The 576716-nt window shown below is 37.8% G+C and overlaps 1 protein-coding gene across 4 annotated transcripts; it reads right to left on the bottom strand.

The window, feature by feature from the left end:
- Positions 1–162508: 162508 nt before the first annotated feature.
- MYO16 (myosin XVI) lies at positions 162509–521127 on the bottom strand. Of its 4 annotated transcripts, none has more exons than XM_030948473.1 (35): positions 520976–521127; positions 426286–426549; positions 402353–402423; positions 398555–398698; positions 374759–374867; positions 361033–361157; positions 357119–357244; positions 343192–343267; positions 341918–342071; positions 334538–334688; positions 328555–328665; positions 325724–325789; positions 322851–322978; positions 318005–318110; positions 316062–316179; positions 309872–310019; positions 285200–285311; positions 281149–281266; positions 280308–280379; positions 279548–279689; positions 270386–270458; positions 260873–261025; positions 260104–260304; positions 251532–251607; positions 248749–248924; positions 244384–244464; positions 243932–244137; positions 226664–226766; positions 214243–214339; positions 208537–208783; positions 206456–206763; positions 203426–204628; positions 186060–186218; positions 182806–182897; positions 162509–167691 (listed from the first exon to the last, which is right to left on the bottom strand). In XM_030948473.1, the coding sequence occupies exons 2-35, from the start codon at positions 426509–426511 to the stop codon at positions 167458–167460; spliced, it is 5712 nt and encodes a 1903-aa protein (XP_030804333.1). In that variant the 5' UTR covers positions 426512–426549; positions 520976–521127; the 3' UTR covers positions 162509–167457. The 4 variants fall into 4 exon arrangements, with proteins under 4 accessions (XP_030804333.1, XP_030804316.1, XP_030804325.1 ...); XM_030948456.1 differs by lacking the exon at positions 520976–521127 and adding an exon at positions 520828–520904; XM_030948465.1 differs by lacking the exon at positions 520976–521127 and adding an exon at positions 489166–489186.
- Between the last annotated feature and the right edge of the window lie 55589 nt (positions 521128–576716).

The raw sequence follows: 576716 nt of genomic DNA, 5'->3' as shown, positions 1-576716 counted from the left end.
CAGGGCATGGCACAAAGTGATGGCATGAAGCCTGAGAGAGTTTGAGCAAAGAGCCTTGGACAGTTTGGACCAAAGACCAGACAGTTTGCTCTCAAGCACATGGTGTGACTCTTGGGGGTGTCCTGTCCCTACACAGGAGTAGGCTCAGTGATCCTCATTGATCCATTCCTGCTCAGTGTATTCTGTGATTCTGTGAAATAAATGTTAGCCTTGATCCAGCTGAAACTACGCAATATGTTCCTTTCTTTTCTTTCCTTTCAGGCCTTTACTTCCATTGTAGATCAGTGTAAGAAATGAACAGAACCTTCTTGGCATAGACACAATCACCAGTTTGTACCAATTTAAATTGACATGATATGTGATGTAGCCTGGATAGGACTGGGCTGTTTAACCAAAGCAGACATGGGCTACCATGATGGGTAATCTACAGATCCAGCTTCTGACATCAGTCAGGTTATTCCCTAGAAATTGTCATGCCTCAGAAGGCTGTTTTGTTTTGGAGACATTTCAGGTGCTTAATGTGTAGAAAGCTGTTAAAATATTTAATTAAATACTTCTCTTTCCTTCTACTCCTCATTTGTTAGTGCCAAAATTTCACAGCTGGAGAAGGTTTCTCTTTTTCTTTTTGAAATCATGATTTTGAAAGATAATCCAGCTCTGAGCAGGAATAGTCAGCACATCCCCAAGCCATAGGCTCAGATGTTCTGCATTGACTGCTATTTTGATATTCTTGGATGGAAATCCATCACTTAATACTCAAACATGAGGCACATACTGGTTCTCTGGCATGCCTTTGCCTGGGACCATCTGTTGGGGTGGCACTATGCCCACTCAAAAACTCCCTGCCAGTTTCAAGAGGGCATAGGTATTAACCAAATATAGATTTAGAAAGACAGCTAGTAAAATGCTAGGGATGTCATTTTAGCTGCAAGACTATTTCTCGTGTTGTTAGGCAACCCCAGACTGGGTCCATAGATTTCAGAAGAATGCTTGCAGGCACGCAGTAAGCTCACCTCAAACTTTCCTGTTTATGCACATATATAAAAGGGTAAGCAAATGTTATTAACTGGAAAATGTCTACATACTCAGTTTTCTCTGAGAAACTGGCTTGAACTTGGGAAAAATTTCTAAAACCAGCCACTGTAAACAAGCAAATTACTGTCTTTTTATACAGAAGTAGCTCTTTCCCATATCAATCTCCCTTTTAAATATAATGCATTGATATTAGGCAGCTACTGTAAGAAAGGAATTGGGAATTTTTATTTGAATAGCAATTAAGGATCACTTGAAAGATACCTGTGGCTGGGTTGCTCAGAAGAGTAATATTCCTTGGATGACTTTAGAACATAAAAATATCATGACAAGTGAAACTTGATTCAGGTTGTAGGTGAATACAATTACAGTTTCAGCTTGGCAAAGCTGATATCAAAATGTAGGGTGTCACTTTAGGATAAAGTCAGACGTTAAAATCTGCAAGGCTTGTAGAACAAAAAATATTTCATGTTCTACATTTATTTACTGCTTGGAAGAGGAAAAAAGCTTACTGATATTGCTAATATAGAAGACTTTGGTTATGCAGGTGATGAATAAGTAACAGTATTAATAAAAACATTTCTTGTATCTTCATCTATAAATAGTTTACAACTATAGGAAGACAAAATTCCTATCCATCTGAATATTAAATACTTCAAAACACATGAGAAAATAACATGAACAAGCTGAAGAGCAGATTGGAAGGAGGCTAAGAAAGTGGGAAATGGAGAAAAAAAAATAAAACCAGGTTGACCTCAGGACAAAATCACATGACCTCAAAGACAGAAGCAAGAAACCTGAATCTGATGTGGAAAGAAGGAAGGTTATAAAAAAGTGGGGAAGCAAGCTTTGCATTAGTATTGAAAATAGGTGAATAGGCCCCTCTGTGACTCTTAACCACAGGCCATAAATGGGAAGGTGAAGTGCAAGAGTCCAGGACAAAATGATTGCAGAAACACAAAAGTTGTGAAAGAGAACTGGAATTCCTTTTTTTTTTCCATCAAAGAGAAGATATGCTTTATAAAGATTATAAAAAGCTGAAGGCAGAATAGGAGATAGAATTTAACAAAGGACAAAACTAATCAAAGTACAACTCATATCCATATTTGATGTATCTGAAAGTTTGCCCAACCAGAAAGTTCCCAAGAAAGTGGGAAAGTTTCCTTTTGTAAATCCAGAAGTTCACCAAAAAGATGGATATGAAATTTCCCGTCAGCTACCCCAAAAGTAAGATTTGAAGATTAACTGAGGATTCCTCTAAACATCAGCCAGTGCTGGGTCTTTGAGCTCTTCTCAGGAACCATTTACGTACGTGCCACTGTTTCACAAGACTGTGCTAACTCTGTGGTCATCATGCCTGCTCTTACATGAAGCTTGTAAAAACTTCCAAGACCAACAACACATAATCTTTACCCACTCTTTTAATGGCCCACATGTCTCCTTTAACACACTCCTTTTTTCCTCTTGGACATTTTGGAATCCTTTGTCAAGTGCTAACTACCCTTGATACCATACCTCTGAAAGGCTGGAGCAGCACATTATCTGTGTGTTCCTTTTTATCTATCTATTCCTCTTTACTCAGAGGAAGATCAGTGGGACAATTCAGGCGCTTGCCATTAAGAGAATAATTACCTGTCCATCAGCAGACTGTACATCTACGGGCTCCTGTTATGGGACTTCGCTGTGCTGACAGCCATGTGAGAACACAACAAAGAGATGGCCTTGAGGCACAGCAGTTACCCTCTAATTGCCTCTTTAGGAAATAATGTGTGTTCCAGCATTTCAGCAATTACACACAGAATCACAGCATGGTAGAGGAAGGGGCCTCTAGTGCTACCCAGTCCAATGCCCGCTGCCAGAGTGGGCCCACCTAGAGCAGGTTGCACTGGATTGTGTCCACGTGACTTCTTGAATATCTCCAGAGAGGGAGACTCCACAACCCCTCTGGGCAGCCTGTTCCAGTGCTCTGCCATCCTCACAGTAAAGTTTTCCCTCATCTGCAGATGGAACTTCCTGTGTTTCAGTTTGTGCCTGTTGCCCCTTGTCCTGTCCCTTCCACTGGAGCCAGTTTGGCCACATCCTCTTTACACCTGTCCTCAAGATATTTGAATGCAGTGACAAGATCCCCTCTCAGTGATCTCTTCCCCATTGCTGAAGTGGGCTTTGATTCTGAGTTTCAGTGTTTTGCTTTCCATAACGAGACCGAAACCTGTATTTGTTCTTTGGGCTGTAGCTTTTCTCTTCCCTCTGATTTGCTACAAGCTGTAAAGCCCCCTGATGTCTTGGAGTCAAGAGTACATACACAGCCAGCTCCAACACCTCTGACTTTCATCTCCTGGGTGCAGCAGGGTATGGGAAAGGATTTGCTACCTTACATGGAGAAATCATCTGGCTGTGGACAAGGATGAGAGAGAGAAGCTCCACAAAAGCAGCGTCTGTTGTTCCTGAGTCCAATAATAAAGGTAATAAAGAATTTTGGCAAAGCAGCAGGTGCATCTGCTTCTTGCTGTACTTACAACTCTCCCACTGTACAGTCCTCAGAGAGGGAAAAATTCAGCACCAGTGAAAAAATTCAATAGTAATAAATGCTAACTTGTCTGTCTTTGAAAAGAACAAGTAGAAATGTCTAAAATGTATAAGAGGTGATTAATTTTTCTTGATTGCTGAGAGGCAAACATGGAACTCATCTATGAGAACAGGTACCATTAATCCAATCTTATTTCTTGTTAACATCTATTTGTCTTGACCTATCACACTCTCATAAACCTATATTGAAATAAGTGTCTGTTTTAATTTCCATTGGACATGTTTGAAAAAAGGGTTTATCAACAGAGGGAATCAGTAGCTGCAGCTGAGGAGGAAGAAAAAAACCAGAAGACTGTATCAAAGTTAGAATGTGTAGCTTTTTCCTTTGATGGTGTTTGAAAATGTTTACAAAAAGATTTGCAGCTTTTGGAAAAATTATTTCTCTGTGAAGAGTATAGAGTCAATGTGAAATGTGCCAGAGAATGATTATAAATAAAAAATTATTAAAAAAAAATGTATGCGTATCAATATCTTTAACTATACATTCAGCATAGCTCTGCATAAAGATATTTATCATTTGCTTAAATATATATTTGATTGAAATGTGCTTCTGATTTATAATTTGAAGTAAAATAATTTTATATTTTCTCAACTCTTGAAACAGAAAACACCCTTAAAGTGTGTTTCTCTCTATTTTTGAAAGATGAAACCCTTTTCAGAAAAAAAGGCAAGAAAAATAAGAATAATTTTTGTCTCTAAATTATACCTCTGTGCCTTCTAAAAGCTGTGTAAATTCAATTCCCATTTGTAACTTGCAAATACTTATTCTATGTTGAAAGTAAAGTATTAACTACAACTCAGGAAACATGCTCTGACAAAGTCAGAAAACTATAATTAATTCAATTCATTATGATATTCCATCCATAGCATTTAAGAGTGTTACAGAAGGAAGTAGAGTTTTTCATGTCGTGTGAGAGGGCCATAACCTTCAGCAATCTTGGTCCATCAAAAGCTGGGAAAACCAGGACATATAGTTCTCTCTAAATGAGCACTCATGCATTACACAACCACTCCCTTAGTGTTTAACAGCAAACTAAGAAAAGCAGAACAAGAAAAAGTGGTTGCACTGCAAAGCCAGCACAGTTGAAAAGCTCAGAAGTGTTTGACATGGTATTTGTGGTGGGATAAGCCCAATGGTGGGCTGTACCTCAGACTGGGAACGCAAAGAAGGATATATATTCTAAAAGCATTGTAGACTCTCAGAGCACTTGGACTCCTGTAAAAATGTTGCCAGGGAATGGTATGTTTCTTTGCTAGAAGGTGGCTGCCAAGCAGGATCACTGAGCACTTAATCACCCTTATATTAAAGCTGAGACACATGAACTGAAACAGTTATTATAGGGAATAATTACAGATCAAATGAAAAGCATTAGAACTGGCAAAAAGATCAAAACAAAGCATTCCCTGCAAGAAATGCATACAATGTTGCTCAGAACAGGTAGAAGTAAAGGTTTGCAGTGAAGATTGTATTCCTTAAAGTAAAAGTGCTTAAGAACAGTCAAGGTGCAGCTGATAAAACACACAGAGAGTCAGAAAATCAGGGCAAATACCTGCTTGCAATAAATTTGAGGGCAGGTGCATAATACAATCAAGAGGAAGTGATTCCATTTTGAAAAAAACCTGAAATTTTGCCAAGAAAAAAGCAGCAAATCCTAAGCAAACCTTGTACTCTTGATCTAAATAAGGAAAAGACATAGCTAATTACCAGAAGGCCATATGCAGAATATCACAAAGATCATCAGTTCAGAGACTGGTCTCAAAACAAAAAGTATCTGAGGACTCTCTACCTTGTGAGGGAAGTGGCTGCAAAAGCTGGTGATGTGAGGCTATCAGAAGACAAGGAATATCTGGCCAAGCTGGTTGCCCTTCATGATAAAACTAATAGTTCTAGGTCGTGTACAAACAATACTAGTTTTCAAAGACAGAGTAACTGGCAATCTGTTAAGATAATACCTCTCTCAGTTGTCCCACAAATGTGGGCATAGCTGCTGTGTACTCTCATTTCATAGATATGATAGCCAGAGAACAGTGGAAAGACACCAAAGTTCACAATTTGTTTGTTGTTACTCTCCCGAACACTGTACACGTGTCTGTAAAAATCACATTTCCCTCCCAGCCTCAGGAGGCAAAGGGACATGAATAGCCAACATGTGCAGGTTCAGGGGACAGATTCCTGGCAGTAGTCAGGCCGGGGAGGGGAACATTTTCAGAAGAAGACCAAAGGAGACCTGGGATTTTGAAGTGTTATTTACCTGGTGTGTCCTGGAAGAGGGGCAGAACATTGTCTTGTTTGACATTTGAGAGTTGTTTTCCCTGCTCTGTCAGGTTGTATTAACTGGCTGTATCAGCTGGTAATGAATGTGTCATTTCCATTTGATTTCCAAAGACATAAAGAAGTTGGTGTAAGAGTGGATGCTGACTGCTGACATTCAGGGTAGAGAACAATAACAAGCATGGCACCTGATAACCTGAGTCATGACATATCACTGGCTCAGGAAATAAAGACCAGTATATTCTAGTATATATTATACTATATATGCTATATATAGAGTATATACATACATTATATATAAAATATTTATAATATAATATATTTTTATTTATAGATAAATGTATACCCTATATATATATAATTATATATATATATATATATTTGTAGTGCTTGCATGGGTTATGCCAGTACCATAATGACTGCTATTATTAAAACAGTAAAAATGTAATCAATGTATATATATCAAAACAAATTATTTCAGGGAAACAATAACTGCAGTGGCACATATCATGCTCAATACCTAAATCAATATTATTGACCTGAGCTAACAATAAATCAAATCTGCATAATCAATTCTTCTACTAGAAATGAAACCATTAGCATTCAAATATGAAAGCACATGCCATTTATACATTTTCTTTTGGCAGTTTCTGTTTATTTGACTCTAGAACGTTCACTAGCTGGTGCTCAAACACACGGTCCCTTTATTCATGCCTAAGTGGTATGTGAAGCAAAGTATTGTGGGTGAGGTTGAAGCCCTAACATTTTGTGAACAGCTTATGTTGCTGCTGGGTAGATTTGAGTTTAGAAAGGATTAACAATATTTCAGTAGGTTTGGGGCTTCTGAGGTCAGAAGACACCATGGTGGGGTAGGCAAGAATAGCTAAAGAATTAACTCCAGATTCAGTACACACAGTCAGACGCATTTTTGGGTGCTGAGATTTGACTGAAGCATAATTTGTCTTTTCTACTTCACACTTCCCTGCTCAAAGGGATAGAAAGATACAGCATAGACAGAACAGATCCAGGAAGGGCCAGAATGTGGCACAGAGGTGTCTTCTCACCACAGAGCTCAAGCGCTAGGCACAAATCTGTACAGCCAGCAAGCCAATATCTGTGGGAAGATTGGAAGGGGAAGAGTACAAAGGAAGGTAGGATCAAAACTAGATGGACAATAGCCAATAATAACAACAGTAAACAAACCCCTGCACTTGCTGCACAGCCTTTTACTTTGTGGATAGTCTGTATTGGTCTGATTGTACTGCTCATGGGAGAAATTACCTGCTTTAGAAAATCTGAAATGTTTTTGGTAGGGACACACAAAGGAAACTGATCATCTGGTACAACCTCCAGGATGACTGCTGTATGAAACATCCCATGTCAATCTTCCTGTGTTCACAACAGCCATGATCCTGTTTAGGACTGTTACCTTGTTGTTTGAGAGGAAACAAAAGATAAGGGACATGTTTGAGGAGGAATTACTCTGTGTGTAGTGATGTACCTCAGAAATACTGGAGAGTTTCATGGGACTTTTTGCACATATCTCTTTCCTGGAACTCCTTCTTTCTACAAAATCACTTATTTCTAATGAAATTTATATGCATGAATCTAAAAGCTACAGTCAGATCCTTTGCAAAAATCAAAGCCTTTCTTGAGTAACCAACCTCCTTTTTTCCTAATCTTTGTTTTCAAAACTGCTACACTGCCCAATTTCTTTAAAGTTATGAGTCTCTTTTAGCCAACTAAAAATTTGGTTTATAGTCTAGCAGCCATTCTTCTATTTCTGTAATTGATAGAGGTGTGAATTTTCTTAATTTTCTTTTGGACACACTTTTTTTTCTTTTTTTTTTCTCCTCCCATGGATTGTAAAGGGAGCTTTTGTACAGCTAAAATCAAGCTTCTGTAAGCCATTTGGCTGCAAAGGTAGCAGGACTCACTGAAGCATTCCCATGCTTCAGAGTTCCTAAAATAAACTACTTATAGAAACAGTCACATTTCTAAAACTGAAGCAGTAAGCCTCTACAAGTTAAAAAAAAAAGTTTAATTAAAAACTTAATATTTAAAACATTTATGGAGACACTTAAATTTTAGCTAACAGAATAAACCTGATAATATATAAAAGAATAAATAAGAAATAAAAAAAGGAAAATAAGAGAAGAATAAAGAATAAAATTCTTTAAATAAGAATAAAGAATAAAATAAGAAATAAGAATAAAAAAAGCCCTGCTAATATATAATTTTCTTTGCAACAAATCAAGCTAAGGTGTGTTTTAATTTCTTCACTTTTAGGAGAAATAAAGCAATAAATGAAAAGATAAACTGGAGAAAAGAAAGGAAGGCTCAGTGTACTTTATCTTTTATAAAAGCTAAGACAAATTCAATGGCAGTAGAAATTCAGAGGGCTGTATGGAACCTTGCTGTATGAAGCCCAGCCTAGGGTGACCTACAGCAGGCAGCTGTGGATGGCAGCAGCAGGAGCTGCACACTGTTGCCTTGAATTTATGCACTGCAGCAGCTTTGACGCATGTGGGAGGTCTGAGTGTGACTCCTGCAGCTTTTCTGGATGCCGTCCAGATCTGCACTGCTGTCTGCTCCCAACTGCATTTGACCTAGCACACTTTGTGCTTTTCAATCCTCACTGTAGAGAAGAGCAAAGTAAAGTACATGCATATATTAATACAGGGTTGTAACACAATACAAGCCAAGGGGCAGGCACCAGGAAAAGACCATTGCCATTTCTCTTGTCTTTTGCTAAAGGACAGTTCTACCTTTGCTAAAGGTGCAGTTCTACCTGAGCAGGAAATGAGGCTGGAAAAGCCTAATATTGTGAATCAAATTTAACTCGCTGGAGAATAGAACCAGGTACATCCAGACACTCATGTGGATTCTCTCATCTTCCCCCCACATTCCCTGCCTGCTTTGGCCTCTCTCCAGCTGCAGAAGAAGGGAGAAGAAACAAAGGACTCCCAAATGGGTCTGGACTGCCTGGTAAGTTCATATCTGCTGAAATTATTTGGACAAATTGCCCTGAACTTCAAGGGGTCCTTGAGCTCTAAGGCTTCAGACACATGCAGGAAATGCCAAGCAGGTAGGAGAACTGATGCTGCTGCTGCCAAGCACTCAGCTCCTCCTCTGTAAACGTCCCTGTCACAGCTGAGCTATCCTGTTTTTTTGTCGGACAGTTGTCTGTGAGGAATGCTCTTGCTCAGAAGCAATCCAGCTTGGATAACCAAAACATTTAAGCAAAAAAACTGACATAGGAAGAAAGAAAAAATTTAAATAGAAACCCTCAAAATATTTCTGTTTCCATGTAAGTAACCTTTGGTAACAAAATAAAATAGGAGAGAAAGTATGGAAAATACATACAATGATGAATTACAAAAGAATGCATTAACGTAAGCATTTCCGGAGAGAGAATAAATCCCTTGTGAGCAGTGGCAGAAAAGAGACTACATCATTTATCCATATCTGTCTGCTTGCATTCTTGAGTTACAAATGCTTCCACCTGCCTCCACTGAAGAGCCCTTCTGCCCTCTTAATTTAGCATTATAGTCATTAAATGAAACTTGGGGTATAGTTTAGCTCTTTGCTGAAAGAAGTAAATTTATGGAATAAAAGCAGGTGAAGCAGTGTGTGAGCATAGGCCTTGTGAGCATTCAGGTACCTGTCAACTCACCCTCTGGCCCTGGTTTGGACCACTCCAGAAAACTGTCTCAAGGCAATAGTCACAGTGTGCTTCTAAGGCTTCTCAAAAAATAGCTTTATGGGCCAATCTGTCCTTCAACAATGCCCCAAAAGTCTCTAGCAAATATGTGCTCTCCTATCACACCCTGAGTCAAATAACAGCTACCAGCTCCAGCCACCCTGGAGCAGAGCCCCCACACCATTTTAGAAACCTTGGAATTAATAGTCACATTTAGAATAACAGTTTTGCCTTTGGGTCCCAAAGCCAGCAGTCAAGAGGCAGAAGGTGTGGTGGGCCAGCTCCTGTGATGTGTGGAGGAACTCTGACAGGCAGAGAGAGAACCTTACACAGCAAGGGCACGAGTCAGCCCATGCCATGGGACTTACTGTTGTGGATCTCTCCATCTGGCACCACTGACACAGCTACAGAAAACAACCATCATTTCCTTTCCATCCTCAAGTCCTTTATTGACTCTTGTGTGTCCACATGGCTTTAAAGGGTATCTGAGGGAACAAGCCATCAGCAGGCTGAATTAACTGTAAATAACACTGCAGCCAAGCAGCACATCCCTAACTACTGAAAGTGGTTGAGTATTTGCTTTGGTCAGTTCTGTTCTCTCCGGGTGAATCCCTTTTTCACCTCTCCAGGTGAATCCCTGAGGCTCTGCTGGAATGCTGAAGTGCTGTTTTGGTTCAGGTCCAAGGACACAAGTGTTCAGCTGTTTGTAGGGTACTTGGATATTTCACCTTCATCACTACTGAAACCAGCAGATATTCAGAGTGATCATTCTGAAAAACCAAGCCTGCTTGTTGGTGAGTGTATCTGCAGTTCTTTTAAACATACCAACCTCCTACACAATATCCTCCAACTCAAATTGCAGAAAGTACTGGAAAATTGCTATTTGCCAGGTTTTTGCTAGCTCAGAAATAAGAATACATGAAAAATAAGCTCTTTCCAGGAAAGACTTCATCGATTTTCTGGTCTTTGTTTTTGTGGCCTTTTGTTTTTTTTCTTTTTTCTTTTTTCGTTTTTCCTTCTAATTTTAATGTCACAGAATGGATAGCATGACCTAGGATATTATTTTGTCCTTTTGCATTGCTGGTTGTATGGTTAATTCATGCATAATTCACCACGAAAACGAGGACGTCATCTCTCACATTAACATTACCCTGCTGCACTAGCAGATGTCCAGTTACAGCTGTGTATCCCTCTCTGCGTTCCCTCTTCTAAAACATCCCAAGTCTTTCTATTGCTGTTACACTTCTTTCTAAACAGTGCAGCATCAAGAAACACATGTCAGTAGAAGCTCTGACAAAAGATTTCACTGTAGTCAGCTGTGAAGGTTGTTACTGTGAGACAAGCTAGTGACAGCTCTCTAGCAAGTGTGCCTTCAGGTTTATTGGTGTCAAAAGTGTTGGAAAGTGAGAAAACCAGTTAAATGCACTCATATATTCCCTCTGTGCCAGGCTTTACATTCTGTCTTACTTGAATAATCAACAATTTCCTGTGGTATTTGAAATATCACTCATTTGGAGGATTACAAAATGACTTTGCAAAATTGTGGCCAAATTGATATGTTTCTGAAGGAACAGAAACAGCTAAAAAAAAAAAAAAGAAAAATGAATACTATCAATTTGTTATATTGGCATTAATATAAAACCCCATCTATATCTAGATGTGAACCTTCTATTTCTTGTACAAAAAAAAAAACCACCAAAACCAAAAGCAAAGAGGTGAGCAATTCTGCAGTTTAAAGTGAAACTAACACTGCAGCACATCCCTAACTGTTGAAAGTGGTTGAGTATTTGCTTTGGTCAGTTCTGTCAGTTGCTTTGGTCAGTTTAGTTTCACATTTTGAGTTTATCCATGTATGTACACACACACACACACACAACATACTTGTTCTGCTCATGTACTTCAGAGTAATTTAATACATTAAGGATAGAGGCAAGAATTTGCCCTGTGCTATGTTGATTCTTTGTCTACTTGTGTTTGAAGCCTTACATAAAAGGTTCAACATTGCTTTTAGCACCCACAGACCCCAATGAATTGTTGTCTGTCCACATGAGGTCTGAGTCTGGAAATCACAATCAATTTTTATTAGGCTCTTGACAGTGCATTTCAGTGATGCTGGTGGTTACTACGAGCACTAGCACATACGGTAGACACATTCCAAACCACATGTTCTCTATTTACTGTATAGCACAAAATATGCAGTCCAGGATTGTCCAATATAGATAATTTAAGCCGCATGTAGCTCAGTGAATGTAAAGCTTGGAGTATTTGATCTCAAAACCCAATTAGAGTGGTTTGTTTTCTTTGATCTGAGTGGAATGTTGTAGTACACACATTATAAAACTGACTGCCAAAAGTTATTGGCATAATAAACACTAATAATCCAGATATTTTTTTCTTGAGTTCCAAAAAAGAAACTGCATGTAAGAATTGCAACAGGTTATTGAGGGTGTGACTTCTAAAATGAACATAGTTCTCACAGAAATCCTTGAAGAGGGAAAGTGATGAGAAGAGAGTAAGATGTGAACGTTCACAGCACCAACACCTTTGGAGATGAGTCTGCTTCCCCTGGAATTCCTCTCTGACTGTTGGGATATCCAGTCTGCAGTTTTCAGTTTTACTTATTTATATACTTCATAGGAAACTGCATTCTGAGCCTGTAATGGTGTAGAGCAACAAGGAGCTTGACTCTGAGGGTATTTAAAAGAGAGACAAACAGAGTCAGGCAGATGGCTTAGGTGGACCCAAGAATCTACATCACTCAAAAGTCTGCTTTTGGGGCTTGGACCATAAGAATACCTCTCCCTAATAGAGGAGGAAAGCTTATTTTAGTTCTCATAGAACAAGTTTGATTTGCCAAAGCACCTCAAAGAAACCACTGAGGAAAGGCTGTACTCAGCTCCTTCTGTATCACAGAATCTTTCAGAGCCACTCCTAGCAATGCAATAGCCCCAGTATTTTGGTTTGGCCTTGTGTTTTGTGGGCTTTTTTTTTAAATGTTTCCCTCTTAAAAAACCCCAAAATTTAATGTACATAACTGTAGTTGAAACTGCCTGGGAAGTACAGATATAACAGATCTGCAGATCTGCTTAAAGTAGTGTCATAAAAATGATGGCTGTTAAATGTGACAACCTCCACAATTTTTGGGGGACTGTCTTATGCAAAGAAATATTTACAAATCCATGTGGTAGCTAACACTCTGTATTTTTTTTTATACATGATTCATATACTACTTATGTACCCATGATAACTATATTATAAAAATGGTTTTGTGTATATGCTTGGCACTTACAAATTGTAATGGAGAAAAGATGATTAATTGCACAGCTAAACTCTGACAGTTTGCTGAACCTGTGCATCACTGACATAAATCTTTCTCCCAAGTGCCTTGACTATCATTAACTTGAAAAATCAGCAAAGCAAAAACCTTTATGAGTGGGTTCATGGAAATAGAGAGACATATTGTGCAGCTATGGTATGCAGCAGACATGCGGGAACAGGAGAATACCTGCAGCAGGATACTGTCTTGCATATTTTATACTAATCCCTCATTTCTTATGACTGTTATTTATCTAGACCCTTGCACTATATTTGGTAAGTCCTTTGCTGTACTATGGTGACCTGCTATGTGGATTTTTTTTCTCTCATTTGCAAGTATCCTCAAATAAGGATAAAGGCATTAATTTCCTTCTGTGGCCTCAGAGTCCTGTGCTTTCGCTGCTGCTCCTCAAGAATTCAGCATCCACAAGCTGCATTCACTTAGCTACACTTCCATCTGAATAGCAAATGCTAATTGCATTTGTTTCCAGCCTTTTCCTCACTTGAGATCCTCTGTTGCACAAGAGGTTGGGCACCTTCAGCCCAAGCCTTGAAATATACATTCAAGAGACTTGAAGGGTTCTTGTTTCATGTTTTAAGTCTCTGTGAGTGCTGGTACAGAAGCTGTTCTCTGAAAAATGGCCAATTTGATAATGGCTGCCTTAGTATTGAAAATCTGATTTTATATTTGGATAGATTTGTCACAGCCAAACCTTTCTGAAATGAAAAGGACATTTGACACTGATGATCTGTGCATGCAAATAGACCAATTTGAGTGAATTAAATGATATTAATAGTTCAGATGAAAATATGTAACAGTAATTGCAGCATGTACACCATTCATAGAGAGTCATAATAGGGTTCATTCATAGCATTTTTTCATGGTTTTTATGTTCATGTACAAGGACATCTGTATTCACCAGAATCACCTAAATCTTGGTTCATTTCTGTTTTCACATACTCTCCTGAGCCACCTTACTTGAGACCAGGAAATATTTTTTTCTAACATTTAAATTGTCTGCAGAGATGTAGAATAGAAATTATGGTACATTCAAGCTGTTCAAGTATTTTAAAAAAATACAGATTTTTTTTAAAGGCCTAAAATTATTTTTCATCTAATCTGCTTGAATTGAGAAGTCAAAATTAGGAGCCAAATCTTTTGGCACTCATCCATTAATTTTTAAATTTTGATACAGTTTTATTAATGCTCTTCTTTACCAACATATCTCTTTCAGACCAGTTTCTCGAGCAAAGATTACTCAGTTCTTCAGCTTCTTTTGGAAGACAAACATTTGCACATACATCAGTGCAAGTCCACTAAAATATCTGCCTATGTAGGTGGAAAAACTAAAAGCTAACATGTTTTTCCTTTTGCATGTAAATCCCCTCAATTCAAGATCACTTTTTTCCAGGGTGAAAGGAGACTGTCATCTACAACAGCAAACGTGTAACTAGTACAGGACATCAGTGTGCTGTTGCCAATGCTTAAGAATTTCATTGCTTTTAGACAGCATCCTTCTATCATCTACATAGCTTATTAAAACCAGTGACTTCTCTGTCTGGGTATTAGAGAGTTTACTCACTTATATCCACTGAACTGCTGACATTTACATATTTTCATATTTGCTGGCATATCATAAGCAGAAACCTGGTAAAGGGGCTGGGTATCATTTTTAAAACACAGAACACTAAGTAATTAGGGGTATCTGATGGAAAAGATATAATTACTTCAATAAATTTTGCTTTATAATAAAAGAGATACTAATCACATGATTATTTTTGTTTATGAGGCATAGTTCCTGCCACTATGAATTAAGTTTAAAAATCAAACATAGAGAAAAAGTATTATGAACATGGGATACATTTCCATTGTTTCCACTGAAATAATCTGTAAAACTGAAAAGTTCAGGTGACTGCGGCAGTTGATCATCAGAGGTGGTCATGCACCACAATTTTCTTAGTGTAGATGTTATTTCACTTTTTTGGTAAAGATTCAGGTAACAACTTTGTACTAATTTTTACTTTTTCCATCTGATCACCATCTGCAAACAAACGTTTGCTTCAATATTCATAGAGTTCTACTTGCAAATCTCTGGTTTGTAGCCAGTTATAGTCTGGTTTTATACTGAGAGGGGCCCTTTTTATGGATGTGCAGACATGTAAACATCAAAAACCTCCCATGAGAGCCAGCCTCCTCAACTTAGTAGTAGCCAGCAGCTATAATTTTCAAAGCACAGTATGAACTTCACTTCCATCTGAGGCTGGTCTGCTTAGAGCTCCAGAATCCCACAGCAGCTCACAAGGTGTTGGTAAGTTGTAGTCACAAACTCACCATTTACTGTGTAGGACAAAATAAGGAGACCTGTCAGACAAGTGCTGCTGCAGAAGGGCCATTACTAAAGGTTAGGTTCAGTCTCATGCTTCTTCAAAGTCATAGCTGAGACACTTTGGAGCCTGAAAGATGTTTTCTTTCCCTCCCACCCATTTTCTTACACTGTACACTAGGACCTCTTTCCATTTTGTGATGCATAAAGGATGATTTGAATGATTCTTTCATTATCGTGGTATCAGACTCATCACAAGGTAGATTCAACAACCTGTCAGCACTGGATTACTAAAGCTAGAACACAAAGAGTCAGCATTCACCTCTGTGATTATAAGCCTTAGAAATAAACAGGAAGAGAGAAAAAAATTACATAGAGGATAGAGAATGAATGAGCCTGATACACATACAATATAATAAAAATTTCTGCCCACATCTGTTCTTTGGGGTTTGGAGGGCAAGGAACATTACCTTGAATATTCAAGAAGGTCTATTAAAAGGCAGTGATTTTAGAAAGTACCTAGGACTTGAGAATGACTTCAAGCAGACAAATTTGGAGGAGCTGAGTTCAGGTGAGGTGGCAAATTTCAGGCTGTAAGAAGCTGGGATTTCTGAAGAGAAGTAGCTAAACATTTACTGAAATCAGGCTTTCAATATGATGAAAAAAGGAAGTAATGAAGAAAAAAGCTAAAGTTTTAGTTTCCATAATAAAAATGGCATTTGCAGGGTCATTTGTTTCACATATGCACAAACTAATATATATATACATCAGAAGTCCTTGTGTGACTAGAATATATTGGCCTCTTGAAGAGTGAATAATATTCAAATCATTTACAGTATTGAAGTCCTTTAAGACTTCAGGAAAGCAAACACCTGAGCAAATTAGATAATTACAAAAAAGAAGACAACACTGTTCTTTTGATCTAAAATGTAATTTATTGATGGAGAAGCATGTGGTAATGAAATAAAGCAGTTTGTTTCAATACAGTCGATGTGCAGTGCAAGTGCACTTTCAACACAGGTAACAGGAAATAGATACTTTTACTGGCTTCTGCATGCATTTCAGTAAAAAGGTGGAAGAAGAAAGCAAAAGGGTGTTACACATTTAAGCTCATAATCCTCTTTACCCAGCAGACAGGCCCAGCTAAGCCTCCCATGGTACAGATCACCGAGTGACGAGTGACGCAGCCTGCAATCACCATTGCTACCTGGGACAGAAGCCACATTTTACTGAAGTCTTCTGCCTGTCTTTAGCACCCTCTGAGGTATCCCCAGCATCTCTGTGCCTTTGCCAATTGGGAGTCCTGGCTCTGTCGTGGCCTGAGGCATCGTGTGCCAATTCAAACTTTGTCAATTCTCTGCAAAGCATTCAAACACTCACAATGCATGTTACTGTACACCAGGTACAAAGGGTCTAATGGCCCAGGTAAATTATTAATCCTCATCTTTCATAAATAAAAACGTTCCGTATTTTTAGTAAACAGATCTGTAAAATGCAAAGGTAGTATGGTCAGAAGGCTTCTGAACCCTTTGAACTTTGTCATCTTGGGTGTGGTATTTCCTGTCTCTGCCCAATGCCCTCATGTGCAAAATGGAGGTAATAATACTTAACACAATTAGTTACCTCTTGCACAGAGGCAATATCTGTGTAGGTGCTTATCTGTTACTGATATGTTGCAATTAAACAGCCCTTACTATGAAAAGTTCACTACAAGCTTGATATCTGGAGAATTAAAATTGGCCCTCTGAATGGAGCAGCCTGCAGATTCAAGGGGTGACCTCGGGGGCAGAGCAAGAAACTTTGAACTATTTGAATAACCTACATCTGATGGCAAGCTTAAAATAATGCCTTGAAACTTGGCAAGCCTCTTGTTTTTATTTTTTTTAACTTTTCTGAGTTTGAATTACTTAAATAAAAGCAGTCTCACTTGCTCCCAGCTCCCTTCCATGCTCTCACAGTCGGTTCATTGCCACAGTTTCCTGATCTTTCTGCTTATCCCTGTGACATTCCTGATGCTCTCCCTTCCCACTCCCCCAGCCCCCCATCTTTCTTTCTCTCTCCATGCTGATTCCTTCAAAGGGAATCTGCTGTTGTTCCTCAGGTTACTGGAGCACCCACAGTGAGCTGTATTCTGACCAGGGGTTGTATTCAAACCATTGACTGTGGCAGCAGTCATGGGGCCTGTGCATGTCTAACCATCATCTCTCTGTAACTTTCTGCTCTGTCTCAGTCTCCTGTCTCTCAACATTTTGGCCTGTTTCTGCTGCCACAGGTGCCTGAGCCATGAGCATCCCCCTGGCTCACACTATGGTGTAATAACCAGGCACTCTGCAGCTCAGCTCAGCTGTGTGTTGGATGACTGGACTGATGCATTCAAGATATTCCCAGTGACCTCTTCGTAGCCCCCCCTAGATCTCTTCCTGGAGCAGATGTCCATTGTTGAGGTTCAGATACGTGTATCTGGAGTCTGAGATTTTCACATTTAGACTGTCTTTTTTTTTCTTTAATGAGAAACAGTTCACAGATATAGTTGAGAAGTTAATTTCTTCTGAATTATAACTTTTCGGAAGTATTTTCTTCAACCTGTTTGGTTTCCCATTTGCAAGACCTTGCAAACCTAGGCCAAATTAACTATTGATTAAGAGATTACTGGAACAGAGAGAAAACATGGAAAAGAATGAAAGTGAAGATCATTAGTACTGTTCCCTTGAAACGGTGTAAATTATGACAGTGCCCAGAATCTTGTTTTTTCTTAGAAATGTTTCAAGAAAATTAAATGCAGTGCCAATGGAAACTGCTGCTTTGGCAATCAGGTATGTCATTCAGTGTCTGACACACTCAGCTAGGTCTAAACCAGTAATCCAGCTGTCAAAGATACATCGACCCTTCCTTAGCAATCATTCCTTCCAAGCCCATTTGTTGATTCAGGCTTAGGGTGCTTGCCTGGGAACTAGTGAACAGACACTTCTTGCCAGGATAATATCTGGAAAGAGAAATGTTCCATTTTCATAATTAAATGAGAAGACTGAAAAAGCTTTACTGAAAGATAAATTACTCCACTCTTTTTGAAGGAGAGGTTTCTAGAATGAATTATTCAATACTAACAATGTAGACTTTGAAAACAGGATGATTTCCACAAATGTCTTGCCTATCTCCCCACACAGAAAAAGACACATGCAGATGCAGATGCACAATCATGCATGCAAGCACATATGTACATGCTTTTTGTAAAAATAACTTATATATCACATATTTTGGCCTTCCAAAGAAGGAAGTGGTCATTCTTGAGTATATAACAAAAGGGAGAAACTCCAAAACATTCAGTGAAATGCTGTGTAATCTTAAAATGGCTTTTAACATTTGCATGGTGTTTCCTTAGGCTTCCTATGTATTACAATTTCTCAAGATTACTGTACATGCATATACTAAATTTAAATGAATCTACTTTGGCATTAAATATGGGAACAAAACTGCACAAAATAGTTGTAAGGTCAGAACTATCTCCTCTGATTCTAAAATGGAATTACATCCTTATACAGAATCATGTGGCAAAACCAGGTATGAGCAGTTTTAATTTAAAATGGGTCAAAATTGCCAAGCGTTTCTTTCTGTCTACTTCACTTGCCTTTTCCCTGGCAAAAATAAAGCCACACTAGTTTGTTTGTCCTAGGAGGCAGTATGGTCTGCTTTGCTTTTCCCAACTCCCTCTCATAACAATTCCAGACAAGACTGACAATCCCCCTCCCCTTCTTTCCCTAGACAATTTGGCCTTACTTGTAGGAATGCAAGTGGAAAGATTACCCTGACAAGATGCCTCAGGCAGTGAAGAGGCTGAATGTTTCCCTAGTGGGAACATGGTGAGAGGAGCAAATAGACACATACAGGATCACTTAAGTGACTTAAAGGACATAGGTGATGTTGAGAAAGGGTTTCTTAGAGAAGGGAAAAGGTTAAGTAACTGGGATAAATATTTAACAGTGAAGGAAATAACAGGGAAGGAGATGTGAGGCAAGAGGTGGAGGACAATGGTGGTCCTGTTGAACCAGTATATGACAAACGAAGCAAGAGCAGAATGAAGAAAATTGTAAAAAGTTTGATGCGGTTTCCTTACATTTAGTTCTCTGTAAATTTTAACAGTATTTTACCATAAAATCAGAGCAAGACATAAAGCTGGGCTCTATACTGTGCTCTATGTTCTGGACCCAAACAGCTCCTAAAGTGAGGGCATGCATTGTTTTTGCAGCTTCAATTGGATCCACAGCCTTTACTACTCTTACTATTTTAACTGTCTTATTTCTAACTGGTTGATTGAGAAAGACCTTAAGAGGTTTGCCTAGTCCATTACCAATTTGCCTGACATAAGATACTTCTTCTGAATTCAAATCCTTACCTTTAGGTCCTGAGTAGATGATTTATCCTTTTGTGTCCTGGCTTCCACATATTTTCAAATATGTTTAATTATACTTGCTTACCACGTGGGAAAGTTGCAAGGATTAGCTTGTACAGAGCCTTGAGAATGCTAAGTATGGTAGTTATTTTCTTTTCATGGAATAAAAGCAAAGCAGTTGCTACAATCCCACACTTGAAACCACCACCCATCACCAAGGAGTGACTCACAAGCACGATGAGCCAAGGATATGGTGTTTACTCCTGTAGGTTTGTTTGCACAAGAAGAACGATCTTTGCTTCCCAGTAGACCTGGTGAGTACAGACAGGGGAGAAGTGGCTGTGTCCAGAGGTGTGGCCCATGACTGATTCCCATCAGCCATACTGCATCCAGTCTTTTCTCTAGGGAGCACAGCTGAGCAGGAAAATGAACCACTGCAAATGGTAGGAGGCAGTTGCAGCTGTGCCACTTGGAAACCACCTGCAGTGGCCTATGCTGAGTGAAGTTAAAGAGCCAAATTTTTTTTTTTTTAATTTTTGAAAAGGAAATAGAATTGAAAGATTATGTACCTCAACTATTATACACACGTGTATTTGTGGACTAGAGTAGACATCACAGATCCCAGATTTTCCTTAATAAACTAGGAGAGAAATTTCCTATTATTGTATGATGTAGCCCTGCCAGTCATGGTCTGGGCAAGCCTCATGGCTGAATTCCAGAAAGGTCAGGAGCAGTGGCAGTGGGATGGGGGCTGTTGTTGGGAATGGCTGCTGGAGAATGTGCTGCTGCCAGGAGCAGTGTCTGGGGCAAGGGGTCTGATCACTGTGGCAACTTCATCTCTTTGCACAGGTTGTGCCCACACCTAGGCTGCCACCAATCTCGGATCATGATCTCTCTTTATAGTTTTTACTTTATACTAATATGGAGAAATATCCCATTATCTACAGGTATGCCCACTTTTCCACATAAAACCACATTTCCCACTCTATTTTTTGCTATTTTCCAGTACAACACAGGTAAGTTATAAGGCCTAGTTTCTCTTGGATTGGTCTTTATTCAATCTAAATCATTCTGGTTGCCTTGAAAAGCAAGGTTGTGTTTGCTACCTGGAGCCTTTATGCACTACTGTTCTTTTAATCAGCAGACAGACAAAAAGGCCCTTTTAATATAGACCAGAAAACACACTGCATCCTGAGAGAAGGCCATGCTATTTCACTAGAAAATGCAAAGTCAGTATAATTGCTGGAATGGGTGTCTTTGCAATCTTAGATCTTAAAAGCATTCAATTTTCATGCTCTTTTTCATGCTCTCTTACATGCAAACATAGAAATATACTTTCAAGACCTATGGTGAGTTCACTGTTACCCTATACTAGCTATACTGACTCTAATGTGAGTTCAGTATCAGCCTTGTCCTTTACAAGCTGGATATTTATAAATACGACTTTACTTGAAAATTAATTTAAATAATTGCTAATTATAGTTATTAAGGATCTGGGCTCTGTAACATGCAATATATTTACTCCCAACAGAAAAAAGTAGCCCTAGGGAAACTGGCAAATCTTGGAGTTCCAGGAAGAAAAATTATTCTTCTGAGTATTATTTCCTTCCTCCATTTTCAGAATGAGAAGTAAATAGGAGAACATTTGCGTGTTGCTTAATGGACCATGAGCTGTCACTAGAAAAACACTCATGGCTCTAAAATGGGGAGAAATAGCGCATTGAAAATAGATTCTCTTTCACACTTGCCATTTAAAAAAAGGACAGTGCTTTCCAATTAAAGTTTGCACTGCAAAGCATGCAAATTCTCCAATGAATAGTGAAAAGAAAGCCCAAGCAGCATGCTGCTTTGCAGCCCATGTTGAAGGAAGGTAAGAAGAAAGACGCTCCAGGCAGTCAATACAATAGAAACTGTACAGACAAAGGCGAAAGGGGGAAATAATAGTGTGCTGCCCTAGTCTGGGGAAATATGAGTGCAAGAGGAAAGAGGGAAATAATAATAGGAATCATATTATGCATAAGAAAAGAGAATTTTGTGTAGGCTGCAGAACCAAAGGACATTTGGCTGTGATTAGCTGCTGCTCAGTGTCAGCACATGACTGCTGGTTTCATAAAATGGGGTTTCAGCTTAATCTCTTTTTGCATCGAGGTTGATCACTGCAGTCTACCACAGCAAGTTGTCATGAATTAAAATCTGTATGCGTCCTGTCATGAAGAGAGGACATTCAGTGGAAATCATCAGATCCTTTGTGTTTCAGATCAACTTCACATTCCCTTTCAGCAATATTTTGACCATTTTGTTCCTTGTCATTATGACTGATGACCAACTCCCTGCAGAGAAAGGATAATTTGCATTAGTCCACTTGGAAAAAGGAAATGTTTGCTTATCAGATGGAGCCCACTGAAGAAAAAAACCCCAAAACAATGCTCCCAAACTGTACTGGCAGTGCGGAGAACTGCAGTAGCTGAAGAACACCCTCTGACTTCTAATTCTGCCTACGCTGTTCATGAGGATAAAGGTATTCATTAGCTGAATAAGATGCTTTCCAATTTAAAAGTACATTCCCGTTCAATAGGTGGCCATCAATCTTCAACAAAGCAGAAAAAGTAACATCTCTGGTCTTCCAAAGACTCGCTGTTATCCATAAAGAATATATCATTTACCAGGTGGTATTTTTTAGTGTTCTCTGTCTGGACACAGCTGTTCTATGTCAAGTTGGTGATGTGTAACACATTTTTTAAAAAGCCTATTAACACAGTTGTCAGTTGGGTGAAGATGGCTGTGTACTATTGTCTGCCAAGTCTCTCCCCTCCCGCCCAATTAACTTCCTTATTGAGATGACGGAAATAAAAATACAGAATCATTATGCAAAACACGTTTTAGTATTTACCTGGAAGCATTGGGGCAGCATGTTCTCAGAGATGAATGCAGTCCTAGAAACTAATTAAAATAGTTAAATTAAGCACTGTCTCACACAAAAGTGAGACAGAGGAAAGCCAGCATTACAGAGGAATTGTGTGCCCTGGAACAGATGAATTTTTTTGAAAACAGGTGGGAGGCAGAGTGTTATTTAGAGGTAGTCATCACCCGTTCTCAGGAACCCTGTGTAAACAACGTTAGCAACCTTCATTTGGAATAGTGTCAAATACAACAGGAAATAGAAAGACAAAAAGGGTTTACATATTTAATGTTTATTGACTTTTTGGGTTGATTTTAAAGTAGAATTGCTTCAAGATGAGTCTACAGCTTTGAAATAATTACTCAAGAACCCCACTTGTGACACTGTAACCCTCTGGTTTTATCTGTTAGGCTTTGCACCCCCTAATTTTAAACAAACAAATGTCTTTAGAGCAGCTTCATCTGAAACCAAGACGCCATAGATAGAACTGATGCAGTAATGAGCAGATTTTTCATAAACAAACCTGTTTATCCACAAGTCTGCCTGGAAGAGATCTGAGGATCCAAGTGAATATAAAAACAAACAGCTTAGCTGTTGCTTTCCTTGGGCAAGTGTTTGTTTTCATTTAACATGAAAATACAAGGAACTACATTTTATTGATTTGAAATGGCAATTACTTCCTTTAGTTCAACATTATTATTTTTTCACAGAATGTGCTGTCTTTGATTATTTATTTGTTACTGGAAAATGACTGCAGATTTAGAAAATGTAATCACTGCCTGGCTTCTTGGAAAAGCATCATTTTTCCATGTACATTTAACACCTTCTTACATAACTGGGTTAGCTTTTGTCTGAACGGGAAGTTTCTGACAGACGCAGATTTTAAATCTCACAGAGCCTTTTTGTAACACGAACAGAGCATGTTCTGAACACTGGGGTCTCTGCCTGCCCGTGCCAGTGCCCTCAGCTGCCCCCTCAACCCTCCCAGCTGACCCGAAATGCACCTTGGGGCTGACGCCATCTGAAACCCAAAGCAATTTCTCCATCATCACACAGGAACCTGTGAGGGAGACAGGCCTGGCAGGGCAGTCAGAGTCCTCACCAAGAATTAAAAATGACATGGTGGATGTGAGAGAGGAGACACAACTTGCTAGCTCTTCCCTCAGGAGGGGGAGCCAGGCCTCTTGTGCAAAGGGATTTAGTCTGAGGGGGAAGAACACTCCTGATAGGCTTTGGATAAACACCCAGACCTTTGAATTTGTCTAAATTGAATACAAAGGCCAGAGAAAAGATAGCTTTGTGGTTAAATTCCAGACTGTGGCTTAACAGATTTGCATCCCATCCCTGGCTCGCTGCCACAGACATTCTACATTGCCACGTGTAGGTTACTTTCCATTTATATAGCTTGATTTTCCATCTATCAAATGTGAATAATAAAGCTTTTGATTTATGTCCTCTATTTCTTCTAGTGTGTTTACTGTATCAAAGGAGTAGTCAAAACAATCTCAACAAGCCTTTTAGCATCCCCCTATGGAGCAGCAAATACCCAAACACTCCCTGAAAGATGTTTGTCTAAGTAGTTATTAAATGCTTATAGTCATTAAAATCAGAATAAGGGCTGTCTTTTTCTGCAGGAGTAATAAATTCAATTTATGATTCACTTTTTTTTTTTCTACTTGCAGCATGGCAATTAAACATATTTCTTATTTGCAGAATCAAGTTGTGTTTCCTCAGAGCAATCTGTACACTTGTATTTACTGCATATCATCTACCAATTTGAAGTAATTTTGGTAATTAATTTAGATCATTCAACTTCTATTCCTCCAACTGCTTAGTAACTCTTGAGAATAACCAAGACATCTAGAAGTGTATTCAATTTCATTATCAAGGGATTGAGTCCAGCTTTCCTGAATTAAACATCTGCAATTTAGATGCTTAGAAAAGTCATTCTCCTAAGTGCTTGTCTTTTCATTAACCACTGATGAAAAATAGCTACCTATGAAAGTATCTGGGAGAAGACCCTCTGTGCCTGCCCATGATCTTGTTCTTCAGATCTTTCAAGCAGCTGAGCTTTTTTTTCTGGTGAGACAGAGTATACATTAGAACTACTTTCCTAGACAGTAAAAGTGATGACAGAAGAAACTCAGACACCTCCCCAAAGCAGTACTTTAAAAATATTGACTGTAACTAAGATCAGAACATGTAGAGGAGGGAACTATTTCTAGACCCTCCAGACAATTATTTATCTAGGAAACAATTTGTAACTGCCTAAAAGTCTGTTTTCTTCCCAAGCAGTGTGTACCAATCATATGACATGGATTTAATAAAAGCCAAATTTCACAATTTTCTCCATGTAGAGCAGTTGGAAGTTCAAGACAAGATAAATCACAAATAATACCTTCTCTAATTAATTCTGAATTTCTCCCTTATTCAATAGGCCAGTTGTCCTGGTTAAGAAAACTGTGTTAGTGCATTACTGACAAATTATGATGGTTTAATGCTTGATTATTTTTCAATCCATACAAATAAGCTGTTCAATAATGTATTTTGATATTTCAGATATGTTAAAGCAAGGTAACTGACCCATTTTCCTCAAGATTCCTTTCACTTCTCCTCAGCAATGCATTATTTTCCTTCCTTTCTTCACTTCTTTGGAGTGTCTTCTGACTCTTATGAGCTCTTCAGGACTTTTCTAACAGATCAGAAATCACGTTGCTTCATTTCTTTTGCATTCTTGAGTGCATTTCAATAGGGTTTGCTCACATGAGTACATCCAGTATATTTGGTAACTTGTTACTTCTCTGTTCCATCCTCTGCTCCTATCCCTTCATTAAAATTCAATTTTTTTTACTTGTTTACTGTCTCCTTTTGTTGTTTTTGTTGTTTTGTTGGGGATTTTTTGTGATAAGGGATGAAACTAGCTGTTACTTGTTTCATTAATGGAGTTATGTGTTCCTCTGTCTACTCAAGGTCCGACCTGAACTCTTTGTCTTGCCTCTCATGTTTCCTGTTGCTTGTTGTGCCCTCAGCTTCTGTAAAGCTTTCCATGAAAACTGTATATTTATACTTCTACTATTCCTTTATACTGATCTTCAATAACATCTTCTTTTTCACTTATATTTTATTTCTGCAAAAGCCCCTCAAGAGCTCTTAATGCATCCTTAACATGTTCTAAGACTTCATCTCAGATTATCAGTGTTTGAGGATAGGAAACAATTTCCTTTGTAATTTGGAACTTCTGGGTGCTACCATAATAACAACAACCGTGTGAATTTTACCCATCCCTAGATGGAACACTGCCAAGAAAATTCTATTGTTCTTTCCAATCAAAATTTCTTTGATTTCACTGTTTCAAAGTTTCCAATTTCCTAGTCTGGATTTCAGTTTTCTTTGCATCATCAATTATCTTTTCCTGTACCCAGTCTCTGAGTGAGTGGATATTGCTCATTAAAACCTCATACAGCAGGGAAGAGAACACAGACATGACAGAGGGAGAATGAATACAACAAAAGACTGATCTGAATTCAAAAAGGATATACAGATTTCTAGGACTCCTTCATGCAAACTGAGGCTTTCTTGACATATTAGGTAAGAATTTGGAGATAAATAGGCATTTAAACTATTTTTTAAACATTGGTAAGCTCTACAGTTTCATTGTACCTGACACTTTTGAGGAAAAAATAATGTCTTGAATTCCCAATCTTTCTTAATCTTTCCCCTGAACAACTCATATTTGTAATCATGCTTCCAGTTCAGATCAGGTTTCAGGATTTAAAAATAAAAAGAAAACTCAAAAAACTGCACATGTTCCCTCGGTTGCACAGCTTAAAACTAAATTCAGATACTAAATCTTTATTTACAGCAGGCTGTGGTTGTTCAGTGTAAAAGACAGTTAACTTGAAAAGCCTCACTGAAAGATCACCTGGCCCTCCCTACATATTTATGTGTGCATATATTATGTAATTAAAAGGCATAAACAAGGACATGCTGTGTGTGCGAGTTTCTGAAATCTCTTGTTTTCCCTCTGTAGCGCACAAACAAGTCATTTAGGTGAACAAAGTCTGAAAGTGAATCATAAACTTGTGTTGTTGTTTTTCTAAGAGGACTTTCTCTGGCTGCAAAACAGAGTTACCCTGTGGCAGGCCAAAGCACTGGCTTAGCCCCTAGAATTCAATACTATGGCAGAGCTAATTCTTGCAGAGAGGCTGACAAAATTATCTGGTAGCACTGTGCCAAGGATAATGACATTACAGCTTGGAGTAGAGCAGAAAGCAACATTATATTCTGGTTTGAAGTGTGTAAGTAAACAACTTTGTTTATCACTCCATTAAGAAATTTGATACTAGCAAGCACCTACTCTCTACCTGGAAGCCATACCAATGAAACCTTGGGTAAACTGGTGGTTTGTCTCTAACACCAACGAATGATTATATTCCAAAAAATAATTTCTTTGTTAAAAAAAGGAAAATTGTGTTTCAACAATTAGATTGTCAGAGACCAAATCCTTGAGAACTATGTACTTTTCAGAGACAGCTCTCAGACAACGTGAGCTGTGACACTCACCCTATATGTGCACATGGACATTGCAGCCCTCAGCTGGTGGGGCTGGGTGTGCAGCTCAGCCATGCTGTAAATGAGACCCAAGGAAAGCAAAGCCTGGCCTGTGAGTCAGACAGGCACTGCAGCATGCCCCACCTGGGAAGTCTAGACACAGCCCGTGTGCTAAGATGAAACTGCAGATAAAAGCAGCCCTGTAATTGGAGCTGTTTTCATTTGGACTCAAACTTTGATTTGATGTTTAAAATATATCCTTCAAATAAGACTTCTTTTATGAGTCTGTTGAGTCATAGAGACCTAAAATCAATTCACCTTTCTGCCACAGAATTTCTGTGCGGCCTTGGGCAAATCACTTAATCTCTCTGTCCTTATCTACAATTACCAAATGTTAAGCTGCCTTCTTGCTCAGCGTTTTCTTAAATGAGAATAAATAGGGAGTGGAAAAAAAAGACAGCAGTTTAGAAAAGATACAGACGACAGGAAGAAAAAGAAGGAAAGCAAAAGGACGAGATGGAGACGTGTGGGATATCAGAAGTGGACAAGGATGAAAACATTCACTAGAAAGAAGCGAACATGAAGAAAGCCTCAAAGGTGGCTGGCTTATACAGAGCAGCTATAGTTCTGAAAGTCGTTTGAGAATCAAAGTGGCAGATGGACTAGCTAACATCTGCTTGGAATAAGCTGCACGTGTGTGAGGAGGAATGTAGGAGGGGGGAGGATGGCCCGCACTGCCTGAGAAAAACAACTGCCAAATGATCAAAGGGTGTCAATTTTCTCAGAGTACAATGACCCTTTGATCTGTGGCTCTTCCCATAGGTAAGGACTTGGATGGAGGATTCAGGGGTTAAAAATGAATAAAGTGACAAAACAGCACAGGAGTGTCCTAAGGTTTCAGTGTTTTCAGACTAGCCTGAAATCTTCCATGTAAATTAATAGCAAAAAGAGGGATTTTGCCAAGGTAACCCAGGTAGAAAAAAAGGTTGATACTGAATGTGCATAAATGTGTTGCCTAAATAACTTCTGATATTCAAAACTCTAGTTTTGAAAATAAGTGTTACTAATTGTGCAAATTAAAAATCATGAGTCACTCTTGAAAAAAGTAATAGGGAGGATCAAAGAGCTGAAAATTTAAACAAATGAATGCCTTATTTTTTGTATTTTCTTTGGTTTATGTATATCATGAGAAGCAAAATGCTTCCAGTTTCACATTTTTTCAGTAATCATGATTTCTAGGAAGTCACTTATTTAAAACGAAAGCTGAGATTCTTGCGCAGTCCTATAGGTCTCCATTCCAGCAGCTGCAACTTTGGAAAAATGTTATTTATTGTGAATCTTGCAATAGAATATCCTGAGAACTACTCTGCTTGGAAAAATGCACTCAAAATCCATCACTCCCTTCTAAGACTAGATTCCTTATGTATTGTAGAAACTGTGAAGAAACCATGTCCCTAAAAAAGGCAAAAGTTCTTCCCATAAGGATTCCCAAGGTGAATTTTTTATGGCCACAAAAAGCCCATAATAGTCAACAGGAGTGTTAGAAAGTACACTAGACTAATTGGTTATTCAAGAATGTCACTCAAATGATTCAAACATGGATCCTTACCAATATATAAATCACAAGAATAATTTTAGTCTTGCAAATGGTCTAAAAGTCAAAATACCAAGCTTTTAAATGAGATTTTGAGAACCTGGCTATGCATCTTCCAGAGCACCATTGGTTGGACTGTAGCTGCATTGTACAAATTAAACTACAACAGCAATATTATGTGGGACTGTTAAGAAAACTGTCTCTATTACCTTGTAAAGACTTGAATTAGAGTGATAGAAGCAATCCTGCAGTCAAACAAAAGTCACTATCATCAGATACATTGTCTAGGTACGGGAAGCAATAAGCACTAATAAACACCCTTTCCTGGAATGTCACATTAAATTTTGTGAAGATGGCAGTGGCTATCCAGAAGCCAACTTCCATTTTCAGACAAGAAGCTCCTTGTCTCAAGCCTCATTGCTTTCCATTGCTGTTGACTGTGTGAACATTGGAGTTCTTGGCACAAAGAATTATGCCAGTGACTGCTCCCTGAGATTGTCTCTTCCCCTTGAAAACATGAACTTAAAGAAGTCTTCTGCTGCTTGGCAATTCTCTGAACTCCTCTCATTGTGAAAAGGAACATTGGAGTGAGACCTCGTGAAAATGACATTGACTGATGAATTCCCAGGACTTCCATAAATAAGGTGCTATCCATCCTTCCCTGGGGTCATGAAGCCTTTGGTGAATTCACAAAGGGCACTTCTTTTGAGGCAATATATAGAAAGGTTAATAGAACTGCAAGCACAGCATTTGTTTTTTCTCCTAAACTCCCACAAAACTAAGGAAATGGCAAATGGAAGGACTTCAGAAAAGAATTAATGAATCATAGTCAAATTTAAATGGATTCAGGAAGTATTCAGTTATTTTAGTGCAGCATTTACCAATTTAACAGTTCTGTGGAATTTAGTTTCCTATTTATCTGAAGACAAACTAATACTCTGGAGAGGTAAGTCAAATTTTCAGTGCTTCTGTCTTATAATGCATCAAGCTTGACTTACAAATAGTCACACTACAAGACACAAGTGCATTACCATGATCAGGAAGTCCTTAACCTAAAAAGTCCAGATATTGGCAATGGGATCATACAGATAAATTATTTTGAGATGTTGGGGAACATTGTTGAATCACCTGGTAAATTACTTCAATGTCCCAAACCACTGTATGCAGAGGTTAATGATTATCTGCAATATGGTCAAAATATTTAAAGCTTCATTCTCTAAACTGGGACGTTATTCTAACATAAGTGATTAAATTATCAGAAGCTAAGTGTTGCTCCCGTGTATTTGTTACCAGAAGTAGAATATTTATTCCCTCTTTTCTTAAAAAAAAAAATTGGATTCCTGATTACCAGTAAGCAATTTCTTATAGTATAAAATTCCAGAAAAGCTAACTATGTAAGGCCATGGTCATGCCTAACTAACAACAGTGCATTAGAGTGAGAAAAACTCTACAGAAGTAAATGGGATTTGGCTTACTACACATTCTTCTTAATGTTCAATTTATTCTAGCATCGTTGTAGTAATGGGACTGAGATATTCACTAAAATAAGGATGAAGAGGTTTTCAGGTTTCTCAAAAGACAACGAAAGCACAAGGGAAACATGGCAGAAAATTAAGAGAGGATCAGCAGCTTAGGTGGGTGCTAGTATTATTGCAAAAAAAAACTACTGTGAGATCTAGAGCAGGTGGTGATTAGGTTGCTCTTGCCTGTAACTTTGGGCGAGAGCAAAGACATTTCAGACTATTATCTTTCTTTGTTATTGGTAATTTATTGCACACATTATTTTTTTTATTTCAATAACCCAGTGTGCTGGGTCTGTTTGGGGTGGACCTAGTTTTCCTCACAGCAGCCCATATGGTGCTGTGTTTGGGATTTGGGACTAAATCCCAAACAGCTACCATACCAACATTTTAGCTGTTGCTGAGCAGTACTTGCATGGCATCAAAACTTGTCTTTTTCCCACTCTGCCCCCACAGGAAGCTGGGGATGTGCACAAACTGGGAAGAAAGGCATCCAGGACAGCTGATCTGAATTAACTGAAGGGACACTCCAAGCTATAAAACCTTGTGCTCAGTCATAAAAATCATGGAGAGGAGACTGGTTGGTATGGGATCTAGTCACTGCTCAGAGCTGGCTGAGCATTGATCTGCTCGGAGAAGACAGTGAGCAATTGCCTTTGCATCACTTCTACCCCATTTATTTCCTCCAATTATTTCTTCATCTCAGCCCACAAGTTTTCCTGCTTTTGTTTTTTCAGTTCTCTTCCTCATCCGACTGGGAAAAAGAATGAGCAAACAAAGGGCTGCGTGGGGCTTTACTGCCAGCTGTGGTAAATACAACACTGAGTTTACAAAAGAAACTTGATCTTGCATGGAGAGAACTCTCCTATTGATTTCTGTGCCAATTTTGCATTTTCAAACACATGGTGTGCTGGATTTATTACAAACTCCATGCAGATATGAGAAGTCACTCTCTATAATACTCACTCTCAATGGCAAGAAGTGAAGTCTGATCATGCCATGCATGTGTTGCATCACCAATCACAGCGTGTGGGCTCGGGTGGTGCCTGATGCCTCAGGATGACTGAGTAGAGGGTCAGGCCAATACTTGTGCTAAAGCTATGATACAACCTGAGCTGACTTGTCATCCCTTCCCTGATGGAAGCAATAGCTTTTTATGACATGCTGAACCTATTCATTTGCGAAGGAAAGCGCTGTGAAGGAAATGGTGTCACGTTTTCAAAAGCTGCTGGCTTTGACATGTGCATTGGGCCAGCTGAAATCACTGTGCTTAAGAGGAAACTGGGAATTGTGCTCACAGCTGACAGATGATGTTTCCATAACTACCATTATGGTAAGCTTTGGTCCTGCACTTCTGTCAGTGCCTATTTAATACAGATATGTTATAAAACTTATGCCTTGTTGTCAAACCACTACAAAATCCATAGAGGAGCTGGGCTAAAAAATTTGTATTTCTTCATGTCTTCAGGCTGACAAGAACTGTGACTCTTACATGAATGATGCTGTTGAGAGGTGCAGCCATGTGCTGTTCCTGAGGCATGTTCAGATGCTGTAGATACTGTGTGAGACATTATAGAAAAACAAGGGAAGAATGCAGATATCATGGGAGGGATGATAGGAATTAGGTATAAAAGAAAGACATTAAAAAAATATTCCTAGTGTTTCTATGGCATTCTCATGTGCATAGTAACGGAGCATGTCATCATTATCTCTTGTTTAAATATAGAAAAGAGAAAGGAAATTATAGAATGCCTTCTTGCTGTTCCTTAAACACGTCAACTGGCAACAAAGGCACCCATTCCGTTTCTGAGCTCAACACAAAAAGCCATATATCACATCAATCAATAAACCCCAATCCACTGTAACCTTCAAATAGATGAAAAATAACAGTAGCAGTAATCCTTACTTGATACACTTGTTGTGAAGTATCATCCATTAGTCTTCATAAAATGCACTGAGATCCTCAAATATAAATGTACAACATGGTATGTGTGAAAATGTGTTTGAGCACAGCAGTAAAATGACCAATGCAGCTGAAGTCCCACATATCTACAAGTGTTGGTCTGATTTTCATTTAATTTGTATTGATGCTAATCAAAATACTTACATGAAGTGACAGAAGTTACATTGTTGTGATAGATGGGAAACTACAAATAAATGTGATGCATTTTTTAATCTTTAAATTCATAACATCTACTTCAAGATGCTATAAATCTGCAGCTATTTCTTCTATAGGACACTTAGAAATCTAATATAGACATAGGTCTGATCCTTACACAGAATTATACCAAGTGGCATAAGCTGAGGATCTGTCATGAAAGGAAATTGGGTACAGGATATAATGAGATTATTCACTGTGATAGGGATAAAGACTGTGATGAGATATCATGACTATATTTCATTCTGCTGAGAAAAGATTTGATCTTAAGAAAAATAATCTGGTGGGGTAATTACAACCTGCTTTCCTATACCCTATCCTCCAGCCTAATTAGAAAAAAAAAAAAAGAGGGAATATAACTAGGGTGTGTTAGAAGAAAATTCAAGAGTTTAATTTTTATTTTAGAAGGATACATAGAGATATTTTGCCAGCTGCTTTTTTAGTTGACAGTACTAAGTCAATGTACAGTTAGCCTGCTGAAAAACACACTTATTACTTTAAATTTAGGCTATTTGCTTCATTTCTCCATCTCTTCTCCCACATCTTTTTGTCTTCCTTCATTGTCCCATGCTAGCCCTTCTCTTTAATATACAACTTTCTCTTGCCTCTTTGTTCCCCCTTCACATCTGCAGAAAAAGCAAGAATATACTATCCTGAGAAGAGCATGAGCAAGCAAGGGATATTCTGAATAGAGTGACCCTGAGCTTGAATCTGGGATGTTTAAGCCTGCAAAAGGCTCCCATTGCTTAGAAAGCAGGAACATCGGTCCTTGGAAAAGGAGACAGGACTTCTGTTTGGATAACCCTGTGTATAACTCTCTTCCTCATGTTGTAAACAAGGATTTAATGGACACTAACAATTGTCAAAGCCAATGAATTGAAAGTGAAGAGAAAGTTAACCTTGACCACCAAAGCACACCCTGACTTGAGAATGAATCCATCAGAAGACATCTTACAAAGAGAGCATCAAACTAAACACTCTGTTTTCAAGGTTGACTGCCAAATACTTGGCAAAATGAAGTTATTTTATTGACTTGATGTTCCTCTTTACAGCAATTTGTATAGACCTGGGAAATAATGATTTCTGTGAGCAGAAATAATGAATGTGTTGTAAGCACTCCTCAAAATGAACGTGTGACAGTGATTTAATAAAAAGAAATTGAAATCCTAGTGTTATGAAATATGAAAAGATGTTGATAACGTGTTTCATTTTCTTTCTTTTTCTTCAGATGTGAGTTTCAACCTTACATGATTTTTTGCCCCAATATGGAAATGAAAAGAGTTCTATCTCAGCTTTTGGATTTAAATGAATCTATAAGTAACTGAATAATACTAGTGTTTGGATCATACTTCATGCTTGACTTTCACTAGTTAGTTATTGGGTTTCCACTTAAGATTGATAAAACAAATTCCACATAATTTGTTTTCTGTTTCATGGGCCAAAGCTTTTGATTTTTTTTCCTACCTTTTTGTGATGCTAATCATTAGAAGACTTGAGTCCATGAGCATATGACTAATAAACCTGTGAAAATGTGACTACTGATAAAAGTGATATTTTGGGCTAATATGCATAAAACTCTAGGAAAATATATGGAGTCTTTACTTTCAAAACACATTGAAACTTTGATCTCTAAGTGAGAAAAAAATTATGTGTAACTTCTGGCCCTACATGTTTCTCTTTGAGCACTCCAATGGAATTAGCAGACAGAATTTACACATCACACTAAACATCTAATGACATTTACACATATATAATAACTAATTACCTCCCCTTTACTTTTTTTTCCCCTAGGGCAATCAAGATAATAATAGCAAATTTTTGGTATATTTTTTCAAGCTTAGTAGTGAGTTGGAAGGCCCCTGGCTATGCGAAAATTAGAGAATAACATTAATTTATTTCTGTCAAATTAAGAGCATTTGAAAAGACCTAAGCATGACATTTAAGATTGCTCTCACTGTATCTTTATTTTAATAAATGAGGGAGTAGTTTTTCCCACTCTCATGAAATTAATTAAAAAAGTTTATACTTGTGTCATATGTTTCCTGGGATATGTCTGTGTAGGCTCATGATTCTCAAATGAATTCTTGCTGAAAAAGGGACAAGACCTTCCTTGCTGGTGAAAACATGACAGCAATCACATCCTTCTCTGGAAGGAAACAATTATCCCATTGCTCTCTGTTTCCAGAACGAAAAGAGAAATTGCTGGTTTGGGAGGCCTTTGGGAAGAAAAGCCAACATGGCAAAGTCAGAGGGTCTGTGGAAGTATTTCTGCTATCTTATTGTGATCTGTGGGGTGCCTTGTACAAATGCAGTGATTGGCATGCATAGAGATGAAAAAACCAAAACTATTCCTTCCTCTCTGCAGCCTGTTTCATCTTTTTGCATGCAAGTGGCAAGATGAATCTAAAGATAAACAGGTCTTTCATTTTCACTAAGGCCTCAGCATTTTGCCTTAATTTACAATTCTAAAGGCTTAATACAGGTGTCTAGTTCAAATAGTTCTGCTCATCTTCCATGTGGTTTTTTTCTTCCACGTGGAAAATAAGGTCTATTCTGGTGTCTTCAGTAATTTTATATTCCTTAGAAATGAATTGTAGCTTAAAATTTTAATGAATAAGAAGACAATGAATAGAAGATATTAATTTTGCCCATAACACTTGTCTTGTTTCCTAGCAGTTGTAGCTGGTGGTGCCATTGTTTGTGAGTTGGGGGAAAAGGCTGTGTTCAGGGCAATGTGATCCTGACTGTACATGCTGTTGCTTTCTTTAAAAGAACAGGAATGATTTGAAATCATTCACCCTGGGCACAGGGAACAACAATGCAGCTCTAAAACTGCAAGTCCATGCCTTTCCCTTTTGTGACATCTACATTTATGGAGAGAAAGGAATGAGCCATAGAGGAAAAAATAGTTTCTTGTGTTAATAGCTTACCATCTGGGAGTATTGAAGAATCCTGTTCCATTTGAGAGAATGCTGATATTGAGAAAGATATGCAATAATTTGTGTAAAATATAATGTTTGTAAACAAAACTTTAAAAGTAAGGATCAATTCTGCCTTCCAGGGAATTAGGTAGCTAAACTTCCAGTGATTTCTAGGAGCATAGGCTTGTGCCCCATGTGTATTTTTTTTCAGCTCAGTTCAGCATGTTCAAACACATATTACAATAATCTAATTACAGGGCAATTCCTTCCAACCGCCAAGTGTTACTTTAATTGCATAGCTCATATTTATGGTATGGGTACAGGCCCTTAATTTCCTTTAGATCTGTGACTTTCAGAGTGACAAGGCTATTGTTTTCATGTGCTGGTACATCTACCATGAAAGAAATGGCCCTTTGCATTTCTGGCAAAATGGCAATGCTTTGGCAGACCAACTATTTAAAAGAAAAAATGTAAAATGGCAGAAAAGCTGCTGGTGTGTATCCTTCATGAAGGAAAATGGATCTCCCTACTCTCATTTGGGGGACACTGGCTTAACAAACAGCTTGAAATAGCAAAACTCTATCCATTGCTGTTCCTAGCAGATGAAAATAAGAAAAGTACTGGAAATAAATGAAGCACTCAATCTCTAGAAATAACCTTTTGTATTCAAAGATAAAAGCTTAAGAAACTGGCTCGTTGCCAAACAACAAAACAAGAACTGCAGTTGAAAATTTATATACTCCTTTCAAGCTCTGTAGTCAGGGTCATACCATTAATTATAAATGACAGCATGAGGTTTAAAAACAAATGGTTTCAATCTCACCTTTAGGCAGAAATGAAGCAAATGTTTTATTCCCATGGAGTACTCTGCTGGCATGTTCCAGAAGGATTAACACAATCTGAAACTGAAAGCGGGTGGCCTTTAAGGGCAGAGGTGGTTCTTGCCACTTTAGTAGCACCAGAAATAGCCTTCAGGCTTGATGATATCCTACTGGCATAATAAATCCTGTTGTTATCAGCACTTTATTTAATGGTAAGCAGGAAGAGTATTAATGCTTAAAACAAAATTAAATGCAATACAGATTCTGACCGTGTTTCTTCTCCACCCAATTTCCTTATGTAGCTATTTATATTTAAATTACAAATAGAAAACTAGATAAAAATATGTGATTTTTTGTGTTCTGTATCTTCTTTTTCTACACCTGGCAGCCTGGCAAGGTCCTAAACATGGGATATAGTGCCATTTGAGGATGGAAGCTACAGGGCCTATGAAGTTCCCATCTCAATCTGATCTGGCAGACAAGGCCTTGGATATCTCAAGTGCCCTCAGATGCTTGTGTTTAGACCAACAAAGCAAATTCTAGAAGTCCATACAAGTTCCAAAGAAGTAAAAAATCAGATGCACTGTGAGTATTCTCTGAAAACAATGCAGATTTACTCATGCAAATATAACTTAAATTCTACTCTCAAAATTGACAGCACAAAGAGATTTATGTCTTACAGAGATTCTTTAAAGTAAAAATTTTGAACAAACTGTCATGAATCAGTTGTTTTAGAGAAGTACATGGCTCTTGTTCACTTTAGGCCACTGCTTCCTCATATTACAAATCCTTCCAAAGATTTCAGCAATAGGAGTATATACATTCTATACTTCTCACCCTCAGTCCTGTGGAATTGCTTCCAAGGTACATGGTCTATTAGAAATTAGGGGAAATTAGCCAAAACCGGGATGGAAATACTCTTTAGAAAGTTGCATAATTGTTCTCCCACACTCTCGTGGTAAATTTCTGCAGCAAGCTTGTTTGTTTGTTTGTTTGTTTGTTTGTTTGTTTATTTATTTATTTATTTTACTAAATATCCCTAAAAAATCAACAATCATTAGTTAGCTCTCTGCATTCCCAACTTTGTCATCAGCTAATAGCATCTCCATTCACCATTAAGAGGGTAATTCTCCACGTGGAACCTTGCAGCCCACCCTACTGATCAAGGGCCTGTTCATGTGAGCATGTGCAGCGTTATCAGAAAGGCTCTGAAGTTTACATGCCCTCTGGGAATTCTTGATGGCTTTCCATGACTAGAATTTTTCCCTGTGTGAAAGGAAACGCAAGGGCTCAATTTCTGCTTTCCACGGAGTGTGGAATAAAAGGTTTATTCCCTGTTGTTCTGTATGACCACATAGGTAGACTTACTAATGTGAACACGGGATGCACAAGAAAACTTCCTAATAATAGGATGGGGGACTTTCTAGGAATCCAGTGAGAACAAAATTATTTCCTTTGTGTGGTTAAGGATGTGAACATAATTGCTACAATCATTCTTTCATTTTTTTTTTTTATCTAGGAATCCCTCCTTACCATATATAACTGTAGGTGAAAAACTTTGTACTGAGGATGCTTTTCTAGGAAAGAATTGCTCCCACCTGCAGTCTAGGCAGAGGTGGCATGAGACTGAAGTGTACCTTTGAGAAATTCAGAAGTAGATGGCAGACATTAGCCTTGAGAGAGCTGAATAACACCATTTTCAAATGACTACTGTTTGTTTTCTACACAACAGCTGTGAGAATAAGGAAAGGAAAGTATGCCAAAAATCTGCAAGCAGGGGAATAGAAGGTATCAAGACATCCTGAACACTGTTTTTGCTGCCAGGACTCAGCATGAAGAATGTATTTTACACCTGTTTTGAGGAAGAGTGAGAATTTTGGTTTTTGCTGTGCTCTGAAGATATTTTTGGCTGTAGAAGAGGCATAGGTCTATAGTAGGCATTTTACCTGTGTGCTCTCACAAATTCTGAATGTTGTGGATCTTTAGATTGAAAGGCACAGATTATTTTAGCCACTAGGGTTGCAGGAGTGAAGGGTTTGCCATCACGTAGGTATCTGCTCTGTGTGGTTTGTGGATACTACAGCAGGACTTTAGCTGATAGGCAAAAATAAAAGTGCCTTGTAATTTCACAAAACATGACTTTATTGTCCTTATGGTGCAATTGGTACAAGCAGTGCCAAAGCTGCAAACACTGAGAACATTTAGAACATTTAGAACAGTGCGAACTGCAAACAATAAGAGTTTAAATTAAAGGATGAGGGAGATTTAACTCAATAACTTGCGGCCAAGAAATGGTACAAAGCTGCAGTGAACAAATATATTTCCCCATTAGGCTACTTGAACACCAGGATGGTAAAACATTGTCAGCAACGAGGTCTGCAGGGTCCTAAGGGCTGTCCCAAGGATCTTCTTGGAAACTATTTTGCTCTAGCCAGGCAATTTCCCTACTGTGTATGTAAAATGTTACTGGAGGAAGCAGGAAAGGAGTGAAAAATTCAAGACACCATTCACCCTCTATTTTTTTTCTTCACATCCTGGCAATTCATTTTCATATTTCTTTTTATTTGTTCTCTCTTTTAACAAAAACCTCTTTCTCTTAATCCTTGGGGGAGAAGATTTTACCTGAGTCATCCAGTCATGTTTTTCAGAAGTCCAGAAAGTCCATAAAATTTTCCTGTTTTCCTATTTTTCTCTTAAAAAAATAATAATAAATAATAATAATTAAAGAAAAAAAAGTTCTCACATTTGTAAGCTCATAGACTCATAGAATGGTTTGGGTTAGAAGGGACCTTGAAGATCACCCAGTTCCAACTCCTCAAGTGCAGGGACACCTTCCAGTAGACCAGGCTACTTAATTCCCTGTCCAACGTGGCCTTGATATGCAAAACCTATTTTACAGGTGTTAGACTAAGACTGACCTTGTTGTTTGAATGGACTGAAAATTAAAAATATAGAACTTGTTACAAGGAAAATCAATAGAAATTTATTCTTATCTGTATTGTTTTCTTGTTAGCAAACATAATATCTTTATTTGAGGGTTCAGGAGTGTCTTCATATTTTCTCAATCCTGCAATACCCTGAAGATAGCAGGGTCTTACCCAACCAGACATACATCTTGTATTCCTTATGTCTCCACATTGCAATCTGAATTAGCTATGAGAATATCAGTGTTACTAGTGGTTTACTGCTGCGCCTAATTTCTTTCAGTGGGGTCTGAGGCCCTGTGACCACACATCTGTAAATAGTGTCTTCCTTGAAGATCTGGAGCTGTAGAGGGAGTTCTGATGAATCCAGGCAAGAGACTTCCTCAAGAAGTCCTGATGTTGGGGAGTAACCTCTGTGACAAAGCTAATGCCTAAGAGCAATCCACCAAGGGTGTGCTATTGATGCTCACCAAAATAATCTGGAAAAGCGCACGTGCCTTTTGGGCAATCAGAGGGGACACAGCAGTAGCTGTCTTTGCAGTACTGGAGTACTATCAGAGAATGTTTTATGCCTTGCTTCCTTCTGTGTCAACTACTCTCAGCCCAGGGTTTATGGAGTCAATAATGTTGGTTTGTATTTCTAGGCCCTGTGTCTATGTGCATGTGTGTACTCCTGTATTTGCGTGTGTGTGTGCAATTGCAGTGTTTGTGCCTTGCCAATTACACTGGGAGCTATGTTGCCTAACTTCTACCTTGCATATTCCTGCAATACACTTCTTGGAGAATGTGAAAATCATATTGACACAGGTTTCACTGAAAACAAAAAGGAACCTAAGTAAAATTTGTGGTGAACCTAAACAGAGTGGCTAAGATTTTACTGTAATATGCACCAGTGAGATTTCTACTGGAAAGAAAACGCTGTTCTAAGATCCATCCTGGTACAAAGCTCATTCCAAATTAGTTCCCTTGGTGAACAAACCAGTGTGTATTTTGTACATGCTACAGAGCAATACACTCTCAACTCCCAAATTTCCTCCCATGATAAGGATTTTGAAAGTTCTGCAATGTGAGGTGAAAAAATGGGATGGCTCCAGGAGAGGAAGGACCCTTGGAGGGGGGAGAAAGAAGGGTGAGGAGCTGAATGGCAGGACTGAGAACTCAGAAATGCACACATTTTTCAATCATGCAGAAATTCTCCAAATAGACAGCTTTGATCATCATGCAGAGTGTGATTTAATCTTGAAAAAGCAGAGTGACTCTCAGAGGAATCCACTAGAAAGAAAAACTATTAAACTCACACATACAGGAGAATGAACGCATTTATGCCCCTTCTTGTATGAAACGGCAACATGCAAGTCCAAACAGTAGAACAAATAAAGTGTTAGAGTAGATTTCCACAAGGGACAATGAATATCCTGGAAACAGTTTGGGAAAATGTCTTAATGAAGCAGGAAAACTGTGGAAGAATGAGAAAAATAAGATTAAACCAAAGAATCAAAGGGAAAACTAACAGGGACTGTGCCTGTACTGAGAAACTTTGAATGAGCCCCAGCTCTGAGGTCACTTTGGCTGCCTCCCAAATTCATGCCAGAGTAAGATCTGAGTGCGTATCAGTCCTCCCCAATGTTCTGGTTTCCATGTGAGGGAAGCCCATGTAGGAGGGCAGTCAAGGATACACAAAGCAGAGTCAGAAGGAAGAGGGGAGCAGAGGTGTGGGACTCACTGCCCTGTAGCCTTGACCTGACTGAATGGCATTTGAGATAAATGCTGCTAAATCTCCACAAATGGATTCACTCTGTGGAAACCTCAATGTCTCTGACAGCTGGAGCTGTTAACAGAGCTATTAATAGCCAGATATCAATAAAGGACTGATACATTGCTGGCGGTCTTGATTAAAACCTTTCCATTGTATACTAGTTACATTTATTAGAGATATGTGATTTTTATGTACTGATTGGGCTTGTAAATTTAACCAACCAATAATGGTCTTGACAAATAAGATGAAATAAATATGAATGCCTAATAGTTTTGAGATAATTCTTAAATTATGACTGGGCAGGCTAATATACTTAAAAATTGGCCAAAGTTATGCCAGCATAGAACATACGATACACAACCCCACAGAAATATACTAGCTTAATGAACAGAATTTTTGTGTTCTAACAACTCTTGCATTCACTCCTATCAGGTTTTGGTCCCAAACACTTTTTTTTCTTTCTGGAGATTTCAAAATAATTGTGCAAATTTGGTCTGTCCAGAAATATTTGTCCTGATTCTTCAGTACATCATGGTTTTAGTGCTGGATGGTATCTGTCGCGTTGCTTGTGACACATTCCTGCTCTAATTAACAATTCACATAGTAAACTCAGTGGAGTACATCTGACTTCTGTACAAAGAAAAGCATTCAGTTGCCTGATTCTGGGACTGTAGCATTAAGCTTAATTCTGTTAAAAATTAGTGTACCACTTTTTAAATAAGTGATTTAAGAATAATGATTTCATGCTTCAGCAAAGTTACCCAATATGGAGGCATGGTTTTTACTTGCTGGTAAAAACAAATGGTATCTTGAGTTTCCGTTCTACATATTGCAACAAATGCAGTTCCTATAGAAATATTTATTATTTAAATGCTGATTTTGAATAAAGTCAGTGAAAACTCTGTATTTTTGTACACAGGTCTTTTGTGCAGCAGAAATTTCTTTACTGCAGAAAGAGCACCATGATGCAAAATACACTGCAGTCACTGGCAACTAAGATTAACAGCTCAGGTGTCAATTGCACTGCTGACACATTTTCACTTGGAGCTTGGCTGAGTGCCCTGGCTCATTTCACAAAACCCTCTTCAACAGTAACATTCAGATTGTAACAGCTTTCACCTTCCATCCATCTGGTTGAGATGCTTAATGAGCACCAGGATGGTAAAAGCCCCCAAAACTTTAATAAAAACCACTTTTGATCTTCTAAACTGTTTGGTCCACTAAGGGCCTCCTGCCAGGTGAGTGAAGACATACCTGGTAATCACAGTCCACTGACCATGTTACCAAAAGGGATGTATTTTCTCACATGATCATTTTGCCATCCAACCACTGCATTTCTCTTGCAAGTAAGCCTGTTCTCAGACACACCAGATGGGAACAATGTTGGAGAACACTCAAAAGGAGCTCTGCATTGAATAAAATGTGGAAATGCTTCCATGGGGATGCTCCAGGCAGCCCTTCTGAGAATATCATGCAGCTGTGAAAGTTGCTGGCAGAATGAGATACTGGGTGTTGAAACTCATGACAAAAAATAAAATTCTCAGGCTGAGGCACGGCACGCTGCATTTGGCAAATCTTGAACACTTGTAGTTTAGTCATTCAGCTTCTCTCTCCCACCTCCTCCCTGTGAATATTCATGTGTAGTCTAAGGCTTGCTTACCGCCTTTTCACGTTCTTCGTGGTGGGTGCTGTGACTCACATTGCTTGCCTCAGACTCCTTTCTCCTTGTTCCCCCACAGCTCCTCACATACCCTCCCACGCTCCAAAGACACCTCCCTCCATTCATTTCCTACAGACCTCTGCCAGGAGCTGCTAGGCTTTTTCTTCTGCAGCAAATGCAACACCCCACAGAAACATCAAAACTTGCTGTCCTTATTCTCTGCTGAGCCATCTGCAGTGGGGAGCTCCTCCCCTACTCATCTTAGTCATCCCCTGCTACGACACAGCCATCTCTGACCTCACTTCTGTCTCTGTAACAACACCTACGACACCTACACGCGGAGCTGACGCAGTGCTCTGACTCTCCTTCCTTCCTTCCTGTGACACAACCATCCGGTTCTTCATCCCTGCTGAGTTCATTTTCGTCAGTCAGTGCTGCTATTGCTGCCCATCCAGAGAAGAATGCCCTTCTTTTCAAGGAGGGATGTTGCTCCTTGTTTATCCATATTTATGATCTCCATATTTATGGAGGGTTTTTTACCAAGTGGGATTATGACCGGCGCTCAGAGTCAGGCTGAACTCCTGACAATGAACAGAATGCAGAATCATTGTTGAAGCTTCTGCCACCAGGTCCTTTCTAGACAGTATTGATATGTGCCAGTACCAATCTGTCATGGATCAGATGGCCCTAAACATGTGATCTCAGCTGAAGTTAAGTACAGGAGAGCATAGGTTAAGAAAAACCCCAGTGTTACTTAAAAAAAAAAAAAAGAAAAGAATATGGTTATGAAAACAGTCATTCAGTCAGTGCAGTTTTGTGAGAGCTTTCTGGAGTATATTAAAGGATGAGCTCTGTGGATCAAAAGTAACTTGAAGAAAACTGAGCTATTCCAATGTCAGTGAGGTCAGAAATCAGCGCCAGTCATTGTCTTAAAGGAAAATGATACAGGCTCATGCAAAAACATAAGCAGTTAAAATTTGAGACTTTGAGAAAACGATGAAAAGATGAGGCGATTCAGTGGATTTAGCACAAACTTTAGAAGCTATCACATTTTGAAAATCTTTTTTAAATAGACTGGGTTTTTTCTTATACTGATTTCAAGAACTTCAGATACCTTTAATTTTGTTAATAATTTGTGTACGGAACGGGTTCAGTAGCTCAGCACTGGAGTGGTCCTATGCTTCCTTTACATTTTACTATACCAGGTAAAAGTGCTCTTGCGTTCAAATTAAAAAATAAAAAATTCCATCTTTTTCAAAATTTTCAACTAGAAAGAGTCAAATTTCTGTGAGGTCCAGTTTATTGTACCAATCCAAAAGAGATCAGTTGGCAAAATGGTAAACTTCCACCCTGGACTTTTATTCTGAGCTTATATGTGCATGTAGAAAATTGCATTTATTCTATGAATCAATACATGATAATTTTGAAGAGAGTAATGCCATAATTTTTTTTTATGTGTGACTTCTTGAAGAAATTTAATTTGGGTTTATTCCAAGCTCTACTGTACAGTGCTTTTTCCTGGCAATGGACTACTAAAAGCATACATATTCCATAACTCCTACGCTTCATGCTATAAAAAGCTACAGAACAGCATCCATGTGATGCTGTCCATAGGGATACTACAAGAGCTTGTTGAAATCCTGTTTTTATTTTGAGATGTCCAGTAGAAACATTTCCTCTCCTACATTTAGGTTTAATTTCAGTTGACCTCACACTAACAAAATTGCATCTCTTGTTCACAAGAATGTATCTCTTGTTCACAAGAAAAGACAAAAAGCCAGTTGAAATTTTTTTTTTTTGACAGAGTCAGTAGACTTATATAGTTTATCTCATCTGAGACAGGTGCCTCTCTCTGCTGCATGATGATAGAAGTATGCTCTGAATCAGGGACCCCTGTCACTGGTTACACATGGGAGTCTGGGCATCTCAGAGTAGAAGTAATCTTTTTTGGAAAAGTGCTTTGAACAGGTAACAGCTTAAAGTGACCACTATACTTCAGTCAGCAGCTTAAAAAAAACACATTATAGAGAAAAGGCATGGGTAATACACAAACACTTTAGCCATCAGGATCTATTTAGGATTAGATAAAGCAGGATTCAGAAAAATTATCACATGAACAAGATTGCTGAAGCAGTTGAATCACTGGAGAAAAGTTTACAAAGCTACTAACATCTGTAAGAGTTGCTAAAGGAACTACTGCAGTCCTCTAAGTTTATTTACAGTAAAAAACCAATTACTTAAGTATGTATTCCCCTAAAAGGTTGGCTGTCTTCCATGTTTCAGGTAAATGTGTGCTTTAATATAACTGTGTGGCAAAGTCTGCAAACACCAAAACAGCTCATAAGGATATTCTTAAGTAGTAGTATTTTTTTCTCCCCACAAACTTAATTTTAAACACTTAGTAAAATATTTGGCTGTGAAGAAAAGTTTAAGCAGTGCCTCTCTCATGGATTGCACAGTGCTAGTCAAGGCAAAATGCTCTTACATTTTGTACACATTTTGTGGTTTTCCTTTATAAACTGACACAGTTTAGGGTGTGTGTGATGACTATTTGAGCTGTAAGTCCATCCAGTGTTTAGGAGTGGTTGATACTGTTGAATTGCCAGTGAGCTATTTGATGCATGTATTTGAATGCCATTCATTAGAAGATGACCAGCATCAAATATGAATAGTGTTTTTTACACAGAAAATTGTTAGTTTATTCCCGTTGAGCAGAACAAAAATCCTCTATGTATTTCCTGCCACTGCCATCCTACAGGCTCAGTTAATGCAATTGGGTCAGTAAAGGAGACTTTCTGTACCAACTAGTCTGTGCTTTCAAAACAAAATTACTCACTCCAGCTTGTCCCACAGATGGATGCATCATCATGGGTCCATAAAAATTTTGTAAACGCAATAGATTTTGAGGCTAGGAAAAGAATTTCAGAGAAAGACATAATGAAGTTTAATTTACTAAATTTAATAAATTTAATACATTTACTAAATTTAGTAAACTTTTAATAGTTGTGGATTAAAAGCAGTGTTGCCTAAGCCCTGGAGAATATATCAGGGAGAATTTGTGGAGCTAATGGCAATCTATGCTTAGAAAGCTGTGTGAACACTTCCCAGTAGGTTAAAAATGAATTTGAAATATTGTCTTTTCAATGTTCGCTACCTGTGTACAAAGATCAGAAGACCATATCCATAGAGTTCCTTTCAAAACTCGAGCTTAAGTCTCTCCTCTCCTCTCCTCTCCTCTCCTCTCCTCTCCTCTCCTCTCCTCTCCTCTCCTCTCCTCTCCTCTCCTCTCCTCTCTCCTCTCCTCTCCTCTCCTCTCCTCTCCTCTCCTCTCCTCTCCTCTCCTCTCCTCTCCTCTCCTCTCCTCTCCTCTCCTCTCCTCTCCTCTCCTCTCCTCTCCTCTCCTCTCCTCTCCTCTCCTCTCCTCTCCTCTCCTCTCCCACACTGATCAGTACTGGCAGGACGAGTGAGTACCTCAATAAATGCACAATCAGGCACAACATGCAAGAGAAATCATCTTCCAGTGCCATGTAGGGAGAAGGTGGAAGGCATCTCTGCCCCTGGTGGTGGGGTTGGAACTGAATGATCTTGAAGGTCCCTTCCAACCCCTGCCATTCTATGGTTCTATGATATTATGATTTCTGTGGCTCCACGATTCCATAATTTCATGAAGGTCTGATATGTGCATGGATGTCTGTTCCCAGATATCTGCTGAGTCCATGGCCCAAACTGCAGCCCCCAGTTCCAGCCTGGGTTCCCAAGGTTTTGACAGAGGTTTTAAATTCCAGTCAGTCTTACTTCAGAAGCCTAAGCCTCTGCTTGTCATTGAAAAATGGAGTAAATTAACTTGCTTAAAGCTCAGTGGTATGGCAAGAAGATGGATATAGGTACAAAAACTAGTTTATTGCAGCTATCTGAGATAGTACTTCCATCACTGCAGTGTAGGTGTTTAGGGGTCTCACCTTAAATTCAAATTAGTAAAGAGTGAAAAAGGAAGGGATATTTGCATGTATGTGTGTAAGAGACTGTTTAAATAGGTCACTATTTGTCTAATACATTTGTATCGGAGAAAGGCTGAAATTTTTTTTTTAATTTTCTGAGAGCTTACCATGAAATCAAAATGTTTTTTTTTAATTCAGCTTTTGACAGATTAGCAAGTGGTTTCTTAGCCTGCTGGCATATGCTTAGGTCAGCAGTTGCAAGCAACATTTAAGAATATTGATCGAGTTTTATCTGTTCTTTAGATTCCATTTATGTTACTTTTGGACTTTAAAGTATTTCTGTATGTATCAATTACAGGAAAAGCAGAGTCTCTGTGCTTCTCTCTGGACATCACATGGCCATGTGAAAGAAATGATAACATTCCCCACTCCTAGAATTAACTAGAAATGGTCTGAGTCACACATTTGGCACAAGCAAAAATGTTTCCAAATTAGGAAATATTCAAACTCTGAGTTTTTGTTTCAGCTTATTATGAAGCTGTGAGCTGGCTGTGAATGTCAGAAGCGAATCCAGATTTTACCAAGCTCTGGGAATGTTCAGCCATGGGATATGGGGGTCTTCTTCAGGTCCACATCTAGATTTACTCAATATCTGATCGGATTTCCTAAGGAGCAGGAACTTAACTGATCACACTACCACTTAGTACCTGCCTAATAAATACTGAATGAAATGGCCAATTGCAATTAGTCTGGGAAGAGTGGTAGGCACCTCAGAAATGCAATGTAATGCAATGCCTACCAGCATTGTGAGTGATGGATGCTCCATGGAGCATTCCCAACACTCTTGGCATTAAATGGTATTCTCCCTTGCTTAAAGTGTCAGGAGACCTAGGAGCCTAGCTACATACATGGAGCAATTTAGGGCATTCAGGGGCCTAGAGAATCTTTCTACCAAAACCCTACATGATTGGAAGTGAGTGCAACTAAAATGAGGTGGCAGCATAAGAGGACCTGAAAGTAAGCTTAAAACTCAAGTTGCTCTTAAATAGAAATCAAATTAAATTCAGTGAATATAGTTCAAATTTTTGTAGCTAAGAATTAGAAAAATAAAGAAACCAATAAGCAAAGTACACATGTATATTAAGAGTTGAATAAAAGTCTTTGAAGAGACACAAGTATGAGTTTATAACATACTAGATTCTCAGATAGTTGTAAGGCTGTACAAGAAGTCAGAAATGTTATGAGATCATAATTTCTGCCTCTGAACACCCTGTACCCTCATAAGTATTGCAAGTCATATGTTCCATGTACAAGTAGACTTTCTACAGTTACACAATTATCATTACAATTATTACACTTGATAGCACAGTAACTTGTTCAAGTAAAACAGAACCCACAGAAATATCACTCTTGGAGAAATATAAGACAACTGGGAAAGGAGAAAATCCTATCAGTAGTAATATTTGTGAAAAAAGCTCCAGGAAGATACAAGTGAACAAGGGATGCTTGATGGAAAAGGTCTTATCAAAATTATAAATGGCCACATTTTGAAACAATGTGGGATCTAGGAACAATGAAACAATGTAGGAACACTTTAGCACAATTTTTTTTGTGAATTTACCAAAGCTCCATTGTAATTTTCAAGGTTTATAATACACACGCCTAACTTGCTCCTTGCAGACTGGTTCATCCCTGCCTGAGAAATAAAATGAGCCTAGCAGAGAGTTTCTAGCCATTATTTCTCAGAAGTTCTTTATCCATATTCCTATTTTGTGTCTAGGTATGTTCCCAAGAAAGCACAAATTTATTTCATATATGATAGTGGTGATATCTCAATCTTTAGTAATACAGGCCCTGGAAGTGCATTTTGGGAGAAATTACCTACCTGGCAAGAACAAATTCCTTATATGCTCAAAATCTTCCCATTAGCTCTTGATTCCTTGATGGATTTCTGTTTTAATCCTGCACCAGCAGCAATATTATGTTTCTAGAATTTTGTCCCCTGGACCTCTCAGTATTTGGTGAATTAAATACTTGAATAAGGAGCCTCTACTACAGGCAATGAGCAACAGCAAAAAGATTTTCCAAAACATAGCAGAACCATTTCCATTCATGAATTACCCAAGCCTTTAGTTGGAACTCTTTAAAGCCTAGAAAACATCAACTTTGCTTTTTTCCCCTCCACTTTCTAAGGAGGCATAGGATTGACATCAAAAGCTGTTATATCAAACAAGTGTGTTTCTAACAGGGAATACTTACTGGCTGATGGAAAAGCCTTCCAGCAGGCAAACGTTATGGGTGGACTAATACACCTGAGATACAAAATATAGAATTCCCTTTCCAAAACACAGGTACATAGTGACATTTTTGACATTTGAGGGTATCCAAGACAGTTGCACAAAGCTAGATGAAAGAGGCTATGATAAAGATCCATGTTTCATCAGAGGCACTACCTTTGGGCAATTAAGCCTCACTCTACATGTTCCTTTAGTATTGTTGGAAGGCTCTGGATTGCATGTAGATAACCATGAATAGGTAAAGGTGTATAGACAAACACACACAAAAAAATCTAAATTAAAGATATAATATATAGAATTATATAAATGCTAATTTGATGTCTCTGATAAAATCTTTCACAATCAAACTTTCAGATCTCCAGCTAATTAAATTGGGCTAAGAATAAGTTGAACCAGGTCAATTTATCAGCAATCTTATCAGAAGATTCAACCATATGATTTTAAACTAGGAGCAGCTTGGGCTTCTCAAATATATTTAACCTGAAAGGTAGTGAGCTAGATCTGGAGCTGTTCAACCAGACTGAAGCAGTGAGCAGTGAACTCAGTTTTGCAAAAGCTGGTGTCCTCCAGGATATCTGCATCTCCATACAATTTTACGGTGTTCTGGGCATTGCCTAGAGAAGTGTTCTTCTCATGGTGGCATGGGAACACATAATCAGATTCTCCAGACCCATTAATTCCAGCTCTGTGTAACTTATTTAAGAGACAATATTTCAAGGGATGAGATGATTTTGCAAATGCAAACCTTCAAAATTTTCAACACTTTATTTAACTAAGTGATAAATGACTGGTGATTTTCACTACAACAGTGGCTCTTGACTGGTAGATGTTGTAGAGGGCTGAGCCATAGAGTCCTATTGAATGTAGCTTCAAAACTGAGAGTGTCTAATTATACTTTCCAATTGGTTAGTGTTTATGAGGATTTATCAAGATTAATTATCATGATTGTAAACAATTTGCCTTTGAATAATGTGAATGTAAAGTGACTTCTTGAAATTCACACTATTTATTAAATAGAGAGGGTCAGTGCCAGTTTTTGTTTGTATATTTGAAGCATTCATCAGTCACGTTACTGACATGTAGTCAGTCCTCTGAAACACAACACAGCAAGTTCAGTTAAATTCAGACTGACAGCATGAAAAGAAAGTTGGCAGAACACAGGGTCCCGTTGCTAAGCAATGCTTGGCAATACAACACGCGCACATTATGGTGCTTGTGATGACACCATGAGGAGAGATGTTTTCAATTTAATGAAAATCCATCGTTTCAGGGGAGATGGGGTGAAGCAGTAGCAAACAGGATGAATGGATGGGAACGTGTCTGCAGGGAACCAAATTTTGCTATTAGTTACATTACACTATCTTTATCAATGGTGCTCTGGATTAACCATGGAGTCACTGCAAAAATTTCTAGGCATTATACTGAAAACGTTTGTAAGGTAACCTTAAAAAACAGTCCACATCTTTCACAGTGCTTCCAGCATACTTCTTTATCACTTCAAGTCAGGGTGAAAATTACAGATAGTTCCACCTGGCTGTGGACTTCTCAGCCAGAGTCAAGTTCCTTCAGGTCACTGCAGCCCTCGGCACGCCCAGTCCTTGAGCTCAACCCAGAATGGTGACTCTGCACTTGGGCCTGAGAGGGAACTGCCCACAGAGTTGAGAGGGTCCTGGGACTGATGGGGTGGGGCAGGAGGAAGTGGAGGGGAACCTTTTTACCCACTGAGGAATTCCCAGCACAGCTGGAGTCTGACAGATGGCTGTGCTGTCCTCCCTTCACCTTCCTTCTCCTTTCTGTCCTTAGCTAGGCATCCTCCCTGCGCTTCCAGGTCCAGCCCTGCCACCATTCATCCTGATATACCCCTGAACAGCTGTTTAGCATTTTGAGATTCTGCCTGCTTCCCCTCGCTTCTCTATCCTACTAGTCTAGTTGTATATTTTCCTTCAGGGCTTTTTGTAATGCGTAATTTTCACTGTGAGCTTAATAATTACTTCACAATTCATAACAGGAAAAAAACAAATTGACTTCAGCTCTGCAATTTTAAAAGTTAACTCAAGTTTAAAGTAGTATTTCGTGCTTAGTCACATACAAATGAAACAGAGTGAATTCTCAACTCGTATTAAGTCAATGACAAAAATTATGTCGACTTTATGTTTATTGCTAAAAAATGGAAATCAAGGGTTCTTAATAGTTCTGGAGTCTCATATGTCTTCTTGCTATATCCTAGCAAAAATACCAACTGCATTATCCTCATTATTCCTTCTGCCATTGTTTTCACTGGGGGCAATGCCAGACATAAGAGCAGAAAGAGGCCTGTGATCTGGACAGCACGAGGCTGCTTAAGAGATGAGTCTGAGTTTTCATCTACATCTTCCACAAAATGATCAGGGAGAATATTTAGGAAGGAAAGATCAGCCACCCATTAATTCTGTGTTTCCAAATAGTAGATGGCATCTCTATTTTCACACCTTTACTTGAAATATGTTTAAGGCAGTATGAAGGTTTCAAAACTGGCTATGGTTCTGTGTTCTATCAGATGTAGGAGGAGCCACTTTTAAGTTCACTTGGTTTGCTCTTGTACATGCTGAAAACTCTGGTACAAATCAAGCAAGTGTTGAAGAGTGCAATTTAAGCACAAAAGAAAACTGATTAAGACTAGGAATGCATGAGAGTTCCTGTTTTTCTAGATCAGATCAGCATGGCTAGTGTGTCACAGCATAGAGCCAGATGACTATATTTTAAAATACTCCAAAATCTATATTTCTGTAAAAGTGACTTCACCAATTGCAGGGGAAGTTAGATGGTATTAGAGACAGGATTTTAGGCAGTATTATTTGTTATTTTCACTTCACAGCTTGTTTTACAGATATTTTCCAAGCAATCTATTGCCTCTCTCTCTGTACTGCAACATATCTATTGAGATAGAACATCCTTTCTGATACAGTATTCAAATATGTTTTTAATAATCAGTTATTTCAATGAGAGAGCAGAGATTTGCAGGCTGTGGGCTGGCTGTGCAGGCTGTTAAATTGTGTGTGGAGTGAGTCTGCTCTCACAGGAGCAAGGACAGCTGTGCAAAGATGCGCCATCATCACCGTGCTTCGCCCTGCACCCCCCTCTGAAATTCACTCCCTTTCAATTCATGTCTCTTTCTTGGGCATGACACACTAGCCATGCCTCTGAAATTCACTCCCCTTCAATTCATGTCTCTTTCTTACCTGCAACAGGTTTATCAAGTGAGTTTGGGAGCTTAAAGGTGCTTCTGCTGTGTTGTTAGAGAGATAATAAAAGCAAAGGAGAATCATGGTGGAAGAATTCCTATTGGAAAAAAACCATTTTTAACACTTGAGAATGGCCATGTGGCTTTATGTTAAATAATTTGAAGAGCAGCTAAATCTGAAATCTGACTTTTAATATGAGATTTGTTATGATATTTTATTATTAAGTCATAGCAGTGATTTTCAAACCAAGTTAAGAAAACTCTTTACTTTCTACATGGTACTGCATTTGAACTGGTTGTGTAACAACATTTTTCCCCTACCTTTCTGATGAAGAACACATCTTAGAAATATAACTTCTATGCGATGTGATGCTTAAATACATCACCAATGATGTTTTCCTGATATTTTGACAGCTAAGCAAAGAATATAGTGAAATTAGTCTGATATTCCTGAAGTTTTTATACCTCTTTAGCTTGTATAAAATATAGATATTTGATTTATTTATTTTATAATTAATCGGTTGTGATCACTTGATTAATGAATTGCAATTACTGTCTTTAAAGAGCATACTGTAGAAATAAGACAAAGGTTCTGTGTTCATACATTTTACAGTAAGATCTCACCAGACAGAAAGTCACAGTTCAAGGGTAGCAAGTTCCAATCAGAATGATCAAATACAGCTGTAGGGTTCTGTTTTCCTTTCAGAGGCAAATGTGCTATTTCTTCACTTCCAATCACTCTTCCCTTATCTCTTTCAGTCTACTAACGCCTTTTGGTGTCTTTTCTTTCACTAGACTCCTTTTTTGTGTCTTCTATCACATACTCTACTGTTATCTTCTATTCATTCTTTTAAAACTTGATACACCCAGGAGTCATCAATTAGCATATCATTGTTAAACTGAAAAAGTAAAAACACCAGACAAGAACAAGAGTCAACTGTGAATAAACACTGAAAAACCTTTGGAAATTATTTGTTTGTGTTAATTGTGTGCAAACTGAGGGATTTTTTTCTATCTTGGATAGTGTTTTCAACATTGTTAGTGATGATGCAATAAGTAACTGTTGTTTTCCAGCAGGAAATGTGGGGGTTCTAATTTTTGTTTCTTTTTTTGGTTTTGTTTTTGTTTGTTTGTTTTTGGTTTTTGTTTGGAGTGGTTGGTTGGTTGGTTGGTTGGTTTTCTTTTGAGAATGCTATTTCCAAAACTTAAACTGAAAGTAAAGTACTAGTTTCTTAGGAGTCCCTCTGGAGGCAACCAGATCTGGAGGTACTTAGTTGAGCTGAACTGGTGAAACTGCCTGAAGGAAGCACCAAAGTTCACAATGCTGCTAGCAGAGATAGAAAGGTGTTCTTATTTAATGGATTAATTAAACCAAAAGTCAAAGGTGAAAGCTAGTGAAAGATATCTTCCCAAAGTTAGATGCAAATTTGTTTTAGGTGAATAAGGTATTCCTCTGGATGCAGCTGAATTATAGAATCATAGAATTATTTAGGTTGGAAAAGACCTCTAAGATCATCAAGTCGAACAGTTAACTCAGCACTGCCAAGTCCAGCCCTAAGTCATGTCCTTTTTAACTACCTCCAGGAATAGTGAGTTCAGCACTTCCCTGATTAGCCTGTTCCAATGTTTGACATCCTTTTCCAATAAAAAAGGTTTCTAATATCCAGTCTAAACCTCCCCTAGTGTGAATTGAGGGCATTTCCTCTTGTGCTTTTGTACTTGTGAGGGGAGGCTGACCCCCACCTGGTTACTACTTCCTTCAGGGAGTTTTAGAGAGCGATGGTCTCTCCTGAGCCTCCTTTTCTTCAGGCTGAAAGCCATGGCTCCCTCAGCTGCTTCTGACAGGACTTGTGCTCCAGAGCCTTCACCAGCTTCGTTGTCCTTCTTTGGTCATCAGCACTGAGGTCAGGCTGACAGGACCATGGTTCCCTGGGTTCTCCTTCCTGCCCTTCCTGTAGATGGGTACCACATTTGCTAATGTGTAATTTGACCAGGATTGACGGTAAATGATTGAAAGTGCTCTGGTGAGCTCTTCTGCCATCTCCCTCAGTACCCTTGCATGGATCCCAACCATCCCCATGGACTTCTGTGGGTCTGAGTGATGGAGCAGGTTGCTGACTATTTCCACTTGTATTATGGGGCTTCATCCTGCTCCCTGTTTCTGTCTTCCAGTTCAGGGGGTTGGGTATTGGAGCACAACTGTTCTTATTTTTAAAGACAGAGGCAAATAATGTATTAAATACTTCAGCCCTTTCTTCCTCTATTGTTTTCTCTGCATCCAATAAAGGATGGGGATTCTCCTTAGCCCTCCTTTTGTTGCTTTTGTTGAAGGCACCTCCATTGAAATAAACTGGTACGTCTTGGTTGAGGAAGTAAAAGTGAGGCACCCCAGTCAGGGGAGTTGGATGTTCTTCTCTTTGCAGGACACAGTTATGCACCATTTCATGAAGAAGTGATAATTATGATAATTTTTCATCTACATAGCACAGAATCACAGAACATATTGAGCTAGAAGGGACACACAAGGATCATTGAGTCTGACTCCTGGCCCTGCACATATCCTTTACTCCAGGCTTATAGGAGACAGTCAAAAAGGATAAACAAAATAGGAAAGAAATGGTCCGCACTGCTGCTCACAGTCTGACCCACCTCATCCATGGAAAAATCCTATTTTCCCTAGAGACATCTTGTATCCTTCTCTACAGATGGAAAATGCATCCATTGTAAGTTAAATACAAGAACCAGCACAACCAGAGTGATAGGTATATATTGAATAAATTGCAGGATTGTCTGAAAAAAACCAATGATATTCTATGAAACTATTGCCCAAAAACACGGACACCAGTTTTTGACAGCAGAGAAAGCAACTTACAGAGTCTGTTTATTCGCTCACTCAGGGCTAGTGCAATTAGGAAAAAAAAAAGAAAAAAAAAAGCACATCTCTTAAGCAACAATCAAACTAGAAAAAGCCGCAGACATTGAAGTGAAACAGTTCAGGATCAAGGTATTGAGGTTACCCATTCTACAGTTCTAAGCCAAATAATTGTTTTGAGCTAAAAATGAGCCATGAGCAATGAACAAATGAGAATATACTATGAAAATCAAAGAGCTATACTCTGAAAATCAAGGACCTGTCATTCTCAGCACCCAACTGTACCCTTTTACATTTACACATAATTTATGAAATTCCACCTCAGTTTTAGGTAGCATCTAATTTCTAAGACAACATACAAAATAAGGCTTCATGAGTCTCTAAGATTGCCCATACAAGGAATCCTGGTAAGTACTCACTGAGTAATAAGAATAAAGATTCTCCAGGTAGATGATTTTGGTAGTTCATTAGTCTGACCTGAGGCATATATATTGTGAAGCAGGACATTGTTGAAATTAAAAAAAAAAAAGCCCTCCCACCTATTCTGCATTTTTAGGGAGGAGGCAGCATTTACATTTATGTAAATGTCATAGCTTTTGTAAGACTCTTCAAGGCAAATTAAAATCTTTTAATGCTAAAGAAAAAGTGAAAATAATAAGAAAGTGATCCAATAAAGTTACTATAAAGACAAACACTTTGTCCTTTATCATGTTGTACACTAAACTAAGGCACAGCTAAACTCTTTATGTATTTTGTTCCACTTAGCAGAGGAAAATGCTAATAATGCTACCTAGGGCCATTCTTTAGCAGATTAATAATATTATGCATAATCCAGATCCTTTAAAGGACTGAGTTTCCTTACCATGTTGAACTTTCCAGGAGAACAAGGTGTTCTTGCTGATGGAAAAAAAGAATTCCTCCTTATACAAAGATGAACATTTCTACCTAATGCTTCCTCTTTGAGTGAAGGTGGCAGGAATCATGCTCATTGAACATTTCTGACAGTGAGAAATGCACACTTCCTGGAACACATTAGGAGAAGGGCCAGAATTCAATACCACAAGTGAGAAAGTGCCTACACATCTCTTCAGGTCAATAAAACATGAAGAAGTAGGTGTAAGTCTCTCAGAGGCGCAAGATAAGACAGATAATGATAAAGAGAAAGATATCTGATAAATTTCTGTAAATAGAAAGACTGTCACCAAGTTTCACCATCACATTAATTAAATCAGCAGATCAGAAACCTGCATGGGGTAAGCTGTAACACCCAGACCCTTTCTGCACCTCTCTGGGTACTGGTACGGTCCTTCTGTGCTCTTAGATGAGCAGGTGGACAGCCCTTGCTGAAGGACTTTCTGGAAGTCTAATACATTATTTGTGTGATGCATCAAGAAGAGCCTCATCTTAGCAAGAACCAGATTTTTCATCTGATGGACTTAGTGTCCTGTACTTTTACCATTATTTGTGATGGGGGAGGGGGATATGTCTACCTAATCTAATAACAATAATGCAGTGAAGCATCTGAATAACAGATGTCTCATCATCAAAAAGGGTAGATGCAAGAGAGGTGTCAGGTAAGGTCAGGTGAAGAATGAAACCCCAATATAATTGTTTTTATGTGAGATGAAGTGGAAAGCCACATGAAAGCAGTAACTGGTTCAGCTTGCAGCGACTTGCCTGCTAAAAGGATTAGATGGTAGACAGAACACCACACCAGAGCTCTGCCCCTTTCTCTGGCTCCTGCTGGTAGCTCAAAATTGCTTCAAGATGTTGGTTCTAAAATTTTAATGAATCCTTTCCCGTGCCCCTTGAGGCAGCTGGGATTAATGGGGATGCTGCAGATGAGGGAGGCCCCTGGGGAGGCTCTACCACACACGGCACAGCACCCTCATGTGGGGCATGACTTAATCCCAGATTTGAAGGCACATTTGCAGTTTGCCACCATTCAAGCAAAACGATGTGTTCATTTCTTTGTGCAAGAGCCTTGTAATAGCTGTGTTTGTTTACAGAGCAGCTTGGCACTATTTTGCCCAGAGGTAATCCAAGACGCAAACTGGCATAAACAAGTGAGGGAGTGGAAGGCACAGACTGCCTGAATTCTTACATGTGGTGCTGCAAGAAACTTTTATGAATGCTAACCTGAATTAGATTAGCTATACAACCAAGCCTTGATTTCAAAATGAAACATCCCAACTCTTGCATATATCTCAACAAAGAAGTGGGCAAGGCACAGCTTGAGATCTCCTTGTGCTTTGGAGCTTGACTGTATCAAGGGAGAGGGGAAACCTACCCTCCTCCAGTTTCTCTGACTTAATCTTCAGAGGAGAAAATGTTGTCTCTCTTGGTCAGGTTGGCATGAATTGCAAAGACAATGTCTCTTCAAACTACTGGTGCAGACCAGAAATTCCAAGGATGTGATAAAAAAAAAAAAAAATCCTTTAACATATTTCTCCAGCATTATAATAAACCCCCTCACTGCCAGCAGGCAGAGATTAAAATTCTGTGTTAGTACGAGTGGAATGGAATTTGGAACAAATAAACAAAAATAATCCCGGGCACATTTCCAAGAGACTTCATAAGAAGAATGCCATAGGAATAAGTGTCTATCAAAAGACAAGGGTCTAAAAATGAATTGATTTGGCTTTTGGTGCCAAGAACGTTTGACTCCAGAGAAGAGTCTTCATCTTCCTGACTGAAGTTCCAACTGTAGATTGTAAATAGTGAAAGAGTTTTAAAATGCCTCTTTCTGGTAATGACAGAAGTGAGAATACCTCTGCAACTAGCAGAACATAGTCTATTTTAGGCTAGTTAAAAAGAAAAAAGAAGAGATTTTGAAGTGCCCAAAAGTAAAACCCTGAGGCTAATTTCACTAGGTAAATGTCATAATAAAAAATTATAGCTTAAAAAAGGAAGCAGTCTAACACAGAGCTAGGGGGAGCAGACATTATCAAGCTGGCCAAATGCAGAAGGATGTCATTATGGATTAAGATTTTAATATTTAAAATGCATAAGTGGGTGTAAAACATAAAGGTGGGACAATTTTTCATGTGCCTTTCCAGAAAATGAGTGTTTGTAGAAATGAAAAAAATAAAAGCTCTTTCCCAAAAGAAAAAAAATATTGCTAATATGTAAGTCATTAGAGCGTAATAAAAAAAGAAACAAATACAATATGTGCTTTATTTTATTAGGGACTCAACCACTATTACAATAAATTTTAAAGAGAGACAGATGTGGCAGCAATTAACAGATAAAAGCTTTCTATGAGAATACACAAAAGTGTGGATTGGGGTGTGATCCAATGGACTTGGATATGGCCCCAAATATCAGCAGAAAAAAACATGAGAAATTTCCTTCAGCCCTCAAGGATGCTGAATGTTCAGAACAGCTTTCAGCAAAATGGGGGATACTAACACCATCAGTGAAATAGCACTGAATAAAAGGAGTATCAGCTTTCCAGAAAGTTTGTTACCTAGTGGATGTAAGATACCAAGGATACATGATGTGGCCTGCAGCCTGAGCTGTCACACTGTGAAGAAATCATGATCAAGATAAACAGCTCAGATCACTGCTAAATTTTGCTTTTGGTGCTTTTTGCACAACTAGATTAACCAGTTGTACCCCTCAAAGTAAAGAAAGATTAAAAAATTTTCTTGTTTCAGTATGTGTATGTCCTGAAAAGAAGAATTCTAGAGAACTGCATAATTGTACAGGTGTTCCAGTGTGTTAGCTAAAAAAGTTGGTTTTAATTGTCATCTTTCTAAATATTATGTTACTTTTAGTTGTCTTGTACCTCAATTCCCTATGTGTAAATCAGAGGGGTTCTTACACTATCATGATAGAAATTTTTAAGGATGAAAATTAGAAATTATTATGAAGTACTTCAGTTTTGTGGCAGTGGAGAATAGACAAGGTTCAAAAGACCTTGTAAAGAATAGGTCAGACTGTTAATAACTAAAATTCCAGAGACATAAAAAATAAAGATTTTAGATTCATCATTATGGCAGTTGTAAACAACAGAAATTATGACAGTGGTGGATGAAAATCTGCTTTCTGAAGTTGCCCTTCTGCCACCTCGAAAATAATGCTGCAGGAAAAAAAAATTACTCCCTTGTAATGTTGATATTTAGAAGACCTTAAAGTGATAAGAAGCAGAATGCAAGTATTTGTACAATCTTAGAGGAACTGAATGCACAGATGATTCTTCAGATGAAACCTTTAGACATGTCTGGGTCTTGGCCATCTCGCCAAAACTTAATGCAAGGGTTGAAGTGCCACTGATTGCAGTATTGCTCCCTTCCAGTTGTTCTTTCATCTTATGCCACTCAAAAGTAAACATTCATAGATTAAAATCCAGAGGTCCTATTATGGCTCCCCAGTTCCTGTACCTCTTGCTGAGATGTTGATGGTATTTTTTAAGCGTAAATTTCATGACAAAGGACTGTAGAAATACAGAATGCTTCTGCATCATCCACAGTATATAAAGCAAATATGAAGAATGTATTGTTATTGGATATCCAGTTTGCTACCCCTCTCCAGGTATTCTTTGGTTAAATCCGCACTGGTTTATTAAGCCACAGAACATCATTTCATGGGATCACTTCAGGACTATAGAATATGTTAACTGCAATCTATTCTTTCCACCTGTCCTCAAAACCACGTCAGTTTCAACCCCTTCTTGCCAGTGTGCAGAGCCTGGGGAAGATCTCGCATCCTTCAGAATTTTCAGCCACCCCCACTTGCAGCACCCACGTTTCTGCTATGCCACCAGTGCTGTGTGGGCAGGCAATTAATATGTGGCTTGCCATCTCCATCTATGGAGTGGGTTTCTAAAGCTTCATGTGTCTCATCTACTTCATTCTGCAATCCACCCCAAACCTCCCACCAGCCAAAAATCAACCACTTTACCTTATGCTTTCCACACACCTCCTTCAGGCAGACTAATGATCTGGTGCTGCTTGTTTCTTGGTGGGAGGGTGCAACTCCTCCAACACAGTAATCATTTGATTATACTGAGTAGTGCCTTTCAGATCCCAAACCTTTCACAGCATTTCTGCAACTCTCTGTGAACTGCTCTTCATCACTGGTAAACAAACCTGTCAATGTAAAAGCTGAAAAAAACCCACAATGAATTTATTTTCTCTGTACCTATTTATGTCAGGTCCCTCTTGATGAGAAGAGTATTTTGCTTTATAAAGAATCTCAGGGTCAAGAAATTTTTGGGTATAAGCAGATATGTTAAAAGTGCCCTGTTGAGATTATAGGTGCCTTGTACATCAAGTCTGACCAAAATATGTTTTGAAATGTCCAGGACATTGCATTCTGTAAAAAGTGATTGTGAGTGGAAACTTTGAGCAACTTGTAATAATAATAGTACTGCTGGGTATCAGTATGTACTCAATATAACTTCAAAAACAATCCTTTATGTGTCTATTATTTTTATCACAGTTTCTTTGTTTTCTGTTTCAAGAACTTACAATTTCTGAAAGGACAGTATGAAACCAAATGAAAGGAATTGTTTCCAAGGACAGCCACTAACATTTTTATCCACGCTACGATTACTCGCTGGGTGAAACTGGAGCATTACCAAATCCAGCACTTCTGTGTGGAAAAAGGCCACTCCTTTGCAGAGATCTAGCACAACTCCCAACCACCAGCTAAGCTGCCCTCTTACTGTCAGTGTGTGCAGCTCCAAGTCTCGGTTTTGTACATAGACTCACACAGTCACAGTCATGGCAAGGCTCAGCTGGGATCATGAGAGGCTGTGGGAAGAGAAGTAGAGGAGGAGTATCTGAAAAGGAGCCCAGCAGAGAGGACACCCACACTGAGAGTGGAGGAGGAAAGCATCTGAGCTGGCCATATCACAAACACAGCATTGGGTGCAGACCTGATACAAAAACATCTCCTTACTGCTCTGCATATTGACACACACACATGCATGTGTAAAACTGAACTGTGTAGGCAGGAGGTTTCATAAATAAATGAATAGTTGGAATATTTACAGACGGAAAACATTTTCAGGTGCAGATAATCCACACAAAAGTGTGTCAGGTTCACCCTGTTTTTCATCCTTGGTCCTTACTCTGTGCCCTTCTAGCACATATTAGCAATATGCAGATTTAAACGGGATCAGTCCATTCTGTTGATGATTATTTAAATGTGTGTATATATATATATTTCATTAAATATATTTAAATATATACTCAGTGGTATATTTTGCTCACAAGATTTGTGACAGTCATCCAGGAATGTAAAAAATGTAGGTGGTAGGGAATACTGAGGGTTTCTACTGTGCTGTAGCATTTTATTTGGTGTAGCATTTATTTGGTGTCTTATGATCCATGAGAAAGACAATTTCATAAAATAGCTGATGACTGTACTTTAAAGGGAGTTGTGATTGACCCATCCATGAGCATTGCATACACAGTCACTAATATGTGTGTAGGCTGCTTAACAGGAAGGATTCCTTCCCCATACATGAAATATAGATGTCAAAGGACCAGAGCGTGAAAATCCCGCTCACACCCATAAACAATTTTTTGAAGAAGACTATTGCTGCCATCCAAATGTGGGTGTAGTAAATGATTATTTAGTAATAGGATTACTAAGGTGAACAATTGCTCAATGATTACGGTAAAGAGTTCACGACTGGCCTGGAGGGACTGATTGGCACACTCCTCCTCTGGCTAAACAAAAGCTGGTGTCTTCTTCTGGGGCAAATTTGAATACATTCATTTACTTAATTTGTTCCATGACACAGTCATGTCGTTGGAGATTAACATGTCTGTCTTCATTAAAAACAGTATTAGCTTATATTAACAAGTTTTTCACTCCCAAAGGAATCTACTCTGCTGAGTGCCTTACTAAACATTCAGAATAGGCTTTTAAGGGCAGTGGTGGTGGTTTGCATGAATAGAATACAAGTGTGATAAAAAGTACTATTAAAATATTGATATCTGATGTAAAGCTGAGGAATTGGCTGCATAGTCCTCTCATACTTTTGCAGAAGTAGGATCTGTTAATCATGACAAAATTGTAGTTTGGAGCTGTTTAATTAGATCATTATATATTGCTACTTTAAATGCCCTCTGCAGTTATAACTTGATTTAATTTTCTACACTTCCTGGAACAAACTGTTGGAATAAGATCCCGGGTGCTGTCTGCAGCTACTGGTTTTCATCTCTGCAAGAGATGCATTTGAGTCTGGGACAAAAATTATATGAAGGACCATATGGCCAAATTCCAAAGCCATTTTGCAGCCTCCTATGGTACTTCCTTCTCAGACATAAATATAGAAAATTCATAGCTACATGCTGCCTTGTTCTGTATGGGCAGATTAAAATGCCCTCCTTTTTCCAAGAGCACACATAAAGCTCTACCTGATGGAACACGTCAACACAACAGGAAGCAAAGACCTGAGGGAGGTGAGAATGAGTTGGTTCCCAAAGACTCTGGGAGAATCAGAACCATGAAGGAATGAGGTCCAGACCCTCATCATGTTCTACCATGGCAGATGAAGAGTGTCCCTTCCTTGAGCCCAGGCAGGGGAAGGAGCACCTGTGAAGTGTCACTGCCTCATTGGAGCAGGTTCCCTGGGGATGGTGGAGGCCACATCCTGCTGGACATGGACTCACTCACCCTGTGCTCTGTGCCAGTGCATCACACTGGCTCCCAAGCACATGAATGAAGCTGCAGGAAGCACAAGACTACAAAAGTTAGAGGGACTAGGAGGGATCAGGCTGAGAAAAGCTAGGCCCCAGTTTTGATTCACATACTGAACCCATAATGAAAATGGACCTAAAAAGTGTCCTGGAAGTTGAGGGAGTTTTGTGTATGGATGGAAATGAAACCAGCTATAACAAATAAATCAGAAAATTCTGATTTAGTTTTGAGTGTATGCCTACCTGCAGAACTGGATCAAGAAATAGAAATGAACGAATCTGTACCTTGATTGAGGATTGCCTTCTAATCAAGTTCTTAAGCCCACAGTTTTCTTCTCTAAAAAGGTATTTCCTACTGATCTGAGTTCAGGAACAGAAACCAAGAATTCTCAAATTCTACTCTTGGTTTTTTTCGCCACAAGATGAGTGTGGGAAAGGATAATCAAAGGTACTAATTAGTAAAAATACGAAGGTTCTTTCCAACTGGGTAACATCTTGTAGTTCCTAGGCATAGTATTCACATTTTGAAGGGAGGCAGTTAAATGCACCTTGAGACCTCTCAGAAAAGGTATCTTGATATTTCTAGAAGTACAGAGAACTCTTAGCTTCTGTTGCCTTCAGGAGGAGTTTTAGTTGTTGAACACAACTGGAAATCAGTCAAGCATAAAGACTTGGCTTCCTTATGCGAATCATGGAAATGTTGATAGCTAATTGTAATCTTGGTAAACAATAAATAAGATCATTTCGTTTATACTGGATTAAGATACCATGTACTCTTTTCTCTTATTTTTATTTGAAAACAGTCCAATACCAAAAACAGTGGACAGCACTCATGACAAAGACAATTCTTCACCAGTCATCTGAAGCCAAGCCTGAGAATTATTTAATCTGCACTCTTCCTGGCATAAGAACAGGAACCTTAGGTTGATTACACAGACCACTGTCATGTGCCTATTGTATATTTTACCCTAGGCACAAACTAAATTAATATTTTATGAGGCAAGTATCAGATTGAAGAAAAGTAATGGTGGAAGCCAAGTGATGGTACAGTAATTTACATTCTTATGAGATTCTAACAGGTAAACAATTATATTGCTCCAAGAAAAAAAGGTGAGAATGAACCTCTGCATTCCTGGAGTTATTCCCAGGATACTATATCTACCAAAGCAATGCTATTGCTTGATTTTAATAGACATGTAGCTTTTAGACAGCAAATAGGTGCTCTTGCATAGAAGAGGAAAACATATCTTTCATCTGGTCATAAAAAGTTTGATTAGTGGAAATCTGTTAAATTTATAACCTGCCAAACACAGATGAAAAAAAGTTATAGAATTAGCAAAAAGAAGTGTATATTTTAATAAAAAAAGGAAATATTGAATTTGTGAAAAAAATCTTTAAACAGCTATTTTCATAGCATGACCTTTTTTTTTTAGATATTTTATGGAGTCTTCTGTGGCAGACTTCCACCCAGTTGTATTTTTCAATTAATTTCTTTGGCAAATAAAACTACGTGGCCAGTCACCTGGTTAGAGACTTTAAAAGTTGGAAATAAGACTAATTTTTTCCAGTCTAAGGGTTAGATCCTGTCTGATATAATTTTGCACAGTATTTCCTTGTGCTGAAATGGACAGGGCTTTGAACAACCTAATCTGGTGAAAGATATGCCTGCCCATGGCAGGTTGACTGAAACAGATGATCTTCAAAGGGTGCTTCCAATACAAACCATTCTTGGATTCTGTGAAGTCAGGTATGAAATATATTTGGTTTTCATTATGCCTATCTAAAATTCTCACCCATTACATGCATTCTGTAGCATTCTGTTTGCACAGCCTCATCTGCAGTTGGTGTGAATTTGATGGGGAACATATTTGTCAGAGAGAAATCCATGCAGTTACAATCATTGCATGACCCTTTAAATGGCAGCAGCTTTATGACACAAATTTTATCCCAGGTGTTTTTCTAAACCACAAAGCTTGAGCAACAAAGCTTCTAAAATCAAACGCAGCAACACAATGTGAGAGTGCTCTGAAAAAAGTATAGCAAAAGAATAACAGCAAAGAAACTGGTATTTAATGACACTCATAGGATATGATATTAAAATCTACCTGTAAGAGCCTAACTGCAAAAGGTAGCATTTTGTGGGAAGATTGTATAGAATGTATAGGCTTTAAAAAGTGTTTTGAAGTTCCTGGTGAACTTAACAAAGAGGTGATACTTCTACCCTAGGGCATCAATTAAGTAGCCGCTGTTCATATGTAGTTTGGGATGTAAATGTTAGAAGCAGGAGGAAATAATTCTCTCTGTGATTTTTACTAATCAGCACAGTTTTGAAGTGGCAGACAACATTAGCTTTGCATATGGCCAACTGAAATTTGGCTGCATGGTAATAAACTGGTCAATCTACTTGCAGCTCTTGGTCTCTTCATTATTTATACGACAACAGGTCTACTTCAGATCAGGAAGTGGAGCTTTATGATCTGACTTGACAATAGGCCTGTCAGTGACACTTCAGTGCCTGGAAAGGTTATGGAGAAGATTATTCTGAGGTATTGAAAAACACCAGAATGAGCACCCAGTCATTGGTCCCTTCGTAAGAAGAAAGGTCTGTTTTTCAAACCTAATTTCCTTTTATGAGAGGATACCCCACCTACTTGACCAAGGAAGCCAGTTGATGCAACCTTTCTGGATTTCAGTAAAGCTTTGGATGCTGCCTTTCATGGTATCCTTCAGGAAAAACTGTCCAGTACACAGCAGGATAAACACATCCTGTGGTGGGTGAGCAACTGAGTCATGGGTCAGACAAAAAGAGTTATAGTGACTTGGGTGTCATCAGACTGGTGTTCTGTCACTAGAGGGGTCCCACAAGGCTCCATCCTTGGCTCTGTGCTCTTCAACATCTTCATAAATGACTTGGACACAGGACTGGAAGGGACACTAAGTAAGTCTGCAGATGATACAAAACTGGGAGAAGCTGTCTACTCCCTGCAGGACAGAGAGACCCTGCAGAGAGATCTTGACAAACTGGAGGGCTGAACTTCACCAACTGTATGAAGTTCAACAGGGAAGAGTCTGGATTTTGCACCTGGGATGGGGCTAGCCTGGATGCACAGACTGGGGAACAAGAAGCTGCAGAGCTTCTTGCTCTTGCCATGGAAAGAGACCTACAGGTTCTGGAGGACGGCAAGATGAACTTGAGCCAGCAGTGCCCTGGCAGCTGGGAGGGCCAACTCTGTCCTGGGGGCATCAGGGACAGCATGGCCAGCTGGGCAAGGGAGGGGATTGTCCTGCTCTGCTCTGAGCTGGGGCGGCCTCACCTCAAGTGCTGGGGGCAGATTTTGGTGCCATAATATATTAAAAAGACTATTAGAAAGAAAGCCATTAGAGACCATCCAAAGGAGCACCATGAAGATGGTGAAGGGCCTTGAGGGGCAGCCATAGAAGGAATGGCTGAGATCACTCGTTGTGTTCAGCCTGGAGGAGACTGAAGGGAGACCTCATTGCACCCCTCAACTTACTTACAAGGGGAAGCTGAGGGGCAGGCACCAATCTCTTCCTACTAGTGATCAGTGACACCACTTGAGGGAATGGCCTGAAGTTGTGTAAGGAGAAGTATAGGCTGGATGTCAGAAGAAGGTTCTTCACCCACAGGGTGTTTGGGCACTGGAACAGGCTCCCCAGGGAAGTGGTCACAGCACCAAGTCTGGCAGAGCTCAAGAAGAGTTTGGACAATGCTCTCAGGCACAGGGTGTGACTCTCAGGGGTCACTTCCCACTCAGGATATTCTACAATTCTGAGATTCTGTGATTCTAGGCCTTGACATGGATTTCACGGAGAAGCTACATTGCAGAAGCATTGTGTTGATTCTTTTAGTTTTACTCTCTCTCCATAATTCCTGTATGCTTTAGAGGATGGAAGGAATCCTTTGATGCCATTTTTTGGGAATGAAATGACTTCTCAACTACTAAATCCTGGTAAGTGTTTCTGAACAAAGGCAGAGGCCTGGGATGATGTATGCACCATGCACAAAAACATGAGCTCTCAAAAATACATCAGATTTTCATGCTTAGTTTAAAGATGACCTGTTGGAGGGTGAGAAGGGGAAAGAATGAGTAAAACATCTTTCCATCTATTTAGATCTTTGCATCCTTGATCTCAGCTCTGAGTTAAGCTCTCTAAGACTGTCTCCCATCTTTTTTGCATGTCTGATTCAGCTTTCATTCAAGCCCGTGGAGAGACTCCCATTGAATTTGATGGAATGTAGATGATGCTCTTATGATACTATAAATCAAAATTGCAATGCTCATTTATTGTGGTTGTGAGCGCCACAGCAGAAGGCTGTGTCAGCCAGCCTTCTAAAACCTAACATTTCATGGTTTATAAATTTGCCATAAAGCTTGACTGGAGACTAAAGCTTGTCAACAAATCATATGGCCTTGGTAAACAATTAAGTTTTAATTTTTTTTTCCAAAATAGAAAATAAATAGGTTTGACTATTCATTAAGTTTAAATTTGCGCTAGTGAAATTGTTTATTTTTTTGTGAAATCTTTTATTTTTTTTTTATTTTCTTTGTTTTATCTGAACCCAGAGCTTAGATTTTAACTCAGGAGGCCGGTATCACCATTTCACCTTCAAATGTCTTAATAGTATTGAGAGGATTGCTTGCAAGAAAATTTTCCTGCATGAAGAATCTGTTTTAATTCATCATGAAACAGTTTGTGAAACCAGTTGAAGTGAAGTTGTAAAAATAGTTTTCCTGTGTTCTCAACACTGCACATTTGTGCGCATGAATATATTTACTGCACTGTCTCACATTCAAGTTTACCTTGTTGCCCACAAAAATGTGATAATGAGCTACCACACTATGTCAAAGATGTTTCAGCTGTGGCTGGGATGTACAGTCAAGCACTGATTAGGCACTCCAAAGCACTAATAGTATTCTGCAATTGTATTGGCTTAATATTCCCATTCATTTTGAAGAGAATACTCTTCTCCTAACATTTGCTTATATATCAGTCTTAGAAAACATATTGATTGGTTATATTTTTTTTCTTCTTGAGGTCTTCTGATAGCTTTTCCAATTTTGCTTTGTTTCTTGCACAGAGACATACGTCTCTCACAGTGAATTACTAGACAGCACTCATAAAGAAAGGAAAGTCTTTTTTCCAGGCTTATATAAAATTGCCTTGGGTGTGTATGTCTTGTTTTAGGTACTGTTTAATGCATTTAGCACTTCACAACAAACTGATCTGCCTTTCAGGAAGATGCCACCTGGTTAGAAGGTGAAGAATGGGCACTATCCTTGAGGGACCATCAGAAGATGTTAATGAGGGAAGAACAGCACCAATTCAGATTTCCCTTAATTGCTGGACATTTCTTTTCTAGAACCTCCTAATGAATGTGGCATACTCTCCCCTCCTCAGTAAACCAAGAACAGAAGCAAAAGAGCAGAAGCAAAAGTGTAACTGCTTTTTCTATTGCACTCCCTCCCCACACCATTTTTCTCATGAGGCACTCACAGGGGAAAAAAATCTTTCCTCTCTTGAAGGCAAGTACTGCTCTCAATACCCCTTTTTATGCTGACATGTAATAGGAGGAAGAAGGAACTATTTAGTTCTTCCTTCCCTGCATGTCCAGTATGCTGCCTCCAATCTATTTCTGTATTATTTTCACTTAAATTGAAATGCAGTTGATCACCCGTCTAAACACAAGCCAGACTTGCTGAAGACTTTAAGAGGTCAGTTTTTTCCTGGCAGCTAAAACCAAAACAATAGTAAAAGCTCAGCTCTTACTGAAACTCTCTTCTGGTCACTATAAATACTATGGGAAAGAACACTAGTCCCAGTGAAAGCAAATGTTAAAAACTGCAGTCTGCTACATAACAGTAAAGATCTGCTTTCAATTTTCACCATTCAGCCACCTGAAAACCCAGTCACACCACACAGATGTAACAGGATTTCACCATTGCAAAACATGCAGTATATTTTAGAGGATTTCAGACTTTCCAAGTGCCACTAAGAACAATTTTAATGACAATGAATTCCTATCCTCTGGCTTATCGCTTTCCAAAGGCCTTTGCACCTTTCCTTTTCCCCTGCACTACCTCCCTAACCCTCAGTATTTAGGGCCCTTAGTCCATTTCTTCTTTTTTTTTTCCCTCTGAAGGTGGCTGTGTGAACTTGTTTAATTCTGACATTCAAAAACACATGATGAATACTGTCATTATTATTACCAAGAATAACCGAGTAAGGAGCTTTCCAGTAGCTATCCAGCCTTTGTGTTCCTGGGTCTTTTTATGCTATTTGATTAAAATTTACCATTATGAATATAAATGCCATTATTCCTTTCTAAAAAGATTATTGTTGTGTCTATTTTTCATCTGTATTGACCTTGTCCTTTCAATGTGACAGAGACTTCATTCATGTACAATCACACTGAGATATAAAAGTGGCCCATGAAATTAGGTCCTGGAAAAAAAAATAAAAAGGAGAAAGGCCTGTGTCCTATCTTGAAGAAAAAAAAAATCAGTTTAGTTTAAAGGTTTTCTTCACATTTCTTTGCTTGTTTTTAAGTATAATGTAGCATAATGAACAGACTAACAAATTTATCACTCCTGCTTGACGAAAATCCAAAATATGACAAATAAAAATATATTAAAAAACCCAAAACCAAACCCCACCAAAAAGCAAAACAAAAAACAACCAAACAAAAACCCACAAAAAACCCAGCCAATGAAGAAACCCCAAAAAACCCAGCCAAACAAAAAAAAAGAAAACAAAAAACAAAATCCAAACAAAACCAAACAAAAACCCAAACAAACAAACAGAAAAACTCACAAAAAAAAATCAGTCACAAAAACAGACAAACAAAAAAACCCCAAAACACCAAAAGTCCCCAAACCCAAAACCAAACAGAAAACTGCCAAACCCACAGAAAAAACCTGATTAGAAAGCTCTTATTTGTAGTAACAGTTCTGACTTCCTCCATGTTCCAGTTTGGTTTTGATCTGCAGACAAAAGGGAACTATTTGCCACTTAAAAGAGGAATTCATTTTGGTAATAGAATAAAAGTGATATAATAAGAGCAGAATCTGGCTTGCTAAAATTTTTAATACCTTAATGACCAGAATAACTGAGATAGCTGCTGCTGGGGCTTTGTATTTCCACATTCATTCATTCATTCACAGATTCACAATGAAAGAGTTTCTCAGCTGTTCTCATTATCATTGAAAGTGCATACACATGTCCTCCTACTAATGCATAACCTATGTTTGCCAGCTAGTCAAAGCATGAACCAAGCAATTTTAGCAAGCCTGAAAATTGGGCAAGATTTTCTCCAAGCTATTTTTATTTTTGGAATAGATTTGCACACTGGATGTAGGATGTTTTAAGTAATCCAATATCAACTCATCTTTCAAAACAGACAAAAAAAGAGCTTTTGTTAGTGGAAATGGTAATTAACATGTAATCCACATAAAAATTTTCCAAATTTACTCGTGTTTGCACAGGTTTACGTGGCTAGCTTAGAAGCTGTGCCTGGAAGAAAATCAAACATGGGACTTTCTGCATTGATGATTCATCCACTGTCTCCTATTGGTTATAACAGAAGGGAGCCTACAAGAAAAGTGGAGAGAGACTATATCCAAGAGGGTGTGGTGTCAGGACCAGCAGGAATGGCTTCAAACTGAAAGAGAGTAGGTTTAGATTAGATATTAGAAAAAAATTATTGTCTGTGAGAATGGTGAGGCACTGGAACAGGTTGCCCCAGGAAGCTGTGCATGCCCCATCCCTGGAAGTGTTCAAGGCCAGGTTGGATGAAGATCTGAGCAACCTGATCGCGTGAAAGGTGTCCCCATCCACGGCAGGGGTCCCTTCCAACACAAACCATTGTAGGATTTTATGACTGTAAATGTCATCTTTAGAGATTTCAGAAGGAAGGAAGGAAGGAAGGAAGGAGGCAAGCTTAGGTATTTTTCATTTCACAAGCCACCCAGCACTATTATTAGGAGGTAGTTTGGTAATTTTTAGGTGTGCTAAAGATACTTTGTTGACACGTGAGTCATGGGGGTGCTCTGCTGTATAGTATTAAAAACTCAGAGGTGAGATATCAGAAAAAAACTCTTAAAATAAAACAAAGTAGTCACTGCTACTGACAGAAGCAAAATTCAGATTTTGGTCACACTCGACCATCCAAAATTTAATTAAGAACAAGCATGTCTTCCATCCAGTACAGTACACACAAGGAGTGTGGTGGTTTGTTGATTTTTTTTTCTCCAAATCTGGCTATGGGGTGAGTGACAATTTGACAATTATTGTTGCTAAAATAAAATGTAAATATTAAAGTAATTCTGATGACTGAAACCTCTGATGTGAAATCTTATGTGATTTCTGTGATTTTATATGAGGAGGATCTCATTTGAAGCTAATGAAGTTACACAACTGTGAAAGCAGGATATGAGGATTTGTGTTGTTTGGGTACATTTATGTTGCTAAAAAATATATGGAAATGAATACAAGTATTGGACCACTGATCTTCCACAAAGAAGATTTGTTGTGGTTTTTTGTCCTGTCTTTTACTTCCAATGGCTCCAGCAAGCAGCACACAACAATACCTGGACAGGGTCTTCAGCTTCACTGATGTCCAAGACAGCTCCAGGAAATGAGTGTGGACAAAACTGCCACAGGCTTGTCTTCCTGGCTTTACTTCATCCTCTGACACCACCAGGCTTTGTGTTTTCTCATGTGCTCTCATGTGTCCCAAAGACAGAACATGTACTCTCATTTTTTTCGTTATATAAACGCTGTTCCTTGTGGTCTTCAACACAATCCTTGCAGAAATTTAGTGAGTTTGAAAAGAACCTGCTATCTCTCAATAGCAAAAGATAGCAATTGTATCACAGGCCAGAGGGGCAAAGGAGATGGAAGGATAAGCCATACAGTGTAGGTATGGCTGCTCTCTCTGGGTGAGATAACATTACCTGGCAGAGAGCTGAGCCTGTTCACCTCAGTTAACCTGGGACTGGGGTCTACAGCTCTGTAACTTGGTGACACACACAGTTCAGCCAAAAGAGCAAACTTTCAAGATTCTAGCACTGGGAAACACAAAGCATAGCACCTGAGAGAAAGAGAAATCAGGAGCAGAGAAGTGAAGAAAAGATTCATAAAGATGGAAGGGATATGTTTATAACAGAGGGAAACTTTTCACATTAGCCAAGGAAGAAGGAAACAGATTGCAATGTGGAGGCAGATGCACATCATAATTAAGGAAAGGAGTCACAGAAGGGTAGAGGGATTATAAACTCCTGACTGAGCAGAGAATTTGTGTAAATTATTTTAAAGAATTCTGATGAAACTGGGACAAGCAAATACAGTTATTTTACTGCAATATGTAGATAATTCTTGTACTAGCTTAAGTAAAGACTTAGTTAAAGGTAGATTTGAGGGATCTTTGAATGTTTAGTGACTACTTGCATCTGTTGCCACATGATCCCTGATCTTACAGGTAGGGAAGCAGATGGGCTTAAGCTACTTGTAAATCATCCAATCAAAACTACTGCCATGATCTGGGGCAACTGTGCCGTGGCATCCCATTTACGTGAAAGACTGAAAAAAAAGAGTACCACAGTATGTGCCAGTGAGACCAATGGATCTGAGAGGTGTGCAACCAAATGAGGCTTCAGAGCATATAATTCAAAGCCAGAGGAGGCCTGAGAAAGAGCATGAATATATCTAACATTGATCATCATTTTATTAGGATCTTAAAAAATTATCTATCATTAGGTTTTGAAAGCTAAGTCTTTAATATGAAGTTCTACTATTTATTGCAATATACTTGAAATACTGAAATTATTTGCATACTGCAAAGACAGTATCAACATTCTTTTTTTGCTTAATGAGGAAATGAAGATAGAAGAGATAAAACAATTCAACATAAAGAACTTTGTAATGTCAAATTCAAAAGATTGCATGGAGATAAGGATCTGTGTAGACCAAATCTCACAGATTTAATAGAAATAAAGAAAATCTTTTAAGGCAACTCTCTACATCATTGAGAATATCATGCCTAGTGAACATACTTGCAATGAAGAAGTCTGACAACAACAAGAGCTGTAAAAGTCACTATCTCACATCTTCATCAGAAGGATGTCAATAAATTAAGACTTGGGGATCTCAGGCTTCTTAGCAATATAAGTGGTTTTTGTGTTTCCGCACAGCTACCCCTGAGTTGAAACATTAATGCAAGCCATGCACGTTTCTCAGTGGAACACAGACTCACAAGGGTTACCTTTGTGTAGATAAAATGAGAATTTACCAGAAGATGCCGGAATATTCCCCACTGATTATTGTCTGCTGTATTAATGCAATTACAATGGCTTGAACACTTTGGTACTTTCCAAGGACCTATTTATGTAGCAGTCTATTACTAAACTCTGACAACAGCAGCCCAAATTATGATGCACTTACTCACCCTAGAGAGTACTTTGTACCATGAGCAGTCTCACTTTGAATAAAGCATTCACGATCTGGCCCATTACCCTTTAATTATAGATGTTTCAGAGAAGAGTGAGCATCAGGGTTTACTGCACTATTTATAAAACAAGCTACCAGCCAAACATTGTAGGACTTCTACAACTTTAAAACCCCCAACATTCTTTCCCTTTAGGAGCTCTTCCACTGAGCACTTAAAGCTCATTTGAATGTATCAAGAACTTCACTGTAGTAAAAGAGGCATCTACAGATGAGAAATAATCCCACTCTTGGAAAAATCCAGCAGTCAATTCAAAAAGCTGGTTTATCATTTCTGTTTTGGAAATGAAATACAACATGTTTATTAAATTAAACACAATGTATTTATTAATGCTGACAATAAAGCATTCTGCAATCCCAGCATGTCATCCTACTGTAAAGCATTTTAGGATGCACTACAACAGCTATCATTGTGTGAGCTGAATACCCTCTGAAATTCAATGAAATCTGTCTTCATTGTCTCTTATACAAATATGACTGCACCAAAACACTAATCTGCAGAAACCAGACTCTATCTGGCAAAAACTAGCAGGAAGCATCTCTTGGATTGAAGACATCCCCATCTCTTCATTAATGGAGTGCTACCACTTTGATTTGAAGTTGCTACCACTAAATATTGTTTGAAGCAGGACATGAGCCTGAAGCAGTGCTTGGATTCAGCTGCACAGGTGGGATTTTCTCAGTGTGTAGGGAGAAACATATATGGTATTCATGGGCACCAGGGGGAGGATATGTGATGTGTTTACATGTGGCACATATAGGTGGAAAAAAAGAAAATGTGGCAGAGGTCTCCAACTGTTCTGATCTTACTTAGCGGGTCTTGGTTCTCTACCACTATATCCTACAGTAAAATTGGCTACTTTTCCCCACTGTGCCCAGTTCTAGAATTCATGGGTAATGTGCCCTCCCTCTTAAAATCATTCTTTGTAGCACAGAATTTTTTTACTGAATTTTCAGACATTTTTCATGTTATATAGAGGCTGCAGGTTATATACAGTTACTAAAATAGATGCATATCCAATGTAGATTTGTCTCTATAAAAGTTATTTTCAGCTTTTACCAAATAAACATTCCTCTCCATGATAGTTCCTGTTCCCTAGATACTTATATGACCTTTTTTGCATGGTTTATGAGTGGGTCATTATCTGACACCTTTCCTTATCTTTATTTAGCCCTCCAATAGCCTGTCAGGTGAAAATGATTACCTCCAATCCAGAAGGAATGCCACAGCAGGCTTGTCTGTATTTCTTAAGGTCTGCATGGCATAACTCCCCTAACCATTGCCTTCCTCTCCCACTCCCAGAGGAAGTCGTTCGCAGAGGTGAAAGGATTCTTCTGCAGGGGCAGGTTTAACAGCCCCCTCCAAATGGGGGGCACTCTATCTTTGCTAAAGGGAGTTTTCCTGGTATAATTTCTTTCTATAAAAGTATTTTGCTAAATAACCATGCCAGTGAAGTGCAGCTTTATCACTCTGTGTTTCAAACCAGTAAAGTTAAACTGGCAAAACTTCTAAGTCTGCAAACAGCATTTAGGGAGACTTGTCTGTGGATGTAAAGAAAGGGCATGAAAAACCAGAGGGCTGTTTCTTTGGGTACAAATGATATTTGCTTGTTCTAAAACAAAGCACTGGATCAGCTGAGTTGTTGCTGTCAGCCTTTATCAGATGCTACTGACAGGAACTTGGGAGATGTGATAATTTTTTGAGAAATAGCTGGAGAACTCCACAGTGACAGGAAAGGGGATAATTACACTTGAATTCAATATGTTCCCACCACCTATAAGGACAGGTGTGCGAAAAAAATTGCTCTTGCTTGTGCCAAAGTTTCATCTAAAACAGAAGCAGTTCTTTGCTCCAGGTGCTCTCTGGGAGCAGATTGCTCTACGAAGTCACAATATAGGGATCAGAGGCCCTGCAATAAATGGTAAATGGTAAATACCTTTTTACATGAAATATGATAGTCCCAGAACCAATGCTATGCTTTCTAGCCTCTGTATGTGAAGACATTGCACCCTAATATGAAGTGGAATCAGGAAGCCTAAGTAAGGTGCTGAATAGTATCAGCCCGGTGTCATTTAACACAAAATATTAGGCACAGGGGCTTAAAGGAATTTAGGTCATCTGACTCAGAGACTCAGTTCACTGAGTCTGTCATAAATGCTGCCTTTTAAATACTCTGTTTTGGAGAAGAGCTTTGAGGGTGTAATAGAAATGACTTGATTTCTAATAATAGTCAATTAGAAGTTCTATGTAATTGTATTTGGAAACACAATGTAAGCACTTCTGCTGGAAAAAGTTAATTTGTCTTAATTTTCCTAAGATTTCTAAAAATAGATTAGAAATAAATGTCATGTACCTTTGGAACGTGTATGTTTGGTAACTAACAAACTCACTTTGTCACTGTTTATGATCTCAGAATTCTTTCCATGGAAACTATTATAAGGTCATTACTATCATCAAGCAGCAATGAATGCTGTTCATATTTTAGAGAGCCATTAGGGAAAGGACAATCCTAAGGCCTCAAAGTCCATTTGTTTTTTCAACAGGGGAGGGATGTATAGCACCTTTTTGTGTATATATGGTTTCATGTGTTCATAGAAAGACATTTTTGGTTTGAAGATTCTAAGTCATGCATACTACCTCTTATAGAGAGCCACTTGTCAGTCAGAAACTTTGCTGGGTTCCTAAACTACATCTTGATAAATAGCATATTTTTAAATGAAGACAAAACCTGTAAGGTACTATGTCGTCTCAGTTTCCATTAGCACCTTTTAGGGTATGCAGAACCTCACAGAACTGAGATGTTCACTGAGAGCAAGATTCTGAATTCTCTCCTCTACGAATACAGAGCTCTTAAGGTAAATGTACATGTACTTCCACTAGAAGATGTCACTGCACTGCCAAGCTGGTGTAAAGGACTACTCAAACAAATGTTTGGGGCAGGACTCGTTCATTGATGTAAGCTGTCCCTGTGGAAAGGTCTGGTATTTACTCAAAACCAAACAGAAAAACAATACACAAACCCACAATGTTTTTTTCAATTGTTCTCAGTGTGATGATTTTTTCCTATTTCACTAGGTCCCACAGCATTTATGCTGCCAGAACAGGGGACTCCATAGCATAAGATTTCACTAGTATACTGGAAATGAGAATGGTTTTAAAAGATTTATTGTATATGCATGATTATATGTATAATTCAGCTAATGAGCCTAACTTAAACTGTTGCTAAAGAGCTGCCATTGATTTATAGGATGGCACTGGAAGTAAAGGAGAAAATGTCAGCAGAGAACAGGTATGCATGCAGATATATATCATAGTCAGCAGAAGATAACTTCCATCAGTGAAGGTATTTGTTCACACTTTCCTACTATTAATCTGCCACCAGGTTCTCACATTAGCTAAAAATCTAACATTTGAGAAGATTTAATAACAATAAGGAAGCAAACGGAATTTCAAGATCTGGATTAGAGCAAAAAAAATATAAACACAGGAACGGATTTGAGATGACAAGTTGAACATAGAGGTTTAAAATTGTTTTACTCAGAGCAGAAACTGAGAAATAATGGATGAACAAAGGTGTCCAAAACCTTGATTTGTTAATCTAATAAAAATATAGATGATGTTACTTGCAGCTGTTTGCTAATACAGACCCTAGATAATATTAGTTGGCAAGTATAATAGTTTTATAAATAGGTATGACATAACATCCACCTTTGGGTGTCAGAGTACCTCAGCTAGTTATAACAAAAAATGTGCATAATTTCTTCTTTTTTCCCTCCTGTTGTCCTCTTTTCTTCCCCCAAGTATTTCTCTAGTCTTTTCAGTCTTAAGTATTGTTAATGAATTTTCTGATGGTTTTGTTCTTAATAACTGTCTTTTTACAGATTTCTTGTTCTAGAAACCTTGAGAGGTGTTTGAATTTTCCGTATGTAGATTTCAGGATACAAATCTGAGTGTCCCTGAGGTATGGCTAATTTACTGAAGATCGACTTTTCTCAGCAATTTAACCTCTTTAATGTCTCTTACACATGCCATTCTCTGACTGATTTGTATTTTTTGGAGGAAAAAATAATTTTCAATTTCTTTAAAGCAAGTGACAATAAAAAGTTGTAGTTGTGTGCCCCATTTCACACACACACATGTACAAGAAAGCTCGGGGAAAAATTTTTATGCTTCTTAAATGATAGCCATTAAGTTCTATATAGTCTGATTCAGAAGTGTGTGGCACTGCTTTGGAAAGCAAAGTGCCTATCTGAACTACCTTCTTTGCTACACAAAAAGAACTAGAAGAGGAGCACCTTGTTTGCTTGTTGCAAATGTACCTTCAGCAGTCCTAGGTGACCACAAATTCCCGGGTTTTCTGTGGTATGTAATCATTGGATGACAAAGTTTTATCGACAATGTATTGTTAACCTCATGAAAGATTTTTTTTTCCTTTTTTTGGTGCTGACCATAACTTTGCAGCTATTTTTATTTTTTTGTCCTGCTATTTGTTTTCCTCCAGGCTTCCAAACATCCTTGTGACAGCAGTACCTGTGCTTTTGAGAAAGTAATTTATATCTGTGGCATTTTTCAGACTGAGGCAGCCACACAGGTTTCCTGACTTTTTGAACAGTCTTACAGAGCCAGAAAGGGGCAGGACATTGCACATTTTGGAGAATGATTGGAAACAAGGTGAGAAAAATTTATGTGTTCTCTCTTAGGAGTTACTGTAGTACTGAGTATTTAGTGGTATTTACCCTCTTTACACTGTGTAAACTTTAGTATCCACTGGCTGATTTTATCAGGTTTGGCACAGAGATTAAAATCTCTAAGAGAAATGTTTTTGTACAAATCTCATAAAAAAACCCCAAAAAACAAAACAGTTTTAAGATAGATACCCTAATTGTGAGTTTAACTTAATATTATACACTTCCCTTTAGGATCTTGCAACATATGTTGTGTTTTTCCACCAGTCACTGTCTCAGACCACAGTCAATGACAATCTGGAGTGGCAGTGACATGCCTAAATATAGACATCCTGTGCTACATGAGATACCCTCATGCATTTCTCCTTGCCTTCAGCTGCCACTTCAGAAGACCACTGAGCCCTTATCTTACCACGAGGATGGTTCAAATACTTTATGAATTACAAAGAGCAACTAAATCAAGCTCTGGATCTTCACTGCCTACAGTGGGCTCTTCAGCGCTAAGTCTGCCTGAATTTGTACTAAATCTCAGCCCACATGGGAGATATCATTGCCTACTGTCAATGACATTGCAAACACTGTCTACTTACTACTGCTCTAGAAGGATGTAAGTCCTATAAATCCTGTGTGCTGGTTCTGTTCCATTTCATTTGGCTTCTTGACTAAAGGAAAGCTGCAATGCAATTTCATGAACTTTGAAATCTATAACTGGAAGAAGAGTTATAAATGTCCCAGCTCTGAAGAAAGTGCCAATAAAAGGTTTTAATCAAAAGTGAGGATCCCATGCAGAGAGTGCTGGGACTTGCCAATCCCAGAGCTCATCAAGCAGCTTCTCTGATGAAAGGTGAGATTCTGAAGCCAGAGCAAAGCCACTGCAGAAAGCCACAGCATGCCTTGAATGACCCCTTTTTTAAAAAACAGGAGTAAAATAAAAAGGCAAAGAGTAAGCTGGTAGTTAGCTAAGATGAAGAAATATTTCACTATAGTCTTGACCATCACTCTGTCTTCAGAATTAATTTATTTGAGCCTCAGTCTTTAATTTCCCCTCAAACTCACTGGCTAAAGTGCACATTCAGATTATTCAGTCAGAACGATCAACATATGATGGACAATGACATTCTTCTGGGCTGGGACTTTCCATTTAAATTTGCCCTTCAAAGTAAGGGCCCCAAGCCTTACAAACAGCTATGGGGTTGCTCTTTCTGCAGCTATTGAGCAGGAACTTCCAGCAGCTCCAGGGCTGTGCAGAGGCTCTTTGTCTCCATTAAATTGAAATGCCCGGTAGCAAGTACAATCCTCTGCCTTTTGCTAGAGGTTTATGAAGACTTGCCTCCAGTGGGTACCAGCCCGCTCCTGCTTGCCTTGGCTTTAACCTTCTCCTCCTCTCCAGGCCTGATTCTCACCTTGGCTCTGAGCTGAAAGCCCTACTCCTGATCTGCCTCCTCACAGCCTTTCCTTCAGATGTGGGTGCTATTTCTTGATAGAATACCCAGTGCAAGGGGAAGTAGTGGGTAATTAATTTGCTTAATTGGCAATCAAACAGACTGCCTTACTGGCAGCTGCATTTTAATTTTGTAGGAGCAGTCAATATGGACCTCATTGAAATCTCTCTGGTGTGTCTCTCCAGAGTCGCCAGAGCTGTTGATTGAACTTTGTGTGACACTGGCATTTCCCTCCAAGCTAATTTTCAATTGTTGCCAAGTGAAAGGAAATTATTTCAACTGTTTTGTGGGAAAAGCAAGTACTGGCATATGACCTTCTGCTTCCAGCCTGATTTCCCTTCATTAGTGTCTCCTAAGTGACAGGCACAGTGACAATTATGGGGACATTTATGCCTTGGGACAGACTGTTGTTCCAAGGTGTGTGCTCTGCTGTGACCAGTGCAGTCTGCATATGTGGGAAATGGGACCAACGAGGGAACATCTAATTTCTATGTCCTGCCAAATAGTAGGAAAAATTAGGCTTCTTGTGGCAATATTTGAACAGCCTTAGTTTCTCACATGTTCCCATGACCTTGTAAGTGTACATTTAGTCTTGAAAGTGAGCCACAGAGTGCCCCCACACAGAGGTCTTCACCTATAAGAAGTCAACTTAGACTTCTCTGAAAGTCAATGGAGTAAATAGATGCTTTGCAGATATGATTAATTTTACTTAATTTAGATATACTTTTTAAAAATGAGATTAATGGGTCCTTAGAAATACCTATTTTTCTCTATTAGCTGTGAAGGTTGCTGACTAACTCAGACATTGATGTCTCCATCACAGATGTCTTTGGCCAGATAAATGCTCCCTCCATTGGTTTACAAATGTAAATGAATGTTTTGTGAGTATCTTGGTAGCTACTGAAATATGGGACAGGACTAGAGGCAATGGCCTCCACCTAAAACTCTGGAGGTTCCTGCCGAACATTTGGAAACCCTTTTTCACTGTGAGGATGCCCAAGTATGGGCCCAGGTTGCCCAGGGAGATTGTGAAATCCCTGTCCTTAGAAATATCCAAAAGCCACCTGGACTTGGTCCTCAGCAGTGGGGTCTCAGTGGCTCTGCTTGAGCAGGGTTAGAAAGGTGATCTCCAGAGATCCTTCCAACCTCAGCTTGGGCCATTCTGAGACCTGCCTGCTCAGGCATCTCTACTTGCCTTTGTAAATCTAGGATGAATGGTTCTCAATTCTACTGGTAAGAACCTGTGAAAGAAAAACTAGTGTAAAAACACCAATATTGTTTCAAATTAATCAGTAGCAAAAACCTGTGTTATTGTGTAGCCAGCTTTTCCTTATTTCTTCTCAGAAGAAAAAGAAGAAAAAAAAAGCAGAGCAGTTGAAAAGATTTTTTGCCTATTTTAGTGAATTAGTACCCCTAAGTGACCTTGATTGACACTTTATGAACATTAAAAGCCTTGATAGTTTTTACTAATTGCCATGCTTCTCCACTCTGGGAATACTGCAGACCCATATCTTCCTTTATTAATTTATATATTTATTATGGTGTTTTTCCTTACGCTTTTAATGTGGGGATAACATTCATCAAACTCTCGGGGGATCACCTATTGAGAATCATTTTTCACACTGAGAAAAGACTGTTCTGTGCCAGACACTGGATTTTCTGGCTTTGATGAGAAAATGCTGCAGGGGAGGTGGGCATGGGGAGGGAAGGGGTACCTTGCATTCACCTAAAAAAATAAAACCCCAAACCAACAACCTCTGAAGACGTTTTGTTTTAATCATTGTATACGAGTAAGGTTAGTTCAGTATGTAATAACAGGCTGTCTTGACAACAAAAGGCTGAATCAACACAGAACATGATTGGAATTATGCATGTCAATTATAATGAATCTCATTATGCAACATGAACGTCTAATTCTATTGTAAAGGTCTGCAGTCTGCAGTTTTAAGTCTGATGTCAATGCTGAACAATAACTACCCTCTCATCCACCTCATAGCCATAAAGAATAAATATAAACCTAATTTCTGCAGACTTTTAATATGCAAATTTCCTTGGGGTAAGGGAAAAGAGAGATTTCTTTTTTTTAACAAAAAGAGAAAACTGTCCTGGTCTTAAAGCAATCTGTCATGTCCATGGTTTCTTTGGCTTTAATTTTTTGCTGTGCACAGGAAAAATTGATGTTTGAAAGTTCTCTCCTTGTCTCAAAATATAAATCAAGAATGACAATTTCTCACATTGTACCAACTCAGTAATGTGTTTATCAAAATAAAATAAAAAAAATTATATAGCTATTGGGGATTAGGCTCTAATTTCTAGCAAGAAGGTTACAGGAATAAATGTGTTTAGCAAGACCTATATGGAATTACTAGATAGTAGGGGTGTTCTGGGTTTTGTTGCAATTTTCTCTTTCCCCCACTATTTATTGCATGTATTTTGACACTTGCTGTTGAAATGTCTAGTTTGGGGAGTTTATGTTGCAGCAATAAATAAAAAGGTGGATTCTCCTTTGAGAGTGTGTGATTGGAACACTGCTTGAGCTCTTAAATACCTTCCCATAATTCATTTTTAAACAGTGGATAACTTCAGCTGGAAGCAGGTACACAACAGGCATTTTTAGTTGCTGAAAGAAAACACTGTTGTGACACTGCATGATTCCAGTGGAGTGGGAAATGTCAGCAAACAGTAGTCAGAATTCAACACTTAAGAGTCTCCAAATTGCCATGCAGAGAGGTCAGGTAAGCTCATTACTGCAGGGAGGAGACCTCTGCATCCCTTGCACTGGAGCTGGCCTGTGGCCACCAAAGAATACTTTGCAGAATGCAGTAGAACCAGTCAGTAACCTCTTGTGCTACTTCGTTATTTTCATTAGACATTATGACAACGTGATGTAGTTGACAGCAGAGCTGATGGGCATGAAAAAGTCTGCTCCAGTAGATGGGACTCTTGAATGCAAAACAATTATCAGTTCTAGACTGCAGTTCTGTGTGAGAATTCATGGCTCAGGGCTAGTTTACAAGCAGACTTGTAAAATACCCATTTGCAGATGCTGTAAACTGATTTTTTAAACTCATCATTTAAAGCAAAATTGAAATTTTGATTTCAAAAAAGATGAACCAGAATTATTTTGACCTTATATCTTGCTTCTGGATCATGGTTATTTATTTTTCCTTTTAAAAGACAGATGAAAAATACATTTTCACAATTCTGAAAGAAACTTGCAGTTATTAGAGCTAAGACAACCATTCAATTTGTGCAACATGCTGAATTTTCCTTATTTAGAATTTCTAACAGCTTTCACTGGAAAAGTTTGATTCAGGTTTAGCAGTCTGAGAAAACTTCCTAAAGCTGGCTGTGAAATTAATCATACTTTCTGTCTTCTTTTGAAAGCCAACTTTACACTTGTTCCAGCAGAATGTTACTGTAACTGTGAACAGCATAAGAAATAGTAGGCATGACCAGAGGAAGGATTAAAGATAGCAATTTGATAAAAAAAAAAAAGAAGAATACTCTTCATTTCATAAAGAAAAGGTAGGTTATTCTTGTTACAACTGTTATTGCCACCATCATCTTCATTTGTACATTTTTTCTGAGCCAGTAGAAGGAAAAGAAAAAGAGGAGAAACCAGCATCCAGGACATTTCCTCAAAGACTGTGATTCTCTTTCAATTGCTCTCAAAGATTTGTGGGATCTCCATTTAACATGATTTTTTAAAAATTAGTTTTGTGCTGTTTTCTCCAGCAGCAAGAGGATAGGGCAGGAAATGACAAACAAACAAACAAACAAACAAACCCCACAAAAATTTAAAAACAAAAACAAAAACAACAACAACAAAAAACCCTCTAGATGTTTAGTGCTTTGCAGCTTGGTGGAGGATGTCCTATTGGATAAAGAAAGGGAAGACGGGGTTTTCTAGTGCCAGAGGCACAAAAGGAAAGCAGCAAGGTTGAATTGATTGTAGGCAGCTTCCAAATTAAAGTGATGGTGCCTGGGTTTTTTGTGGAAATGGAATAAGGAAATAAGGAAATAGGGAAATAAGGAAATAAAGAAATAGGAGGGGTCTGGTATGTAGTGTTTATACACCACTATGGTGTGTGTAGAGTACTTCAAAACTCAGGTGGATGATGTTCACACAGGAACTTGCACAACTGTTGTAGGAAACTATTTTTCACTGTAAGGATGACCAAGCTCCCAGGCTGTCCAAAGAAGTTGTGGAGTATCCATGTTTGGAGATAAACAAAATCTGTTTGGATGTGGTGCTGGGCTTGAGGGGGCCCTGTTTGGGCAGGGAGTTGTATCAGATGACTTCCAGAGGTCCTTTCTACCCTCAACCTTTTTGTGAGTCTCTCAACAAACCAGCCAAAAGCTCCTCCTAACTCAGCTGCTTCAGCCATTTTTATTTGAGTCTGTAGGGATCATGTTCAGCATCCTGCCACTGGCTGTCTTCATGAAATTCAAGCTGAAAGAATCACTCCAAGTCTAGTTTTACTTGGGGACAGAGGTGGGTAACAGCACCCTTTTTTCCCCCTAATGCTATTATAAAATTTGTATTTTTGAGGTATCATTGTGTATGTAGTAGTGAACATGCTTTCTTTTCTAATCTTCTTTTTTTCACCCTCTTCCCATGGGGAGCTGCTGAACTCAATGCTGCCTGTCTGTCCTAAATTTCACTCTCTGCACACTGCATCACTCTGAGTGCAGACATGGAAAAAATGAGCTACTCTGTTTACTGGGAATGTCATTAATAGATCTGTGGCACAGACTGGGTGAGGACTTCACCTCACAGCTGGCACCAGTGTGTGATGCAGTCTGTTGCAGATGACAGTGAGTGTGATGGAGCCAGTAGTTGGTGGGAGAGGCAGTCAAGCACAGCAGCAATCACTTCTTTTTCTCATGTTATGTCTCTCTGTGTAATAGAAAACCAGAAATATCAGAGACAGTCACCATGTCCCACTTATAGCTAATAGTCTGCAGGGCTAGAAAACGAATATGAGTTCAGTGTACTTCTAGATGCACTGCCAGAGACCTGCATTAGCCAACACCCTGAGATCATGACAGCTTCCAAAAGCAGGAGGAGCATGAAGGAATACTAGAAAAGGAAGTTTCTTCTGGCCCATGTGCCAAGTAGGTTCACGCTTAAAGGCATTTAAGTGCTGAGATTCCTGAGCTGGGATGACCTGAACATTGCCTCAAGACCTGGTTGGATTTGCCACCAAAGACTATCACTGTGTCCTGAGTTTGCATGGCCAGCTTTGGTAGCAGGGTGGGAGCTACAGGGGTGGCTTCTGTGAGATGCTGCCAGAAGCTTCTTCCATGTCCAGCAGAGCCAATCCCTGGCAGCACCAAAGACAGACATGGTGCTGGCCAAGGCTGGGCCAGTTAGAAATGATAGTAACACCTCATACACAATATGTAATAACATATTTAAGAAGAAGGAAAATAACAAATTTGTTATTGCACAAATGTAATTCTGTCCAGAGAAAAGTGGGTTGAGAAGAACAACTCTGCAGACACCAAGGTCAATGGAGAAGAAGGGGGTGGAGGTGCTCCAGGTGCTAGAGCAGGGATTCCCCCACAGTTTTTGGGGAGACCATGGTGAGGCAGGGGTGCCTGCAGCCGATGGAGGTCCAGGGGGATGCAGAGATCCACCTGCAGCCCATGGAGGAGACCCACAGCAAAGCAGGTGTGTGCCTGAGAGAATCCATCAGAGGCCCAAGGAGAGAGGAGCCCTTGCTGGAGCAGCTTTTCCTTGAAGGACTGCACCCCATGGAAGAGTGACTGCAGCAGTTTGGGGAGGATTGTTGCCTGTGGAATGGACTCAGGCTGGAGAAGTTAATGGAGAACTGTCTCCTGTGGGAGGGACCCCACAGTGGAGTAGGGGAAAGACTCCTGTCCCTGAGCAGTGGGAAAAGCCATGGGTGATGAACTGACCATAACTCCCATTGCCAGTCTCCTTGTACCACTGGGAGAGGACATAGAGCTGGGAGGAAGGAAGGGAGGGAGGGAGGGCTTTGAAGGCTTTATTTTACTTGTCATTATCCTGCTCTGATCTTAGTCATAATAAATTCAATTAATATCTCTAATTCTAGCCTGTGAATTAGAGTTTAACCTGTGATGGTATTTGTCAAGTGATTTCTCCCGGTCCTTATCTCAACTTGTGAACTCTTATATTTTCTCTCCTCTGTCCAGCTGCAGAGGGGACTGAGAGAGAAGCTTTGGTGGGTGCCTGGCATCCAGCCAGCAGCCACCCAAAATGCTGCATCACAAGTTTGGGCCCATGTCCATCTTTGAAGTGCAGATAATGATCTAGGCAGAGCACGTGGAATGAAGTGTTAGAAGGGCAACAAACATTTGGGTTTTTTTTCCCTGGAATTTCTCTATATCAAAAAATAGCTAAAATAATGATATTTGCAATTCTCGGGTATTGTTATACTTCAATATCTCACTTTGGAATATGGAAAGTTATTGTTAACTCAGTAGCTTCTAACAATCTTCAAGGAACTGTAACAGGCACCTGGAGACATAAGTGTCCTCCTACAACAGGGTAGCTACTATCTGAAAAGGTCATTATAATATTCTGTCAAATGAAAAACTAAACAGCCATGTAAACTAACATTATCAACCAGTAAATTCTTGCATTGTCAGCACCAAATGTCAGGTGCTACACACTCAGATCTTTGGTTGCATTCTCAATGCTGCCTTCTCTCAGGCAATATTAAATTGGAATAAATAAATAATAAAATAATATTTAATTTTGCACACTCATTGTTACACTAGAAATAAAACTAGACTGCAGGTTTCTCTGCTCTGTGAAACTTTTCTTCTGATGCATAGGCAAAGCAGTGCATAAGCCAGGTGAGCAACTGCAGACCAGCCAGAGGATCTCCTTGGGCATGGGCCCTCTCCCCCCAGGTCAGGCTCCCAAGGCTCATCCCTGCCGGTACACAGGCTGCAAAAACAAGTCAAAGGCTTAATGGCATCTGCAGTGAGAAGGAGTGAATAAAGGACAGACTGTAATGAGCTACCACTGAAGACAATTTTCTTTAGTGCAAAGAGTGATCAGACTTTTAGGTAAAATAAACTTACTATCCCTATAGGAAGCAGGATGCCCTAGCAATTAGGGAGCCCCAAACTTTGGAGATCTATGTGCCCATACTTGTCCTGCCACACACAACCTCTATGACCTCTGGGGCGTCATTCAAGGCCAAAACCCTCCAAGTTTTTTATACACTTTACCTTCTCTGACCTCTGGTTTTGGCTGGCTCATCAGGTAAACAGAGCAGATATTTTGGAAGCCTGGCAGCTTGCATGTGTAGTTTTGGCTCTAATAAAAGATCTTGTCCAGTCAATAGGGAAGCAGAGAGTGTCTGTAACTAAAAGGACTGCACTGTAGTACAGAGCTAGATGCAGTCCTGAAGAAGAGGGACACTGGGCATGGTCTGTGGGACAGCTCCCCTGCTCCCCTCCCCTCAGACAGCAGACCCCAAAGTGGGAAGGGGTAACTGGGAAAAGAGGGGGAAAGGGTAGAATACATCTGCTGCCTGCTCCAGGAATGCCCACCTCAGTTTAATAGGATTTAAAATACTGTCCATGTGAGGATGAGAAATATATTTACCTCCCTGCAGTTGTTCTTACAGTTCTCTATCAGATGTGTGATCTGTTGCATTGCAACTGAGAAAAAAAACTCGATTACTTCTATTACAGTAGATACACATACATGGCATTGAATCCTTCAATGTCCAGGGATAGTCTTAATTTTATTAAAGAGCAGCACAAGAATTATCTTCCCTTTGCATTTTAATCTGTGAAATGCAGTTGGCAGAAGTACTTAGCACAGGCTTTTATTTTTAGTGTTATGGATATTATATTATAGGTAAACAAAGACCACGCAGTACATCAAGGATATATATATGTTAATTATGGAGATGACAGATTTTAATTCAAGAAAATAGTCTTTAGTAACAAAAAATTGCAGATTTAACATTCTGTTTAAGCAAAACCTCCACATAATGAAGCTCATGGTGTCCATCTTACATAGATGAAAGGAAGTGTTAGGTGCCAAAGAAATAATAACTATGAGGATTCTGATCTGAGACATCTAGATCCAGGACTGCAAGAAAGCTCAGAGTTTTGGGCATGCTCTTTGATAGCTTCTTATTGGGCAAAACAATGATTTCTAGGCCACCTTTGGGTTTTGCCTTTCAGAAATTAGGGGACCCATTTTGACAATTATTTTTAAGAAAAAGCTTCCTCTGAAACAAATTTGTTTACACAAAGCTGGTCACAATATAGCTGTAAAACTGCATATGGAAATGTGCCTGGAGAAAGGGAAGCATGTGTAAGTAGAATGCCCTTCCATATAGATAAAAGACAAACTCATTCATTCAATACATAAATAATTGCTACTACTGACAGCTGTGCTACACATAATATCTCAAAGGTACTTCTCAAATCAGCAATTATTTTAAAACAAAGTGCTTACTAATTTTGATATGTCCTCACAATTGCTGAGTTAGATTATGATTTGCAAGCAAATAATACAGTACAAAATATGAAAGTAAAAAAAAAAATAAAAAGAAATCCCTGAAGAACTGGTGTGTGAACACAAAGCTACTGAATGATGATTTATGCCTGGAATAATTGCTGTCATGAGCCCCTTTGGAGCATGCAGCTGGAATTAGAATTCCTGAGGAGGAATCCTAAGTGAAGGGCTGCAGCAAGGTCTGTCTTTTTCCTTTTTTTTTTCTTCCCTAAAGAACAAAAAAGCCTTGTCTCTCCCTGTCTGGGCAGAATGGTACTGTCCCAGACAGAAAGGTCCCCATAGGCCAAGCTATTCATGTAGCACCAGGCTGCTGGGAGCACCAAGCCATGGCAGGGATGGGGAGCAAAAGCAGGGAAACTGCAGTGCCTGCGTGGCAATTAGTGTGATATATATTAGCTTTTCTTGGCAGCCCTGAAGGAAGAGAGGGAGAAAGGGAGGAAGAGAGAAAAGAGAGAAGACAAGAGCTAAAAAATACAAATAAAGAAGAAAAAAAAATAGCATTAGGATCACATAAGGCAATATTTCAAGACATCAAAATGAATGATTAAAAATAGCATCAGCAAACCAGTCTTTTTCCCAAGTTGTTTTATAAAATTATAAAAGTGTTGTTTATTGTTTAGAGAATATTCATAATTCTGATAAATTAATGTGTGAATAAATTCACTGAGTGTATGCAATGTTCCCTGGCTGACTGTCCCTGAGTACCCTTCTCTTTTTTTCATGCCTTTTAAACTGTTCTCCAAGCAGTTTATGAAGACTAACACAGCACATGTGGTTCTTTGAACTAAAGGATTCATTTTACCAGATTTAAAAATCCCTATAAATGAGGACAGCACTGATGAGAGCAGGATAAGTAAACCCAGTGAATATTCTCATGTGTCAGTAATAAAAGCAAATGTTTCAGGACAGCATAGCAGGGTGATGTATGGGGCTTGATGCACATCACTGCTAGTAAAATCAGCAGGAATAATTAAGGTATATATCTGCGTGTTGAAGGGGACTAGGAATGTCTAGTTACCACCCTAGTATCATGTTCCTTGAACAGGCACTTCATTTTTTCAACAAGCAAAAGAGAATTTTATCATCATGAAAAAATCATGTACATGAGAAAATGCTCCTTAGTTTCTAATTTGTATTATTTTAGTGGTATACCAGTCTGGAAAACAATCATAATTTTCTGTTTCTCCCCACCCCCTCACACTCTGCTATTCATGATTTTTCTGTCATGCAGATTTCCCAACTGTGTTCTCTTGTTCATTATTTTATTTCACATTTTATAGAACACTGTATTTTTGCTCTTGGCTAATGAAAATAAAGAGATCAGCTTAAATTTCCTCTGATAACAGTAGTTTAAAACACCATTATGATGGTTTCTTAGTCTTTAAAATCTTTCACTTTTTATAATCTTTAAGCCTCACTAACCATTATTACCCTACATATGCAATCATAATAAAAGCTTTGCAGAAAGAAGAGTATCAAACTGCTTGGCAAACCAAATGAACCTAACAAAACAATCCTGCTAAATAATGTATATGATAAATACATGCACACAAATTTATATGCATCTATACATGCATTTATAGAAGCTTCTGTACAATTTACACATAGAGGCTTTTTCTTTTTTGTGGTTGCTATCTTAAAACACCCTTGGCTTCCCTGGATATCAAGTGATACTTGGAAACTCTCTGATTTTGGCCTTTCATGATGTTTCAGATTGCATCTCCTTCTTCATTTGGGCTCTTTGACCCATGTGGAGTGAGTTGCTCCTACTGATATGATTATCTCAGTATTTACCCCAGCTGAGGGTTGGCCTTCATCACCTTCAGCAGGGAGGTAAGACGGAATGTCCTTTTGAAAAATCAGCCGAGTGCTGCTGAGGAGCCAAACGTCTGGGTCAGTGTAACACAGAGTTGTGCTGCACAAGGGCAGGCTCAGATGGTTCAGCTGACAGAACTGACGGGCTTGTTGACCTCCAGGTCTCCTCCCATCCTGGATGTGTGCTGATGTTCCCTCATGCAGGTGCCTCTGCAGCTTGTCTGACCCAGCACTGACACAGCTCTGCTGCCAGGAAAACCCACAGGAGGACAGGCCTGGCTCAGAGGGTCACAACCAATGAGTCGAGCTCAGCCTGGAGGATGCAACAAGACAGGAATTGCAGGGATGTATCCTTGGACCTGTGCTGCTTGACAGCATTATGAATGGCCTGAAGGAGGTACCCAAGGGTCCCCTTGCTGAGCCTGCAGATGACATGAAATTGGGGGCACCAATGGCAGGACTGGCAATCCAGGGGGACCTAGACTGACAGGAGGGATGGACCACAGGAAACTCGTGCAATTCAGCAAGGAGAGATTGTGCACCTGGGAAGGAAGAGCCTATTGAAAAGATAATGGCTGGGGAAGAGACTACTCAACAAACTCCTCTATGGAAAAGATCCCAGAAGGCCTGGAAGCTGGGCAGGAGCCTAGGAAAGGCTCCATTACTCCACTACAACTACACATATTCTTTTTTCTACCAAGGGACTGGGAATGATAACTGGATGCTTTCCTGGAGTTGGGATTGGGAATGGTGACTGGATACTTCCCTACAGTTCTTTCTGACTTTATGAATGTAAGCACAAAGAAGGGGGAAGATCTTAGCCCCTTTGCTGTTCTGTGGTCTTGGAGTGGTGTTGAAGTCCTCACTGTCTCCATCTTGTGCTGGTTTTGTCTGGAGTAAAGTCCTCACAGTAGCTAACATAGGACTGGGGTTGGGATCTGTGCTGGAAGCAGCTGTCACTGAGCAAGGCTTGCACAAAGTCAAGGTAATTTCTGCCTCTCTCTCCACCACCAGTGAGAGAGGGCTGGGAGCGCACAGGGAGTTGGGAGAGGACACTGCCAGGACAGCTGACCCCAAGTGACCCAAGGGATTTCCCATACCACATCATATAAACCTGAAGAAAGGAGGAGGAAGAGGGAGACACTCAGACTAATGGCATTTGTCTTGCCAAGTCACTTGAATTACTTACAATGAAGTACACTTCTTCTGGGCATGGCTGAACACCTACCTACCCATGGGTTAAGAGGGGAAAGAATTCCTTGTTCTGCTTTGCTTGTGCACATGAATTTTGGTTTACCTTCTTAACTGTGTCTATCTCAACCCATGAACTTTTCCCCACTTTTACCCTTCTGATTCTTCCATCCCACTGAGTAGGGAGTGAGGGAATAGCTGCATGGGGTTTGGTTGACAGCTGGGGTTAAACCATGACAGTTGTTCTGTAACTGCAACCTGTTGGAAAAGAGTATTTAATCAATCATTATTCCACCTGCTTTTTTTTTCTTCCCCACTGGTGACAACTTAATGTCTAATTTCAAGTCATTGGTAAAAATATTAAAAGAGAAACTAGGCTGAAAACTGACCAGCAAGAGATAAGCAGTTATGCTTATTAATATTTTCTCTCTTTGTTCTTTCATATCTCAGCTGGTTTTTAATTCATTTCACACATACATATTTTATGAAGTGCTATTTTTTAATCAGAATATTGTGTAATACTAAGTAACTAAGCTAAGCTCCCAAGAAAGTAGAGAATCATTATGCCCATTCCATTACCTGTACCAGCTAAACTGTCAATGAATAATAATACCTTCTCAATAGCAGGCATATCATGTAGTGATGAATACCGCATATACTAACTTATAATGATCCTTTTAATTTTAGGCTATAACTTTTGCCTCAGAATATGCACAAACACACAGAGAACAGATTTTTTCTTCTTCTTCCCATCTACTCTGTGTACTTGAAGCCACATCCCTGTGTAAGGCTGATCGATTGATACCTCAGGATCTAAACAGAGTTTTTTGAGCTATAGCATTGCCATGCCAACTTCCTGACACCTCTACTCCCAGTAAGTACTTCTGCACAAGAACAGTTTCTTCTATCTTAACATCTTGTAAGAAACTAAGAAAATTAGAGTAGCACAAAAAGATGGGTTAGGTGTTAAGCTTGTGGAGGAAATATTTTGATATGGTTCCTCTCTTCCAAATTACCTCTCATCTTCCTCTTTTCTTTTCAACCTCCTCCAAGCAATATGATACACAATAGATGAAATAGGCGAGTAGGTTCTTTGTGACTCAGAACCTCCCTAAGAGAAAATGGAGAATATCAGTTTTAATTTGCTATGGGAATATACTGATTCAGCCCAACTCCATGCTACTTCTCACTTCTTGCCTGGCCTGTGTTCCTCACCTAGCCGCTCCTTGCTCCTTCCCTCCTGGAATGAGTTAGAAGCTGTTAGCACTGCATTTTTTACTTAGAGGTTTTGTCGCACAGTCTAAAGTTACAGAAATAAGCTTGTATTTACTCATGTTATATGTAACAAAAATGTTATATGCAGACATCATGTTATTTGTCCGCAAAAGAATCTGAGAAACAATTTGTCATAGCCAGCCTGATTGAATCTGGGAACTTTCAGGGAAGGTTCATTCATCTTCCACGGAGACTTGATGCTCATAAACACATTGACAACTGTGGAATACTATATATTAAAAAGAGGTTTCCATTGTAACCAAATCACACCCCTTTAACTGAAAACAAAGACTTTGGTGTTTATAACTGCTAAAAGTCCACAGGCATGTTTTCCTATGTAATGTCTGGAAATACCTCCACTGGAAAATGGCAAAGTGTGTGTTAAATTTCTCACATGCCGTTTTCACGGATGATGAAGTTAAGTGCAAATAAAAATGCATATTTAAAATTTTTGGCAAAATACTATTTATGCATTTTCCTGTCCAGCTCAGGACATTAAGGATGGGCTTACCCATCATTTTATTTATTATCATACCGCTGATTTCCAGAGGCAGCATTGCCTAGTAAGAAAACTTCAGAAATTAACTATGGGTGATGTGACAAAGAATAAAGCCCTAGCAACTTGGATGCCTCCCCAGGGAAATAGTAATATAATACTATGGCAGACCACACTTTCCTGAAAAGTCATATCATATTCTCCTCCTTTTTCCAGAGTCTGAAGTAGGTTGATCTGAGACTGCTCTTCTGTGCCTGTTTAGTGAAATCCCTCACTGTTGCAGTCTCAATCCATTCAGCATTTAAAACTTGCTGCAGATTTGAACCCCAAATGATTATAGTATCACCAATCCCTTGAAAAATTGCTGCTTTGACTTACTTTGAAGACTCCTATCAGTATGGAAACAACCACAGCTTAATCACAGTTTTATTTGAAAAGGAAGAACACGTATTTACTTTGATTACATTTTTGAATTCCTGAAGGCCAGATCTTGTTCCCACTGGTGTCAGTGGCAAAACTCCCATTATCTTCAATGGCAACAAACCCAGCCACCTAGTTTGCATAATCTGCAGAAAGTAAATATTTTAACACTTGTTATCTGTGATATTTAAGTAGCTAATAAAAATGTGCATGCAAAACTGGTTCATATTTATTTAAGCTTTTAAAAATGTGACTTTCAAATAGGACAAAATATAGGACAAAAACATTCTGTTAAGGAAGACTCAATAAATAAAGCATTTTTTCTCCTCTCCCATGACACAGCAGGAGCTCTTTATTAATGTTACAGAAATAAAACTGTAAACCCTGAAAAAAATAAAATGTGCTTATTATGGCCATAAAATGACATAAAATGACTTTGAGTCCGGAATTCTGCCACTAATAACACATGAATATATATTTATATAAGGAGAAGGTAAATTGACAAATTGTTCTACTTGAGCTTGTTTTTGCAAAAAGCATATCAGCCCAGTTGCTAATGTGCTATTTATCCATTAAAGAATGTTGCTATAGTTACAGTATCTATTGTAAAAATAGCATGGTAATATGAGAGAGAAGATGAAGAATGCAGAAAAAACAAGCTTTCATATTTCTAGTGCTTGTATTGTACATGAAAAAAAAAAAAACCTGCTGTTGGCTCTATTTTGGATGAAAGCTTTAGAAACGTCCTTTGTACTCAGTGGACCTTTTTTATCTCCATCTGGATTTACAGGAACTAACACCCATGATTCAAATAAACAGTCCAGTATAAGGATTTAACTAAAATTTTCACTACACAGTTATATGAGTGATTTTATAGGCAGATCAAAACATGAAGATTGGACTTAGTCATCCCATATCTCATTTGAAAAATCAGATGGTGGAAACAAAATTTTTTACCAATAAGCAAAGAAAAACAGGTAATTGCACAATTCTGATCATAGACTGCCATATTTCAGCCCAGAGCTACACCTTGGCAGTGCTTCACATGAAAAAATACTGGAACCTTTTTGGTATCTCAGTTGTCTCAAGTTTTAGCTTTCATATTATCCAGATTCTGTACTGCATTAGTGTATAACTCTGAACTTCATATGAAGTTTTAGCAAGTTCTCTTCACAGTTTAGTTACATAAAACAATCCTTTTCCAGCCCAAGAACTGAGGTCACCATTGAAGCTTCAGGCCCAGAATGTGTAAAGAACAGCAAACTGAGGAGAGCAATCTGGGAGGATGGGACTTCACAACCTGAAGCTGTAATTGGACAATTAATCCCAATATGTAAATGGACCAAAACTTATAAAAATGTGAAAATGTGTGACCCATTGTCCATCTTGGGTGGAGCCTCAGCTGGGCTCTTGTGCTGCCCAAGGTGTATCCTTTGAAGGCCTTTTTAATAAATACCTACTTTATTCCCTTAACACTCTCCAACCCTTGTTCTAGGTAGCCTCTCAAGGCATCATTTCCACCCAAAATTAGCTCTGGTGAAATCCTTTAAATGCATAGAAGAGCACCAAATCCCAAGTGCTTTTTCTTGAGGTAGTTTTGCATCAGAATTAAAATGTGCAGTCTAGTTATGCCTAAGCAATGTGTAGATAGAATCAGTAGCTTGCCAAATTCCTGCCATGCTTAAAAAACTTCTTCAGTTTAAAGAGATTATAAAAAAAAAAGGAAAAAGGTCCAGTGGTAATAATTTCTATCTAAAAAAATATGTAATTGTACTAGGAGTCCTTTACAGCCTCTGGAATCTACACAGTTAACCTCAGCAAATAAAAATCGGATTAGACTCTTCCTGCAAATAAAACACTCATGATATGAGAGCTATTGGGTTTAACTCAGGATAGGATGAAGCCCTGGACAAATTAAAGTAAATTGGTTAGTTACATCAGTTTTAAAAACAATTTGATACCAAAGAAATTTTTCTTCTGTGAGATTTTTGTAGTCCTTCTGTTTATCAGCTAAAAATCAGTGCCTGAACAATGTTGCTCTCAAAGTAATCATGAGTATTTGACCCTTCCCAGCAGAAAAGAGAAGCTAGAAAGTATGGAGATAAAATCTAATTTTTGGATAACGTCAAAAAAACTTAGTCCAGAAAAGACAAATTCTGCTTTCTGTTGAAATGTCACCTGTATATGTAAGCATTGACGATATCTAATGCTCATGGACCTGCCATAACGAATAAAAAAATATCCTAAACTGAGATTGTGTCCATGTTACCAGATAATTTATCTGCTCAGTTCAGCCCCTGGTGCCTGATCATTGCACTGTGTAAATGCCAGTCCCACTGTGTTCTCTCTTTTGGAGACACCCAAGCTAGTTCTCGCACAAATAAACTCTGGGCTGCGTCTGTGTTTTCCTCATACTCCCACCACTGAGCATTAGAACAAGAGCACACAGGAGACAACCCAGGGCTAACACCAGCAGGGAGAATGCAGCAATCTGCTCTACAAAAGGGCATGCTTGCACTAGTGGGAGTGCATTAGTCTTTGCAGCCCTTGTTTTGGAGAGGTTATCATTTGTTGGGGCAGATGCATTTATCAGTGGTAGATGTAAGCTGTTGATTAGTCAGAGTTTATTCTCGGGGCTAAAAGACTTCTGCAGGCTTCTACCTTAGCACTTGCTCCTTCTGCCAACAGTTTTGTCTGCAATTTGGTTGCTATGACTTTCCCAAAATATTAGCTCAGCTGAATGGGGTATCTTTTGCCCAAGAACTGGCCCAAGCCTGGCTGAAGTTCCCCACCTATATCACCAGAGGGGCCCAAATCATAATACCCTTGCCATGTGAAATGTCTTTGGCAGAAAGAACAGCAGCTGATCTCATTAGAAAGGTTAGCTGGTTGTGCCTGTCTCTTATAGCTCTATGGCCAGAGGATTTGGACTGGAAGAAAGGAATTTTGTGGCTTCATTTCCTTATGGACATGTCCTAACCACGAAGCAGCGAGCAAGACTGGGGTACACAAATGCTCCGCCCCTCCTACTGAAAGTGTGTTCCTGAAAAGGGACAGAGCAAGGGGAGGAAGTATGATTAGATCTCAAGACATTCACTTGATAGAGCCTGACATAATAGGCATTTTGTTAGAGGCATTAGAGGCATTTTGTTGAAGGAATTTGTCTGCAGAAGGGGGCAGAGAGGTTTTTTGTCACTAGTAAACACATGGAAAGAATAGTATTAGATAGGATAGGGAGCCATTAGCCAAACATGTTTAGTTATTAGTTCTATGTTTGTATTTGTCTCCAGGAACTGAAAAATCTTATTTCTATTTTATCTGAGGAAGTCAGAATAGCCTATAAACCTCCAGTGAATTTGGTAGATGGAGTTTCTTCAGCCATCACCAATGAGACTAAAGGACAGTCTGCATAGCTAAACCAGTACTCTGCCAATATATCTGCATAGCTTTTGGAAACTATGCAGATGTCTGTGGATGATACTGTGTGGCTGTCCTCCACTGACCAGTTTCTCCATTCATAAACAAAAATTCATTAGAAACATAAGAGCAATTTATGTGCCTGATAGGAAATAGAAATATTGGCTTTCACTCAAAGCCATGTATCACACCACAGTGCACACTGCAGAAAGGTCTGTAACCCAGTCTCTTGGATGAACTTCACAGAGAGTTTGGGACAGACTAACTTTGATTGCTGGGCCATGCATAGACTTTTGTTCCTTTCTTGATACCACATATTGCAAGCAGCAGTGGGGCTGCCATGCCAGGTAACCCCCATTTCCCACTCCCAGGAAGAACACTGGCAGCAGTGGCAGATCTCACTAACATTGCTGGAGTACTGTGTGACCCAGGTCATCCCCAGTCCCCTCCTTCATCTGAAAGCTGAAGCCTTCATCTTGTGTTGTGACAATGCCATGGCTGAGGAGCTGGTGCTTTCTGCCACGCTCAGCTATTTCCAGAACTCCAGTATTGGAGCATGTGTTTTTTGTTCTCAGCACTACAATGGTTTTGGTGCCCTCTAATAGAGTTGGAAAAGAGTCTCGCGTGCTTTCCTTACCTTCAGTTTAAGAAGAATTTAATTGTACTGTTCAACCAGCTTGAACAAAAGTATTTGAGAACAGTCAGAGAAGTTACTGTTATTTTATAGTAAACAGGCAGAAATAAAGACCCAATGCTTGAAAAAAGCCTAGGATCTGGATGGACTATCTATGTGCTTTACTTCCATTTCTTTAAAATATTTTGAAAGAATTTTAAAAGTCTTCCAGTCTATTGACAAGTAGTTTTCCATTCAACAGCTGTCATTGGTTTCCTGTAGACCAATAAAGTCTTTTGCTTGTTTGCATGAGCTAAGTAAAACCACAAAGCTTTCAGACAAGTAATGGTACTAACACCTTCCCTACTAGCCATTTAGCACCAAAAATACATTCTCATAGATATATTATTTAAACATAGAGCAATTAATTCTCCCTTTTTGGTTGGATCCTTTAGGAACCTATCTAGTGATTTCCATTAGACGATACCTTCTCATTCCCATGTAACCATTCATCGCTGGAATTCACTCTGCATGAGTTCCCTGATACTAATTGTCCCCTCCAAGAGTCAAAGACTGATGCAGGGGTATAAAGGTTTACTCCTATCCAGTAATGGTGAGTGACAGGGCTGTTTTCTGTCCTTTTAGAAGTTTTAACAGACTCACCATTTCTACCTGGACGTCACTGTGAATTATTTTCAATTCTATCTAAAACCGTTCATGATACAGCACTATTGCTAAGCTCTACATGTGGGTGTAGCAATCAAACTTCTACACTGCTCTGCAGTTTCCTTTATAAGGATACTGACCGGTGGAGAAAGCAGGTGATACTGGACTTTTGCTCTTTAATCAGATGAAAGGTTAAAGGAGATTTCCCTGTCCATCCTTTCTTGGCTGTGTGGGCTACAGATCTTTCTGAATTTTCTGGCAAAAGTTTTATGAGAGATTAAAATCACCATTGGTTTTTGAGTCATTGTGTTATGACAGCACTGCAGTTTAGCAGGACTCTGCTATCGCCATAAAAGTGTGGGAACATCAGGAAGATCAGAACACAGGCGGATTTAGAATAGACTGAGGATATAAAAATCTATTAAAGACCTTCTCTCTCCTTTTTCCTCAGAGTGAAAAATCAATAAAGTAGTATAAGCCAGATAGCACAAAATGTACAACTCCTAGACCTCCAATTTATGCACAAAGTGACCTTGACCTATTCTGCAATTTCCAGTCATTAATTTATTATGTACCTCTTCTAACCATATCACTCCAAACCACAATGAAAAACAAAACTTTAGAGCTGGATGCATTTTCTTTCTTTTAAAGAAGCAGATTTTGCATGGAGTATGTTATTATTTACAACAAAGGGTGAAATATTTTTTGCACCATTCATAACCTGACTAAGTAATGATTTACTGTCCAGAAATTAGCTGCAGAGTGCATTCAGGAATCATATGACTCTGACATTTCTGAAAATGTTATTACTCTTTGTACTCTTCTACCTTAAGCCTGACGCTGCTTTCTGTGATATTTTCATGAGTATATGATCATACTGAAAATGAGAAAGAGGTAATGTGAAAACAGTTTTCCAACCATGTTTAGCTTTTTAAAGTAAGTAAATTCATTGCATTCTCAGTCAGAGATCCATATAACCGTAGAATGTTAAGGGTTTGGAAGAGACCTCAAACACCACCCAGTTCCAACCCTACTGCCATAGGCAGGGACACCTCCCACTAAACCTGGTTGCTCAAGGCCTTATCCAACCTGGCCTTAAACCTCATAGATTGGTTTATTATATGAACTGAAATCAGAGGAAGATAATAACTTCCTCCTTCCTCAGGTAATACACAGAAGTTTAACTATGTAATTTAGGCCGTACTGTGGGCAGTAAGTTTAGTTGAGAAAGACCTCAGTGTTTCAGTGCCAGTTATAATGAGCAGAATGGTGGTCAGATTTATTATCCATTTTATCCTGAGGAGCCTTCCAGGTGATTGGAATTTACAGGAAGTACCACCTTTTGCACTTATTACTTGAACACAGGATGAAAGCCAAGAGGAGGCAAGGATTTACATCTATTCTTTTTCACAGCTTATTCCCAGCCCCCAGGAAAAGACCCTTTTGTGTTTTACCTTTTCAGTTACATACCTGCCAAAAGAGTAGCTAAACTTCAAGAGAAGAGATAAAAATAATATTAATTCAGTACAAGTTCTTCATCAACAAAAGAGCCAAACCTGGCTGGACTACCCTCCTGAGCCCCATAAACTGCCTGCACAGACAATACCAGGGATGTGCCAAAGAGAGAGACATCAGCACTCTCTCTTTTGGTTTCCATGTCTCAATTTTGACAGATGAAGAATTTAGGCAATTCTGTTCAGGCACATTAGATGCCTCTTCTCCTTTCCCTTCAACATCCACCCTCCCCCAGGAGCACCTGCCTGAGATAAGGCAATGTCTAAATGAGGTTGCCTGGATTAACATCTTGGTCAGGTTATTCTACCAAATACATTGTCTTGATCTTTCAACAGCTCCAGTTCAATTTGAATAACAAAAAGTCTCGACACCATTGTGACTGAGAGTGGCAGAAGTTTCTGCTTTCAAACACAAGCCCTAAAAGTAATTGTTTTATTCTTTTACATTTCAAGTTCTTCACCAAACTGAACAAGCAGGCAGTGTGAAACACAAGGAAACATTTTTATATTAAGAGCAGATACTTCCCAGAAGTTTTCAAATATAATTAAACATCACTAGTGAAGAGCATGAGCAAAAATAATTGCCTGTTATTGATGGTGTGTGCTCTGCAGATCAGAGGCTGGCAGGAAAAGTGTCCCCCGGCATGGGTATGTTGGTGTCTCAGATGTGAGGGCTCAGAGTGATGTGAACTACAGACAAACTCAAAACTGTGCTGCATGAATGTCTGCTTCTTAAAATCTCCAAATCTGCTTGGAGTTTTGCCATCGATTTCAACACGAGCAGGATTACGCTGTCTGAGAGTGCTCTGCACCTCCAGCACAAAGTGAGTGCATTCACAGCAGGAGCCCTGTCACTCCCATTCACTGCCCATGCACTAAACCCCAGGGAAGTTGTTTCTGGGTCAGTGTCGTGCAGTTGTTCCAAAGTCCTGGTCAGGAGCATGGGGAGGACAGACTACAGACTTTCCAAATGTTTCCTGGTTCCCCTCCATCCACATGCTGGTTAAAATCCATAAGGGTTTTATCCTTCAACCAGCCTTCTGCTGCAGTATTAATTAGTGCTCCCCCAGAATTTGGCGATCTAGAAATCACACATATCTTTCACTTTTCCCATTCAAATGTAAACAGCATATGAAAAAGGTACATGTCTCTTTTTGTCTGACTGAAATGAAACTTTGCAGGAAGAGCAGCATCAGGCCCACACTGTTTACATTTTCATTCCCATCGAAAGAACATCAAAACCTAGTTTTCTTCAAAGTAAACCACATGCAAGAGCAGGGCTGCTTTGGCTGGCTGGAAACAACAGGTATAAATAACCTCCTGTGTCCTACAAAGCAAGAGCCTGGAAAGGCTCCTTGGGTTGTTTTCTGCACATCAGCCTATGAGCTCGGGGTGTTTTAATGCTCTGTTGATGCCACAGGAGCGGATAGAAGCAGGGACAGATTACACTGAGAAGGAGGTAAACAAGTTGTTTACAACTCAGCGAGGCTGCAGCGAATCCTCCTTACATCGGCTGAAAGGCAATGACAGCATTGGCCACTGGGCTGCTGATGGGAAGGGATCCCTGGAGCTGCCAAGATCTGGATCCAGAAATGTCTGTGGGGCTTCAATAACAGGAAATCACGAGTGCTGTCATTATCAGCTACCGAGTGAGACAGATGCACCCAGACCAATATCGGTATCCAATATCAAAGAGCTATTGTGACGATACACAGACTTCTGAACTAAGGCAAAAAACAAAACTATTTTAAATTATTAGGACTGTCAGAAATCCCCTGACTTTCTCTTTTCTGCTTTGTTTCTGTTTTTCCTTTCTGAGGCAGTTGATTCATCACCATTAAAGGAACTGAAAGTCCTCTCTGCCCAAAGTAACTTTGATCATTATTGATCTAATTAAACTCTGTTTGCTTAAGGTTGCAGTGGGGAAAGGCTGTAAATCAGCAGTCTTCCCAATCTCTTCCAATAGTAAGGGGTATTTGTTCACTCAGCTGGCATGTCCTTCAGCATAGCTGAAACTGGAATAAGTTTCCCTTATTATGCCATGTTTTATGCTGTCTAAAAATACAGTTTTGGAACAAAGATCTCCAGGGCTCTTGTTCCAAACAGGACTTGGGCACTGGAGAGGTTCTGCACAGAGGTAAGTGCTCTCCCTGCATTAGCATTAGAGTTGTGGGGGGGTCTTGGTCACACTACCATTGCATGACAGAGGTGATTTCTGCATTAGGCTTTCTGTTCCTCGTCATTTGCACTGTCAAATAAAATACATTTGTAAACCTATGGGGTTTTTTTTAATGTTTACATACATTTACACACTACAAACATATGTTTGTAAACAAGCAAGCAATTTTAGCTCTGTGCAAATCATACCCTAAGTGATGAACACTGTTTTACAATGAAGGATTTCTCTCCTGATACTTCAGCCCTATTTTTTCTTTAAAACAGCTGGTAAATTAGAGTATTTTTGAAGGGTCTTTTTCTCTTATGTCTTTAAAATCATTGCAAGCTGTAGCAGAGAATTCAGTCATGTTTAGGCTGTGTACATTCAAAGGAAGTTCCCAGGTAGAATCAGGGAGCTTGTTTCATAGCCCAAACAGATATTTTTGTTATGCAAGGGCAGCCCCTTCAGAAGGATTCCTAGGATACCTTGGCCTCTCTGATTTCAGATAGAGAAGAATCTGTGACACATGAGAAATGCACCGAGGTGGATCACGCACTTATTTCCATTGCTTCAGCTGTGACTGCTGTGCTATTGGTACTTCAGAAAAGAGCCAACAGCTAAAACAGATATTTGCCTTCTGCCAGTTCTGCTGATGGCTCATCTGTTTGCATTACACACTCTAGCTTGTAATTGCATTGCTGTGTTTGCGTGTGTATGTAAACTGCACACATAATCTTGCATATCCTGATAATAGCAGCATACGAGGATGAGATGGTGCAGTCTGCACGCTAGCCCATACATATATTTCTGTTAAGTGTAAGTCAGGTGCTTGAAAGGAGATAAGCAGATTTACCACAGGAAAAGGTCCAGCCTTGATTTTATTCTGGTCTGAGGCATGGCATTGGGCTGAGAGGGGCTTGCAGTTTTCACTCCCTTTGGCTTTGTACCAGCAGTCAATCAGAGCATGAAGGACTGTCTCTTTTCAAAGATGGAGAGAGACTTGGGAGTGGTGGCAGAGGCTGAAGCAAGGGCTTTTCTCATCCATCCACAGCTGAAGCACTCCTTCACTATTTTCTAAGAGTACGCCTTTGGCAATCACCCCGATTCACCTGCCTTTAAAGCAGTCCTGCCTGGTTCCCAGTGCTCCTTCTGCAGTAATGGAATGAGCGAGATGGGATAGAACGGCTGCTCTTTCTTGTCTGGCCGAGAACTGTCCCGCAAGGAAGGAGTTAAAGCGCTCAGCTCCCTGCGCTGCCCGCGCCTCTCCCGCGGCCCCGGCCGGCTGCGGGCACCGGCGGGGAGAGCCTCGGGAGCGCAGAGCTTGTCTCCCGCGATAAGATAGACGAGTCCTTAATGCGATTCCTCAGATACCCAGGGGGATATCCCTAAACGCTGCAGAATAAACAAACAGAGGCAATACTGAATGGAGGCAAAGCAGCGAGCGCTTGGCTCGGGCGGCAGCGGCCCGGGAGCAAAGAGCGGCGCACGGGGCCCGGGGGCTGCCCTGCCCGGCCGGCCGGGGGGAGCCGCAGCCCGCAGCCCGCAGCCCGGAGCCCGCAGCACGCAGCCCGCAGCACGCAGCCCGCAGCACGCAGCCCGCAGCCCGCAGCCCGGAGCCCGGAGCCCGCAGCCCGCCCCCACCGCCCCAGAGCCCTCCCAGACCCTCCGGCCGGCCCGCTCCCAGCTCCGGCTGCGGGGGCTCGCCCGCCTCCTTTGGATGCGCCAGTCTATTTTTACAACTCTCCGAGAGCCCTGGCTTCCCCCGGCAGATCCACGACTAATACTATTAGCCGACGGGAGGAAAGGAACGAAGTTGCTGAAATAACTGCGCGTCACCGAAATAGAAGGAAAAGGCATTTTAGGTCATGCAATCCGTGCCCTGGAAGGCAAAGGTTGCTCCCTACAGAATAAATCTGAGAGGACCATAGATCAGCTTTACATTGATGTATTGTCTCCTGCTGAGGAGGGTTTTCAGTTCGTTTTGGTGCCTTTTTAAAATTTTTTTATTGTAAGACAAATAGTGACCAAAATCATTGTATGAAATGGCACAGCTTCAGTAGTAATGGTTTCCCCAGGCAAAACTTAGTTCCTTTTCCTTTTTTTCCTTTTTTTCGCTGTTTTTATGACATAAAATCTTGCTCTCTGCAATGTAGAAATGTTCTGCAAGGTCACTCTCACAAAATGTAATAAAGTAAGCTTATTGTTTCCCAGAAGAAGATTATGTTTGAATTTCTCTAGTCTCCTCTTTTTATTTAACCTGCTGTCTGGTTCACTTTGGCAGGATTCCGCTGTGAAAGTCACACAAGCCTTGACTGCCCTCTCATAATCATATGCTTGGTTTCAGACTGTTTCAGTCAGTGAAGCAGACATTCCAGGGCTTTTTTGGCCCACTTTAAACGTTGTAAACGTTGATGGTCATCAAGTGACCCTGTTATTCCCTGGGAGCTTAGGTAGCCAGTTATACCCAGAACGACCTTCAGCGTGTGTCCTGCCCTTCTGACTATTTATTCTCTCAATTCTGTATCTGAGAGCATGGAAATCAGAAGGAAGCCTTGGCAACCTGACCAAGGGGGGATCCTCTCCTTGGTGTAGCCTAGCTGGAACCCCTTGAACCAGTGGAAGAAAATTGGAGGGAGAGATGGAGAATAACCTCTGAAATCCTGGTGTTGCCAAGACTTCCTGCACCTCAGCTGAGATGATCTCAGGGCTACAGTTGCATTCCCAGATCTGAGAGCATTTACATATTTCTGAGCCGTTGTATGTACTCTGGCCAGATCCTAGCTCCTAATTCTACACCAACACCAGACCTGCACACCAGCTTTCTCCAGCCTGCTCCGGTGTGTCAATGGAAATGAAACCCTGTGGGTGAGGCTGGCTGGGAATGGCAGAATGCTCCCAATGGCAGTTGTCCACCCCATAGAGCACAGGAGGGCTAAGTCTAGGTGTGAGCCTCTCCTTCTGCCCCTTCTGATCCAGTGGAACAGCAAACAGATTAGCTTAAATAATTGGCTCTTTAGAGCAGTTAGACTTCAAAATGGAATGGAGAAATAGTGCTTGCAGACTCAGGAGCAGGTAGGAGGTAGTTTAAGAAGCTGCTTCTTATCAGCTCTCAGCTGTTGGTTTCTGCCTCCCAGCTGAGATGGGGCCTGAATGTGCCCTAATTTTAATGTGAAAGGTTGGGCCAAATATGAAATCCAAATGTGCAAGAGCCATCAGGAGAAAAATATTCAAACCTTTTTTTTTTTGTACAAAGGTTTGAAACCTGTATTATTGGCAGAGGAGGGAGTTTTGAGGAGAGACCAGGAATAGATTACAAACAGCACACCCCTGCCATTTGAGCTAAGGTGGATACCCTTTGTTGTTTGCAAGTCAAGGCTATAGTACCTATGACAGGCAGCAGAACATTTCTGATTTACTGTAATAGAGCAATGGTAAACATACTATATAAGTAGCATGTTAGAGTGTTTATCCATGTGGTTTGTCAGTTCTAAGAATTTTTTTTCCAAATCTAATAAGGTTTACAAACAACCATGTTGGGGGTATATTACTATGGAGGTAGAGTATTAATTGAACATCTTTTTAATTAGGAAAGGAACAATAGCCAACCAATAAAGTTTCTATGATGGTTCATACTATAAGCCCTATGGAGTACTAAGTGAAGGGAAAAAACATTTCAAATTATTCCTTCAGCTGGACACCTGTGATACATAGTTGTGATTGGGGGCACTGGTCCAGGTAGAGGACAAGGTGACCTGAACCCTGTTAGAAGGTGAAGAGCAGAAAACTGAGGCAGTAACTGTGAACAGCAAGGGGAAGTCAGGATATGAGAGCATGCACAGCACAAGAGAGCTAGAAAAGGAGTTGAAGAGGACAAAAGCAGTGACAGCAGGTCTGTGCTGAACCTCTCAACCTCTCTGACGTTCTATCAGAGACAGAGATAAGTCTAAGGCTGAAGCAGGCAAAGAAACTTACAGAGACTGGGGCAAAGCAATGGGGGTTAGATACTGCCATTGTAGATTGAATGATGAAATAATAATGACGAGCCAAAAAGGGATGTGCAGAGACACTTATAGCAAAGGAAGATATCTAGTGCTGAACTTTTCCCAGATGGTTTCAGTGGCTAGGTATTTGGCACAAAAGGGAGTTGAACGCTGCTGAAATTTATGATAGTTTATTTTCTATGGTTTATTTAAAAAAAAGGAAAGAAATGCAAAGAAATGCATTTATATATTTCACAGCTATTTTGTCTATTAAAAGTGTGACTTCAGCCCTTTAAATTTCTGTTTGTAGCAGCACTCCAATGACTCACAGGGTCCTTCTAAGCAGCTAGTCTGTAATAGCACTTTCCAGGCATCTGCTCAAACTCTATCCAATTAAAAAAATTAATCTGGGAACAAACTGCTCCCAGTTTCAGATGACTGGCAGGTATGGATTCTGCTTTCATAAAAGGCTTACTCCTGTGCTCAGTTCTGTTTATGGCATTTCAGGAAACTATATCATAGCTATCACATAACTTTCAAATCATATAGACTTTAAATTTATCTAACATTGTCATCTGCATATAGCATTGGAACAACATCAAGTTAGTAAAGAAAACAAGACAAAACATCTCAGAAACCTAAAATGTAGTGACATACCTCATTATGAAATACTGCCAAGACTTCTTGTGAGATAAGTGCATCACATTTCATTGGTTTTGGGGATAAATCTTATTGATTTCTGCTAAGGTTAACAGACTTCTTGTTTTTAGTAACCACAAAACAGAAACAAAATCTCTATCAGTTATGATACCTTCTACCTCTTAAGCCTCCCTTGCTTAACAGTCATTCAGCATGAGCATTATTAGTATCCCTGTAGAATGGTGCAAGATGTGGAGCTCTAATAATGGCATAAAGGTAGAATTTCTGGCACATAAATGTGCTAAGGCAAACTTTTGCACTTGACCCTCCCTGTGATTTGCTGGAACAAATGCTGCAGGCCATGGAGCAGCAACAGTGGGGCAGGCAAGTGTTAGAATTCACACTTGTAAAATTTATAGGAACCAGCTGGTTTTGCAGGTGTACTGCCTAGCACTTGTGTACACCCAGTTGCTGGAGCAGATAAAGGGTGAGCTTGGGGCTGGAATGCAGGTTGGGAACTGCGGAGTCAATGCCCACCCTGGGGCTACAGCAAGGGGCCTGCCTTGAGAGGCAGAGCTCTTGGCTCTGTCTGTGAAACAGACCCTTATATGGTGTCAGGTTTGGCACTCTGAAATGTAGGTATCTCTAAACACTGCATTTTCATAAAAGGTTAGTCAGGAAAAAATGCATATCCTTAGAAAATGTGTGCATTTAGGATAGAAGCCTGGTATGCGGTCTTTAGCTAATGCAACTCGTAATGACGAGTCAGACACTTTTCTTTTAATTGTCAGACATAATCTCCAGCTCTGTATTTACTACCCATCTGCTCAGACAGTTATACTTGCTAGCAGATTTACTGGGGGAGTGGAGCAGGGAAGAACAGGAGTGGGAGAGGTGTTGGAAGGAAACAGGAGCCCCTCCTGTGGCTGCTAGGACTGAAGAAGCCCTTGTCACTGTGCGCAGCTCCTTTCCCTCTTCAGGCTGCAGATGCAGGGAAGTGCAGCTTCTTTTGAAAATCACAAGAAAAAACTTTAAAAATTTGATACTCTCTGGTCGCAAATTAATTATCCTTCATTTTTTAACATGCTCAGAAGAATAGATTTGTAAATGGATAAATACATGAATTGATTATTTGCATTTTTAATGCTGACTGCTATTAAACATGATACAAATTGATCACTGGTATAGCAATATTTAGAAACAGTATTTCACTAGAATTTACTGGCTGCTGTCATTGTTTCCATTTCTTCTGTGCTTTCCTAGTAATTTTTACTGCTCAGAATGAGGAAATCACACACTGAATTCCCCTTTCTAGTGGATTTAATAAACATGGCTTCCTGTTAAAAATATATGATTATAAAACACTTTACTGTTGATTCTTAAAGTTAATCACATGATTTTACTCCATTTATCAGTGCCAATTAAGCTTCATAGCACTAACAGCCTTTAGGTATCATAAATAAAGACTCTTGGGTTGGGTATAGATTATTTGCTAAGTTATCCTTTACTGTGTCAAATAGGCCATCTATCAAAAGTTACACAGCTTAATGAAGAAGTGCAATCTTTTTAGACGCTTCTCCCTAACACTGCACATCTGAGGACACCAGCTATAACATACCATAACATTCTAATAATTCTGCATGAGAAAGAGCTACTTCAAGATTCTTCGCAACCAAATCTCATGTGAAATATAGCTGTGAATACACTGATCCAAATCCAGGATATACAAACCCTGCTGCGGGGAATGCTTTGTCACTTGAACCTCCATATGCTGCAGATCTAGTTTAGGGGTGGGAGGGGGGAATATGCTATCTATTTGCTTTCTAAATAGATATCAAGCCACTGAAAAGCTGAGCTTAATAACTCATTTTGCAATCAGGCAAACAATTTTGTGCAAAGCCCATGCCACCCCTCTCCCTGCCCATGGCGGTGAAGAGGCAGAGCAGGGCCTGGCTGAACCCTGGCCCCTAGACTCCCAGCCCTCCCTCCATGTAAACACCACAGGGTTGGAATGCTGCTGGAATTTGGGGTCGGGAGCCAGCCTTTGAGGGGAGCGGTAAGGAGCAGCTGCTTTGTGTGACGGGCTGTCATACAGAGCTTACTTAGCTCATTTGAAGCCAGAGAACCTTCTAAGGCTGCAGAGAGGCTCCCCAGGAAGACTGCAAGGCTCAGGAGTGAGGCTGGAGGGAAGCTTCCAGGCAGCTCCTCCTTGGTGCTGAGAGCAGCCATGGATGCCACATGTTCCTAAGCAATACCATGCCGACACATCTCGCCCTTGCTCTTGTGTGGGGAAAAGCAGGCTCAAAACACATATGGCCCCTGTTCCTCCTTCAGAATGCATCAATTCACATGCAGAAATACCATGTGCTGCTAAACTTATGGTAATTGAATGTTTTAAAATCAATCTTAAAAGTGTTCTAAGTGTGTGATGGTAACTCTAGTCCTGCTCGTTGCTTTTCCACTCAGTTTGACGCAAGAATCCTACCTAGGCTTTCTTTTAAACTTTCATAGCCAAGTCATCTATCAGGATTGAATTAGTTTCTAGTGACCATGTTTTGCTCAGAGCATGATAAGATACCTGCTGTTCCCAGCTGCGTCCCACGGACAACTCTGTGCTGATATTCACCAATAGATAAGAACCGAAAATAACTTTCTAGCTGAGTGCCCATGAGGACAAGTCAGAAAGACAGTCTATAAATCAAGGTAATACTTTCCCCTTCTATGCAGATTTATCTCATTTTAAGATATCGAGTATTGCAGAGAGACTTCCTTTAATTGATTGGCGAGAACATCATATTCCTTTGGGACAGGAGCAAGTGTCTCATTGTTCCTTCACTACCGGTCTGTGTCATTTTGTGAAAATGCAGTCTTGATTCTGAGTTTCCTGTAGCTCTATCACATAATGTTTGCTACACATTCAAGCTAAAGCTCTGCACCTGCAAGTTCTACTTAAAAGAGGCAAAATATAAGGAAGCCTATGTGACACACGCATTAACCCAGGAGAAATAAATTTGACTAAATTGCACTAAACTGTCATTCTTTTGCTAGCAGATACATTTTGTGCCTGAAAACAGACCTAATTGTCAGAACTCTTTGAGCACAGTGAATAGCAATTTCAATAGCCACTGATCTTCATATCATTAGTTCTGTGTAAAATAAACTGAAATGCCCTTTAATTATCCAGCTGTAGGAATATATAAGATGGTACTAAATTTTGCTTAAGTACAGACTATTGCCAAAAAGAAAGCCAAAATACATAATTGCATTGGCATTAGCATTCTATGGCTGTGTGATATCAAACTGCACAATGGCTGGAACATTCTGTGAAGGGCAATGCTGTCTGGGTAATGTAGCAGAAACACTTATCTAATAGCATGCCCTCCTGTGCCCTCTGTCAGGGCGCCAGCACATTAGTCCTATTATCAGCCTCCAAATACTGGAGGCTTCCACATCGTCGCTGCTGCCAAAAGAAACAGTCTTCCCTGTTACAGGAGCAAATGTCTGTGCACATAAATGAAACTGAAGAGTAATTAGATTACAGTGTTTCCAACTGACCCCCATGCAACAAAATATTCGGGCTCTCTAATTTACATTAATAAAGATTCCACTACATTTACAGCATGCTCGGTTTAGTTCACAGGTCAGGCATTTTCCATAATACATTCTAAACAGACTGTTTCAGTCAAGTAGGGAAGAAATGTCGAGGTGACTGCTGGTAATTATCTTTAAAAGCACTGCTTGTCTTTTCCTTCCCCTACATTATGCAGGTTTTTTGCATGGGGTTAGTACTTGATGGGCCCAGGGTTCGTTTGTTTATTTGTTTTCCAATTTGCACTGAATAGGTAAAAAAATGAGAAACAGTAACAAATACCTGCCCAAGCACCACCACCACCAAAAATCCATCAGGAAGTTATTTAATGTTATTTAATTTATCTCCCTTATTAGGAACATAATAGAACAATCTTTCATTGTATGAAAGACATATTTCATATTTTCCATGAAACGATTCCACTTAGTACAAGAAATAGGGAACCAGGTTTTTAAATGAGATCTAAACCGCACACAAACAACCCCTTCACCTTTCTCAAGTTAAAGGACATGTCTTGCTTTAATTATTTTAAACAAACAAAATGCCAGAATGCACTTTTCATGAATAAATCTATCCATTTATTGATAAGCACGCTGATCAACATCGTAGAGTAAAAAACATCTGTTCATCGGAGGACATGTAGTTGAATTCATATTAGCTTGTATAAACAATCTATGTAATATTGAGCCCATCTTTTTTAAAATAAGTCAGTGATCAAAGAAGGCAAGAGTCAAGGGAGGCAAGTTTTTATATTTTATAAGATTTTGTGTTTATAAAATTCCAAAATATTTTTGTGAAACCTGAAACTATTATGATCCCTTCATTGTTTTTTTCAATTTAAATGATTCTTTATAATTTGAAGAATTTGTAAGTGAGGAGAAACAAAACAAATTCTTGTTATTTTTCTATTTTAGGTTAAGGACTGCCATTTTTGTGAGATTTTTCTGTCCTACAAACTATTCCTGGAGTTGCTTATGGGAAAAAAGGATTCTGATGCAAATAAAGGCTGTCAGGTGTCAATCTGTAAATTGCTGTCATTTGTCAGAGATCCTAAGGAGCACTCCAATTAGGGCAAGACAGCTTCTTGGGTTATTTGATGAGTTCATTATAAAAGAACCAAGAATTCAGCAACTAATTTATTTACAATGGTGAATTGTGTTTCCGCAATCTTATGAAAATATGCATTAAAAATAGTGTAATATGACATGACACCTTTTACACACATAGTTATGTTGTGACTTTAAAATAGTTCTTTTTCTATTAGTAATATAAATAGCTCTGTTTAATGACAATACTGTCATTATTGACAGTACAGGTTACCACTGTTACCTTGCATGCATGTGGCTTCAGATCTGCTCTTAAAATAACTGAGAAATGTATTTCTATTTGCCCTACTACACCTTAATACTGTGAACAAGTTGTGGGTACTAGAGAACACTTTTAATACTGTGAACAAGTTGTGGGTACCAGAGAACACCTTCTCCTTCCTTTAAAATAAACCTCCTTTTTTTCCAGTTACAGGAAAGGCTAGTAAGGTGTCAGAAACAAGTCACTGAGAGGTAGCAGCCCTTGCTATTATCCAGTGATCTGGAAAAGACAAGAAAAATGCAGTGAATTACAGGTTAAGGGCAAAAGCTTTCTTGTCTGAGCAGCAATAACTGTGGAGAAAAGAAAGAGAAAGAGAGAAAAATAAAGAGAAAGAGAAGAAAGAGAGAGAGAGAGAGAAAGAAAGAAAAAGAAAGAAAGAAAGAAAGAAAGAAAGAAAGAAAGAAAGAAAGAAAGAAAGAAAGAAAGAAAGAAAGAAAGAAAGAAAGAAAGAAAGAAAGAAAGAAAAAAAGAAAGAAAGAAAGAAAGAAAGAGAGAGAGAGAGAGAGAAAAAGAAAGAAAGAAAGAGACAAGCCAACACATTTTTATTTGCATTTAGAATGTGTACCATTAACTCTCCTTGGTAGAACCAATGCAAAAGCACTGGATCAGCACCCCCAGTTAATCAGTTCTTTAGAAGAATGTGCAAGCACCTCACTTCCTAGCAAATAATTTCGTGAATACTGCAAGGGACAAAGTCTGATTTCCAGTGATTCCTGCTTGTAGTTTTAGTTTCCAACACAAAGGCTGCACTGTCAGAACAGTGTTGCCTCCTCTTCTCTTTTGCTTTATTACCTCTGACTGTTTCCTTATCACCTCCAGCATTTAAATCTTAGCACCTCTTCCCTTCCTTGCAATACATACAACTTTTGATATTTCCTGTGCACACTACAATATCTGCATAGTTGTTTTTTTGTATGGCCTGGGACAGTAACTGTGTCTGTAGTGTTTTAAAACTTGGTCCTTTGTTAGGACAGCAAACTAAAAATGCACTTTTTAAAATTTCGCTTGGCAGAATTAAGTGCCAGGGAGAATGCTGAGGAGATGTCACCAGCAGTGAAAATGGGAAAATTGTGTTTAATTCCTTGTTCTGCTCCAAATATTCACAACATTCTTCAACAAGTTATTTGACCAAAATTTTCTATATGAAACGGGAGCGTAAGACCAATTTTATGCTTTCCATACTGCCAGTGTTGCACAGCACAGCACAATGATGACCATGGTAATGAGGGACAGATCAGTGAAAATGCACATAGGGAATGCCAAACAAGTAGAGAAAAAAAAAACAGCTAACCTGATGATTCTGTCTTCTAAAGAGGAGTTGCATTAATATTTAGGGAAATCTATTTGCAAACAAGTACGTTCCATCCTGTCATATGGAGATTAATGTTTTTCTTTGACTACAAATATTCATGCAATCAATTTTAATTCACCTGGAGGAGGGCATTTATCGTAACAGAGATGGAATTTCATGCGTGAGGACAGTATCTGACTAAACAATGCAAAGCCTCACTCAGTCTGTTCTCCCCTAGATACTGGGAACCACTTGGTTGAGGTGGCATCCTTACCTTGCATGAGGCAAGAATGTAGATATTATGAGGTGAGAAGAAGAGCAAATCAAATGCCAGTGTCTTTCAAAGAACCTCAGGTCCATCGCCCCACTCAGGCAGGAGCAGCAATGAGAGGTGTATAACACAAGGGCAGGGATGCTGTAGTAGCAAACTCTCTGTCCCAGTGACACCTTTAGTGTGTTTCAGCCTCAAAAGGCAGCATGATGTACCTGTAGCGTGGTACAGTGCCTAGGGAGGGGGATCAGCCTGTGAGATCAGCTGAAGGAAATAGTGTGTGCTGAGGTCTAAAATGATCTTCACACTTCTGTGTCTCTCTGCCTGCAGGGTGAAATTGAGGCTAGCCCTGCATTATTGAAAGGCTCGAGGTTCTGAATTCATCTTGTGTAATTATGGGATTATTAAGGGTGCCTAAATTAGGAATGTAGCCACTTCACACTCTCTCTAAAGGCCTTCCTAACTATGAGATGCAGTGATTTGCAGTAGCCAATTTGTCTGTGCACTTTTCATTGCTGTAGATTGTGTGTTGCTTTTGATAGACAGTTTCTTACCATGTCACCCTTGCACAGTCCGCATTGAAGGTGGTAGCTTTCATACAGTCTCTTTTTTGGCTGGTTTAAAAATTATTTTTATACTTTCTTGTACACTCTCCAAATCACAGTGCTTTCTCTATGCTAGCCAAGTCCCCTAATTTTTATTCTTGTAAATGAGTGTGTAGAATTCTGAAAGAATCCCGTGTTTGGCATATTCATTTTAATTTACCTACAGAAATAACCCCTCCGGTTGTGGTTTTCCTCAGGTTTATTTTTTTGTCAACCCCCACAGCTACATTCCCATTGGAGAATCATTTGCTCACTGAGGCAGGAATTACAGCATTTAAGCCTCTCACATCTTTGTTAAAATAACTAATGTTGTGACCCATCACACAGTGATTATATGAGGATATAATTATATGAGGATATAATATTATATGAGGATGTGAGGACACTGCAACTGCTTGGTGAAGTGAAGAAAAACACTCTGAGACCTCAATTTACACAATGACATCCAGTTCAGATAATTACAGGGTTCTCATTTGTTAAGCAATTACTACAAATCCACAAAAATTCATGATAATAAAAATATTGTTAGATAAGGAATTGGCTGGTCACACTCAAAGAGTTGTGATCAATGGCTTGAGGTCCAAGTGAGACCAGTGACAAGTGGCATTCTTCAGGGATTTGTACAGGGACCAGCACTATTTAACATCTGTGTTGATCCACAGAGGGATTGTGTGAACCCTCAGGAATTTTGCTGGTGACACCAAATTTTGTGGTGTGGTCAGCATGCTGGAAGGAAGGGATGACATCCAGAGGGATCTGAACAGGCTTTTGAGGTGTACAAACCTCATGAAGTTCAGCAGGGCCAAGTGCAAGGTCCCAAACATGGACTGGGGCAATCTCAAACATGGGTGCAAGCTGTGCCATGAGTGGATTGAGGGCACCCTGAGAGACAGGCTTGAGGGCACTCATAGATGAAAAGCTATAACCCAGAAATGCGCAGTCATAGCCCAGAAAGCCAGCTGCATTCTGCTGCATCAAAAGAAGCATAGCCAGCAGCTCGAGGGAGGGGATTCTCCCACTCCACTCTCATGAGACCCCACCTGAAGTGCTGTGTCCCAGTCCGGGCCCCCACTGTAAGAAAGACATTGACTTGGAGTGAGTCCACACAAGGGGCACAAAAAGTGGCCAGAGGCCTGGAGCAGCTCTCCTATGAAGACAGAGTGAGAGAGTTGGAGTTGTTCAGCCTGGAGGAAACAAAACTCCAAGGGAGACCTTGAGTAGTTTTCCAGTACCTGAGGCGGGGCAACAGGAAAGCTGGAGTGAGACTCTATCAGGGAGTGAGTGTAGTGACAGGATGAGGAGCAAGAATTCTGAACTGAAAGAGGTCAGATTTAAGGCTGGATATAAGCCAGAAATATTTCACAGTGAGGATGCTGAGACACTGGAACAGACTTCCCAGATATATTGTGGATGTCCCATTCCTGGGAGTATTCAAGGTCAGGTTGGATGGGGTCCTGAGCAACCTGGTCTAGTGAAAAGTGTTCCTGCCCATGGAAGGGGGTTTAGAACTAGATGATCTTTAAGGTTCCTTTCAACAAATGGCTTTTTCTGATATTTTAATAAAATTCATGATTAACGTTAACCTATAAACCCTAAAAGGAGGCATACCTGTTGACAGTTCAGAATGAATAGTCTGGCCAGCTGCAATCTGAAGTGTCCAGACAGGAAATCAAAGGTAATGTTGTGAGCCTGTATAGTGTCTTGATATTTATATTTAGAAGATGCAAGTTTTTGATTTCAAATTGGAGTTAATATGCGGGTTGAATAAGTGTGGATAATAAATGATGACCTGAACTTGTCTGTGGGTACTGTCGCTTCTCCATTTTGGTTGATTTTTCTCAAATTGGATCCAGACAGACCTCTTTTACGAGCAGTAAATTCTATAGTTCACTCAGAAGGTTTGACTAAGATCATTATGAATTGTCCAATCTGGTTTGTATGTTTGGTCGGAGTATATTACCATTTTTGCAGTTTTTTTCTGTTTTGTGCAAAAGACAGTTACTTCCTGTCAAATAGATGAGTCTACCAGAAAGTAGATCTCACTTTCTAACTACTGAGATACACTCATTTATAAAGATAAGCCTTCTGTGTACTTCATGAATATAAAGATGTTTTCAAAAAGTGGTTGTAATGGTCAGATACTTAAAAAACTAAATAAAGGGTTTGCAAGGTTTTTTGGGGTTTTGGGGTTTTTGGGTGTTTTTCTTTTGTTTTTTTTTTGTTGTTGTTTGGTTGGTTGGTTTTTTTTTGGTTTTTTTTTTGGTTTTTTTTTTGGTGGTTTCTCAAATACTACTGCGTGCTGGTCTGTGACTGAAGGTAATTCTCATTAATTTGCTGCATTGAGCTATTTGAGTCTTCTAAATGTACAATACTTCTTTTCCAGTCATAACTTGATAATGCTTTGATTTATAATGAAAATAAGGATTAATACAGATGCATGCAAAAAAGACAGAATTAAAAAAAAGAAAAAGAAACTATGGCTTATATATCTATCACCAGGTTCCATTGTCTAACATTACTTTTATTACATTCAAAGTGCTTGAACTAGTACATCCTTGCAGTTGGCAAGAAGCAATAATAGAAATAACTAATTTTTATTCAAGGACTTAAAATATATTAACAAAACAATGAAAAGAGAAAAAAAGGCAACAAGAAAAAGACATTTCACAGCCTCCAATTCAAGAACAGGAGGGTTTTTCCTGTAAATTGTTAGAATTTTTTTTCCATCTAACTGACACTATAATGTGTACCAAGGTATGTTTCTAACATATTTCAGTCATCCTTAATTCCTACTGTTCTCTTTGTAAAGTTGAAATATGAAGGCCAGTTTTCAGTCAATATAATTATCAGATATCATACTCAAATTTACATTTTTAATTTTTTTTCACTAGAAAGATCACACTGGCTTATTGTCTGGACCTTTCCTCGTCTAAAATAATTCACACAGAAAAATTTTACACGAAATCTCAAAAGTTACTAAATTATACCACTACCCAAAATGATCCAGCATGTTCTGGACTAACCAAGGCTGTTCAATGGTGCCCAATCTGGCTGTGAAAAGTGAAGCAACCTGAGTTTTAACAAACTTCAAAAGAAATTGTTAAAGTTGGCATAACAGTCTGGCATGCAGTTTAATAGTAGTTACTCATACAGTCTCTTAAAATAATTTTGTCTCACCATTATCTAACATAAAATTATGAGCCATGGATAAATGAATTGCATTTAGACTATTTATCTTTTATATTTATGGTAAGGTTTCTCCTCCAAAAAATGTATAGCAAAAACATGAGACTGTACTAACCAAAAGAAATAACATTGCCAAATCAACTTTTTTCTTTTTTTAAATTTCCCAGGAAATCTGGGGGTGTATATGACATAGCTGTAATACAATCAGTCTTCATCTTGCATAGAGTAAATATTTTGTTCCCCTTAATTAATTTATTTAATTCGAAGTCTATCAGAAGCATGGAAACCTTCTTTCTGTACACAAGCAAGGAGAATATGCCTCATCCTCTGCTTAAAACACAGAAATATTGCATGGATGCCAAATATTGCAGCAAGAATATTTCTTGCATAGCAATTAGACCTCTGCAACAAGACATTTTTTACTGGAACTTGCTTCCTTTTTACCTTGCAAGACATTTCAGTCTTTCTGACACAACAGCACCTTTCCTTCTGAAAAGAGGATAGAAAAATATGTCACTTTCTTAGTAATTTCCTGAATAGAACTGATTTTAAGGTGAAAACAACTCTTGCAAGGAGGATGATTGTTGTCACTGGAGATACAGCTCCAGCTGTAAGCTGCAGGTGTGATGACAAATTCCTGCAGTATCACAACCTGATGCCATGTATTTCTTTCCCTTATTCTGGTAAACAGTTCTTATTAGTCACACCAAAAGTAGTGGACCAAACCCTGAAGATTTACTCTGAGCTTAATCAGTTGTCAGGCAGCCTCCTTGGAAGTCAGTGGTAGTTTGCCTTGGAATTGACAGAATAGGAGTTTATTAAAGCCCTTAAAATTGAAATATAGTCATAAGATTTGCAGGATCAGGCCTCTAATTTAGCATGCACTAAACATGCTGAGGAAAAGTTGGTCATTCAAAAAGCTGTAGAAAGGCTGAGCTGGAGCAGGCCCAATTCCAGGAAGTGCCTGCCTTGTCTCTGGATGTCGTGGGAGTAGTGTAATGAAAAGTGACTGATGTAGCTTGATAGAACACTTTAAAATGACACATTGAGCTAGACTCAGTGAAAGGGTAATGGACAGATGGTTTTCATTTTAGGAAATTTAATGGCTATTTGACATTCTTCATCATTAGCGATCCTGTTTAAAATGTTATTGAATTGTGATAATTTTTATTTCTTTTTTTTAGCAGAACAATATCTTTGTTATCACTACAGCCAGCAAAGCACACCTATTAAAAAACTCTACTTCGCAGCAGAATGGCTAAAAGAGAGATTCTTTGCATACAAAATATTTGTACTAATTTTTAACAAAGAAGTAGTGTGAAGGTTTATTTTTACTTCCTCTGAAATCTGATAAAGTGTTATAAAATTCTTCCTTTTTTTCCTGAATGAAACCCTGCTTCCACCACCACCGACTTATCTAGTTAATCTTTTTAAAGAAAAATTCAAAATTTATCCAAATTTCTGTCTCAAATTTTAGCTTTACAGTGAAGCTCAGGCTGTGAGGCAGTAGAAATAAAATTTAAGTTATTTATTTTAGATGTTAAATAATTGATCACATATTCCTGAATTTCTCCTTATTTATATTTTTGGTCTTTATATTTCATCTGCATATTCTGAAATCTTTAGAAAGTGTCAGGATATCAACTCCATTTCACAGGGCACAATCAGATTCAGAAGACAACAGTAAATGAAGTGTTTTTCTTTCATGAAGACACAAAACCCCACCCCTTCTTTCATCAATCGGATTCAAAATGGACGCATATACATGTCTTGAAATATGACATTACAGTTTCAGTGAGTAACCTGAAGTCCTTTTTCAAAACATGAAAAGATATTTTATTTGAACATTTTATAATGTTCTAGTAAAAATCTGGATATGAATTTTTTATATTGTTTGCTGATTTCTGCCTTATTCATATTCTGACAGAAAGCTCATGACTGCAGCAATGCTAATGCTCTTTTCTTTATTTCTTTGCAAAACCAATGCTGCTTTATCTGCTACAGAAAGATAAGGTTGCTCCAAAGATGTAAGCTGATATTAGGAGGTCTACATGCTCTGACAAAGACACAAGAATAAAAGTCCAAATTTGTGGTCTACTGACTCTGGCAGTGTCCTTTTGAAGCATTATTGTTTACTGATGGGTTCATGTTATCCGGCACATTCCATTTTCACTACTTATAAATGGTACAAGGCTTATTTCATTATTTATTTATTTAGATCCCATGTTGTTTTTCGACTTTTAGTGAGTATCCAGGTAGTTCCTGGAGTGTGATGCAAAAGGGCAGATTATCAGCTCCACTTAGCTCCCCCATTTTCCCTGAAATGCATCAAAGCCCCTCTTGGGTATAGGCTGCTGGCTGGCTGCTGGCAGGAAACCCTGGATGCTGTGAGATTTCCTCCTGTCCCTCTGCACTGAGCGCCCCCAGCTGCTTTGCTAGTGAGCAGAGCGGGACTGTGCCTTACTGGCAGCACAGCAGATCAGCCTGTGCAGGTGTCTTTGAGCATCCCTCGGGCTGGTCCAGCCTGCAGTGTGGGGACAGCTGGGAATGTCACTGGCTGTGGGGCAACCTCTGTCCTTTGGCACCCCCAGCATCTCCTCCAGACTCCTCCTTGCTGCACCAAGCCAGGGTGGCAGCCCAAGCACATGGCACTGGCCATTGTAGGACCAGGCTGCAGGGCTGGCCCCAGCTCAGCAGGGCTTTAAGTACTGCCACAAGGACATCCTGCTCCCACGGACATGAGGGGTGGGTGGCAAGTGCTGGCTGTCCCCTGCCCCACACCGCTGTTTTCACAGCCTGACATTGTCATAACCTTTGGGAAGTTGGAAAGCAACTTTGCATTCCCATTACCAGGTGTCACAGTGGCAAACCTACACACCTGGGTGGAAAGTTAAAATATGTTTTGGAAATAAATGTTCGGAAAGAAGAAATGTCTCCAGGTCTAATTTGAAGCATGGATCTGACAAAAAAGGGCTATCCTGCTGCCTAGGCAAATGCTATCAAGATTAAAATTTTCTCTGAGAGTAGACACCCTTCCAGATTAAATAAAATCACACAACAAAGCTTGCCAGCATTAACTAGCTAATGACCTGCAGGACAGAAATCAGTCAGATGCTGCTTGTCACTTTACTTGGTTGGAACTAAAACATCAGTGTAGAGTAATGATTTTTTAAACCAAGGAAGCAAACATTGAAGGAAGAACATCACAGCTAATGTTAAAAGTTTTTAAGTACTTCCTTTTATTTTAGTGTAGTTCTAATTTTCACTAATGGTTTATATGTCTGACAAGTCACTATTGCTACTTACATAATTTGATTTAAAATATTTGCATCTGTAAGCAAATAAGGATGAAGATTATTAGGATGTAGATTAACTCTTTCCCTTTTACAGTGAATGGCCAACTGATTTTTTCCACAGTGGTTTTAGAAAGGCAACAAAATTTTTGGTCCCAGGTTGTAGAGATCATCCTGTACACCTCTTCAGTAATTCTCTAGTGAAGCTGGTAGGATAAATGCCAAGGGAGCTGCTTTTATTTCCCTGTAGCATGACAACCTCTTCAGCAGGAATAACTGGCTCAGGCCAAGAACTTGCTTCATGTATATGGCAGAATTACTGACCCAAGCTGGATCTGAACCAGCAGCCATATGATTTAAATAGGAGATGAAAATTGATCTCAAAATAACCTCAGCAATCTAAGCCAAGGAAGTGACAAAAGGATGAATGCTTAGCACTGCACAAAAAATAAATATCCTCTTTTAGAAAACAGACCTTGTCACAAGAGCCAAATACTCATACATCATGTAGTAGCCTAAATTGAAGAATATGCCTCTGCTGGTAAACATAACAAAAACAATAAGAAATGGTTCTCTGTATTCTTAAAATATTATGTACACATCACATACTTAATGTGTTTTATCTCCCAAGCTTCACATATATATTTGCTATCTCCAAGTTTAACCAATATTCGTTGTGACCTTTAGTGAAAGAGTAGCTCCCTGAATCCCTGTATTGTGTTCTTCATGGCAAGTCAGGGTCCCCAGCAAAATTTATTTAGCAGATGAATAAAATTTAGACAGTGAAAATAGCCCCACATTCCAACTAGACAAATAATGTGGGTATAAACCACGTCACCTTGTTACCTTCTTGTTTCCTTGCACCTTCTGGAGTGTGCTGCTGGACAAGCTACACTGACACCAGATGTTCAAATTCAGGGACAAAGAGATTTTTCTCACAGAAAGAGTTCTAAAAGGCCTTCTGACAGGAGGAGTAGGCTCTTTGCAGCCTGTGTGACAAGCATTTTAACTATACAAGGGGATATATTCTTTCTCTGGAATTTAGTATATAAATTACAAAGAAAATAATAGCTTCAGTCCAAAGGACCATCCACTAATCTCCTTGTTTATATCACAGGTAATATGTAAGTGCTTTTCAGAGCTAATCCTTTCAGCCACAGCATAAACGCAAAGGCCAATAAGATTACTTGGAGATGAAGCATTTTAATAGCATCACAGAGTCAGGAAGTAAACAGATTATGAAAGGCAGCAACTGGAATTGATTTTATTTTGCAACTTGGCCTGAATGTCCTAAACTTGATGAGTCTTGTAATCAATCTTATTTGAATTTTTCATGAGATTTTAGCTCATCTTGAGGCTAAGAAAATAAGCAATTTCAAAAATCAGAACATTAGACCACAAATCACGAGAGGGAAGAAAACCACAGTGTAAGACCCAGTAGTGAAATCCTCTGTGCTGGGGCTCAGAGGTACCTGACAGGGTTCAGAGGACAGTTCTGTGAAACAGCTATGCAGAAGATTTCTGTGATGGTGTCCTCCTGGAAGCACAAGCTTTCCAGATGGGGTCAGATTCTGCAGGTGTGTTGCTAGACAGTCTCCAGGCTTTTCCATCTCCAGATTTGTTTTTCTCCCTCATTGCCATGGTCAGTTCCAGTGAGGACTGTGTCATCCTGGATTGTGGGTTTAATATGAAGAGACACATCTAGAACAGAAAGACAAGCTTTCATTCTTCTGAAGGGCTTCTCATTGGTGCAACAAAAATGCTTTTCCAATCAAACTGATACAAAGGGACAATCAAGGAAATAGTCCTTCAAAACTGCACTGTTGCTTCAAATCAGAACACTAACAGTGAAATCTATGCCCTGATTTTCATTTTTGTGGTCTTTCTGACAATCACCATCCTGTAAGAGCTGCTATTCATAGCTTTAATACTACTGTGAAAGTTCTTTGCAACCTTCATAGAGACAGAGAACTATTTATCTGCAAGAAGACTATTTTGGAAAGCAAGAGGAAAATTTAGATCAACAGACTGCATACCAGCAGTCTGATTTTCTTCCGCAGAAACCTTGAGTGCGGTGGGAAAGAGTACCGTGTTTCATGAAGCTGACTACCATGACTAAATTAACAAAAAATTCATACTCTTTTCATATGACAGGAGCAGTTGACATATCTTTTGCCACAACATTTTTCTCACCAAAATATTGGATTACGTTCAACATTTTGTCATAGAACACATGAAGTCTGCACCTGAGACAAGCCCATGCACTTCTTCCTGTGGAGGTACAGCCACAGATTTCCACTGGTGTTTGCAAATCCAGTAGATTTTAATATATTTTGAGTTGGTTCAATTTGAAATTCAAGCCTTCCACTCTGTCCCTGCAGCTAGATACTTTGTTTCTGTGACAATCTGCTTTAACGTAGAATTTATGCCAAATCTGCCAGTGCATTTGTTTTGTGTGGTTATGTTTTCCCTTTCATACTTGCAGGCTAAATGAGATGGCAATTTTGTTCCCCTTTGGTTAAGAATAACCTAAACAAAGGAAGCTACTGAGCAAGAGTGGGCAGGGAGTAGCTAATACAGTTTAACAAATACCCTTTGGTGCTATGAAATAAGAGGGATTGGTTGAGTGTGAATGTGAGAGACAGCAGCAGAAACATACTGAGCACAGGCAGAGAAGTCACAGTATGCTAAGGGGAAAGCAAGAAGCAGGACTGGAAGCTGGTGAGACCATCAGCACAAAGAGAGTAGAAACAATGCAAAAGCAGTTCAAAATGTTCCTGAAAATAATGAAACTCTTGTAGAGAAAGACTTGTAGTGGAAGACAAAGTAATGCATCCTACTGACTTTGCTGCAGAGTTTAGGGCCATATGAACTTTTTCATATGATTAGGCCGTGTGAACTTTTTCTGCTCACACAAAGGATTGCATAAAACAGGTGTCTTGCCTCCACCATTAGATTCTCCTAACACAGAGAGCCCTGAAACACTGTGGCAAGCAACCACTGCACAGGTTTAGCTCTGTCTTTTGGGCCGCTCTGTCCTGCAAGGAGATGGCTGAGATATGGCATTATCCAGATTTATAAAGCATTTCAGACTTTCACTGAAACCTTTGCTCTTAATTTCACACTTTTAATTCCTATGCCTTTGGGATTTTCATCTTCCTCAAGTTTTTGAATCAAAACTTCTGTATCTTTTTGCAATGCACTACTTACCCCAAAAACCAGCTCAGAACTGATGCATAAATTATCATTCACAACTGCAAATTATTCTCAAACTCTTCTTTTCCAATAAATATGTAAGACTCAAATAAGTTATAAGCCAGTTTTGTAAGGAAGAAGGGTGGAGGAACAAAGTAAAACTCCTAAGGAAGGAGTGGAAATCCAGGTTTACACAAATAATTTTTCTGTGAATTCGAAGGGGATGCATGCAGTCTGAGAGTCTGATTTTGCCAAAAGGGAAGGAGCAAATGAAAAACTTCTTCAGGATGTGTGGCATTTTGGAGAAGTGTTTCTTTTAAGGTTTCAGAAGATGAGTAATTTCATGGTGAGTGTGTAGTGTGAATCTGTCTTTATTCCCTTTGAGAAGCCTCAGGCAGGGAATATGTGGCATGCTATACAACAATACATGAAAAAAAAAAGTCCTTTGACCAATGAATTTTTTATGAAAAGTTGGTTGTCCCGAGTAGCTGTAACTGTGATTGCCTTCTTAGCTTTGTTAGTTTACCTTTTTCTCTACAAGGTTGTGAATTTTTCCCCTGAGGCAGATCAATGCTGTAATTTTAGCACCATAATTTTATGGAAGCTTTTCAACATCGCTGCTTGATTTTCTGGACTACTTTTGAAAACTGAATAGATAAAGGAAAATAGCCCAGGAAAATTAGCCTCAAAAATCACTTTTTGTTTCTTTCTTCCAGATCTAAGGATTCATGTCATCACATATGCTTATTTTAAGGAAGGCATGATCCTTTTGAAACTGTTGAGATTTTTCTCTCTGAAGATCCTTTTGCTTTCTTTCACCAGCTTGTTTTCCATAGCATCTCCCTTCATCACTTTGCAAAGGCTGTGGAAAATCCTTTCCAGCCGACACAGACCCCTGTTTGCATCTGTGCACTCTGACAGTATAGGGCACCAGCTACTGCCCCTTCCCAAGGGCCTGGCTGGGATTCTGGCATCCAAAAAAGTGTGTCAGAGATCTTTATGTTTGCACTGACCTGCTTGACAATGTCAAGTGATGTCTTAGTGCTAGCACAGAAAAGTCTTCCTGCTGTTTTTTTTTCCACGGTGAAAAGCAAGGGTAAGGTGAAAACCTCTACTGCAGCCTCCTGTTGCTGGCCAGAGGTTTATTACTGGACTGAGCATTGTCCAGTGGGATCCACTACCTGGTTTATTTCAATTTATTGTTCTAAACCCCTGTCTGGGTCAGTCTACTCACCTCTCTTTCCCTCTGTGCTGAAAAACAGTTCACCTCTTGTCATCTCTTAGCTTGCAACCTGCTTGTGGAGCCCACAGGGAGACATTTTAAGTCATTCCTGCACATTCATAATGGCTTAAAGGGAGGAGAATGGGCAAATGCAAGCTCACATGTCTTTTGAACCTCCCTATGAATGAAATAAAGATTTAAGTCTCCAAAATTAAAAACAGATAGGTAGCTACAGTACTATTAACACTGCTTTGTAACACTTCTCTTATAGTCTAAAAATATCATTAGTATTTCAGTACTTACGTTACCTCTGTTAATGTAAAACATCAGTAAAGCTATCAAAAGGAGAACCACCACTTGAAAACTCCTTGATGGCTAGTGTGTGCTCTGGAGTATGTAAATCATGGTATAAGGTATTATCCAGATGAATTATTCTTTGTGGGAACCAATTGGGGCCTTCTGAAATCACCCATCTTGCAAAGTAAAGCCATAATTTTCAGCACACACTGGGCTAAAGTGTGGATCTGCCAGGGAAAATGCATGCACCATATTGCAGTTACAGGCTGAGGGAATCAAGTGGCTGAGTCTCTGTGTCAGGTGATCAACAGGCACTGTGATAGGTAAAGAGCTATTCTGGAAATGGTGTAAATTGGTTCCTTTCTACCTGTTAAACATTAAATACTTTATAGCTGCTGATGGAACTACAAGGGACCAAAATGTCTATTTTGTTGTTTATAATACTGATGATACTCCACAGAAATATAAAAATACAGTTTTAATCCTCCCACAGTCCTGTCAGGTATGCTACTAATTATCCTGGTTTATGCTGTTGGAAAAGGGCTCATACATTCTTGTGCCAGATTGCTGAAGCAGCAGGTTTTACAGTGTGGGAAAGCACTCATTGTGTCCTTTCATTTGTACAAGTGTATGTGCAGCATTTCATTGTAGCTACAGCAAGAAAATGGGCAATCTGTTTTAAACAAGTTGGTATAAAAACTGTGCTGTGCTCTGGCATCTTCACTTTCAGCTGAACTGACAAAACTTTCTTAAAAAGCCCATCATGCTGCTTCAATTATTTCTGTCTCTACCTTCGTCTTCTTGCAATACAATATTCTGTGTATTGACTAGAAAAGAACACTGATTGTGGGTCCACAATCTTTGTTTTGGGTTATACTTTTTTCTGAGAATTTTTTATTTTGACTATTATGTTTATCTTAGTTTAATGATGCTGGGATAGTTTTAATGTAAGCTCCAATAACAAACCTATTATGTAGTTAATTTCTGAGACTGAATTTGAACAAATAACCCTGTATATTTTAAAATAAAAAAAAACTATTTTGAAAAAAGGGTAAATTTACATCATCATTGGATATACATTTTCATTTTCCCCTATTTATTTTGCATATTCATGAAAACAAATAAATAATACTATATGTAAAAAATATTAAGTACAAGGTAAGAAATACTTGCATGAATTGAAAAGCACTGGAAATTATATAATTTTATTGGCATTTATATGACACCTGTATACCAAAAGTACTTGCTTGAAAATAGTAAGCATATGTAGAGTAATACTGAAATCCCTACTGAAAGTGTTTAAAAACTCATAGGATGTACCAGGAAAATGCAAAATATGGGAAGTGAATCTAAGGAATGTCAGGTCTCCTCATTTTTAAATGTGCGTGTAGCAAGCTCTTCCAGCAAAACTTGTATTTATATCTGAAGTAGAAAGTCAACCTGAAGTGAACTTAAAAAGTAAGGACACACATAAATGATATTTGAAATCACTTCAGGATCAAGTGGTTACTTAGTGAAAAGAACAAATAAATGTGATTTCCATTGCAGTAGAACTTCAGGCAAGTAACGTATACAGTTCATTTACATATGTAACAAATATTTTTCCTGACTGATGAAATCAATATTTACTGTTTAAGACACATGAATTTTATGTTGTACAAACAATAAATATCCTGACCAAAAAGTCCTTTTGGGAGTCTTTGGGGTAGCAATCTAAAATAAGCTTTTCTGAATAAATGGTCTTATTCTATCTTATTCTAAGCATATTAAAATTAATATCTTCTTCCAACTCCTGTGATTCTTTGTCTATGTGCAAGGACCAGTTGGTGAAAATCAGGGAGATCAGTTGCAAGTTTATGAACTCATTTTAAAAAACAAATAAAACCTGGAAATAAAGGTCTGCAAAACAAATTAAGAATTTTGATTTTGAGATATATTTCAGTTGGGCTGATTTTAAAGTATTCTCATTTAGAAAATATTAAAAAAAATCAAAACTCTATATGAATATATTTCCTCTATAGAAACACAATTAAAAAATTAGTAATTTCTGATCACAGTTTCTTTATAAATTAAGGAAAAGAATTTGCTTTTGAGCTATCAGCTTGAACTCACTGCTGAGGATCAGGACCACTTCTATCTAATAAATGTTTGCTGACTGCTGTAAGATGGATTTTGAGTCTTGTATTTCCTTCTGTAATATATCTCTAATAATTAAAATGAAAAAAAATCTAAGAGATTTTTAAAAGCTGTGTATGTGATTTAATTACATTAGTCATACAGAAGAGATTCATATTGTCATAGTAACTAAACCAAGATTCTTTTTTTCCCTCTTCTACTGCCATAGTAGATTACGTTAATATAATACTTGGTCTTGTTCTTGGAGAGGCAAGTCTGAACACTTTTAGGATATTTTTTGTTGTGACATACATTCTACAGATTGCTGTTCAGATGTAATTCTTCATCTCACAAGTGTTGCTTGAGCTTGGCTTTAGCGAAATGAATATGCCATCAGAGCACAAGACCCCACTCATCTGTGCAGAAATCAGTGTAAGGATTCAGGTTACTAGGGCACTGAAATTCATGATTGAGTTTGAACTGGAATTGAGACACATACTGGAAATTAAGTGATGGACTGCTTCACCTGTTTTAAGACCCAAATCTTTGCAGAACTGGGGCCTTAGGATTGGAGTTGCAACCAAATTAAGCTACAACCTTCCATGTAGCTATTTGCTGGCTATTTGCTACCTCCAGTTTTGTGGGGAAATATCTTTGCAATGCACTCCATTATCATTGGAAGAATCCAATGATAATGGAATGTATTGCAATGAACTTTTTGCTTGAATTGTAAATCATTGTTCATCCTTAAATTTATGAGTTACTCTAAAGTAATTAATTTTGCCAAGTGCTACTTTATATTTACATTGTACCTTGTTCATAAGGAAAAACAAAAAATTGATTATAAATCTAGGAGACTGTATTTTGAATTTGATTGGTAGAAAATCAGTCATTAACCCAGGAAAATCAGTAATTTTCCTGCACAGCTGCTCAAACATGCTGGGGAATTTACTATGGAAAAAAAAGGGGGTGAAGAAAGACATTATCAGCATTGTAAAACATTGATTAGAGTTTATTATACAAAATAATTACATTTAATCAATTATCACAGTTAACAAGTGACTTCTTGGGGATTATTATTACCTAATTGTTATTAAAGATCTGACTACAGATGGCATATGCAGTTCATTGCTTATTATTACTTTTACAAGAACAGATGGCACAGTACAAGCAGTAGGACTAGCAGACAGTGATCTTTTCTTCCTAATGTAGTAACAAATGAATGTGAAGAGTAATTTTTTTTTTTAATTTTTACTGAAATGCTGCAAAATAGCTAACAGATTCAACTGTTCAGATCATTTTACTTCAATAGCAATTTCTACAGGGTGCGTGTAGAAGCCTGCCCAGGAGATTCTCAAATTAACGTTACAGACTCAAAATATTTGCCTTATGATGCTCATTCCAACTTGCCTGAATCTACCCTTTGCATAAGAATCAGTTTAACTTGAACTCTATGAACTCTATTGGCAAAACTTCTAAGGCATAAAAATATCAATAACAATCATATAAAGAAAGAAAGGAGTTAGCTCAAGAACATTTTAAAACTATTTATTTTAAAAGAGAGTGGTAGATTTTTAAGAAATAAAAGAAATAAAAAAAGGTACTTACATAAGAGTCAAAAAAATCCTTTCAAACTGGCAAGAAAAAAATATTTCAGCAAAAGATCAAAAGTTTGTTCAGGAACAAAAACACAGCATGCACGTTATACTTTTATATTTTCCTTTCCATCTTTGTGTCCTAAGAGATGGGTGGGAGGATAAGTGTGTGATTTTATGGGCTGTTTACTTGGATAGAATGGATCCCTATAAGCAAGACAAGTGTGCTGTGATAACTACAGATTAATTACTTGGCCAAGTCTATCCAATAATTATGTTTTGGACTGACATTCCCTCCCAGGTCCCCATCTCTAGGAAGCAAGCCAATCATGTCATTCATGGTACAGTGGCATTGTCACAATATATAAAAAGTCTTGCACCCCTAAGGCTTAATTACAGTACTCCTCCATGTGAGGTTTTATACTCAGTGGTTGCACAAAGCTGGAACATGCTTTCACTATTCATCTTAGGTCATATTCAAAATGTATTGTTAAATCATACCCCTGTCCTTTAGAATATCCTAATCGTATTTCTGAAAAGGCAAACAATGAAGCTAAGTGTTATGATTAGAGAAATGTTATTGGAATTCTCCAGTATTGAAACAATGAAAAATATATCTCATGAAAAGAAGAACAAAAATTACTTCATGTTGAGTATAGATAATACAAAAATAAAATTAAAAAGAAAAGAGAGAGAGAAGAATCATATATCAAGATTAAATTCCCTAAAAATACCTGATAAATAGGTCAAACATGGGAATAGAAATAGAATTTGTTTTTGTTTTTGCAGAGGGCATATATCACAGTAGCTATACCCCTAAGTATGTAGCATATAAAAGGAGTGAAAGTAACACCATTTATTTTTAGTACGCTTGTGTGCCAGTTCTGCCATTACACTAATTCTGCCATGCACTGATTCTGTCTCTAATTTAAATCAGTAGAATGGTACTTCTAACACTTAATCTTATTATTAAAACCCTCTAACACTCTCTATTTCCAATCTCTTTTAGGTCTGAATCCACCTGCCAAGGAATCAACAAAAAAATGTATCTATCCTTATGTATGGTATACTTAAAAGGTCAAAAACTATTTAATTACTTGTCTTATTGAATTGCTACTGTACAGCTGAGCTGTGGTAACTGGCAAAGTGCATACCCTAGTAGAATCCATTTGGTGAGTAAAGCCATTAGCTTAAACCACTAAGAAACTGTGCATAAGAAAGTCACCATCAAGGAGCTGTGGTTTAACTGGTGGTTTGATTTAATGTGTTTCACTTATCACAGCTTGGCAGAGAAGCAGCCGCTTGTTTAGCCACAATAACATGATAGCTTCCATTCTACAGCCATTTCCTTATACATTTTCCATTAACTTCATCAAAGAAAGGCCTGGTTCTACCTGACTTACATTAAAAGGGTGCTATTTTTAAATAGGCACGACAGAAGAGCACTCACACGTAATTTCTTTCCCTAGCATCTTTAATTGAGAGCAAAATAATCTTGCCTTTCAAGCTCTGGAGAATACAGGAAATAATACAGACTGTTAGGTGGGTTTAAAATGGCAGATATGTCAGGTTCAGAGGGTAATAATCAACGGTTTGATGTTTGCAGGGGGTCTGCAACTAGTAGAGTACACCAGAAGTTGATACTGGGGCCGTTATTTTTTAGCCATAGTCATTAAAGACCTGGATGATTTTGAACTGTACCCTCAGCGAATTTAAATCAGAGGGTAAGATTATCATAACAAAGAGTAGGCCCTGGTAAACTGGAGAATAGGATCAGCCCAAAACTCATGAAATTCAGCAAGGAGAAGCATCAAGTTTTGCATACCAGGTCATACATCCCTGTGCAGTATTATGGTCTGGCAGCCAGTTAATCAAGAAAGAGTCACACTGAAAGGGAACCTGAGCAAGTCAGATCACTCTCATCATGAGGAAGGCAAATTGTCTGCTGTACATTTTGTCAAGGAACATTAATCTGATCTGTAGATCTTGTCCTCTGCTTGCTGTTGGTGAGGTTACTTATGGAATATTTTGTCCAGTTTTGCACCTCCCTGTTGAGGTGAGGTAAAACTGAAGAGGGTCTAACTAAAGGCTGGGAAGTAGGACATGATGTAGAGAGGATGAAGGAGATTGGCTTCTTTATCCTAGTGAAAATGAGCTAAAGATGATCCCAAGGAACTCATTATACATAAATGTAGAGTAGCTTCAAAGATGAGAGATGAGGTACTTTGTAGTATCAGGTGATACAGAAGGGGCAACCACAAGAGAAGTTCAGGTTACCCAAACAATTTGTGAAGCAGCCATTACTAGAGAGCTTTGTAACTTGGCTGAAAAAAGCTGTGGCTGACCTGACCCTGTTGCTTCCTATTTTGACTGTGACTTTTGAGTAGAATCTCCATAACTCCCTTCTACCCTGCATTTCAATGTTTCCTATGAACACTATGAATCTATTACAAACCTGGCAGAGGAACTATGTATGATTCAGATAAATATTTTGGAGTTCACTATCAGTAATACAACCATTTTCAGTGCAGGAAACTCATGACATCAAATATCCAACAGCAACTGGCAGAAGAACAACCATGAGGAATTTGGTCATATACTCCATGGTATATACATAAGAATGGTTCCATGGTTCAAATATAAGAATACTCCTTCCAAAATTAGCCTTTTAAGTATTAAGTATCAAAATTTTAAAATGAGGGAAAAAAAGAAAAATCACAAATATCTTCTTGGATTTATTTCCTGTGATGGTAAAAACAAGTATGCAAACCCTTCATTAGATTTTCTGTTATCTAAAGATACTCACTTATCTTTTCAGTACAGATTTATTAGGATAGGAAAAACCAATTCCAGGAATTTTCAAGAAAATTTGATGTAATTGGACACCAAATAGCTAAAAATCTATGTTGCTTTTAAGTACACTGTGACTATAAAAGAATATTTAAACATCTTCATTCTGGACTGTACTTGTCACAGTAATATTTTTCCTCTCTAGTTCCTGTTTTTTAAGTATAAATAAGTTGATAAGTTTTTATAATAGAGTCATTTAATGGTTTGCATCAGAAGGGACCTTTAAAGACCATTCTGTTCAACCCAGATTATTTAGTCCAGCTCTCTGGTCTGTTTTAATATGTCTTGTGAAGTGTTTTAGCTTTAATTTTTTCTTGTCTTTTCTTGTCTCTTGTCTTTTTCTTGTCTTTGCCATTTGGTCACTTCCTCACTTGGAGTTTGCTCTGACTTCTTTTCCCAACACTACACAGAGAAGCAATGGTTATAGAAGTGCTTATGGGAGCACCAAAATCTGGTGCTCATGGAAACACCAAAACCTGGGAAAAAATTCACTAAGAAAGATAACTGTTATTATGCCAGCCTGTGGGAAGTATTGGTTGAGATGGGAGTGAGGGGAACCTCACTTTCCTTCAGCTCCCCATGGTGTATCATGTTATATTATTCTCCACTGCTGATGTGAGAAGGGTTTATTGCATAGTACACGTGTCACTTTCCTATTCCTCTTTTTTACTAACCAGTTCAAAGCCAGCTGCATTCATCCATACCCTAGCCTCCCTTTCTTTCCATACAGGCTATTTGAAGCCTTCATGGTGCAATGTTTTCTCAAAATTTTTAGTCATTTGGATAATTATATGCAAAAAAATTAGCTTCTCTTAAAATTGTTGAGGCCCTACAAACTATCTTTTTATTGTTACAGATGTTGTGGCTCAGGGACAAAGCTAATCTTCATAAAAATAACTAAGGAAATGTCAGCTTTATAAAAAAAAAAGAAATTTGGAAGATTTTGAGAAAAAACAGTTTTTATTGGAAAGCCAGCACTTCTTATCAGAGCTAAGATGTAAAGATTTCAATATCCAGATGTGATTAGAAAGCAAGCCCAATGTTTTCTGTGGTTCAAAACTTTCTGTAGTGAGTGTTTTGTCCCTTACAATAGAAGCTCTCAGCACTTCAGAGAAAAGTGGCCAGAATCCTGCTGTAATACTTGGCCTCAAAACATGGTATGGATTTAGAATCATTAAAATAAAAATGAAAAAAAGCCCATCAAACAAACTTATACTGTAAAGTAAAGCAAACACAAAAGATCCCTTTGAAATACCTTTTCAAAAGCAAAAGTAATGATCTGGGTTCCTAGCACATGGACATGTTCAGCAAGAAACAAAAGAATGTTCATGTGTATAGCTGTACAGGCAAGCATGGCAAACAGCTTTATGTGACTGTTTGCTCAGGGTTTGTTGTCTTTTCAGCCTCACTTTTTCTCTTTTTGTATTCATTTTCAAAAAAAAGTATGGATTGTTACCATACATCTTGGCCTTGAGGCTGCCAGAGTAATTATTAGCAAAACTACTTGACACATGAGAATTTGTGAATTCTTCTAATCTGAGAACAGAAACAACACCATATGACTTGTCTGACCAGCCACAACTAATCAACACAATGAGAAAAACAAATATCAGGCATTGAATAAATACAGAAAACTGTTCACAAGAAGTCTCAACATTAGTGTTGCATAACAAGCACTTATGATCAGCTCATAGATTGTTCAGTATTACAAAGAAGGAGCCTTAAGATGATGACAAACAGAAATACTTTCTTTCTTTTTTTTTTTTTTGTTTTGAGCACATGTACCCTTAAAGGAAAATTGCCTCCTTCATGAAATCTTCTCCATTAGAAAAATAACAATTCTAAAAGAAGATTTGTGCTAAACTTTTGATTTAATATTGACTAAATCAAATATTCCTTGCACTGAGGATCACCTTTCTGAATACCTGTCTAGTCCTTACCTTGCTCACATTCTGTTTTTATGCAGATAACTGTGTATTCACAATACATGTAAGTCAGAAAACCAGTTTTGGTATGATACAGTAGTGCCACAGCTTTGCCCAGTCAGTGCAGGGAGTTTGCTTTTTGAAAAAGTGGTTTCTCCTAAGTGCTCTAAAATCCCCACACTTGCTCGAGTCTTGCTCCTGGAGACAGTGAAAGGTGTGGATAGAAGACCAAAGACAAGAATATCTGAGAAAGAGTGAAAAGGTAAACAATACTATTTTAATGAGTTGCAGATTTTCTTTTTTCTTTTCTTTGGTTTGCTTTGACTTTCTGTTTGGATATTACTGTGCTATAATGATTGTTCTTAAAATGGCCTCGCTTGCTGAATTTGTATTTCATGCTTGGCATCAGTTGAACCATTGGAGAAATCTCTAAGAAAATTGTACTCAGACACATATTTTTCGACTAAAGGAAGTCTAATACTGACTCTTATGAATCAGATATTTGCCTCAGCACAAAACTGCCCTCTTCTTCTCAAGTTCTCTTCCCTTTTGAATTGGGTGCATCTCCTGTGGCTTGGGAACTGAGGACCACATAGGAAGTGAGGTAGATTACTCACCTGTATTAATCTAGGATCTGGAAAATAATACCAATGACTTACATTTTGAAAAGAACATGGGCAGATGTTTGGAAGGCTGGAGACAGCCTCCCTCTGCAGGCTTTGCAGCCTTAGAGCTTGCTGTTCAGCAAGGAAAGGTGCTTGTTATTTCCACCTTCCCTCAACGTCTATGTGAAGTATTTTTACCATGCTCCTGATTGTCTTCCCAGACAGGAGGAAAATACCATGACAAGAAGTCAAGTGTCTGTTACTTTTTACAAGCAAAAAATAAGCATAACTGCTGATTCAGAGCTGTTTTCAGTCCAGGGAGCTGTCAGTACCACATTATCATTAAATATATCTAATATGACCTGTCAATAACAGGATGCTGAATTTCCCCTTCAGCAGCACATCGCTCATATTCTACTTCTTTGTTCTCTCAAATCCAGTTGGACAAGTTGCAATTTCCTGTTTTATGGGAGAAGATTGCACCTTTTCAGGCACACATAACTCAGCCCTTGGAGTGTCTCCAACAGATGAAGAAAGCTGACAACCAGCTCATGGGGACTGAAAAGTCAGTAGACAGGAACCAGTGTGAAAGAACTTGCCTGCCAATACATCTGTCCATCACCATGAGTCTGTGAGGACAAAAACCTAGAAGCTGAAATTTTCAATGTGGAACTCACCTAAGTCTTTGGCATTTACGTTTAGGGCTGCTACAAATGTGACCATCTTGTTTAACTTTTCCTGTATATTTACTGGGAATTCAAAGTCTGGATATCCTGTATGTGGGTTTCCTCATGTGCCTGGTCCAATAGATAAACTCAGATGGTGCCTAGCAATTCTAACAGGACTAATTAAAAACAGGTGCTTTGATCTGAAAGCAGAGTGTTCACTTCCCCACATTTTTGATAAAACACTAATTAGAGCACTCCTCAATAGAAAGCTCTGGTCAGAGAAAAATAATACCTCTGCTTGATATTTTCAATAAGCCCCAAGTTACAGAGTGTCGACCGTATGCAGCCAAAACCATAGAGGCCATGATGTCATCTGGTGGAGCCAGGAAGCCTTTGTAACCTTTGGTTGCACATAAAGTTAAAGGTCTGCTGTTATAGTCATACTTGCATATCTGGATCTAGTAATTGATGTAATTTAAAAAGAAAACCATAAATGTGGGAAGATTGCCATAGTATGTGCCTTCATCCTAAAATATCTTTTTGTGACTTACCTAAAATGTTTTAACTCTAACAATTTCAATCAATTTTAATCAATTTTAATATTGGCTATAGCTCAAATGAGTTCTATAAAACAAAATATATCTCAAGCACATGTCTGTTAATGAAGTGTTATCAAAACCCCATTTTAAAGTAAGTAAAGAATTTAATTTTGAGATAATTATTCAAGGTTTCCTAAAAAAAGAGATTTGTTTCCAGTGAATCAGTATATGAACAATAACCCATATTTTCAGAATTTTGCATGTTGATTTACACTTCCTTTGTCAGAACTGGTTCAAGACAGTTTCACTTTTCTCTGGTCTTAGATGAATATTTCTTGAACAGTTCACATAGAAAAATATAAGGTTTATCATCACACTGACTCTAAAATTTATTCCCACTGGTGCTTCCACTCACTCCTGTGATTTGAATGGTTTAGCACAAGTATCCTTGGTTTCAATTTGACAAACCATTTTGCTTGTAAGATATCTGGCAAAGCTACCTGAGCGAATTGAAATAATTTTGCCTGTCTGATTCTCCAGTCTTGAAGCAGTAAATAGCCGGAAAAGTCTGTTCAATATTAATATTGTGATCTCAGTGACCTGGGGTAAACATAGTGAGGTGATCAGATGTACAAGGAGTTGCTGTTTTTGCATACCCACTGTCAGAGCAGAACAGGACTTGAGCAACTTTAAAGAAAGCATTCACAATGTCTTGGTGAATGCTTGGCATTCACAGCAAGCTTGACTCACAGAACATACTGTGCCTTGAAAGACACCCATCTAAAGAATAATCAGTAGGCAATCCATCTTTGAAAAATATGAATCACTAAAGGACACCATAATACATTTATTTGTAGTGTGTAACAACTAGATCTAGGAATAATTTCTAATTGTTTGTTTACAAAAAATTTAGTTTACTGAATACATTTTGAAATGGGCTATAAATGTCACTACATATGTGTCACCTATAAAAACTTCTTGAATGCAACTATGTCCAGTCATTATCTCTAGAAAAAAAGTAAAAAACAAATAGTGTTATAATTTATCCATTTAGATACTAGTGCAGAAAATATTTGCTGGCTGTTCCTGCAATTCATTTAGTCCATTATTTAAGAGAATTTAGCTGTGCACACTTCTTGTGCATCTTGGGTGGAAGAGAGCAAGTGTTCCACCAGGAAAGAGAAGCTTCTTATGCCTACCAACCTCATCACTAATACACTGCAGCAGTATTTGTTTGCTCCTTCATGCACCAAGAAGTTTTGCACTTCATGATTAAAAAAATCATTATTATCACTGAAAGCAAACATGCATTTCTAAACCACACCTAAACCTACAAAAACACAAGGTATATGGCTTTAAACAAGAGTAAGCCTCTGCTCTGCACTACCATGCAGAGTGTACTATAAGTCAAAGACTGGGATCTGTGATAGCCAGATCAGCAAAAGTGTTTAAGTCCCTGCAGGAGGGCCCAGGAACAAATTCCAGAGATCACCAGGGAGTGTGTATTTAGACTTCAGAAAAAAGGCTTTGAACCCCTTTTGGGTAAGAGCAAGAGACGTCACTCACAACTTAGTCAAAGGCATTTGATAAAGTAAGATCTTTGCAAAAAAGCAAGGGAGAAAGAAAATTCCCTTTTTCTCTCAGTTTCTTTTTGCTCTCTAATTTCCATTGCTTCTTTCTGTCTTTCTGCATGATTGGTGTGCTCAGCTTTTGTCATTCTCTCCATACTTCTCTTGTTCAGTCAACCACATTCCTAACCATCTAGATAGCACTGACATTTCTGTGGGCCTAATTACCACTGCCGGCAAGACAATGCCCAGAAAGCTTGTATCAGTCCTCCTTGGATGCAGCAATCTAATGAAGTCCAAACTGGAGCTTTCAAAACCACCTGCTTGGCTGCCATTATAAATGGAGATGTGTCTAGTTTGGTCTGCACCTTGCTGTGGTCCTTAACACCTTCCTACAGCTTAAATGGTTGCACTGTGTTTTCCTACAGCCGCAAATGTCTGGATATGAGGAGTTAGACATACAACTTCCTTTGAGGGTGCTGGTCTGAGCTCTCTTCCTCTATCAACTGTTTTAAAGTCTTTTCAGCCCTGGGCAGTGGGCAGGATATTTATTACCTTCTTGAAGAGCCAGGAGGGAGTTTCTATGCATGGATTGTTCACATTGCGTAGAAGCTGCCTACATGTTTTTTCTGCTCTTGAACAAAGATTTTGTCCTGTAATGTTCTATGTATGGTATAACTGGCTTACTATATATATACAAGTTGTTGTACTGTTATCTCTTGCTCTTTTTTTTTCCTCTTTAGGATAACTATATGCCTTTATCTTGACATTTTCACTGAGTATATTTTAACTAATTTTGGTATGATGTAGTAGTTGTTAGTGCCAAAGGCCCAGTGGGTATTTAGCTTGATTTGTTGGTTTGAACTGTAGCAAGCCTAGAGCAGAATTGATATGCTGCATGTATTAACATATAGAACACAACCCTATGGAAAAAGGTAATTCTCTAGTTAAGTTAGGTCTTAGCTGGGATATTAACACACTGTGAAAAAGAACATCTTTCTACATTTAATAGTTCTGAAAGCCTTTTTTCTTTTCCATTCTGGAATGGAATAACAAAAATGGAAATCGTTATAGAATCATTCTCTGAAAATAGCTGAAGTAATAACATGGAGATGAATTCAAGTTCCATAGCAGGATAAACAAACAAAATCCCCAGGAAGCTAAACTTGACAAACACTAGTAATGTTGCAGTACTTGCTGTTACTATTAAAGCTTTCTCTACCTGAGCTATGTGATTCACTGTTTAATTAGGCACACACAGAGCAGCAGATTATATTGTGTCTCCCATGAAAACTTTGAAAATTCAAAATATTTTCCATTCCACATCAGGATAAAAGCTACAACCTTTTGACAATTCTCATTTAGGAAACAGCATACCACCTCGGTGAGCACTCACACTGAGATGAAGGCACAAATCACTTCACTTATTTAGGCTGACTTATCAGCTCTCGATTTAAAGACCCACAAAAGTGCTCCGAGGCATCAGGCTCTGCAATGTTCCTGAATGGCAAGTCAGCAGACATGCTCTTGCCTTTCTTTCCTGCCACCCCTAGCTGGGACTTTCTCATTAAAATGTTTGTTTATATGTAAACATATATATGTATTTAAATTTTGACTAGCTGTAAGATCATATTTTCAAAAGGCTTCTTTAGGTTTTGTGATCTGTTTTTTAGCTAGGGCTGTGTGAGGCAAAGTTTTCTTCAGGAGGGTTTTTTGCCAAGGACTGTTGCAGATGACATTTTTTTTGCAGCAATATTAAATTAAGGTTTTTTTTGTTTTGTTTTATTGTTCTTGTTGCATTCATCTTTCTTACATAGCCATCCTGGCACATCCAGTTTCTTGTATGTAAACATTTAGATTCAATTAGCCACAAGTAGATATTATTTCTAAAGGTCTTGGTTTCACAGTACAAAAACATTTCCACCTTTGGATATAATGATAATAATGAGAGGTCAAGTCAATGAGGAAACTTCATTTTGAACTGCTGCTTTTAGATAGTTTGAGATTATTTATTTGGGGATTTTAAAATTAATTTTCTGGTGGTTTTGTCTGTATTAAACGTTCACATTAACTGCACAGTATTTTGAAATATACTTCATTTATGTACACAGTAAAAATATGTGTCTTTTTAAGAGCCACACCAAAAAGGCCTGCATGCAAAGGAAAGTAGTCTGTAATTTACCTGTGTAAAACATAACACCTGTGGCAATCTTGCATTCTCCTGTTTCCATACAGAGGCGCTAAAGCAGATTTCTGTTGTATGTCTCACTTGTCACAAGATAAATTTGTATTTGTATTAACTTAAGACACTGAAAAACAGTCTTTCCCCATGTATCTATTTCAGTTGTTTTGATTTGGTGCTGTTTTCCAAGAAAGGAAGAAACACTTAGGGAGAACTGGTGAAGAGGGAACCTGAGTAATCTACACAGAAAAGTCATATGTTCCTGTGTTTGTGCAAACAAGCTCATAAAGTATCTGACAGTGAAAATTCAGAGTAGTTTGCCGCATACAAACCTGTCTTCAACTTCTACTGACATGGCTAAAATAGCAAATAAACAAAACCAATGTCATTCTTCTGAAAATAAAAACTGCTTAAACTGCTTTATCATCTTTCAGGATGACGTCTATGATTATCAATCATGAGAGCTGAATTAAAAGAAAGAGTAAAATACCTATGACATTATTAACATACAGTGACTACAGGGCTGTTTTCCCAGAACAACCCCACTGTTTTGTGCATTTCAAGCAGTTGCTTGCAAAGTCCACTTTAGTAATCAGGATAAAAGAGTAGTGCAGATTTATGAAAATATCAGTAGCAGTAAAGGCAAGAAAATAATAATATAATATAATAATAATAACAATAATAATATAATGATAACAACAACAACAATAATCAGCTTGACTAATAACAACAACAACAACAACAATAATAATAATAATAATCTTAACCAAAAAAAAAACTCCAATAATACAAATATTCAAAACTGCTATGAGATTGATCACATGAGTGAATTCAGAATGGTTCTGTAGTATCAAGACTACATCCATGCTAGAAATGTTCTAGAGCACTTGTTTCTCTCGTTTACATTCATTTTATCTCTGAATAGTTTTACCAACTTTAACAGTTGTACTGGGTCTGGCTGGAATGAACTTAACCTTCTTCACAGCAGCCTGTATGGTGCTGTGCTTTGTCTTTCAGGAATTCTATGGCAGTCTTAACACCCCAAAGTTTTGGCTCCTGCTGAACCGTGCTTGCACAGCCTTGGGGTTTCCACTCTTCCCACACACAGCCAGCAGTGAGTAGGCTGAGGGATAGGAAAGAGAGTGGACAGCACAGCAGACCCACACAGCAGACTCAAAGTGACCAGAAAGTATTTCATACCATGTGATGCCACTCTCAGGAGGAAAAGGTCAGGTCAAGGAGGAGGAAAGAAAGATAATTGTGGCGATGGAGTTCATCTTCCTGAGCAAGCATTATATGTGCTGAGGCCCTGCTTGCCAGGAATTGGCTGGACATCTGTCTGCTGATGAGAACTAGTGAACTAATTCCATATTTTGCTTGGCTTATGACTACAGATTTTGCTTTCCCTATTAAATCGTTATTATCTAGATACACGAGTCCTCTAGCTTTTGTTCATTTTTTGCCCTGTGTTGTGAGAGAGGGAGGTGAGCAAGCAGCTAGGTGGGTGTTTGGCTGGGCTCAACCCACTATAACAGTATTTCCAACACTTTATACAGATTCTGAGGGAGTAGAAATATAGAGCAAACATTTAAATCACCCCCTGTTTTAGATGCAAAACATGGGTATCCTTTAAGACCTATTTTGAGCTGAGAAAAATAAAAATTATTTATCATTTCAAGTCACATTACTATGTAATTTTATCATATGAAAAGATGAGAGGCTTACGTGAACATGTCTTTTCTAAAACACCTTTAATTAAAAATATGGTTTGTTATATGGGTCTTACCAAAATTATTTTTTGCAGCTGATCCAAAACCGAGCCTGGCTTTATGATTATTGAGACTATGGAATATCAAAGCTGTCCTTAAATCTGGCAGTGTGCATACGCAATTGCATCTGAATTGGGAGAAGGTGAGGGCAGGCTAACCTCCCATCTGACTCCCATGGGTTCAAGGGCAGAGTTGGCATCCTGCCCCAAAATTCTCATCAGCATAGTATGGCTGTTTCTGTACCTCAGGTAATTTGTTTAAAACTGATTTTGGAATGTTTATGCATAGGTATTTTGTATTGAACACCAAGTATACCAGTGACAAAATGATTATGAATTAAAAAATAGGAGCAATATTTACTCAGAGTAGACATGCTCAAAGTGTGTCTCACCAGAACAAAATGATTCATTTAGATTCCTGAAAAGATAATGAAATTTCCCCTTTGTTCTACAAGGCAATGGCATATTGTCTGACTTAATGCTAACAATATGTACACTGATAGTTAATCATTGACTACTGAGATGCACAAAGAAAGTAGAAGCCGTCACATAAGCAAGACTGAATTTTGCTGTGTAATGATGTCAGAAGGCCTTTTTGTTGTAGCAGATGGCAAAAAAGTTTGAACTTGAGCTCAGTCAGAACTCAGTGCTTTTGAGTCCTTTCATTATTAACCACTGGTTATTTTTGTCTTGCCAAATAATCTTATTACTTACTGTTCATCCGTGCTCTACCTGTTTTTTCTGTGTAAGAAAAAATAGATATATTCTGTATACTGTCAGGAGTCGGGGATTAGAGACATGTAAATTTACCTTTTTGGATGTAGATGTGGGTATTTGTTTTCTCAGATTCCAAAACTCAGAGATCAATTTTGTCTCTTGAGCAAATGATATGATTCTCTCTTCCTAAGCTGTTCATAAGAATTTTTGGCTTTGATAATCAAATCCATACTTAACCACCCTGACAGTTTGCCTGGAATTCCTCAGTCTGCCAAAAAAATGTCAAATAGCATTGAGTGGTGAGAGGCTCTGAGATCCAACTCATTCCTCTTCTGAACCTGAAGGCAATACTGAGAGAATTGACTCTTCATTTGGTGTTGTTTGCTCTGTAATGGCATCTATCGTGCTCTGAAAATAGTAAGCCAATTTTGCCTTCTGTAGATACAAAGGGACCCATAAGTCTGCTTTTATAGGTTTCTACTCTGATCCAGAACCTTGAGATCTTTTAGAAAGCACAGGTTGTTCTTTACCTTTCAGCACAGGTATCTGAACTGGTGTTCATGTGAATGTTTATTTGAATTGTATTTCACCTGGCACAGTTACTGCTATTCATCCTGAGGTTCTTTTCATCTTTTGTGAACCAAATGGACTCTTAGTACTAGTACCAAAGATATTATCAGATACACAGCTGACATGAATCACTCTGTGGAGCTGCTCAATTACTTCTGTCAAAGTTAAGATCTGAAACTTGTTGGCAGCTTCCTTCTGCTCTATGTCAATATCTACATAAAATAACCTATTTCCTGCTGCTGGTCCATGGAGGATCATGTAACCAAACATAATCCCCTCTGCAGCAACTAATCACAAAAGCTTCTTCACCATGGCATGGAGTCTTCCTTTGTTGGTGCCTAGATGTCAAACTGGCACAGAGATTTTTTGACTGATGGGCTCTGCTGTATGATGAGGAAGAGTTTAGATAAGCCTGTTAACCTGGATACGTGTATCTAGGAGTTTCCATTAACTTGCCCACAAGCTTCTGAAAGTAGAATGTAATAGAAGGAACCACTGCAAAAGGTATTCATTTTTGTGGGTAAATGGAAACTTGAAGTCAATCTCTGATAGCTAATTTAAGGCAAAGTATGTTTTTTCCCCCATAAAGATTTTAAGTCAATGTTATGTCATAGGAATTCCCATGCACAGCTTTGAATCCTTCTGATGCATAAACAGATATGTGCATAGAATATGAGGGAAAAAGCAGAGCTCCAGCTTGTCTTGCAAATTCTCTGTCTGTGCCTGAGGAAGAAAAAGGACCCCTCAAAAATGTTCCTTCTCCCAGCTGCTTCCTAATCAGGCAAACCAGCCATGACTTTATTTATCATTAGTTTTCAGTTAATAAGGTTTTGCTTTCTCCAAGTTGTTCAGAGCATCCTAGACCAGCAGATTTTTATTTTAATTCAGCGTTTGTTATTAGTAACCAGGGCTTCACATCCAATTGCTCTATTTTTCCTTTAAATGATACTTGTAAGATTCCTATTTAAATGTTTACACAAGTTACAGCCACACAGTAGTGATAGCTCTTTATCTCAAAATGATACCTTAGGACCTTCAACAGCTGGCAGTGAAGTTTTAAGATGCATCTAAACTGAAAAAAAAACCCATCAGAGATACTTGATAGTTGTAAGTAACTATGAATGCTGTAACTGCAATATTTAGGGAATATTGGGCCTGGATATGTGTCCTTTGTTCTTTAGCTTGTGAAGAACTTTGTATTGCTCTGATTGGAACATTTTCCATCATGAGTAGCTATTTTAAATGCAGCTCCAACTTTTTGATGCTTTTTCATTGATAGCAGTAGTTGCACCACAGAAATATTCAAGGGATCCACAATGACCCATTCACAGCACTGAGGAGATGAGCAGCTCATCACAGATATTGCCCCTCCTCTCAAGGACCTGCTTTTGTAGCAGAAGGCTACTGCTAGCAGAGTGAAAATATTTAATAGAAATAGATCATATTCATACCAGCTCCTACCTACAGCAACCCTAGCTGCTTTCTATTAGAGGTTTGATCTTCTTAAGGGGACTTTGAGGACACTGTAAGAAGTATTGCTCCCATTGCTTTCACTTTCCAATGGTAATTTCAGCCATTTGGTGTCACAGACCTGAAAGAGACTTATCTTAGGTCCAAGTACAATCTGCTTGGTGCTGTGGCTGATGAGGTGACTGTACTTCATACTGTCTCCTTGTGTGTTTTAGTACCCTGATGTTGATTGGAGTTCTGGCTTCTTGCATTTCCATATTCTTTAGTCCGGCTTGATGAGCCAGCTGTATCCAGGATCCTAGAACAGCAATTAATGTAAAAGGTTTCCTGTCTTCAGCCCAGCTGGATTCAAAACTGGGTGAACAGAATGATAGATCTACTCTTTACTGAGGACTGTGGACTTGCTCTGAGGGTACCTTGTTATTTTGTGGACAAAAATGCCCACAGGCTTTCAACAACAACAACAACAGATGGTCCTAGGGGCAATAGCCACTTGAAGGTGTTTGCAACAGGTAATTGTATATTGAATAAGGCACAAGTATTTTCTGCTCTCCTTTAATTGCTCATGTCCCTGCTTTATCCACCTCCAAATCATGGCAGTGGGTCAAAAGAGGCACAAGTTCTCAGGGTTTTGTGTGAAGAGTGCCTTGCTACTTGAATGTTTCTTTAGTTTTGTCCTTTTTTTTTTTCTTAATCAAGCCAGCTTGGGAGAGATTACCATTTCAGTCTTTTCTGCTCTGCCCTTGGGAGTGTTCTGAGCTCTCCTTTCCTCTTGATAGAGGGGGAGCTGTTGAAGTGGGGTAGTGTTTATAGGTAGGGTTTTCTCCCTCCATTTATGTCAGTGGCTATGACCTAGAAGATTCAAGTATGTTTCCTGGGAATTTGAAATAAGTGTATTAAATGGAAGTAAATTTTTTTGATACCTCGGACTGTGCTTTTCAGGCTTAATTACACACATTTATTTGACATGTTTGTTATGTCTGCTCCTGTGTGAGCTCTAGGAGTCTACATAATTCTTTCACAGTCTGTCACCTCTGTGTGATCTGCGTAACTTCTGTCAGGAATGTTGACCTTGTGCTGTCCTCATGCATCTGTGTCTGCCCAGGTCCATGGTGACCCTTTGCTTTCACATGAAGAGAAACAAAGTGATAAGGAAATCTATGACATTTCCATCCTACTTTAAAATGTCCACAAATAATAAAAATACTTTATTTATTCAATAAATAAATTATATGCAATTTTTTCCTAAGATGGTGCAACACATACTGGGCTAGGAGACTGCATGGTGTGTTCCATGGCCATATTTTTTGAGCAGCATTGCTTTTGGATTCCTTTCTAATTATTAAGATGTCGGGAATAGCAAATCCATGAGGTCTCTTTCCACAGCCATGGAAGCGATGCTGTCTCCCTCCCTTTTCTTCCCTACAGAATTACAATGAACTGGTCATGGATCTGACCAGTTCAAAAATTAATATATTTGCATCTTGTTTGAATACGTTGAATACTTGTTTCACATTTGCCAAGTAGTCAGTTGCTGTAAATTCAACTAAGTCAGGAACAAATGAACTAATACATCTATCTAGAAAACAAACATGTCCAAATGAACATTCTAACCAGTATCCTTGACAACTGGCTGAATATTCAGATGTTTAATTCAGCCCCTTTCTACCTGCTTGTGGTAGGAACACAGTGCCTTCTGCCTTATGGACTCCTACCCAGAACCAAATATGTTTCTCTTCTTCAGACAAAATCATGTCTGAGCATCTTGCCAGCCCATTAACACTCAATGCAATCTTCACTGGACTACAAAATGAGATTTCTGAACACTCTCTGGAAATGATTTTATGAAAAATCTAGCCCAAAATGTCAAAAGAGTTTGACAAAAAAAAATCTTTAGAGCTCTCAGAGGAAGTTCATATCTGAACATAAAACCTTATGTTTCCAAGCACCTTGCTATAACAATAATATTGACAGGAAAAAAGTGTTTGCTGTATCCTTTCGATACATTTCTAGAATTTATGGAAAAACAAACTACTCTTGGGGTTATCCAGTAGAATGAGTGGAGGCTGTGGGGGCTGTTTGCAATAGTGTGTTTGCACTGCCTTAAAAATGGCTGAGGAAGCTTCAGAACAGCTTGCTCAGGTAGGGGAATCCATCTACTACAGGCTCGAAGACAGAGTTCGGATTCCTCCGGGAAATGCTTGGCACAGAGCCTGCACTGCAGTTCCAGGGCTCCCAGGGAGAGGTGCCCCACAGCACGGCCCTGTGGCTCCACAGCAGGGCTGTGTGGCTGGGGGTGAGTGCAGGAGGCACTGCATTACCGCCTCCCGCACAGCTTCGGCAGGGCTGAAGCCTCAGACACCACACCACACCACACATACAGCTCTGCTGCTTCAGGACCCAAACCAATGTTTGTGTGAGGAGTATCTGAGACATCCAGTCCCACTGGAGCAGGACTGGCTCCATCTGTGACACAGCCAATGCACAGCCAGGCTGAGCAGTACATCACCTGTGTGGGTGCTCTTGGAGGCAAGTCAGGCTCACAAGATACATTCAACTGTATACTGTCAGTCAGCCCAGATGTTACCTGGGGACTGATGTAGCATTTTGTCCCCCTGGTTTTCTCTTACTTTTTCCATTAGGTTTTAATTTTAAATTAGTGAAAGAAAAAATTTCAGAGAGTATAGGTAAAGCAGTGCCTCCTATTTATATCCTATGTTTGGAGGTCACTTTTCACCTCTTGGATAAGTCAGCCTTTCCCTGTGTCCTTCTAGAGCTCAGGTGTAGCTAATGATGGACAATTGCATCTGGAGGGGAGGTCCCTGGCTAGCCATTGAGGCATTCACTGGCTACACTGGGGAACTTGGGAAGTTGCCCATAGAAAACGTCTAAGGAAAGAATTTTCAGAGACACCTGAAGTATGTGAAGTATGTGCAGTTGTGTATTGAGAAGAAACTTTGCCTTATTAAGGTAATCTTATATCATTAACACTTTTCCTATGGTAATTTTTTGTGCATATTCTGCTAAACATTAGGAAAAATTGTTTTCACTATGTCCTGGTTTCCTTTTCTGTTTTTCTTTTACTTTCCATCCTCCCTCACTGCGTTTTTTTTTTAATCTCACTAAAATAGCTAAAATAGCTCATACATTGTTTTGGAACTTGTAGTACTTCTGTTATGCAGCAACTTGCCTTTAAAAAGGGAAGCTTGACTGGCCCAGCCTTCAAGGAGCTGGAAAATAAGGACTTCTGCAGTGCAGCATAAAAAAAGAGATCCAGACTCAGCCTCGTAAAGAAAAACATCTAAACATTTATGTGATTACCAGGAACAGCATATTCTCCTGCACCCATGTGCTTCTGGATGCGTTCCAAGATATTAATAGCAGTAGTGGCAGGGCTGTACATTATATTGTTATTTCCTCCTTGGAGAGAACAGAATGTTAGACTGTGAGAATATGACATGGAAACTATGTGAGTTGGCTGCCCTCTTCTACTTTATTTACGCCTTAGATCTTTCTGACTTTGGGGCTTTTGCAGTCACTTGAAAAGGGATTCGCTTTTTGCCCAGGAAGAGGATTACTGGAACTGCTACTCTGGATCAGATGATGGATATTAACCCTGGTTTCTGTCTCTATCTGTTGGAAACAGAACAGACCTGAGTTGTCAATAGGGTGTCAGACAAAGGCAAGATCTTAAATTTACTTCCCTCTTGAGTTACAGCAGTGATTAATACATGTCAATAGGTAAAATATCTATATGCTTCAATTTTTTTCATCCTATTTGTACAGAAATAAACATTACGCCTTCAATAAATGTCCTTTCATTTTATCATCTGTCCCACTGAACTATTCAATGACATTTTGTCTTCCATGAGATTGATCTAGGACTCAGCTAAGAGCGGGCCAAATACTGCCAAGACACAGGCTAAAGAAGCCAGGCAGAAAATAGTAATTTAGTTTTTATTATTGTTAGAGCAAAGGCTGTCCTCTTCCTGAAAATCTACCATTCTGTCACTAAATGGGAACCCATGTGTCTCTTGAATTGCCTTAATCTGGATGGTGTCTAGCTTCATTTTCCAAGATTAGGTTTTCAAATTTGTGGTTTTCCCAGCACCCCAAAGAGGAGGTAATGCTCCTGCCAGTTGCAACTTCCTCTTTTCTGCACCTTCTCTGCTTTCTCATGTTTTCCTGCCCTTTGCACCGTGCTGGCTCTGGCAGCAAAACAATCATCTGCATGGTGTCTTGAAAAGGCAGATCAGGGAATTGATCCAGTTTGAAACTAGTTGTTTACGAGAGCTCAAGCCTGTTTCCTGCTGCTTTTCACCACTCAGCCGTACCAGTTTGCACTGCTTGGGTGCACAGGGTTGAAGTGAGGAGAGTGAGGGAAGGGAGGAAGATAGGCAGAACTACATCTACCTGCAGCACTATTGCTTTATGCCTTTTAAAGTATTTTTATAAGTATGGGCTTGGATGCTGTCAAAATTGCATTTATTGATACAACTTTTTTTTTTTTTTTCTGGAGAAGACAGATTTTTACCAGTTAATGCCCCTAGTCCCTCCAGGTTTAGGAAAAAAAATCCATGTATCTCAAGACAGACAAGCTTAGGATATGTATGCTCTCTGTGATTGGTAGCCAGTGTAAACTTAGAGGAAGTGTTAAAGTAAAATTACTTCAAACTAGAGGCAATAAGGAAGGGTTAAAGGACATTGACGAATTGTAGATGTATGGTAATAGCTGATAAATATATTTCTACTCCAAACTAAAGGATTGCTTCTCTTGTTCTCCAGATTACAAGAGGAATCTGTGGATTAAGACAATAGTACCTGTTAAATGTTGAAATAACACTGCATTTCAGGGGATATGCGTTCAGTAATCTACATAGTACCTTTCAGTTTTCCAGGCAATGCTGTCTGTTACAAGACAGTGATACTTTGAAGGGCAGATGCTGTCTCACCATAAATTAGCAATGGGGTGGCAGGAAAGAAGCAAACATTTGATTTTCATTTCTCTCTGATGTAGATAGGGAGCAATCAGCAGCTCCCATTCTCTGAAGACTGTGTGGCTTGTTCACCAAGGGACAGATGGTACAAGAAAAGTCTTCCCACACCGTTTAACAGAAGTTGTTTCCCATGGACAGATTTTGCTGTGGATAGAATCAAATTGTAAAGCCCACTGGCAGAACATGTAAGGCACCAAGTTTCATGCAGTTGTGTTTATACAGCTTATTGGAGGTGGTGTTTGGCATAACCTAGCCCCTCACTCCCTGACTTGTCATCACCATTCTAGCTTTAGAAGCCTAGAAAGAAATGCCTATGTTGGTCTAACTGGCTCTAAAATACTTCTATATTTTGGTTTAGAAACTGAAGATGCCCGTTTTTTGTTTCTAGCAGAAAGTACTACAACTGCAAACTTTTGCTTTCTGAAAGCAATCAATTTTTTTCTTATTAATATTTCATTTTCCCTTGGTGTGAAATCACCTTGAGAGTTCTACTCATTATTTGTGTGATAAAACAGTGCTTTCCTTTAAGATTGCTCTGTTAGAAGCACATTACTTTTCTGCTTGAGTGAAAAAATGCTTGAAGACAATTGGATCCAAACTCTCCAATGCAGTTTCTCAAGGGATCTTGCTTCAGGTTTCTTTGCAAAAGCCGGTCCAAGACCAGAAGTTGAGTTCTGCGTTGCTGCTGAAACAATTCAGATGCTTGGTACTACAGGGCAGTTTTGAAAATAGCAACTGATGTGTGGGTTTAACACCTTATGAGGTCTGTCTCAGAGTGCCAGGAACTATAGAGCTGATGTGCAGGCCCTTGCCAATGCAACAGACAAAGGACTCCCAGGCGCTTATGTGTTCCAAAACTTGCTGATGGAGGTACCCATTGAGAAGATCAACCTCAAAAAGCCAGACTTTCTTTGAAGATATTAAAAGAACTTAATTTCCTCATAAATTAAAGGTCATTAAGAAGATTCGTGAAATGATGATACAAGATTTAGTCTTGTTCATGGCATTTTGCAATAAGGCTCATTGCCTTTTTTACTTTCTGCCACTCTTCACCGTGTCTGACAGCAAGGAAAATAAGGTGGCATATAGGCAGGATAGTAAAGCCACGTAATGAAGCGCATGTATTTTCAGTTTGTTAGTTTTGGAGGCTCTTTATTTTTAAGTGAATTAATGTACTCAAAATACATCTTTAATATCTAATTGCCATGGTATCTTCCAAGATTTTGCTGTGGTATCTTCCAGCAAATAAAGACAAAGTGTCACCCTTGCACAGTGACATCATCAGAAAGTTACTTTTGGAATAGCAGCTGCAGCAAGTGTTAATCTAGAGAATTGTCAAGGAAATAAGGAGGACTAACTCACTTTCCTGGAGTGTCATTTAGGATTATATTAAATATCCTAATAACGTGCAGACCCCAGCATTCAGAAGCTGTCACAGGAGTATCACAGGAATCAGGGTTTGCATAACAACAGGAGGGGATATCCTTGCTATGTTTCCTCTTGTTCTCTTGTTCCCAGTTCTCTCTGTGACTGGAATGTAAATTCTAAACCACGGCAGCAAGCCAACCCTCAGAAGGCAGCTGGCAGGTGGGCACAAGTGGTCAGGCAGCAGGAGAGCACCAGCACATGCTCTGCCATAACACTCAGCACAGTTCTTTAGGTATTTCAGAGCACGCACAATCTGTACAGGAGACCGTGGCTCAGATGTCCAGGCACATGAAGAGTGAGCACGCAATCTTGTGTCTGCACATCACTCTGCTTTCCTGGAGACTCTGGTTTTGAGTACTTAAAGATCTGTTTAGTCAAGAGAAGCCTCAACTTACACAGTGCTTCTTCTTTTTGCATGCAACAGAATGTTCATTAAAGACTCTTCTGTGATAGTGTTGTGGCCAAAGTGACCTTCATCTGTACAGTTCATGCATATGAATTCACCACATAACCCTGTTTGACCTTAGATGGTCCTTTTGAGGGAGAGGGGATACTGCCTGCCCAGTAACCAGTCTGGTGCTCTGCAGAATTAATTGTGTTTATAAAGTAAGATAAAATATTGTGTCTGTGATTACTATTTTTTTTTAATTAAAAAGAATTTAGAAGCAGCTAAATGGGAAGAAGCCAAAAAACATGAAGAAAATAATATCCAAAAAGCTTGAGACATGCTAGAAAACCAGCAATCAAACAGGAACAATAACAAAAAAATCAATAGGAAGAAAAAGGACATATACTGAATCCAATTAACTTTGAATTGATTATAGAGAGAAAAACAAAACCAAATTTTAATCCTCTCTCTAATATTTGATCCTGAGAGCAGTGCACTTATTTAAAACATTCCCATAATCAGTTTCCTTTATACTATGTTTTTCCTCTGAGAATGTGCATTGCACCACATTTGACATTTATGTCAGAACAAAATAGAAATAAAAACAAGAAGCTGGTATAGTCAGTTTCAGTTTTGAGAACTAAAATAACAAAAGCACAATCAAAGAACTGAAAGGATAATTAGTAACAATGAATACAAAAATGGCAGCTTAAAGCCTCTTTCAGATTTAGCAATATGTCAGAGCAGGGCCAAGGAAGCAGAGACAATGAGAAGATTGTTTCTTCTCAACAGAGTGGAGGACAAATTCAGACCACAGCTAAGGGCCTAACCAATATTTCAGTTAAAATTCTTGAGGTTAGAGCCTAACACTGAGTATAAAGAGGCACTTTTATTTATTCACCTAACTGCTTACTTTGCTACCAAACATTTCCAGGTGATCAAATTGCTCTGACTGCTGTAAAACTTTTACATCAAAAAAAGGTCCATATACAAACCTGGATCATACAAGTGGGTAAAAAAGTAAAAAATAAGGCAGTGTCCAGACCTTTTAGGACTTTAAATTTCATAAGCAAGATAGTTAAAAACAACTAATGACAGACAACGGTTGGCTAGCATGAGGAAAACATCTATTCTACCTTTGACTTCTTATGTTACTGGTCTTGAAGATTCATTGACTTTCTAGGCCAAATGAAGATGGCAGGTGGGCACAAGTGTATTACAGTATTAAAAGTAAATATCAGAAAATGGGTAAATTTATGCATTAGGATGTGCTGTAGTACATCCTAAATCTCAGTGATATTTAGCAGAGAGAGCTCTGAGAATGACATTCGTTGTTTCTTATCAGTTGTGAAGTGTCTATTCACATATTATTTCTATTAACTTACTGGGCTGAGGTTAATCTCCTCTCACATCTAAAAGCTGAAAGCTGAGTATAATCTAAGCTTGTTGTCCAATGTGATTCAGTTGTGAACAGAAAACATTGCACGCCTAAGGCGTGTATCCAAGAAGGTGAAATAAATTGTCCTTTAAATGTGCTTGCTTCTCAGCCAGTGTAAAAAGCCCGAAGTGTTCATCTCCCTGTTAGACAGTTAAACTTAAGTAAGAGGAATCACAACTTGACACCCAAATCTACAAAGGCATCTGTTGGTGTAAGCTGTATTACATTGAGAGATCTGACTTCAAAATGCTACAGTTCATAAACGCAGTAGCTTTGGACACTGTGATAAAACATGCAAATCCATGAGCATTTCTTGCAAGACACATTCCTGAAATATCTCCTCTCTTGGGTTTATTTCTTTTTTTTCTCTCCATCCTCTCACTCAAATAAGGCTTCACCATGATAACATATGCATATAAAGGCAAAAATAAGCAATGAACCTGTGTAGTCACAAGGGAAAACATGAAGAAATTACCTTTGTTATAAAAAAAATATTTTGGGCACCAGAAAGACATTTTTACTTGTTAGAAGTAGAAAGGGAAAACTGGAAGAAAAGGCAAATAGAAAAGTAAACTGGAGTTGTAGCAGTGTATAACATACTAGTTGTGTGTAACAGCAGGTCCTGCTCTACTCTGCACTGGTGTGGCCTCACTCTGAATATTGTGTGCAGTTTTGGCCTGAGGAGGTGATTTGTTCAGCCTGCAGGAGACAGAAGGGAGACTTCATTGTGGTCTTCAGTATCCTTATGAGGAGAGTGGAGGACAGGTATCAATCTCTTCACTCTCATGACCAGTGACAGGACTTGAGGAAATGGCATGAAGTGGAGTTAGGGGAGGTTTTGGTTGGATTTCAGCAAAAGGTGTTTTGCCTAGAGGGCGGCTGGGCACTGCAACAGACTCCCCAGGGAAATGGTCACAGCACCTGACAGAGTTCAAGCCTGACAGAGTTCAAGAAGTGCTTGGAAAATGCTTTCAGGCACATGGTGTTATACCTGGTGTTGTCCAGGTACACCTGGCAGGTGTTATACCTGCTGTTGTCCTGTGAAGGGCCAGGAGTTGACTTGGATGATCTTTGTAGGTGCATTCCAATCAGGCATATTCCATGATTGTGTGATTCCATGATTCTATTTTCTGTCAGTGAAAACCTCCAGAGAGTAGATCATATTGGCCCTGACTCAGTACATGAAAGGATGATTTGTCTTGCTGACCTACAACATCCTATTTCTTGCAATATTGTGAAAGGTCTTTGCATTTGAAAGAACTCTGAGCTTACATAGGACACACAGGAAAAGGTCCAGCCCTATTCTATAAATCTCTGTCAGTACTGCAGAATAGAGACTGTCTTATTTCCATCTGCCAAGACTTGAGCGGGGCTGTGCATGAACTGAGGTGTTACTCAATGTATTTGGAAAACTTTAAACTGAAATATTGAAATGGAATTTAGCAAAATTTGAACAGCTGAGCAGGATCACAGCTTTAGCCTTGGGTGTCTGTGTGTTCTGTGCAAGTCCCAGTTTTGGTAAGTCCCTTTGGCTCTGCCGAAACTGTGGGATGTGAAAGTGCCTGCCAGCTTCTGCATCCCTGAAACTGAATCTAGTCACATACCATCTGCCTTTCCTCCTCAGGCTGTGGTCTTCAGCCAAAGCATATTAAGACATACAAGAAGACAGTGACAGCAAGTTTCAACAAATCCCCTGAATGAATGGGGGGTTCAGGACTGGGTAAAGTAGGGTAGCATCAAGGACATGCAGCATAGAATAAGAGGTCCCTCAGGCCATACAAGTAGAGACAATATATTCATTGTTCCTGTGCAAGCCAGTAGTGGATATCAAAAGAGGGATATCCTGCCTTTTGGTATAGGCATGATCTCTGAATCTTGCACAGACAGCTGCCCAAAATTAAATCAGCAAGTAAGTAAAGCTTCTGACGAGAAGAAATGTTTTCTAATCAATTTCCATTAGATAGAAAGATGTTATGGATAAGTGGGTGGTATGCTTTTCTGCCAGTGAATTAATACATCTATGTCATGACCATCAATTGTTGTCAGAAATGTGTGCGTGGTCTGGAAGACTTTTTACAAATTGGCAGTGACTGGTCAGGCTGACAACAGGTGTATCTATTTGAATCTATTCTGACCTTTGGTTCATGGCATATGCTCATGTCATGTCACATTACCTCCTCATATCACAAAAGCTAAATGTCATGCAGTGTCACATCTTAAGCTAAGGCAGTTCATCAGCCCCACTGGTGTCACATCATGTACAATATAACAAAAGCACAGTAAATACAACATCCTGTATATTGTTTTAGCAGTTATCAGTCCCATAAGAAGTTGAAAGCAATATTAATGCAAATGGAAAGATACAGCATAATGTCTTTGGAAACTTTTTGGGGCTTATTTGCTTTTATTCCCATAAATCATTTTGCTGTGTGCTAACAAATCTTTTGAGCAATTCTTCTCAATACTCAGAACTGCATGCCCCTGGAAATCTGCTGTTTAGGACTCCCCGAATTATTATCATGTTTAAGGTGAGAGTTGCATCAGAGGGCAACTGCCTAATAAACCTGTCCTCATCTTCTGCTTGTGGGATTGCCCTTCTTATCATGCTCCTACTTTTCTCTGCCTATGGCTCAAAGCCTAGTAACTTAATCAAGCTTGTGTTTATAAGGCTTATGTAATCTGAGTAGGAAACAGAAGCAATCCTTTGTAACTTAGGGCACCAGTCACATGCTTCCAAAAATGACTGACTGTGGAACTTGACTGCCAGGACATTGTTTAGATAAATGGCTGACAAAAAACTGAGTGACACACAGGTTTGCATAAATTATCATCAGCCTGTGGGAAGCTCATAAACTGGGAAAGAAGTCAGGCAAAGGATACATTCATGTTACAAACTGGTTAAGTAATCTCTCCAGGTATACACAGCCCATGAAATGCTAGTGTGTCACATAAGGTTGCATGTGGTCAAACCAGTAAAGGTTTAATCCTCTAAGGACAGGTAGTTGCATGCAGCTGCAAAATGACACCTGGTGGCCTTTTGGGAGAGTGGCTGTCATGCTTTCTCAAGACAAGGGCACAGGGGTGGGCAGGTGCAGCTGCTTTCAGAAGATCTTTGCTTCTGAGGACTGATAAGTTGTGAAGATCTGGACATAGCAAGTTTCAAAGTAAATGCTTGTGACTATTCATCTGACTACTCACACCTAGCTATCTGTGAGTACAGGCAAATGCCATTATAATGACCATGATTTTGTCAGGCTGCATGGCAGAGCTTCATTTCTTTCTCTCCTTCTCTTCCCACTCCATGCTGGGCACGCAAGGAAGAAGGGAAGGAACATGCAGGATTGTGCCCTTCCTGCCAGGCTGTGTGCTAAGATATTCCCTTTTCTTGTCCCTTCTATGCTCATGCCTTGCCAGCTGTCTCACACAGAGAATCATAGACTCATCAAGGCTGGGAAAGACCTCCAAGACCATTGAGTCCAGCCTTTGACCAAACACAGCCTTGCCAACTAAGTGCCATGTGCTGATGTTTCTTGCACACTCCCAGGGACGGTGGCTCTACCACCTCCCTGGGCAGCCTGTTGCTAGGTCTGACCACCTCGTGATGGGTGACAGGGGCTTTGGAAACAGGAAATGAGAGATGGGATTCAACAAGGGAATGAGGATTTATGAGGTAGCAGCCCTAATGACCAGCTCCCTTACATATCAGATCCTTCTGTGGGAAACGCTGAGCGTCTGTAGGCTCCTCTGTAGCCCAAGAAACAAAAAGTATTTGTCAGTTTCCAAAGACTCCTTGGAGATACTCAATTTCTTTCTAGACTACAGTTCCCCCATCACTCCCTCATTTTGCTTTCTTGCTCCTCCTTTAGTTGAAATGACTGATACTAAATCCTTAACTGAATCAAGCATTTTAATAGGCTAAGTAATTATAACCCATGGCCATAATAATTGATATGGAGAGGGGGAGTTTCAATTAAGAGATATTTTCCCACCCCTGTGTTGCATATGACCTTCAATGTATAGGCCATATTTCTCACTCATTCTGCCACCCTGAGGGTACTGCTTCTCTTTATATATACATTAAAAAAAATTTTTAACAGTGCACTTGTAATCACATGGCTGCATTTGAACTAATCTCATTCCAGACTTTCCCTGGAGGGTTTAATTATTCTGGTTTGTGCAGAATTACACCCAGTTTTAATTCTGTGTTTCTGACTGCAGCTGCTGGTTCATTTGAGCATCCATTCTCCAAACCAAGTGCACAAAGAAGTGTGATGCAGCAATCAAACAAACAGCTTAATGAACAACTGTAAGCTGAACCTGTCAAACAACAGCTATATATACCTTTCTGCAGAATAGCAACTCATAATTCTGAACTATCCCTTCAATGTGGGAAAAAACCCCCATGGTGTCAGTTATTTTCATTATGCATATTAATTAAGCTTTTTTTTTTTGTCACAGCTATTTAAAAAAATTAAAAATTGAAAAGCAGTTCCTTCCCTGATATCTTCCCAATAAAGGTCTGGGTCAATAACTGACATCTGCTACCTTTCTATAAATCTAGAGATGATACCTGGAGTCCAGGGGAGCAGTTCAGGATTTATACCAACTTCAATGAGAGCTAATTTGGCCTTCTAAATATGTAATTGTTCTTAGCCAAAAAAAAAAATCTATTAATCCCTCAGAGTAGTCAGTGATTGTGGCATTTTAACAGTAACAGCCAGCATGATGGAGTGTTTTCAGTGCTTACTGACAGATGGTCATTTTGTTACAAAACAGCCTCCAATAAATAATGATCATATCCACATGAGAGGTGGAAAATAGTTCTCTATTGTCAATCCTTTCTTGCTGCACATAATGAAGCAGAAATGTTTCTTCAATTCCATTTTATTCTGATACTGAAAGTCAAAAACTTCAATTTGAATGAAAAGTGATAAGAATTTGAAAACAGAAACATTTCAAGTTGTTTTTATTTGTTTGCTTACCCATTTCTTTGCATCTAATAAACTTTTTGGTTAATGTTATTCAATCCTTATTTCATAGTATACATTTCCCTTCAGGTACCAGTGAAGCTTCTTATAAAAAATCACAAGTAAGCTCAAAGTGAAAATATTGTTTCATATTCACAAGATGATGGGTTTGAAACTTATTCCTCATAACATGATGAGCATGAGTGCACAGTACTCTGTATGGCTGGGAAAGAGGTTTCTTCTAATCACAATGCTTCAGAACATAATGTGTACAAACAGTTTATGTCAATCACAGAGCTGTGAATTTACTACTGTTATTAATGATGTTACAGAAGTTATGATTCTTATACTGTAGAAGAATCTGAAGCATTGAGTGTGTTCAATAGGTACCTCAAATATATTACTGCATGTCTTCTTGTAAACTAGGAACAGCACAGTAGAAATATGACTATTTCTGGCTGGGTAGGAGGTGAGAGTCAATGAGGGGAACAACTTGTCTTGTATCAGATTGCTGATGAACAAAAGGAATATTTTTCACAAGCACCAAGACTGGCTTACTGAACAATGCAGACTTCAATTTTTGAGAATAAATTGTTGATCAGTAGTTATCCTGATTTGCACTGCAAAAAGTCTCAATGATCCAACTGAGCTGTAGTAGAATGATGAAGAACAACTAGAAAAAATATTGTACAGCTATTTGTTTACGTGTTACCTGTTCAAGAGTTCTAAAAGTAGCTAAACTGGGTTTTTTTTTGTCTTGAGCAGGTAAAGCTAAACACATGGAATGAACATATCTATGAAGCAAGAAGGATTCCAGTCAGCTCTCAGAACCAAGCTGTCCTTCAACAGTAATTTTCAGCCACTTCTTGTACAATCAGCAAAAACACTCACAACTTCCAAATCTTTATCTGTGCAGGACCTGATTGTTCACCTCTTCACATTTGCACTGGACTACATGTTTGAGGTTTTAAACTGGATTATTTTACTGACTCTTTGTAATCAGGGGAAAAAGTAAAACTTTCAAAACCACAAGCATCTTCCCTACAAAAGTTTTCAGGGCACACTTTACATAAAGTTCACTACTGTGGAGGTCAACGATCAGATTAAAATCAGGAACTTCTATGTGTCGAGTGACCTCTTCCAAGGGCAAGTGCTCTTGGGTTGTAATCCATGGGTTTTATATCCCTCTATGTGTTTACATGTGTTTAAATTAGGAATTGTCTGAACTAGGTTCTGCAATTAGAAACAAGGAGCTGTGCTTTTATTAGAAGCCATAATGAGTTCTCAGAGCTAGCCACTTGACCCCGACAAGGTGTGGGAAAGATTTTCTATGGTGGTTCCCACTTGTTTCTGATAATGATGTGGCCTCTTCAAGACCAACTAATCTCAGTAAAGGTGAGAGACATTCTCCTATCTATTAAGTAACAATTTATAATTCAGAAGAACATTTATGAAAGCAGCAGCATGTCTTTTGTCTTCTATATATAGGACAACATTCAATGTTTAAACTAAGTGAGCACTTTTGCAAAAACTTGTTGGCAGTTTGAAATCCCGCAGGGAAATGAGTTCATGGCTTCATCCCCTGCTAGAGAGCTATCACAGCTCACCCATAGCTAGCAATCTCATTAACCTTGAAAGCTGAATGATTATAGAGATTATCATTTTGGAAAGGTGGTATCTTAAAATCACACAATGGTTTGGTGTGGAAGATCATCTAATTCCAACCCCCCTGCCATGGGTAGGGATGCCTTCCACTAGACAAGGAGCACAAATACTCTATCTAATCTGGCCCTGAATACTTCCAGGGATGGGGCATCCACAATATCTCTGGGAAAATTGTTCCAGTGTCTCAAGAACCCTCACAGTAGACATTTTCCCAATATCTAATTTAAACCTGCCCTCTATCACTTTAAGGCCATTACCACTTGGCTGTCACTACAGCCTTTATAAATGTCCTTCAGCTCTCTCGTAGCCCTCTTTAGGTACTGGAAGGTGCTATAAGGTCACCCCTCTCCAGGCTGAACAACCCCAGCTGTCTCAGCCTGTTCACATAGGAGAGGAGCGCCAGCCATCTGACCATCTTCCTCTGGACTCACTCCAGCAGCTCCATGTCCCTCCTGTGCTGGGGACCCTGGAGCTGGATGCAGCAGTGCAGGTGGAGACACAAGAGCAGAGTAGAGGGGGAGGAGCACTCCATCCATCTGCTGCCCACACTGCTCTGGAGGTAGCCCAGAACAGGGTTGGCTTTCTGGGCTTTGAGTGCACATTGCTGGGTCATACTGAGTTTCTTATCAACCAACATCCCCAAGTCCTTCTCCTCAGGGCTGCTCTCAATCTTATCTTCATGTGTTTTCATGTCAAGGCTGCAAAAAAGCAAAATGGATCTTGTAATAGCAGTATCTGGATAAAAAGATGACTCCTGGCTCTTGGCAGTCTCAAGATCTTTTTTCTTAGGTCTTTTCCAGCCTAAAGAATTCTATGATTCTAAGATTCTTTGTCATATTTTAAGTTATTCTTTGTAAGTTAAATGTATGAAAAAAACCAGCAACAAGGAGAGATAAAATCACTTGCTTCCTAATTTTCAACTGTCATGATATTGTGAAACTACTTTCCTGTCTAGTGGTACCTTTGATATGTTCTCTGATTGCACCCAAACAGAGCTAAATCTTGCTTTATCTTCTTACAGAACTCTCACCCACCAATTATTTCCATGTTTGTAAAGAAGAGGGAGACATAGGAAGTATTATTTCTCCAAATAAAAGGATTTGGAGCTATCATGGACTGTATACAGAAAGGAAAACATTTCTAACACACGAAGACAAATACTGGAATAGAATTTGCAGAGCTTTTGTGAAGTTTGAATTGCAAATCCCAGTGTTCCTGTAAGGGCTTTATTTGTAGTAACACCTAAGGAAAACAGGTTAAGTTTACAGACAGCAGACACATGTGCACACACACTCATTAAGTGTATCTCCATGCAATACTACACCTGTGACAATACAGTTTGTTTCATGCCAAGCGCTGTGTGCCATAGATTGTTGTCTCAGCACAGTACTCACAAACTCCACCAGACTATACTCTGTTGTCATCTTGCAGGGGTTCCATATTGTTGTCTCTAATTGCAAAAGTTTCATACCTTGGTGTTTTCTCCTGGGCTGCTGCTCCTCCAAGCACAAACTCTTCTTCATGAAGAAGCCAACTGACTCCAGTTCCCCTCTCAATCAGCGTGTGCCCTGCCCGCCCTGCCCTGCCCTGCCCTGCCCTGCCCGCCCCGCCCCGCCCCCGCCCCCCCCCCCCCCACTCCCCACATCCCCACTCTTTCATAGCACTCTTCTTCTCATTGGTTACAGCTGTGGCCTGTAAAGTCAGGCCTGTTCCTAATCTTTGATAATTGGCCCAGCTGCAGCTCCTTAGGGGTAAGAAAACTTTCTACACTATCTTTACTTTCTTATATTCTATCCCCTACATACTCACTTCCTAGACATGGTCTTCCAAAACCATTTTTCCTCTCTCTAGAGAGCTTTTAGTCTTGAACCCGGTCATGTCTCACACTGTGGGCATGCTTTTCTCCACCAAAGGCTAAATGAGCATCTCTTACATTCCCACACTCTGGGAGAACGTTTGGCAATTTTTCATTATAATTTTGAATTCTGGCCCAGCATTCTTATAAGCTTATTTGAGTTTGGTGCCATCCTTAGTTTTATACAAGTTCTTCTTCTATTCAAATAACAAATATTTGGTCTCTCAGATGACTCTTAAGAGATCTAATGTGGAATCTCTGCTTCCTGCCAGTTTGCCAGTGATTACTTTCTTGGAACTTATTTTCAGCCATCTCTTTATTTAGTTAATTGTGAACCAAGGTTGCCGTCTATGAGAGCAGCCTACACTCTAACTAATGAGGTACGACTCAGGTAGGTAGACTTCATGTTTGGTCACAAATTAGCTGGACCACCAGGTTCAAAGTGCATTACAACAGCATGAAGTCCAGCTGTCAGCCACATAATAGCTTTCCTTCAGGGTTAACACTGAGGAAGATAGTATCTTTATTAATGAGCTGTACGATCAATATATTTGTGCATAATACACAGCAAATTCTGTGTATGCAGCAAGATGAAGAGGAGTCAATGCTTCAGTTAATCTCTGGAGGACAGGGCTGGTGTGTCAGTGGGTAATGGCAGCCTGAAGGAATGGGCTGGCAGAACATTAATGTTGTTCAAAAACAAATTGAAATTTTGGATCCCCAGTGGAAAACTCCTATGTAACAGAACAGACTGGGGACTGATTGGACAGGAAGCACCTTTACCCATGGGGGCAAGAAGTTTCAATAGCCTGTCTTGGCAGTAAAGGAATCCAACCTAATCACCCTCTCCAAGTCCCTGAAAGGAAGATGTAGTGAGGTGTGGGCTGGTCTCTTCTCACAAGTAACAGGCTGTGTTAGGATGAGAGGAAATGGCCTCAAGATGTGCCAGGGAAGTTTAGACTGGAGGTATTTAAAAGACTTGTAGATGTGACATTTAGGGACATGGTTTAGTGATGGACTTGGCAGTGTTTGTTTTACTGTCAGACTCGATGTCAGAGGTCTTTTCCAACCTAAACAAATCCATGATTCTCCTTTTCTCTCCTGAGTACAGTGTCTCTTTCATGATGAGAATTTAGAGTCAGATGGAGTCAGGAATTGGAAGTCCAGAACAGCCAATATGGAAACCCAGTTTAGTCCTGCCTACCTCTCCAGATCAAGGTGCCTAAAAGGCAGGTCTAGTGTAATTTCCTTGTAGGAACTGAATCCTTACCAGATCTGGCCTTTTATTCCCCTACAGGGATTACATGAAATATTAGACAAACATATTCCCTTTTTTTCTTTTCTTTCTTTTTTTTTAAATTGGAGTATCTTATTTGGTAGGACTCTTGTACACACACAGAAATAAGTAAGTCATCTGTGGACCACAAAAATCAGCTGGGGTCAAATCTTGAACTTAGCTGAAGATCTTTGTAAAACCATGGACTTAAACTAGACCCACATCCCCCAGCTACAAATCAACCTCTCTGTTGAAAAAATAAGCCTGCTACAGAGTGTTATATCTTGTCCAGAAAAGCAAGCACACTTACACAAGATATTTGATAGGAATCAACCATCATTGTGCCTTTGATCAACTAAATAAAATGCCTTTCCCACCTCAGAGAAGCTGAGGTCTGGTTGTTTGTCTCCCCCAGGAGACAAACTCTTTCCAGGCTGCATGGTGTCTGACTTTGGTAACTACTCATGCCTGGTGAGAACTCAGGGATTACATAGGACAGGAGCTTAAGGCAGAAAGAAGTCTTTAAACTTCAAGAGCTACTTTTGGGACATTGTTTTAAAAACTGATATAGCATCTACCATGTTACTTATGATAATTCTAAAGCTCAAGGAGCCCCAGTCTCAGCATGAACATAAAAGATATGTTTCAAATGCACTAATTTCCATCTTGTCTTTTTTTTACTTTTTCCCTTTTCTAACTGCTAAATTCATATTACAGACACGGCAGCTATGTTAGTAAAAGCTAGACGTGAACAAATACTTTCAGTAATCCTGTCACTAAAGTATAAATTTAGATGACTAGAGAAGCAATTTCTATTCAAAACATTTTTAAATGCATTGACTGATTGTGACTAGATTAATTAGGCAAGAATTTAGATCAAATCTATATTCAGGCTACTGGTCAGAACCATGAGGAAGGTCATAATATCTGGAAAATTCCAAAACATTTGCGCAAACTTACCCATCCACCAAAGAACATTTTCCTATCTCAGTCCTGTCAAATTAGGGAACTCCTTGCGTGACTATCTGATTTGTAAGGCTCTGACCACTCTTTTAGGGAGGGTCTTTACTAAAATCAGATAGAGTTTGTTTTAATTCAAACAAACCACATGGAGTTGCATTCCCAAAAGGATTCATAGTCCCCTAGTTTTCTGACCACAAAGCTGTACCATGTTGTAAGACAGAGAAGCTATATCTGCATAAAAATTAATTTAATAGCTCTGGTTATTTCATTGCCACAACTTTCTAAGCTAGTATGGCTAAGCTAGTCATACTTGGACAGTGAGAAAGTTGCATTCCAATACATTCATTTTTGGAAACATGTAAGTAATTTATATTAAGCTGTAATTAGAAAGAGTCTGCAACACATTTCTCCCCTTTCTCTGAGAGTATATGACAGATTCAGCACTTTTCTTTCTGTACTCTAATGAGTAACAGGAGACAGGTGACTACATATCCAGGTAGACTGAGAAGGGGCTAGAGCCCAAATAAAACACAGTGAGGGCACAAGCATTAGCTAATAACTATCACATGAACATTGCTATGACAGCAATATACCCATGCTTGTCAAATTTTCCCTGTTGATACTTCAAAAGACATCAGCAATTCTCCTGCACTTCACAACAATTATCCATTAGTGTGGTTTTTTTCAGAGAAGGGTGGATTTATGAAAATGTATGTTTGTGAACAGTTGAAATTATGTGTAAATACAGACTGCATGCAAGACATAATTTCAGCTAGAAAAGGTGAAAACCATGTTGAAATACTGAAGTATTCTATTTCAGTATTTTAAAGTATTTTTTTCAAAATAGAATCATAAATGTTATGCTGTAATTTCATTTAACATTTTCTTTTTTTATCATAAAAGTCTGATTAAAAATCAAGCTAAACATATATGAGAACCAAACCAAGCTAATTAAGGTTGAAATAAATATGTCTAATTAATTCAAGAGGAGGTTGTTTTGTTTAGTGTAATAAATCAAAAGTAATCAGAAAGTCAAATCATGACTTGACTGAACTTTTGCCTATGACACTTCACAGCAAAATGCATGATTTGACCAGATCCAGCATACATTCATGGGTTGGTGACAAGGCCAAACCACAGTGAGGAGAACAAACAGTCTTTGCTAATGATCTAATTCTCACAGCCACAGTATAAGCCAGCACTGGGATTTATTTATTTCTTCTTAAAAGGAAAGTCCTGAGTATACAGAGAACAGCAGAACTGGAAGAAAAGCATTTTCTTCTATTTTGTTCAGCTATTGTCAAATAGTTATGCTCAGGTGGTGTTTTCTTTTTAAAAATTATATATTTAAAACACAAAGCCATGAAATGTTTAACACCATTCTGGAAAACTGATTTGTACAGAGTTTAGTTACATTTATTATTTAACAAGTGAATGGCAAAACTTACTTAAAGTTCCTCCGAGCATTTCAGATATTAGCAGGCTTTATAGAGATAAGAATAACAGGATTACTAGGGATGCTAATACTATACAGCAGAATTAAAAGCTACAACTAATATGGCTATTACTATCACTTTAGAACTATGCTACAATCTATTATGCTTTCTTAGCAAGTTAATGAAATTCTTTGTCCCACACACAAAGGATCTGCAGTATAATAAAGTTATTAATGAAAGTAATTAAACCTGTTAGAATAAAAAAGGATCACTGGCAAAAAATAAAAAGGTAAATGCAATTCACTTACTCAACAATCATACTATTGTTTTGTAAACAATGCAAATTTTTAAAAGGCTTATCACTTCATGCTGTACACAGATTGTTTGAAAAATATCGGTGCATGTATTTCTTTGAACATCTAAATCAGTTTTTAAAAACAAAGTTTTGCTTAAAAACTGCAGCAGGAATGTAACTACAGCAACTAAAAAACACCAAGTGCTATTTCAGAAGTAACAAGTAAGGTATACAAGCTTTAAAAAATTTCTCCTGCCAATAGACGTTGTTTTCCTTTTATTGTGACTTAATATGGTTTCATAATTTCCTTCGCTTTAAGACCAATGACTTTTTAAAGTGTAAAATGTATCTGATTATTATTACCTTATGCTGAAGGATAGATTGATTTGTTAGGCATTTTGGTTTTTTCACATATTAAAAATTAAGCAATAAGGCACAATGTGGAGGAGTGATTATCTGATGATAATCCCAGCATCCTGAAATTGCTTTATTGCAAATATAAATATATTTTAGATTTTTCACTGGATATTAAGGGCATTAGCATGCCCATAGAGTTTAATCTTCCCCTTCAGAATATTAAATTCATAAGGCTTTTTTTTATTTCTAAGCTATTTTTAATGCGCAAGACAGGACTTCATATACTCAAGAAATACTGTAATTGGCTGGTGCACACTCCACTGGGGAGATAAATTTACAAGCACTGTACAGTTCTGCTAAAACTACTTCTCAACCTTTCAAAATGTCAATAGTATATTTTCCCAGCCCTGTAAACACATTTTGATACACAATATAAACTTGAATGGTAGTTTTAAGACACCTCTGGGGGTATGGTTATTTAAGCAATAAGACACAGTGGGGTGTGAATTATGGTATAATAATTCCCTACCAACTGCATTGTTAGGCTCAAGGCCAAAGGCCAAGAGACCAATGAACACACTAGGTGTGAATTATGACTTCATAAGTCACACTCTAGAGTGTTTTACTGACATTAGAGAAATATTTAAAACATGTTTTAGAGCAATTACTTTATTCCTGTAGTACTGTACTTTAATGGAATATCATGAAAAATCTTTCCAAGTAAAAAGTTAGCCATTATGTAACCTGGAATTAACAAAAAAATAAAATTGAAACAAACAAAAAAAAACTTTCTAACTTTGTCTGTGCACTGTGGTGACATGCTTTAAAGAACAGCCCCAGAAACTGTACGTCTTACCCAAGTTTGCAAAAAATAGCATGAAGGCCTTCTGCACAGGGGATCATAATCTGCTTTGCTTATTGTCTGTAGAATCAGACTGCCAGAATCAGGGACATACTGGCTTCTCCCATGTAACTGCGTTGCTGAACCTGCTAGAAAATCTACACACCATTTTTTCCATGCTTGTCCATACTGCTGTAATAGGGCACAATGTGGACTTTGAAGCAAGAAGCAAAAAAGTTCCTTAAGACCTCACTTGAACTCCTGCAGTTGAGGCTGCTCACAGTTCTAGCACAACTTTTAGCAAGGACTGCAAGTAGGATAATGTGTATTTATACTGTTTCCCGTTTTAAACTCCCTTTGACAAATGCCTTTTCTCCCCTCTGGGTACTCTTGCATTCCAAGTGCAGCAATGACAACGGTGTCATCTGGAGATACACAAGCTCACCTTACAAATGGCTCAGTGACTGGGAGCAAGCTCACTGCAGCAGCAGGGATTTTGGCATCATCTAACCTGGCTTCTCAGTCAGTTTTTACAGCTTGTCTTAAACTTCCAGGCTGCTGTGGATTGATTGCTACCAGTGCCTGAGCCAGCTAGGGAGCATTAGGGTTAGCAATAGGATAGAGTTTATGGGAGGGCTGCTTGCCAGGCACATTTGGGGAGTGATAAGCCTCAGGGCATGTCTGCACGTCTCAGTGCACTGAGGTGCTCAGCACTGCGAGGCTGCCTGGGGAGAGCTTCTTGTGGCTATGGATAGGGATGCTGTGCCATGTAGGGATAACAACCTGCATCCTGGAGGCAAAATAGCTGCAAGGTCAGGTCAGGTTCATTAGCTCTTCTGCATCCAGTTCTGGAGCTGTTGCCTTTTGCACTAACAGTGGGATTTCTGTGTGTCCCTGGTTATCTGAGCAAAAAACCAGAAACCTCAGTTCTTCCAGGCACAGCTTCATTCTGACATAATTGTGTAGCAGGTGATAGTTGTTTTCTGCATAACCTCACTCACAAGGGTTACCTGCCCCTCCTGGATAAAGTCATTGTCTGTGGCTGTTTACATCAGTCAAAGGTAAGGTTTGGAGTCTAGAGTTCCTCATTCTCCATGAAATAGAAATGGATAATCTTACACAGAGGACTTCTGTGAGGCTAACAGTGGTAACAAGGTATAATTCTGAGCTAATTTGGTGTCCTCCCTTCCTTGTCCACTCAAAATGTCTGTTTTAATCTCCAGCAAGAGAAGGTGCTTAATTCTGCTACAGCTTGATGATACTCATGGGAACAATTTGAGTTTTGCTGCTTCCTTGTATAAACAATCAAACAAGCATGTGGTCGCTTTTTACTATTCAGCCTGATTGAAATTTTGTCAAACATGATGGAAAAACCTACACCTCTATGGATTTTTTTCCTTTTCCCACAACTTCCAACCAAGAATGAGTGCACCTTTTTAGACCTAGCTTATATTTGAAAATATTTGTTTTATAGCCACTTGCAAAACTGGTAACACTGTTTCCTTCATCTCAATAGGAATGGGACAAACAACCAAGAAAAGAGTTCCACACTGGCTCTACATACTCCAAGAACTTAAAATAAGTAGCCCCAGAAAAGTACCTTTAAATGTATATAAATTACACCTTTTAATGGCAAAACAGTATTTAAAAGACTGCTAGGTAATAACTAACAAATTCCCAGCAGCATGTTTTTCATAAATTAACATTACTGCTCAGAACTCATCTACACTAACTAGAATGCTGCAATTTCTGAAACCATTTCATTACATGAAATTTGAGGTATAAATGCATCACTGTGCTACCATAATAAGGACATAATACTTTGATATACCCATCTCTGCAAAGCCTCCTGGCCTGTAACAGTAAATCACAGACCTATTTTCATACCTCATTACCACTATGTATCTTTCCACTGACACCTGACCTTATGCATAATCAGTTATGAATTTCAAACCACACTTATAATCTAAATGAATGCCTCATTATTTCACATAACCCAGAATGAAATAAGATTTGAGATGTAATTTCAAATTCACAGTTCACACATTCAGAAATGCAGGTCCATCAAAAAGAAGTAGTGGTCTCTAATTCATGACTGTGAACAGCACCAAATCACTCCTGCACATAGGAGCTTTGCAAGAATTTCAGGATTGGATTTTAGAAAGGATATTGCCAGTTCTGAAAAAAACTAACACAGTGTTGAAACTGTTTGGTATGTTGTTAAAGATAATCTATAAAAGAAAAATGCAAGTACTGAATTTATTACCTGTATTTTGAAGAAAGAACGACAGCACCAATTGCATGAAGTTATAAAACACCAGAAATAAACATGTAAATAATCTCCATGGAACACAGACATCTACAAAGAAATATATATGTATATATATATGTATACATGTAAGATAATAAACCCATTCATTAGGGAACAAGAAACATATTTTTGTACTGTATAAAACAGCTGTACAGTGTGCACACAGACTTTCCTGATCTCTCCAAAATGTCTGTCAGTCACTTCGCCCCATCATCATTTGCTTAACATATTTTCTTCATTGTCCATGGGAGAACTCTTAAGTGACTGTTTTGTACTTTTAAGCTAAGTACTTATAGTGCAGTTTGTCTCCATACATATATACACATGCATACATATATATACTTGCTGGTGCACACATATATGTATACACGTATATATATGAAAAGAACAAACACACACATGTACACACACACACGACAGATCTAAACAACTCCTCCATCCTGTGCTATTGAATTAGTGCTTGTAAAAAATCCCTGCACGTTTTGTGAAGGGAAGGAAACTTGCTGATTGTGCAGATTGAAGTCATTAGATGGTTCCATTCCTAGCAGTCTGCAAACACACATCTGAATCATATGGTGGAATCCCATATGCCTGAAGAGAGTCTGTTGCAGGAGGTATCTTCTACCTTCTTCAGCAGCGTCGGCTTCTTACAAGGGGGTGGAGGTGGGGCTGAGATTCTTTGCTCAGTATTGTGCAATATTTGCGGCCAGTCTTCTCTCTCTTCACACAGCTTTCTCCTCCAATCTAGAAGCTCTTGTAGAGCCACACTCTCATTTTCGGAAAGTCTAAGCTGATGAATTACCTGTGAGAAGAAAGTAATAATAACAGTTAACAGTAACAATAAAAATAAAAGTGGATAAGGAAAACAAATCAAGTAAGCCTGTGAAAAATTTGAAGCAAACTTGTCCTCCAAAAAGATTTTAAATTTTTGCACTGAAAATAAAGAACATTAGTGAATTACAATTACTTTATTGCAATCTCATGGCTGAAAATCACAGAGTCTGAAGTCACAATGTCTGAAGTAGCAACTGCCAAAAATGAAACAAACAGAAAAAACTTCCCTGTTTCATCAAAGCATACATGAACACAATTCTCTAAAACACACAAAGCAGACTGCCTACAGCTGCTGCAGGAGTAGCAAGATTTTTTCTCTAAATGTAAACACCCAAATAGCCATAACCAAGAAACCATAACCTTTATTGCATATTAGAATCAGTAAAGCTACTTGTCTGAGACAGGTGTTATCCTCAGTACCAGGGGCGAGTTCCTGTCTTCCTCCAGAGCATACATGAACAACTTTAACTGTAGTTTCAGTTGGCCTGAATCTACTTATAAATTCATTCTGAAGTAGTCACAGTTCTGTACTAGATCCATAATCCACTTAGAAGAAACTGTTCCCTTCCATTTAACTCTTCTATTGCAGTGATTATTTATTTTGTTCAAGCCAGTTTGAAACCCTCATGGCAGCAGAAGTCCATGAAGCAAGAAAGTCCATCTCGACATCCTTTAAGAATTACTTCACACCTATACAGTACAGCAGCCCCGACAGCAAGGATTGAGATCTATTGTCTTGGGAGCATTCTGCAGCAGGAGAGGCTTAACTAGAAAATATGAAACAAGACCATCATAACATCTAATAGTCCACAACCCTTATCCTGTTACCTTCTTTCTTATGAGCCCCAGAGGAGCATCTGTAAGAGGCACCTGTGACATGACTAAAATGTCCACATTTCACCTCACACAATGGCCTCACACTGAGGCTGCATTTCTACTTGTCATAATGAGGGATAGCTGCATGTTGGTTATGAAAAAGGAAATGATGTGCAGTGCTCATGAAACACCCCACACATGATTAGTTCCAGTTGCAAGGAAAGCTGAGTGACACAAAGGGCATTGTTGTCACTGATAGACAATGGGGTTCCTGGGGCAGAAGAACTACCTGTGGGCTATTCCCATGGCTCCTGCTCTTCCCTCATGGAATGGGTGGGTACAGAGGCTATCCAGGCTTTACACTGCTATTTCAAATGTGTCCTGTGCAAGTCAGACCTTTCACATGCACAAGGTGTCAGAGAAGGAATGAGCCTTTACATGGATGTGCCTGAACGTGTACAGGGAATTTGCTTAATTTCTGGTTGGTTGATACATCAAAGAGAAATGCATTAACATATAATATACCTGTCTAAATAACAGGTATAAAAAAAAGTTTAAAATTCTGATTTTTTTTTAAATAAGAAAAAATGAAAATGTTTGAAGGGCTTAATTAAAGTGTATTTCAATTGCATATCATGATAAAATTAAAAACCTCTTTGCTTTTATATTTACACAAAATGCAACAGGGCATCTCAGCAACTCAGATAAAAATTAAATGTTTCACATGTATTGCCAGAAGGACATCAGAGACAAAACATACTACCTTTTATTTTTTCAGCAGTATATAGAAGATTACAAGACAAAAGTTTGCACTTGGAAACAACTTATCAAGAAAGGCCAGGTGGCTTTATCCTGTAGAACAGTTGGGTAGTTTGTGAGTCACTATGGCTTACTAAGTTCTGGTCATTTTCTGTAGTTTTTTGTGGGTTTAAATTATGAGCATAATCCATTTTAGAACATACATAGATTGGAATACAGTTTTGGGACAAATAAGGTGTCAATTTGGACACCTTATTTTTCCCAAAATTTTAGACATTTCAAGAATCTGCACTAGAGATGCTTCTTAGAGAGGTGCTGGAACACAGCAGAACCAAGTTTTGTTAGACTGTCACTGCAAGAGTTTCACATGAAAGAGTTTCAGAGATAATTAATCAAAGACATGCCTGAACACTGGAGGATAAATATAGTTATTAAAAAAATTAGATATTTTGAAACGGTGTAATTGGATGTGCTCTGGTGACAAACATTTGAAAGCATGACTAATGAAGTCTGGAAGAATTTTCAGATTGAGAGGTGGACAGAGTATTTGAAAAGGGACAGTGCTAGTGCCATTCCAGGGAACATAAAGGCACATAGGTGCAGGTGAGAAGTAAGTACATTTTGCCTGGGCATGGAATTGACAAATGTATCCTGCTTATGGCTTATAGGCATTGAAGAAGCTTTATTATACTGGCCCTGCTTATGCAAGCTGTAAATTAATATTAGGTTATCCGTTAGAGCTCATTTTCCAGTGTATAGTGGAAAAAAGTTGGTCCAGTTCACAAATAAGTGTATATATTTCATCTCATTTTCTAAAACAAGGATGGAAAAATATCTCAAACATTTATTCACTGTGAAACTGATCTGGTAAATAAACTGGAAAACAGCCTGGATGAAAGACATGAGATGAAACTGCAGTCAAAATGAAATGGTGAAAATGCATGAGAAGTGGCAGAGCTCTAAATGAACCAATTAATTTAATTACATCTATTTGAATAACATGATATCTTTTCTTTTTCCATTTATGATTAGACCTGTGACGAGCTAAATATCTACTATACATATTCATTATAGAAAAGGTTGGCTGAATAATTTTACATGAAGCACAACATAAAACAGTAAGCTATGTGTCTTCATTATTATTCTATATCCTGAGCAGCTATTTTGTGAAGGGTGAATGATGTGTGTAGGAATTAATTACTTTAAGACTACAGATCTTTTAATGGACACTAAACAAACAACTTCCACCACTTGTATCAGCAACTGTAGACCAGGATTTTTGCACTGAAAGTCAATTGGTCAGTCAGACATGGTAAACACAGCATTTGGGTTAGACTGACAAAATGTACATTGCCCTTAACTGCTCTGCCATTGAGTGGAAATGCCATCCCTGTGTTTAGTATCTAGAGTTCTTTATGAGCAAACAAGAAAAGCTGAAGTGTCAAAGTCACACACAAAAGAAGAACTTTTCGGTGGAGTTACCACAGCTATTAACTGGAAACTGCAATGGATTGAAGATCCATATTTTCTACTGCAAAATATGGCAAGATGGACAAAATAAATTTGTAATGAGCAGGCCAGGGAGGAGCTTTCAGGATTCATTCCTTCCACTTCACAGCCCAAACTCTCATGCTGTAAAATCAAATTCTCTCTTACTGGCGTCAGGGATTTTGGTTGGTGACAGAACACCAATGACTCAGTTCCATAACAAGATGTGTGGAAGGAGTTTCATCATTCTCTAGAAGTTAGAGCATATTGGAAAATTAGAAGATATGGATTCAGCTTCCCTGTGTCTGTCCTAGCTGAGATGAAAATAATTTTCCTCTTTGCATTGGGAGCTAGAAGAGAGCTGATAACACTGCAGTGCTTTGGCTGCTGCTGAGCAGCACTGGCACAGCCTCAGTGCTTTCTCCAACATTCCCACCTGACCAGTAGTCTGGAGGTGGGCAACATTTTGAGAGGGGACACAACTAGGCCAGCCTACCCAAAATGACCAAAGGGATATTCCATACTGTATAAGATCTGCACACCTAAAAGAAAAAGGATGGGGAAGTGGGGACATTAATTATTTACAAAGTTTGCTTTACAGAACAACCTCCACATATGCTGAAGTCCTGCTTCTCAGGAAGTGGCCAGACATTGCTTGCTGATCAGAAGTAGAGAATAAAAACTTTTTGGTTTTTTTTCTTTTTCCTTTGATGCTTGCACATGTACATCCTTCACTTTTGCTTTAATAAACTGCCTGTATCTTCACCCATGAATTTTTTCCATCTTGTTTTTTCCCCCCTGTCCTGTTGCAGGGGGGTGACAGAGCAGTTTGGTGGGCACTTGGTGTTCAGCCAGGGTCAAGCCACCACAGTTCTTCAGATTAAGGAAGAGACCAAGTTCTCACATGCTGACAGGACACTGCAACTGAAAGGGGTGGACTCTGAGTGCAGAGCAGAAGGACTCTGACTCCTGTGCTTGGTGCAGTCAGATTAGTATGCTAAAGTAAATCCTTCAGAGAGCGTCCTTTGTGGTTCTAATGCACAAAAAAAGTCACTGGAGACAGAGCACTTTGTTTATATGTTGGCAGTCATGAAAGTCTTAGAACACAATTTTGCCTATACATGTCTGAGTATTGCACAGTCATTGGAGAATAGGGCTCTGAACTGCCTTTTGGATTTAGGATTGTAAATTCTGCCTAGATTTCACTTTACAGCCTAAAGAAGACATACTGGATTTCAACTTTGTCTTAGAATCAAGATGAGTTGCTATAAGGTAAGTCAATAAATTATTTTAATGACAGTCTATTTCATATGCAAGTTAAAAATTCAGCAAGTTTTTAATTATAGAAAGTAGAAGGTTTCATATTTTAAATAATTTGTGACAAAAAAGTATGCCAGATAAAGTGATTAACTGGCACATTTAAAATTCACTTTGAGTTATTTAGAGATTTAGCTCTAGAATTCCAAGAAATTCATTCTGCATTTAAAGATCAAGCACTATAACTTTATAGAGGATGCTTTGTAGCATTATGAAGCAAAGAACTTACATTCTCTGTTTGTGTGTCAAATGCAACAGAGTCTTAATCATCAGCCTATGACTAAAGGGCTCATTACACAGTCTGACAAACGGAGATTTATTATTGGTAGATTCTTTTCAGCATTGCACCTCAGTTTGCTCCCTCATTGATGAAATGTAGGGTTTATCTTTTAAAAAATATGTGTATACTACTCCAGTAAATTTTTCATTTGTGAGTGTATTGTTTTTACTAATATCCACCAGAAATGAAGTATTTAATTGTATATGCTAATTACATATTATTAAAAACATACAAATAATTTTCTTTGTGAAAAATGTAGCACTCCATGTTTTATCACTAAACTACCAGAACTACCAACTAAAACCAGTTGCTTCTTTAAGTTCTAGTAAGGTTCCTGCTTATAAACATATAAGCACAACAGAAACTCACAGAGCAATGTAAGGACCTGCATATAAACCTGTGTTCCTGAGACATTTGCATTTTGTGGCTGGTTCATATTTTTTATTTGGAGAAATAATGTCAGTTGTTTTCTTCAATAGATTTATCAGTGTTGGTGCTTTAAAGTAACTGTCAGTAAATGCTCACAGTTAATTATTACATAATTAATTTTTCTCTTCCATTAGTGAAATTGAGGTCCCATCACGGAATCCATGGGAAGACTGAATTCAGGAGAGGAATGATTTTATCTTTCTAAACTTTTATCAGGATCTAAAGTGAATTATGCAATAAATGTATATTGTTGATCATAAAATTATCATAATTATTTTAGAATTGAAACAGCCTTGACAAAACCCCTGTTCACAATCTCTTTCAGTTTGCAGACTGCCTAAGTATGAAAGCCAAATAAATTTCAGCCATGAGGTGATGCACAGTTAACCTTATTGCAGTCCTCAAAAGCAGTTCACAGACCCCACTGGATCTTCTGTGGATCCCCAGTTTTAAAAGACAATAATGATAAGGACCTCTTGTTTCAAAATTAAACACCATTTCATTCAGTAATTCAGAAAATAATTCTTAATGTATGTAATTATTAGCAAGAGCAATATGTTTTGATTCAACTTGCATGCAACTCTCACAAAAATGTTTCTAACTAATTTTAATGGCTTTATTTAATTTTTTTTTTTTTAATATGACAAGCCCCTACACTGACTCTTTCCAAACATGCATGTCACAACTTTATTTCCAAACTACAGAACAGGCACACTGCAACCTCTCCAAAAATCCTAACCCTTCAGGTACCAACAGATATATTTGGGGTTTTCTTTTATGTTAAAAAAAGAGCAGAAAGCAGGAAAGGATTGCTCTTCCACTGACTACTGAATCAAGAAAAATAAAAAATTTAATAGTCTACATGTTTTTTACCAATAAAATACTCATTTAAATATATAATGGGAAAGCACACAGTAAGCCAAGGGTGTGTTAAGAAGCCTAGGTAAGCATTCAACATAAATCAAATCAATATGTAAATTTGTTTTTGATTGGAAACCCTACATTGATCATGAACGACCCCGGCACGGAGCAGAGAGCAGCTATGATAAATGAGCTTACATGCTTCAATGTTCCAATTAAAATCCTCAAATAGAAACCTAACACTGGGATCCAAACTGATTCATGTGATTGTCATGTGAGTGCTGGGATAGGCATTTTTTTTGCAACAGCAGACCCACTGAATGTACTAACTTGATATGCGATTTACAAAAATAAAGTGATTTTAGTTAATTATTCTTTTAAACTGCTGATGATTTTTCTTTGTGTTGGAGCAACTTTACAACGTCCAAAAAACAAAGCTCTGAATGGATGTCAAATGGGTTCATTGGAAAGGAGAAAATGGCAAGGAAGACAGGTAATCTGTCTGATGCAAATCTAGAATTTCTCTGCAGGAGGTATGCCAGCAAAACATTAGTGAGAGCTGTAACGGAAAATGCAATGCATTTGCTTTTTTCTAAACAGGAAAATACCTTTTTCTCTCTCAGTTAAAATTTATAATTAAATCAAAAGAATAAACTTCTTTTAGTAGAAATGTTGCTATATAGATGACATACCAAAGGAAGTAATAACTTGGCTGACCCATAAAAATTTGGGATAATCTTAAAAGTAACTTTGTACTTAAAATGAAATTTAAAAGGAACAATATTTGCTAACAAAATGCATTGCCACATGATTCAGGCAGAAATGTTTTCTCTTCTGAAGAAATTTATGGCTATCTCTTGGACAGTTTTTTCAAGGGAAAGATTCAATTTTCTTCCAAACATAGCTGTGGAATGATGCTGGAAGCGGGATGGTCTCATGCCAGAGATCATGCAGACACAGGTGTCTTTATCTTTGATTGCCCAGTCCAGGCCCTCTGCTATCACATGGCACTTGGAAAGCTCTCAAACCTCATCCTAAAAAATTTAAAAAATTAAATCCACTGTTTGCCTTAATTTCACTTTCTGATAGGATTTTCCAGAAGAATTAATGAACAAAAAATGAACTAAGGATAATTATCTACTAAATGAACACTGCCTCTGGAAGCCCTTCCTCACAGAGCACTGAAAACTGAGAGATCACACTTGCAAAAGGGACATCTCATATCTCTGACTTTACCCTGGGTAGCACAGACTTCTTTTTTGTATTAGAAAGAGAATCTTGGGCTACACACACCTATACTGTGCCTCAGGCAGGATATTTTACATTCCTCATCTAACTGCAATTCTGTTTCGGGTGGAAGTAGTCTGATTTTCTGCCATACTGTTGTGGCTTCCTGCAGGGATTTTTTGTTTGTTTTGGTTTGGTTTTTGTTTGTTGTTGTTGTTTTATTTGTTTGCTTATTTGGTTTTTGTTTTGGTTTTTGTTTTATTTGAGGAGAAGGGAAGTGGTTGTTTGGTTTCGGGTGATTTTTTAAATTATTATTATTTTTTGAAATAATAGATTTTAGTCACAAAACAGGACCTGTCTTCCATAATTTTGTATCTTTCAGTGAAGCAGTTATATCAATATTATTAAAATGTATCAACAGTTATTTCCAATGAATTTTGTTAGCCATCTTCCCTACGGACGGGAAGTATCTCAGCAATCAAACAAAGACAATATATCTTTGTGAAAAACAATCAGCACACAAATCTTTAATACAACTGTAATTTGCGATCTGGTAGAAAATATTAGTACAAGGTGGGCAATGTTCAATAATATATGACAGTAACATCAGGCACACTGATTACCATAGCTGAGAGTAGAGTTGGACAAGTCTAACATTCAAAACAGGAGTATACTTTCTTTATTTGGATCTTGTGGCTTTCAATTTTTCTTTTTTTTTTGGCTGAGTGTTTTTCAACTCTAGATTTCTGATGTCAACAAAAGGGTGACACATTCCCAGAGTGACTAAAGCATCAACCATCAATAAATTTTGAATTTGAGGGGTTTTTTTCTTCAAGGTAATATTTATCTGCAGATAAACAAAGTATGCAATGCTCTCTAAACCTTCAAGACATCCTCCCAATTTGCCTCTGATGCTTGAGAAAAAGAATATGTTCAAACAAAAAGGTCTTTCTCGAGTTCTGAAAACAAATCATTTATCACAGAGGTTTTTTGGAACAGCTCACCTAACAATGCTAATATTGCTTTGCACCTTATCTAACAAAAATATCTGACAAACTAAGTCATGTTGCTACTTAATTAATCTCTGCCTTTTCATGACATTAATGGAGATATTTTATTTGCCTATATACAGACTATGTTTGCCACAAAGCTTTCAAAGTAATTACAAAAACAATCAACCTATATTTGCTGTAGTTGGGTATCATTCTTTGTTGTATAAAAACACTGCACTTACGGTCAATGTTAGAAGAAAACATCACTTAATGTACGGTCTGTTAGCAACCTAAATCTCTGCTATCTGCATGCAGCAGCGTGTGACAGCAGGAGAATGAAGGGCAGAGGAACCAGTTTATTCCCTCACACACCCGACAATCCTAAGTGCAAAGTGCAGTCACTCTCCACAGTGGGGCGGTGGACCACACTCCCCTTGAGCTCAAACTGGAAGCAGCCTTTTAGGGTGAGCCTCTGGCCATTGTGGCAGCCCAAGAGGGATAAAAACACCCTCTAGGCAAACACCAGAGCTTAGGGAGGGCATGGGGATACTCAGGAGGTTTTGTTTCCTTCTCTTCTACAGTCTCATTTACCAGGGCAAATGCAGTGAGGATCAAGCCCTGGAGACAGAAAAGGGGCCTGGAGTGTGTAGGGAACTGGGTGTGACATGCACTGGTTCAAAGAGGAGGATCTCTGCTCTCACCTGTGGAGATCACAGCAGTCAGATCTGGGATATACCTGCTTAGCAGAGGGGCATCAGCCCTCCAAGAGCCCTTCAACACAAACACAAGATAGTGTATTTACTGATGAATTTACACTACGAATTACCTCATAGTATTTAATCTATAAGGCACACACTTTTGGCTGTAAGTCTAAAAATAAAGCCACAATGTGTTACAGGACCTGATTTTCATTGCTGAGTGTGACATTACAAAGAATATTCTTTGTGCTACTGTCATAGCAATGAACAAAACACTTTGCCAGGAGATATACTGATTCAGATCAATGGTAAGTATGTTCTATGTCTTCTCTTGGATGCTACATGTTTACAAAGGCGTTAGTGGCTTTTTTACTCCATCAGACCTGTTTGATTGCCACTTTTTGCTTCAAAGATGATCAAAGATTACTTCCAGCTAATAGGCAAACATGATGGACAGTAACAATGAAAGTCAGAGCCCAGTGTTTAGAGCTATGACAAAAGGTGGGGGATAGCAACACATTGCAACACATTCTTGACTATTCATTTTTTTAAACTTTTGAACAGCCAACAAAAGAAGTGATTGGCAACAAATATTAAATCAAATAGGAACAAAGAAGACCTTTGAAACCATAATGAATATGCAGCTCTTTCTGAGGGAAGAGACTGCTGAAAGCAATGAGATTTCATGAAATAAGAGCTATGGCTTAAGCTGTAATGAAACAATAAATACATACTTCACGCATATGAAAAGACACTTCCAATTTAAAATTGTCAGATGCTGGCTCCTATATTACTGCAATCTGCCAATCTGCACCATGGGGTTTAAACAAAATAGAAGAGATAAGACTGTGGATTTTCTAATATAACCATATGTGAAAAAATAACCATGATTTTTTATCTCACCTCTTTGAACACATGGCAGATAAACCATATTTCAGGAGTGGGTAACCAAAATCCTACACCACGGTATGTCATATGTCTGATATTACTTAACCTACCAGAATGGAAAGCTGCTTGTTTATTTGTGTTCTTGTTCTTTCCATAGGATTGAATGCATGTGACATCATCCAATTACAAATAAGCAAATATGCAGCCATTCAAAGCAAAACTGAACAGAGGCTTTGCATCTATCAACAGAAAATTTTATACCTTTCTTCTGGGACAACTGAATCATCAGGAGACTATGGTTAAGACCTAACTTGCACAGAATGCAACCCTATAAATGTAGGCAATCATTATAATCATTTTTATTTTATCATACATAAAAGATCACATTGCTATGTGCATGGATATGAATATCAAATCTGGAACATCACATAGGCTTTCTACTTCTTTCCTCCTTAGTCTTTCTTTTTACTGTACCATCCTTTGCTCTGTTCTTGGTTCTTTCCCTCCTGTTCTTATCTTTCTTTTACATTTTTTTATCACGTCTTCAGGTTGATTCCTTCTCTCTAGCGCTTCTATATTTTGTCTTCCCAAATCCCTTGTTCCATTTCATTATTTACCTTCTCTCTCATTTATTTTTATTCTTTTCCAGACTTACTTCTTAGAATCATCCATTATCTGCGCCTGGCTCACTCCCTGCTCCTGCTCCCCACACATGCTTATTATCACTCTAGTCTTGAATCTGTCCCTCACCTCCCATCTGTTCATTATTGTCAGATTGTCCATCTCATCCTGTTACAGACAGACCATGTTGCTTCTTGCTGCCCACATATGAAAAAAAGGAATCTTTTAGCTGGCTGGCTTTTCTTGATTCCACTATATCTTTCTCATACCACTTCCCACTTCATAGTGAATGGTAATAACAACTTTAAAATATCATTGAAAAAAAAAAACCCAAACCCAATCCACGAAAAAACCTCACAGTCCTGGATCTGTGAAAAAAAGACAGGGCCTCTTATCTTTTGTGTGAGGTAAAAAATATAGAGGTTTGCTTTTATTGACTCTATTTCATCTTGCTGCCATTGCTGCCATTACAAAGAATTTATATATTTCAACGGTCTTTATGCCCTTTTAAACACAGACACTCATAGCAGCTGTTGAGAGCAGAGGAATCACTAAAAACAGTCTGGAGACACCCTATTGGATTGGTTAAGGAACTGAAAAATATTCTGTGTAAAAGAAAAGAGCACAGGATCAATATTTTAGCTTTTTTACTTTAGAGGAGGTTTTGGGTTTTAGACCCTTCTAAGCAATTTCAATATTTGTGGAATAGCCAATATGCTTTGGGATCACTTTCTAGAGTGTGACTGAATAGAAGTGACTCTTAGTCATATCAGAATTTCTTACCTAAGCAAGTTTATGGAAAAAAATGACCAGAAGAAGCATCTCTTTCATTTTGCTGAGGTTTTTGCCTCTGGAAGGTAATTATGGCATAAGAATTTGAGACTAAAGATTCAGGTACACTTGGAACTGCCAAACTGTTTAGACAAATCACTGAAGCAATTTGAAGCAATAATTACTTAAATAATTTTAAATCTGTAATTTAAAATCAAGACTGGAAAAGGAATATTCCCAGTTTTCTGCTGTTTGGGGAGCAAGAGGCTACTGTAAGACTTCCTGTACAAGTTGAGTTAGAGGCATTGCTCCTAAGAGTAAAGTTTTCTTGTAAGGGTAGGTTAGGATACTGCTTCTTGCAGGACCATTCTACTGTAGATTTTTGGTTTTTGAATATCCTTGACTAGAATGTTTTAGTTTACAAGGAAAGCACAAAACACAGGACAGCTAGTGTGCTGGGTTGGGAAGGAGAAAATGTGTGGCTCTGCTAGCAAATAGTTTCTGAAAGATCTACTGTCTGAACAAACGAAAGCACATGAAACTTTTCAATAACTGGTTTCACCCCCAAATCCATGGTTCAACTTCCATCTTCACAGAGAATGAAGATGAAGTTACATTGCTATATCAGATGTTAGGTTCTTTATGTTTTTATGTGATATTTTTCAATCTATTGATAAAAAACACTTGGAAATCTATAGCTGTAACACCACAAAACAGTCTGAAGAAAAAGGTAGTAGTTTAAAAACCCCATAGTTTGTTGTTCTTTTGATATGCAAAACTCTTTTATTTCTTTTGATGTATGTTCTTTCATTCCTGAGGAGACAAAAATTAAACCTCAATACTCCTCCACTTTTTCTAAAAGAATAAAGTAGAATTTTATTCCATAACTTTCCAATGAGAAATATTTTGTTAGTATTTGAATTTTCCAATTTTTATTCTTTTTCATTCAGGAAAAATTGCCCTTTTTGTAACCACTGCCCTAGAAAACTAGCATTTATGACCAACAGTAAATATTTATTTTTTTTTTCAGCAGACTTCATTTTAGGATGATCATGTGGATGATGTTTTACGCTTGGTAATTACTTTTAAAGAAGTTTGTTAAAAGATTGATCCATATACTGCATGTTGACAGACACTGACCTGAAGAATTGTCTCTGGAGTGTGTAGATTTGCAGTGTGCAGGACTGTCAGGCAGTGATGCAGGTAATTAGCACCTGATGTGACAACACAATGGTACCACAGCCACTATGTCTCAGCTTAATGGAATGGATATTCACCTTGAGATCCTGTGACACAAATGAAGTGAACTAACCCTCACTGTCACTTCAGTAAGGAACTAGCAGGGAGATATTTAAAAACCCATAAATGTTGGAAGCTCCTGAAAGCTAGAGAACCAGCTACTTTTAGCTGAAGTGACAGTGTCTGCCAAGATATCCAAGGAACTAAATTTTTCTCTTTAGAGCAATTAGTCAATCATGGACCTGTGATAAAATATGTCCCACTTCATACAGCTGTGCAAGAATTATTTTAAGTGATAAGGTTGCTACAGTGAAGCCTGGCTGATTTTACAATCAGCTTGTACGCTGTTAGAGTCTCTAGCAGCATGCTAAGAAATGTCAACAGTAATTAAAGCCAGTCATTTTCAAATACATGCCATGCTTTGGCAATGCTGAGGAAGGCTTTTCACAGTAAGAATTCTCAGCCCTGTGAGCATAGATTTTTTTTAAGATTTTTTTTTTCTTTTTATGGGAAGAAGAACATTTTTCGCTTTTTCTTTTGGCAACACCATTTTGGAAGATGTTTATTCATTAAAGGAATTGTATCAAAAATCACAGAACTACAGGTTTCTTCTCTCAACTTGTCACAGTTCTTACTGAGCTTGAATTTAAGGATTGTCCCTACGTGCAATTCCGAGTACATTTCATGGAATTTATTTTAAAAATTTGTGAAACACTTTGGCAAAACATCTGAAAATTTACTGAAAAGTGGCATTTCAAAATACTGAAAAGAAATTGTGCTAAGGTTTTGGCAAGTACTTTTGGAAAAATAAAAAAGCACAAATTTGCAAATTGTTAACAACTTACTTCTAAAATAAAACATTTAAATGTTGTTTCCATTTGCAAAGAATTGAAGAAGAGGACAGTGGCTCCCCTGTACCCAGTTCATTTAACTTTTTGTGCTGTCCTGATGTAGTAATCTAAACATGACCATCTTGACCCAGGTAAGCTCATTAGCAACAGAGGTGTGAGGTGCTTCAGGACAAAAGCTTCTCACTGTGTGAGGTTTGTAATTGAAGCAGTGTCAGAGGCTTGGACTTTTCATTTGCCAGAAAGGTCTCTTTGGCCAGTCTCATAGGTAATAAGTACTTCGTTAATGTAATAAAAATGTAACAGAGACAACTGGAAACACCCTCATCCAGGATACTCCTCTGGAGACAGAAGAAAGTATTTTTTTCACAAGAGGGTTTTCAGAACTTGGCTAAGGCCAGTGTTTTGTTGTTATGAAATGTCAGCTGTCCCCCCCAGACAACAAGTGATAAAGCACTTCTCTTACCTTCTGCTAAAATAGTTTGGAAATGGTACAATTGTTAATGAGAGGTTTCAGTTGAGAAAAGTCCTCTTAGCTCCAACTTGTTTTCTATTTGGACAATATTTAGCTTTACTGTAGACTTCTTACAATCATCTCAAATAAAAAAATGACTTGGGACTACCCTTTTGGAAAAGTGCACTGAAGACATAATGACAACAGGAGAATATGCTAATGCTGTTTAAGTAAAGTAATATAATAATAAAATTTTTGAATGCCCTCATGCCGGAATTGGCTACTTAGAAGGTAAAGTGGTTCACATTTGATACAAAATGTTGAAGAAAGAACTTAAAAATATCTTATTAAAAAGTTTATCCCTTACTGTATTTGGGTTGCCCTCAGACGAAGGAAAGAATGATGAATCTGACTCCATGTTCTCAGAAGGCTAACTTATTATTTTATAATGCTATATTATATTAAAGAATACTATACTAAACTATATTAAGGAATACAGAAAGGATCCTTATAGAAGGCTAAAAAGATAATAATGAAAACTTGTGACTCTCTCTCCAGAATCCCGACACAGCTTGACCTTGATTGGCCAATAAGTCAAAATAATTCACAGCAGAAACCAATGAAACAATCACCTGTTGGATAAACAATCTCCAAACACGTTCCAAAGGAGCAAAACACAGAAGAAGCAAATCAGATAATTATTGTTTTCCTTTTTTTCTCTGAGGCTTCTCAGCTTCCCAGGACAAAAATCCTGGGCGAAGGGATTTTTCAGAAAATGTGAATGCCACAATCCCTTTTTGTTCATTTAATGCACATCAGAATTAATCTATGTTGCAATTTTAAAACTACTTTAGCTCATTAGAAATGTTAAGAAAACCAATGCAAGCATCACATTACCTTAGTACCTGCTGCTGTTTTAATTGATATTTTGATTTTATTACTTATTGATATTTGTACAGAAATTGTGAAGAGCATTTTTAAAGTCTTCATTGTTTTTAAATTAAAAAGTATGATATAATTATACATTTAATTCTACCAGGTTCATGCAAGTATTTCTGGTATGAATGAATCAGTATCTTGAAAGAGATAATATCTTGGTCCTCTCAGGGTTAAAAGACATATTTCTTGCCTGGAAATAGCATCCTCACAACCAGCAACAATATGTTTCATAAATTTTGAGCTCACTATAAAAACCTTTCAGCATGATTATTCTTCCAATGGAAAAAAAAGGTAGTAAATTCATTATTGTCTTTAGCTCAATACAAACCTGTTAAAGAAGTCTGCATTTTTCAATGCCAATACCCAAATCTGAATCAAGAGAAAGCTTTCAACATGTGCCTACTATGATCTTTTTCTCTTTTAGTAGTTTAGCAGGCTATCAATGAAATATTTACCTGACTAGTGTGGCTCTCCCTGTGCCTTTGAATCGATGAGCCTGCTGTAGTGCCGGCAGACAGTCTGGAAAAGTCATTTTCCTCTGGTAATCCTAAAGCAGAAGAATACTAAATTATAATCTGAGATTTATGCACTGGTTGATTTCAAAATGTGGTTCAAAAGACTTTGATATGTTTTACTAAAAAAGAAACAAAAAAAACCCAAATCACATATTTCCTGAATATTTAATATTTCCATACTTACTGAAACAGAAAAATTCTTTTTTACCATGTAGGGATAATATAATAGGTATGCATGCTGGTTGACAAGAAGGAGCAATTGTAACTAAAAAGCCTGCAAATAACACTTTACCTATACACTGGCCAGGGATTCCTCCTGCAATGCAGAAATCCCTGGTTCCTCTTCCCCTGGTTTGTTTTCATGGCAGAAGCAATGCAAATGGAAAAAAACATGCCTGCAGCATTCTGCTCTCAAATTATATCTCTGTGCCACACAGGAAGTCAATATTAGGTCCAGGATTCAAAACTTCATCCCCTCAGTATAATACATGTTTTTTGGAAGTCCTGTAACTATAATGCACTCTCAATGTGGGAATTAGCTGTCCAAAATTTAGCTGTGTAAAAACCAGTCACCCAGTGTAAAACAGCCAGGTAATCTCCTTCTGCAGTCAAGAGAAACAAACACCTCTGCAAAGTCGATCCTGTAGTGAGGCTCACAGCTTGTGCTTCCCCATCACTTCTGCAGCAGTGGGAGTAGCATTCACATAGCACTGCAGGGGATCTGAAAGGTGGGATGAAGGGAAGCAAAAGGAGGAGCAGAAACAAATGGAGTCCACAATGGGCTTTATTAAGCACCTCACAGACAAGAATCACAGACACCATGGTAGGTCTGTGAGTTGGGCTAACAGAGCTGGAGATCATTTTTCCCATAGCAGCCCTCATAGTGCTGTGCTTGTGGTGGGCTGACTCTGGATGGATGCCAAGTGCCCAACCAAGCAGCTCCATCACTCCCCTCCTCAGCTGGACAGGGGGAGAAAATATAACAAAGGCTTGTGGGCTGAGATAAGGACAGGAGAGATCACTCACAAGTTGCTGTCACGGGAAAAACAGACTCAGCGTGGGGAAATGAACTGAATTTATTTATTACCAATCAAAATCAGGGTAGGAAAATGAGAATTAAAACAAAGCTTAAAACCCCTTAAAGCCCCTCTATTCTCCTTTTAGTTTCCCCCTTATAACAATCCCTTCCCATAACTTTGTAATTAGGGACATTTTTTAAATTTTCTTTGTTCTTCTGAATAAAGCTCATGTAAAGTATTCATAAATATGGATCTTTTTCTACATCATCTGGACTTCCTGTGAACACACAGACAGTGAAGAAGGCGAATCCCTTATTTGAAGCTCAGGACCTTGTTTGAACCAGGTCAAATCTGAGAGTCCAGCATTTCAGTTCTTTACTGCTTGCTGCAAAGGGAATCTGAACCTGGCCTCTCAGTAATTGGAATTATGTGCTGTTTTGAGGTGAGATTATCACTTTTTGAAGCTGGGAAATTATATATTAGGTATGTACAGGGGAAAGGTGCGACATCCAAGGTATCTAGTGTACTGCTAGTCTTGTAAATTATATGTCAGGTACCACTATTGCATTCTTGTCTACATTAAATTCTCTGTACTCCAGGTAAAAATTCTCCTTTTGTAAGATCCCATGATTTTTGGTTGAATGAAATGCTTGAAATAAATTTCCCTCTAAAAGATCTCAGTTTTTGTCAATGCAAAACAACTCCCTTTGTCAAATAATTTCCTGAACTAAAAATATATTTACATGGATTCAGTTTGGATCCATCTCAAATAAAGTAGTAAAAAATTAACATAATTTTAATGCAAAGTACCTTCTAAAAGTAGGTGCTATTCATTTAATTCAAAGAAAAGCTAAAATGTAAAATATTTTCATAATTCTAGACCACCATAAATGAATAAAAATACTTTCCTAAGCCAAACAGCAAGTTCTGAAAAATATATTGCTTTTGTACTATGTTAATACACTTTAGCATTGACTGCCCAGGACAGCCTTGAGCTAAGAATCAGGTTATCAATGATTTTCTTTTTATTTCTGTAAAAAGCACTTTGATAATTGGCCTTATCAAATAAGTAAAGTTGCCATGTACAGCAACAGCATGTTGTCACAGACATGGCAAGCAGAGGCTTGGTAGAGCTTGGAAAGACAAATGGAGTTGTTCATTACATCCTAAGAGCTTTCCTTTACGTACCCCTAAGTAAATATTAGGATATCACAGTTGTGCACTGAGCAAGACCTTGTTTAATTCAGTCCAAGGTTGGCAGCATCAGTTTAGCTGGGCCAGAGGCAAAATTACAAGAACCTAAGCTAATCAGGGTGCAGTCTGGAGTAAAAAATAACACCATCTGGATTGGGCTTTCCTGCAACTACTCAAAAGTAAGCTGAATTGGGCTTTTTTTTTTTTTTCCAAAATTAAGTTTTCTAAACATTATTGCTGCAATTATATGTGGCACTGTTTTGGGTGATGTAGGATCACAACTTTCAGCATTGCAATGTAAAAGGTTCTTTCAGGCTGTCTGATACTTTCTGTATTTGGCAAAAAGCTCTTTCTTTCAGACTAAGAATCCTGCTAAGTATGGAAGATTTGTGGTGAAATCACTGTTTTATAGCACAGAGATGTAGAAAGGTGCTGCTCCTTCTGTCAAAAATAAAGTAAAAAATAAGAGCAATTATATTCATTACACAAAATGAAAAAGTAACTTCTATTAAAAATCTGAACTCAGAGAAGTGTTATTTCCTTAGGATTAGTGCTTTTAGAACCTTGAAACAATATCTGTCACTGCTCTTGTACCATTCTGTGTTGCAATAATAAACAATATCTCATTCATTAGTAAGGCACCTACAGCAAAGGGAGATCCTGATTTCCTATTTTCTGTCCCATTTGTATTGGATTATAGGTTTAGAATCTCAAAATTCAGTCCTCCAGAACTTAGGCTGCTTATAGACTTGGAGCTGAAGGAATTACAAATTCCTTAGCAGAGGTTGTTTTATGTTCTTCACATTCAGTTTTTATTGGAGAGGGGCTTATCAGTTCACACATACGAAAGTTAAGCCAGTTCCAGAAAGAGATATTTCACGACTCAGAAGATTCTAGCTTGACTATACCTTACAAAGCTCATTCAAGGAAACACTTCAGCAATTTTATGTCAGAAGTATTTTGGGATTAAAAACTACTTACCATTTGATACTGAATTTCCATTTTCAGCAGTCACAGAACTGGACAATGGATTTGATGACTGAGTTCCATGATTATTTGCATTTTTATCCTGCGTTTCTGATCCAGGATCTGATGTATTTGGATCTTCCCTGCTCCTCAAGTTCAGATTAGTTTCAGCACCTGACAGAAACAGAAAAAATTATTGTCAGCTTCCTTTTAACTAGTGCCTTTCACATGTAATTAAATGAAAACTAAACTAACAAAGACAGACCAAGTTGCTATATTAAATTAATCACTAAATTAACAAGTTCAGTGATAAAAGTGAAAGATTTAAATCAGTGATTTTTGCTTTTTTTTGGTTGGTTGATTTTTGTTGGTTTTTTTGTTACTGCTCCACTTGAAGCTTTTTAAAGTTTAGGGGAGTGAAAGGCATTACAAAATTTCATTTGTATTGTTTCTTCCCCCACAAATATCAGTGGATATAGCTCACCAAGCATTTGAATTGTTTCTATTTTAAGATTCTATTTCACTTGAGCTTGCATAGCACTGTCATCATTGCAATGCCTTTCATCATTGCACTAAATGATACTAGAAACAGATATAAAGTGATCTTATCCTTTTCTTTTACCACCTACCACAAGAAACAAACTGGCTTTTGAGATTAAACCATAGTAGCAATATTCCTCCCAGCAGATCCTCCCTGTGGCCATTGTTTACCAGCCTCAGGGCTCTCCAGCCATCACTTGTCATTTTCTATAAAGTGCCAGCTATTCAAGTCAGAGCCTTTTAGTTAAATTTCTTCAAGACATCAAGAGGAGGTCTGATCCTGTAGGAGTTCCAAAGCTTTTTAGCATTTGTTCAAAGAGAAGGGCTAAACAAAGCCCTTATCTTCTTCTCCCTCTGACTGATTGCACGTCCAGGAAAATCAGAACAGCTCACAGCAAAGTGCCTGGAGCTGCCTCTGAGCTTGCCTTGGCTCTGTCTGCCCAGTGCTCCACAAGAAACAGGCTCAAGTCATCGGCTGTGCCCGAGTGGGGCTCCCCACTGGAGCTCAGGGGCCAGGGACACATTCCGAGCTGGAAGACAAGGTGGATGGGGACAGCAGCAGGGTCCACACTGCAGTACCTGTGTCCCTGTATCCCCCACTCCACTCCAGTGTGACAGGGCTGATGAAATGCTGCACTGGCAAGGTTATGCATTTTCTTAAGGATTTATTTCTCTTTTCTATGTTTGTTTGGTGTTTTTTTTGTTGTTTTTATTTTGTTTTTGGCTGGTGGCTTTTCTGTTTGTTTGTTTTTCTTTTGCATTTTTGGGGGGTTTTGTGTGTGTTGAACATATATACATATTCTTTCCTTGCCACAGTCAGGTTTGATTCATATAAGGCAAAGCTGAATTTGGTGCTTTCTCCATTTCAGTCTTCCAGACTATTTTTGCTCCCTCTGAGGCCTGGCCTTAACTGCAGGGCTGATGTGTTATAGCTGACCCTGGTGCAAAGGTTCTCCTGTAACACTCTAAAATAAAAACGTTCCTTCTGTGACAATTCTGAGAGAGTTATTCCTTGATTTTGGTTGTCATAATGATAGCAAGAACCAATAGAGGTCAACAGACTAGCAATTATAACCAACATTTGAGCATTCATCCATACTTCCAATAACATCCTCAGCTTTCCCAAACATATGATATATTCTTATAAATCTCAAGCACATGAAAATTTTTCAAGGGGAAGGAGAAGCATTTTTTTCACCAGGTAAGAGATGCTTAACCTGAAGATTTTAAAGCCTAATGTTGACTGTTCTGTCAATTTTTCATTTTTATGCCTGAAATAAAAATCCATCTGAAAAAATCCATGGAAGCCCCAACACTAAAAACTTAATTAATGAAATGGAAGTTTTAAATCCATTCTGGTTCCCTCAAAAAATTTAATTGAAAAGGTCTTTCCTTTTTTTGTTTAGCTTTTAGTTATCTAACACTGAATTGTTCTTAATATTTCTTTATCTAAAAAATCTGTCTTGAAAAGTCAAAAAGTTAATTTTCAAACTGTCAGATAAAAGATTTCCATGTTTGTTTGATTTTTGTCCCTTCCTCCCTTGCCCTCTTTCCTTGATCATTTTATTTTGTCAGATCTGATTGGATTGTTTCTGTGACACTGAAACATAAAATAAAACATTTCATCAAATGGATCTTCAGGCAAATGTGCTTTGTATTGCAAAAATTAGGCCAGCTCTACTCACAATAACTGACTTGGGAGAGGCTGAGATGGAAAGTCTGAGATGGAAAATGCATATGGTACAATTATAAGAGCATGCCTGATTTAGCTTTTGTACAAGCAAGTTGACTGCAAAATGCATCTTTGCAGCTCATTTTATATTTGTCTGAAAAGGAAATGTCACTTTTAGATGTTACTAGTCAGTGCACTTGCCTATAGATCATAATCCACCTACATAATTATCGTGCCACTTTTTACATAAAGCTTCTTGGGGAAGTGGCTGGGATCCTTATTTTTCTTGATATTCGAAAGATTTATTGATTTGCCTGACATGTGTAATTCATTTGAGAATGAACAAGTAGAAAGACTTTTTCTTGCATTGGTGTTTGCAGAAGCCTTTTGTTTCATAGGTACATTGATATCTTTTCAGGGCATTAACAAAGGGCTCTTGGAAAAAAAAATCTTTTCTTCTTTATATCTGTAAAATGAAATACTACAAAGAACTGTGGATAGCTACTATGAAGCTAGAATAACATACTAAATTGGCAAAAATAAGTAGTGGAATATATGCAGCATATCTTTGGGGACGGCTATCTAGACACAAATTTTCTATCCCATTTGCTATATTCAATCATGGTAAGAAATACACCCCTTTAGTTTCTGAACAGAAAACTATATAGAGAAAATATATTTCATAGTGCCCTATTTAGCTGATCTTGGGGGTGGGAAAGAACCCTATATTTTATTTCAAAATAATCTAGGTTATATAAAGGTACTTGAACTAATTTCCTATATATAGGCATCTTCAGCTCCTCATTGGAGGAGATTCATGTGAGTCTATAGAACAAGTTTAACTGTGTACATCAGCAAACTTCAACCAGAGGTCAGGAGAGAGCCCCTGAAATCAGCTCTGGCCCACACTGGACAAGCTCCCCCTGCCCCAGCCTCTGCTCACAGGACCATGCTCCAGCCCTGAACATGCACTGTGTCCAGTTCTGGGCTCCTCAATACAACACAGACAAGCGACTGGAGAGGGTCAGTGCAGGGTCACAAAGATGATGAGGGGTTTGGAGCATGTCGCTTATGAGGACACACTGCAGGAGCTGGGCCTGTTTAGTCTGGAGAAGAGAAGACAGAAGGGATCTCATCAATACGTATAAATAAATATCCCAATGGCTGATGTCAAGAGGATGCCAGAATCTTTTTGGTGGTGCTCAGTGACAAGGAGCAGTAGCTGTAAACTAAAACACAAGAAATTTCACCTTCCACCTTCTGAGGAAGAACTCTACATTGAGAATGGCAGAGCACTGAACAGGCTGCCCAGGGGACTTGTGGAGTCTCCATCTCTGGAGACATTCAAAACCCATCTGGACATGCTCCTGTTGTAGTGACCCTGCTTTGCCATGGGGTGGGACTGGGTGATGTCCAAAGGTCAATTCCATCCCTAACAATTCTGTGATTCTGTGATTACTGGAGTAAACTTGTTCCAGGTTATCAGCATCTTTCTGCAGTGGGAGGCACAAACTGGCCACAGTACCTGGGTATGGTCTAACAAGGAGTGCTGGGTGGAGGAATGACTGACACACCCTGGATGCAGTTGGCTGTCTCTGCTGCCAAGGCTCACTGCCAGCTCCTGTCCAGCTCCCAGAGCCCTCAGCACCCTTTTCCCAGGGCTGTTTCCCCCAGTCCCCATATCATTGTACTTTTCAAGGTGCAGCACTTTGCATTTACTTTTTCATTAAACATGCCAGAAGGTCCTAACTTTATCTTCTGTGCTGAGGTATCCCTCTCTGTCCTGCCTCATACTATTCAAAATATCCCTGAGCATAACAAAGGTGTATCCTGACATTTTATCATAATATTTCTTTTTAGAATTTCTACTGATTCCTACTTTACCTCTCAAGTATTGGTCTGAAAAGCACTTTCCCCTCATGTTTTCTTAGTCACTTAATGTAGAAGTTTGGACTTTTCTCCACATGAATGCTGATGTGCTCCTGCTGGCATCAAACCTTGTAGATACAAGTATGCAGTGCTCTCTCATCCCTTATCAACATTCTAAAACTATCAGAAATATTTTAAGACAGAGAAAAAAACCCTTATGGTTCCTATATTTTCACATCTTCACCAACATGACAAATCTTTTTTTTTTTCAGACTTGTGCTCTGTTATTCTCACTAGATGGATGGATTACTTACCAGGTTTCAATATTATTTTTTTTAGAGTAATGACATCTTTAACAGTTTTCAGCTGCTAATAAATGCTATTTGTAGAGACATCCATGCCTACTTGCAAGAGACTAGCTACAAAGATGTATCAGCTCTAGAGCATGGTGGAAGTTCATGATTATAAGAGGAATAAGAGGAACAAGCTTAAAGTGAAAAATCTAGAGTCTGCAAAAGTGAACAGTGTTTGGATTATTATTTCAGTAAACTGACTTTGCCAAAAAGGTATCTCTGACTCAGTGAAGTCCTACTCTGACTAATCTTGCAGTTAATGAGTATGTATGGACTAAAAGCAAGCTCCATATTCCAACAAATCCACAATTAATTACATCAGCATTACTTGAAAAGTGCAAGAGGAACAGTATGCAAAACAGGCGGCTCATGAAACCCACAGTTGCTCATTATTAGTGTTCTTGGAAGAGACTGAGTTTAAAACTCAAGATAAAATCATAAGGCACAGGATGGACAGAATTGCACTTATTTTGTAAAAAAAAATCAGAGTATGGCAATGATGGAAATTAATGTATTTGCTTCCCCCACCCGCCCCCATTTTTTAGTAACTATCTCACTTTTAAAAGAAACCAATACACTGAAAGTCTACATGCTAAAACTTTTTTTGTCAAAAGATTGACTTAAAGTCTTGACTGGGCTATGACTTCCAAATATCCTATTATAAAACTCTTTTTTCTCAAACAAAAAAATGTATGGCCCTAAGCATCATAGTTATTTCATAAGTAGTATTTAGCCTGAACTAATGATTTATCACCAAATTAGAAAATGAGCCAGTATTAGCTCTATTTATATGACAGATTAAAGTACAAAACTGAAATATTTTAAGAGACTATAAGTTTTCTAAGGAAATCATATACTTAGCCTATTTTATAAAGTACAAAGACAAAATATAAATTGATGACTAATGTCAGAATTTAGGTTGAATCATCAAAGACTCATTGTACAGCAAGATATGAAAACCAGTATTATTAAAGGCCCAGCAGTAACTCACCTGAGAGGGTTGCATTTTTCTTTTCTGTCAAATCCCTTGTTTTGCTCTCCTTTATTTAAATGTAGGTACATCCATAATGTATATGGATACATTCGTCCCCATATGTTCTTTTTCAAATACTTCTCCTTTTAACATTTAGTGCTCACTTACAGTCTAACTGAAAGCTCATTAATAACAACAGAAGGCTCCACTGCTTTCAGCAGGTTTTGGATCCCATTCGTGCTTACCTTGGATGCTTTATGCAGCACTGCTTGCTTTGTCTACCCTGGTTATTCAAATGTGATCACAGCTGTTCTCTGGCCCTGAGGCAAATGGTCAGAGACCCATATCAGTACTACTACACTGTCCTTGCTCTCCACAGCGGAGAGGAATCCAAATCATCTACTGGGAATAGTCCCTGGAGCTGTGTCTTTTCCTGAACCACTCCCAGATCTATCTGGAAGGCAGCCAGCCTGTCAGGTCCCAAGAAAGGCTGGGGATTGCTCTGCACTTTGGCTGTGCCCAGGAGTGAGCTGCCATTCCAAGGACATTCCCTGGCATTGGCTCAGTAAAACAGATACAGCCCTTCACTTTGACAGCACTAGTTACCACAACCAAAAATCAGTGGTCAGTATTAATCTATCTCAGAAAAAAAAAAAGGAAAAATATGGAAGAAAAACTGCCTCAAAATCATATGGGGCTGGTGGAGCACTGAACTGTTGTGCAGCTTCTACCAAAGCCACATTTAAAGGTTTCATCGTAACTGTACAGGGAGAGCAGATTCTCCCTGTTTTGCTCAGGTATAAATGAAGCCATGCACTCCTCTCAGTATGATTTGACACAACCATTCTTTCAAGGCACACATTTCTTTTCCAGAGAACTAATGATGAGTTTCCAGCTGAGGAAATTCAGTGTCACAAGCTAGGCAGGACGCATCTCAGTCCTAAAGCTGAAACAATCTCAGTATGAAATCAAACATTATTCCCCCATTAATGGAAAACATGACTTTCTATAACTGATTATCAATACACAGTTTTTGGTATCAAGATCCACAGTTACATATTCTGTATCAGCAACTATGAAAACAGGAAAATACATAAATTCTGGCAGATAAATTCAGGTAGTACAGGAGGAGAAGATTTTTGTACCTGTGCTACCATGGAATGTAAAAGCTAAATAAATTTCTCTAAAACCTACAGCTGGTATCCAGCAAAATGCAAATTTCAAATCAAGCAGCTTGTTATTAAACATGCTAATAAGAGAGAACTGATGGATCCTATTAACCAGCATCTGAAAGTCAAGACTTTGCAGATAGAAGGGATTTCTAATCTGTGCTCTCACTCTTTCTTGGGAAAGTTAGGAATACACTGAATCCTAATGGCTGACGCTGGATATTTTTTTTCGTTTACTGTGACAAGTGGATATTGTGAAGTGAGGGGAAAAAATATATGGTAATTTCAGAAAATTTGCTGATATTATTTGATGAAGGAAAGAGAGAAGAAGTTTAAATAAGAACAGGCCATTTTAATTTGAGTCAAATGTTTACCCCTGTGTTTTCTTGTACCTTTTCAATTACACTTGGTGTTTCCTGTTTTGCTCTGACTTTACTGTTGAGACATTCTTTGTGCCATTTGCTAGTTACCCTCAGCACAGGTTGTCTGGGGTGTCCTCTTGCTGGATAAATGCATATTGCCTCAGAGTAATTCAGTTTACTCATACGAAGTCCCACTGTGACCCTCTGTAACATGACTGTTTACTTTGTCTGCTGAGAGCTCGAGGCAAACAGCTGCATCTTATTTGCTGAAAGAAATGGAGCAGGCTGAAAACTGTCAAGACAGGATTCCCCCAGCCTATTAGCATGTGCTCCCTGTCTCACCCTTTTAGCTGTGCTGCTGGCTGCCACTGCCATCAGAGGCAATAATTACTCACTGGTTTATTTCACCTCACAAAGCCTACCCTTACAGCAGCAATTGTCTAGGATTCTCCCCCCACCAGTGATGCTCCCAGGAGGGTAGCAGTGAATTCGTACTGTCACTCCCAGCATTCTTTCTCTCTGAGCTGTGTAAGTGGAGCTATCACATGGTGTTACTCCAGAAGCCACACAGGCATGGTATTTACCATGGAGCAGGTAACTACAGAAACAGGCCACTTATTTTGTCAGGGAAGCGGCATTTGTGGAAGCTTTGTGTAAACACTGGAAAGCAAAGAGAGAAGACAGAGGCCTTGGAGAATATCAGCTGACAAAACTCACTCAGCCTGAGGAAAGAGTTCCTCTGAAGAATTTTGTGTTAGTGTGATACCAGCCAGCCAAATTTCAGAGGATGAGGCTGGTAGTAAGAAGGAGGTTGCAGAACCAGCTGCAGGAGCTCCTAGGTCTGGTTCAGCCCTTAAGAGCCATCAGCTCAATTATAATTTTGTAAATAACAGCTCTGGAAAGTACAGAACAAGAAGGTTTCTTCTGCTTTCTCTGATGGATTTGTGCTGGTAGAAAGACAGCGCTCTCATTTTACATTTATTTCAGTGTCAATCATTACAAGCTACAAACCTTTCCCTCTTTCCTAGAAGTAATGTCAGAGATATCTCTGGATCAGGTAAACTCTCAGAGTTGGTGTGGGACGGATAACATAAATGCCTTTTTTTTTTCCCTGTCTGAAGCACTCTGGCCTGTTTGAAATAGTTTTTTTTTCCCATCATGAGATTAAGAATACCATTCTGAAGTGGAGAAAACAGCCTTCTCAAACAGTGGTAAAGGATGAAGAATAACTGGACAGGCTGCCATCTCTCCTGCCTGATAGTATCTGAGCAAGAACTTGAAACATCTTTTCAGTGCAGCAAGTGAGCTGGACTCCAGTCAGGGCACATATTTCAGAGACTGGGGATTTAATTTATCACATCTCTAGGAAGTGATCTCTGAAGGCCATTCTGAGGTCCATAACAAACTACACAGGGCAGGAAGGAGGGCAGTCATTGTCCCACTGCCTGGGACAATATCCTGCCTGAGAAGAAACATTTGTTCCCTCCGTGTCCCCCTCTTCCCCATCTTTTCAAGTCTAATATGGAAAAGAAGTAGTTGATTTTACTGTTAATAGTTTTATTGACTGCTAGGTGTGTTGATTGGTTGACCAAAGGGTCTGTTTTTGTATTTGCATGTTTAAAAACTGCTGATGTGCTGGAAGAGGTGGAGGTAATTTGCTAAGAAACACAGCTTCCCTTTTTTAAACTGTTTTCTTCAAGTTTGTGTGGATACAGCAGTTCTTCTTGGACATTTAAGTCTGTTTAAGTTTCTGTGTGGTATCTCAGTTATAGAACAGCCTTTACTGCTGGGCTTTCGCTGCTGTTGAAAGAAACTATGTGACGAGACACTGTCTCAACCTTCCTCCTCCTCAAACAGAGTTTCCAATATTGTAAAAATAAACCCAAAAAACCACAAACAAACAAACAAACAAACAAACAAACAAACAAACAGGGGTTTGATACTCCCAGAAGCATCACATCAGGTCTATTTACTGCTCCCAGAATGCTTCTACAGATATTTTTCAAGATTTCTTATACCAGCTCTGGCAGTGACTGCAACTCAGAAGTCTTGGCATAAGTGACTGCATTGGACTGAGCAGATAAATTGTTTGAGCTGCTCCTGAGGAGCAATCCAAGGAATATTTTTGGTTCACCTGTACTGTAATCCTGCTCACCAAATAGGGATAGCTGTTCTGGAAAACTTCTCAGAAAACATTCATATTTTGCTTTCCAAGTGAGCTTCTAAGACAACAAATGAATTTAGATATCTATTTAGTTTGTTTTAAAGTTCATTTTGAAAGGATAGAGTGATGGTCAATGACACCGTCACTAACCTCAAAGCAAGAACATGTGGCTATTGCAGATGCAGTGTGATAAACATCCATACTGTGCACAAATACAGATAATCAGTGGCTAAAAACTGTCACTAAATGCTACTATTATGTCAGGATTGTTCTGCAATCAGCCCCTAAGGAAAGATCTAAGAAAAATAACGAAATGTAAAACTTCAGGCCCAATTTAATATGTTTATTTTGTTTTTAAATTTTCACCACACAAAGTGTGAAAAAAACAAATTTTCATGCCTTTCATTTTAAAAGAGACTGAAAGCTCAAACCAAAAGAGCCCTGAATTTAAGGTTTCTGTATTTTCCCATTCACTCGCGGTGCCAGGAGGAAGGCAGATGTCCCTAACTGCTTTAAATGCTACTCCTACCTCCAGTACTCCAAAGCACTTGACTACTCTCTCACGTCAGAGTGTAGCAGTGTGGAGAGAGCATGAGGGTCAGGGTACTCTCACGTTTATGATCAAGTCTTTTCATCAGTCTCTTTTAAATTGTCTTCTCTTGCTTCTCCACCCAGCCCCACAAAATTCCAATGCTGGAACTAGAACGTAATCCACACACCCAGGTCTGTAGAGTTGCAGAGTTTTATTTCATGATGAGCTGCATGAGTCCTGCCAATAACTCTGTGTCATCCCTGAGGGGCTGGAGTTTGCACAGCTCTCGGATACCTGAGCCAAGGAGTTTGGAAGTAGCTTGGCTTGTTTATAAGACAGTCATTCCCCTAAATGCCAACCCTTGAAATGACTACTATTGAACTTATCTAGGTCTAGAAAAAGGTCAACACATTTAGTTGCTAACATTTTCAGTAAGAAGCATTTTACTTTACTTCAGTAAGAAGCATTTTTGCCATCTTTGAGGCAGACTATTTCAGTACTTTACAAACATCTTTGAAAGCCTGGACATGAAAGAATATTTACTTCTGCACAGAATTTTGGAAAGCTTGATTTTCATTTCAGCCTAAAACAAATATAAATGTCACAATCTTGACATTTTCTGTGAAATTGAATTATTGTTCTCTACTGAGGTTCTTCACAAAAGATAATTTAATGCTGAGATGGATGTAAAGAAGTTAAAAACATCTGAAGAGATTTCTCACTGAAGCTGAGAATTTAATTAGAGACCTTCACTAAAATGTATGTCCATATTTCATTCTTCATTATGTTTCAAATGCTGGAATTCCTGTAAAATGAAGTGACATGACATTTACTGCCAAATACCCAAATTCTTCTTTGGTGTCAGGAACATAAATGTGGTACAAATAATTTTTTTTCTCTTAGATATGGCCAATTTCTCACAATTGGTTTACAATTAATGATGTAGTGGTTCCTTAACAAAGTAATTTGTGGTTCTGCATTGTGAATTACAAATGAAATTCTTACTATTTGAAGAAGCCCATAACACTGTTAGTAAAGAGACAGCTTTCGGAACCATTTCTGAATTTGGAATCATGGCATCACATAAGATGTTGAAGAAAAGACATTGCTATGAAAATGAAAATCCTGTGAATGTCTACCTGAATTATCCAAGTCACAATTAAAAGTGGGATGTTATTAAAAACTTTGGGTTTGAAATGCACTAATATGAACCAGTATGGTGTAGTTATTGTATTCAAGTATCAGACAGGATGAAGACGACACAAAGCAAAACCAGCTCAATGGAGAGGATGAAAAACAGTCATTAATTTAAAAGAAATGCCTGCAGTTCTCAGAAATGGACCATATAAAAGGAACAGAAAAGTCAGTGCAATTACTTTTCCTCAGTGCCCCTCCTCTTCAGCAGCGACTTGGTATCAATATGAGCCTGCAGTAGGTCTGACCAAGGTGCTGCCTACTCTAGGATCCCTTTCCAATAGCCATAGATAGATACAGTCTAAGGTCATTGTAAAACAAAAAGTGCGGTGATATTTTCCTCTCTGATCAGTACAAGTACTTAAAATGAAAAATAAATATGAATTTTTATGATAATACCCTTTTTTTCCACTTGAAAATTAGATTTGATTTGTTCTTATAATAATCTTTGGATTAAAATTATTTATGGTAATCACACACTAAGCCTCTTTCACGTGCTGGAACAGATAACCAAAGCAAATTCCATAGTATGTGGTTTTAGGCTGTAACAGCAAACAGTCAAGTCAACCAGAAATTGAAATGCTTTAGTGAAAAAAAAGTCATAACAGAACCCCAGAACAGTCTTCAGCAGTAAAATATACTAGTTTTCAGACATTCTGAAATGGAAGATTATTCTTGGTACATTATGTTTATACAGAAACAATAGGTCTTTTCTGTGATGCATTATCCAGATAATGGCAGACTTCTAGATCAGGAGAAGACTGCAGATTAAGGTGTCATCTCTCAGGGTGTACAGGCTATATAGATATTCTGAAAATAGGAATCGAGTGTACTTTCTCTAGACTTTTCTAACCCTTTTCTGCTGCAATAATAGAAACCACAATTATTTCCTCAGAAAAATCACCTATCATGGGCTGAATGGCAACTGTATTGCCAGCAGTTCTGTCTCCTCCTGCGTAATTTTCTGTATAGGGCATCTGTGGCTAGCCAAGAAAGGGTGTTTTTGTAATGAGTTGCATTGAACTCTTACTAGCAATGCTTCCTCCCACTTTGGACCTACAGCAAGAGATTCAGATTGAGAGTTGCAAGTAGTCCATAGTGAAAGTGGAAGTTTGCCAATAACACTGAAGTGGCAAGAGTTGTTGACTCCCTTGAGGTCAGAGAGCCCCTGCAGAGAGATGGACAATCAACAATACTATGAAGTTTAACAGGTGTTGTATTCTGCACCTGGGATGGAGCAACCCTGGATGTGCAGACAGACTGGGGAACAAGAAGCTGCAGAGCAGTGCCACAGACAGGGACCTGGGGCTCCTGGTCGATGGCAAGTTTACCATGAGTCAGCAGTGCCCTGGCAGCCAGGAGGGCCAACCCTGTCCTGGGGGGTGTCAGGCACAGCATGGCCAGCTGGGCAAGGGAGGGGATTGTGTATCAGGAAAAGCTTTCTCACCCAGGGGGTGGCTGGGCACTGGAACAGGCTCCTCAGGGAAGTGATCACAGCACCAAGCCTGTTTTCACTTTGAGTGTTTGAACAACAGTCTCAGGCACATGGTGTGACTCTTGGGGTGTCCTGCACAGGGCCTGGAATCAGACTTCATGATCCTGATAGGTCCTTCCAACTCCACATATTCTATCAGAGGTTGATGACTCTCCTGTGTTTAGAGAGCTGATCTGAAAATTAGTCACAGAAAGTCACCCTCACTCCCTATTAATTAAGGCAATTATGTAAAATACATTAATCTTGTTCTGAGAAGTGTGCTGAAACTTAATTGACTACGTTTTAATGAATTGAAAATTTTTCTTTAAAGATGTAGAAGTTTGATGCCTTATACAATCATTCCTCCAGCATTTACAGGTAAAAGATAAAAAGTTGAAAGCACAGCTTTTTGTATTACTCATGCTTTGCAAGTTTTTTGCTTTTGCCACAATGAGAATATATCTATTTTGTTGTACAAATAGGAAGGAGATAGAGATATGATTATCTTTATTAAGTTGCTTAAGACAAAAAGCTGAGTCGCTTAGAGAGAAAAGGCCTGGGATTTCATCACAGAAGCACAAGTAGGGATTTAATTTGCAATCCACAGTTGAGATGTTAGCTGTGCCATAGCCTGCTCTACCTGATGATAAGGGAAAATTATTTCCTAGATATCAAAGGAATACCTGCCTTTGACAGGACAGTACCTTTCATACATATACATTACATTTTGTTGTTCTCCAAGTTTGAATCAATCTCAATAGAGGGTATTTGGCAAGCTTTACTCCCAAGGTACATATATCTGTATTATTTGTCAGTTGTAACTCTCTTCCTGTGACTTTCAATGCTTAAACTGAAGAATGTGGGACAAGACACTGATATGTGAAGCTACCTGCTTCACAAATCATAAGGAAAATATGTCACTTAGGAAGTAAGTGAAGAAAGGGGTCACATAATGAATGGATATCAAGGATACTGGACAAATGATAACAGTATTGATAACAATAAACTGTTAACAATCTAAAGTTTCCACACCTTTGCTGTTGTTACCAAACCATTTGGAAAGGAATAAGTCACTGGAGAATGGGTAGACTTGAATATACATACTTACTTGTACTGAAACACTGACAATATTTCACAAAACTTGATGCCTATACATAGGTAACATATATAAAGGAAATGTCTTCATAATTTTTCTTCTTAGGCACCTAGATGTGGAGTTGCAAACTTATTTTCTTTTTCTCAGACACAAAAGTTAAGTATCTATGTCAATTTTTTCTCAACAACTAGGAAAAAGAGGAAACATTGTGCCTTCATCTCAATAGACTAAAGGTAAGAAATTCACCCAGTTTAAGGTAAAATCACACCTCCTTGGAAGGAGCATACTTCCCCTTCAAAATCCACATGAATACTCATTCTGCCAATCTAAGCATGGGTGATTGGTTAGGATTTATTCTACCTTTTGTTCTGAAGGTGAAATGATTCCCCTTTGCCTGGAATAATTTAATATCAACTATACCAATTAAGAGAAATAACATCACGACCTACCAAAATCTGAGTATCATTCCTTGACACTGATGAACAGAAAATTCTGTCCTTGCTCATGAATATTTAATATGAAATGCTTAAACATGTAATTGTCTCTTCCTTATATAAGGAATGTCATATATGTTGAATAGACAAAAATATTTGGATATCCTGCTAAGGAGTGCTGTTTTGTGATTAAAGGATTGAATTCGGTTTCAAATCTCAGATCCTGTCTATTTGAGTAGGGGGCTCTGCACATGACTATTCAGTTTCAGTCTGTCTTGCAGACCAAAATTTTCACTTCCAGAAATCACAGAGATCAAAAAAGACTTGTGTGTCTGTGTATTATCACTTGTCTGCTCTCAAGTCTCATTCTATACGGGGTAAAAACAAATCCCTGTGTAACAATACAACTGCAGTTTCAATGACAACTCTTCCCAACCTTCGAGAAATCACCTTACCTAGGTTCTCACCTGTTACAGCTTTGCAGAGCAAAAAACTTCTCTTGTTACATGTTAAGAATTTTTCATGACATTGCATACTATATGATCTGGATCATTGCTTGAGCCAGCAGGGGCTAGTGCTGTATTTTAAAAAAAGGACAGGCTCAACCACCAAAAAAAGAAAGCTGTTGCCATTTGATTTTTTTTATTGCCCTTGTGAAAGACAACGCTCTCAGTTCAGCTCACAATAACTCTTCAGCACATCAGAAAACTACAAATGTGCTCTACTGTAATTCTGGATGAGCTTTTCTCACAACGAGGTCAGGAGCCAAAAGGACATAAATGTTCTCAGGCCTTGGAATTACTCCTCCAGGTGAGAGGGAGGCATGCTGGGGGACCTGTCTGTATTGCTTTTATACTGGCAAGGAGGCTTTCATCTCCAAGGCTGATGATCCCATACAGAAACTCCCTGATTCCCATAAGTAACTCTCCCTGACTTCAAAATGGCCCACAATTTTACTTTCCAGTTTTAGTTAAGATTGTCGATGGGTTATAACTTCCAAAAATAAAGGAAACTGCACATTACAGAGTGCTGTTCTAGGCCATGTCTTCAACATTCATGAAATTCTATTGAGTTGGTTTTTTTTTTCCACCATATCATTGTCGATAAATAAAATACTAAAAATGATAAAAAGAAAGAGAGGAGTCTTTTAGGAACTTAATATGCATTAGACAAGAGGTGGTAAAAATATCAGAAGCAGCACATGACAACTTCTAGTTTTACACAACTTGTAGGGAGTTATCTCTGATGACTGCCGTCGTATTATTTTGCATGAAAGGTTAAATAATTTTTTGCCAGCTGTTACCCTAGAAAATAGATGAACACTTGAAGTACATGAAAAAAGGCAAAATGTAAAAACACACACATATGTTCACTTGTATTTCTTAGCTACTTTCAGTCCATCTACTTATCATTGAACTATTCATATGTAACTGCACTTAGTATACAGTAGCTTCCTAGCTCATAAAATATTGATTCAGGTTTTTTATTGTATATCTTTCTTGAACTTTGATCTTTCATACTTACTGCTCCCTTGATGAAATATTTAGAAGTACATTTTCCATGTGAAAGGTAAATTTAGAGTTTTTTTATGGTACCCTCTGTTAATGCACTAGCTTCAACCCACATGAGACGCAAGCTGAACTCTATCTTGGTCACGTTTAGTTGATCATTGCATTTGCAAAAATCTTCAATTCCAAAGAAACTTTTATTTTAAGGTAAAGGTTATTTTTTTTGACCTGGTTGGAGTGGTTTACAACACTTTCTCACCAGGTACATTGAGAGACACTTGAGAAGATACATCCAAAGAACTAACTTTAATAGTTACTTCCCAGCAGATAAAAATGTATAAACTATATGATAAAACAACACTCCTAACTTAAAAAACCAACCAACCAACCAAAATCAACCACAAAACCATCATAAAACCCACAGAAAACATTCTACATATATTTATAGACAGTGAATGTTCATTTTGTCAAAGCAAGCAAAACTACTGTAATAGCTCCTTTACCAATTTCATCAATTTGAACACTTAGCATAAGAAAAAAACATTCTCTTGAGGTTGAGAACTGATGAAATCTCAGTTCATAGCTCATTCAACATACAGAATTGAATTTGGCATACAAGAACAAGCGTGGTCCAGCTAAAGCTTTTCAAGGGTCTGGATAGCTGAATGTCTCTAGTCTCAACCTACACACTAACTTCCACAAAGCTTGTAGAATTAACTCAGTTAATTTTGAGACATTTATGCCCTTGTTGTATTTGGTTGAAAGCAATTTTGGCTGAAAGCTGCTTTAGGTTGTTAGGCCGTAGGGTGCCAAGGGGAGATGTAGGGTGGCAGACAGACACACATATACAGAGCAAGATAAAACACCTGCTTCTGTTATAGTGTAGCTGTGTAAATTAGAATATGATACTAAAATCAGTGGAGCAGTAGGTACTTAAGAAAATGGACAATGAATAATATGAGAATGCATCCTGTTGTCTACAGCATCGTTTTGTATTTCAAAAGTGCAACTTGAGATTCTTCCCAAAAAGGTGGCACATCAATAGGCCAATGGAAGTTCATCCACACCAAGGCATGTAGCATGGGCAACAAACAGGAGGAGCTAGAAACTGCGCAGTTGGAAAACTATGATTAGCTGAAATCATGGAAAGTGTTAGTTTTGCAGCTGGACTCAATGATCTTAATGTTCTTTTCAAACCTAAGTAATTCTATAGTAATGTATTGCTTATTTTGAATATGCTGCTCACAGTTCTTGATTAAGACAAGCTGTTTGGACAGATAGAAGTGAAGAAGCAGAGAAAACAGTCTAGAGATTTTCTCACTCCAAATTCTAAATTCCCAAAATTTTGCGTTTAGGAGATATTACTATGGGGAGAAATTTCCATATAAAGCGTACTGAATATTTTCAATAGGAAACTTTTTTTTTTTAAATCAGAAAAATAATGGAGTAAAGTACTCCAAAGGTATTGGAGTTGGTGTTGCCATTGAGATGCAGAACCAGGATTTAATTTAATTTGTTAAATATTGTTGACTGCATGACTCTCCGTCCAAGCATTACTTAGGGGGATAATAAATCCCCAAATACAGAATTTCATTGAAATGAAATTATCAAATTTTAAAAGACAGTCTTCAAAGCATATCTACCAGCCATATTTTTAATTCAAAGTATTTTTATAGTTTGATAGCATAAACTCATTTTTCACACAATATAACATCTGTGTTTATTTTACTGAGACAGCTGAAATGTTAAAAGAACATTTAAACTTGTGTCATACAAACATTTTGATAGAAGAAAAGTTGATATCTCAGACAAAACCTGAAGACTTTTATTTCAGACAAGTCTTATCTCAGAGAAAACCTGAAGCTTTTATGTGTCATTTATATTCTATATGTGCTTTTTATGACTACAATAGACCTTTTAAAAAACCCCAGACCAGTCAAGGTTTTCATTCTGCATTTTTGCCTACTTTATCAGTTTCCAAGAAAAGAAAGTTTTGATGCAGAAAAAATACACAATACAGAAGCACAGAGAACTATCTTACCTTCTGGCTCCCTGATCTTGCGTCCTGCTGCAGATTTTCGTAGCACACTCCTTCCTGAGTTGAACAAGCTAGTTAACTCATCAAGGGGACTGGTCAATGACCTTGAGTTTGTAGGGCTGTATGAAAATGAAGACGATGAATTTGAGTTCAATTTCCTGTGCTCTGCTCTTGCCACCTTTGGGGAGTAAGGCAGTTTAGAAAATGGAGAAGACGAGCATCCAAGCTGAGCAGGATTGGTTCTCTGAGGTACTTTTGGCAGATCTGAATTTGTACCTGTTTTCCCTGCATTAATCAGAAAACTAGCACAAGTCTCTGGAGGGGACGCAAAATGTGCGGAAGCCCGGTAGGAAGCAGGAGGTGGTACAGGAGGAGGGGGTGGTGGCATTGGAGGAGGTGGTGTGGAAGGAGGAGTCACTTTGGTGGAAACACTGAACACAATCAAGCCTGGAGATACTGGTCTTTCATTCTCCCCTTTTTGGCCTTTGGAGTACTGGGGTGACAATGGACTTGAACCTTCTGACTGCACAGGGTATTTTAGGTTGGTTTCCAAAACAGGAAGCTTTTTGACCTCCAGTGGTGTTAAAGGTGATTCATCAGAAGCAGGTGAACATGTGACAGGGGTTGGAGGGAATACAAGAAGTGGTGGTCTGTGGGGGAGCAAGTTAGGGAAAGGGGCTGGAATGTCACATGAGTCTTTATAGATCAAAGCTGCTTGACTGTTTCCATCCAATGTTCCATCTTCAATGTTAATATTTTTTTTGCTTTCAAACAACAGAGGAGGAGATCCAGTCACTACTGGTATTATTCCATTACCATTACTTCCTTCTTCTGGTAGAAAATACTTCATTTCTTCATATACAGACTCTCCTTGTTCTGGACTCTCCACTTCAGCAGAACTGCTTTTCACTGCGTTCCCTACCATTTCAATATAGACAGGCTCATTTTCCTCCTCTTCTTGTGACATAAAGAGATTCAACACGCCGTGTTGTGGTCCATCAGTAGAAGCTGCTCTCTGTACTGTCACAGTGTCATAGACACTTGGTTTAACTACTGTGCTTGCTTTTTTTACATCCCCAGGCTTTTGGCCAGGTATTTCTTCATAAGAGCCACTAAGTTTTGTATTTGGACTTCGCTTTGGTTTTCTGGGAGGTATTTTTTTCATGGTACTATAGTCATCACTGTGTGGTCTTGGACGGGTCAGTACTAGGAAGGTGAAAAAGGTCTGTGTTATTAACAAGTTAAAGTCAGTTTTTTTCCTTACACTGGTCTAGTAGTTTAAGCCCTCAAGTGTTGCCCATTTAGTTCTACAATGAGCATCAGTCACAAAACAGGACTCCAAGCAAAAGCATAAAGCATACTTCTAGGAATAAAATGCAGAATTTTCAGCTACCCAACCACAGGCCTTTGCTACCTGGGCATATAATCTCCTTTCATGAACTCTACTGCCACTAAAAAATGAGAACTCGCACCTGAGGAAGTGTATTTTGAATCCAAAATATACTTGTGCACTGCAAGATCTGTAACACATGGAAATATGTGCTTATTTCTTCTGTTGCTCCAAGGGAGAGGGACATGCCTTCAACCAGGAGTCAGCACAGTGCTACTTTGACACATATGTGACGGCCAGTAACTGAAATACCCCTCTTTTATGTAATATCTCTAAATTTCTAACTATGGGATGATATTATGTCCCTCTCTTCTTTGGTACTGCAGGTGTGGAAATAATTTATAACTTTAGGGAATCCCATAGTCTAAGGGCAAATCCCCAGGTGAGTATACATTTAACTAAACTAGATGTCTCTTTATAGCCTCCAGGCATGTATGGAGTGAACAGACTAGATACCTAGATGAGTGGTCTTTTAAGACCAAATTTAAATGGTATAAATCAGAGCTGGTTTTGGACAAAAACACAAAACTCACATAATTCTTGAAAAATCAGTATATGACAGAGAAACTTGCCCTATTGTTTCATACATATAAAAGCTCTGAAATTGTTTTATGAGTATATGTAAGCAGGGTTGTTAAGGTCACACACACATATATAAATTTTTGTTCTTTCAAAACACCTCTGCTAGAACTTAGTTAAATCTCTTGCAGATTTGGACACAGAAAGATTAAATTACTACAGACCTCCTTAAAACATACTAGTTTAAAACCATGTTGGGCATAGTTCATGTCTCCTTACATAGAGCTTGAAGGAAGAGGTTAAAGAAAATGGACTTCCACCTAATGAACTGGACATGAGAACAGTAATTATTTTGAGAGAGGGAGCTGCAAAGACTTCTATCCATCGCATGCAGTACTAGGGAGTTATAGAGAGCTTTAAACCCAACCTGAAGGATCTTCCTTGATAAAACTTCAGGATCATTCACACAAAACATGAAAAGTCAGGCTTATCAAGGAAAGCAGAATGCATTCCTTTCCTTCATATTCCACCCATTCATTTCAAAGGTAAAGGAGAATAGAACAAGTGAACTCAAAACCATGCTATGTTCACCATAATGCACTGAGACACTCTGGGACACTTGCAGCACTTTCCTTCTAAACAAAAATCACTATATGCAAATTATGGCCAAAAAAAACCACAACAACCTAAACAAACAAACATTGAATGCATAAATTACTCATGTGAGCATAGACACAATGTAAGAGAAAGTTTAATGTTTAAGTCTGTGAAATTCAAGATTCTAGCATTCTGTTTTAGTGATGCAAGATATTCTAACAATTTAAAAGGTGAAAGAAAATGGTCAGTGGGGTAGAATAGCTCATGTTGACACATTACTAGTTTCTAGAGAGATTTCTCCAAATAGGTTTTGATCGTTGTCAAACTGGGCAATTAGAACACATGAGTATTATTTGCTGATTTGGGAACAAATGACAAATTGGCTAATTTTATTTACTGCCACTAAAATATTTCAAGGAAGCAGAACCTCTCAAAGGCATTTGACTGTGTTTAAAAGGATCAAAGTGAGAAGAATAAATCAATAACTCAGAGTAACATTTGCGACTGTCTCTGCCTTTATGTCTAACCTTCATTAGCGGTTTCCTTAGAAGCTGCCGACAAGCAAGCACTAACAGCCTCGTAGGAGGCACTCAGTCGTGTGTTGGGGTCCCTCTTTGGCTTGGGAGGAGGCTGTTTCCTTGGTGATGGCAGGCTATTGCTGTCGTCCATGCTGAAAACAGAGTGCAGGGAGGGGGATCTGATGGATGACCCAGCCGCAGAATGCACCAAGCCATCCACTGCCATGGGGACAGGCACGGAGCTGGAGTGAAAGTGCTTAGAGGTTCGACAGCCGGCAAAGCTGTCCTCAGAGACCTTCCCACCCTTGTCTTCAGCTCTGGAAACACAGAAAAGAGGCCCAGATGCATTATTCAAGCAATAACAATGAACCTGTTCATGCAAATGTAACAACAGCTTTTTGGTAAACAATCTCACAACTCCCCTGCTGCGTCGAGGGGATGTGGGTAGTAATCTTCTGACAAACAAATCCAGATCAAGCTGCTAGCTTCCTTCCATTTCCTGTTTCATGATAAATCAGGACACCGGCCCTTTTTCACACAAATGCAGCCTTGCTTAAGCAGTCTCATATTGTTGACCAGACATTCACTGAATGAATTGTTCACACTTTGATTGCTACACACAATCAAAAGCTGGGTTTTTAATCTGAATGATAATTTCTGGGAAATCCATTTTAATAGAAAGTTACTGAGGCAGCAAATGCTGAGCCTTTACCATTATTTTGTAAAAAGACAACTATAAATTCTATTTAGATAATGCAAATCTTTAAAATATTAGATGGCCTTTTTAACCAGCTACATTGGCTGCTTGAGCAATTCCACCCAGATATCCCTATGTCTTCCAGTTTAAACTTAATTATTAGTTATTACTTTTAATAATAATTTTTATTATTAAGATGTTATGTTTAGTTGTTTCAATTACAATCCAGTTTTTTCCCTTTCTTTTTTTTTTTGCTATTTGAATACATAGTGAGAAATAACCTTCCAGCTGCTTCTGACAAATTGATTTTTAACAAAAATTCTTCTAACATTTTATTCCTCCAAGAATCAAAACATTGAGACCCTTTTAACTTAGAGTAGTAATGTAATAGATAGAAGATGTGTATACTGACATTTTTCAAACAAATCCTCAAGCATTTGTCTTTTTAAATTGTATTTCTGCATGGCAAATCACCAGCAGAGCTGAAATTCATGCACAGGATATAGCCAGCTGCCCATGAAGCAAATGAAATAGCAAAAGATGAAAGCATGGTGCTCAGTGGATAATTTGTTTTCACTGTAATGTTTAATTACAGTCTTTCCTACAAAGGCATTTCCTCCAATATGTAATCACTGGGATATTTGAAGCTAATTAAGCAGATGCACTGCCATTTTTACTTTTATTAAAGTCACTGACAAAAGCAATGATAGCAAAGGGAGCTGTTCTGGATGAAAATTAAGTTCCTATGGAAAAATAAACATTTATATGTCCAGCAAGTTATAGACACATTCTTTCTGTTGACACATACCGATTAACTGCAAATGCTAACTCTGAGATAGAGCTGACTCTCAGCTGTCTAAGAGAGAAATCAGAGACTTAGTGCCTAGAGAATGGCTCTCCAGCATTTACTGGGCTTGTAAAGTAGGTACTCCTGAAAATTCTGACATGAGTTAAAAAAACATCATTTGCCCGCTTTTAAAGAAAAGCATCCTCCTCACAATCAATCTGCTTGTTTCAGTAAGAAATCAGTATTTATTAGTGTGGACTTTACTGAATTTTTCTTTTGCTTGTTTGGTCTGGTGAAGTTAAACTATAATCTATTTATCATAGAATTAGAAGTATTTCTGTAAAAAATAAGTGTCTCAGAGACTTGAATAAGCTCCTCTAACCTCAGTGTCCCTTGAATGGGATATGGTGGTCTCCTTAACTTTCTAGACTTAATTATCTGATACACAGGAAAAAAAATATGACCTAATATTGATTTGGGATGATCATATACTTGAGAATCCTCTCGCAATCCTTCCGTCATTTCTATTGTTTTCTAAGCAGGGAAGGAATTCACAAAAACTGAAGAGACTTATTAATTCTTCACAGCAGGTGTTTCTCATCCTACCTTTTCTGGCCTTCTTCTGGCCTGTTTCTAGCCTCTCCCCTCTCCCTGTGGCAGGCAGCGTTCATCTCGTTGCGGAGCCGGTCATTTTCCCGAGCAATGTCAGAGGCATTCTGGATCACCAAGTTATCATATGTTTTCAATCCCATATCCTCAGCATTCTGCAAGAAGCTTTTGATTGAGGTGACCTCTTGCTGTTTGATGCTCATCTTCTGTAGCAAGCGCTGGCGAGCTAGAAATCCTCTTACAACTACCATAGTGGAAGGAGAAAATATGGACCAGTGAAAGGCAACTAATTGCAGAATTGACTTAATATCACTGTGTGTTCTGCTAAAACATGAGCAAGCCAAGTTCAGTCAATATCTTATACAAATTAGGAAAGAAATCTGGTGGCATATAAATAACATAGTAAAACTCTTAGTGGAGTAAAACTAAGACTACTCTTAGTGGAGTAAAACTCATAGTGGAACTCTGTTTTGTACTGCCAGTGCTTAAAACAATGTAGTGACAGTAAATTATTAAATTTGAGCTATCAGAACTCAAAATGTTTATTTTCAGGGAATGCTATTTTTTATTACATTACAACACAGATGTAATAAAATGTATGCATCTTACATATGCACAATGTAAGATGTATACATAGATGTGTACTATAGATTGTGAAAGCATACATTTACGCTGCAAAGGTCAAAAGATTGTTTCAAAATAAAAGCCTGGATGAATTAATTGCAGTGAATGCAGTAGGAATTAAATTATTGCTGTTGTTCTGCTTTAAAAAATGCTGTAAGTAAGTGTTTCAATGTACTTAATACCCCAACAAAACCATACCAAATACAAGGGTTTTTTTTGTTTGACTTAAAGACCTTTCACTGCTCATTTCCTTTCAGCTAAAACAATTAGATTAATTTAATGCAAATTTCTCAAATGTACCTGTCACATTATATCTGCATTTTTCAGTTAAAAGTTTTCATCTACATTGCATCAGCTTCATTTATCTATTAGACTTTTTCTTCACACTCTTTGTCAGCTTTATGCTGGGAAGAGATTTTAGTGCATCTCCTATAATAGCTTTTTCTATCACTTTGCTATATAAGTACATTCATTACAAAAAAAACTACCCAAATATCACTCAGTATCCTAGTATTTCTGGAGTACAGTTGATCAGAAACAAAGGGCACAGGGGCCTCTGTGGCCATAATAAATTGGGCACCATTTTAATCCCAGTGCCTGCAACAGGTGGTGTCATTATTCTTTGAACCTATGTTTTGGCTTAGAAGGCAGAAAGATGCTGACTGAAAGTACTGTGTTTGTGTGGTTTTTGTTGTTGTTGTTGTTTGGGGGGTTTTTGTTTGTTTGTTTGTTTGTTTTTAAGTTCCACAAGATCATGTTTCCTTCCAGATGTAGAACCACGTTATGTATCCCATAGGGAAGAACCTGTTTTAAAATTATTTGCTGTTGCCTAAAATACTCTTGGTTTTCATCAATTTATACGTATCAAAACCAAGCCAAGCTTCATCACTGCTTCTTATGGTTACTCTCTTTCTGGTCAATTGAAAGTTTTTCATCAGTGAAGTTAGCAGACAATAGCCTGGGTAAGATGTTGTTTGAGTTTGGGGGTAGATGCCGAGAGAGTTGATTGCAGGATAAAAAAGTTTAAATGCGCTAGGTATTTACAACAACACAGTTGAATTTCAGATATAGGATTACTGCAAAACAACATTAAATGATGAAGAGTCAAGCTGAAATAATCTAAAGGGAAAATGTCAACAGAGAAAAATACAATTAATCTTCTATGATTATAAAATGTTGTTGCATAAAATAAACAGCTAAAGCATAGGGTAATGTAAGATACTTTTATCATCTTCTAGTGCCTTGTTTAAACACTAAAAAAAAGATTTCTTTTATAAAGATGCTCAGTGCCCAGATGACAAGATGTAAGAAAGGCTAATATTAATAATAATAATGATAATGTAATACTGCTTCTATCCAAAATTCACTGGGTTTGAAAACCTTCAAATGCAGATAACCTGAAATAATTTCTAATAATAATTTACGATATAAAGCTTTGAAGGTTTATACTTTTATAATCACAACCAATCAATGCCTTTAATTACATTCCATAAAATTTGACTTCTTAAAACGCTGAAACATTAATTCACATACCCAATTTACTTGAAAAGGAAATTAATAGTACAGCTATTGTTGACAATTTTATGAGAGTATTCATAATAAAGATGTTACTGAGTCTGAATCTAAGGGTTACTGTTGCAAAAAAGAGTGTATACATGCATAGAACATTATCACAGTTCACTGCTCGTGAATATAAAAATTTTGAAAGAGCGTAATAATAAAAAAAATGCTTTTTCTTGAAATATTCTCTTTAAGCCTATCCTCTGCAGAGGAAATATAAGCATCAAATCTTAGGTGACTTTGGAAAAAAATCTGTATTTTAAAATAACATTTTTACAAGGGTCTGTATGTGCTTTTAACTTGAGAAAAAAATCAAACAAAAAAAAAGATTGTTAACACCACCAAGGTTGGTTAAAATGAAGAAATTAAGAGATCAGGTCTGTGACAGGATTGTTAGCAGGCATGAATGAGCAGCATAGAGTAGCCTGCTAGAATGGTCCAGTAAAATGAGATCCAGTAGAGCTAATTGTAACATTTAGAGTCTGTACAGCTACTCTGAATTATGCACTTTCACCAAAATGAAGAGGAAACATTCAACAAAGCTTTATTAGGAAGGTTGGCAGATAGACATCCCTCTTTTGCACACTTTTTCATTAACTGAGTAGTTCAGGTTCTTCATTAAATGATACACATTTCTCCACACTTCCTTCTCTATGAGAACATTTGAAAGATTTTGGTTTTGGTTTTTAATCTAAAAAAATGCTGTGAAATGAAACTCTCAGATCCTAGAATTTTACTGCTCAGTTTCATCTACTACTGTTGGGTACTGGGTAGTATGATTGCCTTGTGAATTTGCTCCTCATTTATGTAGATCTAAAATAATTCTCATTATGCAAATTAAAATAATTGAGGTTAGCACCCACAGGGCAGAAAAATATCTAGTATTTTAGAGTTCATCTAAGGATGAGGATTGGAATAGCTAAAATTCCAGTAGACCATGGATCTGGGTTATGTGAGGAATTTATTAACCATTGTGTATACAATGTATTCAAGTGAATTCCTCATCTACATGAACTCTGATGGAAGAACTTTCAGCATGATTGCACTTCCTATGGGTACAAACAATTTTCACAGTGATTCAGGTCAAAATGCATCATATGTAGCTCTCATACCTGAAGAAAAAAATATGACAAAGTCTCTAAACTCACAGATATATTTTTAAGTAAAAGTGTTTCTACACATGCTTTCACTGTTGTTTGACCCCTTTCTTTTCTTAAGATAAGTTTCAGGATACCAGGAAGGACTTGTATGGTTTGCTTTGTTTTGGGTTTTTTCCCCCAAACCTAGAAGAAGGGATTGCTAGTTAGACTTGAAGTAAAAAGAATTGATAGGATTTTTGAGCAAGACCTGCTTCCCCTTAAATCTAAGCTCTTATCTAAGTATATGATGTCACATTTAAAGCCTGATACAGAAATTAGAATCATAGAATCAGAATATTCTGAATTGGAAGGCATCCACAAAGTGTCTTTGGATCATCAAAATCCAACTCTTGGCCCTGCATAGGACGCCCCGAGTGTCACACCCTGTGCCTGAGAGCATTGTCCAAACAGTTCCTGAGCTCTGCCAGGCTTGGTGCTGTGGCCACTTCCCTGGGGAGCCTGTTCCAGTGCCCAACAGGCCTCAAAATTTCATGATGATCCCTTGGGTCCTGTCACTGGTCACCAGTGAGCAGAGATCAGTGTCTGTCCTCTACTCCTCCTCATGAGAAAGGTGTAGGCTGCTGTGAGGTCTTCCCTCAGTCTCCCCTTCTCAGACTAAGCAGCCCAAGCGACTTCAGCAGCTTCTTGTACAGATTCTCCTCAGGGCCTTTCACCATTTTCATAGCCCTCCCTTGGATGTTTTTAAACAGATTTATTTTTTGTTATATTGTGACTATTGACTAGTTTGGCCACTATTCAATATGTTTTCAGGAGACATATATCTTCCAAAGTCCCCTGCATGTAAAGGGTGAGGGGACAGAAGTGCATTGGGACTGACTTATTACTCACTAAGCATCATTATGTCAGTGTAAAGTATATGGGTATCAATTTTAGGATAAGATAAGAACAATGTATGGGTACTCTATTCTATTCCAAATCTGCCAGAGCTCTTTGGCATGCTAATTCTTCAAGTTTACAATTGGACCTTTTTGCAAAAGGCAGCTTCTTTCATGAGCTAATGACAGGATGTCGATGTCTGACTACTGCTCACTCATCCAAGTTCCTGATTTTCTCAGGCTTCCCAGATCATAAAAAGCATGCAGATGAGCCATAGCTTTAAACACACCTTTGGCAGAAATGACTTTTCAAGTGACCCTAATTAAGGAGGATAGAAGCAAAACCAAGAAAAATATTTTATAAGGAGTCAAGAAGCCCTAATATCTTCATTCTTCAGGCAGGCTTTGGTGATCTGTTCTCTTACTTCTGCAAAACATGGACATATCTGAGGAGGTCTTAAATGTTGGTGTAGGGTTATATTGAAGCATTCTGTTTGCAAATTGGATTCTGAAAGTAAATATTTCCTTTCTAAGTCATCATAACAAGGGAAAGAGGATAAACTGTTATTGCTTTTTGGAATGCATAAATGCAATAGAGTAATTTGCAGCAAAAAATCACGCCCAAGTTATAAACTCAGCTGAAGTATGGTGTCTGTTACCTGTCATTCTCTGTGTTCATTTCTGAACTGTTACCATTTGGATTTCACTTGCTTCAGGTTTTCTCTTGACTTCCTCTTGTTTATTACATGCTTACAGTGGGGAACAGATAATTAAAATGAAAGGGGTCTGTATTTCTTAAGTCTGCAATATTGTGTGTCTGACAATAAAAAAGATAAGATTTTGTAATTTTAATTTCCTTTAAATAGGTGAAAATGGGAATTGTTGCAGACATCAGCCAATTAGGTAAATAATGAAGGGTGTGAAGGAAGATTCTTCAAACAAAGCAATATTCATATTTTCAGCAGTTATTTGAGACTGATAGAAAATGGAGCATAAGTAACAGGAAATCAGGAGGCAGTGGATAACACCTCTTTTAAAAATATGTCAAAAAGTGCAGTGACCTTAGGAAAAATGCAGGTGTAAAATGGGGAAAAATAAACATAAAATATAAAAACATAAAAAACTAGCAGTCAAAAAAGAAATTAGCAAGAAAAGGGGAAAAATAAGGACAACTAAACACGCTCACTTATTAGCTTTGTTTTTAGTGTTGATATATTTGAAACTATTCCAATTTTGTATCACTGTTACCATATTTTATATGAAAAAGAAAGTAAAGGTGATATTGATGCCTTGAAAAATCACTGAACTTACTCTAAAAAGAAAATATTCAAGTTCCTCTAAGTTTTAATTACATTCAATACTGTCTTAAAATTATGTTTGACCGAGAGAAAGTGCAATGCTATTATCTCAAAAATCTGTGTATATCTGTAAGGAAATGTATAAAATACAGCAACTATTCAAGGTGGAGAAAATCTCTTTGCTATGCAATATTCTGCTCCATGTACAAAGCAACAGCTCAGGAATACTTGTTCTGTAATTGTTACCTTTTTGGCAGGTTATAATTTTCTTCTGAAGCTGAAGGCACAAATCGTTGAGATGGTCAGCTTGCCAGTACTTAAGAAACACTTTTCGAACTCCTATCTAGAATACAAACAGCAGAGAAATCATCAACAAATAAGGCCAAAACAATGACAGGTAAATAGAGATTGCATGTTAACAATCCAGCAAAGGGTTGAAATAATATCTGCAATTTAGGAACAGTACAATGCCAATTCTGTAACAGAAATGCAGTTATCACTTGGTTGAACAAAAGATGTATTTGTAAAGGATGAACAAGCTGTCAGACAGATAGTTCCACTTCAGTTCCAAAAATATCCAGAACAAATAATGCAATCTTCAAGTCAAATACAAGTTGGGGAAAAAGCATTCTGAATCTAATACGTCAGACAACATAATAGAAAATAAGTTTTAGGTCTTATAAAGCAGAAGGGTGTGTGCATGGGGAAAGGTGACAAGACAAACCCATGTAGAACAGAAAATGGTGAGATAGCTGCCATCTGTGGAACAGGAAGAACCTAACTGAAGTTGGAGGATGGGAGAAACCCATTGTCATTAGTGACAATGACTCCTAATATCCAGTAAAGTTATGAATCCTAGTTCCCAGCCTTGCTTACTGAAGCTGTGCTTTGGGTCTCCTTTCAGGATCAAAGTCAGAGACAGAGGGGCTGATCTGTGAGAAATAATCTCCTAAGTATTGATTCTGGTGTTGTGTAGTATTTTGGTTTAATCATCTAGTTCTTGAAGTAACAATCATTAGATGTTCTCACTCCTCTAGAGGCAAGTTTATCTAGTTAGACCAAAAGAAAACAACTTTCTTTTGATACCTTCTGAACAAGCCGGAACAGTCCTATAAAATTCTTTGTATCATCTTCAAAAGCATTCCTTTCTAATAGACTTTAAAAACCACACACAACCTAGCAACTCTAAAACCGGCAAGTAGCTGGAAAAAACCCCAATCAATAAACCAATCATTTTTCTCAGGAATTTTGCAGAAGTAACTTTCTTGACTTCATAAAAATAAAAGGAGCAGTGCCAGAAAACTGTGCTACCCTCAAAGATTCTAGCTTTTGCCTAACTATTAATTTTTTTATGGCTAATAGGCACACTGATTAATTCATACAAGTCTGGCTAAAATTGCAGGAATTAATTCCAACTCTTGTTTGTCTCCAGATTACAATCTCACTCTCTTCTTACTGAACCATCCTGTACCACTGGTGTTTTTTACTTTAGATCTGGGAGACAGGTATCTGGAGGGTTAATTGCACACCCTTCAAAATTGTTTTCAATCCAAACACTGTTAGATATACATCCTTGTAGGGTTGGATGACAGAAAGCCAGGATATATATTTCACGGCTTAACTCCATTAACTAAATTCAGAAATTATTTGTCCCTTGGCTTCACCTCTCTCCACTGTAGACAGCAACTAATTTGAATCAAATGTTTTAAAAATTCTGTAATCCTGAAGTTTGAGCTAACAATCATGGTGCAGTTGTTAGTCTTTTAATAAAAATCATATACACTCAAATGGGAAAACAAGAATGCTTTCTATTTTTTTTCCCATTAGTCTCTCTTTTGTCTATAAAATAGTCCCTTTTGAATTATCACAAAGTGTGAGGAAGTAGGTGACAAAAATGACGTGTTACTTGTCTCACCATTATAGAAAGTCAGAAATAGGGAAGAAGCTCTCTTGTGTGGTGGTTAATCTGAGGCAATCTCCCTGATATCCAATTGTGCACTCACGCACTGCTCTTAGGGCCACATTCTCATCTTCATTTTCCTGACTAATGACTTCCAACAAATTTTTTTTACATTTCTTCCTCAGCTTCCAAAATTCTCTATTCACCTGGTTATCTTAACCTTTTGCTCATTGAACAGGTTTTTCCCCACCCATCTTGTCAAACCACATTCTGAACCTGCATTATCACTACTTTTGGCTACTATTATCTTCATAGTCTTGCTTACATTGTCTTGAATACAGAATTCTCTGTAAAAAAATAACTGAATTATTATTCATATAGTTAACTGTAATTAAATTATTGTGTGGTTACTGTAATTACCATTCCATCTGAGCAGCTCTCAGACAAGGCCTGAGCACAAATACTTAATAAAATTATATTCCTCCACTCTGATTAAATTTTCTCTTTATACTCCACCTTTCCTTTCCACAAAGCCTCTACATCACACATTTTTTTTTGTCCTGTATCAGGCCTATGCCAAACCATCCAATTTTTCCTTATTTCTGTCCTTTGTCCTTAATTACTCAGAGTTCTAGCTTCTCCCCTTACTAGAGCTATACTGATACTCTGACAGTAGAAAAGGGAATGAAAAGTTACACTTTCAAACCTTAAAAAAGCTCTTATTAAGAGCTTAATAAGCTTTAAAAAGCTCTAGTAGTGCCCATGGCAAAATTAACAAACCCATTCTCAATTAGTCTCATTATTGACACACTGGTTGGTCACATTTAGGTTATATTTCAAAAGTGCAACTTAACTAAATGACTTGCAATTTATTGTGCAGTATGCAGTCACAAAATCACAGTCAAGACAATTGCTGAAGCTTATGTTAGTTTAGTTGCAAGTGGCTGACACTGCAGTCACAAAGCTATCTAGGGGACATGCAAAGCCTTATTGCTCTTTCCTTTCATCCTACACCCTAGGAACAATATAAATGGAGTTACTGTGGCATCACTTATGCTATGAACTTCATTAGTAGGAGCCTGCTACAATTTTTAAATGAATGAAGAAATACAAAACATCAATACAAATTCATTTTTACATTCAGATAAAAGCTATTTATAGATTTTTACATCATATGACAGGTCTACAGAGAGCAGAGCTCTAGACAGAAGCATGTATAGCAGAAACTACTATTACATGTTTGATTCTGTTAGTACAGATAGAAATCTCTGTTGCTTAGTCTTTGAATTAAATCTGAGAACCTCTAAGGCTGACCAAGAGAACAAGATAGTCTCACTGCCCTTTTTATAGTTCTGGTGTTCAGTGAAAGCAATAATGCTGAAAAGTGTTGGAATTTCACATGTCACATATCAAAACAGCTTTTGAGGTCACCACCTGTCTTCATTCTGGTCTCTTCTTTAATGACAAAATGTTTCCTGCTTGCCTAGGGGAAAAATGGTTCAAATGTTCTTCCACTAAAACACTCACTTTTCAATATTTTTTCTGGACTACAAAGTGCTCTCATCTGAGCCTGAAATTTTAATGTCATTCAGACTCCTGTAAAAGTAAACCATCTGTGAATTACAGTCATAGTTATTTTAATTAGGAAAGCATTAGGGTTTAAAATGTTGTTTTTCAAAATGATACATTTTTTAAAGACTAGGTAAAATTGTTGTTGATGACTACCAAAGCTTCAATTGCTGCTATGGGCCAGCTGGGTTTTGTGGTTTTTTTTTTTTTTTTTTTGGAGGAAGCTGTTCTTTCTCTTCCTTCTTATTTTTATTTATTTTTTTAAGTATTTTTTTTTAATTTCTTATTTTTTAATTTTATAGAAAAGGTGTAGGATGTAGAAGTACAGACATTCAAAACTATGGAATGGATGCTGAGATCGTGTGTAGGTGGCATGGAGGCAGTATTAGCTCATACTTAATAGGTGTCAAGGGAATCTGTAAAGCTGTTCTTTAGTTTAAAAAAGGCAATTTGTGGGAGTGCTGTGTGTTTCTGGCAGTACTTTCAAAATAGCTACCTACAAAAGACAGAGAACTATAGTCTAATGATATTTTACACAATGACACACATTTTCACAGAGCATTAATGAAATTTAGAAAAAAGCCTTAATACTATTGTAAAATGTGTCCTCTTGCAGTGTACATGTCTACAAAGATATTATTATGACAAACACAGGGCACTGATTTTAAAGGACTGAGATTTTATTTTTAAAGGTTTACTCTCTCTGCTTTGCTTTGTACATTTTAATAGTCCTTCTTCATAAACTAGTAACAATGCACTGTGCTGCATACTGAATAAACCTATATTTTAGCATACTTTATTTATGGCCTTAATATAAAGTATGTGAGTAGTCTGGTATTCAAGCAAGCGACATCAAGCATTTATATACATTCTTGTCAGGAGCTGGAGTTTAGGGAGAAAAACTGTCATTCAGGTCTCTGGGAAAGGGCAGAATAATGGTCATTCCTTTTCCTTAAACTGTACAAACCTCACAGCTCCTCATACCTGTGAGGCAACATGAAGAACTGCCTTACAGAAAAAGGAAAGGAAGTGATTAGGATATGTAACATGCAAGAAAGACTCAGTAGGGGAAACCCTACCCCAGTTTTATCTCATGGGATCTTGGTATTTACCAGACCTATCATTCTTGTTTTCAGAATTCTAGAAACTGACACAGCACCAAAATGTAGTGGTACATCCTCCTCCACACCTCCTCCCCAGGTCTGCTCTATGATCTCACTCCTAACCTGAGCCAAACCACTCATTCACAACTCAGAAGAAATGATAGGAAAGGGTCTCTTGGCATGAATGAGAAATACAGGATACAGGCGACAGGGAGAGCAGTGGCACAGAGAGGAAACCCTAAGGCAGGAGACTGGAAAACGAATCACAGACAAATAAGGGATGAAGAGTGGGACCAAATATGAAGCAAAGTATCTAGAAAAGTGTCAAAAAGTAGAGGAAGACATGGAATCCAGATCTGAGATTCAAAAGATAACATAAAGAAACTTGAGTTAGCAAAAACTAGTAATGCTAAGAAAGACTCGAAAGATGGATAAACAAAGGGAGGAATATATTCTCCAGGGAAAAAATATTTTTCCTAGAAATATGAACTAAAAATAGAGCTTTGTGTTAAAAGAGTTAGAGCGTGAGCATTTTGAGCTCGAAGTCAACCATCTGTCCTATTCTCTGGCTGAAGGGAATCATGAGTTTGTCTAGTGTGGCACAAAGTCACTGAGTATATTTGTGGGCAGTGTCTGGCCCAGGCCAGCCTTTTGGTAATATTGGTGAGGTAGAAAGTCACTCTCTGGTGGTTTCTGCAACTAGCAAATTATTTCCCATATATAATGGAGTGACAAGATGAAACAAAAATATAATAGGACAATATCATTTTACTGATATAATCCAAAGTATGAGGGAAAAATGCTTGTGTTTAATAATTTCTGTTAGTATGACCCCACACCCTCCCCCCTCCACCCGCCACTCCCAGATTTTTGTTTTTTAATTGCCTAAAAGAAAATTGACTTTTAAGGTAAGATATTCAAAACAAACAGGAAACTGACTTAAAATTAGTAAATAACAAATGAATGAACTGTCATAGAATTTATGAAGCCTAAAGTTTTCCTACTTGAGGGAAATAAAAAAGTTAAGAATCTCCTATATATTAGATTGGTTGCGAAGTACTCCAGTACTTCAGCATATCAGGTACAAAGCAATTAGTGTAGCATGACCACTTTAATTTTAAGCCAAAATAAACAATTCTGTTTAAAAAAAAATTTAAAACTAAGTATGAAATTTACATATGTATGATTTCATACACTTCTGCTCATTCCTCTGATTTAATCATATGCCACTTATGTTCTACATTCTGCTATTTAATCATAAATATATATTTTTCCCAAAAAGGATCACAGTATGCTAATATTATATGCTGGTACATTGAAATTTAAAAATACTTAAGGACAGCTCTATCAAATCCAATAAATGAAAAATCCATAGAATAGTAATAAAATATGATTTTTGCTTTGACTAGTAAGAACTGTGGATCAGACTTTGTTTTTCCTTTTCAGTTCTAGAAGTGTTAGAAGAATTTAAAATCCCTAAATGGACTTCTGGGATTTCTCTACATTGAGGACTTATTCTCTGTTTTAACACTCATTACTGCAAGTTTGATAATACAGCTCCTCACTGGCAAAGATAATTTCTCCACAGACACTGCTGGCTCCTGAAACAGCTTCAGCAACGTTTGTAGTTGTGAAAGTGCGAACTGGCACTACCACAGCATCTATCTCAAGCAGTTACCTCATTTGGAGCTTCATTAAAACATTCCAACCGGCTCTCCTATACTGCTTATTTCATACGTGGGGAGCCTTTGGATCATCCCATCAGAAACTTAAGATTTAGTCTTTGAAAAATCAGTGATCTCAAAGCTACTGATAAGAAGGAATCGTTGTGGGTTAGAGGAAGCAGGCTAAATATTGGAAAGATAAACTAAGACAAAGCTTTTATTAGAAGTTTTTAAGGATTGCTATTTTTTAACCAGATAAGCATTTCTAGCAGTCAAAGGCTAAAATATTCAGTTTCAGTGAAGTCTGACCTTTGCAGTGCTTGTATTTAACAGATGCACTTTATAGTAAAAGCAAATTAAATGGATATTTTATTTTTCTTCTGGTATGGTACTAGTATGCATTTCAGCAAGCTCCATCTGAAGTAACTCAGAAGGGTTAATTGCAGACTACTGATCTTAGATAAACAAAATGTAGAGTTACAAGTTTTGATGAGAAAGCTCAGTAAGCTATGAGCTAACAGCTAACTCTTTTTTATTGAATTTATATTTGCAAGCTTAACAGTGTGAGGAATTGTAATCCAAACAAATGAAAGTTTCCTTATGTCAGTTAAAAGAGCCAAGGACTGTTTGTGCCCATACTTCTCCCAAAGCATGATAATGTTTGCAAATTAAGTCATGCCATTGAGATGGTAGGTTTTGCTTAGTTAATGCATCACTGTATTACAATAAATGAACACAGCACTGAAAATGGGGATTTCCTAATATAAAGACCTTAACATATTCTGGGGGACAGGAGATTCTGCTGCTTTACATGGACCAGCTAGTACTTCTTCTCAATTTAACTCCAAAGTTACTAAATACCACCTCACTGACTTCTCCAGGGGCTAAACAAGTCTATTACTTTCTCTCTGTCTGGAGTAGAAATGGTTTGTTTTGATTTAGCAATCTAATTTTTTCTTACACCAGATGTGCTTAAAAGTCACAGCAAGTAGCTAAGCTTGTAGTGATCAAGTATATATTTAAGCTGAAAGAATACCTTATCAAGACTGCACACAGAATCAAGATGCAAAAATTGCCTTTCATTAGTAGCTCTGCACTTTCATAATTCCAGTACTCAACTTAAGTGCATGACTGAAACTGCATGGTATGTCAGCTCCAATGAAACCACTATTTTATTGTCCTAGTTGAGTTATCTCCCGCTCAGTTTACCCAAGGAACAGCAACATTTCATAAAGCTATCAACACTTCCGTCCCTACGTGACAAAAGACAAGTCAGCAGGGAAGACCAGCCTGGCTGAATAGGGAGCTTTCACTGGAACTCAGGGGAAAAAAGAGAGTTTACAACCTTTGGAAGAAGGGCCAGGTAACTTAGGAAGACTACAAGGATGTCACTATGTCATGTAGAAAAAAGGTTTAGAAAGGCAAAAACTCAGCTGGAACTCAATCTGGCCACATTGGGAAAGATAATAAAAAATGTTTCTATAAATACATTAACAAAGAAAACGGGCCCAAGGAAAATCTCCATCCTTTTTTGGATGCAAAGAGGAAAAGGCAGAGGTATTTAATGCCTTCCTTACCTCAGTCTTCAGCAGAAACACTAGGTATTTTCAAGGCAACCAGCCTCCTGAGCTGGAAGACAGAGCCAGGAAACAGAACAGACTCCTTGTAACCCAAGAAAAAGTAGTTAGTGACCTATTGTCCCACTCAGACTCTCAGAGGGCACTGGATGGGGTCCATCTGGGGGTACTGAAGGAGCTGGTGGAAAAGTTTACTAAAGTGTTCTCCATTATTTATCATCAGTCCTGGCTAAACAGAGAGGTCCAGACAATGGGAGCTTGGCCAGTGTGATGCCCATCTGCAAGAAGGGCCTCAAGGATGATTTGGGAAACTAGAGGCCTGTCAGCCTGACCTCAGTGCCAGGGAAGATTATGGAACTGATCATCTTGAGTGTCACCATGCAGCACTCAAAGGACAATCAGGAGATCAGCAGCCAGCAAGGATTTAGAAAAGGCAGGTCCTGCCTGACCAACTTGATCTCCTTTCATGACCAGGTGACCTGTCTAGTGGACGAGGGAAATGCTGTTTGTCTACCTGGACTTCAGTAAAACCTTTGATACTGTCTCCCACAACATTGTCTCCTGGAAAAGCTGTCAGATCATGGCTTGGACAGGTGCACTTTCGTTGGGTTAAAAACTGGCTGGATGTCTGGGTCCAAAGTGTGGTGGTGAATGTGGCTGGTTCCATATCCAGTTGTTGGCCAGTCACTAGTGTGGCTCCCCAAGGCTCAGTATTGAGACCAGTCCTGTTTAACATCTTTATCAATGGTTTGGACTGAGTTACCCCCAGTAAGTTTGCAGACAACATCAAGGTGGATTGGAGTGTTGATCTACTAGGAGGATGGAAGGCTCCGCAGAGGGATCTGGACAAGCTGGATCAATGGGCCAAGACCAATGGTACGACATTCAATAAAGCCAAATGTCAGGGACACTTTGCCCACAACAACCCCAGACAGCCTTTCAGGCTTGGGTCAGAATGGCTGGAAAGCAGCCCAGCAGAAAAGGGCTGGGGGTGCTGGTTGACAGCTGGCTGAACATGAGCCAGCAGTGCACAGATGGCCAGGAAGGCCAATGGCAGCCTGGCCTGTATGAACAATAGTGTGGCCAGCAAGGCCAGGGAAGTGATCATCTCCCTGTACTCAGCACTGGTGAAGCCACACCTCGAATTCTGTGTCCAGTTCTGGGACCCTGACTCCAACAGAGAAATTGAGGTTCTGGAGCATGTCCAGAGAAGGGCAATGGAGCTGGCAAAAGACATGGAGTGCTCCTGTGAGGAGCAGATGAGGGAGTTTTCATTGTTTAGCTTGGAAAAAAGGAGGCTCAGGGAGGACCTTATCACCCTACAGCTACAAGAAAGGGGGTTGTAGGAAGGTGGGGTTCTGCCTCTCCCCCAGACAACTGTGACAGGACAAGATGAAATGGCCTCAAGCTGTGCCAGACAAGGTTCAGATTACATATTAGGAAGAGTTTTTTCACTGTAAGGGTGATGAAGTATTGGAACAGGTTGCTTAGGGAGATGTTGAGGTCACCATCCCTGGCAGTGCTCAAGGAACAATTTCACATGCCACTTAGTGCTATGGTGGTGGTGTTCAGTCAAAGGTTGAACTCAGTGATCCTGGAGATCCTTTCCAGCCCTAATTATTCTGTGATAATAAATACTTGCTTCTAACACGTAAGATGGTGAAGCAAGCACAAGACATTGATCAACTAATAGTGTTTGCTCTTATGCTCTGCTGAATTGGACCCTAGTATTGGATCTTCTGCACTTTTTGTCTACTTGAAAACAGACTGCAGTATTTACGAGAGGAGAAAGAACATGTTCTGTGAGTAGGGTCTGAGCTTTGTTGCTTTGTGTGTTAATAAAATGCTCTTCAAACACAGCTTATGTAAGAAGGAACAGAGAAATTGTGAGGCAGGAAATAAATACAAAGATACCATGTTCTTTACTCATTTTCAGGGATCTTAATTTAGAACACTTTTCCCTCCCCCAGGTTAATATCACCTTTCTCAAAATGGGATGGTGAGGTACATTATCAGAAGAAAGCTTAAAGTATCATCCAGATTCACTCAGCTAAAAAGTTCAGATCTTTATTTTTCCCCTCTGCTTTTGAGCCTATTGGCAACTTCATCTACTGATGATGACATATGAGGTGGAGTTTGATTTCAGATCTGTGTTGCTTTCTCCTAAATACTGTCATCCTTGATGAGGGTATTTTAGTTATCTTTTTCGTTCATTTTTTTACCTGAATTTGCAACAGCTCTTCAGGGAAGTGCATGTAACATTTTGGGGAAGTCAATTTTTGATTTATTCATGAACTCCTGCAACAAATAGATTTTCAGTTCCAGCAGTGACTCATTTGAAGTAGTTACTGCTGGCAACAGTGGCTGAATAAACTATATGTGTAACCCCCTGCTTTTTGGATGATTTTTAGTAATGCACTACAGATGACTCCTTTCTTCTGACTTTGCTGCCTGACATCATCCTTGCTTCCTAATTCCTTTTTTTCATTCCTTTCCTCCTCTCTTTTTCTACCTTTTAAATATTTTCCTTTTTTCAGAGTCCTCTACTGTAAAAGCATAGAGGAGAGTACCCATGACAAATGCAGATTGTGTAAGCTTCTTCATTTAGATTGTTATTTAAAGTTCAGCTTTCATGATTAGTCAAATGAATCAAAAAGATAATTGAGAGAGATTATGTGACACAGACATTAGTCACTACTGCTGATAGTTGGGTATGGGATTTTGTATCACCTATACAAAATAGGTTGGTACCAAGCTGTTATTCATTGGACATTTAAGAAACTTGACTTGGAGTGAATTTTCTTTTTAAACTTTCTTCTACACTTTTCATCTTTCCCTTTGTTTTTATACCTCTCTGTGCCTTGAAAAAGGTGTATGGAGAAGGTCACTCATTTTTTCAAACCTCGTTCCTTGCAGCTTAGTCTGTTGCCATGTGCTTCTTAGAAACTGAGTGACAATGGTATAACTCTCACCCCCAAACTCTCCTATTCCATTTAGCTTATCAGTGTCTCTGAAGAGTTTTGTGCCTTTCTGGTCTGAGTGATAATGCATTATGCACTGCTGTAGTTTTGCACACCTGACTTCTCCTGGAGTTAATGAGATTCTGGAGTTCTGGATTCAGAACTTCTAAAATCTGTTTGAGATCACAAGCTTCAGTCCTCTGCATGATGGAAGGTTTCTGTTTTGTGATTTCCTTTTAAAAGTTTTGTCTTCCTAGGTTTCAGTCTTGTTAAAAAATGCCTATCACTACAGAATCACTAATCTTGAGCTCTAGGCTTTCACTGATGACCAACTGCTTTTTTCCTGTGCTGTAACAATGGTTCTTCTCCAGGGAAATAAACTTGATAGGCATCCTGCTCTGTGTTTCTTGACTGTAGCACACTGCAATTACTGTTGCAGCTTTTGTCCAATGTCAAGCTTGTAACCCCACATAAGTTCTAAAAATGAGGGGTTTTCTCATCTCCAGGTACTTGTAAGGGAAGGTACAGTTTCTAGTTGTTAATGATTGGGGTTTTTTTAATAGGAAACCTTGTGGCAATGATGCAGAACATCAGAGCAAACTTACAAAACCTGGGTAGGAAAATCAAGTCTAGTTTAATATTGTTATCTTTTCCAGTTTTTTGGTCTTTTCTACTGAGGGAGAGGGGGGCTCTATGTGCCCTCTTCTTTGCTTGGTGACTAAACTGAGGCTTTAAACAGTATTTTGAATAAAGAAAAATTTTCTTATATGTCTGAGTGCAGGTGATCATGCATGAATGCTCCCAGCCTAGTGGGGTCATATTTTTGTTCCTGTTGATACTAAGGGATCTGGGCCACTGAGAAACATCCATAGCACACATTCTGACTTAGTCATTGGCCTTTATAAACAGCTTGCAGAAACTTTTCTGGGCATCTTAATACTCAGAGGTCATACATTAATTAGAAAACCTCATCCTTTAAACTGAAGAGGCCTATAGGAGTGCCCTAACCACTGTCCAATCCCTTAACTTCACAGCTGTCCCTGAAATTGGTCTGGATGCTCTCATTTGTAACATATTTCAGTCCTGCTAGCCTGGAAAAAGGCCTGAATCTGAAACTCACGCTGCCCGCAGGAGAGCTCTGTATGTGAAGCCACAGAAAGCTTCATTTCTATTCAATAGCTTCTATACTATGCAAAGAAACACTTTTTTTTTTTTTAATGCACATATTAGAGAAATCAGTCCTACTCAATTACAAAGCTATCCAAAGCATATGACTGAGTACTCTGGACAAATGCAGACATCCACCTTGCAGTCTTCATACTGTTGAGACTTATATGATACAAAGAGAATAAGGAGAAAGGATAGGGAGTTGACAGTTTCCTGTTTAGTGCTTGGTACTTTCTCTTTTTTTAACTTTACTTCATGTATGGTAACCTCAGGTTCTCTGGTGGATCTGTGGATCAGCGTGCTGGCACCTACAAATGCACTGACTACCTGGGAAATCCTAATTAGCTGCTTTCAGTCTGGCCTGTTATGACAGTAGATAGAGCATTTAGCATAGAATTTTAAAGAAATAAGGTATGTAAGGTTATTCAGGAACCATTCAACCACTAAAATGTATATATCAAATACCTTCAAAAATCTTGAAAAAAATTTACATAGTGTGCATGGTTAATTGAATATTTTTCTTCCCACAAGAATACACTGATTTTTTTGACACAATGATCACAACTACTCATAAAACTCTGAAGATCAGTTTGAAAATTTACCCAAGCATATATTAAATGGCAAAAAAATACACCACTGCAAAGGATGTGGTGGCTTGCCACCAATTGAAATGACTCAGCTAGCTTGTTTAAAGAATGATATTTTAATTGCTTTGTAGATCACAAACCTGCCAGCCTTGTAATTTACACTGCTGAAGAACAAGACGACATCTCTCCTTGGCACTCAACTTCTTCTTCTCTCCTGCTGCTGTATCAGCCAAATCTTTATACCTAGAAAAATCATCAGAAGTACAGTTATTCTAATGTTGGCCTGGTTGATGCCTTTGTAGAAATTGTCAGTTTTCCTTTGACTCTCAAATCTATCCAAACTGGAAGCTTGTGATTTTGATCAGGGTGAAGAAAACAAGAAGGCAAATCACTCAAAATCTTGTATTTTGTTAGACATGACCTTGGTTAATAACAAGTGATGCCTAAAACCCAAATTTGCTTCCAATCTGTTCTTTGGATGCCTCACTGAAAATCAATGCCAAAGGAATGAAAAGCTTCCCCTGCAACTGAACTGGGTCATTGAAAGGAGGAAAATATGTTTTCAGTATGTGTCATACAAGTTATGCCTCTTAAGGAGTAATTCACAGAAAGCACCATTGACAAAAATGATTTTCATCAATCCGAGATAAATTTTCATTTTGAACAGAAAGTCATGTAGCAAAGAGACTTCCAGGAATTGGATCAGTTTACACTACCGGAAAGAAGTTCAAGGGGAGACTTGATTATAGCATTGAGTACCTTCCAAGACAGAAAATGCTGGATATTAGAGGGCTCTTTGATGTACCAGATAGAAATATCAAGGAAGGAAACTTAAGTAATACAAAGTCCAATAAAGTATAAAATTCAAAATTCAACTGTGGACTTATTAAATTTATTGTAACTTATTACTAAAGAAATGGAATTTTACACATCTTAATGCTACATAATATTACTATTTTTTTGGAGGTATTCCTTTGTCTAGATCTGACTGCATGTAATGAGTCAGAATGCTTTTTCATTACAAAAAGCCAGGCTTTGAAAAGGATATACACTTTGCAAACATGTCACTTTTGATTAAACTCCCAGTGAAATTGATAAGTTTTGAAATTTGCAAGCTAATTACATTTCCTGACATTATTTATTTATTTATTTATTTATTTATTTAACAGCTGAATTCACAGATATCTCTCCTTCAACCCAAAACTGTGCTGTCTTGTTGTCTTTCACACAACATGGTAGGCAAGGCTGCAGTGCTGGAATGACTCCAGGGATCTCAATTGTACCCAAAGGTGTGCCAAGTCTGGACCAACATCTGCAGGTAAACTGCTTTAGGACCAAATTTCACCTAGACTTCTAGTGTCCTGTAGCTGCACAGACCCTTGGGTACCTCAGCTCCTGCAGTCTGGAAATATTCTCTTGTCTGGTAGCAATCCTGCTGAGGACCCCATGGCTAAGTCTACGTTAGTAAATGAAAAGTGAGATGGACTGCTTCTCTGGCACAGAAACCATCTGGCAAAACCCTAGCCTGATGATTTATTTATGCGCTTAATATTATGTAATCTGTTCTGTTCTATTAAATTCTGTCCCCTTCCAACAGAGTGTAACCATGTCTAAGCTGCTTTCTTTGACTGGGCACCAGCCTGTCCTAGTTCCCAAGTTGTGCCCAGGAACTGTTTGGAGGAATGATGGTAAGGAGGGTCCAAACCTTCACCACAGATCCTTGTATTTAGTCTCACACTCCAGATTAGCATTAGAAAACTGGGGATAGCACCTTCCCAATATTCCACTAGCTGCATGGTCACAAGGACATTTATTTTACAGGTTTCTATTAAGGCTGGGGTCACCTTGTTTCCCTACTTGTATCAACAGTTTTTTCTTAGAAGTCATGGGAAATCAGAGGCGTTAGAGAAGCAACTGCTGAAAAGCTCAGCAACTGCTGACTGAAGTGAAGATTCATGACTAAGCATTGAGTCACAACGCATGAAGAAGTAACTGCAAAAGTGGTCAGCCTGAAACTTCCTTACAGCAGAAACCCAAAGAAATATATTTCTCTCTTGAAAAAAAAAAGCCAAATTAAAATTTAAAAGGTTTAAGTTCTACATTTGGCTCAAGTTTTCTTTAAAGACATGCAAATGATAGAATTCAAGGATAGCCAAATATTCCTTACAATCTGTATTATACAGGATGCCAGACAAAAATGATCCACCATTTTCCTCCAGCTTTTAAAGTCTCTGAAATTCCATCACATTATCCTGGAAGTCTAACCACAGTTCACAATCCTATCTGTTAAAGCAAGCTCTAGCTTAGAAAAGGAGGATAGATTATGGTAGTAGAGAAAGAGGAAGCTATGGAAATTTAACTCTGCTGTAAACTTCCTCTGTGAATACAGCAGGACATTTGGAAGATGATCTACTTTCCCCATGTTAGACACTGAAAAGCTGTTCTCCTAGCCTGAGTTAGTCACCTTGTTCTCAAAACAGTCTGTGAAGACAGGTATTTTCCACAGGGTGACTTGTTCTATGCATTCTAGATGCTTTTGAAAAAATGAGAAGACATTGCCCTCTGGAGGTGCCTTTCTCCACTGGCCACAGATGGACTCCGAGAAGTCCAGACTGGATGCTTTCATTTGGGTGCCTGAGAGGAAGCTCACCTTTATGCCTACTTGTCTGACTGAGCTGCTCATCCTGCAGAGTAACTAACAGAGGGTCTAAGAGAACTTCCTTTTTTTCCTGTCATTGGTCCAAATCTACTGGTTGAGCACCCAAAATGAGAAAGTACCTTTATGTCCTGTGTAATCATCAGTTATTAACCATTTTCATCTTGTATGAAGATAAAAACAACAAAACAACAAAGTTTGCAGCTATTTTTTCAGCCACAATGGTGTCCCAATTTGGCTCTCAGTCCAGTTGTGCATATACCTGTGTCAATGCCAGGGAATTAATGGAAGTTCCTGGATGGATGGAACAAGAGGACTACATAATGTTGGTGGGAGCCCAGATTTGTTCTGGACAGAAGGGATGGTCTAACCATAAGCTTATATAATTTCTTCTGTACTTAGCTTTAAATGAGTAAAAAAACTAAAATCTTTTTCTTTAAATTGACAATGAGCTAAAATATAAAGGAAGAAATAAAAACTTACAAGTGTGACATTATTATCAAAATGCAAAATATTTTTTGGGTATCAGATACTTTTTACTGTGTATTGACCTTGTGTTTCCATGTAGACACAATCATTTAATATCATCTTAAATTTAATCATTCTCAGGATGAGCAAAATAACTTATTTTTCAGAATTTATTCTATCACAGAAATTAGTAATAAGAATACTGAAATTACAGTGCAGGTTTGTATAAATAAACTTGAATTACTTGCAACAATGGGGCTTGCTTCTGGGGAAATGCAAACTGGGGAGTCTTTGAAACTTTCACTTAGAGAGAATTCTTCCCCTAGTACTTTAGCCTTAGTTTACTCTGAAGTGAATGAACACACTTAATCAAGTAACAGGCTTCTTCCCACCTGACAGGTCATACATTTTGCCCCCAGTAGATAATGCAGACTGTACAGAGAGGATCCTAAGGAATCCAGAGAACATACTCAGTGCTACCTTGCTAAAAAAAGTGAAATACATTTCAGCTAAAGTTGGATTGACAAGTCACTTGTCTAGACTTTCTTAAGATTCAGTAGAATAGACTATTCTGGTGTCATATCCCTCACTGTAATATTGGTGTTTACAATAGCTCAGATGAACTGTGCACTGTAAGACCATTATGTCTTTCCACTGAGTATAAACATGCTCTTGCCTCCAGCCTGGACATCTAGTATCAGACAAAGTGAATATCCTTCATAGCCAGGAAGCAAAAAAACCCCAGTATTTCATGGCTAGCCGGACCAACTCATTCACTAAGGGATTCAAAATAAAATACAAAACAGGGAGGTGTAAAGGATTAATTTGAATCAACAACACCCCACTGCTATGCCAAGACTAATGTATTGTTGATTAGGAGGTAAATTCAAAACCTCTTCTAGTTACAAGTTGAGACAGTGAACACTACTATCAGGGTGAAGGAGGGTCTCCCCAGCACCCATCCACATGACATCAGTGTGAGAGAAGATCCATTTTCCCCAGCTTTTTCCTTTAGCACCCTCCTTGTCCTAACTTGTCATTTTCAGAAGCATAAACAGAAGAAAGACATTCTGGCTATACAGGCTCACACTGTGAGCATGTACAGACTGGCCAGGATTCTCTGGTGCTGCAGAAATGTGCTCTGACCTCCCTTCCTTTGCTTCTGAATGATGTGCTCTATCAGGGAAATTTTTCGTTTGTTTGGAGTAGACACTGCTGGCCAATAGCTTGTGAATAGGGAAAACTCAGTTCTCCTGGGTCTTCACAGATAAGGATGTTACCTAATCATTTTCTCCCTCACCTCCCTAAGTGCGCAGCTGACAAGATCCAGCAGGCTGTTTTTCCCAAAGACAGAATATTCTGCAGTTCAGGTTGTGGCACAGTAACCCACAGCAATATTCTAAGGCTCAGCACTCTATTTGATTTACACAGAGCGTGCACAAATGGGCTGTAGGGCTGTACTCCCAGTTCTGTATGCACAGCAAATCTTTAAGCATTGGAATAAACATGACTCAATTTCAATAGCACAACGTGACAGAAGACACTAAAGGAAAAAACACGGCAAGTACAAAGGGCAGAAAAACAAGCGGCTCTAAATCAATAGCTTAATAAAAGATGTCTTTGAACTGAAGCCACAGAACTACTTTTGTTGGTTGGTTGTTTTGCTGCTCTTATTCTCAGGCCTCTCTCTTGCCTAATTAAGAAAGAAACACCAAAAATAATAAAGTTAGATGTAGCTACTGACTGCAATCCAATGTCCTCACTAAGAGGATAGTTTCTAATGCCACAAGTCATATCTTTTCTAAAGGAAGCTCCTTCTTCCCATGTCTTTGTCTTGTTGCTTAAAAAATAAAAATCACATATGACTGGCAGGTAACTGCTTTAAAAGAGTGATAAGTTATGTACTTTTAAGTTTTAAATATCCAAACACAACTTATGTAAGGAAAAATGCGTGACATTCTTGTCAGTATAATTCATTATGTTGTAGCTTAATTTTCTCTTTTTTTGCTTACTACAATGTACTCTGTTTGCCAAGGTAAACTGGTATGACTTAATAAGATCTATTCAAAAGGTAGTGAATAAAAGGTAGCAATCAAAATTAAGTTATGTCCTATATTTCTGCTAGAAGAAATGTAAAAATTGTCATCATAAAGGTTCAGGTTGTGCTGTCTCAGTAAATTGTCTCTTTTCTCCTTTCTATACTTCACTTTTCTTTCTTTGACACTCATTAATTGTTGATATCTGAAATATGTGAAAGAAATGGACTTTGTTTGCCAAACTTGTCACTATGTGCTTATAAGTCAGGATTTTTAGTTTTGTTTGTTTGGATTTGGGGAGAATGGGAAGAGTGGGTTAGGTAAGGTTTTATTTGAAAAGTCTATCAAGTGAAAGCTGAAACATCCAGAGAGCCTATCTACTGAAGAGAGATTGCCTGAAAATTTTTCAGTAGAAAACTTATAAAATCAGTGAGTAGCAAAGAATAGGATGGAATTTTGAATAATGTTACCTTATATAAAATAAATATTCATTCATTCATTCCTCTTCCCTCTGTTATATTATTTTTTTCTGGAAGGAATAACCTAATTATTTTTGAAATATGAGGAACATGGGAAATTCCAGATAATTAGGAAAGAGGAAATAGATTATTATAATTTCCAAGAAAAAAAAGTGATTCTGTCAATCTCTGTACAATATATATTACATAAATATCTTATTATAGAGCATAAATATTAAGAACCAAAGCACATATACAAAATTTTTTAGAGAATAAATCTTTGGATGTGAAGAAGATAATGATGCTTTTAGAAATAACAGATTACATCAGAAAAACTGCATTTGGGGCTTTTTTTGGAGAACTTCGAAAATTCACGATAAGATTATAAGGTTCGCTTTCTATGAAAAATTTTGCACCAAGGCTGCTTCACAGAGACTTACAGAAATAATTCAGAATATTATAAATGTGAACATGAAGTGCAATGTGGCTGAAAGAATTAGTAAGTATATATGGCAATGAACCAAAACTTCAAAGCACCTGCCTACCATATTATTTTTTAAATATCTTAATTGATATCAAGAAACACACTCTTTAGTGACTAGATGTGCAGACCAAAAAGAATTAAGTGAAAAACATAAAAGTACAGCAATTTTGGAAAATTAATAATGCTAAAAGTGATCTTACAACAAACTGACCAATTATCATAGATTTACCTTGTTTCTATATATGCCTCTAGATTTTTTTCTGGTAAAATATACTGATTTTTTTACTTCAACAATTAAAAAATCATTTCCTGTACAAGGGATAATTGGAAATATGCAACATGCTTTAATGTGTCTGTGGAAAAAGGAAAATACACTCAAGAGTGACATTAAATGACATGTAACTGAGATAAAAGAGGAACATTTAGGACTAAGAAATAAAGCTGGAAGAATACTCAGAAAATCCCCAGAATAAAATTTTACAGTGGCTCAAATGTGAGTCAGCCACTGGGCTAATGTAGAGCTCAGTACAGACTTTTGAGGGAGGGCCATGACTATGAAATCAACTGAATCAAAACACCTTTGCAGAAGTGGCCATTTGGGATGTTTTAATTTAAACTGAATAAAAAATAAGACAAATTTTTCAGATAGAGATACTACCTTATGACAGATGATAAAGAAATGAATTGGAAGAATTATTTTTTCCTGAGTTTTATGGGGTTTTCTGCATTAGGCTTTGAAACCCTTAATCTTTTCTAGACATCTGAATTTCAGTTTCTGAAGAAAAGAAGTAATGAAGATATGTGTGTCTTAGTCCTGGATTATTTATTCATATACTTCCTGTAATTAAGCAGAGGATTCCTCATCTCAGACAATGTGGCAGCAGAATAGTGAGTAGAATATAAATTATAGTTTGACTCTTGGGATTAGTGGATTCAACTATGCAAATACAACATATGAATTCGCAACATCTGCTAAAGATTTGCTACAGATTTACAATACTTTTGCACCATCTTACTTAAAGCTGACATTCCCATTTCATCCTGACAAAGCAATGTAAAACATATTTACTTTAAAAATTGTCAAAAATCACACATTGTCTCAGAAACACGCCAGCACTGAGCAAACAAACAGCTCTATTACATCTACAAACATATTCATCTGGCTCTACCTCAGCAAATGTTTACCTTTAGCTCTTGCTAGGTAGGGCTTTCCCACAGCTAACTACCTCTCCATGCTTGGGCATCCCACCAACATGCACAGGGGCCATAAAATGCTTCACTGTACACAGAATATATGGGCTATGTAATAAATTTAAATTTCTTTGTTAACCTGCTAATTTGATTCTGTTTAACACAAAGATGTTCTATGACTGGTGTCCACTGGAGCTCCTTTTCTTTCTCTGCCAACCTATCCATATTATCCATATGATAATAGGGCATCAAAATCAAAATTTCAATTGAAATACTGAAGTGGGCTTGTACAACTTTCCTGCTTGGCCTCCTGGTGACATTGTCACTTCAGTGGCTCACTGTTTGCCAAGAAGGCACTGCCCAGCTCAGTGCCTTCTCAGGGAAATATACTGAGAAAGATGTATGTTGCTGAAGCAGAAAGTAAAACCAGACTCAAATAAAAATTGTGATACTAAAGAGAAATAGGATTAGATTTGCTGTTCCACCTAGATAATGCTTTATTTCTTCATTCTTTTTGGTATTTTCTTCTCCTGTGTTACCAGTACTCAGCCAAAGAGGAATGGGAACATACACAACTCTTCCCACAATACTCACTAGTAGCTTAGACAATGTTTGTTGGGATTATGGGGAAGGATTTTTGGACCTTTTTAAATCATATGGCAAAATAGCTTCTCTGTGAGATCATCTCTACTTCTGCTCTCTTCTGTGGGAGCTTCCCTTGTGCCTCTGAACCCTGTGAGTACTATCAGTCTGGGTAACAGGGATTCTCCTGGCTCTGGATTGTATAATGGTTAGACAAACCATACAAAAGCATCATTTTTCAAGATATACAAAGGTCATGTGCCAAGAGTGGACCAGATTCTGCTCTCATTAAGAGTGGAATACAGCTGGAGTAATTCTGCTGAAACAGATGACGGTAAATTAATGCCACATTGGTCTAAACAAGAAAGCAAAGTAAGACCCAGTGATTAAGATGCATAAAAGGATTTTACGTGAATGCTTGCATAGGATTTTGTGTTTGCTCTCAGATACCACCAGGATAAACTGCCTATTATTATTCAGCCTGACTAGGAAATCTAGCTTTAGGAAGTGTCATTCCAGGTTCTGCTGCTGAAGATTAAGTGGTTGTAAAGAATATAAAGATATGGATAAGGAGAAAAAGGGTGCCCTGAATATCTGAGCTGAGTGGAAAGAATTTAACAGCTGCAGAGCCACGGAAAGAAGAAACAGCAGGAGAGTCACAGCTGTTTTTGAGTGTGAGGCAGCTGGACTGCATCTATACAAGTCCTATGACCTATACAAGTCCTATGACCATAAAGAAGCAGCACTCAAGATTGACTAATATTTTTCTAAACAGGGAAACCATGCAGACATATTTAATTAAGCAATAAATAACAAGGAATTACTTGAAATTGTACAGTAAAATTAATCTATATGACAATTTGCACCTCAATCTGATAATTCAAAGTTCCTGCATAGTGCCACTGGCATAAACTAATGTGTTACATACTTACTTCTTTAAAATATTTACTTTAAATATATGCTGTATTAATTTAAGAGGTCAGTAATTCTAATAAGCATTTCTTTAGAAGAGTTTCAATGTATAAAGATTAGTGAGAATATTAGTGGTTGATAATATTTTAAAAGGTTTATTTCTATGGCAGGCATTTAACTGAATTTCTTACTACCACACATAAATCTGTGTCCATTATCTTTGTCATTATGTAATGTCAGCAAATTATGAAGTACTCAATAAAGATTTTTGCTGGAACCTTAAGGTTCTGAAATAAAGTTATTAGCTGCCTGTTATAGGCACATTGAACTCAGTTTGTGAGATATGGGTCAAAAACTTTCATTATACTTATTTGTGTACAAATATAATTCTATCTATTTTTATAATCCATGCTTTTAGATAAAATCCAGTGCTCTGGTAGGTATTTCAGCACCTTGTGACAACATTTCTCCGTGTTTAGAAATAGCACAAGCTTTAAAATTCACAGATGTAAAACATGCATAGATTTTTATAAGGATTGTAAGGGTTATTTAGTGATTTAATAAATATTTTGTTAAATCTGATGGATAAGAAATGTCAAGAGCTAGTGGAAAGCAGAAGTACCAAGGGTGGCACTTTAATCTAGAAATTAAATAAAAATTTTAAAATTTCACAGATCTTGAAGTTTAAATCTTAAAGTTTAAAGGAAGAAAACCACAAAAACTGCTGAAACAGTTCACCCAGAATTACACTTGTGTGTGCCTAATAGATCTATGATTGCCTAAAGAAATTAATGTAGTAGTATGCACCTAATAGTAGAACGAGAACAATACTATGAGATTCTCACTGAAGCAGCCTAAAAATTGGGACATTCTCTACTGCACAAAACAACAGACTCTGCAAGAAGCTTCACAAAGTTTTATGCATTCTATATTAAATGTAATATACATAACACTGGAACATTATTCAGATTGCACATCAAACATTTGAAAGTTAGGAGCCATCAGACTTAACTGGCCATGACATCTGTATTTCCCTGTATCTGGCTATTTAATGACTTAATTACATCCTCCTGCTCAAGGGACCCCTTTTCTTGTCAATCCTGTAGAACTGTTAAGTGTATGACAGATATGAATAATTCAACTGGCTTCAATTGTTTACACACATTTACACATTTGTAATTGCTTTAGCAAATGAGGGTTGCATAGTAAGCTTCTGAAGATGCTCTAGCAAACAATGCTGATATTTATTTTTGCCTTCAAAATATATCTAGATGCCTTCTAAATAAAGTCAGGTGTCTAGTCTTCCACTGAAAACTCTAGTCAAAAGAGAAACTCTTTTCTCTTATAGTCAGTCATTTCTGCACTCTCACTAAGCCCCAGAAACACCAGCAGCTGTACCATCCTCACAGTCCAAACTCTGTGACATGTAATGTAAGCACTGATACTTTGTATTTACAAGAAGAATTATGTAGGCAAGAGAACTGATGATGCCATGGTATAGTTTCAAAAACTGCATCTGTCTTGACTCCGAAACATTGTTCTCTGATTTTTTTGGACCCTGTACAAAGCATTAATTCATTCCCTCGCTATAGAATGGAGCTACACTGATTCTGGGAAATATCTGCAAAAATGGATAAACCTTAGACTAATCAGTTGAATCCCATCCTAAAAGTGATCACTTTTCTTTACACTCTACAGATTAAGTCCTGGTTAATTAGGCAAGTCACCACAGGCATATGATGTTACCTTGTGCATTTCTTGTTTCTAAAATATCCAAAAGGACCTAATGGGCATAATGGGTCAAACAAGCTAAATGGATACAAAGAAACAACTCCAAATGGATAAAACAGAAGATTCCATCAACAGTCAGACTGCGTGGAAAGAGCTATTTGGTTTTTCCATAATATGAGTAGATTCCATCAACAGTCAGACTGCGTGGAAAGAGCTATTTGGTTTTTCCATAATATGAGTAGCCTGGTAACTCTCACTACACTATCACATTGTACAAGTAGATTTGAAACAGTCTGTAGCCCTTAAGACAGTCCCAAATATCTAGTTACACCTCAGAAATTCCCCACGGTGATTTACTCCAATTCTAGGCTTCTCAGGGAGAATGCCAGAGCATTCTGGGTTCTGGTCTTCTCCTACAGTATAATCAATCCCTACCAGTAAGGTTTAATGAGGAATTAGTAATTTATAGTAACTCTGAGTGCTGTAAATTATCCTAAACTGGGTTCCCCTATCCAAAAGGTTGGTGAAAGGAAAAGAACAAATAAAAGCTGAGCGTAGAAAAAGGAAGAAGGGACTTTCAGAGTGATGGTGTTTGTCTTCCCAAATCACCAGTATTCATGATTAAATACTTTCCTGTCTGCCAATGGGAAGCAGAAAATTAGTTCCTTATTTTTAATTTATTGGTTTCTCTATTCAATTGTATTTATTTCAACAAATGAGTTTTCTGACTTCTCTCCTAATAGTCTCCCCCACCCCACTGAGGAAGGAAAGAGCTAGTAGCCAAGAATGGTTGAGCTGCCAGCTGGGGTTAACCAATGACACTTCTTTATCCAAGTGCTTTATTTGGGGTGCTGGTGGATGAGAGGCTGGCAATGTGCATTTGTAGTCCAGAAAGCCAACAGTATCCTGGGTTGCATCAAAAAAAGTATGACCAGCAGGTCAAGGCAGGTGATCCTGCCCCTCTACTCTGCCCTTGTGATTCCCCTTCTGAAGTGCTGTGTCCAGCTCTGGGGTCCTCAGAACAAGACAGACATTGACCTGCTGGAACAAGTCCTGAGGAGGCCCATGGAGATAGTCAGAGAGCTGGAGCATCTCTTCTGTGGAAACAGGCTGACTGAGCTGGGTTTGTTCACCCTGGAGAGGAAAAGGTTCTGGAGTGATCTTATTGTGGCTTCTCAGTAACTAAAGGCGCTGCAGGAAAGCCAGAGAGGGACTTTTGAAAAGGGCAGGAAATTATAGCACAAGGGAGAATGGCTTTAAACTGAAAGAAGATATGGTTTAAATTAGATATTAGGATGAAATTCTTTGCTGTGGCATTGGAAAGGCACTGGAACAGGTTGCTAAGAGAAGCTGTGGATGGCTTATGCCTGGAAGTGTCCAAGGCCAGGTTAGATGCGGCTCTGAGCAACCTTGCATAGTGGAAGGTGTCCGTGGCAGGTCATTTGGAGTAACATGATCTTTAAGGTCTCTTCCAATCCAAACCATTCGATGATTCTATAGTAATTACCAAAATTGCCAAGGACACAGACATTTTGAAAATCACAGTTTTAAACTTCAAGGATGACCTTCACTCCTCATGGGAAGCTAGTCATTACCAGGTTTATGAATTTGTATTTAAAGTGCCCTCAAAACTGATGACTTGAAGATACTTCATTTACTCACCTTTGCTTGCATTCTGAAAGAAAGACAAATAAAAGTGATTACCCTCAATCAGAAATATCACTTCCAGCTCTAGGTCTGAAGGAACAAATTCCACAATGGCAAGACTGCCATTTGATATAAATTGACATCATTATATCTACTTTAATGAAATACTGCTTTTGTAGCAGCAGTCAGATTGCCTCTTGCTCTCCTTGCAAAGACTTAAGATATCATGGCACATATCAATGTAGTGCTCTATGAGATTACTGATGCTGCATAGCAGACAATAAAGCTGAAAGAGCCAGTGTAATGATGACCCATCACTTCTCAATCTGCTCTGTACATCATTCTCACTAATGCCCTAATTTACTCATGAGAGTCTGGCATGTTCTGCTGACTTTTTAAATTCAAAAATTATATATTATAGAACATTATAGCTTCCCTGCTTTCAAGAGGAAGAAAAAAGGAGAGGGGAAAGAAAGAGAAAAAAAAGTCAACAACAAAATGCTTCTGGACGAAGGGAATATAGATATACAATGACGACTCATGCATATGATTTCCAAACATAAACAACTTATCTGTGCAACACGTCATCAACTAATAGCACAAATTTGGTGAAAATATTACAACAGCTATTAAAAAGGGCTTCATAGGAAAAGAACAGACAGTACTTGACAAAGCAATGATATCAGCATTAACATAATCTTTCCTGAGACAACAAGATATCTCTTCAGAATGATCTCTTAGCAAAGTCAATTATTTGAAAGAGTCAATAATAATTTAGTACTCTGAAGCACTAAAGTCTTGATGTAAAGACCAATATTGGAGCATTTCATTATCAATGAATGCTGCCCTGACTAGAAGTACAGAATTCAGAATCTGCAGTTTAGTGCAGCTTGAAGAACAAATTAAGAACTTCATACCAAAATCAGAGGAAGACCTGTAATTAGAACAGTCTTTGAACATACTTGTTTCACCCTCACTGCTATGACTACCATAAGAATCCATTATCACTGTGTTCCATATTCTTCCTTCCTAATACTGCCTATTAAAATGGATGTTTTGCCATCTTTTGAAGTTACTTTAAAACAAAAAAATCATGAGAATTGTTATGTTAACTCTTGTTATGTTAACTCAATGTTAACTCTTTATTTCCTTTTTTTACATAAACTTACAGTTGGTGATTTTGATATTTTTACCTTATTCATAAAGGAGAGCAAGGTTAGATTATGAAAGGAGGAAGAAGAAGGAGAAAAAGAGAAGATGGGGAAGAAGGGGGAAGAGAAAAGAGGACAAGGAGGAGGAGGATGAGAGAGAAGAAGCCATGACATTGTAGCTCCAAACCAGCATCCATAACAAGATAAATAACTACTTCTAAAGCTTCATAGCTGCATTAGCCTAGGTAAAACTAAAGATTAGATTGGTGCAATTTAAGAAATTTTAAAAGATTATTAGAAATAGTAAATCATAACATTCTAGTGACTTATCTTTCTTGCCACCATACTGTAAGAAATGTCTCTACATACAGCCTTCTCTTCTCTCTACATGTTCTCTTTCAGACTATGAAATTTTCTCTGCTCTTTCTTGAGCAGCAACAGAAGGCAGGATGGGACCTCCATGATGGAAAACACAGGGATAAATTGATAGAATTAAACCCAGGAAAGATCATCTAGAAACCTGAGAGACAGTAATGAAATTCCAAGAAATGCTTAAAAAGTGCAGAAATAAATGCAAGGAACAAGACACTAGAATTTGGGCTTTCTGAACAACATGATTTTTGCCAAAGAAATCCTGCTGTTTTTATCTGCTAAGTGAAAGGCTCAAATTGCTTATCAGTTCCAATAATCCACAGAGGTTATCCTGAGCTTCAACAGCTCTGAGTGTTTCCTGTAAATTGGCAGGGAAGGCTAACACAGATGCCTCATTTAAGGACCTGAGTAACTGGACCTTGCAGTCTCCACTGTTAAGCAGTGTCCCAGACACAAGAAACCAGGGACATGTGAACCTCAGTTTCTGAGTTAGTAGTGCATAAATTCTTCCCTTGGGCAAGGACACTGAAATACAGACAGAGGAAAAAACTGTGTATAGTTTAGAAACTTGGTGAGCAACATTAAAGTAGAAAGAATGAATTATTTTAATTTCTATTTCAATTCAGAGAACATCAAGTGTTTGTAGAGGAAGATGCTACAAAAATAATATTTTTCAGAGGGAGTGAAACAAAGCCTCTTAGTATCTCATTTTTTACCTGAACATCCCTGAACAGCTGTATTCTTCTATTTTGCCGAGGTCACCTCATGGGTCTTTGATCACTACAATTACTTTTAAAAATTTATATTCGAAATGGCTTTTGCATGTCTTCCTTGAGCACCACGTGTGGTGAATGACACAAAAGTCAGCCAGGATCCATTTTATTAATTGATGCAAAGAGATTAGATTCTAGATATTAACCTTGTATAACGAGGCTCTGTGCCCCAAAGAGTTTCTGAGCCCTATTGTTCTGCACTGGAAATAGTGCAGACACTTGATATTTTTTCTGTTCCATGGCACCAACTACCAAAACCATAATAAATTACTGTTTCTACTAGTGGGCTTTTTGTATATCTTATTCTAAATTAGATATATTTTAAATTAGAATTATTTTAAATCAGAAATAATTTTAAATAAGGTATCAAACCACTAAATATTGGAAAGGAACAGCAATCTGCAGACAGTTGCTAATTCCATGGGTATTTCACTGTTTTCTTTCTTCCAAGAAAAAATATATTTGAGGATACTTTACCTATGTGTACAATTTAGACTGCAAATTGGAAACTTTAAACCCTTTAAAAATTTGTTTGTGCCACTGCCTTGACTTAAAAAGCAAAGCTAGAATTTCAAAAAAACAGTCCACTGAGAACCATTCTGAAGATAATAAGCAAAATATATGGATGGGTAAACTTTTCCAGGAGTGTAAAATGCGTGTTACTCAAGGTTTTCTGTTTTTAAGGTAAGGTAAAAACTGATCCCTCTCTCTCTGCTTACAGAGCTTTAGAAATTGAGCCAACACTGCAGGTAAATTCAGCAGAAACACTGCATCTGGAGTCGGCAAATCTGCTGAAATCACATATATGATTTCTTAATTACCCTACTTAACAGGATTTATTAGCATCTGATGTTATGAATTCTCATTTTATTATGTATTCACTGAGAAGAACTGTCACAGCTTCCATTTAAAAATGAGAACTTCCACTTATTAAATGAGAAGATTCTCCACTTAAATGAGATTTCTCTTCTGATCAGCAAACTGTGGTGATTGAGGGGTTCACCTCACAGCTGGCAAATTTTATTTTGATAAGACAGAAGCAGAACCAGTAAATCCAAAAGGATCGCAACAGAAATAATGATTAAGCTTGGTAGCCCAGGAAGATACACTCTTGCAAAATATGACATTTCTTTAGCTACTTCTCTCTTAAGCCATTGTAGGAGTTAAAATGGAACTCATAAATAGGTTAAATAAAAGTCCTATTAATCCCTAATTAGAAAGCAGTAGAAATTTATTCAGATTCATCCAATTAAGAATGAACTGCTACTGTCTGGTTGGTGATAGAAAATAGGTTTTCCAACATTCCATCCCTTTGCCACAAAGTCTCCTAATTCAAACATACTTTCTTCTTGTAAGCCTGCAGAAGAAAAAGTGTTTAAATTTTTAATTAATAGCTATTTTGAATTCTGACCCAATTACCTATATGATAAAGAAGATCCAAAAAGTAAATGCACAAAAAATGCAGGGATGGTGGGGGAGGATAGTAATTTCCTATCTTTTAGGAATTCAGGTTGGGATTAGGGCCATAAATTCTCTTTAGAATACTAGAAATACCAGTTTGACAGCAAATAAGAATTTGAAAGGTGAAAAACTCCATCAGGTTCCGCTGTGTAAGCCTATATGGAAATATGACAAAATCATTTCTCATTCCAATCAACGAATAGTAAGACAAGACCAGAGTATGGCTGAACAGCCAACAAAACTAATACAGTTAACAAAAAATCACCAAAACTAATTATCTGGTTTCTAAAAATATCCTGCTCAGTTCCCAAGGCAATATAGAGATGTAGCACAAATTAAGATTTTTAGGAAACTTCGAAAAGATAATAATCTCTGAATTCAATATTTCTTTCTTACCTGCAGTCTATTGGCTGAAAAAAACATACAGCAGAGATTGCCTATACAAACTCAGAACATGAAAGCTTTCCCAAATCTCCCATTATGTGCATCTTCTCCTCAACCAGCCTGCCCAGCTTGATTCACACTGGAGGATGAATATTGTGGTAGGGCACAGACGGTTTATTTGTGAAAGAGATAGAATTACAAAGTCCTATACTCCTCACTGTTTGAGTATTTACAGAGAAAAAATTTTCTGCCCAAGCAGTAATTTAACATCCACAAACTTTTTCCAAGAAGACAACTCAAACTTGTATAAGCAGCCAATGCTGTTCTTCAGAAGTAAAATAACAAAGGCCAGATCATAACTGGTTGATATACATCAATCAAGGGGATGGGAACTTGTCTTGAGTGCATGAGGCTGCTAAACAAATACTTCTTGGGCAAGACAATCCTCTTTCTTTCCTCAATCTATTAAGAATAAAGTGACCCAAAACCCCAGTACTGAACTGGGAATGGGGAGCAAAAATTTGCCTTCTGATAGAAGTAGACCTTTTTGTCTTTTCACATTAATTCTATATGTCACTGATTTCTAACAATAATAAAAATGGAGTTGTGGTATGAGCATTAGTACCTCTTGACCAGGCATAAACAAATCCTAGCCTATGAAATACAAATAATGAACCCATGACACCTACACCTAGAAAGCTGAAAAATTAGACTACTTCTCCTTCTACTTTTTAATTATCTGCAGACAATATACAATATTTTATATATCTTAAATCATACAAATAGCATAAATTGTAAAAAAAGGGCTCCTTTATGAGGTCATACTTTTAAAACTTAATTTTCTGATGATCTTTATAAATATATTTCTACATATCACTATAAATGTTATAAATTTATCAATTTATAAATATATTTCTAAAGTTCATTTTTTGTTCAATTAAAAAGTAACAGGCCTATACCCCTTGCAGGCAGACAAGATTTTCTCTGAAAAACGTCTGAAAGACTCATAAGCAAAACAACATGGCAAGAACTACTAGAACATGACAGAATGCTTTGTACTGTAGGTAAGAAAGAAGGTTTTATGAAACTTGAAAGAATTTACCTTGACAAGAAGTCTGTGAAAGAGAGACGTACTGGATACCCATGTCGGATAATTTTGACCATGTCTAGCACACCAATATACTGCAGCTGAGCAGACACATAAAAATGATCAAAGGTATCTGGCAACTTGGAGTTATTAGGCTTTATACAATGAATGGAATGTGGTGTGCAATTCTGCAGCTTCCCAATAATATCTGCAAGTGATTTCTGGGGAAAGAAAAACAAACCAACAAAACAGCAATTATCAATCACTCTTATGCAGCTAAGACAATTACTCAATACATATGCTCTTCCTAACTTTTTAACATTATTTTCTAAAAAGGGTTGACCAGGTCATGCTTTCTCAAACATAAGATTTTTTCTTTCTTCCACTGCAATCTGCAGAGGGCAATCCTGCCTTTAAAACATCTGGAGATTCTTTTGCAAATTTCTGTCCATAAGATGTTCACTGACCCTGAGCTGTATTGCCACAGTGGTTGGGCCCCCTCGTTCCAGTCTCTGAAGAAATGAGGATGTTCCTTTCTTTTTCAACAGCTGTGGAAGAGAAAAGCACACACTCAACAATTTTTTCTCAAGATGGGCAGTAGACCTTTATTGTCATTGTTGCAGTTGACTAATGAAGGCAAAAAATTTGTACAAATGCTGTGCCATAGACAAGGACTGAGTTTCAGAAAGAAATGGGAAGTGGATAAATATCCTCAGGTATTTGCAGAGCCATGACTGGTAAGTTTTGATTTCAAAAGCAGCTACACACATTATAGTGATAATACACCTTTTACAAATAACTGGGCAGATCAATATGTTTCAGAGCTCTGTGGCAGAAGCAGGACTTGTGCAGTTAGAATCCCATAGAGTCTAGAAGCAGCATAATTCTGTAACTCTGTAAGAAGGTGCCTTATGCCTTTGGCAGGTGTTTAAGTCAGTAAATATAAGAGTACCGATCATTTAAAACAATCTCAACAGCAAAACAATAATACAAATATTTTTTAAAAATCTTCTAATTTCTTCTTGCACATGTAAACACAGTTAAACTTCTCTTTTTTAATACATTTTCACCAATTTCAGACATAAATTATTAACAACTTCCTATCTTGTTAGAACCAATGTTACTCCATACACCAGAATTGGATGGGGAAAATGAATATATTTTTCGCTGCTCTACTTCCTGTCTTTGAGACTGAAATGGAAATAATCACACTAAAAGTGGTCCCAGAATTTAGGGTCTTTTGTTAAACTTTCTACAGAAAGGCTGGCAAAATTATTGCATTCCAGGGTTTGGCAAAGCTCTGAGATTTAAACTCCCTTATCAATGACAACCTTTTTCACCTCCAACTCTCCATTGCCTTTCTTCAGTCCACTTACCCCATAAAAATCCCTTTCTATTGAGTCAGCATATTCTGGCCTACTGCTTTTTCCAGTTTTATCAAAAAAGCTTACATCTTCTCAGCCCACTCAAGCCAAATGCCATTAAAAATACTGTAGTACGAGCAATTTTCTACTCACCATGCTAAACTTTGGATCTCTTTTTTATTTCACTTACTGGGATGCAATAAGATTTTACAGGCAAATTCACCCTCAACTTCAAAACTAAAGAGTAAAAGAGATCTGCTTGTTCCAGTTTTTCTCATAAAAAGGACCACTAGCATGTCAATGACACTTTTCAGTAAAGTTTAAAAATAACTGAGGAATATAACCAAAATAGAATTTTCTCCACCTTATGGATAATGCTGTCACCCTTTCCTCTCAATATTTAAATCAATAGTTCAAGATTGTTTCTTAACTTAGTGGGACATCTAAGAACAACACTTCAGATGCTAAAACTCCTGCTTGCTCTCCCATGTTACATATGACTTCTCATGGGAAAGAAATTTTTTTTTCCAGAATGTGAAAGAAAAAACAAATGAAAAATGAAAAAAAGACAAAGACAAAAAAAAATTTAATTTAAACTCTCAAAACTTGGACATCTTTAATCTTCAGCTATGGGCTAAGGAAAAAGGCTATATTATCCAAGCTGTATCTCTCTATTGCCCTGTAATATACAGCTTTACATTGGAATATCTTGTACCTCTAATCTATAGAAAAAATCCCCACCTATATGTATATTTGAAATCTCTGTTAAGAAGCTAAAAATCTCCTCCTAAAAAATATCTAAAGACTTTTCCTGTATAAACTCTGAAACATACCAATTCTTCCAAAGTAAGTGGGGGAAGACAACAGAGTCAAAATATGCACCAGGAAAAAAGATTAGAGGAAAACAAGGGAGCAAGAGTTGATGTGAGCAAGAGTTGTGACAGTGTCAATGAAGATATCTTTCATTTGAAAAGGGCACATGATCTTCATAAGTCACAGAGACGTGAGCTGGCATCCCCAAATTCCTATGACTCCTTATGTGCTTCAGACTTCTGGCCAGTTAAAAGATCTGTTCATGTCTGCCTCAGAATGGATGCATTGTTGTCTTGGATCCTACCATGCTAGCATTAGTTCAAAGAGTCATGCTCAGCATCAAGAGTCATTTATGGAAAGGTAAACAGATACATGGCCATATGTAGAGACATTTCTAATTATATAACCAAGCATTTAGCTAGGATTGCAGTGACAAGATGAAAGAGGAGGAGACTCACAACAAAATCCTATTTGACTTTAACTTACTCTAATTCCCTTCCCTGGATAGGTGGAGCCTAGCTTGCTGCCCATACACAGCACCATGAGTACCTCCCATTTCATGATTCCTACTGCCTACAGTATGATGTATGTTGTGACTCAAACTTCAGATATAAAAGGAATGTCAGTCTCTGGTTGTTGATAATTTTTGCCTTAATGTCCCCCTTTCTCTCCCTCCTCTATTCTATTTTTTTTTCCTTCTCTTTGTTGCCATTAACCTCTGAACAAACTCCAATAAAAGTATGGTGGCTATGATTTTCCAACTTATAATAATTTAAATTTTAAGCTTACAAGAAAAAGCCTCTTACATTGCATTTGCAATTACAGTAAAAAATAACAAACCCAACATTATTTCAGTCCACCACAGCAGATTTTCAAGGCTATATTGAAGAAGGAAAGGAATTATTTGGGACTGCACAGTTACAGATGTGGGCTTGATCCACATGAGAATTTAAGAACTTACCTACTTCCTGCAATGAGTGCCTATTCCAAAAAAATGAGTTGCTTTTTGCCAATGGAACAGCTTAGATTCTTAAAGTTCTGCTCCAGTCCTGCAGGGCAGCACAGTACCTTGCTCAAGTTAAGCCAACTTACTATCAACAAAGTGTTCTGTCTTACCTGCACAACTCTTCTCAAAGCCTGTGCTTGAGAAGCAAAGCCATCCTTGTCTCTGCAGACAGATGAAGGATGAAGTTCTTCCCACCTTCCAACTAATGCCTAAAGGTTTACAGCATTTTCACTGAATCTGAAATTTCTGACTTCAGATAGCATGCTTCCCAAAGGAATTGAATGTCTTCTGTCTCTCAAGAGAGTAACTAAAGGTTAAAGGCAATTCTGGGCATGTCAAAACCAGTATAATTTCAGACATCCCAACTGTGCAGTGTTTTGCCCTGGTTTTAACTTAGATATGCTTTTTATACTTCCTCCCATGTATGGGACTAGGATCTTTTTCACATCCTTAGGAAGCTTCCTCTAGGAAGCTGTTACTACAGTGGAAAGGCACCTAAAGGCACCTTTTAAGGCCTCAGCTGTTTGCTAAATATAGCCTTAAACCAACACCATTCACTTCAATTTAAGTTTTTCCACTGAGATTACCGACAAGAACAGTAGTCAGGAATTATGCTGTTATCAGCAGGGAGGCTATAAGGAAAATCCCATTGCTAAAGCCTTCCACAATGACACATGAGTGCAGGCTCTAAGGAGACTGCCCATGACAGATTCTGACAGAATCTGTCCCATGACAGAATCAATTTTATGCAGCTGTAAACCAAAAATAGAGTTGTAAGATTCAAGAAGCCTGGTGAGGCAGCTGATGTATTGTGAGAAGTGCGTGCTTCTTTTCTAGAAGGATAAATTCCAAAGCTCTGTCATGAATTAACTCACTAAATCACATTATTTCTTTTCAAGAGAGATGTTCCATGTGACATGAACAATTAATTTTCTGATAATCTTCAAAGTTTCTCTCCTGCTCCTCTCTTTTTTTGCTTTTGTTTATGGTTTGTGGATGGTGTTACTTTGGGTTTTTCTTTTAAGTTTTTTGTCTGACTTAGCAGGAAAAGAAGTAAGTTTAGAAATGAGGCATATTTTTGATTTAAAATTGACTGGGAAAATTTACTATAAGACACCATTTAAAATAACAATGGTGGCCAAAATTTACCTTTGATCTTCATATGAAACCACACAAAACTGTGTTTAGCAAACCAGAAATCTTCTCATGTTGACATAATAAGAATATTAAGATTTTATTTTTACACTTCCTATGTTTTAATTTACTCAACTATTCACCATAAAGCCTTTCAAGGAGAAAAAATGAAGAAGTGTTCCTATAGAACCTAAAATTAGTAAGACTGGATTGACTGCTAGTAAACCCTGGAACCAGGCAATCCTGGAATGATTCAGGCTTGAAGGACCTCACTATCTTGTTTAACCTTCTGCTCAAAGAGTCCAAGAAAGAGATTTCTGAACCAGAATTATTAGTGTTTGTAAATTAGAACCTTTTCTCACTTCTGCTGCTTTAGAGTTGGGATTAAGTACTAAATTATTTTAATAATGTAATGACTACAGAGAATGAAGCAGAGGACAAGATTATCTCAGAAATGACAAAATAACAGAAAAATCTTCAAGGGGCCAACAGTGGAAAGAATCCTAAATTCTCACCTTGCTGAGTTCAATATACTTCCTTGCTTCTCCACTTGCACAAGTTACAGACGTTTTTTTACTGAGCAAAGCTGCTTTACACCCTTTGATTTTAAGGGAATGATATGGAGGAACAAGTGATCCAGTTTGGGTCAGTTTGGACTGGAACAATTGATTGATGACCACATTTTCACTAGCTGGAAATAAAAAAAGAGAAAGAAATGCATGAAGATAAAATAAAAGTTAGGAAATTATATTTATGGTATTTGTCAGTAAAAAGACACACAATGGGAGAGAATTAAATAAGTGAACGTAAAACAAATGGAAAAATCAAAAAATGAGCATTATCAAAGCTATCAAAGAAATTCAATGTCTGAAAATAGTAACAATATTTTTAACATATTCAGGTCCTGTGCTGAACCAATAGAAGGCATAAACCAAAACCCTTCAGACTGATTTGTCTAAACTTAATTACTTATGGGATCATCACCTCTGAATTTTGTTCCATTACAGATTCCCAATTTATCCATCTATTAAAGCAATGTAAGAGATGAGTTCTGCACAATTTCCTAACATGTAGTATTTAGAAACAATCAAGGCACTTGGCAGAAATAAATTATACACACTCATTGCACTGAATTATATATACCCAAAACATGAGCAGGGATTTTAAAAAAAAGACAATGCAAAGAAGAGAACTGTAGAAAATGTGGTTTCTCTATATCAAGAGCACACTTAAAAACATTTACAGAAAAAAGACAATGGCATACAGATATATTTTTACTTGTACATATGATTCCAGGAGGTGCTTTTAAACAAAAAAAAAATCTGAATTTTAAGACAGATAGTATACTTTCTCCTAATTTCAGTCTAATTATCCTTAATGGATTTATGGCCACAGGGTTTTTAAGATGAACATGATAATTACATGCTGCTTGTACTGCCACAGCACCAATAAGTGTTAAGAACTCATTGTGTGATACATCCTTAACCATGCTGAATTCCAGTTAGGTTTTTTTTTAAGAACTAGAAAACTGGCATTATGATCACACATATCATAAGAATAAACAAAAAACACAGAAAGATGAATGGGATAAGCATCATAAATAATAGCTTAGCAGGTAAAAATCTTCAGTTTACTCTTTAATAAATGGTTACAGGTTTCTTACTATATGATAAATGCAATAGATTTGTTTCTCTTTTTCTGTGGAAATTCCTTACTTAACAAGAACATTAAATTTATGAGGAATATATGGAAACAGATAATTGAAATTATTTCAGCACGATCAGTGGGCATAAATATGTTTAAAATGTAATAAGTAGGATTAGGACAGGCATATAAATTATGTCTTTCAAATTAGAACAGATACATCCTATGTCAAAAGTCTTTTCTGATACTTTTCAGGCAGGCATGTCCCACACTCCTACACATATATACAAATTAATGTTATTATATTTAAAAGTTTTGATTGAGGAAATGAAATTCAATGAAAGTCAAAGGAAGCATGCACTTAATTTAGACATCACACAGTTTATGAAACTGACTCTAAAGGAAATATGTCACTGGCAATTAACAGGTTTTGAGCCTAAGTCACTTAAAAAAGAAGGCACTTAGCCCTTATATGACTTACATGTTTTTAATATTATTGCAGATACTATTATTATTATTATTATTATTATTATTATTCCTCAGTTGTATATATACTCACCCTCATCATATTAAATTTTTTATATCCAATCTCATCCTCTATTCTTGCTTTTTAACAGTTGCATAGCTAGTTACATAAAACAGCAATGAAAGTGCAAAAAGGGATTATGTGAGAGAATGGAGGAATCTTCTCTCATTGAACCTACTGGAAGTTGTCATACCTGCTCTTTGGCAGATTATCATATATATTCCAAGTAGTGAGAACTTTAATATCTCTAAAACTACAATCAATAGGCTTATGCTCAAGATAATTTCTTTCATTTCTTTCTTCATTTGGAATGTACACTTTTTGCATCTAAAATGCATCAATTATTTTACTATGGTGCTTGATTAATTTTACAGTAAAATTGCTAAAATATAATATATTTTAACAGTGGGCCTCAATTTCTAAGGAAAGAAATATAAGTGTATAATACATTAAGTGAAAAACACTACAGTGGTTGGAGAGATGACAAATGACGCCCCAGGGTGACACAGGCATTTCTCTGAGGAAAATGCTTTGCTTTTTCCTCTCTAGAAAGGGGAAATGAGAGAGGTTTTCATTAATCAAATTATGAATCATTAATTTTGATTAATTAATTAATTATTTGGTTGCATTATTATTATTAGGCATAATTATGCAACATGCACACTGAAAGGCATTTAATTTTGCATTTCAATGGACATTTATATCTATTCACTGAAAACCATAAGAACGCCCACAAGTTACTGTTTTTAGAAAGGTACTCAAGCAGTGGAGTACAACCCACTGCTGCCTCTAGGATTTTGGGAGCCCAATTTCCTTCCCCTGTTTTCGGAGGTTTATTTTTGCTGTAGCTCATACTCATTGTCTTCTGTAAGTCATTCTCACTGATCATATTACATGTTTTTCTTTACATCACATGATAAAGATGCTCTATGTTCATGAATCGAAAAGCTTTTAAATTAAAGCAAATTTCAAACAATTCTGTATGTAAATACTTGATAAAGATAGGGGTGGAGTTTTTTTACCGGAGATAAAATATATATAAATGTCTCTTAAAACTAAAATGAAAATTAAAATCAAGTCATAATATCTTGATTTCTAACAACAGTCACCACAAAAGCATTTACTTACTTTTCATTACAAATATGAGATTTTGTGAAAGGGAATCTTTATTTTTTTCTATCGCACCAGCAATTTCATATGTAACCTATAATAAAATATTGGAACATTATTAGTAACGACCAATGCATCTTTTAAAAATCTTACAGCAGTAGAAATGAAGCTGTGCTTTTTTTCACTCAACAGTTGAAGGCTGGCACCAGGTAGTATCTTTTGGCATTTTCTAAGAGCCTATAATGTTGACCAGAGAACTGGCTGTTGAACATTATGCGCCTTTGCAACTATACAGAAATTTCATCGGACTGATTTAAAAACATTTCCACAATACAAGGCTTTGAATCAAATATGTACTGTAAAGCAGGAAACACTGACCTAGACAATGCTTTCATCCTGTAGGATGAACAAGTCACTCCCAGCTCACAGATCTCCTTGTCAATGGGAAACTGTCCCCACTAATCATGACAAAATAATCTGACTCCAAACTCACACTCAGGACAAATTCCAACCATTGATGTATCCTTTGGAGGTAAGTTCAGTCAATAGGTTCCACAGAGATTCCATTTATATTTCTAACAACTACACCCATGAGGATTTTGGGTCACCTCAGTTGCCTGATGTTGTGATTTCAATAATAGCTGGATTGGCCCTGCATCTGTCATCTGACTGCAGATAAATTCTAACACATGTGCTAGACACTCTAAAAATTGAGCAAAATCTGAGTTCTAGCCAGAGATGCTGAGGGTACATCCAAAATGTAGAAATACAACCAAATGTCTCTTTTAATACTGAGCCTATCCCTGAAGACACTGTATAGAAAAGGAGAACTAAGACAAGAAAGCAGTTGTTTTTTTGGTTTTTTTTAACTTTGTATGGGGATGGATGAAAAACAACTAGTTATTTTACAGAAGCTCTGGCTTGCATAGCAGTAGAATCCAAAGGGAATTTTTAAGTCAAAAAGAAAGAAAATCATAGATTTCAGTATTTGCATGGTTAGGCAGGTATTAATGGGAACTTAGAATACAGTTCAGTTTTATTTACCTTGGGACCATGTTTCTATCTAAAGCCTTCTTTAATTTTTTGTATTGAATCTATATCCTAAACCCCTTAGGTGTTTGGGGAAATTTTATCCTTGTACATTTAATAAAGCCGTAAGTATATAATTAAGATTAGTAACACTAATCAGTTCATTAATTTTCCACAGGGTCACTTGACAATTATGCAATGCTATCTTGGTCACAAAAGAAATTACCTGATTTGGAAGGGTATAATCTGTTAGAGTGAGTAATTGTCAAATTATGTAATTACTATGGCATCTGACATGAACAAGGTATAACAGGAGAACTATGGTTCTTTTGCATGACAGATCCAATGTTATGTATTTTCTAATTGCATTTCCTAAGAACATACAACACAGTTAGCAAACCATTAGAGTTCTTTAAGTATACTATTAAATGCTTTTAGCGTACTCAACATAAATGTTGCGCTATCTTGGTCCATAAAAGGTAATTAACAGAACTTATATGACAAATCCATAATGCCAGCTCCTAATTGAGTATCTTGGGCTTTCACTAAATTAGAAGAAGAGAATTAGTATTGGTGGGAAGAGTAGGTTAGTATAGCAGTGGGAGATACTATATCATGATTAACTGCCTGGATTAAAACAGTATTAATGCTGGTATAATACACCACAAACTTCTGGAACTATATTCATAAGACATATTTAATATCACATAAAATAGATTAAAGTTAGGGGGATTCCCTTTGATGAAGAAATTGCTAATGCTCTAAACAATTTTCCCATAGACTTGGTAAATTAATTCACTGCCTAAAGACGTGAGAACTGACTCAACAAAATGAAACTCTAGGGTCCCATAGTCATTGCCAGTCCCACAAAATAGAAAAAGAAATAAGTCCTCTTCCAGCTGCCAATTTTGTTGATTTAATCTTGCCCTCATCAGAGATGGCAAACTACATGCCACCTAAAACATATATATTTCCCTCAGTTTCCTTCCATTGTGTTTGTAAAACAAACCTGGCCCAAACTTTGCACTGGCTGGCACTCAAGCACAGTGGCTAGTTATTCTGGGGAGACAAAAAGCAAGCAAATATTGTATGCTTTTGACAGGAAATGTGTACTCAGATAACGGGTCCAGTATTACAAAACATACTACTTACTGTCACTTCTATTTATTACAGCTTGCTTTCTCTTGCTTTATATGATGACTTTTTAGGGTAGACAGTGTGCAAACCTATATGTCTGTGTTAGCCAAAGGAAACAAGACTTTTATATAGTATCTGAATAGCTGAAGTATTTTTATTTTAAAAAAATACTGTTCCACACTGTTTTATTTCATTATAAGAGATTAAAACAAAATGGAGCTGGATTTGCTTTCCTTCTAAATTTAAGTTCATAAAGAAAGAGAGCTTAACATAAGCCATAATGGGTATGGCCAAATATTCATCTAGTCCTGAATATTATGGGAAAATTATTGAGGAGTATTTCCACTCTGCCAGCACCAGTTCCCTTCTCAGCTTTCAGGGCTCTGCCCATGAAGGAGCTCTTGTCCTGCAGGCTGTATCTCACCTTTGTCTTTGGCATCTCTTGACTTGCATTTCCTCCTCAAATCTGTGTTTCCAGATCTCATTAATAAGACTCTGTGTCCAGGAGTTTCACTAATTACTAAGTTAAAAAAAAAACCAAAACTCCCTAAGTTTACTTGTTTTGAACCTGTTTTTTGCTTGTTTAAGTTAGCATAGCCAGTTTTGATATTATAAGAACTACCAGATACAAGCAAGAGCTAAAACACCCAGAAAACAGACTCACCAGATATGCACAGAGCTGACTTTGGGAACTGCCTATTCCTCTTATCTTTTCACATATTCTTGCCTCTTTGCTTCATTAGTTGTCTTCATGCCAGAAAGTCAGAAGACTGTGTATATTTTCTTCTGAACAAAAGTATCCACTCTCATAACATCTGACTTGCTTAAGTGATTTTCTCCAAGTTTAGTGGATATCCCAATATACTTTATAAACAGGACCCCCTTTACACAAAGCTTTCATCAATTCTTTAACTTACTCTTTTTTTTTCCTAAATAATTTTCATATCTTGTGATAGGCCAAAAAGCTCATGGTTAATGGCAGATTTGGCAGGAACCCTAAAACAAGCTAGGAAAACACCACCTGGAATATCAGGAACAATTTGGCTGCATTCCCAGTTAAAAATGAAAATTTTATTATTTTAATAGCAAAATGTAGCTGAGAAATTCAGTTTAGCCTGTATCGTAAGTTTTAGGTAATAAGACAATAATTAGTTCATGTAGCAAAGGAGAAATTTTTGAGAACATGTCCAAGGACAATTTGGTGCACAGGGAGACACTTGTAGTTGCTAATTTTCTGCCAGTACTTGAATGTGAGAGATATGCTTGCATGTACCATTTTTTAATCATCACTGGCTTTATCAACCTTTCAAAACAAGTCTTGTTAAGCAATGAATGAGTTAAATAATTTTATAGCCTGCAAGTATTATTCTAACACTGGGATAGAATAGCATTTTGAAAGAAGGAATGATTTAGCAACAAAATAAATATGTGGGGGAAAGCATTTTATAATTTTCTCCAGAAAGTGAAAATCCCAAATCAAGACTACTTAAAGAAAGCAAGAGAGAGAGAAAGGGAGAAAAAGCAAGACTATCTTGCCTGTGTGAAAACTAGTATCTATGTCAAGTAGCCTTTTTATTCCTTGGTACAGTTTAAATTAGATTGATTTGATTGTTGTGTCTGGGGATTCAGCCTGGAGAAAAAATAGTGAAAATGAAAGCATCCTTATTGATTAATCCACCTCCTTTTGTCTTTTGATTTAGAGGTTCAGTTTCAGAGTCTGCCTGGGATATACAAGGCATTTGAGAGAAGACTGCCTTGGTAAAGGTGAGCTGACAGCTGAGAAGTATTTTTGATATGCAGGTAGCTGAGAAATGAAAGACATTGATCTGCACTTAAAGGAACATTACGTGCACTGGTTTATAGAGCAAAGAAGTTGATCTTTAGGTCTGGTCAGTTTATTACAGTACAAAAAGTCAAAACAGCGGTAAGGCAAACAGTGACAAGGGGCTTATTTAATTTGTAAATTCAAGTTTAATTTAAACAGCATAAAGATTAAATTATGATGATGTATTATTCAGATCACATGAATAATGAGGAAAATACTGTTATCTTAAATACGACTATTAGGTAAAGTTGTTTCTCTTGGCACTGTGCTAAGACAATATATTTCTGATTTACTTAGTGATATATAAATTCTTCCACAAAATTTTAAAAAATAAAGAACTTTGAGTCCTTGAGAAAGTTCAATGATGGAAATGTTATTCTTCAAAAATCACAGCTACAGATATGCCTGACAGTTCAAAGATATAATTAATGTGCAGCCCTTCCTTAAGTGAGAGACCACAATGTAAATATTAATGTTATCAATAAATGATCCTAGAAATTCAGTATTAGAGATTCCTAGGATAGTTTCAGTTGATGGTCAGATGCACTCATAAAATGCTTTGCTACCTCAAGGCAAGCTTGCAAGGTGTCATGTGTGCCCCTTCCCCCATCTCAGGATACCCACAGTCATACCAGGCATCAGAAACAAAGCAATGCCCTAGATGAGCAGAAATTTTCTGGAAGAATTCAGACTGCCAGTATTCAGAAAAATGTGCTAAACAACCTCCAGATAAAGCCTTTCACTAGAATTAATTTTTATTTTAGTCATAAAACCCTTAAATCATTCTCTTCTACCTTCTGCCTGAACAAAACAGATAAGCTTTTGTCTTACAGCACTCAGATACCAAGACATTAAACAGCTCTTAGAAAAGACTATAATGTGTCAAGGCATTGTAGGACTCTGTTCAGCTGTAAAATTAAAACTAGGAGATAAAGTAAAATACTTGATATGATAAAGTACTGATGCTCACAGTGGCCTTTGCTAAGCATGTGTTCACGTGTGTTCACAAGCAATATATCATATTGCCCATGCAGAAAAAGAGAGATTTAATCTTGTTCAGGAATAATAGCAAAATTCAAAAGAAATGAGGCAAAATCCATTTTCTCTCTTCCACTGGATCATTCTGTCACATTTGTGTAAAACCATATTCATTCTCAGATTCCACTAAAATATCTGAGCCCTGTGCTGATTCCTTCCATGTGCAGAAGTTAACTTGTACATATTGCTCCTCTTTCTTCCCTCCAAAACAGACAAGAAAATAAGAAAAAAAATCCAAGGTTTCTCAGAATGGTATCATACACGCAGACTTCCTTGAAGTATTGATTCAGACAGAAAATTAAGTAAGGATTCCAAATTATTTGTATTTCTTTTCTCCCTTGCATGTTACTTTGAGCCTCCTCTGTGTTCTTTGTCTCAATTCAACATTGTGCTTTCTTTCTTTTACTTCTGACTCATTCTGTCTGCTCTTTTTCTCTCAGTACGGCTTTTTCTGGGATAGTTTAAGGCTCATTATGCTTGGATCAACAATATGGCATATTTAGTCTTAGGAAAAGTTGCTGAGCATGAAACTTAAGGGAATGCACAATACCTCCCAATTCATGACACAAATTCATTCAATTAAAAAACTTGATAGTGGAAGAAAAGATAGTTTTTATACCTTTATCCTGACACAAAATTTCACCAAATAAGAACATATTAGAGAAGTCTTTAAAACTGCATGGACACATCTGTATCAGCTGTAGTTACCTCAGTATATAAAGCTGGATGTATCACTTTTGTTCACAAAACGTTGTCTGTCAATCTCAGTTAAATATACAAAAGTAGGTCTTTTCAGTGAGGATGTATTTTTAATAACTGCATTTTCCAGTTTAACTGCACTTCTGACTTGCAAAAATAGCTACTGCAAGTGTCTGAGTAAAGAAATGAACCTAATTCATTCTGGACTTTGACCTACAACCACACACTACTGATGAAAAGAAGCCCAAATTACAAGGTCATAAGTGGTTCATACCAAGGGCCAACACAGAATATTAGCTCTTTTTTTTTAATGACTCAGAGTAGCTCTTTAACACTGGCTGTGAAGTACATTGCAGTTCCAACTGTTACCTAGAGAAATCAGGATGTGTGCCTTCATACAGAGCCTGCTGCATTCAGTGTGCCTTCCTCCTCAACTGCCAGCCTGGACACATCACCTGAGCATCAATGATTAACGCTAGAAATGAAGACTTTTCTGTTTGATTACCTGTCACAATTTACTGGTAATTCTTTCTCTATCCTCTGTGTCTGATTGATTTCCAGTTACACTCATGTAAATACAGAGAAGCGTTACCAAGTTAAAGGAGCAAAAATCAGTGAAAAATTGTGGTGAGAACAAAATTAAGGCCCCTTGGTTTAAATCTGGAGATCTCTGAAGGCAACAATCGAGTGTAAGATTGCTTTATACTTCACTTATGTTAGACCCATTTAATCGATATCAGACTATAAAAACGGGTCTCAAAACCTGCCAAACTATATTGATACTTAATATATGAAATTCTTATTTTTGAGTGCCAATAAATCCTGATATACTTAAAAGCCTTATCCTTTAACAATTTTCATAAAGCATATATCACCAATGACCTCTAAAAAGAGCTACTAAATGTAGTAATAGTGCAATCTAAAGAACAGCATCAGCAGTTTTAAAATCTGAGTTTTTATATTCAGGTTCTCAACATATGAAGACATACTAGTCTCAGAATAAACTCCATTTGTGTCATTTAGTACAGTCACACTATCATCTAAGTTTTATATAAATACATATCATGAAACACTGTCAAATTCAGTGTATGATAACAGTCCCACAAGATACTGAAATGCAAGTGTCTTTAAGGATTTAGCTCCATTACTATTAAAGCAAGCAGAGTTAAGCAGTTGCAAGAGAACTTTTCTGTTTTGGCAGGGCTAAGCATTTTAGTGTTGTAAGGATGCAAGGAACAACCTGACTGTAATAGTTCCTTAGCCAATGTAAATCAGAGGATCTCCACTGACTTTGAAAGAATGTGTGGATTTACATTTCTTCGAGAGCTGTCTATTTGTTCTTGCTTTTAGATTAAATGTCATTACTATTATTAGGAAAAGGTCAAACCAAGTGTCTATGTTATAAAACAAAAAATCTAAACAACCGTGCAAGACTAAAACACATGTTAATGAAAAGTGTCCTCTTTACCCCTCACAGTTTAACTTTCAGAACCTGAAATCCTGGTCTTTACAAATCTTCTGATTGCTTCTTCAGAGAATAAGACAAAAATTTCTTCCATTTTGAAGAAATTTGCTTATTATTCTGGTTGTGATTTTAATATAGATGCCTTGCTGGTGCTGCCAAGTTTTGGGGTGTGGAACCTTTTTGAGCTCTTATGATAAAATTGTATAAGCACAACGGCATCAAAAAATACTTGTGTAAAAAGTATAAAAAAGTTTATAAATTAAAGTAGACATCTGAAGTTCATGGTCAATCCTTTATTCCCTCACTCAAAATCCTAGTAAGTTTCACAAAATCTTGGTTGTACTGTTATCTGATCACTGTGTGCCCACATTCCTACTGACAAGTCCCAGTAGTGGAGGTATTAAACCACTAAACTTTGGCAAATAATTTGATTCTAAGTAGAAGGCTTTGTGATGAAAGAAGAACCTACAGGGAGTTATTCAGAGTATTTGGGTTAGGAAATTAAGCAGTACTCAAATAGTCCTTTCCATAATGACCACACTTCTATCATTGGGCAGGAACAAATTTACTTGTGTCAAAACACAACTCCAGACTTCCATCAGCTTTATTTCCAAATGAGGAGCCACAAAATAGATCTGTCCCTATTCATACCACTGTCAGATTATTTTAAAAAAAAAAAAAAAAAAAAACCCCAAAAAACACACCAAAAACCACACCAAAAACTATCCCTTTAAACACATATCTAACTTGCTTGCTTTGAGTTGCATGTGATTGTGGGGACAATATGAAAATGAAGTATTGGAAAGGAAAGGGTAAGAAGTCTAAAACAACTGATTACACTGTTCCTGTGGACACTACAGGCAAGGGAATAAAAAAATAATAATTTAATTTTACAGTCATGCTGAAAGACATTTAGCGTGTTCTGGGGATTTTTGTAGGAAAAAAAAATATTATAACTACTAACAGAAAAAGTGGGGGGGTTTGTTTTTGATTTTTTTACCAGATTCATGCTAGTAACCCAGGTATCTAGATATACAGAAGAGCAGCTACAAGGAACCTGTACTGTTCTGGAACCACATCTGTATGCAAAGTGGAGCCAGTCAGAATAGTATTAAACATCTGTGCTGAGGGACCTGAATCACCTCCTTCTACATTAAATGCTTACAAGGAAGACAAAATTTAGGAGCCAGAACTAGGTAGCCCATATCCTGCATGTTGTGATGTAAGCTACACATCTTATATACTAGATATGGCATTGAAATTCTAAGCTGTCCTCTGAAAATTTAGCACTTGGCAGTGAAAGCCTATTTATAGCCAGGAGCTGGAGAAGCCATGTAAAATTTTGTTTTGTTAACTTTTTTCATTAACTGCATGTAAAGGATATTCAAACAACTTACCCTCCCAGCATAGTGCATAACAGTGAAGGTAGAGCCCAGATCCTTTGGGGCAAGGTTACCATTTCCATCTTTTGTGGAGGAATAGACTGTATTTGTATCTGATGTATCCAGGTAAGACTGAATGCGTTTAGAAAGACTCTGTTCCACTGACCAAATAGATTGGCTTTCTTCATCCAACATTGACAAAAAGCCTGATGGTTTCTGAAATGAAAAATAGATTTTTCTCATTTTATACAGGAGAAATAGAATTTCAGTTGTTCCTTGTAGAGTAACAAAGCTTGTAACTTAATAAACAGACACATATATGACCTCAAAAAACAGGAAAAATAGAAAAATATTAAAATACTTTGGTAAGTGTTCATGGCTGGTCCTTCTATAAGAAACGTAGGGAACAGTATTTCTATTGCCAAAAATGGTCACTATTGATGATCTGTTAGAAACTGTGTTACTTGCTTCTTAGCAGTTGTCCAGAAAGTAGCTTCAGGCACTAAAGGAGCTGCCAGGCTCCAGACAGAACCTCGTCAGCCCTAGGGCAGCACAGCCCCCGTGCCTTGACTCACAGAGGCTGCACGGGAATCGGTACAGGCAGGGAGAGGATGCTGCATCCTCCTCAGCCCTGCTCTCTTAGTGAGCTCTGTGAGCCACTGAGCTGTGGCCTCTTTGACCCACAACCTTGCGACAAATTGGAAAATGCAAGCAAAAGTTTGTATTAGCCTAACATGCACAGAATGTATAAATATACATGGTGTAAAATGGATCTGGAAACTACCTGAAAGAAAAAATCCAAGACTGCGGTATGGTTACCAGGAGAATACATTGTTTCCATGGCAACTCCCTCTTGTACACATTCTGCTTGCTCTTGTAGGAAAAGCACTTCATTGATGTACTGGTGTATCTTCTCATTGGTCATGTTGACACACAGCTATTGTAAAATGAAGAAAAAATTAATATTGGATGTTTACTGGATAATTCATCGATGTAGGTTTTACTGCATCTCTGATATTGAATTTAAAGAAATGCCAATCCACAATATGGTGTCTCTTGGTAGACCACAAATTTAGGAAGACCCTAGGGAAATTTAGATTTTAACAACCATTATTGTTAAATTGGGAATACACAATTTTCTGCCTGCACAGTTCATTGTGAATTCCACATAAGAGTTATCAAATATAAGCATTATCAAATACAGTGTAAATTTACACTACTTCAATTGAATGAAGAAGGATAACTCTATATATTAATTGGTATATTTAATATTCTTCTGCATTTTATATTCAGGAAGGTTATGCAAATACAATGTGCTTTTAGAAAAAAAAAAAACAAACAAAAAAACCCTACATATTTGTTTAAGATCCTGAGTCTGTAGTTATTTCAGTGCTAACAAAAACAGAACTCTGTTTCCACATACAATGTCACTGAAGTCTGAAGTCTTTGAAGAGCTCATTGTGTTTTACCAAAACGTTTAAAACACCCAGGGACATTTTGTTAGATGCTGCTCTCCATTTTATACATATTCTAAAAGAAAGTTGGGGAGAAAATGGTGTTCCATAGAAAAGTTCAATATTTGGGGAGAAAAATAGAGTAGACACTTCTAAGATATTTTCTTTGATTGCTTTATAGGATACAAAACTAAACAGATTCACAGAGATATGATTTTCCGTTAAAAACAGATGGGAATTGTACCAGCTTATTTGTATGCTTTTGTATTTTATTCAAAGCCCACCTGCTAAAATAGGTAAGCATTTAATAACCTTGTGGAATAAATGTTTAAACGGACTTTTTGACATTAAAGTGGAAATTTTAGTTGACAATTTTAAAACCTCCTCCAATGCTACATCAACTATGACTAAGAAATTAAGAAAACAGAAACTCCTAAAAGGGTGTAAGAACACTTCATACGAAGAATGATACAAGGAATGCCTGCATGCATTTTCTTTTCAGTCTAAACTATTCACATATTTGTGTTGGCCAGCCATAAACTATATCTTCCATGAATAAAGTGTGTAAAGCAATTCTACCAGCAAGTCATATTAAAAGGTATGAAATATTTAGATCAATCCTAAAATTACATGGCTTAACATCCAGATGAGGGAAGAGAACCCAAGTAATGTGTAAGAGTTGCCTGAATTTTCCATTAACACCTCCTGTTAGCATAGCCACCTTGTACTTGCTCTACAATAAAGTGGACTAGCGTGAAAAATAACAAGAAGAAATGAGACAAAGCACATTTTACAACCAAATGTCTATTAACTGTTTTTACTAATGCATGACGACAGTGCAGACAAAAGATAGCCTCGAATAAAAGCAAGATTTCTTTAAAGTGGGATTATAAACATTCAGATTGTTATCTTCTTAACAATAGAAGTACACAACTGACTTCCAGTATCTACTTATTTTACGGAAAAGACAGCTTTTTTAACTCTGTGGCAGGCAAACTGTGCTTTACTGATCACTTCTGGAATTCTTATTACAAAATTTTTCCAGAAGCTTGTTAACATTATTTTATAAGGCAGACAAGCTTACACTTTGCAGAATACGATAAAGCCTTAAAATGATGCATGCTGTATATATCTTTATTTGCAGCTGACCTATTTAGAGAACCAGGTCATTCAACTTTACAAAGGTGTATTCTATAATAAGAAAAGCTGTCAAAATTCCCATAAAGTCAAGCTTACTTTTTATCATGAGCCAATCTCTTAAAATGCATTTTTTAAAAAAAAGTATTTGAGAGCCTGACTCTGCAGCAAAACTATTGAACTACACAATTTGAGACAAAGGAAAGATTTGTCTTAGACACATCTAACAAAGATCTGATAAACAACAGTGGTTTTAAGTAGCAAAATAAAAGGAATACTATTTTGTTAAATCATACACAGATGGTAAAGAAAAAAGCAATTTTTTAAATTGTACCAACCAGTGTATTATGGCATACACTGGGGTGCTGCTTAGCAACATAAGCAACACTGTGACCCAGACTGGCAGACATGCCACAATGGCACTAAGGTACTGCAGACCAGGGCAGAAAGCAGCTCAAGCACTTGTACAAAGTGCACACTGCAAACCCAAAGCTGCTCTCTGGAGCAGTGGCAGAGAGAACAGCTCTGCAGAACGAGAACCAGGAGAACAGCCAGGGGCTGCTGGAAAGCAACGCATTCTGATCTGTTCTTTCTCCATTTCAGTGTTTTATACAACCTGCTGGGAAGAGGTAATGAAAGGAATGTTTCAAATTAAAAGCTTGGCACAGGTTGACGTAATAGTTAAAGCAGCTGAAATGCAGAAATGGGATGGATATGAACTAAACTAGCTTTGCAAACCCAAATGTTTTTGCTTCAAGTCTTCTAAGTATTACAAAAAACAATCATATACTTTCTGTCTAAAGATTTGAAAAGTTCATAGAATCACATTTCTTAAACGTGTATTTAACTGTACTCGTGTAAATTAGATTGAAATATAACAGTAATTAAAAAACCCAAAAATCAAAAACCAAAAACAACAACAAAAAAACCCCAAACTACTTAAATATATTTTTACCTAAAATAAATATTTGGGGAACTTTAAGAACTGTATTTGCTTTAACTAGCAGCATTACTCAACATTACCTATGGCACTTTTTGTCATTAAACATTGTTAAACGGTTCCTGATATGCATCTCTTGGACTCCACATTATGTCTTCTAAGTAATTCTCTTTCTACCAATATTTTTTACATTAACTCACTATCACATCTCAGTGAAAACAAATACACCATATATTTGTCTGTCTTCTCTAAGAAGCCCTTTCAGAATATTATTAGAAGAAAAAAATATGCTTCTTCAAGTATTTAAAAAACCCAAACAAAAACAATCATAACTTGCAGCACTACCCAAATTTTAGATTTTGGAAAATAATACAGTGGCATTTAGCAAAAGCAATAAGTATTCATCACATTAGACTAAGTGCCCTTCAAATTAAAATTTAGGTAGAATACCAAAATTGTGCTGTGCTCTGAAGACAGAAAAGCACCCATGACTAATGAAATTTTCCTGCTCTTTATTCAATTTTCAAGCTCTTATGCTTATTTGAAAAAGGCATTACCAAAGAAGGAAATTTGTGGAAACTTGGTGACTGTCAATCAGTGAAAGAAAGATGGATGCAAAGACCCTTTGGAAAGCTCATTTACATCCTTTGGTCATGTAGAAGGATTAACTCTCCCAAGAAATATGTATTCAGAGCATGGAGTGAAGCTAACAGCTGTCATTTCAACACATCCATCAGGCCTTAATTTATGGGTTGAGATGATGAAGTTACAATGTCAAATTTCACCTGCAAGGAACTGCCCTAGTGTTTCTCAAAAACATAGTTTCTAAGATAATGAAACATAGAATCATCTTTTTTCTGAGGTTGGACTCAGAAAATATTTTTAAACCTAAGCTTGACACTTATTTTTCAGAAGTATCTTGAATGCTCTTGCCCTTTGTGTCTACTACCGAAACATTTCAATGTCCTTTTCTGTATGTATAGTACCCATCAGAATATTTCTAAGGAATTGATAATAAAACCAGAACTGTTACATTTCTTCCTTTGCTTTCTAACACAGATTTCTTGTTCTCCATGCAGCTCCAACACAAATTCAGACATTGTCCTACCTCTGTCAGAAGATCTTTAATTCACTGGGACTCCATGTCATCTCCGGGATCAGTTGCCATTAGCTGATTTGTCTTCCTCAAATAAAGTAAAAGAGAGCCTGGTGCTATATTAAAACTTTGCTACAAGTAGCTGAGAAGTCTTCCACAAAGGAGGGTCTGAAACATCCCTCAAAAAAGGGACAATTGCAATACAAAGTGGAATTTTCCCTCACTGACTTTTCGTAGATATGAAAGTATTAAACAACCAAGCTAACAAAAAAACATGGTAACAACAATCTTTCCCTGAAAGAGTTTGGAATTGTTCTGAAACTGAAACAGTTCTAATTATTTTTTCACTTGTAATGCTGGCCAGGAACGAGGTACTATGGGGAAAAAAAAGGGTGCTACCGTGGAAAAGTATGTATGTATGTCAGTCAAATGTTGTTGTGCAGTATTTCACCAATCAACCACAAACTGAATTGAGTTGGGAATCTCAATTTGAGATAAATTATTTTATTTTTGGCTACAAAATGTCTACTGTAAAAAAATAACACTGGACAGACAATAATGCCCTGCATAAACAAAAGAAATGTGTGCACTGGGAAGAAGAAGACCTAAGAGTCTAAAAGGGAAGAGGGAGGAGTACACCCTGACATAGGCCATGAAGAGTGTAAGATTCTCAGGAGCTGGACTGAGGAAGAAAGTAAAACACAGGATTGCCAGGCCCCTGAGGGAAGGAATAGGCTTTTACAGCCCTCTCAGCTTTTCCCGCCCCCGCCCACTCCTTCCTGATGGGCCTGGTCCCAGGTGATGCCACGGCAGTGCCAGCTTCCAGCTCTTTCTCCAGCTGCCTGTGACAGGGTCCCAGCCCCACCTGGCTGCTTGCCAGGTCAGGGCTGCTGATGGGCACTCGTCTGTCCACCAAGCTCCAGGGATGCCACCCAGCAGGGTGGGCATGGCCATCCTCTGGCTCCTCCTCTTGCCTGGCTCCCTGGTGCCAAGGATCATCTGGTCCTCACTGCTCCACAACAAGGTTGTTAAAACCTTCCTGTGTATGGAGGCCAGCAAAACTCTGACTTAAAAATACCACGTCATGTTTCCTTGCTAAAAACTGAATTAATGTAGTAAGCACTTTCCATCATGCTATAGGGAATAAGGAATACTCCAGCACTGGGAACTGCATGGAAGGTTCTGCATTAAATCCCTACACAGTAATAGAGCTCAGTGAGCACCAGCAGCTGCCTATTCCACAGAGGCACACAGAAACCTCCATCTGTGCTCTGCACAGGCAAAACCAAAGAAGGTTGATTTCTTCTGGATAAAACAAAATCTTTAAATGCTCTTTCTGACTGTCCAAATGTAAAAACCTGCGTGTGACCTCCCATCTACTATCACTGAGGCAGCAATGACTGTTGAAAAGTTACATCGTGTAACTTTTGTGTATTCATATCCATCCACTTCAAAATAGACATCATGACCCTACATTTAGACAGCTAGAAACAGTCTAATGGCTGAGACAATGCAATTTAATGTAAAATAATCTGTTATGGTTGTTCTGGCTAGGAAATGTTATGTGACAAAAATGTAGTGTCAGCAGAATTAAGCATAGAAATAACAATAATTAAAATCTACCACACCTTATAATAAATATAGGGGAAAATTCCAACAGGTTGGGTTCTATGACCTCTTCTGCTTCACCATAGTGACTGGGGCAGGCAATGCTCTCTGCTCTCAGAGCCAGCTGGCTCCTGTTGCAGAAGATGTGCTGCACAGAGGTGCCATGGAAGCTGTGCCTCTCCCAGGGCTCTACTGCATCACACAGATAATGTGCATGCACTTTAACAGGTATGGAGCTGAATGGGAGTCAAGAGACACTTGACTGTTGCACTGACCTGCAGCACTAATTTAGATAAATCACTTTTATTTCCTATAAAAGAATAATTCGTAGGTACTTTCTACTGCAAAACTTGAGAGGCCTATAGACGTAAAATACCATACAAGAACTAAACACAGAATTTAGCAAGAGCTAAATACTTTCTTTAGCTTCTCATTTGAATTCTTTATTGGGCAGAAAAGACTACTAGCACTGTCCATTTAACTTTATTGCATTATTGTTCTTATGGTGAATCTACAGCTCCTGACTTTCTGCAGGGGGAAGAAAAGCTACTCTTTCTCCTCCACTGTCTGGTTCTTCTTCTATAATACATTTTTCTTAGATACAGCTGGGGGAAATTAGTACAGGCCACTATCAATCCTGCTTATTGCTTCTTATATTCATTGGTTCTGAGTTTGTGGTCAAAAATATACTATCACAAGTATGAAGGTTGTAGCCTTCCTCAACTGTACTATTTGGATTATTGCTGTGAAGGAGCCATGAATAAGATCTCACCTAGTTTTAAATTCTACTAGAAGAGAAGCAGACATCTTCTAGTTTTAAAGGGGTGTGGAATAAACTGGAAACAAATACAATTTCTCTCAAATAGGAAGCCTGAGAAAACATTGAATTAACACTGGAAACTACCATTGGTATTTTTGGTAGAGAACTCATATTTCCTGGAATGACCACAAAACAAAGGCCATTTCTTTACAGAATAGGAAAGAGAAATTGTGCTCACTTCTGACCATGTTCCTGTATGGTTGTATACAAAGCTCTTCTGGCACAGCAGGTATGCAGCTGCTCCAGGAAAATGCTGTTCCCAAGCTAATGATCACTGCTAGGAAGTGATTGTAAATTGTTATTAGGGTGAGCTAAAAGTGTACTGTAGTCATTTACCATAGCTCAGCTGATGAGCAGTAAAAGCAGTAACTCACTGAGTCCTGGTGATTCAGAAGCTTTCAGTCTTTATTGAGCAATGACTCCTTCAGATTGTGCCTTCTGAAAGCAGTGTTCCCTGCCTTTCAGCTTTTAAATTTCATATCAAAAATCAAAAGTCCCCTCACTATTGCTTGTTCCACACACTTATTTACTTTTATTTAAGAATTACATGTCCCATTTTTGCTCTTATAACATATCACACATGTTCTATACAATAAATGCTTACCAATACTCACCCAGGAAAAGGGAAAAAATTAATAATGTTTTTTAACTTCTAATGTCTTCTTGTTTACAATGGCCTATAAAAGTTTTCTCTCTACAAGCTGTCAGCCACATCCTTTTGCCTGCAGTATTTATTAGATCTTGGTGTAGGCATAATTCATCTTACTTTTCTAGTCCTTTGACAGATGTCTTCCTTTGCATTGCTCATGAGTTGTTCCTAGACCAATTCTTCATTTGACTTTGATATTTCAATACTCTAATGCCTTGCCATTCCAAAACATAGACTGGAGTAAACAAGTAATTCTACCCAGTTTATCCATCTCTGTTTGCCTGAACCATCTTCAAACACAGTTTATCAAAACTGGCATGTGATTTACTATCTTATTACTCTCTTCATTATGATATTAAACTGCCTATCTACCAGCCTGATATAAAGCTCCAGAAAGATTCACATGGCTACTTTGAATGTCCCCAGTCTTGGGCAATCAGGAAGTTTTAATTTTTATTGAAAACAGTCATAATTTTTTCCAAGAAACAAGGAAAAAGATATCAGAAAGAATGCCCTATTATACACTAATTTGAAAAAAAAATCCCTAAAATTACTTTTCTAATGACATTTTCAAATATACTAATCTAAATGTGATTAAAAATATTTTTATGGCTCCGCTACAGTCTGGTTGTAACATTTAGTGCTAACATTCTGCAATCACAGGCCTTGACACTGGGCATGTTTGCAGACATGATGCAATGTTCTGCATGAGGACCCTATCTGGGCTAACAAGACTGGTTATTGTTGGGGTTAACAAGCCCAGGCAGAACTCTGAACTAGACTAGATTGCTGGAGAGCTCCAGCGTTGAAGTTCAGGCTGTTTGGGGTAAGTCTGCATGATTAGTATGTACCACATGGAGATACAAACTGCTTCTCTTCACTGATACTAGAACCCACCACTTCCGGAATCAGATATGTTAATTGCATTATAGAGTTCATATAAAAAACTCTGATTTCTGCTTTGTCTTTTCAGGAATGCAGTTAAACAGATTCTGAGATGACTCAGATTATTAATTCACATTATTCAACAAAATTAATTCAATATAGGTGGAGGGACAGTAAGTGTCTCTTGAAATATATTTATTTAGAAAAAAAATAAAATAGAAATGCAAATATGACTTTGAAATTATCATGTTTGCCACACAGAAATAATAAAATTAATTTCTTTTTACTATTTCTTCTTAGATCTTGTATTTTCTCTTCAAGTATCCTTTGCAGTTATTAAGCAGAAAATTACTTACCCCAGAAAATTGAATTAATGGTATTTCATGATGTCAATTGCAAATCTTTTAGGAATTTTGAGACAAAAAAACAATGCAGAACAGGGTCAAAGGAAAATATCCAGTAAGTCCCAAGATGAACCCTTCTCTTTTGAGAAGTATTCAAATTGCATAGAATACATCATATTTATTAATCAGGAGGCTTATGGATTTTTTTTATTTCATATATTCAATCTGCTAATTTTTTTTTAATTTTTCACTTTATATTTTCCCCTGAAGGTGGCATTCACAATGAGTAAATGACTAGGAATATTGGTACACAAGAAGAGTCCTTATCCAGCAAAAGTTCAAGCAAGGTAGAACTGTAACAGCAAAAAGAATTTTGTGAGAGGGAAACTGGAATTTATTTTATTGCCTTCTTACATGCTCCTTTGATGTACAGGTAAACCTTTTGTGTGCTTTCAAACATTTGGGAATTGGGTAGCAATGTAAACATGTTATACAAGCTGAACTGATGTGGCTCTATGACTTCTATTTCACCACGAGGAGGAAGCTGAGCCACAAAAGAATGGACTGACTGGGACAAGGGGGCAAATCACAATTTCAAACAATAACAAGTCCTTTGTTGCTGCTGCTGCCTTCTCAATTCTTTTCTCTGCTTTGATTTTTTGTTCTATGCTTTGATTTTCTTCCTCTGCATCACAGAATGAATGAACAACTGAACAACAACTTAAACACCTCTTTGAGTGTGTTGTGTAGAGTGACTAATCCTTTCTGAAATACGTTATTTCCAAGAGCTCTGGTGTTCACTGAATAATGTTGAAGTTAGGCAAACATCTTAAAGAACATTTGATATTTAAAAGGATTTTAAAGCATTTAGCGACATAAATTTCAATTTCTTTTCCATGGATGCAATTCAATTTTTTGAAAAGTCACATGTTGTGAAGTCACACAGAGGTGAATCTGCCAATAATGGCACTTAGCATGAAGCAGCATTTTCATTTTATTTTTTCTCAAAAGCATCGAAGACCTTTTGGTCTTTCTTCCAATTCAGTATATTGTCCTTCTACTCATTGATCTAGTTGAAGTATAAATACCACAAGAATGAAAACAAACAACACCATTTTCCTCAGGTTGTCTTTCAGAGCTAATACTACCCCTTTTCAAAATCACAATAGACATTTACTGTATTATATTAAAATTGTCAACAACTGTACAAAACCCAGGATATAATGCATACACATATAGGTATAATGGAAAAAATATTTTAAGAGAAAATTTTCACCTTCATGTATATTTGTATTCTGATCAAAACTAGTTAATTAGAGAAATAACAACAGGTACATTAAATTCAGCAAAGCATCCACACTTGCCTGTTCAAAAGTATTCTTTTGAAATTCTTCAAATCCAAAAATATCTAATACTCCAATTTCAAACACCTGGTCACTGGGGAAAAAAAAAGATATTACAGATAATAAGAATTCAAGCAAGTGAATAATGCATCTCTTGTTTCTGACAGAAGTATTTCTGTTCTAGGACAAAAGCAGCCTGTATTTCAAAAACATGGATGAAATACACAAGCAGACCATGTACAGAATAGAATCAAAATTCTATTCAAAACCTATTATACTGAACAGAAATAAAAAAGCAGGGTTCAAGATTGCTTTAGCAGCTATGCTAAAAACTAAATTTGTAAGAGAAGGAAAAAATCTTAACTTCCTAATACCCAGTTTCTAAGAATACAGGTACCCATTTTCTGGCATCAAGGACAACCATTTCAGGGAAGTTTCAAAAATGCCTGGTTATACTCAGTTATCCTTTCCCGTTTATATTTCTTTGGCAGTCAGGATTGCTTCTCCAGAATGTACTTCAAGGGAAACCTGTTAGGCACAAGTCCTCCCTGTGTCATCATCAAGTAGAATTTCTGGGCTCAGGCTGCCCAAGAGGTTACATGTCCCAGGGAAAAGAAAGTCGGGGGTCGGGGGTCAGGCCTGAAGAAAGCACATGTTCCTTCTCTGTATAAAAAACCAGTAGCTGCTGATGTTGCATCTGATTTGTTGTGTGTCACTGCATGCATTCAGGGAAGGGATTTTATTGTGGCCAGGTGGAAGGAGTGGAAGGATCAGGGTAGAGTAGTCACCTAGGACTTGAAGAGAAGAAATGGGATAAGGACAGAGGTGCTACTATTCTGTACTTGGGACTGAGTCATTGTAAGCCTGATCTGGAGGGGAAACTAAACTCACTGCAGTGAGCAAATTGAGTATTTTGGGATATTCTGTCGCCTACTTTGCAACAATAATATGGCAGACTGCTTGTTCTGAGATCCTTCCATTTTTTTTTCTCCATATTCCAAGTTTCCTCTATGTCTAAATCTCTGTTCATATCAGACTACAGATGTAAAGGAGAAAAAGGTGAACCACTGTTGAAGGACATGAATATGTTTCCATTGCAGTCATTGTAATCCCCACCATGCCTTAGATGAGGACCCAGCCCTCAAAAATAAATTCCTGTACAGCAAACCAACAAAGTAAAATCATTGGGAAAAAAAATGCTTAATATAAAACAAGCTGGGAAAAACAATCCTCAGGGGCAAGCAGAGCCTTTATCAGAAATCATACCCAAGAAGTTTGTCTTCATTTCAAAAGCACACTAGTTCAATGCACTACTGATTGTCACAGGACTGGCTGTGTGCATAAATGTCAGACATGGATTGTTACATATTAAATCTAGTCCAGAACAGCTTTGTTGGGCAGGGGAGGTTATCGGGAGGTTGATTAGCCTCCAAGGGAATTTCTACAAGAAAAAGCATAAAGCTGTATCACCACATCCATCTCTAGCAATGAATGCAATTTAAATTGGGTTTTAAAATGTAAGCCTCATTCACAACTGCTCCTGTTTAGAGATGGGGGGTGTACATTCCTTATCAGAACAAGTTTTCAACAAAATCTGTCAATTTATAGAAAGGAAAATTAATTTTTTAAAAACAAACTACTTCAAAGAATGAATATTGAAAATCCAGAATTTTTATGTTATTTAAATTTGTTTTGGGGAAAAAAGAGAAGCTTGAAATTTTAGAATACTCTATGGGTTTTCACTCTCATTTTTTATTTTCTTTTTTTTCCCATTTGTATGTAGCCTTCCTTGTAGGAAGGCAAACCCCACGAACTGCCGTGTAGCATTGTACAACAGCTGAAGTATTGCATTATATTTCACAATTTTGAGAACTACTTAATACAGACAAAACAGCTTATCACTTCTCTGACTGAATTAATTAATAATTTGAGACTGGATTGTTTACATCCCTTTTGAGTCTGTGAGAGTTATTTTGTCAAATTAGTCTCTCTTACTTTCCCTCAAGGAATATATAAACATTTGCATTAGGAAAAGACCAATACAAACTGACTTAATGAATTATTAAAAGTCAGGCAAAATGGGAACCTAATCTGAGCTTCCAAAACTCTGGGTAAAAGCCTTAGTGCATTCCTTATCAAAACTCTGATATTTGTGACAAATATACTGGCTTGCAAATATACTGGAGACGCATTTGTTGACAGAAAAACGTGTAGTATCAGTGTTTTTTGAACTCCTCTTGATAATTTTGGTCTTGTATTATTAGGAGATGCACAAACCACATTAAAAGAGCTGGAGGTTTTACATAATTAATATCTTGCCTACGGGGTAAGTATAACAGCACTAGGCTCTGTATCCTCTACAACAGTGACATTTTACTATTACAATATGCTTTTTATGTGCAAAATCTCTTCAACCATGATAGTATTTTCTGTATTAAATTATTGCTCAGATTTTGAAAACTAAATAACAACTGACAATACAACATCCAAATTAAAAGCATTGCTTTATATGTGGTTGCAAATTACTTTGTTCTTTTAATCTTTCTTCTTGTCTTCCTCTTTTTCACATCACTTTTCTTGCCAGAAGGAGGGTCCATATATCTTTCTACTGGCTAGCTGTCAATCATATTAATTCCAGCAAAATTACTTTCCTTAAATAATCATAGCAGAGATTCCCAAGGCAAAAGAAAGCATGAATGTTTGCATGTTAACAAATGAAAGGACATGTCACCAGGGTCTAAGAGAACAAATATTAGAAAAGGGCACTTTTTGTTCTGAAAGATTTTCTTATTTTCTTATTTTATGGTTACTTATCATCACTGACATATTTCTTCAGTGTATTTCAGATATTTAATATTATTATGTATAACTAAAAGAACTGTGGTTTTAATGAGGCCTGAGACTTTGATTTCAAGTTTGAAAATATCTCCCAGAATATAAAGTAGAAAAAAAGAATTTGCTGATGGTTGAAGAACTTTTTTATCTCTTTTGTCAGCATACAGGTGTAAATTCTTTTAAAAAAGCATGGATGTTCACTATAGGTCATTTTGGTTTTCTGATACACAAAACAGTATTTCAGCCCACAGTATTTTACAATGTCTCCAGCTTTGCCTTTTTTCCTCAGAACATCTCTGTAAAGATATCCTTATAGGAAAAGAAATACCTTTTTAATCTTGTACACTTAACAACTATATTATAAAGAAACTACATAAAAATTCCTGGCAACTCCTAAAAACAATACACATACAGAAGACATCCTGTCTGATAATCTACCACCTTGGCAGATATCTTGCCATTCATCAAGAGATGCTCTCAAACCATTTGCCATTCCTGGCAAGGTGAACAAAACTCCCTTTACAGTACCCAGTGCTTCAGACAAACCTACAGAATGTTATTTGTTCACTTTTATTTCATTGCAAATGGTTCTTAGCTCCAAAATCCATAGGGTCCACTCCTTTTGTTATCTTTTGCAATCTGCCAGCATAGAGTAGTGAGATGAATCTGTTGGGGGAGGGTGATCTAATGCACCTTTTCATCTGCCCAAGATACAACAGCTCTTGCTCTTCCTCCAACTGCTGCCAGTAATGAGGAAGGCTTACATCTGATCTGGATATACTGGAAGTGATACTGATTAATGAGGAAATATTTCTCTGATTAGAGGAAGTTTATAGCCTAGCCTTCAAATGAGGTCCTTCAGAATCCTAATTAAAAAGCCCTCAGTTTTCACAGGGGAACAGATTATACCTGTTGTCACAAACACAGTTCTTGAAGGGAACAGGCTGAATACTTCCAGTTGGATATGTTGTTCTTCATCTCAAACAATTATCAAACAAAATTAGTTTCTGAAATGTTTGAGGGAGATTTTTCAATAGTCTGAAATTTTTCCTGGATTTGGTGTCATTGCCATGTCTCTCAGATATCTTGCTCAACAATTGTAATTTTTATTTTACTATTAACTTACCCAGGTGTGAGTGGTGCATATAGAGAAGATGGCTGGACACAACAGAAGGAAACACTGGCTCCATATCTGACAGACATTTTTTTGAGTGGCTTGACAGTTATGGCAGGAAAGAAGAAGTATATTTGCCAGTGGACTCAAGATCTATAGCTCTTTCATTAGTACCACATACTCTTCCTCAGCTCTTTCAAGTGAAATTTGTTCTGTGCTTTAAAAAATGGCATTATCTAGTTAAATGAAACACTGGAAATTATCCAGCACTAAGCAGATTTCAAATTATTATATTATGCACCAAATTATATTAGATGTTTTGTAGTTTGTTTTAAAGACTTCTCTACCTCCAGATATAGAAACAATTCTCATTATGCTGTGGGTTCAGGTTCTGAACAGGAAGTTCCTTTCCCTCCTTCCTGCACTCCCAGCACCCTTCTACTGAGTTCAGTAATAGATAAATAAATGTTTTAGGGTTTATTTTCTGGGGTTTTTTCTGAAGTTAGGAAGATTTCTATTCCTGAGTATCATGTTCTATAAATCAAATAATATATTAAGAATTTTGTAAATGAGACATCTGAGGTCCTTCCTTTGCCCAAATAAGTGTTCCTACTGCTACTCTTTGGCACTACTTGAATTTTGATGGATATGAGTATACAGTCAGAATATAAAAGCTTCCAGAAATTACATCTTTAGAAATAATCTGTATGCTCTGTGTAAAATAGAAATCTATGCCTGACCTGGTGGTACAGACAGAAAGCATGACCCAATGCCAGCTTTCTTTGTTTGTCTGTAATGCTGCCACATAAGAATCTCAGAATAGGTCAGGTTGAAAGTGACCACAGTCACTGGTCATCTGGTCCAACCTTCCTGCTCAAGCAGGGTCATCCAGAGCACATGGCACAGAACTGCATTCAGATGGCTCCTGATTATCTCCAGTGAAGGAGATTCCACAGCCTCTCTGGGCAGCCTGTTGCAGTGCATGGTCACCCACACAATAAAAAAGTTGTTCCCAATGTTCAGGTGGAACTTCCTGTGCATTAGGTTCAGTTCTGCCCATTGCCTCTTGCAGTGCTGAGCAGAGCCTGGCTTCAGCCTCTTGCCACACTCCCTTTAGATTTTACAGACTAAGATGAGGTTCCCCTCTCAGTTGTCTCTTCCCAAGACTAAACAGGCCCAACTCTCTCAGCTTTTCCTCATAAGAGAGATGTTCCAGTCACTGAATCATCTCTGTAGCCTTCCATTGAACTTGTTTAAGGAGCTCCATGTCTCTCTTCTCCTGAGGAACCCAGAGCTGGGCACAGCACTCCTGGGCTGAGCAGAGGGGCAGAATCACCTCCCTTGACCTGCTGGCAGTGTTGCTCCTGATGCACCCCAGGACACCATCAGCCCACCTGGCCACAAGGATGCTGCTGGCTCATGGACAGATGGCTGTCCACCAGGACATCCAGGTCCTGCTCCACAGAGCTCCTTTCCAGCAGGTACAGCCCCCACCCTGTACTGGTACAGAGGGTTGTTCTTCCCCAGGTGCAGGACCCTGCCTTTGCTGAAATTTCACACAGTTCTTCCCTGCCCATCTCTGCAGCCTCCTGAGGTCCTTCTGAAGGGCTGCACAGCACTCCGGGGTATTGGCCATTCCTCCCAGCTTTGTGCCCTCAGTGAACCTGCTGAGGAGACATCTATCCCATTATCCAGGTCAGGTATGAATAAGGTAAACAATACTGGGCCCAGTAATGGACCCTGAGGGTGACTGCAAGTGAGAGGTCTCCAGCTAGCCCCAGGCCCTCTGGGACCTGCTGTTCAGCCAGACTTTATCTACAAAATATTTATCAGCTTTTTATCAGGTTTTATCTACAAATAGAGAAAATCTTTTCTAACTAGCTGATAAAAAAACATGCCTTAAACTTACTAGCAAGCAAGGAACACAGTATCAAGATTTTCTCAGGGATATATTCCTAATTAGCTTGTTTTCCATGAGAACTGAAAAACAGTATTTCATAAGAATTCCCAGACATTCTAAAGTCTCCATAAAGAAAAAGCCCTCTTAGAGAATGAGTCAGGAATTGTTAAAACATTACCTTAAATAATTTCATTACTCATTTGGATCACCAGATCCAACTTTGCCAACATGCAATCGATTACATTGAAACGCCACATTAAGGCAGCCATGAATCTACAAAACTGAAAATCAGCATAGTTATCTGAGTAAACTTTGAAGAGTTAGGAGTCTTAGGAAGAAATTCACCGAGACTATCTTGATAATAATAACATCAGTAGAATGGGAAATCATTATATAGATGAGTGAAGATAAATATCAATAATTAAAAAATAATTATAAGCACCCGTGAGAAATGTTATTAGCTTTCTTCTAATCCCACTCTAGGGGCCAATTATGGCAAAATAATTTCTCCACAATAGATTTTTAAAAAGTATTATCAGAATGAATAAAGTAAACAAATTTCAGATCTTGCAACGAGTCTAAACTAGCATGTAGGATTATAATTTAGTTAAAACTCGACAAAATTATAAGTTTTTATGGAAGAGAACAACATTTCTAAATGTCCACTATCTTAACTAACAAACATTAAAATTCTTGTTTTATACCTATTGAATAGTATATCAAAGCAATTAATTTGCTAGATTCTGGCAACAGTTTTTATTTTCTGTACTTCATACCTTTAGAGCTTGGTCTTTGAAGTTTTTCACAGAATCATCTCCCCTTTGCTTACATCTAATGATAATAATTTCTTTTATTTTGCCTAAAACCTGTAACAAGCTTTTTCTTAGTAAATATAAATCAATATTAAAGACCAAAATCAAGTATTTCAACCATAAAAGTTAAACATGGCTAACCACCTTCCTCAAAAATGTCAATAAAAATGCTTCTTTTAGAGTTCCTAAGCCAAGAAATCTAATTTTATTGCTTCATGAATTCTCACTGGTGTGTTGGAAGTACAGCTAAGCTGCCTCACAACAGAACAGGAGAACTGAGTTAGAAACCTTATTCCAGGTTTCTGATGAAGGCTTCATCCCATCTGATAAGTAGTAACTTTGTCAGTTTCCAACTGAGGAATAAAGTGTGGCCTGGAATGTATCAGACTTATGTAGTCACGTAAGTAAATGTTTTTGGTGGATCTTTCAGCAGAGGTTTATTAAAACTGCACCAGACTGGAGATATAATGCTGCTGATAGCTGCTCAGATGTATTTGAAGTAAATCTGATTCACTAATCACAAATTCATTGCAGTAATCCAGCTTGCATCTAGAACTATTCTATGCCTTGATTTACTCCGCCTGTTTAAACAGTATGATTAGGCTGGACTTTAAAAAAAAAAAAAAGAAAAAAAAGTGCATGTGGGCTACTTCAACTGAGGTTGAAATATCAGCGGTGAAGGATGGTCAACCTTATTTCCACTTAAAATAAGCTACTTAGCTTCAAGTTTGGAAAGGGAAGGAAGCTGTTTTTGGCCTGATAAACCTTAGCATATCTTGTCAGTACTACAAATTAATCCTGAGCTGGTTAGCTTTCTATAAGCAGCCTAAAGGAACAACTGTCCCTTATCAAGCATAGGTATAATATGTGGCCAGAGGAGACCTTTGCAAATTCCTCATTTTTGATACATCAAACAGCTGTTCTGTTTTAGCTGGACTTACAACCTCACATAGTCTTCAAGTTACCTCATAGGTAGCAATAGTTTCACTGAGAAATATTTTCACAAGGTAGAGGTCACCTCTTCTACCTAGGGATTGCACTAAAAGGAGACTACAAGGTAGACAATATACAAACAATTTTGACTTTCATTATTTGAAGAACCTATGATATCTAAAAATATAGGTTTATATTAACAGCAGAAGTACGCAACACCCTATTCTGAAAGAATGTAAAATATCAAATTGTAAAATTACACACTGAAAAATTATTTAAAATAATTTTAATATTTTTAATATATCAATTCTAAATTTCTTTCTCAACAATCACTACAAAAAAGCTCACTGTAATTAGAAATGCCTGAGCTGGATTGTTGTTTGCCACAGACATGCACTGAGCTAAGCCTCTGTTCCATAAATCCCAGGAATGAATGAGGAAGAATTGTGGCCTCATGTTACTGCCCTTTCTTATTATATAGAGTATGTCAAATTAGGCCATGGACTGGAAAATTGCCCTAGCTTAGCGTCACAAACAGACAAGAAAAATCATTCTACGTTACTTCTGTTTGCCTTCAGCAGGAAGTGAGACACTTCTGGTGGTGTATATATAATGACAGACAGATTTTAGGTGCAGAAAGCTGAGTTACTCAGGCATGGTACCTTTTTCTCTTAGCTACACCCATAGAAGAGAAGAGATTTGTCACTAATTGGTCTATGAATAGGAATAAAAGTAAGATTGTGAAGTCCTCAAACTCTAAAAGAGGATACCTTGTCCTATGCAGCCATAGAGATATGATATAAAGAAAACATACTTATGAAAGTTCCACATCTGCCATTAGTGGATTACCATTTACCAATAATTCCAAGCCACTTGTATTTTATATTCATAAGAAAACTCAGCTGAGCATTTGAGCTGTTGAACTTTGATTAAGTCACATGCATATGATCATCTAATTAGGTCTACTGTCTTAGTTTGTTGCTTTGATTCCACTGAGATTTTGGGTTTTTTGTTCCTTTAATTTGTTTCTTGACTGCTCCACTGATGCACATTAATTGGCATTCATTTTTCCAAGAAGCCATGCTGGATAGCAACTGCATCAAATTTAGAAGATGCCAACCTAAGGAACATTCTTAGAACATTTAAATCAGTTAAGTTTAAACATTCATTTGAAGACCTTTGAACAAAATTCTGGTTTTAATACCCTGTGCTAAGGTCACTACTTTGGGAAGAAAGAACAAGTATCCAGTGCATTAAAAAAGCACCAAGCAACATTTTCCATGCTGAAAGACAGCTCATCCTGTATTGTCAAGTCCTAAAGAGCTATTAATTGTAACCAGCAATCTAGATTACCATATGAAGTACCATGGCCCCCTATATAAGCAAACAAATAAATAGTTTACAGTAGAAACAGTTAGGAGGAATAGCCAATGCTTTAAACATCCAAACATCACTGTCATGCTATTGTGAAATTCTTTAAAACTTTATCAAGGTGTATTAATTTCCACCATGCAAAGGGATCGTTTCTTTTACAATTCTGAATTTAAACAGACAACAGAACACCTAACAGTTTCCAATGGCACTCCTACCTGCCACTCTCATCTTGATTTTGAAGGTAGCAGTTGATTGTGTTGACTAAAAAGCTAAATAAACGACCATACAGAGATTTTGCCAAGAGATCCCGGTAAAAATCTGCAATCTCTATAGTGTGCCTCCGAACAATCGTGTCTCCTAAGAGAAAGAGCAGAAAATGGAGATGAAAGTGTGCTGTAAACTTTGCCTTAAGTAATTTTAGTTACAGTAAATTTAGCTACAGTTACTTCTCCTTTGCCAAACATTTACATGGTGTTAGCTTTTTTTCTGAAGCCTCCAGTGCAACATGAGAAGACTGTCAACACTCAAAAGATTTTAAGTTTGGAAATACATGCCTTTATACTTTCTTCAAAAGAAATGTGTATGAGTATTACATAGAACTAATATTTTACTGAAAATATTTTTTCAGATTTTTTCCCTAAGACACTCCTGTTGATTACAGTTCTTACTAATATTTTCTATTAATATCTACTCTGCTATCTTGACACACTTTTGTAACATTAATCAAGTTAGGAGCCCATCAGCATCACAGTGTGAAACTGCTTTGTTCCATATTACAAAGGCATTTCTAATTTAGTGGCCAGTCTGATTTACTGCATGGCAGATAAGCCTACATATTCCTCAGAGGGAATATTTACAGGACCATACAAGAAATAAGAAACAAAAAAATTGACAGCTTTTTAAATTTTTTTAAATCAGGAGGCTCAAAATGCCACCGGGTCTGATCTATGAGAATGTAAGCTTGGAGAAGATTACCTTTAAAATACTGAACATCAGTTGTTAAGGCTGAAGCAAGCTCATCTGGTGAAACCTGCAGCATCCCTGCCACTGAAAGGAAAAGAAAATGTAAAGAAAGACTGATTTATGCGATACTGCATGTTTTATCTTTTACAACAGATTTACTTTTGCAGATTTCTTTTTGAATAGCGAAAGAATTCAAACATTAAAGAAAAGGGTACTGTCACAGGAGTAATCAAAATTAACAAACACATAAAATAGGATTACTATGATCAGTACTTTGTGAAGTATTAATGTATCTGTATATTACATTACAGCTTTCTTTCCCCTTCAAAGACTAAGGACTTTCCCCAGGGTTTGGCAGACTTTCTGTGGTATTAGAGTGAAGGTATGCTACTCATTGACATTCTGTATTCATAAGCCACTTGGAGGAGATTTGTTAGTGACCAAGAGGGCAAACTTCAAAGCACAGAAACAAGAGTCCTTTTTCAGACATAGATTTTAAATGTAAGGAATTCAATTCAAGGCAAATTGTTCAGTTGTTGACAGGCAGTGCAAAAGCATTTCAAAACAAGACTGCACAAAGTGCACTGTACAATTTCTTTTGGCAAACAATAGCATTAAATATGACATTTAATTAGCTAATTTGCAATACTGGCATTTTATTTAATCCCATAAAAATCTGTAATTTATAAAACATCCAAGTCAATTGGATACTGTCTTCCCACAGCAACTTAAGAATTTTCAGAAGTCATTTCTTTTTGTGTCCCTGGAATTGTGTTTCCATCTGTCGGTGGAGCAGCGCAACTTCCCAGCAGAGGGAGAAGCAGGCGATGCTCCGAGGTCGTGTCCTACTGACCTTGCTCCAGGAGCTGCAGGTCTGACACAAACGCTGTCTCAGCATCTGTCAAGGCCGTGAAGCGAATGTCACCAAGATGCAGAATTGCTGAGAGAATCACAAACAAGTTCTCCACCTCCTGCACGTTTTTTTTTCAGAATTAAAGATAAAGAAAAGATCTGTTGGACACACCAGTGAAAGGCAATGCTTTATAAAAATAAAAAATTCTGTTAGTGTGGATCATCAGCATTTGATAAGTTGAAAAGCATTCACATTTGAATTATTAACAGGAAATTTGAAATCAGACTTGAACCTAGCTAGGACATGAACCAACAAAATTACTTTTTATTTCTTTGTTTTAATGTCACATTAACCACTGGGTTAAGAAAGTTTTTCCCAATGTGATAAAAACACTGAAACATCTTTCATGGATGTGCTGTTTCTGCAAGAAATAAAACATACCTTGTCCACAGAGAATTTCTCATTGAGACAATTTCTGTATCTGGGAACAGCAAGGGTTTTTTGCCTCAGCCAACTGAATTCACAAAGTGTCTAGCTCTACAGGTTCCTGATATTAAAAGCTGTAATTAAGGTCCAAAAGAAACAAAAGCAACTTTCCTGACCCTCACACTTTCCCTCTGAGGTTGCATACTCTTCTGTGATGTCTCAGATTGTGAAGCAGCTACCTTTAGGGGCAGATTTTTTCTGACCTCATTTTTATCTCAGCAAGAAGAAAACTAACTTTCTTCAATTGTTTTGGTTGGTTAATTATATTTAAAATATTTTTAAATTCAAGGAAAAATATGATCTGTGGAATATAAACCTTAAATCCTAAAATAGGGAAAGCATTGTGTTTTTGGAAGTTTTTTTTTAAGGCCAGTTATATAACAACGATGCTTCTTAAAATGGTAAAACAGGAAACCTGATATCCACTGTAACATTACATGGCATTATGTAAAGCAAAATTAATTGATAATTCTTGAACTATTTTTTTAAAAATAACATTTAGAGCCTGATTCTGCTGAAACTGCAGAAGTGACAGTGAGAAATTTCACTTATCAGAATTTGCAGACTAAGATTATACATACACTACTAATGAAATACTTTGTTAATACATCCTCTTTTTTTTCCAGTTTTCTTCTTCATTTCTTCTTTCCCTGATAAATATGCCAGTCATCAAGGGACATTAGAAAAGCTTAAAGTCTTTCTGGGATAGATTACAGCACCTCCAGTGCTGTTTAAGCAAGTTTGCTTTCTAAACTACAATTTAAGACAAGAATGTCAATCTCTTACTATATGAGAGAGGTGTCAATAGGGCAACAGTGTATTTTAGTATTACATGGCACCAAAGCTGAAGATTCAAAAAATCCAATATATACAGAGAAAGTCTTAACAAGATAACTCTTAAAATAGAAGAAGTTATGCTAATATAGCATTCAAACTAGGGTGCTATACTCTGCTTCTTGGGATGGTATCTCAGGCAAGATGAAGCGGCACACTGGCAGTGCACACTCTCCCTGCTTGTAGGTTAACTCATTCAGAACTGGTTTCGTGATTCCTGTGCAGCACTGAATGATAGTGGGCTGGGACAGCTTCTGATTGTGGTGATTTTAGTAAGGTCTCAGGTAAATTTCACATTCCAGATTCTCAAACACTTTATCATTGTGTAAGATGCATGTTTCCCCACCTTTAAAACAGTAGTTGGTTTTAATAAACACTAACATTCTTTGGAAGATAGCATTAATGACTGCTAAGGGATTTTTATGTAGTTCTTCAAAAAAATTATCTACTCTGTCATTAAATGTGGCTAGGTAGGCAAAGAATGATACATACAGACCTCTCCCTATACCTCAGAAGTAATGGGTAGAAATTTTAGGAATGTGTTTTATCTACATATTGCCCTCTAACACTCAACACAGGAGATCAGCCTGCAGTACTTGATAGTGTCACAGATTTCTTGTCCCCTAAATATTATTCTAATGCTGCCTGAATACAGACCAGCTTTCAAGATGTTGACACTCTTCTGAGAGGTGACTTATTTTCAAGAATTCTGAGTCAAATGAAGTATTGGACTCAAAAGAATACTGTACATGAAACATTCTCAGACAGCTACTGCAGGCTTATAAATCATGATTCATTTAGCATTCATTTATTTACTTATGGGCTCAGCCTTATTGATTTCTTAGTTTCTGGGCCTCTCGCTGGGCCTCTCCTGGTGGTCCCCCTGTCAAGGGAAACCCTCCTGGAGTGGTTTGGTGTCAGAAAAAGGAGAAGCACAGGACTTTTTCAGTCTTCAGCTTCTTGTTTATTGTTATATTATCTACAGTTTTGCACGCTGTCTATGCCAGACTCTGTGCGCTGGAAGAGCACCACAAAAATGGCTAACATCTCTTGTTACAAGGTCTTTTAAGATTAACCTATCAAATTAAGAAATGAGACGTAGATTATTTTCCCTTTTAACCCAAGAACTGATCCCTCGAAGCCTGCAATGCGGATTTTTCTGTCCAATTACAGAACATCACCCAAACCCATGAAGAAAAAGGAAGAAGCATGAAGAAGGACCTCAGAACAACACACTATGTCCTCCATCTTTTTTCCATCTACAACACACTAAAAATCCCAAAACCTAAATTTGTCACCCAAGTGACATACTACACTACTCTCTATAATCTATTTCACACTTTTGTGGACTCTAGTCTATCTTGAAGTCTTGGAAGCTTTCTCCATGAATGAGGGTCAAAGTCATTGTTTCTCTGGGGGTCAGAACTCCTCAGAGAAGACTGAGAAATATTCCTGGTGCCCTGGGTTCCCACAGAACCCCTTCCTCAACAGAACCAAAACATTCATGAAAGAGCAAGAGAGATTCACCAAACTGTGAACACTGGGCTTAATCCAGAAGTGTCTGTACCTTTTGTTATTGAAATCTACTAGTACAGACCCACTAAAAGTAAGGAATAATAATGTCATATATAGCCATGTGTGTTCAGTTTTGTACATGGCCTCATGAAGATTCATGAAAATAATAAACCCTACTCCTCATTACATTGAAAGGTGACACTTTTTACTGCCTTAACTGGGGAATGCCAAACAGCTCCATGGTGTACCACTACCACCACAGAAGTCTAAACTTCCCACCTAAATAACAGCTTCAGCAGATTGACAAAATTTTTGCTGATAGCCCATGATCCTTTTTTATTAAAACTCCTGCCCGTCTGTTATTTTTGATGATGTTTTAACTTAGAGTTACATTTACTTTTGGTCCCCTTCTTCCAAATGATATTGTACAGAAGTTCTTATCTCCTTCTAAAACTACTGTTGCTTATGTAATTCTGTTGCAGAAGTGCTCCAGCTACAGTGAGCTAGGTAGTATACACATTTGTAAGAAATATGGAGAGTTTGTTAAGTACTGCAGTATCCTGAAGGGATGCACAGTTTCCATGAATTCTTATATTCATCCTTCTATTTCTTCTGATTTCTGTCACACCTCTCTCCTCTAAAACCTCTTCTTGATTAATTTTCCAAATTATCATCTTTAGTTTCATAGAATTAGCAGGCCTATCTTCTTGTTGCTTTTGGGGAATTAAGTCAGCTCTTTCAAGTTACCTGGCTCCAATTTTCTTTCCTAAATAGGTATTTACTTCTTTTCAGGTGCTGTTAGCATACGTGTGTTTCATAAAATTAATAAGGATGGGAGATAATAAGGAAGAGGAAAAAAATTCCGTGGCTTTTAGGAGGTGTCATATGGGATTTGATTGCTTCTTTTTATCTATGTAATTTAATTGTTCAGAGTATTATACCTTGAAGCTGTTTTGTGAATCTTTAAAAGTGAAAAAGATTTACCTTGTTGTTTCTGTGTCTAATTAAAAGTGATTACAGTAATTTCCCTGGAGTGAACTGGTGCTGTATTTGTTTCAATGTCTTAACTAACAGGGAAAAGAAAAAAAAAAAGGACAGAAAGGTGAGAAAGGTGCTTCTTTTAGCCACAAAAGGTTATCTGTGAGAGTTACTTATGGCCTGCTTTCAACTAATATACTTATTTTAGCCACAAATAACATAAGCTCATGTAACTTACCAGGCTATTGAATCCCAGAGCACCTAGAGCTTGTTTTAGTATGGTTAATTTCTCCCTGTTTTCAGGGTTGGCTGCTAACATTGTCTCTTCTGATACAGTCTGGCTTAGATACCTGCACAGAGGAAAAACAGCATATCTGGTATATACAAGGTGGTGCATGATCAAATATTTGAAGTCCAGCTTTACATTTCTAACCAGAGGTTTATTGTGGATTTTTCTCAGCCTTTGGAGGGAGTAGTACCAGCAACAGAATGTTCTGTATTTCTTAAACTTTTGCTTAAGACTCCCCCCAGTGCCAGCTTTAGCCCTACATGGCAGCTGAAATTTCAAACTGGGTTTATACCACTGCCAGTTTTGCCATCCTTGTACTAGCAGAGATTCCCCTTCAGAGGCAGATTTGAGGATAACCTCTGATAGCTCTGACTGCTCTGAATTCCCCTCTTGCTGACAAGGGAATAGATCAGCCCTTGACTTCCACAAGGACCAATCCTTCCCCCAGAAGCTGAATGGGTGATAGGTGCACTCAACCTCTCTCCAAATGAAGCAGTAACCAAGCACACAGAGTTTCATAAAATTAATAAGTAACTGTACAGCCCTTAAGCTGTACTGCTTTTGCACACTGCAAAGCAAAAGGAAATTTTATGTACCTTCCCAAAAATAATGATTAGCAGAGAGAGAGACACTAGTGCAGCAGCTAACTCAGGAAAGGAGAAAATGTAAGCAACATAAAGAGTAATAATACAAAACAGATTAATCACAAACTGTAGCAAAACAGATTATTGAATAGTGCAGAAATCTAGCCTTACAACCATTTATTTTGACCCTCTTGAAGTAAGTCCGTATTTTTAAAAGTATTCAGGTATCTTCATAGAGCTGAAATCACTAAGAATGAGTGTCTGAATATCTTACAGGATCTGATGTCTAATTACATAATGTTGAGAATGTAAGATATTTTCTTCTATTGTTTGCATTAAATTATCATAATCATTAAAATACACATTCATCACACAATCTGCAATCTTCACAAATGTCACTTAAATAAACAAAAGAACTCTCCACACCTTTGTCCAAATAACATCATCACTACACCAACAAAGGTAGACAATTTACACATATTTCACCCCTCACCCTTCACCACAATTACAACAAAATTTCCCCACAATTATTCTGCTCTCTACTGATGTTCAGTCTATGATCTGTCACTTAAATATGGGAAACAATACTGGTTTAATTTTTGACAATTCTTGTTTACAATCATGTTCTGATACCAGTATAGAGGAGACATAGTTTCAAAATAAACTCCTATTACCACAGAAGGTCTGGCAACACTCTAGTAGGGATGGTAGCTCTTATAAGGATGCCCTTTTACATAAATGTGTGTAGGAAAAATTATTTAGTATTTGCACTTTTCTAACAGATAAGGTTTAAATAGTACCCACAATGAAACATAAAGTGCATTTTTAGTGAATCTGTACCAGATTTACCAGATTCCCCTTGCAGTGATAAGGGCATAATTTACCGCAGCAGGTGGGCAGAAGAAGAATGATGGGGTTAAAAATGTGTGCCTGGGAGCATAAGTACCTTTTGCACCCACAAGAGGATTATCTCAGCAGTTATCTCAAGTATGAACAAGCCTCTCAACTCAGTGGATAAAGCTGGTGGTTCCCAAACCATTGAGAACGTGTGTCTGTGAGCATCACTGCCAGAGCTCAGCACTGGCTCCTCGAGGTTACTAAAACATTAATTTTGTCAGACTGAGATAGGTACAAATGATGGCACAGCTGTCAAATCAGCTAGAGCAGATGATTCAAAGTATAGCCAGCTTTATGTTTTGTGGTTTTTTTTCCCTGGGGTTTTTCACATTGCCTGTAGGTTCAAAGGGATCCTAGAATACATCTAATACTGAATCTGGCATAGAACCTTCTGGTGTAAAGGTTAATCCATCAGAAAAATTTCCACTCTTCTGAACTGCTGCATGAGCTTATGCCAGTAACATGTTATGCATCATGAGTTGGTGGCACTTTTGCTCCATAATTAGGAGATTTACAGCAGCAGCCACTCTGCTGTCAAAATATTCTATTGTCGAATGGTGTAGGAGTTGGAAGCATATGGCCATTTCTGTAAAAAAAGCCTCCTCCTCAATGGTTTTGTCCCTAAATAACTCTTTGTCTCTCCCTGTACTGAGCAGGGAGTAGTTTTTCCTGTTCTGTGAAGAGAATACTCCACACTTCTCCTTTTTAAGGCACCCCATTTAACCAGCACTTTTTTAGCACAGCTGAAGTGCTAGTGGGTACTGCTGCTGCAGAAAGCTGTGTGAGTACTACCAGCCCCTCTGCAAGCAGGCTGCAGCACAGCAAAGTGGTGCAGAACCCTCACTCCCTGAGAGGAAAGGGCTGAGCTGGAAGCACACGTGCCAGTTCTTGCCTTCAGCACAGCAGTTACTGATTCAGCAGGGGGCAAACTGGGTACCTGCCAAACCAGGTGCCATGGCTCTACAAACCATCCACAAACTGCAGCATCTGCTGGGACTTGCCTGTTGGGAGAGAATCTGATTTTCCCAGCTATATACATCCTGAAGACTTTATCAGCAGATGTGCTGGTGCTCTTGGAAAGGGATGCATTTGGGCATTTTCTAAGGTGCACTTCAATTTAGTTTCCCCATTCTAAAAGCAATTAAATTATTTTATAACATTTCATGAGGCCCACTCATTTTCCAAACTATTTAAGGACTAATGAAATATGAAACATCGCTTTGAAGATTTGCACATTTGACTGTTATACATTTATAATGTAGAGTATACTCACATTAGGGACAGATTAATTGTATAGAGCACTTAGAACTGCTGATGGGTATCATACAACCCTCAAAAAATGTCAGAAATATACAGTGTAACATATTCTAGCCATACAAGGAAACATATTTTCCTAATTACTAAGTTCTTCCTGCCTCAGAAACTTAGTAACATTTGGATAGAATTTTATTTTTCTTTTAAAACAGTTTCCTGACCACTCACTCTTTCCACCATAAGGATATTGAGGACTAAAAGGGTTTGAGACATGATATGTGTCAATATTACTACTGTCATCTATTTATATTTAGGAGTCTGGAAAAATCTTAAGTTGTCCCCTCTTCCACAAAACTAAGGAAAGGGGAAAGAGATGTGTCACACTGCAAAAGTCCTAATAATAATAAACATTCCTTGGTTGAAGACACATCACTTTTCCATGAAATGTAAACTTTTTTCTAGGACGTGTATCTTTCCTCATATTTATAGTGCATTTTTGTCTTTTGACATTAAAGTGGCCTGGGCAGAATGGCATAGCTGGTGATGAAGAGGAGATAAACTGCTTAAAATTTATATTTTGAACCTACCATGGAGATTTTATTTATTATTTTTACTTAGATTTTTTTCATTGTGAACTATACCCATGAAAACTCACGCTATTATTTGAGTGTGTGCAATGTTCCTATAAGGTTTCCAACAAAATAGTCTGTGTTCAAATGTAAACCAGATCTGGTGACCCCTGAGCTCTTTGTTGCTGATGATTTTAATAAGACAGGTATTACTTCTATACAATCCAGAGCTGATGTTCCAAAATGTCTGTTGCACATATGCTGTGCACCAGTTTCAGGCTTACTCAGTTCAGTTTTACTAGCCTTACTGGCATATCTCTGTGTGCAAATTCATTCTGCAAATGCACAGGCAAATTAGTTTACTGTAGCTTTAGAAAAAGATTCTCAGATTTTGGATTAAGTTGAGCCTCTTAACTGAAGATAGCTACTCAGACAAATGATATTTATATTTCTTGCAAAAGTCACAAACCAAAGAGTTTATACAGTTCTAGTAATTAATCCCTTTCTGCTGACTGTTTAACTGTTTGTTTAAATGATACCCCATGCCAATACTGGCATCAGACTAGTACTTTAACAGACAGTGTATCAGCACACAAAAAATTTGTAAAGACATGGTCAGTGATTTTCATTTAAAAGAGAAGAAACTCACTGATTCACAGAACTTTTCGTAAAGAAGATAAACTAATAGTGCAGTATAGTCTGCACAATTGCAGTATAGTCACTTTCAGAAAAGCACAATGCTATATTAGATAGACAATTTCTTGAGAAATATAAGGGACTATATAGTTTTCTTTCTGATTTTTTGTCTAACAGTTCTAATTTGCAGCACTAGCAATCTCATCTATTCTAGTCTCTAAAAGAAAAAAAAAGTACTATTTAGAAGAAAAAGTCAATGGTAGTAATTTTTTAGTATATTGTTTATCATAATATACAATTTTTCAACCATCATTAGAACGACACCATAGATCACATTTTCAGGTAGGGGTGTGACTACTACAACCAAGAGTAAAAAAAAAAGTACTTAGTGTGACGTTCAATTCTTAAATATTATTGACCCATATAATTCCATAATTACCTTATCTGTTTACCTTATCATTTTCATTATAATGGTTACACATCATCACAGTTATTCAACTCACATATTTGGTACACAGATCTCAAATATGAAGAAGAAATATGTATGTCAGCTTAACTAAACAACACGGAACTTTTGTGACATAAGCATATTTCAAAATTTCCTATATAATCCCACCAGTTAAAAACTTTGTTCAAGTAATTAATCCTCTGTTTAGTTGATTGAGCAAATGATGAGACTAAAGCTACAACTAGCTAAGACAACCAAAGATTAAAAAGAGAAGGTTTGACTATCAGTTTGCCACTGACAGAAACTCAGCCAAATAATACTTGATTTACATTAATTTATTTTCTTTTGAATGGTAACCCAAGAGCATTTAGTATCAAAGTGATCTGCCTCATTCAACATAAACAGTTCATGTAATTTCTGTTTATTCTTAGAACTGCTACATTTACATAAAATCTGCGAAAAGACAAAAAATCAATCTGATAATAAACTTTGATATTTCACTACCAAAGTAAAACATTACCAAAACAGTATCCTAACCACTTTGCATTTGTAGAATCTGACACCTGAAATGTTCATGTATTCTCTAAGAGCAGCCTTCTTATGCCATGCACAATATTTTATATTGCTCTGTAGGATACAGAAATAGCTACTTCATTGCAGTGGTCCCAGTCATATCTGACAGGGAAACTGTCTGAAAGAGATTCCTAGGTTGCAACCAGTTCCCAGAAATTCCCTTTTGTCTGGACTGTAAGAATTGGGTTTCAACTGAACCGTGGATTTGCCAGATGGACACTGCTTTTCTGCGGGCTTTCCTGAAGTAAATAAAGTAAAATTAGTCTTGGTAGGATTATATCATTAAGTGGCTCTAAGTCACTGTAAAACTTTAGGATAAAGCCCTATGATTTAAAAAAGGGGGGGGGGTTGTTTTTAAGCTAGCATCCAGTTGCTTCCAACTTGACTCCTTTCCTGATGGAGGATGAGTGCTGACACACCTCATTCTGTTCTACAGCTTTCTGGGCTATACCAGGTTTGATATAAGGGAAACAGTACAAAATCCATACAAAAAAGTCTTGAAACTTTATTACAGACAATAGTGAAGTAAATGCTGCTGTGGTAATAAGGACTTCACCAACCACAGTCAAGATCTTTAGTAAAAAAAACCCCTCAGGTTACAGGCAAAAAGTTTCATTTTCTAATTGTTTATACTCAGAACAATCTGATTAGATTAGAAACAGAGGACATTTCTTTAGTACAAAAAACACCCCGAAAAACAACCCAACCAAAACAAAACATCCAAAACCTCACAGAAAAACAAGGCGCTGAATAAGGATATCCTGCTTTATTGGTCAGAAAGTGACAGAGATCAGATGAAAGCACATTTTGTCCAGGAATTATGCCAAACAAAAATGAGTATTAAAAAGTTACAATTCAACAGCAAACAATTATAGAATAAGACAAAAGGATAACTGGAAGTAGAAATTCAAGGCAGGTAAGGCTGATTAGGCAGTGCATCATCAGAACACCATCTAGTATAAACTAAATGAGAGTCAAGTATGCCTTGATAATGCAAAAAAAAATTAATCATCATACACAACAACCTTATTTGTACAGGCCAACATAGGAGTCATAAAATACTTAGTATGGTTAAAGCTTGAACTGGACTACTCTGTGTCATTTGGGGCATCCCATTTCAGAAAAATCAGGATCAGATAAGTGAAAATCCAGGGGAAAGCAGCAGCAAAAATGCACCAGAAAATAGACTTAGGAGCAAAACAGTTAATTAATTATCACCTATAGAAGACTGAGAAAGATATTACAAAGACGAAAAATTCCCAGTCTGGAAGAATATACCTGGAGGTTTTCAAGATTTGACAAAGCTCTGAACAATCTGATCTGATCTGCCAGCTGGTCCTGCTTGGAGCAGACAGTTCATTAGAGATACCCTGAATTATTAGTACCAAAATGAATTATTCTGTGATCCTATGAAAGACATTAAATTTATTTCTCAGATAAGTTGGAATCTCTTGTTTTGTTTTGTTTGGTGTTTGGTTTTGTTTTTTTTTTAATCTCATTTAATATCAGTAATTTTGGCCCCAGAATGGTGGCACATCAAGCAAAGATAGGTCTTTAATTGTTGCAGACATTACCTTGACCTATAAGTAGTCCCTAAAATGCAAAAATTGATTACAGCTGCTAGAGCCATAAGATATCAGAGGACAAGTAAAATTGGATCACAAATTTACATTGTTCAATATCTAAAGGGATGACAATGTTCTAAAATCAGATCAGTCTTAAACATCAGACTCCTATCAAAGGGTGAGTCAAAAAGGAAGATAATATTTCTGCTCTTCTTCTCAGGTCAGCAACCCCTTCCACTAGTCTAGCTAGCACTTAAAAAAGCACTGCATTATTATTTTATGAGGAGGAAAATTTCTTCTGATCTTGAAAACAAATATTTTGACACCAACTTCTAAATAATCTTTCTTTTTTAAAATTTTTGATAACTCAAATTTTATAGAAATTTACCTCAAATTTAAGAAAAAATGATATGTTCAAATTATCATCAGGAAATTTCCAGACACTTTAATTACCTTTTATGAGTTAGAAACCAAATAAAACCTCTTTTAAGATTTTTTTTTAATACCTTCAAAATACCTGGATTTTTTTTTAAAGACTGGGGGCACAGCACCAAACTCTTGGATTTGATGAAAATATTCAATGCAAGCTGGATCAAAATAATTGTCAGGACACATTCTATGACCACCACATCTCCAAGTAAATAAAATGTAGCTTGATTTTGTATCTGGACAGTAAATGGCTTGTACCTTCCATGTGACATGATTTATTAATAAGGCTACCAGGATGGCTGAATAAGAATCCTTCCTTGCACATAATCACTCAGGAAGGATAAGATCTTTATTCTACTGGGCTCCTGGGTAAAGGTGTACAGCAAATGAGCTCAAACTTACTTTATTTAGACTTTAGTTCTTATGCTTTTTCACTTACGAAGTGAAAAAAAAAAAAGATAGGGCTGGAAGTCACAACAGAAACTTTGCTTATTCCAAATACCATCCTGAGGTAGAAAATCACAAATTTCAAGATCTGGGAATGATAGAATCATGGTCCTGATAAGAACTGGGAACATGGATGTGAACCCAGACAAAACTGCCCTGGCTCACAAATCAGTTATATTTTCTTTCTTTTGTGCTGCTGAGGCAATAGATTTTCAAAGGACCACTCTGTTTGCACAGTAGATCCTGTCTTGATACAAAGGCTTGGACCTTTGTATACCAGATCTCTTGAGGCCTTTTTTAAATCAAGTGCAAAGGAAAATATTATTTTTCTCTGTTTATATTCCTTTAGTTGGTAAAATAAAAAAATTGAAAGAAAATAAATGCATGAGAAGACCTGAATGTCACAATCTATTCTTTTTTGAGACACTTGGCCAACTGGTTCCTGTGAGGAATTAAAACTTCTATGGTGTGCTTTCTTCTGCTGATCCACTTGCCCACATGTCATTTCTCTGCTATTAGTAGGATCCCTCTATAACTAACCCAGAGAGTAATAGAATAGTATCAACTCCTACTCTAGCACAGTTCAACACAAAAGTTCAACACTTATTTTTTTTTTGTTATAAGGACAGTATATTTTTTTTGCTAAAAGGAGTTATATATTGGGTAATTAATTTACATGGAAGGAGCAAAGAATAAATACTTAAGGTAAACTAATCACTAAATACAGGACTTTCTATCAATACTTAATTAGGCAGTGCAAGCCTCTGCAGATCATGTTGTGAATCAGAAATTCTGGATTTTTTTCTATAAAGCCCTTATTTCTTTTACAAAAGTGACGTACAAATAAAAGCCTTAATATTCTTTCACCAATTAAAATATTAAAAATATTTTAAAAATATATAAAATATTAAAAAAAGAAAAATCTTAAAATGGAGATCCTGATACTTAATATTTATTTATCCAAGACAGAAGGTTTTTGTTCCAACTTTTAGGACAAAAACTCCATGTTTTGGGGTTTTTTTTCAGTTGTTGTTCGTTTTGTTTTGGCGTTTTTGTTTGTTTGTGGTTTATTGGTTTTTGGGTTTTTTTGTTTTGTTTTGGTTTTTGTTTTTTAATATATCATGCTGTAAGCCTATGGAAACCTGTCATGCAATAGATTTCCAAAACCATTATGTGCTGTCCAGTCAAAGAAATTTAGAAGAGATGATTGAAACTGGGCACTTTCAAAACATCACCTTCATCCTGGATATGATTTCCTGCATATATCTCCCCTCACACATTGGTATCCAAATTCTTTCTCATCATGATGATAAGCAGGATATAGAACTGACTTGTCACTTGCTATGCATGAACCTGCACAAGTCAGTTTTATAGGCAGCTGCTGGGAAATACTGTGCCCATAGCTCAGAGAAGAGCACATCAGTCAGATGGAATGGGTACCTACTGGAAACATTCATCTCCTTTGAATGCTATAAAGGCTTTTCTTACAGCTTGACCGTAATTAAAATGTGTCATTAAAAAGCACACACAAGTGTGCTCTCAGTGCCAGCTTCTGTAAAATGCTGCATTGGTTGTTTCAAAAACAGACACAGACCATGCTCATCACAACATCATATATAATGATTTTAGGCCACTGGAAAAACAAGAAGTTGGTTTCTCTTCTTGCCAGGTCTACAAGTACTGTGAAATAGAATAATGAATTATTTCACCACTGTGTATTGTGCCGATTCAGCAAAACAGTTCTGCTTAACTAACTTCAAACTCGTGCTTTGTCCCACTGATTTCGGTTGAATCTTAGTATCAAAATAAATATCAATAACTGGAGGTGAACACCCTCTGTTCAGCTCTGGTTCACTGAGAAAGAAGGAAAGGCAGACTGAGGTGTGTGACTCTGGAGGAAAAAAGTAGTACTGGCAACCTAGACTTTAAGCTGTCCCAAGCATTGCTTACATAATTTTTAGGCCTTAATATTACATTATCTTACACTTATTTCTACTCTATGCAATGGAGATTCCAAAGATACACAAACATTCCTGAACTGTGACTGTATGACCTATGCATAGAGCAGAAAATACAGTATTTAGCTATTTAGCTTAGATGAACCCGCCCCAACACAACCATGGCACTTTTTGCTCAACACAGTCTGGGGAGTCTCTGATACACTTCACAGTGAGCCACACAGACTTATCTTTTAGCTCTACTTGTCACTATATAAAGTCTAAATCAGAGCATTACTACAAAATCTTCATTCGCTGATGCTTTGTTGCTTGAAAATTCCCAAGAGAGCCAATGTCACAGGAGGATGGAGCAGTATTTCATAATCAGGTTCCAGCTCTAACACAATTGATATGCATGTTTTGGGTGTCATTTAATGTGACATTGTATTAAGCAGCATGGATTAACAAGCTAAATCCCTTCCTTCCCCTTATTAGTGCTGTCCAATGAACCATGTACTTGCACAATCATGTGAAAGGCATATGGCTTTTTCCTTTGCAGTCCCCATTCCTCCTTCCCATCCAGTTCAGGGTAGTAGCCCTGATTAAGCACAATGGTCATTAGTAAAAATTCAGCATTAGCAGATCAGTTAATTTTTACTTTAACTTCACACAGAAATCATAGCATCTCAGATATGGGTTAATTACAGACAAAATATAAGCATTTAAAAACCACTTTTCTTACAACTTGGTCAGTTTACTGCCCTCATGTTAAATATTTGTGAAGTATTTCTCTGAAATACTTTAAATTATTTTAACAGTTTAGCTATTCCTGTAACTACTTACTAAATCCCAAGATGCAATTTAGGTGTAATTAAATTTTTGGATTGTTTGGCCTGACTGAAAATTAATGACTTCCTAGTTCTACATATGTTTTAAAAAGTGCTTCTAGAACTGCTGGGATGAAGGGTATTGACTATATAAAAGGAAGCCATTACCTTTCAAAAATAAATTCCAATAAACTCTACCATACTTACAAACCCACAGAGTAAGAAATTTCAACAAACATTTTTATTTCTTTAAATATCTCATGTGAATATGGGAGGACAATGTATTCTGCTTGGTGAGGAAAAGCTGCTTTGCATTTAGTGCTGTTTGATATGTAAACAGGAATGAGATAAAGACAAAGCAAAACAGTTGACATCAATGAAGTAAATGACATTTCCAGAACAAGATAATGAATAGCTTCTGGCTTTTTTCCTCTCAGGGAAAAAGGGCATGTATTATTACTTTTTTTTTTCCCTTTGTCCCCAGTTTTTAAAAGTATTCGAATCTGAACAAATTTTATATCCTTTGAACCTCGTTACCCTGCAGCACTGAGCTGGAGTTACTGCTTATCATTTAAGTGCACATATTTCTGCTCATAACTTGTGCAATAAAGAACCAAAAGCAGCACTTAAAAAATATAAATATCTTTGTTAATGTCAAGAGGTAAGGTATCAGCATAATATTAATCAACTAAACACTGTAGACAGATTTGATGACAGCCAGAACACAGCTTTTATTTTTAGTTTTCTAAACTAACAAAATGACAAGTTATGTATGTGTTCTGTAAACTGGTTTTAGCACAGAAAGCTTACATTAGCCCATGTGTTATCCAGTAAGTAGTTTTGCCTTGATATTTTATAAAATGAAACTTCAAATAATTCTGTAAGAAAGACTGTGTGTACTATGAAATATATAAGTTTTACAGACAGTGGATATACTGAAAAGGAAAGAAAATAAATACATATTGGTCTTTAGCCTCAAAATGCTAAATGTTGTATAGGCTTTTTTTCCTAATTATATCAATAATCCTGTGGAATGGGTTGAAATCAGAGACTTGAGCATTCTGTTCCTAAAACTGCACAAAAACATAAATTTAGAATTATTCCGTTAAAAATAAAAATGAATGTGCAACAGGAGTGACTTAAAATAGACTTTTTCACAGGTCTGATTGTAATACAAGAATTGATACAGACAGTATACCTTGAACTGTTTGTCTGACTCATGATGCAGATATTTTACAGGACAGAATCACAAGATCATAATTCTGTACACTACCACTCTAAAAGTGTAATTTTGAAGCTTAATATACATGAAATAAGGAGCATAATGCTGATGGTGATTAAAAAGTAGCAAAAAATAAGCATTGCTGAAGATGTAAAAACAGTAAGCCAGTCTGCATGCAAGTGCAAACTGGTCCAATCTACTTCCTGAAATGCTCCAAAAATTGTTTGAACTTTGCTCCTACAACTAAAAGCAATTTTGTATTTCTTTGTTCAGGCTTTGGTATTGTTTGCCAGGCAGATGCCATGAAGTTTATGAGCCTCAAAGGCATTTCTCCACCAGCACTTGCTATTTTAAAATGCTGATTCATTAAATAAAGTTGACTGTGTTTAAGAGCCACAGTATCTGAGCTAAACTATAAAAACCATAGGAAACCTGCTTATAACTTTCACCAGGATCCAGTTAAAATACTGTTAATATGCTTCAAAATTATTTCATATAACACTGATTGTATCTCATTAATCAGTTTCAGATAAGCTGATTTACAAGAGGAACTCTTCTTCCTATATATGCAGGTATGACCAGATGTATTCAGCTGTGTATATTAAACAAAAAATTCTGAACAGTAAGATCCATTTAAAGCACTTTTAATTTGGTCAAAAATAAAAGGTAAGCCCCCCCCACTAGACATTAGGCAACTTTTCATGTGTATTTTTATATGTTATCTATTTAGAAATCAACAATCCACAATCAACAGTTGCCACTCCTTTAGTGTAAGAAGAGTGTTCTGCTTTTCACACAGCCACCAAGCTACATGATGCTGGGCCCAGTGCTCAGTAATGGAGAACTGCCATCTGCTCTCCCATGCTCAGCAAGACCAGCTTTCCCCCCTGCCTCAGGGCCCATTTTTGTCCCAAATGCATTCCAGGACAGTCCAAAATGTGAACAGGATGGATGTATGTGCCTGTTTCTCTCATATCTTTTCAGGCCTCACAGTAAAATCATGCTAGATGAAAGGCCACAAATGAAATACTTCTGACATTAAATCCCCTTCAGTCTTCCTTTGCCTCTCATAAGGCACCAAGGACACAGAAGCTCAGCAAACCTGAAGTAAACCTCAGAGGCTGCACACCAAGATCTCAATTGGTGGGGTGCATCTAAGGCACATACCTCCATCCTGTTCACATTTTGGACTGTCCTGGAATGCATTTGGGACAGATAATGGGCCCTGAGGCAGGTGTTGCAAAGCTAGTCTTGCTGAGCATGGGAGAGCAGATGGAAGATTTATAGTACTTTCATGGTTTGTGCATCAAAACAGGACAAAGAGACTTCCTACTAGGTCTTACTGCTAAAATCCACACTACATAGGGATTGCAAAGCTAGGTTTTATTCAAATACATTGCTTTCTAACAAAAATAAAAACAAATACAATTTTAAAAGGTATCAAAATAAACAGAGAAGAAAGATGATCACAGAATAAATTATGCTTTAAACTAGTCCTTTCCTTCCTAAAATATATGGGAAGCAGGAATGGGAATAGATTGGAGAGGATTGCAGCTGCATGTTTAAACAGGCTCCAGAATAAGCTACATCACCAAAGAATTTGAGATGTTCCTATTTGTTCAAGTTTTGTCTTAGAGACCAACCTAATTCCATAACATATCCACTGAAGTTCAGTTTATCATAGGACATATTTTAATACATGCTGCTCCATTCCTCTTAATTGTTATCTGATTTAGGAGTCCTGTTTAAATAAGAGATTAGGTCTGAAATGTGGAAAATATACATAATAGAGCTGAAAATATACTGGGAAAGGAATGTCAGAGAGCAGGATGAAAATGGGGGAAGGACTGCAGCTACAAGGAAGTACAGATGTATCTCTGATAGTGAATTCTGATTTCTCTAAAACCAAAGACATGAGTTATGAGTTACACAAAAGCAAACACAAAGAAATACTCAGAATACTAGGACAATCTCTAGCAGTGCCTGTGTTAACACAACTCTATTTGAGACAGAAAAGTGATAAAAAAATAAATTCAAGTGAACAATTATTTAAGTAGAAAAATACATAGAATCACCATCACTATTGAAAGGCTTGGGCTGGCAGGGACCTTAAAAACCATCTAGTTTCAACTCCCCTGCTATGGGCAGGGATGCCACCCAGCAGATCAGAGTGGCACTATTTATAACAAAGAAGGGTCATACAGACTTTCTCTGGTTTTTATTCAATGCTGGAAAATTCTAATGACATAGGATAGTCTCCAATTTTTTTTCAACAAAATTATTCTATGAAATAACTTATTTTCCTATTTCAATTATTTACAGTGAAAGGTCACAGACTTATTTTTACCAGTGGTTAGTTAGCACTTTTCTTAGTCTTCATAATTATCTTCTTGGTTGAAAACAAAACACAAAACTGGTGTCAGTGTACCAGCATCAAAAAAAAATACTGCAATTACTGTGTAGGTTTAATACTAAGCTGTAATGCCAGCCTGGTAAATTGATTTCTATCCATTTAATGATTTGATTTGGTTAAAATTCCACAAAGGTCAAAGTAGAAATTAGAAGATGCCCATAGTTGTCAGAAGCCATACATCACACTTCTCTACAATTATGATTACAAATACAGTTTGTTTGTCAAATGGTATTTCTGCATTGTTTCAGTGCCTTTTTCTATCATTTCAGTTAGTAGAAAATTTGTAATGCTTAAACTTACATTCAGACAAACATAAGGCTTATTATCACAGACAGGCCAGAGACCGGAGAATCATAAATCATTAGGGTGGAAAACGTCTTTAAGATCATTGAGTCCAAAATCCAGAAACTTGAAACACTCTGGATCTTTTCAGCTCTCCTAGCATGTTTCTTTGTCTGATCCAGAGCTCCATTTACTCAGGTGTGGTAAAAATACAGCTTTTGTTGGTTCAATAGGCTAATATATGTGTGCATTTTATACACAGACACACACACACACAAACACACACACAATATATATATATATATGTATATATATATATATATATATATATATATATGTACACACACTCTGTGCCATGATTCCAAGAGAACTGTCATAAGCTAACTGGATACGGACAAGACCTATTCACACAATTAAAAAGATCCAAAGATCATCTGGGTAATGGATGATTACTTGAAAGAAATTCACACCCAATTCTGTCCCACATTACATTGCATAAAATAAATTCAGAAGCCAGACTGATAGAGTTGCCATTCTTAGGAGCTGTATGAAACTAAGATCCTGACATCCTCTCTGGTCATTAGCAATCAACTGGCCTATTCAGAAAACTTTAATTAGATACTTATTGGCTTTAGAAAAAACTCAGTTTCAGTAACTAACTTGAGAAAATACTGTGGAAATCCAGTAAATGGAAACTGTAAATGGCACTAATCTCACAATATCAGGTTTAACCCCAGAGTAGTGGTAATTTTGAATTATGATTAATGAAAGAAATAGAGGAAGAAAACTATGCTACACTTTGGGTTGACCTTGCCTGAATTTCCTAGAGAGAGCTGGCTACCAGTGCAATGAAAAATGCATGGCAGCACAGGGAGCTGAGTGAAGGCAGCCGGTTCAAACAACGGTGAAGGGTATCAGCTCCACTAGATCTAACACTGAGATGAGCTGGGTTCAGTGACTGGGGTTCTGTATGTCAATAACAATTTCTGAAACACCCAGTCCTGACTGGAAATTCATCTACAGTAATTGTATCAAAACGATTCTAAGAGTGACTTTTGAAACATAAATTGCTGAACTGTGTTATCACACTAGATTTATGTAATGTAATAGCTAAGTGGTTTCAGGAGCTGAATCCACTGAATCTCCCTCCACATATGAGATGATTAGCAACCTAGTAAAGTGCAGAGACATATTTTGTACTTAAAGTAAAAGCCAAATTAACTGTTCTACCATTTATGTGAGGAATCACATCTACTTTCAAGCCAGGGTTTCTTCGGCAATTTCACCTCTTGGAGCTACATCCATTTTCTATCTGACATGAAACACTGGTGGGCTGCTTAAACAGTCAGGACTTAATTTCTTCAACACAGGATCAAATTTAACCTGATATATATATATATATATATATATAAATGATTCTCATAGCTCTCTGGAGATATCCTTTTTTTCTAACAAAAGGTTGAACTTGGCCCAGAAACTTTAAGTTGTAAGATACTCATCAACAGAATTCACAACAAACTGGAGAATCATCTGGTATATGTTATGTTTATTTTTGCACTTGCTTTCCCCATTTAAAGCAATTTATTCTAAAAAAAGTTTTATTGTATGTATAGTTTTCTGCTAAAATTAAGACAGATGTGTTCATCAGACTCTAAAGATCCCACTGCTCTCAATTACCAAGTTTGTTTGTTTCTTTTGAATTAAACAGATTTCAGTTTTTTCTTGCCTCCCATTCTTCATCTTTCATGCCATGCCATGGACATGAAAGACAGAGTATTCTTCTATTTTCTGCCCTTGTTTCTATATCATACCAAAGAAGACACGAAAGACAAAGCTCTCTAAACCAAATAAATATCAAATGGTATCAATGCTAGTCAAATGATGTAAACGCAAGTTTATGGAATAAAACAAAACATGCAAAAATAAACTGACTAAAGCAATAAAAAGGCAAAATCCAGAGCACTTTTATATGGTCTGATGCAATTTTTTCTATTCCAAACTGACGCCAAGGGAATGTAACTTACCAAATATTACCAGATATCTGAGTTCATTTAGGAAAACACAGAAATACAAAAAAGTGTGCCTTGGCTTTACTGTACCACTATAAATGTAAAATTCATTCCTCAGAAAACATGATGTGTTCATTTACACATAGTTTTACAGGTTCAGCTTGTTAGAGTTATGATGGAGAGAAAAAAAGTTGTTGAAATGAGAAGTAATCAAAATGAATGATTTCTCTGCCTCTCAGAGTCTGCCAATGGAGGACTGAACAACCTCTGCCACTAGTCAATCAATATGTATGAAGAATAATACAATGAAGAGAGGATTGTTAACATCAAATGAAAGAAAATACCCAGAGGAATATGAGTTTCAGATTTGCACTCTTGAACAAAGCAGAATTTCTACAGCATTTATTCCAAAAGCCAGACAAATAACAATTACACCTGGGACCTCAGACAAAGACCCTGAGCTGTCTCAGAGCAATTTTACTACCTTTACCTTGCCAAATAAAAATTCTCTTTGAATTTCCAGTAAGTTAATGATTGTTAAACATCACTGGTGGTGTAATTTTTTAAAGTATCCTTTGGGAATAAAGCAGTAATATTAAAAACTGCTAATGTCGAAACTGGAATAAATAAATTAATCATTAAAATACAAAGCTAAGTTGCTTCTGCTTTCAAGGAGAAAAATTCTTTGGATATCTTGACATGCAATTATAATGCAAGCGTGTAGTTGTGTATGTAACTAACCCTGAATTCAGGATGAACCACTCAAAACAACTGCACAGCCAGATACTCAAAACAAATACTGTGAAATAAAATTAATAATATAGAGGTATACCTTATGTATGAGGTATAGGTATCTGCTAATAGAAAAAAAACCACTTAATTTGAAAAATAAAGCAGATAAATAGCATTTCAGTTTTGTTTTAAAAACCTAAGATGTGATCCTGATTATATATTCTGTAATTGCAATGCCAACCTCATACTAATGTATCTTGCAGGACACAAGTATCCACAAATGTCTCACAGAAAGGGGGTTTAAGATAGAGGAAATGTAGTCAACTTTTCAGAAAAAAACCTGTATATTAACTTCAACACTGACATTACTGTCTGGTACTTCCTGAATATTAACATGCACAGTGATGATCTTAAGAAGATTTAGTCTACATGATTCAGTCATCATATTTCCCCTGCTAAAAAACACCAAAAAAACATCTTAGCTACTGTACACTAACAGGCTTCTGTGGTTTCTATCTAGTTTTCATTAAAATATGGCTGTCTAAGCCTAAAAGCTAGCTGAACAGAAGTGAAGCACACAAATAAGGAAAATGCGATGAATTAGACCACAGAGTACAAAAATCAATATTTTCAAATATTGTTTTTTGGAAATCAGTATTGAAGGAAAAAAAACATTCCCAAACTTACACTCTGGTCTATTTTTTAATCTCAGATATATCTGAAAATAAGTATTGTGAAATGTTACATTAGAATTAGATAAAATTAGTTCCAGTCAATCAATATCACTTTGAAACATGAAGTTGTATCTTAATACAACATATAATATAGTTTCTGGTGTCCATCCTCAATAAAACTGAGTTAATCATGATTATTATAACAAATCACACACATCAGTCATTTGTTGGTGTTTTTACACACCTCCCTCTCTGAAGTGCAAAGATCAACACTGACACTTGAAGATCATGGTACAAGAGATTAATGGAGCCCGACCTTCAAAGAAAGAATAAGAGAAGAAAAAGAGACTAAAAACTCCACAAAAACATAAAAAATCCTTTTGGTTCAATTCCTACTTACATAAAGAATAAACCAAGTTGAATAAACTCATGAGCACTATTTGCTCAGAAAACCTGCATGAATAAGGAAAATGAAGGAAAATTGAAGAAGGTAAGAGCACCAGCATAATATCTACTATCTATTGAAATAAATGGGAACTGGAGGCTGAAGTTATAAGAGGATAGGGAAAAACATTAAAGAGAACAATGTGAAAGCACATTTTGTTGGAAAATGCATATTTCCTACATGCAGTAAAGGTGATTCAATCTCAAAAAAGAAATAATTTTAAAAGTTCAGACATCAGTAAATACAGTGTAATTAGGAAAAGAACAAATAGTAAGTAACAAAAGTAAACAAGCAAAACACAAAAGACAACAGATAAAATTTAGACAATACTTTTGACATTGAAAATATTCCAGATTACAAAGATATTAAACTCACTCAAACAAGTTTAAATCTGCTCCAGAATCTCAAATACATCTGCTTTATATCTCTCCCCATTACCTTCCTGATAACTAGCCTGGTTTAGTTTAGCTGTCAGACCTTGCTGGAACCTAAGTAAATGGAATTGCCTCATTACATTCAGAATATACAGATCTTGCCCTTAAATAGTACTACTCATTGTAAATCAGATTTACATGGTAGCATTGCATGAAGATAGTCAAGAAATAAATGTGCACATTTAAAGCTGTTCACTAGAGAGCTGAAATAAAAGTAAATCAAATCAGGGAGATTTAAACTGATGGAAGTATATAATTTTTTTATTATTTGCTACCATGCAGTTAAAAAAAAAGCAACAAAAAAAACCCCAAAAGACGCAACAAACAACACAAACTATCTTCTATTTTATTTAGGGTTTCACCTATCCATATAATTGCACTGAAACAAATTCCAGCAAAAATAACTTAGATCTAACTTTCTTGTTTTTGAAATCTTCCATGTGTTTGAAACTGTATCTTCATGCCACCACATTATTTAGAAAGATTGTCAAGCGTGCTCCAGAAGTCTTTATATCCTTTGCTCGCTAGGCATGCGACTGTACACAGCTGGATCTGCTAGTATCACTGCATTGTTTTATAAATGTTAATGTACTTAAAATCCAAGATTTTTGGAGAAAAGGAATGTGCTGCATGTAATCAAGTTAGGACAGGAAAACCTGTAGAAAACAGCAACAACAAAAAAATGCAACTTTACTTGTTCAACCAGAACTTGAATGCTTGTTTTAAATTTAAGAGATCTTTGGAAGAAGGTCTCTTTGGAAGTAGAAGGGCTTGACCTTCATGGCCATTCAGCAGCAGTGATGGTAATCCTAATATCTCCTGCCATAGCTTCTCTCCTCCTGCGCTGACCCTGCCCATAATGCAAAAGTGGGATACAGCAGAGGAACCTCCGAGTATGATCTTTACCCTCCTCCTAAAATTAAATACAATTAATTCCAATTTCTTAATAGCCTAGAGCTTTAGTTTCTGTCAGCAGGACTTTAAAACTAAGTTGATCCTCAACAGTGAAGTTCAGGGAGTCTCAACACTAAACTTTATTTGGGTGAGACTTAAAATTTTGGTACTATCTCATGCTGACTTTCATCACACACTGTCTAACAGCAGTTTGATAAAGTGATGTAACTTGGCACTTCACACAGAAATTATCATTCCAGCAGGATGGGAAAATCTGATGTAACTCTTACAGATCTAGCTGTTGCATTCACAACACTTAAATCCACTTAATTTTGTAACTTAAGTCCAATGCTTGGATTTTCCTCTAGTGATCATACACAGATATCAGCATCAAGCAAATTGTGAGGCAAAGGGATCAGAATGGTCCTGTGTAATCACTTCTGTGAACTGAACTTTTGGCCTAACTGAGAGTTTTAAAAAAGTCAATATGCACAAGAAAAAAATATCTATTAGGCTTGAATACAAGGAAAGAGCATGGAAATATCAGAGGACTGGAACATTCCTAAAATGCCTATTTTTCTTATTATGTGGGGAAAATTTAAAAATAACAAAACCCAAACCAAACACAAACAAAAACAAACAACCACCACCAATAAAACAAAACAAACAAAAACACACACACAAAAAAACAAACAACAAAAAACAAGCCCCAAAATAAAACAAACAACCCCGAACAACAACAACACAAACAAACAACAAAACCCTAAACCCGTACAACTTTTCTCTATGAATTTACTGTTAGACTACCAGAGCAAGGTTTGTAGACAAATAGCACAGGTATGAAAAACTGGTAGTTTCAAGATTATAATTTCTTTCTGTTGTACTTTAAATGAGAACCTAATCAAAGGGATAGATTAAAAAAAAAAAGGCATCCAAAGATACAAGGAAAGAAAAGGAAGAGAAAAGGTATGGAAATGTGCAGTGCCTTCATTGTCCATATCTACAAGAATTAGAAAATAGACAGGCTGCCACCTGAGTGTATTGAAAAGAGGAAATCTATGGGAACAGTCTACTCACAGTCCTCAAAATTCACATCTTGGGCTCTTATATGTAAGGGAAAGGAGGACTGGAGATCAATATGGATGTTACTAGAATAATCATTATTTTTAACACATTGTATTAGTGCTTGTTAGAAAAGATGATGACTGGAAACACACAAAAAAAATCATACATAAGGCTCTCTTTACTGGGATCTTTTCTATTTCATTCACTTTACCGCACTAATTTTTAAACCTTTTTTTTGAAGACCAGCCTTATAATTTAGAATGGGAAATTATTTCATCAGTGATCAAGATTCAGATTAGTTCAGACTTTAACAAAAAAATCAATCACTTTACTGAAACTGCTTCTTTATATATTAAATTCAAGTTCTCTTATTGAGAGTGAAGAGGGCACCCACAATGAAAAATTGAAGAAAAGGTACATCAGTTATATGAAGATGTAGATGTTCTATCTACATCTGTTGGTGCAGAAGAGTTTTACTGCTTTTTAAAGGCTGTGAGAAACATCACAGGCAGAGAGAACACACAGTGCAGTGCACACCATTGTTCTATGGGAGAAAGGAAATTTTTACACATCTGGGAACAGCAGTTTGATAATGAAAATACAAAAAGTGCATGCCCTGACCACAGTTCAGCTTACATGAATGTATATATAACATTTTCCTCAGCTCAAGGTTATTCACTTGTTTTTACAGTACAATGAATTAGGACAAATTGGAACCTTGTTTAAACAGAAAATGGTGACATCAAGTTAAACAGCTCTCAAAACTACCATCTTTTCTGAAATAATTTTTTAAGTTAAGTGGCCTTAAGCTATATTTTTAAATATAAACATAGACATGTAAAGACCTGATTTTTAATAACAGTATGTTTGCGTATCTTACATATACATATTACACAATGACATTCTTACATCATTCTATATGCCACAGCTTTGAAATAGAAATACTAATATGAAGCAATTGGCCCAAAGCAACAAAAGCAGGACTTTCTACTTATTTTCTGGAATATTTTCACAAAATACTTTCTTTTCTATTGCTATGATCTTTCCTTTTGTTTCCTATCCATCCTTCATTAGCGCTGAAGATCATTTACAAATCAATCAATCACCACTGTCACTTCTCTTATTGTTCTCTGTTTCACCTTGGTTGCAAGATTTGTCACTAAGTTAGCAGCTACTGTAACGATGAGGCAAAACTAAATGTGCTGGAAAAGCTAGTATATGCTTTTTTTGTGAGGCTAAACTTCAGAGACCACAAAAGTACTGCTTACAGTCATGGACTGTAATCTGCACCCAGAAAAAAAAAAGTAATCCAGAGCAAATCAAGAGCAAATTGAGAATATAATTTCAAATTATTAATGTCTCTGTATTACACATAATTATCATCATCAAGATAAAGAAGCCCTAGAGTTCTTTGAAACACAGTAAATTAATAGAAATTTTGGAAATTTTCAATCAAACATCTGCTGATAAAAATCAGTTTCCGAATATAATGAACACACTGGAGTAGCTGTCAATCAAAAAGCTTTGACTTGCCCTTAAAGACTCTCTCTTCATTTCTGACATGCTTCCCTTGCTCAGTCTTGAAAAATGATCTTACCTTTCAGTAATTTGTCTTTATCCATCATGATCCACATGTAGATACAATGGGAGATGTATTCATTCAGATCCTTCCCTATGTAGATTAAATTCTTGCTACTTTAAGATCCTAGTTGTGTGTAGGCTCAATGAAAAGTGTGCAGTTTTTTGTCCTCACATGATGCTTCAACAATTACAATGCTTCCAAGAACACATATTTTAGTTTCTGAGCCCAAGCTCCCTCTCAAAAGAGCACCAAACAGCAGAGATTTAGAGCCAAACATCTTTCCCTACATGATGGGGCGACACCCCAGCCTTACAGAGATTCTTAGTGATTCCAAAAGGGAGGGATTTCCCCTTTAAGCAATTTACATGAACTATCAGCCCAGGGTTATATATTACATACAACACTATTTAAATCTCATCTTTTACAGCATCATATTGACAAAATTACTTTAAATATTTGAGGTACTTTTATCTAAAATAAGAATAAAGACCCCCATGTTTACATCTTTCTTACATTGCAATGGCTTAAAAAAACAATTTTTAAATTGGGGTACTTTTTGATCTTAATTGCCATTATTTACTAAGATTGTTGAATCTTCTACATAAAAGTGAAATATTAAACAATGCGAAGAAGAACAGAAAAATTATCAAAAAAACAACTGGGCAGAAACAACCTGCCAAAGGTTTTAAAAGGCCTGTTATCTAGTTAATTTTGCTATTTGAATCAAGATTACACTTATTCAAAGAAAACATTAAAAAATCACTTACGGACATTACCAGAGTGATGTGATCTCATCAAAATTTGACTAAGCCAGAAATAATGAGCTTATAAAAGAGGCCAGTTCCTGCCTTCTTGATTCATGAGTTTGATGCAGTAGAAATTCATCCCTAATTTAACTTTATCAGCTGAGAAAGATCTAGCTCACTGAAGTACTGCACTCAGGAGTTTAAGGTAAGAAAAATTTGGCCCAAACACTCTCAATAACTTAAGATACAATCTACTGTACACAGGCAAAGCAAAGCTTTATTGATAAAAGCAGGTTTATGCAAATATTCAGCTATAAATTACTTCTAAACTTTGGTACTGAAATGTTTAGACATCAATTTAGAAATACCATTTTGTTCTTTTTGGATGACTATCAGATATCAGATAAAGCTTTGTTCATGTGAATCTAATTATTCAGGTTTACACTAAGTTCTTTCCTGTCTGAGCTTCTTGCAAAGGGACTTTAAACTGTTTCACTTTCTGAACAAACTGAGTGCTTCCAAACAACTTATGCTAGAAGAGGAATAAAGCAATCACCAGGAATACTTTTGGTCTTCAAAGTCCTCAAACAATTTAAAATATAGAATTTAACACTTCTTCTCCCTGTTTTGAAGTGAATCATTTTTAGCAAAGGAATTTAGCCTGAGGTTTCTTCAGAGTTAGTGTTGTATGACATTCTGTATAATACAGAAATGGTAACAGCTTAGCATGACCAAACAATGGTAGTTCGAAGACTTCTGTCTTAAGAAAAAAATCATAATCAATGAAGCTTTTTCTGCAAAAATTAATGTGGTGTCTTTCTATTTACAGGTTTTGTATCTAGAATTGCTATTTTATTCAAGTAACTAGCCAGAGTGGAAAATGAAGAAGTTGAGAAAAGAAAAAAAATCCATGGGAAAAAGGCTTAGATGAAAACCTGAAAACATTCATCTTGCATAGTTTTAATTACTATTGGTTTTTTTACAGTTACTTGCTATACTCATTTTAAGTCAGTTTAAGAGAAGATCATTAATACTAAATAGCCTACTCTCATTTCAGTGACACTTAGGAAAGACTGAAGAGAAAAATGCAAATTAACCAAGTGAGGAATATTTTTTCATTCTAAAATAGTCAGAATGAATAAATTCTGAGATAATCACAACATTTACTGAAAAAAACCCCAAAACCTCCTCCTATAGTAAACATTTGGAGTATATTAAGCCTTAGACATGCTACATTTGGGTGTCTATATTCAGCTCTTTATATTTAAGCTCTCACTGTTAAAGGCAACGTGATCAGCACAGTTTATGAAGACACACATAGCTCTGTGCTTTGGCTGAACTGAGCCACATTTGTAAGTCATTATACAGCTGAGCAGGGACTCAACCTCCTCTGATTGCAAATGGGAGCCAAAACAACCAGATCATGTGGAGTCATACAGAAAAACATAATTTTAGGTGCTGGGTGTTGAATCCTATCCTTGGGTTGAAAGCAGTCAAAACTTTTGCTTCTGTTTTTCTTACTAATTTGATATAAAGTGAGTAGCAAAATGAAAATGGAGATATCAGGTTACATTTAGTGACATTTCATCAAAATCAACATATTCCACAAGAAAATAACAAATAAATCAAACAGTTTTTACCTTAAGAAAAAACTTTTCACCAGGGAAGAAAACCCAAAACCAATACACCTACTCTAGTCCAAAAAAGACAGAAAAAGAGCTAATAAATGCCTTTTTCTCCTTTGAGGCAACAATATAATTGGATATAAAACTCTGATCTTGTTAAGACACTAGATATGTACTTCAGAACTAAATACTCATGAGCAGGTACTCCATAATAAATAATTTCAGAACTCATTGAAAAGTTAGAAAAATTTTACCTATTAGAAGGACCTCAACAGCAGAGAGGCATTTATATAAGAAAACTATTAATACTAAATATAAAGTTGTTTTCCTACCTGTGTGCAGATAAATTACTGAGGTACAGGGTGTATTTTTCTTCAGCAGACAATCCATCCATCATCAAGTAAAAAACACGAAAATTACTCTGGTTGAGAGGTTGGATAACGACACGAGACTTCTCCAACATGTATGTATAAATCCTAGCTGATTAAGAAACAAACACAAATTCATAATTACACTGACTGTTCTAAACTTAAATGTCTTAAACCATTCACCATTACAACAGTTCAGAATAAACCGTGTTTCTTATAAAATGATCTGAGGGGAGCATATAAAATATAGTATGACCATTTATACTCCATGGTTTTCTATACAAATCACATACAAAACCCCAATTCCATTAGAATTGGTGGAACAAGCATATCACCACGCTTACTTACTGTTTGACATTACCATCAAAGCTACTTAGTTTTGAAGATACTGATGTTGATTTGTGTCAGTTGCTATATTTGGCAAGATCTTCTGAGACAAGCTATTAGTCATCTCACCAAAATGTAGCCATCTGAGCACTGGCATCTATTCTATCCTCCTCCTAAACAGCAAGATGGGAGAGAGATTCAAAACCTATTGAAAAAAACACACTTGGAAGCATTTCTTCTTTCTCTGCTGGTAATCAAGAACAGAGAGATTAACAGCTTTGATTAACCACCTAGCTTCTAGATGACTACAAAGAGGCAAATCCTCTGCAGAATAGGCTATGAACAGGCTCACTAACCTGAGCCTGGGGAAACATGGGCATCTCAGAAGGGCTATGATGACCTGAATAAATAAGAAGCTATGTGAATCAGAAATCTGGGGAAGAAGGCGAAGGAGGATGAATCTGAGTGAGATTTGCCTACAGAAAAACAGCTTACAGGATCATACACAACCTCAGGCTCACTGAGATTCTGAAAGAGGCAAAGCACAGAAGCAAAGGAAATACTGAGCCTCAGACTGATTTACCTTTTTGCAAGATAAAAGGCATTTTAGAGATACCTGTGAAGAGACAGGGATATTCATCATTTTGGGCATGCTGCTCTTGAGCTCTGCCCTGGGAGTACACCACCACGTGGTTCCAGATGCAAGAGACTAAGAGAACAAGGGAATGTCCAACTGCAGCTAGAGGTCAGGGCCTTTCTGCTAAGTGGGAACTTAATCCCAGTTCCCACTTATCCAGCTGCTGGCATAATTTATCTAATTACTTAAATACTAGCTGTGGTGCAAAGACCAGAAGCACTTCTCTTCACACACAACTGAGCACCCCCACCACATGGACCCAGTCCATTTTGCTGCAGCTGTAGACGTTTCAATATCTGGAGTATGGCAGAGCTTTCACAGAGTCTTTGCAAGCATCCTCACCCTGGAAAGGGCTCTTGAGTTTAGAGCATAAGGTGCACTTCTCAGCAACAGAGGACCTATATTTTTGAATATTAAACTATAGTTTCCCATAGCCTGGCTTTCAACCAACTCATTCAGGACTCCTTTCTTCATTAACTGGAAGTAGTTCTTGAACATATAGTCACTGTAAATATTGGTGCATGCATCCTGCAGCACAGGAAGTATGCTTTCTAAATGCATACCACTAGCATATTTTTAGATTTTTTTCTCATTTTTTACTTTTTTTAAACTGACTGGGATTAAAGCAATATTTTCAGAACCGGTTCTGGACTCACAGGTGTTGCCTAATGCAAAGCGAAACAATTTGGTGAATGAAAGTGTGTACCAGAGGTAGTTGCATCAGCCTAATACATGATTTAAAACAGCTTTTCTCATGCCTCATAACCTCTGCATCACACTGCAACACCTAATGAGGAGTTAGGCCAGCAGGCAGAATGTCAGTTCCCGTCACCGTACAATTGCTAATGTCCACTGCTAGGTTATTGCTGTATCATCTGTATTTGTCTGGTCATTTCATTTTAAATTAAACTTATCTTTTGAAGTTCTTTCTGTTCATACTGTTGAAATAAACACAGCAAACCTGCAGTTACTTGAAGTAGTGTGTATGAGGGAACACAGCCTTTGAGAATACTGCTGAAAGGCAGTGTAGATGGGAGAGAAATGAAATGGGTGAATCCTGAACATATTGTTTTGAGAAAGGCCTCAGCAGCTAAATTCTGCCAATGAACTAAATACAACTATGCAGGGTCTCAAAGAACTACTCTGCACAGACCAAGCCATCCTGGACACACACCAGTTAAGGAGTGCAGAAGGTCAGTGGTACATCAGCCAGGGACATCCTCTATGCCCTCTTTATGGAACAGCACAGACCTGTCCTGACATTTGCTGGCATCAAAACCATGCCTGGGAGTCTGGCTGAGAGACAGCAGGACTGACAGAGAGGAGCTGTACCTCTGACTTGCTGAAGCAAGGAAACATGATCTGGCCCATTTAATCATCCTACAAAATGTAGTAGTGAGCTGCTATTATGGAATCAATATGATGAGAAATTGTGTATCATCCATCTACTCCTCTGCTGTTACACTACAGAAAAAACTAAAAAACCCAAACCTGTATGGGAAGTAGAAAGGCACACTTGGGAAATCATGTATGTTTCTGGCTCCAGTAACTTTGCAACACATTATAAATTGAAGCAAAGCAATCATGGCAGGACTGGCCCAGACACACACTTTCATCAGAATCAATCATTATCTGGCTGTCATTTCTACAGGGTAAAACAGAATAGATGAACCTGAAGGATGATTTCCATCTTTTTATTGTGCTTGTAACTTATTTGACAGTAAAACTAATCCAACCATTAATTAATTTGAAAAGAGTTCACTGCAAATCTTTAATCACATTTTTGTGTGCAATATTATTCACTAAGGCTTTTATAACTACCACTTCAGGTGTTTTTAACATTCATTGATTAATACAAGCAGGAAAAATGTTACCAAAGGTCATCTATCATTTAACTTTAATGATGAGCAACATCACTTATTCAGATGACACAAATTAATTCAGCCTTTTCCAAGTACTTCAAGTCACCTGCACTTTAATAAGGCTAAATACATTCCATCTCAACTAGCATCTCCAGCAGTGGGAAGAGCTGTTAAGAAAAGCCAAGCTTCCAATCAGCAAAAATCAAACACAGCATCATCTTAATGGTGCTAAGAGTCATAAAGAAAATTATCATGGTAGTATGCTTTTCTACAAAGTGAAATATGTTTGTTAATCTATGTGTGAAATAAAAGGGAGAAATTTTATAAAGTTCCAAAGCAAAGTCTGTCATTTTTGTGCAATGGTAATTGTGCCTCCAGGCACAAACAAATTTTTACTTCATTTAACAGCTCACTTGATCTACTCAGCAGCTACAGAGGCAGCAAGCAGATTCTGTATTAAAAGTGTGGCCAGTGAAATCTGTCTTTCAGCTATGCATTCTTAGAAACTACATAGCTCCTGTTCAAAAACCATGCTGTCCTAAACACAGCTATTTGTAAAGACAAAAAAACCAGTTGTTTGTCCATTTCAATGTAACTTAAAAAAAAATTTAAAATATCTGTCCTTGGTTTTCAAAAAGTGAAGACTGAGAAAATCAATGCCTGAAAAGCAAAGCAGAAAATCTGGAGAATAAGCTTTTCAGACTTTATTTTTTCTTCCTAAATTTCTTTCTGAGTCATTCTGGGGAAAAAAAGAAAAAAAAATCTTTTACAATTCTGTTGAGTTAGTCATTCACTAGGAATGATATTATTTTTTTGGCCAGAAGATCAATCTTTGAATTCTTAATTGATTTTAGAAACTTAATGAAATCACTGGCCTGTAGTTTATTCTAAGTGTTCTAAAATAAAACTTTTTGTTACATAAAACCTCTTCATATATCTGTACTGGCTTTGAGGACAGCCATACTAAAACTCTCCATCCTTGTTTTCAAAACATCATGGCAGAAATGCAGTTTATGCTAAAGAACAAATCAAATCTAATTATGAAAATTATGGGGAACATTTCATTCATTTAATTTCATTTATTTAGGTACATTGTACTGTCTGCTAAAAGAATAAACCTTGTGATAAAAGAGCATTTCCAGGGTCTAGAAGAACTTCAGCATGAACAAGAAGCTGTCACAAATTTCACTGGTGTCCACTCAAAACGCAAGGAGTGCCACCTTGGGCTTGCCCTCTGTAATAAAAGTGTGCACACGTACTTTGCATGTGCCTGCCTTAGCAAATTGTTCCAGATCTCCATCTCTAATATCTATCTGTGGGGGAGTTGAAACCACCTAAACCCTTCGATGGAGGCAGCCTAGTGTCACTTGGATTTTTGTTTACAAATCAGACATATTTAGCCCTGTATCAATGAGTTATAAATTCATAGCTCAGCAAAATCAGATGTTCTGCATATTAAAATTATTCATTTATGTTTAAACAGTGCAAGACAGTAAATACTTCTGCAAATGATCTTGCAAATAAATACAGAGTATGCCTGGGTGGAATTTAAACCTGCCGAAGACAATATAAATTATTTTTTCTCATTTATGGTGGTCTAAACCTGGGACAATTTCACTCAGATGTGATGCTTAGCAGTGGCTGAGAAATAACAACATCTACTATGCAAATCAAACAGCAGGAAAAATTGCCAATTTCAGAAATATAAAACACATTTCTACTGCTGTAGCAAGACATGTCTCTCGACCGCAAATTATGTAACTTTAAGCTACCTTAGCATTGGCAAAAATAATTGATTCAATTCCTAAATAATTGGGGAATAGCACGGTAGATAAGTAATTTGGTTACATTTGTTAATTGACCTGACTACCCTTACATTTTCTCATTTTATGCCTATGGCTTGAGAATCATAAAAACACAGAATTAGTGTATCAGAAAACTGACACAAGAACCTGCTTAACCGATCCTGTCACAGGTAATAGCTATGAATTAAACTGTCAGTTCTGAGAAAAGCTGGCCATAAACCTATATCCCTGCAGAGACAATATACTAAAATTGAATAGGTACAATACAAAGGGTCTATAAAATTTTAGCTTTAGGGATTGAGGTTTATTTTTACAAACTGAACTGAGATGCTCTTCAGTCCATGCTAATGTATATTTAAATTTGCATTATTCCCACAAGAGCTTATAAATGAAAAACAAAACCACGCATTTTTAGTTTTGGATTTCCTTTGCAATTATCCTACATTCATCATAAAACAAACCAGAAAAAAGTGTTAGCAATTTCCCATGCATAACATTTCCCGTGAAGGAACTATCATATTTTCTAGAGTATAGTGAACTGTCTCAAGAAAATGTAATTGGAAATATTTCCAAAGAATTTTTTTAGGAAACTCTTCAGAAAGCACAAACACATTTAAAAAAAAAAAAGAGTAGATTTGGAAATGCTTATCTAACAGAATCTGATTTACTTGGAACAAAAGTGTGTCTTGCCATATAGCTTCTGCATCCAGGAACAATGCAAGTAGGAAACTGTGTGTAGTTGTTTCTGCAGCCATAACTTGCTTTGACAGTGAGTAGCTTTATGATGACCTATGTGGACCAGAAATGAAAGCTCTCTCTGCTTTTGAAGAGAGAGGTTTCAGAATCAAACTGAAAGTTTGCTCAATTTCCTTCTTTTTCTTTCTTTCAATTTTTTTTTGGAGGTTTTTTTTTGTTTCTGTTGGTTTTTTTTTAACTAATGAATGCTCACTAGGGATCAGATGATTCACACTTACTCTGAAAGCAGGAACAAATTTCACACTATCTTGCCTCTAAGAAGAATAAACAACAATATGGTTCCTAGTTGTTTTAAAAGAAGCTCTAAGCTGAAATAAATTACTTCTAATTTCAGTATTACAGAATATACTTGTTGTAGGGGATACTTAAAATACCCAATACAATACTAGGTACAAAAGCACAGCTTAACAACTTAATCCATTTTTCACTCTTACTTCACAGTGTTGCACTACACAGCTCTCTCAGTTTGTTGATCTGTGAAATAAAACGAAACGTGACCTCCAGGGAAATACAAGGAATTGCTGCTGTCAATTTGTTTCTTGTCCTTCCCTGCCACCTTGTGGTTGCTTAGAACAGGGCACTGCTCACTCCTGACGAGTGATCAATTCACAGGCTGTGAAATCTGTTCCTCTGACACTCCCTAACCCCCCTGGCCTCTTTCATGTACCTTGAATCCCTTGCTGTCCAATTCTGTGCATGGCACACTGGGATCTCTGATCTGACACTCTGTGCGTGACATCAAAATTTACAGATTAAGTGATACTTACCTGCAATTAATGATTTTTTTCTCTCACAAAACTGCAGTTCAAAATACTTTATAAAACGGCTGGAAAAATCATTCAAGGGTGTCTTAGCATGTCCAAAGGCCTCCAAGATACAGTTTACCTGCAAAATAATAATAAAAAAGCAAAAAGAGAGGAAATAAACAGGAAGACATTTCAAGAAACATCTGTGAGATTTGGTTGTAATTAATTAATTGGGGGAAAAAAAGAAGACCACTATTTGTCTTATACTTTAAAAAAAATACTTGGCAGGTTTTTTTCCAAAATAGAAATTAAAGTAAGACAGCTCAAAATAAATATATTCCAAAAAAAGTAATTTCAGAATAGTAGAAGTTTTAAGTGTAAGGTTCACATGTGAGCTGTGTCCCTACCAGTAGTTCAGACATGAGTGACTGGAGTCATATTCCTGGAGCTGGCATACTTAGCAAAAATATCAAAATCTTTGAAAGCTTGTGAAGCTACAGTCAGTCAATACTAATAACCCAACAAAGGAATTTACAAGTTTTATATAATGTCAGAAATGGCATAAATTATTGATTTCAAATAGAATTATTTCAGGATTATACTAGTGAAAAACTGAGGGGAAAGCAGATTCAGACATTTTTACAGCATGTCTTGCTAATGCATTTCCATGTTAGGCTTTCATGGTCACAACCATCGTATTTAGCTTTTTTGTGTATAATTAGTTGCTTGCACCCTGACAGATTCCCTTCAGAACTTTCCTCTGTGCATCCTTGAAGGTGATTGCAATGTGGTGCATCTACACTGTTGTTCTGACATCACTCCTTTCATGAAGGTGGATGACCTAGCTGGGAAGGGAAGAGGTCTCTAGAGTGGCACAGAAGCTCTAAAAATTAAACCATCCACAATTATTAATTAAACCAGATGTCTGTGCAGTAGGTGGCAGCAGAAAACTAGCCAGCTGAGTTTTGGTTCCAGTTCCACTTCAGTAGTGATGTTTAGGATGTGTTTGCTTTTAGACTAATTCAGCACTTGCTTTAACCTGTGCAACTTTATTAATTTAATGGGGCTATGCATAACTGCAGCAGGAATGAATCCAGACACCTGTGTTCATTAAGGCACCTTAAAAAGTAACTAAATTAGAATCTCTATTCTATTCCCTATGGATGAGATCGGATACATTTACCACCTAAAGTCAGATATCCCACCTAAGCTAGATTTAAAGGATATTTCTATACCCAAAATTTGATAATGCTCTTCCACCTCCATTAAGACCCATTGATAGCTGTCTCTGAGTTGATATCTCAGATGAGAAGTTTCAGGAAAGGTAATTTCTTTAAAGAATTTGAATTGGCAATCCAGGGTTCAGCATAATTTAAAATTACAGTGTGAACCTTTCTAGGGAATTAAATATGGGTATATGAAAACACAGGTTTTGGAAATTAAATATGACTGAAAAAAATTTTCAGAACTCTTACCTATTTCTTAAATATATTTAGTACACAGACATTGAGCCATATGACTGTTCAATCCTTGCAGTTTTCCTGCAAGTTTACAGTTTCTGTCTTGTATACTGTTACTTCAGATGTCTCAACACTTATACTATCCAGCAAATACCACACAGGCAAATTTATTTATTTACTGAAGGCAATAAATTTCATGTGTAAGAAACAGTTCCTTATCAGAGAAATGTTTCCTATTCACTGCAACACCGATTTTCAGTCACCAATACATAAAACAAAGCTGCCTCCACTTTGAAGATGCTTCTTATCAGATCAATGTGAGCTTAATCCTATTCCCATTCATGGATAAAAAAACCAAAACTTCCTTTGACTTCAAAGGTGAAAACAAGCCATTTATGAATTTCTACAGGGCTGATACTTTTTTCCATACATCTCAAATATCTCTGTCTATCCAAGAGACCAAGGTTTTGCTTCATTTCACTCAGTGGTCAGAATGCTACTTACATGTTTTATCTTTGTATCAAAGGTATTTCTGCTGCAGCTGGCTCTGCAAGTGAGGTGTTTCACTATCTGTTTGCAGGCTTCAGTCTTCCCAGAACCACTTTCTCCACTGCAAGATGACAGGCAAGGAAGAGAGGGAGGAATCAGGGCTAGTTACACAACAGAAATGTTATTTATATTCTCTGCTGGCTTTGTTTGAATCGATTGAAGGTACCTCCATCAAACCTTTATTTCAAATAACAGAAGGTTTATGGATGACAAATAAAGAACATAACATAGGAGACAGACTGACTGACTGTCTGTCTGTGTACATGAAGGCTGTCAGAGCTATCAAGATACCTTGTCTTGTTTCACAGGTCAAACCAATCAAATCTAATGCTTTCAAGTCTTTTTGAAGGTACTTATAGCACAGATTTTATGTTTTCCTTTATCTTTTGTCCAGTAAAGGAGCTCACCAATGCTGCCTGGTTCTCTTTGCAGATGGGGAAATTACTGTTGTGGTAATGATGGGGAATCAGAAGAAATGGAAAGTGAAGAATACAATAGGAAGAATGGAAAGAAAATACAAAAGGAACAGGAAGGAAAAGGAAAAGCTGATTGATTTTACAACCTACCCACTTTCTGCAGTACATTCTCACTTTAGTGATTCTATCTAGATCGCTGTGATTTCTGGTCTGTGAGGTAAAATAAATATTCAAAAGAACGAGAATTTCTGACAGGGAAAGTGACCAAAGTAAATAGGGTAAAAGTCAATAGAATGACAAATGTTGAAAGAAACAATAGAAAAGTGGTGGCATGGAGGAAATAAGCAAAATCCCCTACAGGGAAGTCAAAGAGGGACTCGTAGTCAGGAAGTGTAGTGACAGGACAAGGAATAATGATACAAACTGAAAGAGGGGAAATTTAGGTGAGACATTAGGAAAAAAACATGAAGTTTAGTTAGTTAGGAAGGAAGCCCATGAAGTTTTCTCACTTTTCCTCCTTTGGCTTTCCAGCTTTTCTTTATAAATATCTGATGGAGGGCCTGTTTCCTACTATTGCTTTATAAATATTTTGTTAATACAACCTTAATTACAGCTCAAAACTCCTTTCTTCAAATACTATGAATAATTTAAAAAATAAGTTCTGTTTTGAAATAAAGAAAAACATTAAAATTCAAATTTGTTAGGAAAAAAGACCAATCGAAAGTGTGAAAATACAAAGTCACGTGAAGCAAAGAACTAAAGAAGCTACAACTGTCAAATCCACAGCATTTGGACTATCATCCATTACCATATATATTGCATGAAGGGGGACTTGGAGATTGACAGAACCATCACATGGAAGTAGTTAATCAAGGAAGCCCAGGTAAAAGAGTCCGAAAACAGCCAACCCCAGGCAATTTTTAAGAATTACTTTTTGCAAGTACTGAGAAGTACTTGCTTACCCCCAGTTTCTGCATCTTAGGCTGGTTTGTCTATACCTTTATGATTTCAGAACAGTGGATCATTATTGTATTGTTACTGTTTGGTAAAAAGCAATCCCATTATAAAAAATTCTATAAATCATCTACTTAGGGAAAATATTACAAAATACAAAACATGTAAGGAGCCATATATTTATCATTTCAGATGTTACAAATGGCAGGGTTTGATTTTTTGTGCTCCATTTTCAATTCTGACCAAAGGTACCACACTTATACTATACCTAACAAAAAGAAATTTACTCCTGCAGTACTTGAACTATAATCAGAAGTGATGGAAAACTGCTGACAGAATGTGTTCATACAAGATTTCCACCAGATTTAAAGACAGGTGTGCTGTTCTGCATGAACTTTTGAAACAAATCTCTTATTGTATTACAGGGAATATTACTACTCCAAATTCCCATTAATATAGTAAGATATATCCAGGGAAGAGTGACTCAGTTCGCACACTTTTGGGGGTCAGAATAATTTATTTCTTCTCCATTTGCAGAGTAGCTAACTGAGACACTGAGTCTTGCTCCCAGTGACTGAGGTTTCTAGATTTGAAACAAATATGTGCAAGCAAAACTGTTAAATACAAAAGAATGAGTCTTGTATTATCAGCAGTGTTATCCATAACTGATCAGTCTTTCATGTTAGTTGGAAATTATATTTCTAAAATTAAGCTGCATTGGACAGTGTATTTCTAAACAATGTTTCAAGACAAAAGTGGAACTGTAGTGCAGCAGCCCATTGCATTTAAAATACATAGAATTATACTTTCAGAAAAAAAATTAAATTGAACAGAATGCTTTTGATGATGCTAAACTAAGGAAATCGAAAGCTTTCAATAAATTCCACTGTAAAACACAAGGACTCCTCCCCATTCCAGATTATTTGGCTTAAATATGTGATTTATGTCACAACAGTTTCATTGGATATTGACACTCCTGGCTGTTAGCAAGCTAGACCATTTCATTTTATGTATTCATTATGACTTTTTGACTCACAAAATTAGCAATCAGCATGCCATAAATCTTTGGTTTGATTTATTAAGGATCCTTAGCTTTTAACAGGACTATATTTAGGCTCCCTAGACAACTCTTTACTTATCTTGTCAGTGCTTAATATATTTTCATATCTGAAAAGCAGGAGCAAAATGCACTCAGAAGGAAGTTAATAATGAAAAGTCCACCTACTGGCTATTTAAGAGCATAACTAATATAATTTTATTCCATAACTTCCATTAGAAGTTTATACAAAGACAGCTCTTGGTGTTAAGCCTACATGAATAAAGCTGGCTTGCTACAAACTGAAAATAATTGCAAATAATTGATAGTAAATTCTTCAGTGATTCGGCCAACTGCTTTCCTGTTGTAAAATGCTCTATTTCAGTCAGTGAGCTTTTGATCAGATGTGAAGTGACTGGGGGAAAAAAATGTAAAAAGGTAACAAATTTGGCTGCACCTCAAGTCCTGTGTGCAGTTCTGGTCTCCTCACTTCAAGAAAGTAAATTCAAGTGCTGGAGGGAGTCCAGAGAAGGGCAACGGAGCTGCTCAAGGGTTTGGAGCACCAAGTCCTACAAAGAATGTCTGAGGGAGCTGGGGGTGTTTAGCCTGGAGAAAAGGAGCCTCGGGGGGGACCCAACTGCTCTGTACAACTGCCTGAAAGGAGGCTGTAGCCAGGTGGGGATCGGCCTCTTCTCCCAGGCACCCAGCGACAAAGCAGTGAGGAAATAGCCTCAAGCTGCACCAGGGGAGGTTTAGGTTGGCGCCCTAGAGTGACTTTATTATGCCCATATCCCCATTCATCTGTTTAGCCCAGAAATAAGTTTCACACCCTTAAGACTGGTTTCAAGAGTGAAGAGGGGGAGAGAAGAAGTGCGGAGTTTGTTTTCAGAAACTGCACTTGCTGTCCCACATCCTTCTCTGTGCTGTCTGCAGCACAGACACATTGCAGGACAGAGCTCTCCTGTGCTTTTGGTTAGTTTTACCTAGCTGAGGCAGAGAAGTTCCCTGGACTGTTGCGTTTTTCTTTTCCTTGGAACTGTTTAAATCTGCTCTGGACTGAACACCCAGAAGAGCACCGGCAGCTCACACCTGTGGCCCACTGGGCCGGGCCTGGGCCGCAGCATTTCCAGTACCAGAAGGACTGATAACAAACGGAGTGAGCTGAGCTACAGCCCACCCAGGGGAATTTCTGAGTTTGTCATCTCTTTAGATTGGCAACAGGTTTTATTGTTTAATATTATTCACATTTTGTGCTAGTGAATGCTTTGCCTGTTAAACAATTTAACAAAAATAAACTTTTCTTCCCACTTTTCTCCAAAGTATCTTTTCCCAAACCAGTTGGGGGAGGGCCCACTTGAATTTACTTTCTAGAAGAACCCCTTTAGAAGTTTTCTCCCAAATTTACCCTAAACCAGGACAGTTGGACATTAGGTCTTCACAGGAAGGTTGATTAGACATTGGAATGGCCTGCTCCGGGAGGTGGTGGAGTCACCATCCCTGGAAGCGTTCAAGAAACGACTGGAATTGCATTCAGTGACATGGTCTAGTTTACAAGGTGGTGTTCAGTCAAAGGTTGGACTCAATGATCTCAAAGGTCTTTTAAAATCTCATTGAGTCTCCAATCCCAAGGAGAACATTAGGAATAAAGATTCACAAGATATGAAAGTAAGTAAAGGGTGAAAAGATAGAAAAGGGATGAGACTGAGCAACACATGTCTTTGACTGAGTACATCAAATTCACCAGATTCACTGTTTTCAAAGAGTTTGAGAGAAGAAGGATTAATAGATTTGGGGATTAAAACATTCCAGGTGAATGCCAAATTTCACCATTATAAAACCAGCATATTTGGATGAAATTTTTCACACGTTACTAATAAAATTACTCACAATCTTGAAGTTATTTATCATTGAAACAATACTGTGAGTAAGGGTTAAAGGTTAAAGTCCATTTTAAATCCATTTTGAGCTTGGAGAGCTAAAGGACAAACTCATGGTCACACAAACATAGGCAGAGTGCATGCTCCAATACAGGCGCCTCACCCCAGAAGTTTATGATTTAGTCAAGTATTTATCATTTTATTGTCAATAGATTCTGTTTCTAATCCTGATTCGTGTAATATCAGCAAACACACACAGCAGTTTTGAATTCTTTACCATTAAATCTTGTTCCTAATTAGATGCAGATACATGGAGTGGGAATTGCCCAAGAGAATTTATGAACTTGAGATGTAATTAAACCTTTTTCATTTCTATTTTGCTCTAATGTATGATACAGAGATCAGTACACAGAAAAAAACAGAGAAAAAATAAAATGGAAATCTCAACTGCTGAGGCGCAAGGGAAACTGCTGAAAGGCAGGAGGTACAAATTAATTAATAGAAAGATAAATTTTCACCTGAGGATAAAGCATTGGGGACGCTGCTCCTGGAAAAGCATGTGGTAAGCTCTTTCAGCGCAGGAAAATATATGTGGGGGAAGTGAGGAACACAGTTTTCCAGAGTTACTTAAATAAAGCTGGGTGACCTGAAAAATTGTAGAAAATTAAAATGATAAATACATTTCAAAACAGTTATGTTTCATCCCCTTAATCTTGGGCCTTCTGTAAAGCTTTCTAAGCATTATGAACAGAATTTCTCTACTTATAGAAGTGATACCTTTACAACAGCTATGAAGATGTTAATTACAGAAAATAGATCTTTAAACACAGAAGGTCTAATTAAGATACAAAATGAAACATAACTAGAGGACTTAACAGTGCTGGTTTGTGCATTAAGTAAAACAAAACCCAGTAAGCTACTTCTTAATACCTTACACTTCTAGTTTTTCAATGTCTTCACTTGAAAATTTACAAGATGAAATATGAACATCTCACATGAAAATTTAAAGGAATAATTTATAAACTAAATAATTTATTACATGACAGAGCAGTCTCCTACAAATACTCTTGCTGCAATATAGAATAACTTCTGACACACATAGCTGGCAACGTGTACTACCCTTTAAAGCCTGAGTAAATCCAATTATCTGTTATAGAAACCACTTTTTTTTTTTTTTTTTTTTTTTCTGAGGATATCCTGATATGTCACCCCTTTCTGTCCCATGCCTGTCTTATTTAATTAGATACTAAACTATTAAATACTGGGGTATCTACAACAGTGAAGCTGAATGAATCCTCCATGATATCTTCTCAGTCAGGCCTTAAGGGCTACCAGACAAAAAGGATTAAATCCACACCAATTCTCCAGGAATCATTTAAAGCATTTCAGAATGTCACAAAGTACAAAAAAAAACCTTCACACAAGTATGCTCAATGCAAAATATTGCAAATTTGCATATTCTTCTAACATGAACTCTGAGAATATACTTGTCCTATTTGGGCACGAGTAAATTCTGCAGGAATACAACAAAGCAGGAAGACAACAGCTCAAGCATGTCTACAGTCACTATGATACCTTCAAAGTTATGCTTGCATGTTTCTTGTATAATGCTATTATAATGTGTAGTGTAGTTGTATAGTGTATTTCCATGTAGAAATGCAATAATTTTGTCATCTTGCAATTACATGGAATTTCATAAGGAGCAAAGTACATCAGTGTCCATTAATGTGTGATTCTTTATGTCATCTCAGAGTGAATAATTTCTTATAAAATATTTATTTTGGTAGTATTCTATTAGAACAAAGTGCGGGCAATCACTGCACAATAACAAAATTGTCTGTCAAAAAGTTATATACATTATTTTTTTAAAAAAGAAGGAAACATAAAATGTGGCTGTTATTAAAAGATGTAGATGATAATATCTGCATTGCTTCATCCTTGTTTTAAAAATAGGATAATGCTCAATACATGTTTGCATTCCTTTTCTTTTTGACAGATAACAAACTACATACCTGAAACAAAAATGCTAACTAATGAGCCACATCATATAGCATGTCAGCATTTAGTGAGGAATTGAGATCATCACTTTTTATTACTTTAATACATAGACCATCTAGCACTTGGAGACTTTAATACATCATCAGCTAAGCTGCTGCAGTATACTGGAGCATTTCAAAAACAAAGTGGTTTTACAACCATGGTTTCTTGATCATCTGGGAAATACCTGCATAATGCAGATAGTGTGCAAATTACAAAGATGAAGTGAAAGCAATTATTATCGAAGGTGACCCAAACAATTATAGGACAAAAAAGTGTCTCCTGATGAACTTAATTAAAAAGATCTATCACAGAGAAGTAAAGATGCAGCAAACATTCAGGAAACATTTTAATATGTAAACTCTTCCTCTTTACAGTTCTCTCTTGGTGCACAAAATCATGTATCCAATATAAAATACACAGTGCCAGAAAAGAATACCATCATCTAAAACCTTGGGGATGATGGATGATTTCCATTTCTAGAAATAAATTCAGACTCCCTACTTAGAATCTGCTGCTTCTACCATGAATATCGCTGTGTTTCTTTCTCTCAGATTTACTACTGTTACACACCAAGCCACATGATGCAGTAAACAGCCACAAATTAAAATTTGCTTCCCAAATTTTTAACCCTTTATAATTTTAGTAAGTTAAACAGACATATTTGGACATTCCCTGTTAGGAAGGCTGAGCTCTGTGATCTCCGTGCATCAATGAGAAGATAAGAGGGGAGGATAAATTAAGTTACACCAACGCTGTATCTCTAAAATGTGTGGGTGAAGATGAAGGAGAGATCAAAACACTTGAATGTTTTCACAAGGCTCAATCCCTTTTGCCCAAATGCTGCCTGTGCCTGGCACAATCCCCCTCCCTGTGCCCGACCCAGGGCAGTGCTCAGCTGGTGCTCAGTGTTTTGCTCACTGCAGTGCCCCAGATGAGGAGCCTGGTGTGGAGCACAGACAGACATTTTGAGCCTTTGTGCACCTTCCAAGGCTATTATCTCCATAATCATGCTTTGGGCAAGGGGTGTGAACTCAAGCGACCACTGTATGAAGTATGCATTTCTATAAGTTTGACTGTGGCAGAAACCACCAAGGTCATCAGGAACTACTTTTAAACAACCAAAAGAGGTCCTGCTTGTTCAAAGTGTTATCAAAATGGCTGTCTTACCAAAAAGACACAGAAAAAAATAGTTGTATCTTGGAAGAAATTTTTAAGGTTTTGCTAAAATATTAAAACTGAGATGCCCCCATATAAATGTGCAAAATTAATTAATTTTAGGGGTTTGACCGGTCAAATGAACTATATGAATTGTGAAAAAATATCTGCAAACTTTTAAAAAGAGAATGCTTACCATGGTAGAATAAATAGGAAGTTCTTTAAATGGGTTAACAAGTAACAGTATATCACCAATGTAGGTCTGAAAAAAAGAAGGCATAATTGCTTTATTAAATAACAAATTAATTTTTTAAGGAGGTTAATGGCTTTCTTCCAAAAAGAAATCTCAACAAAGCCTCTTAAATCTAGCTAACAACATGCTAAACATAATTCATGACTTCTGAGCTTTTAACTCCACAGTTTGATTTGAGATCTAAATTTACATTTTGAACAGAATTAATTAGTATTTTTTGTAATAAAATTGAATTCTTCATAACTGAAAATTATGCAGAGAAAAATTGCACTACATATATTATTGGTAGATTATTTGAAAGTTAATTTGCAACTTACCACTTGCTAAACAAAAAAAAAAATGTCACAGAATCCCAGAAGCTGCTGAGTTGGAAGGGACCCTCAAGGATCATCAAGACTAACTCCTGGCATGCCTACCACATAAAAAAGCTCCTCAAGTGATTTTTATGGAATACATGACATAATTTAAAAATGCTTCATTGGTTATACAGAGCCAATACATTAAAATATGTTGCTTGTGGGGTAAGATGGAGCAATTGATACACATACAAGTCTTTATGCAAGTGTATGTGTATAGGAACTTATGAGCATGCATCTAGAAAAGCTATCCTGACTATATCAGAAAGAGTAAGTAATCTAATGATTGCAAGTTTCCAAGATTTTACTATTTCATATTTGGGGCTATTGATGGATGACAGGCTGGACATGAGCCAGCACTCTGTCCTTGCAGCCCAGAAAGCCAATTATGGCCTGGGCTGAACCACAAGCACTGTGAGAGAGGGGATTCTGCCCCTCTACTCTGCTCTGGTGAGAGCCCACCTGGAGCACTGCAACCAGCTCTGGGGCCCCAGCACAGGAAAGACATGGACCTGCTAGGGCAAAATGAGGGCCACAAAGATGATCAGAGGCCTGGAGCACCTGTGCTATGAAAATAGGCTGAGAAAGTTGTGACAGAAGGCTCCAGGGAGAAGTTATAGCAACCTTCCAATATCTAAAGGGGTCTACAAGAGAGATAGGGAGGGACTCTTTATCAGGGATTGTAGGGACAGAATGAGGAGGAATGGTTTTAAGCTGAAAGGAAAGATTTAGAATAGCTACTAGGAAAAAGTCTTTACTGTGACAATGCTGAGGCACTAGAAGAGCTTGCCCAGAGGATCTCCCATGCCTGGAAATGTTCAGGGACCGGCTGGATGGGGCCCTGAGTTTAACATCTTCTACTGGAAGATGTCTATGGCCATGGCTGGAGGGTTGGAACCAGATGATCTTAAAGGTCCTTTCCAACCCAAACCATTCTACAATTCTGTGCACTTAAGTGTAAGATTGTAGGCCACTCTTGCGGCTATACTTTTCACTCCACATAAATAGCTGCGGCTAATAGAATGCAGAAATTGCCAGACATCTGTCTCTGAAGAGGTCAGACACCAAAGCATCATGTGAACCGTTCCAGTCATGTTGTCTTTTTCAAGATGAAGCATTGTGATTTGGGGAGGTGGAAACTATTGTCTTTCATAGTAAATGCACTGGTTTTCTTCTAAAATGCATCAATTTATTTCCTTTCTCTCACCCACTCTGACTTCATTGTTGGGTTTTCTGGCAGAATGAAACTTTATAAAGCTAAAAAAGATGATGACGCAGGAAGTGTTCAGTGCTGATGAGGACTTTGGCTTGGAATTGGAGCCCAAGGACTTTTCCTTCTAAGTCTAAGAACCAAGTCAAGATGAAAGCATCTTCAGCACTGGTGCTGACACGCCACCAAAGCACAGTGGCTGCTGTTGAGCAGAACACTAGTGATCACTGCCTACAAATTCTATTAAGCTAAGAGAATTCCAGAGTACAAGATCCTTTCAGGTGAAATTTTCAGCATCTTAAAATAAAAGACTTTCTCTGTAGATCTTCATTAATTCAGTTTAAGTTATCTAGTATCTTTGAAAGTGAGATAAAGAAAAATAAATACTTATATAATGAGCATTTTTTAGCATTTGATCCGTGATTCCAAACCCCAGAATTTTTTTTACCATTGAATGTCATAACACCTAAAACTGAAGTTCCCATAATTTCAAAAGGATTCACAGCAACATAACAGTTCCCCATATTCCTTTAGTCTAAATAGTGTAATCAACTTATAAATTTAAAAATAATATACTCGTTTCACATTTGCATTCCACTCAGCTGTTTGGTAAGTTAGTAATAAGTTATGGGTAAGATATGGACAGGGATACAAAAATTTCTTTTGGTTTTTAGATGATTAACAATACAATATAATTATTTCTCTGATGTTGGATGAATAATTAAATCTCCCATGCAAATTCCAAGCTTTTTAGATCTAAATTTCTTTTACATTTCCAGTACTCATGTTCTATTAAATTAACATAGCATTGAAAATGGAAGGCTCTTTTGGTGGTGTGAGAAGGAAGATTACAAATCATGGTGGTGCACCCCCACCCCAGCCACACTGTGATCTGAGCAACCTTAAAACACTAATTCATGACAAATGCATTCATCAATGTTTACCAACTTACTTCCTCCATGAAATGAACACACATAAATTATATTCACACCTGTCTGAAGTGATATTCTATTTTTTATTTCTCCTTTTCCTACACAAACTTGAGGAAATGCAGGGCTTACACACAGATACATGCCCTCAACCATTTAAAACTAGTCATGAGTTTGGGACAGGTTACTGTCCAGTAGTTATGATAGCAACCCTATTTCTCCTGTTCTCTCTTTGGTCTTTTTTGAAAGCTTACTATTAATAGGTGAATAGCAACTCACATATATCTGATTGTTGTTGAAACGCTTCTGAATCTCGTAAAGCAGGCTGCTGTCTGTTAGCTCACTCAAAGAAGCCAGGTCATCATTTGGAGCTGGAGGCATTAGCTTGATCTAGAAAACACAAATTAGAGAAATAAAGTAACTTCACAGTGAATCATTCTGTACCACAATGTTCTAACTCTACAGTATAAACAAAGACCACTAGAATTTACGGGAAAAAAATGCATAAGAAACTGATAAGCTGTGACTCTTGATAAATCCACATCATTAATCAAGAGAAGAATACAAAAATTAATATCAATGTTATGGTGTATAACTGCATGAGTTCTGATGGGCTCTTAAGAAGATACCAGAGCGCAATTTGCAGTTCTTAAACTCATAAAGATTCTTGGATCAAATGCAAATTTCCTGCTCTCTTCATTAAATGTTTATAGCAGAAGAAATCAAGAAATTAGCTACTGGACTTCTAAAGTATTTCTTGCAGTATTTAATGAAGCTCTCAGACCACTCTTTATCATATGGAATTTGAAATTGTACTTGAATTTTTCTTGCAGAAGAGAAGCAAGTTAGTAAGAAATTGGAAATGTGTTGTTATGGAAACCAGAAGATAATCAGAAGAGTCCACTTCAGCCAAAACTGGGGAGTGAAATTGTTTAACACTTTTGAGATTAGTGTGAATAATATAAACTCTGCAAGAGTAAGTAAAAATCTAATGAAACATAAAAGATCCAAAAGACTGAGACAGGAGACAAGAGACAAAAGAATCAGTGATAATGGAAATTTGATTAAAGACAAAATAAACACTGCTACATTAAGCAGTGTGCTTATAAATAATGATCTACACTTAAAATGGCAGACAGAAGAAAAAGGAATCAGTGATAATGGAAATTTGATTAAAGACAAAGTAAACACTGACACATTAAGCAGCGTGCTTATAAATAATGGTCTACGCTTCAAATGTAGTTTGATTTATTTTTTATGTCAGCAAAATACTCAGAAACAGAAAATTCTCACATGAATGGCAGTAGAATTAAGTAGTTTGTTCAGAGTTTACTATAATAACTTAATTGTCCATTCTCAAAACAGACCCTAAGATGATACTTCTTTCTTCTATTGATCTGCTTGAAATGAAGGCTCAAGAGAAAAGCAGGCACTGCTCTTTTTTGGTGAACACCTCAGCACCCTCAGCTTTTGTCAGTGACAGGAGATCAGAGGCAGCAGCAGACTGGGAGATACTGCAGGGATCATGGAGCATGCTTCTGCCATGGGGAAGAGCCCAAAGACAATGGATGCTTGTGTTCAGTACTGGAGATTTGACACAGAATTTCCAAGCTGCAGCTCAGTTGCCATAGGTTCAAGGTCGAGTTCAGAAAACCTGATACTCAGATTTCACAGCCTGTGCCTTTCAGGTGTAAGGCACCCATTGTCTACCTATTGGAGAGGTTTGTTCCTCACCCCACTGAAGTGAATGAAGATCCCTCTGTCACACACAAAATGGCATTTCTTGCCCTTTTTGTTTTTAATTATGGCAGTCAGATGTACAGCTGACTGGAAAATAAGAATTCCACTTGGCAAAACAAAAAATTAAATTGCATTTTGGAATTTGTCTTTGATGATGTACATTGGCATAGAAAAAATTAACCAAAGAATTCAAAGAATATTTTTAAGTGTCTTGTAGAGAGAGAGCAGAGGAGACAAGTCTATGGCATTCCCTCCTTAATAGTGTGCTCACCTGGCATGAAGGAACAAAACAGGCATTGGCCTTCACTGCACTCCCTTGTGTGCTATCAAAACTCAGAGAACATGTCTGCCATAGAATGAGCTTCTTTTAATCTATCTCTACAAAGATTAAATCTCTGCTAGGTATTTGTAAATAAAAGCAAGGTTTGGATAAAAGTACTGCCCTGGGATTCTCCATATTTTCTGAACTTTTTAGCACACTTCCTTTTACATTCCTGGTTCCTATCAGCTAGCACTCATGCAGATGAAATCTGGGTATCATTCAGGTCAAATGACAATAATAATTTCCCATCGGTCATTTGGACATGGCCTTATCTCTGGAGGGAGAAAACTTTTGCCTTACAGATATCTATGGACTCATCCCACACAGCCTCAGGCCAGGAAACAGACACTGGCTTGCATTTATTTCATAAGCTAGGCATGGCCAAAAATGCTCATTCTGTAGGTATGGTTAGAAATGTGAAGCACTCAGTAAAACTTCAAGTAAGGAAATCAAAATCTTTTCAACATTTTTCTACAAAGTTAGGATTTGGAGTTTCATCATTTTCTACCTGAATCATTGCACCAAATTCCACAGTTCAACAAGCAAATAATCACATAGAAATATGAAACTCTAAATCCCTTAAACTCACAACTGATTTGACTTAACACTAAACGATATGTACATTTTTAATATCTTATTTATGGGCACCTTAAGCTTCCATTCTCATCCACTTTTCTGAGCATACAGATGTGGTTTTTTAGCTCAATGTATCTATCTGGCTGTCATTTTAATTGCATGATGTATATGTTATGAGACATAAAATAAAAATAGCCATACATACACCAGAAGTTCCATGCCTCTGGGAGGGATTAGTTTTTAGATTTTTGTAATGCTTACAATGAAGATTTTTATTTACTCTATTCAATTACATATACTACAACGTTCAGAATCTGCTCATAGATTCGTTATATATAGTTTTATGGTTATATATTTTATTTATATAGATATTGTTACATACTTGTGTCACTGAAATATATATACATCCTAGCTCTTATGTGTAATATTATGTTATGCACAGCTGAGCCTTGTCTGTGTCATAATTCATACTGGAACAATCAAAAGGGCATCAGGGGATACTCTATCACACAGTTCATGTGGCCAAGAATACATAAACAAGAACCAAAGGACAATTTTATTATTTTAAAGAAGTCTCAATTAAGAGAAATAAAATATTTAATTTATATTTATTTGCAACATTAAGCATGTAATTCAATTCCAAGACATTAATTTGAATCTGCTATCAAAAAATATCCTTCCCAGATGAGAGGAAGAGAAGTTGAGGATATGATAAAATTATGAAAATTATTCATACTGCCTTCTTTGTTTGGCAGCACAGATCTTGGCATTACTGATGATCAAAGAACACCTTTTAACTAGGAAAAAACCAAAAGGTAATAGAAGCCAAGAAAGGTCCAAAAGGCTTTATTGAAGTAGTCACTTCATCCCCATCTCCTATACTTCAAATAATAAAAAATCTACCTGGGAAATAATATTTTCTTAAGGCTCTTTTTCAGCATTTTTGCAATTTAAGAAACCTGAAATGATACATAAATTTGAACAGTTATTTTTTCCAAACCAAAAAAGTTACAGGCTTTTTCTATTAAAAATGCATGTCTGAAATGTGCTAGGATGATTTTTTTTCTTTTTGACCCCCCAATAAAGGCCTAATCTGCATTCCAGATTGCCTAAGAATGTGTGGTGTTTCTGACATAAAGCATACAAAACATCATCCTGATATATTTCAATAATATATGAACATAAAATCCAAGTAATGACTCCACATCTCCTACTGAAATATTAAACAGAACATGAATGCTTTGAATGCAGTTTGAATGCTACTAGTAAGAATAAAAGACAACTCATTAGACACTCCTTAGATTAGGATACCCAAAAGGCAGGAACAGCAGGAAGGGGTTGTTCAAAATTTCCTTTGGTATCAGCGCTAAATCAAAACTTTATTTCCCAAGTTGTGAAATTAAAAAATAATAATAATAAAAAAGTGTTAAATGGATAAATTTTGTCTTTGGAAACTAAGGTCTAAATATTATTAAGACAAATGCAGATATGATACACATTTACCTACAGTTCATAATGCATGGCAAATAGTAGAGAATACAATCCCTCTACTTCCAGGATTCACAATTACATCAAAAGAAAAAATGTTACATATTTTATTTTGACAAAATCTAGAGGCTCTTTCCTTTCCTAAAATTTAACTGTTTCCTGAAGTAATTAAAGCAGTTTACTGTCTTTCCTTCATAAGAGCTAAAGCTCATTAAGCCCTTGCCAATTGAAAAGTTGTATTAATTCTTTTCTAATGCAACCAGTCATTAAAAAACCCACTAAAATATTTTTAACCATTTCTAACCAATTGCCTGCTAATGATAATTTCTCAGATAGGCCTCTTCCTATCCATCCTAGGGAGTATCACTCCAAATTCAGCAACTATAGATATTTTATAGTTTCCCTGTTCCTAAAAGAATATAGGAGACACACTCCTAGCTAGTTTAGAGTAGAATTTCAGACTATTTCCTGCAGAAATTTCTCAAATAGAAGAACTAAAGGAGTTTCACCGTTAAGTGTGCTCTCTTGTCTTTGAAGTGTAACTGTTATGGAAGGCTGCCCTGTACTACGGTGAAACAACAGGAGTGCTTTTGAAAATCTGCCTTGGGACCCTGAAAAGACTCAAGGTCATGGTAGACAATGAAATTACCAGCATAAATATTTCTGTTTGTTCATTTTCATCTGGAAGATTAGCTGTTCTTATTTTGATCAGTTTCTGTGTTTCTATGTATGTTTTAATGCACAAACTATAAAGCAAATTTAGCTTAGAGATAATGAAAACCTGAACAATTTTGGCTAGGCTTACATCAAAATTATTCAGGCAGAAAGAAGTATCTGTGTTCTTGTACACTTCCGTTGAACATCTAGAAGAAAGCAATAGTCTTGGAAAGACTGTAAGCTAAATACTCCCCACTCTTTTCCTACAATTATAGGAGGATTCCTCCTTAAAGGGCTGCAAGCATTCACTTTTCTGACCAGCAGTGCTTGGAATGGCAGTTTCCACCAAATCACATCAGTCAGCAACATCAGAAACTGCATGACATGAAAACAAGATGTAAGCCAACTGCAAAACACGTTGTGGTATCTGCTGACTGGATAGGGAACCAGCACTCCACAGGATTCCAAAGCTGAAGTTCTTTCACAGATTGACTCATATAATTTACATATGGATGCACTGATTGATCTCGTAAGATCAAACCACTCCGCTGAAACACATCCAAATAAAAAGCAGAGGAGCATTCTTCTGCCAACACAGAGACGCAGTTTCTTTGAACCAAACGTGGCTTAAATCAAACCAATATTTTTCTCCTCTGCTATGCTTCAAATTCATAGTAAATTATTTTAAGTTGAAATGCTCCCCTCCTTGATCCCTTGATCCTAAAGTAGCTTTTTCTTAAATGGCTAAATATTTCTGGAATATATGTTTCCCAAATGCATGTTACAGAAAATAAATGCCTTTGTATCACAAACAAATCTGAACAAAATGAAAACCAAGCCAAACACAAAGAGCAACCTAAAAGAAATTAAGTCCTAAACATTCAAACCTGGGATGTGATAGATTTATAAGCAATAGATAATTGTCTCCTTTTGCATCCATCCTATATACTGAATGAGATTGTCCTCCTGTGGAGAAAACTGTAAAGTGTATCCAAATAATCAGTGCTGATACTCTAATGCATTATCACAAGAAAGAAAGTTAACATTGCAGCTGTAAATCTGGCAATTCCTAGCTTTGAATTACAGTCACTTTGCAACTTGATATTCCTTAGGCATTCTTTTTGTTTTTTCAGTCTCCCAGGTTGTGTTTCTTTTGTAACTCGAAGTTTGAGACAAGCACATGCTCTGGGCAGCACCAACAGTTGTTCCTCCCCTGTTGTCATCCATGGATAGAATCTGAGGGGCTCTGAGCCCTCCCCACAGCCCCTGACCTGCCATCAGTAGCTGGCAGGAAGCAGCTGTTCCATTTGCTGAGGAAACAGACAGACTGCAGGGAGTGATCAAGGTTACAAGGCTCCATAGTGCAAATGATAGTGCTGTATGGTGAGGGAAAAAGGTACTATGGTCTTCAGCTTCATTAAGTTTACAACTTCCAGACCTAAGCACTAATGAAAATTTCAAGACACAGCCTACTGTTACCTGCTCAAGTTTGGTTGTGGTGTTCACAGTGATATTTTCAGATGCACTGTCTTGAGATTGCTGCTTACATAAGCCTTTAGCTGCATCTTTGAACATGGTATCTTTCTCCAGCAAACTGTCTTGCTTGGCAATCGGTAAAGCCAGGGGATTGCTACAAAGAGAATCGATAAAGCAATTAGACTCCTCCTGAAGATGACAGACAATCAAATGTGGGTGGCACAAGCACAAAACTGAGATACAACTCAGGGCTGAAACACAAGCTCCTGCTCCAAGTACTGAAGAGAAATTGGTGAGAAATAAACTGTTCGCATAGGCTGGTCTGCTCCCAAAGACACAGAGCAACATACTTTGATTTAAAATTCACCTTTATGCATGTCTTCTCTGAAGCAGAACTGAGCAAGCCAAAGTGAATATGCATGAGTCTGCTTTTGACAGCACTAGGTTGGCAAATCAATAGCCAATTTTGCAACTGAATTTAAAAAGCACAGTTAAACTACACAATACTATTTTTAAAAACAGTATGTTTAAATGTAATGATACATATATTGCCATTGCAGTTATTAAAATTAAATTCCATCATTTTTTAGCTTACTTTTAATCCGGCAACATCTAAGATACATTTTCTGACTGGAAGCTGCTCTGAAATTGTGCTAAAGTAAAAATAACCAAACAAACAAGAAAGCAAATAGCAGACTCCTGAAATTACTTGAACAATGTGCATTACTCTTCATGCACATAAGAGTTGAAACTATTCTTATTATACACATGGACTTATTTTCCCTACTGGCAGTTCAGACAATATGACACTTCTGAAAAACAGCAACGCCAAAATCTTGGATGATTTTTCTGAGTTGTACGTCCAAGGAATTATCAAGGAATCAACTGCATGAGTTGAGAATACAAATATCTTAAAAAATAATAGTCTGGATTCTGACAGTGCAAATGAGACAATCTCATGCAGTGCACATCAACTCCTTGCCAAAATGTGTACTTAATTTCTTTGAAAGCAAATGTGGACTTAATATGGGAATGTGGGAATAGTGCATTCCACTGTGGAATAAAGCCCAAACTTAGTTAAAATAAATCTTAAATTTACTCTAAGTTACTTGAGTTTAATCACTTATTATTAAAAAAACCATGATTATACAGTTAACTCAAATGAATACTCATAGCTAACACTGATAGCAACTCAGGATGAGAGCTGCTCTTGGCAACAGAACTGAAATACACCCATCATTTTAGAAATAAAGTATAAAACATCTTCTAGACAGAATTAATTGAAAAACAAGCCAAAGTCATTTCCCACAGATAAAAGATAGACAAACAAAGCCTTTCATGAAACTGCAAGTCTGCAAATATTGAAATAATTAGTATAAACATTTTCTAGTGAAAAATAAATGGTTTTTTGCCTCAAGATGTTTTGCTTCAGACATTTAAATGAAAAATATCTAGAGGAACATAGGGAAAAACAAAAATTTCTATTTGCTGCTTAGATTTACCACAGATAATTGTGTGACAAATTTACCAAGTGTCACATAGACAAAAGATATACCCTCATTATTTCAGTTTGACCTGCAGAGCAGAACTTAGCAATTAGAATAAGATATATTAGTGATTAGACTGTAGAAGAAATTAAACACCTGGGACACAAACATAAATGACAAATATTAATTGACATTTTACCCAGATTCAGAATTGAGCAAAACATAATTAAATATGAAGTTTTCTTTCTGAGTAGCCTTATACTACTGTCCAAAACTACTCAAATTTCTTTAATTACAGATAAAGAAAGATTTTAAGAAAAGTGTAAGCAAAATTGAAGTATCAAAACCCAAAGCACTGCCACTTATATCTTTCTTAATATTCATGTGATGTTTCTTTTAAATTGTGAAGATCCAGGATTTTTTTGCTGTGAAGTTGGACCTTACCCATTCAGTCTTGCCCTTTTGTGGTAACTACACAACACACATTAGAAAATTCAGCTTCTTAAATCTTAGAATTCAGCTATAACTCCTCACAACCAAATTAACCTTTCAGGTGTCTCAAAAGAGAAACAGGTTGTAAATCAAAGAAAATTGTGGGGGTAAATGAGTGCCTACTGTTTTGACAGATGCATTTTGAACTTAAGAGGAAAAAAATAACCTAATTTAACAGGCACATTTCATGTACTGAGGTACACAAGAATAGGCTTTAAATTATGTACATTTATGAGACATTAATAGGACTTCATGTGATGGAAAGGATAACATATAATTCATATTAAAACAAAAAAGTGAATGATACTGTGAAAGAAAAAAACATATTAAAATTACTCTAACAGTTCATATAACTCAGGTTCAAGAAGACAGTATGAAAAATAAACCAAAATGTTTCCAGAAAACACTGGTGTCACAGACATTTCTTTTATGAAAAATCCTCTCTTAAGATTTTCCTGCTGAAGCTGAGAAGTTCAGCAACCAGACATAAACAATAAGTTATCTGCTGCTGTAGAATGTAACAAGTCTGCCTGGATTGGCCCACTTTAGATGTTTGGAGTTGGTGACCAATCCAGAACTGAGATCTCTCAGACACAGTCTGGGAGAGCTAGTTTGTTATTCATTCTTTACTTTCTATTGTTAAGTAGCTAGCAGCTTCTAGAAACTCTCCTTTCTTTTTCTTTTTAGTATAGTTATAATAGATGTATATATCATAACTTAATAAATCAAGCCTTCTAATCATAGAGCCCATCTCGTCTCTTCCTTCACCCAAAAACCCTCGTGACCACCGTCAACACACTGGCTTTTTAGAAAAGTATTTCTACTAGTTACAAGTTTAAGTCAAGCAATGCCTCTGAAAGCTCAACTATAGAACAGTGCAAGGGAAGATTTTATGTTAATGTAGGCAAGTAGATTAGCATGAACTGTCTTCTTTTATGAAAATTAATGGATAATTAATAAATAATTAACCACAAAGGAAGACTTATGCCAAAATAATGTTGCACAGTAGACAAGAAGAAGTGTTATCTAGGGTAATATTATCTGAACATGGTAGGACTTTCTACCTGCCTATCTGACTGGAAAAAAATATTGAATGTTATATGGAGGAACAGTGATTTTAATTTTTATGCAAAGAAGCCTTCATGTACGGAATTAATTTGAAATATAGTGTATTTTTATTGGACATTATTTAAGATAAAGCGAGATGTTTTTCTATAAGTTGCCATCCTCTACCATGTCATTTAAAAAGAAAAAAAAAAGAAATAATATTAAACATAAGAGCTGACAATCAAATAAATGGAAGTTTTATCACCAATATAGGAAGCACTTGGACACCTTCTAATTTGATAAGATAATTACATCAAGGAAGAATCTACAGTAATATTGTCATGGGCCCTTTGCGCTTATAGCTTTTGTTGGAGAAAATTTCTGTAATCTTCCACAGGCAATTCTGAGATGCTTCAAACAATTTCTAAGCCAGGTGACACCTGTAAAGTGCATAATCTCTGAAAATTCAGTCTAAAAACTTCTTAAAGTTACATAAAAGAACCTTCAAAAGAGATTAAACATTAGAAGTGTGTTTGAAAACACTAGAATAATTAAAAGGCAAGTGCCACATAAATGGTTACACAGAAAAGAATTGAAATGTAAGAAAAATTGAATCTCTTTTCTGTTTTGCTGTCTTGAACACATCTATTTCAATTTTATTTCACATTCTTGTGCTGATTTTGAAACACATCATTACTATTTTATTTAAACATGCATCACATACAATGTGATTAAGTTAGCATTACTTTGAGAGTAAGTTCTTAAGTTTTTGGTAATTATCACTACCTAGATGAGTGCACTATCTGTGCTCTACAGGCAGATATACTGAAGTAGAAGTACAGAGATCATTGTGACCATAGAATGAGCCTAAAGTCACTTTTAGACAGATATGGCCAATTTAATGTTCTGAACTGTAAGCTATGTCAACTAATGTATTCTGCGCTGGTATTTTTCCCGGGGGAGTAACAAGTTTTCTTTTGACAGTACCATTAAAATTAAGACTGGAAAAACTTTCCAGCATAGACCTTAGGTTTGCTGCAATAGTCAACCTTCAAGTAACTTCATGACATTACTAAAATTCTGTCCTTCAGCTAATTTACTTAGTCAATTATGACCAAGGAACTATGCTGAAGCAGGTATGGCCTCAAAGATGCTGCAGCTTGTGGAGGGCCTGTGTAAAGCACAAGAAAAGAGCAAGACATGAGGAGTGACAAAGAGAAATAACTGCAACCCTGCCCTGTGTTACCCTCACCTCACTGATGAGATTGAGTGCAATGCAGAAAGCCAGGTTTGCTTGGTAACAGCATATTTCAAATATACTGACTACTAAATTTTGTTTCCTCTCCTGACTTTCAATTCACCTCTTTACAGTGTTATTCCAGAAATCAATGCTATAATTTAAATTTCAACCAGCAAAACTAGATTTGGTGACAAAACACATGATACTTATAATTGTTTGTTCATCATTTTTGAGTCTGCTTTTGAATACTGTTTTCTTCTGAGAAATGGCCACAAAGCAATATGGCCACAACACAGGAACTATTCCTATACTAGGAACTATTGTAAAACTTTCCACCTCAGATTGCTTTCTTACATCTAAAGAGTTGATAAAGAATGGATGCAATATATACTAAAGCAAAGGTATATGTGGATTATTATTGTGCACTCCTCTTCAGCACTAAAAAATTGGTTTGTAACACAAGAACAGCACAGATATTTATCTTCAAACTAGCATAGTACACATCTCTCTAAACACTCTTAACAGAGCATGAAAGATGAAACTCTTTGTTTTCAACATTGGAAAAAAATGTTGAAACCAGGAATCTAGGCTGCCTCTCTAACAGGAAGCATGGAGCCACTCTGGAGGATAATCCATTGTATCTCAAGAATATGTCTACTATCATTTGGAATAATACCTCTCTGCAAAGGTTTTAGGTTTCACAATTATAAGCATGATACTGTAGAGCTGAGATAACTAACTCTGAGATGACACTGATTTTCAGCCACTATAAATTAAGGTTAGAGGATTTATAAGTAACTTGGAACTCTGTATGGTATGGTTCACCAACAGTTTTACATATTCAGTAGTGGTAGTTGGGACATGCATGAGAAAGATACATCAATAATTTTGCCTTCCAAGAATGCTCCCATCTCAGAATAGTTGGCTGGCCAGCTGATACCTTGCTGCACTGACAGCACAACTGATAGATGGGTACTGCAAAGCTCTGGCTGAGGAAGTCACTAAACCTAAGGCTGCTAAAAGTCTTAAGAACATGCCAAAGTGGCATTACTTCAAGCTTGCTGTATCCTAATAATGGCCCCCTGGCTGTGTGCAAAGGATCACTGCCAAAGTCAGTGCACAGAGCTGAGCAGGGCTTTGGCTTCACCTAGTGCTGTATTCTCATGCAAGCACCACTGACTAGATGCAGTCCCACACTGGGATACATTGGCAATAGAAGCTAAACTCACCCAATTCCACACATATATCCATTTTCTATGGTTTTCTCTTCAGTGGGCTTTGCTTTTTCAAAACTTCCAGTGAAGTTCTTTACACGTCAGGTCGCATTATTGTCATATAAAGAGTCACTATATGGAAAACTCTCAAAAGTTAGCTACCTTAATCTATGTATTACGGGAAGGAAAGAGTAGAGAAAAATAATTTGACACCACTTAAAATATATGCAAGTCATGTCTTCCAGAAGTTAATAGGTGTTATCACTAAAACCAGTATTCAGTACAAGATGTGCACCGCAATACAAAGTTCTAGAATACAAAACACATGGAAAGGCATCACCTAGATCACTTAGTCATTGCAAGAATGATGACTGTTCTCAAAGTCTCTAAAACCTCTATGAATAACTTTTGCTAGGTATCATTACATAGGTACAAGTGTGATCTACCATCTACTTCTAGTATTACAACATATCGAAAATTAAAAATAAAAGTTTTAGTTACATTTCAGAATATAAAGGCTTAGTTTCATGCCTCAAGATTTATCTTTTTTGATTTAAAAGTTGAGGCCACATAAATTTGAGGAATATGATTTATGCTATTGAAACAGTGGGTCAGACAAGAGGACTGATTATCTTGTAAGGAATTACCAAGCATGAAAAATTTGTAATTTCATAAACATTAGTATCATATATCCAGCTGCATGTTTTAATGACTACAAATCACGAAGCAGAAACAACACACTGTGTTTACCATCCATGAAATATTAAACTTTGCTAAATATCAATACATCCCATAGAGTTCTGAGTTTAACAGATTGATCATTTAATGACAGTTGCTCACCTCTTCCAAATTTTAATGTATCCAAACACATTCTGCCAGCCATAACTATGGAAGCATACATACTTTATCTGTCTCTCTATAAGAGGTTATTGTTTTCTTCACACACTCTACAGTGATTACTACAGAAAAATTATTGTCAATGTTTTGCAAGATTATGCAACTAACAAATATATACTTTCAACATATGGCAACTGCACACTGTATAAATACATTACTTGTAACTTTTAAAATTTCCTGGATCACAGTATCTGGAAAGAAGGTTTTGAAATATCAGTATATCTTGTACTACCATAACACAGCTGTTTAGGCTTCATAGCTATTGTCCATCTCTTTTCACATACCCATGGCAATCTTTTTTTAAGGTTGACAAAGAAATACAAAAGTATCAACATTTACAATTTAGTATTGAAGAGTCAATTTGTGTCTTGAGTTTTAAGTCCTCACTGCTAAATGCTACTTGATTCTACTTGAATTTTAAGCAGTACAAATCTAAATATAAATTTGTAAATATAATTTTGACTAGTATAATTTCATCTGCAATCACATATCTGATTTTCCTCTTTTCAGGATTTATCCTTGCTTCTCTCATAGGCAATGATAGTTGTACTTACACTACACCCATCTACCTGACCAAAAGGATGTTCAAGTCTACAGCATAAACCTCTAATAATTCTGCTAAGGAAACCTCAGGTAATTTCTGCAATTGTAATAATATATATTTATTATTCATAATCTGTAACTATAAAACTAAGGTTGACAAAAAGATATGAGAGATACAAATGCAGAAGATTATTCAGGAGATTTCAAAAAGGAAAGTTACTTGATCTGTCAAATCACACAGAATCATAGAATGGCTGGGGGTGGAAGGGACTTCCTAGAAGGCACCTAGTCCATTCATCCTGCTCAGCCAGGGACATGTAAAGACAGTTACCCAGGACCATGTCCAGCTGGGATTTAAATATCTCCAAGCACATTCAGCTAGGATTCACAGATTGACAGATATGGTTCAAAGGATAAACTGGCTGCGGGGAATTGCTTTATAACACCACCAGCACTTACTTACAGTTTATTGGAAATTGTGGGCAAATCATGGATGATCTCTTCATATGGCTCTTCTTGAGATAAAGTAGAAGCAGCTAAAGGGTCTTTCATTTTTTCCTCCCAAACAATTTCAGCCTTCAGAAGCATTTCCTCAATAAAATCAGAAGCTGCAACATCTAAGGCATTGGAACACCAAGATATTCAGACAAGAAAAGGGTACAGAAAAGCTCCTTTGAATTAAAATCTCTACATTAGATTAAGACTAAACAAGTGACTAGACAACCTGAAAGGAATTGCTCAGATATCAACCATAAAATAATACTTGAAATTACTGGGAAAACAAGGGCAAAGTAAATTCAGTACAGACTTAAGTTGTCACATGCAAAACCTCAAAACTATTCTTGCTGTGTAGCAAACTGAAGTATTCAATAATTTACAGGACTTCAGGAAAAACAATACAACCCTTTTCAACACTTTATTCCTGTGAAAACATGCACTTAAATCCTTTTAAAATGTTTTACATTTCTACAAGCTAGATTTATGTGTTTTATACATACAGCAGTGCTGAAAACAGTTCTGTTTGCAGACCAGGAAGACAGTTAACTCAACTTTATTAAATACCTACTAAATATGGTTAGCTAACTACATAACAATGCAGTTGTTATTTTAACTCAGATTATCTGATTTAGTTCATAGCCTTTTTTACAAATGAAAACTCTGTCTAACCACAAATGACACTTCTAAGGTTGTCATGAAGTTCCCTGTATTTGTAGGCAGTACAGCACTTGAAGCATAACATATTTTGCTTTATTATGCAAGGGAAGTTTCACCCATAATCTGACAGGAAGTTTCTATTATCTACATTACTGAATTGTATCTTCATTTTATCCTAGGCACAGAATGTAGGACAGCCATGTATTTCTTCTTTTCCACACTGCTAACTAGCATTACTGACATTAGCTGTGCTTTGATCTCTATGTTAGACCAGTTGATCTGAAGTCCCTTCCAACCTAACAGAGTCTACAATTCTATTACCTCTAGAGCAAGTGCTTCAGCTCCCTGTTCCTCTGTGGTTTAAGAAGGTGCCTTCTGCAGTAAGTAGTGGCAGCTACACTTCAAAACTAGGTGTTGAATTTGTTTTCAGACAACAGCTATAGAAATTCCAACTCAAGAGGTCACATACTATAGGCAGTTGAGACAGAAAGGAACTCAGCGGGAAGTCACCAAAGAAAACAGGAAGGAAAAAATGTGTCACAATAGCTAATACATACACTATGTACATAGATTTTCACCTACCTGAAGGCTTTTCATTATTGCAGTTAAGAAGATTGGGGTTTGCCTGGTGCACCAAAAGCAGCTTCACAAGATTGGTCTAAAATGGGCAAAAGCAGAAGTGTTTGAAATGGGAGAAGTAGGACAGGTGCCTGTCACTCAGTTTATTCCTTCCTTCCTTCCTGCACTATCTGAAATCATTAGATAAACCACACCCACTCCCACCCACCATCTCAACCCCACCTTCTTCAGCTACTAAGAACATTTATATAAATCACAAGTGGCAGAGCAAAATTCAATTCTTCTACGATTTCTGGATATCCTTGGCAAAACTCCACCCCCAAATCACCTTCCACACACACGTGTAAACAAATTCACGAAGGAAAAAACCTACCACCCATCACCACCTGTTAAGACTTAGATCACAAATATTTCTTTGTGTCTAACTAATCCAACAATAGTGTGCCAGCACTGTCAAAGGGGCGTGACTCACAGCCACCATCATAGAAGTAAATCTGTTCTGTCAGTAGTAGAAATTGGCACATTTATCTTATGTTGACCAAAATCATCTAATCTATTAGTAAAGGTAAAAATTATAGCACAGTAGGGGAGGGTAGAGTATCATATAATAAAAAAGTCTAAAACATATTTTTTAATCCTTGCAAGGAACTGTTTTAAGTGAGTTCTTCTATGGCTGCACCTAAGTCTCTAGAGATGGTTTCCCATCAAAAGCTGTAACAATGTCTATCCTGATAAACTGGTGAGAAATGAGTGAAAGGGTGCACGAGGAACAAAAAATAATTTTAGAATTTGAATGTAGAGGCCAACAAAATGGCATAACTATATGCATTTTTGAATATGCGTTAAAGCAAATAGAATAGGAGACAAGAGAGATGAGGATGAGCAAAGGGGGGAAAATGCTGTGAAAGTAAGAAAGGATTCTTCAGAGAAGAAGAACACATCTAGAGATAAATGAGACCTGACTGGGAAGTCAGCTAAGGGCAAGGATAGTCATTTGGCATAAATGCAATAAATAAATAAATAAATAAATAAATAAATAAATAAATAAATAGGAAAGAAGTCATTGCAATAAAAAAAAAAATCAGTTTCAATTCAGTACACAGGAGGAAAATTACTAGAAAATACAATGATAATGAGGAATCCATTAATTGTAAAGAAAACTCCAAACTTCACATCATTGAAAAACAGAAAAATATTGTTGCAAATTTCTATAAAATAAAAAGATCTTGCTCTCTTCAGATTTCTAATGCTGGTTTTCTTTTCTTGCAGTAACAGCAGAAAATTCAGCAAATTTTTCCCCCCAAGAAGTGGGGAAGCCATAACAGGTTTATTTCTAAATCCAGTTAGTCCCACTTTCCACTGAGAAATTGCAAGTCATGCAAAAATATACACATGTATATGTCTTTCTTTATTAGGAAAAGAAACTAACATGCTTAGTTATGGAGCTATTGAATATCTCTGAAAAGTGGTAGTAGTTGTATCAGAGGAATGAGTCTTTGAATGCATTTTCAGTATAGCAACAATACGCAGCTTTTAGGGTTACCAAAGGTTTTGATTTATTTCACAAGAAATACCATGCTCCAATATCAGTGCTTCCTGCTGCCAATGAAATATCTCCTGCTGGGATTCCTTGATGCATGTCACCAAGACTAAGGTATTTGGGTCACCGACAATTTCAATAACCTGCTTTTGGATACACAACTCTCCTGTGTTGGAATTTAACGCATTCACTAATGCTTTAGAAGGAGTATTTTAAAATACAATTTAGGTTGCAATGTAAAAATGCATGTCTTCAGAACTGTGTCTAACAGAAGAAATATTTGTAGAATAATTACAGCAAATTACCATTAAGCAGAAGTATTTCAATTGCAGAGTTACAAATAAAATACGTATACTAGGTCAAGAAATAACAGAAATACCTAATGAATTATTGTAGAACTATGAATAAGATTAGTGTGCATGTGTGTATATATATATATATATATGTATATTCCTTTTTTCCAGTGTACTCTTTGCCAATTTATGTAAATTTTAAAAAAATAGAGTGTCATGACTCACTATACATAAAATGCCACAGTAATGGCAGTTATTTAAAATATCTGCTTATAAAATATCATTTCTCTTGCTTCTCCTTTTATACTCTTAACTATTTATTCAGTACCTTTAGAAAGAGCACCAGGAAACATCTCAGAACTTAATTTTCTCCTTTCTGATCTTATCTCTGAATATCCTCCTTCCAAAAATACAAAATTAGTTAATTTCTGTATTCATAAAGTATGTCTGTCTCTCTTTTCCTGGTATGCTGTTCAAATTGCATATTTCTGTCTTTCTATGACATCTCTTACTGGATATCTTATCCTCTGACTGTTGAGAATGCTACTGCAAAGAATATTTTCCTGTCTCACACTTTAATCTGGAAGTCCCACCTTTTAGATTCCCCTAGCTCTTTTCCTGCCGAGCCAGAAGATCCTTGCCCTCATTTTCAAAGAACTTCAGAGATTCTCCACGATTTAGGTATTCCCATTCATGCACCATTCTGGCCTCAGTTCCCACTGCACATTGGGCTGTGATTTTGGCCATCACTAATACATTGTAAGATACCTATTTCTGTAATTCTTCTAGGCTGCACCTTATACTAATGAGGAAGCCTTGACAATATTGGTGAAGCTAGATTGTGAACATCCATTCACAACCTGTTCTGCTGTGATGCTTGCTGAAGAGAAACAGGTGATGAACTGAAAAATGGCCCAATGGCTGGGCCCAGAGGCTGCTGGTGAGTGGCCAGCAGGCTCAGTGGAGGCCAATAACCAGCACTGTACCCCAGGGAACAGTAATGGGGCCTGTTTCATATCCCCATTAAAGATCTGGTTGGTGGGGCAAAGTTCTCTGTTGGCATTCAGTGTGAGGAGCGGCTGATATGTGAGAAGGTTGTGCTGCCATCCTGAGGGACCTCAACAGGCTGGAGAAATGGGCAGACAAGAACCTTATGAAGCTCAACATGGCCAAGTGAAAAAGAACAGCCCCAGGCACCAGTACATGCTGAGGGCTACCCAACTGGAAAGGAACTTTGCAGAAAAGGACCTGGGGGTTCTGGTAAGTACCTTGCTGCACATGAGTGAGCAATGTGCTTTAGCTGGGCAGAAAGCAAATGGTTCCCTGAACAGCTTAGGAAGAATGTTGCCCATACCTGATCTGTGGTGAACCTTCCTCACTACCCAGCACAGGTGAGGTCACACCTGCAGTGCTGCGCCCATTTCTGAACTTCTCAATAAAAAAGAGACACGGAAGAGTCTAGCAAAAGGGCACTAAGATGATTAAGAGACTGGAGCACCTCACATATGAGGAAAAACTGGGAGAGTTGGAATTATCCAACCTAGAGAAACAAAGGTTCAGGGGAATCTCATCTCAGAGTGGGTAAATACCTGAAGGGAGGGTATAAAGATGATAGAGACAAGCTCTTTTCAGTGGTGCCTAGTGACCGGTCAGTAGGATACTGAGGTATCTCCCTTGCACAAATGGATTGAGGGAGTTGGGCCTGTTCAGTCTGAAGATGAGATGACTGGGAGGGGACCACATCAATCTCCGTCAGCATCTGAAGGGAGAGTGTCAGAAGATGGAGCAGGCTCTGTTCCATGGTTCTGAGCAACAGGACAAGAAAATGGGCAGAAAATGATTCACAAGAAGCTTCACCTGAACATGAGATATAATTTCCTTAAATGCAGGTGACCATGCACTGGAAGCAATCACCCACAGAGGTTGTGAGTCTCCCTCACTGGAGATATTCAAGAACTGTCTGGACATAATCCTGTGCCCTGTGCTCTGGGATGATCCTGCTTGAGCAGGGAAGTTGGACCATATGACCCACTGTAGTCCCTTCCAATCTTATCCCTTCTGTGACATAAGGCAGCATAAATAAATTTACTGCAATACACACATAAAGCCTCCAAATACAATTGCCCTGTACTGAAAAAGAGGCTAAGTTTTACCACACATCAAATGCTAACCAAAAAAAAAAAAAAAAACCCAAAAATGCTGAGTTTCATAAAACAAAGGCTCAGGAGCACCATTGTTGGCAAGACTGCAAGGCTTCTTGCCATAGATAAGTAATTGCAGTGACAGAGTAGGAAATATGGGGCATGAAGGAGTAACAGACATTCCTCAAGAATCTCCCCATGCACTTGAGACTGCCAAGGCATCTCCAAACTGCACTCAAACCATGCTATTTTTTACTGGTAATTAATTAGCTGTAGAGCAGAACCAGTATTCCTGAAAAGTGTCTTCTTTCCTCTCTTGTCTGGTCAGATATTTTTCCTCTGAAGCCATGTATGGGACATCAGATGTGTATGAGCACCTGCAAAGGATAAAATGCTGGCTCTGCATGAGCTTTTTTAGCTCTTATTATCCAAATCCCAGTCCCAGAGCCACTAACTCAGATCATTTATTCTCTTTTCTTTATCATCAGAGGGATACCTGCTTAAGTCCTAAATTCAGAAAGCTGAAGGTTTCAGGCAAATGTCCGCATGTGCTGTTTTGCATAACAATGAATATGCATTATTCAATTTGCATGAACCCCCAACAGTAAATTCCTTCAGTCTTTCATTTTCTTCCCTATCATCACCAAAATTTCCCTCCACTTCTCCACTCCTCTGTTTCAACATTGGAAATATTCTGTAATCTCTAAGGGACCTGGTTCACCATCAACCTTTTGGTTCCTAACCTCCTTCTCAATTTTTTATTCCTCAGGCACTTCTTTATATCCATTCCTCAGTTCTCTCAGGCTAAGCCCTCACCACCTTCTGGCAATTTTGTTCTACCTGCTGACACTTCTCAGTTTACCACTGGATATGGTCCCCACCATGTGCTCATCCACAGTGAGATAAAGATGTACAATAAGAAACTAGTGGAACAGCAATCTTAAATCAAATCAGTATTATTTTTGACTATCAACCTCACACTATTGTGTGAAATACAGTAAAATCACCAAATATATCGAAGGTGTACGTTCATGAAACACACCAAAACCTCTAGACAGAACACAATATCACTGGTTACACCATTATACTCTGCAGTCTTCACCCTGAGCAAGATGACCTATCTCTGCCCTCTTAAGGACCTATTGCTATTCTATTGCTCATATGAGTAAAATTTAACTTACTGGGTTGAAAAGTGCATGTTTAGCTGTGTGATTTTTAGGCAGTTTCTAGGACTGCTGCCTGTGAATGCTTATGATATTTCAGTTTCAGGTTTTTTTTTTTTTTTTTTTTTTTTTTTGCTTTTTTTGTTGTTGTTTTTTTTTTAATTAGACAGAAAAATAAAGCAACTAAAAATCAAGCACTTCTGGTGGTTGGGTGTGGAAAAATATTTTACTTATCCTTGTGACCTCCTGCGTTTGTATGATTTGAAGGGTTTTATTAGGTAGAAAATGAATTCCATAGGCTGAGAATATTTTTTTTGTTGTTGTCTGCTTGGAAAATTATCAAAAGTTAGCCAGGTTTCAAAACTTTGAAAAAATCAGCTACCTAATGATTGTAAGACAGTTTTTTTTTATTATAATGGATAAATCAGGGAGCCCCCTTTTGCTAGTACAGTCCACTTTAGACCTACATGTTAATAGAACCAGTAACAGCTGCTCTATTTAAATATACTGTTGGATGTTAGAAAAATTTGCAATAAAAAGAATAAAAAAATCAGGGAAGTAGTTTGTATTTTTATTAGTATTGCTATTATTATAATTGCTGAGCTTCTGTGACAGAAGTGCTGTAGTTTAATGCTAACCATATATTCCACAGATTGAATAAATAAGATCAGAAAAGTAGAAATCCTTAGAATAATACTGGAGACTATTTAACTAATTAAATGGGGTGATAATAGGCACTTTAGCAAGCATTGAGGACACAAAGAAGAAAAATGTAGCCTAGGAACCTTCCTCCTGGAGAGAGAAACAAATTCCAAGACAGAGACTCCCAAAATTAGAGAGTAAGATACCTATTAAGCCATTGGAGTTTCTGTGAACTGAGCTTCTAAGATCATGTATTTGTTCTCCATTGCATAATAGTATGGCTTAGATAACTGTGTCCCTTACAGACAAAATTTCATAGGTAAAGCCCTAAAAAAGAGCAATAGTGTTCAGAGGCTAAACAGAATTTCCTCTGTAATTGGAAATCTGATCCACAATACTCTAAACACAGAAAATTATGTCTGAAACTCATTACAGATCTCTATTCTTAATACAATATAGATTAGGAAGATTTTTTTATTTTCTATTTGAGTGCAGAGAAAAGGGGACCATAACCAACTGTGGTCAGCAAAGTGGAACAGATCAGGAAAAGTAGGTTGTGGGAATAAGACTAGCAGCAGGGTAGAAAGCATTGAGGGGGAGTGTGCGGAATGGAATAAGGCATAGATAAAAAGCTGGAATCTGGAACTAACAGCATGAAATAAATGAAGTGAAAGGGAAGAAGAGAAATGTGGCAAGGAGCCAAGAGGTAGGTAAAGACAGACTAATCAGAAAAATGAAAGAAGAAAGTGACATGTGAGGAAAAAAACACTGAGATTGAACAAGGGAGATTGGGACTGTAAGCAAGTGGGACAGAAGGGCAGGAAGGTTGGCATGAAGTCAAAGTAGAAAAAAACTGAAAGCTTGGATGAGAACCAGGGAATGGAGGAGGGGCAGAAGCTGACTGTGCAAGGAATCAGGATTCAGATAAAACTTGTAAGGAAAGGACACGAAGCCAGGCAAATGAATCGGACAATAAGGCAATAGAATAAGGATGAGAATGGAACAGACTGGAGGCAGTGGGACAAATCAGGCTATGTGTGGGAGGAATGAACCGTAAATACTGCGTCTGTTCAGGCACAGAGCCTGGAATGGAACCCAGGCTCTCCAAGTGTCATCACCACCTTTAACCTATATGGTTTAAGAAGATGCCTCTTTAACCTCTGGAACAGTTCCAGCAAAAAAAGAGGGAAGCCTAATGCTGTTTTCAGCTGTTAAAGCAAGTGACAAAGGTCATGTAAATAGTTTTCTACAGCTGATGTAAAAACTGCATCATTCTTTACTTGAAGACTGATAACCTACATTTCTATTTTTCAATCCAACAGAATTTAGACAGAGAAAAATAAAATAAATCAGGGAAAATATTATGTGATCTTGTGATTAATGATGCTTGGAAGTTATGTCCTCCAAGTTATATATTTATATTACTGAGATTTTGTGCCTGAAAAGCCTTGTTAGACGTCTTTTTTCATACTTGCCTCTCATATATGAAGGTCACTATAAATAGTATTTTAAGGAAAATGAAATTTATATTGATTGGAGAGATGCTGCAATAACCAAGTATATAGTATAGACTATGCACACCTCAGCTTTAAAAACACACACGTAAACACTGAGAATTTTGTAGTAATTTTGTAAACTGAGATTTTTCCTAGTCTGTATATGAAATTCAAACTCTTTTGTTATCATCTGGTATTGTGTGAATCTAGGATTCCTTATATTCTCTGCCCACAATTAGCATTTGAATCATCTATAGAAATCTTGTGAATATATTGAGAGTGAAAAAAAAGATATCACAAGCAGACATCCCAAAGTGAGCTCTCTATTTGAGGAAACTGAGTGTAATTTGATCTGAAGGGAAATACAGGTCTTCTACCTGAGTGCAATCAGATATGCCAAATATGAACAAAAAGACTAAAGAAAAAAGGGTGAGACATGTCTGAATAAAACATGCTCTAGAGGATTTTCTGACCCTAAATTTAAGACTCCAACTACTTGACAGGGAAAATATTTATTCCCTGTGTGACAAAAATAATAATCTATTATTTTTGAAACACTAAATAAGCACCCCCTTCTTTAGGCTCTTCTCACTGAAAGCATTTGTGGAGTATGGTTGCAGAAGTTCAGAAACTGCATTCAAAGGAACTCCTGTGGCAATGGCCAAACTTCATGGGATTAAGTAACATTTCCCACAATGGGTTCATATATTCATCTACATTGAAGCAAATTCTAGCAACAGATGTGGATTTTTTCATTGTTGTTGTTTCAAGTGCAACATGCACTTAAAGCAAAAGAATCTACAGGTCATAGTTGAGAAAAATTACTAATCTGTTTTGGTAACAATGAGCAAATTAGTTCCTATAGTAAGAGGGTATGTAATCTGAATTTAAGCAAGGAGCAGAGTCCTTTTATAATCTGAAATAAATGTGTTTTGATGAACTAAGTAATCAGAGGGGTATGATTCAGATCAACCAAATGTGTGTAAGGGAGAATATACTTACAGAATGACAATTTCACACATTTGAAAATGACACAAGAAGTATATAATTTGTTAAGAAACATGAGGTAGGCCTGATGACATCTATAAGTTTTTTTTAATATATGTGGAATATTCCCAATTTATATTAGAAGAAATCCTTGCTAGTACAGGAGTTACTCTTGCAGAGATTCAGTCAGCAGTTGAACAAATGTTTGTTGTTGAACAAAACATTTTTTTTGACATCATGAAACCCTTTAAACCTCAAAGCCAGAGGCTAAATCTGTCTTACTAAGAAGGAGAGTGCAATGGAGCAAGCTTAAGTATCCCTTATAATCCACACTGCTTAACTGTTAGCTCTCCCCCTAACTCTCCTTTAGACCACTCCAACCAGCTCTCTACAAACATGACTAATCTCCTATAGAGGAAACTAGCTTTAAACAATGTTAATGTGGGCCAGGCTGTTGCCTGGCCTAATCCCTAGTCCTCTTTTATTTAGTGATTTAACAGTTTAGACATAGGCATCATCCCCCAAGGATGAAATTTTGGGAGAGGCAGTGTTTAAGCTACTGCAGAGTCAGCTCTGACCTGCATGTCTCTGATAGCTGTTTGAAAGGTGACATTTCTGTGATAAACAGCAAAGAAACAGCTTGTGCCTGGGAATTGTGCCAAAGTACCCAAGGCAAATGTCAGAGCTGCAGCCTATTCCCACCATGGGGAGGGCGAGTGTGCGCTCTCCTGATCACAGCAGCTGGAAGATGTCCAGCAGAGACAGCACTACCAATGCCAGACTACTAGCTGTCCACAAAGTAAATTCAAATTAAGGGGCCAGCTTGAGAAACACAAGTTGTCTTTCTGCAGCTGGCACCAGTGCCAGCAGGGGCAGGGGGCACCCAAGGGATGAGGACGTGTGCCCTGCGCTGGTGTGCACAGACAGCACCCACAAACACACCAGCACTGCCCCTGCTGCGTGACAGGGACACAAAGGGTTCCAGCTGCCATCAAAAACAGGGTTAAATCTGTCTATGTCCAGAAGGCCCTGGTAAATTTATATAGGCAACCCTGACACATTCTAATTTCTTGAGGCTAGCTTTGTTTCCTTAATAATCTTTTTTTGAAGAGGTTTTTGTGTGTCACAGGCACAGATTTAGATATGTGTTGTAGAGGTTGTTATTTTCCATCATTTTGTTAGAGTAAAATGATTAAGATAAGTAACTGATCTTAATACCTCAATAATATCAATTTTTTTATTATAATGTTAGCATGCATTAAAACAACAAAATTGTCTTTACCCTTAATGCTTATATGGGGGGAGGGCGTGGAGGAGGAAATGAAAGAAGGAACTGTCATTTCTAGGAACTAGAAATGGACATTAATGCATTAAAAATACAAAATTGCCTTTACCTTTAATGCTTATATGGGGGGAGGAAATGACAGCAGGAACTGTCATTCCTAAGAACTCAGAATAACATTGTTTAAAAATAGGTCTATTTTTTAATGTTTGCAGACTAGTAACATTTCACTTAACAGTCTATTACACTCATTAATAACCTAATCTGTTTCTGTAAAGCAGATTCTTGTCTTACAAAGACTGACCTTCAGGCAGTAGCCTCAGCTGCCCTATTCTGTACTCAGTAGCCATATCTGTACACAGTCCTCAAACTCACCAGCAATATCCTGTACTCCTATGTAAGAAAAATATTCTACTCTGGATCTACACATTCTGTCACTAACAATTCACTTATCATTCACCCGTGCTCTGTTTTAATAGTCACACTGATAATGTTTTTACATGGTAAATTTATCCATTAAACTGGTTTTCCTTACAAATATTTGTAAAGATAGACACAGATAATATTTTTTTTCAACATCAGATAATATGTACTGACACTTAAAACTTACTTATTTTCCCTCTGGAAACCATACAACAGTGTTCTGCTATGTTTTGCTTGTGGTAAGATTGGTTTTGTTTTAAATACCTAACTCTACTCCTCGTCTAGGATTCCCTCTGTACAACCTTATGTTTTCTAAATATAAGGCATCAACTCCATGCCCCCTTCATGATGGCTGGGGAGACCCAGAACACTAGTGGGCAGTTGCCCCATCCTTTAGCCCCACACTTTGATCTGGATTCCTCATGAAGGATTTAAAGATGTTCAGATTACACCTCTGACATATGCTAGCTGCCCATGGCTTCTATAACCAAGGAGGGTCAGACCTATAAGCAATGAATCATCATCCCTATTTTAAATGCATCCCCTAGAATTCTCTGAGTTGTCTTCTAAAGGTGATTCTTCCCATTAGATAAGAAAAAGCTTTGATTTTGTCCTTAAGTTTAATTGGCTAAATTTAGTTGAGAAGGACCCCATCTGAAATAAAAATGGATTTGCCATTACCAAGGAATCTCTATGAGCCAGGTTTATTATAAGGTGTGGATGCAATGTCTTTCACATGATTAGTTCACTCAGATTGATGTATCTTTCACCAGTAATTTTACATATAAATTACTGTGCAAGATGTAACAGTAAGATTTTTATAATCCACTTCATTCACAACTTGAGATTTGTAACAAGAAGCTTACAGTGCCTTTATTTTTTGCAAGTTTCCTCCTGTGCAGAAGCAAATTAAATTTTCTCACTATAAATTTAAAACTTACACAGTTCCTTGGGTGGGTTTTTTTGGATTGTTTCTTTCTTTATTTTTTTCCTCTGGGTAATGTAAATGAGTACCATTTCCATTATTGCTATGCTCTTACAAATAGCCAAATGTGTGGGTTTTTTCCCATTTTGTGGATTTACAAATATAGAACAGTATATGTAGAGAGCTGAAGTGCTTCAACTTAGTCTGGATGTTACTCTAAAATAGAGTAACAATTTCTTCATATCATGACTTTTTTTTTTGTAAGATAATATGTAAAATATATATATGTAAGGTATGTACCATAAAATACCTCAAAAACTAAATCTGTAATTTGTATAACTAATTTAATAGCATTTTATTAAGGCGAGAAGCTTCTCCACATGAAAAATACATCTGCAGCTATTTTATAAACAGGAAAAACTATCAGTCCTTAAGACTCCTGGAATATAATATCATTCCAATATTGGATGGGGTTTGGCTGCAGGTAGTGCAGCACAAGTGCTAGAAAACTATTCAATAACAATGGTTTACAACAGATTTTCTGAAATTTCTGTGACCACTCATTAAAAGATCATTGCTTATTAGACAAGCCATAAGACAAGTGAAGGTTATTTTGCTGTTCAAATACATTTCTGCAAGGACAGAAATCCTCCCAAGAACTTAAAAGGACATCAAACTAAAGCAAGACAGACTTTATGACAGTCTTCCGGCACAAGATATTTATCACTGTAGCAAGTTTTTCAAGTGTGACTTTTTTAAAAAATATGACACAAATCTGTGTTAGAAGAGTGTGAAACTGTAAGGGATTAAGTCCAGAATTTATATGAATTGCTTTCTCAGGGAACATTTTTTATTTTGGCTAAAAAATAACTATTTCCTCATAAATATATTTTAATTTAAAAGAGACTATCCAATTCATGTCCTGTCTAAGGTTATTTGCTTTCAACAAACAGCTTTTAACAAAAATAGGAACAATGCTCATATTAGTCTATAATTAATTACTCAAAATGGAATTATAAATACTGTATGCATGTGAATTCATTCTAAGGCTAAAAGATATTTCAAAATTAAAATAATAAGAAAGGAAATTTTAAAAACACCCTAATGGTGTAGTTACTGGAAAGTAGAAGATATGTAATAAATCCCTTTAATAAAGAAATTTAAATTATTTACTTGTTTCTTACAAACAGAATCACATGAAAGCTGTATTTATCTGCTTAATAACATTGAGAAATTATATATAATGCTAATAAGATATTTCTAAACTTTATTATTTACTAACACTAAAAAGGGAAAATATTTAGTCTATATTTAACTAATTTTAGTGAAGAAGAGTACAATGTTCCTTCATGGTCTCTGTCTGTGTGTACCCATACTGGTTTTATAGAGACTAGAGCAGCTGGTCCCTGACTCCTCACAGTAAGAATTAACACTATTGTCATCTGGGATGTAAGGGAGACTCAGCCCAATAAAACTGCCAACAAAATAATAATTTCAAAAATAGAAATCTGAGCTCTTAGAATACTTCAAAAGGAAAAACATTTTTTTCCATTAGCCACTTTCAACTATAAACTTTACATGTACAGGCCTGTTTCTAAAAGAAAAATACCTATCTTCACAAAAAAAAGAGTATTTCAGGTCATCCAGAGTTAGTGTTGCAAACACATGCATGCTACACATATATAAGGAAAGGTAAGTCCTTTCCCAGCCCTTTTAAGTGATTTCTTTCAAGTCCTCTTCAATTAAACTCAGGTTTAGTTTTACAATAGAAGAAATGCACAGCTGTAGTATAATCACATTGTTGCAGTACAAAGCCGTAACTTGTAAGCCATCCTAAAATGTGAGAATAAGAAGCTCAAGACTGCATCACTGCTATCCCTTACTTCTGAGCAAGAGCTTTCCTGCCTTACTGAGGTCTGAACAGGCAGAGTGAGTGCAGAGGGATCAGTGAGAGTAGTAGAACTGAGGCAGAATTACAGAACATCAGAGGTAAGATAGGATGAGAAAATTAAATCTACAGTAAATTCAAAAGACCCCTGATACCTCACTTGCTAACAAAATTTTGGTTCAGCATATCTCTGTGTGACATTTTTCTCTGTAAATTTACACTGCCTGAAGTTATTGAGGATACACTTCAGGTCACATAAATGTATATTTTATATATATAATATTTATATAAATAACTTAAACTGTTATGAAAATATATAGATCTTTGACACTCTATAAAAGAGCAGGCACAGCGTATCCCAATAGGAGAAATCTATTACCCAGCAGAACTATTTAATCTAAACAAACACATCTACTTTTACTATTTTACTATAACTTCTGCTCCATTTTTACTTTTTTACTTGTTATGAAGTGTATTATTTATTTTCTGAAGTCTGAGCTAAGATGTATGACAGAGGTTTTTAGAAGACACCTATGGGTAAGTGGTGATTTTTGAGCCCTGAGGTGGGTGGAGAGCTGTGAAGAGCTCTCCAAAAATGGTCAAACTGTAACAAAGACTCACTGAACATGTCTGGGGAGACTGATGAAGGAGAACTGAAAAGGTAATAAAACTGAAAACTGAAAAAGTATTAAGAGGGACAAGTCATCTTTAGGCATGGCCTCTAAATCCTAAACCCAGGACACCCTTCCACAACTCGGTGACTGGAAAACTTTGAACGCAGCTGATAGATGAATCCTGGACATTTATTCACAGAAATACACACAGCAAAAACCTAAATAAACTTTGATATTAAACTGTAAAAAAATAACAGACAAAGTGTTTATTTTGTCATCCTTTCAAATGTCAGTGCAAATCTAGTTTTTGCTGCAGACAAACTGTTGCTGGTGGTAGATTGAGCTGTTTTGGGTTAATATCTTTACAAGCTTCAGTCTCAAATGGTCTCTGTTATTTGAGATGCCAATCTGTACTACAGGAATGAGAAAGTTTTTTGCATTAAAGTAAGTATAGTCTCCCAGACTTGAAAGCATTTGCTATTGCTACAGAAAATTACCACAGAGGAAAGAGAAGCAGGTGAGAAATCATGCTTTACCTGTCCATACTTTGCAGCCAAATGTAGGGGTGTCCAGTACTGATTGTCCGCTGCATTGAGATCAGCCCCATGATCTAGTATCAGAGATGTAACATTCTTGTATCCATTAGCACAGGCCACATGCAGCTACAATATAAAAGTTAAATTTTGCATATATTAATAGTTTAAAGAACTCATCCATGGTGTACTACTTCATATCTTTACTAATCACAGTTACAGCAAACACAAAATGTACATGCGATTGCTACAGGCTAGAAAACCACTGCAGAATCTTTTTTAGCGTTTATAACCAAGATGCACCTGAAAAAAATAATTCTAGCTTTTTGTGAGCTACTAAACAATCTAGTCTATCACGTTTTGTATAACTTCAAGTGAACATGCTTTCAAACACATTCAAAGACTTCATGAGCCAAGATAGAATCATAGATTTCAACAGAGTTTGAGCTCTCTTTGAGCCCAGAACAACTTTCTTTTGTTCAAATATCCCAGATTTAAGCTGACACTACTCCAAAATGAATTCATTAGCACATAATCAAACCATACACATTGACACCGCAGCACAAAATTAGTGACAAAAAATACTTCCTCAGGTTTGAACCACAAAGATTTTATTTTCTATACTTGCATTGCTTCCCTAGATATTTAATTATTTTAATTGGGAATTGTTTAAACAATTTTAGTTGATTTTCTGTTTCTCTAAACTTCATTTAAGAGTCAAAGTGGAACAGAAGGAGGGTGGAAAATGCAGTAACTGAGTGAGAGGAACTCAGGTCAGAAGGAACCTCAGAAGGTCAACTACTGCAACTTGCTGCTAAAACAGGGATAACTTCAAAGGTAGCTGTGTTTGCTCAGGGCTTGTCACTCTGAGTAGCAAATACTGTAAGAATGATAAAGTGTGAAAACTGTAATGGCAAGTAAAGGAAAAAAGAAATTTAAAAAATATCTTTATTAATGGCCGATTTGAGGAGCTGGACATTAAATTTTGCAATGTATTATTATTTAAGGCTCTGTATGTGTTTGGCATTTATATCAGCAATCAGTTCCACCATATGTTATTTATAAGATGAGATTTTTTTAATATAAAAAATGCCAGCAGCCGTGTGAGGTTTTATTTAAAACAAATAGGAAGTGTGCAAAATAAATATAAAAACAATATAATAGCAAACAGGTCTTGTGAACAGAGAAAAAGGGAAAGACATAATAGGGCAATAGAATTATTTTCTATCATAATAATCAAGTAGAAGTAGAAAATACAATAAGGAATCCTATATCAGGGTAAATACGTGATTTGGTGGAAATTGTTTGTTATATATGGTGAATAACTGTTGAGGTATGTATTTCATATGATGAGATTGATCCAGGTTACAGTTTAGTGGTTTTTACTTTCTCATAGTCCTCTACTGTGATTTCAAATATTCCCTTCACTTCTAGGAACAAAGGGGACAAGGCCGGAATTTGGCAAAATATAACTGATCATCCTAGTCAGAAGAACTTAATACTCACACTGGTCATTAAGAATAGGGCATAGGAATATTGCAGAAATTGAGAAGTCAGATTATAGTTGGTCCCTGTATCCCCAAAATGCATAGCCCAACTCCATGACTTTTTCTCCTTGAAGCATTGTTAGCAGAAGATATTCTTTTTCTGGTGATTGAAATGAATGGATAATGGCAATAAAAAGATCTTGCAATAAACCTTTTGCTACAACTGTGTAGTTCCAATGTCATTGTAAGAATAGGAGACACTAAAATGAGAGTTTGGGCTATAGTTTCCCTTACCTGCTATTTCTGATTCAGCTGCACACACAGAGCATACATCAAGTTTTCACTACGAACATGATTGATGCAGAGGGAAAGAATACAGTCAACTCAGCCAAAATCTTCCCCTAGAAAGGGTTCAAAACTCCCCTGGGGGCAGAACTTTGATTCTGCATGCTATGATTTCCAATGTACAAAACCCTCAAATCTTTCCTGTAATTTGACACAGCTTCATGGTGGAGGGAGGGTGTGTTTTAACACAAGAAAATACAGTTTCTATCCAGACATCAACTTGACAAGTGCTATTTTCAAGCAGTGTAAGAGCTCCTAGCAAATATTTTATGGCTGAAATCTTTCAAAGAAAAATAATTAGAGGAGAATACACCAGAAAAAAAAATTCTGTGTCTGTTGGTATTGCATGTGCACAAATGTAGGTGTTATGGGTCAATGAGAATGTGTATATTTATTTATTTAAAACAACTTCCTTGATTCATCTTAACTTACACACGGACATATATATATATATATATATATTCTGTCAAGAGAAATTTGAGATTTAAGACTTAAAAAATTGGATTTGAGACATAAAACAAATATATTTGTCTTTTTTGTACAGATAGACGTAGAGGAACAAAACCTTATTTCCAGAACCCTCTGATATCCATACAACATTCACAGACTGGCTGACTCAACTCCCATGAATAAAGAGATAATTGTTTAAGAAATTCTGGATGTTTCACCAATTTGTCAAACAAAAGTTTCACATAATAGAAATCTCAAAGAAAAGCAAAGTTACCTACTTTGTATCTATTTCTTGAAAAAATCAGATTTCAGCATAAAAACTTTTCATGCAAAAAGTATCCCTTTTGTCAACATTCTACTAAGCAAACAGCAAAAAATCCCAAAGTACCCACAATGTTCTTCTCCTAGTATTTGCAGTTCTGTTAAACATCTTTCAGAAATGTATTTCAACTATTCCAGCTAACTACACAAAGATTTTACACAGTTGGATTTATTTAAGTTCATAACTCAGTTTAACTCAGACAATTCTGACTAAAATAGCAATAGAAGTACAATAGCTATGTGATTTAGCAGCTTAGATAAAAATATCAGGAAACTGGAAGGTTAATTAATGCTTTTATGAAATGAACTAAAACTTGTACTGTTTCTTCCCACCCCTTCCCTGCTGTCTTGTTTTTAAATTAGCTGCCTTGGAGTTGTCACCCCAGAAGTCACAGTGTTCTGTTTCTACAGAGAGCCTGTGGCTGGATTCAATCCAGGGATGAGGCTGATCACTTTTTCAGTTACAGCTTAAACACTCCACAGGTTTTAAAATATTGAATGATTTAGTATATTAATTCAGTATCAGGCAATGTAATTCAATGCAAATGCAGAAATGATAGTAATAATTATTAGTGCTCTGATCATATTTGTACAGTATTTGCAGAAAAAAACCCAAGGAACTTTTAAAAATGCATTCAATATATTAATGCTGCTGATTTACCATTTATTGATTGAATGATTGATTGATTCATTGATAATAGTGTTGAAGATTTTATATGCAAAGGGATCATTCCACATACATGCTGTGGAACTACATATGAAATTAGAATTATTTGACAGCTGAAGAAATAGGAGTCCTGACAAAACAAATGCATAGAAGATCTATTTGCAGGAAAAAAGTATAATAAAACCCAGTGACTATAAATAACATGCAAATTTGGGAATAGGAGTACCTTTCCATGTATATGGTGAATGCTTCAATACACTGAATCAAGATTGGATTGCTCCAGCATTTTAGTAGAACTCAGGCAGAGGATAGGAGCCAAAACCAGGGATCACTGAGTGAAATTTCATCCCCTCTCTCATACAGAATGTCAGACACCACATGTATCTCCTACAGCTTTAAACTAAGCTGCTAATAGATTTGCTATTAAATTTAATGTTGCATATTTGTTGGCTAGGAGAAAAGAAGTTGTCATTGAGATGTTGCATTACCCTATTTTAAAATCCATATTATGCATGGAATTGACACACATCTATTTTCAAAACACTGGGTAGAACCAAAACCTTTTTAAGAGAACTGCCTTGAAAACATGCTGAACTTGTTGCAACACATGCATATTCCCAGGGTGATGATTCCATACTGCCACTCACCAGGGTAACTCCTTCATCATTCTTCTGATTCACACTCCCTCCACTGGAGATGAGCTGTCGGACGTCTGTAAGCATTGTCATAGCTCTCTGAATCTTCATTTGGCGTAAGGAATTCAGCTCTACACCTGGAAATAGAAAAGGATAAAATTCTGCTATTTTCTTCATCAAAAAAGAGCAGATATATGATTTTGTGGTCTGGGTTTTTAAAAGCTTAATCAACATTGAAGTAGACTTTAGTATATATTTTTGAGTGTTTAGTTACCTACCATTACTAGAAAGTCTACTCCTATATTTATCAGTAAATACATGGATAATTTAAGTCAGTGAGCAACATCCAATAAACCACCCTGATCTCCTACTGATTGCAAGAGCAGTTGCAGGTAAAGGAGCTGCAATATCATGAAACCCACTGGGAGTGTGAAATAGCTGTGATTGGGAAAAGAATTAAAAAATCTAAGGAAGCCACTCAAGTGTTTTGGACTTTTTTTTTTTTTTGCTGTTGTTGCATTCTTGCAGCCCTGCAAATACATCACAGTATCCAGACCAGTCCCTCAAATTTGGTGGCTTAACTGCTTGAGAGGCTGTGAGTCAAGAAAATGACATTAAAACTCAACACTATTTTATGTGCCTGGGTTATTTTTAACTGAGTTTAGCTCTCCAGCTGAGCCTAGACCATTTCTAGGCCCCATAAACCAAGAGGAAATGTGGTGTGGCAGTAGGAACAAATAGGAGGGGATGAGAGGAATGAAGGGTATGGGATTGCTTGCGTCAGCATTTCTCCTGAAAGAATAATTGTCAAAGAACAGTATCAAAAAGAAGATAAGCAAGGCAGTCTATAACTAAAGAAACCATGGTCTCCAGTCTGAAGAGGTTTAAAATAAGAAACAGGATACAACAATAGTGTGAAGTGATTAAATTAGCAACTGGCTGTGGTTTGATTGGAACAAAACCTTAATCTGGGAATTCATTCTTCTGCTTCTAGTTCCATGTGATTATTTAAATACATATATAGGAAATGAAATTTGAGTACAAAAAATCTATTCTGGCCATGACATAGCAAAAAATCATATGAAGAAGTGATTTATTATTTCTCTTCCACATTTGTCACTTGGTTGAAAAATGACAAACTATAAATTAATTGAATGAATATGTATTTAATAATGTTTTACCTTCAACATTTCTTAAAGTTCTTTATATTACTAAAAAACTGAAGCTTGTTTCAGAGTAAAATAATATTTTGAGTCTCTAAGTTTTAATCTGCCCTGTATAAATGGGTGCAATTTATGCCCTGTATAAATGGGTGCACAATATGTAGTTCATCAAAGAATTCAAATAGTTTTTTCCAACATGCCACTGTATGTACAGCTTTATGTCCTGCTGCTTGCAACACTTGTAAGAGTTTCAGCTCTGAAGTGAAATCTTCAGTGTGAGCACTGTCTTCCTATTCTCTTATTTTTAGACCTGTCACCTAAATGTTTTTTTTTTTAATCTGGATCAACCCTTTAATCTTTCATATGAATGTAATTTAGACAAACACATACATACATATATATAAATATATGTATATATACTGATGGATTAAAATAGATGATGCCCCCAAAGGAGAATGTGTTTAACATCCTACTGCCTGAAAGTTGCTAGACCAGAACACAATGCCAATTTCACATGATGTTCTCAGTGTCTCCTAACAATCAATTTTTTTTTGTCAGAACTAAAGCTTTTATGCCTTCATCACATTTCAGAGTAATGATTTGAAACGACCTGATGACATTTACAGACTACCAATGCTGCATGATGTCAATTAAATCTTTTTTTTCCTTTCTGTTTCTACCCATTTCCTGCTTTTTGCAACAATAAATTAATGGTTTAATACTTTTGTCCCAGTGACAGAACTCTCCCAAATACCTAAGGGCAATATACACCCAAAATTAATCATCATTTGCAGTGTTGACTTGACATTTTAAACACTCAACATTGAACACTGAGCAGACAAAATTAAACTTCACTGGTCCAGATGAAGTTTTTCCTAACGTTCTCGGGTAAGGAAGATTAAAGTTTAAAAATAGATGAAGCATTTTATACCTGATGAAGACAGGCATGCTTAAGTACTGCTGATAGAACTTACATCAATTTTTTCTTTCTGTTGATATATCCAGTAAACAACTAGAAAAGGTTTTGGGTTTCAAGTAGAGAGAAAATGGGGGGAAATTAATTTACTACCTCTTTATCTGAGAATAAAAAGTGAAAACTAAGTTTACAATCCACAAATTAGAAGTACAGTTTCTGATTTTCCCAGGAAGAAAAATGAAAAATGAAAATAAACCAAACAAAAAACCCACCAAGAGTGAAACACGGTTCTTATGAGTTTGTTTCCTTCATCATGTTTAACATAAATTACAGTAATGCCTACAAGATGAGGGCAGAGGCCAGATGAGTCTACTCAGCTTTTTCTAGCAATTTACTACTGACTCACACCTAACACAGTCAGGGAATTAACATATCAGTACACTGTTATATTAACAGTGAAATATTGACTCTTACTCCCGGTAAATTGCCTTTTATAGAAACTTGGTATGACTTAGCTGGGGCTACAAAAAACCTAGCCATTGAAAGATTAACTCTGCTCATGTTTAAGAGAAAATCAAGAAATGAATTCAGTTGCATTTTAATTGCTGCTTAATAATTATTTTCTATCATAAATGTAATGCAGCCATGAGCTCAGAGAAAACACAAACCATGCCACAGAGCAACAAAAGTCACAGTCTGTGTGAATATGAAACCTATTCAAGACAGCTTTACTGGCTTGAAACTAATAGTTGTATAAATGAATGATACATATTCCAAAAAACAAACAGAAGTAAATCAGCCCAGCAAGAGAGGTACCAAAGGGACATGCTTCCACAGACTTCACTTTTTAAGTATTCAGGGCAGGTTTGAAAATGCTACAGAAACAATAGTTTCCCTTTCTCTACCTTTACAAAAAATATAATGAATACATGCAAAAATAATCTGTTTCAGTTTTAGAAACATAGTTTTGAATTCTAAGAACTCAGGAGCTATTTAGCTTCAAGCAAAGATTTCTCTGGTGGGGAGCTGAGAAGCAGATTTATCAAGCATGCAGATGTATCATTCTGTGAGGCTCAAACAAGGAGACCTTGTCAATAAGTGCTTTCCCTTAATCAAGTTCATAATTCTGGGGAGTTCGTTCTCCCTCCCCAGGGTGTGATACTTTCCAGGAATTTAGATGGAACAAAAAAATGCTACTCATACAGTAAGTAACTCTCACTTCCTGAATTAAAGAATGACCTTCACATTGCTTTTCAAAGGGGAAATGTGGTTTTAGATATTCAGCTGAAATGGGACGACAGCCAGCATGACTAAAAAGAGGAAGAAAAACACATTGGCATCTACTATGGGAATGGAGTCACATTTCAAAAACTGGAAAGTCGGAAAAAAAAAAGCATATAATGGAAAAAACACTCAAAATATCCTGTAAAATCAGAAGAGCTACACAATCAAGAATTCTGCAGGAGATAAGATGGAGAAGGAACAGTTAAAACATCAGTGACCCTGCAGGGCACACATTTGGTGATGAGTATCAGCACTGGTGTCAGGCAGGAACATAACCTAAAAGCTACAAAATAAATTACCTCTCACTGTTTAAGAAAATCACCTGACAAGGCTGTTTCATGTGCTTTGGCTGTCTCACCTTCTCTGGTATATGGTTATAGAAGTGACAACCAAAAGGAATAGAAAAACCTCAGATAAATAATGTGTTAGTAACTTTCCAAAAATGTCAGTGATAAAGAAATACAAGGCAAACAGAACTGAGGGTTGCTATTAAACACCTTTTTCTCACAAATATCCAGTACAAAGAAGTGTGCAAGGAGAACACCCATTCCTGGGATCAGTACAAAGGAAAGCACTGAAGCACTCTGGCAAACACCCACTGCACACACCCCCAGCAGCCACTCTTGCTGTGACATGCAGGTCTCATTCTCCAATGGGCTTTACATTCTTAAGGAGAGATCAGCATTTTGTCTTTCAAACACAAATGTACATTAAAAACTTGCAATGGCTTTGAGAAGCTGATCTCTCTCCTCATACTTGAGTTTTCTCTCCCTCTTATCTATATATCTGCCCTTCCTGCACAGAGCTGTAGATAAATCAAGGCTCTTCAATCCACGTATGATGAGCCTCTCTTATTCTTCTATAATTCAGGGGATACCACAGTTTAGAATTTGTATTTTTCTTCTGTGCAGGGTAGAATAGGATGCTAAAAAACCAAAACAAACCATGGTACAATTCTTTAACTACTAATTTTTAATTCATTGAAATATCTGGATGTATTTATTATTTCATTTGCCAAAAGTTTTAGAAAGACTTTTCTGGCTGCTTACTAGATAACTTGGTAAAAAGCATTATTTTTGTGAGATTACATTGTTCAATAGCCCACTTGCATTATGTGAGTCTGATTTTTAAAGGTCAGCATACAAACAAACACATGCCAGCAACATTTGCTATGCAAGAAGGGAAGCCAATATTTTCAGATTCTGCAAAAAAACATATACTTGTAAAACTACTGAAGCCTATAGCTCTAACTCACTGTAGCAGTATTGACTGATTGTTCCTGGAAGATTTTGCCTATCTGCCTTTAAAGATATCAATCATTACATACATTTAGTGCAGTATCTTTAATTCTATAGACTGGCTTGGGTTGGAAGGAGCCTTAAAGATCAGGTAGTTCAATCACCCTACTATGGGCAGGGTGACTGAACTAGAAGAAAACCTTTCACTAGACCACGCTGCTCAGAGTCGCAGCCAACCTGGCCTTGAGCACTCCCGTGGATAGGGCGTCCACAGCTTCTCTGGGCAACCTGTTCTGTGCCTCACCATCTTCACAGTAAGGAATTGTTTCCTTATATCTAAACTAAACTTACTCTCAGTTTAAAACTACTGTCCCTGTCCTGTCACTACATATCCATGTAAACAGTCTCTTTCCATCTTTCCTATGGGCTCCCCTCAGGTACTGGAAGGCTGCAACTAGGTCATGGCAAACCCTCTTTACCAGGCTGAACAAGCACAATTCTCTCAGCCTTTCCTCACAGGAGAGATTCTCCATCCCTCCAATTATCTTGTTGGCCTCTGTACTCATTGCAACAGCTCCATGTCCTTCCCGTGCTGGGGAGACAGGAGCTGGATGCAGCACTGCAGGTGGGGTATCACAGAGTGGAGCTGAGGGGCAGAACCACCTCCCTTGACCTGCTGCCCACACTGCTTTGGATGCAGTCCAAGGCACAGTTGGCTTTCTGGGCTGATTAGGTTTATCTCCTTCTAGTCTGAAAACGCTATCCAAAGTGAAGTTCCCACCTCCTCCTCATGTAGATATCAGAGTGACAATTCTCCCACTCTAGTGAACATGCTTTTATTCCTCTCTCTTCTACAATAAGGACATTGATGATCCTTTCAGCTAAAATTAGTTAAGTGAACTGTCTCAACTTGCATGAAAACAAAAATATTTTTTGCAATTTATTTTAAAAGGCTGACACAATTTCAGGGCTTAATATTAATGCATTCATTATGTAATGCATGTTTTTTTTTGTTATATTAATACTAGAACACAGAAGCAAAACAAGTATATCACTGTCTCTAGCTATTGTGGTAAATATCATGTCTGAAATGAGATCATCACAGATGGTATTTCTACACTACAGATTTTACTGTAAGGTTTTAATATGCTATAGTTAATTTTTTGAGAGAGAGCAGTAAAAGCAGGCTACTCAACAAAGGCAAGGGAGGCAGAAGTTGAGGGTGAACACAGGTCAGGCAGGTCACCATCCTTGCAGGGCACAGTCCCACAATACATAAAAAAGAAAATGGAGCAGGTCTGGTGATGGGAATCAGGGCTAACAGAAGTTCTGTGGTTGCCAGAAAAGCCTCCAGTGACAAATCCAAGTAAATCAGATGAAGCAAGGAGTCAAGTCAGTGGTCCAGGTTTGGGGCCAGCAAGGATCATGGCTGGGCACAGGACTGCCTCAAGCAAGGACCTGAGACTAAATGTGGCTCCAGAGACAAAGGATGGGTGAAAGATCACGACAGTGCTGCTCCCAGCTTTGCCTCCCAGCTCAGCTCCTTCCCATCCAACACCTCCCAGGTCACAAGGCCACCACAGCTGGCCTTGAGCTCAGGCAGCCAAGGCCCTGGGAGCAGGGGTGGAGGTCACAGAGCCTGCGGATACACTGTGGGCACTGACATTTCTTCCATGTTGATTAAGCTTATAATTTTAGGAATGCTATAAAAAAGTGAAAATATGGTTCTGATGGTAATGAAATAGATTATTTCTTGATAAGACATTTAAAAGAATGCTGAAAGGGCATCCCCAGTTTCTGATGTTCTTCACAATATTTTTTCAAATCTTCGCAAAGCTTATTAGTCAAGTCTGTTTTCCTTCTAGCATCTGTTAGAAAACTAGACCATAAACTACTGGCTATAATTTTAAATGTTAATTTCAGTGTCAAAAGTCTGCACAGTGAATTTAAAGGTTTTCCCTTTGATAGAAACGTATAAGTGACATGCTGGAAACGCAAAAATATTAAGAAGAATCTAAGACTTCAAAGCCCCCCAGGAACTATAAAAAATTAAAAATTAAGGTAGCTCATTCACACTTATATTATAAAACACAAGGGCCAAAGGAAAATAAACATTTTCAACTATGAAATTTTCCAATGTGTCACAGTTTCCATGTGCTACATTTTTTGAAAAGACCTACTGAAACATTTAATTTATTCCTCTGTTCTCACTGGCAACACCAACACCTAACCCCTACCATCAATAATCAGGTTCTCTTCAGAAGAAATATTTTTTGTGTGTGATAATCTCATGGGTAGGTGATTCCCAATCGCCAAGAATAAAAGGGAAAAAACTTTGAGCCACCTTAAGGCTGTTGTGCTTTGATCACCTATTTTTCTGTCAACCTACTGCATCAATATTGTTGAAAGAAAATATTTGAGCATAAATCAAGATCATGGTGCATATGGTTCTGAAACAGAAAATATATTAGGGAATTTAGTTTTAGCTGAAGCTTGCTGATCTTTAGTGCAAACAATCTGTATGTGCTGGCATTTTAGTGAGTTCTTACTGGAGTATATTAGCAATAATTCCTTAATATCTGTGAAATAGTTTGAAATATTAAAGTCTAGACCAGTATTTTTCTGAAATAATATTGATTAACATCCCTTTATTTTCTTGACTGCACTGAAGAAAAAGAGTTTTTCTCCCCTCGTTGGATTACTAGATCTGTTCAAGGGTTTCTGCACCACAATCTCAACACTAAAACCTTTTGATGTACACATTCATTCTTTTTAACTAACAACAAATAATCCAAATGAAAAATCCACACAACTAGGATCTTCATTTTGATTTAATTCTCATAAAAAATGCCAGAGTATTGAGAAACACACAAGGAGATGTACTGGGCAGGTGTTGGCAGTTGTGGGACTGTAGGGATGGGTGGTGTGGGGAGAGGCAGGGGCTGTCCCATCAGCTCTAGCAGACTCTCAGCAGCACACAGCTGAGCCTGCAGCCAAGCGTGACCCATGGCAAAGCAGACAGACGCTCCTAGAGGAGCTCCATACCTGAAAAAAAACCCAGAATGGAGCAGAGGAAAATGTGAAGAAGAAAAGGGGCAGAGAGGGAGACTGCCAGGTACCAACTCCCCACCTCCATGTGCTGCTTGTGGCAGTAGAAGAGTTTGGAGTGAAGAAGTGAAGCCTGAAAATAGGAGGAAAAATGTTGTCCTAATGTTTTGTCTTTCTATTTTTCTCTACCTGAGCCTATTCCAGTTGACTAATTCCACCAAGCTGAATCTGTTCAGCCTGTGACAGTAACTGGTAAGCAATCTCGCTGTCCTTGTCAGGAAGGGAATGGGTGAGGAGCTTTGTGGGAGCTTTTACTGCAACCACACCAGATTTTATAGATAACTTCAAATTAACTCACAGTTTAATTTTGGTACATCTTCCTATCACATTCCAGATTACTGTAAAGTGTCAGGTTTGCAGTAAATTTTTCCTTAATCCTTGCCCACTACTTTTCTAAATTAGATTTTTCTGCACATGTCATATGTCCCATATGTTGTTAACTGTTGGCTTCAGGGAAATTCTCCTTATTGTAGTAGTTGACAAGTTGGCTATTTCTGGCTAATGTTAAAAGCTGTCTTCTGTGTAGGAATCAGTACTAACATTTAGCTTCTTTTTTTTTCCTACCTACTACTGCAAGGCAGAAAAATAAATTTATTTCTTCTATTTTGCAGCTGAAGAGTAAGGCTTAATTCCCTTGCTAGTAAGAATTTAACAGACAATGGTCTATATTTGCAAAATCTGCACAATATTTTAACTAATTTAAATGATACAAAGCCACCTAAATGGATGGGGATTGTGCATGATTTTTGCTCTATACACAGTATGAGACTGAAACCTGAATATGATCCTTTTAATATTCAGGGAACAAAACAGACCTGTTATTCCCCCAGCTTGGAATAGCATAATAGATTTTGCTTAACTGCATGAAATCTCTGTTACCATCAAAGGTCAATAACCTTTAACCAGCTATTTTAAATTCATTTGCCTCCACAGAAACTGAATAATACTGTGTAAAATACTTTGCAGAAAAGCAATATCCATTTTTCTCCTGTACCTGCGTCACAGTAGAAAAAGGAGTACCATCCGCACCTTTGGGTAGATATGTTATTTAAATACAGTCAATCTTCAAAAAATAAAATCACAACAGACGGTTTTCCTTTGCTTAAGTAATTATCTGTTACTGTATGAAACTCACTACACAACAGACAAGAAAGCCATTAAATTTGCTTTGAGATTCCTGTGATATGTAGACAGTTCTTTAAAAAAAAAATAGTAAATGTTCAAATATTCTTTTCTCAGATTCAACCATAAGGCTGATGGTCTTGGAGTGCACAGTTATCTTACTGAAAAGTGAAGCCTGAGATCTTGGTGGACACAAGAGAGTATTTTCTTTAGAAATTAATTACAATGAATGTGTCACCTCCTATGACTTGGCAAATACAGAACCAAGAACTATCTGTCAGTCAGTTTTAGTTTATAGCTGTCTCATGCAATCCACTATACAACTAAATACTAAGTAAAGAAATAAACAAAAATGTAGCATTACTCAAAGTATTACACATTTAAAACAGCCTAATGAAAAGGAGGAAACAAGGTCATATGCCATAATCAGTTTCACTGACACAGTTCTACAATAGAACATTCTGCCTCCAGAAACACTGGCAGTCATTTAAAGTTTGATTGTTTCAAAATGCCATAAATGACTCAAAAGGTTTGCCTTAAAATATAAAGCTGGTATTAATCAAAACAAAAGTTATGGAAGGTGCTGGATGGACTTTCTTGAGGATTTCAATAATCAATCAGGTTTAGAACAAAACAAGACAAATAGTGAAAAAACTATCACCTTTTTCCATTATGTGCTGGGTGAATTTATGATGCTGGTATCCCCAATTGTCTGTTCTGTTTATGCTGGATATTAAGTTCTGCACCTTAAGACTGGTTCCAAGAGAGAAGTGGGGGGGAAGAAGCACAGAGTTTGTTATCAGAAACTGCACTTGTGCCCCCACATCCTACTCCTGGACTGTGTTGTCTGCAGCGGGCACTGGGAGGGAGCTCTCCCTTAGTTTTTTGTTATTTTTTTTAGCTAGCTGAGGCAGAGAAGTTCCCCTGTGTTTTTTCTTTTTCTTGGAACTGATCAGCCCTGCTCTGGACTGAAAACCCAGAAGAACACCAGGAGCTCACACCTGTGGTCCATCAGGGCCTGGGACATGGAATTTTCAGTGCTGGAGGGACTGATATGAGACTGAGTGAGCCAAGATACACCCCATGACAAGGACTTTCTGAATTTGCTATCTCTTCAGAACAGCAAGAGGTTTTATTGTTTAATATTACTCATTTTATATGCTTCTGAATACTTTGCTTGTTAAAGAAATAGGTTTTTTGCATTTTCCTCCAAGGAAATGTTTTCCCAAACCATCTGGGGGAGGGGGCTGCTTGAATCTGCTTTCTAGAGGGACCCCTTTAGAAACTTTCTCCCAAATTTACCCTAAGCCAGGACACATTATTACTTTCCTTTCACCTCTGAAGAGAGACACTTTCTGAAATGGATATGAAGCTGAAGGTGTAAGGGGCAACAAAGAAAACTTCAAATGAAAACAAAATGAAAAGAAATTACATAAAGATGGGTTAGCACTGGGATGGGAGTCTAGAGACAAGTGGAATCTCAAGTCCCACCCGGCCTACTCTCAGTTGGCCTTGCCTTGGCAGACATTGTTTTAATATTCCTTTAATAAGTCATGACTTTATTTTCATAGCAAAACAGGAACACCAGTTACATGGAAAACCAATGACATCTTGGCACAGAACAAATATAACAGCTTTTACTGGGGTTTTCCTTGTAGCTGGTCAAATTAATAACCCTTCTCTTCTCCACAGTCAGCATTTCCTAGAATTGCACTGTTGTGGATAGGAGTGTAGACTACTGAATAGGGACCTACACACAGACCTGTAAATTTAAATATCCTAAAAGTCATCCTACACAGCAGACTGCTCTGTCCCAGCTGGTCATTCTAGGCTCCCTCCATAGCACATGGAAAGAAGTGGGCATTTCAGATCCTAATTCACACGCCTCGTTACAGATGCCTACCTTCAAAGCAACTCTTTTGCTCTAAGAAGGTTTGCTATTGAGTGGCTACCAGATATTAGATTTAGATAAATCAATCCAAATAGAGTCCTTGAGCTCATGAGCCCACTAGGCTTCTGAATGCCCCTTGGACATAATCTAATATGATACAGTTAAGCTGTTTCACACACTCCTAAGCATAAAGCAGTATTTCCCTTCAAGCCTCAATTAGAGATATCTTAAATGAAACTTAGAACATGCCAGAATTATTACTCAACAGAAGTAATGCTCTTAATACACAGAGAATGTGTACCTCAAATTGTGTTCTCTTAGGTAACTGAAGTCTGCTAATTTCTTTCTTCAGTCAATAATTACTTAATACAATGTAAGATTATTTATATAATGTACTATAATAGCACAGGAAGCTAATTTTTGTACAGGAAAAGAGAATATTTTAATGAAATACTATTAATTTCATTAGACTTCAGTAATAAAATCTCCACAAAATATCCTAATATGTTGTATTCCGTAACAGTAAATATTGAGGCTTTCTGGCAGTTGCTAGATGATTACAATATTTTGTACTTGTGGTACTCCTGTGCCCTAACAGAACATTTACAAGCAGAACTCAAAGAACTAACTCCAGTAACTGTTTTAAAATACATAAATCATTAAAGGCATCCAAGACTATTGTTATCACTTATGGCTCCAGGCCTTCCGCAGAGTAAATGAAGTTACTTCAAACAATGAAGAGCAATTCAGTCACTAAGATCTGTAGTGAAATTAAACAGACACAGTGAACTACCACAGTAGTAAAATCTGTAAGAAGTTGTATATATACTAGACTTCTAAGAACTCTAATGTTTCCAATTAACAATGTCTTCTGTGGTTTCAAAGTTACTTGTTCCAATCTTACTTTGTTTCATCAACGTAAATTGGTAGCTTCTGCTTTTCTCATTAGCTAAGCTATAAGGCACCTCATTTTACTTTTCTCTGTGATCTCTGCAATTAGAGGCAATGATTAAAGTATAGTCTACTTTACACACAAATCTCTTCTTAATATTGTAAACCAGTATGCACAACCGAATGGAGAATTGAAACATGAAAATGAAATTAAAACATTTTAGGAATGCAGGGAAGTTCACAGAATAGGGAAATATTCCTTATACATTGTATTTAAAGGCTGAGACTTTGGTTGGGTGTTTCTCAATACTACAGGCTGAAGATAGTATTTAATACAGGATCCACTAATCTTGTCCTGTATCAGCTATCCTTGGTCCTGACCTTGCTCTGTGTTGAGGTATGCGCAGGTGTGCTGGGAATTGCTGCCATGAGGAGAATTTCACCAAAACAATGCAGAGAGAAACACTGAGGCTGGGAAATTCAAAGTAATTCATACTTACTCATAGAGCTTAATTTCCTTCAAGAATCTCCTCCTCAGTTACTATAATCTTGGTAGGCTATACAAATATTTCATAGGTACTAACTAAATTTCAAAAGTCAAGTGCAAAATAAGGATACTTTGAGCTGCCTATTGCTACAAGAATAATACTAGCAGACCAAGCAAAGTTTATGAGCATTTTGACGCTGATCACCCCAAAGCCAGCTCTTCATGCACTACTGCAGTTAAGGGGTAGGATTGATCTATCCTGACAATCTAACCCTAAAAACCTGTCAAATTAAGTTCTTATTAGTCAGCAGAAAGAAATAGTCGTGGAAGTCAGTTCTCCTCACCTAGCCAAGTTAGAACTAGATGAAGCAATGCATGCATTTCCTCTTTCTCTCTATTGACCTAAAGGTCTGGATGATTAACTTAAGCTTGTCTACCTAAAGTCAGTAGAGGTAGATGTCACTTTCAAAATATTTAAGTTTTTTTAATTTGGTAACTTCCAACATTCACAGAATCACTGTTTAATTAGGAAGAGTGCCTCTCTTACCTACTGTAAAAGAGATACCACTATAAGCAGACTACATCTTGTATGCTACAGGAGTTTTGCATGTTACCTGTTAAATGCGAGTCAAAGTATTTGAACATTTAGACAACAAATATCTGTGTTTTTCAAGGCAATAAAGCTTTTAGAAGCTAATAGCTGCTTTGCCATTAGAAAAATCCAAAACCAGAGCTGAGAAGATACTGCCACACACAGAGGAAACAAAATTATAAAACACACAATACACTGGATGTGTGCAGTACAGGACCTGACACTGTGATTTCCTTGACATTTTCCTTAAGTGTTCATTAACAGAATATAATTTAACTTAGTTTATGTTAAAAAAGATTCCTTATATGGAGACAATGTTGAAAGTACAAATTTTTACATTATTGCTCATTATGTTTGCTTAATGCCTTATTCTCAGTGTTAAAATGAGCCACACACAATGTTAAGACAACCCTCATAGCCAAAAACAATGCTAGAAATCTCACTTCAGAACTCATATCTAAGTTTGGAACTGATGAGCAACAAACCCAGTTTTTCAATACAAGTCCTGTCATCTATAACATATTAAGCATAATTCATAATAGAAACCTCACTACAGTATTTTCACAATTAAAAAACCCCTAAACCAACACAAATATTTCTGAATGAGAGATAAAGTATCATATGCATTTTCATTCAAATTATTGGCAAAGATTTATTTATTTAGCAGTCTGTCGCTTGAAAAAAGTATTCTCTAGGACTATAGATGGGAAATGAAACAAAATGTGACACCTAGTCCTTGAATACTTAAATTAGTTGTTTTAAAATCTTCTGTATTGCTGCAGTTTCTCTACTTTGAATTTACCTTCTAACATCTCCATACAAAAGGTCAAAAGCAGTTTTGACAATGACAACTGCCATCAACCTTTGTTAGTTGTTCCAATTTAAACACACTGAAAACATTTGTGGTTCCAATCATCTTCCTTCCCTTCATCCCCAAACTGATATAGTTCAATTGGCTTTGGCATGACTTCCATCAGATCAATACACATCCTTATTTTTATGACATGTTCAATAAAAGCATTCCAAAAGCTAAAGAGCTGACTTACCATTTTCTTCCAAGTACATCAGAAGGATGCTGCTAGATTCAGTCCCTTCTACAGCATAATCAAGTGCAATATTTCCATTAACATCTTGCAGAAGCACATTTGCTCCAGCCTACAGACAAGAATTAAAAGCACTTTAGGTTTTTGCACTGAAATCTCAAAACACAACTGGGGTTCTTACATGATCCTATTCAAAAACATTTCAAAGCTGGAGTTCTTGAAGCAGATTAATTATAACATGAAACAAAACCAAACACACAAAAAGGCAAAGACAAAATGAAGGACTCATGAATGTCAAAAAGGCTGCCTTTGTTTGAGACAGCCGACTCTGTTGCCTCACTATCTGCCCAGTCTGGCTTTGCTACACAGATGTCTGAGCCGCTCATCAGTGAGTTTTGGAACCACCACCATTTGCGGCAAAACACTTTAAAGTCATCTGTCACTGACTACAGTCTGCCTTAAAACACTCCACCAATAACCAGCAGTGGTCAAAAGCTGCCTGACAAGCAGCACAGACACCCCTGCAGCAGGGGTGGGCAGACAGCTGGCCTGGGTAACCTTGTCAGCTGGCCTGACCTCTTAAGGCCTCATCCATCAATCCAACTCAAAGAGAATCATCCATTGCTAAATGAAATTGCCATTTGTCACCAACCGGAGACAATGAAAATGAGCTTGATAATTTTAATTGTAGTCTCTAAAGAAGTCAGGCTGAAAGTTCTCTGAGTTTCATTCAAAATTCAATATAAATGAGTGACAACTAAGAAGAGCCCTTGGGGTTGAGGGGTGGTGAAATGAACAGATTCATGAGAAGCTTGAAAATAAACCACCAGCATGATTGTATTTTCTATATTAGAGATTGTAAATGTCTATATTAAAGACTCTAAATGTAAGAATCTGTAGGAAAATATGTATCTTTTAAAGTAAAAAAAGCTGTCATCCTTGAAAATATAAATGTCTGGTGGACATAGAAGCTTACATTACTAGTGTTACATCATTAGAAGTTACATTACTAGTGAATTGCCATGTATCTTCTTTAACAGGTTGTAACATTAATTTCAAATTTCTCTCTACGGCTTTTAATGGCAAGGAATTATGAAATAAGTGTGACCTCAGGTAAATTTAATTACTTTTCTTAACAGCTTGTATGATAAAGAGTTTAATAAAAATGAGAAGTGCCAAGGACTGCCTTTCTTGAAACCACAGGAGCAGAGGTCAAATGCAATATGAAATTACTAATAGAAGACATGACTGCTTTTTTCAGGAGCTTTCTCCGTAAGTATTGTATCAAAGAAAAAGTTGCAGTAGGCTCAGGTTCTGGCTCAGCTGGTAATATGACACAAAAAATGAGCAAGTTCATGTAAAATTTATGTTATCAAACTTGAAGCTGAACTGTTAGTCTCAGGTGGTCTGAGTTTCCAACACAGTGACCAGGGGACAGACAGGCATCAAAAATTACTCAGCTGTCTCAAACATCTCTTACATCCTATTAGACCATATCCTGTGCAGCAAAATAATCTGTCCTCCTACAAAACATAATACTTTCTTCTAGCCTTATCTTGTTGCACTGACTGTAAGGGCAGCCCAGAGAGCAAATTTAGGTTAGATGTATTTCTTCCGAATTTTTAAATGAAATTAGATGAGAGGATTTGACTTTCACACTTAATGAAAAGGAATGGAAGGAGACTTAAAAGCATAAAATTTTACATTCATTATAGTGCTATGAAAATAAATTTCTACTGTCTGTCCTGCCAGATAAAATCAAAAAGATGGTAGGAAATAAAATAAAGGGTGAATTTGAAGATCATAGTATCTTTAGGGGATAGTTTAACACTATTTATTGCATTTGTTCCACTACTAGGAAGTATGATTCTTGTTTTTCTTTCTACTCACTGACCCATGAGAGCTTGTTGGTGAAGGTAGAATTCTGAAAGCAAAACAATTTAATATCTCATTTGCATATTATAAAAACCCACAAAATCTTTCAGGTATAGATTCTTCCTTGCACATAGATAATATCCAGGTAATGTCAAAAGACCATTTTCTTCCTTGTTGAGTTAAGAAACCAAAAGACCTTTGACATATCAAATTCAGGAAAAGTAGGATAATTACTTTGGTCAGCAGCACACTTTTAATTAATTTCTAAGATGTACTATCACAGAAGGAAGGATAGGTAATTCCATATTGTATCTCCAAGTAATTTTATTGGGTATTTCTATATTAATATCTTGAGAAATGTTTGCAATGCTCCTGAACAGTTTATTTTATGGGTTTAATAATAGGCATTTTTAATATGGCATATCATCCCTGCCTCCCAGCTCTGCACCATCTGTGAGCTTACTGGGGGTGTGCTCTGTCTCACTGCCCAAATCAGGAATGAAGACCTTGAACAGGACTAGACCACCACTAACCAGGGCTACACCATTAGTGTGGAACACATTGCAAACACCACAGATATTGTACCTTGGTTCAGATTCAGATGTCCAGAACTGTGCTAATGAACTTGAGTGCTCTGTTACATATGCAACCTTGCAGGCCACACAATAAGAAACCCACATGTGACTGTAGACAGAATTCAGATTATCTCAATATAGTCCTACTTTGTTCTTAAGTTTCCACTCACAGCTCTTGAGGAAAACATGAGGAAAACTGTCCTCATGCTGCTGATATTAATTTCCAAATTTACACACATACCTTGTTTATACTCTAAATGCTATTCCATATTTATTCCATTTCAATACAACCCATTTGAATTCTGCATGTGGTGCTCAATGTAGGCAAAAAGTTTCTGGCTTACTTATTCTCAACACATCCTCATTCTCAAGTCATTTCTCAATAAAAATGGAAAATGTTTTACAAAATTTTATGTACTATATGCCATATATACAAACATTTTTGAGATAATGATTTGTCTGCAATGATACATTGTTTCTATTTTAGTAAGACTACAGAGGGGACATCTTTAAATATATTACCTTAAGGTGTTTCTAAAGACACCAGGTTAAATAACACCAAATGCAAAATGCAACTGAAGTGCATTTGTGCTATGCAGAATGATATCCACATGTAGATACAGCAAGAGATTGAACTCTGGTGATCAATAATAACTGAGTAGACTTGACCAGATTTACAAAATATTCCCACATAATCAGAAATCTGAGCCTGCTGCCAAAAAGAAAACACCTTTGGCTAGTGAAAGGACAAAAGATTTCCTTTCTGGATCCAGCAATGATGATTCAAAATACTTCAATTTTTATTAGGATCACACTAGTTTATATTTTTAAATTATGGTTTAATTTCTGTGTGTTTATATATCTGTAGAATATTTGATGTTTTCAATGTTTTCATTTCAGAAAACCAGAGTAGAATAGCTAATTTCCAAATTAAGTGGTGACCCTAAAGATTAGCTAGAGAGCTCAGGACCAGTGTGGCTGAAGTTAGATGGGCACAGTTCCACAGTAGTAATCTATGTGCATACCCACATTTTTTACCAACACGTTGCAGTTTAAGATGGTTTCCCACTCTGTGGAAGAGAGATGAGCAACTTCAGACTCAGTGTAGAGTACATGACACAATGTACATCTCCACTGCAACTTATCCCATGATCACGTCTTTGTATAAATAAACTTGGAGCTAATTTAAGACAGTACTAAGAACACTGCTTTTGCTTAACAGGATGCTGTAGGACCTGAACTCTTCCTCCCCAAATCATGTTCCAGAAGATGGGGAAAGAACCAAATAGCTTCTGAAGTCTAAGCACTACTGGAAGTTTTGATTTGCAAGAATTTACAAGAACTAGCAACTGCATGACATCATCACATGTGAACAGTCCTTTACAGTGCTCTGTCCCTATAGAAGCTCCCCTTGCCCCTTGGGACAGGAACCCAAGTATAATTGCAGTCACAAACTCTCAAGACTGTGTTGCTGCAGCTGTATTCAGTGGATCAATGTCCAAATTCCCACTCCTAAGCGAAAAGTCGAGTTTAGTCCACATTCTACAGTTAGGAAGCCTAACTAGTTGTTAGTTGTGTTAACTCAGAGGCAATCAATAAACAATCTCTCAACCTATCTTTTTTTAAAATAATTAACTGATTCTAAAAATCAATTTATCATGCACAGGGGTAATTTTTTCATTAAGTATTTAATTTTTTAGAAAGTCTTAGGACTTCCTTCTGTACTATTTATTATCTGGCCAATATTCCTTCCTACTCTTTCTTATTTCTAGTGCTGTGATGCAACTTATTATTCCCAAATGAAAAATATGTCTACCTACCATTACTCAAAAAAAAAAAAAAAGAACAAGGGCCCAGGAATCTCCATTCTGAGGAATGTGCCCTTATTTAAAGATTGAAAATTATTTATTTCCTTCTGTGTCTCTGAAATCCAATATTTTTGGATTTTGAAATACAATATTTTTTGTATTGGCAGTCTAACTTTATCAGGATAGGTAAAAACCATATGAAAAGCTGTGGGCTTAGACCTTCTTGAGCCATCTCCAGTATTCAAGGACAGAGTTCTAACCACTGGGTTGTAAGTCCAGAAACTCAATGCTATCACAACAATATGGGCAGCAGTGTAATCTGAATTAGGCATTGTTTGAGGTCTCCTAATTTACCAAGGTTCCCCCAGGACTTGGGAGAGATTTGGGCATTTCTCTGCCTAGGTACTACCTCTTGGTTATCTTCCCAGCTAGGATGTCACAGGTTTTCCACTCAAACAATGTGGTCAGAAGGGTTTTCTGGTGGAACTACTTTCTGAACCAGAATCAGCATCAATCCACTTTAGGTGGAAATTGGGCAGATTCCCGAGAGTCTGACTATAATTCAATGAAATTCTTGAAATCCTTCCTTCTGTTACATACCTTAAATTATTCTCTCAAACCTGTGGGCCATACAGGTTATTGAAATATTTGAAATAACTAAGTAATTTAGCTTTATTCATATAGTAGAAAGTCCCAGGTGCATTATAAAATATTTGTAATACAGAAATGATGACCCAGCAATTGCCTCTGTCTCCTAGGGTTACCACCATCGGCTTAATGAGGTTTTAAGGAGGCAATGAGAAATGCAGTAGACCCTGAGGAATACGTGTGGATATTAAAAAAAAAAAAGAAGAAAAAAAAGGACAGAGGCAGAAAAAAAATTAATACACCTGTTGCTATTGAAAAAAAACCCAAAATTTTCTCCTAATAGAAGGCTTCTACACAGTTCTTACGATGGTTCAATTGTTCTACAATATGCTAGCTGTGTGCAAATTGTGCAGTCACCTGTCAACCCCATCACAAAACCTGACTTTTTTATACCTACTTATATTCTTATATTAGTAAACTATTTTATTCAATTCCACATATTCCATATGTATATAACAGTATATACTTATATACATGCAAACGTATAAACATGCGCATAGTATTCTCTCTTCTGTGTTCATCAATTTCCTGCAGGGATAGGCAACATTTTTCCACTAACAGCTTGAACACTTCACTTTTTCTAATTTTTTTAAAAATATAACTACATGATTTGCAAACAGCACCATTTTAAAATATCATTAACCAAGATTAAATGTAATTCTTCATAAAACATTTGTGGCATTTAACTTCTTGTGACATGTGTAATTGAGTTTTTCCTACTTTATTGACCTACTTTTTCACATTAATTCCATGAAAATGTTTTGCTCTTTGAAGGACACCCAAGGTTTACACACACACCTGCATGTTCTCATGTATGCCACAGCTACTGTGCTAATCCTACATCATTGCCAAAGCCCTTAGTACACAAACAGTTAAAAAGAAAGCAAAAGTAATCAGGATGTAAAGCTTTGTTTGAGAATAAGGAGCCATACAGGAAATCCCACACGCTCATGGCTCCATGGTGCCATGCAATCTTGCTCTCTAACCTCGATGGCTTGCATAAATTTTCATTCAAGATATCAAATCCCACAAATCTAGCTGGCTCCTCTTTGTGGCTGTAAATAGACTTGTTTGAATCTTATTCCTTAACAAAGCAAAAGGAATAAAGTTGCTCTACTCAGTGTTGTGGTTTAGGTCATTAGCACTGGATACCACTTTACACAAATTCACAATGCTGAACAGATGAGGAACAGTTCTCAAGGCAAAGCTCAAAAAAAAAAAGCTGAAGACTTCCCCACATTAGGAAACCACAGACAAAGAAATAAAAAATTAAGTGAGATTGAGCAGCTGCTCTCAGTTCAAAAGCATGCCTTCCTTCCAACTCATTTCAACAACAGATTTTCTGCAGGCAGAAAATAATTTCACAGAAATCACAATACAGCTATTAAAGAGCTGGGGAAAAAAGTTATTAAAATTATAGATCCTCCACTGACAGTTCCCCTACCTGCTGCCATCATAATTGAGTTTTGCCTGCTTAGTAAGAAGAAAACTGACAGACACAAGCTGAATAACCTCTTTTGTATTCTCTTTATGAGCACAAAACAATCAAGACAATATTTTACTAAATTTAAATATTGTCTCTCAGAACACTGATTGAAGACTTAATACTTTCATTTTAACTTTTCTCCACATAAACCTTTAAGGAAGACCCTTCCCCATGACACCATGGATTCTTAAGATATTTGGGAGATAGATAACCAATATCCACACGCTCCAGAGTAAATAAAAGATTCCTGTTCCAGAACAAAACATTAAAAGAAACCCATGAAAAAGGTTGATTCATGACTAAAAAATTACCATGAAGGAAACCTATTTCTGAATATTTACTTTTACTCTTCCACCCCCTAGGCTTGACAAAGAAATGGAAAGGGATCACAAACATTTATAAGCTATCTACAAAGATATGGAAGTTCAGTACAGCCCAGAGCAAACAGTACAGCCACCTCAAAGCTGTTCTAGCTGCAGTTTTGGCTTATTGACCCTTAATGTAGCTTGCCAAAAGAAAAGAAAAAAAAAAAGACAGCATGCTTCCCTTGTGGAAGACAAGAGTGTGCCTGATGGAAAATCATTCTCCAAACAGGAATATCTGCTGCACAGCTAACCCTAGCAGCCTCCTTCCTTTCATACATCTTGAAGAAAAGCAAGTGGAAATTCCACCTGTACGAAAGCAATGCTTTAAAATCCCATTCTTCATCCTTCATCAGGCAATTTCCATCACTGCAGTCTGTGGGGAACACACCTGATATTTTATTAAATGGGAATTTCAGTAACTCCAGACTGATGACTTGAGCTTCAAAGTATTATGTTTTACAAATAACAAACCATGTCTTCTCTTGGGCAGTTAAGTTACTTGCAGTTAGTTAATGCTGTCATTATATTACAAAGATTTTACTGTCATTACATTGCAAGGGTTTCATATTGCTAGTGTTTCATACCTCCTTGATGCTTCTTGTAAACAGCTCCTCTAAGCACTGACCCTTCCTTGTCCTCACAGTAGCCAACCAACTCCAGCTCCCACCAATCCACTCTTTTATAACACTCTTCTTATTGGCTACAGATGTGGCATGTTAACATCAGGCCTGCTCCTAATCTTTAGTAATTGGTTCAGCTGCAACTCTTTAGGAGATAAGATTACATTCTATACCACCTTCATTTACCCATACTGTATCCCCCTACAAGTTAAGTTCCACATCAAAACACCACCATCCCTCAACCATAAAATATGCCATAACTTTTCCAAAATAAAAGGTTTTCATCAATAAATTCTTATGCACTGAAACCTGAACTCCTAAAAGCATTGAAGAAATGCAAAGAGGGGCCTCATTAAGTCTGAAAATATTTTCCTTTCTTTACAGAGTGTCTCTTAGCAAAGTAACTAGGACCCAAACTCCATATCTATACATATAAATTCAGAACTAAAATCTGTGGATCACAAATCAAAGTAACAACTGTTAGGTGCACTAACAAATGTTTCATGCATGCTTTACTTGGGCTTGTGTAGCTATAGAGAAAATGCAGGGAACAAATCCTCCTGATTTCCTTCATAGTAGGGCATCATGTTAAGGTGTACTCATGAAAACAAATTCTCCCTTAACACAAATAGAAAAGCCTCCCATTTCCTTTTACATGGACTTGTAGAGGGCACAGCTCTGCAAGCTGAGCTGACCAGCACACTATTTACAGGACTCTTTCCATAACCTTGAATCAATGGTTACTTGCAGCAGGAGTTTCCACCTCACACAGAGGAAAGGCTGCAATATTATTGTCTGCAATATTTGCTCTATTTCAGGGCTTTCAACTTAGTAAGAGTTGCTGCTGTCTATAAATCCATGCTTGTCACATTACCAAAACTTTTCTTTCACAGGGAGTAGGAACTGTCTGCCATCTGGATGAGCTTAACTTGTGATATAATAAAGGTCTGAATTCATTTTCAGCATGCCTGATCCCACCCACATCATAAAAACACAAACACAAAGCTCAATCCCTTATGTCTGTGACAACACAGCCTACAGAATCCAAGCTGAATTGAGAGCTTTATAAGTGCCCTCCAGGCATATAAAATAAACTGAAAAGGATAAAACACATATCTCCAAAAAAACACTCTCAATAAAGCAGGAGAGAATGCAGTGCTGAAAATTTTATGCTAATACTTTATGTAAATGCTAAAATAGATACATTTGTATCAACACAAATTTATGTTATGCCACTATTACTCACTTATTTCTATCATAGGTACATGCTAAACCAGTCAAGGAATGATCATATAAATGTAGTTTGACATTCACTCATCCTTATATAAGTAAAATATTTCAGTTGCACTGTGGATAGAAGTTCTTTAATTCACGGCTCTTCTGGGTTCCATGTTGCAGAAATGGGCACCAAAATCTGAATACACAACCTAACTGCTCATCAAAACAGACTTACTTTCTTGGTATAGTCTAGAAATTAAGATTTATGGGTGCATGCCAGTATGCATAATGAACATCATAGTGTTCCAAAAATCCCAGGCGTGTATCTCTATGACATGCTGGGTAAAAAGTGATAAAAGTATGTGCCAATACAGTGTCTGTTCATAAAAAAACATCCTACGGTTCTATATATATAGGATCACCAATGCCTACAAAAATCCCCAATTGTATTTGAAATCGTACTTCTCGCTTGTTGAATTACTTCACAAAATAGTAAAAAAAAATAGTACTTTAAAATCATCAAAGCTCCACAACCATTTTGGCAACCATTTAGTTCATGAATAAAGCATTTTCCTCCTTAAACTAATAGAATGTGGGCTATGTCAGTTCACAGAAAAGATTTTCAGTAGAGGTAAAAAAAAAGGCTGTCATGGCACATATTACAGATTGCTTGACAGGCATAGTCTGTTTGACTAATGCATGCAGAAGATAAAAGAATTAGCACTGATGACTGAAAATGAAAGACCAACATTTTCCCATCTGTTTGTGCACCATGGGGACTTGAATTCCGCCCATCAGCTGGAAGGCATGAAAAAGGCAAAGAAAATCCCACTCAGTTCCAGTCCTGAGCACTTCTGAAAACACTCTAGAAATGTAGCATGTGTGCAACAGCATCTTCCAAAGTAAAATACAACTAAGCATGCAGTTCTGAAATAAAAAGTTAAAACCTACTTATCCGGAAACGGTCAAATAAAAAGTAATGCACATTTCTCAAGTTACCACTACTGCCACGTCCTAGAACTACAAAATTCATGAGGATTGGGGAACACTATTAATTCTAAAGGCATACAGATTTGTACTTAGATCTTAATCAATCAGACAGCAAGTTCTTTCATGATGGTTCTTGAAATTCTGAATCCTAATACAAACCACCAAGGTTTCTTGGAATTTAAGGTCTTAATTTCTAAGCTAAATATAGTCCAATTTCCTTGACTTAGCTTTGCCTTAAGCAATCATTCTTATTTTCTCTCTTTTCCCACACAAATATCTGGAAACGCTGAGTATCATCCAGCTAGTTTGACTAGAAATTGCAAGAACAGAATTATTTTTGTTATATCCATTTCTGTTTCTTAACTTCCATACTTTATAAGTTTTTCAACAACTTCAACTGATCATTCTTAATGTCATGAAAATCTCCACCTCAAATGCATGACTAAATTTTGCCATACAATTTGAACACTAATTGCCTCAGCTTCAGTGTGTCTTCATATGTAATCACTGCTGGTTTTACAACTATGAGGAAATAGGCCTTAAAAACAATACGTTTCTCTTGCTTTTATTGGCTAGGTGTGCATTCAGGCATGAGACAGTTTAGTTTAGCCACAGTGTAGGGCAAATGAATCTACCCTTTCTAGTGTGACAGGCCACGGGCAGGACATTTTCAGTTCTAGGGCTCTCACATAACTACAAGCTTAAACATCCAATTCTCCAGTCTCTGCACATACGCTTTATTCAACCAGAAATTACAGGAACCAATCTTACTCTCAAGATAGGCACTTGTCTCAATACAATATCAATATTTCAATATTTTACCTGCCAAAAATTTTCCTCCCATTGAAAAAAGTGCAGTTACATTAAAGCGCATCTAATGAAGAATTATATATCTATGATTTTCATTTCCAAAGCCAAGTATGACAAAAATAAAACAATAATGGTGTTTCTTTCTTACTTTCCTGCTTTTTGAAGGCACTTCTTGGTTCAAAATACATGTTGCACATTTTCAGTAAGGGCTTCTCAGAAAAGAGACAAAAAGAGGAGGCATTAGGGTATCAGAAGGTCTCTAAAAGCATGAAGACACTCCTTTTAGCTTAGTATGCAAAAAAAGAATTTTATTTTGAAAAATTACACTAATTGTATGTACCTGTTTGAATGTCACAAAAATAAGTTGATGTACTTTTAACTCTTTTAAAACCATTTTATCTGAAAGTGTGAAAAAAAAGAAAAAATTCAGAATGTATTTTCTCACTGAAATTTTGTATTTTTATTGAAAGTGGAGGTAGACTAAAGAATTGAAGAAATTATAGAAAACTCGACTTGCATGTTATATATCACAAAAAAAAGGTTCTTTTTGCCTAGAATAGCATTCTCATTCTGTTCTATTATTAAGACACTGTAGCAAAAATCCAAAAGATCAGAATGAGGTCAAAAAAAGGATAGTTGAAGTACAGAAGGAGGGGTATTTTACTTGATATTGCCAGCACTCAAATTATTTGGCAGGAAAAGGGAATTAGAAAGGAAACTTCAAAGAGCATTGGTGACTAAAGACTAAAATTTCCCCATCTGTTTCTGCACATGGGACTTGCAAACTTCCCATCAGTAGCAGAGCTTATGGAAAAAAAAGAAATTATTCGAGCACTGAATGTCTCTGATAACAGTATAGAAGCACAGTTTCTGCTAATTTTACTTTAATTTTAATTATTAAAAATTATGACAGGCACACAGAAAAATTATCAATCCCTGTCTTATATAATACTCCAACAAAAGGTCACTTTTTGAAATTATTGCTTTTATTTTTAGAACAAATAGAAAGAAAATCTCCTTCACACAGCAGGGAATGAGCCCTTGGAATTGTCTGTCAAAAAGTCTTTTAATCTGACACCACAGTTAGAGTTAACAGTTACTTTACAGCCATTAAGCGAGCCTGTAATTACATAAGGTCAAACAAATCTCATACTTAAGGAATTAAAAAGATCATTCCCTGGGGTTAGCCAGAGCAGTGACTTGTGTACAAAATTGGACAGTTAGCAAGGCACAGCATTATTGTAGGCAAAATGGAGATAAGAAGCATCCTCTGATGATCCACTACTGTACTGATAACTACAAATAAAATACATGATAAAGAGTTTAAAGATTTATTAATACATTTCCTTACAAAGTTCTATCCATTTGTATTTATATACATGGATATATGCATGCATATATATGGGAAAGTAGTCACACACACACACATACATATGCACACATATATATTTATACACACAAGCACTCCAAACAAAACTGCAGGAAAGTTCTGCCTGGTAGCTTCACTTGAAAGCATTTCCACTCCTGGCACACCACAGAAGAGGGCAGAACAAAAAAAAAACCAACCAACCACATGGTTGCAAAGAAAGGAAGTTGATTTTGATGGCTCAGTACAGATTGAAAGTTGTTTTTTGAAGAGCTTGTCGTTTACATGTTCAGTGTAAATAACATAAATGTAGAAAATCTAACTAACCTTGAGGGGCAAACCTCAAGGCCCTGTTCAACCTGATGGTCTTCTCCTCAATCCTCACAGTTTGGGGGAATTTTTCCCTTCCTGTCTTTGCACACTGTCATATCCATGTCTACATATTTATGTTACTTGGGAAATACAGATGCTGAATGTTTTGATTTTCGTTCTCCAGTCCATTTTGAGGTTACATACACACATACGTGTGTGTATGTGTGTGCCTGTGTGTATGTGTAAATTAAATACACTTGAAATGGCACACATTAATAAATAGCACTACTTCAAGTGTGACATCAGATCTTACAATTTTATTAATGCATAGAAAAAAGTCAGAACCCATGCTAATGGATATAGACACACAGAGTAAAAAGAAAGAAAATCTGTATTACATGTCTCTGGTGTAAAATGCAGGAGATTAAACAGCATGCAATAAATGGTAGCTGCGTACAGCATAGAGTTTCTGCAAAGATCATGCAAGGAAGTAAGAGTACAAAACTGCTATTTTAACTCAATTAATTTGCATTTTTGTTATGAGACAGATTAACTGTGTTGATTGATAACATCAACATGCTCCCAAGTGTGCAGGGAAGGGACTGTACAGTAGCTTAATCTGCACTCAGGGTGATGCTGTCTTGCTGGTTAGTAATTAAATCTAGATCTTCTAGAAACAAATCATCATGTTAAATACCAAACCTATTTCGGGAGTTTAGTATGCCAGTCACCTTAACACAAACCTGGCTTCTCAGAATATCAGCATATAATTAGAGAACTCACCAGAAGAGCAGAAAACTCTATTTTCCTGTGCTTGGGTAATGAATAAAGTGCAGTAGATAAGAAAATTTTCCAGTCAGTCAACAGCAACTTGCTGTGTGGGACTGCAGCAAGTTAGTCCCTAGTATAGCTGTGGGGGAAATATATGCTCCATGCCAAACTTTGAAATTGATTATATGAAAAGAAAAACATATACTTACAAATCCTAGCAATAGAAGTATAACCACAGCTAACATTTATATATTAACCAAACATAAGACTCCAGGTCTATTTGCAATAATTGGTCTCTGTGGATTAATATATATATAGGAAAACTGATGAAACTTTACACAAAATTGAAATAAATACTTCAAAGGCATAATGCTGTGCCATCCAAGGATTTGTGTATGTGTTTTATCAGACAATTTTTTTTTCCTGATGTCCATAAAGTGTAATCTTAGGAGTCAATGTTGAAGTAATAGGCATTAATCTATCAACTGCCTATCACCTTGCAAAGAAACAACTGTCCATAATCAATCCCTTACCATCCTCTGGTCTTCATTCCAGAAAATAAATTTTTCCACCTTCCACTACTGTCATAATTTTAAGGAACATCCTTCTTCCCAAAAAATGCAAGTTGGTAATCTTGCAGTATTCACTAATTCAACAAATACTTTCCACTATTTAACATTTGGAAAAATAATATTTAGTGTGTTTTAAAAATTCACAATATATCACAGTTTCTAATGGGAGTAATTTGAAATTGAACAAGTCTGGTTTCATACACTTCAACTTCAAATAGCTGAAGATAGAGCTGTTATTTAGAACTAACATAAAGGCTAGTTTTCTCCTGTGCTTTCATAAGCCAGCTTTTATACATTTTCCAACATCTCTTTAGCCTTTCATCCTTGCAGGCAGCAACCACATCTTGCTCAAACTCATTATCAAACCAGAAAAAATAAAGTACATCCAACTTTCCATTATTTTTCTTTTCATGACTTTAACTCCTACACTTCACTATCCAACCCAGTCTCATTATTTTATATTGTTCTATACTGAACTGAATTACCGACTTTTTCCACACATAGTCCACACCAATTATTCTAGATTTGGAAAATCAATGCTTTTGCTCCACCTTTGCTATTCTAACTGAAAAGTCTTCAAGCACATGTGCAAACCTGAGTCTTTTAATGACCTTCGTGCCACTTCATTTATTAGCTCCTCTAACCCTGCACTGTTACAATTTACCTAAACCATCTGCTTTCAATGTATAAGCCGGTTTTTCCTGCAGCAGTTTTCTTTCCAATGACTTTGCACATCAATCTTTATGGTGGCATATCAAGGTAAGTTGTCCTTGAACTTTTGATAAATTGTATCAGTGCTGCAATTTTCCCTACTGGCTCACTCACAAATTCAAGAATTCATGGACGTTCATTTGATGGTTCTTTTTTCACAGGTTCATGCTCCCAAGCCCTTCTAAATTATGCATTACAAACTATGCCATAGTGATATTTCATTCCAGTATTTCTGAAATGAAAACACATAAAAAGCCACATACAACTGGAAGGAGGCTGTTGGTTTGAGTGGTTTGGGGATTTTTTTTTAGCATTCAGGAACAGCTCTTATCCAAATAAATAATACATTGAATAATATAATAAAATAATTTCTATTTTATTCATTAATGGTACAAACCTTTTTATTATATTATTATTATATTTTTATTGATAAAAATTGGGTTGAATACTTCATTTAAAAAAAAGTTTAAATCCTAATGATATGGTGATTCAAGGTCTGGTTCTAAGTTCAGTTTACTTCAATACTTGATGTCAAAATCAAGTCAAAACCTATCACAGTTGGAAAACATTGCTCACAAAGATATATTGATCTAAATTAAAGAAGTGCATTGTTCTCATGATTACTAAATTATACTGACTTTCCAATCCCATATACAAATTAAACACATGCTTTTTATTTAAATTTGGCTATGTCCATCCTCTTTGATGAGAGAATTTCCTAACATTTTAAAAAATAATAAAACATCCTTCTTCACACTGAAAATCCAGAATTTTTTAAAATAATAAATACTTCTGAGGAACACAATTAATTGATGATCTAAATGCCATTCTCAACTTACTTCCAGAGACTAAACATCTAGCTTTTGTGGACTTGGGAATTCTTTTCTTGAGAAAGCATGAAATCAAAGGAGAAAAAAAAAAAGGGCTTTTTTCTATTTGGCCAGTATATATTTTGCTTTTGAATATGTGGAAACAGTATTAAGAACAAACAAACAGAAATATTCAAATGCTTGAAAAATGGTTTGTTCGCCCACTACTTAACTTTTCTTTCTGAACTATGTTCTTCCATGAATTTTTCTCCTGTCTGTTTTTGGGCTATAGAAATTTAGCATAGTCTGACAGGCATCAAATATCTACTATATAACTTTACTTGCTATTTATTTTTCACAATATTATGTTTTTAATATCCTCTGTATGTTGCTTAATTGTCTTAAGAACACAATCAGAATAATTATATCCATACAGCCTTCTGAACAGTTGTCATGTGGAAATATAATACTAGAATGGGTCTCCTGAAGCATCACTTTGGTAATGCAGGTAACACATAATACATAATCTCATTCACAACTTTAAGATCAATTTTAAAGCTGATTAGGCATCAGGTTTGGGGTTTTTTAATCCCTATTACTCCTGCATGGAATGCTGCTTTCCAACATATGTCTCCTAGCATTAAGAAAGCTTAGTTTCATTCTGTCTTAACTTTATTGTTGGACACCTTTGCAATCATTTGCTTTCATGCTAGCAGTAACTTCAGGTTTTAAAAGATTTTTCTTACTTCTTCCTCTATCCTGATAAATTCACAGAAATTTTTATAACCTCCCTGATTTGTTTTTTTTTAAGTACAAGGTATTATTTTTATTCCCTTCTCTTAAGATAAGCTTTTTACTCCCATGCTTATCCTTGCAGGTTTCCTTGGTACAATTTCCCACTCCTGAATGTGGCTGTAGATAGTGAACTGCAGGCTGTCATTACTTGGACAGCAGCAAAATCACTCTTCCCTTTCTCTTGGCAACATCTTCACCCTGACAAATCCAAGAATCTGTTTTTCCCACCTGCAGTTACATGTTTGCAGCACACAATTGTCTTAAAATTGACTGAAGCTCTGAGGTCTTTTTCTGAATTTCTAGTTGATGGTTCCTGAGCATATCACAGAAATTTCTGTTGCTCAGAGCATGACCTTGTATTTGTACACTGAAATTTCAAGCCATTTATATTACTTAAGTCTTCAAAGACACCTTATGATTTCTGCACGACATTACAATCCTCACCCCAATAGATAAGACATAGCAGCATTGTCTTCAACATATTTCAGTATCATATCTCTATTTTTCCTCTCAAGGTTATCACTGAAAATTCTAAATTAAATAATGTCACAGGACCAATCCTAATGAAACCTCAGCAACTCTCAGGCCCATTTCTCTATTAATAGCTAGGCTGTTGTCTTGTTACCAAGTTCTTCACTACCAAGCAGCTTTTCCCTTCTGCAATTTAACGAAGAGTTTTCCTCAATTCCCTAGCTACTCCATGAGCAACTCTCAGAATAATTATGTCAGTGATTCAAGTAGAGGCCACTTGGCATGAAGAATGAATTTCACCTTCTACAAATATCCCCCAGTGGTGGAACATCCCCAGACCATCTTCTTCATAGCACAAAACTATGTTCACTGAAGATCAAAGCCAGATGTTGATTTTCATTATCTTGTCATTCCTTGATCCTCTTTCTCTGGGGAAGAAGAGAATTTGAGTGAAGTTTATCCAAAATTCCCCGGTTTTGTGCATGTTGTCCATCTCTCAGCATACTTTTCCTGATCTGCTCCTGGGGCTGATATTTTTTCCAACAAGTCTAACTCTCTTTTACCTCCAGGAGCTTTTGTTTTCTGGTAATGCTCTAAGAACTCCAGAGTATACAGATCTGCTATTTAATAGCCATGGTCTGTGTCTTAATTCTCATCCCCAACCCCAAATGTTTTCCACCTGGACAGAGAAGGGAGGATGAAAGGGGGAGAGGGACAAAGGGAGGCAGAGAGGGAACATGTGTCTGTTTGTGTGTGAGATTTCTAGACATCAAAGAAGTATTTACAGACTTTCACATCTTACTTTCTGTGTCTACTTCCCATGTAAAAAGGCTTTGATTTCTGCCATGATTTAACATTCTTTGTACAGTGAACTGCAGATTCTATTTCACTGGCTATTTCTCCTGTCAACTGAAGTTCAATGCTTTGTCTTTTTATATTATCCTCTTTTCTTCTCTAGGCGATCTCATTACTTTCATGATAGTGCTCAAAGTTAAATGCTTTGACCATTTTGCTGTATCCAGTTAAGTTCCTGTTCTTATGTCTCCTTAAACCACCTTTAGTGCTGCATAACTAGCTGCTTCATCACTTTTTGCCAGCCTTTATGGAGAAGGACTAATATTTCTACAGTTTCCCACGAGTGTTGCCATCTGGTGTTCAGCAACTCATTAAAAGGCATCACCTAGATTAGTTAATTAGTGGCCTTCATCTAGGTTAATTTTATGTTATCTCAGCTAGCAATGATGAAAGGCTATAAGCCAGTAGTACACACTCTCTGGAAGTTCCCTCCTACACTTCTCACACATCCACCAGCTTCTGCAAACTGAGTGAATTCAAATAGACGCCCACAGCTTTCACAGAAAAAAAATGCTATTTAAATTTCCTTACTACAAATATTGGTAACTGCCTCTAGAAAGACAGCAGAATCATTTTTCTTTTGGGCTACATGATCATTTATACTGTAAACTGTTAGCCACTGTCTCCTCATGACCTCTAACTACTCTTCATTCTTTCCCCTCCCCTGCTTCCTCCCATACTGACTCAAAGGAGGAAGTCATACTGAGCAAGATTGAGTAGGAGGGCAGAATTGCTTCCTCCTAGGAAATAATTGTTTCTGGAACTATGAAATAGTAAGACCTTTCTTTAAGTTTTAAAGATAATGGCATTTTGATAATTCATCTCTCCTTGCTAACACGGCCTGATGCAGTTGCAAAGAACAAGGGCAAAATAACTATAGAACTGCTGCCTGACTACATGACTTCAGATACGTGCCATTCTCAACTGCATGGGGGAGCAGAAAACACAGTTACAGCCCCATAAAGACTTCCTTTCTTCTCCCACCAGGAAGTCAGTTCATGGAATTTTTTTCCAGTAAAAATATACCTGGTTTTGGAAAGGGGATTTCACACCAAAATCAAAAGTGGATTACACATACAGCGGATAGCACTATATACCTGACATTACTCATCTATTGTTGCTGTAAATCTAGTGAATGATTTTATGGTAACTCCCTTTTGCACACTGCCAAGCGCAGATTTTTCTAAGTTCTAAAATAGGGGAGTGAAAAAATATTCAGCCTCATTTTTTTTAAATTTGTACTTTTAGCCTTCTATGCCAGATTTGCATTTTGTGCTTCAATTCTAGGTTCCAAAAAGTACATGATGAAACATTTAATTAGTTAGCAGACAGAAGGTACACTTACTTTTCCTAGTAAGGTCAGTTAAAAAAAAAGTATTAAGAATGTTCTGAGGATGTAGTACTGATCTCTTCTAGTTAATTAAGTGCCAGGTTTATCACAGTAATGCTTTCAATTCTATGAAAGAATAAATAAAGAATAAGCCTCTACTGTGCCACATACTGTACAAACACCAAAATACCATCTCCACCTTCCTAGTTTCATTTGACAAGATCTGCCTTGAAGATGGTGAAACTCTAACATTCATGTTGCCCACTAAAAGGTGCCTCCTGACCACAGTAAAATGAAGTGAAGTACACTATAAAAACACAATCTCATCAACTTTCTTTTTCTCTGTTGCTCTCAACCTCAGGTCAGTCAACACCAAAATATTTCATGATTCTTTGAGAGTGCAAGGAGGGGAAAAACCGCCCCCAAAACCAAAATCAAAGGTAGAAAAGAAAAATCATAGTTATCAACCTATAATGTGGGAGCCAAACTGTACAGCTTCATGATGATTATCTGTGCTATGCTCTGAAATTAGTGTAATAAACAGAAAGTCATAAAGAAACCTGTGGTTTGCAACACAGCCATAGTTATCTTGAGAAGAACTGAACGTAGGAACTCAATATTACTGTGAACCAGTGCTGATCCTCTAAAACACAGAATTCATGATGAAAAATAATGCAGAGTAAACAAAAATAATTTAAAAAAAGAAAATACAAGGTTCTACAAAGTGGTATTTTTATTGACCCGCCCTACTGCCTGAGTAGCCAAGGTTAATATACAAAACTGCAACAGTATCAATGCTCATTGCACCACATGTGTTCAGTTTCTGGCTGGGATTGAGTAATTTTCCTCCCAGTAGCCAGAGTGTGTTTTGTATTTGTGTTGAAGAGGGTGTTGATAACCCTGGCATGTTTTAACTACTGCTGAGCAGCACTCACACAGATCCAAGGCCATTCCTGTTCCTCACCCCACTGCTGCAGGCTGGGGGTGCAAAGGAGCTGGGACAGCTGGCCCCAACCCTCCAGGGGGATATCCCACACCATATGGCCTCATGCTCAGCATACAAAGCCAGGGAAAGATGGAGGAAGGAGGAGGATGTTCAGAGTGATGGCATTTGTCCTCCCAAGACACTGTTACATGCAGTGGAGCCCAGCTTCCCTGGAGATGGCTGAACACCTGCCTGCTGATAGGACGGGTGAGTTAATTTTTCTTTTGCTTTGCTTATGTGTGCAGCTTTTGCTTTCCCTATCAAACTGTCTCTATCTCATCCCACAAGTTCTCTCATTTTTACCCTTGTGATTCTGACCTGGGGGGAGTGAATGAGAAACTGTGTGGGGCTGAGCTGTCATGACAAGAAGGTAGTTTGAGCAGCGCACAAGTGAAGGTTACCCACCCTTATGTATCAATTAAAAGTATTTGAAACTAAAACATTGTCTTTTGTGGAGGAACAATTAGACTGCAAGAGATGGGTACAACTTTAAACCTGCAGCCATTTAAAGGACAGTGAGAAGATGGAACACTTGCTACAGCTAACAAAGCAGGAGTAGAATCCAATATGCTGGTGCTTGGACATTCTGCAACTCTGGTAGCATGGGACGAAGAACTAAGGTACAAATCTTGGCTAGTGTTTCAATTCAATGTAGAACAAGTGTAGGGAATTAAGAAAAAATACAATGTTGCAGTGCATCCCAAATGATGAAAAAGACCACACCCCAGCTGCGCAGAACCACTGACAGTGCATCCAGTCCTGAGCCTTCAAAAGGCAGTGAGGCAAGACAGAGCAGATCCTTCCAGTAAATCTCATTGCTGTTCACACTCTTAAGAGATTTCACGTGGGCACAATGTATATAAGCCTACACATCTTTATTCTTAAATGAAAGACACTTCAGCATTCCCTTCAACCTGCTACAGGAGCCTCCTTCATCCAAAATCCACGAAGAGCAATTCCCTGTGCCACGGGGAGAGCATGCAATGCTGCTGTGGCTGAGCAGTGACTGATGAAGGTGACCTCTCCCCCCTCATTGCTGTGTGTGGAGCAGACCCCCATGGACCACCTCTGATCCCTTCACCTCCTGACACCCCAGCGGTGCCCCGGGCTAAGCTCCTCACTGACCGACTGCTCAGCACACACGGGGTGGCTCTCCTGGCTGCTCAGTCCAGTGCCCCCTCCCCTTGCTGACACTACAACACCGAGGAGACATAAATATGTCCCTGGAAAGCTGTGCCACCCAGGGTAAAGTGTTGCGAGTTATGGAAAGAAATAGCTTCAAGCATTTTATGCTGCATCCATTTCAAAAACAGTATTTACAATTCCAATAGCCTTCCAACAGGACACGACAGAAAACTACCACATTGCAAACAGCTACAGCCCCTCCTAATTTGCAGAGAATGAGCTTTGATTTTGTCATTGCTAGCCACTAGAGCAAAGAAATTGTGAGTCACCACAGTTTAGGCGATGAATGACAAGTCACCATCTTGTCTCAGCCAGAGAAAAATGAAGACCACCAAAAGTGAGGTGAAGCCAGAAACTGGGAGTGTTTAAGCAAATCTTCATGGATAGCCTTCTGGGATCTACATATACTTTTTTTTTTCCTTTCCTACTTCCCCCTCAAGAAATGTTTTAAGTTTTTAATGAGGAAATCTTCACTGGCTTCTATTACAGTTTTCCAGAAATTTGAATTGAGCAATTAAAGGACCATGCCGTTACATTTCAAGTCACATCTTTAAAAGAGAAAATATGGCATTGTCTGGGCTATAAATTCAGTCCAGAAGAAATATTTATTTAAAAGTAATTCCTGAGGTTACAAGAAGCGTTATTTTTTCTTCCAATGAAAAACTGTGGCATAACAGAAGCTGACTGTAGCTCATATTGGCATTATCGAGGTTCATGCTACACATTAGACATGGTCCATGAAACGCTAACCTCAAGGCAAAGTAATTTCTAATATGAATTGCTCACGCAATGGCAATTCAGAATTGTGAAAAATAAGCCTCTCCAACCTCAGTTTCCATCTTCACATTGTCAAATGTTGTCAAAGAGAGCATTAATGTGATGGTGCAAAACCTACTGTTTACCTAAGAATATTTTCCTTCCTCTGTCATCTTTTTAAAAATCTTTAAATCTCAACATTTTAAAACCTTTATTTTGAATCTAGAAGGGAGAGTATAAAGATATTATTTATCTAGTCTAGGAAACTCTGCCTTTAGAAGTTCTGACCACCTAAATGTGGGCAGATTTACCGGAAGTTATTGGAAATAATATGGAGTATTCAAACTTTATCTGCAAAAATCCACATGTGTACCTCTGCTTATTGGAATTTTAGTGTATTAGGTTAGCAAGTTATCAGAAAATAATTAGAACCTTCAGATGAAGGCAGCTTGTAACAAACAGGAACCAAGGCAAAAACCATTCAAACAATAGGCACAGGAAAATTATTTTGGATATAACCCTGTATATAGCAACACTTGAAGCCTAATTAGATTGAGCTTCTTGAAAAAATGGTCGAGGAAAATTTTACAAATGCCCTCTATAACCTAAACTGTTCCTATTGATGACAACAGCACTGTAATCAGAATTTCTAAAATTCCCCCCATTACAAGAGTTTCCCACAGTACAAGAGTTTTTTTATAAATAAACTGCACTGTTCTAATATGTTTATCACTCGAGGAGTACATGCAGAATACAAAGGATACATAGGCTTCAGAGGTACCTACACTGGACAGATTGAGGTAATACAAGAGATAAAACATGACCTGGAAATTTTATCCTTTATTTTCCAGGAGTAATGACAATGTTTAAAACCAGATGAATCTGATCTTTTTTTGTTGTTTTGGTTTGTTTGTTTTTTTGGTTTTTTTTTTTACTGTACAGGTTGCCCAGTGAGTTTGTGGACTTTCCATCATTGAAGATTTGGTCCTGGGCAGGCTGGTGTGCCTAGCTCTTGTCTGAGCAGAGGGAATGGACTAAGTAATCTAAAGAGAATTCATGGAATGTATTATCAAGGATACAGTCTAAAAATATATCTCCCTTCCCTTTACATGTAATATTGAAATACAATTATAAGCATGACAAGAAACTCTGACCTTACAATGACCTATTTAAAACATAAACATTTTAAAATTACATAAAAAGACTAAAAAACTTTAAGTCAGACTGTGAACTGTTTCTGCACTACTGTTTGAAAGAGCAAGATCACATGAACTGATAGAAAGAGCTGCATTATTACCATTGCATAAAACTAGCAGTTTTGGTCCTAGGAAAGGAAGCACAAAACAGAAGCAGAGAATAATTTAGGTTGGAAAGGATATTTCAGATCTAGTCCAACCATAAACTCAGCACTGCCAAGTCCACCACTAAACCATGTCCATATCTGTCACATCTGCACACCTTTTCAATACTCCCAGGGGTGTTGACACTGCCATTTCTATAGGCTGCCTATTCCAACGTTGACTACTCTTTCAGCACAGAAAGTTCTTCCAAATATGCAATCTAAATTTCTCCAGGTGCAACTTGAGGCCATTTCTTCTTGACCTGTTGCTTGCTACCTGGTGGGAGAGCCCAACTCCCACCCAGCTACAACCTTCTTTCAGGTTTTCTCTGGGCCTTTTCTTCTCCATCCTATACAACCCCAACTCCCTCAGCTGCTCCTCATAGGACTTGTGCTCCAGACCCTTCCCCAGCTCCATTAGTCTTCCCTGGATTCACTCCAGCCTCTCAGTGTCTTCCTTGTAGTGAGGGGCCCAAAACTGAACACAGGATTTGAGGTGTGTCCTCACCAATGCTGAGTACAGGGGGACAATCACTGTCCTGGTCCTGCTGGCCACACTATTGCTGATGCAGGCCAGGATGCCTTTGGCCTTCTTGGCCACCTGGCACACTACTGCTCTCTAAAAAGGCTGAATGCCATATCTATTACTATATCGTGCAAATTCAGCATTAAAAAGTCAGAGTTGTTTATATAAATATTAAATTTGTCTCATTTTGACCATGTCCACAAACACTTTTTATGAATACTGAGTGTAAGGGAGCCAATACAAAAGCTTTTCAGAGGAAGCTTTTAATAAGATTGTCTGAAAAGCGAACCCTTAACAGAAAGTGACAAGGAGAAAAGAGAAGAAATTCTCTGAATATCCCATTTGGGACTGAGTGCTTATCAGAGATATAAGCTCTGGAGCACAGGGGAGAAATAGGAGATACTTGACATTGACGTTTGCAATTTATTCTCATTGAAGTCCTAAAAACGCCTTCTAAAACTCCTGAGCACCAAAGCAATGTCAAGAAAAACCAAACACTGTACATGTTTTCACTGATATGATTAGTAGCAATATGTTGCATTCACACAGCAGTTTCAGACCTTAGGGTGCTCCATTCTATCTCCTTTTCAAGCACACAATGCACTGGCTTGCTCTACTTACTAGTAGCAGTAGCAGGACAATATCAGGATTATCACAGGCACAGGCTACATGCATTGATGTCCAAAAATCCTCATCTTGATGATTTACATTCACTCCTCTGTCAATTAGAATTTCTGCAGCAAATGCATTATCGTAGCGAGCACACTGGAAGAAAAAAAGAGCAGATTAGGGATGGTGTTTTCCTCACTGTACAACTAAATTTGTTACATACAATTTAAATTGGGCAGATGACACATTGCAGTTAAGCTGCTGTGTTTGTAGGGAACATCTGAGGAATCTATAGAAATAATTGTGTGGAGATTTCCAGTTCCATGTGCATGACTCATAGAATCCCCTATTTCCTTATGAAATCTGCTGAATCTACTATAAGGATGAGGCTTTTCTCCTGTTCAATGCTGCCATTCCAAATCAGTGCACAGGCATCTGTGCAGGATCATGAGTAGTGGTATCTAAGTATATGTGCACCCACACACACATATGTCCATGCATACATGAATTTCTGCCTTTTATGCAGTTCAAGGTAATATACACTCCTCTTCATACACACTTCTATTTCCAATCCACTAACTATACTGATTCCTGTTCGAGCCTCTCTGCCAGATGAATACTCTGCACACTGAGAGTGCTATTGTGGGGTGGAGGGATGCACATGTGTATATGCATGCATGTGTGTGTGTTTCTATACCTTGGTCATGGTCACAATTTGGGTAGAGAAGAAGAAAATGGCCTAGACATTATGTTGGCCTTACTCCTCTGTCACATCTATGACTTTTTATGCATGAGGTTATGGATGATACCTTTAAAGGCAGTCAGGGCACCTCAAGTTAAGATCCTGACTCTGGCCTCACACACAGTCTCAGTGACTCTTTAGAGAAGGAACCTATCTCTTTCCCCATGGGCGAGAGGTTATGGGGGGACTAATTTTAATCTGGCATGGAAACCAGGATACAAAAGGAGGTGCGGAAGAAGGAAAAGTGTAACTGGATTTTACTGTGAAGTCAAGATACAGCTGAGATATTCAGCAGAATGCAGCAGCTGCATATACCACTGCAATCATAAATATAGATAACCCAGAAGATTAATATTAAATTCTATCAGGATAAAAACCAGTCCCATCCTAAACGATTTCCAAATACACTGACCATTAAATTATAGACCAGAAATTAAATTCTGATTTATTTCTTTTAGCTCGTGTAACTTATCCAGCAGCTCTAGTAACAGTTTTGTTTTGTTGCATTGGTATGATTCATTGTATCAGTACACCTGAAATCCAGCTGTTCTGTGCTGAAATTTAACAAATCAGAGGTAAGACATTTTATATTTCAGACCAGCATAATCTAACACCAACCATATTTTCAAGACATTGTTAAGCAAAAAAAAAAAAAAAAAAAAAAAAAAAAAAAAAAAAAAAGCAAAAACAAACAAAAAACCAAAAAAACACCCAAAACCAACCAGATCTAGAGATGACAGGTATCACTGAGCCATTTTGCATATTAATAATAGACATAGAGTCTTTGGTGATTCGTTCCAGCTTAGATTTGTTGCTGCTCCTTGATTCTTGTTTAATAGATTTTGTGAAATAATTGCACAAGCTCTGCTAAGGCTCCAGAATAAAACTGTGACACACGTACTTTGTTATAAGGGTGGGGGTGGGTGACTGCCTGTGTGAATTGACCTGACACCATGTGCTTTGCACTGCACGGGCAGCTCAGGCACCTACTCACTTTTTATTGTACTTCTCCTCTCACGGAGCCTAAAGAGAGTTCAGTGAATATTTCTGAAGTTCCCATAGCTTGCTTAGATTCAACCATATTGGGATACTCTCTACACAGACAAAACCAGAACCTTTATCAAGTGTCACATTTGTGGAGTTTTTTTAGAATTATATCACATTTTGGAAGTTAACAGATATGAAAAACAGAAAATGGAATTATATAATGAATCAGATTTTAAGAAGAATGTCAAGATATATATATTTTCCATTCATTCTGACACAAAAACGTTTAGCCTAGAAGTGGAAAGAATAAAAACCAACCTCCCCTTTGGACCAAGCAGCTTCACAGTTGTAAAACTAACACTTAGAATGGATCTGAAATGGGCTTTAAGAATATAACAGGTCCATGTTAATTACTAGTTTCAATTCTTGCTGGAAAATAAGTTTGGCTTATCTTGTTTTCCTCTATCATGATTCTCCTCTCCTGTCTGTACTGCTCCCAAATCAGGGTCAAATCTGAATTTCATTGAATTCAGGTTTGTCTCTAGCTCCAGTAGGATGAGCATTTTCCTGTAAATCAATTGTGAGTACTTACAAGTAACTCTGACTAAACTGAGGCAGTAGGTTACACGTGGCTCTCTAGTGCAAATTTCTTACTGCACAAAGCTTTCCTTCCTTTGGAAGCATAGGTGTGCCTGTGAAGCAGCAGGCACCAGTTGAGAGATAATGATTGTGACAGTGAATTGGGGTGTGATGCAGATCAAGAAACCTAAAATGGCACAGTTCAACTGCAGATTTTATCTGCAGTTAAAAACTGTGCATCAGCTAAACTAGATAAAGCAACTTAAAATCCCTGAATTTGAATGTTTCTTTCTTTTATTTTAAAATGCCTGATACTTATGTCAAATCATCCACACTCAACATAAAGATTGTCTCCTAGGGCTTTTGGCATGGGCTAAGATTAGGGATGCCTCTGTTTTGGGAATCCCAAAAATAACATTTCATTTGGACTGCATTTTTAAAGAGTGGTTGAGCATTTAAACAGCAGACAAATAGGTGGAGAAGAGAGAAGAGAATTAAAATTTTCTCTCCTCCAAATAAGTACTGCACTTTACTTTGGTCTCTATTTCCTAAAGTCCTTGGTTAAATAGCACAGCCATGGAGGATGGAAAACAAAAATTAATTACATAATGGAAATGCTGTATCTTGCAAGATCATGGCCACAGGTGTGTTGGAGTCCAGTAATATTCTTTCTCATGAATAAATTACTGTATTTTGTACTCATACTATAAGAAATGTAATCCAGCTGTTCTAAAATGAAACACTCTCCCAGCAGACTTTTTGTTACTTTGCTCAGTTGCATTTCTTTCAGCCACAGTGTGCAACAAAGTTGGATCCAAATGTCTTAAAATAGTTTCACAGACAGCACGTCTGCAACTGAAGCATCACAGCCCAGGATCATAAGATGTAGGAATTATTTCTGAGTTTTTCGACTGGCTTCAGCAATACCAAAATTCTACTCCTATGATATTTTGTGTCTGCCTGTCATGTCCTTACCTCTTGTTTTTACTTTCATTATTATATAGAAATTGTTTTTCTTTTATCTTCTTGTTACTTAATCTGAATTGCTATGGAAATAATGATAAACTAAATGCAGATAATGTGTTAAATATCCATATGTAGGAAACTGGTGCAAGAAAGTATCACAAAAACAAAAGAAAAATGCTAAATCATGGGGGGTTTTTTCCTATAGGACCTGTGAACCTTTGAGCCATATAATTCTGTATTTGGAATCAAGCAGTCCTTCCTTTGCTCTTTCTTGCTGCACAGATAATTTATAACTAAAACACTTTATTCTCCTTTGTTAGCTACCATTCTACCACTATGACATGATCCATTCTTTTGTAAGCAATTTGAAAATGACCATTTATTTAAAATGAATAGTTGGATGCAATCACAGCCATGGTAGAGCTCAGTGCAGATTAAAAAAACTGCTAATCCTTTCTTTTTTGGATGAAAATCTGCTACTCACTTTCCCACCTTGTTTATCCACATCACTAACAATAATCTTCAATCACTCTTACCAGATGGAGCAAGGAGCCTCCTGAGGAAAGAAGCATATGAGGGTCAGCACCATCCTTCAACAGCCATAGGACTGAAATATCAAAGAAAAGAGGAACAAGAGTTAATATACCTAATATAACAGCAGTACACTTAATTCTGAACTCTTAATAGGCTGATTCTTAATCATCTCCATCAGGGGATTCAATAATATATTAAAATTTCTTATGTAACTGCAAAACTATCTTGTCAGCATTTTTCATCTCACCTGTTTTAATAGCTAAGCCTGTAAAGCAAAAGACCTTTGATAATCAACAGTAAATATCAACAGTACCAAGGACTTATCAAGTGTACAGATGAGCATGTCAGTTTTGTACATATGAGAGGTGAGGGGAAGACTGGAGGAAAAAGCCATGTCAAGGTCACAATCAGTTTATTTGGGAGCAAAATCACAGTTAACTGGTTTTATTTTACTTTTGAAAGATCCCATGCAATATATTGGCTTTTTCAGTAAATACTTGAAACTAGTATTCATAACTGATAGCACTTGAAATTAATCATCATACCAAAGCTAAATGATCTGCACTCAGTTTAACCTTTCCAGTGCATTGTCAGATCACTGATGCAGCATAATCGTTAAAACGATATTTGGAGCCACACTGTACTCCCAGTTACATGTATCAAACCCCTTTGAAATGAAAACAGGCTTATAGGTGTAGGCAAACTCACAGCCCTTCACATTGGTGCTCACTGAGGTGTGAAAATTCAGCACTTTTCCCCATGGTCTTTATTGCCTTTATAACCTTTTCAGTCTGAATCAAAGCACTGACTAACTCACAGTGCTCGTTCCTTGAACAGACCTGCCCAGCAGCAATGCCTGGCAGTACCTGGGGACTCCACACCAGCATTGCAACCCTGTCTTCACCAAACTGGCATGAAAAACCCTTTTAAAAGGCCTCTCACCATGAGAATAGCTGCCAATATTATTTCCTGAGTAGGAGCACAGGTAGCTCTGTCTTCATCATCTGGAAATCTTGAGCTTAATTCTTAGTTAAGATCTGGGATGGACTTGTGCAAATAACTGCAAAGAAATTTTAAGCTGTGAATGGGTTCCACTGAGATGTCTGTCCTACAGGATGGACAGAGATTTGTCTCAAGGCTCTTCTGTGAATCTGTCACCAATCTCATGACCATCACCTCTTTCTTCTCTATACATTTTCTGTATCTGTTTCCTTTCTCCCAAGGATATATTGAAATTCCATTTTCACTGTACATTTAAAGCAGATGAACAATAAAAAGTGAACCATTCCTTTCTGCTCTCTCAGATACACAAATCTCATACTGAAGCACACACTTGTCCTCATCCAGAGAGACCATTAAAAATAGGGGTTCAGAACTAAGAGCCTTTCTCTTTTTAATACCTAAATTTCTGACCAAATATGGAGATGCTCTCTCTACCTCAGGTTTAAAGTGAGTAAAGACTTATAAATCCTCCTTCCTTAAACAGGCATACAACTACACCCTCCTCAAGAGTTAATATTTCCAATGTTCCTATGTTATGCCATTTCTTTAGTAGGGTGAAAAATATTATTTCCATATCACAGAATATTTCTTAAGGCTCTGAAAAGAATTTCATTCTTCCAATTCTATCATAATTTCAGCTGAAGAAATTAACACTCCAAAGTGTTCCCTTTCCTCCATCCCTTGTTTTCCAGGGAAAAAAAATCACACATCATGTGGTGGCAGAGCAAGCACACTGTGGGTTGGTGGCAGAAGTCTTATATTGACTGGGACTGAGATGAAACAGCATCCTCAGTCTGTGTTTCTGCAAGATGGGATAAGACAGGTAAGGAGTTAACCAAAGGAGTCTCTCCCCTTACCCCATTCACCAAGGGACTTACAGACTTTTACCTCTGGCTAAATAACACCAGCAAAAATCAAATGTAGAATTTCTTGTTGGGTCACTGAGATGAACTCCATCATTTTGAGCCTTGGGATCACCAAAAGAGACTTTAGGATAGGTCCTTCTATGCAAAGACAGAGGATGAAAACTTCTCTCTTTTGGCAGAAGGAGGACACATGGAAAGGTCAGTGGGTTGGGAAACTGCATTTCTAACTATTACACAAGAATTTCATCTGGAGCCTAAAACAGTAACCAAGAGACAGAAAGAAACTCCAGCTACTCAGGTATAAAAATATGGGCAATTTTTTTGGTATCTTCCTCCCTCCAACACCCAAAGACTTGGTTCTCATAGAGAACCTGTGCAAAGTAATGTCTTTCCAGGTCCATTTTGCAACTCCTTGCAGTTGAAACCAAAAGAACATCAGACCATTTCTAGATCTGAGTTTGAAATCCATTAGAATTAATTGGCTTGCCTTGATTTTTTTTCTACCAGCAGAAATGTAGACCAAGATTACAGCATAAAGAATTAATATGTTAACTCTGATCTTTAAGTAGAATATTAAATAATTGTGACCATAAACAAATTACTGAGTCACAAACAAAAACATTAGAAAATGTGGATAAAAAATCAGTAGCTTTTTTTCTTTCTTTTGGGTCTGGTGCCTTTTTCCTCATTATTGCACACAGCTTGATCAGTTGTTCAGGAAATTTGCATCACACAGACTAGCAGGGCAAGATATGCAAACTCTCCTTTCAACTGGGCAAAAGTCTGTGTCCTGAATCAGGATTATGTGCTACATGCCTCTGTATTTAAAAATAAGTAAAAAAAAAATCATTCCTTGAATTTATCCCCTTTGCAAAACACAATTAAAAAAGAAAATCAAGAAAAGAAGATCACAGAAACAAATCCCCCTTCCTACTAGACAATTCACTTAGATCATTTACTTAAGACTTCACTTGTTCATATTGTCCTTTTGATAGAACTACTACCTAGAAGTAGTTAGACAGTTAATATACTAGCTACTGCTAGTAGTTTGGGATCTAATGCCCTAATGAGGACAGAAGGTAATATAAAACTCTATTCAAGAAATGCTAAATATCTCTTAATTAATGCAATTTTAAGGAAACTTCCACAAGACTTTTTTTTACACTTGTTTTACTTGCAATCTTTTGTGTAAGGAAGGTTTACAGGAAAGATGAAAAGATGAGACTAAAAACTGGCTTAAAAGTAGGAAACTGTCATTTGCCTGGAAAAAAAATCAACCCCAGAGTAAAAAACTTTCAGCAAACTCTGAAACCCTTCCTGTGTGTATAAAAAGGTCCATCCATTCTTTGATATCTTTTTAAATTGACACACAAAATTATTTACAACGTAGAATAGAATTTCATACCTAATTTCACATCTAATAAAGATGTTTTAAAAGCATTGGTTGCATCGAAGTCTCATCAGAAAAGAGAAGTAATAATCAATGGCGCTTTGTACATATCCTCAATGTTGTAATTTTAACAAAATTATTCCAGAGAGCTGAATACCTTTTCACTTTCCATTGATTTTATTGACTAGATTATGACTTATAATACAGCCTTACAATGCAGTACAGTCATTACTGCTGTGCTGTTACCAGGCACAGGTCTTGTACTAACTTTGCCTGTGGAACTAGGGCTGTAAGGCTTTACTTTTTCTGGGCTTGTCTTGACTTGCTTTGAGCTTTTAGTTGTTATAGCAACTGGCTGATGACAAGGTGACAATAACCCAACACAGTTTTGGTTAGCTTTTTTGTAACTGTGGTGCATAATGCATTAAGGATTTTGATATACATGGTAGCAACTAACATTATAACCACTGCACTGTGGTTATAATCCAGCTATCCTGGCATAAAGAGCTATCTGTGACTTTATGTCTGCTGCCGACAGAAGGAATACTGATCTGAAGTCACAGATCAATATTTCAGAGCCTGAAAGGTGAATTCAGAGGGCTCAGGGCTGTCATTATCTCACCAGGTATCTGCTACTGATAGCAACACAAACTTAGGAACTGGGCAGTGTTGCATTGACAGCAAACTCAGCTTTAGTAGTAACAGAGCAGACAAAAATAAAGGCACCTAACATATGTAAAACCTAACATTTGGTCATCTACTGTACTGTATAGAATGTACCAGTGTATGCTCCTATTAACTGTTCCTCTGGGGAATAGCAGCCACCAAGTGTAGACTTTGTTTCTGTTAACATCTATTTTTGCTCTCTTTAGCAGGAATAACTGCAGCTGGAAGGCTTTACTTGTTCATGATGTGCATAAATACGACTTACTGCTGCAGAAGCATAGCTAAAATGCTGCTGATTCTGGAATGGATTGTCACATTCTCCTCCTACCCCAGGCTACATGTTTTTGTCACTTGGCACACAGCAAAGATTAGTTTCTCAGCTAGACCAAGGATCAGGGAACGTGGTGCTGGGTAATGAGTATGAACAGGGAGAATGGTGTAGCCACTGCTTTCCACCAACAGCTGAGAGAAGTTTGGGCATAAACTGACCATGAAATTGAATCACAACAGAAGTGATACTGAAAGATGTGCAACAGCGTCCTTCCACTCCTTCCACTTCCACCAGTTAAGAGACATGTTTTTTCCCATTATTTCAGTCAGATATTTGGTCCACAGCTGGTATCTTATACTCTGTACAGATTAATCACTTAGAATCCTCTCCACATTCATACCTCTTTAGTTCTCTTTTCTCATTCCTCAGCAGTCACTCCGTACTTTTCAGCTTGTACCAAAGGTGTTTATGAGAAACCTGCTACACAATTCAGCTACATGTGAGAACAGATGAATGCCAGTGTCTGGTAATTTCTTAATTATAGCACCAAATGAAATAATGCAAGATGTCATAAATGTTTGGTTAATGTAGTAGAAAAAATATTTACCTTTTGCCTTTGCTATGAGTAGTTAAAAATAAAGTTTTTTAATCCAAGTACCAATATTGGTAATTTTATAATTCTTTTATGGTGCCTTGTTTACGTAACAAAGACATTTGCTATCACTAGTGCAATGTCTCAGGCTTTCCTTCAGAGCAAGCTTATCAGTTGACAGTGTTTATTCAGAGCAGTCATGCCCTTAATGAGCTTTGCAAACAACTGATTTGTAATCCTACTGCTTTTTACATGAAATATATCCAGAGCTCATTGGCAACATCTGTCAGACTTGTTCAGATCTACTCATTTTCAGGAGAATTCCTGGAAATAAATTCCCATCTTTGCTGCACAAAGATTAAAAGCAGCAAACCATAAACAAAATATTCACATTTGGACAGATAAGTGTGCCATTCACAGACTTCAGAAATGAAGAGAGGGAAATTACTCTTTCCATACTGGTTGAATTTGAGAGTACTAGCCTTGCATATCCAAGCTATAATGCCCACTGCTAGAACAGAGCACTGCTATGGTCAGGGCTGACATTTCCATCCTCCCTGTCAGAGTTCCCATAGTTGATAATTTTTTTTTTCAGGTAGCCAGGAATCATAATACCATGACCCCAAAGCAAATGGGTCATTGATTCTCTTCTGAAATTAAAAAGCATGTTGTGAAACATCAGGCTGCTTTCTGTGCTCCACTGGACAAATATTTCCTTTAAAAGAAACAAACCAAGCCACCAATGAAACAGACTGACCCAGGTAGTCCTACAGCCTCCCTCAGCATCTCTCCCAGCTTTAATGCTGGAAGATCAAAATACATGGTAGCTCTTTCCCATACTCTCTTTGTGGAGAAATCAGTCAGACTTCAGCCTTGGAAACAGCTGAGGGGCTTGGTCACTCAATGTGGCAGAAAACTTCCAGCAGCACAGGCAAGCACATGACAAGTCCCTTTTTTGAGCCCGGTCTTGTGCCACTTTCCCACCAGGCCTTGTGCCATCAACTGTGGAACTGTGGCACTCAGGCACTCTCCTGCCCTGGCTGCTTCCTGCCATGCACTATCATGCTGGAGGTGGAGGGCACAGCCCTCCTGCTACCTCGGGTGTCTTGAACTGGAAAACCATATGGAAAATAATGGTTATGTTGAGCCACACACTCACTAAGCCAAAGTCCAATGAGATCCATGAGGAAAGTCACAGTTCTCTCATGGGACAGACATTTCTATCATTGTAGATACAGCCACAATAATTTATGAGTTAGGGACTACAGTTATTCAAGAACTGATACATTTAAAACTTTTCCTTCAGGCAAATTCCCCCTCTTTCATTTCTGTGTACATTAAGTATATTGCAGTCTGTGTCTCCACTGGAAAATATTAAGTCCACAAACCCAATGGTTTAAAAATCCTAGTGTGTGCCTCTTACAATGCCCAAGCAGTGACAAATTAACCTACCTCCTTACACAAAAGTGACAATGGGCAGCAGTCAAAGGTAACATGCTTGAGTTGTGGTGTGGAAGGCAGAAAAGTGGTGTAAATCAGTAATTTTGAGAAGACTGGAAGTAGCCATTCAGTTCTGTGGCCCAAAGACATTGCTGCAAGTGGCACACCCAGGATCAGAAAGCAATCATGGTGAACTGTGGTTTTGCCTTCATTTAGAGATTTGGCCAGGCCAGAGGCAGAGCACTGTTGTGGTAAGGTTTTAATTGCTAATAAAACTGTGATTTTATCTCATTGCACCTAGAACCTGTGTATATAACAGAGGTATTGCTATAATCATTCAACACCACCTTACAAAATAACACGTTTAGCTAAAAATACTGGGTCTATCATAACAGCTAATAACACAGCCAGAGTTTTGCCAGGACAGCTACTTCTGGGGACTAAATAGCTATGTCAACAAAAACTGGTAGCACAGACCTGACTGAATCCAGAATGTCTATTAGTGAGATAAAATTACAATAAAACAAAGCTGAGTTTACTGGAAGTTGAACAGTCTCAAATTAACCTTAGGGAAAAGCAGCTGATCATAGAGTAAACCTAAACATAGCTTTTCTTAAAACTCTCACTTCCAGCTAGTTAATGAGATTTATTTATTTCAAGGTTATGGGAAAAAAAAAGGAATTGAATATTTTAGCATTCAGGTCATGTATTTCATTATTTACACATACTTTATCTGTCTCTCATGTATGGATTCTCCTGGAGTTCCTTACAAAAGTGACTAAAACCAATAAGAACTTTATCATCAGGCTACAGTCAAGTATTGCAAAAGCTCACAACTCACTAAGTTCACCTTAGAGATATGTTTGAAAGCTCTTTGAATTACCAGAATAATTTTTAGGCCAACTTTTCAGTTACAGAAACACATGATCATACATTCAAATGTTTGTACAATTGAGTAAAAACTGCATCTCTTACATTCAAATGTTTGTACAATTGAGTAAAAACTGCATCTCTTACAGCATTTTACTAAAGAAGTTAAATTTATTTTAGAATTTGCAAATTTCCAGTTCTATAGTCATTAAATGATAGGCACTAAAACACACATCAGCAAAATAACTCATTCTGTGGTCAGTACCTTAATTTGAAAACCATTTCCATACCCATGTTTTTCCTTAGTTGTAGCAGTTACAGAATTTGCATACAATGCAAATTTTCACCTGAACAGACTGTACACCCCCTCTGTTTCACCAACATTTATGTTGATCCTATGCCAACGCTACTTAATTGGCATAAATCAGATTACTGCTGACTTATATTCCTTATGAAGCAAAAGTCAGTCCCTCTTTAACTCCCACAACATGCAGAGCAAGTTTATGCCAGCTGGCTTAGAAGCCTTGTAAGCAACTCATTACAATTTGCATTAGAGATCTTCAAGGGTAACAGACTACTATCCTGCTCAGCAGCTGCTAAATGGTACTAATTACCAGCTGTGGAGCACTGGCTGTTAGATCCCGTGTGTCTCCTGGCATTCCCAGGGCATGCAGTGCACAAGAAAGCAAACTTAAATCAGGCAGTACAGAACAAACTAGGGGCATTACTGATCCATGCATTTATCCAAAATAGTTGTGTGTGTGGCATATGAGTGACCAAAACTATGAAGAAAATGTGTAGCTCCAGGAATATCTCACCACTTGACATCTGTGGCTCAGGCACCACCTTTCACAGCATATGAAAACCAGAGCTGCTTCCCTCTTGCTCATGCATTAATTCACACAACACTCCTGCCCTGATCTTTGCATAGCAGTGCCACATGTCACGCTGCTGGGATGGAGAGTTAAACCAGCTGAAGACCAACCTTATGAAAGGCAGTTTCCAGATGGTTCATCTCCCTGCCTCATTCCAAAATGAGCATAAAGATGGGAGGACAAAAGGATGGGACAGGACCAGAGCCAGACAGAAAGGAGAGCAGCCAATGGCAGCCTCAATTTTAGCTTAGTTTCAAACTGTGTTAGAAGCACACTTTTTAAGTGTCATTTGGCATTAGAAATATCCTTAGGGAACTATGAAAATCAAGTCAGTGTTTCCAAGACATCTGAATGTTTCCTTTCTTTCTCTGCATCAGCCTCATCAGCAGTGCACCTGGAAGGTGAATTGGTTTAGAGAGGTGACACAAAATTTAGCTGTTGATTCTAGGGGGTGATGCACTTTCTTTTGGATCAGTTTCCTGAGCTGACTCACTCTGCAACCACACAATTGCTAAATCTGATACAAAGAGCCTGCAGTAAAAATGGTGGTAGGAATAGCATCATAAAATCATGAATGAAATTTTCTGAATTGGAAAAATATAACATTGACATAACGTCCAGCTGGGGCAGTGGGACAGGCTCCAGCTGCCTGACCCTGTCCAGCTGCCCTGGAGTGGCATCCATGCTCCCAGTGGCTCACACAGCAGCTGGGGGCAGCTGGCTCTCACAGTGCCCTTACAGCATTTACCTGTATTTAATAAATTTTGAACAAACTATCACTTCCAGCAGGATTTCAAGTCCCTTCCACACTTTCATATGTTTCATGGCAGCAAAGTCAAGTCTTTGCTGTTTTACCTTGGCACTTTGAATGTCCACATAATTAAGTTTTTCTATCTAAAATCCTCTTTATCTATATATGTCGTTTTACAGCACATTAAAACTGGTGTTCTATGAAATACCTTCTGGTTGGGACACATCCTGCTGTATGGTAAACCCTGAACTATCAACACACTTCAAACTACTGCTACCAGCATCCTCTGTCAGACATCTCAGAGGCGCTCAGGAGATGTGAAGAGCAATGGAGAAACCCCATGCACAAATGAAATCATTCCCCTCTTCACTTTTACAGAGTTTTAAGATAGACAGAGAGCAATTGGATTTTGGTGTGTTCATGTCACACATTTTTCAACAATATCAGCATTCATTCACAGTCTTTTATGGTTTGCCAAAACCAACTGAGAACAACATATTAAACTTCTTAATGGCTCTTTTCTACTTCACCATGCACACCCTCACCTCCCAATTTATTTTTATTTTTTTAACACAATTCATGAGGTTTGCAAAGACTTACAACTCTTTGTACATATGGACAGAATGACACCTCCTTTTGGAGGTGATGGAATAAGATTTGCATTCTTTTTCTACTCAGAGATGGAATCACCACATCCAGGAAACTGAGCTTCTGGAGAGGCAGTGTGAAGCCCCTCCTACTCTACTAAGAATTTATGACTGAGAAACTGGTACAAGAGATCTGGAGAGATTATCTGTACTGTTCAGTCATGATCACTGCAGGAAAGCACCATATGGGGTCCTGTCATGAGTCTCCCATATAAACATGAACACAAAAACCATTGCATGCTGCACAAATGTTTCAGTTTGGGTAAACTCATCACATATTACCTCACAATTCTATTCAGCACTTACTGAATTGATTGCAACATGATGGTTACCAAGTCCTTCTCTTAACCTGTGCACCACATATAGCAGATATGAACATTTTCACATATTGGTTACATGAAAGGCTTGTGCCTCAAGTCTTCAAAGGAAATAACTATGTCTGTGCACTGAGCTCAAAGATGACTTCATTTCTTATTACTTGTTTTCCAGAATTTGATTTGGCTGAATTGCTGCATTCTTGAAATGAATGATATTGTCACTAAAGGTATTTCAAGCTGATATACCTGCTGATGACCAAGTCTTCTTCAGTCTTTTCTGATTTTTCACCTCTTTCCATGATATGAAGAGTCTGACAGTTATAGCTAAACCTCTCTTATGTTTTGTCTCCCAGTCTGCAAGGAATTCTTTCACACTTGGCAAACTCACAACATTTCAAAATATAACACAATGTTTTTAGTCCTTTTTCAATTCTTACAAGGGGCCCCAAAAATAACTTTCACACTTGTCTGCTGTGTATTCTTTGTGGAGTCTAGAAGTCTTCTGTCAGTAGTGACTACAACAAAGGTGCAACCAAAAGACAACTGTTAAATGTTCTAATAACACTAAGGGACTAAGGGTCATGTTTTAACTAAATTTGTTTTAATACATTCTGGAATCATTATCATTCTCCCTGATAACTGATGGGTGACCTGGAGGTCCAGCAGGGAGAGCAAATTCCCACAGACAAGTCCAGACAGGAGACATAATCTCTTGCAGTCAGGGCTGCTCTGACTGTACAAGTGCAGCCTCCTGGAAGTCATCCTGCTTCCACTCCCTCACATCCTACAGCTGTTTCTGGAGGCTTCCAACTCCAGTACATTCTGGCTAACACCTTCATTTTCCCACACCAATAACAGCAACAACCACCACTACCAATATGCCAACAACAAAAAACAGTTGAAAAATAAGCAATGAATACATTATCACCCCAAGAACAACAGTTCATGTGTATAAAGCCAGCACAGAAGGAAAGAGCTATCCAACTTGAAAACTGTGGCTGACACTTAAACCACCTCAGAATGAGCAAGGGAAAACATTTCCACGTATCTGCTTTGAGATAAGGCTGTCAGACTTGGGCAGCTGAAGATTGCAGTGATGTAGACTTCACTTGATTTCAAAGTTCAGTATGAAATGCAAAAACCACACTGGGACACTGGGGACTGAAGGACAGATTTATAACAGTCCATCCTAAAGAAATGTGCAACCAAAGAGACAAACTTGGAGCACAAACCATTCTGCATTCAATACCACCAATCTTACAGACAGCTAAATCTACATGCCAATCTTACATAAGGTGAACATACACGGGGCTACCAGTGAAGCATTTGAGGATCTAGGGAACATAGGAGGTGATGCATGACACACCCTCTGCCTCCTCTTCTCTGATTCCAGTCAGCCACTAGAATAGCAAAATTATTATTCCAAAGCTGGAGCAACGAACACAAAGCAAATATTGCTTTATTTATGTTTTACTTCATTTTTTACAGGTATGGATTGCCACTAAAGTGTGAACTGGAATTACAGGCCAGCACGGAGAGAAGAAAATTATACTCACACAGTACTTGGTATAATCACCTCTTTTTTATAGTTTGTGGAAAGCAAAAATCTGACAAAAGCTGATGGTTTAATTTGGCTTTGAAGCAGAGTTATCAGTTGCTCTCTGCAGGAATTTCTGTGCTTTGCTTAATCTGCTCTTGCACTACAACAAGAAGAGCTGCCTTAGTTCAATACCCAAGTTGTCTCATTCCTCTACAAAGTCAGCATGATGTTGGACTATTGGACCTTCTAGCCAGACTGATCTTTTAACTCTGTGAATTCAATCTTGATGTCAGCAAGGGGAAGGAGCAACCAACATCACCTCACAGAAGAGGAGCTCTCAATTCTGAGTCCATTCATACCAATGAATCCGTGTTCATATAGAGCCACATGGTGGGTTTGGGATGCAGTGATGAGCTCCAGCTACAGAGGCTCCAACTTCCCCAGTGATACCCAATGCCACATGTCCTCATTTGCTCAAACAATACATCTGACAGGTAGCTGGTACATAAATCTAGTAAATCAGGGAGAAGCCAGAGAAAACTCCACATTAGAAGTGTCTAAGTTAAGAAAAAGATATAAGGACTAATCCAGAAGCATGAGTAGAACTACATATATTTGGACTTAACATCTGTCCTTTTCTGTTCAACTCGTATAATTCTAAATATGTGATCCATAGGATTTTTAGGGAGAAGCTTGAAAGCAAAAGAAATCTAATGTTCACCCTGTACAGGAACTGAGAAGCCAGTGAAGTTCAAATGGCCATTATTAAAAGGATAGTGGTACCCTCTTATAGAATGTCTTTTTGGTAGACTAAGAAACAAAGCAGCAGCTCAAATTTCACACAGGTACTTCCAGCTTTAAGAGCACTTCAAGGCATATTTTTTGTACTGTCAATGGGTAAATATGGATGTCTGGAAAAAGCTACCATTTTATGTCAGCAGTAGTCATGATTGCTAAAATTTGGAGGGAGCACCAACCCTAACTCAAGAATTTACTGCTACAGCTGTCATATTTGTCCTTTGAGCTCAAATGTAATCAAAACCCTAAAAAGTGCATGGTGTGAGAAATTACCTCCTTTAACCATCTCATTGCTCTGTAAAATCTCTGCTGCTTCAAGGTCACCTTTACACTGCATTGTAATAGCGAGTCATCAGAAAGAAACATAGTAAGAAAGCAGTATGTGGTTCCAGGCTGACTGAATTCTACCTTGAACCTTTTTGCATATGCATATGCTTGTTCAAAGGAGGACATTTAGATATCGTCTGAATTTCACCTTAACTATTCATATTTACACCTCCTTTCTTGGATGCAATTCAAACAGAAACACAAGCTAAATTAGCCATTCCCTTAGATTTATTGACTGTATTCTTGAAACCTTCAATTCTGCCACTGTTGCAGCCTATTACTGTAAAGGCTGCAATTAACAGTAATCAAGAAGAATCAGTTTTCTATACATTACACCATATAAGCTTTCTACTAATTTCTATCACAGCTATAGAGTTTGTTCACTGTCAATTTGAAGTGCAAAAGATTTTAACAGCTAAAAAGCCTTGCAGACCTCAGTCTAAGTCATTAAGATAATATCTCAGTGCACTGAAAAGAATCCTCCAACTCATGCCTCAGAGAACAAAAAGATGACTGAAATAATAAGCAGTATTTTGTGTTTTGAATTTGGAAGAAAAGGAAGGAAGGAAGGAAGAAAAAACACTAGGCACTATATAAATAAATCTATTTCGTTCTCAGATACATTTATGATTTTACTGGGAAAGGTACTATAACTCAGACAGAATGAAAGAATCATAGAATATGCTGAGTTGGAAAGGGCCCATAAGGATTATCAAGTCCAACTCCTGGCCCTGCAGAGGACACTCCAAGAGTCCCACCATGTGCCTGAGAGCATGGTTCAAATGCTTCTTGAAATATGACAGGCTGGTGCAGTGACCACTGCCCTGGGGAGCCTGTTCCACTGCCCAAACACTCTCTGGGTGAAAAATCTTTTCCTCGTATCAACCTAAACATCCCCTGACAAAACCTCAGGCCAGTTCCTTGGATCCTGTCATTGATTACCACAGAGAATAGATCAGTGCCTGCCCCTTCTCTTCACCTCATGAGGAAGCTGTAACTGCAATGAGGCCTGTCTTCAGCCTCCTCCAGGCTGAACAGACCAAGTGCCCTCAGCTGCTCCTCACATGGCTTCCCTTCAAGGCCCTTCACCATCTTTATGGCCTCTTTTGGACACTCTCTAATAGTTTAATGTCTTTCTCGCACTGTGGCACCCAAAACTGCCCCAGCACTCGAGGTGAGGCCATCCCAGAGCAGAGCAGAGTAGGGCAGGACAATCCACTCCCTTGCCCTGCTGGCCATGCTGTCCCTGATGCCCCCAGGACAGGGTTGGCTCTCCTGGCTGCCAGGGCACTGCTGGCTCATGTCCAGCTCGCCATAGACCAGGACCCCCAGGTCTCTTTCCATGGCTCTGTTCTGCAGCCTCACATTCTCCAGTCTATACTAACACCAGGGTTGCCCAGTCACAGGTGAACAATTTGCCACGTGCTCTTGTTAAAAAAGAGCAGAATAACAAAAAAAGCCCTAAAAATTTAGCAATTAAAAAAAAAAAGAAAAAAACTTGCTGCATTTAGTGGCTCTGGTTATATTCATTTAGTTATGCCTTCAATGGTTCTAGAGAAAGATACTCCACAAAACCTCCAAAAAAAGTTCACTTTTTAGAAATTTTGAAGGAATGTTCTTCTCAAACTGGCAACTAATTTGATAGTCATAAAATAAAATCTGCATGTTGCAAGATATCAGAATAAGGTCTTTTCCCAGTCTTATGCTTAAGTATTCAATTTTATTTTATTTTCTGCTCCAGTGTAGTAATTTGAATATGCCCTGGCAGAAAAGTGTTACTAAAGTTGAATTCAAAAATTGAAAACATTTTTAAAAACTTATTTAAGTTCATTTTTGTAAAGAACTGTATTATTGCTAAAAAGGCTTGCTCGTAAAAAAGAAAAAAAACAGAAAATGTTTTTCTCTACTTATTTCTGTAGTTCCCCATCTTAATTTCTATCATAGTGTAATTTGTGATTGAGATGAAAGCATTTCAAAGTGATATCGAAAGATAGATATAGAAAAGTTTTCCCTTTGTACTGAAATATTATTGGAAATCAATATGAAGCACAATAATTACACTGGAGATTAAATCAAAAGCAAATTGCATAGAAAATACTCTATTCTTGTTCTCTTTCTATTTCATAAGAATAGACTAGAAATACAGCAATTTTTTTTTAAATCAGTGACTTCTAACAATAACCAGAGAATGTCAGCAGTACCTGCTACTCAGTGGATAGCATCTTTCACAGAGAGAATAGGCTTCTGATTGCTGCCAATTTAGAGTCTTGCATCCCCCTGTGGATCCCCTTTCAAAGGAATAGGAAGAACTGCCAGGTGCCAATTTGTAGGTTGCTAATGGCTTAACGAACCTTTATTGGCATGACAGCGAATTTGTGAGTGATTAGTCCTGTGTTTCTTCATACTTCATACTCGAATGCTGGAGCATGCTGTGCTGGTTTCAGCTGGGGCAGAGATAATTTCCTTCACAGTGGCTGGTAGGGGGCCATGTTTCGGATTTGCGCTGAACACAGTGTCAATAACACAGAGATGTTTTTGTTATCGCTGAGAAGGACTTGCACAGAGCCAAGGCCTGTTCTGCTTCTTGTACAACCACTCTGGGCAGGGAGTTTTTGTGCATGGGAGGTTGGGAGGAGACACAGCCAGGACAGGTGACCCCAACTGACCAAAGGGGTGTCCCAGACCATAGGACATAATGCTCAGTATATAAAAAGGGGGGAAGAGGGAGGAAAGGTGTACATTTAGAGTGCTGGGATTTGTCTTCACAAGTCACCATTACATGTGACGAGAACCTGCTCTTCTGGAGAGAGCTGAACACCTCCCTGCACATGAGAAGCACTGAAGTAACTCATTATTTTTCACTGCTTGTGTGTGTGGCATTTGCTTTCCCTGTTAAACTGTCTTTATCTCAGCCCACAAGTTCTCTTCTACTCTTCTAATAGGTCTGGTTAGAAGTCGTGAGTAATATACATACTGATTTTTCCAACGGCAGAAAATCTTCATATCATAGTCCACCAAAATAAATATTTGAGAATTTTGAAAATGTGTTCAGAAGTAAATTTAAAAAAATAGGGGGAAAAAAGTGTGTTTTTACAAAGGTTCTCTCATAAGTATGCCTTATGCTTGTGATTGAAGCAACATTTATGATTTCTAGTTTATCAAACGTGGTTTTGTGTGGATATGTAGGCTTAAAGTTCAAGAACGGACTTACCTGCATAGAAAACGAGAAACTCAGTGCCTACATCTTAGAGATCTGTGATTCAAAGAAAAATCTGAAAGCTGAGTTTGTAGAAACTCTCTATATCAGTAAGAAAAAGGCATGCTTGTCAACAAATCCTTCAGAGTGAATTTATAGACATCCAAAACCATCAGAAGGGAATCACAAAGTTCAAACACATATCTCAGTTTTTATTTATTCAAGAGCTTAAGCATGTGAAACAGGACTGCAAATAGCCCAGAATATACTCCTGCTTTCATAACACAGTTAGCAGCAGCCATAATATTACCATTGAGATTTTTGTACAACAGTTTACTATTCATTCAACTTTCTACAGTTTACCGTAATGTAACCAAGACCAGCCAGATCCAATTTGCCTCCCAGGTCCTTCCCCAGGAGAAAGCCATGCCAGGCTGGACACTGCTCGAGATGCTTGAGGTGTGTGGACAGTGGACACAGAAGAGTCAGTGGGACAGAGAAATGTACAGACAAAAAATGGCTCTCAAAGCAACCCACAGGTAAAACCTGCGGGCAAGCAAAAATAGGTGGCTCACAACTCCAAGCTCAGTTTTTATGGAGAGAAGGACAGCATCATAAATCCATTTGATCAAAAGACACATAAATTACACTTGGTGTAAATCTCCCTACTGAGGGTGACCCAAAATGGATGATTTTTCCTTATTTCCCCACTTGGTACAGGCAGAGGATAGCTGCTCAAACCAAGGTAATTCTGGGCATGTGGAGAGACAAAAACTGCAGCTGAAACAAACCAGGAAAATTTCACGGCTAAAAGAAAAGTGTCATGGAGCAGAAGCACTCCTGTGGTTAGACAGTCCACATGGAGAACAAAATGATAGATTAAATCTACACCCTCAAGTCTATTCTTCACTTTGTGATATGTCTTTTTTTTTTTTTTTTGGTGAATCTTGCCTTTTCCAATTAAATATTAGCAATCATACATATTTTTATCAACAGCAAAACATTTAATATTCAGTTCTCAGCTTCACCAAATTAGTAAAAATGTAAACACATGGACAAAAAGCACATATGGAATCCTGTAGGAATTCAGACGTATTCAAATATCTCCCTGTGATTTTATGATTGCTTTTGAAATGGCCTGCTTTAATTACTAAACATCTGTTACCCAATAACTAAAGGCATTATGTTTCCCTGCATCATAACAAAAAGATGCCCTGTGTTGCTGAATTCAGCACACATGGAGCCAAAGAAAGTTAGCAACCATGCTGAATCTATGCGGTTGAAGCCTTGCCCTGGTTTGAAATGTCTCTACCTTCTGGGCCCTTGGAAAAGCTTCTTCATCAATGGGTGGATTGAGATGGTTGATTGATGCTTCATTTTCCTGTTCAGAGGACAGATCAATCAGCAGCAGCATTTTGGACAGTCATCAGTGTCATCCAGAGTTACAGACATGGTTCCCCCTCCAGAATGCATGATTTTGTCTTGTGAAAGCATTCATTTACAGTATATACTTTTCCTTCTTTCCAAAAGCCCCAATTCACAACATTTCTGTGTACTTCATTAATTTCGCATGCTCTGATTAGGCTCTTGACTCCACTATTCAGTGTCTAGTGCTCATTTCTCTTAGGGATTGGATAATAAATATTAAATTGCATAAATTATCATCCATGTGAATTGTGTTTTCTTCTACAATTGTTCACAGCAAATCAACATTTGTAAATAGTTTTAGATTACTGTCTAATGTACATTTTCCTACTCTGATTTAAGGAAAACACTGTAAAATCCAAAATAGCTCTGTGTGGGGAAGTCTCCCTATTATTACATGCATAATGAAATCCATTTGCTTCCCTGGAAGGATAAAAAATAGGCTTTAATTAAGTTTAAAGTGATAGTAAATAGTAATCTGAAATTAAATTACATTAAGTAATGCTAGAGCAATCTGAAACAAAGCATTATAAAATCTGAGAAATCCTTTATTTAAATTTTAAAAAGGGCTGAGCATGCTAAAATAAAGTAATACAGAGTATGCAATACATTTTAGTTCTGTTCTGGATGTTCTTAATCATTCAGAGTTTTAATTTCCTCAAATTGAAATTAGATTAAATTGATTTTTTGAGGAGGTTCCCTCTTCATGACTATGCAAGACCTTATTAATTGATGTTATTTGTCTCATTTCCTATTAATTCAGGTTTTGACCCAAAGCCTAATTTTTTTATTTTTTTATTTTTAAATCTGGGAGCTTTCTTTTGTCATGAAGGTTACCTGTGCCTGTTAAACACACTACAACTATTTGTCATTTTATCCTTCTCACAGCTGGAATAACTGGTAAAAGTGAGGTTTCCCAAAAGAGAGTGTAAAATCAAGAGTGCATGGAAAACTAGGAAAAGTTATTCAGATTGCACAACAAAATTCTGATTTGCCAACTGTGTTTATATTTCTGGCCTTTATGCCTTTGGTATAATACATGTATAAAAAAAAAAAATATATATATCCCATGCATTTAATTTTCCTCATTTATTATTATTTATTATCATTCATTATGATTTTAGCCTTGCCTCTTCAGAAGGCTATAGCTACAACATCCAATATACAAAAGAAATGCTAATTAAAGTACCTTTGGGAGGAGAATGGAATGAAAGAAGGTGATATTAAATATTAATCATAAGAAACAAGGCAGGAAGATTTTTAAAGGTGGAAGCAAATAAGAGTGGATTATGGTAATCTGTGATGGCACAGAAGATTAATTTGCACTTTCACACAGATTCTTTTCTTTTCCAGAATCACCTTTATTTTAAACTCAGGATGGAGTTATTTTTGCCTAATTTAAGGAAACTCTGCCTTTATGATAAGGACCTAACATGAGAGACAATGTTACACCTTTTTTTTCACCTCTTTCCTAAACATTAAGCATAATATTGTGTTTATTACTTTGTATTTCTGTAAAACTCTTGTATTTAAAAAATTCTCTGTCTTTAGTAAACATATATTTTTATCTTTCAGTCTCTTCTAGTAGCAAAGACTCCTCTGAACTCTTGGCACACAAAAATGCAATCTTTATCCAAGGGTTTCACGAATTTTAAAACCCAGGCATGGCCATGCTTGGAACCTTGCTTTCTCAGCATTCAGCCCTGAACATGCAACATGCAAAAAATCAGAGAAGCTGCCTGAAATCAGTTTGACAAGAAGAGGTATCATCAAACATCTAAAAGGTAGTCTGAAAGTCAGAATCCCAAGAGCAGACAGGCTACCTGAATATGTTCCCATTCTTCTTAGTTATAAAGGTGTTTGCCAAGAATAGTCTACATTACACACTGTTGCCTGACAACAGGTTTCACATAATGGAAATGGAAATATACCAAATGCTCTCACCAGCCTGTCACTACTGCCCATATCCTGCTTCTGCCAGCTTCAAAAAAGACTGCTGGCAACGTTGAAACTGATTGTTGAGGATCAGTAAGTTTGCCCCGAGATGTTTGCTAGACACAGTCAGTGCAATCCACTGTTTTACAGAACATCTTGTATGTAACCAACCAAGCTGTTTCTACTGGAAAAAGGACATTAAAGCATAACCAAGCCTAATGTAATATAATGCAAAAATAAGACGTTGGTTAGAAGATTTGAAAACAATGCAAGGAAATAATATAAAATTGTTTTATTTCTGCTCAGTTTCAGCCTCTGTTTTCTGTTTCAGATTATTTCTGTCTTCTTTCCATGAAGAAGAAGGATTATTATAACATCTTTGACACATTCTCCTAACAAAAGCTAATGGTCAACTCATCTGCCACCTTAAATTAAAGATACACTCTTCTTCTGAATAGATTTTGTTTCCCTTCCCCAGAGCCCTCTTTATAGCCCAAAGTTGTTCAAATGTAAATTACAGCTCAGCATCAGTCCCACCTGTACCCCCTTTTATGCTCACTTACATACCCTTTTAATTAATATAACTGAAATTTATCATAACATGGTACATTATACAGTGTTCATTGAAATAACTAATGGTTCTAAACCCTTCCAATATATTGATTATTCCAGCCCTTTCAAACATCATTATACTACCAATCTTACAATAATATTACATCTTTCAAACAGCTAGAGATACTGGCATCAGAGCAAGTGAGATAGGATTTCTGTTTTCTTTCCTACATTATGAAACTGCTCAGCAGTCAATCAGCTGGGGCTAGGACCCAGCCTCGGGAGTCCTGCCTTGGCAGTGAACACTGCAGGAAAAGTAGGATATTGGTATCATCTTCTTTTTAAATCACCTTTCCCTGACATACCCTGGTGAGAGAAGGGAGAGTAAGGCTGTCCCCAGCCACCATATCCCAGCATTCTATCTCTAAAGGCAAAGTCACACCTGCAACCCTGTAGGGTTAGGAAAAAGCTCTGGGAGAATTGAGAAGGACTGACTAAAACAGGGAGTCACTACAAAAGGACAAAGAATCATTACTAGAGACTCAGCATTATGCTAACACACTCACCCTGGTATTGCTGCTATTTAGAATTACAATGCTGTCACAGAATCAGCATATTGCTCATCAGAAGGATGAAATGGGCTTTAAATAGGTTTAGGGAATCTGCATTTCCCTTTTGTAATGCTGATTTTCACAGGAGTACCTCTTTTGTCTCCAGACTGAATTTGATGGCTCTCTGCACTTTGTACCCTGACCCAGCACCACCTGCCAGCCCGGCAGACTTCATGGTACACATCATGCCTGCATCACAACTGAGAGGTTTTACAACAAAAGATACTTACTACATACAAAGATTGTCTGACAATCCTGCATCTTGAGTAATTCTGCAGGATGGCTGAGAAGGTGGGTTACAAATTATACCAAAAGATGATAGAAACTAAAGCCAGTCCTTTAGTTTCCCCTATGTTAGATTTCAGGTACAGGACTCTCACGTCCACTTTCAGCTGCTGTTTTCATTGTAGCAATATTATCTATCAGCTCACGTTCCAAAAAGCACATCTTTCAAAGCAGCCACTGTTTCTCAGTGCTGCCAGGGCCAATAACTGCACCTTTGCCTCAGGAAGGAAGCACACCCCTTATCCTCCAGAGGCCCAAATGCTAAGAATCCATTTGCCTACCTTGTATTTGAAGCAGAAACTCAGACTGAGACTGGCTCAGTTTATTTCCTGAGTGCTGGGTTCATTTCCTAATCGCTTGTGGATGGGTCTCAGCTGATGAACAGGCTCAGCAAATACCTATGTGTGGTTTGTGTGTACTAGAAAAGATCTGAGTCCACATGGTGATGCCAAATGTAGGTGTGAGCAAGCCTAGTTTGCAATGGGAAGGAATGGGTTGCAGAAGCCTCCTTGGCTGCCTCTCCCATTTTTCAGTACATTTATATGACTGATGCCAGGAAGACAAATTGCCTGCTGTCCATTTTTATTAGGGACTTAATATCTCGCAGAAGAAAAGTATATAGTATTTAAAGGAAAATTAACAAGAGGTATTCCCTTGCCAGCAGTAAAGATGTACAAAATCAGTATCAAAAAACAGTGCACTCACTTATTCATCAGCTTTTGCTTTTATACATGTCAACACCGAGAATAATAATTGCAGAATCTCCCAAAATGCTCACTGCTAGTAGTGTGGGTGGATGTGGCCCATCAACAGCAGTAAAAACATATTGCTTTAAAACAGAGAAACCACAGGATGCTGCAAGGAGACAGAGAATGAGGATTCCCCTTCAATCTCCCTGAGTCAGATAAAATACTAAAGAACAGTTACTACTAATAATAAAAAATAATAAAAAAGAGCAAAGATATATCATTTCACTAATTTTAACTTATTGAGAAATCAAATGAGCATATATTTAATTTATAAATTTGATACAAAGCAGGTGACTAGTAAAAATTTCTCAAAGCCAATTCTAAAATTTATTTAGAGCAAACTAATGGTCACTCCTGCTAGCATGCAGTAACAGAAATGGGTTTTGTGCTCAGTAGCAGCTAGTATAATAATTTTGGGGAAGATTTTTTATTAATAACAAAGACAATGAATTTGTAAAAGTGAAATTCTGACCAGACTCTATTATGAAATGTCTCTGCACCAGCCACATTATAAATTCATCTTTCTATATATATTAATGGTATGCAATTTATCTCATGTGCCAAACCAGAACTACCACTCACCACTTCAAAATGTGATGTCCAGTCTATATAATTTATGATACTTCAGAAAAACTGAACCCCTGAACTTCACTTGGACAATTACTTCTATCCCCTTGCGCCCTCTTTCCACTTTCTAAATGACATTGTTTTTGAATTTCATTCATAGAACTGCAAAGCACCTTTCTTAGCTGTCTTTTACACCTACCCAATGCTGTTGATTGCTGAGTACATTGTAAAATATTATTAAATAGAGAAGAGAAATAGCAAAAGCCCATCTTCCCCAGCTCTATCCCATTACTTCCATGGGATTACTCCAAGCTCTGTCTAGCTGAGCCTTACGGACTGAAAGCTCATGGCTGTTTTGGGGCACAAGCTGTACTTCCAGACCACATCTTCCAGTACAGCTTTGCCTGAAAGGAATCTACGTTACATGCTCCATAAAACACCACCAAACACAGTAAATGGATGTGGTATTATTACAAAAGAATATGTCTTATTTGAACAGAAAGCCTAATGTAGGTATACTCACTGAAGAGTCATGGTTGCATGTTCCACTCAACAACAATAGCAGGAAAACAGCTTTCATGTCTGTGAGTATAACTTTGTGATGTTGTTGTTCTGGTTTAGGGTTTTTTTGACGATAATAATACTTAATATAACATTTTTCACCCCAAAGTAAACAGGCTCTGGGAACATTTGGCTAGAAACACAACAGACAGGCACCTGCAGGTCCCCAAGCTGCCTAAAGACAACAATCACAAATTTTCATGAATTTGTTGCCTGGGAAAGAACCACAAGCAACAAATTCAGGACTATGTTATCTGTGGGCTACTTGATCTCCTTTCTTCTGAGGACCTGTTTTATCTGCTTCAAGTGCAGGACAACATTTCTGGTTTTCCTCCACTTTACTTCCCTCTGCCTGAGATATCTTCCCTTTCTGCTTACGTTATTCAGTCTCAGCACATGCTGAACTTTATATTCTGATTCAGGTGCAGCTCAAGGCCAAGTATAGGTAACACAAAACACTGTTGATGCCCTTCCACCACTGCAATAAGCAACCTACATTTCTTCAGTGTGAATGTCAAAAATAGCCTCAAGTATCTGAATCTTACAGAATGTTAAGAGTCATATCTAGTATTCTACTTGGTTTTTGAAGAAAGTTGGAGCTATGGAAACATGGAAGACGATCTTTGTTTATAATTCCTGCTAGGAAGAAGCAGGAGAGTGGAATGAAAGGTTGTGAATTTTACGTATTATATAGTTATAAATGATGCCCTGTGCACTCACTTTAAAAGAAGAGTTTTTTGATTAATTTCTACTAAAGATCTAAATGTACAGGACTATACCTGAGCGATAAGCAATGATGGAGCAAATGCACAATAAAATGAAGATTCAGGAGTGAGTAAAAAAGGCATAGCTAATCAAACTGATAAAAATTAGGAGAATCTTGCCAAGTTCTTTGCGTGATGTGTGTCTGTCTCAGAGTCTCCCCTTTTTACACTAATGTGATTACAAAGAACTGACTTAAACTCTGTTTGCAAAGGAGTTGCCCACAACATTGCATCAGTTCTTTTCTTATATCCCTCCAGATCACACAACAGTATGAGGATTTCTGGGGACTTCTAAAAGTTGGAAGACTCTTACTGCAAGGTTAGGTTCACTTCTGAGGAGTAAATTACAAATTCCTCAAGTTACTATCAGCTGCACCAGCGATCCACACAATGCCAAGAAACTAAAACCACAGCACTAAAATGTGGTTACATAATTCAAAAGGACATAAACATAATTTCAAAAGCACAATGACCTTTTATCTGGTGTGACTATGGGTCAACACCATCTCCTTGCTCTAGACACGCCAATGTCACCAACAGTAGCATCCCTTACTCCAAATATTGGCTAAAAATGGATGTTGTGCTAAATCCTATGGCTCATGTAGGTATGTAAGAGACCAGGCATAATCATAGATTCATAGTCCTTACTTGTTTTGAAATATATTAGCTTATATAAATATATATATAAATATATTTAGCTTATATTAATCTCAAAATAAATTCATTAGGTTTCTGAAGATTTACTCTCCACACCTTACTCATTCCAGTAAGAAGTTGCAATGTGTTGTGTGCAATATATGCCTGCATATTTCATTGAGACAATCACTTTATGATCGGTATTTTGCATTTTACTTAAAGATAGATGAGCAGAACAAGAAAGCTTTTCCTCTGAAACTTTTACTGTACAAAAGAAAATATCATATAATGTTAATATGTACCTTCTTTATCATCGTGGCGTATGATTGCATCCTGTATCATATCAGCAAGACTAAAGCAAACTCGTTGATTCTTTCCATGTTTCAGTTTCTTCCCGTGGCCCTCCCGTTTCTGGAAAGCTTTTTCCCGCTCGTAGTATGCCTTGATTTGGTCACAGCGCATGCGCTTGACCAGCCGCTGCCGCTGGCCCAGGGGGAGGGACTCCAGCAAGCACTGCTCAATTTCCATCTCATGGGTCCGAAAAACATTACATAGCTGGAAACAGCCTGCAAGGAATTAAACACAAGCAGCTTTAGATCTTGCTTTCAAATGTGCCATGAAACCTCCACCAATTATTTTGTTGCTCTAACGGTGTGCAAGTCCATCATATAAGCTCCTCCTACTCAACCAAGGCTGACTACAGTTTATGTCTGTATCATTTACTTTTTGAAAATAACACACAACTCATAGACTACTACAGTCTATGTCAGTATCATTTACTTTTTGAAAATAAAACATAACTCATTTCATTAAATCACTGATACATTTTTTTAAAAGTTGGCTCAGGTCATGTGAACAAATGTGAATAGAAAGAAGTCTGAAAGTTCAAATGTGAGATGGGCAAAATACCTAAATATTTCAATACAATTCAAGTAGCTAGCATTTGCTTACAAACAAGAAACTACTAAGAAGATTAATTCTAGTTTGATGCCCATGCCTCTTTTTTATTCATTTTCATCTTGCTTTAGGTTGGGAAATTCCTGTATTAAGTGAGAAGAAAAATCATCGTATCATAATTTTAACGAGTTTATTAGCATGCAATGGGTACTCAGGCAACTACCTCTTAAAAACATCAGTCATTTCAGACTCTAATCATGTGTATAACTTTATTCTAATCTTTAAAAAATTTTGATTGCATAGAGACACAAAATTGATCCTTTTAATGAAACCATCAGATACTAAAATCTTCATGTGGAAACAATCACAAATGTATCTTTGAATCAGTTATTCCTAACATTCACAGCACCTCTTTTAAGTCAGATTCCTTTTTTGGTTTTACATTAAATATGGTATTTTTGCTGACATTGCAATAACAATGTTTTTTCACTGCTTTTTTTTTCTCTTTTCCACTGAGAGCGAAGACAGAAAACTGTAGGAGACTTGAGTGCTGCTACTTACTTTCACTGTTATGTTACAAAAGGAGGCTAATGGATTGCCAGATAATTTTATTGCCCAACTCCTTGAGTGTGAATCCACATCCATCAACAATGTACCCACCATCCCACACTAAGATGATTTGATGTGACGGCTACAGACCACCCCATCACTTCTGAATCTCACATTCTACTTTATGAATTTCCTTCATATGGGGGCTAGGGGCTCAAATTTGTAATTTCTAAGGGCTGACAGCAGCTCAGATGAGGAAGGTTTTCTCTCCACAGTTTGAAGTATGACCTCTTGAAGGAAATGCAGACTCAGTTCACCTTGGGTAGTTAAGAAATACCAAAATTAGCCTTACTCTGCAACATAAGAAACAGGTTTTCTCTACCTGTTTTGTATAGTCACATCAAAGGATCCGTACCTCATTGAGGGCTCCCCTGAGTACTGCTGACTAAATGACCACTTTGTTTTCTCCTTGTTTGACATGTGTTTGATCTATTGAATTCCATTCAAACCCTGCTCTGAAGCCACAATTAACAATCTCCTGACAGGATTTTGTAAAGGTCATGTCATCGCAGCACATAAAAGAATCACAAATATTTATTTATTTTCATTTTAAAAAGAGACAACAGAGTATTCTTATCTGCATTCTCTATAAAGGAAGTGATTTTCTTTTTGACAACAGAGTATTCTTATCTGCATTCTCTATAAAGGAAGTGATTTTCTTTTTAAATTACTCACTGATTTTTGGTGTTCCATTCAAGAATTTTGTGTTCTTTTTTAAACATGTTTCAGTTTGCTTTAAAGGCATAGTATTCTGTAAACTATAGTGTATCACAATTCCATAATAAAATATAAAACTGTAATCTGAGGTCTGCATGCCAATAATTTTATAAATTCTATTTATAACATTATATATTTATTTGCTAAATTATTCGATAAATTCTATTTATAACATTATATATTTATTTGCTAAATTATTCGTTATATTATTTCATAAACTACAGATAAGACAAATATGTTATATAAAATATTACATATTTTATAAATTTATAAATTTACAACTATAAATTACAACCCATGGTCTCAAACCCGACTTCTCAAAACTGAGGAGCACACATTTACCCAAAAAGTGCCCAGAGAGTGTCTTGTTACAAAACATTATGACAGAAGCAGACACAGAATACAATACTACGGGTCTATTTCAGTCAATGATTTTTAACATAGGCTAAGCTCTCCCTATAATTTCTGTTCCTTTCTTAGCATGCCCTTCTAGTTAGAAGAAAATGAGTCGTCAAACTGAAAACTGGAAACACGTATTGGTTAGCATTAAGGCAAAACACAAACCCTTTCTTCTTGCATGTCAAAGCCAATAACTCCTGCTGTATAAAACAAAATTTTCCACTTGACCTTAAATTATATGTTTCATTTCATAGCAAAAATTATATGTTTCATTTCTTTTATTTCCTTGTTGGAAGACACAATGAAATGAATGGGTAAGTCTATAACACTGCAGAAGATGTAACTTTATTCCTGGGTTCAATCCCAGTGTTCAGAGCATTCAATCCCATAGAAGAGCTACACTCAGATCATCCTCCTCAGCATGAGGTAGTTTTCAACTGTATCTTCTTTTTCTTATGATAGGACTGCAGAATAACCAAACTTCAAATCTTCGCTATTAGAATTGGTCTGCTATGTATAAAATATTTCAGCAGCCAGGCCTTTAGCCTACACAAGCCTTTTGGCTTGTAACACCCTAAGTTTACACCCTAACTAAATGTGACTATAATGCCTGCCAGCAATGCTCATAGCCACAGAGGGAAAACCAGCTCATTGTGTTAAACTGTGCTTGCCTGCAGCTGGGAGCCCACCCCTGCTCTGCTCATTCCTTCTCCTTCATGAAGGGAAGAAGGAGGAGCCATGCACTTGAGCTCCAACAGACTGCAACTCAACTTGCTGCTTACATTTTGAAAACTCACCTGAGGCTGAGAATTGTGGCTACTGTCTTAGTCATAGCTGTAAATCCGCACTGCCTGCTAACCACAGACTGAATGGTATCTTTGCTTTTCCTCAGTTTAGCTCATGGGCAGTCTCTGTTCTTAGGAGGAGCTCGTAGTGTTTGCTGCCATATCACAAATGAGACTGATGCAAGCTGTAGGACATCTTTGCCATCACACTGCTCCCCTCTTCCAAGGCCAAGACATCAAACAAATCAGCTCAGTGTCTTGGTCAAATACAGCACAGCAAAGATGCTCTCTCACAGGCAGATTCCAGTTTCAGGAAGGATGTTCCTGGCTTAGTGTCCTCTGCCTCTCCACTGGAATGACTTTCAGCTTGTATGAGTCTTTGTCTATTTGCCCTATGAGGAACAGTGCTTGACTACCACAACTGGCCCCACCTAGCAGTCTCCCAGTGTGTGACCAGAGTCAAAGCAGTTCAGGCCAATTGAGAAAAGGACTCTTGATTCATTTGGTCACTTGTCTCAGCTAAGAATTAAGGAATTGAAGATGAAATTTTTTTCCTCAGCACATCTGGAATGAGATACATCCTAGATGAGATCAGTATCTGACTGTGGGTGTAACAGCTGCAGGTCAGCAACCCCATTAGATTAAACCTAGATTAGGAAACACAGTATAAATGCAGACAAGGCAAGCTCCCTGAATCAATCTTTCAGGTACTCATTTCTAAGGAACCCACCATTGAGTCCAGCATCCAGTTTTAGAACCAGGCAGAGCTCTGCTCTGTGGTCCCACTCAGCAGAGGAACTGATGATGGCACAAGAGGCAGAGCTTCTTTCACACCTCAAGAGAGCTCACCTCAAACACAGGATGATTATAAACATGCTTCTGGAGAAAATTCTGTGGATGGCTTAATACACATGAAGCATGGGGTAATTCACTAACACTGGATCGGATAACTTTGTCTTGTCTACCAGTCTTGAAAACCTCTATTAACAGATTCTACAAGTTGTCTGGGTAAACTGTTTAAATGCTTCACTGACTTCTATCAGAAATACCTTGAGTTCTTTTGGTGGCCATTATCCCTTATTACTACTGTCAATATTGAGAAGACTTCAACTTTGTCATTTCTGCTAGCTATCCTGGTTGACTCCAATTGCTCTCATTCTATTGCCTCAGTGTCCATCTTAGACTGGTGGGACCAACACCACATATTTGCAGGTGCAGCTTCAGTAGCCCCAAGCAGCAGCAGACAATAAGCTCCCTCCGTCTGCTGCCCAAACTCCTCTGAACACAGCCCCTGTGTGGTTTGCCTGATTTATCATCAGCACATACAGCTGGCTTGCATTCAACTCTGTGTCCATTGTAACCCCTGCACGTTCTTCAGCAGGACTGCAGCTCAAGTCAGTCAGTTCCCAGCCTGTACCGAGGTATAGGGTTAGTCTGCCTCAGGTGTGAAAATATCACTTCCCCTCTTGAACTGCCCAAAGTTTCTATCAACCCAATCCCCAGGATTAAGCTCTCCCATTTGAAGTATGTCAACTACTCTGTCCTAAGTGAGCATTGCCAATGTCAACAACAGCTTCAGCTGTAAAGAAACCCTCCAGGAAAAATAGCTGCTAAAATCCACAACTTTATTAGGTGGATGTAAACAGTTACTGCTTAGAGAATGACAACTCAACCACAGTTAGACTCAAAAAAAAAGCTATTAGAGCCTTCTAAAGAGGTAATGTGCAGCAAGCCTGTCCATCCTTTCCTTCCCCATATATGGGAGGACTGGCACAAACTGCCATACTGATTTGGTACAAGAACACTGTATGACCCACATTCAACAGCAGAAGAAAACAACCCCAAACAGAGCTGGTTTTGAGTGTGCTAGTCAGGAGGCAGTATGGTAAAGATTTGTGGGTAGGGAAAAAGGTTGCCTTCTGAATATATTTGCTTAAGAATTTGTATCTCATGACATAATATATCAAATTTGAAGATTATTTCATGCAGTTCTTGGCTCAGTGCATGACAAATTACACTAATGTGCAGGGATTCAATCAGGCCACTGTGATGGTCATGGCAGACCGCACCGGAGAATACCTTGGCAGTGTTACCCATGAAAAATCTGGCAAGGTTTAGTGGGTTATTATTTATTTAATGGGATGTTCTGGACAAAAATTACTAGATTAAACATGATTGTCAGTATGCATATAGTTTTAAGGTCTGTGTCTTCTGTATAAGTACACAATAAATAAACCTCTATAAAACACTGAAATATCAAAACCAGAGAAACTTTTACCATGTTACATTGATCACTAATTAGTACAGGACAAAGGAAATCATTACCACTGTAACCAAAAAAAAAAAAAAATTTCAATGATGCTTGATAGCAAAGTGCTGCTTCATTGACTGGGACCACCATGAACCACAAGAAAGAGAAGAATTGCTGCTTTAAAACAACAGCTTCATAAAATTGTAGCAATTTACTCACAATTGGAGAGTATGACATCTGCATCACAAGACAAATTACAGTTTTGATCCTGCCTGTACAAACAAGAGATTTCTGAGTAAAGAGGAACGGTTTGCTTTGAATTGTCACTGGTTCTCACTGTGAAGATGAGAGAAGGAATGTTTTGTGACATTACAAGCACCAGCTCCTGAACAAAATGAAGAGCAAAGGAAGGGTAATGGGATGTAAACAGAGAGGAAGAATGGGTACTGTTACAGAAATATTATTCCATCTTCTGAAGGTGATTTGAGCTCAAGTAACTTTATAGTATACAGGGACATTTTTGCCATACCTCTTTTCAGAAATCATATTGATATAGCTTTCCCTTATACTGCTTCTTATGGCTTTATGTCTATCAACTTCAGTCACTTGGTCTGGCATTTAAATTAGGAGACTAGTCATCCTAAAATGCACCTCAGATGATAATTCACATTACATGGGGATGATTATGTCCCTGGGGATTTATGATTATGTCACAGGTCAGGAGGCATTTCCAGAAAGTAAAGCTGAATGCCTACATACATGTACACACAGACTCACCTCTCTGCTCAGACGTATTTTGACACTGCATGTGACTTTTCATTAAAGGCAAGCACACAATCAGACTGTTGACTTTGCTTAATGCAGCAAGCCTCTCAAATAAGGTGACATGGACTGAGGGTGCATAATGCTTAAAATTACAAATTTTGAAATAATAAGAGACATGCTAATCTTTATTTATGCAAACATGCTGATTTTTATGATATTTTATGATATTTTAAACAATGAATAATTAAAGTTCTAGGTATTTGAAAAACTACAGTCTTTATAGCATTGAAACAAAATATAGAGGGTTTATAGTAGCTGGAAAAATGGCAGTCTGAGATTCTGAGAATGCATACTGCAACCAAAACAATAGTCTTTAAGCAGGTTAATCTCACTAAAGGAAAAAGATTAAAAACCCTCCAAAATATATACTGTGTTTAGTTTGGGTCTTTGACATTTAGCCCCTATCTTGGTCTATTCTTACTAAAGATATGATATCAGCCCATTTTCACAACTGCAATTAAACATCTATGTTCTAATTTTGATAACTGTAATTGTCCTGGATTGCAGAAAGATAAAATATATCAAAATTTCAACAACGTCAATAAATGTTTAGATTGATTAGCATTCATTCAACAAATTTAAAAAGGCATTTTTTTCATAAAGACAGCACTATTGTACAACACTTTTAAAGCTAGCTAGCTAACCATAACCATTACTAACAAAGATACATGGGAAAGGTATGCAATGAGCAGCAAGTGCTTTGGCACTTACAAATTCAGATACACGGATGGTGTAAATCAGTGCAGCTTCATCCAGTTCAAAAAGCTACATTAATGTGCACTCCATGTTTGCTAACAGAAGTCAGACCAGAAACTTAAGCACTGGCCCTTTCAGTAATGCACTTTGTTGTTATACATAATGAAATTATTATACAGGAGGTTTTTTTGTTCTACCAACAATGAATATTATTTAAATTTATTACATTGAATTAGAAATAACAACTTATGAGTATTTATGAAGCTGAGATGAATTTGATATGAAATCAGTGAGATAAATACTATAGCATAACTGAAGTCATTGTGTCTGAACCACAGGTCAATTTTTTACAGGTGCTCTCTTCAGAAATCAAAAGTTATTATGTATTTTCTACTGATCTTACAGTTTCCAAAAGAAATGTGGCTAAGAACAACCACAGGAAAGGCTGGCTTAGATTAAATCCATCTCAAATTGAAACATTAAGGTCAGCATCAAAATACTTGGATTTGAAAATCCTTTGTTGAGCACAGGGAAAATTACTTACCATTTGAACAGCCTCTCCATTACATTTATTAAGCTGTGAGTGAAGCGTGGTTCTTGCAACCACTCAGCCTGACTTCCACAGCTGAAACCCTTCCATCAGGTCAGTACAGATTTGCTCACTGTATCAATGGACTTCATCCTTTTTCATTTTTTTTGGTTTCCCTTCCCACCCCAAAAGCAGATAATCATGAGGGAGCAGTATAACTATTTACCTTGTAAAGAATGTAAAGAATTCAATTAATGGCAAGTCCGCTGAGAATGAATTACATTGCAGTAAAGGAGCTGATGTGCTTCTCCTATTCTTGGCTCCACAGAGCTTCTTTTTGATGTAATTAGAAAGTTAGGGCTCTTAAATGACACGATACACAAAGCTTCCTCAATTTCTGCTTAACACCCAATTCTGTTTTTGCTGAAGAGCAATCCTGAGCACATTCAAGCAGCCACTCTCTTATAAAACCCTACTTCTGTATGCTGCTCTTCAAGAGCCTTTCGATGTGACTAGACTGGTAAGTAGGAACTCCAATCAATTTCCAGCTTGATACCAAGGAAAAGTTACTTATCAGGTGTTATTTATCAACTCTACAAGCTTCCTAATAGACTCAATTATCTATCTATCAGCAATTCAGTGAAGCTACACTGGCATTTTCTAAAAATTTATTATATTTAAATCAAAGAATCCACCAGTTTGGGATCTTGCCATTGTAGTGATAGAAGAGAGTCTGAATAATACCTAATTAAATATAACAGAGGCTCTGCACAGTCATTTGTGATTTATGCCATGTAGCAATCTGTGACATATGGAGATTTTATGTTCTAGGTAAAATTCATTAACTGTTTGCCAGCTTATTCAAAAATGCAGCCAAACTGCTTCCTGTACATTAGCCTCCAGTGTAATAAAACACAGGTTTCAACTACATATGTATGGGGTTCTTCTCATTTTTTAGAAACACAAAAAAATAATTTTCTTTTGTCTGTTTTTAATGCACAGGGAATTCACATGTATGAATGGTCTGAAAGAAAGTCTGTTTGCCCCAGAGCAGCAGTCCTCATCTGTAGATCACATCCAGAAACTACAGGAATGCAAGCACAATAAACATACATTATCTGGTCAAGCTCATACTGTTTATTTTGGTAAAGCTGCTACCTCCATCTTCTCTCTACTGCCATTATCCTTCTGTACTCCCTTGGAGGATAAAGCAAAGGTGCAGTCTGGATTCCCACAAACCAAAGCAATTTCCAGCAAAACCAAGTAATTTCTCCTGCAAACATCAGAACCTTTCATGAAACAGACTAAGATAGCATTGTCTGCTCTGGAGCACAGAAGTTTCCAACCAGAAAGACTGCACAGTCTGAGTAAAACACATTCATCCATTCATCTCATAGAACATCTCAGGTGGGCTTTTTGGACATGAAAGTCTGTGCTCAAGGTGAATTCAGGGCTTTATTGCAACCTCTTTAAATAATAAGTATTCAGACAATAGGTCGAAACACTGCTCTTTTGGAATTTAAGTTTTTAAAGCAATCAGCCACAAAACTTAGGATATAAGTATTCCCTGAACAAAAAAAAAAAAAAAAAAAAAAAAAAAAAAAAAGAAAAAAAGAAAATGAGAAGGCAAAAACCCCAAACTTGTCAGTTAAATGTTGTACATCAGCTCATGTTTACTAGTGAAGGTTCACGCAGAAAAAACGAAACACAACTAGACAGCACAGCATAAAGTCCTACTTCTCCTTTGACTTTGCTGAGCTCTTGTGCTCTAAGATACAATTATCTATTTTTGTGCTTCTAAATTTCACAGTGTCTAAAATGAAGACTGCACTGCAACACAGGAGAAAGGTATTTTACAACATAAACCCAAAGGTGTTTATATATGCTCTAGTAAGTAGTAGGAGGGTATATGTAGGCAGGGAACAGTATTTGAGGATAAAAGCTTTTTGAAATAGATGAAAGATTGCGCAGGAGATAGAACACACAGTCTGGGGGTGTTTCATCTGCCCTGTCTTTTGGGAGGAGTCTCTAGATATCATCCATAGCCTTTGCCATAGAGAGAACTAGTAGGGACACTTCAAAAATGATCCAGCAAGCTAAATAACAATGCTGTAGAACATCAGCACTCCAATGCCTTTCATTGTTTATGAAGTGTAGACACACCCTCTGAAGCTTGTCCCACCATCACCTTATCTTTTGCTTGCAGCAAGGTAAGTGGTGCAAAGAGTGCAAGGCATTGCTTTTCACTCAAGCACTGTGGTTTGACTCCAGCCACCAAACCCCACACAGCAGCTCAGTCACTGCCCCACCAGCAGGACTGGGGAGAGAATAGGCAGGGTAAAAAAGAACTCATGGGTTGAAATACAGTTTAAGGGGAAAGCTAAAGCTGCACACAGAAGCAAAGCAAAAAGGAATTAATTCACTGCTTCCCATGGTTTGGCAGGTGTTCAGCATCTCCAGGAGAGCAGGACCCCATCATGTGCAATGGTTACTTGGGAAGATAAACACCATCACTCCAAATGCACTCCCTTTCTCCTTCTTCCTTCCTACTTTCTATTATAAGCATGAGGTCCTGTGGTCCGGAATATCCCTTTGGTCAATTGAGGCTGCCTGTCCTGGCTGCGTCTTCTCCCAACCTCCCACGTACCAACACCTTCCTCCCTACCATGGTTGAACGAAAAGCAGAAAAGCCCTTGACTCTGTTAGCCCTCCTCAGCAATAACAAAAACATTTCTATATTATCAGCCTTGTGTTCAGCACAAATCCAAAACAAAGCCCTGTACTAGACACTGTGAAGAAAATTAACCCTACCCCACCTGAAACCCTACCCCACCAGCACAAAATTAACCCTACCCCACCAGCACAACAAGAAGAATAAACTTATTTGTAGCATGCTTAAATTTCCTTGCAAGACTTGACATTACTTGGTACCTTGTGGGACAAGAGATAATGGCTTGTAAGCTAAACCTGACACCTGTGTGGTAGAAAAGCCACATTATAATTTCTAACCATAATGAAATAGTTGTACAACACTACTAGGCAATGTAGTAGTCACTTGCTTGAATAAATCATGTCATGATTAACCTGGTTTTGAAACATTTTCCTGCAACTGGCTAATGGATTTGGAAATTATCATGGCGAGAAAACCTACAAGATACATACACACAAGTAACATAATCACAAAGACTTTGTTTCCTTAGAAAGATCAAAGCAAAATATGCTTATGTGTTTCCCAAAGCATAATGGTAAAGCAGCTAATTTTTTGATTTTTTTAAGAAATAGTCCAAGTCCCTATGTCAGGATCTGAAGAGAGAATTTAAAGCAATCAGAAAACAACAGTCATCCAATTAACACTGACTGCAATAACACATTTGCATTTTTAATATATATCTATATATAGACAACTTAGAAGAGAAAATAAATTGGCTGTTTGCACTAACTCTTACAACTTTTGGATCTATGAATTTATGTCACTTTTTATTTGGCATTTTAAGGAGCAAGCAATGTATACTTGTTAGAATAATATACTAATTAATGCTTGTCACTTGCAAGCCTGTGAGGAAATAGCATCAGAATATTTGGTCATATTTGAAGAATCGAAATTGCTGTAAATCACACCAAGAGCAAGTAAAACTCAAGAAGTTCTAAATCAGAAGGTAGAATGAGAACAAAGAACTGGGTTTGCCAAATGACAATAAAGAAAGATAAGAAAGAATTGATGAGAAGTCCTCCAGAAAATATAACTCTTTCTAGTCTCTGCACAGACCTAGCTGTCTTTATTTGACTGCAATACAAGACTTATGAAGTGACAATTATGTTTTGGCAATAACAGTTATTTCCTTACAGTACATTAAATGTAATAATGTATGGATTAGCCCAACTTTCAGGTATAGGATAGAGAGAAGGGAAGCATGTGTACCCAGGAAGAGATGCACTGGAAAATTCTTCCTGCCATCACAGTATAATATAAAAGTTTTGTTACACAGGCACTTAACACAATAGACAGTGAAAAACACTAAGACTGTTGTTAATATAAATCTGTTGTAAATCTGAAATTTGGGAAAGTGAATTAACACATTAGTGCACAGTGAGAGAAAGCCAGAATTACAGCCACTATACCTCAAGGGTACTGAAAAAGCTGAACTGCAGAAGCAACAACCAACTACTTGAATAAAGAAACAAAAAATCAGATTGTTTCAAAACCTGGGGCCATTCTTTTATCACAGACATTCTCAGATATCACTATTTTAGTCAGCAAATATGCCAGGGCTCAAGAGTCATACAGCATATGAAAATTACAGAAACCATAGGAGAAAAACACATAAATCAAAATTTGCAAAAACCTGCATATATAAAAGCTAGTTAAGCATGATGTGAATCAAAACAAAGAGGATATTGAGTATCATACATCATAGGGAGTTAAAAGTCAAAAAGGAAGCAGTGGTTCACAGACCCAGCCATAAGAACTGGCAAGCACACAGGAAAGGAAATCCTATGCCAAGTGAACTGTGGTTCTACACGCAATCTAATAATTTAAAGAGATTACTGTAAAGTAAAAGCAGATGGAAAAGTAGTTTACCACACAGTGTAGCTAACAAAAGTTCTGCAGCAGAGCTAATATGTATGTCTTTGGTCACTGTTCTGTGCACATCAAGGGGCTGCCATCTCAGTTTTCAAATAGCAAGAGGATTGGAAACTGGCCCTCCTCCATTCTGCAGAAAGGCAACTTATCGGGAATATTGCATTCAATTCTAGACAGTCAAATTGGAGCAGTTCAAAAGAAACTACCACAAATAGTTTTGAGGCCCGAGGGACTGATTTATGAAGAAAGATGAAAAGAATTAAATATGCATAGCTTAGCTAAGCAGTGACTAAGGAGAGAAAAGTTAACAGAAATTTAGAGTGAAAAGGAAAAAAAAAGGTTATATACCATAAAAATGAAGAGAAGATGGAGCAATAAAATGAATTTAATATAGTGCAAATTTAGGCAGAGTACCAAGACAAAAATAGTATATATGGATGAGATTAACAGGTAAAATCACAAAATTCCTTGTTTGGTGTACTGAGTGGACAGCCACACAAAAGCAACAACACAGGCACAGGAGGTCTGTGTTTCTGACACTCAGGTCAGCTCCTTCACTCAGTTCTGAAATCTCCAAATGACCCTGTAAAGCTCCGTAAAGAGAACCCCTCAGTAAAGTGAAGAACCAACCCATGAGAATTTCTAGGTGTAAAGCAACACCACCAGCATCTGAAAGGCTTCTCTCCCCTGCACTGGCAGGGTAATTATTGGGTATGTCCTAGGTAAGGCTGGCTAAGGCTAGAAGAGCAAGGATGATTGCTAGTGAGAGCTGGCAATCAGATCTGATCCAGATCAGAGCTGGATCTTCATGGGTAAGTGACAATGAATGCAGGTTTAGTGGCTTTCCTGACACCAGTGTTTACAACAGTCTCTAAGGTCACCTTCCACATTTACCATCAAGAATTACACTTGTGGCCATATATAGGACAGCTGTAGAGGCATGGAAACCAAAGTGAAGATAAGCATTATTATAACATTTGATTGTTAACACGTGCAGCAATGTCCTTTCTGGGTTAAATTAAAATGGGGAAATATGGTTGATAATTCAAAAAAGAGGAAGATGAAGAAAAGGAAGAAGAAATTGAACAGCTTGATCTCACTTGACCAACTGAAAAAAAGCAGTATCAAAGGATGGACTCCTAGTCTACACATATCTTCAGGCACCTTTACTGAAGAAATAACTGGATGAACATAAACAGGTTTTAGAGATGTTGAAGAAACTGAAGTAAAAATTAAACAGAAATTATTATTATAACTCTGACATTACTGCTCACAAGAAAGAAAAATGTCCCTCCAAGACAAAATAAATCTATATATTCATTGCTGATTAAGAGGAATTAAGTCATTTCGTTTGCCTTAAAAGCTTTACTTTTCACAACTATGTCTATATGATTTACACATGCCACTTCTGCAACTAACATTAGTACTGCAGCTAACAGAATCAAATAATTGTGTTGAAAGGAAAGCAACTGAAAAATAACCTGTTCAGTTCATGTGCAATCTGAATATAAAATGTCTCTCCTTTCACATAAATTGATTGTTGAATAAGGAGTATATTGTTCTAACATTTTTAGAGCTTTCTGCAATAAGCTACCTACAAACAAAATTACTATTCTTCCCAGAAAGACAGAAAAAAAGAGGAAATTTCTGCATGCCTGCTTTCCTCCTTTCTCAGTTTAGATGTCAACATCTACAAAACTTCTCACAGGAGAAAGCTTTGATTCCTTTTATGGGAAAGAGATCACATTTGAAAGCTATCAATTAACTCTCCAAATATGACCTTAATACATTGCTCTATTTTCTGTAGATGCCTTTACAGGGTCCCATATATATTTTATGTGTTACACTTCATAACAGGATTTGCACTGAATGGGACCACAGCAGGAGTCCACCAGCCTGAGGTGGTATGGCCCAGATCTCCTGCCTGTCTGTGTGCTCTGAATACTGCTTCCACCTCCTCTAAAATGTCATATTGCATGAGAGACATTCACAGTAGCATTTACAAGAAAAGATATCAGGTGTTGTCTCTTTTTTTTTTTCTGAGAATAAGATTTTTTTGTTTTAAAATCCACTACAAAATGAAAGAGAGTAAAGTACACTTCCAACATGAATGTCCATATTCTAGCTAGCAATAAATGACCAAGTGCTCTTCCACTGTGTGTGGTGCCCTCCTGTCCACATTCCTTGCCAGGTCCCATCCTTACATCAAAAAGAGTTTTAAAGTGGACTAAGTCAGGGCTCTCTGAATCACCTTATAGATGGGGGGAAGTTGTCAGGGACTGTTGTCTTTCAATATACAAGAATGGCACTGGTATGAGAACCAGTTCTGGCCATGCTACTTGGATTTCTGTTTCTGCAAGGGATACCACACTGACCCAGCTGTTGGCTAAAGGGATGTGCCGCAGTCAAAACTTGCAGATTTCTCTTAGTAGGTCTTATATTGCTGTTGTTTTCACTGAAGGCATTTGCTCAAAAGCAAACAAATGGAAAGTACCTCTTGTAATAAACAAACAGCATTTTCATTTAATTGGTGGTGTTCTTCTATTATATATTAAAAAACTTGCATTAGGACAGTTCTCTATTTGCTCCAAATCAAACTAAGCTTTTGCTGAATTAATTATTTTCATTTGTTTAAGAACAAATTAGAATTAGTTCCATCTCAGATTTCACTTGCTTTAAAATAATCATGTTTATACTGTTGCAATTTTGATTGAGGTGTTAATTGAATTATCTAAAAATATTTTCTGTTTGGTTTTATAACTTAGAAACTGTGCAAAAATCAGCATGATGCAGTATATTAATTTATATGAAACAAGAAAAATAAATAAATGTGATTATTTGGAGCAAGAAGCTACATCAGGATTGAAAAGTGGCTATATTGCCATAATTTCATACATTGAAATAAAGAGGTTGGGAGGGTTGTGTTGTTGGTGTGGGGTGTTTTTCTGCTCTGTTCCTACAGCAATCTTCTCAAAAATGTAATATCAGACTCTGAAGCTTCACACATGCTGTGCCAATATGGTGAGAAAATATGATACTTTGACTTTTATAATCTTCTTTCATCTGATTTTTAGGGTTGATCTCTTTCTTTGCTGTTTGCAGAATAACTAGAAGAAAAAAGCTCTCCAAATACCAAAATGATAAGGAAATTCTTATAAGCCCTCACTAAAGTTTTCCACAGAAAGTGCTGATTCTTCTCTTTACTGACAGATTTTTAGAGTAGCAAACAAAATAATGACAAAAAATAATTGGTGGATGACTGTGATTTCCACTAAACTACTATAAATAGAAACGATTCTTAGTTGAATACAAAGTTGGAAATGTTATAGCCTTCAGTTGTCCAAGTTAATAATGCTCCTTTTCCTATTATTTCAAAGAGCATTTTTCCAAATTTAATATCATCTTAATATAAAAATGCATCTTAATAAAATTAATAATTGCTATTCTATGTGGTTGGGAAAGCTGTTACTGTGAGGTAAGTTTTATTTACTGGAAACACACTAAGCAAATTATTAGACTACTAATACAAATGTGCCAAGCTAATTGGCTTATTGACAGCTTAAAATACATTTTTCTAAGTATAACTTCCTATGTCTACATACTGATATAAATATTTATTTTTTATCTCTTTCCTTGCACTCAGTGTCATGAATCTCAAATTTGTCAATATTTAGATTAGGTAAAAAATTAGTTAAAATTAAAAAATTCATGTTGCATTTCTGTCATTGTCACATGAACTCAGGAACTGGAGAATAAAAATAGAGAAACATCTAACTGGTAAAGACATACTGGCATTCATAGGTGGTAAATAATATCCCATTTTCTTGTTGGCCTGCACTTATCCTGTGATGACAGTGAGAGACATGGAGCTAAAAAGCATAATAGAAGCAAAAAATATTCTAGCTGCAGCTCTATTTGTATTAAGGTTAGTAAGACAAAATCCATTTGTTCTAAACTGAATAATTAAAAACCTAGTTTTTTAGATATCTTTCATGACACCTGAATTATCGTATAACTATTTTTAAGAGTTTGCACTGCACATCACTGATACATCAGACACATTCAGTCTGTCAAAATGGAATACAAAATATCATGTATTGCATTAACATTCTCTTATACATTTTTACAGTATAAGCTTTTCAAACAAATACCTTTCATCAAAATCTCTTTACTCCCCCAGACTTGCTTTATGTGCCTTCACAAGACCTTAAAACTCCCAAGCAGTGGTTCATTTCACAGAGCCACTCCTCCTGCTCTTTCAGGATTTCCAGGGCAGATGAACTCTGACTCTGCCTCCCAATTTCAATTCCAGCAGGCAGGATCACTCAGCCATGCTAAGCATCTCATTTCAGTAACAATCTTAACCTCATGCCACAGGTCACAGTGTTATGAAGCATGTACAAGGAAAAGGAATTTTTCCCCGCAGCCATGGTGTACTTAACTCTGTTATTGCAGAAATAAACCATGACACAAGAGTTAGCAGACACTATCATGAGCTATCAACCTAGATAAATGGGATAGGTGTTGAATAAGGACTGTCACAGACATCCTGCTTCTGTTTACAGCTCTCATTTCCACCACCTGCATATTTTTACTATTTTGTCCCTTGAGCTTCTCACTGGAGGCAGAACACATGCCCAAGAAGATGTGAGAATTCTCTGAGACACCAGAATATACAATAAATAAATTATTACCACCTCCTGCCTAACCCTGGAATAGAAGAAATCCTGCTCGTGGGAAGCAGAAAATACTTCAAAAAATTTTCTAGTTCTCTTATGTCACCAACCATCCAGTGTGACAGAACACACCTATGTGTCGTTGTTACTTGGGTCATCACACATCCTGCCCATGCTGCCACAGAGGTAAAGGGTTCCAGTGTCACAGACTGACTACGGGTCTCCAATTCTTCTTTTCAGGCTCCTCTTCTCTTGTTTGGTCTAAACAGTAACTCACTCTACTGAGGCACAGATCAAAGTTTCACAGGCTGTCTCACAGTAAGAAAGCTGATATGAAGGTATCATGTGTTTTACCCCAAGTATTACTTCTTCATCCATGGGAGAATCAATTCAAGTCTCCATCCTCTGAAAACTGAAACTAATGTATCACATCACATCTTCCCCCCACCCTGTCCAAGCTCCATAAGGTTCAGGTAGAGCCACCTCTTCATGGACAATCCTTGCCATGTAATCAGGTCCTGAAGGTAATAAGGGATAGATATTGAAGAAAATGATTATGTTTATTTTCTATCTTGTTTCAAATCCCGAATTAAATTTATCAATAAACATCTAATTAGTATTTCCATCCCAGATCGTGGTAGGTGTTGGTCTGTCACATAGCACAATTCCGTGGGTTTTAATTCATACAAAGGATTTAAAGGAATTGGAAACAGATAAAACAGAAAGAAGTAGAAGCTGATGTTCAGATTTTATGATCCTAATATTTGGAAAAATTCACTTGGCTTGGACTTCCACCAGGCATGAGTATAACTCCTTCTAGCAAGGTTTTTATTCTGTTTGCACTTATGCACCTCTACAGCATTTGCAGGAGAAATCAGATTCTGGAGTAACAAACTTAAGCCTCCTTGCTAAAGTACTGTTTTTCTTTCTACCTTTGCAGATCCCTCAGAGGAAGCCCAGAGCAAAGGTAGAAAACCACTGCCATAACATGTAAATGATGATATTTATATCATAACTAGATATAAAAGGGACAGAAGACAGCAGCAAGGTGCTGCCTAATTTGCAAAATTACATTCATTTGTACAATCTGTCACACAAATCATCAAGATAAAATGGTACCCTGCAGCTGGCAGATAATATGTGATACTCTCCTACAAACCACTGTTCTCTTTTCTAAATATTCACACTCACAGATTGCCAAGGATAAGCTACCAGCACAGACAGGGACAGCTCAGAGCAGCAGCAATACTTGGCTGCAAAAAGGAGATGGGCACGAGTAGTGACAACATGAGCTGCTCCAGCAGGCAGACACTCATTCAGCTTAGTGTTAAATGCTGCAGGTGCCAGCTAAAGACAACATGATGGCTGCAGCAGGCACACTTCCAGAGTATTACTGGGATGAAAGACCTCACTGGGCATGGCCCCAGAAAATCTGGTTTGACCACACAGCTACCCCTGCTCAGAGCAGGAGGGAGTATCCAGAGAATGGCAACAGAGCTGGAGAAGGGTCAGGAGCACAAGTGTTACGAGGATCAGCTGAGGGAGCTGGAGGTGTCTAACTTGGAGAAAAGGATGCCCAGGGGACACCTTATCACTCTCTGCAATTGTCTTAAATGAGTCTCCTCTCCCAGGTAACAAGAGATAGGACAGGAAGAAATGGCCTCAAGTTGTGCCAGAGGAGGTTTAGATCGGCTATTAGGAAAAAATTACTTCACTGAAAGTGTGGCCAACACTGGAACAGTCTGCCCAGGGAATTGGTCAAATTGCAATCCCTGGAACTGTTCAAAAAACATGTAGATATGGTGCTTGGGGCTGCGGTTTAGTGGTGGATATGGCAGTGCTAGTATAATGGCTGGACTCCATGGTCTTAGAGGTCTTTTCCAACATAAATGATTTTATGAGTCTGAGGTGGACTGAAGAGCTCTCAAAGCTGGAGCTTTCCAGACAGAAAATGCCTGTGACTAGATGGTGACTTATATGGTGAAGTATATCTGATTTTCACAGCCTTCTAATGGGAGCAATGCCATGAAAAAATGAAAGAATATTATTAAAATTGTACTAACATCATCGGAGAAAAGCTATAGCCCTTCTCAGCTCAGATTCCCACACCGAACTTCTGCAAAGATTAAAAAAAACCAAGATGCAAACATATACAAAAGCCAGGTACATAACACCGTAGTTCATAAAACACCAGCTTTTAAGTGTCATTAATTTGTGCCTTTTAGATATTTCCTCTCTACCCAAAGTAGTCCAAGAGACAGTGCTCTGCCACCACGCTTCCTCTGGATCAGTTTCTTTTCTCTCTGACACAGAAATCATTGGTGAAATGAGTTAAAAGCAAAGTGGAGTGTGAAGAGTCACGTTCCAAGCACTGTGAGATTCAGCTGTTCTCAGCACATCTCAGAGCACTGCCGGTGCTGCAACTGCGCACGCAGCCCTGGCCCATCTTTGGTCCCAGCTGTCTGCCAAACACAAATATCTGCAACATATTGGCATGTGAAGTCAGATAATAATGCTCAGGGGAGCATTGCAGAGGAAGTGCTTCTCCTTCACTAATTACAGGTGGAAATGGAAGCGCTTCTGCCAATTCTGAGAAGCATGGGCAGTGAAAAAAACTCCTGTCAGGCTCCAGCAAGCATCCGTTGTCTCCTAAAGGACACTATTTGGAAAGAAAAGAGCTATGTGGTAAACCATCCCAATCTACTGAGAATTCACTAATCAAAACTCCAAATCTGAAAAACAGGAAACAAATATTATTGACAAAATTGATGCTGTGCATTCACCTTTCCCTCTGCTATGTTTTAGTCCTTCATCTCTGCAATCAATGCAATGAACATCCCAATTAGTCATCATTTGCTTCCTTTTAACAGAAGAACCTCAGGGTCATCCTCATATCTTTCCTGTAGTTTCATTGAAGAGTTACTTATTTCATATACTATTGACTTTCACATGCCTATCTAGATTTGCTACAATTTCACTGTAAGAGTAATTTTAAAGTGAATAAAAACCAAACAATACTTTTTTGACATCTTCAAGGTAATTACATTGCAAATTCCTCATTTGCATTTATCAAATCTCAGTACAAGCTCAAAGATTTATCCCTAGAATGCACCTCTGAAACTGTGCAGTCAAACTAATCTCTGCTTCTCTGCATGAGCAGGGAATTGTAGCTCCCAGTAGTATTAAAAGCAGTCCATACACCAGTCCCATTCAATGCAGACAAGAGGAAACCCATATAAATCATTTTTACTTGAATTACTAAAATACTTCCAGGGCACCTTAATTTCATATTAAGACAACAAAGAACCACATTACTTGTTTATTAACTATAACACAGTGTTTTTAAAATAGTTTCAAAGTGTCCTTGGTACACTTAAGTCATCAGAGACCATGATCTACAGAGAAAAACCTTCTACAGCAGTCTGCTATTTGACATGTAAAAACTGTGCCATAATCACTAAAGTCTGAAGTTTTCTAAGTCCTTCAGTAAAAAAATATCTATGGCTATTGAACTACTGCTGGCTATTCAAAACAAGTATTTAAAGAATAATTCATTTCTCTGGTGTAAACCCAGCAATTTCCACTCAGACCCTGTATGCTTTCAAAGGCAAATCCTATAAGACTGAAAAATGTGCAGCTAGAAAACAAGCAACCTTGAAAAAAAAAAAAGCTGTTAGGAATTTCCTCTGCAATGAATCAAATACATTTAGCATAGATCCCAATTTCAGGATGTCTTTAAGGAGGGAAGCTTGCATGATTCAAGGTTAAAAGTTCATTGTTATTTTTTTAAGTCTGTCACACCAAATAGCTAAATATTCTGACAAGGAGGGGATATAAGCATTTGATCTACAGTAGATGATGAGCTGGGCTGGCAGTTATAAAGCTATTCTCATTCGTATATCCTTGCAAAGTGTAAGAGCCATGTTCCAAGGTTGTCCTTAAAGGCGTCCTTAACATAATGCTGTCAATGACGTTTCTTCTTTTCGGACATTACATTCTTTGGTGATTGATTTAAACAAAAGTTTTAAAAGCTGATCATTATGAAGTTCAGAATGAGAGCATTATTACACACACAATGAAGTTATCTCTGAACAGAGGAGAGAAAGAAACACTGGGCTCTGCCTGTATATTCACATGCAAAGTAACAACTCCCCTTCCCCACTACTATGTTGACATCATGCAGCATCTGCATTCGACTTTTTGCATATGTAATGAAAAGACACACCTCAGAAAATAAAGACAGTTTTAAAAGCAAAATAACCATTTTGATACTTACAGCATTTGATAAAATGGTAATGAGACATTCTTTCATCTCAGGCTGTAGTCTCGCTACAGGTTTCAGCATTCTCTTCTGCTACAACTGTCATGCCCAGAAAATGCATTATTTAAAGCCCTTCCTCAGGTATCCAGTACACCTCAGAATACATTATTCAGCGCAGTTTCTGTTCCAGGATCTTGCAGAGGCTTCCAAGTCACCCTCACCCGGCTGCTGGAGTTACGATAAACCTCTGTGCGTCTTGAACCATGACTACTGCACGTGCTATTGTAGCATAATTGATTGACAGCGCTCCTAATCCCACATCCCCAGGAATAGAAAGATTTAATTGGTGTGCACTTGCAGCCACATTCTTCCAGCACTGAGGTGTGCTGCTGCACTGCGGCTTTCACAGTCCTGCCAGTTAATGGCTTTTCAATAGCTTTCAAATGGCAGCAAACTAAGCTTGATGAGTGGGCTCGAATGAAATAGCAGAACAGGGGATCTTAAATTTTATTTGTGCATGTTGTTCGTGTGCCAAATGCGACCAGATTTTTAGCTAGTACTAAACCAGGATTATTTTTAGTTGCCACCAGTTGCTGTGTGAATAGGAAATTGATATAGGTTTCCAAGAATAACCATCTTTTAGCATCACAGATCATTTTTCAGTATATTGTAAGGTAAAAAATCAGGATAGAGCTTACAGCCATCTTCAGAGTCTCATGGTTTATGCATGGATTAATTCACATTGAGCTAAAAACATGCTTGTGTGTACATTTCTTGGTATGTTCCTGTTCTATCATTTCTTTGTATTGCAATGCATCTTTTTCACAGATGGAACATTTATGTCAGGAGACAAAAACTGCAAGCTCTGCATGGTTTGTACCATGATTATGCGCATGTTATCTAATGACATTTAAATCACCGATTGTAAGAGAAAAAGCCTAAGAAAATGCATCACTAGGAACAAGTCCATACAATTATTTATCACACTGTAGAATAACAAGTCAATGTACACTGACGCATTACCCAGTTTCAGATTAAGGGCACACAAAAGGCAGACCTGCATTGTATTTTAAACACCCAGGCTGCAGCATCCTCTGAGAACAATTTCTGCATTACTTTGCCAGGAACAGTTATCCATGAATTTGGCTACTACTTCTGTGAGAAACCTACAGCAGAACTGCAGTAAAATATTTTTATAGTATCAAAAAATAATTTAAGAAAATTGTACTCAGTGAAGACCTCGATTTGCTTACCATGCATCATGCTTGCCGCAGCCAACACTTCACTGGAGTGAGAGCTCTTGTAAAGGAAAACTGATAGCCCAACCATGTTTAAATCTTTTATTCATCTGAAAGGGTTCTCACCTACTATTTTGTCAACATAACATTTTAACAGCTACAAAGTGTTAAAAGGACTACAAAGGAAAAAGGGTCTAACTAATTAGTGAGGATCACTAATTCAGATTCTATTAACTATTCTGCAAAGTTCCCACAAGAGCAGAAAGATATATATTCACAGGCTTCCAGTGATCCATTAGCAAAACCTTTAGGTGAAATCTCTCAGCTCCTAATAGCCACATATTTCACATCTGGTTTTAAGTTAAATATGCACAGCAATACTTTTGCAGCACTAATTATTTAGGTGTTTTGGTTTTCTCCCTGAAAACATAGTTTTCCACATGAAAATGAAAAAAATCAAGAAATAACCAGGGGGACATAGGGATAAATTATATAAAACACAATACAGTAATTACATTACCATGGAAACTTTTTTGCTGTAAAGCTCAGAAGTCCAAAGTAATTAAATCTATTCAGACTGTCTTTCACACCTATACAACACTAGGCCGGTTTGGGCCATATGGCTTATAAAATAAACATGCAGAGTGTTTTAAGAGGCAATGTTAGTCATAGTTCATGAGCAAGTGTCAAGTAATCTGACAAAAAGGCCTTTGAGCAATACTTTTTGGTGGAGACATTCCTGACAGGTTCATCTCTGGTGGCACCATCAGGCAAACAGGCTGCCGTGTCTAATAACCTCACACTTCACCATCTCACACTGGTTAAAACCAGGAGCACCTTAGTAAACAATGGTGAGTGAGAGAAATGGACAAATGATGCTTTTCAGCAGACAGACGTGAAAGGAAGAAAAAGGACCTGATTTTGGCTTGAACAGAATGTGAAGAAAAAGTATTTGGATCTGTCTCATTTTAGATTGTAATGTATGTGATTATGTATTGAATTGCCATAGTAAAAATTTACGATGGTGGAATTTGGTAGAATTTATGTGACAGGCTAGACTACATCCTCTATCCTGCAAGGAATGAGGGAGAGAATTCCACAATGCTAAGCTCAAGATCCTGCGCCTGCATTGAGGCAGCCCCTAGTATCAATACAGTCTGAGGGATGAAGGGACTGGGAGCAGCCCTGCTGAGAAAGACTGGGAGTTAGTGTGCTTGCAGCCCAGAAAGCCAACTGTGTCCTGGGCTAAAAGTGCAAGTGTTAGAATGGTAGGTGCTGCTGCCTATCTCTTGTCCCCAACAAGCCTCTCCTGCCGAAAAGCAAGCTGAGTGAACATTCAGGGAATGCAGTCAAACCTCCACTCAACACTCACCACAGCTGGCTCAGCAATAGAGGCAAGAAAGGCTCTTTTGCAAGGTTTTATTCCAGCGGAGCAACACAGTAGCTGAAGGGTAACCTGGCTAGAAAGAGCAGGGAACCAGGTGGAGCAGGCAGTTTAAGGGGAAGGGGTGGGGGGCAGAGCTGAGGGCTGGGCAGGGGAGACTGGCCTCCAGGGGAGGGGGGGCCACCCGGGATGCCAAGCCAGGGACAGGGGAAGGAGAAACTAAAGGAAGTTGTGACACAAGTCCATGGGAGAATCTGGTTTTCCCCCGGGAGGGGTAACTCTATGGTGAGTAGTTACTGTTGTTTCCAGGGCTGAGGGCTTGGGAATTGACCAAGGGAAGAGAGTTCATGGGATGCTACACTGGGCTGCTTCAAAAAAAGTATGGCAGGTCAAGAGAGGTGAACCTGCCCCTCTCCTCTGCCCTTATGAGACCCCCAACCCTGGAAACATTCAAGGTCAGGACAGACCGGGCTCTGAGTAGCCTGATCGAGTTGAAGATGACACTGCTCATTGCAGAAGAGGATTAGATGAATTTAAAGGTCCCTTCCAATCCAAAATGTTCCATGATTCTACATCCTTTACAGAGAGCATTTAGGTACAGGACAAACTCTTGAATGCAGCAAGCTGTTGACTTGATATTTGCATCAGACAAACTGGGAGCAGAGCTGTTCTCTATATGCTCTGATTTCTTCTCTCCTAACGTGTGCTGGTCTATGTCATTGGGGAAGAATGTCGGACTGTTTGACAAAGGAGGGTTGCACTGCTACACCATAGCTTGGGTCTGTGCCCTTCAGTAGGACTGTTGCTCTAATCAAGTCCATGAGCAGCATCTACGCGGCTGCAGCAGGGCACTGTGCCCTTTCCCATTCTCCAGGAGCCTGTATGCCAGAAATATATGGCCAGTTACTCAAGTAAAGTGTGAATAATGAATGGAAAAAAGGCACAAACTTTTTGAGAGGTGGCACCTGGCAGATGGCAACCTCAACAGGCTTTTTATTTTAGAAAACTGTGTTGGTTTGTTTTTTTTTTAATTTTGTAACATAACTCGTTTTATTATGTGGGTAATTATCATTAATGGGTTTTGAAAAAGAAGTGTGTAGGGGGATAGAATAAAGGTAGTATAGAAAGTAATCTTATCCCATAAAGAGTTGCAGCTGGGTTAATTATTAAAGCTTATGAGCAGGCCTGATTTTTACAGGCCACACCTGTAGCCAGTAAGAAGAGTGATATAAAAGAGTGGATTGGTTGGCTCAGGGTGAATTAGAGTCAGCTGGCTACTGCAAGGATAAGGAAGAGTCAGTGCCCAGAGGAGCTGCCTATGAGAAACATCAGGGAGGTATGAAACTCTAGCAATATGCAACCCTTGCAATGTAACGATGATAGAACTCTTGCAATATAATGACAACAGAAGTGAAAGCATAAAGGAAAGAAAACATGGAAAGCAATGTATATTGCTATCAGCAAGAAGTTCTGACATATTGAAGGGCAGCAGCAAAGAGAATTAAGAATAGATAATTGCAAATGCAGAGACAGGATGAACCTTCAGGAGAAGGGGCAACTAAACTTGAGGTAAAAGGGAGCCACAATAGGAATACTTAAGAAGTCAAAATCTGTTTCACCTTCTGGAAAGACATTATTTCCAGTGCACTCTTTTTCTAGGTTGGAGAGAAGAGGAAGAACAGAGAAGAAACCATGGTGGTGGGTTGTCCATGACATAAACAAAGATTTCAAGTGTAAGAAAAAAAAAAAGAAAGACTTCATTTTTTGGAATGAGTCTGAAGGAGGGAATACTTCATTGTCAGTGATTTTACAAAAGAAATCATACAATTTGTTTATTCACAAGAAAGGGATATCAGCCATGTTAGGTATTCTCTCCTGACTGAACTACACCAAAAATTCAAAAGAGAAAAAATATATAAACAACACTTACAATCTGACCATATAAACTATGGAATTATACATAGACAGGCTCTGATGGCATTGTATGTTGCAGTGTGATGCATAATTGTATACCTACTTTCTCTAAAGTAAAGGCAGCATTGGCAGGTTTTCAATCACACCTCCAGTGGTTCTCTAAAGACTACACCAGTGTTCAAGTCTACAAAAAGGCACAAATGCTTTTGAGCTGGGGACAAAGACTGAGCTGGTACTAAATCTGGTGATAAAACACTTAACGTATTTGATTTTGTCCAGCTCAGCAAAAATATGGATAAAATAGAGTCAAGGTCAGAAAACAAGGTCTATTTAGCTCTTCTAGAAAAGTTCCTTGCACCGTCTCCCTACAGAGAGAAAACAGCCAATTTTGTTCTTTGTAGAAATTCAGCATTCCATGAAATTGCAGAGTTAATTAAAGAGAATCTTGGAACAGGTCAACCATCACTAGCATAGTTCTATTTCTTAGGATAAACACCCATCTGGGATCACCATCTCAGAGTAGACACTGCTTTCAGATCTCAGTTTCCGAGGCTCAGACCTTGACTTAGAAATGCACCTATGAAGTGCTTCCTAAAACAACTGAGCAAACAAGAACACTTTAAAATAAGGTTTTGCTGTCAAGAACTGACACACTGTATTGTACTCATGTCATGTAAATATCTTGTTACTCTTCTGGTGTCTCCTGGTGTCACAAACAATTGAACATTTAATAATTTTATCATCTTAGTATTTTGCAATTCACATATAACTGAAAGATTTGATAGAGGTATGCAGAACTATCCAAAAGCAATTTGAATAATGAGAAAAGCACCGTGACTACTGGTTTTAAATACATGACAGATGCTCCCCATTTATGCCATTTTTGCTCAGTGCAGCAAAGCTTGTTATATTCCTTCTAATGTTACAACTTCATTGCACTACTTAGGGGTTTAAGACTGCAGACAAAAAAAGTGGAATGCAGAGTAATATTGACATGGCTCATGTGTTATGACAAGTAATACTGCTTAGCAATCAAACCTTGGCCATTCTATCCAGCTGCCAACAAGCCACTCTTCAGATAACATCTGGTAGCTCTATGCTTTATCAGGAAGCAGGGATGAGCTCTAGCAGATGTAGATACTTAGCAAGAAGGACTCTGTACTAATTTTCTCTACATGAGTCACAGCAGAACAAAAAGAGCAGTTTCTCCAAATAATTTTTTCTATGAACTTGCATGTCCGATGGATGTGAGGTTTGCTAAAGAGATTGCAGCAACAAATCAAATCTAATCACTCAATCACTCAGCATGGTTGACCTCTAGAAGACCAGATGACTTTATTTTTCTCTTCCCTCTTCCCTTCCTGCAACTTTTGCACCCTTTCCTTGTTTTCCCATTTCACTGGAAATGCATCAATTTTTTCAGGAAGCTGGCAATCTTCCTCCCATTATTCTACCTAGAGATTGAGAAAAGTGAAAAAAAAATCCTTTTTCTTCTTACCCCTGTACTGTTGTAACTGAATGTATACAGGTGGACTAATCTGTAACTGTTCTTTAATGTATTGAAAACAGGAGGTTAAAATCACAGGATATTATTCCCCACTACTGAAGTTTGCAAAATTACCAGTAGAAACCATTTGAAAGCCTTACTCTCTTCCTGCCACACCCAAAATGACAGTTTTCAGGCTGTGAGTAGGTCTGTCTAGCAGTCCCTTTACTGGATGAAATGAAGAAGCTCTCACTTGTTGTGGGAGAGCCTAGAACAGGGGCAATAACTAGGCCAAATACAAGAACTCCCAAAAGTCTCATATATGGTTAGGCTTATGTTTGGCATCAGTACTGACTCAATAATTAACTTCTTCATTACAATGTGTGAATATGCTTTTTTAAATTAGATTTGTTAAGAGATCTGATGAAAGACTGCTGCAGAGAGAAGCTGCTGCCATATAAATGCAAAGTCCCTTACAAGACTGATGTTAAAATGATAAGCAAAAAAACATGACAGCCATCAAAATGCCCAGACATTGAAGTAAAATTAGGGAAAACCTGAAAGGACTGCAGAAGGAGTCCTTGAGATAGAAGGTATTTGTAATTTAGGAAAAAATTAACTTGGACAGCTGCAAAAGCCAAAGAAGTGATAGAATAAGACCCTTCTGGGACTGTAGGACAGCACAGAGGACAGGCAGGTAATTTCAAAAATTTTAGAAATTACTCTACTACTCAGTGTCCCAAAAAGGGAAAAAAAAATAATTGATGTTGAAGATTTGTAAGGGGTGGTGAAGTGATATTATTTTAAATTTGCCAACCATGTCATTCAAAAAACCTACCAGAACAAAACCACATGTACCATATGCTGTACCACGTGCTGTAGACCAAGACCAGAATAATACCAGTTCTTTTCCCCAGCCTTTCTGCACTTCATTCTTAATGTAACTCAGCACACATTGTTAATGCATATTTGTCTTACAGGTTTTTCTTATGTAGCACAGAGAAAATGGGAGAGAAGGGGTGTAAGGTACAGAAAACTACACACAACTTTTATTGAATTTACTGTGCTGCCATATGTGCACAGTGTAGCAACATGCAGCTGGGTGGTCTCTGCTTCTGCACCTTCTCCAGTTTCTAATGCACATATCTACTTATTTCCTCTTTTTTTCTTTGTCTGTGTCAACATGTAAAGAATTCATCATCCTGACCACAAAGCCCAGGTGAGAGTCCAACTTGATAAGAACAATAATCAAATCAAAGGGTAAGATGCTAAGAGATTTTGACGTGACATAAGATAACATGCTATTGCTTGAAAATGATATGGAGAAGTCCATAAGCTCACTGAACAAGAGAGGCATGCAAGATTTACTGTACTCTGCACAAGTGAGAGATGAAGAATCTACTGCACTCTGCTTGAACATAATAGAACTACATCTCATTCTCAAACTAGCAAAGAATGGATAAGAAGTTAACAAGAACTAGGCAGTTGCTTTGGAAAGAAGAAAAATATATGAAAGAAGCAAGGAAACAGAGGTATAGTAAGATGACTACTGAAGGCACTGATTTATAGTGTCCCAGCAACAGTGAGAAAGAATTAAATCTATATAATTTTAATTATATAAATCTATATAATATTAATTATATTATCAAAAAAGCGCATTCAGTGAAGCAAGTTACAAACAAAGGCAGTCAGAAAGATAGTGGAAAAGAACTTCTTTCATGTGAGCAGTGGACAGGTCACAGTTGAGATGCCAGTGATCAAGAACAATAAAAGAGGGGATTCCCCAAACACAGATTAAGAATGATGTGAAGAGCACTGAGGATTAATCAATAAACACAAGATGCTTGATGATCAGTTCCTTCAAACAGAAAAAAATGAAGTACTCAGTTCAGATCTCTGTGTTTTGTACAAACATGAATAATAAAGGCCAAAGCCATCAAGTCAGCAAACAGCTGGTTTACACATGACCCAGTAAAGAGTAAGGCACCTTTGTACAGTTACTGCACATACCCCTAGAGCATCAATAACCATCAGCACATTTTGAGCTGAATTTTGTTAAAATTAAGATAACTGAAACACTGTTTTCCTATTTTACGATAATATACTCTTTGTATATTTCCTTCTCCATGTGTGGAACTTAGAGTGCATTTGCTTTTTTCTCCAATGGCTGGCTGTTCATAACAAGCAGAAGATTTATTTCTTTGCTCTCAAATGAACTTACTCTTTTAATTAAACACTGTATTACAAAAGTAGTTATTATTTTAATTTTATTTTCTTGAAAATACACTAGTAATTACCTTTAATTTCAAAGAGCAAAAGACACATGACAAGGTAAGAGAAAGTAATGTACAAGTATAATAGGGCAAAACACATCTATAAAAAAGAATTATCCAGCAAGGAAAATCATGCCATCCTAACCAATTTATAAGGCTTTTTTGTTTGATTGGGTTTTTTGCTTTAATTTATAGCAGAGTTTTCCTTCAGAAAGAAAAGAAGCATTCACTACCTTGCTATCCTGGCAGAGGGGAAAACTGCACAAGAAATCATTTCCTTCACCCGTTAGCCAAAATACCTTATGCTGAAATCTCCATGGATTGCTATTTCTAGGCTGTAAATTCTTAGAAGAGAAAGCCACACAAGTTGGTGTTGACTGTAAACCACTCTTTGATTCTTAGACTTTGACCTCAAAACCAGCAGGGGTTCTGTCACTGCCTTCAAAGGACGCAAAGTGAAACACTTAAAAGTGAATGACCTAAGATTATTGGAAAATGACATAAATGAGCTATCTTGGAAAAAATAATTAGCAATTATGCATAGCACACCAAGACTAATTTGCTTAACATCTCCCAAATGCTCCTGTTACAGTTGGTGTTAACTGGAGACCACGCATTTATCCATTTCTCAAAGTCTTTGTCATTTCAAAACCACTTTTCCTTATCATTACCAACATATTTCTGTCATATTTGAGGACAATGTAGCAGTAGGTAATGCTATTTGACTAGAGAAATCAGTGGGATTTTTTTTAACCAAATCTAGGTTCAACCTCTTATTGCCTTGGCCAAAGTCAAGACATGATCAACACCTTTTACTATCAATCCTTAGGGATATTCCATCTATGTAAATTAAACATTCAGTTGGCATAGGTTTATTGACTTGGGTTCTGTATGTCTTAAGGAGAAAATAATTACATCTGCTAAAAAATATTAACATTTGCTAAACATAATTATAGTGTCTGAATGTAACACACATTCAGAGTTTTGCTAAGCACAGTTTTAAATTAGAATGTGTTCAAATCATCAGAAGCAAATTTTAAAAAGGTACTTTGAACATATGAAAAGATATAAAGGCTTAGCACACATGCACACCAACAATAAGATGGAAAGTTCAAATGCTTTGTGATATTAACATGCTTTTTATGTGTGTTTCTCACTTTTTTTCTCCTTTTGATTTGAATACTATACAAAATACAGAAGATGAGTTATAGACAATTTTTTGAGGTTCAATCTAAAATGCACAACCACATTTAGAATACTTCAAAATTTGCATAGCTAAAGAGTGAGTTAACAGGGTCCTTCAGAGACTAACTAAGAAGATCATATAATACATATAAAGGATGATAGACAAATACTATTCACTCGATACAGATTATTTCACAGTGAGCCTGAGGGTAACAAGGCAGGTGTGAAGATTTTCTTTACTGCATTAAGGTGCTGCTACGGACATATGAAAGACAACTCCTGATGTGCCAAAGGGACACCATATCTCAGGAGCGTTGAGGAACTACAACCTGCATAAGTGACATTAATATACCACAAAGAATTATACATCTGACTGTGACCCCTGCAGAGACAAAAAAAAATCAACCAACCAACCAAAAAAACTAAAAAAAACCCAAGTAAACAAAAAACCCCACCAGAAACAAAACCCCAAAAAAAAAGCTGGTACAATTTCATTAATGCAATCTGAGACATTAGGCAAAAAAGTAGTGCCCTTAACAATGCAGCTCAGGAAATCTGCAGCAAATGAACTGGATAGAAGGAAGGAAGGTTTTCAGATTTCAACTTTTTTGAGAAAATAATTAATAGCTAATTTTTACTGCTTGTTATTTCCTCTTTTTTTTTGGTATAAATATTTGAAACTAAAACCTATTTTGCATGTTGTATTTCTGTTTACAATTATCTGAAATTAAAAGCAAGCTCATGGTAGCTAGCCCATGTCAAAGAACTTTACATTAGTCAGCATGATTATGACTAACACAGGAGGTAAAGGTCTCTGTTGAGAGCACCTAAGTTGCCAGCATAGGCAAGCACACCACTACAAGCCACGATGGCTACCTCACATTGTTCCTCAGAGGAGCTGCAGCCCCTGGCTCCCCAGCGATCCTCCACCTGTGAGCTGAGAGCCCTGCAGCTGCCCAAGGTGCTCTCTGACATATTGCAAACAATAACAATGTCTGGGAAAAGACCAAGGAGTTCAAAAACGCTTTCCTTGAAACAGGTGCATGAAAGGAGCAAGGTGCATCCAGATTGTCTCAGCTATTAAACACAGAGATCCTACTACTCTTTTCCAACATATGAGCCAATGATAAACAGCTGGAAGCTACCACCTTCTTCATAGACCTTTTTCTTTCTCTTGATTTTCCTCACACTGCACAGTGGAAAAAGAAATGCTTTCCTCCCCAGTTATGGCTTTTTAAAGTCCAGCTTTTAAACAACCACTGTTGGGGGTTTTAGCTGTTCTCTGATTTGAGGCAGTTTGTATTGTACTCCTCTGGCTTTTTTTCATATGATCATGTCCTGGAGAGTCGACAGTTCTTTTTTCCTCTTTTATCAGCAGGATATCAAGAAATGGTGATAGAAGAGAATGCTGGCAGCAATGAGGATGACTATCAGAGAACTGAAGGCAAGAAAATGAGAGGGCACTCAAGGTGCATGCACTGCTTCCAGTCCTCCTGGTGAGTATGCCCTCAGTAAGACACAATGGAAGAGAAAGGCAAATCCACAGCTGCTCACTTTGCTCTCTCACCAGCTGCTCCAAAAACATCAAGGGTAGAGAAAGCAGAGAGAAGGGTGAGCAGCTGCTGTCAGCTGTAGGGCTCTCACAAGCACATCCATCAGTCCAGCTCCAGTTGGCCATCCCTGTGACACAATCTGGGAGGGCTGCCCCAGCACTGCAATGTCAGACACAGCAGCCCTGAGGTGCTGGCTCAGCCCACACACAGGGACTCCCAACACAGCAGCAGCACAGGGAGGGCAGGCAGAGAGGTACAACTGAGATCTGCAGGCCCATGGCTCACAGTGCACCTCTGTGTATTGCAGACTGGTAATAGCTTATCGGTCCTTGACAATGATGTTTGATGGGGATCTTGCTGAAAGACAGAGGAGCAGACTCCTGTCCCTACCAGGCACCTCCTAGGGCAATGGGAGGCTGAAACATAGGAGTAGGCAAGACTGAGTGACTGCAAAAAGCCTTGGTGGAAAAGGTGGGGCGGAGCTGTGCCTGACTGAAATGAGATCAGAGCTGGTAGCACAGCAGTGCCACAGCTGGGGAGCTGCAGCAGCAGTTTCTATCCTGATTGGATTTTTTTTCTCTCCAGTGAAAATCTGGGAGAGAGAAGACCAGATATTTGACAGCAGTAAGGTGAGGAAAATGCTGATTAAACATGCATCAGCCTGAGACAATGTCTTTGACTTTGCATGATATTACCTACAGGTTAATAGCATTTTCCTGTCCCAGCTTCATTTTCCAAAATGTCTCTTAAAGTCTTCCAAAATCCCTGACCTTGATGCCTGCACTCTGATCTTTCAGTGGTTTAATGTCACTGAGTTTTTAGTTTTATTTTCATCCTAGTATCCCTCTTAGCCAAAGAAGGAGGCAGCTCCTCCCTGGTAAGGAACACAACACTTCTGCTTAGCTGTTTTGGCCGCTTACTGTGTGGCTACGTCCCAAAGTCATTCATGGAATATTCCTGCAGATTACAATGTTAAGTTAATAACATACTCTTCTAAAAATGAGCATCTCTACAGCACATTTCCTGTATCTCTTTGGGCCTTTTTATAAATATTCATACACATAAATCAAAAGGAAACTCTTAAACAAAACCTGAGGACAAAATCTCTTGTGTAACTTGCTCAAACAGTAGGTTTGTTGTGTAGAGAGGATTTGTTGGCAAATACACACAGGCTACTGTTTGAATAGGTAATGTCATGGTCCATCTACTGCTCTTGGATGACCCAATTGTACTTATTTCCCTGTAGGAACACCACAAAGAACATCAGTGTTCATTTTTATAGAGTATGAAGTATTCAAGAAGAAAATCAGTGTGGGAGCTAGACTATATTCCTTTCAGTTTCTGTTTAGATCTACATCTGAAAGGAATAATAACCCATCAAGGAAGACAATTTAACTATGACAATACTGAAGTTTTGAAAGGCAGCTTAAAGACTCTCTGGCATTGCAGCTTCTCTGTTGATAAACTAGGTAAGGAAAGCTTATATTTTTCAGATGATCTATGATTTAACTATACCTGAGAGATGAAGGACAGATGGTTCACAAATAAGATTTACATTTCAAGGGTTGGCTTTACAACACAAATAACTGACATCAAAGTTTTACATGAAAATGGTCTTAAAATATATGGAGATTTCAAGAGGAGTACTGAAGAACTAAATCACATTTTACAGGGATCAAATATTATCAACAGGACATTATTTTCAAGAAGCTGAAAGGAAAAAAAATAATAGAGAGCTACATATAGAAGAAATATTGGTAATCATAGAAATTAGTATATAAATCATAAGCAATGGAAAGGTGTACCAAAAAATTGTGATGCTGCTAATCCACTGAAAATTTCTCTCCTGTATTAGACACATGACTGGAAAAAAAAAAAGTAGTTACCCTGAATTTAAGTGGAATTTTAAATTATTATTTTAATTATTATTTGTCTCGCTTACCATAATTGGTATTTTTCATGTCATGGATATGATCTGATCCACAGGAAAAGCAAACTTTTGGTGGTATAATCTTTCTCACCCCTTCTCTGAAACTTACACATCTCTTCATGCATCTTCCACAGAATTTATAATGAAATTTTTTTCTTCTATCCTTAAGGAACAATGGAAATATTTAGGGGAATTTTACTGGTGTGGGGATGATACTGGGTGTTGTTCCCCTACAGTCCCTCTGCCTTGCCACATGCAGTCGAGTATCTGCAGCCTCCAAAGAGCAAGGGAGGATCCCTTTTGTTGTCGTGCTGCCAGAGCTTCAGCTGAACTCCCATACTAGTGGACTTTAACGTATGACACAGTGTTGCAACCCACCCTGCCCAGATGTCCCAAGAGCCTGTTGAATTCAGAGCTCCATCAGAGAGTTTTACATCTCTGCCCTTAAGTACAGCACTGCAACCTCCCCTCTGATTCTGCACATAGGTGCTCTGGCTACACCCGGGCAAGGCAGCAGCCGCCCCAGTGGCCAGCCCATCCTGTCCCTCATGTTTCACTGAAAAGGCTGGATAAAAAATCACCTGAGACATATGAACAACCATTCATAAGGATGAGGCACCAAATGAATTCATCTTCAAGCCCTTTACTCTGTTTGACCATGAAGGAAGAACACAGACCAATAAAAAGTTATTTACTTCTGCATAGAGAAGACTGCTGTGAATTGGGTACAGCTCCTCCTGGTGCAGGTATGAACACTTACAGTAATATGAGAAATGTCACCAGTGGGAATATCTCACTCCACAATAACCTTGGCACAAAACATCAAAATCATAAGCACAAGGACATGCACAAAACATGAAAAGCAGAAGCACCTATACATTTACAGAAAAAATGGGGTTCCAATCAGCTTCAATAGTATCTTTGAATATCTGAACAACTTGAAGAGCTTTGAAGAAGCTTTAATTTTCTGAAAACACACAGGTTTGTTAAACACCCAAGTGTTCTTAAGCAAAATCCCTTATGTATGAAATCAAAGAAAACACCTGTAAATTGTGTAACTTGATTTTCTAGCTTTATTATTTTTATTTTTAAATGAATAAAAAAATAATTTCCTATTTCAAAAGTCACTTTATGAGTCCAACATATGATCTTTTCCTATAAAATATACAAACAGCTCTGTCAGTGGATTACCACCATCACTTATTTGCCACAAATCTAAAATATTAGGTATGTTTTATCCATTGCTGTAAAAATTAAAATATTTTATAACATGAAGTTCAGATTATTTGTTATATTCCATTTTGTACAGAAAGCACCGGGCATGAGTCCAGCTGGTAACAAAAGCAACACTGCTTCAGTTTATTTGACACTTTCAGCTCTGCCCTTCAAGTGTCCTCAGCCTGCTTTGTATGTTCTTAAACGTAGAGCTGAAGCCACCTCCTTCCGGAAACAACACTCTTCTGTCGTCGGTTGGTCACAAGATTTTCGGGGTGAAGGAAGAGACGAGATGGGCTCCATGATCAGAAGGCTTGATTTATTATGTTATGATATATACATCTATTATACTATACTAAAAAGAAAAGAAAAGGAGAGTTTCCAGAAGCTGCTAACTACCTAAGAATAGAAAGTAAAGAATGATCAACAAACCTTGCTCTCTCGGACTGTGTCCGAGAGAGCTCAGTTCTGGATTGGCCATTATTTCCAAACACTCAATCTGGGCCAATCCAGAACTGACCTGTTGCATTCCACAGAAGCAGATAACCTATTGTTTACCTTTTGTTTCTGGGGCCTCAGCTTCCCAGAAGGAAAAAATCCTAAAGAAAGGATTTTTGTGAAAAGGATGTCTGTGACACTCTTCCATCCAGCATCCTCTGCTTATTTCTCACATGCTTAGCTCCCCTCAATTCACAAAGACTGGGAGAAAAACACAAACCACCATAAAAACCAGTACATTTGCATTTTATTTCTTTTCACCTCATGTCTGACATTACCAATATTTTTAAACCTGCATAAATTAATTTGCTTTCATGAATTATTGTTGTTTACAGTGTTGAAGAAGAATGTTTTATCTGATGGGATAGAAGTCATTACCACATGAACAAAGGAAATGTTCATAATCTGAAGGACAAGGCAATGATATCAGAGAGAGACTTTTCTACCTGACTAGGAGATTATTAGCAACTCTTGATAGGAATCATGAATGGTGCTCAGAGAGCATAAGGAGAGATCTAAGACGGAAAGAAAGATGTGCAAAATTCTGAGAATAAAGGAGAAAAAGGCATATGGGTGAAAACTTGTTTTCAATACACTTCATCAGAACTGGGATCAGGCCATTAAAGAGAAAGAGATGTGCCTGCAAAGACTAGAAAAAGACCTTCAGGAAAGAAAATGCTTTTGAGTAATCCCGCCTATAGTGGGTCCATGTACTGGGAAAGATTCTCTACCTCAGATCATTAAATTCAGACTTTCTAGGATGCCATTTTTGTAAAAGTGAAGGAGTTGTGTTTTTTTTTTTCCTCTGTAAGACTATCTTATTATTAGAATATACAATAACAGCAAAAATTTCAAAGAAAAGTTCATATACTGAAAATACATGGGCAATTATTTCATTTGGAGTATATTACCTTGGAAAGCATGCCTGGAATTGTTATGTACAGTAGACTGGAGTCAGGATAATATTAAATCCAATAAGTCATAGCAAACATAAGGCAAGAATGCTAGCACGTACTGCTGAGGGGATTAGGTGCAGCCTGTATTACATATAAAATCTTGAGAAGTTGTTTTACAGATCAAATTAATCCTCACTATTTGCTCTTATAAAAACAGTTTCTTATTTATTTGCTTGTTTTTTTTAATCAAAATATTTTTACAGCCAAAGAATTACAATGGAATGTATATTCAAGAATGGCCTTATTGTGTTCAGTCTCTAGTGTGAAATTCCCACAGATATAATGAGAGATCTGGGGTTGTGAGGGGAGCAAGGTCAGGCTGTGTAATCAAAAGGACAGAGATATCACCAGGACACCAGCTGCGCAGTGTACAAATTGTATTAGATAATTGGTCTTAAAGTGAAAACATTTAACTTTTTGGTAAAACAAACAGCAACTCCTACAACATAACCTTGTGGCTTATTGAATTTTTAAATAGACATTTTGTTTTAAAACATAATTACTAAAAGCCTGAATCAATGTCAAGTAAAGCGTCATGAAAATGTTTCCACTGACTAGTGGGTGTTAGATCCAGTGCAAGGTTTCTCAAACATCTTACTGAAGACAGTTCCACTCCTAATATATTATGCAAGCCTAGCAAGCACAGATACTGTAATTAGGGATATATAAAATTAGAAGTTATGTTAAGATCAGGGTGCTGAGATCTAACACAGGACTAAACGGTTTGGGGAAAGACAACTTGGATTGGGAAACTGGTAGCTAAGTAGGTAGATAAAAGGTTCCTGAGATGGAGAACGTACTCTTGGTCTGAGAACATAGAGATCTATTGGGTTAGATGAACAATTTGGTGTCCAGATCTGCACAGGGCACAACCTTCATGCTTCATGGAACAGATTATGTGCATTCACAGCAGTTACACTCTTCCACTTGCTACGCTTGGTATAGGTGACAGCCACCTGAAACACATTGTGAAATCACCTTTCCAGACCATGTGAGTCTCTGCAAATGACACCTAAAATTATTTTACACACAGGATGCAAGACAGAGTGAATGAGGTTGGTTACAGCTTGGTTGTCTGGATGTCATCTTGCAGTGGCATTTAGTACTTTTCTCAAGTCCTTTACCATCACCTTTCCCGACCAGTAACATTGTATCAGTGAGGGAGATAGAAATTATTGTGTTAAATGATAGAAAATGTGTTCCCAAAGGTGTTATAATCTCAAAAGGAAGAACAAAGTCTTCATTTTATCAAGAAAATGAAAATGTGTGCCCTGTACTCTGTGGTGATCAGTGATGGTAGCTGTGGCATACTTAATGTATTTTGCCTTCTGGTACTTGCCCTAAATCATAGCCTTTCTTAAGTTCTGGGATCCTGTGCACCAGGCAAACCTGGCAAATGAAACAGCACCAGCAGAGTCTGGTAGAGGAAATCCATTCCTAGGACAGAGGGAGACTGATGCTGCTAAAATCTGAAATACAGGTACCACAAGAAGGAAAATGGAACAGGGTCTAGGAGTGTGCTTTTGCTCTTCAAAGCCTGAGACTTGCCAAATCAGTAGAGCTGCTGCACTAGGTTTAAGTATTTCTGGAAGGGTGCTCTGAAGGTTACTTCAGCATTCCCAAGACCACCCAAAACTGTCTTAGCAGAGCGAAGCTGTTGGCAGGTGGGCTCATAGAAGGATGTTCTCCTGAGCTCAAGGGCAATAAAGATATGAATAGAAAGAGCACAGAGGGAATTTAGAGCATTTGGTCAGTTTTCCAAGGCACATGCCACATGCTTTTCTTTAAGTCCGACAGGAAAATCTGCAGCACAAGCTCTTTCATGCCACTACGCTGCTCAGAAAATTGTAATGAAACATAAATCCAAGGGGAATATGCTCAGTTACGGTTAAAGAAGTACTGCAGAGATTTTAGGATGCCCAAAAGCAAACCACTGAAAAAACCTAAAAATACATATAACAAAGTAAAACAGTAATGTCCATCTGCCCAATTAGAAAGAGGTTTATAAACTAATTTATGAGACTATACATCCAAATATTTGCTGGCTATGTTGGCAAGAAAGTAAATCTTGATCCTGATAAGACCTGTATGTGGTCTAAAAGACAGCAACAAATTATTTAAAGGGAATATAAAAATCAAGACAGAAACAATGTCTATATAAATAGACATTCTCTGTAAATACACAGAATCCTGATTCCTCATTGCAAAGTATACATAAGGTAAAGATTAAGAAGGAAGTAAGAATGGATTTAAATATAGCTGCCAAAACAAATTCTAATTATAATGTCTTAATGCTAATCTCTCTGGCATAGCAAGGACTTGCTCACAGAAACAAATTTTCATTGTCAAATATTGATCTTTCTGGAGTTTGTTTAAAACATGTTACCAATCATGATTTTTTTTGCAGCAGCACAAGTTTTAGTTAAGTGTCAGTTAGGTGTTTTTCCCCCCTGGCAATCAACAAAATCCATTTCCAACATCCATTCTAGCAACCATCACAGTACCACTAAGCATCAGATATGGTTTGGTTTTGGGCTAGAAGCCACATCTATAAAGACAATTTCACAAAAGGAAAATATCAGTCCCTGGCACTTTAATATTTGGGCCAACCCCAAAGTTACTGGACTTCTGTATCACCTTTAAAACTTCATTAGCACTCACGACAACAAACAAAAAACCCCCAAGTCTATGGCTTTCCTGAAATTCATGTCTTGGAGACTGTTTATACAACCAGAGGTCCGACCTCTAACTTCAAGTAGAAGTAGTGTTAAGTCTTAGAAAAAAAAAAAAGGGTGACCCTGTGTGTAACACTATAAATACATAGAAGTGGAGGGGAAAAGTAGATATGAAAGCTAAATTAAGAAAACTGAGGGCTGGTTTTCGTATGAAAATTTAAGGTAGCATAAGAAAGAAGCCTCACCAGGAAAGGTCACTATTTTGACGTCAGACAGACACATCTGTACAGACAGCAGCAGATCCAGAGATTACTTTCTGCTTAATTTCCAGATTGATCAAAAGTGAGTTTTTGAAATTGGCCTTTCCCTGTTGAGAACTGTAGCTGATGGTCATTTATATACCCATTTTAGGAACAGGATAAAAAGGAGTCTGGTAGGGTTTGGGTAGAATGCCAATTCACAAAAACCGGAAAATTTTGTGGAAACTTCCAAATATAAAGGAACCTCTTTTTTTGGAAAGGATTTCAAGTCCCAAAATAGATTTCCTGGTCAAAACACAACACAACACCAGAACAGACAACGGGGCAATGATCAATATATGACTTGGCTGCAAGAGGGGCAAGTCCTATCAAAAGCCTACCAGGTTTCCTGCCAGCTTGGCTGGTGACCTGAAAGGGAACAAAGCCTGCAGTGTCTCCAGGCAGTCCTGCCATCTGGACTGCCTCCACATCATGAATCCTGAGGTCTCTAGTGACTGCAGTTCCAGGAAAGCCCTCCCACAGAGGCATCTTGCAGGTCACTGTTTCAAGAATTCCCTGTGCTGGACGTCCTGGCTCCCATGACTGACTCCCACTAGACATGACAATGAGCAAGTGGCCTGAGAGAATAAGAAGACAAGGGCTGAGCCAAGAAACTTAGTCTTGGGCTTGAAGCTTCCTACAGAAACTGAACAAATGATCTTATTCCTAAGTAATTTTATCCCCTCTGTGGAAGGCTTGCTTCTGAAATGTGCCCTTTTTTTAGAAGAATTTTGTGGAAAATAAAAGTTCCAATGGATTATTAAATCTAATCCAAGCTAAATATTATATTAAACATCCATACTGTATCCCTAACAGCATCACTGAATCACAGAATATGCTGGGTTGGAAGGGATCCTCAAGGATCATCAAGTCCAACTCCTGGCTCTGTACAGCCACATCCCCAAGAATCACACCCTGTGCCTGGGAGCATTGTCCAAACACTTATTGAACTCTGTCAGGCTTGGTGCTGTGACCACTTCCCTGGGGAAACTGTTCCAGTGCCCAACCACCCCTCTGGGTGAAGAGCCTTTTTCTAATATCCAACCTAAATCCCCCCTGACACAACTCCAAACCATTCCCTTGGGTCCTGTCACTGATTACCACAGAGAAGAGATCAGTGCCTGCCCCTGCACTTTTCCTCAGGAGAAAGCTGTAACTGCAATGAGGTCTTCTCCCCTCAGCCTCCTCCAGGCTGAGCAGAACAAGTGACCTCAGCTGCTCCTCACACAGCTTCCCCTCAAGGCTCTTCACCATTCTTGTTACCCTTCTTTGGACACTCTCCAACAGTTCAATGTCTTTTTTATATTGTAGCACCCAAAAGTGCCCACAGCACTTGAGGTGAGGCCGCCCCAGCTCAGAGCAGAGCAGGACAATCCCCTCCCTTGCCCAGCTGGCCATGCTGTCCCTGATGCCCCCAGGACAGGGCTGGCCCTCCTGGCTGCCAGGGCGCTGCTGACTCATGGTCAACTTGCCACTGACCAGGAGCCCCAGGTCCCTTTCTGCAGCCACTGCTTTCCACCAGTGAAAAACTTGCTGCATTGTGAGAAAGATGGAAGATCATAACAGAGTGGCAAAGAAATTCTATTTGTGTGAAGAATACTTTTATTTTCTTCGTTCAATGGAACAAGAGGAAATTATGCCAAGACCACTATACAAAAACAATTTAGAAAACTGTCTGACAGTCAGATTCTTCCTTTTTACTACAATTCACTATAGCCTACCACTACCACTCCTCTCCCATTTAGGGTACAAGCATGACAGTCAAAGGTTCTTTTCCCAGGAAAAAGATTCTTTTCTGTAGGATGGCTGCAAAATGGACAAATCTTCACTGTAACGTGGCTTGGGTTTCTCTCTTTTTCAAAATCTAGCGATCATTTTTGTTAAAGTATCCCAAGTCCAGCTTTTTAGCGTTAATGTCTATCGAGGAAATAAAAAACTTTGGTAGTCACATTGTGCTCTTAGAAATTATCTCTGGCCTGCTGCTTTTCCTTCTCTTACTCATTACCTGACCAAGATAATAAATATGTGAATCCCTATGGCATTTTCTTACACAAAACACTCAAGTCTGTTCAAACTAGAAGATGACACGCTTATTTTCAGATTTATATCACTTTCAGACTCAAGTGAAATCACACATTCAAATGAAAATCACTGCAAAATCAGAGACAGGGTTTAATTGGAACTTGGGAGCATGTACATATCCCTTCTGCAAGCTGCCTGAGGCCTTTTTTTCACACTGTATCCCATCAGATGCTTAAGTTTGCAGTCTGTTTGCACACCCATTAAAATTTTATTTTTGGCTGGTAATGGTGTCCCCACATACATGGGCCTCGAAAAGTATGTTCAAGATTATAAAAAGATCCTCCTACTTTCATGAAAGAATATGCAGAAAGAGCAAACAAAAAGTAGCAGAAAAACAAGAAAAATATACTCCAGCATCACAAAATTGATTATTATTAAACACCTGTAATGATATCCATTTCAAATGGAGCCTCATAAGTGATCAAAGCCACGGTGTACGGAAGACTTCAAGCACGGACAGGAGAGCAGTCTTTTACCCTGATGTGTTGGGTGTCCAAAGACACGACAGTGTGCTAGATATAACCAAGTCCAAAGGGTAAAACAATGAAACTGAAGATAAAAATCTTAAACCACAGCAGAGCGGCTGCTTCCAACTGCTACATGCCCAGAAACAAATCAACTTTGGGCCTCTGCCTGTTTCTAAAAAATTAACCTGCATTTTTCACTCCTTTAGCCGACAGACACCAAGTGTTAACTACTGCACAGCTATGAAGGTTTAGCACATGGGATCCTCTGAACTGACATGGTCATTGCCCCTTTTTAGCTCATTTTCTTTGCCAGGACCTGCGGCCAACCTGCCAGAAGCCGGCTGTTTCATCCCTGCTATAGAGCCAGTTGCCAAACAGCTGCCATGGCAAACAGCATCGAAACTCTACTGCTAGTGAGTTAACTATTCAAGTATTTTTAAAATGTGGGAGAGGTGATTTAAAACTATACATAATGCAGAACCACACACACTTATGTTTGCACTGGAATTATCATGCCTCGGAGACGCTCGATGGAACGTTAGGTCAGCAGCTATAACAAGTCATGTCATTTGCTTTGCTGATTTTAATTCTCATGCAGTGACAGATATTCCTTGTCAGATGGCTTACTAGCTATTTTCCATCTTGTGTATGGTAAATTGCAATGTAATTCTCAATCCACATTAATTCTATACCACAGTTAATGACAAATGAGTTAATCATGATGAAATCTTTGCAGAGGTTCCTTTGGGTTACCTACTTAAGCTACTGTCAGCATTACACAGTCATCACACTCAAATTAAAGGATCATTATGGCATATATTGAATATTTGGATTCACAGCAGGTAAATTCTGTTCAAAACATCTAGGATGCTGAGAAACAGTCTCCTTGATCCCCCTCTCCAAAACAGCACCAGCAGGAGAAAACCCCATGGTATTACCACATTAAAATATTCCTAGAATGACCTGCTTTATATTTACTTCTAGAGTGCTCTTGAGACTGCTTCCTATTTCACATCAGTGCCTAGTAATAACATGATCACTTGGTACCCAGTAATCACATCACTCTTACACTGCCACTCTTACAAATCCCCAGTTCCCCAATGCAGAAGACATTATAGCCTGTACTGCAACAGCCCCAAAAGAAAAGACTGCAAGTTGTTTCCTTTCACTATCATCACCAGCAACTCTATCCTGACACAATGAGCAACTGGATGCTGCAGGAAACACAAAGTCTGTTCTTTTTTCTGCAAGTGTCCTCTGCAAGGTGTTGTTAACTAGAGGTGGACTGAAAATTTTCCATGACACACACTAAATAGCATCCTTAAGTGCAATTCCTAGGAGGCAGGTTACGTATACAGATGACTGCCCTCAAGGACCCTCAGGCAACACTCCTTACAGCAGCACAGAAATAAACACTAAAATCCTCAGTTCTTGGGGAAAAGTTGTTCAATTATCTCAATCCTTAGGGGACCATGGTATAATGTAACTGTATGCTTCAATTCACTTCCCTGAATACTTCTAATTTCACCTACTCTAGATTTGTGCAAAGAAACAGGTAGGGTGTAAATATCAAGACTTAACTTTCTGTTCAGCTGGACCAAGCAGAAACCATGACAGTGGTACAAATCAGTGGCAGGAAGAACTGGGACCATACCCATACCTAACCAATTCTTAAATCCACAAAAGAAATACCCAGATGCATGTTCAGGCCTCTCAGGGCTCATATTTTTTATGACTCTCATTGAAATGCTTTGTATCTGACTACATATGGAGGCCAGGGCCTTTAGCTCCCTGCACCATTAGCAGCTGCTTTGGCACCTGCTCCAGCATCACTGCTCTCCACTTGCCCAGAAGCCAACTTGCCCCACTCACACTCTTCCAAGGCCTTACTCACAAAGCTGGTGCCCAGCACCTCTGGGACACCCCACATCCACTGGGCAGCCTGGTGCTCACCTCCCTTCCCTTGCCTGACACAGCACCAGCTCCTGCTCTCCTGGTGACTGACTGCCACTCCCAAGGGTCTGAAAGGTTAGAAGAAGAAAAATCCCCACAGTGCTTCGAAGTATAGCAATCATTTAACCCTACTAAATCTTCCTGTGTCACAGACAGCAAACAGCAACAGTGAAGGGTAAGACTAGAAAAGTAGAAAAGGCGAGGAACGAAAAATAAAAATCAGTGCTCGTTTTTTTTTTTTACCTCTTGCTTTGGGATACCCTCCAAATTAACAAAATTTTCTCTGGATAAGATCAAATATTAACAGGAAGGCCATACTGAATTAACAGCTTATGACTCAGGCGTTGCAGAAGTACTTGGCAGGAAGGAAACACATCAGCTAAGCAACTAAGGTAAGTGATTTCTCCTTAAATACAACTTGAGCAACAAGGTATGACTCTATAATCAGAATAGAGTTGTTTGAGAATGGCACACTTCAATACTTCTCCCTTATATAACAAATATTCATCATTAAAAATATATTATGCACTTGTATGTGTTTGTGGGTATTTTATTATTTTGAGTTTGTTTGTTTCTTTTTGATACAATCTTGAAGCACTGGTATGAGCCTACTGTGAACATCACAGCACTCTGAAAAAAAATATTGGATTAGAAGTGACCTGCTTACTGTGTTCTGGGTGAGTAGATTTAAACAGAACACAAATATTCCCATTGGGAACTACTTTCCTGGCTTAGCTTGAAAGAGTCCAATGCCTGAATCCTGTTAAACAAAAAAATAAGACCAAAGTCAAGAGTACCCAAAAGAAAAGAGAATTTAAAAATAAAACAAAACAAAGACACCCAGCATGACCCATGGACTGCCCCAGTGACAGTTTCACAGCATTCTACAGTCACACCGTGACATACAGTTCTAACACTTTTCATTAACAAGAAGATACTATTTTTTTTTTGTTCAATTGTGCCAAAAGAAGAAGAGAAAGAAGTTTTAGCTTTGAAAACATGGCTGTGAGTCCCAAACTGAGCTATAGTATCAAGAACACTGCTAACACAATTATACCTGCATTAGAAGTCTACTAAAAAAAAAACCAAAAAAGACCAATAGATGAACTAACTCTTTAAGGTGACTGAAATACACACGCAATCACATTTCCTTTGAGAAGTGCCACCACAGGAAGATAAAGTAATAGAACAGGTAAGAGATCCTTGATTTGGAAAAAAAAATAACCCAAAAACCTAAATCTTTTCCCTCATTAAAAACAGTCTTCCAGAAACAGTCTCACTTCAAAGCTCTTTCTGTTTACACAGTAGTAAAACTTGCATGTACTGTATTACTGGTCCACAGTTCTACAACTACCAAAAATATTCTTTTATGAGCTTAAAAATCCAGTTACATACAAAATTACTCATCTAGATGTGAATTTATTAAATAACAATGAACATCATAAGCCACTGTAACAAAACAAGCTTTTCAGCTTGCTATCTAAAGCAAAGACAATGGAGGAAAGTGTTTGCCAAAAATGTGACAAATGTCCATTTTCTCTGCTATTTTTCTACAAGTGTTATTAACATAGAAAGCAAACACAAAGTCTTAAAATATGCCAAACAGCATCCATGTAAGATAACTTTGCATTGTGTAGGACTTCTAAGACAAAACTCCAGCATAAGGCTGTCAGAATAATAGCTCCAAAGGGCCCATTTACATTTTCCTAGCAGCTAATGAATTGCCATGGAAAATGGCAGCAGGCAAGCTTATGGGAAGCATCTTTAAATCTGTTTTTCCTTTTTCAGAACTATGAGCCCAAGTGCTTTGCTTGGGAGTGAAACACTCCCTGTTGGCTTCTAACAAAGACTGAAAGAATCCCAGTGTACCTTTGGAAGAAAAAATCATGGAAGTAGCATTCATTTGTCACACACAAAGGGAAAATGAAAGAAAAAGGGCATGGACAGTTTAGCCTGCATTTTATAATGTTTACTATAGGTGCTTAAAAGAAAACTATATGCAATAGGAAAGAGTATTGACTATAATTTTTTACGTGCCAATAGTTACTCTGAGACAGCAAACCTGATAGAATTGATGCAGTGCCTAGATTACAGCTGAATTGTACTCAAAAGCCTCTGTACAAGACAATAACATATCCTAATTAGCTCTAATAAAAGCCACTTTAAAGGCACAGCTCTTCATAGCCCTCTTTTGACCTCCAAGCAAACAGAGGAGAATATGAATACTGGAAACAAATTAATTATATGGAACATTGATTGCTTTCTATCCAAATAGTATAAACCAGTTTAGTCTTAAGAGGGAAAACAGAAACTGACCTTGTATAATAGGAAAATGGGGTATAAAATAAAGACTGACTGCTTTTTGGATGCTGACGTGAGGTCTGGGTCTCTAGTTTACTCAGTCTAGGACATTTCGATAAGATGATTGCAAAACTGTAATAGTGAAAGCTAAACATCATTACACTCATGAAACACAGTTGATTAAGCCTTTAACTAGCCAGAAGAGCTTGGGATACATGAGTGTTGGTGACAAAAGAAAGCTTATGCAAAGTTGATGACCTGGGATATGACCTAGCCCGATTAGTAAGGAAACAGCATAGCACTTTTACAGGGAAAATCAAAAGAAATTTGTAAGGAGCAACTTAAAAATCTTCCTTCCTGAGAGTTTCCACTGTAATTTAACAGTACACAGTGTAACTCACTCCTCGCTCTCCTCCCTTCCTCCCCCTGCATTAGCTTCTATTGTTCAATCATCCAAAACTCCCAAGAAAAACTTTCTCACAACAGCTCCAGAGAAAGAATCCAACAAATGAACAAGAGTCTTACTGTCTGTGCTTCTCTTCCACAGTTACCATTGCCCCTTCCTTTCTTAATCATAGGCAACAGACATGATTCAAGTATTAAGGAATGATTAAATTATCAAAGCAAATAAATTATGTCAGAACTGCAGAATATCAAAGCATGTCATGGCACTTAGGTCTGGGCAAGCACCTCTGCCACATCATTACTATGCAATGGGATAAACCTGAGTGTACAACAATCCTTGCCCTCGGGAATAAACCCAAGGCCATTGCCCGCATGGGAATGACAGCGTATTGTGGCCAGATCACTAAACAAAAAATTAAGAGAGCAGAACTGTAGACATATTACAACACAAGAGTATTCACTTAAGCACAACATCAACAGCTTGACAAGCCATGCCTCATTGCACTTTTGTTCCTTTCCACTCAATCTTTCCTCACAGACAAAGTGCTTGTGAGGACAGCTATATCCAAAGATATGTAGGAGCACCCAGGTGAGACAAAGTTAGAGAGCACTGAGACAGAAAGATGACTTAATGCCATCTCACTGCTGTTTCAATCCCAATTTTGCAATTACAGAGAGCATAATTTTGATCATATGGTCATAACACCTGGGATTCCAAGCCAGAGACATCTTTTATTTTTTCCCTTTTCTGTTTTTCACATAAACCTCCATCAAGTTTCTAGGGACTGCAGCACCAATTTCTAATGGCACAGGCATCTTTCTTTTCAGCTGTCAAAAAAAAAAAAAGTATTCTGCTGAGAATTTGTGCTTCACTGCTTCCATTCTGTTATTTAACAATGATAAATAAGCATCAACATTTGACTCCGCAGTCTGACTGAGACCTTTATTATTGTCATGCTGTTTTTCACTGATCAATTCTCCTGTAAAAGTAAGAATCCAAAGTGGCACAAGTACTCCTGAGGTCCAAACTGACTCATGTCCCGTCTTCAGCCACATTTCAGTGGACAGGAATTTAAGCAGCTTATATAAATTACATACATTTTATTCTCCACTGACAATTTCATAGAAAACTACTTTGCTCCCAGGCTGGTATTTGCCTTATACCCAAAAAGCATGTACTTCTGGGGGAAAGATTATACACCTAAAATTTTGAGCAAAAGACTTCTCTCAAGACCAGCATACAAAGTAAGTTTGGACATTTTTACACTGCTGTACATTTAAATGCATCCTCTAAGATCAGTTCTTCTGGATAATATCTTAGAAATTGCCACCTCAATGTTTCTAAAGGAGATCCTATTTGTTTGAAAGCTCCCCTTTAAATTAACTTCAGGACTGGGAGTGCATTTTCCACAATGCTTGCTTTTTCAGGAAACATCATCTAAAGGTCTAACTCTATTGATTGCAGTTCCTGTTTTGCCTGAGACTAAACTGGCCATCCTTGTTTTATTCATCAGGACTCATTCCCAGAAGCATGCTTTAGCCAGAACCTGAATACCAGACTACCAGCAACGTGCAGCACAAGAGTAATGGAGTTCCAACTAGGCTTGGACTGTCTACACCTTAAATATCCAAATTCCTTCAAAGTGCTGCAAAACCTTTGAATGACTTCAGGCGAGTTATTTCACTACACCTTAGTCATCTTTCACAAAATTGAAATACCTACACAAGCCTTCTACATAGGAGTTACACATGCAGCAGAAGCCCAAAGTGCTCTGAGGCAGTTTCAGGGATTATTTTAATAATGCTTCTGAGAAAATTCTATTGAAGAACAACTTCAGTGGATAATTTTTATCAAAAATTTGTATTCTGAACAACTCACACAAGACAAAGTATGCTCTGACAAATAAGAAGAATCATTATCCCCCACCCTGTCATAATTATCCTTATTTCTTTTGGGGAAGCACAGGTTTCCCCAAAACACTGTCACTGTATTGATCTATTTAGCCCATTTAGCTCCAGCTGGGGCCATTAGTCTAAGAAAAAATAAAAACATTGCAGGCACTCATTCTTCACCTGATACTTACCTTATCTCCAGCTGTTTTCAAATAATTTCCTGAACTTTGTAGGATCTCTTACTGCTACTGAGTAACCTCTAGAGATTCCTCTTCAGAGCACTTGATCTGCCTCCCTTTAAAGTCATGCAATTCAAAGGTGGGAGGGATATACTCCTCTTGCCTCCTCCCCTCAAAAAGAAAAAAGTTATTTCAAACACAGTGTGCTAGCACGTGCCCTGCCTCAGCAGACTGTTCTGAGTTTTTCCACTTAATTGCCAATATCTTTATGCTCCTGACCATAGTGCTCTAGAGTGAAGACTAAAGCACCAAGTATTCAGTTCTGGACCCAAAACTCCAAAACCTCCTGAACAAAAGATAATAACACCATAGTTAAAACCATGGTAAGTCATTAGAAACACTTCACTACTACTATGACAGAAAACTTGGCATAGTGTTAAAGTACAATGAACAAAGCAACAGAAACACTCCCACAGTATTAAACAGTGGGAACAAAAACACACAGACAAATGATGGATTGTTCACAAAGCAGATTGCAATATTGTTTACAATTACAATCTCACACCATTCTCCAAATGTTCTTCCTAGCACTGCTGGCTGCTTGGCATTATAACAAACTTTCTTGAAGGCTAAATTGTACCAGAAAACTACTGGTATTTTGCATATTTGTTAAGTGCCTCACATCTCACACCACTGATCTATCAGAAGAAAGTTCCGATTAAGAAGAATCCCCCTTCATGATTTTTCTACTTACAGTGATATAGGTTCAAATTCAGTTAATGTAATGTAAATGGTATCTGCTTGATTCAGCAGGATCTGGGTATAGGCATGATTCTAAGGTTAACTTTTCAACTTTTTAAAAAATCATTGGGTATAGACCACAAATGCATCAAAAATTTAAAAAAAAAAACCTTTTTCCTTTTGTTAACTGAAATTCTTATTAAAAGTCAAGAAGTCTTAAGAAAGGGGTATTTCCATGGAATGTTGTCATTTATATATTGCCAGTCTAATACATAAGTTCTCTTTCTACTGTGAAAACAACTTACAGATATGCTGTCTAAGCCATCACATTGCATCTTGAGCTCTTCCTTGTAACCAAGACTCAAGGAAAATGTGTAAGCTTGACTTATATTTCATGAATTAACTAAATGTCAATAGAAGGAAAAAGAAATAATTTTATTCAAAGAGAATTCAGGAAGTAAAACCAATACAAAGTTTTTAGGAAGCATAATAATGCGTAAAAAAATCTATTAAAGGTAATCAATGAAGAACTTTTTAACATGTCAGCAAACACAAAGAACCTTGGCCATCCAAAAATATATAAAATTATCCTCTAGGGGAGTTGTATACAATGTGTAGCAGTTATGGCTGATGGGCTCATGTGTGAAAGGTAGGAAAAAAGGTCTTTTGATTTAAAAATGAAAAAATTAGTTTTGCAGTTATAGAATCACCTCTAGACCACAAGTGTTTTAAAAATAATTAAGAACCTAAATTAATTAGAGCAGAACATACAGAAGTAAAATGAAGAAACAAAAGAAAAAAATATCTAGTTTACAATACCATATTGCAGGATAATCATAAAAGGAATGAATGAAGAAGAAAATGTTGGGCTTGGGGATTTTTTCAATTTACAATGCAATGCAATTTTTTTTTTAAAGCCTGAATGCCTTTTCCTCGTGTATCTCTACTGTAGCATTCTATTTGAGTTGCTTTATATCTGTCTGACCTCACCAAGACAGTTTTCCATTACTACAGTGTCATATGATAACAGCCCATTGCTGTTGTGCAACCTTGAGAGAAGTAACGACACAAGGGAATAACATACATGACACATGTATCACCTTGTCAAATATCTTTTGGAACAGGCTTTATTGTAATTTCAAATCACTTCTTCCAACCTTTTTCCTCCACTATTCTATTTTGGCAGCCACTTCAGAGTAGCTTGAGGAATAGTCACTCCTCCATTCAGCTCCATTCAGAAATGGAGCTACTAAGAAACTCTCTGGCAAAACAAGAGTCACAGCAGAAAGAGCCATCAGCTGATTCTAACCTGATTTAATGAACCACCTTTCAAAGAACTGAAATGAAATCTTGCCTGACTTACCAGTAGGTGGCTGGAAGTCTCGAGTACCAACACGCCCAAAGTTGGAGTAGCCAGCCATGAGGAGGCACTTTGGACATCCCCTTTACTTAACCTGCACCAGTGCCAGAGATCCTGAAGCTTCTAATTATCTTGACTGCAGGTGTCCAGAGCTCTGACAGCTCAGGGAGCCTCTCACAGCATGAGAAACCTGTTCTGGCTGCACAGCCTGAGCCACTTGAAGCTGCATTTGCTAGGCCAAGTAGTTTCACACATGCTGGTGATGTTCATATAGAATTAAAAGTTGCTACATAGCAGGCCTGGCAAACAGGCTAATACTGGAAAGGCAATATCCTGTTTTTCTTCATTTGCCTTCTTTACTGGATTTACATGGCAAGATGCTATCAGTGGGGCATGCTACTGCTCTGTTTTAACCCATGATGGTAACAGATATCCCTTATCTGGACCTACTAGATTTATCTTACTTTCTTCATTTCCTGCTGAAAAAGGCAAGGGAGAGAGCAGCTGGGTGGGCATCCAGCAGGCAAACAGGGTCAAATCACCCCATCTTCAGTGTGTTCTTTCCCAAAAATCCATTTTTAAGAAGTGAGGGAGTTGTTAAAGAACCCCAATTCCAAGAGAGACATACAGCATGACTGAAATTTTTCTTTTCTCCTCCTTCATAGCTAAACTTCACCACTTTCAATCATCTTTTCATGAAAAATGGTAACTTTATAGTGGAAAGCATATATTTCACAGTCCTAGTAGAAGGAGTAGTACTGCTGCTTACATTTACTAACAATAATTAACTACGAACATTTACTAAGAATAGTTAATTTCTAAAGAGTAAAAAGTGATGACTGAAGGCTATTAACCAGGACTAACAACACAACAGAACAGTTTTTAATTATCAAAATTGTCCTAGCTATTATTTTTATAATATAAGATATAATTTTCTTTTGAAGAATCCACAAGGTGGCCACAGTTGCGTAGGAAACCCAGTTTCTAAAGCATACATTGAAAAAACATTCTAATGCATGATGTACCTAACATGAATTATACACCCAATGCAATACTCATTCATTTTGGAATAGGCTCACATGAGAATATCAAATCCAAGACTACTAAATGTTTCCCAAAGTCTAGTCTTGCATCTGGCCAGGTTCAGATATGCAGACAGGTTCAAGAGCCATAACTTATTTTGCTGCATAGAGTAGCTGGCTCCAGCTGCTGGCATCCACTGACGGAGAAGCTAAAAGACCTTGAGGATTATGTGGGCATAATCACAGGATTGAGGCTTTATTCATGCCTGTATAGGCCCTTGCACTTAAGTTTTATGCTATTATTTCAACTTAATATTCTGGGCTTACACCTAAGTCACTTTGTTTAAATTGTGGGCTTTTATTATTTTTGTGCACACCTTGTATACTCCATGAAATTGGATTGCTACAACCACACACACATATCATAGTTGTACAATATTTAAAAAAGGTACATATAGTCCAAGCACAAGGCAAATCCAATACTGCGATAGAATAAAACAGGGTAAGATCTTGTTTTTAAGAAAAGATGCTGTGAATACGGAAAAGTGGACTGTGCAACCATCTTCCCCAGCTTCCACTGCTGCTTTCCCCTATTTAAGGGGTGGCTTCTTTCCCAGATCTTCACTATTATACCCTTAACCAACATAACTGGAGGGGTTGCTACCTGTCATACAAGTCAGTCAAACAGGCTATTTTATAAAGACTTTGGACAAAGTTACAAAAAGTGGTCTAGACCACCTTGACAAAATTCAGCAAACAACTGGCTACGTGTCTGTCAGCTGGCATTTTGGCAGTGAGCAGTGTCTGGTGTAACTGGCAAAGCCATCTCCCAAATTGTATGAACTGCAGGAGTGCATCCAGTAATTTTCCTGGTCTGCAGGATAAAATACATCTCCATGATAAATGAGCAAACAGATTTTATGCAGGTGAAAGGAAAAAAAGAGGAATGATGGCAGAGAGCTTCACTGAAGTGGACAGCAGGTCCATCAGGCTGGGAGCAGGCAGAGCTGCCCACTGCCATCTGCTTTCACTGGTGGGAGCACCAGTGGGGATGCTGCCATCTGTGTGCAGCCTGTGCAAACCAGGGCAGGGGAGAACAATTCCTGGAGTTAGGGGCTGTCCTGCTTCCAGCACTTCCTTTGGCCACCAGCTTGATCCCAGCCTTGGAAAGATGGTTTTGTGATAAAGTTCATTTACCCCCATGAAGGAGTAAAGTCAGGATCTGCCTCTGCAGACTGTATTACATCAGTCTTGGTCAGCTCCTTTTCCCCACAGCCTCATAAACATTGATCTTGTCTCAAGCTCCCATACAGGACCCTGTAGGATATCCTTCACCTCCCAGCAGAGACACATGCATATTAATGATACCTAAACATAACTCTATGAAGACTTTGATGAAAAATGCTCATGCTAATACTAAAATGAGCCTTATTTTCCTCTCAGTCATACTTATTTAGTTCCTACTAAAAGCCAGCATCTTGTTAGTTTTACACATCTCTCCTTTTCCCAGTTTCCTACAAGAATGGCAGTCACAGACCACTACACCCTATGGTTTGGCATGGAGAATTCAAAGTTCAGAAGTACCCTTTTCTTAAGTGACAATCTGATTTAGTCGTCTACTCTTTCTTTGCATCTCTCAACACGCTTTCAGGTTTGTTCCTACATAACCCAAGCCTTTTTTCTTGCACTTCCTTCGATTTCAAGCAAGTTAAACATAAAACAACACAGGGAAAAAAGAATAATTTTAAAACTGTCCTTTTCAAACCAGGAATGAGGATTTTTTTTTCTACAGCAACCTAGTAATAACTGGGTTATTACTATTATTGTTCACGAATAACTATTGGTAAATAAAAGACATGGGAAAGTTAGGAAACAAAAGTATTATACAAACCTCCATCAAAACTAGCAAGAAGACCCTTATGCACCCTTAGTCTTTCTGTAATAAGATAGCAGTGCACTCAGTGAATAGTGTTATCACCAAAGTGAGGTCTTTTTGCACTTGTTTTAAAGCAGGTAGATAAAGTTATAATCTCACTGCTCAGTGGACACTGTAGATTATATTCTTTTACTATATATGGAACCCAGGTAGATGGTTAATATCTTGAAACATGTCCCAAAGGAGAGAGCAAAACAAAATAGTGAGGGATAGAATTGCAGTTCTGTGTCTCATAAGTAAAATTCTATTCAGTTAGTTTTTTCAAAATGTATTTATTGTCTTTCATAAAAACTTGGAAGTAAAACACAGACCTCAATAGACTCAAATGATCACATTGGGAAAATATGCAGATATTGTATTCAACAGTAATGTCATAACAAAACTTAGGCTGTGTGGGGAAGAAGAATATAGAAAGGAGGCAGTAATAAGGAAACTGCCTTAGTGATACAAAGAAAACATCAGCAGCCTCAATAGGCTGCTTCTTTTTAAATCAGTGAAAGGGAGGTGAGGTTGGCTCTAGACTGTACTCTGTGTTTTCTACTGTACAGGAGCTCCCAAACATGGATCAAGAAAGATGATCCCTAGCTTATGATGGCTTTCAGATCTCTAGGTACTTCACATCCCACTGGGACTTCAATTTCCCATATACATATACTCTGATGACAACAATTTTCAAATTTATTGAACAAAATTATGCTAAACAGTGGGTACACATGGCTATCATCCTCACCCTAAAGACTTAATAGTCTCAGTCCAAAGAAGCACCCTGAACATAAATATCCTGGGATGATTGAAGAAGTCTCTGCAAACCAAGAGGGTGGGCACTAGTTTGAGACATTTATAACAGCCTATTTTAACAAAGGCATACACTTCAGCCACCCATACTTGGTCACATTTCTGGGGATATTTCTTCCACATGAAGAAATATGCCATGAATTCAAATGCTGCAAACCACTTTTTTTTTCTTCCTCTAAAAAAACACCTGAGGATTTAGTTTCAAACGACTGTCCTCCACTTATGGAATTGTTTTAATCAATAATAAGACACCAAGACCACTGGTTCAACCAATATCACATAGAGCAAAGAACCCCTTTAGAGTTTTCTGTTGCTTAAGTCTTTGTTGTCAAGTGATGCTAAAAGGTATCCAGGGGAAAACCTACTCTTAAGCAGCTCCACCGTTGAAGGAATTCATAGCTCCTTGTTCTATATTCCCTTCCAGGGAAGGAATACATTAACCAGAATTTTGTTTAGATCCCAATACTCTCATACACACATTTGAAAAGTAGACATCTCATGGTCAGCAGTGTGAATTGTCATCACAATTCATTATACACAGAGGTAGCTGCCTCTGGTACACAGCAGAAATAAAGCAAAACAAGAACCCACCCCCTCAAAAACAAGCAAAAAACCATCAAAAGCCCCAAAACAATAAATTAATATCTTATTCTGGCATGAACATGTGATCAAAATTATTAAGTTACTGTAACCTGATGCTTGTCACCTAGGTAGCAGTATGTGCAGTTTCAGCCCTTCACACTGACTTCCAGTGCATTTTACTCTGCATTTAGAAGGCCTAGAAGCACATACACTGATTTTGGCTGATGATGCCTTTCTATAGTACTGCAACTGAATCGCTTGAAACTGCATGCCCACAACTGCTGATAAGTTAGCATAAAACCATCTTGCTTTGTCTAGCTTGCTTGGGAACAGAAGGATTGATATTTTGAGGTAGGTATATAGACTGCAAGCAGTGAATCTAAGGTGATTTCCTTTAGTGTCTGGAACACAGTAGGTTTATAAATCACAGTGTTTCACTACAAAAGGCAATGGCTATTTTGGCCAAAAGCAGTATCTGTTGTTTATTATTTGGTTTTGTGAATCAGTAAAGAGTGTGAGTTAAGCTGAAAGGTTTTAGGCTGAGATTCCCTTACAGAGTAATCATAATGCCTGTCAAAGCCCCCCAAATGCCTGTAATAAATGTCAGTCTCCTGTGCCAATTGGGAAGTTCTGAATTTGCAAAACCTCTCTCCTCAACTATTGTAATAGCACCACAGGAACCATCTAGAAGAAGTCTTGGCATCTTCCTAGGCAGTTAAAAGGAAGATCACTATGTCTTACCATATTCTCTCAGCAGTATTTCATTTCAAACCTTTTTTTTTTCATCCAAAACAATTTATCATAAAACCCTTGTGACCACTGTGAGCAAACAAAAGAAAAATCAAAAAAACAGTTCAGATCACCTAGCACACCACTTTGTCTCTGCCATTGACAACTGAGGAGCTGTTTAGGCTTCCCGCCTTCCTTTCTCCCATGTACTTAAGCTTATTCCCTAAATAATCCCTGCATTGGCCATCACATATCAAAAATTACTGTAGTGTGCTTCTGTCTATTCCTTTCAGTATCTGTTGGCCTACTGCCCATTAATTTGTTGATTTTCTGTTTCTTTTGGTTTTCTTCTTTTATAATGTTACATTATCTGCATTCACAAGCTCTTACAGTAAGGAAAAAAAAAAGTTATTTTCATCTGTTTTAAGCCTATCTCCTCCAAAGTTCAAATGCCTACAGCTCCAGTAATAGCCCTATGATGTTGAACTTCACTCATCTTCTCCCTGTAACTCTAGTCCCTAAAGACAGCTGCTTCCCCTTCATCATTTTAGTGGCCCCTCTCTGTTCCTCTACTGCCCTTCCTGGGGTGTGAAACTGCACACAAGAGCCAGGATTTGGGCACATTACTGGTGTACAGCACAGCAAAGCACAGAGCAGACACTCTGTCTTGTTCTCAACACCCTTCAGGATGATGCCAAACATTTTAACAACTTTTTTGAATTGTTGATGATGACTCCAGGACCTTTAAAAGGGCAGCTGTCAAAATCCTAGTAGAATTCTCCCAGGGTGACATGCATGAGATAGTTCATGTTTGTAGTAGCCTGTAAGCGGAATAGTAGCCTGTGTTCTCTTTGGCTCTGGTTTTCCTCGCCAGACAAACAAATTCAAATGAAAATGTGATTCCTGACACAGTGATGCTGTCAGGAGAGGCAGCTGCAGTGTCACCTGCCTTTGTACCCTGCCTAGAGCTAGCAAGACACACCATACAGGTGCAGAAAGCTGAAAAAAAGTTCTTCAGGATGGGCAACATCAAGCAGGAAGGTCTTGATGATGCAGGGCTAGATGATGCAGGCTTAACAGTCTATGACAGCCCTTTCATGAACTACAATCAGCTTTCTGCATTTTCCTCTTTGAATTACTGAGCGCATCTCATATATTAATATATCACATAGCATATATCATAAGAGTTTTAAAGTTACCATCTGTAGAGAGTGAGGATAATAATACTATTTCAAATTTCAATATTGTAAAATATTTTCAGTGCTTTGTTTTGAATATTAAATAAATAAAACTGAAGTTACATTTAAAATTTCTGCCTTCTCACTGTCAGTCAGATTGACTGAGCATTAAGTTTGGATCACTCTAAAATGTCAATGGCATGGTGCTCTCCCTCCTTAGTGTCACCTCCTTGCTTGCAGTTACTCCTTTTTCTTCATTAGGAACAGAATACCAAGACAAATTAATTCCTTTTACTAGAGTGAAAAGAAAAATCATGTCTTTAAAAGGTCACTGTTTATAGTGTTATTATAACTTCTTACAATCCAATCACTTAACAGGAAATTGAACCCATTTAAAAAAAATCTGATTCAAGGTATTTACATAGTATGCATTAACAAAGCATCCAATAATTTAGCTTTCTCCAGAATGGTTGAACTCACAGTAAAGCAAGTCAGATCATTATTACAGCAATATCCAGAGGATTAGCTATCCCCTACCTGAGGCTCATCAAAAAGTGTTATGAGGTTGGAAAAGCCATCCAACAGCTGAGCTGAATTAAGTCAGCCTGTGTAAGAAAGTTAAGATGCATCAGCTACAGGCAGAAAGCTGACAACGAGGAGCAGAAGCGAATTGTAAGTCAAAGTGAACAGAACAGAAACCTCTGGGTAGTACAGATGGGTCTTCAGCAGGAGAGGCAAGGTTAGGAGAAAGTCTTGACTGGTTTTTGCACAGCCATGTGAAAAAGCTGAAGCCCAGAGAAAAAGAGTCTGGGCATGGTGCCATGCCTTCCTGAGCTCAGAGGGCAGCCTGCCAGCCTATACTTCTAAGTCACAACAGATCTCTCTTGACAGCATGTCTGTGAAAGAGGAGTATTATTAATTCTCTCATTTTAAGAAGGCACAATCTTCCTCTCCTCAGGGTAAAAGGAAAGGCTGTAGGGAAATATGATTAGGATCTTATATTTTATTCAGTTCTGAATAAAATTTCCTATTTAAACTAGGTCTCCCAGGATGTAAGATCGGGGGAGGGGAGTTCATAGGGAGCCTGGTTTTGGTGGAAGAAAGGGAAGATGGAAGAAGAAATCTCCTGGGTGTTTTTTCATTCAACCTTCAGAGAGAAAAATTGGCATCAATTTTGATTTGTCTCTTTGGGGAAAAAGAAATAATTGTTGTGTTCTGCTGCATTATTTCAGCTTCAAAACTAAAATGCCCACTTTCTTCATCTGTAAGTACATATCATCTGATTTTTCACAGTATCAACAGTTTGTGCAGAAAAAAATCAATGCCCTAAGAAAACAGAAGGAAGAGGGAGAATTAAAAATGCTCATATAAAATAAAGTTTTACAGAATAAAACAATGCTGTTCTTCAGTATCAACAACAACAAAAAAGTATCTTGAAAAGGAATTTTATCCCTCTCATACCTCCAGAGCAACATAAAGCACTGATAAATATCCTCAGTGGGTGCTCGATCTCTGCAGCTGCCCCGTTGTGGTATTGCCACTTCCTTGGAGAAGCATTTCCTCCCAGATGCACAGAGCAACTTACACAGTGGTTGATTCAGCTGTCCCAATTTCTGAACTACACTCTGAATATCTTTCACAATAATTAGAAGTAACTTTTATGCTTTATCCATAGCTAAAATAATCAGGGCCCGGGATCAAAGAATCGTGGAAGGGTTTAGGTTGGAAGGGAACTTTAGAGATCACCCAGAGCAACCTCACTTGCATGGGCAGGGGTATTTTTAAGTCAGACTGCTCAAAGCACCATCCAACCTGACTTCAGACAGGTCCAGGGTTGAGGCTTCTGCAACTTCTGTGACCAGCCCCAAAGCAAGTACAAAGGGGATTAGTGACTAAGGACTCTCCCAGAATTGCTCAGTAGATAACAGAAAACACATTTCCCAGTGAAGCAAAATAAAAAGCTTCTCAACCTTCCTCAGAAGCCTTCTAATTTCTGCCCTGTGTCCTCTGTCCACATCAGACAGCTCTGACCAGATGTGACCAGATGGCTCCAAGAAAAAGAATGGTGGAGACTAGATCACATGTATGGTTCTTATTCATGGGTACAGCTGGGTCTCTCATCCTGCACTGAAGTGAATTGAAAATTGCCTTCACTTGAGTATCTTCTTTAATCCTAAAAAGCTGCTCTTGAATCTTTTGAACACCAAAAAGTTTGCTGAGGTGTTCAAATAAAATAATTTGTATTAAAATATTCCTAAAGAGATTAATCCCCATTTTTGAAGAAAGAAAGAAGTGAAATGAAAGAACACAGAAAATTTACCTCACTAACTTATGAAGCAGCAAGCTGATGTCTCAGTAGAAATTAATCCAATGGATACCTTCTATTAAAAAAAAAAATCTCATAGTCAGACTTTGGTTTTTCCTCCCTTTTCTTTATACCAAAAAATAAAACCCACTGAAAATACACAGACTAACTGTATAAGAAACAATGACTTGTACATAAGTAAGGGCTGCTAGCAGGTGTGATGTTGAATTATGACGCAGAACAAAGTGGTTTTGCTATTACACAAAACTACATGTCAAGTGAGGTTAAAATGCTATGAAGAATTTGACTTTATGCAGCCATATTACTCAGAGGAATTAGTGCCTGGTAACATTCTGCTTGCACTGAACATGTCTCCATCCTTTTCACCCCCAGGCTGAGGTAAACTGTGGGTGCTGTGGAGGCAGATAGGCTCTTCCTGCAGCTGCTTCCAGTGCCCCGTTGCTGGCACATTGGATTATGTGAAGAAAGCTGAAACCAACCTCAAATACAGAAAATGCATAAGAAAAGAAATTTACTCAAAATGCGACTTCCATCCTGTTGAGTCTTGAAAAGTGTATGGATCAGGATTTTCTGGGCTGTGTATGTAGTTAGCTACTGGGGTAAAGGCAGCACTTTTTATCCATGCATTCATTATTCTCATCTCCATGATTTTAATTGGATGGACTGACATGAAGGTAATTGACAGTGCAGAGCATCACACACCCAAAAACAGCTCAGAAAGGAGAACGTTTTCGGAGCCACATTGTGTCCAGCTCCACTGCTTACCTGAAGTGGATGCCTGGATGCATTTCTCCTAAAATGCATCCTTCTGTTTCTGCATGTGCTGTTGCAGGTGTCCTCTGGGCATTGCACAGCAGCCATGAGAGCTGCCAGCAAGGGCACACTGGTGCTGCTGAGGGACCATAAGGCACTCATCACATCAGGAGCATTTGAGATGATACAAGTATGGACACAGGCTTCTGTTAAAATGAGCCCTTGTCATCATCTGCTTCAGAGGGCAGGAACAGGAGGAACCAGTAGCTGGACAGAGTTTTGTCCACTTGCAAAGGAGGACAGAAAGCTATCTTGGCTTGCCTAGTCAGGGAAGATAACCTAAGTGACTTAATTTTACAGGAGATAAAAAAGCTGAAGGTGTAGCAGTATGCATTGCTGGGAAAAGAAGCCCTTGATCTGGAGGGTTCCTCTGGGCTGCTGAAGACAAACTTCTTCCTTCCCTAACCCAAAGTCTTGCTTCTTAGCCATATCTGTCTTGCAAAGATCTTGGGCTTTAAAAAAAGCTTTCAAGGATTCTGTGAGCAATGGTTCAGGGCTTATGCACACACTGGGCTCCTTACCAAGCTCTGCTGATAAGGAGACATTCAGATACCCCTTGAAAGAGATGTTCCTTTGCTTTCAAAGTAGCAAGAAGTCTCTGCAATTTTGGCATTTTACACACCAAAAGTGAGGAAGTCAAAGCAGCAAGTGGAAAATTGAACCTTTTCTGAAAGCACCTCTCCTCAAAGAGAACATTTCCCCTGTTTCAGTTGTGTGCTTGTCCTCGTCCAGGCCAGCTTGATAACTGACATAGCTCAAGGAGAGCTCACCAATGGGCTGGGACAGAAGTTCCAACAGTCACAACTCTGCCTTTGCCAGGTCCCTGCTGGATATCACCAGGCTGGACCTGTCTCACTAAAATGGTCAGTGGCAAATGAAGAAAGACACTTCATATGCAAATGGCATACAACAAAAACCAGATCCTGGTCTATACTCTTTCCTTTTGCATCTGTTTAACCTTGATCTATCTACGTTTGATCAATTAATTTAGGGATTTCATTCACATACAAAAACAACACAAATGAACACTCTTGAGATCCAGCTGCTTATCAGCACATGAACTGAGTTTAGAAATATGTAGTCAGAACTTAACACTAGCAGGGAAATGGAAGAAATGTAACTGAAGGAGTTTTTCAAGATGTTGTTGTATCACAAAAGAGTTTTATTTCCATCTTCAAAACTCCAAATCATAAAAGCTTCAGTGTTCAGACAACATCCACTGTGTTTGTCTTTGCCTTATCATTCCATCCCAATGTAAAAAGCATCAGTCAGAAACTTCTTTGCCAATAATTTGGCAAATGTTGTTCTCCAAAAACTAAGTCAAAAGGTTAAGTGCAAACAAATATTGGCTTCTGTTCTGTGAATAAACTAAAGTTCTACTTTGAACTGAAGAAACCAAAGAAGGCAGGACCACAGTGGCTTTTATGTGACAGAGTAAGACTTCAGACAAACTACAGTCTTTATTTTATCGACTCTACCTGATAAGACTATTTTGGCCTTTTAGAAAATGAAAAAAAATCTCATTTAATGCTGTTTAACTTAGTATTGTTATCATACATGTTTTTCTTCAGGAGCAAATAAAATAAAGAGGGCTTCAACATGGAGATATACTCACAGGGAGAGATGTAATGAAACAAAAGAAAAGTAAGATTTTTTTAAGTTATAAATATGCAAGTTTAGATCAAATAAATAGTGTATGAACTACAAGCACTGAAACTCATGGATGTATGCTTCCTGCCAGAAAGCCTAAATACGTTCTAAAAATAGATTTATGTCTTAGAAAAATATCAATTTCTAACATTAATAACTCACATACAAAATAACAACCTTCTATTCCTCTATAGCAGGATCTTTTCCAGAAATAAAACCTCTATCATCTGATCATCCAGCTGAACTGAGACAAATTAGTAAAACTAAAATCCTAATTAAAAACATGCTTGATACATATTTTATTTTTCACAGAGAACAAAAATATACTGCAGATAGCACATTTTAATGTAATTCTCTTTTCACAAAATGTTTTAAAACAAATGGGGAAAAAATCCAAAATATTCCCTTCCCAAGACATTCTAAACACTGGTCACGTAAATCACAAAATGGGGCAGTAAAGCATGATCAATATTTGTGCAATCTATTTATAAGCACAGATGTCTGTCTTTTGTTATAACAATGTGCTATCCAAAATGCAGTGTTTCTAGGACATTTCTGTGGACTCTATCACTATAATGCACACTGAGAAATAAAGAACAAGTTTAAGCCTGGGGTATATAAAAGTATGTTTTCAAACATGACTACTACAGTATTAGCTTACAGCTGGTAACGAAACTTGTAGTCAACTTATTTTATCTTACCAAGACTTTATACAACTAACAACTAAATTAATTTCTATTAAAAATTATGTACTTTTAATATTTAGTTATAGTCATTATTAATGGATTAAATGCCTTATATATGTTGAAACACACACATAACATCAGATAAAAAACACACAAGGGTTTATGGTGGAAAAAATACCTACAAGATTTCAATGTCTTAAAAGTAATTATAATATATTGTTGAAAATGTGAAAAGAAATAGATATTCCTACCAGAAATTTTATCTTGACCAGATTTGCTCCCACATATTGCTGTGTTCCACTGAATCAATTTCACACTTACTCACCTCCCCGTCTCTGTGATGTGGTTTATTCATTGGTTTGATATTGCCATAGCAACTCAGCAACATGGAAACATGTTAGCCAAGCAGCGCTGCTCACCTCACACTATATGGTGAATTGCTGCCTGGTACATACAGCATATTTTAATGTATATTGATCTCTGCTTCTTACTATTAGGCTACTGCTTTGACATGACCATTTTAACTCTGCATTTAGCAATCTTTGGTCATGACTTTCACAGTTTTTGACTTGTAGTGGTCTTAATTACAAAAATTATCTACTTCCTCAAATTTTAAAACAGGAGATATTTTGACTACAAGTCGAACTACTGCATTGGAACACACTTAAACAACCTGAAAAATAAACAGCATTGTTCACAGCCCCTAAATTCAGGGCTTCCCCAACATTCTTACATTTTTTTCCCCATATAAACAAGTGCAAGCAAATCACAGATAGACTGTGTTAGCATGGCTGTGCACACATGCTCCATTTCAGAAGCTTTTCCTTTGGTGCACGTGGCCTGGAGGGAGTGGGAACCCTCTCACCCCCACCATGCCTCCCCAGGAACACACCAACAAAGTGGATGGTGGCTAGTGAGAGGGATGGTGCTTTGTCTTGAGAAGAGATACAGCACTGGGCGAGCCCATCATGAGGCAGGCAGGGATGCTCCAGCAGCTTCTGCTTCCACAATCTCCCCACAATCAGTGGGGGCTTGCAGCGTGCTCTGAATCACTAAAGGGAGGCAGTATGTCTTCTGCATTCATGTAAAATGAAACTCCAAACAAAACAACATGTGAGAACAAAAGCAGGATCTCTGGTGCAGGAAGCAGCAGAATCTTTAAAGCTCCAAAGTCTAACATAGCATCAAGGTTATGTAAATCAGGGCATCCCCAAACACAGATTTGGATCATAGTGAGGAGACTAGGCAATCATCCAGGGCAATAGTATGAGTGGGAGCTGAAACTGTCTCATTGACTGAGTCTTTATCTTCACAAGCTGGCAACTGCTTCACAACTGTGCTTACTCACAGAGGAAACATACTTCTATTTGAAATGGGTTGCACCACAGCTTGACCTAAATGGTTTTTAAGAAAAGCTATTTATCTGCCCTCAGACACTCTTGATAAGCCACATAAAACACTGAGATTCTGACCACTCTTAACACAGAAAAGCTGCATGAAGACCAGCAATACCTTAGGACTTAAAACATTTCTGAACACAGTTATGTACCAGGACACTTCTTTCTGCCCACTTAATATATCACGACTGTTTCAGATCTCACCGGGCTTAAGTCAAAAGTTAAACTTATTGGGAGGCCTTAGACCAAATGTAAAACACATCTGTGAGACAGTATGGAGTTCACAGTTGAAATTCAAGTTACTCCCACATTGGTGTAACACACCAGAGTTTGTGATCTGATACATACCACAACACATCTGTATGGACTAGAAAGCAAGGACTTTCATTTCTTCCCCAGCAGAACTGAAACCAGCATTTTGGTCTGGGATTTAAGCAGGCTTGTTCAAGAAAAAGGTGTGGAACAAAGGGAAGATGAAGGAAGGTATTTTTGAGTAAAAGTTGCTTCAGTTCCTGACTGTGCTTTCCAACAAACAAGCGAGAGTTACGAAACTGTTGTAAGATGAATTCCATTGTGCCTCAGCACAGCAAAAGAAGAATTACTTGTCCAGAATGGGAAAATGGGTTTTTATTACTATTTTCTATTACTTGGCTTTGATTTTTTTCTCAACCAAAAAAAGTTATTGCAGATTTGAGGAGAGGTAAGTGCTATATACTCAGTAATGATCCTACAATTGGTGTTTCCAGTGAGAGCACTAGGAGGCCAGCTTCAGGAGAGTGAATGTGAGGTGAGGAGGGAATCAGGTTAAATAGGGAGATAGGAGGAATTGGGGGTACTAAACAGGAAAACAATTAATTCATATCAACACAGTGCTAGGAAATAACACCTTTCACCTATGGGCTACTCTTACACTAGTGCACAAAGGTAGGTGATTGCTCTGCTCTCCTAACAAAATTTGTGATGCTCTACACTTCTAGGCAATTTGGACTATTAATTCTCTTAATATATTTAGTTTTCTGTTTGACAAATAAGGAGCTCTGAAAAAGTGTTATAAAGAAAGATTTCATTCTGCTTAATGTGAGATGTTATTTCATCTAAGTACACATTCAATTTATAATGACCTTTGCTGGAACTCTTACAGATATTACACTGCAAAGGCAATGTAAAATAAAACATTAGCAATTGGTGTCTGCTGTCCCCTTCATCCTTTCTATAAAGTATTTGAATCTTTAGCCTCAGAGCTGTTATCTTCAAGTAGGGGGTAGAGGGGGGCTAACTTCACACACATGGACTACAAACTCACAGCCAAAAACAGGGCATGAATATGTGGAGATACTCAGCATCACTCCCACAGGCATGTGTCCCATTTTTGAAAACAAGTACAGTAGCAGTAGTACAACTTCTGTATGAATACTTAGCCTTTACGTAATCCCAAAATTAGGAATCTGCAAACAAAACCAAATCCTACTCATCAACACCAAATCTAAAAGTCACTAGCAGCTACTCTATATCTGTATGAAGGTTCAGAAAGAACACTGATAAACACCACCCTCACTTCCCTTTCACTTCCCAGATCTCAACAGCAGCACAATCCTTCTTCCAAGTGAGTCCTTCCCATGGACTGCAGTTCTTCATGAGCTGCTCCAGCAGGGATCCCTTCCACAGGGTACATGCAGTCCTTCAGGAGGAGTGCTCCAGCAGGGATCCCTTCCACAGGGTACATGCAGTGCTTCCTTGGAGGACTGCTCCAGCAGGGATCCCTTCCACAGGGTACATGCAGTCCTTCCTTGGAGGACTGCTCCAGCATGGGTCTCCCGTGGGGTCACAGGTCCTGCCAGCAAACCTGCTCCAGTGTGGAATCCTCTCTTCATGGGGCAACAGGTCTCACCAGGAGCCTGCCCCACCCCAGGCTTCACATGGGGTCACAGCCTCCCTTGGGAATCCACCTGCTCCAGCATGGGGTCCTCTATGGTCTACAGGCGGATATTTGCTTCAGCATGGACCTCCATGTGCTGTAGGGGCACAGCTGCCTCACCATGATCTGTCTGCACCACGGGCTGCAGGGGACTCTCTGCACAGCTCCTCAAGCACCTCCTGCTCCTCCTTCTACACTGATTTGGTCTCTGAAGGGCTGTGTATTTTCTTTTGGCTGTTGCTCCACAGCAGCTCGTTTTTTTTTCTTTCCTTTTCTTAGCTAAGTTATCCCAGAGGTGCTACCACCATCACTGATGGGCTCAACCTGGGCCAGCAGCAGCCCCGCCATGGAGCCAGCTGATATTAGCTCTGTTGGATAAGAGGCAACCTTCTGGAGAAGGCTCTCTCAGAAGCTGCCTCTGTCTTCTTCCTGCTAGCAAAACCTGGCTATGCAAACTGAATCCCGCTCCTAGAATAAAAGCAACATTTTACTTACCAGACTGTAACACTTATTTCAAGTCAGAGAACTGTCACACACAGCCACTAAATTTCAACAACATTAGTCCTGCTTTTGCTAAGGGCAGATGTCACCTTGGGGAAACTATCATGGGCTCCTCTCCAGACTTGGCATTTCCCAGGGCCACAAACCCACAGACATAGTGGGTGCTTCACAGACCTTAGTGTCAAGGGCTATATGGTCACACTAGAATGGTTTGACAGCTTTGGGCTTCATAAAATGCCAGGAATCCTTTTTTTTTTGTCTCCATCCTCTGAGCAAGGCCACATCTCAAAACCCATTTTATATCCAGTCACATCTGCCCCATGGGCTGCCAATCAGACTGTTCTGAAGTAAAACAAAAGGTCATACAACATGGTTTTGGCTTCAATTTCAGTTATTTGTTGATTTAGATCAAATAAAAGGAATGATAACTCTGATTTTACATAACATTTCCAATCCCTATATATAATTTCTTTAAAATGCACCCATGGGTACTTCTACATTCTTCTAGCAGAGATGCAGCTCTATACAAGTGGAATTTTAACTTGCTGAGACTCTCAGGAATTCAGTCTGTAAAAACCAACAAATACACCCTTGAGACTTGTAAAATGCCCTAGATGAAAAGCATTCACAAACTGAGCAGCCTTTTCTTCAGATTTATTTTTTTATTAAATCAGTGGACAGCATCACAGCAATAGAATATCATCTTGGTAAAATGGGTGATTCAAACAGACAAAAGGGATTGTCAGCAAATAAACTGATTCTAACATAAGCAATCATCAGGTCACATAAGCTGATGCAAGCAGAAAACAAAGAGACTGCAAGTAAGTCCCTACACAGTAGAACAACTGGTGATATCTTTATTTGTATTTCAAGATTCTTATTAGCATTGTTATTTTAGGCCTGACATGTATTGTCATGACATTATATTGGTTTTGACTGATTGCACCCTTCTCTTTTCATTAAGATGAACCAACACTGACATGCAATGGACTGTCTTTAATGGCAAACAAGTATTTGTGGTATCATCAAAAATTACCATCACTTCATAATGTGGTCTTGTTTAATATCTCATAGTTTGGTTTGTTTGTTTTTTTTTTTTTTAACAGTCCCTTAGGGGAAACTGATTTCAAAGGGAAGAAAGAAATAAAAATGCATCTCCTATAATGAAGTCAGTTGCATCACAAGGATTAGGTAAAGCCTTACAGAGATTTTTAATGAGAACTTTTACAAAGGCTCAATCAAAATAAATGCTATCTACTCTTACAAGGGTTTTAGCACCTTCATTTTCTTCAGATAGGGAAGGTCCTATACCCATCACATTGTTAGTTTTAATGATTACGTTAACACATTTAGGCGGTTTAATACTACTACTACTAACAGTAAGTATAAAATAATAATTGCCTGTGTGGGACAGTCATTGTGTCGGCAAGTTAACTAGTCAGAATTGGAGTGCACACTGCTTACTTTCATGTTGCAAATTGCAGTCATATTAATTTTAGATATTACTATCTAAAATCATACTCATCCTTCCTTGCCACATCAGTCCTTTCAAAATTTTTACTTTCATATCTTTATTCCCTTACCTATGCATGCTAACAGTAGAAGAGTGTTATAAAGAAAACAAATGAAGAAAAGGCCATACTATTTCCCATTTCTGTTTGTCAATTGTCAGCAACATTACATAGGCCTTTAAAATAAGAGTACTTTTCCCCAAAAATCAATTAGTACTGTATAATTTGTTTATATGCTAAATTAAAGCAAAATGAGTCTGAAAAAATATACCTCCTCATAGAGTCACACTTGAAAGGAATAATTAGATTATTATGTTTGGCATCTAGTGCTGACTAAACATTAGAAGAGTTACTAGTTGCTGTTACAATTATGAAAACATATGAAAAGCAAGAGCCATTAAAACAAAGCCCAATTTTCTTCAGGCATTCAACAAGATAATGAAACAGATAATGTAACAACCTCCCTGGTTTATATTGTTAGTGGGTCTTTCACAGCTTTACTCCTTGCATTTCTTTCAGTGGCTCTATTTATTAGTGTTTATCAAATATATATTTTTATTTGTGTTTGGATGTAGCAAAGTTGCTACCTTGATTGCAATAAAATGATATGAACTTAACCAGCTTTGCTCTGGCACAATTAATATAATTTGATTCACCATTCTACAGGTGCAAGATTTAGACTGCCCCTCATAACATACTGAGTGTGCCCCGCATCTCTTAAACCTACCCAGGACTTCATCAATATTTACAGATGAAATATGCTGAAATCAACTTCCAAAAATCACCACACCTCATATCCTGTCTTATTTCAAGTAATGAATCTGCTCTGAGCATGACTACAGAAAACAAGGAGTTTACTTGTGGAGTACCTACCCAATATGGGCAAAACTAGAATTTCACTTTATTCCACAAATAATTTTAGCCCAAAAAGAAGATTCTAGTAATACAAAGATGTTGTTTGGAAATAGCTATACCAGACTGAAAGTAGATATTCATTGGAGTTGCTTTGAGAAGATGAGTGTGTAATTATTTGCATTTCATAATAGACACATTATGCCCTTGTAGTGGTAGGCAGCCGAAAGACAGGGCAACCAAAGCCAGGCAGAAAATACACAAGTGAATAACAGGCAAGGATAAAATTGTTAAATACACACTAGCAGCTGAGCAATTGGAGGGACTGATAAGAGTAATGATATCAGATAAATTCCTGACTCAAAAGTTATTATACTCTCTGCAGAAGTGAAGCTACAGATCTGTTAATGAAAAGACAGGCACTGTAAAATATGAAATTATGCCAATTCTCTGGTTTTTTAGCTGTTTGAGCAAGATGTTGATAAATAAGAGACCGTTATAATTATGATTTTTTTTCTAACAGAGAAAAAAAACAACAAAAGCAATAGGACACTTTTTCATATGCACTGTTTTCATCAGTTTGATTTTGATGGTAACTTTGTGACTGCTTTACCACACACAGGAGTAGTTTAAATCTTACATCATTCTTTACCTAATATATGCAGGGGTTTTGTATCTGTTTGGTGCCTACACAGAACAAAGCCCTAAAATCAAAAATACTTGCCAGGCCTGATTCCTTGCATTAATGAAGCTTTTGTCATTTCATTGACTTAAGCCTTGCTTAAGTGATACCTATAATATAAATATTATATATAAATCTATAAATATCTAAAATTAATTAGGTAGATTGATTCAAGTTCTTTATGAAGAGCAGCAAAAAATCAGAGAATTTTGACTGAAATGTCAGGTACTTCATAAAACCATCAAACTATATGAAATTAACATAGGGACTTGGTTGTGACTTGCGCAGTCACTAAAATGTGATTGTCAGCTGGTGTATCTTATTTCCATTGCATTAATTAAGGAAGATGTTTTGCTCATTGTCTCATCTCTATAGTCCATTTAAGTGAAGAGTTTTATTTTTTTCTTCTAAACTTGAGAAGGGAATGCTGAGAAAGGAAACAGAATTCACACTGCCATAATTGCACAAGTCTCACTTAAAGCACAACCTGGATTTAATTAGCTTCTTTCATTCTTGTGTATAGTTTCATCTATTCAGAAACTCTACCCTCTCTGTTAGCTCCAGCCAACTCCTTATATCCTAACCTTATGGCAGGAGTAAATCTTTAAGAGCTTCAAATAACACACAGCGCAAAACCAGATCCTTAATACATCACTATTTGCAGGAAAAGTAGTGGAGAAATACCTGTTTTGGAGTCAGCCTCTTAACTTAATGAACTGCTGAGTTTTTTTAGGAGACAGAGAAAACTCCAGAAAAGTCTTGTATTTCTATCTCTACTCCTAAAAACTCATCACCAATGAAAAAGAAACTTTTTATGAAACCATGCACACAAGGCCATCCAGGCAAAGTGCCCATGAAGTGCTAGAGTCCCTGAAATGCTGCTAAATCAGAGCATATAGTTGGTCATCACAAACTAAGTGATTTAACTGTCTAAAAAATTAGCATTTTTTGCTATTGATAAAACCATTTGTTCTTGTGTTTTAAAGACATAGTGCTCCTCTTCACAAAAACAAAACAGAGTTAATGATTTTCCCTTCTTCACCTCACTTACACAAAAGCAAGTCTAGATCTTGATTCTGGATCTGGCCTTTATAAGGTAACCAAAGGAGATCACAGATTCTGGGTTTGTCTGAAAGAAAAAAAACATCTAATTTCACATGAGCCAGATCAGCATCACCATAGTTGAGGCAGCCCACTTTAATGAAAAAATTTCTCCTGAAATTTGATAAGACAGAAAAGTTATCTGCAAGATCTGTCCCTCAGACAAACATGGACTTTTCTCTGCATACCGATTTTTTTCCATTCCCACCCCACACCCCTGCAAGTCCTAAAGCTATACATAAGACTTTTGAGGCAGTAGGTTACCAAGGCAACTCATGCAGCTTATCATTATCTAGATCTCATTACGAAAAGATTGATTTTGGACAAATAGTAATCATATAACAGGGTGTGCTGATGGATCACTTTCTTTTAAGTTGCTATAACCAGGGAAGCCGAAGCATATGACTCTATTTTGGGTTTAATGAGTTGAGGAAATGGCTCCATAAATGTATTTTCAGTTTTCCTTGCCCACATGGTACCTATATATGGGTTTCTGTTACGTAGATCCTACCTCCCTCAAGACAGTAACTTCTGTGATTCAAAAATTACAGGGAAAAATCAAGAACTTACACACAGTGGCAACAGAACCCCTGGGTACAGCCAAGGTTAAACTCAGATCTCTGGAGACCACAACAAGGCAATTCCTGGTTTTGCAGCCCAAACACTGAATGAACAGCAAAATGGCTATGTAGCACTAATCACCAGGCTCACATAACCTTATCCCGACAGATCAAATTTCATTCAGTTATCTAGCAATAAATTCATCCTAATTCAAGAGAGATTTATCCATATTAGACAGTTAGTAAACATTCTCTTGTGGTACCAGGCTTTACTTTCAATTGCTTCATACATTGTCAGTACCACTTATCTTCCTGGTTTTCATTAACTAAGCTGAAGCAGAGTCTTTCTTTCTAGTTTTTGCACCTTTTCCTTATGCATTACATATCGGAACCTTTCTCTTGCCAGAGCATCCAGTACTCAGAAAGATAGCCTGACCAGGCAAGAGCCTGAATATCCTCACGTCACTCAAAAACTTCTGAAGTTTGCTCAGTCTAGCCATAAATACTACAGCACAAAGCTCAGGCAGAGATCCTGTGGGCAGGCACTGCACAGCAGACTCTCCCATTAGCAACGCGTAAAGTGTAGTGGACTACAGCCACATGTTAGTGCTTCACTCTAAGGGACCTAAAGCAGCTGTTCAAGAATACTAAAAAGGCTGAAAGTAGAAAGAATAATATGAATGACATGTTTACTTGAAGCAGGATAAGCAAAGTGCTCTGCTGTGTGCTTGCTGCAAGGTACAGTGCGTGGAAGAGCTGCGCCCACTCATCAATAGCAAGGACTGCTTGCTTCCTTTGAGGAAAGGAAGCTCACAGAAAAAATCCAGACCACCAAAAGGACCTCAAGAAAGGAGTAACACTGCTTCCTGTAGACCTTGCTGTTTCCCAGGGGGCAAGTGAAAGGGCACCAGAAGGAGTAAGGAAAACGGGTCACTACCAGCCCAGCACTATACTGGCTCTGTAAACCTTCCCAATCTCCATTCACCAATCCTTTCTGGACGCATGAGAACTGAGTGCAACACATTTTGCTAACAAGGGTGTCATGAAAAATGGACTTTATTGTATAGAGCAACTTTAATTATGAGTAAACGCATTGTTCTTGGTTATAAATTACAGCAGCACAAGCAAGTACTGTTAATGGATTTGGCATGGAAAGGACAAATCTGTTTGAAAAAAGCTGCTGTGAAACTCAATATGACTACATTACTCTAAAGGCTGTGGAGAAAAGGCCAATTCCAAGTTCATCTAGAATTATAACCAGTTTTAAGCTGCATGAAGGTAGACATGTAATTGAAATTACTTGCAAGAATTGAACAAAATGGCTTTCAAGAAAAATATGGACAATGGTGAGTTTTCTTAATAAACATTTATCCCCTTGGGCATAAATTAAGTATGTTACATGACCTTTTGGAATAAGACATGTCTGCAAACCCTTCATTAGTAGGTTATTAGGCTGATCAAACAAAAATACTGTGGATATTTTCGTGCATTTTCATTCATTACCCTTCAGCACATCAGCTTATCCTGGTTGTGCTGAAATCAGTAAGAGGTTTAACCCTGACTTTTATAGGATTACCTCAGGCTAAGAGCATACAAACTTAGGCCTAGTGTGAGGTTCTGTGTAACTCTTAAAATACAGCAACACCTTCACTGAAAGATCTTTTTAAACACAGCTAAATGAAAATGCAATGCTGCTTTGTTTCTAGCAAAAAAGTATAATTACAATGCCCTAAGAAATGGAAGTTGGCATGGTGCTTTGAGACCTGAGGGTAATGGAAGAAAGCAATATTTTACTAAAATAACAGATCAAGACTCAGTAAGAGACCAGTCACATGCTTAAAAATAGAGTTCAAATGTAAACCTAGAGCAGTCATTAAGCAAAGATGAATGGAAAAGTCGGTTTTTGAGGTTGGAGGTGGGAGGGTTTCCCATGTGGAAAACATGGTAATAGGTAGATTAGAGAAGCATTATGTCAGGAATTATGAGCTCTCCTACATTGCTGTCTACACCTCATAAAAGGTGTTGTCAAGAACAATGATGAAATGAGCTGTACATCCCCATCATTTCCTAAAAAGGCTACTTAGTACTGAAGGCAGTTCATCACTCCATTGGATTCAGAGCCCCATGAGAAAACCTTTATTATGAAGGCACCACAGTTCTCTGATACAGGACTATACATTACAGCTCTTGTGAGGTTTTTTCTGCCTACTCCTGCCTGCATTTCTGGCTTTGTGTACCACTGGAGTGACCAAAATATATGCAAGACCTCTTTTTACACCTTTCCTTTTCAAAATTTCTTTATGGAAGCCATACTGTAAACTAATTTCTCCATATTTCCTCCTCATCCAAAAACTTTAAGGCAAGAGCTGCACATTAGAAATCCAGGAGGTACAATTTTGAGTCTTAAAAACAAGCATTTTGAAATGGAAAACAAGAAGACAAACATAACCATTACATTAGTGGCATCTACTTCAGCACTAATATGAACAAGTTCAGCTATGTGAACATATTCAGGAAACAATAAAGAGGATTAGATATTCAAACAATAACTAAGAAAATCCTTGATAAACCAAGAGAGCGAAAATTTAAAAATGCAAACGACACAGGGTCCCATAGTCTCCCATAAGAGATTGGAAAAACAAAAGAAACTCCCAAATTAATATAATTTTTCAAGTTCTAAGATATAGCATTCACAGAATATGCGGGAACTAATTTCACAAAAAACATCATGCACCTGCAGCAACACTTCCCTCTGAACACATGGAGACACTTAACTAAGCAGCAAAAATAATCTTCTTCAGAAATGATGATGATGAGCTGATGTGCTGATTTTGCAGTGGAGTGCCAGAACTCGTAGGTCCAGATTCTCCAAGTTTATCCCACACACAGAATCTGGCCCATGAACCCAACCAAGGCAAAGTTCCCACTTCTGGCATGGGGTCAAAAGCAGGTAAGGCAAGGCATCCATATGGGCTCAGCTTCCCTCTGTGAAGGAGGCTGGGGATGAGAAGAGCAGAAAGAGAAGGGTAAGACTGCCAATCCCATGGGAGAGTTTTCCCTTGGGATGGAGACAGTCCCAGATGCACACCAGTCTGACACTGAGCTGATGGCATCTGCTGCCAATGCTGGCTCTAAGCCCATTGCTGGTGACACCTGAACAACTTGACACAGGAAACCCCTAAAGAAAAAGTGCTGAAAAGTGCTAGTTCTGAGTCAGAAAGTCAATTTGAAAACTAATACACAGTATCTTCTATCACATTTCTGCATTAGGCCTGTTAACCTTACATCCTGATGTTAACCTTACATCCTTCTTGCTGCTGTTAACAAGTGTTAATAGCTCCAGATTTACATCCTTAGTAGTTTTTTCTGTATTTCCTAATTCCACTATTCTGTATTTCCTCCCCAAAAAATACCTCTCAGAGGAAGAAATATATTTGTTAATTGTCTCCATGAGATGGTACTCAAAGAACAGTAATGGCTCTATACAGAGCCCAAATGCCAGATTAAGTGTAAGGGCAGTGTTTTAGTAACGAATCTCCCAGGTAAAACATCACTAATTGCTACAGAGCACAATAAACAGCAAAAGCCAACACCGAGCTTTAACATATACAGCCAATAAAAAAGAGCATGGCACAGATCAGACAAATTAATATCAATAGCAGATGAATCAATATCATAACTTGCAAATGTTAACAAATATAAATCCCTTCTAATACGCTATGGCCAGACTCTTATCATCTCCAACTGTTCCTGTTCAGGCACCAAATAACTGTCAGGGCTTAACCTCAGCCAGAAACTGAGCACCACACAGCTGCTGCTCACTCCCTCACCAGAGCATCACGGGGAAGAGCAAAAGCGAAAAATCAGTTTTAAAACTGGCAATCAATTGATTTTCCAGCATGATGAGCTGGTATGCTTTGACTGAAGCCTACTACACATACCTTGTGTTGCTCTATGTGGCACCTTGCTCCAGGACAGCTTTATTTTGGACAGAATCTGTATCCAACAACTTCACAGCCATAAAGAATACATGCTGCTGCAGCTGCACCCATTTCTATTTGCCTGCCAGTTGGCCAGGAGGCACAGACAAGACAGCATATTGTGCTTTAAAGGTTTCTTACCCCTTACCAGCCTAGGCACCATAAAACATTTATAGACTATTTTGGGCAGCATTTCATTGCAAATTCCATATGCTTAGCTGAACTATTCAATGCTCAGAATGACAATAAGGAGAAGATTACATTTGAATGCACCATGTAGCAAGTATTCTACCTTTTAGCTGCTACAGCCCATTATCTCCTAAAATAAAAAACAGACAGCCTGCTCATGCCATCAGCTGAGTTCTGCAGTATTAGACACCTCTGTGCAGCCTAAGGGTGGCTCAAACATCTACTCCAGGGTACTGTCTCATCTCCATTCACAGATATTTGCAAAAGAGAACACAGCCTGAAGGGCGCAAGTTCTTTAGTATGTTGTATAATGCGAAGGGAAAGAAGAAAGGCAGCTACAGATCCTTTCCCCAAGCAAAACGTGTGGTCTTGCTTTTAGTTACAGATATAGCCACATCATCATGATGATGCACTTAAAAAAAGAAAATTTGTACTAGTATTTGGAAAATTAAATAAAAACAGTGTCTGATCTACAGAATAATTTAATGCCTACTGAAGGGAAAGAGCCCTTTATTATGGAAAATCCTTTTAAATAATTTGTCCTTATATGCCATCACAAATTTACAAGGAGACTGAAGTAAGCTATGTAACTTCAGGATATGAAGTAACTCATTTCTTCTGCACTATCATGCATTTTTCTTGCATGTATGGCCCAGCAAAGTGAGACAACAGTGCTGTCTGTAATTTTACCTCTGCAGGGATAGACAGTGCAGACTGTCACAGAACAAGTGTCAGCTAACTGAAGGGGTTTAATGTCTCTCTCTTACCTCTCGCAAATCAAACTGTGTCTGCCATATTAAGCCATGGGTAGCCAGTCTAGAGGAAAGGATGACATTTTAGAGGCTACTACAATATTTAGGACCCTAAAGCAGCTCATTGGATCAGCAACCTAGTGATAAAGTAGTTCAGATAATCTCAGCTACATCCAGCAATGAGCTCTGGCCAAATGTCAGAGCTTCTAATCTGCTCTGACTAAAACCGGCCAGGCACCAGCCTTGAACAACAGCTCCAGCCCAAACAGAGATTCACACTGTACTCCAAAGTTTTCTCCCTGCTTATCCTTTGTGTCACTTCACTGGAAAATTTGCTATCTATGCAATTTTAAAGAGTTTGAGGGTTTTTTGCCTAGGATTCAAACATTAAGTTGTTCTCTTGAGATCTATTTTATATCACTTCATACATCCTTCTTTTGTTCTCTACTCACAGCTCATAAAGTCTACTAATGTATCCTTTAAATACAGAAGAATCACATCTTCTTCCTCTCATTTCCCTTCCTGCTTTCTGCTTGTTTAGAGCTGAAAGACAGCACCTTTTGCATTAAATCATGACCAGGCCATTAACACTAGGGAGCCTTTCCCATTAAAAAGGCAATATATATTGACATGTGAACACTCCACTCCCAAAAGCTTTTTTTCCAACACTTCATTAACATTTTTCACTGCTGAACCATTATACCCTCCCAGAGCATGTCTTTATTGTCCCATTTCCTCAGCATACCACTAATAACACAACAAAAGGAGAGGAGGCGATTGCAGATAAATCAGCCCAACTTCCCATCTTGTTTCCCTTCCACACTCCTGCCATCTGTGCTGGCTGCCACAGCACTACATGTGCTTGCAGACAATACCACGGGCTCACACTCCACACTCCAGCCACTCGTGTCTGCTGCTGTGATTGTCACAGCCCAGTACTTCTGCCGTTTGCCTTCCCGTGTTCATCTGCAGGGACAGCTCCCAGTCACCAAAACTGGGGGCACACAGCTGAGTTACCAGCAGTAGAAGTTCACTCAGCACTAGAAGTTCATGCCCTTCTCCTCAGGAGACCTGGAGACTCATCCCCTTGTTTGTACTAAGTAATTTACAACAAACAGATTTCAAGATGTGAGAAGCAACATGTTGTATTTTGAATGGCCTGTTTACTCCCAAGAAATTCCCCTGATACAACATTATCAGATTAAACTTTTTTCACATACACACACAAAAAAAGTTGTATTTTCAAAGAAATAAATAAGCAGGAAGCTTAAATCATAAAGAAAGTTAAGAATATGTGAACACTTCTTTCCACTAGATTAACATCAGCAAAAGACAGAATCAAATATTGATCTATATTTCTGGATTAGCTTTCTGAGGTGTGCAACCACCTTTTCACAGCTGTGAACACAGCTCTGCAAAAAATTGATCATCACTCACTTTGCAATCTGAACTGCATGAATCATTAGCAGCTGACTTGTTAATTAAATACGGTAGCAGAATTCTAGATTAGTCCTGCCTTTATAAGAGCACCATTAATAAATCTGTTTTTCAATTTAGGAAACATCATCTTGTCACAGAGTAGCCATTGTATTTTTCCTGCCTAAGTATAATATTTCATTCATTACCTTGACAGGTCACATCATTTAGTCTATCCACAAGAATAAATTTCATCAGCTTGAAAATGTTATCTCTGTGTCCACAGAGAAGCCCCAGATGCACAATATCTCCCAGAAATCTCCCAAAATTTTCATAAACCAGTGGGCACACAGAAAAACCCTAAAAACAGGTTTTCAAACCCTACTGCAATAGGTTTTCTCATTTATTATTGGACACCACAAAATGACTGTTTGGTTGAAGAATTCTCTTCTTCCCATTTTCCATTCTTCGGCCACTTTCAGTGTATGAAAAATAGAAAAATCACTTTTCTCCACATATTCAACAAGGAACCCAAACAAATTAATCTGTCCTTAATCCTTTTACATTGCTTATTAAAATACGAACATGTACATTGTACAATATAGTGCAACATCTGTGAGTGTTTTATTTTTGATTTATCAATAACATTGATACAATCTATCCCTGTTTTCCCTCAAGTATGGCATCCATGGCCAACACTTGTTCTTTCAAAAGACAGCTGGCAAACACTCCTGGTAAAACTACTTGAGAAACCCTCAGAAAATTTGGTAGTTAAAAAGGGATTATTTTTTGAAAGTTTCTGCAAAACATCTCATGCAATCAAATTCACTAACACTTATTTGCTAGATATACGTCTTTTATATATACATGCACAAACAGGAGAATCCTTTGAAATCTAAAAATATTAATTTAGGGACTGCCAGACTGAACACATGATGATTAAATGACTATCACTTTGGAATGCTGAGGTAGCAATAGTGCTAAAATACCTGCTGAGATTCAACTCTGGCTTCATTAAGCAGATAAAGTCAGATCCTCACTGTGGAAGTGCAAGATTGTCTTTTTGGCTAATGCTTAATCAGGCTTCAAGTATGTATTGCTAATAACTGTGAATAATAAATTAATTCAAAGACTGGTTCTTACATGCATATAGAAGTCTGATGAATGGCTGCTAAGAGGTCTGTTCTAGAGACAGGAAATATCTTATACACATTTACTAAGTGCATTTATTCATTCTCACAAATCCTTAACGAGAACTTCGCTATTTTCTGTTTTAAGTATGCACAAAAGGAAATTTTCTAAAATAGCAGCTTATAAAACAAAGCAGAGACGAAAAAAGAATAGACACAGTTCTTTTGTACACACTCTAAGGAGTGTAATTGATCAGTGGTGTTTTTCTAGTGCATGTTTCTACATAAAGAAGACAGGTATTTTACAGCCAACCTGCACTATTCTAAAATATTTACTTTGCCGCCTCTTCTGAGGACAAAATTTCCCACCTACAAAATGAGTCTGACCAAAATTCTGTCTTTGAGAACCTGGTATGTCACACTTGTGGTATGACAGCTTTAGAATGATTAGATATTGGACCTATGAACCCAACTTCTGCTCCTTCAGTAATAAGATTATTTTGCCACCCCTTCCCCAAACCTATTTTAATAAGTTGTCTATTCTCTTTTACTACCAAAACACATTGCAAAAAAAAAAGTCTAACCAGTAATCCATAATTTCTACATTTAATGCTCTAAATGTGAATTATGTAAAGGTATGGTGACCTACTTAGAAGGCAGAAGCAAGGAGCCCATCTTAATTTGGTACAAGATACAGGGTCTTTTTCTTCCAAATGGTTCTTTATACTTTTAAACCAAACAGAAAATTTGGGAGTCTATAACAAAAAATATGTACTCAATTTCAGCACACTCCTACAGAATTTCCTCATATAGAATATTACTATATTTGTACTATATTTATTACTAATAAACATTACTATTTATTACATTAGTATTATAGTAAATGCATTTTTTGAGATCCTGCCTTTTCTTCTACAAATTGGTAGGGCAGCACTGATTTACCCTGGAGCTAAACTGAGTTACACTAGGAACAGTGTAATTCACTCTAAATTTGCAGATCTGATATACAGAAACACACAATCAGTTGGGTTGGAAAACATCTCTGAGATCATGGACTCCAACATCACCACCTCACTTAGACCATGGCACCCAGTGCCACAACCAGTTTTTCCTTGAACACCTCCAGGGAATGTGACTTCACCACCTCCCTGGGCAGCCCATTCCAATCTCTAACCAGCCTTTCTGGGAAGAAATTCCTCCTGCTGTCCAACCTACACCTCCTCTAGTGCAGCTTGAGGCTGTGTCCTCTTGTCCTGTCGCTGGCTGCCTGGGAGAGAGGCTAATCCCATGTGGCTACAGCCTCCTTTCAGGTATTTATAGGGAGTGGCAACGCCACCCCTGAGCCCCCTTTTCTCCAGGCTTAACACCCCCAGCTCCCTCAGCTGCTCCTCGTAGGGTATGTGCTCCAGACCCTTCACAACCTTTGCTGCCCTTCCCTGGGCAGAAATAAATAGCATTTACCGTGCATCCAAACAGAGAATTAAGTCCCTAATCTCATCACTAGCACAAGAAGAAAATCAAGAATGTAAACCTCTACAGCTCAAAATCTGGTCAAAACAGAGAGAGCTGTCACTAGAAGCCAAGGCCATAAGGCTGTGATAGCCAGTTCAGTCTATGGTGTTTGCAATTGTTCGCATACATTTTTGTCAACTCCGCTGGTTTTAGTAGACATGCAGTACAGGGGAATGTGTGCATGAAAGAAAGACAGCAAAAGGGGGAATTTTAGCAATAAGAATAATAATATGAGCATTGTAGAATATTAATACCTACATAAAAAGGGATGCCTTCCCCTCAAATGAAGAGGTTTTTTCACAGAACTCTGCCATTCATCTTATTTTAATGGATTTTGCTTGCTACTTTCTATCATATAATAGTTCATGAAACAGTTCATAAAGTCCTTTGGCAGAAATTAACGGCATTTGTTGTGTTACAGTGGTTGCAATTAAAAAGGCAGTATTTCCACACTGCTACAAAATAAAGTATTAAACAATAAACTGCAGTCTTCTTTGTGCTTAAAGAAGCAAGATCTTATCTAATGAGGGAGAAGTCTGCTTCTTTTGAATTACTTTAAATAAATGCAATTTTCTTGGTTAAAGACACTGAATAAATTATACTAGTGATGTGCTTTTTAGATTAAATTAATCTAAACTCAATTAATATCCTATATTCACAAACAGTATAATAGACTAAATCAAGATCAGTGAGATGTCCATTAAAGGACAAGTAATTTTTAGCTGCAATATATACAAAAACACAGGCTTACAGAAATTTTTCTTAACCACATAGCTGGGGTTCCCATTTATTCTGAAACCATTACACATACAGCCTTAAATCTCAGACTACAGCAAGAAAAAAGCATTCCTTTCTTTCCAGAACAATGTTTTAGTGCTGCACACCAATCTCTCACACAATTTATATATGTATTAACTCATTATTTCAAGGGAAAAAGATGCATTAAACATATACGTCCATAAAGATGCAAGATCATTTCAGCTGCACTACATTCAGGGTCAGAGATTATAGTTCCTACTTTGCCTACAGAGGTTGCAATTTGGAGAATTGTTTCAATTTCAAAACCAGCCCTTAATAATTTTGTGTTGCCCATTGATACATTTTTCTCCTTAAGCTCTAGCATGGTTATTTTTGCCACATGATAATATGCACAATGCATTTAGTTTTGCTATACATTCTTAAAATAATTTTATTCCTTTTACAAATAAATTTGCCACCCCTCCCTCAAATGTACTTTAATAAACTGCCTATTCTCTTTTACTGCCCAAACACATCATCATAAAAAAGACAGATGCCCACGCATTAATCCATAATTTCCACATTCAGTGCTCTAAATGTGAATTATGTAAAAGTATGGTGAGTTACCTGGAAGGCAGAAGGAGTCTTGTGGTTAACTATGCCCCTTATACCCACAAATTATTACAATTAATTCTTTAAAAAAGGTGAGCCCAAGAGTTGCACGATAGCATGGGTTCAGTACTTAGTCTCCAAAACTGAGAAAAAGAAAAAGCCTGCATGTACTTCAGTCCATTATTTTCATAAATATTGTAGATCACAACCCATAAAATTTATTAGAGATTCACAATCTGACAGTTCAGTTGCAGATTACAGGATTTCATATTTATGATTTGGTAGTCCATATGCAAATAATTGTAGAGGTTGTTGCTGAAAGTTGATGTTGGCCAGCTTTCAGGCACCCACCCAGCTGCTCTCTCATCATTCCTCCTCAACAAGCAGACAATGAGATAAAAAAGGTCATGGATCCTGATAAACACAGGGAGATCACTTGCCAATTATCAAAATGGACCAAAGAGACTTGACTTAGGGAAAATTATTTTAAATATTTGCAAATTAGAGTAGAATGGTGAGGGAAAAAAAGACATAAATGAACCTAGCCCTTATTCCCAGACCTTCCATTTCCCTCCTTCATTATGATTCTTCTGGTTCCTTTCCCCACCCTTGCAGGAAGATGGGGGAATGGGGTTTGTGGTTAGTCCACGGACCACAGCCAGTTTCTCTGCATCAGTCCTTCCTCCTGAAGCTTTTCCACTGATCCAATGCCAGTTCTCATAAGGGCTCCAACATGGGCCTTTCTCAGAGGCTGAAGGCCCATGTGGGCCCTCCACTGGCTGCTTAAGTTCCTTAAGGCCAGGTCTGCCCACCCCAGTATGGGTTATTCCATGGCTGCAGTCTGGACACCTAGCTGCTCTGACACGGTTCTCCACGGGCTGCAGGGAAACACCTGCTCCACCGCCACTCCTGACACAGGATGCAGGGAAGTACCTGCTCTGTCACTGTGCACTTCCTCCCCTTTTTTCCTCTGACCTGAGTGCTCACAAGGTTGTTGTTCACACCTTTTTCCCCTCACTGCTGTTTTCTGTATTCTCCTTTCTAAAACACATTTTCAGAGACGCACCACCAGTGCCAGCTGAGGGGCTCAGATGTGGGTACAGAGGGTCTGTGGAGTCACCTGGAGCAATGTTTACCACAGGGCAGCTCCTGTTCTCTCCCCATACCCAACACCCCTGGCAGCCCCAACACTACCAACACCCAGATACCTACCCAGTCCACTTATTTACTGACAAATAGGTTATTTCCATATATCACACCTCATACTCAATTCCTCGCTCTCCCAAAGCAAGAACTGAATGTACAACACCTACGTTTACTAGGAAAAACAACAAACTAAGTTCCCAGTATAACTGGGGACAGCTTTTCCCTGATACAAGCCACTGCAGAACACATCAAACAGAACAAAGAGATTCATGAGCACTGATGTTGGCAAGGCTCATGATAAGAAAATTCCACATCATGCTTAAACCAGGTGATATTATACAGACAGTCTTCAGGCTGGAAAAAAGACTACAAAGAAATGTTTTTGTTTATTTAGAGAGCAAAATGTATACAAAATATAGAAATAGCTTAATGTATTCATTGAGGAACTCTAATACATAAATTCATTAGGGAAGCAATAAACATAATGCATAAATTAATTACTTTGTGCTTATCCTCATTAAGTGCTGCTTAATGAGTTAACAAGCTTGAAAAGCAATGACAAATTGCAAAAGTGCACGCACAGGATTTCTTTTTTTTAATAAAGCAGCATGGTAGCTCTGGATACAGGCTGGTAACATTTATGCAAGGTGGTCATTTTATCTTCTAGTCTTCATGAGCAAGCACCTTCTGCCACAAGTTTTGAATCTGTCAGAAAAGCATCAACTTTACAAAGTTTGATTGCTGAAAGTACTAAGTTTCAGAAATCACCTCCTTCTTAAAATTAATTTTGTACAAATTAATTTGTATTACAGGACAACTTAGAGCTTCTTGGGAAATATTAATCAGAAATATTAATCATGCATATGTATGTGCACACACACAGATACACACAAAATGGGAATATATTGCCACATTTGAGAATTATACTCAGTCTTTTGTGGCCTCTCATTGTTTGAGATGAAGAACATGTAAATGCCTTGCCACAGTCACAAACTGGAATGAGGCTAGGTAGCACTGAAGGAAGTCATATCCAACACCAATTTGTGATGGGGTATGAGCATTCCAGCATTAACTGAGCTGTGTTATTAACATGCTATGGAAGACTTGGTGGCCTCATTTGTCATGTCACAGATACAGACTGCTTATGCTCTCATTTTCTCCAGCACAAAGGCTCAAAGTGCCATGTTCTATCTTGTGATTTAAACAAAAAAGGAAAAAAGCCATAATACACATTTTTCACTTGCTCTTTTCCCATGCCAAAATTGAGAGAAGGCGGCAAACTGCATCCCAGAATACATTAGTCATGTTGATATCATAAATGCCTTTATTTTAAAGTAAAATATAACATCTTCAAATTATTGATGCATTAACTAAGCATAATTCAGTGAATGTTTCAAAATACAGCCCTCTCACCTTCCCAGGACACCCACAATTCACAGTGAAACTACCAGTGCTACCCTGATAAAATATTTAAAGCAATCTTTGACCATTGCATGAACAAACATTTCCCAGATAACCTTGGGATATTAATCCAACTTTTCAATCCTTAAATTGATTTTTTTAACTCCTCAAAACTTAAGCAAAGTAATCTAATTCCTCTTTGTAGGGACAATAAACAGATAGAGTAGTATTCTGAACAAAGACTCTCAGTTCTTTACAGGGATCCTCATTCCTTGGATTATGTTCCTTTTTCCAGGATATTAGTGTGCCTAATTCTTGATTCCTTGAGAATCATGAGCAATATCTAGCAAATTTCAATGCCTATGAAATACATACATACACACATCAAAGCATTTTTCAATATCCTCCAGCATGACCAATCCACACAAGTAAGATCTCAGTATCAGCTGTCAGCATGAGAACACACTTGAAACAAAATCCAGAGGAAATCAGCAACCAAAGCAGCATCAGAACAAGCTACAACATTAATCTTGGACCACATAAAATATTTTGCTATGACAGCATCACATCATAATAACCTCGCAAACAAAAAGAAGTACACTTCACAAGAAGGTATGTGCTAATAGTACACAGCTACCAGAAATTCCTCCCTTAAAAGTAAATAACTCTGCAGCCTGATGTTTAAGTAAACCTTCAACTATTTTAAAACCTAGTCACTCTGCAAACAAAACTGTACGTCCATCAATCACACTAGGTCTTTAGACATTTTCAATTGATTTTGGTCACTTAAGACTAATTCACGAAGGATTCGGAAGCCACAGCACAGCTAAATGCCATCTCCATGATTGGATAAAAACGTGTACTAAACAAATCAAGACATACTCATGTTACAAACAGGTCCTCAAGAGTTTTGTGCTGACACTTAGGCAATAAGAGAGCTAATGAGAACAGCTATATTCTGCTCAGCACTGTTTAGGATACTAACAAATTAACTTTAGATGATTTGTCATCAAGTCCCTGCAGGAAGAAGCCACACTATTTAGGGAGTGGGGGAAGAAGAAAGGCAGCATACTCATCTATGGAAGTCCTTGATCCCAGGCTAACTACTGTGATAATAGTAAAAATGATACTAGAAATAACATTTAACAGGGAATAATTTAAACCATTTACCTCAGTAATAATCATGTATTTTTTATTTATTGGCAGGCACTTTAACCTTCATTCGTGTCTTCATTTTCAGTAGTCACAATAGTATTTTAAAAGAACAGTATTAAAAATGAATTTAATGTCATTTGAAAGAGAAGGACCACAACTCATGGCTTCCCAAATTTACACAAAATAGCCAATGGACACACAAAATAAAAACAAGTGGTAAGGGATGAGAGTGTTAAGGGTTTCTTTTTTCTGTTTTCCTTTAATATATCTTATTATATCACTTGTGAACCATTAAGTCTATGGAAGAGAAAAGGAAAGGTCAACAGTGGCCAGTGGCAGCACCAGCTGGGAGCTTGTAGTTTTCAGCTGTCAAATGTTGGCTAAAATGTAGTAAGTGCCAATATGAAATGATCTGCGAATCTGTAGCTTTTTTAAAATTAGCAAGAAAAAATGAAGGATTTTGAGAAAGCAATTGGAAGTCTGCTATATTATTATAGTTATACATAAAGTATTGCAAGTTGTTCAATCTCACTGGTTCCCAGGTTAGCAGAACTCCCACCCATGTTCTGTGCTTAAACACCAAAGCAAAACAGCATTCTGCACCACACTTGATCCACTCCCCCTTAAAATATCCTGGATGCCTTTTCTCTGTGGCTGCAAAGTCTTGTGAAAGTAGACATCATCAATAAAAGGAGACTAAATAAGGTATTTATTCTTTCAATGGTATCCATGACTTGCCAATGTCTTACGAGCAATGAAAGACAAAAATGTAGAAACAATACTGGAAAGATGCAGGAGTCACCAAGTAGCTGATAGTGTAGCAAAACTACAAAAATATTTTCTGGCTTTGGGTCCAATCTCATGCTTTATATACAAAACTGTAACTTTTGTAAAATGGATGTGTCTTTCCCAGCAGCAGGCTCCCTGTGAGAACTCTGTGTGCTTAAAATGAGAAAGAATTCACATATGCACACCCAGCCCACTAGCAGGATCTAAAAAAGAAGAGGATATGTTTCCTCCACAACTGTGAGTTCAGCAAATATCCTGCAATAGCAGCCACAACACTGCTGTCCTTTCAGAGAAGATGAGCTAATATTTAAGCATGGAAGGGCCCACCCTTAGGCATTCCTAAGTGCCAGCCTCTTTAATCAGCACTGATTGAAACCTTTTGGAATGCACACAGCCATCCTACCAGTGCCACCACACTCCACCACCTCGCACTGGCCTCTCAAACATTCTCATTCCCAGTGTGGAAGAGGATGCTTGCATTGAGTCAAGAGCCAAGGGTAGATGACATAAGTGCCTATGCTTGTCTTTGTGTATACATTTTCTGGATTTCTAGACCAGACAACTGGTGCAAACAGCTACAGCACACTGCTATGGTCCATCACCCTCATCGTGCATCACAAACCAGACCAATAGAATTCACCTGCCATGCAGTCACTGCATTACACAAATGGGTATGGCCATGCATGGTCTGACACACCTACAGACAACCTGAAGTACTGAATAAGTGGCTTTGTCCCTTCAAAATAGACCAATATTTTTCTTTCATCCTCTTTCCAGGGCACAGTATGTTCTGTGGTACTTGCTCTTGAATTGCTGACAAATTCAGTCCTACTAACTGGAACTGAGCTGACTTTTTTGAATCCTATGGATTTCTCTTGAATTACAGTATTTAAAATAATAAGACCTAGCTAGTATAATGATGGCTTACTATATAAAACAGAAATGAAGTGCGTTCTTAGCTAATGAAACTCTTCTAACTTAAGAAGAGTTTTCTATCTTATTTGTCCCTGTGGACACTACCTAGTGTCCCCTCACTCTTCTCATCTGATAGACTAAAAGCTTTTGGGGAGCCATTTATTGTATGTCTGTAAAGGACCTAGGCCACCAAAGCCCAAAGGTTTTGAAGTGCTACCAAATTTCAATGTCCACATCAAATAATGAGGATCTTTGACTGCTCTTTCTAGCAGACACAATTGCAGTAGCTATATTTAAAACTAATAATGAGAAGATTGTTTGAAAGTAGTGGTTTCCTTTCTTGGAAAAGTATATAAAGAACAAAGTCAGACCATCTCACTCTGCCCTCTTGCACTGTTGAGAACCAGATTAATTACTGATCAGGTACTCAGGTCCACTGGAACACAACTTCCCTCTGGCCCACGGGGAGCTTCAGCAGCAGCAGCAGCAGCGAATGCCACAGCCAGCAGGACGCTGCCCAGCTGCTGTGGGCTCTCCCTTTGCGTGCCCAGGATTCCTCTTTCTGCAACAACTGCACAGTTCCCCTAATCCAGTGCCTTTTATTAAAGCTTTGTAAGGGAAATGTAACATCAACCTCAGACATTCTCTGTTTGACTAGAAGCTGAGGAAATATGATGGTAGGGCATGGAGAACATCACCAATACAAAAGCTACCAGTCCTGTAACAAGGAAAAAAAATTCACTTTTTTTGGAGGAAACAAAAAAAAATCCCTCAGGATTCTGGAAGGAAATAGCTGCAGAAACTGAGTATTAATGAACACATAAATTCAGAAAGTCTAATCACACCAAAAGATGAAACACACTAAAATTTTACCCTGTCGATGAAAGTTAGCATGAGCCAGCCTTAATTCCCTGAGATAGGATTCCCCACTCTGATGAACAATTTTGGTCTCAAGGAACCAGCTGTCTATTACACTGCCCTGCAGGTCCTGTGTGCTGTTTGTACACACATTTCCTTTCACAGGGGGAGAAAGTATATGTCTAGAAACATAGAAAAGATTATTAGATACCAAAATCTCAGTTGATAAAGATTTGGAGTAAAACTACTGATGGCTGTCACCACCCACATACCCCTTTGCATATTAAGGTATAGTCACCATCAGGGCTCGGGTCTCTTTACTGGTAGTGCTCATATTAAAGCCCAGCTAAATCTGATATTCAGGAGTGGTTCCAAGCCATTTCTATTGGAAAGGAGGGGTTAGTTAAAGGCAGAAGACCTCCTGTGAGAGTGCTAGAGAAATGTCCCAGGCAGAGGAAGCCAACCTTGGCAGGGTCTGTGCCCATATCGTTGGTCCAGAGCAAACCCTGAAGCAAATTAGCCAGCCAGCAATGCCTTATTTACACCCCTGTCCTTCTTTACAAGGAGCTACTTCTCCAGCATTGGTAGGGATACTGAATTCATTAGCATATATGTGGTGTGAACAGTCAGGAGACTTGAACCTGGGACTAAAGTGAGAGCCAAATTATTTGATGCTAAAACACACTCAGTGAGGAACAGTGAAAGGGCTTGAGGAAGTACTGGGCCACTTGACATCAAAAACAGTATCTGTGGTAGGAAGTAGAAGCAGAGCAGAGTAGCTTGCAGTGTTTTTATATCCTTTCCTTTATATGGCTGTGTTGGCACACTGGGATGCAGACGAGCATGTCCTGCTGGGAAAGGAAGAGATGTGACAGGACTGAGGAATGGTGAGCCCAGGGCACGATCTCGCATGCTGAAGCGGCTCTGGCTGTTTTGCATTAAACGCACATGTCCACACTACCAGGCACACAGCAGCTCTGCCTACGGATGAACCATTTTCTTTTACAAAGACAAATAAGCAAAAGATTAGTTTAAAAGCCTGCTACAACTGTGGCACAATAAAAACAAGTGGCAAGCTTTTAGGCTTAATTGCTTCATCAGTTCAGTCAGGGAATAAGGTATTCTGAGCCTGAGAGCTTGTCTGTTTCTTTTCCAGTTACATCTATTAAACTAATAAGCAGATCTCTCTGCAGACCTTATTATATTATATTATTCCAGTGTGGATACAAAGCTCCCCATCTTCCAAAACATTAAAAACCTAGCATTTAAAGAGAGAAGATTATTAAGTCTTAATTCTGCAAAACATGAACTGCTTTACAGTATTAAGAATTAGTCAAATTTATCAATCTCTGGGAAGAACAAGTTTGCTCATCAAAACTGAGACAACACTTGAGAGACTTTGTCTGAGGAGAAAACTGTTATGGACACCTGCTTGATGGGCCAGAATATTCTCCACCAGGTTCTCTGTCCAACTGAAACACTACATGGATTACCCGGAAACAAGCTACCAAGAACATCTTTATCCTTGTAAGGCCATGCTACATTTCAGAGCAGCCTTATGGCTGCTCCAAGTTGCACCTTATCATCTGTGTTTATAAAAAGCTGCCTTGGCTGTAAACTGCAAGAGCATACAGCCAGTAAACCCTGGCTACACCCTGAGTCTCCTCCTTTTCATCCTCTGAAGGCCAAAGATGACTGTGGTATAACAAGATTCAAGAATGCCTTCTCCACTAGGTAATATCTGAGCAGAATTTGATCCTACAGATGCACATTCTAAAGTCAGAATCATTTGAGTTTCAAAACATGACTATAACTTTTTTGGGAAAGCTATAACTTTTTTGGGAAAGCACTTGACACATTTTGTCTTTGCCATCATGTAAAAGTACTACTATTTCCTTATAGACATTGCCTATACAACATTGTCATAGAAATAAAGTTTTCTAAACACTAGAAGTTAGTGGTTCTGATATCCTTAAGGGTGAGTTTTCCATAAAAAGTCTTTTGCTCCAGCACTAATTGCAAAATTAGCAAGAAGCTTACGAGTAATTAGATTGAGGTGTTAAATCATGAATGTTCCTTAAATAAAACTCCTAATTAGGACACACCGCATATTTATCTACAATCTAGATCTGACAAACAGCAAAAACTTTCCTTTTCTAGCTGATATCCAGGACACTGCTAGGGTAGCACCAGACACTCACAATACTCCCTTCAGGAAGGCTCATTTGACTTGCACAATTACAGGCAAGGATGCCTATGCCCCTCCACTTTGATACCAAAGCAGACTGGCTTAGTAGAGAGAGTCATGGCTGTAAATCCAGATACCTACCACCACAAAGGTATTCCTCTCTCTCTTCTGATGGCACAGGAAGTCTGGGCACTTGCTCAGATTAAGCTTCCATGATGGAATTTAGCTGATGATACCATAAAAATGTAAATCTATCAACACAATCCCACCTTCTAGGTATTTCTCAGACTCTAAGATAAATGCTGTTGGATAGATGCTTTTGTTTTATTACACCTAATAAAACACCACCTGACACAAACACATCTCAACTGAGAATTGATCCACAATAAACTAGTGCAATACAAACAGCCAGTTACAAGTTTTTTTAAAGCCCCTTTACACCAAAGGTACTTAACTGCTTCAAAACAAGCCCCACAATTACACTGACATTCCACACATCCTGCAGGCAGTCTTTCCAAACATTTTCTACCTTGTTCTAATTTCAAAACAAAATAATACATTTTCTCAGAAAAGCAGATGCACAGATTTTTAGGTATCAGAACATTAAGGTTTACACCAGTTTATTTTAAGTCCACTGAATATCATGTCACATGAACACAATATTCCTACTTGCAAGAAACATTTCACCCCTAGTTTGATACTGACCATCATAAAAACTAATGTCTTCTGAACCACAAGCAGCATCTTTCAATTACCTGGATTTTACTGTCTGAAGTGGTTCTGTTCTATGCTCATGCTGCAGAACTTTGTCTCTTGGCAACTCAGCTGAGAGGAACTTAAGCCTAGAAGCACCAGAAAAATTAGCATGGCTACCATAGTGCCTGTGAGGCTTTATTGTTAAGACTGTTTAATTAATTTTTAGTCCAACTTTAAGTGTCCCTTTTTATGTAACACCACAGTAACGAGCCCATTAAAAAGATACATATTTGCTATATCCCTTAGAAGAAAACCTTAGTCATCTCTTCTTACAGCACAAGGCAGCAAACTATATTTTTGGTAATATTTTTCTGCTATTGCAACTTACAATAAACTCAATTGTTTTGCAGTGGATACACTCAATGCTTGGTATTAAAATATTGATTCAGGCTGATAGAGATGTTTTGACTGAAAGCAGGTTTTTTCAGAAAGAAAAAGTTTTGCTGAAACAAAAGCCTTTCTGCAAATGGTAATGCACATCTAGTATGTAATTTTGGGGGAAAATGTAATGATCACAGATTTCAGCTACATTACTCAGTAGCTGAGTCTTCACATTGACACCATCAAGACCTGAAGCCAGGTCCAACACTTCAGGTTACACACCTTGCTTTTATGATCCCAAATATTTCAAGGAAGAGAAAAATCTTTCCCTGACCAAACTGATATAATGTCTGCATTAATAGTTCCAGGAATAAGAAACTGATGTTTTACAATGAAACATTTAGAATGAACAAAAGCTAAAATCCATTATCCAACCCTCCTCTTCTGCATGTGTAATAAGACATGCCAGGAATATATACATTTATAGCCATGAATCAGAACATGATTATTGAAATATTAATGTTTATTTGATTGTTGTGAAATGTCTCAAAAAAGCTAAATGTATTAACAGCTATGCTTGGCACCACATGAAACACACACCTCAGGGATGATTAACACATCTAAGTGCAAAAGTTAGAGTTAGATGCCTGCCAGGATGTTTTTTTCATCTTATTGAGACAAAAAATACTTGCCATCTTTTTCAGAAAGATGCAAAAAAACTGTAATTCACATGAACTTGGCAGAGTCTGTCCCAAACACAACAAGTATCTCCAGTGGCCGCTGTTGTTGCCAACATGTGACAACACAGTATACCTAGGTACCATCAGCTGCATCCCCAGCTATTGCTAATTTTGTGCAGGATTACAACATTTTTCTATGTTCACTAGCTACAATTATTTTAGTAACAGTCAGTAGCAGAAAGAAGGTGAGGAGGCAAAAACACAAAGAATGTGCAAGTGAGGTTTGCTAGACTATGGCCAGAAAGACATTAACAAGTCAACAGAGAGGACAGAGATGTTACTGACAGACTCTACAAAGTGGACCATGCTGCTTTATTGAGGTTGAGTTTTTTCATTGTTGGTATTGTTTAGTTTTTTGTTATGTTTTGTTGAGATCAATTCAGATGAGAAAATCTCTATTTTGTCACTTTTTTATAGAACTGGACAAAGAAATCATGTTCATGAATATCTGAATAAAAGCAGTATTCAGATTGGAAGAGTATTTTTTTTCTGCTGCACCTCTCAATTGAACAAAAAACCCTTTTCTGTGTAAATGTATATTGAAACTCCATATTTAAAGAAATCAGCCTGAAGTAACTTGTTGGTTAGGAAAATTGAGTGAAACAGAAGAGGCTGATGTTCAAATCTGTAATTAATCTCATTGAAGTGTCCCATTTATAATGGTCATTTACCTTATGTTCACTTTGTCAGAGCTCCATTGTCTAAGCTAAGAAATCACTCCCTTCCAAAAGAGTAAAAATGTGGTTGAGTGTGCTGTTTCACAACAAAAATATTTTAAGGCAGCTTTAACCTGGATGTCCATTTTCCTTGATACAACACCTTGCATAAGCACAGTATTTTATAGATACCTTCAAGCAGGGATCTGAATTTAGCACCAAGATCTTATTTTACAGGGGTGAATGCCAAATGCTTTTCATCTCATTATGCTGGTTTGAAATAACAGTACCGCTTAAAAGTAACATAATGACAACATAAAATGCAAGAGCTCTTTCAAAGCAGTGAAATAAACCATGATGGTCAGTTGCCTCAACCAGCACTACAAATTCCAAGCAAATCAAACTCCATTTAATTCCTACTGTACAATTACAGAATATATGATACCCTGTGTAGACATATTCAAATAACTCTGTACACTTCCAGCTGGAATTATTTAGATCTCCCACTTCAAAATATTTTGATGCTTATTCTTGTTACACATTAAATACAGGTTCTGCATACTATAAACATTTTTGCTAGTGCTGAAATTATTCCACAATCAGGAAAGATTAAATTCATAATGAAAACGTATTATAAACAGACCCAAAATATATAAAGCCAGTTGCTGTCTGGAAACTGAGCTCTGGCCTAACCTATGTAATATTAGACAATTGGCTTCCTCTCTGTTCCTTCCTCTTACAAATTGCTTGCTTTACCTGTGTCATCTTTTGAGGCCAAGGACTGGCTTTCTCTTTGTGTAATGTGATTTGCAGCTGGGTTTTCTGAATGCTGCTACAACACAAAATTACTGCAACGGTTCAGAGCTCTGCTCTACCAATCACCCTAATCCCAGTCTTTATTGGTACTTTTAATGGCACCCCTGCTGTTACAGAACAATAGCCCACTCAAGAGGACTTGTCCCATCACTTGGAATATACTGTAAACGCACACGCACACACACACACACACACACACTTCTTACATAACACCCTTCTATTTTTTTTTTTTTTTTTTACATTCAGGAGCATTTCAGATACTGCCAATGGAATCTAGAATGTTTTTACACTCACAAAATCATTCCCGAAGCAAAACACCACCTAAAAGGACTACTACTTCAGCACTGCCCCCTCATTTTTGGCGTAAGGTACTGATAAAAGTGGTAACAGGACTATAAGTGGAATACATAGGAGAATAAAAAGCTCAACAGGAGAATAGTCTCTTATAAAGTTGTGGGAACAGGAGTCGAGAGAAAACACGGTCTGCCTGAGACTCTGCCCAGGAACAATCCACAGCAGGAGACGAAGTTCCTACACTCACTGTGTAAACACCTAAATTGCATCATACCTCTGCTACTGAAGCATACGGGATTATCCTGACACGCTGTTCTCTATCTTGCCAGAGGGAAGGAAAAGTCATTTTTCCCCAGGGCGATCCTCCAGATCAGGATCCCACTGCCAGCAACCCCAGCCCTGGGGGTAAAGCCAGGGCTGCCGGTATCCAGCCTCGTACCCACAAGTTTCCAATGGCGAAAGCCGGGAGCAGAAGAGATCCAGCCCGGCACGGCGGCGCTAGGGACAGGGGCTGAGGAGCCACCTGAGGCGAGCTGGTGCTGGAAACCAGCCCGGCGCTCACACTGCTCTGAAGTCCTTCTGTCACCCACTGGGGAGGCACACTCCCACAAAAGATTGGGATTTAACCGACTGACACTACCACTGGGAGAAAACGTTTATCAGAAAATCTCCATCCAGCTGCCTGTCAGCGCTGATTTCCACCAGCGGGGTGGCAGGATCCGAGCAGCCGCTCCGCCCCAGCCGGGGGCTCGGGAAGGGCAGCGGCGCGTCCACAAAGGGGCTGGTTAAAGCCAAGTGCCCATCTGACGGAGCCTGGGCTGGTTTCCTGCCCCCAGCACACAATGACCGCGGGCTGAGCCCCGCGCTGACCCCCGAGCTCCCCCGGCTCGCTCCCCGCCGGCAGCGCGGGCGGGTCCTGCCGCCCTGGCGGAGCCCACCGGGGCCGGGCACGGACACACGGACAAAAAGGAACACGGAACAGATGAAAAAGCGCACACACCACCATCCTCCTCGCTCCCCTAATACTCACACGAGAACACCAACCAAACCCGTCCGCAAAAGGCGCCTCCTCATCAGCCCGCTCCCGGCACGGGAGACCTGCGGGGCATCCCCGCGCTGCGGTGCGCGCCTGTCGGGCCCCGCCGCCCTCCGCCCTCCCTCCCCAGGGCGGCACTCACCTCGAGGGGACGAGGCCAGGCTGAGGGGCCGCCCCTCTGCCAGTGCCGGGCAGCGGCGGCGCGGCGGGGCGAGGCGCACTTCCACTTTCTCTGGGGGTCTTTCTTTGCCGTGCCGTGCCGAGCCGTGCGGAGCCGCGCCGCCTCTGCCTCCCCCGGCACTCCTCCCCGCCCGCCCTTCGCCGCCGCCTCCCCGCGATGCGAAGCGAAGCGAAGCACGGAAGGGAGGGAGGGATGCGGAGCGGTGCCCAGCGGCCGGGCCGGCCGGGGGCGCCTCTGCCGGCACCGCCCCGCCCCGCTACCTGCCCGGGCAGCCCGGGGGCGACGGGGCGGTGCCGAGGAGACACCCCGCACCCAGCAGCCGCCCCGCCGAACCCCGCTTGCATCCCTCTCCCTCCCTTTGCAGTGCTCACCTGCCGTGCTCGGAGCTCACTCGGCCCCGCTGGGCACGCCGCAAAGGGCCTCTGCTTTTTCGGGGTTTGACATGCTTTGTCCGCCCCTCTCCTTCGGCAAAGTGCTCGAAGGAAAAGGTCCGGGAAGGCTGTGCGTATAGGAGCAGTCTACATGTACTTCAGCACAACAAAGACCCACTTGATTCCCTACTGGCACCTAATGCCCAACAAAAGAGAATCGCTGGGAATATCATAATTATCACCCCGTGAGATGGATGCCAAATCAACACTTCTTACGAGGTTGTACTTACAGAATAAATGGCAGCTTGGATATATCTGTTTCTGTCCCGGTACTATAAGCAGCTTGCTCACGCCCTACTGCTTTAGAGCTGTGTTTCCTGGCGCTGTAGGTAGAAATCTTGCAAAAACATAAAGGCAGGGTAGTTACAAGCCTCATTGACAGTTTTTTGCCACCTTATTGGGTAAGGAGACTGGCTGTTAAGATCTTTCACCCACACATGAGTACCCTGCCTAACTTCTAGCTAAAGTGAACATCAGAGCATCGTTTTTCAATAAAGGCTTAACAGGAAGCATCCTAGCAAAGTCCTCACTAGACACTGCCCTACACAACACACGCTATGTAGTCTTCCACTACATCCTCTCAATAGGAGCCATCTTTGCTATCCTAGCAGGATTCACCCACCGATTTCCTCTGTTTGCAGCGTATAGCCTGCATCCCACATGGGCCAAAACTCACCTCAGGGTTGTATTTACAGAAGAAAGTGCTGCCTGTTCCCACAACCCTTTCTAGACCTAGCTGGCATGCCAACGAATATCAGAATATCCAGATACCTGCACACTATGGAATGCTATAGAATATAAATAACTAAATATTAGATTACCCTTCACTTGGTCTTGAATGGTCCCTGCTTACCTGATGATAGCACCTGCACTGCTGACTCAAGTTCTGTTGAATAGGGTACCTGTCCTTCATTTAAAGCCCAATTGTGATCCACATGTAACCAGTCCACATCTGAAACACACTCAAGGTTTTCCAGAGAAGCTCAAGCTATGAATCATGGATCTGATCACAGAATTCTTCACATGAAATTATAGGGATCTGGTATGCAACTGAACAGCTAGTGTCCCTGTAGGCAGATTAGATAGAGGCAGTAGGGGTGTGGAGCGCAGTTTTGGGGGCAGAGCACACAGTTCCCTACGTCTGGAAGATGAACCAGCACACAAGAGTGTGTGGATCAGCACACAAGCTGTGAGGACTGAAAGAAAGGAGAGCCTAGTCTTTAACTCTGTGATTGGGTAATCAGTTAGGAAATATCCTCCCAGAATAATTTTTATCCTGGTTTTGCACACTATAGGTATCAGAATTTAGACCTTCATTCAGACTCCTTCAGCTTAAATCCTTGAATGATGCCTTCTGGTTCCTTGACTTTGAATTCTGGCTGCCTTCTGTCTGAAGCACTTTCTTCAAAAGTGTACTGAAACCTTCTGGGGCTAAGGAAAGCCTTCAATGGCTCCTTGTTTGTTTACCAAGCCCTCTAAATAATCAACAGTTATGTAAAAGGAAGGCAGTTTCTTCCTTGTGCTCTGTAAGCAACTTTCATGTATTAGATCTGTCATTTCCTATTGATTTTAACTCAGTACAGAAAGACCAATGTCTCAGGTAGAAAGGATCTCCTAGATTTGTGATGTCTATTTTTTTCCTTTGACTTTTTCTGTAATGCAGATTTATTCTAGAGATACTTTCTTTGTTTGAGGGACTAGGGGCCAAATATCTAAAATGGAAATGAAGCAATAGTTGTGTAAAGTACCTCAGCAGAGTACTTTAAAGCCAGTATTTCATGTCAAAGTGAAATTGTTGCCAGTAGCACCGAGATAAGCCCCATTATTGCAAATGCTGACATCCAAAAGTTTATTTACAAAGCCAATTGTGTTTCAAATAATTTGAGGTGTGTCATGTGAGACAAAACACAGAGGGAAATCCCTGCAAGCTGAAGGACTTTCTCAGAAGTGAATGCTGAAAAAGTTACAAAATAATCACAACTATGTATCTAAATGAACAAGCAATTAATTTTTTGTTCTTGGAAGAAGAGAAAGGGAAGAACTGGTATGAAAAAAATGTTTATATCCTACTGTTTGCTGGTGCCTACTTCACTTAAGAGAAAGAAATGTTTAGATGCCACAGAATGGGACTCCATCACTAAATTAGTTTGCTGTTTCCCCTGTAGGTGTACATTTACAATGCAGCTAAGCCAGTCTGGGAGCTAGTTGATGTCCTAAAGGTGGCAGTCCTGCTCCTAATGCTTCCTCTGTTGGAGCAAAATTTGAAGAAAACTAAACATTTCTTCATAGCTAGTTTAGATGCTTGGAAATGTTCTGAGAGTCACTGCTGGGTAGATGAGAAAGAAGCAGAGAGCAAGCAGCTGTAGGGCCAGCAAAAGGAGATGGGGATTGCCCTGGGACTACAGCAGGCAGCCCCCAGTTTGACTGAGCTGTCTTGTGAAATTCATCTTCATAGGAAGAGCTCAGAAAAGAATGTACATTAAATCTGTTCTTATGCTATTATTTTACATAATTCTGGCTCAATGAGCTGCTAAAGAGAAAGAAAGATTTTGTTCCTTTGTGGTTAGGGCACACTATCAGGCTAAGGGAAGACCTCACTTCCGGTGCTTCCTTGAAGAATTGATACTAGATACTCAAATAAGGCATCAAACCAAGGTGTCCCTTTTACCCCAGCATCCTCAGTCATTCCTCCTGCATCAAATTCACTAGCTCCAAATCCAGTGCCACATAGAAATGCATGCCCAGCTCTCAACACACTGGCACTGATAGCATCTGCATCACAACGTAATCCCAGCAGCAGCGCTGCTCTGTGTGGTTCCTGTACCCAAGCTACCACTGCTGGCTCGGCAGGACACAGAGCTCTGCTGGGTAGATGTACTATTTTCCAGCAGGCAAACCATATGAAAATGCAATTCTAAAAGTGAATAAAATATTGAATTATTCCACTAAACTGGCAACATTTCATTAAAATAGCAATATTGATTCTGTTTCTAAAGCTGGTTCTTCTTCTATAAGAAGGCCTCAAAGGTCAGTTTATCATCTGATGCATATAAAGCTTCCCAGTTTTTTAGTTTTCATTAGTTTGCTGACATAGAAACATGCCCAACTCTTTTTTTGTAAAGTCACAAATTAGAAGGGAGGCAACAAAAATTCCCCACATTGATATTTGAAGTTAACGATATTCACTGTAAAAATAATTTGGCAGATTAAGAAAACCCAAAATTTGGATAAAATCTTTGTAATGGTGAGCTAACAACCCACTGATGTTAACTGTATCTATTCAAGCCCCTGTATGAGCAGAAAATTACTTAAGCATAATTTCCGATCTTTGTGTATTCTACAAAGAATTATATTGCAGTTCATTCATTCATTCTTGTATTGATAGTTATGAATCTAAATTGCTGTCACATTTGACACTAACCTTCAAACAAATCATCACTCCTTGCCTCTCCCCCAGAGCACAGTCATTATATATCATCAAGGGATGAAATTCTGAATCAGAAGGAATTTGAAGTAGTTTGAAATAATCAGTTCATTTCTGTAAGCTGCTGTTGGTAGGAAATTCTAGTGTGGGTCCACACAGTATTTTTACAAGTTAAAGCCCAGAGAGATTCCATAAGAAAGCATGGTCATTCCCACAGCCTGAGCTCTACCAAAATGTCAAGCATGCCACTGGAATAACATTAATAAGAGCAGCATTCCTTCTGCAGCTCAGAATTCCTATTTCACAGGAAATGGAACTGAACCTCTGTGGTTGTTTTAAAGCTGCCTTCTTATATTTAAGTGGATTGTCTTTCACTTTTTCCACCTTTTTTAAGTAAATAATATTTTCATGCTAGCTCTTCCTTTTCCTCAAGATGTGCTTAACTTGTGGATGTCTCATCCCTGCAAGTATTCAAGGCCACACTGGGTGGAGCTCTGAGCAACCTGGTCTAATGGAAGGTATCCTTACCCATGGCAGGAGTCTTGGAACTGGAAGATCTTTAAGGAGCCTTCCAACACAAGCCATTCTATTATTCTATTAGACTTAATGATTTTCACCAGAAATATAATTTCAGCTGTGTGCCTTGGAGAGAACAGAGGCGGGAGACTGTCTCTGCTTGTCCCATGCAGATACAACACACTCTGTAGCTGTGTTGGTGGCATTTTAGTGGAGTAGTCAGTTGTAGAAGAAAAACATCTCTGGTTTGACAGCTAAAAGCTTAGGTAGGAGGTGTGAATCATTGCCTGAAAGCTGGGAGACACTTGTTCATGCAAATTGCATGAGGTGAAGTGAGGACAGTAAAAGGTTTCTAGGCAGCCAGAACCAAAGTGGTCTCAGAAAGGAAAAGTGGGTGAGAGTGATTTGAGTCAGGGAAAGGGAGAAAGCATATTTTTAATCAAGCCAAACATACCTAATTTTATAACTTTGAATGCATTCCAGTTTTGTTGCATGAACACAAACGGACAGGTTATATCAAAGAAAATAAATGGACAGAAGTAAATAATCTACTATGGCTAGAGACATGATGTAAAAATATGAAGTGAAGAAACTGACCTAGGATCTACACATCAAAGGATAAATCTATTGCTTGTTGCAGAACACCAACATTAAAGACCATTATTTTTACAGGAGAGGTCATGCAGTGTAACAGAAACATCAGCAAAAGTGAAAAGGGAACAGAGAAAGGAACCAGGGAAATAAGAAGGAGTCACCCTTTCAGAACAGAGATCTTTATACATTACCAATACACAGCAGCCTGACTTGCTTCTATTGAACAAATATCTTTGCTACAGTCTTCCACCAAGGTTAATGAAATATTATGAAAGTTAGTCAAGGAGAAAAATTTTGTATCCATTGAAGTGTGCATGAATTTCACAGTATTTTTGTGTCTGTCATTTCAAATTATACTCATCTGTGTTTATTTGTTTTTTCAGGTAAGACAATAGCCTGATCAGATTGCTTTCTAGCTCTAGCTCTACTATCTAAATTCATCAATAAGGACTTTGTTTTCTAGTTTAGATTTCTATATCTTAACCTGGAGAGTCATATGTAATTTTCTATTCTGCCAGTGAGCTAATTACAGTAGAGGAAATGGCATTTTAAAACTGGTAAGAAAAATTAAAGTGTCAAAGTTTATCTCACATTTTGTGTTGTAAGGTTCACTTTGAGGCCATAGTGCAAAGCACAACACAAGAACACATAACAGTTTTGCTGTGGATTTTCCCTGTACCTTGATCTATGCTGCAGAGGGGATCAGATGCTAAGCTTGACAAAGACAATGATTTCTATTCATGGGTTTGCATTAATCAAGGTACATAGTATTTTAATATGCCACATATCTTCTTGACAATTAGTTTGTGGAAGTACAAGATTTTAAATACTGGAGCAGCTACTAACCTCTGAATAGCACCGCTGCTGATGTGAATTTATGACTCCATAAGGGCCTATCACAACCATAAAACTACTAATCATCGATGTGTTAATGAAGGATTGGGTTACCAAGAGCTTCAGCTGCTTGGTCATTGCTGCATTTAAAATATTGAATTAGGTGTCATTAGCTTTCACAGAGGGAGATATGTTACATTGGCAGAAGTAATTGTTCAGAAAACTTATACTTAGTATTTCAGCATGAGTCTGTAAAATGCCTAATCTGAGATAACTGTTCTGTAGATTCTTCTTACCATTTTCATGATTGTGTGAGTGATTTACATGCTGGGGTGAGGTGCAGGATTTTTTTGCTTCTAAGGTTAAAACATTGTTTCTTCAACCTTGTTCAAAGGTAAAACACATGAACTTCGTGTCTGTTACAGCAATTCAAGGCAGTGAATATCTGCATTTAGCTTTAGTTCAGTAACAGTGTGGCTCCAGTTACTTTAATTCTTAGTGAATCAGTTTTAGAAACTGGTATTTTGAGAGGAACTTTTTATTCATAGAATCAGTTCCTTCATACTGAGTTGCTGTTCCTTCATGCTGGTTCAAAACCACATTTTTTCAGGAAAAGCTTCCTCAAGAGAAGGGCATGCAAAAGTGCAATCAGTGAAGTGTAGTAAATAATAACATGCATGCCCATAGACTACCAGAGTTACTAAAAGGACAGTGTAGCTGGTTTGAATGAGATGTGTTCCTCATAACTCCAATGAGGATTAGCCACTACCCTGAATAAGGCAGATCCACAAACTAAAAATGAGTTTCTGACATACCAAGCAATGTCCTATATACTTCCTGGGTTCTCTGTGGGTCAGCCAGCTAATCTTTTACTTCACTATTTCCACAATTTCCAAAGGTTTTGTTTACATCCTGGTGATAAAAGGGAGTGTTTCTAGTGGTAGTGGGAAAAAATTGTGATAGTCTTGGCAAGAAATGTATGAGGTGTAGCTCTGTGATGTGTGAAAGGAGCTTGACAGCTTGGGCATGATCACAAAGGAAGCTGAAGGAGAACAGAGGGGAGCAAGATGAAGAAAGGGAGGAGTTGGATAACAGAAAGAGTTTCATCCTTGAAGACATCTCTCTTTCTGTCTCTATCCTTTCCAGAGAAGATGACAATGCTTAACTGTCACATATCTCTACATAACCTTAAGCCTACCCTCATAATCTTGGATGAACAGATAAAGATCTCCTTGTTCAGGGCAACAGCACCAACCCTGACAAATTCCTCTTCTTCTGCAAGTAACCCACTTTGCACAGAGCCACAGCTGAGGACAGTGCCTTCAGTCTGCAGTGGTATTCCTCCGCTCCACAGGAAAATCAGCCTGGCAGTCTCCCCTGGCTGTTGATGAATATCTTTCAAGGAGATTGCCTGAACTTCACCCATAGTTCTAGCAATAGCTCAATATTTGCTGGGTATTCACACTTTAGGAATAGACTGAAACTGGCTTTACAGGTTTTGTGAAGCTACTCAAACCTAAAGGATGAAATTAATATATCTGGGAAAATAAATTAAAAATTTGGCCATCTGCATCCAGTTTCCTTTGAATCAGTCTGAAGGACTGGGAGCGGAGGTGTTCCTTGTTGGAACTTAGATTAATCTACCCATGTCAGAACCTTAAGTAATCTGAATAGAGTGAGTGATTCTCAGTAGTGTCAGTAATCATTTAGTCAAATGAATCACTCCAGCACTCTCCATTTTGTTTGGAGAAAGAAAAATATTGTTTAACAGAGTTATCCTGGTTTTTATCCAGATATGAAAAAATTTTTTCTAAATTTCTGCTAAATATTGCTTTTTAATATTAATTTAAAGCGTCTTAAGAAAAGAAAGTGTTTGCTAGCCACTTTTACATTTATTGGGAAAAATGAAAAAGAAGGTGATTTACACATTTTTCTGGCAGGTTCCTGAAATTTTCTCATTACCACTAGCACAAATGGAATTTTATCTGTCATGCTGGATAAGGGAATGCTCTTTATTTCATTTTTTACATTAATAATACAAATAGAACATATTCTTATTTGAATTAACATCTCAGTACAGAAAATTTTCCACACAAAGAACAGACAAATTCCTCAGATGGCTTAACCAATCAATTAGGCATAATAAAAAAAATATATATTTCCATTAGTTTTACTAGATCTCTGATCTCGCACAAACTAAAAGAATCCCTGTTCAAATGTCTTACTAATGGAATTAAAACAGTAGTGGCAAGGCTGGGAAATTCGGACCCTGATTTAGTTAAACTTTTATACATGTCCAAAATTCAATACTTATTTTTAAAGTAAAACAGATAAAGATGGATATTATACTTCTGTGAGGTAGTGTTGAAGTTTAAATCAGCAAATTAATATTAATTTAAATTGTATGATTCAAAGCAGGTGACCTTAATTTAAAAATTTAAATATTATTAGAAACAACAAAGAAAATATTAATGAAAAAATAAGAAGGGTCATTGTCATTTCAGCTCAACAAACTGATACCTTTACTATATATAGGGACCAAGGAAAGATTAATTTTACTAATAATATTCATATTACAACACCACAGCTCAGGTATTCATGTTCCCTTCAACTACAGGCTTCTTTTCTAGTAGGCAACCAATACAGACTGAGTCAACTTGTCTTGTCCACCATTATCCCCATTTCCTTGAAGGAAAAGGCAAACACTTCCAGCCCTGTGCTTCTAATCCTCAGCTTATGACAGCTGTGACAAAATCACTCAAAGATCTGTTGCACTTCACCTTGCACCAGCAGAGTGGAAGGTGCCCACCTGAGATCAGACAGCCCATACACAGCAATACTAATGAACCCTCCTGTTCAGCTCAGTCAGATACACACATGATGCCATCATTAGTACTTCAATGAATAAGCGCTGAGACATTGCTTTAGTTATAGACCTTTACGCAATGTGTTGTGGTGCCTTGCTCAAGTTTTGGATGAGTTTTGCCCACAGAAGATCAGATTTCCCTTATCTAAGAAGAACCTTGGTAAAGAACCAGCAAATGTTCTGTAGAACTAAAGAGAAAAGTACAGCGAAATTTATGCTTCTTTAAGTAAGGCTGTACTGGAGGGGATTTCAACAAATCCAGTGAAACCAACCTCTAACAGGTTTATTTCCATGCCACCCTTGTCTCCCCTTCTTGCAGTCACACAGCTGCACTCAGCGCAGCAAGAGAGGCTTGTTTCCTCTGTCTGTGTCAAAGCCTAAAAGGGCAGAAAAGTCTCCTTCTCCCTGTGTTTGTGTGTAGATACTGTGGAAAGGGAGAGGAAAAAGTTTGAGGCTAAAGTCTTTCTACCTTCCTGTCCTTGGCCTGGAAGTGATGAAGAGACCTTTGGTACCACACCCCCCTCCCCTCAGGGACACCACAGTACCTGAGACATGAAGTTCAAAGACAAAGAATTTACAGACAATATCAAGGTTTCTAGGTTATATATAAGTACAGATAAAAATTACCTTCTTCTACAAGTTGATTCTATTCCCCCTCCAATCAAAATCAAATGCCCAGTTTTGTGCTAGTTCTTCAATAACAGAATATCTGAAGAATATGTTCAAGGAAAAACAAATCTAAAATTTGAATACAGTTAATAAAAGTGTTAAAGATACTTAGAGAAAAGTTCTTATTTTACAACAGCTACTATTGGTAATGATGAAGAATGAAGGAACTTTAGGTGAATAGTTAAATAGAAAAGATTGCTAAATTATTTTTCCTTCAATCAGTTGACCTGCAACACTGAGATGTCTGAGAATAAATAGGACTACTGCCTTTTTTCACTTTATTCCAGTATTATGCTAGACAAATGTGCCATTTTAACCTTTTTCCTCAGCAATACCAAAGGAATTAAATACATGTATATATCAAATATATGTACCTATTTATCTCCAGGAAAACAGTGAGGTAAAGGGGTTAAATTGTGTTTAACCAGAATGTATACTTAGTGTTCTTTATCTCCCTGGAACTTGTTAGCACTTTGAGGACCAATTCACTAAGAATGAATAATACCGTGAATGACATCAGCTTCCGCCAACATGCAAGAGGTTACTATGGTAATGGAGAAACTTTTTCACAGTACAAAACAAGCACCATACTTGATATATTAGCCAGCCAAAGAAAGCAGTCACATATAAACTACAGCATCTTTCTAATGAATAGCCATTTATGCAGCATGCATGTTAGCAATTCTGCTGAGTTCCTCTAACATCAAACTGTTGGCAGTTATATTGAAAAACTTGGCAGATTTACAAAAGTGCTAACATTTTGTTTTCAGCAGCTTGTTTTTTTCTTTCTCAGAGCCCATATCTTCAGCATATTCACAGAGTCTTTCGCCAATGGCAGCCAGGAAGGTCTCTGATCTGAGCTTAAACGTACTGTATATGCACACTGAGAAGGCAAGATGTACAAGCCATGCAAGTGATTCAAAATAGATTTTTTATTTGTTGCATAAAACAGATGGCTTCTTTGTTAGGTAGCACTTTCTTTTTAATTTGCTCACCACCTTTTCCTTATGAGTTTAATTCACAAAACAATACAATGTATTTGTTAATATGCAAAAGTCAGAAAATACTGAAACCTTCGAATCATAGTCATGCATATATACGTGGTTATTTCAATAATGGATCAAGACTATATCACACCACATAAATATCCCCTAATTCTAAACAGAGGCAAGATATTTTCTTATTCCTTCCACTTTCCAAAAAAAAAACCCCAAAACAACCCAGTAACTTATTATTTTGGATGGGGTCCTAGGAAATCCTTTCTTGCAGGACACAAAGATGAAGAAATAAGGAAATCTGAAAGCAGCTACAGACCATTGGTTCCAGGAGTCTGCTGGCAGATAAGTCTGGGGTTTCTACTGATGTAAGTCATTGTAAATCTTATCCCAATAGACTGAAGTATCATCTGACAAGACCTTCCTCACAGCACTTTTTCTATGCTTCTCCATTACATTCCCCTTGCCAAGGATGAGGAAGTGAGTAGAAAGCAAAGAAATGAGTTAGAGTGAATGAACTTTCATGCAATTCCAGAAAAAAAGCAGTAACTGATCTTGGATTCTGTCTTCTGACACCTATGTAATACATTTTGGCAGAGGATGCTGCCAAATACGAACATTTAAAATGCTGCCAAAATTAAACTTCACTTTCCAAGTCTTTCTGTGTATCATCATCCAGTCATTCAACCTGCCATTGTTTTCACAGACATTAAAGGTTTTTCCAATTACTCCCCTGCACTTTTTATCAACCTTTCGAGTGAGGTTTTAAAATGGATTTTAAATTTAAAACACCTTTTACAGGAAGGCTTACTGAATGAATGTATTCCTAATATGACAATCAGAAAAACATTCTGTATTCTAAAATTTGTATCCTGCTGGCTCTATATATTCAGCGTCAAATATAACACTTCAAAGATTTTTCCATTCTTGACATTTGAACTAAATATTTTAAAGCTTTTCTTCATAGTATTTTAACATTTTAGCTTCTTCTCTGTTGTCTCTTCTATTACTGTGCCAGTTCATATGTTGGTAATACTTTTTGGTTGTTTCACATACTGGCAAAAGGGTAAACAAGAAACAGAATAAATATAGGAAAAACTTTTTTGTTTTGCCTGTAATTCCATTCCTATTTTTTTTGCAGCTTTGTTTTATCATTTCTACAGCATTTCATGTTTAATTGTGATTCTGTAATGGAAAGGTATGGCGGTTCCAAGAAGGGATACCCAGTCTTTGAAAATGGAGGAGACAGCAGCACACATTATGCATGTTGGCCTAAGACCTAAAGCCTGACCAGTCTTAATAGGCTAGCATGATACTGGGGGCAGAACAGAGCCCACTTCCTGAGCAGGAGTGTTCTCCCATTTTTTGGTATTTTTAGGCATTGCAATAAATATGAGAGAGCATCCTTTGAGTAGTACTTTTCCATACAGCTCAATAGTATACTGTATAGAAATACCTGTATTTGCCACTATTCTACCATACAGCTCATACAACTTTACCTGTATTTTGAAAATCTTGTTTTTTTCCTCAGGTCATATTTTTTGCATCTCAGGGAGGAACATAATTAAGTTTCTTCTTTGTATCAAACTATTTAATGTGCTAACACTCTTTCAGAGGTAGCACTAACTTGCATTAAAGAAAAAAAAAAAAACAAAACAAACCCAGTACTCTTTCAAGTACTACCACCACATAATCCTGAGAGGATCTGATCTGCTGTTTTATGAAACAAAGCTTGGTAGATCTGTACTCGGAAAGATGGTTAGATATCCATCTTCTTTCACATGAACATTTGCATTAGTACTGATAATTCAGCTGTTTCTCCAGAGGCACTGCACTAACTAGGAAGATGTAGACACTTTTCAAATTACTCACCACCTACATTCATCACTGAGGATATTTCCTTCCCTTGGACGTACAGGAAAGCAGCACCTGACAGCCTGTTAGTCCCCAAAAGACTCACTCAGTAAGACTTCTGAAAGGCCTTACAATTGTTCATGTCCTTTAAGTTAGACACACAGGAGAAATACTGACAAAATAGTCCCAAGAGGTCAAAAGAAACAACAAGAAATTTTACTGGCAACTTCAGAAAAACCAAAGAGCTGTGGCAAAAATTAAGAGCAACATTCAACCAATGTAACAATCTTCTTAACACATTAGCATAGTCCATTCAATTTAGCAAACTCTAAGCCTATTTAAAGTTACTCAAAAATTCTAAGTAGAGGGAATTAGAAGAACAAAGAGAAAGAGAAAACATATAGCAAAGAACTTACATCATCACAGCACACGTCACAGTTGAGGTGGCCACAAGGCACAGAGTATCGTCATATAACAGCAGAAGGCTTCAACTCATACAGAGTTACACCATACCACTTCAGAAGACGTCAAGCACCTGCTGGCCTTGTTCTTTAACCTTTTATACCCTCATGTTGATGCATTGCACCTGTGTGCCCTCTGTTCCCTCTGGTGATTGGTCAGCACACCTGGGCCCTCCATGGCTCATTGCTTTCAACACTGCTCACCTGCTTTTCACAGCTGTAGCTTATTAGGGATGAGGCTCAGCCACAGCCCCACTCCCAATTACCACAAACTACCTTACATAACTACCTACATTACACAACTACCATTCCTGGGTGCCAGCAGTGTTCAGCTGATAGAAATTCCAAGAGGAGGGAAGGTCAAGTTGTGTTCTTGCGGCATGTTCGGCCTTAAATACTCTTTGGCCAGCCTGGGCTCTTCCCCTGAGGTGGGCCTCCAGTAATGTGGGCACTCAGGAGCTGGGTTAGGGGCTCCAGGGTTGGGGTGTGGAGCATTGCCTCTGCTGTGCCAGGGATGAGCAGCCTCTACAGAGCTGGAATACAGGCCTGGGTTGGGGGGGGGTGGGTGTGCAAGCAAGGCCAGGTCTGCCTCCTCCCCCAAACACACACCCAAAGAAATGTTTGGAGCCAGCAACCCTTCCATTCTCTCCCACAGCCCTGGGGACAAGGCATTGGAAACCCATTCTGCATCCCACATGTTCTCCTGGTTATGATTTAAGGAAGCTGGAGCAGGAGAACTGACCACAACCTTGAAAGTGCAAATTCTTCACACAGATTTCCATCTCAGTTGAGCTGCAACATTTATAGATAATTTATATTCTCAACAGAATCATGACACAAAACTTTATTCTCTGCTTCACAAATTTCAGAAGGTTAAGCACAAATTCAAGGTAATGATGAATAGAGTACCTGGCACTGAAAATAGCCACTCGCCCAAAAATAGCCACTTGCCGAACAGTTTTATGAACAGCAAGTTATTTTTTCATTTTCCTATTTTTCAAAGGATGCCTACAATAATTTTTGTTTCATGTGACAGCAATTTGTTTTCTGTGTTGTATTTATATAGAAAGAAACAAAAATGACCAAAATAATAAGTCAACCTGAAAGAGAGTTCTAATGATGAATACAAAAACGAACTCCTCACACTCCATCATTCTCCTCTGCCATGATGGTTATTTATCATTGGCACTGTTTGCAATAACATTTTTTCTGGCTTAAAGCCCAAAAACCATTTTTTCCTACTTTATTTGAAATCAAAGGTGCACCTCTATGGCAAAAAACCTTACATGTTTCAGATTTTCTACATCCTTTTGCTCAGGACTGTTACAATTAAAAAAAATTATAAAACAAACCAAAAATGCATAGATAGTTTTAAATTAAAAAAAAACAAATTAAATGCTGTCTGATATATAGACAGTTGCAATTACACCACCAAGATCTACCAAAACAATTTATAGCGTTTACAAAGACAAGTTCAAAACAGCATGACTCTACCTCTATGCTGACAGAATACAAATGAAGGTGCAGAGGAAGATATAGTATCAAATATCACATCATTATTTCTTGTTCTCTCATCAGCTTTACCAGCATAAATTATTTATACTGACTGAGCAACTAGAATCAGTCTCATTCACAACTACACACAGGTGACAAAATGTAACAGTGATAATGATGGTAATCTTCTATTGCCCTCAGTTATTTTTCTACTACTTATGGTTATGAACCTGCATTTTTGAGTCTTCTGTTGCTTCATTTACATACCATAAAATATCTGGAAAGGTGACTTGCTAGATTTTTTGTGTGTTTGGAATCCTGGGACAGTTTTAAATTAATGTAGTTGAGAACAGTACCATTTTCTCATCCCTCAACTCTCTCTCATGCCTACTAAAACAGTCCCTTGATGACTACAGAGTTTTGTAGCTTGGACAGTGCTCTAAGCTAACTAAAGAAGTGACTATACTTGAATGGCAGTTTCAGAGTTAATTTTGAGTAATTTTATGTTCCGTTACCCTGCTCTAGCCATTATTCTTCCTCCTGCAAGCATCTGATTTAAATCTGCTGTTTGGATGCTTGTAACCCTGACACTGCATTAAAGGCCTCAAAATCTCAACACATTCCTGTACAATTTCACTCATTCCTGTTGTGTTATCTTCAAATCTCCCTTTCTGCCCACAGTGCCCTCTTTCCACCATAACCCAAATGCATGGCACATTTGAGCAATACACAGAGATGCATACAGACCTCAGGTATTGTTGTCTTGCTTGAGTCCACTTTCCTTCTTGAAGCAGTGTGCAAACGAGATGACACTAGATGACTTGACATAAGATGAACAAGGGGCCAGGTAAGTGAATAGCTGGGGAGAAAGAGAGGCAGCAGAGGCTGGCTGTGAAATCCCACAGTATTTCAAACAGTTTGTGCCTTCAGCAGAAGACAAATCATGGTATATTAGAGTGTCAGAGAGGAAAGCAAAGATGAATGTGGGATTCAGTCTCTGAATGTGTCTTGAGACTGATACTTATCTTATAAGTAATGTGCAGTGGGTGAAGTGGATCCACTGCGCAACTGCTAGGCAGAGAGACCAGAGCAGGAAGAGATGAATCCTGAAAGGCTGGCACTCAGGGTTTCAGCAGGGTAGAAGTTAAAGAAAAGGCAGAAGCTGGGTAAGAGACGGAAATAGAGTACTAGAGTACTGACTGGTGAAAAACTGGTGGTAAGACAAGAGCTGGAAAAGAAAAATGGCAAGGAAGGAGAGGGGGACCTGCCCTTCTCTTGAACAATCAGAAGGCAAACCCTGGTCTTTCTATTCTGACTTTGGTTCATTAATTTTAATATTGTTACCCTTTTACTACTTCTGGGTGCCACATTGGAGGTAGCTTTCCCAGCCAAAATATTCAGGACAGCTGTATCTTTTTCGTCTTTTTCCTCTCTACCTGAATTTTGAGATACTCTTGACCACCTTTCTCTTTTATTTGTAGAATTGCATTCAGCTGCCAAGTATCAGCTACAGAATAGGAATAGTGTGGTTCTGAAGTTTTTTAAACGTGGTTTTTACTAGGGATGTAGCAAAATGTCAGATCTTTCAGTGATGAATAAAAAGTAGGTTTAGTAAGCAAGTAACAGAGGACTTGGAAGCCACATTTCACATGGCTGATTGAGTGCCAGACGTCAAAACTCTGGCAAAGAGCTTGCTGCTATACTGTAGTGCATCTATGCCCTAGTTTGAGTTTTAAATAGGAATTATCTGCCAGCTTTCAGTCATAATGAAACAAGCAAGAAAGCAGTCTCAAGCTATATATAGTATTTGGAATTTAACCTCAAGCAGTAACAGGAAAACCTAGTCTGTCGTTCTTCCTCTGCAGGTATGAGAGAGAAAGAAGAAGGATTGACAAAAATGGTAAAAATGTCCAGAAGGACATCCTGGGCCTATCTCTACTATTGTCTTTCTCTAGATAACATCCCCCCTCCACATCCCCATTAGCAGCCTGACCCTGTCAATGGGAATTAAAAAAAAAATGTTTTACCTAAATAGATAAAGCAAATTACTAGAGAGGGAAAAAATGACATGACCTTCCACCACCTTGGTTTTCTACACTTTAAGAGATTTTTAAGTTTCATTTCTTGTGATGTCTCTCATTCAAATGAAAGCAAGAATTCTGTGGTTTGTGGCTTCATCCAGGTTCTGGGAGATGCAGCTTCAATACTTCTTTTGGCTGAGCGAATTTAAATTTATATCTGCTATTAGGGATCCAAGCCATTAGACTAATTTTCATTCTTCATAGGTTGAAACTTCTCTTCTTCGCTTTTCCTTTTTTTCTCTGAGTGATTGGTGCTTCAAACTCACAAAATCCTCTTGTTCTGCTGACCACCTCTGGCTACTGAAAACTGCCCAGGAATGGTGCCTCTTGTTAGATATGGAAGGGTTAATGAGGCCTTCCATTTTATAAGATGATTAAGCTTGACAGTCTGGCTCACGAGATCACAACCTAACCCCACAAGTTAATCAGCCACATAACTAACTGCTGCCAAGTCCATGCCAGTTAGGATTGCACACATTCATGTCAAGAGGGCATCCATGTGTTCCCATCTGGAACGATTCCTTGCACATTTACACCTCATTCAGATGAACCTCAGCAATAACAATGGGCTGAAATCAAAGGTGAATTGAAAAAACTGAATTAAGCTTTTCCTAGAGGTTTCACAGGTAGACTGCCATACAACACCATTGAAAGTAAGGAGGACGCCATACTAAACATCTCCCAAAGAGGGGGCAAAAAGTGACTAAGACAGAGCATTTGTTGTGGGTGATGTTTCAATAGCTTTTACATTCAGAATAACCTGGGATATTGCTTGCAAGAATCATAAAATGGTAGTGCAATATATTTATTCTGATAATCCATTTCTTAGATTTGGCATAGGGTTATTCTAAGCTCTAGATTTACACAAACCCATACAGACAGGTTTCCATGTTTAGCTACAAAAATCCAAACTCTGCATAGGTTTCACACACTTCTTGAGGTATACGTATTCACACAGGGAGGTGTGAAATATTACAACCACATCATGGAAGTCAGCATGTGAAGAACTTACATGGCTGTGTTTTCAAGGATGTTGTAAAACACTACGTTCACTACTGCTTATGTTAACTACTATGTTAACACTTATGTTAACACTACATTCACTACTGCTTATGTTAACTACTACAAAGAAGTTAAAAAATTCAACAAAGCAGAAAAAAAAAGCATGCTTGTGTTGTATGCTGGGCTTGCAAGCAAGGCAATGGAATAAATCTCAAAGTTTGGGGTACATATCAAGGTCTGCTGCAGGTTTTGTGTCATGCTGGCTTTTCCCCACTCTGCCTCTTGTCTTCATAAGACATGTAAAAAATAAGGAAATGGAATATCCTTTAGTGAGCTAATTTTATTGTAACACTGCTGAGTACTGCTATGTATACAGGCACGATTATTCACATGTAAAAAAGGGATACACTTGTCCCAGAGAACATTAGTGTCTGATTAGATCCTCTGGGGCTACTGCATTCCAAACAATTAATCAGATCCATAGTATCCAAATTGGTCGGGAAGGCTACAGACATTAAAAATGGGAGGTTTTTGGCCTGCAAGCAAACAGAGGTCAACATGAACTAAGAAGACCTGTCATCAGGCCACCCATTAATAGGGATTTCACCATTAATTATTTCCTCTCAATACAAGACTGGCATAAGAAATAAAAAGCAACTAACACGGTTTAATGAGTTTATTGCCTAAATGTAAACTTTTTCAGTTTGTGCTGCATTTTCATGTATTTTGAATCATTAAAAATTAAGTGGAAAACATCAAAATTGGAAAAGATGAAGATATAGAGGAAAAATAGTTTAAAGATACATAGAATTGGTAGAATAGTAACAGAGATTTGAGACACTGACATTCCATATTAACATGTCTTCATTGTATTAACAGTGCTAGAATGAATAGCTGTGTTATTTGCAGGGGCTTTAACGAAAAAGAATGAGCATGTTAGCTCAGTCCCTGTGAATAATGTATGAGGCTGAATTCAACTTATTTGCCTCATCTTGCATTCAGTCTAAAACCCCCATAAAATAAAGGACTACACTTAGCATTAAGTAACAATTTCTTGTTTTAACTTCCAAATCATTATTTCTGTGCAGTTAGATATTGGTTAGAAAATTGCATATGGAATGGTTTTCCATTTATTAGAATTTTCAGATGCAGTCTCAGTGTCAGATGGAGGCCAGTCTGGGAGTTCTTCTATTTTACCCATTTAAATCCTTTAGGCCCTCAATGCATTTTTAATAGGCCATAGAAGAATCAATTAAATCTTGTTATTTGTATGCATTACAGGGTTATGCTCTTGTGGGTATCTAGCTAGTGTTAATTAACCAAGGAGGAAAGCATTTTGCACTTTTAAATGGTGTAAAATGCTATATTCACAAATTAAGGATCTAACAACAGTTTGGAATGGAAAAGTCTTATTAATAATAGCAATTTATTGGTGAGTTATGGCTTCCAGCTGAAGAAAGTTATGTGGAAAAGAAGACTTCATTATCATCTCTGTTTAAATCAACCAATTTTTCTAATTTTATTCTTTTAAAGACAATTGTACTTTATAATCACTTTGAAAACTTTAGCTACCTGGGACAGTAATGACCTTGAAGAAATGAAGTCACCCACTTTCCCATAGCAGACAAAAGACTTCCTGAGGAAAATACCATGGAGTTCTGAGGAATTTTTCTGGCCCAGCTTATACTAGGAAAATCAACCTACCCCTGTCCCAACTGGGTTAACTCAGAAACTATATCCAAAAGAAAACAGTGAGGATAAAGAGTAGTATAAAAAAAGACATTCAGGTAATTTCATTCAGTTGCTGTTATAATTTTTCTAATCTACAATGAAAAGGGGCAACAGCAGAGCCCTGTGATCAAGCAACCATTAGAAAATCAGGCTTACAAGGATGCCTAATAGTCAATTTTGGCTGCAATGAGTTTTAACTGTAGCAGGAGAGCAGAAATGCATTTGCATAGCAACCCAGGTAGTACAAGAGATGGGGGAAGTACAGTAATCAGGGCAAATGGAACTGAGAGGTGGTAAGAATGTAGAATCATAGAATATCCTAAATTGGAAGGGACCCACAAGGATCATTGAGTTCAACTCCTGGCCCTGCACAGGATAGCCTCAAGAATCACACCACGTTCCTGAGAGCATTGTTTAAATGCTTTTTGAGCTCTGTCAGGCTTGGCACTATGACCACTTCCCTGAGGAGCCCTTTCCAGTGTCTTCATCCACCTTCTGGATGAAGAACCTTTCTGCTGATATCCAACCTAAACCTTCCCTGACACAATTCAAACCATTTTCTCGTGTCCTGTCACTGCTCACCAGAGAGAAGATCTCTTTCCCTTATGACGAAGTTGCAATGAAGTCTCCCCTCAGCCTCCTCTTCTCCAGGCTGAACAGACCAAGTGACCTCAGCCAGCTTCCCCCTCAGACCCTTCACCATCCTTGCAGCCCTTCTTTGGACTTTCTTTAATAGTTCAATCTCTTTTTAATATTGTCGCACTCAAAACTGCCCCCAGCACTCGAAGTGAGGCCGCCCCAGCTCAGAGCAGAGCAGGACAATCCCCTCCCTTGCCCTGCTGGCCATGGCTGTGCCTGATGCCCCCAGGAGAGGGTTGGCCCTCCTGACTGCCAGGACACTGCTGGCTCATGGTCAACTTGTCATTGACCAGGACCCCCAGGTCCATTTTGTGGCACTGCTTTGCAACATCCCAGTCCTCTCTCTGTTTGTACATTTAGTGTTGCCCCATCCCAGGTGCAGGATCTTATCTTTTGTTCATCTTCTTACAGCTGGTGATTGCCCAGATCTCCGATTTCTCAAGGTGTCTCTGCAGGGTCCCTCTTCTTTTGAGGGAGTCAAAAGTGAACTTCCAGTTCACTATCATCAGCAAACTTCCTCACTGTACCTTTGAATATCCAAGTAATTTATGGACACGTTGACTTAACAAAGGAGAATCAAATGGTATGGTAACAGATATCTGTCCAGCAGTATGACATCCCCGTCCCCTGCTTTCTCACTGCTGGGGAAAAGCAACTTCTTACTGAATTACTCCTGCTGGAGAGGAGCAACACCTTTAGACACACTAATCTGCTGATGAACTTCTTCCAGGCATGGTGCTCTAGATCTCCTGCATGAAAATCCCTGCAGAGGTAGAGGCTTTTTGCCTTAGTCCTTCTATGTCACTGCCTGTGTAGAAAATGAAGATATTATTTGTTTCTGACAGTGTCCATAAAAAACAGCATCCTGGAGTTGTAACACTGGTCACAGAAGAACTGCAGGACAGTGTATGCCTGAAGACCCACATGGAAGGGAAGTAAAACTCAGAGGACAATCCAGAAAAAAGTCACTGGGATCCTTTATAAGGAAAAGGAAACTTGGCATATAGTTTAATATTTTAAAAAGATAATTGTTGTATTAAACACATTTACAACAATACTTATACATATACAGTAATATATTATACAACTATACTTATGCATTACAGTAATACCTTATACCAGTTACATTACACCAGCATCTATCTCTACTTGTCGAGGCAGTCATAATTCAAAGTGAATACCTTAAATGTCCCAAACCAAATCCCTCATTACTTGTTGGTGGCTCACCTATTCCCAGGTGTCTTGATTAGATAATCAGGTCTAGACCTCTTTGTGGCTTCCACCTGCCACTCTCAGCTTCACCAACGCCGCCTCCCCCACTCCGTCCCAGTGGGTCACAGTAGCCCTAAACACTTTACACTAATACTTATACATAACAGTAAACAATACAACCATACTTATATATTACAGTGAGCATTACAACAACAGAGTCCACCCCCTCCAGGGGCTTTTCCTGAAGCACCCAGCCAGGAGCATCTGCAGCTAATCCAGCAGCGATCCAATGAAGGACATTGCTGCCAGACTGCCACAGAGTCCTGGCATGTCTGAAGCTTCTCCAACCCTCTCCTGGGGTCTACCCTCCTGGGGTCAATCTTCTTCTGAGATTATCATCCCTTCCAGGGGAACTCACCATCTTCTCCAGGGACTCTTCTGGTCCTCACCCTCTCCTGGGGTCCTGGTATTCTTCTCTTCTCTCCTGGTCCTCGCAGCAGCCTTCTCTGGGACTCTCCTGGTCCTCACTGCAGCCATCTCTGGGACTCTCCTGGTCCTCACCCTCTCCTGGGGTCCTGGTCTTTGCAGCAGTCTTCTCCAGGGCAGTCTTCTCCAGGGCAGCCTTCTCCTGCTTCTCGGGGCGCTTCTCGGGGCGCTTCTCGGGGCGCTTCTCGGGGCGCTTCTCGGGGCGCTTCTCGGGGGCAGCCTTCTCCTGGCCCTTCTTGCTGTCTTCTGACTCTTTGTCCGGCTCCACCCTTTTATGCCCCTGGTTCTCAATAACTTACAGGTGTTAACACAGCTGCAACTCATTGGGGAATACTGTGCCCCCTTACAATTCTCCCTACAGATAATATTATGTTTGAAGATGTAATTAAATGTTGCACATGATGAAGAAATGATGGTTGCTTTCATTTTGCTGACACTACTCTGTTATTTTATGCAATGACTGATTTTGTTTGTTGCTTTGGGTAGGCCATGTTGTATTAAAAAACTATTCCTTCAAGGCAAGGCTGAAGACAGTAAATAGTTCTTTAAAGTGGAATTTAGTTCAGAAGATATTCAATAATATTTTTCCCTTGGAATTTTCATTTGGTGTGTCTTCAATTACTTGTGTTTCTCACTACAGCCTTTGGTAAGCTCAGGAAAGATTCATTTGGACTAAGTACTATTATAAATAAGCTTTCCTTCATACTAATTTGAGGACCTTTATCTTATCCTGCTATGATAGAACAACAACAACATTTTCCTGGAGCAACTGGCATCCATTAAGGGATCCTATAATTCATCAAGCACAAACAGTTTGCTAAGCCAAGTCCTGTCTATGGGAACAAAAACATCTCCATATTTCTAAGGAGGCAGAGCACACATTGTCGTGTCTCAATAAGGAGCTGGATAAATATTGTAAAATATTGTTTCAGTAGAGCAGATGCTCAAACCGTATTGACACCTACTAACAAACTCGGACATCCTGGAGCAAGAAACTTTATTTACAATGGAATTGAATTATTTCTGAGTGTATGAGCAACATCTTACCTAAGGCAAAGAATAAGATTACTTTACTTTTTTTTTTTAAATAAACCAAACCTAAATACAGACCCACATTTTCCTTGTTCCTGAGCATCATTTTCAGAAAATGAGAAACCATCTACTAATCCTTAACATAAGCTGAGAAACAACAACAACAACAACAGAACCAAATTGCAGACAAACTTTTTTTAAAAGCTGTAGTTCTATTTCTAGATATGTGGACAAGTCTGCTCTCAGCTAATTGTTTCAATTAGCACATAGACTGTCATCTGCGAAGAAGATCCAAAAGAGGACAAGATAAAGTCTATATAAAGTAAATGGCATGTGTATTTTGTTTTATTTTAAGGAGCAACATAAAATAGCTCCAGGAGATCCCTCAGGGCTTTTCTAAATTATCATTTGCTAAAAATAGTCACAGTACTGTTGTGCTATAATCTGTGTTTCAACCTGCTGTGTTTTAAAACAGGAGTCCTAGAATCACCATGAAATATCCTTACATGAAGCTGCTGGGATAGAGAAAGAGCAAGATTAACATTTTAGGTTTTACATGAACTCCATGAACACAGGGCCTACACTGCTGCTGAATCAACTTATTTTCAGTTTTAAAAATACACAAATTTCTCATGACTGTAAAAATAAAATCAGACAGTTATTTTGTATAGTGAGGAAATGATAGGAAATTTGAGCATTCTAAGACCAAAAATGCAGCACAACCCTCAGTAAGATCTAATTATTAGAAAAAACAGCAGAAAATATACATGAATCCATGACACTACAAAGAATGAGGTGATGGAAAAGGTAAAGTTAAGCCTCAAAATCTAGTCAGAATGGCACAGATCCCACATTAAATCTTAGAATCATAGAATGGTTTGCGTTGGAAGGGATTTCAAATATCGTCTAGTTCCAGCGCCCCTGCCATGGGCAGGGACACCATGGACACCTCTCCCTAGACCAGGTTGCTCAGAGCACATCCCCCTCTACATTTTTCTTTTTATTAAGTTAATAAAGACTTGTGAGAAGTAAAAAAAAAAAAAAAAAAAAGAAGAAGTTTAGAGGCATCAGTTTCCTATTAAATATTAAGGCCAAATAATGTACTGAACATTCATTTACTTTGCTGGAAACTCTATCCTTGATTGCTATATTCTACACACTAATCTGTTCATCCTGACAGTGAGCTACCCATAGCTACTACAAGAACCAAAATCATCTGAATTAGTTATTTATTTTGCAGAGCACAATTCACCTCTTTCCAGTGAGTAAGTACACTATTTATAGCTCTTTATTCTTAAATTTGAATTCTTACAAGAGTCCGAACATAAGGTATAAACTGTCTGTAGAGAAAAACTCACCAGAAGCTGTATTAATCTGCATTTTGTGCATATTAGGTTCTATATTAAGAGCATTTATACCATTCAAACAATCTCAGTAGCGTCAAGCCTTTGGCTGTCAAAGAAAAAGATCCTGTGTAAGGCAGATAAGCTCTACCAAAGCCCTTATTTGTAAACATAGTGCAGCTGCCAAGTGCCTCAGAATTCTCTTACGTTACCTGATCACGTAGTTGGGAGCAGGCTGTAGAGCAGACTGTCAGCTTGCAAACAGAATGTGTGTCTCCTGATCTGCAACAGATCTTTCAAGTATCAAAAATACATAAAGATAAGGTGCTTTTCAAATCCTGCATTTACTGGTTTACAACTTATGAAGCCAAATTATTTCTCAGGGCAGCAGCTCCATCATCCCTCCCTTGCCTTCCTTCTTCTGTCTTTAGTTTTAGACTGTACATAATTAATCAGGAAAAATTGCCTCCCCCCATTAATATTTTTTAAGAGATTAAATAAATCTGAACTATGTCAACTGGGATACTGGAAAAACTAATTTTTATCACTTACACTTTTTTTTATTTTTCCAAACTCAAAAAATACAGAATACAGAAAAATTGAGGGAGAAATGTTTAAAGCAATTGTTCAACACCTTTGCCCTGTAAAAAGCAGATGAGATGATAAGGAAAAGAGGACTGGGAGTCAGGCATTAGCTGTCAATCAGAAAGGGAACATATTTTTGTTAACATGAATTCATGTGTCTTTCTCTCTAAAAGAGTGTATATTAGAAGCGGTATGTACAAACGATGAGGATACAGGAGCTCTAGAATAATCCATGCTATTAATAAAAAAAGAGTGATAGACCTACCAATAACTTCAGCAGGAACATTATTTACTATAACTTTACTGTATTTTTTCCCTGTAGCTGTACCTCTGTCTGGTCAGACAATTGTTATTATCCCTTCCCCTCTAATCCAGCTTCTCTCCTTAATCAGAAAAGGAGTACCAATAATACTCCAGTAAATGAGTTTACTGAAGGAGTCTCATATTGAGTGACTTTTGTCTTTCAAGTGTGACAACAAATTTCACATCTTTGGTGACTGTGATTACAGGTTCACACTAATCCTTTGCAAACTGCCCTCAGCAAACTGCCTAAGGTGTTCTGCTCCCATACCTTCAAACATTGCCTCTCTGGGCACATTTTTCTTTCTCCAACAGTGCTCTACACCATCTTGAAAGCTGTGCAAAGTGTTTGTGAGAGGGATAGACACAATGAAGAATCACAATTTATATGGTCTAATGCCAAAATCTGTCAGTGTGATTGAAAACATGAAGTTCTGGTTGAAAATGGGTAAATTACTAAATAAACGCAAGTATTTCTTTTAGCATAGTTTTGTATATCTGAAAAGTAAAGTAAACAATATAAATATTGTGTACCAGGGAAGAATTGTCATCTATATCTGTGGTGGGTTCACCCTAGCTGACACCCACTCAGCCTTTTCTTTTTTCCATTTTGCAGATGGGGAGAAGACATAAGAAAGGAAAAAAAGACTTGTGGATCATTGTTGTGACATTTTTACAGGAAAAGCAAAAGCTGCACACATAGGGCAGGCAAAATAAGGAATTCATTCATTACTACCCCTTGGCAGAGAGATGTTCAGCCACTTCTTGGCCAGCAGACCCTCAGCATGAATAACGCTTGCACAAACAAACACTATCACAGCAAACATTCCCCCTTTCTCCTTCTTGACTGCAGCTGTTCTAGCCGAAGCACACCACTCTATGTGGAGCACCCCTTTTGTCGGGTTGGGTCCACTGGACAGGTGGTGCTCCTTGCCAGCCTCTTGCACCTCCAGCTTGAGGCCTTCTGGATGGGGCTGGGTCATGGTGGGTGGGGGTGGGAAAGAATCCAGTAGGTTTCATTTCCCACCCTGGGAATCAAAGTTTCGTCTCTTTCCTCTACCCTAAAAGTGGGAGTGGCAAGAGGCTGACAGAGGACCCTGCCAGGATGGCAGACCCAAACTGACCATATTCCATTCCATGTGCTCATCAAGAAAAGCTCAGGACAAAGAAGAGAAAGGGAGGGTTTAGCAATGGCATGAAAGGAGTGAAAGAACATAACTGGTGTAAAAAAGACAAATCAGTAACACAGTAGCACACTGAAGCTTGCATTTCTCTATTTAAAACGCTGGATTTTGTCACTTAATCTCTTTGTGGTCTTGGCAGGTTTTTTTGCCTGTGAAAAGACCCTTTGATAAGTTTCATTAAAGTATCACCACAGGAATATGAAATGTTATGTTCCACCATCAGGATGACAAATGTCTCTTCTTCCTCCTCAACGTTTAAATCAATCTGTACAACACAAAATCAGCATGTCAGCTTCGTGCCCACAAGTACTTTTCATCTTGCTACTGTTTTGTAGCTGAGCAAAGTCTTAGCAACTACCACATCTAATTTGGAAATCAAGTTCCAATGTGGATCTGTGTCTTCTTTCAAGAGAAAGTCAGATTTCCAACAGATTGAACTCATTAATATGTGTTTCTTAAAAGAAAGATATTTCAATTCACCTCAGTGAACCTGTTTTCTGGGTTCCTAACATTGTTACTGGGTGCTTCTGTATGGGGAACACAGAGAGTAAGAGGCTTTTTGAATGTTTTTGAATATCTCTAACTTTGATATTAGACAATTAATATATAAACAGGAAATTAAAGAAGTCTATAATTATTTTTTGCAGGGCAGGCCAGAATAACTGAAGTGTCATGCAGGACACAATAAGAAAATTTTACCACATAAAACTAGCAATGGCATTGTCTAAGCACTTCTGCAATACCCTGGAACAAATGCCTTGTTCTGCAGGAGTTGAATGAATTCCTTGTTTTTCTTTGGCTGCCATCATGGCTTTAGCTGTACCTATTAAACTCTCTTTATCTCAACCCTTGAGTTTTCTCACTTCAGCCCTTCTGATTCTCTCTTCCACCCCAGCAGGTGGGAGGGAATGAGCAGCTGGGTTAAACCAGACACAGGGCCATGGTCTCAGGGGCTGGTGGAGCTGAGATGGGACAGGTCACACCACAGCAGTGCTGCCAGGCACGGATGCAGCAGGCTCTTTCAGGAAGGACAGTGCCAGGGTGCTGTCAGGGGTGGGGTTCTCATGGGACCTGGAGCTGCACGAGATCACCAGCAGTTCTATCTGGACAGTGTTGAGCAGCCTGGGCAGCCCCAGCCCTAGGTATGTGGCAAGGTCACAGTGACAAGACAGGTCTTGGGTCACCCTGGAAAATCTGCCATTGCAATAGGAGACATTTATAGTGGGTCCTCCTCATGCTGTTTTTTCTTGTGTTATAAATTCCTACTCTTTGCAGAGATGAAGGGTCACTGGTGTTCAGGAACAGGCCAGGTGGCTGTCATCAGGCCTGACTAGAAGACATTAAAATCACTGAATTAGGGCTGGAATGAAACAAAATAATATTGTGGGCCACTTGACTTAATTAAAAACTGATCTGTCAGTCACATGGATTGAACTTTACATTTCAAAAAAGAGAGAAAGCTCTGCAGTAAAAAAAGCACTAAAAGTACCTTTCACATACATGCAATTACAATATCATATAGAAATTGATTCGGGATTTAACAAAGTAGATTTTTTTTCCCTGCAAAATAATTCAATTCCCCTGAAATAATTCAGACTGTGCAATGTTCCATAATATTACCAGCAGAAAAGAATAAAATGTAGCCACCAGGTTCTGGTCTGGGGGAGTTATTCAGTCTCAGGGATGAGAGCCATTGTGAGATGATACAAACTTCTCTCTAGGTTCTGCAGTGGAAGAATGACGCAAACACAAAGGGAATCAAATCTCTTTCAGTGCAGAAACTTCTCAAATCTCTTTCAGTGCAGAAATTTCCCAACCTTTAGTTTTTAATCTCCTGTGGAGTGTCTAATTTCTCCTTTAAGAAAGTCAGCCTTTTATTTAAGAAAAGAGTTTGTAAATGCTCTATATTAATGATACAGTTAATAAAATGCTGTAAAAAAAGCTAGGGAAAAACCATATTGTTCCACTTTTGTTTCCTAGGGTTCAATCTGACAGAGAGTGGTTGGTGCTGGAATTCAGTGAAATATGATTTCCTGGTTATTAAGCAAGGAAGCATATTTCCTTGCTTGAGAGAAGAGAGGTGTTAACTATAAATCTAGGACTTTCTTCAACTGAAAATGCTTACAAAGTATACTAAAATTTCCTACTTGCTCAAATACCAGCACTTGTTTTCAGAATGTCTGTCATTTCAAAAACAATTTGGAGACTGCCTGTGGTAAAGTTGCCAGCTAATTGATCGTGGTACTTAACCCTACATGTCATCTAAGTTTCACTGGGATTTCTTCACTAATTATGCTGTAGTTTCTTGCAGGGAAGAAATTCTTCCTGGGTGGTGGACATTGGGTTATTGTAGTTTTGTCACAATTATTTGGGTTGCATACAACAGCCATTCATGCACAGAAGAGTAAAGACACAATAGTAATACTAAATTATTTTTGCCAAGGCTAATATTTGCAAATAGGAAAAAAAAAAAATCAGTCCGTGGTGCTTAATGTAGAAAAAAGAGTGCTAACACAGTAATGTGACATTCTAGATAAAGCCCCCACATTGCTAGTGTAGCTTAGCTGTGTGTTTTGTACTGAAAGTATGTAGCTGAACATGGCTGGCAATCAGTGAAAATTAGAAATAAAATAATACAAATGTTCCTCACAAAGTAAAAGAGCTAATCTTTGCAATGTATTTGCTTGCAATACTCACTTTGTTCTCAGATTTAAGTAGGAGGACCTATTAACCTGCTTCTCAGCAGTAGGGAAAATTAATCCACCCAGTCTAAATAAGGCAATTGTAAATGAAAGGCTTTCCTGTAGATTTGTTACTCTCCTACAACTCTTCAGCAGACAGATGGATACTTACATATAAATAGCAAAATATGGAGGATGCTGATGTTGCTTGGGACCACAATTCATTTAGAAGTATATTAACCAGCAAGCTATTTTTTTTGTATTTAGTGACAGTTGCTATTTTTTTTTTTCTGCAGTTTCAAACAAACAGAACCAGCATGGGCTTTGAGGTAATATTGATTCCTTTTGTATGGAGAGGTTATTTTGCACCAAAGATAAATACATGCATCTGAAAAGAAAAGAAACAATAAAAAGGAAAAAGGAAAAGGAAAATCCTTGAAAGAGGATTCGCAATCCACAAAGTACAGTGAGATTGTCTTTTAAAAATGACCTGGAGAGCTGCAGTAACACTCAGCTCTGAGAGGCAGCGTGAACAGCCCTAGAGCATAGAAATCAGAAGACCTGGCATGTTGCTCTGCCCACAGAAAGAAAAGCCAGCACGTATTTTAACTACACTGGGGCCAAAATGTTGCTCTGGTCTCTTCCTCCACCATGGCTATCCCATGAGACTGTGATTAAAATGTTATTACTCTGTGCCCATTTTTTCATTTGATTGAAAAAACATAATGAAAGACCATTTATTATTTCTCAACCTTTAATCATTATCTAGCTATGAAAATATCTAAAGATGTTTTAACTAGCCACACTATGTGAAGCAAGTCCTTCCTGCTGAGTTTTATTAATTTGCAGTGAAACAGGGATAATGATATTGCTTGCCTTTGTAATGTGCTTTCAGATCTGTAAATGAAATGTTTAATATGAAAAGCCTAATGAAAATTAAATATTTTAGAAATAAATATCATGTGAGTACAAATGCATGAAGGTCACATTAAAAAATGCAATTAATACATTTGCTGTAATTTATTTGCATGCATATTAAGGTTCACTTCATATGTGTTTTCATGCATAGAGATTTTACCACACAAAGAATTCACACAATCCACACATGAAATATTGATGAGCGTAGACAGTAGACAAAGTTAATATGTACTTGTTTAAATAGAATACACTTTTTTTTTTGCTATAGCTTAAACTTGATGGAAAACAAATAGTGGCTGATATTTCACTACTAAAGTGAATATAGCTGAAATTTTATTTGAAAAATTCTGACATTACATAGTGTTTATTTTTCATCAACACAATTGAAATGTTTAAGGTGAAATAATATTTTTTGCTAATACTTAGTAAATAAATAATTATAATCTCGATAGCCATAGCAATAATTTGTTCTTGGACAATTCTTCATTCCTCCTGAGACCATCACTTTCTCTCCAGCATCCTCAACTATAAGTCAATCTGTAAAGTTTACTTCAAAAGATAGTTCTGTCAGCAGCCAAACTAATCGTATTTGCTTTCCTTCATATCTTGTGCACACAGATTCTTTGGCACCTAAGAATAAGTTTGTAAGCCTTTCACTCTGTGTGGCCAGCAGTAACCCAGCAGACTGCTGCCCATTTTCAACAAATTTAAAGTTCTGAATGAGCTTAACATCTCTGTACTTTTTATCAAGTCTGTTTGAAATTGGCCAGCAGGTTCAAAATGTACAAGGTCAAAGAACACAGTAGTATAAACCCCACTTCCTTTAAAGAACACGCTTAAAAAATACTCCTTCAGAGGTGGGGACTTTGCATTTGTTATTGGTTTGCATTTATGATTAAATCTTAGATGCAGAAATCAGTTTTAGTTTCCTCTATGACATACATGCAATTTTCACACTGCATAGACCATGACTTAAAAAAAATAAAATTGTATAAATGCTCATGAACACAGTATCTTAATAAAAACAAGCTGATGATTCCTCCTTCAAGCAAAACAAACACCCAAAGTTTCAGTCTTCCATAAATGCACACATCAATTCAATCCAGGGAAGTGGACCATTGTGGATAAAATGACACCATTTCAAACTAATATAGGAACTGTGTAATTTCTAGCAAATTATGTTCAGCATTGCAAATCCAATATAGTGTGTGATACAGTACTTCAGCGAGAATGTGCATTGCATAGTAAATATCTGGAGCTTGTTTTTCCTGGCAGACTTGCTAAGTACTTTCTAATTTCATGCAGAGGAATAAAAGGCCAAAATTAACATGATGATGTCTTCCAATTTAAAATCTAAATGTTGCTTTTGTTTTGGAGCTCACTTTATGTATATCAATACAAATCATAGCTCCTTAATTCATCCAGCAGTGTTTGTCCCAGTCTTCACATACATATTTAAAGATGTGGAGGGAGTATCTAGGCAAGAATTTACCATAAATAAATTACAATTCTTACAATGGAAAGGTCTATTTTCTGGGAGGCCTACAAAAAAATTTGTTGAACTATCTTCTTGTTGTATTAATGTTGGATTCTAGTTTGATGTTTTTGCTGAATTTGACTGGGGTAGGATTAATCCTCTTCATAGTGGCTATACAGGTTGGATATTAGGAAGATGTTTTTTACAGAAAGGGTGATAAAGTTCTGGAGTGGTCTGCCTGGGGAGGTGGTTCTTAAACACATCCCTGGATGTGTTTAAGAAAAGGCTGAATGTGTCACCCAGTGCCATGGTTTCGTTGAGGTGTTAGGGCATGGGTTGGACTCGATGATCTTTAAGGTCTCTTCCAACCTAGTCATTCTGTGAATTCTGTAAATTCTGTGAATTCTGTGGCTGATATGAGGTTGTGTTTTGGATTTGTGCTGAACACAGAGTTGGTAATATAGAGATGTTTTCGTTATTGCTGAGCTGGTCTAACACAGAGCCACGGCCTTTTCTGCTTTTCATACTCCCACACTGAGGAAGTTGTTGGTGCATGGGAGGTTGGCAGGAGACACAGCCAGGACAGGTGACCCCAACTGACCAAAGGGATGTTCCAGACCACAGGATGTCATGATCAGTGTATAAAATGGAGGGAAGAAGGAGGACAGGAGAGACATTTGGAATGATGACATTTGTCTTTTCAAGTCACCATTACATGTTATGAGGCCCTGCTCTCCTGAGGATGGCTGAACACCTGCCCAGCCATGGGAAGCAGTGAATTGATTCTTTGTTTTCTTCTTTTATGTGTATGGCCTTTGCTTTCCCTATTAAACCATCTTTATGTCCCATGGGTTTTCTTACTTTTACCCTTCCAGTCCTCTCTCCAATCCTGCTGGTGAGAGAGTGACTGAACAGGTGTCTGGGGCTTGGCAGCTGGCTGGGGTTAAACCACAACAATGCCCTTGGGGAAGGACAACACAGAGGGAAATAAGGCATTTGTCATTTTATACTCTTTCCAAATGCACTGTATACTGGATGAAATCATCTATTTGTAGAAGGTGGTTCTTGATAAAAATGCAATTCACTGTTAGATGGGAAGTCAAAGCAGGTTCTGGGTGCAGTTTTACTTGAATGGAAGTTTTAAAGATATGTAATTCATTGCTACATAGCTTCCTTCACAGCATATTGCTGTAAGCATTCATTTTTTCCACATCTCATACAGAAAGTCTTCCTGTATAATCTGGTATCACAGATGATACTGAAAATCAGGCCCTGGGAACACTGAGCTACTACTTGAGTTAGCTGTGAATTTATTCTCAGGCTATATTTTTCTCAATATTTTGGTAAAATTTGTGCCAATGGGAAATAACTTTTTTATGTACTGTGGCTGTATCTTAACATGAAAGTGATAGGTTATGCAGAAGAAAAAAATACTCTGGAAATTGGTACTAAAATTAATTAATTGAAGGCTCATCCTTCAGTTGCAATGATCATCTATGAGACTGAGACCAAAGCCTTCGTCTAAACCCAATTTTGGTGGTTTTTTTTCTTTTCATCTTCAAAAAGAGAACAAATTATAGACATACCCTTTGCATGCAATCACATTTGGGGCATTTTTATGTACTTTTACAAAATCTAGGATGACATGTTTTGTTGATTTTAGTGTTAGATTCAAAACATAAATTCAAGGCACTCTTACAGGGTACTTCATGCATGACAGCTGTGTAAGCTCCCTTTGTAGTCAGTGGATATCTAATCAGAAAACTTGAGCAAGTTGAGAGTTACTCAAATGACCTTATGATCATCTAAATAGCTCATTAGTCTTACTTGACTTTAATGGACACCTGTATACTAAACACATCTGTGGAGACCTGCATTTTAGACAGGTAAATGTAGATATTTGGTCAGGAAGCCAAATGCCACACATAGCACACAGAGTAAACTTGGCTTTACTGTCATGTTCACTTTCTAAACTGTACCTTCTGGAATTTCAGTAGGAAGGTTATTGAACTGTACCAAGGTGATGAGAGCAGTAGCTGCTTGTGGTTTTGGGTTGAGCCATGCATAGGCACAGGACAAAGTATCTGCCTATCTGCATTGTCTTCTTACCCATGGAATTGACTGAGGAAGTAATTCCTGGCAGGATTTGCCAGAGCCCTGCATCTCTGTGTGGTTCAGCAAAGAATATTCACAAAGCTGTCTCCCATCTCTACCAGGAAGAAGCTGGTAGAGCAAATTTCTGTTTCTTACTGAATGGGGACCCTTGACAAACCTAGATGGAATGACTTATTCCTAAATGTTCTGTCACTCCAGGAAAAAAATTAACCTTGATCAGATTACTCAGATACACTACAGATGAAAAGACCTTTTAAGGCTCTCATGCCCACAAGATGCTAACAACAAACATGGGCTAAACAATAACTATGAGAAATATGTGCTAACATAACTTCCATTCTACTCCTAGCTGTGTAACAGCTACAAATTTGGAAACGCTTTGTAATCTATCTTTGATGGACATAGAGAAGTTTTCAGCAGGGATCCTCCACAGACTTCCCCTGAAAAGTCTGGCTAATAGTGCTGCATCTTAGAAATTATTCCCCTATGAGTTATGTATAAGTTCTGGTGTGCTTTCCTGTACAAACCTTTAGGGTCACAGCAAAAGTCTCCCATTTCTGTGGAGTCAGGCAAACTCCAGCACTAGGTTGCTTCTATAGAATAATTATTTAATAATTATTTTCAGTCAAACAGTTCAGAAAAGGAGTAAGTCTATGATTGGGGGTACAAAGCAACTATGACTTGTTATTAGCCTCAGCTTACTACACATCCAGCTCCAAACCCCCATTGGCTAGAACTGGTCTGAGATGAAACTCTACTTTGCTTATGATTTTAAGTCTGGAAATTATTTCTATCTACATGAGGCTAGCAGAAGTAAATAAGCAATGCAAAATCAAAAAGGTGCAGAATTTTTAGAGCTTTAAGCAATCTTGTTAAAACCTTCTCTAATCCCTGACAGGCTGGCCAGAATCAGATTGACTTCAGTGGAAACCTGTTTCTGCTCTTCCCAACAATTTCTCAAGAGGAAAATATTTCTTCAGAGTGATCCAGTTCCTATGAGTTGGTATTTTGAGTGGGAAGTGTCCTAGCCAGACCTCTGACCAGACTGAGCCAGTATCATGTGTGTCAGCTACTGGCAGACTGAGGCTGCAGGTTAGTTTGGCAGGTAGGATGATCCATAGAGAGGATCATGGTCATTGTCACAGGAACTCCAGGTGCTTCCTCACTATGGCAAGAAGACACTAGGGCAGAACTGAGGGAAAATAATAAGTTTGGTGTGGTGATCTTTGCGCATTCAAGTGCTATGGAAAGAAGCATAAAGAAACATCCCTACATCCCTTTCAGTATGTTTTGGGGACATGCAATGAGTATAAGGGAATTTGGTTCACCAGTATTTTAGAGCATCCCAGAATAAAATCTGTGGGAGGTAGAGATAAGATTTCTCTTTTTTTTTTTTTCCCAGAACATTTTCCTAAATACCCATTTAGAAAAAGTACACAGTGAGGATAAACAATCCCACCCTACAGTACAAGAAGAAGGTAAGGTAAGGTAAGAAAAGGTAAGAACAGTTTTATTACAATGTTTGCTAGAATTGGCACAGAAAGCCATGGGATTGGGACTTAAGGACACTGGTGAATATGAGGACATAGCCTCGCATCACAAATTCAGGAAACTCTGACAAATGGAAACTCTGATTCAGAAATCAGAAATTGTTTTTTTGACACAGCAAAAAATGTTATCAGAAACTAAGTTACTTGTAGTAAAATAATCCCTGTCTTCTGCTATCCCACTTTTCCTCCTGTCTGAATCTCATTTTGCTAGCTAATTTTGCCTCATTTTTCCTACAGAAGATTTGGAGGAAAGGCATATTGCTGCAGAATTGCCAGTGCAACCTTCCTTGTGAGTGTCTGACTTGTGAAGCAGCTACTCTCAAGGGAACATGGTTTAATTTATACACCAATTAACAGTGTAAATTAATGCTTTACTGTTCGTCCTCTCTCCAAAGATTTTAAGTGCCAGTGGAGATTTCACTCTGAACAAAGATGAAAGACTTCAGAGAAGAGCAGAACAGATGAGAAAACCTCCAAAAATTAAAAAAAAAGCAAGCGTATAAAACGCCTTGAGTGCAACTTGCTGTAGCTGGCGTGGATGCTCTCATGAATTGTCCCACTTCCACATAGCTGGCAGACCAGGACAGAACTAGCTAGAAAACAGGTTTTTCTTCAATTAAAAGTTTCAGATTTCATAATCTTGAGTTCCAAATTTGGATGAAAACCCAAATAGTTTCTACAAGCCTAAAATTCCAGTTTGGCAAGTTCAAACCCCACTGTTCATTTTTTGGACCTAGGATAGGAAGTCTAAGGATGAATTTGTATTAGTGTTTGATTTCAGATAAGAGGTGATATTCAAGGAAATTTCCCAGTTATCCCCCACTTACTGTGTTTTGAGTCATGCCACAGAGCTCTGAGACAGAGCACACAAACTGGATTCCTTTTGAAAATTAATTTTCTGAAATTAAATCAAAATATGTACCCTGAATGTGTGCCAAACAGTAGTGAGCCTCTAGTGAGCACTAGCCCAGGATTGGACTAGTGCTAGTCCAAAGCAAATGTTGGAATATGAGCTTTGTTATTATTTTCTTCCTGTCTGCTCCTACTGTGCACATGACTCCTGAATGTTGACTTAGCCTAATAATCTAAGTCACTGACTTTGTTTTTCCATGCATTGGTGTCAGGTAAATATAACAGGAAAATTTTTATGAATAGCAAAATTGAGGACTGCTGCATGTATCAAAACTTGAAGAGTGGAAAGAAGAAATGCATGGGAGGGGGAAGAAGAAAGAGTCTCTTCAGAACTCCAAACAGCACTGCAGACCTTGGAAGCATTTGGCAGTGAGATCCAGGTGTGGTGGCTGCTGGGTACCAACAACCCTGAGTGCAAGGGAAAACCTCTCCTATCTCTGCAATCACCCAGGGTGCTTGGAAGGCCCCTAAAGCAATGACTGACACCTGAGCTAGCACAGCATTTGCTTCTTACCAACTCCACAAACTAAGTGTTTAATCCCACAATCTCACCAGAGCCTTGTTTGATGAAGAGAAAATATGAACTATCTCAAATTTGTGGCAGTATGCAAGAAGAATTGCAGATATTGGCTCTTGGTGCATCATAATGCCTTCACTTTTAGTAATAATGACCGCATACTCTTCCAGATTCCTAAACCATGGAAAAAGACACATACATATTTTTTATAACTCCCCAATATGTGAGGTCTTCCAAATTTCTTAAAATGAAGGATCTGGAAGGTGCAAGAAGGAAACAGGAGGAAAAAATTAATTACTACAAATGTAACAGGTATTTCTTTGTGTCGCAGACATCTTTTTTATGAAAAATCCTTTCTTAGGATTTTTCCCGCTGAAGCTGTGAAGTTTCAGCAACAAGATGTAAACAATGGTTATCTGCTGCTGTGGAATGCAACAGGTGGACCTGTGATTGGTCTCCTGTGGATGTTTGGATCCGGTGACCACTCACAGCAGAGCTGGCTCTCGGTCTCTGTCGGAGCCAGCTGCCTTTGTTATCATTCTTTCTTTTCTATTCTTAGCCTAGCTAGCTTCTGAAACCTTTCCTTCTATTTCTTTTTAGTATAGTCTTAATGTAATATTTATATATAATAAAATAATAAATCAAGCCTTCTGAACATGGAGTCAACATTCTCGTCTCTTCCCTCAATCAAGAACCTTTGTGACCACTGTCACATCTTTGTAGTAGTTCAAGAAGAAAACATTGATAAACTTCATTATTTCTTCAGTTACAGAGCTACATCAGGTTCCTTTAAAGCACTGTCTAAATCATGCACAAGTATGAGAATCTGCTTCTGCTGTGTTACCTTATCTAGTAGCTTGCCTTTAGGGTGCATGGAAGAATTTATATCAGCAGCTGAAGGAATCTGATGTCAGACATAAATCATAATATCTGTGGTTATCTTTGCTAATGTGGGATTTAGATAAAGTTGCCCAATCAAATTTTGTGCTAATAATTTATTAAAGTTTATCTTATCTATTGACAGTTATGGTCTTTGAAAGCTATTATGATAAAAGCTATGCATCTGTATATATTCTTCCCTGTAATTTGCTAATGTTGGTTTATCAACACAAGTTATATCAACAGATATGTTTTATCTGCACAAGGCTATTTAGCTTTGCTTCACTGATAATTCTGTGATAAGACACCTCTTTGCACAATCGAGCTTGACAGAGGCATGTGATAGAAGCTGCATATCTGGCTCACAAGCAGCATTTCTATTTACAACATTGCAGAATTATATAAACTATTTACTTATGAGAAAATAAAACAAAAGCAGTGTTTAATTAATTTCAGTAACCTGAAATTGTTTTGCAAAACAAACTTCCATATATCAACCTGGAAAAGACTGAAACATGCATTATTTGACATGCAAAAGTGAGCCACAAAATAATGTCATGTGATGTGCATAACTGTGTAACTGGTGTAGATTTCTTGAACTTTGAGGGATGATTCAAACAAATTTTTACCTTTTTCCTAGCAGTCATAGTACACTATTTCTCAGAATCTTCTGAATTTTCATGTGTTGCTTAAAGCTAAATTTGAAATTGCATTTGTTATGCAGAAGAGGTATCCAAATTCAGTGTGGGGAAGGAAATTAGATATTTCACATATTTTATGTGAATATATCTCTTTCACATATTTTAAACTTTTTCTCTTTTTTTGTTTTCATGCCTTTATTTGGCCTTTTCTTCCCTGGATATGTGCTTTTTTTAAAACCCACAATGTTCTTTAAATCTTTTTCCTGCTGTATTATATCCACAGGCTGATTTAGTCTCCAATGAATTTTTAAGGCAATCTATAATGAAACATATTCCAAATCTCCTCAGAGAAAGCTTTTTTTTTTCTTTTAAATGTCAATCTTTCAGAACATTTCTATATTCCTACCAAAGAAACCCTAATGGTTAACTAAATCTGTGTTTTCAATACCAAAGCAAACTGCCAGTGTGCTGTATAGAAATAAAACATTGTAGAGTTTTGAAAAACACGGGGTCTACTGGACAAAATAATGTTAGCATTAACTGGAACAAAAGTGCCCAAAACACATACAATTCTCAAATTTGAATATACTTTTAAATGTTGAACTGAATGAAGATTCTTTTGTAGGTGACATACAATAACACCTGCAATCAGAATTTTCATTGTCCTGTAGTCTTCTATCGTGAAGCAAAAACTGCCTCAGACAATGTTATGATTTTAAAAATACAAATTAAATGTATCAGCAAATAAGTGCATATTTTATTGGTCACTATTCCACAGGTCTCCACTTTTTCTGTGATAGAAGAATAAAGATCATTCCTTTAAACAAGAAGTATCTCAAGTAATTTTATTTGACAGTTTGACATTTATGCTATCAGTATTAAGAATCATGTTTAAGCTGAGTGCACTCTAATATATCTGCTATGATAACTCACTTTTTACACTTTGAAAAATGTGTATTTTTCATCATTCATTATCATGCTTTAGTAAGATTTTTGACACATGATCCTACAGTTTTTAAAATAAATTCTTAAAGGATTTGTCCCATGAAGATAAAAATAAAATCAGCTTGAGTATTGTGTTGGATTTAGGAAGACATACTCAGTCTTTGTTTTTCATGACAATGCCACACTGGCCATATTAAACCACTTTACACTACAATCTTGCATTCAAAACAAGTTCTGCATTATTTTGCTTAAAAAGAAGGAACTTTGCATGCTTATTTCTGAAAGTCTCCAAAGATTTCAGATATTAAGACTGTCACATATACATTAATATTTCCAGGCCCATGGCCTGGTCATAAATCTGCATCAGACTTCCACTAAAAACTAAAGACTTCTAACTATTTTCTTATAAACAACTAATAAAATTTAAAGTACTGAATTTTGCTTTGTAACCTATAATGGATACAAACATTCCTTGATAAAAACCCTTTACAGATACAACATATTCTAACTCCCACTGGAATCAGAGACATGATTTTATTTAAACTTACAGATACAACATACAATCCATATTTATTTTTTTCAGGGCAATTTAGTCTATTTCAGTAACCTTGAATTTTTCTTTGTTAATATAACTTCACTGAAACTGCCCATGACTTTTGTTCTATAATAAAGAAATGCACAGCTAGACTCCATTTAATTTATCTGGAGACAGATTTTTGGTTTAGTGTAAATTCCTTCAAAAGGGAATCTCACTGCATGAAATTCCCATCTCTGCCAGTGTTTCCTTGTCGATGGTCTTCTGCTTCTCATTTGCATGGTGTTGTAATAGCTGTGAAAAGAGGTGATGGATAAAAAGGGTTTCAAATTAACTTCAAGGATATTCTACTTCCTAGGTTACCCAGAGATTTTCAAGGAGCTAACAAAAAAATATACAAGTTATAGGGTAACAAACAACAGCCACTGGTATTGAGAAATGCAAGAGATTATCGATCTTGGTCTGTCCTGTCTGATCATCTCTGCATTTGAAAGGTGTTTGGTGTTGATAAATGTAAAGGTTCATTCCCTTTACAAACAAATGGTGTAGAATTTAAAATGATGCCCATTGTGCAGGCTTAAATTACAAATGTATCTTTACAATCTTTGTATGCTCAGCACACACATTTCTTCTTTATCCGCTCTTCATCTTCCTCATGCTTTCTTCTCTGGAATTTAACATAACTAGTGGTCTGACTACATTATTAGTATCCTTCTGACTGAGATTTAGTACATAAAAATGGCAATTCAAATTTTGTTCTGAAATCACTTTAAATGGAATGAGAAAAATCTTGTCTTTACTATTCCATTGCTGAAGCAAGAATGGGTAAAATATATAATATAGCTCATTGCACCTAGGGACAGCCTTTTGTTTTTCCCCACAGTTTTAACCCAAAACCTACTCTTTATTTCTGTACTATGGTTCCCCTACAAGAAATGGAAAGATTAAAGTAAATTAGAGCTTTTCCACTTTTCTGCTGTTTGTTAATCCTTCTGACCAGGAACAGGAAAATATTTTTTCCAATATGCCTGGAGGACAGGACTTAGCTGGGGTGTAGCTCATAGTCCTGGCTGCCCTGAGGCAATGTAGCAGCTCCCCAGCTCTCTGCACTGGCTACATAGCACCAGGGGAGAGAAAGCTGAAAGTTTCTTCAGCAATACCTCAAAGAGGAGCAAGAGACAAGACAAAAGCTTCTTTAAGTACTGATGCCCAGTCTATTTTTATTGCTATTAAATCAGAGTTAAATGCTGAAAGTTAAGATATGTGGGAAAAGATCTTCCAGAAGTTGGCAGAACCTAGGACTAGGAGCAAAACAGTTTTTGAAATTTCTTGCTTTTAGCTAAGGTTAATGGTAATAACTCACCATGTCTCCTGAAAGTATCATGAAGAGTCTTCTGTAAGAGTGTATTAACCCTGCATATGAAACATAAATGGAGTCAGGATACCTAATGAAATATGAATATTTTGCTTGAATCAAATACTATTCAAGACAACAAACTTTGGGCTAGTCTGGCATTTGTGAATAAAATTCTTTCCCCAGTCAGTGCTTTCCAGTAAAAGTGAGAAGCTTTTGTAGAATTACTTTACTCTTAAAATTGACATGAATGTCTATTGAGGTGCACAAGCAAGCCACTACATAACCTGACCTTTCCAATGAAGTGTGAGGGCCTTGATTGCTGTTCTTGCATGCTCTTGGCTGAGCAGCACTGAAAGCTTTTGGATTTTGATTTAGGTTTCTGGAAAAAAGGAGATAAACATAAAAGCACAAATGGTTTATGAGGACATAAAACACAAATATGAATTATGTTACTGAAATGGCAAAGGCAAGATAAAAAGAAAAGAAAAGAAAAAGAAAAAAAAAAGGAATTACCACACAGAGTACTCTGAATTACTCAGAGGTTTCAGGTTTTTACTGCTGGAATACACCAGAAAAGCAGCTACAGAATTTTAGCCAATGTAAAGCAGTGACAGTGGGAAATTTACCAAGATGTATTAAGTTATTGTAAAGACCTGTAAGGAATGTTTTGTATCTTCCAAGAAAGGTTTACATACTTTGATCTTATTTCCATTACCAACAATCTGAAATATTTAACAGCAAAATGGATTAAGCCAACTCCTTGTAGTACAGGATATGAGATATGAGAGGGAACTACTGAGCTATGACAACTTGTAAGAGTGTACTTTGCTCCATTCCTGAAATTGATTTTTCTAAATGTAAAGTTTCAAGTGATTCTGAGTGTTGCAACCTAAATCTAAATTCTCTTTCTACTCATATCTCTGCTACATATGCAGCTTCTGTGAATATTGGTACTGTAACTAATGAATCATGGCAGCATGAGAGCATAGTTGGAGTTAGAATTGCTCTCTTGATCACTTTGATTTGCTATGAAATTACATTGGAACTGGACTGACACGCAGTTTGCCTGGTAAATTTTAATTATACAAGTGAAAAAGCAGCAAACTTTTGCTGATGCTGAAAAAATAAGTGGGCCAATTTGAATATTTTTAAATGCCTCAAGGATTAAGTTACTGAATTACTCACAAGGTCTTGGGATTCTGCTGTAAAAAACCTGTTAAAGCTTGGTCTGTAGAAAAATGAAACTCCAGATTTCCTGTTCACACTCCAAAAAGTCTTGTATAGTGGCTTATTTGCGCTGAACCTCTTTAATTATAAGGTCACGGATTTTTATGGTTGTATGCATCAAATAGAATATTCAATTTACATCAAACACTATTCTGCCAAAAAGGATGAATTATAATGAGCTGGTTTTCTGCCTGAATTAATACTAGAAGGAAAACTACAAAAAATGGTCCCTGAAAATCAGAAAAGGTAGAAACAGGATTAAATCTGTCAGCACATCTGGGAACAGTCCCAGAACTAAATGAGGTCAAGCAGGAGTACTTTAATAGGTTTCACTGTGTTCTGGATCAAGAATCTTTGTTTATCCCTTCTATCAGTGAATTTTTGTAGTTTCTGATTGACACCTCGCTCTCCCTGCCTTGCTTGCCTGTACATAAAAAGTCCAGGTGAGGTCACACCTGAACAGTAGCATCTGCTGCAATGTTTCTTGCCAGATGTGGAAAGATCCTTTTTTACAGCAAAGAAAAGTTATTCTCCAAGAAAGGAGTCAGTTTAATCTGACTTAATCTAAGCAAATCATTTAGATTTCAAGGCATACCAGATTTTTGAAGTTCTGCTTCTGGTAACCCTGGAAGAGTCAAGAAGTTGAATGATTTGACCAGGCCTAAATTTCTGTAAAACACCAGAACCAGGCCTGGGGTTTTTTTTCCTAAATATGTCTGTAAGCTTACTGTCTACATCTGATTTTGAAATTTTTAATTTTTTTCACAGTTTGTAGATATTTATGGAGAATATTTTTTCTGACATGGTTTGCATGTCTACTTCAAGATGTTTGTCTACTTCATCTGATTCATCTGGGGTTTTTTACCAGTTCCTAAAGGAGCCTTATGTAGCCACCTCTGATATGTGCTATAACATACAAATTTAAGTGTAATTAATTCTCTGCTAAATATCTTTTCACTTTTCAAAGTGAGAGATTAAATATGGAAGGTTACTTTGGAAAAATCTACTTCCGAAAATAAAAGAGTAAAAGAGTTACAGCTGGAAAGGACCTACAGTGATAATCTAGTCAAACTGCCTGGGAAAATGCTAAAGCACATTATTAAGTGCAATGTCTGAATGTCCCTTAAACTCTGTCAGCTTGGGGTACCCACTACCCCTCTAGGAAGTCTATTCCCATAGTCAAACAACCAGAGTGTTTGTTCAGTTAGTTGCATACATAAATCTACTCCCTCTCCTTCCTGAAGGATAGTTAAACTCATGTTTTCTGCCTCTCAGAACAATACTGTCACCTGGATGTAAACATGATATATCTTTCTTTCAGAAAATATTCCATTTTATTTATTAGGACTCAAAACTTGCTGGATAAAACAAGATGTGAGTATCTAACCTACGAGGAGATGGGATTTCTTTGCTCTGATTTCTGGTTTAAAGTCCTTTAATTTACATACACAAACAAAACGAAACAAAAAAAACCAAAGTTCATGGCAAACCCTCTCAGATTCTGGAATACTTTGGAGAAAGTCTGCAGTAAACTTCCTCACTGTTACTCCTTTGACATTAACACCTGCATTGCAGGTAAGAAGATAAAAGGCTTGTGAAATACCTACTTCCACCTACTGGCACATAAAGATTGCTTATGAAGACTAGTTGTGTTTCTCATCTCTCAGCCTTTGGCAAGAATATTTTGAAGACTTAAACATTTCCCCCAGTGTAAAGATACCTTTGCTTTTAATTTCAAACAGTGCTCTAGACTGTCAATTTCAGAAATTTTAACATTATGTACATTTTGATCATCTCCTTTTGTTTCTTATTAATGTGAACCACCTTCACTTCAAGCTTTCTACTGAGCAACTCACCAGAACTTCTCTACATTCAATGTCATAGATTATTCTATGATTTCTGAACTAATATTTTAGGCCAGATGCTCTTCTCAAAAGTGCATACTCAGAAGGAGTCAGCATTTCACTAGCTTTCTTAAGTCATGCTGTTTCTTTACTCCAAAATTAGCAATGTCAAAATATCTTCTGAGTAGATCTATTTAAAGATTATATTGCAACTGAGGAGGCAGAAGAACAACTATAAACCGCACTGGAAACGATAAATGAAAAAATAGCCAAAAAAAAATTAAGCAGTCGAAACAAAAATGATTTCAAATATGCAAGTGCAAGGTGGGTACAGAATTACAACATTACTGTACTTCAAAGTTTGGAGTAACTTGAAGCTACTTCATTCACATGTCTTTCTAATACAGGCTCATAAATAGTGTCAAGGTCATTCAAGGTCAAGGAATTCATATGTTTAACCACAGCTTTGTATGATATCATGAATCTGACAAGAGTGGATTAATAGTAACCAGAGGCATATATTTCAACATTTCTTATTTTAAATTATATCAGAGAAAGAGAAGATCACAGCTTAAAACTTTATTGTGACTAACTTTTCCCATGAAGGGAAGAACTAAACCCCAGTAATCTATTTGCTATAACTGAAGAAGTTTTGCAAAACCTTTTTTTTGTCTGAAACTCCTTTGCATTTATTCACAGCCAATGTGGAAAGAGATGATGACCACTCAGAAATTAAAAACTATTTCAAAGACTTTAAAAAATTTAAAAAAACCCCACTTACTGTAAAGAAATGTTAAGATGTTAGCTCATCAATCTAATTTTCTTTAATATTTTTTATGATGAAATTAAATTATTTTGGGAAAATAAATTTACAGTGTTACCTTTATTAAATATTATAAGGCATTATGGGGAAAGCCAGCAAAATAAGGTAATAAAATAACATAGTTGCAAGTAAAATGTGCTATAAACAAAAACAGAATAATGCATCTCAGAAAGAAGGCCTACTTAGTTGTAATATGTCATAATAAGACCTAAGTTTGGTTTCTTCTTGGAACAAGGAATAAAAGCAACCTCATATCCAATTAAAATAACTTATGAAGAAGCATTTACACCAGAAATAAACACAAAAAGTGGTGTCAGAAGAGGTGAATAAGTGATGTACTCCAAGTTCTACAGGCAGTTTGTAACATTAATTCAGGCAAAAATAACCAAAAAATAAATAATTGAATGTGCAAAAAGAAGAGTAGAGATTGTGCATATTCTAAAAGGAAACATTAAAAAGGGCTATATTATTTTGATGGGAAGGATAAATAAGAAGAATGGAAGAGAAAGTACTTTTTATCTCCAAGAGCAAGGAAAATTTTGTTCTAGAGGACAACAGGAATATGTTTTCAGCAGCTACAATAGGAACACTGTAATCAGGAACAGAAAGCTAAAATTCCTATCTGCCTCTAAAGAATGGCTACTCCTGATTTTGGAATGAGGACACACAGATTTATTTTTTTGTAATTCTGGGAATGCAAAGAAGGAGGTGTAGGTTTCATGATTTACTCTTAGATTACCCTCATATTATTATGGTGGGCATGTTTACTTTCAAATGCAACAATAAGTCAATTGCTGTTGAATCCTTCCAATATGTACATTCATATGTATTTTTCCATATCTGAATTTTAAAGACTTTATACATATATCTGTGGTTAGTATATGAGTAAATATGTGTATACCTTTATTTCTGCGTTTAGAAACTTTCGAAATTTCATCTATGTTCATCAACGTCTGATTTCTCAATTTGCCTAATACTTATACTATTATTTCCCCCTTCCTTTTAGCAGTATTGGTTAATTGGCAGAAGACTGGACCTAGAGCCTTTAAGAGTTTATGCTTTTTCATCAGTTTATGTGGTGTGAAATGACACTTGTTACTGGTTGTCCCATCTGTGTTCATTATTTTACACTGCTACGCTGTGACCATTTCTGAACTCAGAACCTGTAAAACACCTGAATCTGCCTGCATTTAACTTGGCAAACATTCTTATTTCCACTGAAAGGTATAAAACTGCAGGAAATGAAAGCCCAACAGGAAGATTAAGCATTGGTTATAATTTTGATTTCACTTTGACAATAAGTTTTACTCTGACCTGTAAGCCATCGAATGTCTTTTTGACACATTCAGTCATCTTCTGTTCCCCAGTAAAGCTTAGAAAAATAAACTGTATAGAAGTAATGCAGTTGTGTTCTATGCTTTTATTCATAGTCTATTTAAAAGTACATAAGGTAAGGAATATACATAAGGAATATACAATTGTGACAGTGGCACAGGACCTAACTTTCTTTAATTTTAAATTGAGAATAGCAGGTTGTAAGTATTCCCACATGCTTGCATCTTTATGTACACTGGATAGCTTTTGAAGTTTAACAATGAATATGCCAATAACTTCAATCAAATCTCTGTATGGCTCAACACTATAACATACCTAAAATTGCAATAGGCTGCACATTCTTCTGTGGTGTCCTTATAGAAACAGTACCATTAACAAAAAAGATGGTACAGAGGATTTGACTTCTCAAAGGAAAATTACAGGATGAGAATACTGTTTAGCAGAATGTCAATAACATTGACATGGGAAGATGACCACAAATATTGATTATGTACAGGAATTATACCACAGTGAAACAGGCAATCTTCAGCATACAGAAGCTGTCTTAGTTTTGTGTATATCATCATTGTGAAGTCCATGCAGTGAAATCGTACGAGGACAGGAGGATAAAAGCAGTTAAGAAAAATAAAAATAAAATGATGAAAGGAATAAAAAAGAATATGTAAATTCTTCTTCTCTTTTACTAACAGAAACCATATTCTTGGGTTTTTATAGGATTTCTACCTGGCAAGTAACCCAGCTCAAGGGAAATGGTGGACCACCCCAGCTGCCACTTCACAGATCCCCTAGAGCATTGCACTTTTGTGGCCCCGCTTCAGCAGAGGCATCAGCAGACTGGAGCAAGTTCAGGAGAGGCCACCAGGATGACGAGGGCTGGAGCCTTGCCCTGTGCATAGGCGCTGGGGCAGTGAGGCTTGTCCAGCCTGGTACAGGGACAGTTTTGGAGGCACCTCACAGCCACCCTGGTGCCTACAGGGAAAGGACTAAGAGGAAGCAGCTGGGCTCTTCAGAGAGATGTCAGGCAACAGCAATAAGCTGAAGTAAGAGATGTTCTCAATACATATATGGAAAACTAGTTTTTGCTAACACAGCAGGCAGGCGGTGGAACAGACTGCCAGGGAGGTTGGAAGCCTGCCTTTGGAAGTTTTCCAGTACCTGACTTGGTAAAGCTGCGATAAACCTGGTCTGATCCAGCAGCTGGCCCTGAAGTGATAGCAGAGAGACATAAGGACCTCTGTGGGGGATTCTGAGGACTCTCTGTAAAGAGAGAAACCATTAGCTCTGAATCAGTCTGCTCTAAGAAAAATAGAGATGCATCATGTTAACCACACTAACAGAAAATGACTGGACAGTGTTGATTTATGACAGCTGGCATCAGAACCGAAAAAGAATTTGTTTACATATAAGTGTAAACAGAAGAAACCCCAAATCTCTTTCTTAGCATGGAAAGTGCTTTAAACTTGGTTTTTGATTTCGAAACTGTTCGTATGTGAGCATGCCTGGCACAACAGTTCTCTTGAGCAGACCAATGCCACAGTTCCACATAAGTGCCATTAGATCCAGAACTAGGAAGAATCAGCCCTAAGCCGCAGGTTCTTCACATATTTCCTCCTAATAGGATCATTTAAAGCACAGTAAAAAGATCAGGCCAGTCACCATACATACAGATTGTGGCTATTTCCCCATAAAATCAGCAATTTTAATAGCATCCACCTTTTCCCACATAATATGATAACACTTGAAAGACTAATAAACATTTCTTAGAAATTTGCCTTCAATATGAAATAAGGTTACATTAGACTTTTCTAGGGTAAAGGAAGAAAGAGAGGAAAAAGAAAGTGGAGAGGGCTAAGATCCTTCAATATAAAATTCATAATTCAAAGTTAATTAGGGTAGAAGTACTCAAAAAGAGAAGAATCATTTAAACAAGTGCCTAAAGCATTCATTCATGGCATGGAAAAGAGTTTATTTTTCTCACCTGTTATGATTACTTCTAAGGCTTTTTGGTAACAACTGGTAAATGTAAAGCGAATAAACAGCTTTTTTTTTTGTGTGTGTGTGTATGTGTGTAAAAACTGGTCAATATAAGCAATCTCCAGTTCAAAGTTCAGGTGTCACTGTGAATTGCCCAGATTTTGAATTTGTTTTTTCACTGCAAAGCTAGAGCTTGCTAGGTTTGATGTTGTACCATGTGCACCATCTTCGTCACAGAGCCTGGATTTTGCACCCAGAATCTTCAAGCTTTTGGGGTCAGCTCAGTGTTACAAGACCCAAATGACTAAGATGGCCTATTTTCAGAGGTATCAATTAAAATACATCTAAAAATATTATATTAAGAGTAGTTTAAAATTACAAAGTCAAGGACTTAAAAAATGGGATGTGCTAGATGCGAAAGTTATGTAATCTTAATCAGATTTTTATGAATGCATTTTAGGATGCTGCCCTTAATTGAATCTGTCCCAACTGTGACCCTTCCTTTTCCTGAACTCCCTTAGGCGTTCCTGTTCTGATTCTTTGACTTCCTTCTTTGTCCAAACAGGCTGTGTTCCATGCTTAGAGAAGCTACTCTTCGTCACTCTCAGCCTTCCTGTGGGCTGCTTATCCAATTTCAGACTCTTACTCTCTGCATGACTGGGAAGCAAAATATCCCTCTCCCTGTGTTTGGGGTGGGGGAAGTTGGCAGGTTTTTTAAAAAGTGCCTTACACCCAGATTTTTAACCTTCTTTCATAAAGGAAAGAATGTGTGAACCCATGTGCATATCAGGCAGCCCTCCACTCTGCTATAGCTTCTGTAGGACTTTGTTTCAGGAATTCCACAGGAAGGTAGCAGCCACAGAGGTATCAAGCTACTAAAAGTTTCATAAAACCATCTGTTCAGAAGAGAGGCATTCTTAAATGCACATAAGGGAAAAAGGATCAATGTTCATTCAATGCTTGCAAAAGGTCTGAGGATGCATTTGAGTAACAAACCACAATATTTTAAGGGGCTTTACTGCTCACAGAGCAATGTGTTTACCTTGGACTTTTTTCTTCTTCTTTCCCTCTTGAAAATAAAAATTGGTCTGGAGCAGACAGCCACCATGGAAAATGCAAGCTTAAATGGTTAATTTGATTTGGCAATATGATAAACAGCATGGAACAGGGGCTTAATAATAGGCAGCACTAGAATCTCATATGTAATTATCCATTATGTCCCAAGTGACAAACCACAAAATGTTTCCTTGAGATGTAGGAAAAGTAGCTGCATCCAGACAATTTAGGTTTTGAGTTGAATCCAGTCTAAGGTAGTGTCTACAAATGAACAGTGGTTAGAGGAGGATCTGAAAACTTTCCATGGTGTAGGGAGGAAATGTGCTACCATAGAACTCTCAGCAGAAGTCTCTCATCTTCAGCCTGGTAATGACACAAGTACTATTTCTGCTTTAATTGTATATGTGACAAGGTTGGTTTAGGGCAATAATTATATATCATTTCAACCAATAATGCTTTACAAAAGTAGAAAAGGAACCAAATCCCTTTTAAATGCCAACTGTTTTTAGCAAAAGCAAGATGACATTGTGGATTTCAGAGTATCTGACTACTCACAACTCCACATAAATCTTGGATAGATTTCAAAACCATGGTTTCTCACATAGGCTGAGCAGTGTTACAACAGTGCAATTTGATCTGCTGCTTCATATTTCCAGATATAGTTAAGTCAGTACCCTTTTAAAATTTTGTAGGTTGTCTTTTTAATCTTTTTTGTAAGTATATTCTCAATGTCTTTGATGCAAACTTTCTCTGTGCCACACAGCACTAATCTTCTGTACATGTTCTTCTATCCTGTGCAATTACATTTTGGTCAGCATTATTTTTGTCCTCTTGGCTTCTGTAACATAGTCACTGAAAGATGGGTCCCATTCCTTACAAGACAGATAGAAGTGCTTGGAGTGGAACTTATTAACCAGGATATAAGCAACATATTCTGGTCAGGTAAAAGGGACAGGGAGTGGGGAATGGAAGGGAGAAAAGATGGTCTCAGTGAGTAGTAAGAATAGCTGAGTCCTGTTAGAAATTGCTGCAGGGATAGAGCGGCTCCATGGAGAAATGGAACTAACACAACCCTGAGAAGGCAGTCTTGTATTTGCAAGGTTCCCAGATGAAGGGAGGAATGATGAATTTGACTCCATGTTCTTAGAAAATTAATATATTATTTTATGATGCTATAGTATATAAAAGAATGCTATACTAAACTATACTAAAGAATACAGAAAGGATACAGAAGGCCAAAAGATACTAATGAAATCTTGTGACTCTTTCCAGAGCCCCAACACAGCTTGGCACTAATTGGCCAATGAGCGAAAACACTCACACCAGAAACCAATGAAACAATCACCTGTTGGATAAACACATTCCACATGAGCAAAACAGAGGAGACGCAATGAGATAATATTGTCTTCCTTTTTCTCTGAGGCTTCTCAGCTTCCCAGGAGAAGAATCCTAGGCAAGGGGATTTTTCCAGAAAATATGACAGTGACAGCAGAGTGTTCTTCAATTGTACAGAGAAAAGCTGAAGTTCCCAGCTTTCAAAACACCACAGTACAGATGGTACTGGTTGGTAGAATTCCTCTTCTTTATTTATTTGGGTCTTCAAAGGAAAGTCAGCTTGTTTTAACAGAAGGCAAAGTTTCATGACCAGCTCTGGTGTGCAGTGGGAGAGATGCTGCTCCATCACTGTTTTCTCTCTAGCTGCAGTGGTAAGGGATAGGATGAACTGTACTCATTCACTAGTTGATGCAGCTTTGCTTTGCAAACTAATTGTATGACAAAGGTTACCTGTGATTACAAGGAACTCATCACTAATCAGCAATCTTCCCAAGTAAACACAGGCTGTTTCATAACTGTGTATCATACATATGGCTGTTCTCACTTGACTTCATAGACTGAAGTTCAAGACACTACAAGTTAAACCATGTGTTTCCCCTTTTGGCTCAAATAAACAGCATTTAGTACTACAGATCATGAGACACAGGAATGACTTCATTCATCCCTGATCACACAGGGTTTTTCAAATTACATATTGTTCTTCATCTTCATCAGAGCCTGAAAAAGTCCTATAAACCCAGAGAAAAGCACTGCCAGCAGAGACAAGCAGAGTTGAACTCCTTGAGCTGAGGTGTTTCTAGGATACGCAGTTTGTCCCAGCTGGATGTTTGTTAAACCTATTAAAGCAAATCAAAGATGCTCCAGAACTACTCTGAAAAGAATAGTTCTATGGTGTCACAGACCTTACAGCTATGATATGTCCTCCTGTGTATAACCAAAGATCCTCTCTTGACAGAAAGAGGCAGTCCTCTTGCACTAAACTTCGTTCTTTGTGAATAGAAGGTCAATGCAAATTGATCACAAAGCTTCTTTATAGCAAGGTTTTGTACCTGAAGCTATTAGTTTATTTTTCAAGGGTTTTTTTTATTCTAATTCCTCCAAATTTATCTAACAGATGACTTTTTCAAAGGCATTTGACATTTCCACTGATCTCTAGATTTTTCCTAATGCTTATGCAGTTTTCTTATAGCAGAGTAGCCAAAATCTGGAGCAACGCCTTGTAAGTGGATGTACAACCCTGATTGTCATCATGGCTACATGATGGGGAAGATACCTTACAGCATAAAACAGCATACTCCTCTGCATCTTCTAGAAAGTGTATTTTTCCCCCCTCCTCTTCACAGCATGGATGCTGAGGTATAAATTGTTGAGAATGAGCTTTTATTCTTAGTGGTTGTAAATGATTTTAAAGAAGTGTTTTAACATTTATCTCTAAGGAAGTGTTGAGGGAAAGAGAAAATCTCTAGTCTGTGTGACAATGAAAGCTGTCTTCCAATCTACATCGTGGCAGATGCTCTTCTTGTTGAGTAATGTGCCACAGCAAATGATGCTGGATGGAAGGAGATCCTCTTTTTGATACAGATCACCTGGCATTAATTGGTTCTTCCTCACAGAACACTGCCATTTCATACAAGCTGGCTGTAGGTTATGGTTATCTCCTCTTTGCAAGCACCTACGAAATTAAAATCCATTATTACTAAGCAGTTTGTTCAGTTTTCTGATGTGTTGAAATAGCTGGAAGTGATGCAGGCCTACCCTTCATGAGGGGTAGGGTATAATGAAGTAATTGCTTCATTACTCCTCTTAGAGGATATTTGACTTTAAAACTGGACTTGGTCTTAAGTATCAGATTAAATAGCTCTATTCCCTCATCGTCCAGACTGCCATGGTTGGAGAGCTGACCTATCTTCTTCCTGTGAGCATGTCTGAAAAACACAAGAAATCCCACCTCTCTGGTACAGAAAAATTATCTTTCTGCTTTGTGTTAAATGAATGATATTTTCCAAAATGCTAATCAACCATATACCTTTCTTGCCTTTTCCAGACAGCTCAGCGTGTGTTCTGGCATTTGAAAAGCTGAAATGAGGAAGACTTTTAGGAAGAAATCTCTGAATAGGGTTTATTAGTTTTGATAAAGTACAAAACATGAACACAGTCACACGCGTAGGATTCTGCTAAGAAGTGACTCAGATTCAGCTATTTCATGGTACCCCAGTGTAAAATGAGGCCTTTTTGGAAATATACATCTGTGTATTAAATGTTTTACAGGTTTGTTATATGCACTCTTACTGTACATTTCCTTAAGAACCATAAAATAAATACCCTATAAGTAATATACTGAAATGGTTTTCAGTCATCAGTCTGAAAACCTACTTCTAAAGATTTGCCAAAAAACCCCCTTCAACAAGTTTCCATTTGTTATGGACTAAATTTGCAAAATTTACAATACATTTCAATCACTTCAGTATGTATGAAGAGTCAAAGCTGGTTTTGCAAGACTTAATATTATCTGTTTGCAAAGGCTTATTTAAATTTTCTTTCTCCTTGACAAGATAATTTTAATATAACATTTCATGTGCTTGAAATTCAAAATATGACATACACTTGCACTGTCCCACTCTGAAGCTGGATTTGAATATTTGTGTACATACACTGTTATTTATTACTCTAGCTACTACTCCTGAAATAAACATGGTGCAGCAGGAGTATTTAATTTCTTTCACTGTTTTCATTAAATGCATGCCAGAAACTCCAGATGATGATGAACATCACAAGATTCCATGGGTAAAACCTGAATTTATGTCGAAGTCAGTCTTGCTACATCACAGCTATCAGTTCTTTAACAAATTGCAAGGCTGTCTGGGTTTAGCTGTACTGCAATCTTTTTAATCCTTCCTGGTGAAGCTGAGATGTTTTTCAATATGACATTGAAAAATTTGTAATAAAAATGCCTGTTCAATTAGCATTTGTTTTGCTTTAGCCTCAGTCTCAACAGCCAATGGAAAGCTTTATTTCATTTTTCATTTTGAGATAAGCAAATATCTGAAAAAAAAAAAAGTTCCAGCAACCTCCCACATGCCAATCCCTTTCTTTACAGCCTATTCAGCTAAAGATATATGTAGTGCTTCCTTGCTTGGCATACATGCCCCAGAAAATTTGGCATTTCCTCCAACAAAAACTCAGTGAGAAACCACCATGCTAGGCAACCACAGCAAATTGCTGCATAGGACAAAACACACACTGCCAACAAGGCTTTTCCTTTGTTGCTGCTACTGCATCATCCATGTACTGTTTGTTTATGGAGTTTCCAATGAGTAAAAGCCATGAGATAGTAGATCTCATTCCATCATTTTCTCATGCTAAAGTCATAACATGAGTTCAATCTTGTAAAACATTTCAAGACAAGAGAAGGTCTACTTTTAATTGGAGAGAGACTATTTACAAGGGCATGTGGGACAGGAAAAGGGGAATGGCTGAAAGACTGTGTGTTTAGGTTAGATATTAGCAGGAAATTATTTACTGCGAGGGTGGTGAGGCACTGGAGATGTTGTGGATGCCTCACCTCTGAAAGTGTTCAAGGCCAGGTTGTATTATAGAAACAGGCAATCCCCCAGCCTGGGAATAATGTGCTCTGACTCCATGATTCAGAAGGCTGAACAATTGCTTTACTAAGCTATATTATATTACTCTAATACTATACTAAACGACATACTAAACAGATACTATACTAAGGAATTCTACTGAAAAACCTGTGGCTGTCTGCAGATAGTCATGACACACGGGGATCCCATTGGTCAAGGAATCAAAACAACCTTCACCAGGGTCCAATTAACAAATTACTTTGGGTGAACAATCTCCATGACACATTCCACATGTGCAAAACAACAGGAGCAGCAAGTAGAGATAAGAATTGCGTTCTCTTCTCTGAGGCTGTCACTACCCTCCCCAGGAAAAATCCTGGGAGGCAGTTGTGCCTGCTGCTCCTTGTGAAGGTTGGATGGGGCTTTGAGCAACCCGCTCTGGTGGAAGGTGTCCCTGCCCATGGCAGGGGGGTTAGGACTGGATGATTTTTGGTGTCACTTCCAACCAAAAAAATTCTGTGAGTTTATGATTCTGTGATTCAACCCACCAGCAACTCACACCCAGCAGCAATAGTCCTCATATTGCTGCCTTCTAAGCTGCACTTCTTATCAGGGCCTAACAGTAAGATATACAAATATGAATTATTATAAATTAGGCTGATTAAAAAAGTGTGCTTTAAAAACTTTAAGAAGGTAATTGGAAAGGCCTAAAAATGAAAGTTTATTTTTCTTATCCTTTCTGTGTCTATGAATGACTCCAGGTAGTTAGATAGAAAAATAGATATGAAAGATGAAAGAGCAAAATTCACTTTAAGACCCTTACATTCCATGCACGTGACCATACTGTGATGGTGCAGTTCTACTAGGTCTCAAATTTTTTTCTCTTTCTGAAGACTGTGACATTTTACTAATATCTGGAACACTGTGGAGCAAAAGGTTTTAGTTTCAGTTTACTGTTTTACACAGAAATAAAATATTTTCACTTTTTATAGAATAAGTTGTTTAACATCTAAACCAGTTTTAATATAAAAATTTCAGCAGGGTCTGCATAAAGGAATAGGAAACCAAGTAAAAGATATTAATGTACAAACAGTTCAAACGCCTGAATAATATTTCAAATATTAAGAGACAACATATTATTTTAAATCTTAATTGTCCATTTTTTCAGTTAAAGACATTATCATCTCCAATCAATAATTTAATAATTATTTTAAAATTATTTTATAAACTTCTTTTGATAAAATGCCACCTCTAAAAATTTATTGAGAGTAGAAGCAAAATGTGTCTGAAAATGCAGTAGTCAGTGCATTCATTAAATATGAAATACATTTTTTTTACCACAAACTTATTTTGATTCCATCCTAACTATTGCTTATGTTATGAGATGATTTTACATAGCAAACATAATCCCTTCCCCAAGATGACTGCAGCATGATGTGGTGGAAGCACACCATCTTCTGGCACTAAAGAGATCACTTTTTAAGAGCATTTTGAAGAAAATCTGTGGCCCTCAAGAAATCAGGAAGACTCCTCATATACGCCAGGATTTTTTCCCTTAAGGCATTCTAAAGTGTTTTTTTTTTTTTTCCTTTTCCATAAAAAATTGTATATAAAAAAATTTCCTGAGTTTTTTTAAACAAAACACTTGCAAATTAGCAGTTTACTTCCAGCTGACTGGCTTAAAAAGATTAAACCTCGCCTTGCTCAAATAACTGGAAGTCAGAAGAGATAGATGATAATTCTGTGATGAAACGTCTGCTAGGAAATTAACTTTTTTTTTTATTTGGGTGTTTTTTTCAATGGTATTATGAAGAGTAACACTGAGCATGATTGTTTACAAACCATTTTGCAAAATGATTATTAACTTCATTTACCCTGAAAGAGAGAGAAATTATGCCAAAACCTATAGCTAAACACTATATTTAGAGGACTGCAAAACTGTAATTAAACCCTGGTAAGCCGATGGCCTGTGCAGAGAATTATAATGCAGCAGAAGCAGCTCCTGCTGAAGTTCACCAGCACAGGTTGCTGACAAATGCTGCTCATTTCTGTGAGCCCTTTACAGCTTAATGCTGTGACTTTTTGCTTTCGCCAACAGAAACAGCGGGAGGTGTTTGGGAGCTCCATCAGCCCCAAGAACTGGAACTACAACCAGGAGGACATACTGCGCTCTGGCTCCTTGTGGCTGGAGGCCCACATTTCCCCTTCCTTTTGTGACCCACGTACACAAACAAACACTTTCTTCTTCCTTGTCAGGACCCAGGACA

The sequence above is a fragment of the Camarhynchus parvulus genome, chromosome 1 (assembly GCF_901933205.1).
Source record: "Camarhynchus parvulus chromosome 1, STF_HiC, whole genome shotgun sequence".
In the NCBI taxonomy this organism is placed as follows: domain Eukaryota; kingdom Metazoa; phylum Chordata; class Aves; order Passeriformes; family Thraupidae; genus Camarhynchus; species Camarhynchus parvulus.
Note: the sequence above shows the minus strand (reverse complement) of the source record. Positions and strands in the feature narration are given on the sequence as shown.

Bases quoted from the DNA above. Each gene is read 5' to 3' on its own strand.
- MYO16 (XM_030948447.1), bottom strand. From the start codon at position 447,253: ATGTCTCATTACCATTTTATCAAATGCT. The intron at 361,158-374,758 runs GTAAGTCAGCTC...TTCTATTTCCAG, and splicing joins GATGTACTTGGAAGAAAATG to GTGTAGAGCTGAATTCCTTA. The intron at 206,764-208,536 runs GTAGGATGAGAA...CTGTGTTTCCAG, and splicing joins CCAGAAGAAGGCCAGAAAAG to AGCTGAAGACAAGGGTGGGA.